Here is a 537362-nt window from a genome sequence, read left to right as displayed (position 1 = left end):
CATTTTGGATAAAGAGAAATAAGAGACACATACTAGGATAGAAAAGAAGAGTGAGAGAGCATAAATGTTAACTTAGCAACTGGTCCAAATGTTAACATTGGGTAAATCTGAGTTAAGAGGACACAGGGGCTCTTTGCATTATTTATTTTTGCTATTTTTTTGTATATTAAACATTATTTTCAAATAACCTTTTAAAATATGCTTTAGGTCAGGCGTGGTGGCTCACGTCTGTAATCCCGGCACTTTGGGAGGCCGAGGCAGGCGGATCACTTGAGGCCAGAAGTTTGAGACCAGCCTGGCCAACATGGTGAAAACCCATCTCTACTAAAAGTACAAAATTAACCAAGCATGGTGGCAGGTGCCTGAAATCCCAGCTATTAAGGAGGCTGAGGCAAGAGAATCACTTGCACCTGGGAGGCAGAGGTTGCAGTGAGCTGAGATTGCACCGTTGAACTTCAGCCTGGGAGACAGAGTGAGATTCGGTCTAAAAAAAAAAATAAAAAAAAAAAGAGCAAAAAAGCTTTCTTAGACACATAGGATTATGAGGAAATACGCTCTTCTCTGTGATCCTAAAAGAGAAAATAGATCCAGAGCCACATTTTAATTCATTTATACTATTCAAGAATTTTAAAAATAAGGATTTTGGATCCCTCCTGACCTTATATTCAATCAATTTCCTACTTGATTCTCTATGTTGTTAATTAATTCAGATACCTTATCTGAATTTTGCTGTGTTTTAATTACACCTCAAGTCTTTCTAAGAGAAAATAAAACCAGGATTCTCTTTTTCTCTCATTCATTCAATAATTCTGTATATGTGACGATTGTGTGCCTCTAATGATGTTATATTAAGAATTTACTTTCTGTTCAATTATATCTTTAAAAAGCTGAAATTCCTTTTTTAGATTTTTTACAAATGGTAAAGGATGTCACTTGTCTAACATAGGATGTGTCATAGACTCTATTATTTTATTTTATTTTATTTTATTTTGAGACAGAGTTTTTTTTTTATTTTTTATTATGCCTTAAGTTTTAGGGTACATGTGCACAACGTGCAGGTTAGTTACATATGTATACATGTGCCATGTTGGTGGGCTGCACCCAGCAACTTGTCATTTAACATTAGGTATATCTCCAAATGCTATCCCTCCCACCTCCCTCACCCCCCACAACAAGGAGAACACATGGACACAGGAAGGGGAACATCACACACTGGGGCCTGTTGAGACAGAGTTTCACTCTTGTAACCCAGGCTGGAGTGCAGTGGCACGATCTCAGCTCACTGACACCTCCGCCTAATGGGCTCAAGTGATTCTCCTGCCTCAGCCTCCCAAGTAGCTGGGATTACAGGCGCCTGCCACCACACCGGGCTATTTTCATGTATTTTTAGTAGAGACGAGTTTTCACCATGTTGTCCAGGCTGGTCTCGAACTCATGGCCTCATGTGATCTGTCCACCTTGGCCTCCCAAAGTGCTGGGATTGCAAGTGTTAGCCACCGCGCCCGGCCCATAGACTCTATTATTTTTGTATATTTTCTATTGTACAATTTTGTCATTACAATTGTCTGATTTTATAAAATTGAAATTTAAGTTTTATGAGAATTTGCGAAAATATGGGATTATAAGAACAAACAGAATTTCAATTAAACAGAATATTGTGAAAACCAGTGTCTTAATTTTTCATCAAATAAATGACATTAGTATTGCTAATATATTGAATTTTACTTTATGCATTCAAAATTATAAATTATGTTTATTTTTATTTTGAAAGATGATCTCTAGATCAGTTTTATAAAAATTTGAATTACACTGATCTGAATTTTTTGTATGCTCTTGAGATAATTCTTTAGTAGAAGTGATCACTAAATTGGCCTTGAAATAATTAATGGAGTTTAATTTTCCTTAGCACTTTATTCTAGTTATGAAAGTCTGATTAAGTGTTTAAGAATAAAATAAATCAAGTGGATAGTTGAGTCTTTTATAATTCCTATGAATTGTCCACCTGGGGACCGTCAGCTCTATAATAAATAGTTTCTCCCAATTTTTAAAACATAAAATTATTACCATCCAGGAAATGCCAATGCAATAAAAATAAAATTTAAATTATTTTAACGTTTTAAATGTCCTTTCAATTAAAACTCTAGAATTAATAGTTGGCAAAATCATAGGCATTGAAAATTGCAGTATATAACAGTAGCAATTAAAGTAGTATTTAATGCACTAGTGACTGAGGTTTTACACAAAAGCCTTGTGAAGGTATATTGCTTTTATACACACACACACACACACACACAAAATAAACTTGTGAAAATATTTTCATCTTTGTTATGGACTGAATGATTGTGTTTTCTTCAAATTCATATGTTGAACCCCTAACCCCCAGTGTGATGGTGTTTGGAGATGGGGGCTTTAGGAGGTGGTTAGAGTTAGATGAGGTCATGGGGGTGGGACCCGCATAATGGGACTGGTGGTTTACTAAGTGGAAGAGATCTCTCTTTCTCTTTCTCTCTCTCTCCCCTGCCCCCTCTACCCCAAGACCTTCCCTTGCTCAGGGCACCTAGTGAGAAAAGGAAATGTGAGGACATAGCAAGAAGTTGGACATCTGCAAGCCAGGAAGAGCCTTTACCAGGCGCTGAATCCGGTGGCACATTGACTAGACTTCCAGCCTCCAAAATTGTGAGAAATAAATCTCTGCTGTTTAAGTCACCCAGTCTATGGTATTTTGTGATGGCAGCCCTAGCTAAGACAATCTTACAAAAAAAGTCGTGAAAATATTTTGCCTTAAGTTAAAATAGCAATTTAATGTAATATTTTGATCCTCTTTATTAAATGTGATCCATAAACAATTTCTTAAAAAGATATTTTAGTGAGAATGTAGCTATATATGTAATACATATATTACATATATACAGCTAAGTATATATACTGCAATAAATGCTAACCAAGGAAATTGATTCACATGGTGATTAATTCTAAGAGGAATATGAGAGGTGATAGTTAACTAGAGAATGGTTCTAAGAAGAGGACGATTTTTTGTTTTGTATTGTTTTGTTTTGTTTTGTTTGTTTTTTGTGACAAGTTCTCACTGTGTCACCTAGGCTGGAGTGAACAAGGCTTACTGCAGCCTCGACCTCAAGTTCAAGAGATTCTCCAACCTCAGCCTCCTGAATAACTGGAGCCACAGGCACGGATCACCATGCCTGGCTAAATTTGTTTTTTTTTAAATTTTTGATAGACACTGGATTTCATCATTAAATTGCACCATGGTTTCACCATGTTGCAGTGCTGATCTCCATTTGCTGGTATCAAGGAATCCTCCTCCCTCAGCCTCCCAAAATGTTGGGATTACAGGCATGAGCCACTGAGCCCAGCCAACAGTTATCTTGAAGGTTGCTCAGGAAAGGACTCTATTAATCAACAGTCATATTTAAACACAAACTTCACTGATGAAAAGTAGGAAGCCATATGACCACCTGGGGAAAAGGTTTTACAGTACACGGGAGAACACCAAGTGCAAAAGCCCTGAAGAGTTTCTACTACCTATATTTCCAGAGATTTTCAAGTATTTTAATACTGTATTGGCGTTTACTGTTTTATTGAGAAATGCAAATAACACTTCTTAAGCAATGCTAGGCTTAAATTCAATTACCTCACCTAGACCTCACATCTGTGTGAGGTAATGACATTTTTATTCTCATTAAAGATGAGTCTTTAGCTACTGTGCCAGTATCACAGAGATAGCAAGCACTAGACCAGCAACAGGATCCCAGCTGTGCCCTGCCCCAAGGCTCACCTCACGGCCTCCTCTCTCTGTTGCACACTGCCCTCCACACATTACCTACTGAGAAATTTTATAGACAACTTTTACATTTTAGGTAAATAAACGTGTTCATTTCATTCTTTGAATTTTAGTAAGTGCTTTGACATAATTTAAGATATTCTAGAGCATTGAGAAAATATAAAGGTCTTCCTAACAATCACAATCTTATCAGGCATATGCGTTACATGTTATGCATTAAGTTAAAATAGTTCAATAAATGGTTTTGATGAAGGTGGCTCTAAACATTACATTGGTATTTTAGACCTGAAATTATTTTCAAAATAACATGACTTTTGTGTTTTGATGAAAATATGATAAATGTCCAATTGAAGAATTCTTCTTCCTTCAGTTAAATACATTTAAAAAAAATTACATACATGATCTTTGATTCTCACAAAAATCCTTTGAGATCGACAGGGTAAACATTCAAGCCAAGTTTATGAACTGACAGTGGCCTTTCATGCTTCCTTTTAACCACCCAAGAATGTAAGAATGTAAATGCAGTTGCAGAAGAATGACTGTAAGAATCCTACACACTTGTAACATTCCAGATTTAGCTTTTGTATAAACCCTTATCTATTTCAGTTATAAAGAAAACTTCTTTCTTCTTTAAGGTTCAGAAGAGAAGTGGACTACAGGGTAGATCCTTTCCAACTTCTCAGATTTAAAAAAGAAGATAAGGTAGATAATTTGTTTTCATCCTCTTTATAAAGAAGCAGCATCTGAGCATCAAATACATGCAGTATTTTCCCTGGTGAAGCTTATCTCTATTTAACTTATTCAAGTTCTGCATTTTCTACTTGATACTCTGAGAGGCGTCTCTGTGAGTTTCTAAGCTTTCAGTATATTTTAAAGGAGCTCATGTTCCAATGAATATATTAATTCTATCTAGATATTTAATGTATAAAGTTGGCCTAAAGGTTCTTATCTGTTAAATGTTGGTTAGAAAAAAATATAACGCATTTGTGATAAATAAATCTATTTTAAACTACAAAGTACTTAATTTTCTAAGTGTGCATTGATTTTTATGACACATCCTTTTTTGTAATCAGTTTATTTCATCTTTAAAAATTTTGCCAGACATTTGAAGGTATGAAAAGAAAGTGTGTTTTATTGACTACAATTTAATCATGCTTATCCTATGAACATAAGATTTAGAAAACATTTTTATCAATACCAAGTAAGACACTTCACCAAGTAAAAAACCTCCCCAAGGCTTGATATATTAAAAAAAAAAGTTTCTTCTAATGAATGTACGGGTTAGCAGGGCTCAGTTAGGACAGGCCTGACCCGGGGGACATATGGGCTATGCAGACTTGTGTCTTCTACTGTATCTTCTAGATTAATGGGCAGCTGGGGCAGCTCTGCTTCACATGCCTGTCTTAATCCTTAGATCATCAGGCTGCACAGGCTGTGTTTTTTTCATGGAAAGCTGAAACACCTAAGAGTTGATGCCTCCTCTCACTTTGCCCTTATGCCATCGCCGAAGCAAGCCATATGACCAAGCCTTACGTCAGAGCGGCGGTGAAAACACATCCATTATGAGGCCATAGCAAAGACACAGATGTAAGGACAGGTGAGCAGTCAGGGCCAGTCATTCAATCTACAAGAAAAATGTTTGATTACGCATATATATATTCCTAACAAAAACATTAAAACAGAATAATAAAGTTTAATTCATCAGGAAATGTAAGTTCAACAGATATAATTAGACTCTATTAACCATTTGTGCTACAGAATATTTATGATTTGATATTTCTGAAATAGATAAAAATCTAATATAATGGTATTTTGTTTATTATTAGGTTGGTACAAAAGTAATTGCGGTTTTTCTGTTGGAATTTGCCATTTGATATTGGAATACGTTCTTAAATAAATGTGATTATGTTATACATCATTTTAATGTGCATTTCTTGCTTCATGGTTTTTTTGCTAATGACTTATTACTGTTACTTGCTGTTTACTTCATGTTTATTTTAGACTAAGGAAATAATGTTAGACAAAAAGCAAATTTGAGTGATTTTCTTATTCGAGTTTAAAATGGGTTGTAAAGCAGCAGAGACACCTCACAACATCAACATCACATTTGGCCCAAGAACTGCTAAGGAACCTACAGTGAAGAGGTGCATCAGGAAGTTTTGCAAAGGAGACAAGAGCCTTGAAGATGAGGAACGTAGTGGCTGGCAATTGGAAGTTGACAAGGACCAACTGACGCTGATCCTCTTACAACTACACGAAGTTGCCTAAGAAATAAATGTAGGCCATTCTACGGTCATTTGGCATTTGAAGCAAATTGGAAAGGTAAAAAAGCTTGATAAATGGATGCCTCGTGAGCTGAGTAAAAAAAAAAAAAAAAAAAAAAAAAAAAAGAAAAGAAAAATTGTCATTTTGTAGTGTTATCTTCTCTTATTCTATGCAAAAATGAACTATTGCTCGATCGAATTGTGACGCATGACAAAAAGTGGACTTTATATGACAACCAGCAATGACCAGGTTAATAGTTGGACTGAGAAGAAGCTGCAAAGCACCTCCCAAAGACAAACTTGCACTAAAAAAAAAGGTCATGGTCACTGTTTGGTGGTCTGTTGCCGATCTGGTCCACTACAGCTTTCTGAATCCTGGTGAAACCATCTGAGAAGTACACTCAGCAAATTGATGATTTGCACCACAAACTGCAAGGCCGGGTCAACGGAAAGGGCCTAAGTCTTCTCCACAACAACGCCTGACTGCACGTTGCACAACCAGTGCTTCAAAAGTTGAATGAATTGAGCTAAGAAGTTTCGCCTTATCTGCCATATTCACCTGACTGTTCGCCAACCAACTACCACTTTTTCAAACATCTCAACTTTTTGCATGGAAAACACTTCCACAACCAGCAAGATGCAGAAAATGCTTTCCAAAGGTTCGTTGAAACCCAAAGCATGAATTTTACGCTACAGGATTAAACAAATTTATTTCTCACTGGCAAAAAATATGTTGATTATAATGTTTCCTATTTTGATTAATAAAGATTTGCCTCAGCCTAGTGATAATGATGTAAAATTCAGGAACCAAATCTGCAATTACTTTTGCACCAACCTAAATATTTCTCGACAAATAAATACTAAATAAAAATTACATGCCATACACTCTTCCTGTTTTTAAGATTAACAGCTTTTTAAAACACAAACTATATACTAAGTACTGGGTAAACATTTTTTTCCGAAACTAAATTGATATACTTTTTCTGTGTCCCCACCCAAATCTCATCTTGAATCCCACATGTGGTGAGAGGGACCTGGTGAGAGGTAATTGAATCATGGACGCAAGTCTTTCCTGTGCTGTTATTGTGATAGTGAATAAGTCTCATGAGATCTGATGGTTCTGTAAAGAGGAGTTTCCTTGCACAAGCTCTCTCTTTTTTTTTTTTTTTTTGCCTGCCACCTTCCATGTAAGATGTGACTTAATCCTGCTTGCCTTCTGACATGATTATGAGGCTTCCCCAGCCATGTGGAAGTGTAAGTCCAATTAAACCTCTTTATTTTATAAATTACCAAGTCTTGGGTATGCCTTTATAAGCATCCTGAAAACAAAGGTCCAGGCTGAGGTAGTCTCGGATGGAAATGAGGAACTTGTTGGGAACTGGAGCAAAGATGGCTCTTACTATGTTTTAGCAAAGAGACTGGCAGCATTTTGCCCCTGCCCTAGAGAATTGTGGAACTTTGAACTTGGGACAGATGATTTAGGGTATCTGGAGGAAGAAATTTCTAAGCAACAAGGCATTCAAGAGGTGACTTGAGAGCTGTTAAAGGCATTCAGTTTTATAAGGGAAGAAGAGCATGAAAGTTCAGAATATTTGCAGCCTGACAATGTGGTAGAGGAAAAAAAAAAAAAAAAACATTTTCTGAGAAGAAATTGAAGCCAGCTGCAGAAATTTGCATAAGTAAGAAGGAGCCAAATGTTACTTCACATGACAATGGGGAAAATGGGCATGTCAGAAGTCTTCATGGCAGCCCCTCCCATCACAGGTCCAGAAGCCTAGGAGAAAATGGTTTTATTAACCAAGCCCAGGGTCCCTGTGCTGTGTGCATTCTAAGAACTTGGTGCTCTGTGTCCCAGCCACTCCAGCTGTGACTAAAAGTGACAATGGTACAGTTCAGGCTGTTGCTTCAGATGGTGGAAGTCCAAAGCCTTGGCAGCTTCCACGTGTTGTTGAGCCTGCAGGTGCACAGAAGTCAAGAATTGAGGTTTGGGACCATCTGCCTAGATTTCAGAAGACGTATGGAAATGCCTAGATGCCAAGGCAAAAGTTTGTTGCAGGGGTGGGGCCCTCATGGAGAATCTCTGCTAGGGCAGTGCAGAAGGGAAATGTGGAGCTGGAGCCCCCACACAGAGTCGCAACTGGGACACCACCTAGTGGCACTGTGAGAAGAGCGCCATTGCCCTCTAGACCCCAGAATTGTAGATGCACTGACAGCTTGCACCATGCACCTGGAAACGCTGCAGACACTAAAGGGCAGCGTGTGAAGGCAGTCAGGAGGGAGGCTGTACCCCGCAAAGCCACAGAAGCAGAGCTGCCTAAGACCATGGGAACCTACCTCTTGTATCAGAATGACATGGATGTGCGATGTGGAGTCGATGGGGATCATTTCGGAACTGTAAGATTCGACTGCCCTGCTGGATTTCGGACTTGCATGGGGCCTACATTCCCTTTGTTTTGGTCAATTTCTCCAGTTTGGAATGGCTCTATTTACCCAATGTCTGTACCCTCATTGTATTTCGGAAGTAACTAGCTTGGTTTTGGTTTTACAGGCTCATAGGCAAAAGAGACTTGCCTTTGTCTCAGATAAGACTTTGGACTGTGGACTTTTGAGTTAATGCTGAAATGAGTTAAGACTTTTGGGGGACTTCTGGGAAGGCATGATTGGTTTTAAAATGTTAAGGACATGGGATTTGGGAGGGGCCAGGGATGGAATGATATGGTTTCTCTGTGTCCCCACCCTAATATCATCTTGAATTCCCACATGTTGTAGGAGGGACCCAGTGGGAAGTAATTGAATCATGCGGGCAGGTTTTTCCCATGCTGTTATCATAATAGTGAATAAGTCTCATGAGATCTGATGGTTTTATAAGAAGTTTCCCTGAAAAAGCTCTCTTTTTTGGCCCTGGCACCTTCCACATAAGATGTGACTTGCTCCTCCTTGCCTTCTACCATGATTGTGAGGCCTCCCCAGCCACATGGAACTTTAAGTCTAATTAAGCCTCTTTCTTTGTAAATTGGCACGTCTTGGGTATGTCTTTATCAGCAGCATGAAAACAGACCAATATATAAATTAATCTTCACAAAAATATTATGTGTATGTTTGATTAATCCCATTTTAAGGAGGAGAAAACTGTGACAGACAGTTTAAGTCCAGGGTCAAAGATTTGATTTAAACTTATACACTCCACATTCATGGAGCATACATTCTTGTAAATATTAATTTGTGTGTAAATATGGTCTGATTTTTTAAGTACTTCTAAAATAATGCCAAATATAAACATTGATTTAACATAACAATGTGTTTAGAAAATTCAAAAATATGTATTTTCAAAAAGCAAGAACGACTACTCCTAAAAGTTCTAGAACAGTTTAATTTCCAAATCAAAAATCAGGCCAGGAGCAGTGACTCACACCTGTATTCCTAGTGCTTTGGGAGGCTGAGACAGGAGGACCACTTGAGGCCAAGAGTTCAAGATCAGCCTGAGCAACATAGTGATACTTCATCTCTACAAATAATTCCTAAACTTAGCCAAGTGTGGTGGCATGGGCTTGTAGTCCTATCTACTTTAGAAGCTAAGGCGGGAGGACCACTTGAGCCCAGGAGTTTGAGGCTGTGGTGAACTATAATGGGGACACTGCACTCCAGCCTACATGAGAGTGAGACTCTGTGAAAAAAAAAATAAGAAGAAGAATTAATTTGGTCTTCCCTTAGAAATTCATGTAATATATTTTTTATTGAGTTCAGCCTCTATTAAAATAAAACAGATATAGCATAGAAACTTTATAGTACATAGTTAATATGTGTAGGGTAACTTGACTCATTCTAATTGCATAAGTTCACAGCAATATTAATGCATATTACTGCCAATAATATATTGGTTTAATGTTGACAAAAGCACACTTTATATTCTATATCTAGACAAATTTGCTAATGAATTCAACAATGTAATTCTATAATTTATCATAAGGAAAGAAAAAAATAAACATAAGCCATAAAGTACTCTGTTGCATTTTGACACCCTTAGGGAACACAGCCATTCTAAAATCATATTCAGAATTTTTGCAGAAGTAAAGAAAAAGTAGGGAAATATTGCTTTCAAATGTTCTGTGTATGTATTCACACAGGAGCATTTTAATTCAAATCATAGCTGAACCAGTGGTGTGGGTAGGCTAATGGACATGTCTAAACTATCATCACATTAACTTGAACAATTTCCTGTGACAAGCATTTTTAACACTCAATAGTATATGGAGCTAATTTCAGTTCGACATTCTATTTTGAATTTAGAAGTTCCCATATTCTCAAATCTGTCACAAAATTCTTAACTCTCCTAGAGTATACTCCAAAGCTGCAAGAAAAGTTCTGCTTCAAATTTATCTCTGCTAACAAATCCTATTCTTATCCCTGACATGAGTGCTTTGGCAACTTCTTCAAATGGACCTGTACCTTCTATTTACAGAATGGCATGTCAATGCCTAGATTTTCTACAGAGACTCTAGTTTGAGGTGCTAGTAGAACATGCTGATTTTTCTAGGACCGCGAAATCTTTGGGAATCCAGAGCACCAGTGAGAATTAGAAAATAAAAATATTCAGACCAGGCGGTAATTCATTGCATCCCTATGGATCCATCCCAATGGCCTCTGAGGATTGAATCTTAGATTTTCTTAATGCATATGAGCAAATCCAATCCACTGCCCCATCATTACACCATTAATTCTCAAGATGTACACCCACAAGTGACATTCTCAATTGTGTTTATTGAGTTTAATCTGTAGAAGAGAAACAGAGGCTTACCAGAAAACAGTTTAAAATGCATATCTTGATTTGCCTTTCTATATAAAGGGAATTTTTTAATAGGAATGTAAATCTCAGCTAAAAACATTTTTCTTTACAATATTATGTCTTCATTACTGATACAGTAAGTACTGTTTTTCAAAATATGACGTATCTAGGTGAATTTCCAAATATCAATGCCATGCAAAAATACTAAAAAACTGATATCTCAAATTTTTTATTTTTATTTATTTTTTAATTGACAAATATTATATGTATTCATGGTGAACAACATGATGTTTTGGTACATGGATATTGTGAAATGGCTAAATTAAGTTGCTTGACATATAAATTACCTTACATACTTATCATTTTTTCATGGTGAGAACACTTCAAATCTACCCACTTAGCAATTTTTAAAGTGTACAATGTATTGTTATTAGCTGTGGTCATCATGATGCACAGTAGATACCTTGAACTTATTACTCCTGCCCAACTGAAATTGTGTGTTCATTGACCAACATCTCCCCAATGCCCCCACCTCACTCTTGAATCTTCTTGAATATCTTCCAGTCCTAAGAGTATATGCTTTGCTTTGAATGTGTACCAGACACTTTTAATTTTTCAAAGTCTATTTCTATTATATCACTTCTGGCTGCAGCATTTCAAGCAATTTAAGCTTTGGCAGAAAGAAAACAAATACAGTTACAGCCAACTTATTAAGCCACAGATTAAAAAATAAATAAAGCTAGTACGGTGATGACATAGAGGAGAAGATATAACTGAAGTTCCTTCTTCCTGGTAGCCATTTTCCCTAACTATGTGATGATTTCTCCATGGAGAGAAATTATCAGAGTTGATAAAACAACATAATATTTTTTACACACTGTCATTTCATGTAAATATGGGCTTACAACACTTTATCAGAAGAAATGTTGGGAAAATATGTTATTTTCATTTAAGCATTTTCAAATATCCGGCTTTCCTTTCTCTGAAACCAATGTAATATCAGCAAGGCTACATTCTCATTCAGAGAGAAAGTAAAGCCTGTCCCTGGGTGTCACGAGACAATATGTCTTTCTCTATCTCTTCAGTAACCCAGAAAGACATTTCATTCAGCCCATGACCTGATGCTGGTTTAATTTTCATCTACATGGGTGGAATTAACAGATAGTTTTGCTAGGGTCCTCAATCACAAATTTCACTTACTGTCCATAGAAATAACCAACTTTTAAGAAAAAATCAAATAAGTATTATTATCATTTAAATAGTGAAAAACTGAATTCCATAGAAATAAAGCGATATGTTTGAAGTCATAGATGTAGTCATAGGTGCATCAAGGACTATGATTCCTCATGCTAAGTCAGATGGCTTTCCATACTCCAAACTATATTTTCATTAAGAAATTAAAGCTACATAAATATTTCTGGAATCGTGACACTGAAAAAGCCTATGTAGAAATAAAATATAAAGTTCATAAGAATACATACTACAAAAGAAGATACATGCCAATAACCATTACTATTTATCTAGTGTATTTCTATAAGGTGAAGAGAAAGTCTGGATTAATACTCTTTTTCATGTAATTGTAAAACCAAACTTCTAAATTTTTGGTAGGTGACAAGAATCTACCAGAAAACTCCTTTTTAAAGGGATTAGGATTTAGGTATTGATTGAAATAAATAGTTATATTTCTGAAATATAGTCTTCATAATAGCAGTTGCATAGAACTAGTATACTACTTTAGTCTACAAAATAGTAGAAACAAAATAGAAAAACAATTAACAAACCAAAAAAGAGACCATTTTCAGTATCAGAGAGAGTCATGTGATTTTTAAAATGGGGGAAAAGTGGGATGATCAATAATTAAACACAGGACTCCCATATAATACACTAAATTCTACGGAATAGTGAGGTTTTTTTTCAGAAGAAAATCAATCTGAAAATACTTCTGTATTAAAATGTAAAATGAGCAAGAACTCTTTCCACTAACAGAATTCAACAAAGTAAACAATGCTTACAGGCAGAGTGAGGTAGGAGAGATTAGTAGCATTGCTAAGGAAGAAAAAAAAAAAAAAGCCAAGGGTAGTTTTCTCTACTGGCCAATTTCACCGTTAATTTTTATCTTCTAAATTGTTCAGGGATATTGCTCTATCATTTATCCCTTTCTTCCAGAATCTCTTGAACTTCCCCCTTTTCCCACTAGATATGATTTATTTTACTTAATAAATATTTTTGCACGTTTTTGCTAACTTATGAGAGGGTGACAGAGAGAAAGAGAGAAGAGGGAAAGGCAGGGAGAGAGAAATAATGAATAAAGTGGGGGAACACACATCACTCAATTTCATGTCCCATTTGTAATACTAATTATTAAATATCTCTTCTATTTCTCATTAAGGTAAAGTCTCCTGACGTAAGCATCTATTCTCTGTGAGTCTGTTATTACCTTCAATTCACCATTGAAATGTGATTTCTTCACTCATCCATCCACTGAAATTGTTGTGGCTAGTGTCACCAGTGGCTTAGATCCTAAATCCCTAGACAAATCCTCCGACTTCTTGACTTCTCTAAAGTTTCTTTCCCCTTTGCTGCATAGTGTTTATTTGTGATCTGATTTTACTCCATTCTATGTTACCTTTTGTGTTTCTATGTGTTATTCAAATTCTGCCAATGAAAGGTACTTAGATGATTTTAGAAAGCAGAAGTAAAATGAGTTTATTTCTGTGGCAGTGACAGCAGTAGAGACATGGGCTTTTGACAGACATGTGTGTCTTAATTCATTTTTTTGCAGCTGTACCAGAAAACTAGAGATTGTGTAATATAAAAACAGTAGAAGTTCACTTGATTCACAGTTTCAGAGGCTGGGACATCCAAGATTGAGGGGCCACATCTGGTGAGGACCCTCTTGCTGCATCATAATGTGGCAGAAGCCATTCCTTGATGAGAGAGCTCATGAGAGAGAGCAAGCCTCCAGCCTTTTTATAGTCGTCATTAATCCATTCATGAGAGAGGAGGCTTCATGATGTAAATACCTTTCATGAGGTGAGTTTGGAAGCATTTTTTCCTCTTCAGGATTGTGAAAGTTTTTGAGAAGGATTGGCATTAATTCTTCTTTAAACAATTGGTAGAATTCACCAATGAAGGCATCTGGTCCTGGGCTTTTTATTGTTGGGAGGTACTTGATTTAAGATTCAATCACTTTACTCATCATTGGTTAAAATGTGCTGATTCTTCATCAGTCAGTCTTGGTAGGTTGTACATTTCAAAGAATCTATTCATTTCTTCTAAGTTTTCCAATATGTTGACATTTAGTTGTTTATAATAGTTTCTTATGATCCCTTATATTTCTGTGGCATCTCTTACAGTGGCTCCTGTTTTATTTATTTATCATTTTATTTATTGAAGTTCTCTTTTTTGTCTCATGGTTAGCCTCACCAAAGACTTTTCAATTTCATCTTTAAAAAAACAAAAACACTTTGGTTTTATTACGATTATTATTATTATTATTATTCTACTTTAAGTTCTAGGGTACCTGTGCACAACATGCAGGTTTGTTACATATGTATACATGTGCCATGTTGGTGTGCTGCACCCATTAACTCGTCATTTATGTTAGGTATATCTCCTAATGCTATCCCTCCCCGCTCCCCCCACTCCAAGGCAGGTCCCAGTGTGTGATGTTCCCCACCCTGTGTCCAAGTGTTCTCGTTGTTCAATTCCCACCTATGAGTGAGAACACGCGGTGTTTGGTTTTCTGTCTTCACGATAGTTTGCTCAGAATGATGGTTTCCAGCTTCATCCATGTCCCTGTAAAGGACATGAAATCATCCTTTCTTATGGCTGCATAGTATTCCATGGTATATATGTGCCACATTTTCTGAATCCAGTCTATCATTGATGGACATTTGGGTTGGTTCCAGGTCTTTGCTATTGTGAATAGTGCCATAATAAACATACATGTGCATGTGTCTTTATACCAGCATGATTTATAAACCTTTGGGTATATACTCAGTAATGGGATGGCTGGGTCAAATGGTATTTCTGGTTCTAGATCCTTGAGGAATCGACACGCTGTCTTCCACAATGGTTGAACTAGTTTACAGTCCCACCAACAGTGTAATAGTGTTCCTGTTTCTCCACATCCTCTCCAGCACCTGTTGTTTCCTGACTTTTTAATGATCGCCATTCTAACTGGTGTAAGATGGCATCTCATTGTGGTTTTGATTTGCATTTTTGTGATGGCCAGTGATGATGTGCATTTTTTCATGTGTCTGTTTGCTGCCCAGTCTTCAAATAAAAGAAAATATAGGGAAAATCTCTTTGACATTAGTCCCTAAGTCCAGACAATAACTTCTTGGGATCTGCTAGCAAAAGCACAAGCAACAGAATCTAAAATAAATGTAAAACTACATCAAACTAAAAATCTTACACATAGCAAAAAAATTAGCAAAACTAAAAAGTAGCATGAAATTGCAGACCTAGCAAATTGCTTAATACATGTTTTGCATTTATGAATTATTTGATGAATAAATAAATGATTTCATACTTTCTCTAAGAAAAATATAATCATGGTTCATCTGCAAGTAATGAAAATCATGGACTGGTACTTCAAATTGCTTTCATGTTACATTATCAGAAAAGCCATAATTAGAATAGTTTGTATGAAGTTACTAAAATCATGTATTTTTTTTCCTTCAAATCAAGCAAGGCCCATATTTCTGATGACCAGAAAAAAATTTGGTTTTTTTTGAAACAGAGTCTCACTCTGTCACCCAGGCTGGAGTGCACTGGCACGATCTTGGCTCTCCAACATCCTCCTCCCAGGTTCAAGTAATCCTTTCACCGCAGCCTCCCAAGTAGCTGGGATTAGAGGCATGCACCACCAGATCTGCCTAATTGTTTTATATTTTTAGTAGAGATAAGGTTTCACCATGTTGGCCAGGCTTGTCTTAAACTTCTGACCTCAAGTAATCCACCCACCTCGGCCTCCCAAAGTGCTAGAATTAAAGGCGTGAGTCACAGTGCCTGGCTGACTAGATTAATTTCTGAAAAACGTAACAACACAAATTTATCATGGTCAACTTTCCATAGAGTGCCTTCAAGAATACTCTAAATGCCTTTGTTCGAAGTGCCACATAGATCCCCGTCCACATTAACTGTGTCTTCAATGATTTTCCAGTAGTTGTTCAGGCCAATCTATATGAGGTATCCAGGAACTTCATTGACAGAATTTGCACTTAAAGTATATAAATAATGTATATTTCAATCCTTGATTATGGAGGATATTTTAACCGTAGGTTAAATATCTTACGTAGGTTAAGTATCTGTTTTCTTCCAATGCAATATTTAAAAATGCTCTTTCATTCACCTATGATTAGTAATAGGGTTGTTATAGAAAAAAGTGTTTTAATGGAGCTTTTCTACAGTGACCATTTTTTGTGCCCTCTTCCTCCACCCCCATTCCCCTTGGATCACTTTCTCAGCTCAGGACCCCTCTGCAAGCTTCTGTGTGCTTTAAGCTAAGGGCTTGCACTTATACATTTCTTTACATGAATGCCTTTGAGCACTGGAGCTGCCTACGTATGAAAACCCAAAAATGCTTAGAAAATATTGTACCCATATTTATCTCTCCAAGAGTGATTATAGACAATTAATGACAGATTTGGGGTTATAAAACCCAGGTCCTTTTCCTCTAGGTAGGACACTCTGGGGTCTAATTTATGCTTCAGAGTTTCCTGAGTGATGAGTTTGCAACTGGAATTTCATCAGAAATTACAACCTTGTTTAATGACTTATCTTCTTAGTTACAGTAATATAATATTTACATGTAAAAATAAGTTCAGCTTTGTTTATGTAAACTAAAACTGTATTAGATGTATAATCTAAGGAATTTTCTAGAAGCTTATTTTAATTCAATCTTTTTGGTAATATTTTGTTTTAGTTTTCTCATGATTTAACAATAAAGAATATATTTGTGAGTATCTCCATGTCCTATTAGGTACTGGCTAATTCTTTTTTTTTTTTTTTTTTTTTTTTTTTTTTTTTGAGACTGAGTCTCCTCTCCCTCTGTCACCCAGGCTGGAGTGCAGTGGCGCCATCCTGACTCACTGCAAGCTCTGCCTCCCGGGATCACACCATTCTCCTCCCTCAGCCTCCCGAGTAGCTGGGACTACAGGCGCCCGCCACCACGCCTGGCTAATTTTTTGTATTTTTTTGTAGAGATGGGGTTTCACCGTGTTAGCCAGGATGGTCTCGATCTCCTGACCTTGTGATCCACCTGCCTCGGCCTCCCAAAGTGCTGGTATTACAGGTGTGAGCCACCGCGCCCGGCTGGCTAATTCTTTAGAGCATGCAGAAGCTAGGATTATTATATCTTCAGATTTTTATTCTTATCTTTTTTACATTACAGCTCTAATATATAAATAAACTGTTTGCTCTAAAGTCAGTAGCCAATATGGTTGTGTTGAAGCAATAAGGTTTAATTTAAAAATATACTTCTTGTTTTGAAGTAAGTGTTCATTTTCACCCTCATTATTTTGGAGAAATATCAAAATATCTTCTTGCTATTTGCTTTTCTCTCTCCTTTAACTAGATTGGGCAGATTTATTTCTTTTTTTTTTTGACATGAAATAACCACACTAGTCAGCATATTCAAATCCTTTTAAAGTCTCATCAATTTAGGTTCGATTGCTTTAAACATCTGACAACTGTGCATGTAGTTATATGGAAACTAACAGAAACTTGAAAATCAGTAGTCAGTAGTTAAATAAAAGTTTTGCTCTAAAAAAAAAGTAATGCTAACTTTTGATGATCGTTTTGAAAATCTGGCAAATACTCAAGAGCAACCAGTGGAAGCAAAAAAGCATACAGTAGCTTCTTAGATTTTTCCCCATCTCTAATGTTAAATACAACCAAAGTATTTTAATAGTAAGCTGTTTTTCATGTAAGATTTTGATCTCACATACTAATGGTGAAATTTACTGAAGTTCTACTGAAATTGATAAACAAGATGATAGATATTTTCAAAGGCAAAACAAAATGCATGCTCTAAATTTCATTGTTTTCTCTAACCTAAAGTACTATGGACAACTTACATAACTTTTATGTCTTTAATTTTTCACAAATTTCTGTGAGAATGATACTCACTTCATAGAGATTCTACAAGTATGTCTCAATGTCGGGGGGAGGTCTCCTGATGTTGTTTAGGCTGGTCTCAAACTCCTGTACTCAAGTGATCCTCTTGTTTCACTCACCAAAAGTGTTGAGATTCTAGGCATGAGCCACTACACCCAGTCTTTTTTGAAAAAATTCTACATATAAGTAAAATCATACAGTATTTGCCTTTCTGATTCTGGCTTATTTCACTTAGCACAGTGTACTACCAGTTCTTCTATGTTGTTGCAAACAACTGAATAGTATTCCATTACATATGTACCACAATATGTAAAATGGATAAAGAAATTATGTTGTATGCATGTGCATCTATATGTATGTATGTATGCATATGTGCATAAATACACACACCCACCCCCCCCCACACACACAAATATATCCATCAATGGAAACATTGGCTGTTTCCATATCTTGGCTATTGTAAATAATGCTGCAGTGAATATGGAAGTACAAATATCTCCTCAAGATAGTAATTTTATTTCTCTTGGATATATACCCAGAAGTGGGTATATAATGTTGTTAGTTTACATTCTCAGTTTAAAATAAGTAATGAAGGCTCAAACTAAACTATGGCGAAGAAAAAGATGAGATGTGAGAGATATTTGTGAAGTAGATTTAACAGATATCTATGACAAATGGATAAGATGGTGAAGGTCAGAGGAAAGTTGAGAATTTAAGAGAATTTAAGAAGCATGCATCTATATGCACTTGTGAAAATGTTTTCATAAATATCTCATGTGAGTTTCACAGTACTTCTCTAATACAAATCTTATTATTCCTGTTTTATAGGTGAGGATAATGAGGTCTACAAAGAGAAAGTAATTTGCTGAAGATTTTATGTTTACTAATCGTCAGAACCAGTATTTGAACTTCAATTCTTTTGTTTATCTGTACTTAGCTTGGTTCTAGTTTGAACTTTCTTTCTCAATGGCTATAATCCTTGATGTTTAAATACCACAGAAATAATAATTTCAAAGCACTTTTAAGCAATAAAAATATAATTTTAAGCATGGCGCAGTGGCTCACATGTGTAATGCCAGCACTTAGGGAGGCCGAGGCAGGTGGATCACCTGAGGTCAGGAGTTCGCAACCAGCCTAGCCAACATGGTGAAACCCCATCTCTACTAAAAAGACAAAAAAAATAGCTAAGTGAGGTGGCGGGCACCTGTAATCCCAGCTACTTGGGAGGCTGAGGCAGGAGAATCACTTGAACCCAGGAGGCAGCAGTTGCAGTGAGCTGAGATCGCACCATTGCACTCCAGGTTGGGGAACAAGAGCAAAACTCAGTCTCAAAAAAAAAAATTTATATATACACATACACATATATATGCACATATATATATACATATATATATACATATATATATACATATATATACATATATATACACATATATATACATATATATACACATATATATATACACATATATATATACACATATATATACACATATATATATACATATATATAATTTTAGACTCCAAAGATGACTAAATGCTCTGCTAATAACTGCCATTTACATAGTGGGTTACAATATTCAGAACACTAGCAATAGATCGGCTTGTGAATATGTAAGGCAGATCCCATGAAAGGAACACTGCTCCTTGACCTACATCCCAGCTCTTTAATACCCACCATCATCATCTCTATCTCACCCCCTCTTCATTGGATATTTGAATAACACAGGATTGTATTGGTCTGTTCTCATATTGCTATAAAGACATACCTGAGACTGGGTAATTTAAAGAGAAAAAAGGTGTAATTGGCTCATGGTTCTGCAGGCTGTATAGGAAGCATATGGGCTTCTGCTTCTGGGAGGCCTCAGGAACTTACAATGATGGCAGAAGCCAAAGGGGAAGCAGGGACTTCACAGGGCCAGATCAAGAGGAATAGAGTGGGGGGTGGGCTACATACTTTTCAGCAACCAGATTTTATGAGAACTAATTCACCACCAGGAGAATAGCACAAAGGGGAGTGGTGTTAAACTATTCATGAGAAACTGGCTCCATGATCCAATCACCTCCTACCGTGCCCCAGCTCCAACACTGGGAATTGCAATTTGAAGTGAGATTTGGGCAGGCACACAGATCCAAATCATATCAAACGTTTACCAGTTTTCATGGAATTACTAAACCTGAGAACTGTAAAGACTTAGAAGGTATCAAATCTAATTCCCTCATTTAAAAGTAATACAAATTTGACCGGCTGATGTAGGAAATTCATTCAAATTTATAAACTAAATTCAGACCCTTGAATGTGCTATTTCCTTTCTTATAGCTAGCTTCTCTCCTTCTCTTTCATGAACCATTCCTTGTTCTGCTTTTAATAATATTATCAATAAACTCTAGGTTCTCCTGTTAAGATTTGCCTCTTCAAAGGAGACAAGCCTATTTTAATAAAAAAAAGTTTTCATTTTTGAAACAAAAAGATTTTTCTTAAAAAACATAGCATTTTTCCCCATAAAATATGAGTCTTATGTAGCACTGTACTATACTAGATGAATTAAATTATACTAATATTATGAATCAACTATCATCCAAGCCCATGAAAATTTAAATTAGTCTGTGTGCCTACCTTGTTTGCTGGGATAATTGGCCTTATTTTGGTGTTTTCTGGTTTTCACTTTTGGTTTTTGAGAGTATTTCAGTTGAAATTGAGGTGGTTTTACCAAATGACAGATTTGGAAGTTTTCTCATTTTAAACCAGATTGTATTGCTAACAGTGTAGATAAACTAATAAGAGAGCTAACATGTATGGTATCTAACATAAGTATTTCATTTTCTCCTGAAGAAAATTTTGCTAGAGAATATATATCTCTTTAAACTGATTTCTTATTTAAATCCATGAGTCTTGATTTTTTGGCTTTACTGATATTTACATTAAAATGACTTCCCAGGCTTTAGTTTTGATGTGTATTATTTGCAATTAGATATTAATAATATTCACTTTTTTTGCATTTGTTTTTTTTTCAGAACTGTTGGTATCATCAAGGAAATATCATACCCCTTACATTTAGGTAGATTATAGGAAATTAATTATTTTGGAAGCAATTATTTGCACACCTGCCACTTATTCAGCAACAGCCCCATTAAAACAATCCCACAAGTTGATGAGAAAATACCAATGCCATCATATAAGTAAGAATCTAAAATACAATTTGAAATTTGAAAAAAAGGATTTCCTGGATAAAGTACCAAATTAAACTGACTCATCATAGACTGGATGCTTTTATGCAAGGATCAAAGTGGCAGGAACCAGCAGTTAGATGAGGAAAGAAATAGTATTCAGCAAAACCAAAACAATAATGATGTAGGAAACCAAAGGGCAATAGAGTAAAAAGATCTCAAGCAGCTCAAAAAGACTTGTTTCAATCTCATTTTAGACTTTAACAGGTCTCAGTATGTGTTTGAATTTCTTTCACAAATAGCCCTCTTTTGAGTGAAACTAAGTTTTGTAAGTAGTTGTCAAATGTGACATTTTCTGCCATTTTGCAAAAGTAGAAATTGCTCACTAGGGATGGAAGATTCCTTGGTAGGTTAAAGCTCAGAAATTGGTGTTTTGAGAATTAGGCCTTAGATGCATGTCTAGTGAGAATAAGTTTGAGGATGTTTGAGAACTTTTCTACTCATGAAATAGGAAGATAAAAAAGCGTCTAGACATCATTTCCCCTATCTTAGGTGCCACACATATTTAAGCAGCTTTTCTCATTTATTTCTAGGAAGTAGGCCATCTAAATTACACGGAGTCTCTATCATTCTGCTGCAGTGAACAGGCTATTCTAATCACTTTCGATTGCTTAGTTTTGCTGAAAAGAGATTATTTCTTTTCATTTACAACACACACATTTCTGGTTTGTGTGTGCTTTTGTTACTTAACACACCTTTAAAATATTGATCTTCATTTATGAACTAGAATTTCAGATTAACAAGACCGTAAAACATACTATCAAACTCTTCTGTCAATTACTGAGTAGGTGAAAATTGTGACTAAATTTGTATAACAATGCATTATACTATATAACTATAATTAAACTTTTATAGCTATGAATGAATCATTGCAACTATATTCATTTCACAGAAGAAATAAAAAAGTAAATAAAAACATTGAAGAGTTAACTATTACATACAATAGAATATTATACAGCTATTAAAGTAATATTTAAATGTAATTTTAAGCAAAATAATTATTAGAAAAATTCATATGTTCTATGATTTCAAGGCATTGAAGAAATAAAATGTATAGAGAGAATTTGTAAGAAACCATGTCAAAATTTAATATTATTCATGACCTGAGTGGTGAGATGAGTGACTTTTATGTCATTTTATACAATATAGAACATTTCAAATTACTATGTATGTATGATACCTTGAAAATCAATCAGAAGCCATAAAAGGTTTAAAAAATAGGACAAGTTAAAAATCTAAAATATATACATTAATGTCTTGCTTTTCTTACCGTTTTCTGATTCACACTGACAACTTTAAACCCTATTTATAAGCTGATGAATCTCAACTGGGATACAGTCTTTGAACTCCAGACCTATATATACAACCACCAATCTAGCATCTTAATTTAGATAGTTAATAGGCATCTGACATGCTACAAATGCAAAACTGAGCTTCTGACTTTTGCTAAATAAAGTTCATAAAGTCTTGCCCTTCTTTGCTAATGGTTGCTGTAGCCAAAATATTGGAATGACTTTTATTTTTACACTTTACTCATATTTCTTATGCAGTCCATCAGCAAATATTTATGGCTCTGCTTTCAAAATACAATTTGAATATTTAAACTCCACATCACTCTCACTGCTATCATGAGTTATTGTCTAGCCTCCCAATGCATTTGTCCTTGTCTAGTCTGAACATTGAAGCCAGCGTGATAACATAAAGTATAATTCAGATCATATCAGTTCCTCTCAGCACCCCGCAATGTCTAACCTGAGAGTGTAAACCCAACTTCTTACTATAACCCACAAGACCCTACATTCATCGAGCCATTTAGTTTTCCCTCTTATTTAATTTCCCACCATTCTCCATGTCACTCATTTGATCTGCAATGTACTGAAGGTTTGTGTCTCCACAAAATTCATATGTTGAAATCCAAGCCACAGTGTGATGGTATTAGGAGGTAGAAACTTTGGGAGGTGATTAGGTCATGAGAGTGGATCTCTCAAGAATGGGATTAGTGCCCCTATAAAAGGGGCCCCAGAGAGCTCTCTCATTCTCTTTGTGCCACATGAGGGTACAACAAGAAATCATCAGTCTGCAACTTGGAAATAGGTTTTCACCAGACTCCAACCAGCCTCCAGAACTGTGAGGAGTAAATTTCATTTTTTACAATGTTTATAAAGAACCTAACCTATAATATTTTGTTGTAGCAGCATGGGCTTACTAAAACATCATCCAAAACACATGGCCCTCTTGTTCCAGGAATAAGCTAGACGTCTTCCTTCAGAATTTTGTCACTAACCCATTCCTCTGCCTAGAATATTTTCCCCCAGTGCGATGGTCAATATTGTCCATCAACGTGGTGAGACTCAGTTCCCAGTTACCCAATCAAACAGTAATCTAAGGTTGCTGTGAATATATTTTCTAAATGTGATTAAAGCCCATAACATGCTGACTTCAAATAAGAGAGATTATCCTCAATAATCTAAGTGGTCTGATTTAACAAGTTGAAACACTTTAAGAACAGAATGGAGGCTTCCCAGAAAAATAAATTTGGTCTTTGGATAACAAGTTTAGCTCTCATATCCAAGAGTTCTGCAATGCCCTTCCTGATGGCCTGCTCTATTTATTCCAGGTTTTCTTAGCCAGCCCTCACAGTTCATAACCCAATATCTTGCAATAAGTATCTCAATATTTTTCACCTACTGGTTATTTTTCTCCAGTTGAATACTGATTAGTTCATCAGGTGTTATCCCTTCGAGTGTTCACTCAAACCTTTTAGTAAGGTCCTGGTCACTCTGTTATATTTAAGCTTCCTGTTCCCTGCTTTGTTATGATTTATTCTTATCACGTACAACTATCCAGAATAATACATTGACTTATCTTTCCTCTGGTGCCTTTTTCTTCCAATAAAATATGCATTCTATAAGGCAGATACTTGTGTATTTGATTTGTTTTATGGCATTTCTAACACCTGCAATGGGGCCAACATGTAGTAAGTTCCTTCATAAGTATTTTCTGAATGAATAAATACTGATAATAAAATGATGGCTGAAATTATGCTATTGTTTCATGTGGATTTGTTGAATTTGCATTGCATCATTAAGCACCATCACTTTTCTTGTGTCCTAAATGATGTGTGCTTAGTGATACTATCACCAAATATATATGTTTTGTCATATGGTGTGATGCAATATCATGTGCCATTAAAGTAGGTGACAGAGGTTGGGATATTAGCCAAATCTTCCTCAAGCTGTGAGACATTGGACAACTCAATGAACCTTCTAAAGACTGTCTTTCTGTTTTGAATAGCTAACAAAGTTGTTATGGTAAGTACAAAGGAATATATGGAAAATTTCATGAAGTATAAATTATTGAAATATACTAATAATTTGGGGATGTTTATAAATATTTCATTCAGTAATTAATTTCACAGTATTTGGCATAGCATGCTAGTTTGTAATTACGTAAACAGACTGTCTTTAAAATTACAATAATACACTGAATATTATATATATAAAATAAAAAACATATCCATAATTACTTAAAATAATAAAGGTTGATAACTGTAATTATTTTAATATAATCTCTGATATTATAAATAGTTTGCATTTTAATGCTGCTCATAAACATTTTCCATTAAATATCATTTTTGTTTGGGTAAAATATTTCTTATGAATCTCAGGTAAGGAGATGAGTTTTATTCAAAAGTGCTAAATTGAAATAGTGGGGAGAGTGGCAACTCATAGTGTCTTCATCATGGACATTCTCTTTTTCTTTATTGATATCCCTTGTAGCTTCTGATATCATTGTCAAATCATGTTTGTTCTACTATCTGACATTATTTTTTATCATTTTTTTAGTAAAAATTATCTCTCTTCTCTCTCTCCCCCCACTACACACACACACACACACACACACACACACACACCCCTTCTCAAGTCACAATTTTAAACATATTATCATACTACTTGCTCTGTGTCAGAAAAAAACTTTCAGCTTAGATTCAGCTTAATGGCATAACTTATAAATACATCTCACAATTCAATAATAGTTAAGGATTATTGTGCAAACACAAATAGTTGCTATGATTAATATAAGTCTAGCTTTAAAATAAAAATTAGAAGTGATTTTGATTTTCAAATTTCAGACAGTAATATTATGTAATATATTTATATAATTCATGATGCTTTCCAAATTTATTATCAAGAAAACAAATTTTACATAGAAACTACAAAAAACATAAAATAACAAACTACATGTTTCTTAATCTATCCCTACAATAACCAGACTGCTTTTTTTCCCCCCCTAGAGAAATGCTTCCTGAAACATTTCTATTGAAGTTCCATAACACAACCCAAGTTTTGTGGTGGAACATTCAGCTCTTTATGTTGTTAACTAGTCGAAATGAATGTATTAAGAGGAGAACAGTTTCTCTCTGTTTGGAGACCTGGAGCTAACTCTTTGTTAGCATATTCCCTTCCACTCAGTAAATCTACACCAGTGGTGGAGAGGTTAGAATCTGAATTGTCAGAGCTTATGTTTTGATTAGGTGGCATTTATAATTGAGTGATATTACTTGTTCTAAAAGAAAAATTATAATGCTATGTTGTATGGCCTCCTCAAGGCCATACCGTCCCTCTCAACGTTGGCAATCTATAAAATGCAGGGAAACATGAATAGTCTGGGGCAGCACTGAGGACAGAGTAAAAGGCCATCCTTAGTCTTTTTTAATTTTTTTTTTTTTGAGATGGAGTAGGAGTCTCGCTCTGTTGCCCAGGCTGGAGTGCAATGGCCCGTTCTCTGCTCACTGCAACCTCCGCCTCCTGGGTTCAAGCAATTCTCCTGCCTCAGCTTCCCAAGTAGCTGGGATTACAGGTGCCTGCCACAACCTGGCTAATTTTTCTATTTTTAGAACAGAGGGGGTTTCACCATGCTGGCCAGGCTGTTCTTGAACTCTTGACCTCAGGCGATCCACCCGCCTAGGCCTCCCAAAGTGCTAGGAATACAGGCGTGAGCCACCGTGCCTAGCCATCATTAGTCTTGAAACCTAAAGCTGACAAGAATATTTGAGCAGGCATAATGAATTTGCAAGTTATCTTCTTTTTGCTATTATTATCTAAATTGTGTGGCAGTAGTAGGTGTCAGCATTAAGACATGATCCATGCATTCACAGTCTCATAGAAGTAACAACATTCTCTAGCACCCAAACTTCAAACTTAACCCATTTACAGTAGTTTCAAAATACTAAGTGTATCTTTTAACCTTATTATATTGGCTGATTATTTTCCCAATTTTGAAGAGAGTCCTGTTTATACATATGTGTATGTTTATAAAATATGAATTTAACAATTTTAAGTTATAGTATAGTTTATACTATAAATATCTATACACATTGTAATAGAGTTTATATTTTTATTTTAAAACACCTCACCTCATATCTCTTTAAGCACATGCTCTGGCAAAAGAGGGCAAAGTCTCTTAGAGTTATCAGTCCCTTCAAAGGCCAGGCTATAAAGATAATGGTGACATAAAAATAAGAGGTGTCATGGAAAGTTTAGTGTGTTTAAATTTACTACCAGCAATTTTAAAGCAGAAATTTAACTCCTCTTCCTGAGTTATGAGCAGAGAGCTAAAAATATACCTGTTAGATCAAGAACAAACGTTGTTTAAAGCTGACTGTAAAGGCTTCTCCTGATCCTGTAGCCTGTTGGTTAAAAACTGGGAATTGCTGCTTCCAGGGGATATGAAAGCACATTATCCAGTGTACAATGGGAAATCCATTCTTATTTACACTCCAGGAAGAAAATGTATTCTTACAATCAAAAGATTTTAAATGACACTCCCATCACCGAGTAAGCTGGCTCTGGTGATAACATATATCCAGAGTTCTTGGGTAAGATGGGTGAGATCAAAAGATAGAGAATTGCAGCATCAAGTGGCACTTACATTAAGAAATATTGTAAGCAGAAAGTGTTCTCTGAGAAATCAAGTGATAAACACACTAAAGAGAAGAAAAAAATTCAAACACACACATTAGAGACTGAGTCTATTGGGCCTCAAGTTAAAGTAAAATGGCATCTCCTGTGCTTACATAGCTATCCTTAAGAGAACAAGCTCTCTAGCCACACAACTTGGGTTTGAATTCAGGCTCTGACACTTGATGGCTGTTTCAGCTCAGCTCCCAGAAAAAAATCAGAAAGTATGCTCCGAAGGGTTTAACTGAAAACATTATAAAGAAATGCTTATTTTCAGAGATGTAGGCAAGGTTGATGAAGAAAGATGGAAAGGCACCTGAGGATGAGCAACAGTGCAAAGCAGTTATCACCGCAGTTCCAAAGGAGAAAGTAGAGGGCCCCAAGTTAGCTGCTACCTGCACCCAGTGAAGGCTGAAAATGTAGACAAGGAACTACCCAAGAGGAGTTTTGACTGTAGAACACAGGCCGTGCCAGACCCACAACCAATCAAGGAAGAAGGGTAAATGCAAAGCCATACTTCTATCTCCTACATCCACATCTATTGCCAGTGCCTCACATCAGTCAAAGAAAACTGAAAGCCAGAAGCCAGGACATCCTGTATGATGAAGTTCCTGGAGATTTGCTTCTTGGAGTAGAAAGAACAATAACAGATCCATATGGATGGTTCCTTGTTGGCTGGTGGGTAGGGAACAGGGAAGATATAAAGCTCTCTGTTTTAAAGAACATGTGTATTTCCTTCATATGGAATCATAAACTTGAATTTAAACCTTCTCATTAAGAAGTCAATAATCTTCTTGTTTTCATTGTATCTTCTCCAGGACAAAGCAGTTGCAGATTACTACCATATTATAATTTCAGGTCTGAGTTTCTCCCCTCAATTTTTTTCTGATAATTTTATCAATTGTAAACTTATAAAATGACTCTTTCTCTGAGCTTGGTTTTCATCTTGATAGGCTTTAGCTTACATTTGTAAAATTATATTTTCTTTAAATCAACCTTTGTTTATAAAATCTTGCCTCTTAAACAGTTTCCAGAAAGGATTTCAGTATTGTTTGAGATTTACTTCAGGTGAGTTTTCTAGAGGAGGGAAGAGGCATTGTTTTGTGTTAATTCTGCAGATGGAAAATTGAGTCTAGAATAAGCCAGAATAATAAGAGGTGGAGAGTGAATGATTCTGAAGAAATCCAGGGTTATCTGATATGCTCTGAAAGACAAAGTCAGATTTTAGAATTGCCTCTTCGTCTTCTGAATCAGGATTAAGAGGAGTATATATCCTCATATTTTTCCTCAATCTTTCTAGGAAAATAGATGGTCTTTCCTGGGGTCCTCAATTAGTCTCTTTTAGTTTATGCCAGTTAGCGGGTCTTTTCCCTGTGGCCTCTATTCTCTTTAACAATAGCGGTTGATAGTGCCTGAGTCTTGCCTTCCCCATCCCTATGTTAGAGTCCCAAAGGAAGTCAAGGTCTGTCACAGCCTCATTCCCTGCACTCTTAGCAGGATTGTTTCCCTTGTACCTATGGGCTTGGTTTGCTTCTTCCCTATTCCTTCTCATAACAGAGATTTCTTTCTGTTCTAGGGAGGAGAATGTTCAAATATTCAAATGGAAATGAATGTCTTCCCCATGGGGGTCTTGGGTCTGAATGAGGTTTTGAAACTCCTCAGGTTCTCTTTCTGTTCTTTAGAATGAGGTTTCCAGTTATAAAGATCTGAAGTTGCAGAGGGAACATGTACAGTAACCATTCCTCTTTCCCCATTGGGAACCTACTGGTGGAGCATCATAGAGGAAGGCTGGTAAGATATTGTGCCCTAGGTATTGTCCATACTGATTTCCTCTGAGGAGTCTGAGAGTGATTGGCAAGGAGAGAGTGTGTTGATGGCAGAGGCTATTGGAGATAAGGGAGTTGTATGTAAAAGGTTATAGAATTTAAAAATTGGTGAAATCCTCTTATAATTTTGTTAAGAGCAAATCAATATCTGATGTAAACCTTGTTCTAACATAGAGGAACAAAATTTAGAAAGACTATTATAAATAATTTTCTTTCAAGTATGGCCAACCTGATTACGTACAAAATTTCTTTTTTTCTTTTTTTTTTTTTTTTGAAATAGGATCTCACTCTGTCACCCAGGCTGCAATGTAGTGGCATGATCTCGATTCACTGCAACTTCCACCTCCCAGGTTCAAGCAATTCTTCTGCCGCAGCCTCCTGAGCAGCTGGGTCTACAGGAGCATGCCACCACACCCAACTAATTTTTGTATTTTTTGGTAGCGATGGGGTTTCACAGTGCTGGCAAGGCTGGTCTCACACTCCTGGCCTCAAGAGATCCACCCACCTCAGACCCCCAAAGTGCTGGGATTATAGGCATAAGCCACCATGCCTGGCTCAAAATTTATCTTGAAACTTATCACAATTTACACAGACTATTTACAACATATTTGAACTTTTTAACTGGTCTTATACTACCTATTTTCTTAATACTAGTCATTTGGGTTCAGAACAACAGTTTATCATATGAGATCCTTTCTCATGCAAAATTAGTCTCTTTTCTTCATAACTTTTCTTGCCCAAAGTATATCTTTATATCCATAACTTTGTCTCTCTCTCTCTCTCTCCTACTTAGTGTTTATTCTACATTGTTTTATAAATAACTTTAAAATAACCTGCAAACTACATATAATTTTTTAATTAAAACATAACTTACTGAATTATATATTCACTAGAACTATTATTCTTAGTAACCTTAAATTTTAGTGAAAACCTCAGAAGTAAAAATTCTTGAACCATTTATTGCATATTAGCATTTTATAGATGAAATCCTTCTATAGTTTTTAGAAACATGGTTTTCCATACCACATTTGCTTTTTAGTTGGAAATCTAACTAGGATCTATTAATTAATTCAAAATAATTTTAAGATTTTAAATTACACAGAAAATTACCTACAAGAATTTTTCCCATTTATCTTTATACAATTCTTCTATTTTTAACAGTTTATCTACATGACTTCTGAAAACTGAAATATTACACAAAGCTAGTCATCATTTCAAGTTATTTTTCTATTTACTATTCCTTATAGCCTGTGAACCTCAAGTGTTAACCTAAGTAAGACCTTAAAGTTAAATAGTTAGGTATCTTTACCACTAACCCAGAAGACTAAGTTGTTTTTTATTGAACCAGCAATATTACTAGTCTTATTTGTCAAAAAAAAAAAAAAAGCCTAAAGATTATTTTGTTTTTGGCTTGGTTTAGAATCTTATAATCTTCATGCCAAATCCTCACACCTTAAAATATCCAGCAAAGGCAAATATAAAATAATCAGTAAGCCCAGAAAAAAGTATGCTAACAATTATGAAGACATTTTTAGTTTTATTTTACCAAAAACTGTAAAGCTATTTTATTTACCAAAGGTTACTAAATTCACATGAATTTGAAAAGCATTTGAGCTTAACTTATGAGTGTTCATTTACTTATACTCCAATTTGGTAGCATGCTAGACACAACATAGCATGATGCATATACATGCACATAAATACATCTAAACATGTATACACACACAAACTATAATCCAGTAACTTTGATCTTTGATTTTAGACATGATATAGCAATAAAACTCACCATTTTATAAAATATATGTAGATCTAAATTATTTTTCTGACAAAACTGGAACCTATTCGCATGGTTAAACTTTGTTTGCCCCAACAGGTAATCCAAGGAAGGCTTTTCACCAAAGTTTGGGTACAGCAGTCAGTATGGTAGTTCAATTTTTAAAAGTGTTTCTTTACTTTTTCTTCAGTTTCAAACAGGTTTCCAATGTTTACATTTCAGGTAAACCATAAATAATAATTCTAATCAGTCTTACCTCAGCACCAGCAGCTTAGTAACAACAGATTCAAACCAGGCAGAGAAGAAAAGAGAGGAAAATAGAGAGCTTTAGACAACTCTACTTAATTCTATAGTAGCAAATTAACCATTTGAACTGTGCATTGTCCTTACTGTGCATAAAACCAATACTGATTGTCACACCCAGATGTCCCAATGCCTTCCTGAAAGCCAGCCAGGAGTCCCTGGAACCCTGTCTCTGACAGTCTCCTCTACATGCCTTAACTTCATGATGGAGATTTCATCCAATCCCCCAAAACAAAAGCGGTTCCTTAATCCCCACAGCCTCTGGATTATCATCTTCTTGGAAGAGCAGCCAAGGCCATTTTGATCTTTGGCAGGGAGCAGAGGTAGAAGCAGGAGGGGTTATTTTTGAGAAGAGAGAAACTCAAGCTCCTCTGGTGCAAGAAAATTGGCACAGAGGAGTTTTTTACTGGCATAAGAAGGCAAACACTATGAGGAGTAAACAGGGAAGGACACATGCACACATTTATCAGTAGGGAGTCTCCTGATCCTGCAGTCCAGACTGTAAGTCATTTGGTTCCTTTCTCCCTCTTTCAAAGACTTCCAATGGATGCTCTACTCAGGACAGAACTGCTGGTCCCCTCTCTCACACTTTCAAGCACTCTTGTAGGTAGGTGTCCTTTACTGAGGAAGAGACTGTGATCCTTCCAAGCATCCTCATCACAATCGTCATTTTTGGCAAGCGTCCCCACCATCCGTAGCACAAGGGGTCCTTTCCAGCACAATCCTTTGCCTGCGTACTTATGCTCTGACAAGAACAAGAGATTACCTTTCACAAAGTTGATCGCTGACACTGAGAATAAAAAGGAATGTGCGTCCTTTGCTTGCTAATGCTGTCAAATGCCAGCTGCCAAGTCTCCACAGAGGTAAGGAGGCTTTCCACACAAGGAGGTGGACTATGTAGTGCAGAGTCCCATCTAGGGTGCCAGTTATGTTACTGACTGAGTCGTTTTTCTCCCCAAAGATGGGATTCTTTTCAGTCCAGTATCATGAAGCCAACACAGAAAACTGAAAATGAGGGGCAAGAACTGCGGCTTTATTCAATGACCAGAGGATGGAGCAGTAGAAGTGTGGTTCGCAAACCAACTTTTTGTTCTGTGAGAGGTGAGGCGGTTCAAATATAAGATTTTTACTTGTAGTGATATGGGAGTTTAAAAGAAATTATTTAGGCAGATAGTCAGGGTAAGGAAGTCCTCAGTAAGGTTTTCCTTTCAATGAAAAACAGCCCCCAAATCATTTTCTTTTCTAACAAAGAGCAGCCTATATCGAACTGCAGACATATAAAGGCAAGCTAGAAGCTTGCACGGGTGAATGATCGCAGCTGAGTCAATAGGAAAAGGCTACCTGGGGCAAGGCATGTTCAACATGGCGGCTCCATTTTCTCTTTTCCTTGCCAACCACGTGTACAGTAAGGAGCACAGGACATGGTTACCGTCCAAGTAGAAAACCCATTTGCATAATAATAAGATTAGGGTGGGATGACCAACTTCTTTGCATGCTATATAAACATCACACCTGGTCCAACCAATGTTTGGGTGCTATGTAAATTAGATGCTGCTTCCTCAAGCCAGTCTATGAAACCTGATGCATTCCCCCGGAACCCAGAAGTCCCACTTGGGCACCCCTCTCCCTCAAAAGAGAGAGAGCTATTCTCCTTTCTCTTTCTTTTGCCTATCAAACATCTGTTCCTAAACCCACTTCTTGTGTGTCCATGTACTCGGTTTCCTTGACATGAGACGACGAACCTTGGGTATTTACCCCAGACAAAGATGCAGCTTCAGCAGGACCTGGGAGGAGGGAGCAGTGTCTTTTGAGCAACAGGAGGAACTTGTAGAGCCTTTTTGAATGTGCATGGGAAAACCCAAATTTCAACATTCCAAGAAACTGTGTTGGTGGATGTGAGGCAGCTCTGTCTCCCTATGAGACCCCTCTAGGCCACCGTGTGCCATTTAGTGCCAACTCAGGCACTTGGTAAGGGCACTTAGGCTCTACCTGGCCCTGAGCCCAATGGCCCAAGTGACTCTGGCTTCTGGTTCGAGGAAATTTGCAAAACCCACTGGAAGCATGCAGAACCCAGGGCCTGCCCAAGCTGGGCAGTCCTGGCAACCTGGTCATGCCCTTATCCATCTCCATGAAGATGCAAGCTTGGAGAGGGAGATTTCTGGGGCTGGGGTGGGGTGGGGTCTGGCTCCAAGCCCATTTATGATTCCATAAAAGAGGAAGGAAGTTTAGAGCCCATCACCAACCTAGATGTGGTAGCTTCAGAAGAATTAGGAGTCAGCAGTAGAGTCTTCAGGAAGAGATTATCTGGGGAAGCCAAAGATGAAGGGGACTGAGAGTAGAAGTCCTCAAATAAAGAGGCTTCTGGAAAATGTCCCAGGTGCAGAGACTTGTATTTGGCCGGTGTGTGGGACCAGAGGTAAAAGTACAGCTCAGAAATTACATCTGCAAACACTTGATCTGTCTTGAAGCCCACTGGAGCCTGTCACCAGCTGGTTTTGCCCTCACAAAGGATTCCTTGGCCTCAGGTGGTCATTCCTGAGAACTCAAACTCTTATTCCCTCCTCAGGGCTATAGACATCCTGAGGGTGAGGGGGCTGTGTGCACCACTTACTGCCTGCCTTAGGTTCCCTCACCCTGGGGAAATAGGAATGGCTGCTGAGAATCCAAAGCATATAGCATCCAGGAGTTGGTTTTTGTCCTCCTCCAAAGGGTACTGTTCCACTTCTCTTTACCCTTCCATTTTATTTATTGTAAGAACAGAATTTCCACATTAGTCATTGCCTGTTAAAAAAAACATAGTTTTTTTTTTTTTTCTAATGAAAGGGTTGTGCATTAAAAACAAGGGAAATATTCATGTCCTTTCTGGGAATGGGCAGCAAACTTCTCAGAACCAGAGTACTGCCTTCCTTTTGCCCATTTATGGTTTCCTCCAGTCCTTATCATGGTGATTATCAATTGTGATGATATTAAAGGAAGTGTCATTTAGCATGAAATTTAGGACATAATGAAATCTGAGGTCAATTTGACGCCATTCGGTCAACCATCTTGGTTCTAACCAGTTTTTACCTGGTTCTCCTGAGGAGGAAGTTCTGTCTGCATGCCTTCCTGTTTTTTAAAGATAAGCAAAGTTAGAGCCCAGTAGAAATTCAACTATGTCACATAGGCATTAAACTGGGCTTGCATTTCCACATGGTCTTATTCCAGGACCAAAAAGGCTGGAGAATACTGAAAGATCAATGTTGTACCCAGTGCTTTGTTTCTTTATTTTATCCCAAGAATAATATTTAAAACACTCTTTGATGTACTCAAAACCATAATAGAAGACAATTTGTCTAGGGGACAAAGGATCAACAGAAGGATGATATATTTCTTCCTCAAGCTCAGTAAGCTGCCATTTTGGTAGATTAGTTGACCCATGCAATACATTAAATAATCAAAACACTAAAGTATTAAAACACACTATTGTCATATAAGAGATATTTGATGATTTCAGCAGACTAACCAAGCATTATGAGTTCCACTCTGCTTAAATTTTATTTGTTTGTATATGCATGTTTTTCAGTCTCTTTCGGAGCAACTAAAGTCTTAGTTTAATTACAGTAAAGAAAAGTTGAAAAATTTTACACTGCGTTTCCCAATACAAAAAAAAAATACGATGCTAGATAGATATATAAGCAGAGAGATAGATAATGATATGATTTGGATCTCTCACCCAAGTCTCATGTTGAAATGTAATCCCCAGTGTTGGAGGTGGGGCCTGATGGGAGGTGACTGGATCATGGATTTCTCATGAATGTTTAGCACTGTTCCTCTTGGTATTATTATGAAAATGAGTTCTCCTGAGATCTGGTCATTTCAATGTGTGTAACACCTCCCCATGTCCCTTCCTTGCTCCTGCTTTTGCCATGTGATGTGCCTGCCCACCTCCGCTTTGCTTTTTGCCATGACGGTAAGTTTCCTGAAGCCTACCCAGAAGCCAAGTAGACATTGATACGGTGTTTTCTGTAAAGCTTTCTGAACTGTGAACCAATTAAACATCTTTTTTTTAATAAAGTACCCAGTCTCAGGTATTCCTTTATAGCGATGTGAGAATAGCCTAATACAGATACATGTGTACATAAATACATACATACAACAGTATACATATAGGCATAGGAGTGTTGTAGATGCACGTGCGGACATACATATGGATGCATACATACATAGAAGTTGTGAGTAGTTTCTGGATTAACTTAAATAATGTCAGCCAATTTCAATTTTAACTCTTCCATTAATATAGTTCAATTGAAGAAAGCATTTTTTTAAGATACTTACAAATGGAAACAAAACCCATTCCCTTATTTCAAGGCAAAAGAGTCTCAAAATCTATGAAAACTTCATCAGCATGAGTGTAGCTAAGGAGAAATTAATCATGACTCCTTTTGTACTTATAATTTATTCTTTCCAGGTGTCCATTTTTCCGCCTATTATTACTGGAGATGTGCAGTGGGACTTTATGTTGGGTCTCAAAACATCAACTAAACAAGCAAAATTACATGGTGACCCCCATATATTGCATTGTCATCAGTATTCTTAAGAGTGTCTCCCTCAGCTCCTGTTCCTTATATACACAAACACATGCAAGCTTCATTCTCTCCAGCATTATTCCCCTAAGCCATTTCATCTGAAGCAGATGGAATTGCTTATTTTTCATTAGCTAAACTATTTTCTTACCTAGGAAGGAAGATTGGCAATACCAGAAAATACAGTATTTCTATAAAAGATCATTCTGTCCGGTACAAACTCGTAACTTTTTCATTGTAATTTTACACGATTACATATTTACTTTCTAAACAGTAAAAGCTGGCATGGTATATAGTTTCTTTTCAATGCAGGTCGAGAAGAGATGAAGCAATTTTCTGTAAAGGAAATTTCTAAAACACAGACTAATAAACTAGTTTTTACCTTTCTTAAGCTGAACCCAGGTTATATAATCACAAAAGAACTTTAGCATGTCATTTACAAAACAGAATTAATCAATGTGAATACTTTGGCAAAGAAGGGCTTGGGAGAGCAATCTGCTAAGCAAAGACCAGAATGTTCTACTCAAACTTAATGAAATGTCCATAAAATAAAATAAATTGCTGTGAATGATTTCAGGTCAAATATACAAATGTTCCAATAGATGCAAGAATATTTAGGAAGTCTTTCGAGTACAAAACCTTGAAATTTATATCTTGGTTTCATTTAAGTACTGACTTTACAGAAAAAAAAGAATGAATATAATAAATATAATAAAAGAGCTTACTGGTATTTTATATACAAAGCAAAACGTTTTCTATGCCCAAATCACTCAACTTAAATTAGATGTTTATTTGGTGTACTTATTTGGTAGATTGTTGCCGTTCCATCTGTTTTAAAATCTTTGTAATACCTACTAAAATAACTAAAAGTAGAGTATTAGATAGCTAAAGTGAAATTTATTGGCATAGTAACTAAATAATCCTAGGAATGAAGGAGGTAAGCAAAGCTTAGATGTGTGTATGAAGAATCTGTAAATTTTAATATTATCATAAAGCTAAATCAAATTTGCATTTTCCTTATAGATTCATATCCAGAATTAAACCTGATTATGCATTAGGCTCTTAAAAGAGTAACTGGTTCATGGCAAGCATTCAAAAAACGTGAGCTATTATTGATGTCATTTTTACTCCAGGTTTGAAATAAATTTATCCTTAAATTTTCTCACATTCAATCTATATTTGAAAGTAAACTACTTTTTGAAATAAATCATTTTGTGTATTTAAAATGATTACAATTTATTCACTTAAGCCAAAATACATATTTCATAGGTCATTCGTTTATTTATACATTCTTCCTCTTGCTATTTTATTATTTTATTCAAATTTTTATTTATTGCTTACTTTTGTTAAAAGCACTTTTTCTTAGGCTATGAAGTTACAAAGATAAATATGACTTTGTAGTTTTATATCAAATAATTTATAGTTAGAATGTGCAACTACAGAAAGAGCAACATAAAGATATTAGCAATGCTTTACTTGATCAAATTTTCCTCATGGTAATAAACAATATATTTTTTTGTAATAGGAAATACTTTATTTTCAAATTCCTTATTCTTTCTTGTCATGCAGCACAAATCCATAACAATGAAACAGAAACAAAGAAAAAAAGTATTTCTCATTAAATGCCATCATATGTTAGATGTTATATGTGATCATATTGTTTTCATTCATATAAATAATCACTAAGGGTTTGTTTCTTTTCTTTCAATGCCTTATGAAACCGATTTTAAAATAAAGGATTCTTTCCAATTAATTAACACTAACTTAGATCAGCTGGCCAAGAGAATGAATAAAATAGAAATAAGAACATAATTGGAAACCATTGTATATTGAATTATTATCTCCCAATTACTGTACAGTTCCTAATAATAGTTAGCTTTCAATTATCTAGTTATTGTCATCATTTACCCCCACATTATGTATTGGAGCACTCTCTTAATTATGAAAGACATGATGTCAGTAGTCTTTTTTAATAACTGATAATTTAACTTCATGCATTAATCATTCCATATACAATTATGCCACAGGATCAATATAATTTAATGAACTCTCTCCAGTCAGTGAAATAATTATAAATTATTCATGTCTGAAAATGAATTGTATTAAGTTAATCAAACTGATAATTTTCTAAAATAAATTATTACACAAAAATAATATACTCTTTAAAAAATGAGTGATCTCTACAATAACAGCTGACACTTGTATGTACATAGGGCATGGGAACAAGAAGAAAATTTTCAACTATATTGTTTTAAATGCTTTAGTTCAAATGTATCACAAATATATGTATTAGTATTAATATTATTTTTAATTAAATGTATTAATGAGTATTTCTATGTCAGTTTACTAGTTTTTAAAGTGAGCTTTTAGAAGGCAAAACTTTCATTTACATATTTGTATCCTATATGCGTACAGAAAAGCACCTGGAATATACTAAAGTTTGCTGAAATTATAGATTTCCGTTCAAAGTTAAATTAACTTAAATAATGCTGTTATTGTCTATCTTCAGATATTATATGTAAGTTTTCATAAGAACATTTCTGAAGATAATACCGAAGAGAGAGGCACAAATTTTTATAGTGGTTATGTCTTTTAATTGCTCCCACATAGCTGAATTTGATGTGTTTATTATTATTATTATTATTCATCTTTTTATACAAAGAGCTATCACAAACCACATGTAAAGTAATTTCTGAATGGAAAGTCTTCTCCTTTTTACTCTCTTTTGTTTTTCAACTATAATTACCTTAATAAAACACACATAAATATGAAAATGTTAGATGGCTAGAAGACAAATCTCAGTGTTAGAATTAAAAGTTGAGCATTTCAGAATCAAATTCGAAAGAAATCACAAATAGGATTAATACAAACAAATATTATGTGAAGTTTAATCATATTTTATTAAGGAAAACTTATGAATAAGATTTTTATTTAGAAGCAGAAATCAATCTAAGATAAGACATTCTAGTGCTGTATTCATATTTTTTTCTTTAATACAATAGGAAGGATGATTATATTCCCAGGTTTTTTGCATTTTGTAATTATTATTCAAAACTTGCAATTAAAGTATATGGTAAATATGTATGGATGAATTAAACAATTCACAACCTAATAGCCATAATAATAATAATGACATTAAAAAGACAATACTCTGGTTTCTTTTCCGATTGTGTTAAAAAGACAAAAATACATAACAGATGCTGGCAAGGATGAGGAGAAAAGAATACTATTATATACTGTTGATGAGAATGCTAATTAGTATAGCCATTCTAGAAAACACTATGGTATTTCTCAAAAAACTAAAAATACAACTACCTTATGACCCAGCAATCCCACTACTAGATATTTACCCAAAGGAAAAAACAATAAGTATATCAAAGGGATACCTGCACTCACATGTTTATTGCAGCACTGTTCACAATAGCAAAGACATAGAATCAGCCTAAGTATACGTCAACAGATGAATGAAGAAAATGTGTTACATATACACAATAGAATAATATTCAGCCATAAAATGAATGAAATTATGTTATTTGCAGCAACATGGATAGAACTGAATGTCATAATGTTAAGTGAAATAAACCAGGCACAGAATGACAAATACCGCATGTTCTCACTCATATGAAGGAGCTAAAAAAGTTGATCTCGTGAAGTTAAAGAAGGATAGATACTTAAGGCTGGGAAGTCTGTGTGAGTAGGAGTGAGGGATAAAGAGAGACTGTTAATTGTTACAAATGTACAGTTAGATAGAAGATATACGCTGTACTGTCTGAAAGCAGAGTAGGGTGACTATAGTTAACAACAATGTACTATACGTTTTAAAATTGCTAGAAGAGAGGACTTGAATTGTTTCTAACACATGGAAAATAATATTCGAGGTGATTATTTTCCCAAATACCCTGACTTGATCATTACACACTCTAGACATGTAACAAAATATCACACATACCCCTTGAATATGTGAATTGTACTCCCAGCACTTTGGGAGGCCGAGGCGGGCGGATCACGAGGTCAGGAGATCGAGACCATCCTGGCTAACAAGGTGAAACCCCGTCTCTACTAAAAATACAAAAAATTAGCCGGGCGTGGTAGCGGGCGCCTGTAGTCCCAGCTACTCGGGAGGCTGAGGCAGGAGAATGGAGTGAACCCGGGAGGCGGAGCTTCCAGTGAGCAGAGATCGCGCCACTGCACTCAAGCCTGGGCGACAAAGCGAGACTCCGTCTGAAAAAAAAAAAAAAAAATTTATTAAAGAAACTCAAAATTTTTTTTTAAATAATAAAGTGTTTTGAAGACATAAGATGATAATCTTTAGTTTTATACATTTTACCATCTCTCCTTTTTCTTTTTAAAAATTTATTAATATATTTTAATTGAAAAATTATAATTATATTTATTGGGTACAATGTATGATTTGATATATGTATACAATGTGGAATGATTAAAGCAAATTAATATATTCACTACCTCATCATTTTTTGTGGTAAGGCATAACTTTTAGTTATTTTTAAATATATAATACTTTCTTTTTAAATATAGTCACCATGTTGTGCAATAGATCTCAAAACTTATTACTTCTGTCTAACTGAAATTCTGTACCATTTGACCAAAAACTTCCCATCCCGCATTCCCCTAGACGATGGTAACCACTATTCTATTTGCTACTTCTTTATATTTAACTTTTTAAGATTCCACATACAGGTGAGATTATGTGACATTTATCTTTCGTGCCTGACTTATCTCACTTGCCATAATGTCCTCCAGGTTCATCCACATTGTGAAAAGTGATAGAATTTTCTTCATTTTTATGGCTGAATAGTATGCTATCGTGTATGATTCTGCTTTCAACTTCCTTCCCCAGTGTAAATTACTTCCCTTTCTCAACATTTCTATTGAGTATATTTTAATTTTGATTTTTGACTCTCACATTTTAAAAAGTTATAGTTCATTGTTTTCTTCATATTTTATTCATTTGTAGACTCAAGTTTATATTACATTTTTCATTTACATTAGTTTCCATATGACTCATATTAGTTTCTGAACTTTGATTACTCAGACACTTATTATATAATCTTTAAATATTCTTAGATACTTTTGTGAAACTGTAAATCTTTGATTAAATAATATACACTAATGGAATAATCTATGTCCTTATGAATTTAAAATCAGGTTGATTAACATTGAAAATAAAGTTTATTTTTATCACTGATTTATTTACTGGTTGACAAAATGCATAAATGAGTTAAGTATTAGAAATTATAAAATTCTTTGTTAATTCATCATTTATGTTATCATTCAGAGTTTTTTCTATATTATCAAAGAATATCCAAGCATGACATTTTGGTGTACACTAATAGATGATCAAGTTATTTCAGCATCACTGAAAGAACTTCACAATGGTCACTGTGGCATATAAAGCAGAATATGTTTCATTAACTACGCGTAATTAAGCTCCACCCTTATCTCAAAGGTAAGATTGGTCAATATGATTAAGCATAGTACTGAATATTAATACAATACCAGGCCCTGAGACTCATACTTTTGGCTGTCTCACCATAGGCCCTTTGCAACGCTGTCTTCTTGAGTGTCATCCAGGCAACTCTTTTCTTCCCCAAGATCTTGGCTTTCAACCTCCACTCTCTTTTCAGTAGGATCCCAAGGTTGAACAAATTACAATTACTATCATTTTATATTTCTAATAGAACAATTCTTTATCCTTCTATTTCTTACATACCAACTGTGATGGTTAATATTGAATGTCAATTTGATTGGATTGCAGGATGCAAAGTATTGTTTCTGGGTGTGTCTGTGAGGATGCTGCCAGACTGGGAAAGGCAGACCCACCCTCAATCTAGGTGGGCATCTAGTTAGCTGCCAGCACAGCTAGAATAAAAGCAGGAAGAAGAACATGGAAAAACTAGATTGGCTGAGTTTTCCAGCCTTCATCTTTCTCCTGTGCTGGATGCTTCCTACCCTGGAACAACGGACTCCAAGTTCTTCAACTTTTGGACTCTTGGACTTCTACCAGTGGTTTGCCAGGGCTCTCAGGCCTTCAGCCATAGACTGAAGGCTGTACCACCGACTTCTCTACTTTTGAGGTTTTGGGGCTGGAGCTGGTTTCCTTGCTCCTCAGCTTGCATACGGCCTATTGTGGGACTTCACAGCATGATCATGTGAATCAATACTCCTTAATAAACTCTCTTTCGTATATACCTCTATCCTATTAGTCCTGCCCTCTAGAAAGCCCTGACTAATACAGAAATTATTCCTGGACTTTTACTTTCTTATCTAACTGCCTAATGTACATTATTCTAGCAAAAGTGTAGTTATACTCCTATGATAAAAATCTGCCAATCAACGACAGTACAGATACAGATGCAATAGCAGGTTTTCTTTTCCTGTTTAGGAAAAGCATTTGTTTTCTCCTATATTGCTTTTCTCTTCTCCTAGTGAAATTTTTACAGGCTTAGCAAAGATTATGATGTACAAATTATTTTCTGAAATGAGTGTTAGAAAAATGGTTTCCAAAACAGTATCTAGTTGTAATATCTGGCTATGTCTGTCACACTGATGATCCCTTATAGACAGTGGTTTCTACAATGGAATCAACATTAATACACATGAATTATGCTCTCTCTGGAAAGCCAAGAGTAATGTGTATAGGTCTGTTTATGAGGGTAATGTCCTCACCCTTGCATTCTGGGTAATAGTCCCTCTCATAGTGTCTTATTTCACCTCTAAAGTGTTCAGTGTGAGAAATATGAGGTCCAATTGAGTTAAGAAAAATCTTCACAAACTCTTTGGTTACTAAGAAATGAGATTCCTTTTTTAATTCACAGTAACAACTTCAAAAATTAGTTTCAGGTAAGATTAAGTGATCATGTTTACATCTTTTACATAGGCTTTTAATTCAAATGTCTTAATCCAAATTCAAATCTCAGACGGGCTGCAAATGTATATGGTTCTTTTACTCTCTGGTGAATCTTTTTTGCCTATCATAGTTATTCTGTGACTTACAGGGTATGAGTATTAGACTTTCACCAATTCTTAACCTGATTCAGATGGAGTTTTAGAGCTTGGCCAAGCTAATATTCCACAGATTTTCCAGTTCTACCTGCTCATTTTAAGATGAGAGAGTGCTCACCCCAAATTACCCTAGTCACAGGAACAAGAATTTCATTATTCAACCACCAATCCTTTTCTCAATCCTCCCAGGCATATCTGGAACTAATTAAATCCAGCTTCTCATCATGCCCAGAAAACTGGCATTTTATCATCAGTTTTGTTTTACTAAATGTTAGGACTCTGCTCACAATTACCTTCCACCTGCAAATCAACAGTGTTCCCTTTTCAATTGGTAGATCTTTCAACTACTTTTGGAACACTGTTGCAAGCCATTGTTCAAAGCAACACACACACACACACACACAAACACATACATATATATATGTATATATATGTGTATATATATACTTAAGCACACACATGGACACACAGACATACACACACATGTGCATGCACACTTAACATAGACAATATATATATATATCCATTCAAACTTCCTTTACTTTTCTATAGTTAATTATAACTTTTGATGTTATATTTGCAACAATATTTTCCCTTTCAATACAAGGTCAAGAATTTTACAAAATTGTTTCACTCATCGAACTGGTTAATGTGTACAAAAAATAGAAAGAATGAGTAAGGCCTAGTATTTGCCAGCAAAACAGGATGACTGTAGTCAAAAATGATTTAATTGTACATTTTTAAATAACTATGAGTATAATTGGATTTTTTCATAACACAAAAGATAAATGCTTGAAGTGATGGATACCCCATTTATTCTGATGTGATTATCATGCATTGCATGTCTGTATCAAAATGTCTCATGTAACCCATTAATATATCCACCTACTATGTACCCACAAAAATTAAAAATCAATGTTACTGTGAAATCAATCACAGATACTAGTCCATTTGACAATTTGAGGACAATCTCACATTATGCCATTGTGTCAGATGTGATCAGATAAAGGTCATAATTTCAGATGTTTTCCATCAACCTCTTTACTTTTCAGTTTCAAAGACTTTTTAGGCTTATCTCAGTGGTGAATCCAAAATAACATAAAGATACATCTCTCAAAACCTGTACATCACACTTTGTATGACTCTTCCTAATATTTGATAGAACATGACTTCTCTCATGGGATCCATTACTTATTCATTTGCCTAATACAGAGTATGAATGTAATTTCAGAGGCTTTGCCACACATGGAAGAACAATGTAATTTTGATAAACCAGTGTTTCCTATTATCAGAACAGGCTTTAATTTTTTTTACAATTTCAGTTCCTATAAATGCCTTGCATAAGCATTAATCTTTACAATTCTTCTTAATTCCTTACATCCCAAAGAATACAGGGGTTTGATCTTTCTGAAAGTTTTAAAATTCACATTCCAACTTTATTTCTGATATAGTTGATCATGAACAGCTTGTTTTTCCCTGAAAGCTACAGTATTAATATAAGAGTTTGGCATCATAGTTTAAATTAACAGAAACCAACTCCAGCTTGATCAAAAAAAGGAATGCTTTATAATTATACAAGTGTTTAAGCATAATACAAGGGCAAGGACATAGAGAGACCACAGTGGATACTGTGATAACAATAGAAAATGAAACTGAAAACAATAATTCCTTGTTTTGCTGCAAACTGGTAACTCTGTTTCCAAGAATACATGTTGAAAAGTAGCCTCCAACATCTTGCAAATTTACATTTCTTCCACTCAAGAAACTAGCTATTCTGAGGCTAAATGTTCACATTCCAACATACAAATTCCAAGCAGAGGACACAGATTGGCACAGTTTACATGAGAACCTGGTCTCTGGACCTGTTATGCCTCCCTTGGATCTGTATTTTGCTATCTAGGCTTCCCAGAACTACTGCTGTAGCATTACATCTAGAAATAGGGGATGGTCACCCTAAGAAATGTGCAAGGAAAAACGTATCTGGGTAAACCATCCACTAGTTAGGCACTACACCTTATAACTAAGTAGTTTCAATAATTTTATCACTTACTGTTGAGTATTTTTCACAAATCAATTCTGATTGAGTTTAGCAGATCTTTTCTCTCTCACTCCACACATCTATAGCTTGGTTGCTGTAATCAGCATGAATTCTTGGTACAGTAAAAAGTCCAGCAGTTAGGTGGCTATTTCACCAGAATTCAGAAATTAAAAGAAAACAGCCACATCTGAGCAAGTAACCTAGGCGTTCTTTCCTTTAAAAATCAAACAATATATCCAAATTATTTTGCAATCCAGGTATTTTTTCCTGACATAGGTATAATTTTTGGTGGCTTTAAAAATATTTAATAAAAAATAATTCCATTAATAAAATATATTTTTTAAAACATCTACTCCAATAGTTTATTTTAGGAAGATTAAACTGTTAAGAATAGAATTGTAAAGCCAACTTGCTCTTGATAAAAACAGTAGATGTGTAGGTTTAGGTAAAATAATAGGATATGAAGCTGAGATTTCCAAGTTAAAATCCATCAAATACTTATTAGCTATGCGGATTTGAGAAACTGACACAATTTGTCTCAGTTATTGCAGATGAAAAATTGAGATTATAATTACATCTATTCTTTATGATTGCGGTGAACATATAAATGGTTAACAGATAAGAATCTGTGAATAGCAGTTGGGATATGAAAATTATTCCGTAAATATTAGTAATTCCACTAAGCTACTGTGATGAATGACAAATACATATAACTACCACTGATGATTTACTTGAGGTCTAGTTTTATATTTGTGTCTTTCTGCCATTTCAAAATAAACCTCAAAGCTGAACATGTTTTCTTCGGCTCCCTCCCCGCAGCAAGCTGTTTTCCTCAAGGGTGCCAACATTGTGTCTGCCAGTACATTTCAAGCATCCGAGTCCTGTTTGTCTCTTTCTTTTCCCTCTTTATCAAGTCATATGAATTCTCCGATGATCACAGTGATTTTAAATAGTACATGGCACATTTCAGGAGATCAGGAAATGTTTCTTGAACGCATTGAGGAAATATTTTTTAAAAATCTTTCCTCAGTGTATCTTAATGTCAGATTCCTTAAGTAAATCTTAAATCTTGAAACTGACCCCAGATTAATTGCTGACATAAAGAGCAAGTTGTTCCTATTTTGAACATTGTGTAACATACAAAGGCATTTCTATAGTAGTTATATTTTGGTAAGGGTTAATCAAAGCACTAAGGGAAAGAAGGTAAAAGTGGTAACTTCTCTCTCCATCGCTCAGCCCGAAAACTGCCCGATTTTTCACACAAACAACAGAGGGATAGTCAAAGTACAGTGTGTTGTGGTGATTACTTTATGGACTCTAATGAATAACAGATGGACTGAGCAGCGAGGGTTCTGTAATGAGGGTATTCAGGTGACAGGCAGTCACGCAATGCCATGAGCACTCACAGGAAATGAGTGCCATGAGGGAAGATTTGTCAGAATAGACAGAAAATTTTCTTTCTATATCACTTAATTATGTGATTATAAACCCTATTTCTAATAATATTTTGTAAAATACTGAAAAAGAGGGTTTATCACTTTTATCCAAGAGATGTAATTATGGATATTTATGGATAATTATGTATTTAGTAAATATATGTAAGTAAATTTAAAGGAAACATAATAAGACTGAAAATATGTATCAATTTATCATTCTATAGAGACATTACTAAAAACTTATTTAGTTATAATGATTTAACTACCAGAAAAACTAAAACATTGATCTACAAAAATTGTGATTCTAAGGCAATCAAAAAGCATTGTAGGGGTAAGAGATAAAGACAATTAAAACTTCTCAGAGAGTCTTTCTGCAGAAGATTACTAGAAAACTTTGTCTTTATTATGAGAAACTAAAGATCAAACATTGTGTGTTCTCTCTGTCTCTCTCAGCCAGTAGATGATAGACAGATAGTCGGATAGATGGATAGATAGATAGATAGATGATTCTTAGATAAGTGATAGAAAATATAAATGTAGATACAGATAGCAGGTAAAATTTATGTTTTAAAGGAATGGGGTCTGTTTTAAGCATTTTAATAGCACACAAATCCAGTCGGCAGGTCTATAAATGCCCTAAAGATGAAGGGATTTGCAACTGCTAGGCTACAAATGATCTCACTGAGGTTTATCAAGAAATTTAGATAAGAATTAGAAAGAAATTGCATTTCAATTTTTATATGAAAATATTAACAAGGAGAATATTTATGTTTATTGACAGTGTCTTACATGCAATTTTAGGGAAATAACTTTATAAATATACAAACTTAAACTCAAAGATTGTAGCTGATAGAAACTTAAAACACCAGAAAAAAAAACCACACAAAAATCTAAAGTGTTTTAGCTGATTCTAAGATATATGGTATTTAATACAGCAGCAGAAAAGTTATCTAAAATTTACCTATCCCATGTATTTTAAGGAAAAAAAATTGTGTCAAATGAGTCACTAGTGGATGAGAGATTTGACATGCATTGGCGGCAAAAATGAAATGTCTTTTCAAGATGCTTATCAAGTTATGATAGTGGCTTCTTAAAGAACTTGACACTTTCAATGCAATAGTCCCACTTTCTTTAAAAGTCAGGAGTGCACTCCATATGTAACTTTGTGGGACTCTTTTATATCTTTATTTCCAAAATAGGTCACTTTCTTTAAAAGAAATAAAAAACAAAAAAAATTATATTCTACTTTGTGTGCTTCATATTTTGAATCTCTTTACTACTTCAATAATGCAAGCTTTAAAATGAACCCACATATTTAAATTTCTTCTGAAATTCACTGTGCAGGAGTGAGTGTGCCCTACTAAGGCAATAAGCAATTTTGTTTCTTCGTCCTTTTATGTATTGTAGGCAATGTGGAGGAAATGTAACAATTGAGATGCATTTGTCATTCTTTAACACAGAAATCACCATGTTAGATTCTGAATCCAAAAAAAGGGTTGCCAACACTTTTACAAAGTTGAAAAGTTCAAGACATTTATACGAATGCTGGAAATAATTTAATTAAGCTGGTTCCACAATGAAGAGCAACAATGATAACTTCAATAATTTAATTTAGCTTATATCATCCCCCATTCAGCTTAATAAAGGTAAAGTGCATTCTCATAGCATTTATAATTTTGTAAACATGTAACTGAGACAAAAGCAAGTTTTTACATGGATGTGAGAAAAACAGTGAACTCACTAGAAACTTTAACAAGAGAGTGATTATTTATATAATGTGTATTTTGCCATTTCATGACAATATTATAATTCCCTTTTCTGAAACTAATATTAGGGAGTAAAAATCAATTTAATTTAATATAAATATAAAATTGCTACTTCTAACACATGTTGTAATGAGAGATGGTTGACAAGGAAATAAAAAGCTTTATTTCTATAGAAAGAACAGTTTAATAATGATTAATTTGCTTAGCAGGCAAAGATCTAATTTCAAACAGGTGAAAAGAGAAAGACAATTTGACAATAATAATATATCATAAAATAGATACAGAATCTCATTTTATGTTATTTTTGAGAAGTTTCTTTAATAACATTTATTTTTGCATGTATCAGAGTATATATGATGTGATTTTATAACAGTGGTATGTAAACAAACTATTAACTATTTCAACTCAACTTTAATTAAAATTTAATCTATAAAAGAGCTGGCTATAAGCTTCAGTAGTGAGAAATTATAACTATGTATTTGAGAATACAAGACCCTAAATTAAAATCAAACTCGTTTAGATTATAAAGAATATTAGCAAATATTTATATAGCATTCATAGTTATATGTGAATATAAACCGTCTCTGTCTCTTATTATCATAAAGGAGGATTTCTGTTTTTCTGTTTGCTAAATCTATCCCCATAATATTGAAAGATTGATTTTGATAATTCCAAAGTTGATTATCTCACAATTTTGAGATAATAAATGTTATTTTAATAGCAATGTTTCATCAAGATGGGTGTAGTATGAACATGCTGTAATTTAATTATATTTGCAAAGCATGGTTAAGTTTATCAATGACCTCACTATGAATAACTGACACATATTCAACAATACTCATAAGATAGGATATCTAGTATCTGCCAAATGCTCTTTTAAGCTCTGCTGATACTGTGGTTTAAAAATATGTAAGGATGGAGTTGATATTCTAGGGAGGCAAGGAATAGTTAAATAAATGTGTAACATATCAATGGGAAAAATGCTATAAAGAAAAATAAAGCAGAGGAAGAGAGAGAAAGTGAGAGGGAAACCATGCTCTTCTATGTAGGATAGTCAAAGAAGGGATCTCAGAAGAGGCAACACTTAAACAAAGACCTACTGAAGGCAGGGGAGGAAATTCCAGGTAGAGGTACCATCAAGTGCACAGCCTCTGCCAAAAGAACATGCTTGACATGTTCAGAGAACCACAAGGAGGACAGAGAACATGGACCAGCGAGAGCTGTCAGTCTATAGTGGTAGCAGTGGAATGGGCGATGAGAGTTGAATTATAGAAGACTATAACCTCACTGATAGAATTTAAGATAAAAAGACTAGACAGAATCACTCAATGCTGACGCTCAATTTCCCATGAGAGTTTGCAATTACGTTCACATATCAATTGACTTTAGCCATTTAATGAGAAACATTTTCAAAATTATACTATTTAAAGTTTTTTAAAAGTTGCAAATTGAAATGTTTCTAAAGCCAATCTCCACTTCCCAGTTCACTCCCAGAGCTCAGTATCGGTTCATTTAACCAGCAAAGGCTCTGTCATTAAATTTGGAAGTATATATACCAATACCATTTGGCGTTATTACTTACATGCCTAATAGACATTTTATGCTTTTCTCATTACAGGAGCACAGAAAACTCTAGGTTTACTCTACAAGTCTGCTTCTTCCTCAGGATTTTCTATCTCTGACATTGGTACAATTCTCCACCTAGTTGCTTAGGCCTCAAACCAGGAAACATCATTGACTCATAACTCTCTCATATACTCAGCATCTAATCCAACAGTATATAATTGTAATTATCTGTCTCAATTCTATTTCTCATCATATCCACTGCCAACCCTCTGCTAATTCTGGCCTATTATCAGGTTTTTCCTGGACTGCAAAAAATAGGTTCCTTTCTGATTTCCCTGCATCTACCTCTCCTCACCTGCCACCCATCAGGCTGTTCTTCAAGTTCATCTCACGCCAAAAATGGTCATGCTTCCCATTGTGTACTGAGATTTGATGGTTAAGCATGTGTTATGGCTGATTCGTGTTCACCAAAAATTCACATGTTGAAGTCCTAACACCCAGTATCTCAGAAGATGACCTTATTTCGAAATAGTGTCTTGTAGATGTAATTAGTTAAGATGAGGTTATATTAGAGTAGGGTGGGCTGGGTTCCTAGTCCAATATAACTAGTGTTCTTATGAAAAGGAGAAATTAGAACACATACAAAGAAACACACAAGGAAAATGTGAAGATGAAAGCAGAGATTGGGACGATGCTTCTGAAAGTCAAGAAATGCTAAATATGGCCAATAAGCTGGCCAAAGCCAGAAGATAAATGTGGAACGAATTGTGGAACGAATTCATCTTTACAGCCTTCAGAAGGAACCAAGGCTGAAGATTATCTTCTTGGACTTTTAGCCAAGACAACTGGAGGCAATACATTTACTCTACTTAAGCCACTCTGTTCAAGGTACTTTGTTATAGCAGCCCTAGCAAACTGCTACTAAAATTGATACACAATAATGATCTCCGTATTTACTTTAATTCCATCATGACTCTTTTTCCAGTGGCACTCCTTGGGCATATTATAAAGGGAGCAAAATAAAAAGTTGAAGAAAAGAATAAACATACCTAATAAAATATAAAACATTTCAATTCTTAATAAGCTTACTTTAGAAATTTTCAAGAGGAAACTCATAGATCATTTTCCCTCTGTCCTTTAAAGAAATGTATGTTTTGCCCTCAAAGGCATTACACAGTAGGAGCAGTCCTCTACCTCCATATTGAAGAAGTACATTTTTGAAGGGCAGGACAGAAAGTGGTTTCCTTTCAGAAAAGAAAAAAGATTTGAAATTGGTGTTTTTTCAGAGCTATAGAATGCTGTAAAATAAATATATGTTATATTTTGAATTCCCTACAGGCATATTTGCTATATTGTTCAAAGGTCATGAGAAACATTAAGACAATTATTCTTTGCAAAGACCAATGTCACGAAGCTTTATCCCTATGTTTTCTTTTCTGAGTTTTACAGTTTCATGTTTTAAGTGTAACTTTTTAATTCATTTTGAGGTTTCTTTTGTGCATGGTATAAGTAAGATAAGGATATCCAGTTTTCTCAACACAATTTTTTTGAAAGACTATTCTTTGTTCATTGTGTATTCTCAAACCCCTTTTTGAAGATAAGTTAACTACATATGCATGAATTCATTTTTGGACTTTCTATTCTGTATCGTTGGACTACATGGATAGGACACCAAAACCATAGACAACCAAAGTAAAAAAAAAAAAAACAAGCAAGTAAGATGACATAAAACTGAAAAGCTTCTGCACAGCAATGAAAACAATCAGCCTTTAATTGAAAAATGAGCCTTCAGAATGAGAGAAAATATTTGCAAACCATAAATCAGATAATGGGTTAATTTCCCATATATATAATGTATTAGTCCATTTTCTGTTGTTTAAAATAGAATTTTTGAAACTAGATAATTTAAAAAGAAATCTGTTTGTTACAGTTATGGAGCCTGCAAAGTCCATGGTCAAGTGGTTGCAGCTGGTTAAGAGTATTATCACTGGTGAGAACTCTCTGCAGAACACTGAGCAGGTGCAGAACATCGAGCAGGTGCAGAACATCACATAGCAATGGGGTGACCATGCTAACATGCTCAGGTCTCCCTTCCTCTTCTTATGGAGCCACCAGTCCCACTCATGATAACTTATTAATGTGTTAACCCATTAACCAATTAAGCTTAATCCATGAATAGATTATTCATGAAGACAGAGACCTTACGACTCAAATATATCTTAAAGTTTTCATCTCTCAATATCGCCAAATCAAGTATTGAATCTATGTGACTTCTGGAAGAGACAAGTGCTTAAATGAGTGCATATAAAACAACTCAAGAAAACCAGTGGCAAAAAACTAATAAATTAATTTAAATTGTGTTAAAACTTGAATGGACATTTCTCCAAAGAAGATATATAAATGGCCAACAGGTATAGGAAAAGGTGCTCATATTACTAAACAGCAGGAAGTGCAAATCAAAACTGCAATGAGCTATCACCTTACACCTATTAGAATGTCTATTATTTTTAAAAGACAATTGTTGGTTAAGGTGTGGAGATATTGGAACATTTGTGCACTATTGGTGGGACATTCCAATGGTGCAGCTGTAACTGGAAACAATATGGGAGTTCCTCAACAAATTAATATAAGAGCCATACATGATCCAGTCATCCCACTTTGGCGTACTTATCCAAATAATTGAATTCAGAGTCTTGAAGAGGTATTAGAATTCCCATGTTCATTGCAGCACTATTCACAATAGTCAAGTTGTGAAAACAATGTAAATATCCACCAACAGATAAATGGATAAAGAAACTGTGATATAAACATACTATGGAATATTATTCAGCCTTAAATACAAAAAGAAACCATGCGATATGTGACAATATGGTTGAACTTTGAGGACATTATGATAAGTGGAATGAGGCAGATTGGACATAAAATCTTAATTATGCAAGATGATAAATTCTGGAGATACACTGCAACATTGTCCCTACAGTTAAAATACTGTATTGTGCATTTTAAAAGAATTTAAGAGGGTGGATCTCATGTTAGATGTTCTTACCACAAAAATAAATACTTTTAAAATAAAAATTCTCTCATTTTGACTTGTTTTGTATACATTTAAAAATAAAATTTTATTTTGAAGCATAAAAGAAACATCACCACCATGGAAAGTATAGTATAGAATACAAAATACTGTAAAGTATAATAATAAACGTAATCTCACTACTCATAGATAATCATGGATAATAAAGGGGTAAACATAATAGTTAATTGTTTTATATCCATCTGGTAAATGTCCATAAGTTTTTAAACATATACCTGTGAGTTTACAGTACAAATTCTTCAACTTTTCTGGAATGTGGATAAAGTTTGTTTTAATATCAATGCATTAAGAATAACTGGGATATTGTCAACTATTATTTTCCATCTAACCTATTGAAATTGTGTAATTATTAGGGAAAAAAGCACATTTCAAGAATAAATAAAATCGATAAACTCTTATCTAGATTAACTGAAAAAAAAAGATAAGAAAAATAAGAAAGCAGAGACACTACAACATTCACCTCAGAAATAAAAAAAGTTTATACAGGAATACTATGAATAATTACATGTCAACAAATTGTATAACCTAGAGGAAATGAATAGATTTCTATAAAAATACAACCTGTCCTGATTAAATCAGGAGGAAATGGAAAGCCTGAACAGATCAGCAAATAAAGAGTGAAGAATAAAATATGTCTGAACCAGATTGACATAATTAAAATTGTCTCTATTTTCAGATGACATGATCCTAGAGAAAGATTCAAAATTTCCACCAAAAAAACCCTGTTAGAACCAATAAATGAATTTAATAAAGTGCAGGTTACAAAATCAACATATAACAGTCAGCAGTATCTTTATTCGCAAACAACAACATAGCTAAAAATGAGATCAAGGACTAAATCCCATTTATGATGCCAACAAAAGCAATAAAATACTTTAAAATAAATGTAGTAAAAGAGGTAAAATATTTGTACTAACACTACAACATGTTGATGGAAATAAACTGAAGAAGACACACCAATAATGAAAAAAAAATATTTTTTGCTCACGAATTAGAAGAATCAAAAGTGTTAAAAATTTCCATACTACTCATAGCTATATACAAGTTCAATGCAATACCTATTAAAATCTGAGTGGCATTCTTCACAGGAATAGAAAAAATTATCCTAAAATTTGCACAAAACCACAAAAGACTCCAAATAGCCAATGTAATTCTGGGAAATAAAAAGTTGAAGGCATCATACTTCCTAATTGAAAATTACGTTACAGGCCGGGAGCAGTGGCTCACACCTGTAATCCCAGCACTTTCACAAAAATTAACTAAAAATAGACAAAAAACTAAACTTAAGACCTTCAACCATAAAAGTTCTAGAAGAGATATAGGAGAAAACTCCTTGACATTGGCCTTAATGTTTGTTTATATATCACGTTGAAAGCTTAGGCTACAAAAGCAAACTATATCAAAGAAAGGGACTATATCAAACTAAAGTATCTCTGCACAGCACAGGAAACCATCAATAAAATGAAAAGGCAACCTATAAATTGGGAATGATATTTGTAAACCCTGTATCTGATAAGGGGTTAATAAGCCAAATTTATAAAGAACACATACAATTCAATAGTATACAAGGAAGTAACATAATTAAAAAATGGCCAAAAATCCTGAATAGACATTTTTAAAAAGAAGACAGAAACATGGCCAACATGTATATGAAAAGACAGAAACTCAACATCATTAAGTATCAAGGAAATGTACATTAAAACCATGGTAACAGAATGGTTTTGGTGGCTCATCCCTGGAATCCCAAAACTTTGGGAGGCCGAGGTGGGCAGATTGCTTGATCCCAGGAGTTCAAGACTAGACTGGGCAACAAAGAGAGACCCCATCTCTACAAAAATATTTTAAAATTAGCTAGGTGTGGTGGCATGCACCTGTGATCCGAGCTACTTGTGAGGCTGACATGGGAGGATCACTTATGCTTTGGAGGTCAAGGTTGCAGTGAGCTGTGATCATGACACTGAGTGGCACGGGTAACAAAACGAGAACCTCATCTCAATAAAGTATAATAATAATGACATATTGCCTCACACTTGTTAACATGGCTATTATCAAAGAGTCAAGAAATAAATGTTAGTAAAAATGTGGCGAAAAGGAAATTGTTGTACACAATTGGTTGGAATGTAGATTGATGTAAACATAGAAAACAGTATGTAATTTTCTAAAGAATCCAAAAATAAAGCTCTCATTTGATCCAGCAATCCCTCTTCTGAATATGTACCAAAGGAAATGAAATCACCTCCTCATAAAGATGACTGCATTTCTATGTTCACTGCAGCCTTATTCACATTAGTCAAGATATGGAAATTTAAAAAAACCCTAAATTTCCTTCAACGAATAAATGAATAAAGAAACCATAGTAGTCCATATATATATATATGGGAATATTATTCAGCCTTAAAAAAGAAGGTTCTGCCATTTACACAACAGAGATAAAACTGGAGGACATGATACTGAGTGAAATAAGCCAGACGCAGAAACATATTGCATGATCTCACGTATGTAGAATCTTGAACAGAAAATAATAAAATAAAATAAAATAAAACAAAACAAAAAAAATCAAATACACAGACATGGAGAAGAAAATAATGGTAACCAGGAACTGGGGGTGAGCTGGAATGGGGAGATGTAAGTCAGTTTATAAAGCAGCAGATACATAATATGAGTAAGTCTAAGGATCTAATGTAAATGAAACCTATAGTTAAAAAAAATCATTCTTTATTTGGGATTCCTGCTGAATGAGTAGATTTTAGCTGCTCAACCCAAACACAAAAAATTGGTAACTATGTGAGATGATGGATAAGTTAATTTGCTTCACTATAGTGGTCCTTTTACTATATATGTATTACATAACATCATATTGATCCCTTTAATATACACAATACGATTTATATAAAAAACACATTGAAAGACAAAAAAAATAGTAAATATCTAATCCCGAAGGTTAATATTTTAAGTCACTATTTTGACTTAAAACAGATATTTTCCCACTGTGGGTGTGATTAAATGCTTTTTCCATAGCATTAAGCAAAAAGGTGAAAATCACCTTTTTAAAAACAGAACTACAGCATTGTAAACAACCATTTCAGTTTGTATCATTGCAATATAAATGGAAAAAAGTTAACAGAATTCAGATAGAACAAAATTATTAACTTAGGAACATAGCACATTCTGGAATACAAAACAATTATGAGAACTCCCTTGTTTGAAATATGTGGGTTTATAAATTTTGACTTAACAATAACTATATATCAGTAGTTAATAAAGAGGTCGTAATTTAGAATCTTCCAACTCTCTGTAATATTACTTTTCCTCAGTTTTTTAAAAAGTTTATTCGTTTGAATTAAATGATTATTGATGACTTTTTCAAAATTTAATTTAGCAATGATTCTATTGTATATTGTTTCCACTACACACAAGCATAGTCAAATGTATTGACTATTCCTCAGAATTTAATATAATACAAAATGGTATTAAAGTCAAATTTAAAAACCCAATGAAACACTAAAGCAAATTCACACACAGATTATTTCCTTATATGTATATATTTAATATATTCAAACAGTAGTAAGTTTTCTTAGAGACAATACTCTTTTTAGTAAATGCTTACATTTTGATTTTCTATTTTGTCTTATTTATTTATTATAGACAGAAGAAAACTCTCCAAGTACACACACACACACACACACACACACACACACACACACACACCCCTTTATCTAGGAAAAAGGAGCACTTTGTATAATATTTTTTCATTTAATATTTCCTCAAGAATGAAAGAAAAAATGCTTGCAGCACTATCATTGAAAGTTTAATGGCTAGCGGGAATTACAAGTTAGTTTTTTCCCACAATTTATTTCAGAACGTATTTTTTGAATCTGTCGTCTTGATTTGTGACACTTATTGAATGACCAATTGATGATACATAGATATTAATAAAATCAAAATAGAAGACACAATTATCTTATGTGCTTTTTCAACTAATAAGCCCCAATTAAAATTACTACTACATTATTTGCATTATTTAAATAATATATTTTGAGATTTTTTAATACAAAGTTAAAGATTCATTATGTGGTGAAAATATACAGATTGAGGAAATAATAAAATTGTTTTTTGTTTAACAATTTGGCAATACTGGCTGTCATTTTTAAAATATCTGTAAAATTAAGATAAATTAAAATTATAGGAGCACCATTATTATTAGTAGTAGTTTTGTTAATATGATCTTAAATATTCCACATGATATTTCGTGTAATCTAATAAAATAAGTCACAAGAAAGCATTTTCTAAACTGAAAACCAACTTAGAAGTATGAGGTGCAGGATTCAACATAGATTGATTTGTAGAATCAAAATGATCCGTGATTATTAATTATTATGCCTTAGCAGAGGCTGATTGTATTAATATTCTTCCTTGGCATCAGCATATGTAGGATGTAAGGATATAGCTATCCCAATATTTAGGTGCTTCCATAATAGAGATGCTAGACAATTGGGTTTGGGGGGATATATTTTTTCTAGAAAATTCCCACTTTTGCCATGTTTGGAATATGCCTTATATTTATAGGTTTGGCTTAGTTTTAAAACTTTTTCACAAGCATTACCTTATTTTGTGCCCATGGAAATATTCCAAGGTAGTCGGGGGGAAAAACTATGATGTGGCAGCAAAAAGAGGGTTATAGCAAATTTCTCGCATGTACTTTCAAAGGTTGAGCTATCTGTAGAAGAAATCCACGTGGAAGATGGTTAAAGTCGCCAGAAAACTTGGAAAGTATCCAAGTTGGCAAAATTTCTCCCATTCATATTGAATATGAGGGGAAACATTTTTATGTAGTTGATTGTATGAATTTATGTCTGCAGAAAGACAATTTTAACAGAAGCTACTGGTAGGCTAGAAAAATGAAAACATGCCACATCCTAAAAATTTGATTTTTTTTTCATAATTGAAGTAAGAATAAAAGATACTGAATGAGTCCATCTGTATAATCTGATCACTAAAATACAGACTCTGTTGTATGACAGGGTAATTCAAAAGTATTTCCATAGTATTGATGAAATGTCTAATACTATCTGTAGATCTATATTTATTTGCTCTAAATACCAATTTATGAAACAAACTGCTGGCTAATTATTTTATTTCACAGGTATCTTTAAATTATCCAGTCCATCATTTTAAATAATAATTTTTTTTAAAGTGAGTTTTCCCTGAATACTTTCTCAGTTTGAAAAGTACTAACAAATTGAATTCAAGAATTTGAAATCTCAGAGATAGTCTCCATTGCATTTTCTTTTTTTTTTGAGAGATGAAGTCTTACTCTGTTGCCCATGCTGAACTGCAGTGGCATGTCAGAGCTCACTGCAGACTTCAACTCCTGGGCTCAAAGTGATCCTCCAGACTCACCCTCCAGAGTAGATGGGCCTACAGCCTACAGGCACGCTTGCATCGCCATGCCCAGCTTCCATTTAATTATTACAATTCATGTTTTGTCAAGCTGATGTCCCATCAATGGTGCCACCCTGCACTTCTTGGTAGACATATCTTTTAAAAACCGCAGAGGTAGTATCCACACTAGAGGCCTAATGTCTTTTCTTCTGCCTCATACTAGAGCTATATATTTTACTGTATCTATCTATTGTTTCACTGTGTTGGAGTTCTTTAACCTGTATTCATTGGACATAAACATGTATTGGAAGGTTGCTTGCTGCACCGGAAATATAAAAGAGGGTAATACTAGAGATTCAAAGTAATTTAAAAAAAAAACAAAAAAAACACATGCTTTCTCTGCATGTTTTGCCCCCAATCAAGAATTTCCTTTTTATAAATTGTGTTTCAAGTTTACCATAAAACTTTGTTATACTAACTCTTTTGATAATTCTCGCTTAGTCTCTGCTTCTAAATGCTTTACCATCTCTCCCCAGGTCGTTCAGATTGAGAGATTTAAATGATTTATACTTTTATAAAACCAAATGCGTAACAGAACTACAGCATTTTAATACTCACAATTCATGGTGTTCCCAAAGGTTAAAAGTGCCAATGTTACTTTGATTTGTTTTGACATCTTAACAGTAAAATAAATACTCAGTAAATACTTTCTGAGTAGGTATTTTGCATAGAATTAGGGTATAGTCTCTACTTTTTTTTTACTTTTATTTTAGGTTCGGGGTATATGTGAAGGTTTATTACCTAGGTAAACTCGTCATGAGGGTTTGTTGTATAGATTATTTCATCTCTTAGGAATTGAGCCCAGTACCCAATAATTACTTTTGAAGTTGTGGTTCCTTCATTATGGCATTTTAATAAAAAATCCAGATTATATCTATACATATTCAGAGAGATAACAGTCATTAAAAACAAACTGATCATCATTAAATAACATTCTACTGAAGATAATTTACAAGTGGACATAATTTAAAGGTGATTCTCCCAAAACAGTTGAATTCTTTCCCACTGAGTGATAATGAGCAATTAATTTGCCAAGTGATACATGGGCTGTGTATCTTTTAAAACTCACCATGAATTGATACTTAGGAATCATTATCCTTCTGATAATTATTGCAAGATTGTTAAGTTCATTTGAATTTAGGAATTGAAAACCCAGGGAGATTATTGCACTTCAGTATTATCCACAGACCTAGAAACTGTACTACAGTTGATACTTGAACAACACGGGTTTCAACTGCATGGGTCCACTTATTTATAGATTTTCTCAATAAATACATTAGAAAATTTTTTGGAGATTAAAATGAAAACTCGCAGACAAACCACATAGCCTGGAAATATTTAAAAAGATAAAAACCAGAAAAAAAAATTGGTATGTCATGAATGCATAAAATATATGTAGATGCTAGTCTATTTTATCCTTTGCTACTATAATATATACACAAATCTATTATTAAAAGTTAAAATTTATCAAAACATAGGCACAGAAACACAGACCGTACATGGTGCCATTCACAGTGGAGAGAAATGTAAACACATGTAAAAATGCAGTATTAAATCATAAATCATAACTGCATAAAATTAACTGTAGCATATATTATGCTACTGTAATAATTTCATAGCCCCTCCTGTTGCTATTGAGGTAAGTTCAAGTGTTTGGAGTAGCTACTTAAAATGCCATGTCATACTAATCCTCTAGGCATGAGCAGTTCCAGTAAATTGTGTATTGCAGTAAAAAAGGGTCTCTCCCAATTCTCGAGTCTTCTTCCGCCTGTTTAGTGCAACATTGTAAATCTCTAATAAACCCTGGGAACCCATATGAAATGCCACCAGTGATGCTAGAAGTGCTCCAAAGAAGTAGAGAAAAGTAATGACATTATAAGAAAAAGTTGAATTGCTTGATCTGTACCATAACTTGAAGTCTGCTGCTGTGATTGCCCACTGTTTCAAACAGATGATTCATCTTGTAAACACAGGATGTAAACTTACAATATCATTATCAAATATAGTATAGTACTGTAAATGTATTTTCTCTTATGATTTTCTTAATAACTCACCAGTTTTAGAGGAATGTTCTGTTTATTTCTAAATAACAAATCACTCCAAAACTTAGTGCCTTATTTCATTATAAGAACACAATATATTATACATATAACATACCAAACGTGTGTTAATCTACTTGTTTATGTTATTGGAAGGCTTCAGTCAACAGTAGTCTATTGGTAGTTAAGTTTTCAGGGACTCAAAATTTATTTCTGGACTTTTAACTGCACGGGGGATTGGTGGCCCTAACCATCACATTGTTCAAGGGTCAGTTTTACAATGTTATCTACAAAGTTATCTTAGCAGTAAAATTTTCGGAGACTCACTTTATTTTCTTTTAGGAAAAATCTTATATTTCTCTTTCATAGAAAATTGTTTATAGATACTTAAACTGAGTTTGCTTATAATAATTAGACCTTCATAAATATTGCTTGAAATAGACTTCTTTGGACAAAGTTTTTCCATTCACACTTTATTAATACTTTTCAAAATTAAAAATTAATGTAATCACTTCATATTTTAAATACTATATTAAGAAAGTCATTGACAAGTGAAGGAAGAGATTATTATTAATTCAAATGAAGACAAGTTACACAAATAAGATATTGAAACGCCAAGGAGACTGAGCATAGAGCACTTTTTCACAACAGGACCAACAGGTTTCCATATCTTAGCTACTTTCACTATGGCATCGATGATGCAGGATATTTTCTTGACCCCCTGGCAAGATTTACAACAGGGATGCCCTGTTTACTCAGCCTGCTGCACTAAACCCTTTGCGGGAGGGAGCACGTGAGCAAACCAGTGCAGGCTGGCTGCCTCAGCACTGGCAGGAGCAAACTCACTTTACTCAGGTCCACTGAGCTCCACCCCTCCCAGGATAAAGCAATGATAGAGTGCAGAAACCGGAAACTCCATTCAGGACCCGCGGCAGCATCCATCCGGGGGTGCCTGTGCCCCCAAGGCCCCAGACGACATATTACAATGCTGTCTTAGTTCCACCATCAGAGGACGGCAGTGTGTTAATCAGGTCAGTGGGCCCTTTGCCTCATCTCATGGGGTGGCAGCCCTCCACCAGCGAGGGCAAAGGGCCAATGTGACAACTTTCTTGGGTACCCACACTTTGTGGTTCCTGAATTCTTGTCTGGTGCCCAAGAAGAATGAGGTCACGCAGACAAATTGAAGGATGATGTATGTGGAGAATTATATTGAGCCATGAAATTGGCTGTCAGTGGAGAGGGGAGCTAGAAAGGGGATAGGAAGGGCAGGTGGCTCTCCTCCAAAGTCACGTTGCCTCTCTCTAATGTCCAGCCATCATCTCTGAAGTCAAGTCATCTCTCCTTGATGTCCAGCCACTTCTCTCTACCAGATAAGTTTGGGGTCTTTACAGGCACAAGATGGGGGGATGGGGCTTGCTGTAGGTAGTTTTGGGAAAGGCAACATTTGATTGATATAAAGACATTATGCAGAAAGAACTAATCGAGAGAAAGCAAACAGTAACAAAAGTTCTTACATTGGGCTGCAGATTTCAGGCTGCTTTTGGCTTGAAGGTGGGGATTCCACGAGGAACCTGCTCTTGTCTGCCTAGAATTTCTCTGCCTCCTGCCTCTATCATTAATAGTGGGACAGTTGCCATGTTTTTCCTCTCTTTATTCTCTTTGTGACACAACTAACTCATAGTTATAATTTCACAGAAAAATGACGTAAGCAGTGTTTCAAAGCACAGAATAATACCTGGAGTCTGTATTAAATTCACCTCTCACTAAAGACCTGCTTATTTCCCAAAATATAACCTTAGTCATTTGGAATATGCCATTCTACTCATTACAGCAACACACATATATGAGCAATATAAATGTGTTCATCTATATGTAACTATTGTTTATAGTTGTCATACAAATCAATTTACCCCATAATAGAAGATAAGTTTGCTTTTTCTAGTTTGTGTATATTGTGCTTATTTTTGTTCTTTTTAATAATCTTAGAATGGAAGTTTTACTACAAGTCTTGCATGAAGTATTCAATAAAATTTGCTGCATAAATTTATACTATTGAATTAGATTTTTATATACTTGATAAGATATTTCAGAGATCTTCAAATTCCAGCATCTACAAATGTACATAATATTTTATAGACTGCTTTGGGATTCCATGATTACAAGCCATAATTTATATTAGTCTTTCAACAATTATTTATTAAGTGCCATACCATTATCCTGATTCTAATCCTATGGGCATTAGAAACTCAGGTGCAACACAGACACAATCTGTTTCATCATAACACTCATATTCTGGCAGGTAAAATAGTAAAGAAGTAAACAAATAGAAAAACTCCGAATGAAAAAGTGCTACAAAAGAAATAAGCATATTTACATGATAATGAGTAATAAGGGGTAAAACAATTACTTTAGGATATTTGATTAAGGAAAGCCTCCCCAGGAAGTTGATATTTGAGTTCAGACATGTAAAATGAGAGAAGCCAGTCAGCAAAAGAATTAGGGAAAGAGAAAAAATTAAAGCGAACAAAAGGTGAAAGGACTTTAAGAGATATGTTATTTTGAGAGTTAAAAAAGAAGTTATTGGAGGCATGAATTATAACAGAAGGTACTAGAGAGTTGGTTAAGGGTCCACTCTTGCAGAGCTTTGCAAACAATGTTACAGAACTTGATTTTATGCTAAATTCAGTGGAAAACTCAAAATCAGTGACGTAGAGATTATTTGATTTACATATTTTTAAAATCATTCTGTTTCTGTGTGCAGTGTGAATGGTAGGAGGGCCAGAATAGAGGGAAGAAGGGTAGCTATAGTCCTGGGCATTTAGAAACTTCCAAGTAGCTTTTTTATTATTTAACTCTGTAAATGATGGTGCACTGAACAGCCATGTACATATGTATTTGTGCAAATAATGTGATGTTTCTTCAGGATAGATTTATATAAGTCTTAGGTCACAGGGCCTCTGTTTTTTGAAGTTAAAATATCGATCACTTCTCCTTTTGTTATTATTAATATTTGCATAAAAATCCTTTCTATTTTTGTATTGTATTTTTGCACATTTATTTGAATGTTTGGTTTCAGAAAAATTGAAACAAAACTAAGTATATCTTCAATAGAATAAAGTTTTCTATAGGCAGAACAGTAAACAAAATCATTTTCAGAGAATAAATTGTAAATTTAAAACATATTATAATCACTTGACCTTCTTTTTGATACATTTAAATACAATATCTGGCTTAGCTCATCTGTTATGTCATAGGCAAATAAATCTAAAGATATGAATTAAATATTGCCATGAACATATTCATAAGGAGGACATTCAGGCAATAGGGTCTCTTTGAAGTAAGTAATCAGATGATTCTTTTGATATATATGGAGTACAATCAAAAAAAGAAGAGTTGTCTTTAATCTTTCCTGCTGTATAAATAGCAATATAAAATTAGCACACTGGAAACTTAGACATCACTAACATAACCCTCAACTATAAACACTTGACAGAGTGTTAGAATTTTATTCTAATTACTTTTTCAATGAGCAACATTATTAGAAAAGTATTTCCATTAATATTTCATCTTGAAGATCAAAACAGAAATTGTATTCACATAACACTTTCCCATAAGTGTTTTTTATTTACATGACATCCATTATATTCTCTCCAAATAAGCAGATTTACTGCCATCAGCATGCTAGTGCTGCAAATAAATTTCAATAGAGTATATAGGAACAGGAAATAAGATCCCTGGAACTTGGCCATAGTTTGATTTGGTCTCTTGTTAGAAGTAACATTAATTTGAAAGAATAGATTGATTGCTGACTTGGGAGAAATATTGTACAGAGAAAAGTATGTGGGCAGTAATGTAGCATCAAATTTTGCTGAGTGTTCACTAAAACTAAAACTGTGTATACAAACATGTAGAATTTATTGCTTAATAATAGCAATTTTGCTCCATTCTTATACTGCTTTCAAATTATCTAAAGTCATTTGTATATGTTGTAAATGAAAAGCTTTTGAATTATTCTCTGTGTTTTACCGAGTAAATTAAACATACATGTAAGTTAAATTCCACAAGTTATCTCACTATTTTATAGGTAGTATATACAGTATTTTATAGGTAGTATGTAGTAGCCACTATACTGTATATATTTCAGAAAATAAAATATTCTCAGAAAAGAATCTGACACCTTAGGAGGCTTTGTATAAATTTAATTAATTGATTTATTTTTAATTTTAGAGAGGGTCTCTCTGTCACCCAGGCTGGAGTGCAGTGGTGCGATCTCAGCTCACTGCAACCTCCGCCTCCCAGGTTCAAGCGATTCAGTTGCTTGCCTCAGCCACCGGAGTAGTTGAAATTACAGGTGTGTGCCACACCACGCCCAGCTAATTCTTTTTTATTTTTAGTAGAGACAGGGTTCCACCATGTTGGCCAGGCTGATCTCAAATTCCTGTGATCTGCCCCCTTGGCCTCTCAAAGTGCTGGGATTAAAGGCATGAGCCAATGTGCCTGGCCTATTCTAATTTTTTAAATTGGAACGTTTGAAAGTTTCATTTAATAACAAACAACTAATTACTACAAATATACTCTTTAATCTACTACTTTGATTAAAATATATTATTGAAGGCAAAACAATGGTCTACCAAATGTGTTCATGTCCTGATATCTGAAACTTGTGAAATAGTTAAATTCTATGGCAAGAGGAATTAAGGTAACAGATGGAATTACATTGCTAATTAGGTGACTTTAAAACAGGGAGATTACCCTGGATTATCTGGTCATTCCAATCTAACCACAGGGGTCCTTACATGTGGAAGATGGAGCAGAAGCATGATGTCAGAGTGATGCCTATGTTATCAGAAAGACTCCACCAGCCTTTGGAAAGACTCTACTTGCCATTGTTGGTTTTGGAGAAGGAGGATGGCTAGGAACTAAAGAATGCTACCAACTGGAAAAGGCAAGAGAGTGGATTCCAGAAAATAATGCAACCCTGCCAACACCTTGATTTTAGTCCAGTGAGGCCCATTTATGATTTCTGACCCCTCCAGAAACATAAAATTTAAAAAATTCCATTATTTTAAGCCTCAAGTGGGGGTTATTTTTTACAGCAGCAATAAGAAACTCATACATACATGGAAATACGTGGTGAATAATTTTAAGGGGATGACTTTGATATTTCTTTGATATTGGTAAGATATACAAACAAAATTAATAAAGCAGTACCTCATTAGATATATCCTAAAAGGGAAGTACACATTCTGTGGGTGAGAAGCAATGAATAGTCTTAATATGTCATGAATCCAACCATAAATTAACACCAATTTTTATACAGCCTGTCTTAGTCCATTTTTGTCATAAAGGAATACTTAAGGTTGGATAACTTATGAAGAAAATAATTTTATTTGGTTTATGGTTCACCAGACTGTTCAGGAAGCATGGCATGGGCATCTGCTTAGCTTCTGGTGAGGGGCTCAAGCTGCTTTCACTCATGGCAAATACCTAAGGGGGCCAGCATGCAGAGATCACATGGCTAGTGAGGAAGTAAGAGAGAGAGGGAAGGAGGTAGGTGCCAGGCCATTTTTAACACCTAGCTGTCTCCTGAGAACTGTAATAATAGAGGGAGAACTCACTCATTGCCACAAGGACAGCACCAAGCCATTCATGAGGAGTCTGTCTCCATGACCTAAACACCTCTCAATAGGCTCTAAGTCCAAAAGTGGGGATCAAATTTCAACTTGCGATTTGCAGGACAAATATCCAAACTACAGCACAGACATACTAAAAATGGTAAGTAATGTTAATACCATAGCATCTTACTAATAAATTCTTCTCCAAATCCAGAGAACTAACTTCTTAGATCACATGTGTATTAATTTAAAAATCATAATTTTGGAACAAAAGCATGTTAGCCCTTTAAAAATTAAGACTCACAAAACCTACATTTATTCAACATATTTTATAGGGAAAATGCAGTCAGTTTTTAGTATGTTTGGTAAGTAGGTTTTCCCATAAATTGATACTTTTCCTTTTCTGAGAAGATTCTTTTTGTTTCAAACTTAATCCCGTTTTTGAGTTGCATATCTGACCTTTTGTATCATACATAGGAAGTGATCTTAAAGAAGTCTATATATTTATATTATAATGAGATAAGAGTGAAAATGTATCTTTTATTATTTTAATTTAGCAGTTTAGATTTTGGAAAAATTTTACAAAAAAAAGTTTTAGCACAAAATCTTTTTATTCACAGAAGTAGACTCGATTTATCACTAACTCAATTATGTCTGCATTAATAAAAAGTTGGACTCTTTTATTGGACAGTTTTTTTCAAACATATGCAAGAAATATAAACAGATTGGACTGATGACCTACAAAATTTTAGAACTGGTCCAAATATAGATTAATCATACAAAATTCTAAGATTAATAACAAAGATTTAACACGGAAGGTGTTTCACAAGTTCCTTTAAATCCTAAGCAAAGCAGTTAGTTACTGGTCTGCATTCTACACAAGGTTACCCTATGGTCATCCAAAGGACAAAATATAAATGGGATTGGAATATATTCAATTTTGGCAGGAATGCCATCTGGAGCATAAAGCAACAAATGAAATGCAGTTAAATAAACAAATTAAAAAGATTGAGCCCATGGAATAAAAATTTTTTAAATTGTGGAAAATTGGGTGGATACCAATATGATTATATCTAAATTTATTCTAAATGCACATGATATTAGTAGTCTGGGACTAATAAATACTACTATTAATTTATTCATTTAATGTTAAAATGGACAAAAATGTACAGTCTTTATGAACTTAATTTCACTTACGTACAAAATAATACTTTTTAAAATATCTTCAGCATTTCTAATTCAACAAGTTATGGAGGAATAAAGTAAGAATATGACAGGAGAAAATTAAAAAATCATGCTTGATATTCTCTTTAACAGATCTTTCTTTTGGCAATTATCCTGTACTCTAATTGTTTTGGGCAGTGTGTAACATTTATGAAGAAAGAAATAAAGGCACTTTCTACTGATGAAAGCATACAATTGTCTGACAACCATTTATAAGAAGATCATAAGTTTTAGAAATAAAGAGAAAAATTGTTTGATAGGTTTGAAATAAATAATACAAATACAGATGCACTCTGTGGCCGGTTTAAAGATTTACACCTTCATGGAGAAAAAAAGTGTACTACAGCATGCTAAAATCTTGGAGAGTCTCCATGTCTAGCAATAACTCTGCTTTTGTTAAGCATGGGGAAATTCACCAGCATTTCACTTGTCTACATTACTGAAACCAAAAAAAAGAAGCAAAGAAGTCATACCTGTGTAGTTTGGAGGAACATAACAACAATAAAAACCACACCATTCTGAAACCAGGAAAGCAAATCAAATACAATGATCATTTTTCTGTTTACCATCATGGGTCTTCTTACTCTGTTTTTGTTTTAGTTCTCATGGAAAGGGTATTTTATACACTCAAGAACTTCCCTAGAATCTCTTTGATAACAAATAAAATGAACTAAAATAAAAGCTCTAAAAATATATGACTGATTTGGATGTGCTCAGAGAAATCACATCAGGCATTTTCAGACAGATGTGAATAGCTATACCATGTATTCCTCAACGTCATCATTATTTATTTAATCTATTTATATAAAGCTATCTGTTTTTTCTTTTGTTATTATACTTTAAGCTCTGGTGTACATGTGCAGAACCTGCAGTTTTGTTACATAGGTATACACGTAACATGGTGGTTTGCTGCACCCATCAACCCCTCACCTACCTCAGGTATTTCTCCTAATGTTATCCCTCCCTTAGACCCCCACCCCCAGAAAGGCCCCAGTGTGTGATGATCCCCTCCCTATGTCCATGTGTTCTCATTGTTCAACTCTCACTTACGAGTGAGAACATGTGGTGTTCGGTTTTCTGTTCTTGTGATAGTTTGCTGAGAATGATGGTTTCCAGCTTCATCCATGTCCCTGCAAAAGACACAAACTCATCTTTTTATGGCTGCATAGTATTCCATGGAGTATATGTGCCACATTTTCTTTATCCAGTCTATTATTGATGGACATTTGGGTCGGTTCCAAGTCTTTGCTATTGGGAATAGTGCCGCAATAAACATACGTGTGTCTGGGTCTTTATAGTAGTATGATTTATAAACCTTTGGGTATATACTCAGTAATGGGATTGCTGGATCAAATGGTATTTCTAGTTCTAGATCCTTGAGCAATCACCACACTGCCTTCCACAATGGTTGAACTAATTGACACTCCCACCAACAGTGTAAAAGCTTTCCTATTTCTCCACATCCTGTCCAGCATCTTTTGTGTCCTGACTTTTTAATGATCACCATTCTAACAGGCGTGAGATGGTATCTCATTGTGGTTCTGATTTGCATTTCTCTAATGACCAGTGATGATGGGCATTTTTTATATGTCTGTTGGTTGCATAAATATCTTCCTTTGAGAAGTGTCTGTTCATATCCTTTGCCCACTTTTTGATGTGGTGGTTTGTTTTTTTCTTGTAAATTTGTTAAAGCGCTTTGTAAATTCTGGATATTAGCCCTTTGTCAGATGGATAGATTGCAAAAATTTTCCCCCATTCTGTAGGTTGCCTGTTCACTGTGATGATAGTTTATTTTGCTGTGCAGAAGCTCTTTAGTTTAATTAGATCCCTTTTGTCAATTTTGGCTTTTGTTGCCATTGCTTTTGGTGTTTTAGACATGAAGTCTTTGCCCATGCCTACATCTGGAATGATATTGCCCAGGTTTTCTTCTAGGATTTTTATGGTCCTAGGTCTCACATTGAAGTCTTTGATCCATCTTGAGTTGATTTTTGTATAAGATGTAAGGAAGGGGTCCAGTTTCAGTTTTCTGCACATGGCTAGCCAGTTTTCCCAACACCGTTTATTAAATAGGGAATCTTTTCCTCATTGCTTGTGTCAGGTTTGTCAAAGATCAGATGGTTGTAGATGTGTGGCATTATTTCTGAGACCTCTGTTCTGCTCCATTGGTTTATATGTCTGTTTTGGTACCAGTACCATGCTGTTTTGGTTACTGTAGCCTTATAGTGTAGTTTGAAGTCAGGTAGCATGATGCCTCCAGCTTTGTTCTTCTTGCCCAGGATTGTCTTGGCTTTGTGGGCTCTTTTTTGGTTCCATAAGAAGGTTAAAGTAGTTTTTTCCAACTCTGTGAAGAAAGTCATTGGTAGCTTGATGGAGATAGCATTGAATCTATAAATTACTTTGGGAAGTATGGCCATTTTTCTCCCTCTCTTAACCCTCTCTTATTCGTCACATTCAGATATTCATTCAGTAAATCCTTAATCAGTGATGACTGAGTGTCAGATCAGCTCCCAAAAACTGGGGCTACAACAGTAAATAGAATGGCCAAATATCATTGCTTACATAAAAAAGGAGTTTACATTTTAGTGAGGATAAACAAGAAAAAAATATGAAAATATGTAGTAAGTTAGATTGTGTTAGAGGTGTAAGAAGCAAGTCAAGGAGAATAGGGAGTATTGGGGTGGGCAGAAAAGCTTCAGTTTTACCCATTGTAATCAGTGAAGGCCTCAGTTAGAAGGTACAATTTGATTATCACTACAAAACTTAACGACTTAAAGCAACAATTATTGTATTAAGTTCAATTTCTGTAAGTAAGGAATTAGGGAAGGGCTCGGCTGGGCAGTTTTGACTTCAAGTCTCTTACACAGTTGCAATCAGATGGTGGCTAGGTAGGAGCATGTCATCTCACTTCACGTCATCACAGGCTTTTCTATGTGATTTCTGCATCTGCTATTTGGAGATATTTAGAGCATGGCTGTCTCACCATGGCCCACATGGAGGGTCAAGCCTCTAGGGCAAGTATTCCAAGAGAGAAGTAGATGCCACAAAGTCTTTTATTACCTTATCTTGGAAATCATATAGAGTCTCTTTTCCCATGGACACAAACTTATCTAGGTTTAAGAGGAGTGAAGGTAGACCCATATTCTTAATGTGAGGAATCTGAAAGTCCCACTCTGAGAAAAGCATGTGTGATGTTATATGCTGTTGTTGCCATTGTGCAATATATAGTTTGCCACATCTTAGTGACATGGCCTTTCCTCTTTTAAAATACCTGGACTTGAAAAGGAATTTAAAATTTGCATCTTTATTTTCTTATACAAAAGATTATGATAATAACATTTCAACTCCATAGGGTTTTCTTGAGAACTGGCATGTATAAGCAGTTAATAGGTAATAACTATTTTTGGATATTTTACTATGTAACAGAAATTATAAATTCAACATAATTAATGTTTATATATTATATATTAAGTCATATTTATTCTCTACTTATTTGGGTCATGTATTATATATTTAATTATTTGATGGAACATACACTCAGATTAACAGTTATATAGAAATCTTACACACATATTATTTGATCATTTGTGCAACAAATATTTATTGAGCATCTAATTTGTGTCTTATACAATTGTTTCATATCTGAAAAAGTAGTAGTAGTAAAGAATGAAACAGTTCCTGTCATAATATATGATGGAATTTGCATAGTAATAAAGTAGGAATATGTAATTTACTGGGATAAATATCTACTCAAAATTGAACCAAATTTTATTCAAATTTAGAATAGCTTATCTTTCTCTTTCAAATTTCAGAAATTTTGGAATAAATGCTTTATTAAAATATCCCACAATCTATTAAACCAATATACCCCAAAAAGCCACCTCAAATTTATGTCCAGGAGAAACTACATTGGTGAATATTATTGTGTTTCATGTCTGTCTGAAGTCAGACAATCTGTTCTTCCCTTATATATATTTTTTTGTCTCTTTCAACATAACAGAGGTTTAGCTCTACGTATGCTAGAGTTTCCTTTCCTAGCTAGACTCATTTTCCCAGCCTTCTTCACAGATCGATGCAAATGTATTACTAGTTCTAGTCAATGAAATTTGAGAGGAAATAGGCCTTGAAGCAATTTGACATGTGCTCTTGTGTTTTTCCTCTTTCTACTTGCTGAGAGATGAGATGGCAAAAATCGCAGATGCTTTTATGAACCCTCAAACAGGCGCCGTATGTTAAAGAAGAGACACTGATCCGCCATGGAATACCTAAATCTAATAGTAACATCAGAAATAAACCTATATTTTTGCCACTATATTTAGGGAGTCTCTGTTAGAGCAGTAAAGCCATTCAATTAATACCAGATGAACACAAGGGAGAAAGTTTACTTTGTTGCTCCCAAATCCCCAAGGTCTAAGTCTTCAAATTGGAATAACTACAAGAGAATGAGCATTGTGAACAATAAAATATATAATGATAGTGTTAGGTTCTAACTCACAAATAAAATAAGTATTCATGAGTATACATATATAATAAGTATATATCAAAGCCTATCTGATATAAATAAATAAGGAAGGAAAACAGAAGAAATTGGGAAAAGAAGCCAGCCTTCCTTTAGGTAGAATTTTAATTTAAAAATGTAGAAGGAATGATGGAAATAGAAAATCACTATTAACTAACACCACAGCAATAATTATTGCAAGCAAGAACAATCAATGATTGCTAAAATTAGCAGGTAAAACATGATGAGAAAAATGATATTTGCATAGTTTCAAAGTATCTTCTCACAAGATACTAATTTGTATTAAGGGAAAAATAGTAATTACAGTGAAGAAACCTGGCAGGCACCACCTTAATCAAGTGATAAACTCATCAACATCGGTAATAAAGTATACTGACATCATGCACATCCAGATATAATGCACTAAGAAGGGAATAACCTAATTTTATTGACATTCTTGCCCAAACTGCACAACCTCAGTCTAATCATGTGAAATCAGACAAAACCCAAATTGAGAGACAGTTTGCCAAAAGAACTGATTAGTACCCTTCAAAATAGTCTGTCATCAAAGACACACAAAGACTGACAAGCTGTCACAGAGTGAAAAAGACTGAAGATATGTGATAACTAAATGGAAACCCGAGCCAAAAAAAAAGTTTGTTGAGTAGTTAATAGCATTATATTAATGTTACTTTCATAATTTCTGTAACTATACTATGATACGTAATGTGATAAAAATAGGAGATGAGTAAATGGTTATGAGAATGCTACTATTTATTAAATTGTGGGATGTGGGGTAAACCTAAAATTATTTCAAACTAAAAAGTGAAAAAGTAAAAGAAAGACTGTAACTGTGCATGTCAAGTATTCATTAAAACAGCCTCACCATTTCCTCGGATTGACTAAACTTCAGTAAGAATTCTTCTTAGCTTTAGGATCCTAGCCTCTCTATTCTTAGTGCATTTAATTTAGAAAACTTTTCATTGTAAATTCTTGCTCTTCTTCTTTGAGATGTAAATCTCCCAGCCTCCTGCCAGTTTTACAACAGTTTAACAACTTGAGAATGTCTTTCTCAAGGACCTGGTAGCCATGTCTTTGAAATATAATTATAAAAGGAAATAGTGCCTCTGTTTCTCAGTCTCTGTGGGAGGATAGAAGCCTAACTTCCAAAAGGGACAATTAACAAACACAGATGGCCTAATCACATTGACTAATTTTTCCCTAAAGTACTTCAGCACTCTTCATCTAGCTCACATCAGTGCTTTAAAACTCAGCTGGCTTTCTGTTCCATAACTGGGAGCTAAATGATGAGAACACACGGACACATGGAGGGGAATAACACACACTGGGGACTTTCTAAGGGTGGAGGGTGAGAGGAGGGAAAAGATCAGACAAAATAAATAATTAGATACTAGACTTAATAACCGAGTGATGAAATAATCTGTACAACAAAATCATATGAGACAAGTTTACCTGTGTAACAAACCTGCACTTGTACCCCTGAACTTAAAATTAAATAAATAAATAATACGTAACATAAACAAACAAACAAAAACTGTGCTGCCTTTTATTTCAGGGGATTTGTACTGTCCCCCATTGCAATAGTCTTGAATAAAGCCTTCCTTTCCTATTATTGTCAGTGCAATTATCCTTTGATTGTATTGAAAATTACCAATGTCTCATTTTACATAACAATTGTTTCGTAAAAATTTAAGATTTAAAGAAACAAAGTTAATTAACCTGATAAGTAAATCATACGTTGTTTTAAAATTAAAATAGGTGATGAGGCTTTTACTCTATCTAATTTGTTTTTTAGGATTATTGCTGTGGAAGAATAGGCTCCTGGGACTTCTGTATGTTTCAACATTCACAACCCATATATATTTGGATTTTGGAGTCAACCGTTTCAGATAGTCCCCTACACATTGTTGTCAGGAGGAGGAGAAAGAGTATAGACAAATTGAAATCTTGCTCAATCATCGTTATTAACTGAGGAATGTTATTTAATGTTTGTAAACCCAGTTTTATTGATACCTAAGCAGAAAGCATAATGCTTATGTTGTAAAATCATTTGAGAATTAAATTATTTAAGTAAAGTAAAAACTCCACAAGGCCAATTATGTATTAAACATTTCATTTAATGACACTACTCTTCTTTTCTTATTAAAACTATTAGAGGAAAATCAAGAAACTTAGTAAATGCCTTTCAGTAATTGCTACTGCTACTGAAATGGGTTTTTAGAAATGTTTTTATCAGCTAACTTTAGATTACATCTTAATTAATTAGACTTTTTATTAAAATAATAGGAAATACAATAAATTATCATGCAGCTAATGGAATAAATATGGTAAATGGTACTTATTTGTCAACATAAAACAAAATTGTACATTTAATGATTAACCTTTTAGAAAAAATAAAACAGTAGTGAAACAAACAATAGCTTTTCAAGATGCAAAATACTTGTTTCATGATTAGCTATTCTTAAATGAGTGCTTCTTTAATAACTTCCACCACTATGCACTATTTCAATATGAAGCTCTTTCAAAGGTGACTACAGCAGTAGTAACTTATAAACAAATTCGTGACTTGACTTTTTTGTGAGGTAACTGATGTTTCAAGGAATAACATGACTTAAAAGGAGAAAGTACATTATATAGAGCATATTGGTTCCCTTACATGTTTATGGTTGTTGGAAATAAGAAAGATGACATTAAGTGAAATTAATGTGAGCAATAATAGGAATCTACTTGTGTATAGAATTAAATTTTTTTATTTCTAAGTTATCATCATAGAAGTTTTCCTTCAATTATATTTACATAATCATTTTCTTATAGAATTTGTGTCTAATAGAATAATGGTTGCATACAAAAAAGCCATGAGAAAAGTAAATCACCTAATTTCTAAGGCTATATTTCTAAAATGAATTTTCTTTATATAATAAAGCACATAAAATCTAAAAAGTTTATCAGTCGAAGGAATATTTTGTGTGTGTGTGTGTGTGCACGCGTGTGTACTAGTAACACTCATGAGTGTGTGGTCAGATTATTTCCATTCTTGAATATTGGTAAACTTCATTACAAATCTTGCTCAAGTCTGAACGAAGTTCAAATTTTAATATTCTTAGTACAGCAGGGGCAGATAGGAATCTCAAAAATCTTTTCAGGATAACTGGAATGAAAGTAGAATACAAAGAACATAAGTTCTTTGTAAAAGAACGGAGTTCAGATTGAATCAGGGAAGAATGGTTTCTACAGCTTTCTGGTCCATTCCCCATGACATCCCAGGGGAAAAAAAGCATGTAGATAGCCCTGTAATGGTCCTTCACTTTCTAATTTTCAGCTTAGCTCTTGGTAATGAATACCAGCTCTATTCCAGAGTGTCTTTCTTTACCCCTTGATCTCTCCGTTGTTTAAATGATGAGAAAATATAATTTTATCCCATCAATTTACAATTGTAACCCACTTCTTCTCATTTTCACATGAAAGCCCTCATCTTCTTCCAGATAAATGACCCCAGAAATTATAAAGATCCATCTATATAGTTGAATGGCATAGAATTATACTAAAACAGCATTAAAATTATGCAATACTATAACAAAATTGGTATGCCTAGAGCAATGTTGGGGGAGGCAGGGATTCCTTCCCATTGTTTCTACCATTTCACTAATATAAAAACATTCTGTGCTCCTATGTTTATTATTGGTAATATATTGTATAGATTTAATGAAATATCATATTTGAGTATTATCTATGAAAATGAAATAAGATTATTTGCTAGCCACTTATTAAAGAGTTAGTATTTGCCCTGTAAAATGATAAACATTTTAATGCAATGTCAACTTACAGATCTATCAGTGGTGTCCAATAAAACTCTCTGTGATGATGGCGTGTTCTATATCTGCACTGTCCAATATGGAGCTGTTAACCACATGTGAATATTAAGCACCAGAAATTTGGATAGTGCAATTGAGAACCTTAATCTTTTATTTAAATTTAATAAAATTTAAATAGCCACTTAGGGTTAGGTGCTATAGTCTTATACACTATAGGCAAGATTATCTTATGGGGTTCAATTATAATTCTCATTCTGAAACTCTTTCACAGTTTTACATCTGTTTTTCTACCTTTAAAAAACATTCTGTTTGCTAACTGCAGAACAAAATAACTTGTCCGTAGAGGTTCAGCTAAGCAGATAATTATAAGTGAACAGTCAGACCAATTGTTTATTTTACCAATATGAGGATAGAAAATAAATTATACATTTTTATATCCGGGGCTATTTATTTAAAGAAAGGCTAAGTGACCTACTTTTGATTTGCATATTGGGATGGGTGAACTTCCACATAATTGTTTTACTAGAACTTTTTACATGATAGTTCATAACATAACTATGGAATCTGAATTTGTCAGTACTTTGAATTTATCCAGTTTTATCTTATTGAGAAGTAACTTGAAGTCTGGATGAATAGTTATAATTACTACAATCAATAGCTCAAAGGACTTACAAATAACAAGTCATAAATACTCTATTACTTTATGTGCTACTAGAAAAACTAATTTTAAAAACCCAAAGTAACAAAATCATTCTGAATAGGATGATGTGCTCTACATAGTCAATATTCTGCTTAAGATCAATTGCTGATAGAATATTAAAAATGTAGAAATTGACTTTAAATTCACATTAAAGTGAAATTTCTGCTTAGCCAGCACTGTTCTTAAAGTCATCAAGTGAGTGCTAAGCAGAAAAGTGGAATTATTTCAGTCTTTTTCCATCAGAAACATGACAATTTTATTTTCTCCTCAGCATAAAGTAAAATGATGCATTTTACCACAACTTTCTCTTAATTCTTCACATTTACACAATACAAAGCAAAAGTAAAAGGTAAAAGTTCTCTCCTGGTCCAACCTACTTCTCTAGTTAATTCAATAGTTACCATTACCCTTTTCTATTTTCTTCGTTTAATTAAATTATGTACTGTATAAATCTCAATCTACAAAATATAAAGTGTGCTATTTTTCCACAACTGAGTAACATTCTAATTCTGCCAGGCTGGTGAATCCTTACTTTTAATTGGTTCCATATTCCGGGCTGAGTCTCTTTACCCACTGTCAAAGATCTGGCAAGATACATTCTCTACTCCTAATTCCCACTGGGCCCATTAGGCCACCTATTTCTCTGCCTTCAGTTTGATGACCCCACTGGATGCATGGGTGCCACACAGTTGCCCCTTGCCACGCTGGACCATGGGAATGCTGTGCAACATCCTAGCACTCTATTGTCCAGTACAGGAGCCATTCACTGCATATGGCTGTGGAGCACTTGAAATATACCTAATTAGAGTTGAACTTTGTCATAAGTATAAAATACACAGCAAGTTTTAAACCTCTATTCTCAGCTTTCAAAATCTTCTTGGTATTCTGCTGTTTATTCCTGGGATTTTCAGTTTGGGGATTAGGTAGGGGCAGACAGCTTCTTCTCACAGAGACACTGTTTATGAATTGATAGTTTTGGGAGAGGAACATGAAAAGTTTTTACAGTTCCCTTGATGAAGTTTCTTAGATATTTTATCTGGGTCAGATTTCTTTCTATTGCCAAAATAGACTAGGATTTTGAAAATCATAAGCACATACATACAGGTAGCTTTTTTCTCTATATTCTGCCATATGCTCTTTCCCCTAATGAGAGAATGATCATATTGAATGCATGGGAAAAGGTGTAATGGGAGTCAGAAATAACATACCAAGGAAATAAAACAGTTAACTTTTTCAAAGCACTAAGCACATTAACATCAACAAAAAATGATTTATAATGAGGGGAAAATATGGGATGTTTATATGACATTATCTTGTTAAATTAACAAAAGGGAAAACTATAAAAAACAAAGACTATATATATATTTTTTCCAAATAATATTTAATATTTCATATGCACTGGTACTCATTCAGCACCTTTTTATGTAATCATATACTATCGACACCTTTCTAAAAACATCACCTATAGATCCATGTTTGTTCTTTTTAACTGCTATATTTATTCCATGTTATATAAGCAACATACTGAATGGTAGCAATATTTTACAAGCAAATACACATTGTTTCCATATTTATTGCAATTAGTGTAACAAATTTATTGTACCAATGATATGACACATATGTTTGAGTAGACAACGATTATTGTAATAGTCTCTTCTGAACAATATGAATTTGGATATAATGGGATTGGGAAATTGATTTCAATCATTTTTTTATCTTGAACTGGGATACATTCCCAAAATTCCTCTGGTCCAAATATCTTGTGTGGCATAGATTGGTAAGAAGTGTATTAACTACTTAGGAGATTGTTGCAATTACTGCCACCTTTTGGAAGTAGCCAACCACAGGTCCCAGAAATGTTCTCATCAATACTTAATCCAGAATTCACAACTTCTACCAGATGGCATAAAACATATCACAGGTTGAATTTAGAGAGATTTGGATTGGGCATCTGGATCACCAAAACTAACCTGATAGCTATGAATGTTAACTATGTTAATTAACTTTCTTGATATCACTTATTGTGTTCAGATGGAGTTTCACTTTGTGTCTGTAAGACATATTTGTAGAAATGAGATTTTAGGGTAAATGTGTGAACACAAATTAAATTTTGATAGATTCTGGCAAACTTCTCTAAATATATGTATAAATAATATATTTGCTCACTAAACTTAATTCCTCCTCCTATTCTGCACGTAACTATATTTCTCAGTTTCCTTTGCATTGATCAGGCCATGTCACTGGTTTCTTACTAAAGGAAATGCAGACAACAGGGATATGCATCACTTCCACAGAGGATCCCCCATTATCTTTACAGCTGGAAAGGACTCCAAGGTCATGAGTAAAGCGGAGCTACAAGAAGGAAGGATCCTGGACTGGAAAAACCCATGGATAAGGCCACATGCTGATTGGATTTTATGTAAATAAATACTATTCTATTTTATTAAACTGCTGAGATTTTTGGAGTTGTTACAGAAGTTAGCCTTTTGAAACAATGTAATGAATTTTCCACAACATTTTATTGGACTTCCTTCCATCAGGTGATGATAATGAGCTAGAAACTTAGCTAGGAAAGCACTTACCTCATCATCTTAGCTTTCCCAGTGGGAATAGTACCGCTGAGTTCCCCAACAAGACTTAAAACAAGGGATTCAGACAATGCATCCAGAGAGAGAGAAATGGAGAGAGAGCAAGAGAGACTTAGCTTTTTAAATGTCCTCAACCTGTCAATTTTCTGCACATATTTGAAAGTATTAGATATTACCAATTAAAAAACAGTTTTGATATGCTGATGAGAATTTTGTTTAATGTTTCAATTAGATCTTTTTTTTCTAATAAGATTAAGCATTTTTCATATGTTGTTACTCAATTTTTCCAGTGGATTACTTTTGATAGTCTGTAAAATTTTTTAATGTTTATTCACTTTCATTCATTTATTCAACTAAGATGTAGGAAGCACCCAATTTTTTCCGAGTAATTTGCTAGAGACCGAAGATGTAGGGATCGGCAGCTACAGATATATTCCTTATTCACATGGAGTTTGCTGTCAAATGAAGAAACAGGAGAAACGACTTAATAATTGCATTTCTACAGTAAAGATTTCCTGGCCTGGCGCAGTGGTTCACGTCTGTAATCCTAGCACTTCGGGAGGCTGAGGCAGGTGGATCACATGAAGTCAGGAGTTTGAGATCAGCCTGGCCCGTCTCTACTAAAAATACAGAAATTAACTGGATGTGGTGGCACATGCCTGCAATTCCAGCACGCATGAGGCTGAAGCTCAAGGATCGCTTGAACCCAGTAGAAGAGGCTGGAGTCCACTAAGATTCTGATATGATATTCTCACTTATTTGCCTATTCATTCATCTTGTTACTATCCTGACTAGAATAAGATATCTGTAAAAGCAGGAGCCTTGTCTGTTTTGGTCACCACTATATCTCCAACATAAATAATAATGCTTAGTATAGAGATTAGTACACACTAGTAAATATTTTTTTGAATGAGAGGAGTCTCACTCTGTTGCCCAGGCTGCAGTGAAGTAGCACTGTGATCAGTGATCTTTCATTTTTTTTAATAAATTGAAGGTCGTGGCAACCCTGCATCTAGCATAAGGCTTCACTTTTTCAACAGTATGTGCTCTTTGTGTCTTTGTCATATTTTGGCAATTCTCACAATATTTCAAGCTTTTTCATTATTATGATGATAAGGTAATTATTTTCTGTTAAGACAGAATTTCACACTGTCACCCAGGCTGGAGTGCAGTGGCCTTGTGTTCAGTGATCTTTGATGTTACTCTTGTAATTATTTGAAGCACCACCAACAAGAAGGCAAACTTAATAAATGTGTGTATTCTGACTACTCCAAGGACCAGCCCTTCCCTCATCTCTCTCCATCTCCTCAGGAATACCTAAACCCTGAGACACAGCAATACTAAAATTAGGTCAATTAATAACCTTAAGATGGTCTGTAAGTGCTCATGTGAAAGGAAGAGTCACATATCTCTCACTTTAAATCAAAAGCTGGAAATAAGCTAAGTGAGGAAGGCATGTTGAAAGCCAAAATAAGCCAAAAGTGAGGCCTCTTATGCCAAACAGTTAGCCAAGTTGTGAATGCAAAGGAAAAGAAAAGTGTGCTACTACAGTGGACACACAAATGATGAGAAAAAAACAATAAAATACTTAAGAATATACCTAACCAAGGAGGAGAAAGATCTCTACGAGGAAAACTACAAAACACTGCTGAAAGAAATCATAGATGACACAAACAAATGGAAACACATCCCGTGTTCACGAATAGGTAGAATCAATATTGTGAAAAGGACCACACTGCCAAAAGCCACGTACAAATTCAACGCAGTTCCCATCAAAATATCACCATCATTCTTCACAGAACTACAAAAAGGAATCCTAAAATTCATATGGAATGAAAAAAGAGCCCACATAGCTAAAGCAAGACTAAGTAAGAAAAACAAATCTGGAGGCATCACATTACCTGATTTCAAACTATACTATAAGACCATAGTCACCAAAACAGCATGGTACTGGCATAAAAATTGGCACATAGACCAATGGAACAGAATACAGAACCCAGAAATAAACCCAAACTCTTACAGCCAATGATCTTTGACAAAGCAAACACAAACTTAAAGTGGGGAAAGGACACCCTATTAAACAAATGGTGCTAGGATAATTGGCAAGTCACATGTAGGAGAATGAAACTGGATCTTCATCTCTCACCTTACATAAAAATCAACTCAAAATGAATCAATTCAAAATAAATTGCAGACCTGAAACTATAAAAATTCTAGAAGATAACATTGGAAAAACCCTTCTAAACGTTGTCTTAGGCAAGGATTTCATGACCAAGAACCCCAAAGCAAATGCAATAAAAACAAAGACAGGCCGGGTGTGTTGGTCCACTCCTGTAATCCCAGCACTTTGGAAGGCTGAGGTGGGTGGATCACCTGAGGTCAGGAGTTCAAGATAAGCCTGGTCAACATGGGGAAACCTTGTCTCTACTAAAAATACAAAAATTAGCTGGGTATGGTGGTGCACTGCTGTAATCCAGCTACTGGGGAAGGCTGAGACAAGAGAATCACGTGTACCTGGGAGGCAGAGGTTGCAGTGAGCTGAGAATACGCCACTGCACTCCAGCTGCGTGACAGAACAAGACTCCGTCTCAAAAAAAAGATAAATAGCTGAGACTTAATTAAACTAAATAGCATGGCAGAAGGAACAGTCATCAGAGTAAACAGACAACTCACAGAGTGGGAGAAAATCTTCACAATCTATACAACTGACATAGGACTAATATGCAGAATCTACAATGAACTCAAACAAATTAGCAAGAAAAAAGCAAAAAATACCATTGAAAAGTGGGCTAAAGATATGAATAGACAATTCTCAAAAGAAGATATATAAATAGCCAAAAAACGTGTGTAAAAATGCTCAACACCACTAATGATCCGGGAAATGCAAATCAAAGCCACAATGCAGTACCACCTTACTCCTGCAAGAATAGTCATAAAAAAAAAAATAGATGTTAATGTGAATCTCATGAACAGGGAACACTTCTACACTGCTGGTGGAAATGTAAACTAGTATAACTGCTATGGAAAACAATGTGGAGATTCCTTAAAGAACTAAGAGTAGAACTACCATTTGATCCGGCAATACCACTACTGGGTATCTACCCAGAGGAAAAGAAGTCCTTATACGGGAAAGATACCTGCACATGCATCTTTATAGCAGCACAGTTTGCAACTGCAAAAATGTGGAATCAACACCAGTGCCATCAATCAACAAGTGGATAAAGAAACTGTGATGTATATAACTGTGATATCTATATGTATCTATATATCTGTCTATCTATATATAGATAGATATAAATCACAGTTATATACCACAGTTATATACCAAAGAAACTGTGGTGTGTGTATGTGTGTGTGTGTGTGTGTGTGTGTGTGTGTGTATATATATATATATATATATATATATATATATATATATATATATATATATATATATATATAATCATAGAATACTACTCATCCATAAAAAGGAATGAATTTATGGCATTTACAGCGACCTGGATGAGACTGGAGACTATTATCCTAAGTGAAGTAACTCAGGAATGGAAAAAGAAACATTGTATGTTCTCACTCATGTGGAAGCTAAGCTATGAGGATGCAAAGGCATAAGAAAGACAGATAACTTTGGGGACTCAGAGAGAAAGGGTGGGAAGGGAGTGAGGGATAAAAGACCACAAATTGGATGCAGTGTAAACTGCTGGGGCAATGGGTGCACCAAAATCTCACAAATCACCACTGAAGAAATTACTCATCTCACCAAATACTGTCTGTTCCCCAATAACCTATGGAAATTAAAAAAAATAAAATAAACTTAATTGAACAGTTTGTATCAGGTTGCCCCAAATTTATCTTAATTTGTACCTTTCAAGTGGTTTGTATTAATTATACTAATATTGCACATTAAATAAAAATGTAAGTATTTACCCTATCTATAGTATATAAAACCTTATTATAACACAAAATGTATGTATAAACAGATCATTCTTGAAAACAAGCTGGCAATATTTACCTCTCAAAAATATTTAGATCCCCACCATACTTTCCTCTCACATAACACAGTCACATATTATAGATGTGTACATTTATTTTATGTACACAATCTCACTGAAAACAAATGTAACTTTCAAATAAAGAATAGAAATATTTACAGATTTCATTACCTAGCCTCTTTCTATGTAATGTATCATATTAGTTCTATTTGGAACAAAGCCTGCTTGAAAAGCTGAACTATACCATTTTACTGCAACAGACTTATTAGGCCTGTGGATGGGAATGATAAAGTGTGTGATAAAAAGGATTTAGTAAGTTTCTGGGCAAAAGGATGACTGGCTATACAACGCACTGATATCACCTACCAGCTCTCTCATGCACTACTATCCAAATGTACTGGGAGAAACATATCACTGGCCATACTGACAGGTGCTATAAAGCTAAGCTGCCCTTTACTAGTGAATAAAAATAAGCCAAAGTGAAGAATAGAAGTGAATTTTTTAAAGTAAAGTATTTTTCATGAGAACATTTGAAATTCATATTTGTTTTAACAAGTCAAATTACAAAGAATGTAATCTATATTCAATTTGTAGGCTGAAAGACTTCAGGAGGACAAATATTTAAAATAAATTTGTTGTGTTTACTGGGGGTACTATTATATTTTTTTTTAAGAAACATCCAAAATAAACTTACATAGCACAAACTTTCTTGTGAGATAGCTTAGTATGAGCCACTGAGCAGTTACTTTCCCTGTATTAAAGCCTGTGCCTATGGGATACGAAACATCTAAGTTTAAAATATTTCCTGTCTAATTATTCCAAATAGGGGTTTGGCAATACATAATTAAAATTTTTAGCTTCTCAAATTAACCTTATATGAGGCTTATAATTATACAATTATATAGTCATTGTGTTGAGGGGATGCACATGTTAAATGTTAAATTTGTTAGATTTTTTTTTAAGTGAAAATAAGTTTATTAAGTAAGTATACCTTACTTAGCCAAAAGAGTGGCTAGTTTATAGACAGAGCAGTGGCATAGGCTGGTGGCCTGAATATACCTATTATTATTTCTTTATTATATGCCAAACAAAGGGTAGATTATTAATGCATTTCCCAGGAAAGGGGCAGGGATTTCCTGGAACTGAGGGTTCCTCCCCTTTTAGACCATATAGGGTAACTTCTGGATGTTGCCATGACATTTGTAAACTGTCATGGAACTGGTGGGAGTGTCTTTTATCATGTTAATACATGTATAATGAGCAGAGAGGACAACCAGAGTTCACTTATTGAATAGGAGAATGGAGTGGTGAAATAATGAGAAAGAAATTATAGTTAATGTTAGAGATCCCAGGTTTCATTTATTTCACAGTGCCAGATGAGGGTTTGAAATACTCTTCACCACTGGAAGTATGAAACTGTCTCTAAGCAGTTTATTTAAAATGGAGGCAAGATTGATTTTTATTTAAGTCAATATTTTCCAGAAATTGATGGATATTGGTCATTATAACAGTCATTCAAAAGTTCTGCTACAATCAAACAAATGAATGTAGAAAACCAATATTAACCTAAACAAAGAAGTAATTTAAATAAATATAGGCAAAGAGAAGTGCAATTTGTGAGAGATGCAAGGATCCTTAGATAACTAGCCAGAGAGATAATGGTAGGAGTTATGTAAGTTCCAAGGCCGGATATTCACACTATCGATCAGAACTCGGTCCAGATTTCATTTGAAAGGGAAGGACACTCAGACCATTGTAGTGATAAGTCTTGCTACTTCAAGATTTTGAACTCCTAAAATGTCTGGAAAAATTTTTAAAAAACATTGTTATCTTATTTTAGGGAAATGTGGTGTTTGTGTGTGTGTGTGTGTGTTGCTCAATTTCTAAATACAAAGCATGACGCTATATCTATGAATAAAATTAAAAATTTGATTAATGTTGAGGTCAATTTGCTAGTGGATTGTTCTGAAAAATCAGGGTGTTAAACTTATAAAACTAGGACGTGCAAATGACACTGACTAAAAGTTGTGAAATAAAAAAGCTCCTTAGTTTTTAACTGTAATTTTAGAATCATAACTTTTAACATGAAACTTTATTAAGAATTTTTTTTATGTCTAAAATTCAGGGGAGTACAAATAAACTCTTAGTTTTAAAAATATCTTCTTAATTGAAAACTCATTTAATTGTCACAAGACAAAAGTGCTTTTAAAATCATTATATATTTACCCATGCTCATTTTTTAAAAATCTCAGTAAAAATGTTCTAATAATATGCGAAACTTAAAGAGAGTGAGCTGTAAAGCCTTTCCATGGGAAACACAAAGTTTCAGTCTTTATCCTAGAATCAGTAGTTTTGATCTGTTTTTTGAGTCTCAGAGTCTAGAGGCTTAGCCAAGAGTCAGTTGGATCAAAGCCTGTCTCCCTGAACTATGTCAAAAAGAGAATGGTTAATTGTGTTTACTATGAATGGGGAAGAAAGACACCAATAGTATATCTCAAACTAATGAATATGAAATCTCTACGTTAACATAGTGAGAAAAGACATCTTTCTATACATTATTTTAATGAAAGCACTTTAATACATGAAAACAAAGGATAAGTATGATTGGAGTTCTGTGAGTTTATTAGAATTAAAGTAGAAAATGGTTGTATGTACGCATACATTAAGAATGCTGTTCAAGCTAAGAAGTATCTTTTTATAAAAACTCAGAATATTTTTCTAATAAAATGTTCAATTAAATCATTGAAAGGTTCACCTGCAGTTACGAATAAAATGTTTAATGTAAAATAATGAAATATATCTTTCATGATACATATATAAATACATAGTACATAATTATTTTATATTTATATTTTGCTTAATAGCTAATATTTTATTTAAAATTTTTGTATTTACAATAAATGCCATTTCCTTCTAGTTTAATCAGCAATAAATACCACATAATGCATAATGCTTACATTTAAGTAGTTTTTATTCACAACCCTAGTGGTTTTCCAGAGAATATCATTCCATGGAAATAAGTGAAGCAATTGGTTTCTGTTTATTAATCCACTTCAGATGTCAGAAAAACATAACAGCAAACACAATACATTTGCACTTTAATCAATGATTAATGCTGATATTTCTGTTATATTCAGTTGACTTGTCTTTCTAACAAATATATGCAAATATATAATAACGATTTGCATGAAAGTCTAAATTAAATCACTAGGGACTTAAATTAAAATAGCAAATTATGTTTATTCATTTATTCAATCAAAATTTATTGACCTCATACTGTGTCAGATCCTAGAATAAAATGTCTGTCAAGATAGCTAATGTTTTAACACTTTGAAAATTTTATTGTGCCAGTTTTTAAATAGTCTCATAACTGTCTTAGGTCAATCTATAGAGATTATAATATTTTCAGACTGGATTCTGAATAAACCATTACAGGCTTTGTTTACTTTGTTTTGATCAAATGTCACATTTGGGAAATATTCAGTACTGTTCTCTTACTTTTTTTTCTCCATCAGATTTTTGTTTTAGAAAATATTTTTATTTTTATTCATATGATTATTTTTCTCTTTAAATTACTTTAGCATGGCAAAATTTACATTCCTTTTAATTCACTCATTTTAATTGTTCATTTCAATGAGACTTAATAAATATATTCAATTAGATGACCATCTCCACATCCCAGTTTAGATTATTCTCTTCACTCCAAGGATCAGTCATGATCCCTAACCCCAGACCACTACTAATCTAATTATATTTTTATAATTTTTTCTTCTCATGAAATTTTGTAGATTTGGAATCATGCAACAAGTAGTTATGTGTCTGGCCCTTTTTTGAGGTTTATTCACATTGTTGCATGTATATAGTGTTTTCCTTTGTATTTCACAGTAGTATTTTATTTTATTTCAGTAATGATTCATGGTTTTATTTATGCAGAAATTGAATTTCCATTGCTAAAAGTTTTTGTTCATCTTGATATTATTGTGAAAGAAATCATTTCTTAGCTTCACTTTTCAAAACTGTAAATAGTCTATAAAATTATAGTTGATTTTTATATAATAATCATGTATCTCATGTCCTTGTTAAACATTATTATAGGAAGGTGATAGATAACCCCTCCTAAATCCTTAGGAATCTCAGATATGATCATACCATCATTGAATAAAGACAGTTTTATGTCATCCTTTCCCACCTGTATGCCTTTAATTTCTCTTCTGGGTCTCACTGCATTGTCTCGGACTGCCTATAAAATATAATTGCCCCATGACCAATACAGGAGTTAGTGCCACCAACTCCCTCCTAAGCAGGCAAAAATCCATGTATAACTTTTGACTCACCAAAAACTGAACTGCTACTAGCCTGTGATGACCTGAAACCCTACGAAAAACATGAACAGTTAATGCTTAAATAGATTAAAATCTGCATGTATTTTAGGCGTTCATGACATGCCTAACTTTTCCTAATTTTTTTCAACATCTCTAGACTATGTGGCTCATCTGTAAGTTTTTTCAAACTGTAAAAAAACTCCCCAAAATTTTCCAATGTATTTGTGGGAAAAAATTATCCTATATGTGGACCTACACAGTTCAAACCCATGTGTTCAGGAATCAACTGTATTGATCAGCAGTGCAAAGAGTGAACGTCTGTGCTCTTTTTCCAGTCTTAGGTGCAAATTATTCAGACCTATATCATTAAGTATGAAGGAAGCTGTATGTTTTTCATAGATGCTGTATATTAGGTTAATGATTGCCCATGATATTCTTAGTTTGTTGACCCATTTAAAAATGAATGGATGCTGAATTTTATCCAATGGTTCTTCTACATTTATTGGGATGATCTTATGGTATTTTTCTTTTATTCTTTTAATCTTGTGGGTTTTAATAACTAATTTTAAATCTTCAAACAACCTTACATTTCTGAAATAAAACACATTTGCTCATGATACATGACTATTTTATATTTTTCTAAATAGTTAATATTTAATTTAATTTTTTTATTTTTACAAGAAATGCTATTTCATAGTTTCCTTTCTATGTTTTTATCTCATTTGGTATCAGGGAAACATGGGACTTATAAAGTGAGTAGAGAAACATTTCCACCTTCTCCATTTTCTGTAAGAGTCTGTGTGGACATGTATAATTTATTTCTTAGAATTTTGATAGAATTCACATGTTGAAACCATTTGGGCTTGAACTTGTTTAGGGGAAGATTTTTCTTTACTAAATCCGTTTCTTCCATTAATGTAAGTTTAATAAGACTTTCATTTACCTAAAAAGTTCACAAGGATTATTTGTGTGTTGCTAGAAATTTGTGTACTTCATTGACATAATGTTATTAATAATAATACCATCTAATCTTTTTAATTGTTCCAAAATCTGTAGTGAGGAAACCTCTCTCATTTCTGATTTTTGTAACTTCTGTGTGTGTGTGTGTGTGTGTGTGTGTGTGTGTGTGTTTCTTTTCTCTGTCACTAATAGGTCTGATAGGTTATCCATTTTTTATCTTTTGAAATAATTAATTTTGGTTTCATTAATTTTTTTGTTATTTGATCTCATTTATTTTTATTCTGATATTCTATCCCCACACACTTTTTTCTGTTTGTGTTTGATTTGACATATGCCTCGTTTTCTAGATATTTAAGGTAGAAGAAACTTAGATTAGTAGTTTTAAAGTAGATTGATTGCTACTTTTCATTTTCAATCAAATCAAAATATTTTCTGATTTTCTTTGTGACTTGTGTTATTTTATTTCTATATACTTGGAGATTTCCTAGATTTTATTCTGCTGGTAGTTTCTGATTAAAATCCAATGAAATTACATAATATACTTTGCACAATTTTAATAATTTTAAATGCAATAAGATTTTTTGACTTAGTATTTGGCTTATCCTAGACAATGTGCCATATGCACTTGATAAAAATGTGTATTCAGCTGCAGCTGGTTAGAGTTTTGTACCTTTCAGTTCAATTTAATTGATAATGTTAAGTAAGTATTCCATATACCTACTGATTTTCTGTCAAGATGGTCTATCAATTACTAAGAAAGCACTATTGAAATCCTCAATTATATTTAAATTTTAATTTCTCTTTCCAATTCTGCAGAGTGTGTGTGTGTGTGTGTGTGTGTGTGTGTGTGTACTTAATGTATTTGGGAGTTCTTTTAAGAGCAAATACATGTATAAATGTTGTGTCTTCCTGTTGTATTCAACCTTTTTAAAATAAAATGTCCCTCTTGGACTCTAGTAATATTCTTTTTCTTAGAATCTTTTATGTCTAATGATAACATAGCTACTCCATCTCTTTTATAGTTGTTGCCTGCTATGTCATTTATTTTAAATCTAATTGTGTCTTTGAATATAAAAATATTTTATATAGCGAGCATATAGCTACATCAATTTTTTCTTCATTTTTTTCATCCAGTCTGGAAACTGATGGCCTTTGATTAGTATTTAGTCTGCACATTTAATGCAACTATATGTTTGGATTTGGGTTTGTCATTATGCTATTTGATTTTTTAAATGTTTATATTTCTTATCTTTTTCATATTTCTATTCCTTCTTTACAAACCTTTTCTTTGTTAAATAAATATTTTTAGCTTATCATTTTAAGTTCTCTGTTTTTATGAGTTATTTTTTGTTGCACTAAAATTACAATAAGCATCTTTAATACAATTTTTTATAAAACATAGCAACTACACACTAGTATTATTCTATTCCCCTTCTTTTTGCTCTTATATACATGTATAATGCACCTAAATTCTTCATAAACCCAGGAATTTAGTGATATAATTATTGATTGGGTCAATATTATGATTCTTTTTACTAAATTAATAGAAGACTGAAAAAATTGTACACATACACATGTAGTCCACATATAATATATTTGCCAAAATATTACTATTTCTGGCATTGATTGTCCCTGTAGATCAGTTACTACATCTGATCCGTTTTCTTTTATTATTAGTCCTTCCTTTAGTATTTCTTGTGGGGGGAAAGTCTGCTGGAAACATATTTGCTGAGTATTTTATTCGTCTGAGAAGAATTTTATTTCACCTTTTTACTTGAAGAATCCTAGGATATTTCTGCTGGATAAAGAATTATTGGTTGAATTGATTATCTTTAAACCTTTTAAATATGTAATTCCACTGTCCTGCTTTTTTTCTTTTTCTAAGAAGCCAGCTGTTTTTAATCACGTTGTTCCGTACACTATGAGTTACAATCTTTGGCTTATTTCTCTTTGGCTTTCAGCTGCTTTACTATCATGTCTTTGTGCGATTCATTTTGTGTTTGTTGAACTTCTTTGATTAGTGGGTTATTTTACATAAAATTTAATAAGTATTGGATCACTATTTTCTCAAATTTTCTATCATTTTTCATATCTCCTCTCCTTTCGGGACTTCCATTAAGTGTATGTTGGAATGATTGATTGTGTTCCATAGGTCATTGAGTCCCTTTTAACTTTGATTTAAGCTCTCTTTTCTATATTTTGGATTAGATAATTTCTATTAATATATTTTCAAATTCACAGATTTTTTTCTTTATCATTTCAAGTCTGTTGTTGAGTATAATTAGTGAATGTTTTTCATTTTAGTTGCTATATTTTTAATCTACAGGATTCCATTTGGTTCTTTATTATAGTTTGTATTTTTCAATTGAATTTCCCTGTTTGTTCATTGTTCACATAGTTTCTTTACTTCGTAGATATATTCATAATAACTTCTATGAAGTCAGTTTTTGCTAAATGGAACACCCAGAACTCCTCATGGTCAGTTTATTGTGACCATTTTCCCCCTAAGTATGGATCACACTTTCTTATGGCACTTCATGTCTACTAATTTTGTATTAAAATATAACATTTTTAATAATATAGTATGGAAACTCTGAATTAAAAAAATGTTTTTCTGAAGGTTGCTGTTTTATTTAATCAAGTTGCCAGTACTTAAACAGTAGCATCTGTCCCTCTCATTGTGTTTAGACACTTATTGAACTGTATAGCATTTTTTCAACCTATTGTAAATTTTTAAAAAGTCTGTCTTCCTAAAGGATGCTTCTGTATCTGAATAGCTTATTGGTCAGGCAATGACTGGAATAGATATTGTGCTCAAAAACCTTAAGCACATAAAGGCTTCGCCCTCTGCCAATCAATTAGTTTTTGGATTGAGGAACACGTTCAAAGTTGTGACCAGCTTTCAAGATTTCCTTGTCTTTCACTTTTCTCCAGGTTATCTAATGTCTCAACTGCCTAAAAAAAGTTTCTTACTCAGCCAGGAATGTATGGAGAAATTTGCTTATGCCTTCGATAGCTCTCTCTTTTCTAAACTCTCCTATTTAATGTTATGGTTATAGTTGAATCAATTCAGCTAGCAAAGCTACAGTTATGCAGCATCCTTTCTTAATGACTCTACCACTTGCCGCTGACAAAAATTTGGGCTTCCCTTTGTCAGTCCAAATCAAGTGTGTTTCCCTCTAAAAAGAAAGCTGCTAAAGCTTTTCATTACCATCCTCCTGCTGGAAGAGAAAAATTCTTACCAATGAGATAGAGAGACAGGGAAGGGAACAATCACAGATTCACATCTATAGGTTTTCTTTTTCCATTCTGATACCACAATCCATACAAGTAGTTATTTATAAATATATTTTAAATAACTCTTCAATGTATGGTCTGCTATTGAATTTTTACATAATATCCCATTACTAATCAAAAGCTGTGTTAGCTCTTATCTCTTTGAATATGAGCACAGTTATACTCTATAGCCATAATAAAGTCATTTTGATGAAATAACAATAATCTGTCCAAAGTTGCCTCTTATTGAAAGTAAAAAAAATGTTGGGGAATAAACAAAATATAAAGATAGATATTATATATTATGCAGAGTAATCTGCATTTTTCTAATGAAAAGTAAACATGGTACATCTATAGGGAAAAAAATGTTAGTGATTAAAGTTACTCACAGTGTGTTACATTAGGTGATGTATAAAGAGAAACTCCAAGGAAAGGAAAGGATATTCAAAGACTAGAATCAGACTGACTGTGAGCTCCTCAAGTTCCCATTAAATAGCCAAAAAATGTCACCAAATCAGAGTTTTTATTTTTTAAGTTGGCATATTTGGGGGAATTATGACAAAGGAGGCAGTTGCATTTAATTGGAATAAAATGCTGAGCAGGGGCAGTGAGGAGGGTGCAGCTTTACTGTAGAGAAGGAAGAACAGCTCATTTAAATAGTCTTAATTAAATGAAAAACAAAACTGTGATTTCTGACAGGTAAGAATTCAATCAATCTGTGATAACCAGCAGGGCCAAAAGAAACAGGAACATATATTCAAGGTAGAGAAATGCCCACAAGAAGTCTAACCATGGAGAGCAGCGTTACCCTATATCACCAGCATACCCCTGAGAGAAACCAATGCATGACGAATTCAGTCATTCTGTCTTCGGATATATTCATATGTTTTCTCTATTTAAATCACATTCTAGATTTCTATATATAGATGAAGAATTAACTATGAGGGTTTGAAATGTATTCTTTATTCCTATGAAAAAACGACTTTTTAGGAATTTCCTAAAATATCTTTCAGAAAATAAACTTTTCAGTTTATGCTATCATACATATAATAGCTTCATGTGTCAACAATTCAAATCAATGACAAATATTTATTAACTCATTAGAAAAATAGAAAGAAAATGGACCCATCTTTTAAATTTCATATTAAACAATGAAATTTTATGTCCTATGCATAAGTGGTTAAAAAATATTATTTTAACTGGTCAAATATCTAAAAAGATTGCCAATTGTTAGGCTACTCCTAAGATAAAAATGAAAGATAACATAAAATTTATTTTGTCTTACTAAATAAATAAATAAATATAAGTAAACATCACTGAGAAAATTAGATATCCTTATAGAAAGAAATTATAATAGATACCTTCTTGACAAAAATTATATTTTGATTTAATCTATATGAAAATTCCGTAACTAATTATGATTGTCGGATTTATTTTTTGTTTTGTTTTGAGACAGGGTCTTGTTCTGTCACCCAGGCTGGAGGGCAGTGATGCAATCACAGCTCACTGCAGCCTCAATATTTCAGACACAAGCAATCCTCCTACGTCAGCCTCCTGAGTAGCTGGAACTAGAGGTGCACACCACCAGACATGGTTAATTTTTTAATTTCTTGTAGACATGGCATTTCACCACATTGCCCAGGCGGGTCTCAAACTCCTGGACCCAAGTGATTCACCCACCTCGGCCTTCCAAAGTGGTGGGCCCTTAGAGTTATTTATCCCTAGCCCTTAGAGTTATTTATGCATATATATGAATTTGCCGTAATGAAAAGGAAAAGTGAAAAAAGTCAGAAGTTTTGCATAATGGTGATTACATTTTAGGAAAGGGATTTGAATGTATTAATGCATACATGTTATGCTAATTCTTACACTGATAAATACTTGCATGCTATTATTTTTTAGCTACAATTGTATTCCACATATTCTTTTGTAGGAGTATATTCAACATAAAATAAAGAAATAGAAAAAATTAAAAACAGACAATTAAAGACAGTTAATGGATTCAATTTTTGTCAGTGTGAATTGAAAATATCCTTGGAGAATGCAATTGTTCTGTACCAGCATTTGGCTATTTCAGTCTAAAAAACTCTGGCACTAAATTTCCCTTTCTCATTTAGCATCATTCACTTCCCAAACAGGTCTTGGCTCTCATTCTACCTTGGGGCTGGCATTATGACTGTGTTGACTATATCTTGAGACTCCATCTATGTATGTCTGGCTCTCTTTTTGTCCAGAGTGGCTGGCACAGCCTTTTCTGTACTCCTTGATTTCTTATTTTTTCTGACCTGAATCTTTTAAAGTGATCCTCTTTTAGGGTTAGACCCTTCAAATTCAGGAACTCTTTTTTTTTTTTTTTTTTCCTAACAGTTCGTGGTCAGGGTTGCCTCTGACTTTGAATGATGACTCTTGGGATTGTGGAAACATTTTTCACAATTGCACCCTACCTGACACTAGAAATGTATAACTCATTATTTTCTTAGTGTCTTTTATTTTAGTGCGTTGTTGACTTTATTCCAAAAATTATACAAACTACTATTAGGCCTTGCCTATAATTGTTTCTGTCTTACTTAATTGCCTTTGTCTTGTTGCTTATTTTCTATGGTAGTGCTAAATCATTGGTATGTTTAAATGCTAAAGTAACTTACCAAGAAATTACCTGTAAATAAGCCATTGCTTAGAGACCAGCTTAGACATGTCTTTGAATTCTTAACTATGCAATCATAATTGTATTGGCCCTACAATTATTCCAAAAAGCAAAATGTGCCCTCAATTCTTTTGACACAATTTTGCATTAATTCTTATTGAATAGAACTCTTTTCACATCAAGATCTCTTAGTTATATTTTTCAAAATGGGGTATAAGTCTCTTGAGGACAGAAGTAACACCTCACCTATTTTTTATAACAATTCTTTACAGCTACCTATTACCTCAGTATCTAGCATTGGGCTAGATTGTCTTCCTCCGTTTAAAAAAAAAACAATGTTAGGTCAGGTATGGTGGTTCAGGCCTGTAATCCCAGCACATTGGGAGGCTGGCACAGGATTGCTTGAGCCCAGGAATTTGTGACCAGCCTGGGTAATAGAATGAGATCCCATGTCTACAACATTGTTTTAAACAACTCAGGTATAGTGGTAAGCTGCTGTAGTCCCATCTAATCAGGAAGCTGATGTGAGGGGATAGCTTGACTCCAGGAGGTCAAGGCTGAAGTAAACAGTGACTGCACCACTGTACTCCAGCATGTGTGACAGAACGGGACCTTGTCTCAAAAAAGAAAGAAAAAAAGGCAAAAGACAACGTTAATTATGTCTTCACTAAATATCTAGAGCAAGAGCAAGATCATGTAGGTACATAGATCACACAGGTACATAGATTCCTCCTGTTTATCAGACTGAAACTTCATGGGCTTTTCATGTTTTTCTCTCAAGAAAAAAATTAAACTTTGAAACCAACTTGGTGAACTTTGGAGACCAAAAATTATGGTATCCAAAGGTCTATTAAAAAAAATAGTGCTATTTGGTTACACCTAATTTATATCAAGAAAATCCTACCAATTAACTCTAGATTTCTAAGAGTTCAATTATTTTAGTAAATTGTAGTCTCACCGATGTCTGAAGTGAATAAATATCTACCCATATTTGCCATCTAATATCATTATTCCTGCTTATTCTTGCAAAGGCATTACCATGTTATTCAAGATCTCCTCAGACAAATAGCATTTAGGTAGTGATGCTTTATTGCTGCTGTTCACTATTTGGTGGTCTCTACATGAAAAGAGTGAAAAGAAGCACAAACTAAAATTAATAGCTTTAATTATAATTAGATATAAACATAACTGCAATAATAATTTTATTTCCAACTTCTAACAGGCTCTTAAGTACATCCATCTAAATTTTATTAATCAATCCCTAACAAATTTACATAGTATAGCTTAGAATGTATTTAGACAGGTAAGTGTGGTTTATACGTCAATTAATTAATTAAAGGTGTTTACCTGTATTAGTTCTCTCTGAAGAACTGCTCTACGTGGAACGAGTGGTCTATATTTTGCAACACTTTTGGTTTTCTATAACTCGGAACTTTGTGAAAATGACAGTAGAATCTTCTAAAAACTACTAACCCCACAATCTGGAATTTTTTAAAAATGTATATTGTCAGCAATGACATTCGATACAACATGGAATACCATTACTATCAGCTATGTGAAAAGCTATAAATGATTTCTGCTGACATTGTCCATGCCCCACCAAAATACCCTCCAATCACGCTTAACTTTCAGAGCATTTATTCCTCTGCTTTGGTGTGCTTTTGTTTCTACAACCTGAGCATCTTCAGGGCCTGTCCCTGGGCTTCAAAGTACCAAGGAGTTTTGGTTTCTCCTGAGTATCCTTTAACCAATGAATCCCTTATATTTCACAGTTTTCCAGCAGGAAAAAGGGGCTTTGTTTGGAATCCAGCACTTGCCCAACTTCTTTCTTGTTCAGTTTTCCCTATATCCTTACCCATTTTTCTTAGGATCACTTATGTGTAAGCCATAGGAACAGTCATGGGCTCATCTGAGTTTGCTTTTTAGGAAATGGGTGATGACATTTAATCACTGTGTTTCCACCCCAATCTCATTTTGAATTCTAATTCCCAATATTGAAGGAGGGGCCTGGTGCGAGGTGTTTGGATTTTGGAGGTGGTTTCTAATGGTTTAGCACCATTCCCCTAGTGTTGTCTCCTGATAGAGTTCTCAAGAAATCTGGTTGTTGGAAAGTGTACGGCACCTCCCCCTTCACTCTCTCTTCCTCCTGCTTCAGCCATGTAAGACGTGCCGGCTTCTCCTTCACCTTCTGTAATGATTCTAAGTTTCCTAAGGCTTCCCCAGCCATGCTTGCTATACAGCTTGTGGAACTGTGAGTCAATCAAACCTCTTTATTTAAAAATTACCCAGTCTCAGGAAGTTCTTTATAACAGCGCAAGAACGAATGAACTATTATGATTGCTTCTAATGCATATGCACTGTGATGGTGTATAAACTCAATTAAACCTCACCTAGAATCTCAGGATCACCCACAGTCAGGGAATTAAAGAGCTAGCATAAAACTTTCATATAAATGTAACCTTCCACTGTAAATCTGACTTACCTCTGTTCAGTATGCTGAGTATCCGTTCCCTTTTTAGATATCTTCATTATTTCATCATTCATCAGGGATACTTGAACAAAGACAAATATTGAGTATAGAATCTACAAGTGTTTGTATTATTCAAAGCTTGTTTTTCCAACTATGTTGGACCAAGTGCTTGAAGACTGCTTTCTCAGTAGCTGGATGACAATCATACCATGATTCTCTAACTCTGTCCAGAAGACTCCATGTCTCTACACTTTTGCCTAAACACTGCTTTACCACGCTTAGTTTGTTTTCTGTTTAACAGTGGTGTGGAGGTTGTGAGTCTCTTTTTTGAGGAAATATTTTCCTGGATTTAGTCATGGCAGAAAACAGATCCTCCCCACTCTTTGGGACCATATCACTTCTCTTATAATGGCCATAAACATCTTCCTGGCAGCCTCTGCTCATGAATATTTTTTTCTGAACACATAATATTCAATATTTGACGTTACAATAACACTGTACTTTCAGACTATCACAGCATTATCATACCCATTATTTTATCATCATTACCAAATTAATTTTATTCACATGTAACCCTAATTTCCTTTTAGAAAAAAGTCTGTATAGTCGATCTAGGAGAATGGTCATAGTCATTGGTTTGCCTTACAAATTTGAATACTATTTCATTCACTTCCATTTCATACACTTAAGATAATTATGTGAAGTTCTACTTGCTTAAACTTGCTTGTTGACTATGAAATGTGGTTGAAGTTCTGAATCAAATTCTGTTTCCATAAGATCATTTTCAATCCAGCTCCCCTTTAGCTCTTTTCTCTTCCCTCTTATTCTGTCACTTCACATTTCATTACTCAATTAATTTCATAGCATATGACAAAGAATATAAACAAGTATTAATAACATAAATGTTTAGAAAGATGTATATCATCATGTTCAAGATAATCAGAAATCAAAATATGTCCTCATTTTCATTGTGTTTAGTCAAGTCATTAACAAGCTGTGAGGTGTTTGAGGTTTTACCACCGGTATATAGGATTGTCTCAAATATATAATTTAAGAGAAAAAGGGCTCTGGAGATAAGATGCTGAATGAAAAAAAATCCAGAATAAAAAATTTATGAGACAAAGTTCAATAATTAGACATATGTATTTAAAGATTCTTTAGTTCTTTCTGCTGGAAGAGAAGTATAAATCCTGATGAGTTTTCAGTGATTTATTTACATGTACACTTACGTTTATTACACCAAGAAGTTCAAAACCTACTTGAAGTGGCTTACAAGTTTTTTAAGGTAGAACCACCAAAATTAACATAACAAGAGTCTGTTTGATAATAATGGATATAGATGTATCAGAAACATAAAACAAGTTAGTTAGTTAGCTTATGTTCCCAATATTATAGTGATGTGATCTTTTTAAATTAGAAACCTATTGAGAACACTGATAGCTTTAAATAAAATTTTTAAGCACATAAAGATAATTTTTTCACATGGTCCAAATCACTTCTGAGGATTATTTTATGTGGCAGATATTTTTACATATATATTTGAACAGTTGTCCAGAGTAGATAATAGATTATTGGAGAAAAATGAATCAAGTTTCAAAATTTTATTATGTCCCATGTCCCATTCCTCTACCTACCATACACTGTCCAATACACACACACACACACACACACACACACGTGCATGTACACACATACATCATGGTTGAAATATACTTCTTAATTTTCATGTCTAGCTTTTAATAGCTTTAAAAAGAGAATATACTTTGCAAAATTATAATTTAAAAATCAAAGGATAGCCTGCAAAGCTTTCAGAAAGTAAATATGAGAGAAATATCTGGCTCCTGTACTTAGCTAAGTTGCCAAATAGACTAGAGTATAAAAATCATTTTGAAATAACTTTTGAGCTACTGGCTGCATAACATATTGTCAATAAGAAGTATGGAAGTTCCATTTTTGGCCTTTGTTTTCTATTTATTTACATTCCTTATAAGTATATATAAAATAAAATTTTTAATAAATGTCAATGTAAAAATGAAAATCACTTATTCTTCAAATTCTTATCCTATTATAATAAAATCATTTAAAAATCATGAGTAAAATTAAAATTGAAAGCCACCAAACAGGCTTCAGTCACACAGCTTATAAAGCAGTAAGATTTGACATATATGGAGCTCCCACAATGGTGTAAATGTTGAAATACAGGTAATAGCTTGTGGAGAGGTTTTCCTTATTTTTGTTTTTCTTGCTCATTTAATAAGATCATTGATTAAAATGTCTTATATTTGGTAGTATAAATAACTCTAAAAAATGGAACTAAAATAGCACTTCATCAACTTTTCCCTGATTATTTACTCAGTTAAAAACACTAAGATAGAACATATGGTGAAGAAAACCCTTGTTCTTAAGAGTTAAAAGACAAGTAGGGAGATCCATATATCAATGAATATACTTGTGAAAAATAACTAACTTTCTCACATGCCAAAGTTTTAATGTTGCCCTTTATGAGAGAAATTGAAAAATGTCAATGGTGTTCCTAATGGAAGAAACTGAAAAACATAAAACTTTTGTCAGATGGAGGAAGCAGCTGGGGTAAGTAGAACTGCAGACAGAAAGATAGTGTGGGCAACATCAAACAGGGGAAAATTCACAGTTAACACACACTATAAATCCAACTCATCTAGAATCTAGGACATAGGGCTTTCATAGGATCCAAATCCTAAGGAAATGTGTATACAATATAGAAGCAATGCAAGGTTCCTTAGAAGAGCAGTGGCACCACTAGACTCGTATTTTGATATAACCACCTCTCTTCCCTACTGTTTACAGAATAGATATGAAGGTAGGGAGTAAGTAGTAGATAGAGCACAAAAGGCAAGTATCAATAAATTTTAAAAATTCTAGGAAGAAATAATGACTTGAATTAGATAATAGCTGAAGTCATGGAAAGAAATCTATACGTTATGGACATGTTTGCAAATATAATGAAAATTTTTTTCATGGATTGGGAAAGGTGGGAAATTATGCAGATATTAATGGTGCATGACACAAATATGATGGTAGCAAATATTTTAAAGTGTTGTTAAATAAATCAATTCCTTGCAGAGAATGTTAAGAAAGCCAAAAATATTGGAGGTTACTTTTATTTTAAAGATGATATATTTGAGATAGCACCTGCATATCATTAGTATATATCTAATGGAAGGTTACAATTATGGGAAAGAAGCTTAAAAAGTGAAAAGGCAGGGAAAAATAATGGGTGTCCATGACAATTCTACATGCCTCTGAATACATAGTCTCATTTATTTTTCAGGCAGCTTTGTAAGATAAGCATCACTATTTTATTGTTAGTATTGAGAAGCTTGAAATCCAAAGTAATTGATTTCTTTTTCCCTAAAGCATCAGAGACAGTAGCTGATAGAATCAAGTCTTCAAACAATCTCCAGTTAACAAAAAAGAGTATTTTCCCCGCCAGTATATTGACAGTGTGAAATAAGTCAATTTTTGAGTCATCTACCGAAGAAACAAAAATTAGGCCAGGCGTGGGGGCTCAAGCCTATAATCCCAGCACTTTGGGAGGCCGAGGCCTGCAGATCACGAGGTCAGGAGATCGAGACCATCCTGGCTAACACGGTGAAACCCCGTCTCCACTAAAAATACAAAAAAATTAGCCGGTTGTGGTGGCGGGCGACTGTAGGAGGCTGAGGCAGAAGAATGGGGTGAACCCAGGAGGCAGAGCTCGCAGTGAGCTGAGATCACGCTGCTGCACTCCAACCTGGGTGACAGAGACTCCGTCTCAAAAAAAAAAAAAGAAAAAAAAATTAAACTCATGGTAGTGAATGAAGTCACTTGTGAGTTGGTGAAAGAGCAATATAAGGAAATAGATGTTTATAAACTGTCATGACAGCTGGACAAATGGTTTCTAGGATGAACCATTAGAAATATACAAAAATGACTCAAAAGGAAAACTGCTGCATCTGAGGATGACACTAGATGTATGAGTTCAAAATCACAACTGCATTGCATGGCAAGGGGAATCAAGAAGCTTCTGCCATCAGATCACTACTAGAATTGCCTCTTGAAATGTGAGAAGTATTTCTTGAATTGATGCTACAGGTAGCCATTATATTTATAAAATATTACTTGCTGATAAATGTAAGAAGGAACAAAAAGAAATAAGAAAACAGAAAAAAAAAGTGTGTATAAAGGGGTGAAGAGAAATGTAAACCATGATGTAAAATAATAGCCTATCTAACCTTATTTACGTCTTCCAAATGTTGCAATCATGCATCCAAGTGACAGAACCTAATTGTTATCCAAACTGGTAGCTCTAAAGTAATTTGGACAACTTCTTTTAATAGGAGGAAGATGACACAGATGTTTAGTAAGCTAATCAATGACATCCTCCATCAAGAAAATAGGATGAGTACAGTCATGCTTGATTTAAAGCATAGTAGGAAAAAGAGATACCAGTGTCAATGACAGATAAAATATAGGCAGAAATCAAGAATGGGAATACCTATAATGCTGTTAAGGAAAGCTTCTTTCCCTCTTAAAAGTTACTAATTTAAGAACAAGAGATATATCTACATAGAATATGGTCACAATTTGTGGGGAAAATAAAAGATAAATACAACTGAAAAATATAGTTTTGTAAACACTTAGGTTACTACTGATTTAAGAAATGATTTCATTAGACTATTAAGGGCAGACTGTAGATTTTAGAAGAAGATTTAATGTTTTTAAGTAAGAAAAAAATAACATAATTCCAAACTAAAGAATTATGAAGGTATGGCATGTTTTTGTTTGAGAAACACCAGAGAATATTTCTAGCCAAAAGGAAAGTAGCTATTAGAGACCTCCAAAATGTTAATGAGTAGAACAATTGCTAAAGTAAGAGCCAAGAAATGGAGACAAATTTTAAATTAAAAAAAAGTTACAAAAGAAAAAAGAATTATTTGTGTTTGAATCATGATGAAGGTCAGAAAAACAAAATGAGTAATGAAATGATAAAATTTTTTAAATGTAAAAAAGACCATTTGAAAGACTTGATGTCTGATGGTGTTACTCTCAGAAGGGGAAGGTAGGTACTTTTGATAAAAATTGTGGGATTGCAGGTTTGAAGATTATATAAAGGGTAGAAGAAGCCAATGAAAGATACGTTAGAACAAAATACAAGATGCATTAAAAAAATTACCAATAGCCATTGAGTTGAGGCTTGATACAGTAGATGTAGAATGAGATATAATTTTATTTATTTCTCTCATAACATTGAGAATTGCAGATTGCGAAGAAAAATATTTGGGGAAACATAATTGACTCTTTGCATGGAAACACGTGTGAAGATGTGTACTGTATTTGAAAAAAAACTCAAGGACCAAATTAAAAATGATCATGCAAAACTGTAGGAATGAGTGAATGAAAAGCTTAGAAATAAGTAGATTTTTGCCAAAGAGTAAGCCAAGAGTTTGAGATCCTGGATGATAGCTGAGTCAAAGATATAATCATTCTAGTACATGGCTGAAATTACGTTTCAGGCAAATTGACTATAGAAACATAATAACAACAATACTAGATTTATCACAATACATGTAACATTTATGAGGTGTAGATAGAAGAAAATTATAAAATTGATGTTAAAAATCTCTGGAAATTCATATAAAGTCATAGAGCTCAGTGGATATAAAAACTCACTTAGGGTAAAGCACGTGGGTGAACAACATCTTTCAGAGTAGTACATTTTAGAATCTAATTATAACATAGATATAACATTCTTAAATAAACAGATCGTGATTACTAGAAATTCTGTTTATCTTCATTGTTATACTGTCACTTTTCATTCAACATTATTAAGAAATCATTGTAGGAAAGAGAGTTTTGTGAACTACTACTAAAAATAGTGATAAGTCAGCCAATTAAATTCTAGAAATATGTTTCTACAATTTTTCTTTGAAATACTAAGATTGATTAGACATTTTAATATACACCTATTAAATTAGCTCTATCCTAACTTTCAAAATGAACACAAATCTTTCCACTGAAATTTCTCCAGTGTCTGGAAATAAATTTAATTTTTTATTGTTAATGTAATCATCTGTAGTTACTCTTCAAGTGGTTATAACATTATTTTAGACTGGTAATTCATAAAACTCTTAAGCGTATTAGAAAAGGAATTAAGATATTGTTCTATCTAGGTCACGTTCTTCAAATAAGGCTGTATCTAAATAACTATTTAGATGTTTCTAAATAGTCTAATATCTATCTAGTCTAATGTCTATGTAAAACAAAAACTTTTCCACTGCATTCAATCTATTCTATAAATAACAGAGATATATATTTGTGTATAAAATATATATGTATATTTATGTGTGCATAACATATATACACATATTTTATGTGTGTATAAAATATATACACATATTTTATATGTGTGTAGGATATGTATACATGTATACATTTGTGTATATGTGTATATGTCTTAAATATATGTTTATATATTTTATACACACACATGCATACACACACACACACACACACACACACATATACTTTAGCCTCTCCAGCAGCCATTTTGGATTATAGATATTTCTATGGCCCAAAATATGTATTTTAGAGAAAAAGATGGATAACTCTCTGATTTATTTTAGGAATCCACTTTTATCAGAACAAAGAGTATGTGTCTATTCGTATTTTTTAAACTGCCTCTGTTTCCCAGAACCCTGCTGCTACAATTAGAGGCTGAATACTTATGTAGAGTGGGAGAACCAGACTCTTTTTCACTACCAGTTCATAGCTAGACTAATCAGCTGTATGCCTGGAGTTTCTGGTTCATCTTCCCACTGAAGACTTGGATGCAGAATCACACTGTAGGTTATAGGGTTTATGATCTAACATGGTTGCTGGAGAGGCTGGATGAGACAATCTGAGAGGATGGTAAAATTGGGAGCTTATGGAAAAAACCTTGGAGAAGGAGAGGAAGGGCAAGTAGGAGCCAGGCAGATAAATATGCCTTAATCCATTTACTTTGTGCTGCAATGAGAAAGAGTTTCTCCTTGAAGATTTTTAGGAGAAGTCCCAAGTGTCCAGTAAGAGCTGTTGGAATAGCTTGCTCTATTTGTTTCAGACTTGTGTAAAATCAGTTGCTAACATGGCAATGCATTATTTCCATTGCAGCATAACTTTCTTGCCCCTATTGGTTTCCTTCTATTCTTATTACCTCATTTTTGCACCTTATAATAAGATACCCTTTCTTTGATTCTTTTCTTAGGTTCTTTTTTTTTTTTTTTTTTTTATGGAGGATTCAGGATAAGTCACCAGGGCTTAAAATAAGAGAAGAAGAAAAATGATAAGTTTAATGGATTTAAACACATAATCCCAAATTTTTCTTTTAATTTAAGCTATGGACAATTAAATACTCAAAAACAGCCAAAAAATGTATAGAGACTTGCAACATCACATACCAAAATCTAAGCCACTGTAATCAAATCATTATATTTTTGTATAGATATAAGAAAGATTACTCATAATCTAGGAATATATATTAATATATTTTAATTAATGATGAAGGTGGAATTTTAAGTGAAATTTAAAAAGTTTTAGTTGATACATGTGATTAGTGGGTGCCAATCAAGAAGAAAGTAAAGGCAAATTCCTATCTCACACTATAATTTTTGAAAAAATCCATAATTACTTACAGTATTAATAATTAAAATTTATAAGGACACCTAGGAGACTACATGTACAATATGAGGATAAGGAAGATCTTCCTATCTTACAAGCAATAAATAAAAAATAGATATTTATGCTATATTAAAAATCAAAATTTTTATGACAAGATTTGGAAATAATCCAACATAGATCATAAATAGCTAATATTCATAAAGCAGAGTTTAAAATAAAAATAAACATTTTGAAACATTTAAAAAACATTTTGAAACTTGAAAAGGAATATCAACATTTACAGAAAATATAAAATTTATTAACGGTTCAGTCTTGTGTTGCTTAATGACAGAGATATATTCTGAGAAATGCGTGGGTAGGCAATTTCTTTGTTGTGCGAACCTCATAGAGCGTCCTTACACAGACTTAGATGGTATAGCCTATCACACACCTAGGCTGTATACACCTGTTGCTCCTAGGCTACAGACCTTTACAAGCTGTTTTTTTTGTTTTGTTTTGTTTTGTTTGAGACAGAGTCTCGCTCTGTCACCCAGGCTGGAGTACAGTGGCGCGATCTCAGCTCATTGCAAGCTCCGCCTCCCGCGTTCATGCCATTCTCCTGCCTCAGGGACTCCCAAGTAGCTGGGACTACAGGCTCCCACCACCACTCCCGGCTAATTTTTTGCATTTTTAGTAGAGACGGGTTTCACCATATTAGGCAGGATTGTCTCGATTTCCTGACCTCATGATCTGCCCACCTCGGCCGCCCAAAGTGCTGGGATTACAGGCGTGAGCCACCGCACCCGGCCTACATCCTGTTATTGTACTGAATACTGCAGGCAATTGTAACACAAGGGTATTTGTGTATCTAAACATATATAAACATAGAAAAAGGAAGGCATAAACATTTAAAAACGGTACACCTGTATAGGGCACTTGGCAGAAATAAAGCTTGAAGGACTAGAAGTTGCCCTGGATGAATCAGTGAGTGAGTGGTGAGAGAATGTGAAGGCCTAGGACATTACTGTATATGACTGTAGACTGCATAAACACTGTACAGCTGGGTTATACTAAATTTATTTTTTATTTTTTTCTTCAAGAATAAATTAATCTTAGTGTACTATAAGTTTTTTTACTTTTATAAAGTTTATAACTTTTAAATTTTAAATTTTTGACTCTTTTGTAATATTTAGCTTAAAAATACAAACACATTGTACAGTTGTGTAAAACATTTCTTGCTGTGTATTCTAATTATAAAGCCTTTTTCTATTTTTAAAATTTGTTATTTATTTATTTACTTTCTAAACTTTTTTGTTAAAGACAAAGATGTGTATACACACATTATCCTAGGCCTCCACACAGTCAGCATCATCAATATCACTGAGTTTCACCTCTATATTTGTCCCACTGGAAGATCTTCAAGAGCAATAACACCCATGGAGTTGTCATCTTCTATGACAACAACAGAAGGAATCTTATATTATTTCTTTATAGAATACCTTTTGAAGGACCTGCCTGAGGCTGTTTTACAGTTAACTTTTTTTATATAAATAGAAGGAGTACACTCTAAAATAACACTAGCCTAGTAAATACATAAACCAGTAACATAGTTGTTTATTGTCATTACTAAGCATTGTGTGCTGTATATAATTGTATGTAATATACTTTTATAAGACTGACAATGCAAAAGATTTGTTTACACTAGCATCACAATGAACACATAATATGTTGCACTACACTGTTAGGATGGCTATGATGTCATCGGGTGATAGGAACTTTTCAGCTTCATTATAATCTTATGGGACTACCACAGTACGTGTGGTGCTTCATTACACCAAACGTTGTTATGTGGTACATGACTGTATATATGTGACAAGAAACTCGAATGTATTAGTAGCTAATAAAATGCAGTTTCCAAAATATCAGTACTCAGTATTTGCTTAGTATTAAGATTATGGTAAAAAAATACAAAGAGTAAATGGATCAACAAATATTATATATCAGTTTTTGTTAAGTGCTAAAATGAGGAAGAATTCAGAGTAAAGGCCATAGAATAATGAAGAGAGAAAAGTGATTTTTGGTTTTATATAAGGTGGTTCAGAAAGAGTCTCTTCAAGAAGGAAGTTTTAGTAGAGGTCTGAATAAAGACGGGTGAGTCAGGTAGATACCTGAGGGTGAGTCCCTCAGGCAGAACACTGCAAATGTAATAATGGAAGGCCCTGAAGTGCCAGCAAGCTTGATGAGTCCCAGGAGGGAGACCAGCACCTGAGACTGAAAAAGAGGTGAGAACAAGGATGGAGAAGAAACCAACTGATGTGGGCCTTGTAGACCATGGAAATGGGCCTTAAATTTAAGCTCTTGCAGGATTTTGAGCAAAAGAGAGTCAAAGTATAGCTTAGATTTTTTTTATTAAATGTAAAAAAGTAAATGAGAAAACAAGGTGTCAACTGTTACTATGTCCATATAAAAATGTACAAGAAAACAAGCTGAATCTCTCCAAACATGTGTGTTTGTATGAGCAAGGGAAAACGTATGGAAGGACACATACCAATATGCTAGTACTTGCTAAAATACATCTATGAGAGCTGTGTGGTCAGGATGGAATATTTCATCTATAGTTTACCTAGTATCAATTGTTACTGTGAAACTGCATTTTTTTATTTTAAAATCATTACTAAGGATAATTCTGAAGAAAGTGTAAATGTTTTATGCCATAATTATAATTGAAGGAGAAATACAATAAAGGACAAAATATTAAAAAGATAATTAATTCAGAATTGTGGCTGTAATTTGAAAGAATGACTTTTACAACTAAAAGCTAAAAAATTACATTTGTATTTTAAGTATTTATATAATGTTGATTACAGCTTATCAACTTTTAGAAATTATATTTTTGACCTCTAAAAATTAATATAAATCATGTTTAAAAATCTGAAATTGCAATTAGTCTAAAATTCTTGAGTTACTGAGATCAGTGGCAGAAAACTAACATTTTGTGTTTCTGTGACTTGCCAATTTTACATAATTTTTTTCTACCATAAGTAAAAAAGAATGATATTCATCTGTCTCATGGGATTGATACAAAGATTAATTAGATAATGTTTATAAAATGTTTTGAAGATTAAAAGTGCTAAGTATTATTATGCTTATTACTTCACCAGTGACTCATTTGTATTCCAAAAGGATATAATCTATTACTTGGCTAGCATTCAACATTTCAAATCATCAAGCCACTGAAAATAGCTTCAACTGTTTAGCAGACTGGGCCTAAAATAGTTTTCTAAAACAGTTTCTCACTAAATAATAAGATTTTTTTACTATATTTCACTCCATCTAATATTTCCCTAGAAGATTACTCAATCAGCTCTCAAGTACTCTAAATTATTTCTCCAGTGATTAATTCATTTTTTCTAATAAGTATTGCTTTGGAATAATGCCTATGGAAGCATAATTAAAACATTTGAAAGGATTTTCAAGGAAATCTGTGAATCTTAAAGTTAGCATATAATAAAATAATGAATTTGTTGATTACATTACTATACATATTTCAGGTAAGATCTTCAAACTTAATTCAGACAGACACTCTGTCTCCAATCCAAATGATAATCATATCTCAAAATAACCTCCCTCACTCATTTTTTTTTATTATTCAAATATATATCTTAATTCTATCTCAGGCATTCTTTCCTAGGTGGGGGGTTTTGACAATATTTTACAGCCTATATTAATGCTAAGAAACTGCACATTTGGAAATAATATTACAAAAATTATAAAAATAACAACATAGATAATGTTCAGTTGTCTTCCATGTTACAAAATGAAAAATAGGTGTAAAATTGATAATCCATTAATATCAGGTTAAAGGAAAAATTGAATAAATGTCAAAAATAAATCCAGATTCAAGATACTTTGATATTGTTTTCATCCAAAAATTACAAAGATTTATCATAACTGTGCTAGTTAAGGTGCACATTTTTCCTATTCCCCATTATCTAGCTTCCATTTTACATAGATGTGTGTGTGTGCTTTATTCTAATATTTTGTTCATTTCCAAGTTTTACAATTCAAAATATTATTCAAGCAGAGACATACTGATGATCTTTCCAATATTACCACCTTTTGGGTAACTCGTAACAATTTTGTCATGCCTTTAATTTAAAAAGACATTAAAGTTGTGTATACATTGTAACATGCATATCTGTTAAAGGAATATTTGTTCACCAACAAATATCATTTCTTCTCTCATCATGTTTCACTATCAGATTTGTTCAGCGATGTTTATAGAACTAATATTAATACATTTGGGATGCAATATACTTTGCTTTGACATTATGCAGTAAATAAATATATAGCCTGTTTTTTATGAAGGCAGTATCTGTTAATAGAATCTAGGTCTACAATGGCAAATAAAGTAGAATGCAAGATTTCACATGTTTTTTATGTTACTTGAAAGTTTTATGGATATTGATTGTTGAATTTCTGTAATGAAAAGCAAAGATGACTAGCATATAAGATTAGAAGATATTTGGATACCACTATTAAGATGTGCATTACAAAGTCTTACAAACAAAAAGGACATATTATTTAGGAGATAGTTGTAATAGGCTTTTATAGATTTTGATAAGCACTTATATGAGCAGTTATATTTTAATTTTATCTTTTAAATAAAATTAAAAAGTTAGAAAGCCTAAAGAAGATGGGGTCAGAGTGTTTAGAAAGTGGAGTTAGGGTATTAAAAAATCTACTAAAATTCACTTGAAATATAGTGAGTATAAAAGACAGAATGTAGCAAACATCAACATTTAAGGAACCACAATAGTAGAAACACCAATAAAGGACATTCAGCATTGAGAGTCACTAAGATCTTAGGTATAAAATTAGATGCCTCAAAAAGCAAGAAAGGAATTTGAGGAAATTGATACTAATTAACAGTGTCTAATGGTACAGAAAAGTTCAGTCACATGATACATTCAATAGAATGTTTGTGTACCCCAAAAATTTCTATGTGAAATCCTAAATCCTAATATAATGGTGTCTTACTCTGTTTTGTGTTGCTATAAAGAAATACTGATGCTGGGTTATTTATAAAGAAAAAAGTTTTATTTGGTTCATGATTCTGAAGGCTAGAAAGTTCACAATTGGGCACTTACATCTGGTAAGGGTTTCTGGTTGTTTCTACTCATCAGAGAAGCAAAGGGGAGCCAGTGTGTACAGAGATCACATGGCAAGAGAAGAGGGAAGGTGAGGGGTCCAGGCTTTTTTTTTTAACAACCAGCTCTTGGGAGAAGTAAGATACTGAGAAGTCACTCACCTGAAAAGGAGGGTACTCACTTACTCATGAGGGATCCACCCATGTTACCCAAACACCTCCCACCAGGCCCCATCTGCCTACACTGCCAGACCGGGGATAAAATTTCAACAAGAGGTTTGTTGGGGAAAACATATACACCATAGCAGATGGTATTAGGAGATGTGACCTTGGGGAGAAAATTAGGTCATAAGAGTAGAGCCCTCATGAAAAGGAATAATGTCCCCAAAAATTGGACCCCAGAAAGCTGCAATTTTGCTTGTGTTCTTTAAGCCACAGTGGCATTAGGGCAACAGGACTGGGAGCCATAAAGGAAGCCAGCTATTCCTGCAAAACAAATCACATCAAAACTCAATGACTGAAGACCACAGCATTTATTATAGATCAGAAGCCTCCAGGTTGATTGGGTATTTATTGTGCTGTTGTCTCACTTTTTCATGTGTGGACAGCTGCAGTGTGGATAGATTACTCCACTTATTTTGGCTGGTCTTTCTCTCATATTTTGAAATCAGTTGCAACCTGCTTAGTTTAGCATACTCTTAGCTAAGATGAGTGGACTATGATCCATATGATCTCTTAGCCTCCAGCAGGCTCAGCTGGGCTTGTTCGTCTGATAGTTACTGGGACCTGAAAGGAAAAGTATAAACATAGAAAACCTCTTGAAGTTCAGACTCAGACCCAACACATCTTTACTTCTGCCACATCCTATTAACTGCAGCAAATTGCAAAGCCAGCCCAGATTCAAGGGATATAGAAATAACTTTCACCTCTTGATGGGAAGGAGTAGCTGCGAAGACACAAAGAATGAGATAAAGAATCAAGGGCACAGTTAGAATAAATCTCCTATAGTGGTTTTAGTGGAGGAATAAGTGTCCACCAACAACTCTGGGTCAAAGTAGAATGCAAAGGAGTAGTCCAATCTAACAGTGTCTAACGGAAAAAGATGTAAACTTATCACAGACAAAGCTGATCGACTTGTAGCAATGATGGCATTTGGGACAAGGTATGCATATGAAAAAAATACAGTGTGAACTATTCAGTTAGATTTGAAAACAGCAAGGCTGCATCCTAGAATACTGCAGTGAAGACAGGAAAATGCCCAAGGGTCAGGTGAAATGGATTATATCTCAAGTGCTGTTAAGGTAACATCCAGAAAGATCAATAATGTCTCTTCTAAGTTTTTTTTCCCACAAATGTGGCTTGTATTTTTGTGTTTTCATAAGCCACTAAAAGCTTAGTATATAATTCAGAAAGGGCTAAAAGCATCAAAATGAAAATATGTATTCTTGAATATGATTAGAATTTTAATCTGATGTGACTGAGAAATGACTGAAAGTAACATAAATTAACTAAAACTGACCACGTTTTTGTGTCACTGTGCATGAGACATAATCAAATGTACAATATATAAGATAAATTTAATTATAGAAAAAAAGTTGTGTTTTTAAGGCATCTGAATTTATAAGTCCAAAATACCCAATAAAAGTTATTTCGCAATTCTACCCAATTTTGATACGAAGGAAACTTCCATAAAAGTCATAAGTAATTTGAGGGAAGGGCAAATTAGAACTATATTCATATGGTAAAAGCAGCTCTATTTCAGAACTTAATTAATGAAAAGATCCCTAGAGTTTCAACCTTGGTCACAATACAACCTTAATTCATGCACAGTTTTATTTCCCTTTAGTCGCAGGTAATCCTAGTAACAAAAAGAACTAGATTAAAAAACGATCAGATAGATCAAAGGATGTGATGTAGCAATACCAAAATACCACCATACTTATTAATCCAAACTACTGTAAGAACCCAAGCGTTTATATTATTTATAATTGGCGGGGCACCGTGGCTCACGCCTGTAATCCCAGCACTTTGGGAGGCCAACGTGGGTGGATCATGAGGTCAGGAGATTGAGACCGTCCTGGCTAACACGGTGAAACCCCATCTCTACTAAAAATACAAAAACAGGAAAAAAAAATTAGCCGGGCATGGTGGTGGGCGCCTGTAGTCCCAACTACTCGGGAGTCTGATAATGGCATGGACCCATGAGGCGGAGCTTGCAGTGAGCCGAGATCGCACCACTGCACTCCCGCCTGGGCAACAGAGCAAGACTCCGTCTCAAAAAAAAAAAAAAAGAAATAGATTTTTTATAATTATATATAAGAAATGTATAACTGTGTATCATCATCGATTCATGATTCACCTGCAATAACATAAATAGAATAGCCACGGTCCAGATCAAGCCCTATGGAAGTTTATAATTGTTCAAGAAAAGCTTCTTTTAGTTCTTGCCTTTATTCTGTGTCTATACAGCGCTCCCTGAGCACAAAACTTAAGGTTTTATATTTTACTTCAGCCAGTCATTTTAAGTGACGCTTATCCCATTTCATTAGTTTCCTTATATCTCTTTTTATATCTCTTTTTTTATTTCTCTTTTTATATCTCTTTTTCCTGTGTATTCTATATAGTTCACAATTGTCATTATTTTCCCCTCTCTGTTCTTTACAATATAATTTAAGGGTTGCATTTTACTCTAATGAAGATCTACTTATATTAATCTAAACTCACTTGTACTTAAAGTTTCCTATTATCTCCCTAGTTGTGTGCTATTATCAATATGTATTACTGTAAAATGTAAGTCCCTACCAGGCACAGGCACAGAGGTGCTACTACGACATTTGCAATAATCTGATTACTCTCCAACTTCTTCAGTATCAAAATAATCCTAAGATTTATGAGAAAAGGAAATAATAAAATTAGGTTATTTCTACTTAATTTTTCTACTTATTCCTTGTTTTAGGAATAAAAAGCTAAACACTTTGAAATAGCATGTGAGCTAGTTTATGTATCTCACAATTTATGCACTTTTTTGTTTTTTTTTTTTGTTTGTTTGTTTCTTTGTTTTTTCTTTAAACACTGCTTCAGCCCCTTATTATTTGCAGAGATTTCAAAACATGTGACCAAAATTGCCAGGCCAATTGTTTTTGAATGTTCCTGAGCCAGGCATTTATTCAGATTATCAAACAATGAGAAGATTTTTAAAAAGCTACTAAATTTAGGCAGACCAGATTACAATTTTAGACATTCATTCATGTTTGAACGTCTAATCTAAATCAGTTCCCTGCACTTGTTCATCTTGTTCAAACATTCACTACATTTCAGAGAGTGGACGAAACATGGGTTGCTTTTGTTTGCTTTTCTTTCTTTCTTTCTTTCTTTTTTTTTTTTTGAACAACACCAAGGATTAGTACGGTACTTTATTTAAATGACTTGAAGAAAATGCAGAGAAGCAAAGAGATTCTCTTGTGCTTGAAGAGGGTAGATTTCCAGAAACCCTCATCAGCTAACACATTCACACAACCTCATCAGTTCACTACCCTGGAGGTGTTTGTTCCTCTAAGTAGTGACATGAATCTATAACACCTCAGAAGCATAAATGCCAAAGTCTGGGAGCCAATAACTCTCTGTGCTCTGGCAGAGCAAACAAAACCAATGGCAAAAAGGGGTATTTGGGATGGAATCTGCAAATTCTAAGAACTCTTCCTCTTGTCACTTGTCAAAAGCATGCAATTGGATGTTTCCGCAATCAGCTCAATTATTGCTGCTGCAACTCTGAGGGTGAAACAAGTTTCTCTAGTGCAGTAGCGATTAATGACACTATAGTTCTATTATAGATATTAGTAATGAGAATTCATTTAAAATGTAATTGTTGAAATTGAGCTACAAATATTGTAATAACAAAAAGTGTTCATGTATTTTGTTTATAAATATATATAAGTGATATTGGATTCTGACTTTGTTTTTCTCTCCTCTTCTTGGTGGGATCATCATCACAGTGGCAGAGGGAGTCAGTCATTAATAGCAATTACATGGGAAAAGAAGGAAGCATTGGAATTTGGGAATCTGCATACTATATAATCAGTTCTATTTAAAAAAAAACAAGCATTTAGCAATTGAAAAAGGATTGAATTTGGATTTACGATTTGAACACTTGGAGTGGGAGTCAACTGCTAAGTTTAAATCGGAATGACTTGCTCTTTGTGGAGAATTCTCTGTCCTCTCAAAGACAAATTTTGTCTTTCAGACTTTCCCTCTTTCAGTCTTTCAACCTTTCAGACCAAGTGGGTGCACAGTGCATCCTCTTGACTTCCCAGCTTTTATACCAGATTTCTGGAATCCTGATTCACGAAGTTCTGATCTGCTCTCTTTATACTAAATCTCCTCTCAACACATCTCTTGCCTTCTTTCCACCCCCATAAATGTCATCTCTGCTGATTCTTGGTCCCATTGTAGATTTGAAAAAGAATTGGCCAAACTCTTTCAAAGTAATATATATGTATATTTTGAGATGGAGTCTAAACTATGTTGCCCAGAATCTCGAACTCCTGGACTCAGGCAATCCCCCCTGCCTCAGCCTCCAGAGTAGATGGGATTACAGCCCTGTGCCACCATGCCCAGCTCACTCACCTTGATATTTTTGTCTGCACTTTCCCTCCACAGCACACAGCCTTATATCCAATCAGCAAGTGCTCATTTTATTTGCATTTTGCTTTACATAAACTCTAAAGTAGTATATATTTATCCTACATATGATATGGCTGTAACTACTAATAATGCCCTTCTCTGTATGATATTGTTTGATATGAGAGGTCTTGAATATTTTACCAAAAAAAAGAAAAATTGAGTCCTAGTGTTTTCTTGTAGTTTTCAAAGGTGCTTAGAGGTGAGAAGAATTTCTTTTAAGAATATTAAAGATATATTTGCCTAATATACTATATGTTCTTCTATAAGAATCAGTACATAGAATGATTGGAAAAAAATACATTACTTTGAAAGAGTTTGGCCAGTTCTTTATGTTATGATTCTGTTGTCACATAGGTGGCTTGAAAAAAATATTCAAGAGTTGTCTTGAACCAGGCCTGGAAATGTGAATGAATACAGAAAAGAAGGAGCCAGCATTATAGTCAATAGCATGTCACAATATTAGTCAGCAGGGAAATCAGTACTGGGGGAAAATAATTTTAATTTTTTTTTCTAGAACTTGGTCATTCTAGTACACATTTTCTATCACACACATTTCAATATTTATTCTTAATATAAACAAAATATCTGATTATCTCACAAGAACACATTATGAACACATATGATATATATATATATATCACACACACATGCATACATACACATACGCACATATATTTGAAACAGGGTCTTGCTCTGTCACTCAGGCTGGAGTGCAGTGCTGCAATCGTGGCTCACTACAGCCTTGACATCCTGGGCTCAAGCGATCCTCCCACCTCAGCCTCCCAAATAGCTGGGACTAGAGACACATGCCACCATGCCCAGCCAATTTTTTTTTTTTTAATTTTTGTAGGGACATTGTCCAGCCACATTGCCCATTCTGGCCTTGAACTCCTAGGCTCCAGTGATACTCCTGTCTTGGCCTTCCATAATGCTAGGATTAGAGGTGTGAGCCACCACACCTGACTACACATCTTTTATAAGAATGGTAGTGCTATTTCTCAGCAATTATCCAAAATATGCATAATTTAACCTGATCATTGGTGCATTTTTATTATTTTACTTGTACCCAACTATGTCTACTGTCAATTTCAAAAAAAAAATGAAATACTATGCTTTCTTTATGCTAATATCGTATTTCCATTCACATGATTTGATGATAGGAGCTATGTTTCCGTTTAAGAGATTATTACAGTTACCATGAGAAGCAGCCATTTATTCATAAAAGGATCGCCAGTTTTGGTCCATGCCTATTAGGTAAGCTACAATTTCTAATAATCATCAATAATATGACTTGTCAAATTGATACATAATTTTATTTAAATATATACTAGCTTTTACATGAGTTACATCAATTATCATCTTTCTCACTCTATTTAATTGCCACAGTATATTCTAAACCTGGTAAAAAGAAATGTTTCTTATTTTATTTGAGGCCAGTTTTTCCACATGCAATTTCAAACCATAATCCATCTTAATGCTAGAGGACTTTCCTTTGTGGCTTCAACATCTTGTTAGGCACTGGATTCGTCTCCTTGCTGTGTGAAGATGTCTGCTTCCCCAGCTATGACGGTTTATCTCACTGGCTCTACAACTGGACTGCTTCTACTTGAATCAGTTTTTCCATCTATCATCTGTGTCACTTTGACTAGGTTAATTAGGAATCCCTGTGCCTCAATTCCCTCTTTTGTGAAATTGGGAAAACTGTACCTATCACCACAGGATTTTGTGTGAATTAAATGAATTAATCTAAGAATAGCATTTGGAAAATGGCTATCCAATGATAAACATTCAATGAGGGAATGTTATATTATTACTAATTTTTAAAATCCATATTTCTGTCTTCTTTCATTTATGCATCATTCTCTTTCTCTCCTTCCCTTTAAAAATAAGTTTTTAAAAAATATTAGTTTATACTTACATCTCTACTTGTTTACCTTATATTCACACCTTCTTAATTTTTAGTTTGTATAAATTTTCAAGCTAAAAGAAGAGTGGCAAGAATATTACTAGGAACATTCATAAATCCTTCACTCACATTTGCCAGTTGCTAACATTTTGCTATATTTGCTTAGCACTCATTCTCACTCTAACACACACACACACACACACACACCACTCCAGAATATTTTTGACCAACTTTTATGTCATCACACACTTTCTATTTTAGTTGGGTTGGACAAGACAAAATTGACTTTTCTATTCCTGGCTGTCTTTTCTATTCCTGAAAGAGATTGGAAGCAATGATTCTTCAGTAGTAATGAGCATAGTTTGTCCTATATGAAATGATAAGTTCAAGACTCTCCCATGCCTTACAGCATTCTGTATTTTTATCTTTCTTCTTCCACATAGAACACACATAAATGAAGTAAATTTTATGAGTACGCTGTATAATGAACAGTAGGTATTGCTATACATTAAAATCATAAATTTATACTGATATTTCTGATTGTAAGCTAACACTACAGAATATTTTCTGGCCTTTCCTTACTCTATATGTTTTACTTACTTCTTCTATAGGGAGAGCTGTGGCTCCAATATCAATGTGTTTATATTCATTTGCTCAATCCTACAGTACTGCCCAAATGGTTACAGAATTTCTACAAAGTAAGTACTGTGAAAAACAAATTGGTAAATATAATTGAATTATGGGTATTTTTCTCTTTTGAATGAAGGTATAGAGTTGAATTCAAAAAGATTAGAAATTCACTTTTCTTGCACTTTTTATTTTGGAATAATTTTAGATGCACATAAATATACAAAAATAATATAGAGTTCTGTATATCTTTTACATAGCTTCTCTGACAGGTAACAGCTTACATAACTATAGCACAATATCATAACTGGAAAATTCTCATCAATGCAACTATTAACTAGACAACAAACCTTCTTCAGATTTCATCTCATTTTACATGTAGTCATTTTTTACATTCACTTTTACCCCAACAGCAGTCTGACTTCTATTGTTACATGTAATTAATCTCCTCCAGAGAAAGTCATCTCTAACTTGTCTGGATAGAGATGGATGCAATGGTTGCATACTTTCCAACCCATACTTAATTGATATTTATGTGACAATAGACACTGTTGACAACTTCCTCCTTTTAACGTATTTTCTTAGCTTCTGAGACAATGCTCCTTTTCAATATCTCTTCTCAGTCCTTTTTGAAGCTTTCCTTTCTGTATCTACTATTTGAATGTCAAGATTTCTTCAGTTTATATCTTTGTTGTTGTTTGTCTTTCTACACAGCTGACACAGAATAGCAATTTAATATATAATTACTGAATAAATAAGTTGAAATATTTGCTGTTGTGGAATACTATTTTGGTATAGTTGCAGTATAATGTAACTATCATTATATTACTAAGTTTCTAAATAGATTTTTAAAATACAAGTAATTAATACACTTAATATTAAATTCAGTCATCAAAATTAGAGGTAAAAGGACAAATATAAGCTGAAAAAGATTTTTCACTACAATACTTCCTTTAATTCTCAGCTTTGCTAGTGAAAACTTGATTATAAATCAGTCTGATTTGGTTTGAATTCTTTCAATATGGCTGTATTGTTAAGATCCCTGCTATTCTGATTAAATAAATCTACTTGTTTCCAAGCATTATCTATCTAAATTCTGTCTCATTTAATTTATAGTACAATAAAAAGGAGACTAGAAAGCAGAAAAAAAGTCAAAGTGAAGAGCTAGGAATAGAAGAAGAGACGGAAAGAAAGAACAGAAGCCATATATGTGATTAGTTCCAAGGTGGAATAATTTTATAATCTGAAAACTAACACTCTGCTTTTGAAATATATAGTAAACTATATAATATGCAAGTACATAGAGTAGATGCTAAACATATTATTATCTACTTCGTCTATCAATATGCTTCATCTAACAGTATACTACCTTATAAATAATAGCATAACATTTATAAAATTTAGAATATAGAAAGTATCTATTCATAATATGAAATATATTGTGCATGCTAATATACTAGCATATTAGAATTAGGCCCTCTAGACTGTGCCATGAGGAATGGTGCATTCTGGCCCAGATACTACACTTTTCCCACAGTCTTTGCAACCCCCAGACCAGGATATTCCCTTGGGTGCCTACACCACCAGGGCCCTGGGTTTCAAGCACAAAACTGGGCAGCCTATTGGGCAGACACTGAGCTAGCTGCAGGAGTTTTTTTCATACCCCAGTGGTGCCTGGAATGCCAGCGAGACAGAACCGTTCACTTCCCTAGAAAGGGGGCAGAAGCTGGGGAGCCAAGTGGTCCAGCTCAGCGGATCCCACCCCCACAGAACCTAGCAAGCTACGATCCACTGGCTTGAAATTCTCACTGTCAGCAGAGCAGTCTGAGGTCCACCCGGGACACTCAAGCTTGGTGCGGAGGGGCATCCTCCTATTGCTGAGGCTTGAGTAGGCCGTTTTACTCTCGCGGTGTAAACAAAGCCACTGGGAAGTTCAAAATGGGCAGAGCCCACTGCAGCTCAGCAAGGCCACTGTGGCCAGACTGCCTCTCTAGATTCCTCCTTTCTGGGCAGGACATCTCTGAAAAAAAGGCAGCAGACCCAGTCAGGGGCTTAGAGATAAAACCCCCATCTACCTGGGACAGAACACCTGGGGGAAGGGGTGGCTGTGGGGGCAGCTTCAGCAGACTTAAACATCCCTGCCTGACAGCTCTGAAGAGAGCAGCAGATCTCCCAGCACAGCGTTCGAGCTCTGCTAAGGGTCAGACTTCCTCCTCAAGTGGGTCTCTGACCCCCGTGTATCCTGACTGGGAGACACCTCTCAGTAGGGGCTGACAGACACCTCATAAAGGAGAGCTCTGACTGGCATCTGGCAGGTTCCCTCTGGGACAAAGCTTCCAGAGAAAGGAACAGGCAGCAATCTTTGCTGTTCTGCAGTCTCAGCTGGTGAGGCAAATGTCTGGAGTGGACCTCCAGCCAACTCCAGCAGACTTGCAGCAGAGGGGCCTGACTATCAGAAGGGAAACTAACAGAAAGGAATAGCATCAACATCAACAAAAAGGACATCTAATCAGAGACCCTATCTGAAGGTCAACAATATCAAAGACCAAAGGTAGATAAATCCACAAAGATGGGGAGAAACCACCACAAAAAGGCTGACAATTCCAAAAACCGGAATGCCTCTTCTCCAAAGAATCACAAATCCTCACCAGCAAAGGAACAAAACTGGACAGAGAATGAGTTTGACGAATTGACAGAAGTAGGCTTCAGCAAAATAAACTATTATCAGAGTGAACGGGCAACCTATAGAATGGGAGAAAATTTTTGTAATCTATCCACCTGACAAAGGGCTAATATACAGAATCTACAAGGAACTTAAACAGATTTACAAGAAAAAAAAAACAACCCTATCAAAAAGTGGGCAAGGGATATGAACAGACACTTCTCAAAAGAAGACATTTATGCGGCCAACAAACACATGAACAAAAGTTCATCATCAATGGTCATTAGAGAAATGCAAATCAGAACCACAGTGAGATACTATCTCATGCCAGTTAGAATGGTGATCATTAAAAAGTCAGGAAACAACAGATGCTGGACAGGACATGGACAAATAGAAAAGTTTTTACACTGTTGGTGGGAGTGTCAATTAGTTCAACCATTGAGAAAGACAACGTGGCAATTCCTCAATGATCTGGAACCAGAAATACCATTTGACCCAGCAATCCCATTACTGTTATATACCCAAAGGATTATAAATCATTCTACTATAAAGACAAATGCACATGTATGTTTATTGCAGCACTGTTCACAATAGAAAAGACCAACTCAAACGCCCATGAATGATGACTGGATAAAGAAAATGTGGCAAATATACACCGTGGAATACTATACAGCCATAAAAAAGGATGAGTACATGTCTTTTGCAGGGAAATGGATGGAGCTAGGAACCATCATTCTCAGCAAACTAACACAGGAACAGAAAACCAAACACTGCATGTTCTCACTCATGAGTGGGAGTTGAACAACGAGAACATATGGACACAGGGAGGGGAATATCACACACCAGGGCTTGTTGGGGTGTTGGGGTGCAAGAGGAGGGATAACATTAGGAAAAATACCTAATGGAGGTGATGGGTTGATGGGTGCAGCAAACCACCATAGCACGTGTATACCTGTGCAACAAACCTGCACGTTCTGCACATGTATTCCAGAACTTAAAGTATAATTTAAAAAAAGAAAAAGAATTAGGCCTTCTGGTGCTTACACAATATTATATATTTTTAACAAAATAGTTATTTCTTTCTAAAGTGTATAATTTTATACACAAATATAAAATAAAATCATTTTATGTCTTCATTCATGGGAAACAAAATCCTATGTGACAAAATAGATGTATTTATTTATTTTACATAAAGAAAAAATAAAACATGAATTAGAAGACAAATATAAAGTTCCACACAAATGTGAAGGTTACTATTAATTATAAGGATAAAAAGGGAACTATGAAAATAAACAAATGATACAATATAAGCAAACATTAATTTTGAATATTACATATGAAAACATATTAGAAAAGAGTCATTAGATTAAATGACTCAAATAAGAAGTACATTAGCTCAAAACTTTCAAATACAGTGGCTCCATATATAAAACCTCCTAAGCCCCCACAATTTTTATAAAACCTTACTGTGGAAAGATATATTATGTTTTATGACATGTTTGCATGTAAATATGAATTAGATTATACATGTTGGGTAAATAGATTGATATCAGTAAGGACATGCTTGTTTATATGCAATTTTCCCCATCAGGTAAATGTTTTGAAGAGATGCTTAAAAATGCGGAAACTCCCATGCAAGCATTTTCTTTTGGGCTAAGAAGTGAATAGTTGACAGAATTTTAACTGCTAAACTTTCCAGTCTCTTAAGCTATCTCTGGAATGTTTAAGTGTAGTAGGGAAGCTGTAAGGGCATATTCTCCTTTATTTAGAAAAATAATTGGAAATGTCTCCTCCTGGATCACATTTATTAGGTTTGGTGAAACTGTTCTGCATTTTGGGAAAAAAAAATAATGTCTTCTGGAATCTTCATTTTGGGGTAGGCACAAGTCGCATGACTTAAAGCTACAACAGATTGTCATTCCAGGTGCAAATTCTCAAAGAGTTTTAATTGTACTAATATTTTTATTGGGATTGCTACTGCTTTTATCAGGTCTCTGATTGCAATGTCCCTAGGATTTGTGCGGCTGGCACAAAATCAATCTCTATCACAGCCAGATTCTTTTAGTGTATGATTTTGCAGAATAAGAGGGTTTTCAGGAACACATATTTAGCAGAATCTCCTGTACCATCTTATGATTATAATGTCTTAAAGTAGTAATAGGTAAAGATAAAGTGCTAAAGAATATCTTCAATGTCAAAACATAAGCATTTCAAGAAATATGTTAAGTAAAATAAAAAAGCTTGCTACTTGGGAGGCTGAGGCAGGAGAATCGCTTGAACCCGGCGGAGGGGGGTGTTGGGGGCGGAGGTTGCAGTGAGCCGAGATGGCGCCACTGCTCCAGCCTGGGCGGCTAAGATTCCGTCTCAAAAAAAAAAAAAAAAAAATGCGTGCTGCTAACTTAATACCCAGTAAACAATACCAAAAATTACAATAGCAGAAATAGTCATGGACTTGTAGCAATTAGAGAAAATAGAAAAATTACTTTATTTGAGCAGCAATGTTCTAGCAATCTAAGTAAATAATAAACTCTTCAGTAGAAGTAACCATAAGTTTTCTTTCTTATCTCTGAATATTTTTATCTCATTTCTTCATTAAATTCTCAAGTAGGTTTGTGTTGCCAGGTCAAATTTTAGTTTATTTTTATGAAAGAAAATATTACCGTTTTTGGAAGTTTATACAACAATAAGAATCACATTTGTACTCATTCTATAACTCATTTATAGTCTTCTTACTGATTTTCCTTAGGAAAAAAGTTACCAAAATGAAAAAAGAAAATAAAATATATTAATTAAAACATTATTTATAGTTATATTCAAAATGAAATAATAACAAATGTTTGACAAGTTACCATATATCAAATCAAAATATTTGCTTGTTATAATAATGATTATTACTGATATATCAAAATAGTAAAATACTGTATGAAATAATATAAATAAGGAAAAGCAGTATATCAAATGATAACAATACCTTGGTGATAAATAGTGTTGCTATACATTTAGAAAAAGTGCAAAGGTAACATGCAAAAATGAAAGTATGTTTTATATGATAGAATTAGTTTGATTTATTTCATATTTTATCTTTTTATATCACATTTTGAATAACTTCAAAATAAAATGCTAAAGTAATTTTAAGTTGCAAAGTTGATATTTTGTTAACTTTCACAAGTCTATTCTTTAAACAAATTTAAAATACAAAATAAAAAATGTTGTACTGAACCATATTTAACATTATGTTAGCTACTGCAGAAGTAACTGAATATAGATCTAGAGAGATGAGAGATAATACTCTATAATATTTTTTAAACTCTGTATAGTCTATGTACTGTGTAGATACTGATAATTTATATCTACTGCATGTATTACCATTATATATACCATTCTTGTATGTTTTGTCTTTTTCTGTATACTCATGTATATTTATTTTGTAAGGCATCAAGACTAAAGGCTAATTTTGAATAATCTACCAAGGTACGATTTGAAATAATGTTTTAAATGAAGATTTTAAAAATATTTATAGCTAAGCACTATAATTACTTTGTTATGTTTGATATTTTGGAAATTCCATTTTTGACTACTTTATTATCTGTTATCTCTTCTTATTAATATAACGTTGATAATTTGTGGTCATTCCTCCTTATTCATTGTAAGATTATACAAATTTTCATTTTTGTTGAACAAAGGCATTCTCCTTAATCAAATTTCAGTTAGGCTCCTTCAAGCCATTTTTCAACTCGGCCCCGTCTTGAGCTTGGTCCTCAAGAATAGGAATCTTGCTAAGTAAATTTCGTGAGAATTTCCCACCTTGGATATCTGATCAAATTTCATTGCTCACCATCCCCTAGGTGCTATCTGATCACCCTGGCCTGCCTTCAGCAAGAATCCTGTCAAGTTGGTTTAGTCAGAATCCCACCTCAACCCCTGATGTTTCTTCTTAGTAATTTTCCCTCCATTGACCACATTATTGTTCTTTGGCTATACATCCTCACTTTTTTGTAAGTTGATATGCTCAATGTTGAGCCCAACCTATCTCCACTACTGAAAAACCCCTTTGCCATAGTCCCTTGAATAAAGTCTTCCTTTTCGTCTTTAACAAGCATCAGAATAGTTTTTTGTTTAATATTATATTCTACCAGTGAATTAAATTATATCTCTAAAATTGTTCTTCTATTTTTTAATAATGCTCCTTTTGTATTGGCTCAAAGTCTAATTTGTTAGATATTAACATAGTTATGCTACCTTTTTTCTGCTTTATAGACTGCATATATTTTTATTAATATTTTATTTTCACCTTTTGAAGCTATATATTTCAGCTATGTGTCTTGTGAACAGCTTATGTTTGAAATTGTCTTCTTTTGATTATTTGTGTATTATCTACTTTTTAAAATTAGAAAATTATGGTAGTTACCAACTTTTTCACTCTTTCCTTGGTGGTTATCTTAGATATTACAATATATATCATTGATTTACCAAATATTGGCATTTGACTTCTCCCTGGCCTGTGCAAATACTTTAGAATGTGCAAATTATTTATTTCCCTCATGGTTTATATAGCATTATTTTATTTTTTGTGTACTTTCAGAATATGCATAATATTTATTGTTTTGCACACTATTTATTTAAGTTCATCTACGTATTTTATTTCCCATTTCTCTTCATTTCATTTCGGTTTTCAAGCTTCTATCTGTTGTTTTTTTTATTTTTATTTTTTTGCCTATAGAAGACACTTTAGAGTGTTACTGATATTCAAACATTCACTTCAGTTTTGTTTGGGGTTTATTTTCAATTAAGTACAAATTCTACGTTGGTATATGTTATCAGTGACCATCTATTCAGGGATTTTATCAGATTGTCTCTTTCCCTTTCTCTCCCATTTCTGTGTGTGTGCGTGTGTGTGTGTGTCTTTCTCTTTCTTTCTCTCTCCCTTTTCTTCTCCTTCTTTTCTTTCTCCTTTACCTTCTCCCTACCTGTTTCCCTCTCTCTCTTTTTGTGGCAGACTCTGGAATCCATTTTTTGTCCCTCAAGGGCTTACGGCAATGGTCCCCAACCTTTTTGGCACCAGGAACCAGTTTTGTGGAGGATATTTTTTTCCACAGACAGAGCTTGAGGGGATGGCTTCAGGATGATTCAAGTGCATTACATTTATTGTGCACTTTATTTCTATTATTTTTACATTGTTATATATAATGAAATATTTATACAACTCACCACAATGTAGAATGAGTAGGAGCCCTGAGCTTGTTTTCTTGCAACTAGGTGGTTGCATCTTGGGGTGATGGGAGACAGTGTCAGATCATCAGGCATTAGATTCTGTCTCCTAAGCGGCATGGAATCTATATCCCTCACATGTACAGTTTTTGCTCCTTTGAGAATCTAATATTGCCTCTGATCTGACAGGAGGCAGAGCTCAGGAGGTAATGTAAGCCATGGGGGGTAAAGCTGTAAACACAGATGAAGCTTCCCTTGCTCACTGGCCCACTGTTCCCCTCCTACTGTACGGCCTGATTCCTAACAGGCCATGGACTGGTACCTGTTCAAGGCTCAAGTGTTGGGGAACCCAGGCTTAAAGGATATAAAATGTCTGTGTAGTTTCTCAGCTTCATACCCTTTTATTTCAGAATTGACAGATGACCTTATTGGAAAAAAAAATCTCAAATTTTAGGTTCACCTCTTGTTTGTTGTTGTTGTTGTTGTTTTTGGTGGATGTTGCCCCTGTAATTTGTACTGTTTTGTTAAGTCTTAGATGTTTTCAAGGAGATAATTATTACTGCTTATAAAGCTTTTCTAGTTATTTTTAGTGGGAGCACTGGTCTGAATTACCATTTCTGTCTCTGCTGAAAGTAATCCTCCAGTACTTGCAATATTACATTGGTAAGATTCAACCATCTTGTTGAATGTACGTGGGGTCCAGTAATTGCACTGTTCTTAATTTTTCACGGTTTATTCCTGGCAAAAGATGTTTTAAAACATTTTTATTACAAAGATTGTTTTTCTAAATATTTTTGTGAATATTTATTGGTACACATGAGCAAGAATTTTTCTTGTATGCAAGACTTACCCTACGGGAGCCTGTGTGATTTTTTCCTCCAAAAGGGTTTATTTCAGCTACTTCTAGAAGCCAGAGAATGCTTCCAAACAGGAGACACTGAATGCCTCAGAGGAGAGTTCCATGCTCAGATTCGCCACATTAGTGTTTAAAACTTTAAAATCTTGAGGCAATGGTCTATGTCTCAGGGAAAATCAGCCCCTTTGGGTTCCTGCTCTTCCGCACTGCCTGGATGCCTGTTTCCATTATGGTCCTTGCTGCTGCTCCATCTTCCTATGGCTTAGGTCTCTTCTCCCAGTTCTTTAGACTCTAATTTCCAAGTACTTCGGCATCCTCTCTAGCTTTTTCTGACTCTTCAAATTACTAAAGTTTTGCTCCTTGACCATGAAAGCATAACTTCAAAGAATTATCACAATAAATTACACATAGTCCTTATAAGGATTCATTATATATCTCAATTATTATTTTATTTATTGTGAACCCCTCACTACTGAGCACAGAAGAGTTAAATGCTTGGGACAAGGTCACACAGCTGATATCTGGAAGAATCATTTTTCAAACCTGATTCTCTGACGCCTATACTCTGTTATTTTCTTTTTATACATGCTATTTTTCCAAAATAATTCTCACATATTAAGTTCCTCAAATATAATTTAAAAAATAAAGTTGAACTAGACAGGTCAGTAAATGCCTTGGGATAGCTGATCAAATTAATCAGTGAAATTAGCAAACAGAAAAGAGGAAATTTCAATGTCACTCTGTTTAATTCCTCAAAGCCTTTTCAACCCCTGTAAAAGTAAATATCTCAGGGCCTTTAATTATTTAATGGATTGGTTGCAAAGTTGTATGCCTCACAAATTTGAATCACTTAAACAGAAATAAAGTGCCTAGGCAAATTCTGAGAAACTGGATTAATAAAATGAACTATTGATGTTGGCTTAGATAAGATATTACAGTTGAAAGGCAAACTTGCAAACAGAAGAGTGCATTTGTATATATAGTACATTTTATTAAAGAAAAAAACGTACAATATCTTTCAACTAACTTTTTTGTACAGCATCTTTTGAGTCTGTCTGGACACTTTTTTTTACATCTATCTTGAGTATATAATAATGCATTGTCTTGTCATATATTGGATAAATGTACTAATTCTTTTTAAATTTGCTCATGTCTGGCCTTTACTTACTTTGTAATATTTGCCAATTGAGAGAAAATCTAATGTTTTCTTTTCTCTTTTAAAATATAAAATGTATCCCATAATAGATGCTGCTATCTGCTACAGGAACAAAAATCTAGAATTCTGAACATGGAACATTTATGAAGAAACATGTTATAACTAAATGATAACATTCTTTCTCTATATAATGCTCGCTGTGAACCTATTACTATTAAGTCCCACACAGACTGTGAGTTTCGGAGGAACAGCAGAGAGTAATAGCCCCCATGGTGCTTCAACCAACCCTGGCCATTAATTGTATACTCTAAGTGGCTCATTAGAAATCTTAGGAAGTGTCTTTGCTATACAGGCAAAAAAGGATGATTGGAAAGATAAGATGCAAGATGAGAAAGCACTGCTACCCAGTGAAGTCAAGTGACAAGAACATTGTGATTGACTGTGTTACAAGGCCACTGTTAAATTGAGCAGAATCAAGACTGACAGAAAACTCTGGGGTTGGCAATCAGTAAGCCACATTTTGTTACATGCACAAGGATCAGAATATATTTTATGAAACATATAGGAAAGCTAAGAGGCATTGTGGAAAGAAAATAAAAGATATTTAATAGTATTTTGGAGTTAAGCTTACTTCAGTTTTAAAAAACAGGTAAAATATATTTTTAATGAAAAGAACATTTTTGTGTTTGCAACCAAAAGTTTAAAGGTTAATATATTCAGATACCATATAAGGTATAGAAATAAGTTTGAATCTTTAACACAGTTTTCCAGTAATCAAATTACCAACAAATTTTAAAAATAGAATTAGTAATTAAAAAATTTAAAGGATATAAGAATTTGGAATGCAAGCAATAATAAATTACAAATATATATTTAAAAATAATATGACTCTAAATAGCTTTATGGAAAAGTTTCCAGATGTGGGGGACCTTATGGTTTACAGTAACAAAAAGTTATTTTAGTGTTTTATCTCTATAGAAACATTTTTGTTCTAACAAGAAATCCATAGGTGTTTGGAACAAGTAAATTTAAAACATCATTTTACATGAATGTGAAATACAGAAAAAAATTTCTATTTTTTAGACATTTTAGGCATTACATGCCTAAAATGTAATGTCCTAAATCCATATTATAAATTCTATATTTGTCAGTCAGATAAATTTTGAATATTCCTTATAACTGAAACTGTTCTTAAGAATTTCTAAGATTTAAAGTCTCTTTTTATTCACCATGGATTAATAACTCCAAATCATTCATTTATTCCTTCATTAATTTCTAACCAATAGCATCTTCTTGCTCTACTGCTTATACAACATTGAATAAGTCCTGTTCCATGCTCTCAAGGATCTCAGACGCTAGTGAATGATAATGAGACATAAACAGTCAAGTGGACAACAATAGAGAGAGAAAGAGATTAAATATAAAAACAAATACAGGTCATGGGGTGGCCTAGTCTGGGAAGAATTTATAGAATTTTTAAGAAATGTAGAAGTAAATAAAATGATCGTGACTGAGGCCATTTCAGCAAACAGAATACCATGATGTAATATAGGAAGAGCAATGAGAAACAGCATATGGCATTTAGGATAACATGAGGAAATTTCTCTTATTGGAATGCAAAGGACTAAACAGTAAGTAGAGAGATGGCTATACCCTAACACTAACAAAACTGCATGCTGATATCCACCATTAATATGGATGCAAAAATGTCAACAGAGATCTAGCAAACTGAATCCAGCAATGCTTAAAAATGCTAATGCACAATCTATCAATGTTTATTCCTGGAATACAAAGTTAGTTTAATATTTGAAAATCAATCAGTGTAAATCACCATGTAAATAGAATACAGGAAAAAAATGTAAACATGAATGGATGCAGAAAATCACTTGAACAAATTCAGCATCCAATTATGATATAATCTAGTACTCTAGCGATGTATTATGTATTTATGAAAAATCTAGAGCTAATAACTAACACTGTTTTCCTTTAATATTGACAAGTCAAGGATGTCTACTCTTACTGTTTCGATGCAACATAGTGCTGGAGGTCCTAACTAATGCAATAAGAAGAGAAAAATAAGTAAAAGTTATATGGACAGGAAATCAAGGAGTAAAACTCTTTATTCAGAGATTACATGATTGTAAGTTTAGAAAATCCTGATAATTCTAAAATAAATGTTAGAACTGATAATGAGCTTAGTAAGATCACAGGATACAAGATCAAAATACAAAAATCATTTGTAACCATATATAAATCAATGAAACATTGAATTTTTTCTAAAATGTCATTTATGTTAGCATCAAAAATATGAAATATTTGGGGATAAATGTAACAATAGATTAAAATCAAGGTACACCTTTGTATATATGTATATATCAAATATTATATAGCATATATGTATATGTTCATATACACACTCATATGTGAAAGAAAATGCAGTGTAGATATTTACTACAACAGCAGCCCAAGAGAAAAAACACCATGAATCAAACTGATATGTCTTCATGTGGTACTGTGGCACTGTCTGTCTCATAAACTAGGATGGTGGAGAGAGAAACTAGGATGGTGGAGAGAGAGAATAAGAGAAAATATTACTACATCAGCTCTATTAATATCAATAAATAATACCGAAGGTAACCAAGGAATACTACAACAATTAGAGTTAATTCAAACTTTATTGTTTTAACTGTATCAGTGAAAAGTTACTGTTAACTTGTCCAGATCTCATCTCCTACAAGTTGAAGTCACAGAAAAAAAGTTGGGAGGCAGTCCCATAGAAAGCAGTCATAGCTAGGGTTAGGCAATCAGTTCTGATCAAGAGTTGCCAGAACAGCAATATTATTATGCCTTACTGTTCCTTTTCTTCTCTGCACTTATCGATATTTGAAAAGTATTTAATCTTTATTCATAACAAGTGATTTTTATTAAAAAATATGAAGAAAGTTGATAGTACTAATCGATTATATGTGTCTTACTGTGGGTGCACCAGTGTTTAATATTAGAGTATTAACATATAATGTCCAGCTAACTCAATTACAGATTTACGTTGATGTGAAAACTTAATTCATTTTCTTATACAATAAATACTGAGTGATCACCATATGAATTGTGGCTACATGAGAATGGTACCTAATCTGTGATATGACAGCTGAGTAGAAATTGAGTCAGTATAGCTGAAAAGAGATCTTATTTCAGGCAGACAAATCACAAGTGCAAAAGACATGAAGCATGTGTAAGCATGGCAGATAGAAGAGAATGAAAGTAGTATTGTAAGTGAAGAGAGCACAGTTTTATACAACCTGAAGCTGGAGAATTTGGTTGGGGCCAGGCCATGGAGTTTAAAAACCAAAGAGAGGAATTGTGAATTGATCCTAAGAACAGTGGAAATAATTCTAATCACAAAGAATCATGATTGGGTGTATGACACAATTACATAAGTTTTGAAACTATATCTCTGACTAATTGTAAAGAATTCAGATTAGATGTAGTCAGGAGGTGCTTTCAGTAGTCCAAATGAGAAACAACAATGGATTGAGCAAGGAATGTGGTGCAATCAGAACGATGTAATCAGAATTAAGGTATTTAAGATACTGAATGTACTTACTGATAACCAAATATGCGACAAGAGTAAGTCAGAGATTCGCAACTCACTTACACAATTGGATGGCTATTGGTACGATTCACTGACATTGGGAATATTGCAAAAAAGGTTAGGTTTTGAAGAGAAAGATGGCTAGTTCAGTTTTGAATTTCTTGTTTTGATGTGCTTTGTGACATTCTTCTAATAGGAGATATAGTATGTTCAGTTGTCTGCATCAATCAGAAGCTCAGAAGAGAAGTCTGAGCTGGTGGTATACATTTTCCAGTTATTTAAATAGAATTTTCCATAAACAGGAAAGAGAAACAACTGTGAATCATTCAAGCAGAAGAGTGAATTTATTGGAAGGATTATTATTAGCTAAAGAATTATTTAATGTAGTCACAGAAGTAGGGCTAGAAAACAATCAAGAGCAAAGAAAGCAAGGTGACCAAATCAAAGTAAAAATCAAACTGCAAAGTTCATGCGGTAAGCAAATTTGTATCTCTTAACCTCGAAGCCCTCTGTGCCACAGGATATTTGATATGGCTGAAGCCATTGCAGCTGCTGCTGCTACCAGAACTGCAAACAAGATGCTGCTGTTGCTCCTACTGTGAACACCAAAGTGAATCCTTTGCTTTTTGTGATTAGTTTTTTGTTCCTAGTTGGAGATTTCAATTGCTAGGCATATGCATTTGATCATCCAACCTAGAACATGTTTGTGCTGGAAAAGTGCATCCTTGTAGCTTCTTTGAGTCCCAACCAGTCTTATTCAGTGTAGAATTTCTCACCTACAAGAATGGGGTTCAGACAGTGAGCAACCAATATTGTAACAAATGTCCATTCCAGTCATTATACTAACTATATAATAGATTTTTTAAAATGTTTTAGGGAAATAGTATAGAGTAAAAAAATAAAAATACTTCTATTTAAAATTTTAACTAATTATTTAGATATGGCAGAAAATGTCTCAGGAAGTCTTAAATGTGACTCTCCTTAATTTTTGCCCCTATATATTCTTGTGGTGTTTGTCGACTGATTTAATATCCTGGGCTTCCCTTTTATGATTGCCTTTATACTTGAGTATAGTAAGGAAATGTACATTACCCACATTTTATTTCATGAACACTCTCTTTGGAGGATACTCTGCATGTAAGTAGATAAGTCGGAAAGCAAGTAGTAAATGACTGCTGGTCTAGACTTATGATTAAACAGAAAAAAGACTGCATCCCCTCCAAATTCATGTGTTGAAGTTCTAACCACACCCCAGTGTGACTGTATTGGAGATAAGGCCTTTAAGTAGGTGATTAGGTTTAAATAAGGTCATCAAATCTAACCTTGATCCAATAGAATTGATTCCCTTGTATGAAATGAGAAAGAGACATGAGAGCTTTCTCTCTACCATGTGAGGACACACTGAGAAGGTGGCTGTCTGAAAGCCTGGAAGAGAGCTGCACCAGAAATTGACCATGCTGGCCTTGATCTTAGACTTCCCAGGCCCCAGAACTATGAGAATAAATTTCTATTCTTTTGACTACCCAATTTATGGTAGTTTGTTATGGCAGCCTGCGAAGATTAACACAGGAATACATTCTCTGGCTTTTACCGATTTTGTATTCCTTATGGTTTCAGAAAGATGAGAGAAGACAATGGTGTATGTCAAATAAGATCATTAGGTATACTATAGATGATATTATACAGTATTATGATAATGTTTGAAAAATTTTCCATGAATGCATAAAATAAAAATGTTCTGTATTAAAGAAAACATTTTAACATTTACCTATGATATAAAAATAAATGCAGTTTTCCAAATTCTAATGCAACAATGAATTGTACTCACTATTATATATGAAACAACTAATTATATATTAGGTAGAATTTTCTACCCATAATGTTTAAGAAAAACTCATTTATATAAATATTATGGAAATAATAAAATCATTTAAGTGTATTAAATTTTGCTAGTATTCATGTGTGGTATGTGCAGCATTATAAATACATTAAGCATTCACATTCCTTTTTATTATACTTTTATTAATTTGAAAATATATATTTTACCTTTGAAAAGTTATACATTGTTCTTATAGTTATTCAACAAAAATTGTGACTTTTAAAAATCTACTGTTAATGTCTCGTGCTCAACAATAAATACTATATTATTTTACAAGCAAATGAGATATTTTCAATGGGCCTCTCAAAATAACTTAAAATCTTATCAGAGGAATTTAGCAACAATTGCTAAAAGAAATTCCATTTTACTGGAAATATTTGGTTATATTATCTGTGATCAAAATTTCGACTCATCTTTCCCTATATCATCTCTCAGTTTTTAATTGATTATGTTACTTTTCCCTCTATGTCATATAAAAAATATAATGAAATCTGGAAGAAAATTATTATTGATTTTATTTTACTTAACTATGAAATTTTGGGGCTGCTTATGCCTATAAAAAATTTCTTTAAAATTCCTTGTGTCTTGTCTCAAAGGAATATCATGATATATGAGAGGATGGCAAAAAAAAAAAATTGAGGAGACTAAAGCATGTATATAAAAATAAGCATAGTATTTTAAATATTATTAATATATAACTTTATAATACTTGAGAATATTAATTCCTTTATTTTAAAATATTTAAATTTATTTTCTTTTATGATCTAGATTGAAGGGATTTTTCTATAAGTAGTAATTTTAAATGCTTAGTTATATTTAATATACAATAGTGTGGGTAATGGCATAAACAGTTACATTAGTTCATTTATAATTCTTCCTTAGAGTTCAATTAGAATGTATGCAATTTAATGATTACACTGGACAATGTTCATGGGTTTTTCTTAACTGAGTATTTGGCTTGGGAGTTGAAGGGTGGCTGAAAAGATAACATTTGTTTGAGAAAGAAAAAAACAAGATGATTACTATTCAAACCTCTTTCAAACACATTTGCATGATAGTTTTAATCAATCAATAATACTGTATAGTACTGTAAGGAATTTATAATAATCTGTCAACTAAAACAATCTAATTTCAGACAATCGCTATTTTGCTTTATTCTCCCCCTATTGACCGTGAAGGTCATAACATTGTAACTGTAGAACCTATATACAAATTGGTAGATATTTGCAATGCATATGGTTTCTCTGTATCTTCTCTATACACTTTTAGAAGAACTTCAGCCTCAACTTACTTTCCCCTTGCCTTCCCTTGTAATACTGAACAGGCATGGGACCCAGGCCTAACTATTTATACCCAACTTGATATTTAATTTTTAAAATAATAAATTAGACAAGCAGATTTTTAGTAGAGTCCATGATCTCACAAGAGTGGAGATAAAGGCGTATGGCCCTTGGGGATAGAAATTGTCTTGAGTCAGATATTCAGCAACTCATTGTGGCATATTAATCACATAATGGAAAGAAGTAAAGAAAAGATGAAAGATGCTTGTACTAAAATAAAAGCACATTCTTGCAGGTGGACAGATTCAAACCGGTCACTGTTTTTTTTTTTTTCTTTCTTGTAAAAGTTTTACATACATTCATTTATAGTCTAATGCAATCAGAAAATATTGAAAATTTTAATTCAAGGGTTTTTTTCTCCGAGGATGAAAACAGTGCCAATCAAAGTGCTGAATGTCTTTCTTCAGTTTCAACTGGCTATATGGTATGAAACCAAGGTGCTCTTTGTTTGCAAAAACTAAGCATTAAAGTAAATAAATGTTTAAGACTTTACTTTGAGAGTCAGATCTCAGTGGATTCACAGCAGAATCATTTTACTCTAATAGACAACTTTTACTCTAGAGAATTTTTTCTCTAATGTTTAGAGCATTAGACATAAGGGCCATTTTGTTTATTAGAGAACGCTAATAAAAGTCCTTCTAGGCCAGGGCAAGTAATTACTACGGGAAGAAGAAGGAAGCAAGATGGAGGATGAGAGTGAATAAAGGTAATTAGAAGTCTAAGGAGAAAGGTTTCAGTTCCATTTTTCTCTGGGAATTTTGGAAATGAACGACTCTTAATGGGTGCTGTTCACAGTATAGTACAAATTCTATTGTGTCATTTTAGAAAGAGAAGGGGACTGAAATAGCCCTACCATGTCTCTCACGGACTATGTATATTATGAAAAATATTGAAGTCTGTCAGAGAAAGATCATGCTAAACAGCTGCTTTTGGATTCAATGAGGTCTGAGAGTAGGACCAGACAGGTATAAACATGGAAATTTCTCCCAACATGATAACCTAAAGAAGGAGGCAAGTTTTACAAGAGGCCAGTGTGGCTAGAGGAGAGTGACTAAGGTAGATAAAATAATAATAGAAAAGGGAGAAAAAAAGATTAAATGTTTTAGGGCCTTGGCAGTCATGGCAAGGATTTTGGTTGTAGATATATGGAAACCTATTGCACATTTTGAGCAGAGAAGTTACGTGATTGATTTTCAGTTTAACCAGTTACACTATTTTCTGTTAAGCACAGAAAGAGTGGAATTGGGAAGGCAGAACAAGGTAAATAAGAATTTATTGGAATAAACCAAGTGAGAGATTACAGTGACTTAATGTGACTTGATTAATGTGTTACCAATGAAATGATTGAGCAGTCGTCGGGTGATAGATGTACTTTGCTGTCTTTCTCAAGAGGATTCATTGAATAATTGAGTGTGAGCTCTAAAAGAAAGACAGAAGTCAAAGGTTCTTTCAGATTTTTTACATAACCATCTGTAAGGATGGATTATTGCTAACTGATTTGGGGAAGAATAGAGATGGAACAGGTTTGAAGAGTGGGGGTACAGCAGCTGAATTTTAGACATACTAAAATTAGGATGGCTATTATGCTTCCAAGTGAAGTTGTTGATTAGTAAGTGGTATGGACTCTAGAAGGTCTGGGGAAAAGCACCAGCCTGAAGATGTAAATTTGGAAGTAATCTGTAGATTATATTGGAAATCATGAAAATAAATGAGACCCTGAAGAAGTTGAGTGTAGATATAAATATAAAGGATAAGTATTGGACCTTAGAGAATTTCAGCTTTAAAAATTCAAGATGATGAAAATAAATGAGAAAAGATGACTAAGAAGCAGCCAACCAGAGATGTAAAAGGAAAACCAAATAATTGTTTTGTTCTGGAAACAGATTAAGAAACTATGGAACGGTGTATTGTGTCAAATACTGTTAATTTGTCAAAGAAGATGCAGATCAAGAATGAATCATTGGTATATTTCAGCCATCTCCTGTGCTCCACCTACACATCCTGCTCTCTCCCACCACCCCTACCAACAAAACCCAACCACTGATCAACCACTGATTTTTTTATTGTCTCTATAGTGTTGCCTCTTCCAGAATGTCATATGACCACTTTCAAACAGGCTTCTTTCAATAAGCAATGTATATTTAAGTTTCCTCTATGTGTTTTTGTGACTTGGTAGTACACTCCTTTACTCATTGACTAACATTGTATTGTATGAATGTAGGATAGTTTGTTTATCCATTTGCCTTTTGAAGGATACCTTGGTTGCTGCCCATTTTGGGCAAATATGAAAAAAACTGCAGATATTTCTGTATACATATGTTTTAACTCATTTGGATAAATAAATAGCAAAGAATGTGGTGGATGAATTGGATAATAAAACTATGATCAGCTTTGTAAGAACCCGCCAAACTCTTTTTCAAAATGAATGTATCATTTGTCATTTCCACCAGCAAAATTAAGAGTTCCCCTTGCTCCACATCCTGTAACAATGTACTATTGTCTGTTTACTTGATTTTAGTAATTTCAATAGGTATATAGTGGTATCTCATAGTTCTTTTAATGTGCAATTCTTAATTACATACAATGTTGAACATATTTTCATATGCTTATATCATGTCAGCATATCTTCTTTGATAAAATTTTTTGTTCAGATCTTTTGCCCATTTTTAAACTGGGGTTTTTTGTTGTTTTTATTAAGTGTGTTCTTTCTATATTTTCATATCAATTCTTTATCAGATATGTGTTTTACACATATTTTCTCACAGTCTGTGGCTTGTTTTTTCATTCTCTTAACAATGTCTTTTTCAGAGCAGAAGATTTTAATTTTAATGCAGGGTAACTTAACAGTTTCTTTTTTCTTTTATGAACTGTGATTTTGGTATTGTATTTAAAAATTCATGATCAAACTCAAGGTCATGTAGATTTTCTTCTATCTTATATCCTAGAAGTTTTAGAGTTTTGTATTTTACATTTAGGTCTGTGACTCACTTGGAGTTAATTTATCATATAGATGTAAGATTTGTGTCTAAATTTATTTATTTTTGCATGTGGACATCAAGTTGAATGTTAAGTTTGGGCACGGGGATATTTTATGGGAACACTGAAGGTCATAGATATTTATTCACTTAACAAGTATTTATTAGGCACAAACTATGTACAGAGTTCATTCTAGATGTTGGCAAGGACTGGAATTCTCCCTATTACCTAGTAAGGTACCACCTATCAAACTTTCTGTTTTGATTCCTTCACATAAACAAATCTGAGGACCCCAACCTGCACCAAGTGTACAATCCAATGCTATGGTAATGTACATAACTAAGAATATACATAATACATAACTAAACTAAATAATGTTTTGGTCTGAGAATATCAATGTAGCAGATTGCTATCCATGTTTTCTTTTTCCTGGACACAAAGTTTGACTTCATTTTACAGCTTTTTATTTATTTATTTATTTATTTATTTATTTATTTGTTTGTTTGTTTATTTATTTTGTAGTTAGATGTGGCCATGAAAAGGTGTTCTCAGTGGAGTGTGAAGGGAAGTGATGTGGACCACTTCTGGAGCTGGCCCGCAAAATCTCCTAAAAGATCATCCACGCTCTCTCCCTCATTTACCAAATGCATAGAGAACATCAAAAGACTTCCTACAATGTTGGGTTAGTCAATGAAAAGCTACTGGGGTCCTAAATCACTGTGAATCAGACCACCTCACTCATCCTGCTGACGCAAATGAACCTTGCGTGAATACAAAATTAAATTTTATTTCTTTCTTATTTCTTATTTTTTTCTTTCTTTTTTTTTTCTTTTTTTTTAGACAGGGTCTCATTCTGTTACCTAGGCTGGAGTGCAGTGCCTCATTAAAGCCTTGACCTCCCCAGCCTAAGTGATCCTCCCACCTCAGCCTCAACCGGAGGTTGGGACCACAGGTGTGCACCACCAAACTTGGCTAATTTTTTTTTTTTTTTTTGAGAGATAAAGTCTCCCTATGTTGCCCAGGCTGGTCTCAAACTCCTGGGTTCAAGGAATCTTCCCTCCTCTGCCTCTCAAAGCACTGAGATTACAGGCATGAGCCACGACATCCAGCTAAGTTTTCTTTTCAGCAACTGAAGTTTGGAGTTGTTCATTACAACACTTAACTTATATGGACCAGATCATTCATCCGGCCTCAACTGCTGCCTCTTAAACTCTAAGGAAACCCCTCCTGCCAACAAATGCAAGAAATAGATAACAATCTTATATGCTTACAGAAGCTAATAAGTAAACAAAAGGCGTGAAGCATGCTGGATGTATGGCTGAGGAGATCATATGCCTAGGCTAAAGACAGCAGCAATCATTTAAGGATAGTTTCATTATTTTTTTTGTTTTGTTTTCATTATTATGACAGTGTTAACAGTTGGCAGATACTTGGGGTATGTGCCTTTGGTTGTCTTATTCAGCACTTTTTTCTAGGAAGTGCTTGGCTCATAGATCACAATCAATATTTTTTTTTCTTTCTTATAAAAGGATGATTGATTATGTAAATTAAATATAGGAGGCAGTTTTAAAAACCTTTATATTTGTCAGTATACTCCTCTTATCCTCTAACTAGGACATAAATAATGTAACTTACTTATATTTACATCCTTGTAACATTTAAAATCTTGCTTCTTATATGTAATACTATCAATAAATGATTGTTGAATAAATGCTCAATAAATATTTGTTGAATTGACTTTTAGACTTGGTCTCTTTCCATAAATAAGAAATGAATTCACTTTATATAGTCTTTTAAAATTACTTTTGTCTATAAATTCATATTTTCTCCTCAGAGGCAAAACCGTAAAATCAATGTGAAGGATTGTTTTTCATCCTCCTACAAAGTATGTATTTCTTTTGAATAGGAAATACAAGCATTAGAGAGATTTAGAGATCCCGAGAGGATTGGCAATCAAGTAGCTTAGTTCTTCTTTATTTTCATTAAAGGGGTGAAAGGCCTTTGGAGTTCATGAGACACTAAAATTAATGATGCATTCTAATTAAGTAAATGTTCAGTTCCTTTTCTTAATTACAATACTGTACAAAAACGTAAGAAGAAAAGGTCAATTTGCTTCATATCAATCTCTTCAATAAAAATAAAAGTCCTCCCACTCCCTGCCAGTCATTCTTTGGGTGGTCTCATTTTAAATCTCAAAAATTTTAAAATATTTTGCTAATTATTAGCAGCTTCTGTATTTAATTTTATTGTGTTTAGTGTCTTTTCTTCATACCAAGGTTAGTACATTTCACATAATCTTCAAATTTAATGAACATTATGCACTTTCTCACAGCTATGTCAATATTTGTTGTACCTAAGTCAGCATGTATTTTGTGCTAATATGTGTGAGGCTATACGCTAAATGTTATATTCTAAATAAATAAAATTATGTAATACTATATATCTTTAATTCACTAGTTAATTTCTAGAAAGTAGTGCTATGTCTATTTTTCCCTACTCTGATTTCCTATCCATCCCTCATGTAAAATGAATAGGAAGAATCAACTTTGTTGTTATTTTTTTCGGGACAGAGTCTCACTCTGTTGCCCAGGCTGGAATGCAGCAGTGTAATTATGGTTCACTGTAGTCTCAACTTCCTGGGCTCAATCAACTCTACCGCCTCAGTCTCCTAAGTATCTGAGATTACAGTGCACACCAGCATGCCTGGCTAATTTTTGTATTTTTTGTAAAGACCATGTTTTGCCATGTTGCCCAGGCTGGTCTAGAACTTCTGGGCTCAAGGGACCCTCCCTGCCTAGACCCTCCAAAGAGTTGGAATTCCAGGTGTCAACAACTGTGCCCAGCCTCAACTCAGTTCTTGACTCATGAAAGATGGTGATTTGCTCAGTACCTGGAGGAATGGAATGGCGAGGAAGCAAGAGTTTGCTGTTAAATCATCTAGTTCCTAGAGAAGAAAGAACATACTACTTATGTTCTACTCTGTTCATGAGTATTAGTTTCCCATTGCTGCTGTTACAAATTACCACAAGTATAATGACTTACAGTAACATAAATTGTATTAGTTTGCAGTTCTGGAGGTCAGAAGCCTAAAATGGGCCAGCAATGTTTCATTTCTTCTGGAAGCTCTAGGGAAGAATATTCCCTTTTCCAGATTCTAGAGGGCATCCTGCCTGCATTTCTTGGCTACTCTCCTCACTTCTCCCAATCACTCCACCAATGCTTCTGTCCTCACATCTCTGACTCTTTCATTCTACCTCCCTCTTGCAAGCATGCTTGTGATTACATTGGGCATTTACAGCTGATCTAAGATAACTTCTACATCTCCAGATACTTAATGTTTTAACATTTGCAAAGTCCCTTTTGCCACAAAAGGGAAGTTATCACAGGTTCTGGGAATTAGGATGTGGACATTTTGGGGGTCATTATTGTTTCTACCACACCCATACTAGTTAATCATTAAAATCCAGTTACAAGGAAAGATTGTAAGGAAGTTATATCTTACCATTTCCTTGAATATTCTCATATTTATTATTTTTGTAAGTTGTTTCAAAAATTGTACGTATATATATATGCCTATCAATATGCATAAATTCATATATCTACTATGCCAATGAATATATTTTAGTCACTACACTAATAAATAAATGTTGGTGGTACAAATAATTTAAAGAATAATTATTTTTGTTAATGTCAAAAAATGTTAATTCTGAGAACTTTGAGTAGCAAAATGTTAAATAATTATAAACTAACAGTTTTATAATTCAGCTTATGATACTACAAACATTTCACTCTTCCTTAAATGTATTTTACTTGCAAGAAGTTGACACATGAAGAATGTACACTTATATATATAACTTGTTAGTAAAATTATATGACGTTTTCATCATATTTCTTCAACAAACTAGGAAATACAATACAGTGAATAAAAAGAATTCAACAATGTCTTTTAGTAATTTTTAAGAGCTGATTGTTTGCATCTTCTCAAAATTTGTATGTTGATGCCCTAGTCTTCAGTGTGATGGTATTTTGAGGTAAGGAATTAGGGAGATAATAAGGTTTACAGTGGAACATAAAGGTGGGTCCCACATAATAGCATTGGTGCCCTTAAAAAGAAGAAGTTATCTTTCTCGACCACCTCCCCCTCCTCTACTTTCACACACCTATGAAGTCATGTGACCACACAGTGACAAGGAAGCTATCTGCAAACCAGAAAGCAGGCCCTCTGTAGAAATCAAATCAGCTGGCACTTTGATCTTGGAATTCCCAGCCTATGTTGTTTAAGCCACCCTGTCTATGGTATTTCCTTGTAACAGCCTGAATGAGCAGACTAAGATAGAAATTAGTAACAGTGCTTCAATTTCCTCATATCTCACTTCTCTCATATTAAGATAAAATACTAAGTTACTTCACAACATGGTGAAAGGATTAAATTAATATGGTGAATAGTAAGGTATTTATAAGACTATAAAGTCTTGTGCAAAGGTCATGATTTCTAATATACTTTGGTTTATTAGGCCAAATGTATGTCAAATATTCCAAAAGTTTTTTGAATAATGCTGTAATTTAATAACAATATTTTTAAATGCTGGATACAAATTAAATGCAATAAACCTTTGCAAGAATGTTAAAGAGGGAAAAATTGATGAAGTTCTTAGTTTCATCCATTAAATTAATATTCATTGAGCTCCTTCTCTATGTAAGGAGATGTGCTAGGTGGTAGTGATACAAAGTCACTGAGTTGAGAATAAAAACATAATCATGGTTCCTTCTTCATGGAACTGAGAGTTGACAGTATGTGCTTTGAAATAGGTTAAGCTCTGCCCCCCAGTTATACGCATGTGAAAACTATTTTTTTTTTCTTCTTGAGAAGGAGTCTTGCTCTATTGCCCAGGCTGGAGTGCAGTGGTGTGATCACGGCTCACTGCAGCCTCTGCCTCCTGGGTTCAAGCAATTCTCCTGCCTCAGCCTCCCAAGTAATTGGGATTACAGGTGCCTGCCACCATGCCCAGCTAATGTTTGTATTTTTAGTAGAAAGGGGGTTTTGCCATGTTGGCCAGGCTGGTCTCCAGCTCCTGACCTCAGGCAATTCGCTTGCCTTGGCCTCCCAAAGTACTGGGATTACAGGCAAGAGCCACCGCGCATGGCCTGAAAACTAATTATTAATCACACAAAAACACACACAGCAATACAAATGCTACTGAAATATGGTTCTAGAAATGCTTCTATAAAGCACTAATTTTTCAGATTAGTGCAAAAATTTAAATTTTAAAAGCATACACTGCAGACATTTTAAAATGTTTGATTTGATTCTATGTTCATCTTGTTTAATCCAGTAATGATAACCCTTTTGAAGTGATGATTAGTGCCAAATAGATCTTAATGTTGATATTCTACTTTAGAATTGCCATTTTCAAAACAAAAATGGCTTGTATGTAACACACAAATATTGATGTATATGAAAACACTGGTATGGCTCAAACTACTCCAGAACACTGAACCTTCCAAAATAGTTGAAGTCTTGTAGCTTTTATTCAAATTAGAAACTATTTTTATACTAATGGAACATGTGGTGAGATTTTTTTGTTTGTATGTTTTACATAATGTTTCCATTAAAAGATGTTGTCTTAGTCTCTGCGTTTCTTTCATATTGTGTGTGTGTGTTTCTGTGTGTATAGTTTCAGATATGTATTAGAGTCTAATTAAACTTCTTATTTTGAGAGGACAGCTTTCCTCTTGGAACAATCCTATTTCTACATTTTTAGGGAATTTAAAAAGTAGAGCAGACAGGTGACATGACGGAGTATGACACTGCAGGTGGTTGAAATTATCGACAGTTTATATACCATGAGGGAAAATAGTCTAGGGAACAGCAACTCAATGAGTGTACAAAAAGAATACTGACTATATATATATATACACGTATATATATGTGTATATATATGTATATATACACGTATATATATGTATATATATACGTATATATATGTGTATATATATGTATATATATACGTATATATATGTGTATATATAGTATATATATATACACATATATATGTGTATATATATGCATATATATATACACATATATATGTGTATATATGTGTGTGTGTGTATATATATATATATATATACACATATATATATATATATTTTTTTTTTTTTGAGACAGAGTCTCACTCTGTTGCCAGGCTGGAGTGCAGTGGCAAGGTCTTGGTTCACTGCAACCTCCGACTCCCTGGCTCAAGCGATTCTCCTCAACCTCCTGAGTAGCTAGGACTACAGGCACGTGCCACCACACCCAGAAAAATTTTGTATTTTTAGTAGAGACAGGTTTTCACCATGTTGGCCAGGATGATCTCCATCTCCTGACCTCGTGATTTGCCCGCCCGCCTCGGCCTCCCAAAGTGCTGGGATTACAGGTGCGAGCCACCGCACTATGTCTAAGAATACTGAAGATATTTTCTGCAAAGGTAAATTACATGAAATCTCCAATCATGGGAAGGCGGCGGAGTGGAGGATAAAATAAAGCAGGGGAATAAAAGTTTTCTACAATAAAGAGTATTAGTTATCAACAAAATGGACTCTAAAAAGACTGGCTACTATTTATTCATCTTTGTACTACTTTCTCTTCCTTTCACTTATTTCCTAGGCCCCCTCTCAAACAATGCCTGTCTTAGTAATAGAATGTAACTAATATAGAATGAACACTAGCTAAGAAGTTAATAAACCTGCATTTAAAGTTCCTTAGGTTATTAGTTAGTGTATGATTACACTAATCATTTAACCTCTCTGGTTCTTAACTTCTTCATCATCATGAGTGATAAGATTAAATGTTCCTTAATGTCCATTCAAGTTCCAACACACTTTTTATGAGACTTGAACACATTAGCCCCAGTTTATTTAGCAGCATTATTGATCTTACAAAATAAAATGTGAAGATTCCTGCATACACAGGTATTTTTAAAACTTTAGACTCTTTCAAAGAGAAAACTCTAAAAGCAAACATAGCAGAGATGAAAATGAATAAATATAAACATTTTATTGAAATTAATTATATGTGCATAAATGTGTGGGTCATGTTTGACTTTCTTTGCTATGCAAATAATAGTCTCAATTTATTTATCTTTATATAATCCGTTTTTGTTACAAGTTAGATTTAATGTTAAAATCACCTGAATCATATCAACATTTTGCTTCCCAGGCAAATTGCTTTCCAATTTCTGTAATAAAATGTAACTTGAATATTGCTTTTAGATTAGAAATTTTAGTGGGTTAATAGGTAAGAAAAAGAAAAAAAAAAAAAAGAAATATATTAGTTGGTTCTCATACATAGCTCTTATAAGAAGGCAGCACCAGGATGGCTAACAAAAGCATTACCAATAATATAAAATATACTAAAGTATTAGCTGCAAATATGCACCGTGATTATCTAAGAAAGACATTTTCAACATAAAATTAAAATGCATAACTTTTGGAGCAATCTAAGTATAAACCAGATTTGTTCTGAAGGTAAAAGGCAGCTAGGAGATATAAAGCCTATGGCTTCATGAAGGAGTTGATCAAATGTAACCATATGAATTAGTATAGTGCTCAAATACTTAAATTGTTAAATAAACTTTAAATGCTGTAAACACTTTTAAAGTTCATGAACTATGGGTCACAAAATTAATATTCTTGTTATCCTTTTTTTTTCAAATTTTTAAGAACAGCAATCACACATTTATTTCACATATAAAATAAAAATCTGAATGTTACATTTTTCCAATTTAAGTCCGGGTGGGTCCTCAATAAACAAATGCATTTCTCTGAATAGCAAATTATGTAAGTAGCTTTAGGCAGCATACCAAAGTCTTATGTGAAAAGTATGCTCTCTAACTCTCACAATTGTTAAGGTTTATTTGCAATGAAAGTAATTCAGAATTTTCATCCTCTTTATGTGAACCTCAGATCCTCTTAGCAGCATTTGCCAGCCTCTCTAAAACACAGAGACATACACAGACATCATCCTCTTGTTAAAATGAGACATCAGAAGAAACACTTCTGCTCTAGGACATCATTAGAGCTGGACAACAGCCTGAGGAGAGAAAGAAAAAAGTGTTATACCAACATGCCCTTAGTGAATTTTTTTTCTCTTGCAAATGTTGATGGCTATAAAGACTATATAGATAGTTGAGAACAAACATATTTTGTCTTGCAATATGCCACTTGACTACCTCTCTTCTGAAATTTTATACTACTGATTTCTAGAATACTGATTTTCTAAAATGAAGTTTATCTTACCAATAACATTTTAGTATTATACATTTCAGATGATTTTTCAGTCATCCTGTTTTCATCAGGAATGCATTTTGTGCCAATTAGCTTATTCTTTGTCATTAAATTTAGAGGATAATAAATTGCAGTAGGATAATAACAATAGACAAGAAAGTTTAATTTAAATGTTTTACCAGTAAAATATATTTTATAATTAAAAATGCAATGATTTTTCTGAGAGCAAATCTCCCTTAATTTTGTGCATCAAAAATGGTCAGCTTACTCTTGAAAACCAAGTTCACACAATTTGCAAAACATGTTATTCTCTACACTTAATGACATATGATGTAAGCACAATCAAGAGCCGTTTGGCTTCTTCCCTACTGCTACACCAATCCACTCTTCACATTGTGAGCGTGCACAGGCTGGGGGTGCTAGAGACTCATGGAAAACCAGAGGGCTTTATGAATTTGTAGTACCACCACAATATGCCATTGTGGATACTACTAATTTGTATCTGGTGCAATAATTGGAACCGAGATGCACATTTAATAAGTGGTTTCTATAGCTTTAATATACCTGCGAAATGTGAAAAATAACCATTCTTAATTTTGGAACTGAAATTGTATTTCAGAACATGGCCAAGACATACTAAAAGCATAGACATGAGCCCACTACCTAAAACTCTTTTCTTTATTTTCAGAAAGGAAAGACAGTTAGTAGGAAATAAGGGAAATACTTAAATACCACTTTTGGAAACAAACAGGGATTTAACTGCTTTATCTGTCTTTGAGTTTTTAATGCAGGATATAAAGGACCTTAAAGCGTTCATATTGTCTCCTTAAAACCCTCTACTTCAATTTCACCCTTACAAGCTACTACTCTCCTAGGGAAGAGGAAAAAAAAATTTCCACTGACCCAGCTCGTGATTTACATACAGAGAGCAAATAAATGAATGGAGTGGGGGATGGGGCAGTGAGAAGCAATCTGTTTCTTTTTCAACCGCAGAAAATAAGATTACTTACCAAGAACATTTTTATCCAGGGCAAATGTTTATTCCCTCTATCATTCAGCGCCTCAGTCTCTGCAAGAAATCAATTTCCACTCTACCTTTCCCTCCTATTTCTAAAAAAGAGAGTGAGGCGGATAATTCTTAAGCTTCGGGGTCCGGAGGAAGATAGAGCTAGAGCGGAGGGCAAAAGACTCCCACAGCGCTCTTTATACAGATCCCAGCTCTGAGAGCGAACCCATGGGGAGGGGGCGGGGGATCATCTCTAAGGAGAGTACTCCGAGTAGGGAGGGGGATTCATTCTGCAGCCAAAATATAAATCATCTACAAACAGATTACTAGCCTCTCAGTCACACAGGCAGTTCCCTTGGGAAACCGGTTTCAAAGAGGAAGAAGTTCCTGGAGAGAGAGAGAGAGAGAGAGAGAGGGAGGGAGAGAGAGAGAGAGAGAGAGACTGGGGTTTGGACTTGCAGAGGGAATGGGGCCAAGGAGAGGAATAGGGAGAAGGAATAAAGCTAATCTTACCGATCGATCAGGCGATCGTTTGTTCAGTATTGGGACACGAAAATGGCAAGATAATGCATTCGGCAGCAAAGCCATTTCTGGCACACTCTCTCTCAGTTACTGCAGGAATCAGAGGGGAAGCGGGCGCCTCGAAACCTACCACTTGCTCCCCAGGGACCGTCCTCAGAACCTCCAAAGCTCTAGCTTCTAATGCAAGGCGTTCGGAGCTGAGGGTTCAGGTGGAAGTCAATTGTCTTGAGTCACAGGCAGCAGGAACGCCAAAGAAGTGGGACCTGGGAGGGCTGCTGCCGCCGCTGCTGCATCTAACCACGGTTCCCCGTCCCCTTGCCTAAGCCTCACCGGCACAGCGCCCCCGAAAGCGCCTAGCGACTCGGCCTCCTCCGCATCTTCAGCCCTTCGATCACCGCCCGCACCCCCCACCCCCCACCGCCTCGTGCAAATCGCTGATGATTTGGTCATCGTAATGTGACCGGTCGTAGTGGTTTATTTGGGGAGTGGGGGAATTGGTTGTGTTGGGCTTCCTTACTACGCCTCCCTCAGTTGCTGCAAGTGAAAATGTTCAAGGGAAATACTAGTGAAATGCACTGATGGAATACTATTAATCCTAATGATAATGGTCCCAACGCAGGTAACTCTTAAAGAACTGAGAGTGGGAAGATCAGAGCAGGATTTCCGAAGTGGTGCCCTCTTGAATTCTCATTGGATCCTCCCCAGCAGCCTAAATCATTCTTGCTGCTATATCTATCAGGATGACTACAGCCTTGCTCACTAGTTCTCTCTTTATCTCGTTGTCTTCAACACATCCTTTTACTTCTCTTTGCAGATTTATCTGTATTCCACCTCCTGTTCTCTGGGGTTACACAGCTTCTGCCTTTCCCCACTGTATGGGGATGTGCAGCCTGTAAATTTTCACTTTGCTTAAGGATCACCACGAATCACCCCCCACCATTCCCCACCCCCCCATATAAAGCATTTTCACATTCTGCTTTCTTGCCTTGGGGGTTCGTGGCTCTCTGTGTAACTGGTTTTTACTTGGTTACATGCCACCAGGAACTGCTGATTATTTTAAAGTCCTACTACCCTGCAGCTCACTACTTTACCTTGATTTGGAAGATCATGGAATATCTATTTGAATCCTGGATGTATTTTTCTCACAGTCTTCTTGCTTCCTGAAATTTCCTCTGGTAAGTTATTCTCTTTATCTGTTACTAGAAACTTAACTATTGCTATTTTTAATAAGCTCTGTTTTGTTGAAGTATTTCATTTTTCACATTTTTGTTACTTTCAGAACTGAAAGATCCATATGGCCATATTTATTAATTAGTATGTTAGTGGCAACTGCACTGCTAAGACATAACCCATGTAATGTATTACCCCAATATCCCATGTATTACCCCAATATCTTTTACCTTCTTTATTTTTAAAATATTTGTCCTCATTTATATTATGGGTTACACGGACATTAATCGCCCCCACCCCCATTAACCCTTCTTGGCACACATTCCTGTGCCATTTGAAATGTCACATTTTATAGGTTTATCTAAGAGAGAGCTTAAAAGAGACCTTCTGACAATTGCAAGGTCTGGAAAGTTCGCTAGTCGGATATTCAGAAGGTTGTTCAGGTCAGCATTTGTTCATGATAAGCAATTACATGACTGAAGGAAGACTTTGTTGCAAAGTGTATTTTTATGAATTTAGCAAGACCTTAAGCACTAAAATGCCACTGAATGGTAGGAAGAGGACTGTGAGTTTTGAGGGCACCATTTTTTTTTCTTAAAATATTTCAAATCACACATAAGCACGTTATTTTAGGCATTGTATTTTAATTCAGGCATAGTATTTGTCAGTACATTTCTGATTTTGTGAATTAGCTGGTGAACAGTTAATTGGACACAGAGTACTCATTTCAGAGAGGAGCAATCAGAAGAAACCCCTGATTATCTTGGTTCTGATAAATTGAAATTCAAGAATAGACTTTACATGAAAAATTTAATTGCCTCACTCTTCATACTTGTCTGCCCCCAACCCTTGTGTTTAATAGGCATGTTAATATGGTCAGTGCCTTTTGCTTTTATGAACATTTCTATGGACTTAACTGACAAGATTATCACCTCCTCTTCCGTATAGTTGTGTTGAGAAACATTTTAATCTTTACTTTTACTTCACAATTGACACATAATGAGGAAAGCACGATATTCATTAAATGCCAAACCTGCATGTATCGGTAATTTTTAACACCCACTGAGGGTTTTCTCTGAACATCCGCCCCCCGCCCTCAAATTAAGGACAAGTTCCTGGTCTCTACAACATTTCCTTTTCTTGGGATACATGGAGGTAAGAACCTATTGTTCACGCTTTTCTTTTCCTTTTTTTTTTTTTTAATTTCTGGGAAATAACTATTCTTGTCGTCATTGATGGCTGACGCGACAACCCAAGCAATGTTTTTTTAAATTCAAAAGCCCTTTTAGCTCCCAGACATAAAAGTACTCCAGCTGCAGCGTCGCCCCATCCCCCCGTCTCGGGATTCAAGGGCTTTTCCCCCTTGACTCCCACCGAGAGGGAACGGGGGTTGAGACTGTGGTCCGCACCACTTGGCGCCCCTCACCCGTCACTAGGTCACTAGTTTCTACCTGGTCTCTTTCCCAGTCCGGTCGTCCTGCCTGACAAGCCAGTGCCATCAGAGTCCGTGACTTCATTTGAAGAAAGGAGGGCTTCATATAATTCAATTCAAACATTCTCTTTGGAGGACTGCTGTTGTTGCGCAAGGGTGGAGGGAGGAAAAAAAAAAGAAAAAGAAAAAAAAAACTTTCAGTACAGTCAGATCCAGTAAGGAACAGACAGTCAGTATTTAGGTAAGTGCGTTTTGCTGTATTATACCTGAAGCTCAAGCGTGTGAAAGGGAAATTTACATCTGAGGGGCTCCCGCTGCCAAGAACGTTTTAACTGGAGGGTTATCAACAGGCGACTCTGCGTGGAGATTTCTCCGCAGCTCACGGCAACGCCTATGCCACCTGAGCTCAGGGAACGGAGGAGAGCAAGGTGCCTGGTTGACCAGCTGGCCCCAGGCTTGGTGTTGATGTGGGAATAACCCATGCGTGTAGGAAAGGTGTCCCCTACTCTGACCTGCTAGCTCAGGCTCTGCACTCAGCCCCTGCAGCGAACGTGTGCTTGGTGTGGGCATTTGCAGCCCCATAGAGTGGGGTGCGCCAGGGGGTTTCCATCCTTCCAGAATGCTCCATTTCCAACCTTCCTAAGCCAAACTTGAGCAAACCTCTTCTGTATGAGAGAATAGACTTAAGATCTCTGGAGTCTCTTAGTACCTTTTTGCGTTAATATTTATTTATTTTAATGAGCTATATTTAACGTTAGTAAACGACGATTCCTCAGAATGCCTGCTTTATAAAACCCTAATCACTGTCCTTGTCTGACTGCGAAGTAGGGTTTAGAACTGTTGAATGACTTCTTAGGCTCTGTGTTAAAGTATTATTGCTGACGGTCACTCCTTCCTTTCCTTCACCAACTCCCAAGAATCTGGAGGGCGGTGGGGAGAGCGGAAGAGAGTTAGATTTCAACTTGAAGCTAGAGCTTGGAATATAAGGTTGAAGTTAAAAGCAAAGAGTGAGGGTTTGGAATCTGTCTAGCTTATATTATACCCACTTTAAAGTTGGCCTTTTATTTTTATTTTCCTCTTTCTGGAGGTGGGGGTGGGAAGTAGGAAGATCTGGGACTGGGAGCGCTCTCTTCCAGAGTCCACCGGAGAGGGGGTGGTGCTTCTTGGCCGCTGGTTACTGCTGGTTCCACAGCCAAACAGTGACAGAGAGTTTAAGTCTCTGATGGCTGTTCTCCTAGTCCCCAAGAGTTGAACCGGAGAGGCTTTTACTTTGCACCAGGTCGAGAACGTGATCAGCCCTTTAGAGAAGGAACCTCCTTGTAACAGGAATTCTGCTGGGAAACGCCGTGTAGGCACTACCTCCGAAGATAAGATGCATGTTTGGAGCTGTGTAAAATGCCCACTGGCTGTTTGAAAGAAGGAAAAGGTGACTAGGGTTGCAAATTAACCTTAGTATCACTTAAAAATATTCTATCTAGTCAAATGTACGTAAGCAAAGAAGAGAGCACCAGGATATAAAACTGCCACAGCAGCTTGGAAGACAGATGATTCAGATTTTGGGGACTTTCTTTTGCGTGTTACATAGATTTGTTTGTCATCATGCAGTTAAGCAGGTAAGGAATGAATGTATTTTCTTGACAATCATATAACTTGTGTTTTACTATCGTGATGTTTTTTCTGTGTTGCAAGCAATGGAATATATGCATTTTCAGTTGGTCCTGCTATGATGCATAACTTCTTAATATTCACATTCACGAAACAGGGTAAAACAGTTTAGATGTTTAACATGCATTAATTTAACTGCTTAGTGTGCATTTATTTAAATGTGTAGCCATGTTACAAAAATCAGAAACTGGACCAAGGTTAGAGGAAGAAATGGGAAGGGTAGAGAGTTAGAAGAAGAAATGTATAATCTTAATAAAACATGGAAGATGGCAGTTGCAGAAATGCATTAAAAACATTGCTTCTTCTTAAGGTCCCAGACCTTAATATATAAAGGACAGGTGAAGAACTATTAAGGGTTTCTTGAACTATCAAATTAATTCTGACTACTCGAGAGAACTGTTTTGTAGGTATTTCCATTATTTTCTCCACCTTAAGAAAAAATACATGAGGTGGGGGTGGGTTGGGTTGTAAAATAGAAGGAAAAAAGAAGAAAGCTTGCCCAAGGGCAGTGTAGCGTACAACCCCAGTATGAAAATCTTTGGGTTTAGAAAACCAGTTGGAAAACTGAAAAAAAAAAAAAAATAGAAAATTATGGGTTTTCTTCCCCAAATAAATTTATTTTACATTTTCAGTTTTGTAGATTGAGCAGCCAATAGATTTCTTCCACTATCAGATTTTTCTCAATTAAAATGACAAACACATTCTGAATACTCAAATAAGCTTTGTTATTATTATTGATATTGTTTTGTTATTTTTTGCTAACATGTTGAAGGAGCCTGGACTTTCCACACAGTGAAGCAAAAAAAAAAAAAAAAGAGAAAAATTACTAAAACACCATCATAAAACTCTTCTATTTGTTAATAACACTTTCTCTTCTCTAAGAAATTGTATTATTTAAATTATCTCTGGAAATAGTTTTAGTACTTATATTTATTGATGTAGATCCCTGATCAATAATTTTTCTGCTAGTATGGCTTACTGATAAAACCTGGAAGAAATAAGAAAGATAATTGTAACTTTGGGTTGTAAAATTGCAAAGTTGTAGTGCTTTTCTTAGTTGGATGCAAAAGGTAGTTTTTCCTCCACTAGGGAAAGTAATTTGTCAATGAATTCTAATTCCCTAATACTTTTGCATTTAATCCTTAGCAATTTTATTGTAGTAGATATGCTCATTGTGTATATATGTTTGTGTGTGTGTATACATATATATTTGTATACATGCACACATTTTTGGTGGTGGGAGAAGGTATTTATTTTAAATCTATGTTGTTTTAATAATGTTTTCCAAATGAAATAGACATGATACCATATAACGATCAATTTCATTTTCTTTTAATCAGATAATATTACGTGATTTCATCCTCTCATAGGATATCTTATCTTAAGAAATTCATCATCATCATAGAAATGTACATTTTCATAAACTACAATACATCTTGATTTTCTCCATGCAAAGTTATTGTACATTATAATTAAGTAAATAAAACCTAAGTAGGAAGAAACCATTGGGACTCAAAGTGTGTGTGTGTGTGTGTGTGTGTGTAATTTCTACCATTATCTTGACTCCTAGATTTGAGGATTCTTTAAATAAAAGTGTATTTATTTGCAGTGTAGTGTATTTGTGGGTTTCTCTCCACAAGTACAAAGAATGCAACTGTTGGGATTTCCAAACTTTTATGTTTCATTATCAACCTATGATTCAGTTTCTTATGTTTCCTGTATTTATTTTTAGTTTTTCCACATTATCTTTAAAAGAGGCAGTTATTTACTAGAATAAGAGTCTGAAACATTTTGTAATTTAGCAAATTGCATATTAATATTAAAAGAGTTCAGACGCAAATTGGAATATGACACCAACTTGTGTTATCTTTGTTTTGCACACATATTGTTTTTAGAAAAAAAATATTTTTTCTTGAAAAATATCCCAAAGATTTTTGGATATTATGATTGTGTGCTTATGATTAGTGATGTTCTCTTCTAAGGCTTTTAATGTTTTTTTCTTTCACATCGTAATAAAGGGTTATTGGGAAAAGTAGAGTGCTTGTACACGTAGACTTCCTTCCTGAATTTCAGTTCTAGTTCTACCTGGCATTAATGTACTCCTGGTAAGATTTCTTGACCACTCTTCATTTATTTTTCTCATCTCTCACATGGAGGAAACAATGCCTACCTCAGAGAGTTGTACATAAAATGACATAAGAGATATGGATGCTTTAAAAGGACAAATATGTTATGAAAACAAAATATATTTTTCAAGGGATACCATGTAAGTTTGAATTTTTAATTAGACATTTTTGATAAACTTGTATCTCCACACAATAAACAATGTTGACTCAACTTTTTTTTAATGCTAGTATCAAATCTTCTTGGTCAGTGGTGTTATGGTGTCAAATGAATTTAATAAATATTTGATATTGATTAAGTATAACAGTTTCAATATGTGTAATTTAAAAAGCTTGAAATAATACACTTCCTGAGGCATATTAGTTGTTATTTATAGTATATTTACCTTTGCTTTTATTCAGTTTGGGGTACAGTCACCTTTACAAAATAGTTGCTTTTGATTGGTTTCTCATTGTTATTTAATAGAAAGGACATCTGATTTCTTAGCAGATTTATATTGTCAACCTGATGATCTCTACTCTTAATTGGGAACAAGATTAAAATATTTTCATGTAATCATTTAAAAATGGAGAAACTTTAGACAGTCAAACTTCTAATTTCCAATGCTTTTTACAAACTCATATAAAGTTTACTAGAATTAATTAGGATGACATCCGGCATTTTTGGTGTTTTAATTTAGCAACTACTTGGATAAACTTATTTAGACACTTCGAAGTATAACTCTGTCCACTTTCTTCATGCACTACTATGTGTTCTGTATAACTTTATTATTTTAGTGTTAATAATTCATAATTTTTAAAGGAAAGCAAAATAACAAATAATCTATGTGAATATTATTGATTGCTAATGGATAATCTTAGTTGCTAAAAGGAGGAGGATAGTTTAATAATATTTATTCTATTTTAGGAAATATTCTATCCTGTTTTTTGAAAATGAGCCTCTGAGTATAAAATTTAATAATGAACACTAATGACCTTTCTACTGAAGATATACTTGGAAGTCCTGGCCAAGTTCTTAATTTTTTATTTTTTAATAGCATCAAATAGCCACCATAACGATTTTATACTGGTTATGAAATATCCTCACAAAGAACTTTGAAGGTTTCTGCCCCTATCTTTTCAAAGCATAAATATAAGCTAGCAAGAATATTTGTATCCAATTACTCACCTGCAGACCTATCCAATTACAAAGTCTTCATAATTACTTTATAAGCTTACTTTATAAGCCTTTAATCCACTCCTCTACACTTAATGTTTAAAATAAAGTATTCATTCATACAGTTCTGGAGCATTTCCCAATTTCATACTCAAAATAACTAATCAAGAGTAATTAATTGATGCTCTAATAATTGCAATAACTCAATTATGATTTACTAATCAATATCTTTTCCCAAAAATTGAAAGATATAGCATAAATATTTATAATGAGTCGATTGGATTACTTGATGTTTTATCATGAAATACATGTTTGTGTTCAAATTTTGAAATGTTTATATTCAACCATGATTGTATCAATTGAGATGGTGAAAAATGACATGCAATCTACTAAACTGAGAAATCTTATAGATTCTCATTCTTCTATTTCATTGTTATTTTCAATAATCACTATTCATAATTTGTCAATGTTTTATTGTTCAAGTTTAGAGTTAAAAAGTACCCTCAGTGCAACCTATTTTTACTATTTTTTTATAAGTATTTGTTTTAATGCCTAAACCCTAATTAACTCAGATGAGATGTGGTTGCCTTTAAAAGCACCCAAAGCAAAACAAATTCCTTTTAATAGCTAATAAAGTAGCTACCATATTATAGTTCCAGCAAATTAAATCTATAAAGTACACATTTATTGATTAAATTAATAAATACATGAACATTACATTAGAATTTATTATAGTTCTCTGCCATGTAAGAATTATTCTCTCATAATGGTGTGTTTCATTTATATTCCATTATAGATTTATTGTGAAAGAATACTTATAGATAGACTTATTTTTCCTGATTTCTGTGAGTATTAGCCAAGCTCATCAGGATTAAGCTTTTTTTTATTAACTTTTCTGGACTGTTGCATTTGTTAATTTTAAAAGCTATCTCTAAAATATTGCACTATTAAAAAACAATCTAGAGTTGGGAAGACCAGAATTCAGTAACCATGCATTTTAGATTTTTCAGTGTCAAATAGTGGCCAGTATATAACTACAATGTTATTTTACAGATTCATTAAATTCTCACTGTCACTAATAACAAATATTTTCTTTGAAATGTTTCAGATGCTGTTCAAAAATGTAAGCCAGTCTAAAAAATGTGATTAAATTAAATCAAAAACTAAATTTAGCCATTAAAGCATGAGTTTATTCAAATATCATATTAAAAAGCACATATCTGCATGAAGGTTGAGTATGATTGGGTTCTATATAATACCTTATGCATATATTTTTAAGACAAATTTTTTGTAACTGCTTTTAAATATTCAATTTAATGTTGCTCACCAAAGCCCCTTCTGTTATAGCTAAACTAAATATAGAACAAAAATTAATAAAATCAGGAAGTTCCTGGGATAGATAATAAGTAAAGTGGTTTTCATGACTTTAGTATGGTAATATTTCTGATGGTTTGAAACGTCAGCCCTGTAAATGTATATACACAGAAGAAATACTGTTTTTTTCAGACATGAACACTTCTTAAATAATTATAAATACACTCTAAATTGGTAGAAGAAAAATTATGAAAAATTGAATAAATTATGCAGCAAAGTTGCACAAAATACTATTTTAAGATAATTAATGCTTGCTTTCTTAACATTTTTGCATATAACGCCAAGCATGTTAATACATAGATCAAGTCTAGCTTATTGAAAATATTAAAATTAAATGACTATACTTGAGTTTACAGTAATAGAATTTCTTATTATTCATCCAGACCAGTTCACTAATATATAAAGACACAGTAATAGTACATTTTATAAATGTGGTAAGTAATATTGTCAAGATTATACCAAACAATAATGAGGAAGAAGACTATATGTTTCAAAATGGAGTAATTTAGAAGAAAATGAATTATCAATGATTAGTACCAACAACTAGAAAGTGTAATTTTTTCCTAAATATCAATTTTACTCCAAAGAGAGTTTTTTAAACAACTTGTTAATTTTATTAAAAGAAATTTATGGGTAAACAATTATGAAGAAATCTGTGCTTATCAGATGTATAAGATACTCATTTCTACTTATTCAAAGTTTCAGCAGGTAATTTGGAGTAACTCAAAGACAGCATTATTATTTTTCCTAACGTGAACTAGAGAAGTGAATCTAGCTTTCTCTGTGAATTGAAACTTAAACTTCATACCTAAGAAAAAAGGGTCTCCTGAAAAAAAAAATTTAAAGGACATTCAAAGTATATTTTAGAAATAATTTTTACACCTTTTTAAAATTAAATTAATTGTTTTATGCAACTAACTCACTTTTGAGTGGAGACACTTTATGGATTCATAAGCCTCCTCTACTCCCACCCCCCAAAAGATATACAATTTTGCAATCCATAATTCCTTGTTTGAGAACTTTTATATCAAAGTCAGATTATTGTCTTATTAAGTGTGTAGCTATCTTTATATTTTGGTCAAAAATGTAACGCTAATATGTTTGAATAGTAACTTACCTATAGGGAAAATAATTCAGAGGATTCTTGTTTCCTTTTAGAGTGAACTCTGGCAGGTTTTTGTATGTATCTTTCATCCAGCCATGAAATGAAGAAATTTTAACAAATATCTTGTTCAATCAATTTGAAAGACGAAACAACAAATTACAATTGTAAGATAGGCCAGAATAAAAATGAAAGATCACTTTTGTCATTATATGACAGGCTTTTTAAACCTATCATTCATAGCTGTTAATTAAGGAAATCAATTCTGATTTCAAGTAAGAATCAGCAGCTCCAATAATAAGTGTTTGATTAACTGTTAAAATATTTCTTTTTAATAATCTTTAGTAAGGTAAATAAGTTTATTATCATGATTCTTTAATTACAGAAGTGATATAATTTTGAAATGCTTTCCTATATTTTAGATATATATTTGCATCAGTCAAAGCTGAAGACAATTTGCTCAAGATCTGAAACCAGACAATTATTAACTATTAATTAAAATGTATTTATTACTAAATATTGGTCTCAGATAAGTCCAGTAACAGTGATTGCTGTAATTATTGTTCAGAAGGTAATTCTTGACAAGTTCAAACAAGATGATTTTAAAAATTACCACTTAGTTTGTGCATGACATGCTAAGAATAGCTAATATTTAATAGTCTCTCTATGTCAGATATCGTAATGTCTCATTTTAATTTTCTTTCTTTTCAAAATTTGAGTGATTCTTTTTTATGTAAAGACTGTTATCAAAAATCTCTAAAAATGTTTTTCAAAAATGTTTTTAAATTTTAAAAATGGTTTACTTTTCTTTTGAAATAGTACCTCATAACCTTTTGAGTTTGAAGACAGTTTGGGCTATTTTAGAAGTTAAATTAATGTATTGACAAGTGGTCCTTGGAAATGTCAAGTGTTCTCAAAATTGTATATTGGGGAATGATAAAAGTAGATGCTTATTGTAAGAAAGAAAGCTTAGTTAGACACCATGTAACTTTTGGAGACATTATAAGGCTAACCTCTGGGTTAAAATTTGGGCTATCCAAGCCTCTCTGTCAACTGGGTAAGTTGTGCTAAGGTTTTCTAAAGAGGCATTCTTTAATTAGAAACACCCAGAGTTCTGACATGCTTTACTAGATGGCAGTTAAGGAGGCAATTGGAAAACAGCATATAAAGATTTAAGTACTTGGTGTTAGTTTTGTTTGCTTGTTGTCGATCACTTCTGTTTTTGACCCTTTTTTTAAAAAATGTACATTAGATGTATGATGAATTATGTGCACTGGTGTAAACCCTGGGAATATAGCAATGAAAATATGTAATCATTGCTCATAAGATGCTTACAGTTTTTTGCTATTTGTAGTACACTTTTTAAAATTAATCTACTAAATCAAATTTAATGCTTGGTCACTCATTTTATTTGCACACATGTCCAATTTTGATACTGTAAATATAACTCTCTTAGAGAGAAGAGGGTTGTCTAATTCTTCATTATAGAGAAAAGTCAATGAATAATGCATTTTCTATGTAGGGTATTAAAGAATAACTATTAAAGAGAAATGGAGAAACCAGGACATTTCTGAAAATAGTCATAACAATTCTCAGAGTGATGATTTAGTGGCATTTTGTGTGTTGTTGTGTTCGTTGTGTTTTTTTATCTCCAAAATATGTTGGCTTCTTTTTAATGGAAACATTTCCAATAATTTTTTTAAATTATAATAATTAATGAAAAATCAGATTAACATTACGAGTGTTTTATTTACAAATTTATTTTTTATTCAATTTATTATTAATAAACTCCATTTATTTAGGACCTTCTACATGCCAAGTTCTCTTGTTGGTGCCACAGAGATATTAGTGTATAAAACAGAGACAAATCTGCCTCATGTTGCCTAAACTACAGTGGAATTGTTACCATGTGAATTGAATGACTTCTGTAACCAGTAAGAAGACAAGTTAAGGGGTTTACTAATAATATTTGTAACACACATTCCTCGGTTAAAAATGTTGAAACATTTTCATTTCCTTAGAAATTGGTAAAAAAGAAACTGAAGATTATTATTTTGAAATTCTGAAAGTTTCTTCCTGTGGACTAGATAAGTACTACCTCTTTTTATCTTAGTAAAAAGTTTTACTGAACCATCTTTGAAAGCTCCTTAAATGTAATATTTATTTGTCAGTGATTTCAGAGTACATGCTCTTATTTATGCTTCTCTAGAAAATAACTTCTAAGTAAACAGCTCATTTCACCTTGTATGCCTGGTTAACTCCAGGGTAAGCCTGGGAGCAATTACAGATTGAGAGATTTCCATTTGGTTACCAAACTCCAAGATTTCTTTGTCCCAGTATTGAGAATTGTTCTTAGATTATATTAGTAAGCCATTATTTAGAGCAGTATGAATATCTTTGCTGAACCATTTTTATACTTTTAGTTTTTATTTGAGATCATTGTTAAAGAAAAAAAAAAAAACTTTGTAAAACTGAAATTGAGCACACTATCCAAAAGTGCAGGGGCAATATTGTCCACATTTTCTTTAAATTGACACTTACATGACAAAATTCTTTTAATAACAAAAAGCATTTATTATCCTTGCAAGTGGAACACTTTCTATTCTTAGATTCTGCCAGGAAAGGCAAAATCATGTTGCCAGTCATAGCAACAATTAAATCTTGATATCTGCACCTAACATTTCTACTTCATTTCTACATATCGTTTTAATCTTTTTTTTAAAACTGTCTTCTGTTTTACTGTTTTGGTAGTAAAACATATTAATTGTCATACATTTTCTGAAGCTGTTAATAAAAAAATTATTCATAATACTTGTTAAAGACTTGTGGGATAGACCTTATTCAAGGTGGGCTACTTTAATGGGGTTTGGTAAGTGGAAGACAGCTGTTTCACTCAACTCTGAACTCAACAAGAAAAAGTAGAATTTCTAGCCAAGGAGCAGGATGGGGATCAGTGGATGGAAAATTACTAAGAGAAAACATTAGGGGTAAGAGGGGATTCTGGCTAAACTGATCTAACAGGATTCTTGCTAAAGACAGGCCAGGGTGGTCAGATATCACCTTCAGGATAGTGAAGAATGAGGAACCCAAACGGATATCTAGGCGGATCATATATTAAGGGTGAAGATTCAAATAAAACTGACTTAGCAGGATTCTTGCTAAAATTGGACAACATAGAGACAAATGCAGAAGCTCAGAAGTCAGGGGCTGAGAACTGAGTTAACAGGAGCCTGACTAGAGTTAGGTCCAGAAAAGAGTCTTTGTCAAAGCGTTCCCTATACTTTATATTAAAATTAGATTTTCCAATCTAATATACTTTCTAAACATCTTTCATTTGGACTTCATTCTTTAGTGCCTGACAATTTCTTTATGAATTAAAATGAAGTACAATCTGAATCTTACAATGATATTTTCTTATATGATCATCTACGTTGAAACACCATGATATTTTATATTTATCAGAAAACCTAGGTGATTCTTGTATTTGGGGCTCTTAAGAATAATTTCCCCTATGTGCTGGGCCGACTTAAGGAATGGAACTTACCTTCTCTTCATTCTTCTAATCAGTTCTACCATTAGGTATTAGCATTTAACTTCCTCTTTGTTGGTAGGACAAGACTGTATTGACAGGATGAAGTAGGAGATTAGTTTCCTTAGCAGTACACATTTCTCAGAGGAATACTAACCCTCATTAAGTTGGAAAACAAAGCTGTAATTCAGGGCACTATATTGCCTGATCAGCTAAAATAAACAAGAAGAATAATTTTCTGGAACACAGGTTTAGCAGAGTTATATGACTAGAAGAATGCATTTCTGAGGTCGGTATTAACTTGTATAATATGATTGAAGACAAGGAAGCTCAGTTATTTTGAGAAAGAAATAAAAAAGAATAGAAAAATAAAAAAGTGCAATAATAATGCATTGCTAGCACATTAATATAATGGAAATCTCCTGCTAGTGCAAGCATATATAATAAAGCAGCCCAAAAATATTTATTCTTTATAAAGTTAAAAAATAAACAGGAGTTCATTTCAGTACCTGTTCCAAAAAGTTACTATGCCTAAGACAGTGCATTACGTAGTAGGGGCTCCAGGGATTACGAAAACATAATAACTGCCAGCAAATCTCTCGTAATCTGGTCATATGAACAAAGGTGTTAAAAAGAATAACAACAGCATATTGTAAAATTTTACAAGATTCATGAATGAAAATCTATCCAGTCTCTACTTACTTTAATAATTTATGACCTACTTTGTTCAAAAAATTTAAGGTAGTTATTAATACACCAAGACATTTGTCTTTGAAATTCAAAAGGGATTTCTATTTCAAATAAACATCCATTTCTGCCATTTTTGTAGCCCCTCATTAGATAAATTCAGTTTGCTTTGATGCTTGGAATTAAATACCATTTTTCTTTAAGGATTATCACTAACTTTTAGTTTACTTTTTTTTTTAAAAAAAAACACTTTTTGAAAGACGTAATTTTTGTTATAATTCCTAGAAATATTCAGTGATAATTTGTCTTTTTAAATTTCAGAATTATTTTATTCCCATTTTTACATATTATTGTTTATTTCAACAGAAGATAAAGATAAAGCAATTATTTATCCATACTCTTGTTGGAGTATAGAAATAGAATAGCAAAATCCTACCTATTTATAGGACGAATGGCCTACATTGTGCAAAACAAGATTTCATATCTTGAAGAATTATCTGACATCTTTAGAAAATACAGTAGCAAATTTTAGTTTGCTGGCTATCTAAAAATTCATTACCTTTAAATAAAAAATGTAAAGATTAAGAAAGAACAATTTGAAGTTGTCTGAAATCTAAAATTATAGATTGTAATCAGTATTTCACTAAAGTGTGAAGTTATACATCATTACCAAAAAGCAATGATACAAATTATTGAATAATGAGGCTCTCATTCTTTTACTAATCTGACTACAGAATATATAGAATTTATGAACATCCAAAAATGAAAATCTGTGTTTTTACACATGTAAAAAGATAATGTATTACCTTATTTATTTATGTTTGAATATGTTCATGGAATATAATACCTGAGTATTGACTGATGTCCTAAAAGAGCAATGTCTTTAAAACTTTTTTTTTGTACCCAGGATATTTCTTGGCAAATGATGTTATAATTTTTCCTTTTTTTTTAGTTGTAGTTCTGAATTTTCACGCTATTATCACTTAAAATAATACTTGTTAGAAATGACCCTCATATCCTTATATCCTTGTCATTATCTATTGTATGGGAACATGAAAAAACAGATTTTAATTAAAATTGTATGATTGCATTTTAGCAAAATATTAAGTGTCATCTCATTTCTCTGAAATTTTATTATGTCTCCCATTGTTAGACACCAACTATGTAAGTGTTGAATTGTCTTATTTTTAGTAGTACTATAAAGCAATTTATAATAAGATTGAATAATCAAAGCCTACTGGATTAATCTTACAATTTTTCTGAGGAACAGATAAGTAAATTAATCCAGTTTAGCCATGATTATACTTTTCAACCCAATAAATATCATATGTAATATGAAAAATGTTTTCTAATTTTTGACTTTTCAGTACATGTTTTAAAATAAATCACATTTAGTAGATTTAAACTATCACTTTAATTCAAAATATTAAACTATACAAAGCAAACACTCAATGAAAACCCATAATATGTAGTTACTCAGAACACTTGCTTGCTTTTAATAGCTTGAGATAATAGTATTCTTTCATTTGAATTTTTATTTTATGCAAAGGTGACCTCAAAAATTCTAAGAAATAACTTTCAATTTGCAATTGGTTATTTTTAGGTTACAGTAGAGTACAACAGGAAAACTATAGTATTCAGTTTGACTTCAAGAGTACAAATGAGATCTTAATATATACTACACTGTGCTGCTGAGAACTGAAATAAGAAAATTTCGTGAAATGCTTGGTATATCAAAAAGATTAAAAAGGTGTTAATTTTGTTGTGAAGAAAATAAAAATAGCATTTCATTTTATCATCATTTTCTTTACTTTTCTCACAGGTAGTCAGGGAGATCTCAATCAAAATAATCCTAGTATATGATTTTCCAAATGGAGAGGAACAGGCTATTCAATTCCTGTTTCTTTATTATTATTCTTTAAATTCTCATTGTGCTCCTCAATTAGAGGGGGATTTTGGTTTGGCTGTTTGTTGATTAGGATCTAGGTTTGACTTTCATATATAGTTTCTGTCTTTAGAAATTGAATTATAGAACATAAGTGAAAAAGTCCTTAGTTTTCCAGTTGTGCATAATATGATAATCTCTTATTGTTATGTCCAAAGCTAATAATTAATAATAATACTTTCTATTTTTGTCCTTAACATTTTTTAACATTAAGAATATCTTGCTTTGGGCCAGGTATGGTGTCTCATGCCTGTAATCCCAGCACTTTGGGAGACTGAGATGAGTGGATTACCTGAAATCAGGAGTTTGAGACCAGCCTGACCAACATGGTGAAATCCCATCTCTACTAAAAATACAAAATTAGCTGGGAATGATGGTGCATGCCTATAATTCCAGTTACTTGGGAGGCTGAGGCAGGAGAATCGCCTGAACTGGGAGGAGGAGGTTGCAGCGACTGAGATCGAGCCACTGCGCTCCAGCCTGGCGAAACTCCGTCTCAAAATAAAATAAAATCAAAATTAAAATTAAAGAATATTTTGCTTTGATACTCTTTGAGCTTGTCAATATATGTTTACAATCTGGTCTTAAAAATCATTACCTCATAACTCAATTTGCTCCCTTTCTTCAACTGCCAAAGCTATTTTCATCCTGACACTCAGCTCAGATGCAGATTCGGATACAGATTCTCTGTAGATTCTATTTCCATGAAGAATAAATTTTCTTTTTATTATATGGTCTTGCCAGCCATATCACACCACCAGTTGCAGTTGCACCCTAATTTAGTACTTATTTCATCAACATTTATTCATTCACTCTAACAATACTTATTTATGCAGGTTTATTTCAGAAACTTTGGTGACTATTTTCTTGTCATTAAGATAGGAGCAATTATTTTTCTCCCAAAATTAATCTAATTGAAGGAAAGGAGATGTGCAGGGAAATAGGGCAAACATGCAAGCAAATATCATGTAAATGTACCATCATAGGGAAAGTAATGGGAGCATAAAAAAATGACCAACCAACTTTGTAGGGTCATGAAAATCCTTGTGAATGAAATGATAATCTAGTCTGAGGTTTTAAGGTCAATGTTAGGCAGATGAAGAGATCCTAGTCCAAACAGTCATTCAGGCAGAGGAACCGCAATAAACTAAGATCTTGGAGAGAAAATGGGGTGAAGATGAGGTCTATGGTCATGGCTGAAAAACAAAGTTGGTGTTTGGTTAATAACTCTCCTGGCACATATACATAAGAAAGATATGGATAGAGAGTTAAGCAAGGAAAGATAATTTCATAAGTTATTTTAAAGAGATCAGATATCCTGAAACAAAAGTCATTACATAATTGGGGGTAAAGGATTTGCATGTTCAGATTTAACTTTTTAGTAAGATCACTCTGACTGTAGTAAAAAGAACAGATTGGATAGAGCCACATGGCTAGTGGGAAAACTAGTCATGAAGCTATTGCAGTAATACATTTTAGAGGCAAAGTTGGTATTGTTGAGCGTATACTATGAGCTGATCAAGTAAAATGGGGGTGGAGAAAAAGTGGTAAATCTTATATTTAGGGGGAAGAATGTACAGAACTTGAGGACAGATTGTATATGTGAGTGAGAAGGTAGGTCAAAGTCATGTTTAGGCTTAAAAATTTGAGTAGATGGAAGTATCATTTAGTGAGATAAGAAAACCAGAAAAAAGTTTGGAGAACGTTTAGTTTTCCTTGACAGAGGTATCATGTTCTAACAGAAATGGCCACAGGCAGTATGCCCTGCCTTCCACATGGCCTTCCTAAACCGGTAAGTTCCTGAGGCTAGAAGCACTATCTTTATTAAGACTTAAGGCCCACCTCTGTCTCAAAACTTATCATGATATTTTGCACATTGCAATTGATCAATAAGATTTATTTTTTTATTCTGGTTTTCTACATTATTACTTCTACCAAATTGGAATTGAAACAATTAATAAACTATAGTGGAAAAAGTATTGAAAATTTATGTTAAAATATTTTTACCTCATCTACCATTTATTTACTTACACAATTATGTATTTAGTATTCATTTATTTCATAGCTAGTATTTATTTAAATGAATAATCAAAAAATAATTATTATAGTTATATATGATTATATAATAATGCTGTAGATTTTAAACAGATTCTGGGGTACTACATATAAATATTTTATTTTATAATAAATAATTCTAACATTTATAATTTAATAGATTTAATAGAATAATATGTATCGTATTATTTGAAAGAATGTGACTTTTTAAATAGTTATTTTGAATATTGGATATTTTATTTTGAAGATTCATAGTTTTACATTTATAAGCTTCAGTATTAGTAAGCATTAATGTTAAGAAACTATTTTATAGAGCAAAGTAGTATTTGCTCAAGAGAAGAAATTTAGAGAATGGTTGCAGACATTGGGCAAATCAGCCAATTTTCTTTATACCTTTGTCCAATACTTAAAAATTTATGAGAGGGAGAGAGACAGGGAAAGAGAAAAAGAGACAGAGAGTGATAATATGGTAGAAAAAAAAGAAAACAAAACTGGTGACTCTAACTGACAGATATGTAAGAGTTTACCGTATCAGTCTTTCAGTTTTCCATGGGTTCTACATTATTCAAAATGAAAGTAAATATGTTTGATACAATGGTTTTCTGAAATGACTTTGCATATTCAAGTTCTTCAGCAGGTTTTAGTTCCTGAGAGAATATTTTGGATATGTAAGCAGCAAAAATCAGTCCAAATGCAAATACAAAAAAAGAAATGATACAGTTTGCAATGTTAATTGTTTAACAAATAGTAATAATTATCACTGGACATCTAATTCAGTTGTGGATAATAAGATACTGAGGTTTAAAAGATGCACCACTATGACATGACCCACCACTTTAAAGGATATTAAGTTTAATTCAGTGATTCCGAATATTTTGTTTATATCTTTGTAGTTTCAGTTCTACTGGAAATTCACTTTTACTGTTATAGTAAATATTTCTTTCATAAATTTCAATATTTATGAATTTCAAATATATATGATATATCAGTATTTTAGATAAAAGTAAGGTACCACCACCTTGGAATAAGACTACTGACAGCTAGTAAGAAAGAATAATCATATTTAGACTATATATTATACACATATTATTTATGCATTTATTATGTATTATATGCATTAGTATACATTAGTATATATGTAACATATTTTTGATGTATTTTATTTCTGCACAGATTGTCAAGGCCATTGAGGATTTGCAAATAAACTTGTATCATGATGTGGTCTTCACAGTTATTTTTTTTTTTTTTTGTGAGAAAGAATTTAAGAGTAGGACCTATACTAAATATCTGCTTTTCAAATAGATATTTCAATATTTATGACTTATTTTTTATGAAAAAAACCATAAATACTTAATTAAACACCATGTTTTAAACATAAAGTCATGTTTTTAATTTTGTATTGTTTTTAATGTTTTGTTTTTTTGTGTTCTTCATTCTCTTTTATTTCTCTCTTTTATATAAAATCACTCTCCCATGGTCCAGAAAATATGGTGCATTGATGTTCTCATCTCTTTAGTTGGCCAGTTAGCCTCTTGGTTATGAATATTAAATTCTGGACTATTTTGCATTTCCCCACACTATAGAAAAAGTGATAAATTCATTATTAGTTTAATAATTTCTATCCTCTTTCATTGGAACTTGTGATTTCTCTTTCTTGGCAGTATATCTAAGTTTAGCTGTTCACCTCACTTGTCACCTCAAAATATCCTAACACTACATCGTAACAAACAAACTCTATTTACTAAACCATCTCTGACACATGGATTAATATGGTTATAACCCAAACCAAATAAAGCAACCAATTAAGGTAATTCAGTAATAATTTATAAATTAGTACTCATGAAAATATGAATTAAATGTACAATGATCTACTTTTGTGACAAACCAGGTAATGAAGCTCTTCTGATGGTGAATATTGAGTTTAATTACCACTTGTCCTAAAGATGGCTAGAAGCTTACATGCTTGCCTTAGGCATTCTATTATGACTTTTCTCCCTGTCATGTAACTTGTGAAAAAAGTTCTTAAACACTATTTCAGTATAACTTTATTGGGATATCTCAATTTGTTCATTACAAAATATCTTTATAAAGTTCTTACAAATACAATGATTTTAGGATATCACCAAAATTAACTTAATTTGGGGTAAGATTGACATTCCTATGTGTTAACAAACTTTCAGAAAAAAATTATTTCTGTACAGAAGTGGGGAACATGTTCCCAAAGTCAGAAGTAGAAAAAACAGAAATAATTAAACCCCCGAATTATGTGATAATTACCTCATAATTACCTGGTAATATTGTTAGGTAGTTCTCTGCACAAAATTAAAGAAAACCTTTCTATCTTCCCATATGTTAAAATGCATAACAATGTGAAATGATGGATATGTTAAATTGTTCCACTACTGTAACCATATTACATCATGCTATACGCCTTAAATATACACAATATAGTTTTTTTTTTTTTTAATGAGGGGATATGAAGACTATGAAACAAGCTCAACACATTTGATAAAGAAAGTGATAAGAAAGTGGTTCTGGGTAATTCACCTATTGAAAAATTACAGAATTGTAGAACAGGACCTCAAATGCCATCTAGGTCAACTGTATCCTACTTTTAAAACACTTTGTGTATTACAAAAATCACATGTGTGAGTACAAAACATTTGTTTAATTTTAAGGTGTATAATGGCATGGCTTCATACCAGTATAAAATATAACTTAAAACTTTACCACATGTCCTTACCATATGGTAGGCACTATTCTAGGGATTTTACAAATATTAACTCACTCTATTTTTATAATAGACTGATGAGGTGACCTCTATAATAGTTTAGGAATCTGACGCACAAAAGAAGTTAAGTAACTTGCCTAAAGTCAAACATCTATAGCGTTAGTAGAAGGGCTGGGTGTTTTTGTTTTGTTTTTGTTTTTGTGTTTTTTTGAGACAGAGCCTCCCTCTGTTACCCAGGCTGGAGTGCAGTGGAGTCATCTAAGCTCACCGCAACCCCTGTCTCCCAGGTTCGAGAAATTCTCGTGCTTCAGCATCTAGAATAGCCAGGATTACAGATGTGTGCCACCCTGCCTGGCTAATTTTTGTATATTTTTAGTAGAGAAAGGGTTTCACCATGTTGTCCAGGCTGGTCTTGAACTCCCAACCTCAGGTGATCCGCCCTCCTCGGCCTCCCAAAGTGCTGGGATTATAGGCGTGAGCTACCGTGCCTGGCCAGGGCTAGAATTTTAACATCAGCGGTTTGGCTCTAGAGTCCATTTTTTTAACCACTATGAATATTGTCTCTTGACGTTATATATCCTAATTTGCTATATTGGTTGTTGGGTTTGGAGAAAATCTGATTTCATTTTCAAAGAACTGTTTTCCAAGTTATTTATTAGGATGAAATAAGTACTGTTTGAATTTTTTCAATAATATTCTTGTTCACATCTACATTTGTTAATAAGAGAACTTCATTTAGATGGTGTGACTGAAGTTTTATTCAATTAAGAAACACATCCTTTCAGATGATATATGTAATATGGACTTGAGTAGTGGTTTGAATAATTTATTCTGTCTTTATGAAATGAAAAATTACTCATTTAAATTAAGAAATTATATATTCTAAAAATAATGATTAAATTTTGCCCGTTTAAATGTATATGATAAGCAAAATAAAAATAGTGTGTTTAACAAAGACGAGTAATATTTTTTAGTCACAGGATTATTATACTATACCACTACACATAAGAATAATTGTGTTTATAAATGAAAGTAAGCTATATTTTAAAATAAATTGTATAGTTCTCATAAGAAAAAATATATAAAATATTTTTTCAGCAAATTTGAAAGTTAGGAGTTGAATCATTTGACAATGGTACATTTATATAGATAATAGAAAAAAGCCTAGAATCTCCAAGCTCCTATTCCAAAATTCTTCTATTATAATATTCCTTCTTATAGAAAATCATTTTTAAAATGTCTTCACTTGTAAGGCTTCCCATGTTGTTTACAAAAGACGGTACGCTTTAATCCCCTCAGTGAGCAACTCATATGATTGAGGCAACTCATACAGTATGTGAGGAATGTCCTTTTATGGATATCGTGATATTAAGAGTTCACTCATTGTATCACTGCTTTGAGCTACTTCAGAGCCCCAAAATTATTTCTCTATATCTCTCAGATAGAAATAGTTTAGGATTAAATACAAATAATGGGGTTATAGCTAGGAAAGTACATTAAAACCACCAGTGTTCTTATTCAAATACCAGAGAAATATGGTAGCTACTATTACTGATATATCTTAATACTGTAAATCTTAATCTTTTTTTCTAAAGATGTTTTGCTGAGTAAGAACTCATGCAAGTAAACCTTTCTCATTAGTCAGAATCTTTGCACTCTGTAGTGCTATGTGCTATGAATAATACAGTTTGAAAAGCTGATGAGGATAGAAAGAAAAATTGAATTCAAATATTTTTAGAATTTTCTGGTGTAGCATATAGACATTGCATCAGCAGCTTTGCATAAAGTGTCTTACACTGTACCATACTGGGATTATACGTCTTATTACTTTTTTTTGAATGATTATACTACAATGTATGCAGTTTCAAAGTCTATGAATAGTCTGCATTAGCTTAATTTATGTGCATATAATTTTGGAGGTATGACTTTCTTATGAATAAGACAGATGCACATTTAAATCTTTAAAGACCCTAGAAATAATGTAATTATGATTTTGTTTAAATAATCAGATATGCAGTTTTTTCCTAACAGAATAATGAAAAAAAATCTGGGAAAAGACATTACTCCTCACATCCACTCTCACACACACACATCTGTTCATGTATCAGTCTGTCTTTCTATCATCTCTCTGTCTCACTCTGTGTCTGTCTCTATATCTATATATATCTATAATAGGTATACACACATATACACACATATACATACATATATTTATGTATTCTTAAATCCACAGTTTTACTCCGTGTTTATGTAGATTATGGAAATAACTACATGAATATCTTTGCTTCATTTAAAGCATTTATTTAAGATAAATATACAATAAAATTAAATCTAGTATTAAAATTTGTAACACAATTTATGAAATATATGAAATACTTGAACTTATTAATTATTTATTTGCATCAGTCCAACTTTATAAAACATTCAACTTCTGATTTTTGCTCAATAGGCTTTAATGATCCACTGAATAAAATTGTTATGACAAAGTCTGTTATGACTCAATGTCTTATTTTCCATTAATATAAAAAAGGAACAAAGTATAAAAGATATACAGCTCTAAAAAAATAATTTTGGTTTGTATTTTATTATCTGCTGATAATACTAATTTAAAACAATGATATTAGATTAAAATTTAAAATTAGCCACCTCAACACCTTAACTGAGAGAAAGGAATCTTCTAGGAGTTAACTAATTGCCTGTGTATTTTGTCTAGGTGTTGAGGGAAAGCTGAGAGAATGAAGGCTCTAAATCCCCAGTGGAAGCATGATATGGCGAAGCAGAGCTGGTGCTGAATTGTTCTCTCTGATGGCTCTATGGGAGTGGATAGCACTGAGTCTTCATTGCTGGGTTTTAGCGGTTGCTGCTGTTTCGGATCAGCATGCCACAAGCCCCTTCGACTGGCTCCTCTCTGATAAGGGACCCTTCCATCGCTCACAGGAATACACAGATTTTGTGGACAGAAGCCGGCAGGGATTTAGCACAAGATACAAGATATACAGGTATGAAGCAAAGGGAAAGCAATTACAGAAATATCATCCTTGAAGGTTGTGTATACATAAGTTTCTCTAAGGGAAAGTTTCAGACGGGAAAAAGGTATTATCAGAAGGGTTGTTATTTACCATGCACCATAGTAATGTTTTCTTGCTATTCAAAGTATTTCTTATAGATGTAATATATTATGATAAAAACAGATAATGGTGACCACTTGTCTATCACTCCCAAATTTAAGCATGCTACACTGCCTTAAAGTAAATGGCAATGTATTTGGAAGCCGAGTTTCTTATTTTAAATAGCCAAAATTTTAAAGTGAAATTTAAAAAATTGCTTTTCCTTTCTACCTTATACAATGCTATGTTACCTTTTTCAGCCTAAATGGAAATGGTATCTTCTACTAGTCACTGAGAAGTTGAGTCACCTCATCCTTTTTTACCTGAAAGGTAATTGTACGTTCAGAAGCTAAAGGAAACAGCAATGGAATAAAAACAAGTAGCAGATAAATAGGACATGATAGCAAAGATCAAAGAAATGGATGGGATAAAGATATATGATCTTTAACATCTATCAATGTTCTATGTTTAAAATCTAAATAAGTTACACAAAAAGAGTAATATATTAAATTCAACAAAGGTTGCCTGTTCACCTGATGTCCCGTGAATACATTAAGTAGAAGAGTGTACAAGTGGTTGCCTGATGGATTAGATTATATTGATCTATGCCATGAAGAACATTTTATGTGAAGCTATCACTTCAATTTGTTTATTGGTGATAGACTTTTACAATTCCTAGTTAATGGTTTAACATTTATAAAGAAGCACATTTGTTGTGTATTTTTGTGTGGCTGTATCTATGTAGATACTCCTATATAAATATTTTATTTTATGTTTTATGTGCACCAGAGGGCACTGTGCTTCATGTTTGTCTGTAGTCATTTATACAGCATTATGAGAAATTTATAAATCCTATCAGCAATGTATATTTACAGAAGACACTGAATGTCCTGAGCAAGTTCCATGAAGCACCACACAATTATTGCTTTGCCTTCTCAAAAATAAGAAATCCCTTATTCCATGCAGTCATAACACTGTCATAAGCCTAATGAAAAGATTTACTCTATTTTTTAAATAAATGAAATGACGAGGCTGGGCGTGGTGGCTCATGCCTGTAATCCTAGCACTTTGGGAGGCAGAGACGGGCGGATCACGAGGTCAAGAGATGCAGACCATCTTCCAACATGGTGAAACCCCGTCTCTACTAAAAATACAAAAATTAGCCGGGCGTGGTGGCTAGCGCCTGTAGTCCCAGCTACTGGGGAGGCTGAGGCAGGAGAAAGGCTTGAACTCGGGAGGTGGAGCTTGCAGTGAGCCGAGATCGCGCCACTACACTCCAGCCTGGGCGACAGAGCGAGCCTCCGTCTCAAAAAAAAAAAAAAAAAAAAAAAAAAAAAAAAAAATACTAAAGTTTTTCTTTCTGAAAAGTAGCAGAAATTGTCAACATTTTATGATTCTGGGTTCATTTATTTTTATGTGTGTTTATTGATTTAGCCAGTTTTTCCTCACAGATTGAGTGAAGCTACCTGATTTTAGGATTCTAAGAATGTGTTAGATTTTAGCACTCTGCAAGAGGATTTTTAACACTCTATCACACAAACTGATGCCAGAGCATGTCTCCGTGATTTATCGGCATCTCTATCTGGAGGTCTAAGGTGCTGTCTTATGTGTGATTGTTGTGGTTTAGCTTATCAGTCAATCAGCTGTGAGTAGCAAACATGGCTTGACATGTTTTTGTTTATGTTTTTTTGGGACGGAGTCTCGTTCTGCCACCAAGGCTGGAGTGCAGTGGCACGGTCTTGACACACTGCAACCTCCGCCTCCTGGGTTTAAGCGATTCTCCTGCCTCAGGCTCCCAAGTAGCTTAGATTAATAGGCGCCCGCCACCGCGCCCAGCTAATTTTTGTATTGTTGGTAGAGACGGGATTTCATGTTGGTGAGGCTGGTTTTGAACTTCTGACTTCAAGTGATCCGCCTGCCGTGGCCTCCTAAAGTGCTGGGATTACAGGCGTGAGCCACCGTGCGCGGCCAGCTTGACATGTTTTTAGAGGTGCTGGGTTGAATGAAAGAGGCATTATTTGGATCACAGATGTTAAAGGTAATGAACAAAAGTGCTCTGAGGTTTGTTTGCAAGGCGCATATATTCTGTTTGGTTTTTATGCAACTCACTTCCTGAAGACCTTCATTAGCCCTGTGCTACTTATCCTTACTATGTCTTTACCTTTGTGGCTTGAATAAACATGTAAAGATATTAAATCCATTTATAAACAATGGAGCTAGGTTACAACTTCTTATAAAACCATTTAAACATTGCAAATGATGCCACGGTTATTGATAGTTGCTATAAAATGAACAGTATAATTTATTCATTAGGGTACCTTTAGTTTTAGTAAAGCAAGTTTTGTCTTTAATATTTGTCTTCAAAAATATTTTAGAAAGTTCACTTTTCATTAATGTTTGCCATAAAAATATAGAATTTGTGAGTACTTAAAACACATAGATGGAAAATTAATGTTTTCCATATTTAAATATTTGATTTGTCATTTTAAAGATTGTAATTTCCTAAAGTGATCAGCCCAGTTCTACTAGTGCTTATTATTACTATCATCAACACATTCTAGGGGAATATTGCATTGACATTGTTTCTGAAAGGCATTAGTTAGAAATGTAAAACATATCAAACCTGTTAATATAATTAGGTCAAATCTATTTTCACTTGTCTTTCTTCATTTCATCCTCTTCTCCAGCAACATATTTTTATTTTCACTCCAAATATAGAACGGCAAGGACACAACAATCAAAAATTGCTAAAATCATAGCTAGGGCTAAGATTTTTTAAAATTGTCATCATGTTTGAAAAAGTGTGTTTTTGTCAACTAATAGAACTTACATTTATGTTTTTAAACTTGTGTATATTTAAAGTTATTTACAGAATTTGTATTTGAAACTACATTAAGACTTAAAAGATTATTAATTTGTGGATTGATCACTGAGTTGGAAGATTTGTTGCCTCATTTAAAAAAAAAAAGGCATTTCTAAAAGTGTTTTTAGTTTCAGAAAGTGAGCTATTCCTGGAGAAATTTTGTCTACTCTGCCGCATAGAACAGGGGGACACTTGGCGCCTTAGTAAGCTGGAGCCTTGTGTTTGCAGTTGTATTCTAGAAACACTATCCTCAGGCTGTAAGCCTGTCAGGATATGTATAATCTTCTCTAGGCTGTGGAAATCTTTATTCTTTTAATACATTAGAGGATCTCTAGACAAGGGACTCATTTTTAGTGGCTCAAACTTAGATGCAGTTATCTTGAACTACTGATATGAGTTCTAAGGTCAGAGGCTGGCAACTTTCATTATCATAAAATAAACATTTCACATAGGTAAATCTTCAGATATGATGACTCAAAACAAAAATTTTTTTTTTCTTTCCCTAACTTCTACCATTCTTTGGTTAACCACATGTGTAAGTGAATTATTGGGAAAATGATGTTGATTTTCTTATAATTTTTCAAAATATTATACAGACATGTCATATTATCACAACTTGATGTGCTTCTTCAGAGCACTCAAATAATGCTCCAATTTGAGAATAGGAGACAATTGAGGTGAATGTTATGACTTACTGGTCTTTTCAGTCATGTTCCTTGAAAAAAAATTATATTTAAAAAATGACTAAGGAAAGACAAGATGGTCTAAAAAGAGTTAAACCACTATATGGTCACTTCATATGTGACAGGATTATAATGAAATCATGTGTGGGAAAGAGTGAACTTTTGAATAAGTGTTTCTTTATATGGGTATCCATATGAGAAAAGCAGAAATTTAATCCTTTCTTCATAACATATATATAAGCCTATTTTATATGGAATAATGATCTCAATAGGAAAGGCAAAAATACTAAATTTCTAGAAGAAAACAGAGGAAAAAAACTTCATAATATTGGGATACATAAGAATCCATTTAAGTACAAGTTATTAAGAATTAAAATACAAGTATTTTTCATCAGGAATAAGAATTGGACAAGTATTTACTGATAAAGAGTTGTTTTTAAGAATGTACAATTTTCTATAATAAAAACTATGAGGATTCTGGTTTAAAATGTCTTTAAAGTAGCAATCCAGATAGAAATCACTTCAAACTTCCTATTAAAATACTGTATAAATTATCAGGAGGGAAAATGAAAACTCATAACAACACAGAAAATTATGGTTAATATGTAACCTTCTGCCAGAATATGAGAGGCATTGAAGTAGTTATAAGCTTCTTAAAAGTTATAAGACTAGCAAAACATATTTTAATACTTCAGATGAGCAAGCCCAAATGCCTCAACAAAGGTGGCACTTACCCTAAATACAGAAGGGAGCTGTGTCATTACCATCAGCTAACTACTCAGAAGCCCAGAGTTGGATCCTAATAGCAACTTCGCAGCTCCCTCTCTACGACAGGATCCTACCTTGAGATGTAGCCACAGAAAAATGATCTCTCTCTCTCACCATGTTTGGAATTGGCACATGGCAAGAATGATGTGGTAGGAAGATATCAAATAAGGATGCCCCATGTAATATTTGAGACACAATTAAACCAAAAAATAAAGAAGCAGAAAATATTTTTCTCTATTTAAATTTTAATTTATTTGTTTGCCATGTATTTTTATTTGCTACATTTGGCAACTCTGGAAGGGAATATACGAGTACTAATATTAATGATTACATATCTATGACAAGGAACAAGGACTTTCAGAATTAAATTACCAACAGGGAGAGGAATAGACTTTAGTGTAATTAATGTTGTTTCCCCTGGACTTTCTTGTTCAGATTGTCAGAGAAATGAATGTCAGAGTAAATTCCGCCTCAGCTATACACTGATAATTAAGCCCAAACCACTACATATCAGTGCAGTCTCCTGCAAACCAAAGAAGGATTTGGAGGCACTGATCAACACATCCTGTTTCAGCAAAATCTACATATTGATAGAGCCCTCTCTATTCCACATAACAAATAAAATAATACAGTAATATATTATACATATTATGTACATATATATATATACATGCTATAATACAACAGTAGCTTTGGACTTGCATTACATGACAGTATGAGGTTAATAGTAGGGAGACCATGCTTTTACTGAAGGGAGAAGGTAACACATTTTTCAAAATAGCTAAACGAAAGAAATAAATATCTTAAAGATTCAGTAGGAGAGATTACCTCTTCATGATCCCTTTCCCTGATATACACATACACAAACAAGCACACATGAATGCCTGGTCTCTTCAATAGATTGTAGGAAATTGTGGTATCTCTAGAAACAGAAGACCATACGGCAAGAAAAAAATAGGGTGAAAATAAAAAGGAGTTTGGAGGGTGTGATAATAGTGCAAATAAAATAAAATGTAGCCACACAAATGTCATTCACACTAAAAATTATCACACAGAGTTTAGTGAAAAATAGTAAATATTGTTTTAAAATTTCAAGGAAATGTTAAAATATAATTCTTGGAAGAGACAGTATTTAACAATAAAGAGAACTATTAAGTTTAAGTGACCCAGGTTTATAAACTCCGATGATATAAATAAATACTTAGAGATCTGAATTTGAGTAAAACCTTAGAAAAATTAAGCAGAGAGTGGAAATTCAAATTTATTAATATTTCCATTTTCAACCAGAAAAATTAAGTTTAAAATATTATTGCCAACCTTAACAACTTGTGAATGTAAAAAGCTTCATGTGTATTTTGAAAATTTCCTGCTACATATAAAGACAAACATATAAAAAGTTTAAAAATAAATGAAAATGATAGAATTATCAAACTTGAAACAAGGTGACCAGAAAAAACAAAAATATAGCAAATGTAATAAGTGTAAATATTTCCAGCTCTAAAAATAATTATCATAATCAGACTTAAAAATTTCTTTGAATGTGCTACTTTTAGCAAAGTTAACTAAGACAAAATTAGACCCAACATAAAAAGTAAAAAGATAATCGATTTTCTTTAATGCCATATATCACTATACAATGAATAGTAAATTATACATAGATCTTCCAGGAGAAATTAAAAAAACATAACTGTCACAAGAAACTTTAATCTGCTATTTTGATTTTTATGGATGAAATAGATCACACACACACACACACACACACACACACAAACCCCAAGTGTAGGGGTGTTAAGAAAAAAGATTATTTAAATATAGAATTTAGTGCAATTGTACTGATATATGGAATTTTGTGCACTAAATATGTAACATACATCTTAAATACGGTCATGCAATGTATACTCAATTTGACTTTATTCTAACCCACAAAGAAAAATTTTAACATAATAAATTAAATATATCCTTATTTTAAAAATTCTCAAAAATCTTAAGAATGCAAATTTAAAACTAGATATTAAGAATACAAATTTAAAGAAATCAATTAAACTGTTTGCTCAGAAAACTGAGAATTCAGTTTTAATAGTACTACATATTGTTTTATTTTCTAAGGATATTCAATACAATAGGAAATTCTTTCATATTCCTTCAAATTTAAGTAAAACAAAACACATAAAAATTTAAAAACATAAAATAGTGCTCTAATTATTTTAGGATGGTCTTACTTTTTTAATATATACAAATGTATACTAAAAAGCCTACAAGTATTCCACCTAAACGTTTGAGGTATCTCTTGTGTAAAGGTTTATAGGTTTTCCCTCTCACTTTTTTGTGATGAGTATGTGTAAATTTTATGATCAGGCAAAATATTAGCTGTTATTAAAAACATTAGGATGAGCTATAATTTATTTGAAAAGTCACTTAAATTATGATATACCAGGGTTATTTAAGCAAAAGTTAAAAATAGAGTTAAAATAATGAAACATACTTTCTCCTTTGAGCCTTAACACTAATTTTTAAAATAATTATAATTAAACATCTTCGTATGTGAAAGACAGACTATAACATACGTCAGAAGTGTTTTGGAATCAAATCTATATGTAGTATATATATATAGAGAGAGAGAGAGAGAGAGCTATAGGGAGAAAGAGAGACTGCAAAACGTGTGTGTGTACGTACATTTATATATATATATTTTATATATATATAGTGCAAAAGTGGTGTTTGTACATATATATCAAACAATATTTAACTTCAATCTCTTTCCCTTTTCCACACTAGAAAAGGGAAAGAGATTGGAATTATTTCTTATTTAAGAAATTAAAAAGAAATTAATACATCTTATTTCTAGTGTATAATAAGCTATTCACAAATATATATATATATATAAGATGTTCAAAAATGTTGGTTAAAAAAATTATACTATATATATATATATACTATTTTACACTATATATATAGGGTAATAGTCTGGTCTATATCTATCTATCAATCCATACTAGAAAAGGAAAAGAGATTGAAATTAAATATTATATTTTCATTATGTAATTAGTGCTTTCATGTTATCTTACTTACTCCTATAAACAGCTGTAATAATTTCCATTTTACATATTCACAAATAAAAACAAGAACATGCTGAACTTTTGTTTGCCCCTCATGTCCCTGAATTTCTCTTTCATGTATATTGCACTAAAATCACCTTCTAACTTAAATTATGAATACATGGAAGACAGAACTTTTTCATCTTTCTGTTTTATTTAATTTTATACACTTTTTCTTTTTATTTCTATCTTTCTATCTGTCTTTAATTTCCTAGAGCAAGCCAGTTGTTCACCCATCAAAGGCACTGGCTTTGCATTTGGATATGCTGGATTTAAAGATCAAGTGCATCCCAATTAAAATATTTCCTCTTGACTATAAGCAAGGAGGCATGTATTCTTTTCTGTCTTTGACAAAAACCAACTGTATTCACTCAGTTTTGTAACTTAATTTCTCAGACCTCAGTCTCCTCATTTGTAAAATTAAGGCTGAACTAGATGTCTGTAGATCCTTTGAGCTATAAAGTTCAATTTTTTGGATATCAAAAGCAAAATGGAAACATCAGAACAAATAGGTTAAAAGCATTAAAACAAAAATGTACTGTGGTTAATTCTTATATCGGCATTTATCTGCAAAAATCACTTACAATTACTTCTTCATAAATAATATCTAAGAATCGCTTATACTTTTATTTGTGTATATTGGAACATAAATTGTGTAATTACTTATCTTTCCCCCACCAATCTAATTTTTTCCTATTTCTTGTATGTTATATTGAAGAAGCTATAGTAAGAAGGAAGCTTTTTACCCTAGTTGGTTGGTTTACTATAAATCACTACACTAACTGTTAACACACTTGGTGCAATGATAAATTAAGAGGAGTATTCTAGGTAGTGATTTTAAATAATCATCAAAACACATTAATAACCAAAATAATTTGAATATATGTGTTCAACAACAATATTGCTATATCTCTAATTTTGAGATTAAACCATATAATACGTTTTAATTTTTGTTATTTAATTATAATTCACAAATGAAATATACAGTTGCCATTGGGAAAATTTCAGCCAGAAATAATATAGAAATATAAATAGTTTAGAAACTATAATCCACTGTCAGAAGAGCCAGTTCTTAATGAGAATTGTGTATAATCGTTACTATAAATTAAAAATATGGCTTTTGTAATAATTAAAACAATTTATAAGTAATAATTTTTAGTTTAATAGTGTATTCATGTTTGTTACTATTATAATGACAAAATAAACAAGATTGCTAGTTAACACAATTATTTACAGAATAGTAAACAACAATTATGATGTTTTGGCATTTAAACAAATACTTTATTTGATTATTTTTCTCTATCTAATCCCATTTTGCCAAGCACTCTAATTCTTCATTTTCATTATCTCTGCGGTCTTCTTCCAAGTGAAATTGCCAGAATTATCAGGCTTGTTCTCTTTTGTTTTCACTCTGCTGGAGCTTTTGAATTGCTAATATGTATTTTTTTAATGGGCACCATCCCAAAAATGTGAAATTGAAAATTAGAGGAAAAAAACTGGGTTTTAGCACTTTGAAGGGTTCCCTGACATTTTTCTTGAGGGTGTGTGTGTGTGTGTGTGTGTGAGTATGTGTTATGCACGTGCGTGTGTGTATGCGTGTGTATACTTAAATCAAATTTAATGAGAAAAAAGTGATTTGCATTATGATGTTTCTCACTAAGTTACAAAAGATTCTAAAATTACATTCATTATGTCCTTTCTGCTTTTATATAAAAATAAAATAGCAATGCTGACAATATTTTTTAATCGAGTTTAAATAAATTAGTCCTAATATTAAGTTATAATATTATCTCTTTCATTTTAATAAGCACTTGTGAATGAAAGTAAAAGATTAGACCCTCATTTTCAAATTGTATTTTAAAGTTAAAGCTGAAATGTGTACTATTTATGGTTTATAATAGATTTTAATTTATCCAATATCCATAATTAGACCAATCTTTATAGAAGTAGCAAGTTTTTTGGTTTTTTGAAATTATGCTGCCTATTTTTTTAATTTCCCCAAAGTAAATTTTTTAACTTCCCCATAATTTTCAATAGGAATTATAATTCCATAATCTGCCTTAGGATATAATAATTTTCCAATAAAATTCAGCCTCTAAAAGAGTCTTACACCAATTAATTGGTAATATTTGTTCATGAACTTGCTTCTCTTACTGACGTGATATGTGATAATATAAAGATGTTAAAACATGTTGGTTGAAAAAAATTACACAAAGGACGTACGTATCTTATTAAATATTCCATTCATTTATTTCTCCAAATTTCCCAGTAAACAAAGGCAATATAAAAAGCCTACTATTTTTGGCCAGGCGCGGTGGCTCACGCCTGTAATCCCAGCACCTTGGGGGGGCCAAGGCAGACAGATCACCAGGTCAGGAATTCGAGACCAGTCTGGCAAATATGGTGAAACCCCGTCTCTGCTACAAATAGATAAATCAGCTGAGCATACTGGTGCGCGCCTGTAAATCCCAGGTACTCAGGAGGCTGAGGCGGGAGAATCGCTTGAACCTGGGAGACAGAGGTTTCAGCGAGCTGAGTTCGAGCCACTGAACTCCAGGCTGGCGACAGAGCAAGACTCTGTCTCAAAAAATAAATAAATAAAAAAATAAATAAAAATAAATAAATAAAAAGCATACTATTTTTATATAAACAAACCTAGGAAATATATTAGTAAGCCATTTTATTTTAAATGTAAAAGCTAATAACTGATTATTGGTATGAAGAAAAGTTCTCTGAAATTTGAGGAAAGAGACTTTATACCAGTGAATGGTTTGTAAACTTGGGAAACAGCCTTTGTACACAAAAGAAGAAAATTGGATTTAAATAAAACACACCCCATTAAAATTCATTCCAGAGAACAAAGGGATTTTTTTTTTTTTTTTTTTTTTTTTTTTTTTTGAGACGGAGTTTTGCTCTTGTTGCCCCGGCAGGAGTGCAATGGCACAATGTCGTCCGGTCACTGCAACCTCCTCCACCTCCTGGGTTCAAACTATTCTCCTGCCTCAGCCTCCCGAGTACCTGGGATTACAGGCATGGGCCACCACCCCCCAGCTAATTTTGTACTTTTAGTAGAGACAGGTTTTCTCAATTTTGGTCAGGCTGGTCTCGAACTCCCAACCTTAGGTAATCTGCCACCCTCAGCCTACCAAAGTGCTGGGATTATAGACGGGAGCCACCTTGCCTGGCTGACTGTTCATGTTTTATAGCAAAGTTCCTGTCCACGTTCCCAATCAGGTCTGTTTATAGAAAGAATGAAGCTTGCTTAATTCAGATTAGTCATTGCAGCTGAGTTCTGATTGTTTGATACAAGTTGGGCCTTGATTGGCCAGGGTAGGTAAGTTCTGATTGGTTGGTTTCCAAGCCCCAAACTAGAAGTCGCTGTCAGATGTTTCCAACTGCTGGTGGTGGGGGATAAACCTCTCAGTTTATCTTGGCAAGGATAACAGACATTGGTTTGGCAAGCCAAATGCGGAAAGGGAGGTCCTGTGATACTTTTACAACATCTTTCTGGGAATGCAGAGTCTGTGACCCACTGCTCCCTCATGCAGGTATGGCTGCCTGGTTCTGTTTCAACTTTGAATACCCCAGTTTGCCAGAGTGTCCATTTTGTTTGCCAGTAGCAGAGATACTTTAAACTAGGGAAAGAGAATGTTTTATACTCTTCAGTTCCTTTTAAAGATTCTCAGAGTTCTTTGAATATTTTCTTTTCTTTTCTTTTCTTTTTTTTTTTTTTGAGACGGAGTCTTGCTCTGTCGCCCAGGCTAGAGTGCCCAGGCACGATCTCGGCTCACTGCAAGCTCCGCCTCCCTGGTTCACGCCATTCTCCTGCCTCAGCCTCCCGAGTAACTGGGATTACAGGCGCCCGCCACAATGCCCGGCTAATTTTTTATATTTTTAGTAGAGACTGAATATTTTCTTTTAGTCAAGATACAGAAGGCTGGACAGGCGCAGTGGCTCACGCCCATAATCCCAGCACTTTGGGAGGCCGAGTGAGGTCAGGAGTTTGATATCATTCTGGCCTATATAGTGAAACCCCATCTCTACTAAAAATACAAAATGTAGACGGGTGCAGTGGCGCACGCCCATAGTCCCAGCTACTTGGGAGGCCGAGGCAGGAGAATCACTTGAACCCGGGAGGCAGAGTTTGCAGCGAGCCGAGATTGTGCCATTGCACTCCAGCCTTGGGCAACAAAAGCGAAACTCCGTCGCCAAAAAAAAAAAAAAAAAAAAAGATACAGAGACTTCCACAATATTTGAAAGTATTTCACTATTTTATTGTTAAGGCACCTATACCTCAAACCCAAAATTACACACACACACACACACACACACACACGCACAGGCATGAAGAAAATACACACAAAGTAACCACACACATTTGAAGAAAATACACACACACACGCACAGGCATGAAGAAAATACACACAAAGTAACCACACACATTTGAAGAAAATACACACACACACGTAATCACACACACACACGTAAGTACCTTACTTGTTTTATTTAAATCCAATTTTCTTAATTTGTCTCGAAAGTATGTTACGTATTTACGTGTGTGTGATTACTTTTTGAGTATTCTCCCTTCATTTACACATAGGTGGAATCTACCTATTCTTTTCTCTTTTGAAATAGTTGAAAAGAGTCAAAGAGAATGGCCTGGGCTTTGCATATCCTTATTGTGATGGACAGTTCCCTGGCTGCTCATTTAAACAGATATTAGTAGCTAACTAATTAAACTACCTCTCTTGTCAGCCAGAAATTAACAAAGGCTTAAAAAATTAGCAAAATCTCTGTTTTGCTGTGGCCTTATTTGCTGACGGTCTTATCTTAAAGACACACACAACTATTTCCCAAAACAGAATAGAAAATTAGATTTAAATAAACATACCTCATTAAAATTCATAAAGTATTTTCTCACGAAATGTAATCTTTCAAAACTTAACCATTATATGAAAGCAAATTTTTAAAATACAACAGTAAGTTTAACACTCATTGGAATACATCTCCATGTTTATCAATTTAAAAAGTAACAGACTATAATCCTTTTTTGCAGTGATCGTTTCAGGATTTAGGGTTTTGTTTTTTTTCCCAAATAAAACAAAAGATTCTAAAGATTGAAAATGACATTAAAATGTATCTACTCAAAGTAATGATCTTTAACTCATGCTTTCTAATTCCCATTTATAGCATAACTGTCAAGTGATCATCTAACCATTCTTTAAATGTTTCAAATTACTGGGAGCAAACCACATTCCAGGGTGTACCTTCTAATCCTATCCCAATTCTATCTCTTCAATGTTTAATCCAATGATAACACTCAGACTTCACATTACTATTCTCTTTTATTGAAGTACTATTAGGGAGAACTAGATTCTCCTACTCTTGAGAGCATTGCATGTGTCCATATCTCATTAAAAATAATAATAAAAACATATTTGACCTATTTGAGAAATCTGTCAATAATTTTCTTTTCTTGAAAATTATACTCAAACATACTGGTTTATTCCAAATATGCACATTTTAAAGGAATAGCTCCTATGTATTCATTTGCATCACTGACAAATATCTTAGCAGAATAATAATAAAAAATATATCCTCAATTAAATAATGAGAAACCTCCAATAATTAGACAAATTTCAACTTTTTGTACAGGTTCAAAGCCCTTTATGGAAATTGCTAAATTCCAAAGCTTTGAAACTGAACCATTTTCTTTTAGCACATTTTGCTTTGAAACCTGTCCTGACTTGGACAGATGTGAGATATAGTTTTTATTTTTGTGTTGAATGCAGATATTCACGTTTTATTGCAAGGATGCTGATGTACTTGATTATATGTTACTGCCTTACATTCCATTGAAAATATTACATAACATACACTGTGTGTTCCTCATTTCCCTCTAAAATATGGAAAACTGAACTCTGAAGCACATTTGACTTCAGGGGCTTCAGATACAGCACTGTGGATCTGTATTAATTTCTAGGTTTTTTTTTTCTAGCTTCTCTATTAGGAGATTATATTTGACCAAGTCAAATGTTGCCATAACATTCAAGTATTTTACAGAATACTGACTGATCTTGTTGCTCTATTAGTTTAGCAGTCCCATCTAAGGAGAAAATAAGTGAATTTCACTATTTGTTTTTTCTTTTAATCTAACTTTTAAAGCCTATAAAAATACAATCTAGGACCCTCCTTTTCTTTTTTGTATATTAGAATTGTATTCTAAAAGATTTCAGTTTTTTATTAGAATTGTTTTCTCATCAGTACTTTGCAAATGTTTACTTAGGTTGTGACTTTGTTGTCCTCATACTTCATTGATAAGTTTTTCAATCTTTTATTTTCCAATTGACTTTTAAGTTAAATCATTTATTTTTGTATTATGTCAGTTTAATCCAGCTCATTTGGACTGGAGAGGCGAAGACAACACATAGTTGGATAGAGTGATAAGTTGACGTTATAGAACTGAGGTTTCATGCTTTTATCGACCATTTACTCTTTGTACAAATGTATAAAATTTTATCAGCCTTCTGTCTTTGAGTCCTCATCTAGTAAATGAAGATGACAGGGAATTCTCTAAGTTTATTTCTCACTATGACATTCCATTATAATTAAGTTTTACTGGTCACCTTTCTGACATAATCTATTTGATAATGTTGATATGTAGGATAACATCACTGTATATAGAAATTAAAAGTTTCTAAATATGCCGTAGAACGGACTGCAGGTTTTATTTCTTTAAGGTCAATACTTAAATTGTTTTGAGTATAGTTTGGTGATTTACATAATTATATTGAATGAACACTGTGGCTTAACATAAAGATATCAAATTTTTCTAATTTCTAAAATTCGTGTGTAATTTTTTTCAAGATAAGTCCTATTTGCTTGTAAAAAGAGAAACGATTTAAATAATGCAAGAGACATGAATAAAACATATCAGATGGTAAAGAAATTTCCATTGTTGGATTTCCTTAGATTATATTTTTAGCAAATCATATGAATGGATTTTCTTTTATTTTACAAAAATTACAAATAGCTGTTTCCTATAATCGAACTTTATACAATCAATGAATACATTTTATACTACATTGTACCTTTCTAAAAATCTGATTTTTGATAACTACTGGAAGAAATACAGTCTGTTATGTTAGCATATCTTATATTAAAGTGGTTATTCAAAGTATTGTTCTGTGAAAACTAATGCACTATGACTAGTTCTTCCCTTTCAGTCAAATCAAAAGAATCAAAATGAGAATTAAAAAAACTTGCCCACGACATGTGAACTTATAGCTTGAGTCCTGTTTTTGCCATTGTATATGAATGCTTTATTATAGGAAATAAAATTTATTATTGACATTATAAGAGGTTAATATAATATTACTTAAAAACTCAAATTTTCTACTTCTATTTCTGGCATCTGTTAAGAATTAGGCTCACATTGCATTCTCTTCCTTGGCACTGTTCACGGTTTCAGCTTTACTGTTTAGGCTTTAGGTTATCTGTCTTCTACTTCTGGCCCCAGTCATGCCCCTTAATTAGATCACCACACAGCTCAACATCTTTCTACCATTAATTCATTCAAACACCCATACACATACACACACACACGTACTCTTACAGACCTTCTTACAAAAATTTGGAATTAGATGCTATTTCTTCTGCCTTGGAGTAAAATTTTGATCTGGTTTTTAAAGACATGACTTATTTGGTTAAATATAAAATAGTCTTATGCCACGCTTTTGTTATTTAACACTTCAAAATTAAAACTGGAGATTCAAACCAAAGTAAGGTACTGAGGTTATATAAAAAAACATTATATTAATTAATTAATATACCCAGTTTCAGTTGAAATACTCTTCATTTTCCCTTTATTCTACTATTCATATGAACATTATGCCTACTTATGAGCAACACTTTTTTCTCTCCTAGGAAGAGTGGAAGATAAGAGTGCAGGGTAAGTTACATTTATTTTTATGTCTGTTGACCTGCATTGTATCAGAGTCAAAAGGGAAGAAACGTACTCACCTACGCCTCTCGCCTTTTGGGTCATCTCCCACATAGACACACAACTCTGAAAATGACATCATTAGACACAATAGATAGAAAGAATAAACTTAAATCAGAAAAGAGCTCTTTAATTTCTACTCTGTCATAGGCAACTGGGGACAAAAATGAAAACAGAGAGGCCTGAAAATACTAGTGGAATATCTTTCTGGGGTCTGAGATTGAATCCTGTGAAAGAGAACAAGTAACTTCCACAATAGAGGTGATATTAACCTATCCTTTACTCTTCCTGTCACAATCTACATTGATAACTGGTAGTGTGTCACTATTATGGCATCTTGAGAGGGAACATTTACTCTTCCTTGGTTAGTGCCTTTCTCCTTATTGTCAAGGGTAACTCTCTGTTCACCTTTGCATTTTTGCTTGACACAGCACATATCTCAAACTAACATGCCATTCACTAATCACCATGGAATTAAATTTAGTGTATATCAAAATTTTCTAAAGGGGGAACCTTTGTGAAAATTATCCAGTGGCTTTAATATTAAGGTGCTTATGTATTTCATATAAAACATCCTCAAAGTCAGCATAAGCTACAAGTCAAGCTTCATGATGGCTTTTTATAGCTACAGTATAAGTTTCCCCAAAGTCAGAGTCAGGAAGTTAATTTTTTTGAAAATGCAATTTTGAAAATTTTGTTAATTGTGTGACCATTATATCATCCTGTTTTACATATATCGAGAGAAGTGATGAGAGATAGAGAGAAAAACTGTTGATAGTGTTATTTTATATCTAAATAAATATAAACCTAAAAATAATATTTGAGATTATCTTGTATAATATTTTAGTTATTTTTATAGTTTTTAATTATAGAAATATTTTAGGTATTTTTATAATTATTGTCAAAGCAGCTAAAGGTTACATTTAATATTGTACAATGATTAAAGAATGATTCTATAGTAACTTTTGGGATGGGAAAATATTTTATCCAATTTCAGTTGAAGTACTCTTCATTTCCTCTTTATTCATTATTCCCTATATGGGAAGATATTTTAGAGATTATTAACTTGGAATCTTTTCATTTTACAGTTTTGATTTTATTGTGAAATCTTGAGGAGTGAAGTTATAATTTTTCAAATTACCTATACATAAATATAACCCACTGATATTTGTTTTAGAATTACTTTTGTAATTATACTATATAAATTATAAGGAAAAATTTGTAACAAAATCCCGTAGAACGTTATCTTTTGAAATATTAACTCCTTAACTCCTCTACAATATATGTTATATTTTACAAGTCTCTTAACATAAAAGTAAATGGATTAATTGCATTTCCATGTATTTTTATTTAACAGTTTTTTTAACAGTATTTAACAGTTAAAATATATACCAAGAAGTCATTAAACATTTTCAAAGGTAAGCATAAAAATTACTTAAACAAATAATGAAATTGTTGAATATTTACTTTTCCAAATCACATCAAGACAATCTGTTGATAAGACAAAGCTGATTTTATTCTTACCACTGCACGTGAGTGTATTACCATAACAGAGACTTTAATAGTAGGGCAGAGAGGAGAAGGGAAAATTGAAACATTAATTGAAGTTTTATGTTTTTTAAGTGGATTTATTAATGTGGGCAATGTAAGACTTCATTAGGATTAGATAAGGACCCTGGATATGATAGTTTAGGATTACTGGACAGAGCAAAAGAAGGATTAAGTGAAGTTATTTGAAACTTACCTTCCTAGGCAAGAATTTCCTGGAATGATAAAGTTATGTCGTTTAAGATGTTAATGTAGACAGTAGGTTGTTTGCATGGAGGCTGTTTGTGTCTCACAACTCTGTGGTTTTGTTGGAAATGGAGAAAAGCCCAAAAAGTTAAATAAATTGTCCAAGGTCTTGTATCTGTTGGATAAGAGAACTAGAAACCGGGTATTTTCACAAGTAAAATTTCAAAATATTTCATATTTTGATTTTTTGCTGAAAAAATCCATTGAAGTCATTTACTTTTTAATGAAAACATGGTAATATAAAAACCACCATTTAAAGAAGTAGCCAGTTTAAACAATATTGATTATACAGATTGCTTTGAGCAATACTCAGGTGAATATTTGCCTTCATAAAATGGGCAGATATTGTAAAACTTCTGTAACTTATATTGTAATCGCTTATGTATCTGATAGTATTACCCAAGGCTATATGTTTGTTGAGAGTAAATATAGTATCTTGTTTATTATTATAGTTTCAGGATGTAGCACAAAGACATGTGCATAACATATGCTCAATAAATACAATAATGACACAATAAGAGCTTCCACCAGATGGCACCCAGTGTCTGTAGTTCAGATTAACTTATCTGCTTATTTTCAGCTATGGTCAATTGAGTCAATTGAGTCTCATGATTCTATTTGCTTGATATGATTTTCAACCAGGCATATTTCCTACATTTAATTATTTGTTAAATTGTATGAGATGAATTATTCAGATAATTTTATTTAAGAATAGACATTTTATTTAAGATCATTTTAAAAAAATGATCATAATGCACCGTTATATGACCCACATATTTGCTATTTATAATTCAAAAATTATAAGAGATGCAAATTTGGATCTCCTTTCACTCTTTTTTTGGATCTTATAATTTAGCTTGAATAAGTTTGTCCCATAGGTATGGGTGATTTTTATCTAAGAAGGTCATGGGATGATTGTCCTTTTCTAAGATTGTTGACCACATATATTTTAAGATCCTTGGCTCTGGCGTTGTCCACCTATGGTTTGGTTCATTACACTAATTGCTCCCTCTTTGACCTTTGGTTAATCTACATAAAATCAGAACAGAACAACAACAAAAAATATGCTTCTGATTCAATCGTCCTTTAATTCCCATTTGTCTATATCTAACTAGGCCAAATGATGTCCTCATATTTAAGCATATGTTAAAATATAATTTTAAAAATAGGATATAATTATGACTTTCCTAGAAACATGAAATAAGCAGGGCAAAAATTTTATTTAACTCATTGATGTGGAACCAGTATTATAACTGGATCGAAGGATAATTCAATCAGGAATACTGAAGTGAATTCACAAACAGATGGGTAACTAATTTACTCCATCATGGGGAAAAAATGATTCTCTCCCTACCTTACAAAATCTATTTTGTCTATGGACAAAATCATTTGCATTTTATCAGTTATCTAAAATTCACAGGGTTGTGAAAAGCTCAAAGGCTATGGGAAGTGCAGCCTCCATAAAATAATATAACCAGGGTAGATGTGCTTAGATTATGCCATGTTTCTCGTTTCTCTAACAATAAACTTGTCATGCTACAAGTATGGTACTGGAGGTAAGGTTTTGGTTGTACAATTGATTTTGAACTAAATCCTGGTAAGAAGGAAGACAAATTTTTATTTACCCATACAAATAAGTTTCTTGCTGTGAAAAGTAGAGACAGTAACAGATTTTGAATCCTGGGGTGCCAGTAAGAATTAGATGTCATTTAAAAATGTTACATTTTAGTTTACAAAAACATACATCATGACATTGTTGTGAGTTAGTTTATCTAGAAGATTAAACATTAATATAAAATAAACAATAATTCTAACCAACTAACCATAATAATATTTTCCTAATTTGTTCACTTATTCCTATATAATTATTTTTTGGTCTGCTCGATCTCACGTTATCAATCTCAAGAAGCTCTCTCTGCCTCAAAAAAAAAAATGAGTTCTGGAAATCCTGACACAGTTCAGTAATGTAATCTGAAAGTTGTCTAAGTGATGTCTATTCACAAACTTCTTAGCCAAATGTCTATTTTTTAAAGTGTCAAAAGTTTGAAGTATCTAGCTCAATCTTATTCCACACATTCTGGCTGGTAGTCTATATACCTTTTTCAGGCAAGCATCAGAATAAAACAATATTTGTAGAGGATAGAGATTTAAAATGGCTGTGTTAATGCATTATTGATAACTTTCAAATGTGAGAGGACTGATGCAGTTTCATAGTAGGAACAATTTCATTGATCAGGAAATTTGTTTTTGTTGCATGCAAATAATAAAACCATTCCAAAAAGAAGTTAAACAAACTATACTTTTTTTCTATTTTCTCCATCTAAAATAATCAAGGACATCATGAAGCAGCATGAAGTCTTCATAGAGCACAGAAAACTATACTGTTAAGTCACCAAATCTCTGCTATCTAGGCAGATTAAACAGAAGATTTAGAATTTTTACATTAGGGGCAAAGGCATTAGTTAGTATAGCATGGAAGGAAGCCCATCAAATTGAACAAACTTTGCAAATATTTAACACGTTCATAGTTTTTCAGGCTTGGGTATTATAAATCAAGGCAAATAAAATTAATTTTCCAAGTTTTTACCTTCATGGTGCTTGTTCATATTCCAGGAACTGACACTTTACTGTAGGACAAATCTTGGGGCTTCTGAAAGGTCAAAACTAATTTTATAATAATAGTAAGATGTTATTTATATTAATATGAAATGCATTCCTCTTTGTATGTTTAAGAGAAACAATAAATATATATATATTTAAATTTCTCAGCTTTAATGTCTATAGTGTAATGCCTATCATTATAACCTAAATAGACAGAAGCTCTTTGGGATCCTCAATAAGTCCTGAGAAAGTAAAAGAGTCTTATGGTAAAAAAGATCAACAAAAAAACTTGAAAAAGAACAACAAAGAAACCTAAAGAACCATTATTTTGGGCTGGGAACGGTGGGTCATGCCTGTAATCTTAGCACCTTGGGAAGCCAAGGTGGGCAGATCACCCGAGGTCAGGAATTCGAGACCAGCCTGGCCAAGATGGTGAAACCTTGTGCCTATTAAAAATACAAAAATTAGCCAGGCGTGGTGGTGGGCATCTGTAATCCCAGCTGTTCCGGAGGCTGGTGAGGCAGAATCCAGGAGGCGGAGGCTGCAGTGAGTCGAGATCTGGCCACTGCACTTCAGCCTGGGTGAGGGAACAAGACTTCATCTCAAAATAAATAAATAAATAAAAATAAATAAATAAATAACCATTTCTTTAGGTGAAACTAATGTTTGCTGGTAAAACAAAAAGACATGGTTATTTTACTCTGTCAATATTACTCCTAGTGTGGTCTTTACTACTCATATTAGTTATAATTTTTAACCAAAGTAACTAATTTCGCAGAAAACCGGGGTGGGGATAATAGAGAACTTTCTGTAGCTCATATTTTAGCAGACTAGAAATGCTCAAGAACACATATAATTCAACTTTTTACAGCACACACATCTTTTTCTCACCTTTATAAGTGGCAAAAATTTAACATGTTAATTAGCATGACCAAAACTTATAGCCTTTATATTGTAAACAAAAATTAAAAAGTATATGAAGGAGCAATTACAAGATTGATTTCTACTTTTCAGAAAATTGCAGGTCAGAAGACAATGGAACGAGGTAGATAGGTAGATAGCATAATAATTTCAGATTGTGACCATTGCTGCTAGGGGAATAAGGAGAACTGAAAGGGGAAAACAGAAGGGAAGTAATAGGAATAGAAATGGGTCTAAAAAGGGTTATAGTAAGAGATGGTATCTCTGAAAAGGTGATACTGAACTGAGGCCTGGAATATGAGGTTGGGCCATATAAATGCTGAAAGGGAAGAAAACACATTCCAGGCAAAGAAAATAGCAGAATCACTCATCAGAAAAAGGACTTGGAAGACAAGTAACATGATGTTAGAGGGTGTTAATCTTAGATGAGGTTAATAAGAACCCAGAAAGTAGATCGTAGAGGCTTTCAATGCCACAGTTAAGTTCAGGTATTATTCCAAATGCAGTGGGAGATCATTGAAAGTTTATAATCAGAGTATAATTGATTGATCTGTATACTTCTTAAAAGGTTCCTTGACAGTCTGAAGAGAATGGATTACAGAGCAAATAATAGCAGAAAGAAGAGAGCAGTTGCAATATTTGCAGTGGTCTATGAAAAGTAGGTGAAGATGTGGACAGGGGTCCATAAAACAAAACTAAAAACTTCCACCTTCTTTAATTCTAATTTGGAACAATATTCCGAACTACTCAGTTCGTTAATGATAACTAGGTTAATGAAACAATGTATTCTAAAATAGATTTTTTTGGTCTCTATTTCTTTTCAATAAATTTAACACTATAATTGATATATGTTTATGAAACATCTTATAAACTATGTATTTTTCATAAAAATTAAAAGCAAACATAGACTATGTTTATAATTGATGGATACAGACAACTAATCTTTTGCTACAGTCCCAAATAACATATATGACCATTAAGTGTGAATTTTAGGTAAATTTCAGCTTCTGGATGGTTAATCCTAAACTGTACCAGATCCATTATTTTGTTTGTTCTAATGGCAAATGCACAAATTTCCACAGATGGATTAAATTAGTATTCAGCTGAGAAACATGAAAACAGGATCATGCCTCTATTTAGTCCTGTAGACTCAGAAGCTTTAATTCAGTCCCACCTCTTAACGTGGCAGTAGAACGATAGGCAAAAGCAGAGAGTTCTTATCTTGTTCAAAAAGTATCAGCCCCGAAATGCCATGTTCTTTTATGCTGAAATTATAGACACTAAAACACACATGGTGCCTTAGAGGATGGAAATTTCAGATGGATAGATGGTTAAAGCTTAATAATTTAAAATCATGGATTTCACTTTTGTATTGTGTGATATGGCCTCTGAATATCACCATTCTTTAATGGCTCAAGGGTGAGTGGAAAATTTTGAACAAATAAGTTGCCAGCTGCATGTTATGGCCCTTAAACTAACTTATTTTAGAAATAGAAGAAATATACCTCTAAATGGCAACCAGAAATTGCATTGTTTTCAATTGGAGTAGAATTTCATGACTGCACTGTTGTGTTGAAGATGCAATTTCTGTTTTTTAGGTAAGAAAGCTATATTTACTGGGCCATAATTTGACTCATGTGAATGAAGGCAGTAGTAAAGTATGGATAGAAAGATTATGTTTTATAAAAATTATCAGGGATTTACATATTTGTTTTTTGCAGTTTTGTTTATTTCTAATGCACCATTTTTCCTATTTGTGTATATATATGAACATGTTTGTTAACGGTGTTCTCCTAGTACCTTTAGTATAGTCCTTTTAATAGCATTATTTGGTTCTTATTTTGGAGTGAAATAAATGTACATTAGAGGTCGTAAGTTTAGAAACAATTTTTTCTTATGAATTATTTCAGCATTAGAGATAAGCTTTTGAATAACATTTTCAAATAAAATGCATCATATTGCAGACTAATATTGATATCATTTGCATTATCTGGCAGAAAAACAAATACAGTGACACAGCAGAAAATTCTCTTTAAAAAAACTGTGGTTTACTTCTACGGTTTCTGAGCATGTGTGTGTTCATTTTCCCCAGGGATTTTTTTCATTTGAAGTGAAATCTTCACATTTTTCAGTTTAATAATTTATTAATATGATTATTTTAAAATAAAGAAGGCCAGGCTCACACCTGTAATCCCAGCACTTTGAGAGGCCGAGGCTGGCAGATCACTTGAGGTCAGGAGTTTGACACCAGCCTGGCCATCATAGTAAAACCCCATCTCTACTAAAAATACAAAAATTATCTGGGCATGGAAGTGCACACCTGTAATCCCAGCTACTAGGGAGGATGAGGCAGGAGAACAGCTTCACCCAGGGATGAAGTTTGCAGTGAGCTGAGATTGTGCCACTGCACTCCGGCCTGGGCAGCAGAGAGAGTCGCCGTCTAAAAATATAAGTAAATAAAAATAAATTTAAAAAACAATTAAAATAAACAAGAACACTTACAAAATAAAATTTCTGGATATTTTCTTTTAACCTTGCATACAAATATTTGAGGGTGACCTACACATAGAGAAAATCAAATGCATTTACAATCAATTAATTAAGCAATAGCCATACTAAATGTATTAGTCAAATTTTCATTACATTTCTGGAATTATTTTTATTAAAAATAATGTTATGAGAATTCAGAAATGCACTATGCTTTTGGTCATGGTCCTCAAGCTAACATTCTTTCTAGAGAGCTAATACGTAGTATGTCATAAATTACCTATTTCCTGAGACCTTCCAGTAATTACCACATTATCCTATATTTCTATGAGACATTATATTACTCAACAATAAGCTTGATGAGTAAAAAAAAAACACTTTATACAATTATCATTTGAACAGGATAAACAGATTTAAGTAGTTTACAGCACCATTAATTTGATTTCTTATAAATTATACATTGGGATTGAACTGTTTCAATTTATAGGTTGACTCCAACAGTGAGAAACACAGCAACTGGATTCCTTGCTTCATAAAGCTAAATTATGGTTTTTGTCAATACTTTCAACATTTCACACTGAGAAGAAAATGTAGTATGCCATCACTGCTTTTGAATCTGATGATCTTTGAATGTCTTTGAGAATTGGAAATTATCCCTTATAATAGTTGAAGTTGCACAGCTTAAGTAAGAGAAACTCACGTGTAATACCAAAATATATTTTAATTATACAATTTAGCTATGAGGCTTTGACTTCTTCCCTCTTCCTACATTATTTCTCTACCCAAAATTGGGACTCTGAACTTTACCATCTGGCTTAGGCACACTGAGCCCCTTGTATAAATCTTACCTCAGTGCAAAGAAATGTAGATAAAATTGCCCCACATTGTAGGATTGAATCTTTCCCTCCTATATTTTTCTAATTCACCTTGACTAATCCTTCATTTCTGGTGACCTGTGTTCTATCTAATTTCTAAGAATAAGTAATAAACTGTAAGCAGTATTAGCAATTAGCTCTATGTCATGGTTTTCTCTTTTAATCACATTGTGCACTTTATCTCCCTCTCCCTCTCAAATTTGACTGCTGGCAAAGTGCCTAATGAAGAGCAAAACTGACTGACTTGAGATGTTTGAAAATGTTTTTTCTCTGATTCACCTAACCTCTGGTAAAAGTCAAATTTGAAGTAAACATCTATATTTTGTGATTAATGCTGACGTCTTCATGGGGAAAAACAGATGAGAGTAGGTTAAAGTGAACAAGTTTTTCTTAGACGTGTCCTAACCTTCAAATGTCAAGAAAGTATCTATAGATATAAAATATTTCTAGAATCTCATGTAACAAGATTATGTTTTGTTATGTTCCTTAAGTATATGTTTGAGACTGTAAAAATATATACTAGTAACATAACCCTTTAAAAACCAGGTAGATGTAATTAAAATTTTGGCTGGGCGTTGACTCACATTTGTAATCCCAGCACTTTGGGAGGCCAAGGCGGGCAGGGCAGATGACTTGATGTCGGGAGTTCGAGACCAGTCTGGCCAAGATGGTGAAACTGTCTCGACTAAAAATACAAAAATCAGCCAAGCATGGTGGCAGCTTCCTGTAATCCCAGCTACTTGGGAGTCTGAGGCAGGAGAATCGTTTGAACCCAGGAGATGGAGGTTGCAGTGAGCTGAGATCTCCTCATTGCACTCCAGTCTGGGTGACAGAGCAAGACTCCTTCACAAAAAAAAAAAAAAAGGAAGAAAGAAAGATGTAATTAAAATTTAAAAATCTTTAGATAACTTGATACAATTAGAATAATATTTACAGTAAGTAATGAATATGTCTACTACAAACAAACAGTGCAAAATTATATTTGCTGAAAAGTAAGTTTTCATCTCATTTTGGAACTCAACTCACTGGTTCTCAGTTCTTTATTAGGGGAAACCATGACTTCATTATACAAAAGTCTACCATATTTTTTGTAGTGGTTGCATAGTTTCCAAATTATGTAAAAACCACAATTTATTAAAAACATTTTTCTAGTGCTATACATTTAAATTCTTTCCAGTCTATGCTGAAATGAGTATCTTTGCACATATGCCTTTGTCCACAGGCACTGACATATCTGTAGAACAAGTGTTTATAAAGACAAAAAATTATATGCATTCTCAATTTTAATATTGCTTCCAATGGCTTTATAAAGTGACAGCTTCTTTAAATTTGTGTATCTTTATTGTGAGCTGAGTTCACAAATCTTATATTTTCTTCATATATGTTGACTGAATGAGTAAATGTAAAGTAGCTAAAGCAGCATCTGATTTATAGCAAGTATTCAACATTTTCCTCCATTATTTTCAGCAATAGTTTAAAAAGGTTATTTTGAACATATTTTTGTGATCTTAAACCTAAGGCCTTTAAGCTTTGATTTTAACAAACATGTATTGAGAATCCAATTAAATGCTTTAAATTGTATTTCAAAAAATTTACTTGGAAAATATTATTGCAATAAGTTTAATATGCATTTGTTTTATTAGTATTATTTTAGTTGACCCATAATCATTGTACATATTTATGGAATACCATGTGATATTTTAATACATATATACAATGTATAAAGATCAAATCAAGGTAAGTAGGATATGTATCATCTCAAATGTTTATGATTGCTTTGTGTTGGAAACATTCAAAATAATATGCATTTTATTAAATTAAAGAATGAATAACTGGGAAATAGCTGATGGAAGTAATTGAAAGAATAATTTTTGGTGGGTGTTAAAGATAGAATCTTGATTGCACAATGTTTTAAATGAACACAAACAAGATAGAAATTTCAGACGACCTCTGTAGTGTCAACAGGTAGAGAATAAGACAAGGTAAATACTTTTTTTCATTAGAAAAAAATACGAGTTTTTTTGGGGGGGGATTATGAGGTATTGATAATAAAGAAAAAGAGATAGAACTAGAAGGCATCCTTTTCCTGAATAAAAACTAAAATAATTTTTATTCATAGTATATTTTAGTATCAATAGACAAATTAGTTTTCTATTGTTGCTGTTAACAAATTACTACAAACTTAATGGCTTAAAACAACGCAATTTAGAGATTGTGTTAATGAAAATTCTTGTTTTTGTTTTTTGTTTTTTTATTCAGGAAAAGCATACCTTCTAGTTCAATCTCTTCCTCTTTATTGCCAATATCTCATAACCAAAAAACTATTCTTATGTTTTTTCCTACTGAGGAAAAAAAAATATTTGCCTTGTCTTAATCTCTTTGCTTCTTGGCACTGCAGAGATTGTCTGAAAGGATCTGGAGGCCATTATCCTTGGCAAAGTCACATAGGAACAGAAAACCAAATATCACATATTCTCACTTATAACTGGGAGCTAAATGACAAGAACACATGGACACATAGAGAGGAAGAGCACACACTGTGGTCTTTTGGGGCATGGGGGATGGGAGGAAGGAGAAAATGAAAAAAAAAAAAAACCTAATGCATACTAGGCTTAATACCTGGCTGATAAAATAATTGGTACAACAAATCCCCATGACACAAGTTTACCTGTGTAAGAAACTGGCACCTGTACCTCTGAACTTAAAATAAAAGTTAAAATAAAAATCTGCAATTTATTATTTTACTGTTTTGAAGACCAGGCATCTAAATAGGTCAGAAGGCTGCACTCCTTCTTGAGGCTCTAAGGGATTTTTCTTTGCTACCCAAACCCTCATTTTTAAAAATGTTGTTAGCAAATATTTTACATACTCATTAATTAATAAACAATTATTACCTTTAACAGTGAGTCACAAGTGAATCATTTAAAAAGGAGATTTCCCTGTGCATTTCAAATAAAAACTTGTTTCAGAAATGTGATTTACATTCAACTATTTTATAAGTATCACACAGAGTGGTTATTGTTGAAAGGGTGTACAAAATTGATTTTACCTGTATGACTTATTTCTTTATTTTTACATGTAGTTCTTTAATAAGGCCTATATTTAGTACTCACTTTAATACTAAGTGAGTGCACACAGAGTATTTTAAAAGAGTTTAAAATTCACAAGAATTTATTTAAATAAGATGTTAGAGTCATGTTCTTTATTCTATTTACAATCAAAAGACACAAGCACCCTGGCCAAATAGTAGAGAACACAATTTTACATACGCTATTTATAAATATGTCTAGTTTTTCATACCCATAGAAATTAGATAAATATAAGTGTTTTCAAATCTCATCTGAGAATTTTATTCTATGTAATACACAAAGTCTTTGATGTCAAAGGTATAACACTTTAACACTAGAAAGAATAGTATACAAATACATACCTGAAGTGTAAAGATAAGAGAGTTAACCTTAAAAAATTTCAACATCTGTGGAGATTACTCTGATGTTACAGGCAGAACTGGCTATTTTATATTCATTGTATCTTTTAATTCTCATACTAATCTCTGAAATAACTATCATTTGGACTCCCCAAGAGATATAAAAGAAAGTTAAGTAACTTGCTTACAAAATAATGTTCCGTTAATCCAGAATTCAAAATTATAATACTCATAACACAACTGTCTAATTTTTAATTAATTAATTAAATAATTGGTATTCATAGGCATAATTGTAAACTAATGAAAACTATGAGGAAACAAAATTATTTGGAACATGGCTTTGTATAAATATTTAAATTGTAATAATTTGATAACCCTACCACCAGAGACAACCAAATTTGTTTTGTTGTATTTCCTTCTACAGACTGAGCATCCTAATTGAAAAATCTGAAATCCCAAATGCTCTACAATCTAAAAATGTTTGTTTGAGTGCCAACATGCCAATCAAAAGAAATGCTCATTGGAGCATTTTGGATTTGGAATTTTTGGATTAGGGACGCTCAATTAGCATAATGCAAACATTCCTAAAGCCAAAAAACACCAATATCTGAAATATCTCTGGTCCCAGGCATTTTGGGTAAGAAACCCTCAACCTGTCTTATTATCTTCTGGGCGTAGTACATGCAGTGTAGATTACAGTTGTCTCTTGTTATCTGTGGGTATTTGTTTCAGGACTCCACAAATACCAAGATCCAGAGATGCTCAAGTCTCATATAAAATGGCATAGTATTTGCATGTAGTCTACATAAAGGTGAGACTGGGAAAATTTTACTTCTTCACTTAGAAACAATCCTCGAAATTATACTCTGCCTTTGGATATATATTTTTTCATTACACGTTTCCAAAATAAAGGATATATATGAACTTTTACAATCCTCAGATTTTATTATAATATTGAAGATATGAATGTTTCATTTTTCAAGCAGCATGTTATTCATATCAAAATATAATTGCAGAACTTTTTTTGCAATACTGACATTGTATATGCCAATGCATTTAAATTTTTGCTGATTAAAAATAAAATGCTGGGCTTTTTGTTAGTTATTGGCTTTTCATGAGAGTCAGATTTATTGGCTTCCTGTTGAAAGGAATACCGTTAGAGAGGAAGATTTTATTGCAATGATTTTGTTTAAGCCATTTACCTTTCAGAAAGGCACAAATCAACATTGTTTGGGTCTAATGGTTATTGATTTGGAAATAATTCTAACAAGTATACTTATTTAAGGTCAAACAAAGGTTTTGCCAACTTAGCTGTTGTGCAACATTGTACGTGGCTAAGCCTCTTTTCATTTTACTTTAATTTGGCTTACAGATCATGTTTCTAGTAAAAGGGGTGAACTGGAAGTCTTTTCCATAATATGCAATATTTCCTTGTTAAATATGTTGATACAGACCCATAGTAGAAGGAATTGCCATTCTTTCCAAGTTAAAAATTCACACTTCTTTGAAACAAGTGAATTGGCACTTTCTTAGTTCTAGCATACTGTGAGCTTTCTCCATTGTTGAAATAAATTGGCCACTAGAGATTGATTGAGAATATGAAAACGCTGTTCATTTATTAGGAGGTATGCTATGCTTATGTTGAGACAAAATCTATGTGCTTGCCAGCATCAGTCTACTGAGTTTTTAAGTAATTGGTATTGCTTTGAAATTGTTAAATCATTTCAATGTACAAGTATAGATCTCTTTTCAACTCATATGTCTTTTAAATCTAACTTTATCAATTATTTTATATCTATGTAAACTGTTATATAACACTTTTAGTTCATAGGTTTCATATCCTTCTTCTGTTCTCCAAAATATCACCTTCAAACTATCACCTATATTGTCTGTCATTATTTTAAACTTTGTTATTTTCTTTTGCATTCTGAGATTTTCAATATTTTCCTTTATCTCTTGCTATTTGAAGTGTCAGTTCTCTTTGTGTTTGCATTCAATCTGATTTTTATTTTATTGCTGCAGTTCTGGTTTCCTTTAAATTTTTCCTCTTATTCATCTTCCCTTTAATTGGATCCTGTTTTCTTTCTCTGACTCTCCTCACCTCCCAGGGTGTGCTGTTTCAAACAGGCCATGTCATCATACTTACTTCTTTGCATACTATTGATACAATATAGGCATTTCCTTCTGTTAGAAAGGAAAATGCTTTCTAAAGTTGACTTTCTAAAGGTAATATTTCAGAGACTTCTAGATTTAGTTTGCCATGATCTGTGGTATTTTTTAGAGCTTCTCTATAATTGTTTTTATATGATCTAATCTTTAAACGCTAAAATTCTCAGTTATTACAAAAATATATTTCTACTACTCTTACTGTTCACTGTTTCTTTCTTATATGTACAGCAGGAAGGTAGTCTACCAGTTAGAGTTTCTAGAACAAATTTCTATAAGACATTTCTTACTGGGGCAAAGTTGGGATGTTATACTAAGCCACTACCAGCTGCTTGACAATCTGAATTAAAGGAATGTATAAACCTTTAAAGTCCCTATGACAGTATCTTACTAACAATGTTCGTTCTCCACTTTTCCTCACTGTATTTCCCTTTGTACAAAGACTCTACCTCCAATTTTAAAATGCTCCTCTGTCAACATCAGGTTGTTTTCTGAGACTTGACATCTCTTAATGGGCCTAGAGGGGCAACAAAGGGGCAATACTTATGATTATGAATGATTGGAAAGCTGTAACCATTTGTATATTTTATGCCGCCCTCAATAATTTGACTATATAACAACACATTCCAGAAAATACTGAAGTAATATCCACAGTAGAATTAGAATGAAGGTTAGAACTCACAACATAGGAAGTTTTCTTTTGTAGAAAGAGGCAGGAGAATTAAGTTCTTAATCTATATTCAAAAATATAGATATTTTTGACTATATATATTTTTGACTATATATATTTTGGACTATATTTAAAAATAAAATACATATATACCAACAAAAAAAGTCCCATGTGTGGAACTCCCATCAACTAGGAAGTGAAATGTAATGTAATATTTAAGAATGTGAAGTCAATAAAAGAACAGGTTATGAGCAAGTCTGAAACTAGGTTAACATAAACTTGCTTCGCATTGCTTAAAATTGGATTACAGTGATACAAAATTATAAAATCCCTATAAGAGAAAAATAATGTAATGTAAAACAAAAACTGTCATAATGATAAAAATAAAATCCTTACATCTAGCACCAGTGCCAGGAGTTGTGTGTATATGTATGATAGTTTAGGGTAGGGGGTGGAGGAGTTGGGAGAAATACGTAAAGTCAACAGTTTGAGAAATTCACTTGTGAATAGAAAAATTTGAATAAATAGTTCATTCTTTCATAACACTTTATTCTTTATAATGTCTTGATTATGCTATATTGAATGTATAAAGTATAAGTCAAAAATTAAAGTAATTCGCAACATTTTTCTTGTCAAATTGCCAAATAAGTAAAGGTAAAATAATGTTTGGCATTGTATGCTGCCAGTGCCATAGTATTATGGAAGGAAAATTCTACGCTATCCTGTGAACATATTTAAATATTTATAATGTTTATTTAATACTTTCTCACTGACTTTATGTTATGTAAATAAACAGAAAACTCAAGTCAAAATTGTGGACTGGGGGCTGCCTTAGACTCTGTTCCATTCCTAAATACTAAAATGTGTGGTGATTTTTTTAAATAAATTGAACTCTATAACAGTGAAAAAGAAATTTTCAGCTGTCATAAAGTAAGAGGTAAAACCCCATAGAAGAATGTAGGAGTCATAGGAGTCATAGGGCCCTTAATGACTATTTGGTGCTTTAATGCCTTCCTGGGGAGCAGAATACATGTCTCGAATGCCTCCCCACAAATAACTGGAATACACGTAAACATAAAGTATTGCTCATCTTAGAAAGTAGCATGAAGGGTCTGGGGTCTAGCAAAAATCCCTCCCTTATTTTCTACTGAGAAGGATCAATGGAAGCTTACTGCCTGCCTAGGCTGCAAGTGGACATCTGTTACTTCAAAAATCAGATGAGAAAAACTAGTTTTTCAAGGATTCTTAAAAATATACACAATGATAATTTGAAATATAGTAATAATATCTAGCATTTTAACTTCTGTAGAAGTTACCAGCTTTGTAAGTCATATATGTCAAAAGAAGATTGTAATATGGAAAAACTATTTTAATTCAGCCATAAATTACAAACATAAAACAAATGCTTAAATCTAAAAATATTCAAATACTCTAGTTTTCGAATGAGGTTTAGACTTTAAATTCCCTTCTTGCCCTAGTCTCACGCTTCAAAAAGCGAACTTCAGCTCTCTTTTTCTGGAAAGTGGCCTTTTGTGATAAACCAGTATGTGCTACTTACAGATGAAAAATCATCCCTTATAAATTCTAGAAATCCTGCAGCTACTCTGGTGATTGGTATGTTTCTAGTTACCTAGCACATCAGGGAACATTTCTGATGAATTTTCAGCATATGTCCTAAATGTGTCATCTTTCATGTTGACTTCCCTAGAGCAGGTGTCAGTTTTCATCAAGAGTTGCTTTGATGGTTTCTGAAAGTTTAAATAATCCAATAATACAGGATTGAATTTTCTGATGTCTTTTCTGAGGTTCATAGAGAATCTGAGCAATATGATCTTCTCAGTTCTAGATTTGTTAATATATTCAAAATATGTCAACCATCTCTATGCTGAAAATGACTAATCGACCACATTCTAAGGCAAGCAAGAGTATGTATTCATTAATATCATTGGTCACATTTAATGGACGCAGGCACACTTTTAAATGCTTCGTGTCATGCATTGTCTTATTATACCTTGAATTAACCACGAGTTAAGTACCACTATGATTTGCACTATATAGATTAGAAGGCTGAGATGTAAAAAAAATGTTAAAGAATTATCCTCAGGTCAATTATTAAGAGGCAGAACTGGCACATAAATTCAGTCATCTGATGAAATACCAGTGTCACTCTGGGAAACTTGGACAGGAAAGCTATACTTCTTAGAAATGGGTGCTAGATGGAGACTTATTAAGTAGCCAGCAAAAAGATAAGGAGTAAAGTGGTCTCTAAAATAGCAAAGAAGAAGAAAAGAATGCAAGGAATGTCCACAAAATAAATATAAATAAGTAATAAAAGTAGTAACTGGAAGTCTGATGATTTAACATTATGTTAAACATTTCATAATCATGACCACTTTGATTTTCTCAAAAACTATAGCTAGTAAACTTTTTCAGATGAAGAAATGAACTCGTGAAGTTAAAAAATTTGATTTGTCTAATGGCACAGAACTAGTGAGTGGTGGTGCCTGGATTCAAATCTATCTATCACATAGCAACTACATGTCTATATTTATTATATGGTCACATAAGTGACATGTGATATTTATTATATGGTCACATTAATGACTCATTCCAAGAAATGATGCCGATATTCATAACATAGGGAATCAATTACTTTCATAAAACATCTCATTACCTTGTTTTATTATGGTCATAGTTATATATAGTTATAAATTTCTATAGAGATTAAATAAAATAACATGTAGATCCATTTTTAGTATGACTTTTAAAACATTGCATCTTCAACAGTTTATCAGTGGCCTAAGTAGTCTGCCAAAACCCAGAGTTACCCAAAAATCCTAGTTGCCCTTTATGCTACCTCAACTGGCAATAATAATAATAATAATAATAATAATAATAATAATGAGAATCTTGTTCAAATGTCCTTCACTATTATCTGTGAATAGGCTACTTGTTATTGTAACATTTCAATGGCAGCTAGTACACAAAACATTTGTCTTAAGAAATTGGACAATTGTTGTGAATACATATGGAGAATTTAGTGATTAGCAATTTATTGGATTATAACAGGAATCATTTTTTTTCTAGTTACAATTAGTATTGGGTTAAATATTTGTGCCGTTGTGAGTAGAATAGTTAGTACCAAGGTGATATATGTGTCATTCTTTTCATACTAAGTGAGAATCATGCAATTCTTATATTTGCTAAAGTCATAGGGTCAAGAAACTGATACCTCTGGACTCAAGAGTTTTCACCCAACAAGCTTGTTCTGACCTCTTTCTGGTAACTGAAATAGAAACCTTTAGATTATGGAAGAGCCGAAATCTCCCTGGAAACATTGTCTTTTTCTAACATTCTCCTTTATGCATGGCAGTCTATAAAATTTAAGCTGTTTTTGTCATTCCCTTAAATGAGATAGCTGATGATACCTGGATAAGTGACAGAATTTGTGATGCTTCAATTTTCAAGTATAAGATTTTGCTGAGGATGATAGTTTGAAGACTACATGATAGTTTGAAGACTACAATTTTCTACAATTGGAGCATGAAAGTTGCCATTTCTCCAAACGGAAAGTTTTCAAAACTTAACACTTTACTAAAGTTATATGGACAATTCAGACATTAATTAGAAATGATGTAGTCCTGAAATAGTGGACATTTTTTGTGAAATGTGAAATCTTCTTTTAGAGGGTAATGAATGGATCACTTTGGTTAACTTAGGGTTACAAAGTGATTGTTTGACATTTGATTTTGGCCTACTCTGATGATGGTGGAAAGTCTATCAAACTGCATTTACTTCCTGAACCAAATCTTTTCTTCTCCCCTGTGAATAATCAGTTATTGCATTCTTCCAAGCTCTGACAATCTACAACTTTTTGCACACATGCTATATATTCTTGTTAAAGGTGTACATTCAGGGATGGTAACACAGACTGTTTAGTGAGTGTGATATATTGGGACAATTGAAAACTTAATTGTGGCCAAAGATTGACAGAATATATCAACTCAGTGGAATAGAAAATTCTTAGAGCAGCTGTTTGTGTCCATCCTTGCTTCAAGACACTAATACACGCTCCTTCTTGAATAGCTTTAGTTTTTAAGACATGACCACCTGCAAAACCATCTGTTTGCTTATTTAATCTTATTTAAGTTTCATATATAGATTTGTTATAAATATGAATCTACTTTGGTCCCCAAATTTGGCTTGCTTGCAAACATATTATACCAACACAGCTGATATTTGTATAACCTCTCAAGAAAAACAAATGCCAACCCCATTTGAAACCAGTCTTTGGTTTCATTGTCATATTGACCTGGGAGTATTTTTTTTTTCTAATCAGGGATTCTTTTTTTCTTCTAGTTAACATGGTTTGATACACCAGTATTTTGCTTTAACATTCTGTGTATTTGTGACTATTGTTTCATTACTAGTTTCTTAGAAAGTTAATGTGTGTTGTGTGTTTCTTAGAAAGCTAACGTGTGTGTGTGTGTGTGTGTGTGTGTGTATAAATGTATATGTGAATATAACGTTTTAAAACTAGGAACTGAACAGAGAAAATGTATGAGAAACTGGATGAAGGAGGTAAGGTTTTCTGTCTTTGTTCACTTGGTGTCAGCTATCACAAGTTGGTATAAGCTACTTCCTCAGTTTAGTTTTATTTCAAATATCTATTCATTATACAATATACAATAAAAATACGATATTTTTAGAACCAAGTTTAGGTATATTAGGTGCTTATTACTCAGCTTCAAACTCAATTATAAATTACTAAAATGATTTTTATTTGATAAATGTGACCAATAATTTAAACTTAAAATTCATATACATTTTATGTTTTATAGCCATAGAACCAAAATAATAAAAAGAGACATGCTGTATTTACTGATTTCTTAACTCTTAATTCAATCATAAATTGGTGTCTTGCAATGACAGAAATTTTTTTGAAAATTAGCTTCAGTTTTTAGATTAATTTTTCTAAATGTAATGCTTTTGAAACATTCATTTTTTATTTCCCCTTTTGATATGAAAAGAATGCATGCAATCAGAATTTTCTAATATTGGAAGTTTAACTAAAGAGAGAATATTAATTTTAAGATTTGCTTGCTTTGTTAGACAAGTTAAATGACCTCCAGCTTATAAATGGTATCTTACATAGAAAATATAGAATAATTCAGATTTTGTATGAAAATCATTTAGTATCAGAAACACAAATACTTTAGGAAGCATGATATGGATAGTAAAAATCATATAATTTAGTATTCTTAGTAAATATAAAAGCTCAGAGGAATATTTTTAATAAAAATCCATCGTACATTAGTTTGGGCTTGAAAACAATACAATGAGTGTGCCGAGGTGCTTTTTCTTTTTTAAATTATAGCTGGGTTATGAAGCCAGAGTATGAGGAGGATCACAATATTCCCTTCATACCTTACGTAACTCCTCATACACTGATTCCAGACAATAATATACACAGGATTCTGTAACCAAAACTCAAGCTCAGTTTTTTGCTATGTTGTTTTTCTGTTTTGCAGATTTTCACATAAAAAATATATATCTAATTTCAGGACAAATTATACCTAAAAGGATTTATTTCACATTTTAAAATTGGCCAGTTTTATTTATTTTGGGTGGTTTTTATCATGATCAGAGTAGAATATCTACGATGTGTTCAGATACGTGTAATGAGAAGGAAAATTTAAACATTTACCAAGAATGAAGAGCAAATTGCAAAATTGTAAGATATGGAAAGGAGAGTTTTAAACAATAGAATAGAAAATATTTGGAATACGGGGTCACAAACGTAATGTGACATTGACTAACATTTTAATTCATAAAAAGAATAAGAAGGCTGGGCAGTGGCTCATACCTGTAGTCCCAGCAGTTTGGGAGGCTGAGGCGGACAAAATGCTTGAGCTCAGGAGTCCGAGACCAGCCTGGGCAAGTGATGAAACCCTGTCTCTACAAAAAATACGAAAATTAGCCAGGCATGGTGGGGGGCTAAATATTCTAGTGAGAAAAGAGGGAGAAACTACAGCCCTGAGACTTTTAGCTAGGATGTTAAAGGCATTGGTAGGTCAAGACTAATCAGGCAAGTCACTGTGCTGAAATCTCTCAGGAATTAGGTATACTTAACCTCAGAACTAGATGCCCAGCAGAGGGATTGATTGTAAATCTGTTTTATTCCAAATCTGCACTTAATAACTAATTATCTAAATTCATAGAGGAAACTTCTGTCTTTATATCATGTGTTATCTGGCTGCCTTTAAATTGATCAGAATCGAGTTGAATAATAGCTATCAATCATCTTGCTTTCCAAAAGGAAACAACTATTTTTGTAAGTTATTAAAAATGGCACACAGCTTCCAATATTTCTTTCTTCCCTCTCATCATCTTCATATCAGCAAATATATAATTTGTTTTAGTTTAGGAGAAGAAAGTACCTTATATCATATTAAAATAGTCTTTGCATTTATAACAAGTTTTTTAAAAGTCTATATTTTTATATTGTTTGCTATTCAAGCCCATCTATTTTAACTTTAGAGATGGGCCAATTATTTAGCATTAAAAACATATGCTACAGTAAGTGCCAAGTATGTTTGTATCAAGTATGTTGGTATCAAATATCAAAATAACAAAGACATATTTAATTTTTTGACAAATAACTTCCTGGGAAGTATTAAAACAACAGCAAAAATATTGTATCAGTAATGCATAGCTTAAATATGTAAATATATGTTATTGAATAAAGGCTGTACAATAAATATTAATAGATAATAGGTATATTGTATTGATCGATACAAGAAGAATTCTGCCAAATATTTACTGTAAAATTAGAGCAATACAAATGCACAAAATATGTATTTCTGTATTTGATCTTTCTTCAAGGAGAATGAAGTCCAATGATATAATTTTATTTCTCTGCCTTCTTTTATGGCAAAATGATTTTTTTTTTGTTAAGAGCCAGATAGGTTTTATATTTTTTTTCTCAAAAATCACCTCTTAAACGAGTTTTATTTACCTTAGTTTGTGATTTCATTTTAGTAGATTTTTACTGTATTTCAGAAAATTGTTTTTGTTCTCCATTTGAATCTAGGGCATTCTACACAATTCTGAGGTGTAAGTTCCTTAGCAACAGGAAACATGGGGAGCATCTTAAAACTAATTTTAGTTTCTGAAGTAAGCATATCAAATAAACCATGTATTTAATCCTTTACATATAACTCCTCTGGTTTAGGTACAGTGATGAATCCAGAGAAACAGATAATCCCAAATTGCTTGGATCTGGAGGAAAACTTCCGGTGTCTCTACTTACTGAGGTATTTCCTGTTAACAGGCACAGGTTATCACTGCAGCTAAAGACTCCGGTTCTGGAGTAATACTGTCAATAGCTGCAAAACCTGGGATTAAAATAATTTATGGTCTCTAAGCCTTTGTTTACTTATTTGCAAGTAGTAGATTATGATAGTATTATTTAGATAATATGGGATAATATGTGTAAGGCACTTCACGGTGACTAGGGTATATTTATGCTGAATAAATGCTTACATCATTATTACTTATCTCATTTATGTTAGAGACATAAATTCTTAGAAGTATAGGTTGTTATGAAAGTCTGTGGACACCTACTACACTATAAAAGCCTTTCATGCTATGCTAATGAGTCTATGTTCTATTTCTGTTTTTGAAGTGTAGTTTAACCGCTGAAGTTCATGGTTATTTCTTGAGCACACACAATGTGCTAGCAACTCCTCTAGGGGCAGCAGTTATGCCTAGTGTAAATCACATTTTTTCTCTCATGGGGCTCTTGGGCAAGTGGTGGCAAGGGGGTCATATAAGCACTATTACCATCTAGTGGATGTTTATTAGTCAGTCAACAGATTGAAAACTTGGCAACTTAAAAATATAGAAAAAGCAATTTGTGCATAATCCAAGCAGAGCTAAGAATTCTGTCTTATATAATGATTAATATTTACCTAATATGGGTGTGGAGGAGAAATAAGCAAAAATAATTTAATGACATGAACCTTTGAAGGTGTTTATAGTTATTGAGACAACCTAATGGATTTGTGTATTAAGGTAATCATCACTTAATTAAGATTTCATGTGGTGTGCCATATGTCAACTTAAAAGGCATTCAAGGGGGACCAAAATGTATTTTAACTTAGGAACATATTGAATGTGGCTGAGACACAGTAGAAGAAAACCTGTAAAATAAACATAGACAATGTGTATATCATGGAACATTGTTAAAAATATATATGCAAATATATGTATGTATATTAATTTAAGAAACGAGTTCTTACTCTGTCACCCAGCTTGGCGGACAGTGGTGGTGTTATAGTTCACTCACTGCATTCTCAAACTCTTTAGCTCAAGTGATCCTCCCACCTCAGCCTCCTGAGTAGCTGGTATTGCAAGTGCATGCCACCATACCTGGCTGATTATTAAAAAATGTTTTTCTATAAGGGGTCTTGCTATATTGCTCAGTCTGGTCTCAAACTCCTGGCCTCACATAATCCTCCCACCTCAGCATCCCTATTTGAGTTTACAGACAGGAGCCACTGTGCCCAGCTGAAGATTTTTTAAAATCTGAATTATATTATATCTAGATTTTCATTTATACAGTGCTCATATACATATGTTTAGTAATCCTTTAAAAAGTAACAATTATATTTAGATAAAAGTTGTTCCCTGATGTGTTTGTTTAATATTTATTTGGGCTTTTTTGGTTTTATTTTGCTATTCATGCTTAATTAGAATTGAAGCCATTAAATATTTATCATTAATCCATATAATTTATATGTTGAAGGCTTGCAAATTAGTGGAATTCAGTTACACAATATTTATCCTTGTTTTATCATGCTTCTTCAACATATAGTCACTTATGTAGAGATCATGTTATGAATTCATATCCTGATTGGTAGTAATTCAGGTAGGCGTGTGCTTCACCAAGATTTACTTAACAAACTTTATTTACTTAACAAACTTGCAGATGCTATGTTAGAGGAGAACTGCTCAGCCAGTTGATGCAAAAGAAAGATGCTGTGTCCTATATAGATGTTGGGAGGCAGGGTTCTCTTTATCACAAATTCAACATGAATTTTGATTAAAAGTTTTACATGTAGGTCCAATTCTCTGCAATTTATGTATATAAATCAAATTGAATACATTTTTAACTAAGCACTTAAAATAGTTAATTAATCTATTTATAGTCTATAGTGGGTAAAGAATAGAAACAGACCGAGTCTGTCTTTAGTCTCAAGACAGAGAAATCTTACCAAATATTTATGATTACTAGAGGTATAAGATTGGCAACAAATGTCATGACAGCAGCTCCTCTTCTATCTTGATTTGAATGCTTCTCAGAGCTATCTTTAGTTGTTAGTTCCATGAGTATGGGAGAGACTGTCATTTTTCAAACCAGTATTAATCTCCCTCTGCCTTAGTAACATTGCTGTCACTCGTAAGACTGTATTTGTTGCCTTGCTGCAGATTGGGTTGCCCAGTGAGATGTAAATGGATATTGGTGGATGCAACTCTTTAAAAGAGCAAAGACTCAACTGGGAGTATATTCCCATTTGCCTCTTTCTATTTTCCTAGAATATTGGCCCAACAGATACCTTATGCTAATCTAATGCCCTTGTTAGTGAAACCATGAAACAAGAATGGCAGAATACAAAGACAGAAAACAGTTGTTTCCTTGGTGACCTCTAGAGTGGCTATACCAGCCCTTTATGTCCTGTTTTCAAATTAATTTTACACAAAAATAAACCTATAACATATGGAAGTCACTAAGCTTGGATCTCTTACATTAGCAGGCAAATGTAATTTCTAACTGATAAACAACAAAAAAAAAACACAGTGATTTATTCAACCTCAAATATTATTAATTATGAAAATTTAAAAAAAACTGCACCAGAGTACACATGGCACTTCACTGGGCTCAATACCCTCAGAAAACTCTGACTATGCCACTTTAGTCTAGATGATTAGACATAGGAATATTTTGCTGTCTATAGTAAAAAATATTATTTTTTGTTTAAAATGAAAATAGCATGATTTTTACCAGAAAAATAAAACATGGTCATCGTAAAGATTAAAATAAATCAGGCCAGGTAGGGTGGCTCATGCCTGAGCCCAGGACTTCAAGACTGCTGTAACCTATGATCACACCACTGCACTCCAGCCTGGGCAGCAAAGCAACACCTGGTCTCTAAAAATAAAATAAAATATTTTTTAAATTTAAATTATCCATAATCTTAATATTTATGTGTAATTCCTGTTAACATTTTTTTTCAGTGGTTTTATAAGTATTTTTGAACATAAATTATTTATAAATTGACTTTTAAAATTAACAATATAACATAGGCATTTTTCTTTGTCAATGAATATAGATGGTATGTTAGTTTCTCTCAGCTGCTGTAACATAGTACGAAAATCTTGGTGGCTTAAAATAATAGAAATATATTCTGTCACAGTACCGAAGGCCACATGTCTAAAGTCTGTTACACTAGATTGAAATCAAGGGTTGACAGAACTGTGCTCCCTGTGAAGACTCTAGGAGACAATCCATTCCTTGCTTAGTCCAGTTACTGGTGGCTGCTAGCATTACATGGATGGTGGCCACATCCCTCCAATCTCTGTCTCCTTGATAACATTGCCTTCTCTTCTGTCTGGCTGTCTAAGTATATGGTGATTTGATTTATAGCCCACCTTGATAATTCAGAATAATATCTTCATTTAAAGATATTTTACTTAATTATATCTGCAAAGACACTTTTTCCTTTTAAAGAAATATTTACAAGTTAAAAGGATTAGGGCCTGATATCATTGAGCAGCCTTTATAGGTGACATCATCATTTTAAGTAGTTGTATGATATTTTGCACATGCATATAGAATGCCTAATTATATCAGTCCCCTAGGATAGTTCTTTAAGAAACTTTTAATTTTTAGTTAATATACACAAAACACACGCACAGGTGCACATACACACACACACGCACATGCACGTGCACACACAGACACACACATGCACACCTTCCTTTCTGTTAAGTTCCCAGAAATAGATTTGGTTTATAAAAGGATTTGAATATTTACAATGCCAAAACACAGTGTCCAAAAGTTCTTTTAAAAAGTTATTACTGCACATTCAGCGGTGTGCTGACATAAAGAGATTTTTAAAAATTTTATTAATGTGATGAAGCAAAATATTTCATTTAATTTTTATCAGTAAAATTGAATATGCTTGCCTGCCTTCCTTCCTATTTTCTTTCTCTCTCTCCCTTTCTTCTTTCTTTTTGTAAATTACTTTTATTTTTTAAATTACTACTACCATGCACTTTTAACCCACATTATGCATTTTTTACCAAAATTTTTTTAACATTTTTACCAAAAATGTATAGTGTGGTTTAAAAAATGCATACTAGTAGTAATTAAAGTACTACATACTCACGCCTGTAATCCCAGCACTTTGGGAGGCCGAGGCGGGCGGATCACGAGGTCAGGAGATCGAGACCATCCCGGCTAAAACGGTGAAACCCCGTCTCTACTAAAAATACAAAAAATTAGCCGGGCGTAGTGGCGGGCACCTGTAGTCCCAGCTACTTGGGAGGCTGAGGCAGGAGAATGGCGTGAACCCGGGAGGCGGAGCTTGCAGTGAGCCGAGATCCCACCACTGCACTCCAGCCTGGGCGACAGAGCGAGACTCCGTCTCAAAAAAAAAAAAAACAAAAAAAAACAAAACAAAACAAAAAAAGTACTACATAGTAAAAAAAAGTGTATATATATATATATATATAATATATATATATCTTTTCTTTGTTGTTTGACATTTTTATCCATGCTATTATTTACAGTATATGATTTTTAAATTTCCTTCATCACAAGATTGTAGAAATAATAATCTATATTTTACATGACAATTAAAATCTCACATATTTAGATGTTTTATTACCAAGTAATACCATTAACTTCATCCAGTCCCACAGCCCTTCCCCAATACTTATTAACCTTTCCTATTACTCTTTTTCTGTTAGGTACTTTTTTTTTTATTGAGTTCTGCTATTTTAGGTATTGCAAAGTTAGGAAGCTTGTCAGTGCTATTTCTTCCAATATTCAATCCCAGATTTCATGGCTTAAGTAGGCTATGGGAGAAGCATGTCAAACATAGGTTACAGTAAGTAGTGGCCTGAGGCTGTGTGGTAGGAAAGGAGGATGCTGGGGTCTGACAGCTCTATTAACAGAATTTCAGTCGTCGATTTTTTTCCTAGCTCCACTCCTCATATCTGTTCCTTCTGTGAACAAATTGACTTGCTGTTCCTACATCCATCTTTTCAAGCTCTTAGGATTTAGCTTTCTTTCACTTCTCTAAACTGGTTTTCAATATATCTGCATTCCAGATTTCAAAATGTGTTTTTATATTTATCAGGTATCCTGTTATTTCACTCTACCTTTTTTATTCCACCTTGTAAAACACATAACTTTTTAAAATTCTTACAGTCATTTTAGTGAAATGTTAGGAGGGAGAAAAATAGACCTTAGTTATATAGACCATATTTCCTCAAAGCCTTCATCTTTAGTTATCATTTCAATTAGTCTTTTATTATTTCAAATTTAAAAAAATTCAATTTACTAGATATAAAATTACACAAACTGTTACAAACATTTCTAAGTGTTGCCTACTGTTCACACAAAGTTTACAGAGTAAGACAATTAGGAGAATCACTGTTTGCATTGTGGCCTATTATTTTCTTTCTTTTCCCTTGTAGACTCTAGTGTATTGCTTTTTCCTTGTCTTGTTTAAGAAATGTTTCATGATCCTAAGGTTATAAATATATTCTGCCCTATTATCTTCTAAAAGCTTTACTTTTATTTTCACATTCAAGTATTAAGTATACCTGATTTCTATGGGGTGAGGTAGGTATTCAGTTTCCTTCTTTTTTCTTCCTAATAAATATCCCGTTGTCCTCTATCAATTGATAAGACCATCCTTTTCCTGTTGCTTCCGGGTACCACCTCTGTCATATAGAAAGGGTTCATTAATGTATGGTATGTTTCTGGACTCTATTTCCTGTGTTTCTGATTTGTGTATCTATCCTTAAACCAATAAAATGCCTACTTAATTACTAAAAGGAGTCTGGGTATGTGGTAAGGAATATCTTCCTACCTTGCTTCTTTATCAGGAGTCGTCTTGGTTTTTTTTGACCCTTTGCCTTTCTAGGAAATATTAAAATGAGCTTTCAAGTTTCTTTTAAAAAACTGTTGGGATTTTAATTGGAATTGCATTAAATCCATAAACTGACATCTTTGCGATATTGAGTTTTTCAGTCTAAGTATTTTAGTTGGACTTTTGCCTCAATTACTTTACTGAAATAACTCTTGTTAGAGTCATCAGCATATTTTCTCTTACTGTATTCAATGTCCTCTCCCTACTTTACCTTTAGCTGCATTGCACTTTGTTAATAAATACCCTTTCTGGAAACATTGCTTCACTTGTTTTTTAAAACAACATATTTTATTAGTTTTTCTTCTAAAACGATTTAGTCTTCTTTTCTTATTCTATGTGTTGTTCCTGATCTTTAAGCCTTTAGATGTTCTATTTTTTTACATTCCTATATTCTCTATAGGTTTAAATACTACCTTTCTGTTTCTATAATTTTAATATTACCTCGTTGTGTCTATACACTGATGACATCCAAATTTATAACCTGACCTCAGACTGTCTTCTAATATCCAAATATTTTTTATCTCTTTCTTTACATTTGTAATGAAACCTTTATTTTATATATTTACAGTATAACACTTAATTTCCTCTACCAAAGAAAAAATAAAAAACAAAAACACCTTTCCCCCCAGTCTCCATATCTTAATGACAGGCAATAATATTCATCTAGTTGATCAGGCCAAAAATATCAGAGGCATACCCTCCCATAACTCTCACATCTAATTGACTAGCAAAGGAGTATGGGCTTAATATTTGTACTACACGCATGGTTTAACTTCTTTTTCCCTCCATTTCCCCCACTAGTAACCTAGTCCTGGTCAATATCATTTCTTACATCTTTAATCTGTTCTCTCTGAACAGCTACAGAAATCTGAAGGAAACTATTAAAGAGCAAAGGATAAATAAAGAAAGAAGTAAAATAGGAAAGAAGGAAGGGAAATAAAAGAAGAGGGAAGGAGAAAGAGGAAAAAGAAATAAAAAAAGAGAGAGAAACCAATTCTTGCCATTTTCTTGCTTAAAACAGTCTAATGGTTTCCCTTACCTTGCTCATCATGCCTTAGGTGATTTTGTCCTCTCTCTGCCTCCTTTGTCTTATTTTTCTCTGCCTCTCTCATTCATTACTCTTTACCCATAAAGAGTCAAATATTTTTATCAGGATATGGCCCAATTATTCTTCCTTATGCTTTATAGAAGCATTTCCCTCTTTATTTCTTCAGTTCTTCTTATGGTCTGCTCCTTCCCATCATTCTGGAAAGCAACAGGTGCCCAATAAATATGTATTGCACAAATGACATTCTTTGTAATCCTCAGTTTCTATTCTCCCAAAGTGAGATATTCACATCATTTTTTAAAAAGAAAATGCTTAAAGGGAAATTGCTTGAAACCTCCTCCATCAAGAATGATCAGCTTGTAAAACAGAATGCCAGTATCACTTTTAAAAGAGTGTACTCTGTTTTTTAAATTTGTTAGATGTGTAAAATAACCTTTACAAGGTCCAGAAAAAAGAAGGGAAAATATTAGACTGTGATTTTGAAGGAGATCCAGTTCTAGAAATTCAAAGACAATGAGATTCTTTTTTTGTGTGTTTTTCTAAACTATGCTGTGTCCATAGTAATATTTTTTAACCTACAGGCATTTATATTTATCTTTAAAGGCAGTATACTAAATAAAATAATGCTGTTTCCTTCTATTAGATAGTTTTTTGATTATTTATTTATTTACTATTATTATTTTTAGAGACAGGGTCTTACTGTGTTGCCCAGGATAGTCTCGAACTCCAGGACTCAAGCAATACTCCAGTGTTGGCCTCCCAAAGTGCTGGGATTACAGGCGAGAGCCACCACACCTGGCTGGATAGAAGGTTTTTAAACCTCAGCACTACAACATTGATAATATGGGCCAGATAATTCTTCAGTGTGGATGGCTGTCCTATGCATTATCACATGCATTGCTGGTCTCTACCTGCCAGATGCTACTAGCAACAACTCCCCCCACTTCCAGGTTGTTACAACAAAAAATTTCTTTAGACAAGGCCAAATGTCCCTTGGAGATGAGATCCTCATAACATCCTTTACCACTGATTTAGTGTGAGTGATTTCTTCAGGCCTCCCCCAGTATTGATATTGTACCATTCCAACTAAGATGGTTAACATCTGGAGGTTGACAGCTTAATACTTGGTGGTTGATAGCCTATTCAATGCCCATGTGACAAACAAAATTCTCCATAAACACCACTTATTCTCTGGAAGGCAAAATTGTTCTCAGTTGAAAACTAATTGTATAATGTATGTGATAGAAAAAAGAGTTTAATACATTTAAAAATATAGAAAAGTAAAAAAGTATACAAACCATCCTCACTGACCCATGTGTTTTAAATTAATCAGCTGAATTGTCCTTATTCTAATGTTTACTATGTTAAGATCTTCAAAAGGAGCTTTTTAGAGCTGAAAGGGACCTTACAAAGAGTATAGTTCAATTCTCCTATTTTATAGGCCAAGAATTGAAAACAACAACAATAAAATGTTTTGTATATTATTCATAATTACATGGAAAATCGTTTTGAAAAAAAATAATTTAAATCCAATGTGATTGAAACAAGACCATTTTATTTATAAAATGACAAATGTAGGCCGGATGCGGTGGCTCACGCCTGTAATCCCAGCACTTTGAGAGGCCGAGGTGGGCGGATCTCAAGGTCAGGAGATCGAGACCATCCTGGCTAACACGGTGAAACCCCGTCTCTACTAAAAATACAAAAAAAAAAAAAATAAATAAATAAATAATTAGCCAGGCGTGGTGGCGGGCGCCTGTAGTCCCAGCTACTCCGGAGGTTGAGGCAGGAGAATGGCGTGAACCCGGGAGGCGGAGCTTGCAGTGAGCCGAGATCGTGCCACTGCACTCCAGCCTGGGCAACAGAGCGAGACTCCATCTCAAAAAAAAAAAAAAAAAAAAGACAAATGTAGAAAAGAAAGTACATCAAATGTAGAAAAGAAAGTACATCGTCATGGAATATAAAAGACATTCCAATGAGGAGGATATGGTATGTCAAGGGGTAAAATAATTGTGTGATCCACCTTTCAAATTAGTTTGGAAATTCTTCTCAGCCAACGTAATAAATTTGTATATAATACAGGGCTTTAGGTGTTCATGTGATATTGACTTTTTGTTTATTATGGATATATTCCAAGATAAATTTGTTACAGGTTTCAACTTTTATTTTAAGTTATTAGGTACAATATTTGCTTTAAATGAAAACCAAAGGCATAAAATTTAAAACATTACATACATTATTAAGAGGTTAAGTTAATGTTAATATATTTCTTTTCCTGATGTTAAATGTTATATAAATTAGGGTTTACATGTTTGAATAAATAAATTTAATGGTACATTGTTTTTTCTTGAATGTTGATTCTTTCTTTCATAATTTACTAAATAAAAGGATAACAACAGTGCCTTAAAGCGTATACTCTCTGGAGAGAGGTTGGAGTGTCAGTATCATTGACTGACTGTATAAGGATTTAGTGTTTTTGATGCCATGTATACTGAGGTGGAGTTGATGATCTATTATGTAAGGTGGTAAACTGGAATGGCATTCATGTCCAATTGGGAGGACACTCATCTCCTGTAGGTGTACCCTGCTCCCCCCAGACTTATATGGCAGAAATAATCCAGGATGCATATTTTTCATCAATAAATTGCTTTGCTGATTCTATGAAATTTATTCTATAATGATCAAAGAGATTCTGATCAAGGAATCTGGCTAATATATGACACAAATCACATTATACTACTATTTCTACTAAGCCTGTGTTTTCATACCATGTCAAGAGTCAGATCTGTAAGAGTCTCCTGATAGACCAGATTTCAATTTCAACTGCTATAAAATTGAGTGCTTTTTAGTTTGGTTTTTCCCTTACTTATTTTTCAATAACTTAATACACTTTTAGATGAACTGGCATACATTCTGTCCTGCTGTGACATACATCCACTTAATATGTTACACAGAAATATCGTAAGATCAGTTGTAATATGGCATCTAGCTTGACCAAAAAAGAGCTTCAATTATATTCAAGTGAAACTTTACATTTTATACTGATCTCACTTTACTTTTAATCTTTTAAATGAAGTGAATTAGTTATAAAAGGTAACTAAATTCATTATTAAATAATCTTATAATTATTTATTTGAAATTCAGAAAACATCTGTTAGGTCAATTATTTGGGCTTTATTAGAGTTTACATGTAACACTTATTTTTTCCTGCTTAACAGAAATTAGACAAGAGCATCTTTAGCTGTTTTGGAAGAAACTCCTTGTCCACAATGATAAAACTGCGTTCTCAGCATACAAATGCTTGCCTATTTTAAATTAACTGGTATATGTCACAGCAGGACAGAATGTATCTCAGTTCATCTAAAAGCTGTATCAAGTTCTTAAGAAATAAGTAGATGAAAAGTCAAACTAAAATGTACTCTATTTTATATCACTTGAGATTGAAATCTGATCTGTCAGGAGATTCATCTAGATAGTTCTGACACTTGCAGCAGTACGAAAATATAGGCTCTAGAAATAGTAGTATAATGTGATTTGTGTTAAGCTTATGAAATATGGTCCATAGAATATTAAAATATGATGGTAGATAAATGATTATTGTGAAGCTTCTTAAATTATTCTTTGCTGATTTCTCAGTGAGATGACTGAAAGTAGCCAGTGGAGTATTGTGTCTAAGAATTAGTAGCACAAAGAATCAGTGGTAGAGCTGAGATAGCCTGTATATCCATTATCCTGTAACAATCACTACATTTACACTGCTGTAACTGTACATAATGTAACATGAGCAATTTTACTGTACTTAATGGATCATACTTTACCAAACCGGCTCCAATCTAATCTGGCTAGACTGAAGAAATGCATGACTCTTTCTAATGCAGATAATAATTTGGAAGTCATATTTTAAGTATACAAATGAAGAAATGGCAAAGTCAGGCTGCTTCAACATCATAAATCACCAGGAATTTGTTGAATATTACTAAGCATTCTGTACCATTCTGCTCAGTTAACATGATGAAAATAACACATTGATGTGGCTGACTAATCTTCAGTCTTATTACCTGAATATATTTGGATTAATTTTGTTACTTGTCTGTTCTTACACAGTTGCTGTAGCATGTCTGGCGTGGTAAAGGGTGATTGCTAATGAAATCCCTAAATCCACATCCAGAATCCCGAAAGATTACATTGGATAATAGAACAATATTATTGTGTGTTTTTGCTTTATTTCAGAATAGTGTATCTAGCAATTGCTTTCCTTTAGTTTGAATTCGTTTCTCTGCCTGTGTCTTGCGTCCTAATGTGATACTGCACTAATTTATATGGTAAGCCTCCAAGCTCCATTCTCTGTGATCTTGCAGCATCAACAGAGCTCAAAACTACTCATCATTATTCATGCTACAAAATGATATGTCACGCTTCTGATTCTGGTTTTTTTTTTTTTTTTTTTTTTTTTTTTTTTTTTTTTTTTTTGAGACGGAGTCTCGCTCTGTCGCCCAGGCTGGAGTGCAGTGGCATTATCTCAGCTCACCGCAAGCTCCGCCTCCCGGGTTCACGCCATTCTCCTGCCTCAGCCTCCCGAGTAGCTGGGACTACAGGCGCCCGCCACCACGCCTGGCTAATTTTTTGCATTTTTAGTAGAGACAGGGTTTCACCGTCTTAGCCAGGATGGTCTCGATCTGCTGACCTCGTGATCCGCCCGCCTCGGCCTCCCAAAGTGCTGGGATTACAGGCGTGAGCCACTGTGCCCGGCCACGTTTCTGATTCTTTAAAAATATTTTTTATTACTACAAAATAAGAAAATGTGGAATAATTAATCCTAAGATTCAGAAAATGTGGATGAAGGACATGGATGTACTTTCTAACCACTTCCATAAATTAAAGAACAGTCGCTTTCTTTTTGGTTCATTTTTTAATATATTTGGTTCTATGTATTAGAAATATACTATTTTATGTGAAGGACTTTTAACAGCCTTTACAGAGAATTATATTATGATAACCGTTCACTTTTGATTTTGAAATTAAAGCCAGTTGACAAACTGGGAACAGTTAATAAAACTCAATCTCATAGAGTAAAATCACTGCTGTTCAGAGAGAGAAAGCAGAAAATCCAGAAAGAAAGTTGACTTTAATAATACATAAATGACACTATAAAACTATGTGTATTATTCGGCAAGATACTTAATCTTTCTGAGCCTTAACTTGATCACCTGTGAAATTTGTTAATAATTTATATTCTCTGGCAAACTCACAGGGTTTTGAAGGGCCAAATGACATAATGCGTATGAAAGAGCCTAGAAAACTTTAAAGTGCTTTGCAAATGTAAGGTAATGATATCAACTGCTTTTACTTAAGATCATGTTTTCTTACATTGGTTAATGTTATTCTGTCTTCGTTGCTGTGAAAATATTAAAACACTTTTAGGAGTTCATCTTTAAGCAAAGTAAACAATAAATAACACGTCGTGAGCATAACATCAAGTCGTGAGCATATGTAACTTTATTAAGAAACAATAATTACATAATTTTGGCCAGGTTCTTTTTGTCCATCAATACAAAATTATTATATAAAGTATATATTTTTATTGCATATCAGCCCTGCATCCCAGAATTTCTTTAATGAATTCATTTTTCTTCCTTCAATATAAACTATTCAAATATGTCAGATTTTGCTAAGGTGTACTGATAGTATGAGTTATTATTTGCTACATACTGAAATGTTTTCATTAGAATTACTATTTGTAAATAACAAAACTATAGAGGATGCAAAATAACCAGTGATTTGACTTAAAGAGCATGATTTTCACATAATTTAGGGTTCAAATAGTATTTATAACTTTCCTCCTGCTCAGGTTTGGTCATCTGTAACATTACCTGAGCTCTCTTAGAACTTTTTCTGAAGATTGAATGAGATAAGGTGGGTACATTATCTGGCATATTGTAAATTCCAAATAAATTCACATACAGTTCATACAGTCTCTTAAGAAACTCTCCTTAAAATACACATTGCTATCTGAGCCAAGGATTTATTTCCATAATTTTCACTTTGACTTGAAAACATTTGTCCAATTGTTTGAAGGAATGAAAAGTTATTCGAAATCAGTGTGTGTGTAGTGATGAGAAGGGTTAAAGGGAATTATAGTCAAATATCCAGAGAATTTGAAGAGAACTCTGAAACTAGAAGAAGCTCAAAATATTCAATACTTTACAATTTATCTACAAAGTCGCTCTTTCATTTTCTCAGTTTTCTCTAGAAAGTTTATTTCCTATTCACATTCTAATACACTGATGTGTTGACTCATTCCTCATGCGATCATTAAACCATTCATCTACTCAGGGACAAGCTCTACATTCCCTGTTCTGTGCTACGTAGTGAAGATAGAATAAAACCATTTGGCTTCCATATCTTTATTTTATCTAAGATAATGCTATTTTGGCACCTCTTTTTCAATACATAATGTTGCCAGGCATTTTGATGCATTCATTTTGTATTCACCCTGTTAGAAAATGGGAACTAAATCTGAGGCTATGCAAACTGCTTCAGTGTGGACATGAGAATTCAAGTGATTCACCCAGTAGAATGGAATGGGTTAATGTAATGCAAATTTAATAAATGTTTTCTATTTAAGCCAGAATTTCTTAATTTGACACATATCAAGTTATATTATAGGTTGTTCACTTCATTTCTTTATGCTTATATGTCTCTAGGCAAATACAATATTAAATAAGTTTCCATTTTCTTTTTGGTGTATTCGTTGGTTCAGAAGATTATGTTTTCAGGACAAAAGAATGTTTTGATAATAGAGAAAAGTATCCAATCATTTAAGACAATTAAATATAAGCACACTTTTGGAGAACTTTGTGAATGTAGTGCCTTTTTTAAACCAGAAGTTTTGCCGGACAAGATAGGTAGCTCATTCCTGTAATCCCAGCACGTTGGGAGGCCGAGGTGGGCAGGTAGCTTGAACTCAGCAGTTGGAGACCAGCCTGGGCAACATAGCAAAACACCGTGTCTACCAAAAATTCAAAAATTACCTGGGCATGCTGGCTTGTGCCTCCTAGCTCCTCAGGAGGCTGAAGTGGGAGAATTGCTTGAGCCTGGGAGGTTGAGGCTGCAGGGAGCCATGATGGCACCATGGCACTCCAGCCTGGGGGACAGAATGAGACCTGTCTCAAATAAATAGATAAATGAATAAATAAATGAAGAACAAATAAATAAAGTACATGTGTCAAAATTTTTATTTTGGCCAGTTTTATGGAATGTTCAAACTAAAACATTGAACTCTATATATTTTTTATTGAATATAAAGCTTAATATTCATTCCCTAAGTTCAGCACCAGTGTATGAACCTAGGACTTTTTCATCTGTTCTGTGAATCGACACGGTGGTTTTAATGGCAAAGCAGACTACATTGAAGATACCTTGTAAGAGATTTTAACAGACAGCCTGATAGAATGATTTCTGTAAGTAAATTGGATTTCTAAAACCGATAGTTACTATTAAGTATAAAGATGATGTAACTAATTTTAATTTACAATAAGGAGTTATTACACACCATTAATATTTTAATGTTCATATATGAATATATTAATTGCATATATTTCTATAATTTTGAAGATGTCCTATACTTTCACAGAGAAAACTAGAATCAACTGTGTAATGTTTTAAATATAAAAATATATTACTTCAATTTCTGTAAATTCCATTTTGAGGAAAAAATAGCAGGCAAATTAAACTTTATTGTTATACACGCCTACATCTACGACATCAGTGATCTTTTATCAATGTTTTCTGTGGATTTATTTTCAAGAGTAAAAGATTATTCTTCTAGTGATAAGTATGATTATGTATTTTTACTGTTAACTGTCTGGTTTAGATTATGCATATTACACTAATAAACAAATTTTCCTAGTGTAATGAAATATATATATAGTTGTTCATATCAAGTATCAAGTATATATATAGTTGTTCATATCAAATATATATATATATAGTTGCTAATTGAAGAATAGGAAATGTTTTTGAATGGAAGGCATGGTTGGGTAATGTAACTTCAAATTCTGATTTCAAAAAGTACATTATAATTAATATAAGTGAGTAAAAATTTATTTAAAAATAACATTATTGGACAACTACATGTGTATGTATAACTGGTTCACTTGGTTTGATAAAAATAATTGTTTTCTTTTATTAATTTGGGTTCATTTACAGTAATTAACAGAAATCTTCACTTAAATAGGCTCACATCAATGCTTCTCACACTTTGATGGACTTGAGAAAGTCCTGGAGATCTTGTTCATCCCACATGTGTCACAGGCATTACTCAGATTTCCGATTCCATAGGTCTGCAATGTGGCAAGAATTTGCATTTTTATTAAGCTCCTGGTGATGCTCTCCTTACTAGCTCATGTATCACACTTTAGAAGCTCTGGCTTAAACAAAAAAACATATTAAACAGTCTGAAGTTTGGGCATGCTTCAAAACACAATGAAACCCTAGCTTTTTGATTGTTTGCTTTTCTTTTCCTTTTTTTTTTTTTTTTTTTTTGTTTTGAGATGGGGACTGGTGCCTGGTGCCTGGTTCTGTTGCCCAGGCTGGAGAGCAGTGGCTTCATCTTGGCTCACTGCAACCTCCACCTCCTGGGTTCAAGTGATTCTCCTGCCTCATCCTCCCAAGTAGCTGGGATTACAGGCGCCCAACACGATGCCCAGCTAATTTTCATGTTTTTGGTAAATACGGGGTTTCACAATGTTGGCCAGCCTGGTCTCGAACTACTGACCTCAAGTGATTTGCCTGCCTCGGCACCCACAAAGTGCTGGGATTACAGGGGTGAGCCACTTCTCTGTGCTACACCAGGCATATATGGTATTTGTCCTCAGCTAGGCTTTCTTCAAGGCCACAATATGCCTGCAAGCAGGCAAAAAGTTTGGTTGTTTATATTCAGCAAAAGAGAGAAAAATCCTCTTCCTATAGCTGACATATGAGGTGTTTTCTTAGGTCTGATTAGACCAAAATAGGTATTACACTTAAATCTCAACAAATAATAGTTGTTAGGGAATTGCACTATATGTTTATCTAAAACCAGTGTTTCTGAATCAATGTCACCACAAGGGAATTAAGATTACCTTCACTGGTTTATACTAGTCAGTATTTACTTATGAAACTGGTAAGATCAGCATTTTCTAAATGTTTTAGGGTTCCCTGGATAGAGTAGACAAATGAACAAAATTAGTGTTTTGTTATGGAGATATGAGAAGAATGGTGCTTATAGGTGACAAATCCACTTTCAAATATTGGATGAGATTGCATACAAACTAATCTATAAAATCATGGAAGAAAACAGATGTAACCAATCACATGTAAGTGATTAAAACCTCACGCTGAAACCTCACGCTGACTAAAAGCATTGGATAGTTTTTTGAAACAACCGGAATTTTCCTAGAATTAAACTTTCTCTTTGTATCATAACTATTTTGTGTAATACACATCACCCAGTAACTTTTTTTCTTTACTACATTAATCAGTAGAGTTGATTTTGCCTAACTCGACAATTTTTGAAAACCTAAAATACTTTGACATTGTCTTATACTATTTCAATATTGTTTTGTGACTTATTTATTCCGAATTCAACTCATAAGTTATAGCTTACAATTCTGTCTGTTAATCTTAATCCCTTCCTGATCCCAAATTATGGGAATATCCAATGTATGACAGACCTCCAGTTTGAGGTTTGTTATAAATTCAGATACGCAAAACGTTCATTTCAGCTTTCATTTCTATGTCATATCAGGTGTTTTCAGTCACATCTTCACATGGTTTTGAGATATCTTCATTTAGTTGTATCTTCCATATCAACCTTTCTTATGTAGAATGTCAGTGTGATGGGTGGTCAACAAATGCTAATTGACTTAAATAATGACTTTTTGAAAAAGTATGAAAATAGAGAGTGTGATGGTTTAAGGAGCAATGGGTTGAAAGTGATCAAACTACTATTCTTAGTTATATAAATTTAAGATCTCCACTTAAATAGATTGGAGCTTCAGTATATTCATCTCTAAGACCAGGAGTAGCTAAATTTAGATGCCCTAGACATGCTTTACAGTTCTAAAAGTGAATGATCCTAATTATGGCTTATGTGTCTTATCTCAGAAATTGTAATAGACTAAATTTCAGATTAGGTAAACAGACCATAACAAGGAGGCCATTTACAGTAAGAGAGACTTTTAAAATCTTATATTTAGGTAAAAGATAGTCTGTATGCTAGTTTCAGTACATGGTGGTCGACACAAGGAAACATTATGTAATATATTTCTCTTGCAGCTTCACTTGTATCTGCATTTACCAAGAGACTGGCTATGAACAGGAGAGTACTACATACACATTTTAACTTTTTAGCTATTAAAAACCCCTGAGAAATTCTAAATGAGAGCTATTTATGTACATTATAAAAATATACTTCAGTTTCATGCTCGCGAAGTGTCACTTTCATTTTTAGTTTGAAGCCATTGTAATTTGATGAAAGGGCACAAAGGATCACAAATTAGCTCCCCTGGGTAGATTTTCTATTTTTAGTCAGCTACTTTAGTAACTAAGGAAACCTATTAGAAGTTTTTGAAAACGTTTTATTTCTTTTCAAAGTATACTACTGTTGTTTTGTTTATTATTTGTTTGGGGGAGGTGGATATTTGTTTTTCATTTGAGGGTGTGTTTTTAATTAAAAACATTAAGTGACATTTCTATTCACCTATACCTAGCATGTATTAAGAGTGTTATAGAATTTAGTTTATATTGTTTTATGTTCATTTATGAAGTGTTCTGTCTGTTAAGCACAAAAATACATCAATGAGGTAAATTAATAGTAATTTCTGCGCACAAAGTAATCATAATCTCTGGAGCAAACACATAAAAATAGATATTAGCCATGAAACCTGACCAATGATGGACATATGACCACTCTTTAATAAAGTCATAATGGAAGACGGGTATCTCAGGGGAGGTACTGGGAAGAGATGGATCAAAAAAGCTTCTTAAAATTGTTTTAAAGGTGAAGAAAATTTTTAACTAAGTAAAAAGGGTGGAAGATTTGGCAGCAGAGGCACATCAAGGAAGAGGGAACAACATTCCATTTATTTGATTATCCCAATTTCCTCACTTGCTATTACAATATTAATAATACCTACCTCTTAGGAATTACAAAATTAAAATAAAATGTAAACATAAAACACTATGCTTAGCATATCATAGATGCCCAGTAAATTTGAGCTATGTTATAGTTTTATACTATGTTTCAGGAGATTTTTAGAGAAAATTTTCTTTAAAATAAAACTATTTTGCTTATTTAGCCTATTTGCTAGCAATCATAAGGATAATATGATAGAAATTATACTATCTAGATTCACTTGATACAGACCTATAGAATGCGTATACTCATTTGTTCAGCGTTATACTTAGTACATGAGACACAAATTCATCTGTAAGAAGTAAATCCCCTATAAAATTAGGTTACCTTTTTTGTTATTCAGAATTTTACATCATCCCTCCTATGAATTCAAATATTCAGTGTAAGCTATATTTAGATATATAGTCGGCTTCCTGTTAATCAGATATGGATTATCAGAGAAGGTTTTAAAACTTAGAGTTTATCCCCTTTTAAATATACTTATGATCTTTCACACTCTTCATCCCCAAAGCAAATTGTACAACTCCTTTTTACTCAAGAAACATGAACTAATGTTCATGTTAAGTGGAGCATTAATGATAGGATCATTTAGCTACCCTCTAAAATCATATAATGAATCACAAAGTAAAATTAAATCACTTTTGGGTTGTGGTTGTGTGCTTTTATATGTTATTTTTAAAGCTGCAGCTTGTGGCTTAAAAGAACACATACTTCCTTTAACATATGCTCCAGGTACATATATGGTCCAAAAATAAAGTCTTCACTGAACACGATATTAATTCTATGGTATCATTTTAACAAAATTTGACAGTTTCACATATATATTTTCTGGGAAAAAGATTAGGGAATTTTTTCACAGAGTAAAATAATTACTCAGAAAAATGTCAACTATTTTTTATTATTATTCAAACATTAAAATTCTTTATGATTTTTGATGAGATAATTTTCTTAATAAATTGTAAGGAGATTTTTAATAATTAAAATTATTTAATTTAATTATTCACATGCATAATCAAATATGCCCTTAATTCACCTCCTGTATTCAAACTCCAAAAGGATATTCAGTTGTGTTTCTTGGTCAACAAGACAGGTGATATCTAAATTTCACATTTTAAACTTTCTGATTCAGGGAATGCAAAATTTAGAATATAATTATATTAAGGAGTTTCAAGGCATTCTCAGTGTAGAGAGAATTAGAACATAATATGAAAGAAATCTAAGGTACACAACTGATTGTTTTCAGACCAAGGAGTAAAGGATAATTAAGGGTGGGTAGATAAAATAAGTCAAGTGCCTGAGTCCAAATATATAGGGAGGTCTGGGAGAAAGAGAGCTAGAAATGCAGAGACAGGTATGGGAAATGCAGAACAGGAGCCATAGCGACACACTTCACTGGTTACTTAGGGAGCCTGCAAGCCTGTCAAAGAATATTCATCTATGAACAATTCCGATGTGACATGGAGGCTTGGTGATAGTAGAACATGAAACTGGTATTTTTCTTGATTCTTCATGGCTTGCAAATGGTATGCAAAAGGCCAGAAGTCCCCACTTGCTAAGTAGGTAAGAGAGGCTGCAAAGGGGTAAGAAGGTGACTGGCAGAAGTTCAGAATCAAATGAAGAAACCAAAATCTATCTAAATTTTGAGTCCAGAGGTAGTCACAGGACCAATTAATTCTTAGTCCACAGTGGCAAACACAACATCCATTGCATTTTGACTCATCACCTAACTTCCACCTCCTAGTGGTTATGGAAGTCATACATCCCCTTTGTCTTGAAGAGACATTTTAAAAATGGAGAAATGTGAAGCTTTATGCATACTGAGTTGGGAGATGTATGTAAAGGGAAATGTTTTAGGTACTGAAAAGGACTATGTTTACCTGACTGTACATCAATTTGGTTGTCCTTTTCTTCCCCATTTGCACCCTCTCCCCATATCCAGCTTAGCAGATGGGAAGATTTAAGAAGACATGATCAGTTAGTAATAATATAGAAATCTGTTAGTTACATATATATATATATATATATATATATCATTAAATTAGGAATGCATAGTGCGTTTGTTTGTGTATACATATGCATCTCTGTTTGATGCTCTGTTTTATGTTTTCAAAATTTATTTTCCAATATACTTGAAAGCAGAATGCAAAAGAGAATGCCACTTGTTTAGAAAATAATTGATGGCCACTTTAGAACTGGTTGGATGGGTTTCTGTAGTTGATGGCTGGTAAGTTGGTCGTTTTAATGTAATCAATAGATTCCTAGTTTTTGAAGACTTACAAAGAAGGAAATATTCAAACCTACTCTGGCTGGTCAAGATTTAATGAAAAGATGAGGAATTGAGCCAAGATCTACACCCCTGGCTACAGTTACTGAGGATGATAGTGTTTTGCTTTCTTTGTATACATATGTACTGTAAACTGTATAACTTTCTTATTACAACATTAGAGTTTAATTTAAACGGAACTAAAAGCTGGTAATTCTTACTTGGTGGAAGACATAACTTCCTTTAGAAGTGAAGTTGCCTGTGGATTTCAATTCCAGCATTACTCATTTACTAGCCGTGTGACATTAAATAACTTATTTAACTTTATTATCTCCTGGGTTTCCCATCTACACAATGGCAATAATATTCTCTGCCTTCAAATTTTGTTAGGAGGATGACATAATTAATATTCAGAACCCTGTGTCACACCTGGTGCATTATCAGCACAACAAAAATCCTTTCCTTTTCCCTCCTTCCTTCCTTCCTTGCTTCCTTCCTTCCTTCCTTCTTTCCTTCTGCTCTTTTCTTTCATTATTTTTCTTATATTGTAATGAAAGAGAATCTGTGAAGGTGTTAGAAGGGACATACTGTGGCTTTGAAAAGTACTAAGAAGGAAAACAAATGGTGTTCCTTTCTTTATTACCAAAAACTTAAAGAGCATCGATGGACTCTTCAAGGGTTCAAGAGAGGAAGTTCCTACAACTGAATAAAACTTAGTTAAGAATCGTTGATAACAAAATTATTTGGAGAGTGCAGGAAGCATCTTTCTTTAGAGGCAAAGACTGAAGTTGAATGAAGGTAGGTTTTTTGTAATCAAATACACAGTTATCAATAGCTCTAGAGAGATAATTAAATTAAAAGATTTATGTTTCTTAATTTAGTCATATATATAACCCAATCATATATTATAAAATCATATACTTCTCAATATTTCTTGTGTTAATTTGACAGATATTTGTTATTTACTGGGTTCAAAGACCACTGAAGATGAAGCAATGGTTTGTTTCATTGAAATACATTAGAAAATCTGGAGAAGTCATTTAACAATTTTAATAAATAATTGAATTGCATACAAAGTGCAGTTAAATAGAAAGTTTTTTCCTGTTAAAATTCTAGATTTTTCTTCTTTTAGCTGTACTTATGGAGGTTTTGCTATTTTCAACACATAATGCATGAAAATACATGTTTTTCATTACATTAAGCAATTGAATTTAGACAAAACTATGCATAAAGTCAGATCTTCTCTTCCTCTCTTCCTTGTTATTACCTAGTAAAATAATGTATTAAGAAGAGCAATTCAAAATATGCTTCTGATTAAGTTTTACTTGTGGCAGCCTGAGTAAACAATAACCACAGGCAAAAATGATATGAGAAATAAATAGCTGCCTGAATGTAAGCCATTGATACACAAGATATATTCTTACCACAAATATCACAATCTACTTTAATTTTATAAACTTTTGTGTATTAAAAGTGCAATGTACAAGACTTCCTTAGTGGATTTACTAAATCTTTACTTGAAAAATGACATTCTCTTCACACTATAAAAATACCTCCGAAATGGTGCAATTCCACATGCATTCAACAGTCTTTCCCTTTCCAGAGGGCAAATGGTCTTTTTTTCCGGTAGGCACTGTGTACTCCCCAGAGTTAATTCTAAAATTCAGGTTATATCCATAGAGTATATTTTGTAAGAATATGAATTTTTGTATAAAATAAATATTTCAATAATTATAATTTATATAGAAATGGTAAGCATTAACAGTGAACACAGTATATTTAGAAAAAACGTATAGATAGCAGAATGCAGTTTGTGTTTACCTTTAAATTTTGTATCTTTATCTTTTTTGCTATGCTTTAATTTTAATATCTCTCTTTCTAGTAATAGATATGTGATATTTTAAGGGTCTTATCTGAGAGAAGATTAGGATCCATGAAACTACTATTTGAAGTAGGTTGACTGAAGAAACAGCATAGTCATAGTTTGAAATAATACAAATTTAGAGGTTTTCCTTTTTTGGCATATGTGCATTCATATTCTCTAAAGAACAGATAATTAGTAATTTGAAAAACAGTGCAAGAAACCCATTACAAGCTGAAATCAGAATTACTGGAAATAATGACATTTTAATTGTGCTATCTTTAATAATTCCATTTTTATTAAAAAAGGGAATTATATTTTGTTCTAAGGACTCATTAAATACTCCATAGTAAGGGAGACTAAATAATCATAAGTGAAAAGAGAGAGAAGTATTTTAAAGTATTATAAATTGTTACAGTAGTGAACAGCTTGACACTTTTAAAAATAATGTAAAGCTTTCCTGGTTTAACTTGGACTTTGAATCAAGCTCCATACTAATTAAGATGAACAATTTACCTACAATACTTCCCATACCTAACTGATAAGAAATTAAAAATTCAATATAGTTGACATTATATATTTTCTATGGATTAAAGTTGAGTATAAAATAATGAAATACTTGGAAGTTTGTAATTTCTCAAGTTAAATAGTTTTCAGGCAAAGGGAAATTTTAAAATAAAATACTTAAACCATGTTTCCTCTATATATTTCTTACTTTCTTGGCTTAGCTTTAGGGCAGGCATGTGGATACATTAAAACACTTTTTAAAACTGAAATTCTGCGGTGAGTGCACAAAACTAGCCATAACATCCATTTTAGCATAATCAAATGCAAATTTTAGCAACCATTTTGAGAGTAATACATGCACTCCAGGTTTTTCAGCATGCTATTAGATTTAGTAGTCTGAGATGAGAGCTATATGTAAGAAAATAAATCAAAAATATATTTTGAGTTTCTCTTTTTAAATACATGATTTTACTAGCCAATTAAAAATGAGTATGGAATGTTGAAATTTTATGTCTAAAGTTTTCTAATGTTTATCAGTTCATTAAAAATAAATGCATATAAAAAATCTGCTGATTTCCATTCACCGTTGTTATATGTATCACAGAAATAGATTCTGAATATACTTTATATTACAGGTTCTGTTCATGTGTATGATGAAAAGCTTATTGATTTATGTTTCTCCTTCCCCATGGAGTTCTCTTTTCCCCTTTAGACCTGGTCCCACGTTAGCATCTCTTTTAGAATTGCACCGAAGGCAGAAGGCCATTATCAATCAATCAATAAGTTGGGTTAGCATAGTAATACCCGATTCCTCTCACGATCTTAAGAAAATTTTTAAATCATCCCAGCTCCACTTATTGATCCCTTGTCTGACACTATGTACATGAATATGTATTTAAATACATGCATGCATATGCATACATGTAAATGTGTGCTTAATATATGTTATGCATATGTAATGTTTGCCAGAGTCCTTCAGTTATCATTCAAGCAAATATTAGAAATACAACAAAATTGAAATAATGTACTAGATACATGCCCTTAATATTATAATATATAATGGTTCTAGATATTCATGGGTATATTTTGGTCCTTGGCAAAATACTCTTCACAGCTTTTTATTCAGACATGTTTTATCCCCAATAATTTGATTCAAGTCTGGCCATAACTACAAAGTATAGTAACTGTGAACATATCAAGCAACTTAAATTAAGATTTAAACAAGTATTTCATTTTACTAATAGCATTTTAAAAGACTATGTAAAAAAGAGAATGCTAATTACTGTTTTAAGCCTCAAATTATTTATTAATTGAATTGAGAATAAAGATTTTTTTCCCCTTACAGTGTACTCAGGTGTTTATAGAATGCCAGTGGAACTACAAGGGCCCTACTGTACATGGAGGTTTTAAATTTTTCATCCTTACCTTTACTGACAAAATATAAAAAATGTGAAAGTGAAAAAGAAATGTGAACTATTACAAGTTGGGAGTATCTTTCTTTTTTAAAAAATAACTTTTATATTGGAAAGGATCAAAAGTGACCTTTTTAGAAAATCCCTTTAAACATGTTCCACCCTATCGAAACTGCAGTACAATGTATCATATAAGAGATGCAGACTGTTTGAGATTTCCAGTTGCACTATGTCTGAGCTGAGTAACCAAGTCAAGTTACCTCACTTTTCTTACTCTCAGGGTTTTTTCTTTCATCAGTAAAGTAGAAGTAGTAATATTATCTACATCACAGAAATGTTATGAGAATTAAATGAAAGAAGCTCGTAATATACAACTCAATTCCCAGTCTGTATAAGAGAACTAAAAATTTTAGATGATATTATCTATATTATTGACATTATTAAGGCAACAACCGTCCAGTTTGACATTATTTATAAGGTATTTTATTACTTTAGTTGAATGTTTATATTATGATATGGAGCATTGAGATCACAACATAATTTTAAAGCCTATTTTTAAAGGGAGTATTAATCATCAGACACACAGATATTTTTTGAAGCTATTCTCCAGAAGAGTCTTTCAATTAAATCATTTTTTTTTTTTGGCCAAGCTAAACCCTTGTTCCGTTTTTAACATCATACTGTCTGCTGTACTAACCAGGGTATGATGATGGTAAAGCATCAAAAATTAGGGTTATGCACACATTAACATTCTCAGTAAAATATCGTGGAACCAAAAATGATGGCTTTTGCAAACTAATTAGTAGTATCTGTCTCCCTTCGGGTATTGAATGCACAGTGATAAAGTTACCTATCTTTAATGCTGGAAGAATTGAGGAAGACAGGCATGTTTTGGTCTCTAGCACTGACACTAATAATCTGGTAAGCCTCGTTTTGTAACATCGGTCGATTCAGTATAATTTACAGTGTAGGCATCACTCATACATTTCCTACATTTAGATCACCACAGGAAGCCCTTGTTCCTGGAGAAAAAGTGACTGAAAAGAACATGTCTATATCTAACACTCCCTAAGGAACCTATACAAATTTTTTAAATGTCAGTTTGATTTTTACGAGTATCTCTTTAAAAAGAGCTATTGTAAAATCTTGTTCTATAGGAAATATAATTTTTGTTTGTTTTATAATAGTTAATTTAAGACTGGACATCTATCATGATGACAAGTTGCTATTGATAGTACTGTCGACATAAATGATCTTTCCAATTAAAATGCTAATGATACTAAGTATAGACTAGCAATTATATAACAGCAAATGGAATTCAACATATATTTTATCAGTTACTGACTATGAGGCACTGTAATGTTTTATAAATGAGTAACCCATATTCTCTTCATTCTAAAAGCTTATTCTCCATAATACTGTCCCTTGTCTGATTTCCACACATTCAGAAGTAGGAAATAAGCAGAGGGAGGTCATAGAGTTCCTGATGACCAAGAGGGTAACAAGGGAGCCCCAAAGTGTCCATGCTCCAGATAAAATAATCTCCCCCAGATCCCACAGATCCATTACCAGGAATAAGGAGGGATCAGGAAACTCCTTCTGCTCCAAATCAGACCAATTCTCCCCATAACTGGCATGAAGGAGGGGGTCCCTGAATCCTGCAAATCTCATGCCTCCTGCTCAGCAATTATAGATTTGCCACAGCCATACTCTTTGAGAACTTCAGAATTACTCTAAAGGATTACATTTATTTTCTCTTATTATCATATTAACTAATACAAAAAGCCGGGGACTCCCAAGTCACTCATATGCTAAACATTAATCTCCCAGTCTGACCCTAACTGCCAAGTCTTTTTGCACTGAGACTGTAGGACTCCAGGTCACTTAGCATAATTTCTCTATACTCATTCTTTTATCTATGTATTGCATTTAGCTTCTTGCACTGAAATATGCTCTGCTTCCATGACACTGCGTCTCCTGTGGCCTTCACCATTGTGATTGTTTTCTCTTTCCAAAACTTAATACTAATACAACAGGGCCAGAAGGTGAGCCCTTTTTCTCTTCCTCCTGTGTGAAACTCCCTCAGATTTAAATATCATTATTATTAGAGTTCACACCCTCTACCATGCATCCCACCTGTTCCTTGAGGGTTTTAGCTGCCCTTCACTGCCAATTTCTGCAACGTTTTGTTTCTGTCATAATCCTTGGACATTTATGTATTCATAGGGAAGATTCTTCTAATACCCCGACCTCTCATTGTGTTGACTTCTCCAATAACCCAGAGGGGAAGGTTGCCCTCTTTTCTATCTAAGCATTCACACCATGGTCATGTCTTAGACATTGTCATTACCAATATCTATAATTGCTTCATAATTTTTAATTTCAGCCATCCCACCTTTAATCTGGAAATTTAATCTTTCCAGATTCGAGAATCTAGCACCCTCTCTTTCCTCCAACCTCTGATGCCTCCCATCCCACCCTCTTTCCTTTTTTATATGATGAATGTAGCATTATTTTAGAGTAGGAAATGAAGCAATTACAAGATATTTCCCCCAAGATTTACCTGCTGTAATTGTTCACTGGTTCTCACCCCCTCTCACCTTCTGAGAGTTACTGCTCTAGTAGTTGTCCTCTGTCTCTATCAAAGAGGTTTGTTTTTCCATCTTTACAGGAAAAGTCTCATCAGTTTACAAAAATGTGTTTATTGTTCCCATAAATTAACCACTGTAACAAGAGAAGATTCTTTTGAGCCATTACTGCCAATTTCTCTGGACTTTTGGACAGTAAACCTTATCAAAATCCATTTTTGTCCATTTTATTTCACTTCTTCCACTTTTCTCTTGTGTCTACCCTAATCAGAATTTCGGCTCAACCTACCCAAACCATTTATCCTGTTCTTACAAGGATTAGCAAGAATTTTCATGTTGCTAAAACCCATGGTCAGTTGGTTTGTTTCCGTTCCAATAGTAATATCCATTTGCATTTATTGAGGACTTATTAATGTTTCAAAGTAAAATAAATTATTAAATGTGCCAAATGATGTGCCTTAAGCTTATCATTTGATTTTCCAATATCACCCAGCAGACAGAAAATATCTTTCCCAGTGCATGAAATATAGCTACTCACTTCAATGTTACGGGCCAAATTAGGTCCAATGTGTTTCCCTTTATAGTGGTTCTTTGGACATATTATTTACCACAAGTTAATGAGACTAAATTTTAGTTCCTAAACCAATTATTTGTAAGGGAATACAATGATTTTGTTTTATCACAATCTATTATTGGAAGTAGGAAAGTATTCTTTTGTTTTATTACATTTTTCTTCATTTTTTCTTGAGATTCACATGCCACATGGTATATAATTGGATATTTGATCCAAATTAGGATTCTACTAAGAGGAAGAAATGGGGGAATGGAGGGAATAGATTGGATGGTAGGGAAAGAGATCACAGGATGTTAGATCATGTACAAACATCAAATTTTGGTGACTTATAAATTTTATAACTGGTAAACAATATAATGCAATATTTATTCTAGTACTAACATTTTTATTATATGTGTTTAATATTTTTTCTTTATTTTTTGCTAAATAAAATTTGTCCTGGTAAATAATGCTTTTCTCTGTCTAGAATGTTCCTCTAATCTTAGTTACCTTATAGGTACTTCATACTTTACCTTTATTCAGCATTAATTCAAGTAATTGCTAAATATCTACTCTTGTGCCTAGTACTCTATTAAGCTCAGTAAATAAGTGAGAACCTGACTAGTGCCTCATTTCAGGGACATCTTTCCTATCTACTTGGATATAATATCAAGCATTCTGTATTTACATCTTCATAAGTGTTGCATGATTTTGATTATTCACTTATTTATAATCACATCTTTGATGAATTTTCCCACTAGACTCTAAAGATAGCCATTCTGACAATTAACCACTCAGTCATGAATACCTGGTTATATTAATTTCTTAGAGATGTTGTAATAAATTATCACAAACTGGGTGGCATAAAACAACATAAATTTATTGTCTCATGTTTCTGGAGTCTGGAAGTCCAAAATCAAGTAGTCTGTGGGGCCACATTCTCTCTGAAGGACATGGAGGAGGATACTTCTCTACCTCTTCACAGCTTTAGAAGGTTGCCAAAAATCTTTGTCAAATTCCCTGGCTTATGGATCTATTACTCCAATCTTTTCCTCTGTCATAACATGGCATTCACTCTCTGTGTCTCTGTGTCCAAATTTTCCTATTTTTATAATTATACTTGTTATTGGATTACTGCCCACACTAATTCAGTGTGACCTTTGTTCTAAATACTCTATTTTCATATTAGGTCACAGTCATAGGTACTGGGCTTGACAGAATTCAACCCAGTACCTTGTAGTGTCTGGAACACAGTAGGAGCTCAAAAATATTATTGATTAACAGATTGACTGATTGCTTTTTCTCTACAGATGCTGCAGGCATAGAGTAACTTTTCACTTTGCCTGAAATATTATAATTTCATAAATGGAACATAATTTCCATTCAGTTTTAAGGGTAACTCACTCAGAGAAGGAATTCCTTCATCATTTATGCTAAGTTATGTTTACTCAGCCTCTACTCGCACATATATGATGAAGGAGAATTTACCTGGGGAATGGCTTATATTTATTTGTTGCTCTTAATATTATAATTATTAATTAATGTACATATACATGTAGAAGAAGAATACATAAATGTAGAAGAAGGCTTTTTATAAAATATTGCTCTGACCACAATAGTTTAATTTTGGATTTATTAATTTTAAAATTTATTAGAATTCAAAGGAGAAATACCCAGAAATTGGTTAGATATTCAAGAATAAAATTCAGTGAAGAAATCTAGAGTGAAGATATAAATTTGTGAGTCATAATCATAAAGATGACATTTAAAGCCACGAAGCTGGAGGAGGTCATCAAGAAAGTTAGTGTTATCAAAGTAAAAAGAGAGGTTAAGACTGAGCATTGCTACACTTCAAAGCTTAGAAAACAAATGAGCAAGCAAACAAATGAGACATAGGAAAAGCAACCGGAAAAATAGAATAATCAGGACAACATGTTGTCCTGGAACCCATGCTCACCTGAACATCCATACTACCTTCAAGATTTCTCATACAGCTCCAACTACAGACCTGTCCTCACCTTTCACCTTCTCATAATGGTCTCTAGTTTTCATTGCCTTCCTGAAATTTTAGTATGCAAAATTAAACAGTGACCCAAATTCATTTTGACAGAGCAGAGTACAATGCGGCTATCAGTTCCCATGATAAACACACTATAACTCTATTAATGCTGCCTAGGATTAAATTAGCTTCTGCTAGCTTGTCATATTAGTTTCTTTGGTTAACTGAAATTCTTGAGATCTTTTGCACATGAACTGTTTTCAAGCCAAGTTTCCTCCATCCTCTAACTTTTGTTATTAATTTCTAGCAATTATATCCAAAAATTTTCATTTATCCTTATTAAATGTCATAATTTGGCTTCAGCTGATTTAGCCTTTAAAATTTATTGTGAATTTTGATTCAGCAATAAGATATAATAGTGATGGTTCTGACTAGATGTCTGCCAAATGCAAACCAGAAAAGCATGCATTAATTGCCCTTTCCAATTCATCAATAACAATGATCAGAAGAGATGAAGATTAGAAACCTCTACCCAGAATAACACTGATTAACACTAAGAGGTGACATTTTTTGGTGGTGTGGTGGTGCAAACGTTGGCAAATAATTTTAAAAATCAAAAAGATAAGTCCTGATTTTTTCTCACTTTAAAATAATGTTTATGATAGTAAAATTAGAGAACAAAAGAAAATATAATAAACAAATTTTTACCCTATGGCATAGCTAAGAAATAGCTAGCAATATGAGTTGTAAGCCCTTTATTTGTATAGTCATTTAATTCTTAATGTAATTCCATGAACTATATATTATTCACATTTTTATTTTACAGAAGAGTAAGTGCAAGCTTAGGGAAGTTAGTGAAGAGACTCCAATTACCCATCCAAGCTCAAAAGATGAAGTTGATGGATCACCTCAGGCATCTGACTCCAGAGCTGGTGTACTTATTCAGTAGGCAATATTGATTCCTTACAAAATTAGTTTGTCTATGGAATTCAGTGCAAAGTTAAATCTATAAGTAATCTCACTAACAGAGATTTAAAGAGAATTACTATAAATATTTTCAATGATATATTTAACATTTTAAATATACTTATTTGTTTAGACATTTAAAATAATAAAACTTAATTATTAATATATACATTTTTTTAAAATCTGGTATTTATTTCCTTTATTCCCTTATACTTAAAAACAGATGAAAAACAGTCCCATGTCACAAGTACAGACCTGCAGCATTGATTTTAGTTGCCCCATATCTTTGACTTAAAGGATGAGTCATTATTTTTTTTTGTAGTTTATTTTTATTATTTTTTTTTTAAGTTTTTTTTTCTTTTATTATTATACTTTAAGTTTTAGGGTACATGTGCACATTGTGCAGGTTAGTTACATATGTATACATGTGCCATGCTGGTGCGCTGCAACCACTAACTCGTCATCTAGCATTATGTATATCTCCCAATGCTATCCCTCCCCCCTCCCCCACCCCACAACAGTCCCCAGAGTGTGATGTTCCCCTTCCTGTGTCCATGTGATCTCATTGTTCAATTCCCACCTATAAGTGAGAATATGCGGTGTTTGGTTTTTTGTTCTTGCGATAGTTTACTGAGAATGATGATTTCCAATTTCATCCATGTCCCTACAAAGGACATGAACTCATCATTTTTTATGGCTGCATAGTATTCCATGGTGTATATGTGCCACATTTTCTTAATCCAGTCTATCATTGTTGGACATTTGGGTTGGTTCCAAGTCTTTGCTATTGTGAATAATGCCACAATAAACATATGTGTGCATGTGTCTTTATACCAGCATGATTTATAGTTCTTTGGGTATATACCTAGTAATGGGATGGCTGGGTCAAATGGTATTTCTAGTTCTAGATCCCTGAGGAATCGCCACACTGACTTCCACAATGGTTGAACTAGTTTACAGTCCCACCAACAGTGTAAAAGTATTCCTATTTCTTCACATCCTCTCCAGCACCTGTTGTTTCCTGACTTTTTAATGATTGCCATTCTAACTGGTGTGAGATGGTATCTCATTGTGGTTTTGATTTGCATTTCTCTGATGGCCAGTGATGATGAGCATTTTTTCATGTGTTTTTTGGCTGCATAAATGTCTTCTTTTGAGAAGTGTCTGTTCATGTCCTTTGCCCACTTTTTGATGGGGTTGTTTGTTTATTTCTTGTAAATTTGTTTGAGTTCATTGTAGATTCTGGATATTAGCCCTTTGTCAGATGAGTAGGTTGCGAAAATTTTCTCCCATTTTGTAGGCTGTCTGTTCACTCTGATGGTAGTTTCTTTTGCTGTGCAGAAGCTCTTTAGTTTAATTAGATCCTATTTGTCAATTTTGTCTTTTGTTGCCATTGCTTTTGGTGTTTTAGACATGAAGTCCTTGCCCATGCCTATGTTCTGAATGGTAATGCCTAGGTTTTCTTCTAGGGTTTTTATGGTTTTAGGTCTAACGTTTAAGTTAGACCTAAAAAATCAATCCATCTTGAATTGATTTTTGTATAAGGTGTAAGGAAGGGATCCAGTTTCAGCTTTCTACATATGGCTAGCCAGTTTTCCCAGCACCATTTATTAAATAGGGAATCCTTTCCCCATTCCTTGTTTTTGTCAGGTTTGTCAAAGATCAGATAGTTGTAGATATGTGGCATTATTTCTGAGGGCTCTGTTCATTATTTTTATCAATATTCTATCATCTAATTTTGTTTCTTATATGATAAATCTGAGAAAATAATCTATTACAATATAATAGTAATTATAATATAGTGGTTTGGAATTGCCTTGTTTAAATTTTGTTCAGGGTGCTTCATGAAGCAGTGATATAATTTTGAGTGAATTAATTTGATTCTCTAAATTTCAGATTGCTTACTTATAAAGGATGTGATAACAGTATTAGCTTCACAGAGTTGAGGTACAAATAAAGTAAGACTGTATCAGAAAAAGACTTGGAGTAGTGCTTGGCAACAGTAAGAACTATTATTTTTATTTTTATAAATTATCTCAATATTTCTATAGACTAAGCTCCTGAACGTAAAATTTTGGGAATTTATTAATATTTATAGTTTTCTACATTTTGATATATATGTGATATTTATCTCCAGCAATATTTTACAGATTCTATTAAAACTCTGCAAAAGCAAAACATACCTAAATCCATTGATATAGATCAGTTTTCATTACTTAAAATAATGAATTAATTACAGTTTGATTTTCCTAGAAGCAAAATGTATGTCTTAGATTTCTTTCTGTGAAAATGAAATTATCTTCACCCTATTTTGTATAAAACATAAAATAATAGATTTTCTTTAGATCCACTTTTGATGACTACATATTCATGACACTATACTAACAAAATTCTCAAAAATAAAACCTGAAGAAAAAGGAAGGCAATGATAAGGCAATGAAAAAAAAAACATTTGTGGCCAATATTATCTCATTATTAAAATAATGTTAAATTATATGATATATATGAAACCATATGACAAAAGAGAAGATTCCTTAGATTGGAATCTTGGCCACATTATTAATGTGTGTTTTATGATGTTACTTAACTTCTCTGTGTCTCAATGTTTTCATCTGTAAAACTGGGATAACTATAATAACTACTTCATGAGGTTATTGTAGTGTTTGAATGGGTTAATTCATGTAAAGTGCTTAGAATAAGAAGCAACACTTAATAAGCACTTAATAATCAATAACATTTATTATTTTATAAGCCTGTCTGTGAAAACACTTCCTTGTGATTATCAATGATATTTAATATCTGTATAATGTTTATAAATTCAGAAGTGTTTTTTCACAAACATTATTACATCATATAATCCTCTGAAATTAGTGTTATTCTGACTATCTATGCTAAGAAAAATAGAGCTGGGAAATACTGAGTAACTTTACCAGGTAAAATGGATTGCAAAGTGGCAAATAGGACTCCTTTCTAGGGTTTCTTATTTGAAATTTATTTCACTACTCATGTTTCATTTCGCATATTAGCACAAAATGATATACTCTCTAACACTATGGCATACATACACTAACAGAAATGAATCTCATATGAGTAACTTATAGTTTATATGTTCTGGAAATTTTTAGGGAACAAGGGTAAAATATCCAGAATTTAGATAGTAGTTCTTGCTAGGTAGGAAATAGCTACACTGATTGCATTCTCTTACGAGGGAAATGTATTGTTACAATGTCATTGTGATGAGTTCTCACTTCTGTATGTGCTCATAATTACCAAATGCCATAATATTGCAACCTAAAGGTGGCAAATAATGACTTCCATGAATAATAAATCAGGCTTTATTGCTATCTTAATACTGTAACAAGAAAATTAAGTTCTTCTGAATCTAATGGCTCAATAAAAAATTTAAAAACAAGAGGCATTACTTTGTTAACGATCTCATACAAAGCACCCAGTTAGATACTTTCCTGATCAAAATGAGTTGAATAGGGAGGAAAAAAAATATATCAGGAATGGAAGAGTGCCAATATACTAATTTCAAGGGCCTCCTTTCATATACCAGTTCCACCTGCACCACTGTGAAGACACAAATCAATACTGTATCTATTCTGAGCTGTCAATTTGCCAAACCAAAGTGGTGAAAGCACTTGAGGAAATTTTGAATGGGGCTGGATCTACATGGTCACAGTGAATTGAAGGAACTGTGGCATTTGCTCTTCCCGGATTGGTTTGGTGTGGTTCATTTACAGGGCTTGAACTTCTAGGCTCGTAACTAGGCACATTCACTTGGATCTTATAAACTGCAAAGACCTACTGGAACTGGGCTTTGGCAAATTCAGTGGCTGCTAATTTTGTGAAAGAAAGTATACAATGATAATTTTTTTAAATATTTGAAAGCAGTTGAAGTTCATTAGAAGGGCATTTGAATTGTCAGATAAAGGACAGCTTTGAATGGCATATTCTGGAAGGAGAAAACATTTAATAAATATGTACCTTGCCTCGGCATTTGCCCAAGGTAGATTGTCTTTTCCTCGGGAAGATTAAGGAATGAGTGTCCGTTTTCCTCACCTTTAAATAAATCAAATCTTTGCTCATTGTGATCTTTTGCAAAAATTTATACTTCGGATTTTTTTTAAACTTCTTGCACTACTAAGTTGAAGTATGAATTTGCTAAGACTCATTAAATGAGTCCACATTTCTAATTTTCTTAGCAGCTATTGAATATGCAGTTGGAACCAGAAACAGTGTTTTCATTTGTGATGGTGTATTAGGAGAGGAATGTAAATCCCAGTTGTGTGACAAAGAAGGATGTGACAGGATTTCTAAGTGTGAAGTAATTAGGAAAAGTTGAGAGAATTAAAAAACAAAAATCTTAAGTCTCTTTGGAAGTAGATACATGCATCTAGATTTTTTTTTTCTGATTTTGTATTTCATGTCATGGAAGAGCACAAATAGAAATGGAAGTTTCACTGTGATACAAATTTTCAGACTTCCAGAAGTAGAAAAATATATTTTAAAGCAAAAGTGTTACTAATAGTATAGCCACACGTTTGCTCCAAGGAATAAATGGTCGTATGCAATATGTGTATCTGTTTCGTACATGCACATATTGTTTTTGGCCACTGATTATTTGTGCCTTTGTAGCTATAATTTTATGTGTCTTAAGCTTTATCCAGAGGATTTAGGCTTAATTCTGACAAATACATTACCATATAAAATATGAAGAAGTTAATTTCCACAAGTAATCTGTATGAAAAAGAAAAGAATATTAAAATAGTCTTGGAAATAAGTACTGATCCATATGCCTAGGACCTACAAGTCATCCGTGTGTGTTAAATGAAATTGGCCTATAACATGAATGAGAATTAGCTGATGGATTTAATGAAAAATGTGCTAATCACTGCCATTCATTTACATTATTATTATTTGATATTTAATGAATCTTTGGCAGAAGTTTATGAATATTTTTATGATTTGGGCTAAAAAGAAAAAATGGCTAAGGGGAAAACTTAAGGTCATTGAGATGACCAATTAAAATATTAAAGCTATAGTAAAGTTAGACATATTAATTTCTGAAAATGGAAACAAGACACAAATACATGCATACATTTTCTTCATTTTATGTCCCTTTACAATAGTGAATGAGAATTATACCTCATTATAAAAATATGAATACTACTCCTGAAGCTCAGGGCTGGCTTGGTACATAATTGTTAGTGAGGCCAAATAATTTGTGCTCACTGAAAGTCTGTGCTGCCACAAATGCTAAGAATTTTGCACAGATCGTCGGTGTTTTTTTGTTTTGTTTCGTTTTGTTTTGTTTTGTTTTGGTGGAGGGAAAGGTCAAGGAAGCAAAATATTGACATAGTGAGAAACTAGGACAACACACGTAAATTTTAAAAAACAATTTAAGAAAACAGACAAGAATATAAAGCTGCTTTTATAATGGGTGCATGAATAGTCAGGCAACATGATATCATGGGGTATAGGGAGAGATGAGGCTCCTGCAGGAGTTTAGACTTCAGCACTTCAGCTCTAGCCCTTAATCTATCACTTATCAGTGTAACCTTGAAGAAGTCATCTAGTATTTTTGAGGCTCATATTTCTCAATGGTAAAAAATATGCATAACTGGACTTCCTAGTTTTAGAGATTTGTAAATATCATAATGAGGAGGGATAAAATGTGTTATTTATGAAAGATGAGTGGTGTGATAGAAATGAGCCTAGGCATTAATCCCCACTAATTTATTTGCTAATTTTGTAAGCTCGAACAAATTGTGTTTTTTTTTAGAAGTTCTGCTATCTGTAAAATGAAGAAATAATAACACCTAATATTAAGTGTTGTCATTATTATTGATATGGTGAATCTAAAAACCCTGAAGTATACTCTGCCTGTAGATTTACTCATATATTAATACAATTTTTCTTAATTCAGTTTGACTTTGGGATACTTTTACTGATCATAATGGATCTAATGTCCTTCATTTCAATGTTTCCTTGCCTTAAATCTCAGTCCTAGGATGTCTTTTCTGAAACCTAAATGTCTATCTCCAGAATCTCATTGAGTCCCATAGTGTTAAATGCAACTATTTTCTGAGGTAGATGTAGAAAATTTGTTTCTCCTATACAGATCTCCCTTCAGACGTCCATTCCAATATCCATCTACTTTGTTGACATCTTCCTTTAGATATTAAATGACTACCTTAAAATTAATACATTGAAAATGGAGCTTTTGACATTCTTCCAAAAATTCTACCACTTTCTCTATTCCCTCACCATGACTCAGTGACTTCCGCACTTTTAAAGCCTGCAGATCATTCCTGGTATCCCCACTTTCCCTCATTAACCACATTGAATCCATTAAAAAACCCTTTTAAGTCTCCAGTCCATACATTTTGCTCCGTCCTCATATCCCAAACTTAGTTTAAGATATCATCATATTTGACCTGGACTATTGTTACAGGCATCCAACAAGGCTGAGTAAATTCAACTCAGAGCAGCAAAGGTGATTTCTTAGGAATGTAAGTTAGATCACATCTGTATCTTAAATAAAAATATTCTTTTTTTTTTTCTTTTTTCTTTTTTCTTTTTTTTTTTTTTTGAGGTGGAGTCTCTCCCTGTTGCCCAGGCGGGAGTGCAATGGCACGATCTCAGCTCACTGCAACCTCCGCCACTGGGTTCAAGCAATTCTCCTGCCTCAGCCTCCTGAGTAGCTGGAATTACAGGTGCACACCACCACACCCAGGTAATTTTTTGTATCTTTAGTAGAGATGGGGTTTCACCATGTTGGCCAGGCTGGTCTCGGACTCCTGACCTCATGATCCGCCTGCCTCGGTCTCCCAAAGTGCTGGGATTACAGGCATGAACCACCGCGCCCAGCCCTAAATCTCTTATTAACCTACAGATTTCTTTATTAATTGTCTCTTTCCATCTCTGCAAATTTTGCTTACACCATTCTTCTCTCCCCTGCTATCCCCTAGCTACCTTGATCTTCAGGCCCTGTTCCCAGGCTTTTTCATTTGTTTATTTAATCCAGAATATGTTTTCCTGGCTTTTCTCATGATAGTCTCATTCCCACCTTTTAGGTCAGCCCTCAAATGTCAGCATTTCTTGACTGTTGTATCCAAAATAGAATCTCCTACTTTTTAAGTTATTTTTTTTCTTCCTCCATAGCAATAATCTCAAGCTGTAATTACTTTGTGATCATATATTTTCATTGGTTATTGTTTGTACCTTTTCTTCCTCAGTAGAATGTAAATCCTGCCAGGGGAATATCTCAATGTGCCTTTTATACAGCAATATTCATTACAGTTGCCAAGAATACTGGTACTTCCTCAATAAACACATATTTAATTCATAAATGTCTGAATAAAAATGTAGTTTTTTTGTTTTGTTTTTTAAATCATGTAATAAAAATCTGGTGGTAGATAATCCAATTTTGGTACAGTGGCTCTGTACATTTCCATCTTTTGTATATTGTTTTCAGCAGGTCAGCTTTTGTACTTAAAGTTATTTTTATCGAGAACTGTGAAAGGTTTGAGATTTTGCTCTGTTTGTAATTTAAGTAATTAACCTGTCACAGGTTCATAAATGCTGAAGGAAGACGTGAGATTTCTGGGTCAGGTATAAAATACTTTGTGATTCATGGCATAGCAGGCAGCATGAACTTCATGTTTGCATTGGTTCCCCTTGCCAAGCAAGTCCTACTGGGGTCATGTGAACAGCTCAGATAGATGCCGCACACACTCAATTAGTGTCACAACTGAGGAACCCCAAGCCAGGAAATACCAGATCTTATAATGGGACTGCTAGCAAACTTGACTCACTGTTGCATTGGAGGGGACCATTATTCTGGTTCTAGCCAGACCACTTAATTTGCAAAAAAATTTACTGGATAGAACTGCTCTAGAGCATGCCTGGATATTTGTCTCTGCCTTTCTTTATCTTCATGTCTAAAAAGAGAAAATGATTTTAAAAGCAAAAACAAACACAAACATTAACCTTTAAAAAGATAAATTATTTTACTAATGTAGCAACACACATATGTTATTCTGGTCTGAAAACGAATCTGCTCTCATCCCAAAGGAATACACTATTTCTAGGTTTCAAGACTATTTGCCATGCAAGCATCCTTCAAAAGACAACCCAGGGCAAAAGTCTTTATAGGAGGAATAGATAACCCCATGGAGAATTGCCTACAATGGTCTGATGTTGCAAAGGGGCTACTGTAGCTCCAAAATGAAGTCTTCACACAACTCTGTTCAGACAAAAAGAACAGAGCAATGTAAAAGAAACATTTTTTCCTACAGCATTTTTGTTTTTTTTCTGTTAGTGATGGAAGTCTTTCAGAGAGGTGCCAGGAGACTTTCTGTTGAGACTCTGGCCAGAATTGGATCACATGTTTACGTCTAGACAAACAATACTGTCAAATACTGTCTAGAAGGAGGTAATTTCCATGTTTGGTTTAACTTTGAAGTAGGTTTTGAGGTCAAGAAGTGTGAGACCACCAACTTTGTTTCCTTCTTTTAAGATTGCTTCAGTATTCCGTCCCCTGAGATTCCATATTAATTTTAGGATGAGTTTTCATATGTTTGCAAAAATGCTGTGGGTATTTGATATGGATATATTGAATCAATATATTGTTTAGAGTAGTAGTGTTATCTTAACAAGACTACATCTTCCAATCAATGAATATGGAATGTCTTTTCAATTATTTAGAAATTTAAAAAATTTAATTTCTTTCGGCAATATTTTGTACTTTTCAGTGTAGCTTCCTTGGCTAAATTTATTTCTAAGTAATTTATTTCTGATGCTGTTGTAGGTAGAATAGTTTTCTTAATTTCATTTTCAGATTTTTCATTGCTACTGTATAAAGACACAATTGTTGTGAGGGTTGATTTTGAGTCCTTCACTTGGTTGAATTTATTAGCTCTAACACTTTGTGTGTGTGTATGTGTGTACTTGTGTGTGTGTGTGTTCTTTCAGGTTTTATATATATTATATATGTATATATATAAATAGCAACAGATTACATATATATATATATATATTATTTCCTCTGCAAGTAGAGATAGTTTCACTTCTTCTTTTCAGTTTGGATGTAATTTCTTTTTTAAACCTAAGTGGTCTGGCTAGAACTTCCAATATTATGGTGGATAGAAGTGGTGAATGCAGACATCCTTGTCTTATTTCTGATATGAGGGAGAAGGCTTTCAGTCATTCACCATTAAGTATTGTGTTTGTTGATTTGATTTTTAAAGGTTAGTTTTATTGCCGTCTGGAAAACGGTCTAAAGGGATTAAAAGCAGGTGTTCCAGTTAGAAAACACTTACAGTGTTTGTTGCTCAGTGGTTTGAGAAATGGAAAAAATAAGCAGACAGATTAGAGATATATGTGGATGTAGGATGACAGTATTTCTAGCATGTACAGGGGTGGTTAGGCATGTGCTTTAGAGGTGCACTTTATAATATAGCAACCATTAGCTATAGGTGGATATTGAAAATTAAAAATAATCAAAATAAAATTATATTAAAAATTTAGAACTTAATTAAAATTTTCTTATTTGTTCTAGTCACTTTTCATGCATTCAGTACCAACATATGGTTAATGACCATCAAATTGGAGGATAGAGATATAAAACAATTTCATAATTGCAAAAAAATTTACTGGATAGCACTGCTCTAGACCATGCGTGGATATTTGTCTCTGCCTTTCTTTATCTTCATGGCTAAAAATAGAAAATGAGTTTAAAAACAAACACAAACATTAACCTTTAAAAAGATAAATTATTTTACTAATGTAGCAACACACATATATCAATTAACATCGGCAGAACTTAGAAGGATTTGATTATGTCAAAGGTTCAACGAAATAGATTCACTATCAATTAATATTCATAACAGTATTTTTTGGAAGAAAGTAATGTTTGATGTTTAAGAAATTATAATATGATATCAAACTTTGTATTTGTTTTCTAGTTCAAAACAAATTAACAATTACTTGTAATTCTCTGTTTCTTCATAAATACAATGGGGATATGGTAATTTTGAGTACCTGCCTGGATTTTTATGAGAATAAAACAAAGCTTACAGCAGCGTCTTCCACATTTAAAATGCATACTAAGTCACAACACAAACAGATATCTGTTAAAACCAGTTATAAATAAGTAGGCAGACAGATGATAGCCTGATTTCATTTAACAGCACTGATTTATTTATGCCTGCATCAAAATCTGAGTTAAGTTTACAGCTTTAATATTGAATTTTTTAAATGTGCATTCCTTTGACTGCATTGAACGTTCTAGATATGATGCAATTTCTAGAAAGCATTTAGTCAAAACAGTGAATGACTGAAACAGCCTCAGAACACCCAAAGGTAATCAGCTATTTAACCTGTTTAGGTCTTGTTTCTCAGACAGCTGCTACTATATTAAAAAAAAAAGCTATGTTCATAAATTATGCCTACTAAACCCTGAAGAGGCAGAATTAGTTCTGTAGTTACACTGTTCTGTGGTCTTGGCAACTGTGAGTGCCTTAAAATTTAAAGATGTCCACAGTCATTAGAAGGATTCTGTTTGGTTAAATTTTAAATATACTTTTGCTGTCAGAAAAGCCTATAATATATATGCCTGATGATTTTTTAATTTTTATTATGATGGAGATTACATTTTCATTTAAATCTAAAAATGTCCTGAAAGGGAATTAAAATTATCCTTATAGAAAATGGAAAAACAAAATCACTAACATATTTATTTTTATGTCCTCAAAATAGTGAAAACCAGTAATGTTTCCAGATGTCAAATATATCAGAGGGCCTTTTTGAAATTATTCTGTCATTATTACGAGAATAAAAGATGAAAGTATTTTAAAATTGAATTTCCATACATGTGTATGAACAACTGTAATTAGGTTAGCAGCCAAGATTGTTTCTTCAGAATCCAGTTATATGAGGTGATGAACTTGTGACTCAATTTATATAACTGCCTGTTCATATGTGTTGCCTATTTTCTGTTGGGTTGGTCTCTTTCCTATTAAAATATAGAGATTTTTATAAATTAGATATGCTAGGCTTTTTATCTGTAGTACGAACTGCTTTTATTCAGTTTGTTATGCCTTTTGCTTTTGAATACATTAATTGGGGATAAACATATATTTTTATTTCTATAAAGTAAAAATCAATATTTTCTTTTATGATTTTTACATTTTGAAGCATAGTTAGAGTGCTCTTTTCCAGTACATGGTCATAAGTGACATGGCCTTGTCTTTTACACTATTATTGAATATACACACATACACACATATATTTATATGTATACATATACACATTTACATATACAAATATATACAAACATGTATGATTTGTATGTGTGTGTATATATATGTTAAACCATTTGCGTTTCTTAGTGTGAGATGAGTTATTGACCCAACTCCTTTATTTCCTAAATTACTACCTTGTTGTATTTTCCCAAATTACTACAAAAAATACCTTTTATTTAAAATTCCATTATACCTGATTTATTTGAAATGCTACCTTTATGATATAGCAAATTTCTCTACATATTTGGGTCTATTTCTGAAAAATTAGTTTACTCTATTTGTCTGTTTATCCAGATGCTATTAACCCATTTTTTAAATTATTGAGTACTTAAATTATTGTTTGTTCTAATGGACTTAATGTCCCTTGTTGACCTTGTTTCCAAAATTTTCCTGGATATTCATACCTGTGTATTTTTCCATATATCCTGTTCATGACAGCTTTAAGAGGCTGTTTCTAACTTTTTCTATTATTTTCATTTGTCTCATTCTGCTTTTGTGATTGTTAAAAATGTTTTAAATTTTTCCTCAAATGAATGTTTTTCATTTTTCATTATTTTCATGCTTTTTGTTCTTATTATTGTTATTTATATTATAAATAAGTTGTCTCTCACATTATGTCTTCTATGGGTCTTTGTGTCTATACATGAAGGTTATTGATTTCTGTGTTTTAATTTCACACCCCACTACCTTACTGAATTCTTTGATTGTTTGTATAAGTTTTTCAGTTTACTCTAGTGAAATTGCCAAGTTTAAATCATATTATTCACAAATATTGATATTTTTGATGCCTCCTTTTTAGTGTTTACACTTCTAATTTCTCTTTTGACGAATTAAATTGGTAAAAACATCTAGTACTGTGTTGGATAATAATGGTGATTATAATACTTCCATGTTCTTGACTTAGCAATAAAGCTTCCAGTATTAGCCCATGTCATCTATATGATTTTTGGGTTGAAACATAGATAGATAGACAGATAGTCAGAGAGACAGACAGACAGATAGATTTCTTTTCACAAAATGTGTGTGTGTTATGTACAATTGATTCTTATTATGTTATGTCCTATAAACTTCACAAATAGAGATTTAGCAAATACTGAACCATTGTTCCTAGTATAATTTGTGCATATGTATGTGTACATACACATCTCACATAGATTATAATCTTGAACCCTAAAACAATTCTTCCAGGTAAATTATATTTGCTTTATTTTTTAAAAGAGAAAATGAGGTTCAGAAGTGTTAAGTGACTTGCTTAAGACCATGCCCCTAAGTGTACCCACTTTAGGATTCAAACCCTGTGCAATTGGCTCCAGAGCAGTAATAGCTTCTTGGGCTACGCTACACTACACTGCCTCCTACTGTCTCTGCTCATACAAATATAGACAGTAGGAGGCAGTGTAGCATAGTCCAAGAGGCTGTTAGGTTGGTGCAAAAGTAATCACAGTTTTTGCCATTACTTTTAATTGTTTTACTTTTGCACGAACCACAATTACTTCTGCAGCAAACTAATACTACTGCTCCTCCACCTGTCTCACCCCCTGTATAAGAGCTGAAGCAAAAAGACAGAGAAATGCCTTGTTAGGCCTCAACTGGGAATGTTGACATCAAAAACTCAAAGTGTTTTTGCTCTGCTGTGGATGTTCTTTGAATGACTGACAAAAGGCTGCCATTATTAGTTTTGGAGTTAGAAATATATTCTATCCATTCTATCCAGCAAGCAAAATCACAAATGTAGAATTTGCAAATAATGAAGATCATTGGTATAAATATGTGTGTGTGTATATATATACACATATACACACACATATATACATATATATGTACACACACACACACACACACACACACATATATATATATAATTAAGGAATTATCTACTTTATTTTATTTTTTTTAGACAAAGTATCACTCTGTTGCCCAGGCTGGAGTGAAATGGCGCTATCTCGGCTCACTGCAACCTTCGCCTCCTGGGTTCAAGAGATTCTCCTGCCTAAGCCTCCCGAGTAGCTGGGATTACAGGCATGCACCACCACGCCTGGCTAATTTTTGTATTTTTAGTAGAAACGGGGTTTCGCCATGTTAGCCAGGCTGATCTGGAACTCCTGACCTCAGGCGATCAACCCACCATGGCCTCCCAAATATCTATTTTAATTTTATTCAGTGTTTTTTAGACCAATAATTATTGTTGAATTTTAACATATTATATTCAGTGGCCAGGGAGGATATCATTCTAATTTTCTTCTCAGCTATTTAATGTCTTGGGGATATTTAATGTCTTAGATATGTAATGTTTACAAACATTCTGCTATCTTAGAATATACCCCTGTTAGTCAATATTCTTTAAATGAGGTCCTGGAATTTATTCTCTAATATTTTATTTAGATTTTTTGTTGATATTACTACAGAGCTTTGTCTGTGAACTATTTGTTTAACATTTGTTACTTTTGTCCATTTATTTAAACTTGTGTGATAAAAAAGAATTTAGATGAAAATATATACTCTCAAATTGTTTTACTATTATCTGTTCTTTACAACTGTCTGTTTTAGTGTAATTCCTGAACTGAACTGAAATTGCCTTAGAAACGATTAGAAGAGAGGGGAATTATGACAAGGTAATATGGTAGTCACATGGTTCAGGCACAATCTTTTCTGCACACCTAGGGTATAAGCCACTAAATAACAATTGCTGAAGGGAAAGTACATTAACACAGACCTGCAGTCACCTCTTGTTACAGAGGCACTTTCTTATTTATTTCCAGCTTATGCATGTCTTGATCTTGTGACAGTCAGAACCTTTCTGGAACTATATGGGGTTGTAACCTGAGCATCACAAAGCTGCTGTTTCTGTCTATAATCACCCAGCTGATGTGTACTATCTCAGCAGTCAGTAAACACCCTCAGTAAGCAAAGAAGGACTTTCTGACAGGATGGTTCATTGCAGGATACAGTGAAATATCTGTGTTAGTGGAGCATCTGTATCAGTGAGGTATCCACCCATGGAAATGGTCACTCGCTTTGAGCTTGGTTCAACAGGTTGCAGAGGCAATGCAGGCAGAATGCAAGGCAACAGAATGAAGGACGTCTGAGGTCCCTTCCAGCCTTGCAGGTTCAATGAATTCTTAATGTCTGTGAGGTCTGGATTACTGTTGTGTCCTCTCTTAGCCTGTCAGGCCTGCAGTCTTTCACCTCTTCCCACTGTGCCCTGGAGAAGTGGTTTCTGAAGCTAAAGACTACTCTAAAATGCTCGTATTCACTGTGAAAAACCAGTAGCTATTTTTCAAGCAGCTAAGTTTTCATCCTGTGCCATTTTAACATTGATGAGGTTATGAGGAAGCCCCTGAAGCTTATGTCACCGTGAATGTCGGACATGGGGTAATAGTACTGGTTGTACAGACCTCATATTCCAAGGTGGAGATGTGATAGGGGTCGGAGACTCTCTGAATGTCTTCAGGAGCTGTGCCCCCTATGCCAGATGCCCCTGGATTAAAATAATTGATATCGTTAAATTTAACAATATCCATACTACTCAACATGATTTATAGATTCAATGCAATCCTTATCAAAATTCTTAGAACATTTCTCAAGGGACTAGAAAAACTTAATCCTAAAATTAATATGGAACCATAAAAGACACTAGTCAAAACTATTGAGCAAAAAGAATACCCCTGTAGCCGTCACACTACCTGACTTCAAAATATACTGCAAAGCTATAGTAATCAAAGCATCATGATAATGGCATAAAAACAGAAGCAGTGGCCAATGGAAAGGCAATGAAAATCCAGAAAGAAACCTACAAATATACAGTCAATTGATTTTTCACAAAGGTGCCAAGAACATATAATGGGGAAAGGACAGTGTCTTCACTAATGATATTGGTAAAACTAGATATCCACATGCAGCAGAATAAAATTAGAACCTTTTATCACACCATCTATGGGAATCAACTCAAAATGGATTAAAAACTTGTACATAACAATTGAAATTTTAAAACTACTAGAAGAAAACTTAGAGGAAAGCCTCCGCAACATTGATCTGGGCAATTACTTTTTGGAAATTATGCCAAAACACAGGCAACAAATACAAAAATACATAAAGGGGATTGCATCAAACTAAATGTTTTTGCACAGCAAAGGAAAGAAGAAACAGAGTGAGTAGTCTACCTACAAATTTGGATAAAATATTTGCAAACCAAAGATGTGATAAGAGGCTAGTATTGAAAATATATAAGGAATTCAATTCAATAGCAATTGAACAAATAGTTCAATAATAATATGGGCAAATAACTTGAATAGACATTTCTCAAAGGAAGACAACCAGATGACCAACAGGTATTTGATAAAATGATCATGAGACATTATTAATCATCAAATTAAAATTATTAAATTAAAATTATTTAATTAAAATACAAATTAAAACTACAATGATATGTTACCTCACACCTCTTAGACAGTCTATTGTCAAAAAGATGAAAAATATCTAGCGATAGTGAGAATGTAGAGAAAAGTGAACACTCTAGGCTTGGCTCTTACTCTCAGGATCAGAGTAGCTGCAAAGGTCAGTGGCAGGTTCTAGTTCTGTGGCAGGAGGCACAGGCTTCGCCATGAAGGCCCTGCCTTACCTTAGCCAAGCCAGCCTCTCCCACTGCCGCCAAATATCCTCTAACCTACTTTTCGCATAAGTCTGGTTATTTTTAAATACAATTTTGATTTGTGGTGCCTTTATAAAGATTCAAATGTAGAGACTTCTGTATTGGATAGTAATTTCTTCTGAATCCACTGTTATATATTTTTTTGATGATAGATTCCTCCCCTCCCAAATTTTTCTGCTTACTCTACTTAATGGTTTGTTGAGAATTATATCATCTCCAGGACACAGTTTTGATGAATTAATTCTTTCTTTTCTGGAAAATTATCCATTTATCTAGGTTTTCAAATTTATTTCTATAGACTTGTTAAATTGGTTTCTTAAATATTTTACAAATATCTTCTGTTTCTATAATAATTTCCTTCTTAGACTTTCTCTATTTTTCTTGATTAGGTTAACAATGTTTTATCTAATTGACTTATTTATTCTTAAAGAACCAGCTTACAAAATTGTGCTTGTGTATGTGTGTATGCATTCATGGATTAATTTGACAATTGTGAAAATGTTACGGGGATGAAAACTATTTAGAATCATTCTTGCAGTATCTTCCTTTCTTTGTTTGTACTTCTTCAATTTCTTCACTGAGATGGTCAAAGTGTGTGGTTCATTCTGGCAGGCTGAGGAGTATGATACTAGAAATAAATGAAGCCAAGGAGTCTTCAGTGACCAACTCCATAATGAGTTTAAAATATTTAATAAATCAGATTATTTGCAAAAGTGCAAATGTATATTTATTCAGGTTCCTTTTTATTAATAATTAGTGGCTATTAATTATTAGTTTAAACATTATTTTAAAAACATAATATATTTAACATTATGAAGCATTACATTGAAATTTAGATCTGACCATTATGTCACATATTCGGGTCAGTAAGTTCATAGTCGTTATAAAACTTGTCCTGGACTTAAATTTTCCTAGCAAGCTAGTCACAGAAAGTACATAAATACTCTATCTATTAAAAAAACACAAGAACATACTTTTTTTTAAGTCTATGCAAATTAGTGTGGCTGATTTTATAGTATTTTAGAAAACACATTGTCTTTTTGTCAAAATGTTTTGTCATTATATACTCAGAGATTGTACATTTAATATTAATGTGAATACCTTTTCAATATTCTAAAATTTTTCACATATTGATTTATGAAAGATTTTTCTAAAATTTTGAAGACTACCTTTTTTAATTCAAATAATTATTTGAATTGTACAACCTGATTACCTCCTTTAATTTAAAGCTTAATTATATTAATTCTGGTTTTAAAATGAAATTTGGAATGTTAAGTAGATTTATTTGAAAATGTTTCAACTATTATCTCATAGTTGACAAAGCTACTTTAATCATGAGAATAATATATTATCACTAATTCTATCACAACTCTAGAGATTACCTATTCGCACTGAAATATGATGTTGGAGTCCCGATTATAATAACAACAAAAGATATTTAATCTCAGTATATTAAACACTTATCTCAGATATATATACCTTCTTTATTAATATTACAGATATTAAATAAGAATACTTACCTGGATGATATGGTTTAGCTGTGTCCTCACCCAAATCTCATTTTGAATTGTAGTTCCTGTAATCCCCAAGTATTGTGGAAGTATTCCCAGACCAAACTGAGGGCTGGGCTGCTATTTCTCACAGTCTAATAACAAGATTCAGATGAACTAGGGAGGAAAAGAGTTTTTATTTTCTGTAACCAGTTACAGGGAGAAGGCCTGAAAATTAATGCCAGACCAAGTCAAAATTACGAAGTTTTCCAGAGCTTATAAACCTTCTAATCTATATGTCTATGCATTAAGTGTACATTCATCTAAAGACGTAAGTGATTAACTTCCTTTAATCTATAACTAAGGTCTGATTCCTGAAGACCTTCCTCTGGAGCCCGAGGAAATTTACTTAATCTAAATGGGTCCACGTGCTGGGGTGATTACCCTTATCTTGTCTCCTGATAAATCACAGAGGTTTCAGGAGTTCCTTCAGACCCTCAATAAACTTGTTTGTGGAAGCCTGGGGAGTCTCTTCAGACCCAAAATAAAACTTGTTTAATCTTAAATGGGCCCTGTTAAGAATTCTTTCATTATTTTGTCATGCTTTAAGGCCCAGGAAAGTCCTAGGCAAAACTCTTGATGGGCTTTTGTTACATCCTAGCCTTTGTATAAGGGCACGGGCTTTTAATATTTAACTTAACCACTCAGTCACTACTGAAACAGTTGTTATGGAGGCCTGCAATAGTGAGACATGGCCTGCCGCAGGAGAGACCCAGCGGGAGGTAATTTAATCATGTGGGTGGTGACCCTCATGATATTCCTGTGATAGTGAGTCGTTTCTCATGAGATTTGATGATTTTATAAGGAGTCTTTCCCCCTTTGCTTGGCACTTCTCCTTGCTGCCACCATGTGAAGAAGGACATGTTTACTTCCCCTTCCACCATTATTGTAAGTTTCCTGAGGCCTCCCCAGTTATGCGGAACTTTGCATTAATTAAACCCCTTTCCTTTATTAGTCACCCAGTCTCAGGTATGTCTTTATTAGCAGTGTAAGAATGGACAAATACAGTACATCGGTGCTGGGTAGTGGGGTGCTGCTCTGAAGATACCCCAAAATGTAGAAGTAACTTTGGAACTGGATGACAGGCAGAGGTTGAAACAGTTTGGAGGGCTCAGAAGAAGATAGGAAAATGTGGGAATACTTGGAATGTCCCAGAGACATGGAGGCTCAGAAGACAGGAAGATGTGGGAAAGTTTGGAACTTCCTAGAGATTGTTGAATGGCTTTGACCAAAATGCTGCTAGTGATATGGATGATGAAGTCCAGGCTGATGTGATATTAGATGTTGATGAGGAACTTGGGAACTTGAGTAAAGGTCACTCTTGCTATGCAAAGAGACTGGTGGCATTTTGCCCCTGCCTTAGATATCTGTGGAACTTTGAACTAGAGAGAAATGATTTAGGGTATTTGGTGGAAGAAATTTCTAAGTGGCAAAGCATTCAATAGGAGGCATAGCATAAAAGTTTGGAACATTTGTAGCCTGATGATGTGATAGAAAAGAAAAACCCATTTTCTGGAACAAAATTCAAGCCAGCTGCAGAAATTTGCGTAAGTAACACGGAGCTGAATGTTAAACACTAAGACAATGGGGAAAATGTCCCCAGGGCATGTCAGAGACCTTTGCAGCAGCACCTCCTATCACAGGCCTGGAGGCCTAGGAGGGAAAAATGGTTTTGTGGGCGAGGCCCAGGGTCCCCTCTGATTTGTGCAGCCTCGGGACATGGTGTCCTGCATCCCAGCTGCTTTAGCTCCAGCCATGGCTACAAGGGGTCAAGGTACAGGTAGGGCCATTGCTTCAGACAGCTTTCACATTATACTGGGCCTGTGGGTCCACAGAAGTAAATAATTGATGTTGAGGAACCTCTGCCTAGATTTCAGAGAATGTGTGGAAATGCCTGCATGTCTAGGCAGAAGTGTTCTACATGGGTGGAATGCTCACGGAGAACCTCTGCCAGGGCAATGAAAAAGAGAAATGTGAGGTTGGAGCCCCCGCACAGAGTCCACACTGGGGCACTACCCAGTGGAGCTGTGAGAAGAGGGCCATTATCCTCCAGATGCCAGAATGGTAGCTCCACTGACAGCTTGCACCGTGTACCTGTGTACCTAGAAAGGCCACATACACTCAATGCCAGCCCATGAAACTAGCTGGGAGGAGGGCTATACTCTGCAAAGCCACAGGGATGGAGCTGCCCAAGGCTGTTGGAGCCTAACTCTTGCATCAGTGTGCCCTGGATGTGAGACACAGAGTCAAAGGAAATCATTTTGGAAATTTAATGTTTAATGACTGCACTATTATATTTTGGACTTGCATGGGGACTGTAGCCCCTTTGTTTTGGCCAATTGCTTGCATTTCGAATGGGTGTATTTACCCAATGACTGTACCCCCCATTGTATCTAGGAAGTAACTAATTTGCTTTTGATTTTATAGTCTCATAGGTGGAAAGAACTTGCCTTGTCTCAGATGAGACTTTGGCATAGGACTTTCGAGTTAATGGTGGAAGAAGTTAAGACTTTGGGGGGCTGTTGAAAGATGACTGTGTTTTGAAATGTGAGAATATGAGATTTGGGAGAGGCCAAAGGTGGAATGATATAATTTGGCTGTGTCCTCACCCAAATCTCATCTTGAATTGTAGTTCCCATAATCCCCACATGTCATGGGAGGGACCCAGTGGGAAGTAATTCAATCATGGGGGCAGTTACCCTCATGCTGTTTTTGTGCTAGTGAGTGAGTTCTCAGGAAATCTGATTATTTTCTAAGGGGCTTTTCCCCCTTTGCTCAGCACTTCTCTTTGCTGCCACCTTGTGAAGAAAGACATGCTTGCTTCATCTTCTGCCATGACAGTTTCCTGAGGCCTCCTCAGCCCTGCAGAACTGTGATTCAATTAAACTTCTTTCGTTTATAAATTACTCAGTCTCAGGCAGCTCTTTATAGAAGCATGAGAACAGACTAATACACTGAGACAAAGTAACAACAGAGAAAAATTTCCAATTATTCGATCTGATCCTTTCTCATCTTACCTTTCTAAGTTTCTAAGGAGAAGCTATTTTTGTGTCTAGGTGTTGCAAGATACAGTGGCCATGATTCTTTATGCCTCAGGGGAAGGTTTGTGTTATTTCTTTGGAAAGCCATTATTTCTCTTTTTCCAGTTACCTTCCTTCTATTTCTTACAGGTCCACCTGTATTTCTTAAAGATATTTTTTCTTATCTCTCAAATTTTGACAGGATATATACATTATATATGTGTGTGTGTATATATATATATATATATATATATATATACACTTGCTCTCTCATTGTACTCTTCGCAGCATTTATATTTTAATATACATTTTAGTTTTATAATGTTATAATATTCATTTAATATTATAGCACTATTATAATATAATATTATATTGTGTATTATATTGTATTATATTAATTATAATATATTTTTACTATATCATTATATTACAATTATAAAATATATTAATATATTTTAATATAATTGTTATAATATTAAATTAATATCATAACAAAACTAAAATATAATTATATTGTAATTAAATGTACATCACATTATAATTATAATATAATTATCATATTAATCATATAACATTATAATTAATATTATAATATTTGTTTAATACCTATCTCCCATGAAGAAATGTAAGCTTGATGACAGCTGGGATTCTGTCTAGTTTGTTCAGAATTGCAGGTTTAGCACCCAGCAGATTAAAGGCATAGAATGTAGTAAAATCAATGCTTATATGAATGTGCATACAACGGAATGGATGGATGACTGGATGACTGAACACAATGCCTCTTTTACACAATTTCCAAAACTTCATTCACAGTGGTCATCTCTGCTGGGGAGGAGTCTCAGTTTCTGTTGTGCTGTGGTCCCACTTCATGTTCAGGAGTCAGGCAGGATTCTGATTTGTTTGAGAACTTTTTATAAATTATATTTACTAAAGATGATAATGCAATCAGAAATGATTTTGTAGTTAGTATCTTTTAATGTCTTAATATTTCACAAGGCATATTTGATTTTAGGGATAAAAACAACCTGCCCTCCCATGTCATCTTTGATTTTAGGGAGGTCAAACTCTTGCCAGTTAACTGATTCCAGGCCAAATTTGATTCTTATCAGTCCATAGAGTCTTGAGTTAATTCCTTTTTGGAAATTCTATACAGAGGCGAATTAATTCTCTACATAGTCTCTTTGTCACTCAGTAACTTGTTCCATTCTCTCCTTCAAATTATATCTTTAGACTTAGCTAGTTTGGTAGTCCAATTCCAGTTTTTAAGCTTTATTATAAATGTTATTAGCAAAGACAGTTTTGCAAGCATTATTAAAATTTATTTTATGGTTCAACTATATTTTATTGAAATTTGTTTAAGATTACTCAAGATGTCTTAGAATTATCCAACCTTTACTGGAAGAGCAATTTGTTAGATTACTATGATTTATTATAATTTTACATAAAATATATATTTAATATAGCTTGTTATAATTTACCATTATAACTGTTCCAAAGTGTAACCATTACACTTTGATCCATATTTTCATAGGGCAAGACTGTTTGATGTTCTTCTGCTCCTTAGCTTTTGATTGCCAAGTTCCTGTCTCTTTCCTGGGCTCCACGTTGTTTATTGCATAGTCTGATACTGATATCAGATATAGAGACTGAAAATACCAACTTCTTACCAGAAATATTTATTTATATTATCTGAAGTAAAATTTTCAGAACATTTAGATAAGACCACACATTCAAGTATCATTTCAATCTTGATACAAGGGTAGATTCCTGATACAGACCAGTTCCAACTTATGCTTACTAGAGATATCTCTGGAAAAAAACATTATAAAATACTTATACAAAACTCAAAAAATACCCCACAAATCTTACATTATTAAACTATTGACTGACAGCAGGGTGGGAAGGGGATTACTTTCCCAGAATCAGTCTGAATATTATTAAAAGTTTAAAAATTTCTTTTGAAATATCTTGAAAATTTTATCAGAGATACTACTTTTTTTTTTCTAAGAAGGAGATTGTGAATTGCATTTCACATAAAAGTGTACTCTAATATTTGGGATATCATTTTTCTTCATATTTTGTTCTATAGATACTCCAAACACTGCATTTCCAAAATTTAATTTGTTTTCTCTCACCCATCAATTCAAATCTGTACCTCCTCCTGCATTCCCATTGAAAGTTGCAGCCCATCATTCGGGACATCCAAAGTAGAAATCTGGGAGTCATTCAGACGTTTATTTTCTGTCATCTTCCACATGCAAATAATCTCCACACCAGTGAATTTATCTCCTAATTTTATTTAATGCATTCATTTTTACTCCATTCCTACTACGATTACTCTAGCCCAGACTCTCCATTGCTATCTCCCAGATGATCCCAGTAGCCTCTTACATGATCAATAGCAACATTGTCGTATTTGTCCTCTAAAATGCAGTCAGGGCAATCTTGAGCACGTGAAATCTTGAAATCTCACCTGTTATGCCCCTCCTTATAGTCACTCTAGGATTCCCATCCCTCACATAAAAATTCCAAGTTTCTTATAAAAAATCAGACGATTCATGAAAATTCAATCTTTCTCGTTCATATCTTGCCTCTCTTGGTTATATATTTTATGATCTCTAATAATGTATTCAGTTTCTATTGTCGTCTACCAATGAACATCAAGTTATTTGCCTAAAACAACAAACACTATTTCTGCGTGTCAGGAGTTTGGGCAGGGGTGAACTGTGTCCTCTGCTCAGAGTAACACAAGGCTAGCATCAAGGTGTTGACTAGATTCCTCTCTGAATCTCAGGGTCCTCTTTCAAGCTTACATTGTAGACAGTACTTAATTTCTTGCAGTTGCGGTTTCCATTTTGTTGTTGGCTGTTGGCCAGGGTCTGCTCTTAGCTCCTCCAGGGCCACTCGTAGTTCCCTGCCATGTGACTATCCCAATAGGCCCTCTCAAACATCAGTCATTCTTCCTTTAGGCAGGGCCCAGATTTTTCCCAAGGGATTCCCTGGTTAGGTTGGGTTCACTCAGATATTATCATTATATTTAACTCAAAGTCAAGTGATTAATAACCTATTTATAGAAATAATATCCTATCATGATCACAGTTCTTTCTGGAATCAAGATTTTATTTTAAAATTAAAAAAATAGAGGTTGTATTAGTCCATTGTCATGCTGCTGATAAAGACATACCCATCACTGGGTAATTTATAAATAAAAAGAGATTTAATGGACTCACAGTTCCACGTGGCTGGGTAGTCCTCACAATCATAGTGGAAGCCTAAAGGCATGTCTTACATGGCAGCAGACAAGACAGAATGAGAGGAAAGCAAAAGGGGTTTTCCCTTATACAATCATCAGATTTTGTGAGACTTAACCCACTACTGTGAGAACACTATGGGGGAATCAACCTCCATGACTTAATTATCTCCCACCGGGTTCCTCCCACAACATGTTGGAATTATGGGAGGTACAATTCAAGATGAGATTTGAGTGGGGACCCAGCCAAACCACATTAGAGGCCATCTTAGAATTTTGCCTATCACAGATATCAGCCAGTTTGGGTTTGCTGTGAATAGTGATGCTTTTGCTTACATTATTTCTTCTGACAAGAAATTCCTAACATTTTGCTCCTGGTGAATTCTTACCATTTAAGATATAGCTTAGGCATAATATCCTACAAAACACATGTTTTCTTTTTATTCCCAAAATCGGCTAAGCTTTTCTCTGCTCTGCTGTTAGAGTATGCTATGTCTGTAGGTCCCCTAGCATGAGTCATATTAACTTAAGACCGTGCTTATTAGTTTATATTTTAAAGGTAGTGTATTAGTTAGCTCACATTGCCATAACAAAATGTGACAGACTAGGTGGCTTAAACAATAGACTTTTGTTTCTTTGAAGTTCTTCAGAAATCTGGAAGTCTGAGATTAGGGTACCAGCATGGTCAGTTTCTGGTGATGCTTCTGTTTCTGGCTTACAGGCTGCTGCCATCTCACTGTATGCCCTCATAACCTATGTGTGGGCAGAAAAGAAAGAGAGTGACCAAGTTATCTGGTATCTTTTTTAATAAGAGTTCTAATTTCATCATGAAGACCATAAGCTCATGATCTCATCTAACCCTAATTACTTCTATAAAGGCCTTATCTCCAAATACAGACACATTGAAGGTTACACCTTCAACATACGAATTTTGGGAGAACTCAAACATTTACCACCACCTGTCAAAAATAGAAGAAATGCATAAATTCTACAGTGCCTACTTTGTGGATGATGAAGTTTGCATGTAGCCGCCTTGTACATAATATGCCTAATGGAAGTCTTCAGAATATTATTGACTGTATTCAGAATATTATTATTATAAAAACTGGGTCTTGGCCAGGCATGGTGGCTCACGCCTGTAATTCCAGCACTTTGGGAGGCCAAGGTGGGCGGATCACGAGGTCAAGAGATTGAGACCATCCTGGCAAACATGGTGAAAACCCTGTCTCCACCAAAAATACAAAAATTAGCTGGGCGTGGTGATGTGTGTCTGTAGTCCCAGCTACTCAGGAGGCTAAGGCAGGAGAATCAGTTGAACCCTGGAGGCGGGGGTTGCAGTGAACTGAAATAGTGCCACTGCACTCCAGCCTGGTGACAGAGCAAGACTTCATCAAAAACAAAAAAACAAAAAACAAAAACAAAAACAAAAACTGGTCTTATATTTTCCTAAATTACATATTCATTCTCTATTTCTTATATGATCTACACCATGGGGTTCCTGGCTCCTGATATCTCTAATCTCTTCGGAAATTATGTTAGAGTTATTTCATCAAAAACCTACTTGATTAATATCTCCTGACTTTAAAGTCTTCAATGGTTCCTCTGAGCCTTAATGCCCTCATAAACTGACCCCAGTCTCTTTCTTACAGCCCTCCTTGCCTCTTATTCCTGCTTGTCCCTGTCAAACCACCATGGTATCTATGCTTGAGTCAAATGTATCTGCTCACTATTCTCTGAGCAAGTTCAACCACCTCCCCACCCCGACTTTTAAAGGTTTCACATATTTTCTCATCCTTGAAATATTTGTTATCTCTTCCCACATACTGAACAAATACATTTCAAGTGTTTGGTGACACTTTCCCTGACTACTCTTCCAGAGTTAGATATGTCTTTATTGATGCCCCTTTAATATTGTGTAGATGTATAACTTTTGCCACATTAAATTATAATGATTTGTTTTCTTCCTTGTATCTTTCTCTAGATTGCAAGTTCCCTGAGAAAACTGCAGATTATTTTTCTTTATAACTGCTGTGCTCAACACACCGCCTAGTTGTTTTTGAGAACAGGAAAAACACAGCTGGGAATAGATTGAAATACAAGTCACATGTTTTCCACCAAGGCAACGATAAAGCCTGGTTAAAAAAAAAATCAATGCCATTGACTTCCCCAGTTAAAATTGTCATATGGTATTACATTCTTGTTACATGGGCAAAATATGATTATTTGAGAAATTCATAATTTCAAAAGGCAATTTGAATTATTCAGAAAAAAGTTAATGAAAGAATTCATATGTAACGCACTCTCACATTTTAAAGTTCACACTTAGATATGATTTATAGAACTTACTCATGATACACCTCAGTCTTGTTTTGTTTTCATTTTGTCTAAAACAATTTTCCTAGGCAAATCTGCCTCCACAGCAAGCTAGAGACATATATCACAATTTGTTGAGATAGTCCTGCTTCCTACATGCTTTTCTAGTATAAATTATTAACAATATCCCCTTTCAATATCAAAAGTATTCTGGTTTGGACAATAATTATGCAGTTTCTCTAATTAGAGAGAACATTAGTGGTTTAAATAAAGTGTCACACAGACCTTTGAAGGACAACACTTTAGAAAGGCTGAATAACCACCATCGATTACTTTGTATCTGTTGAAGATGTTTACTGGCTTTGAAAAGAATCTGAATAGTAGAGTGAGGGAAATTTACAGTTTAGATGCCACTTACATAGTGGAAATGATGAACAATTTGACACCTGTGTCACTGCCTTTTTCAAATTTAATCCTTTATAGCCTGAAGTGAGTCTTTTTTCTCGCTAATGAAAGCTTTTTAGTGTTCTAATAATAAACCTAAATAAGCTTGTATGTCACCCGCACACATATATTAGGAGGTGAAAAGAGTTTAGCCCAGTATTCTGTTAGAGGGATACAGTCCACCACTGACTATGAAACTAACTATCCTCAGTTTGATAATTAGACAAAATAATTCAAAGAACTCACTGACAGCTACTATACCCATATATATGCTTAATTAAAGGAAAAGGTTATAAATTAAAATTAGACAAAGGAGGATGAAGTACATAGGGTGAAATCTGAGAAAGTACCTGTTACTTTCCCAGCTTCAATGTATGACAGTATGCAAGAGGTATGGCCAAGCTCCCACAGGTTTGAGGTTCAGAGATTGATTGATTGATTAATTGATTGGTTGATTTCTTCTTAGGGACAGGTCTTGCCATGTTGCCCAGGCTGGACCCAATCTCCTGTGCTCAAGAGATCATCCCACCTTAGCATCTGAAGTAGTTGAGACTACAGGTGCATGCCATCGTACCCTGCGAGGCTCAAAGTTTTCACTGGGGCCTCATTATATAGGCATAATTGATAAATGTCTACATGGTTGATTTAATCTCTAGGTTTACTAGTACCCCATGATTCAATGTCTGTACCTTAAATCACACCATTGGTCTTTCTGATATGGTCAGTCCCCATGGTAAATCAGTGTTAATATCTGTCTAGTCCAAACCACCAAGGGAAATAAATACCTCCCAGGAGCGATGAGAAAAGGCTAGACCTCTTCCTGGCCCAAGTTAAATTCTTTTTTGTTTGTTTGTTTTAATAGCTTTTGTTTTTATCATTTTTTATTTTTTTATTTGTTATTATACTTTAAGTTTTAGGGTACCTGTGCGCAATGTGCAAGTTTGTTACATATGTATACATGTGTCATATTCGTTTGCTGCACCCATTAACTTGTCATTTACATTAGGTATACTTCATAATGCTATCCCTCCCCTCTCCCCCCACCCCACAACAGGAGCTGGTGTGTGATGTTCCCCTTCCTGTGTCCAAGTGTTCTCGTTGTTCAATTCCCACCTATGAATGAGAACATGCAATGTTTGGTTTTTTGTCCCTGTGATAGTTTGCTGAGAATGATGGTTTCCAGCTGCATCCATGTCCCTGCAAAGGACATGAACTCATCATTTTTTATGGCTGCATAGTATTCCATGGTGTATATGTGCCACATTTTCTTAATCCAGTCTATCATTGTTGGACATTTGGGTTGGTCCGAAGTCTTTGCTATTGTGAATAGTGCCACAATAAGCATACGTGTCATGTGTCTTTATAGCAGCATGATTTATAATTCTTTGGGTATATACCTAGTAATGGGATGGCTGGGTCAAATGGTATTTCTAGTTCTAGATCCTTGAGGAATCGCCACACTGACTTCCACAATGGTTGAACTAGTTTACAGTCCCACCAACAGTGTAAAAGTGTTCCTATTTCTCCACATCCTCTCCAGCACCTGTTGTTCCCTGACTTTTTAATGATCGCGATTCTAACTGGTGTGAGATGTTATCTCATTGTGGTTTTGATTTGCATTTTGCTGATGGCCAGTGTTGATGAGCATTTTTTCATGTGTCTGTTGGCTGCATAAATGTCTTCTTTTGAGAATTGTCTGTTCATATCCTTTGCCCACTTGTTGATGGGATTGTTTGCTTTTTTTCTTGTAAATTTGTTTGAGTTCATTGTAGATTCTGGATATTAGCCCTTTGTCAGATGAGTAGATTGCAAAAATTTTCTCCCATTCAGTAGGTTGCCTGTTCACTCTGATGGTAGTTTCTTTTGCTGTGCAGAAGTTCTTTAGTTTAATTAGATCCTATTTGTCAATTTTGTCTTTTGTTGCCATTGCTTTTGGTGTTTTAGACATGAAGTCCTTGCCCATGCCTGTGTCCTGAATGGTATTGCCTAAGTTTTCTTCTAGGGTTTTTATGGTTTTAGGTCTAACAGTTAAGTCTTTAATCCATCCTGAATTAATTTTTGTATAAGGTGTAAGGAAGGGATCCAGTTTCAGCTTTCTCCATATGGCTAGCCAGTTTTCCCAGAACCATTTATTAAATAGGGAATCGTTTCCCCATTTCTTGTTTTTGTCAGGTTTGTCAAAGATCAGATGGTTGTAGATGTGTGGTATTATTTCTGAGGGCTCTGTTCTATTCCATTGGTCTACATCTCTGTTTTGGTACCAGATAGGAAGAATCAATATCGTGAAAATGGCTATACTGCCCAAGGTAATTTATAGATTCAATGCCATCCCCATCAAGCTACCAATGACTTTCTTCACAGAATTGGAAAAAACTACTTTAAAGTTCATATGGAACCATAAAGGATCCCGCATCGCCAAGACAATCCTAAGCCAAAAGAACAAAGCTGGAGGCATCATGCTACCTGACTTCAAACTATACTACAAGGCTACAGGCCCAAGTTAAATTCTTTACTACACAAAAAGCTCTTGTATTTGGATATTATTAAAAGATACCACACTGACTACAGATTCGGCAGTATACCAAAGCCATAAATTCAGCACCCAAACTGTGAAAATTTTAAACTAATAATAATCAAAATTTTCTATCACATGTAGACAGTTAAGTAAATGAAATTAGTAGTGAAGCAATACTATAATCGAAGTTCCTCTGGAAATTGTTTTTAAAATTCAATTTCTTTACAAGCAAAACCTTTGTAGGCACAAACATCAGTCAAATTAAAATCTAGGTTTGGCAGTTCACTCAAGGCGGTCAATTTCAAAATGTCTTTTTAAAAAAGATGCATAGGCCTGTTTTCCTTTTATTATTGCAACTAACTGATCTGAAAAAACTTATAGTTACATTATCACTTCTAACCTGACTGATATAAAATAGAAGTTTGGTCATGAAAGTAAATTATAATCCTTGGGGTTTAAAAAGGAGGAAGAAAAAGAAATGGGGGAACATCAGTATGCCAAGTGGTAATCATCATCCCCCAAATCATTTCCATGTGTCTGTGAAAGCATTTGTCACTCTGTCCCTCTGTAGAGTACCTGTTAACCTAGTTGTCTCCTCAGTCGCCCTTCTCCTTCCAACTTCTTGAGTGAATCTTGCCTAATGAAATTACTGAAGTCAACCACATATTTATTAAATGAACAGTTAAATGAATGAGAGATTACTTTTCATTCAAATGGGAGACCTGGATTACTTGGTGTGGTAGACAGGGTAATTGTTCCCCACAGATGTCTATGTCTTAATCTTCTAAATTTGGGAATATGTTACCTTACATGGCAAGAGGGACTTTGAAGATGTAATTAGATTAAGAACCTTATGATTGGGAGATTTTTTTCTGGATTATTTGGTTAGGCTCATTCTCATCAAAATATGAAAAAGAGAGGCAGGAGGTCTGAACCAGAGAACAAGATGTGACCATAGAAACAGAGATAAGAGAGGGAAAGTTAGTGCAGTTGATGATGCTATCCTCCTGACATTGGAGAAATGTCTTATTTTAAGCCACAAGTTTCTAGTAATTTGTTATAGCTTCAATAGGAAATTAATACGTTTGGGATGTACTGCTGTTCATCTACCTTTCTAATACCTTCTCACAGAGCCTGAATGGAAAAACTGTTGTTTACAGTCATTTCTGTTAAACACTGATCTTCTTATCGGGTCATAGGAAAAAAATGACACTATTCAATTTTCTATTATTTAATTATAGCCAGACTACAAAAGAGGATAGTTATTTACCATCCATTCATTTAAATAATAGCTATACACTTCATCTCAAGTTCCAGGCATTCTGCTCAAATTTAGAGTTAACCCAAACAATCATAATGTGTACTCCTCATAGAGCACATATGATTTTCAATTAAAATTTAAAATGGTTCAGAATATTAGTAGAATACATTTTTGTTTGTGAAAATCAAAGTTTAAATGGAGACCATTCTTACTGGCCAACATTTTGAGTGACTGACACCTATTGAACAGATACTGAACAAGTAAACATGTAGGCGAATATATAGCTTTATATCTTGATGGGACATAGGCATATGCATAGACAGATGCTAGCTACCTAGCTATCTCGCTAGGTATAAATTATATGACTAGGGATTTGGCTTAGAAATGCAATCCTATACTCCTTTAAAGAAAGGACATTCTATCTGAAACCTGAAACTTGAAGAATGAGTCAAGTCAGTTCTATAAAGATTGAAAGGCATGGCATGTTATGCAGGAGGAGCAGCAAATAAATAGTTCCCTGTTCTGGGAAAAACTTGGTACATAGGAATTGCAGAAAGAATAACCATGTGTCTTAATGTTCCCATATATGAATTATTTCCAGGAAATTTCTTGAGAAACTTAAATGTTTTTCTTAATTTTAGTTCTAGGAACAATCAGGAAATTAAAAAATTAAGAAAAATTTTCATAACTTAATAGAAAATACTGACATGCAAGTGGAAGAATTAAGATCTATATTTCGGGGAAACAGGTTTATAGCAGTAAAAAAGAAATGCCACAATCAAATATCATGCTTAGTTTTAGCTGTTGTCACTTATAATGTTTGTTTTTGGTTTTTGGCCACATCTACTGCTAATGGTGGAATATTCTTGTAAATATAATCTATATAAAGAAGTTAATTTACATACTTTATACAAATCTTATGAGTGGTGTTCCATGACATGTCAAGTTTGGAAGTAAAATAAATCCTTAATCTGGCAATTTTGTAAGTGATTCTGTGCATTCTTATTTACATTACTAGGAGATCCAAAGGTTGTATTATTTGAATGCTACCCTGTAATGTTCCCTGATGTTTTCCAGTGTTGGAATATTTAGCATAGTTTATAGTTCTTTAGAAATGCTACAAAACTTAATACTATCTGTTTATTAAGTATATATTGTTTCTATAATAATGGCTGGAAAGTATAAAATATTAGATACTCATATATGATTTAAGGGATTCCTGAGTTTTCCTGAGAATTCTGATTTCTTATTCATAAAATCTGAAGAATTTAGAAAGACTAGGATAGAGGTAGCTGAATTAGGTAACGCAGAAATAAGCAGATATCCAAATATATGGAGCCTCAAATATATTAATTTTATTAAAAGTTGTTATTATCTAAAATGAAATGGGAAAAATTGTCAAATTTTAAATAGAGGTATACAGGATCAATATATTTTTTAAATGATCACTGGTTTCTGTACAAAAATGGATGAAAGGGTGCAACAGTTTAAATAGGAAAAAAAAAAAAAAACACTTAGAAGACCTTTTAAGAGACGGTGGCAGTGGAAACAGTGAGAAATGGCCAGATCTGCAGTGTATTTAGAGGTAGAACAAAAAATATTTAGTGAGGTATCACGACTGTACAAAGGGTGGCAATTAATCTCAGCAAAGAAAATATTGTGCACTTAGGAACAGAGGAGACAATGAGCTGTGGTAAATTAATTTTAAAATTCTTAACCAAATAGTTCACTGTAGTATTTAATTTCTGTAGTACAAAGAACATATATTTATTTACATTCATTTAGTATGCATTTATGAAACACCTTTTAAGTGACGAGCCCTCTGCTAGTTGCTAAAAATTCCAGCATAGATGATACCATTCTTTCCTGAAACAAGATGTATCAACCCCTGCACCATGACATTTTGGGCTGTATAATTCTTTGTAGTGGGGCTGTCCGTGCATCGTAGTTTGTTTAGAAGAGTCCCTGGTTTCTATTATGTAATGCCACTAGCACCCCATTTTCAGCTTTGATAATTAAACATTAAACATTGCTAAACTGCCCTAAATCAAACCACTAAGAGAAAGCATTAGAATAAACAAATCAATAAAATACTATAACTTGATAATAGTAACTTAGGAAGCCTGCCATGAAAGTATAGCTTAGTCAAATTGGTAGCAAGCATCACAGAGAACTCAAACATCTGGTGAGGGAAGGGGACATGGTGACAGAGAAATGAGACTGGATCAGTAAGCCAAGACAGAGTGTTTAAGTGGCTTGTTAAGTTCAGAAATTTGGACTTTGTTGTGACAGCAGTAAGGTGTCATTGAGGGATTCCAAGAAAGAAAGTATACGATCAGATTTGTGTTCTAGAAAGCAAAACTAAGAGTGAAAGCATCAGCTGATAAAACAGAGAAGGCAAGGTGATTATTTAGAGGATGTTAAAGGGAGAGACTTGACCCCATTAAACTAAAGGTAGTGTATGTGGAGATGGTGTAATATGGGCAAATATAAGACAGTCATGTCTGGTGGAATACACAAGATTTGGTGACGTAGGCATGATGGAGGAGTGACAATAAGTTGAGGTTTCTGGGAAGGATTACTAATGATTGGTGGTGTGTCATCCACTTCCTTTTTAAAGAGAGAGAAATGATATGCTCCAAAATATACATACATACACATGTATAAGTACAAGCATTGAACAAGGATAATCAAGAAACTTTGATAGCCAAAATTTTGTTTGAATTATTTTTATAATCGTGTTTCAGTTGTAGCTTTAAAAACAGAGTTTAATTTTAACTAAGTCCTCAAGATTATTCTCTATACTAGTGATAGTCAAATTTTAATTAAACCAAATTGTATCATTTAATGTGAAGTGATGCTGCTGACATACTTCTAGCATCTTCTCACTTTCAAAAACCATACTTTTACTTAGTCACTAATCAAAGTGGCATTAGTGAGGAATTCTTGGCTTACAATGTCATTATTCCCACATTCTGCATCATGCTGAGGAATACTAAAAGATGGTAACCTTTTGGCTCTTCATTTTGTGAATTTTGTATTATTAATTATAGACAATTTTGATTCTCAGATTACTATAGTTTTTCCTACCCTGACAAGCCAAGGAACTTATTATAAAAAGGCCAGAAATATGTAAAACATGAAATAGATTTAAAACACAACATGTTCTCTGGTGAGAGCCTGCATATATCATTTTTGTTAAAATGCTTAATAAATGAAGATTTTGTTTTCCTTTTTTTTTTTTAAGCCAGCTTGCTGATGGATGACAAAGATAAGGCATCTTTCCTAAATAGCAAACACCCATGTGTCTGGTAGAAGCTCTGTATGTTACAGAAAATAGTATACAGACACAATTCTAACTTTCATAGCTATGAATTCCATGTGTGCATGCATGTGTGAGAGAGACATGCACATACACACACAGAGAGAGAGAGAGAGAGAGAATATCTGTTGCAGTATAATCACTCTGAAAGAAAAATTATGGTAGTATTTTCTCTTATGAATTTAATGAATGGGTAGGTTTTGTTGTGAGGTATAGCGGGATGTCATGGAAAGATTTCAGAATAAGATAGAATAAAATAATAATATGTTAAGTGGGACAGAGTACACATTAGGTTATAACGTCTTGAGATGTTTCATATAAATATGTTTTAGCATTGAAAAATACATTCTGCATCCTTTTAATTCTTTATTATAAGTAGGAAAATATGATATGTTTACTTCAATTAAGAGCTTCAATCTCTCTATTTTTAATCATTGAATTTTAAATATTCTCATGATAGATAATACCTAGATTCCTATTTTCTTAGCAGGATAGAAATTTTATGAGAAAACCTTACTTTGTGTGATACTGTCTTTCTCATTGCAGAATATTTAGCACCTATGAACCAAACATTAAACTCTTCTAGTATTTACCCTTCGCATTTGAAACTCAAAAGTAGTCTCACATATTTCTAAGCTTCCCCCAGTGGAACAGGATCACCCAAACAGATTAAGGTTTACTGATTCCTGTGAATTGTGTTTAACTATATTTTTGGTCTAAAACAAATTTTCAGTAGTCAAAATGATAGATGAACCATATTTTAAATTCCCTGATCATCTAAACTTTTATGGTTTCCACAGAACATATATATTTTTTCTACACAAATTTTTTTTCCTTTTTTAAATTACTAGTCTGATACATTGTCCTGAATTTTGGAGCAAAATGCAATTATTTTTATTATTGGGTATATTATGTTGGTTGGATACAGAAAAAAATAAAGATTTACGTCTGGCATTTAAAAATAAAGAATTTTTTCTGTATAAAATTTAAAATGTTTGAAATTGTTTACCTCTAACTTATTCAAAGCATATTCAAATAACTCTTCCTAGAGAACTTTCAACCATATTAACATAATAAAGATAATTTAGTTGCATTTTTTACAAAAAATTACTTATACTGATTTGTTCATCTTAGAAATGGTGAAAATTGGATAAGCACAGAAGTATACATTTTAAAGCATATTATTGTTAATTTATATCTGTATCATAAGAAATTACTGACCCATTTAAAAACTCTTCAACCAAACTGCATGAATCTATGATAGCCTACATAGAAATTAATAGAAACCTTAGTTCTGTGATTGTTTCTTGTATAGATGCTAAACAGGGTGAAAAGCCTGGAATGACCATTGTATTTTCAGCAGGTCAAAAAGCGTATTTTTCTTATAAATTCAAATTTTCTCTGCCCTGTAGTGGGATATGTTAGTAGTGTTCAATATATGAATATTTGCAAATGGCAAATTTATGTCATACGGGTACCTCTCTTCCAGATTTTGCTTTGTCAGAATTTCATTCCTATGAATTTATAAATATTCATAAATTGTTAATACTATCCATTAGTGGAACTAACTATTGAAAAAATTACAAGTATTTTTATATTGTAAGCAAAATGAGAGTCCAAATAAGTTTTGCATATGTTAGCAATCTTTCTAGTATAAATTACTCTTCCTGCTGTATCCAATTGCAAGGATTGAGAATCTGAAATTTGATGAGTAATGGCAATGCAAAACACACACACACACATACACAATGTGTAAGATCTCTAAAATGAGAAAAGGTTTTTATTCTCTTAAGTGACATTCTTTGTCTACTTCGTAGATGTAGGAAAAACTAAAATACCAAAAAAGGTGAACTTGAGGGCTGGGCGCAGTGGCTCAAACCTGTAATCCCAGCACTTTGGGAGGCTGATGTGGGTGGATCACCCAAGGTCGGGAGTTTGAGACCAGCCTGACAACATGGAAAAACCCCAAAATTAGCCTGGCATGATGGCACATGCCTGTAATCCCAGCTACTTGGGAGGCTGAGGCAGGAGAACCGCTTCAACATGGGAGACGGAGGTTGCTGTGAGCCAAGTTTGCACCATTGCATTCTAGCCTAGGCAACGAGAGCAAAACACAGTCTAAAAAAAAAAAAAAAAAACAAGGTGAACTTGATTGATTCTGGCTGCAGAAGCCCATTTAAACTATAGTGGGGAACATAATGAATGCTGGCAGGTGGCCATCAGGATCCTGCCTGCTATGTCATTTGGGTTATACAGACCCAAATTCTGCCATATTTTCTAAACTATTAAGAAAAGGTAGGCATTTAGATTTAGATTAGGCATAGCCATGTTTAAAAAATAAACTCAATTTCACAGTGGTTTGAAAAACTAGCTCATTTTTCTTTCTCTCAGTAAAGCTAGAGAATCCAGGGATGCACATGGTTATTAGTGACCTAGTTCCTTTTGTCTTTTGAGTTTAGCATTTTAGTATTTGGTGTCCATTTTTAAGGTCTTCTTATTTTCTATTGTGTAACTGGAGCTCTGGCTGGAATAATATTATTCCAAGCATCAAAATGAAGAATGTTGAGAGAAGAAAATGAGCATTGCCAGTAGTTTGTACTTTTTAGGAACTTTTCTGGGAATCTAAGTCATCAGCATTTACCTCCTCTGGTGACTGTTAGCTGAGAAATATGCTGTTTTTCTGGACCTGTTACCTCCAGAACATAGCTGTGGATCTACATTTAAGGAGATTTGTAGAGCGATGAATGAAATTCATGTTATTTCATCTGTTTGTCTGCTTTAGCCTTGTGTTTCAATGATCCTATAAGCTCTAATGCTTAATGAACACAATCCTTTTGACCAAGGGCGTGGTTTTGTTTGTACCTCCTTGCCATTTTATCTGGAAGCCTCCTGGTTTTCTAGTCAAATGCTAATGTTAATTCTGGCCTCTGACTTTTCCTTGTATTCTCCTTTTATTCCTAAAAGACTATTTGACTGCACCCTAACACTACTCTATATCACAGCAGAACAAGTGCTGTACTAAAAAAGCATTTTCTCGTCCACACACAAGGAGATACTAATTCTGGCTTTCATAATTATCATACTAAATTTTAAAATGATAATTTCAAATTAGGCATATCTAATGGTAAGCACTTTCTTCCTCTATTATCCCTTTATGAAGGCTGGAATATATACATTTTTCTTTATTTGCTTTCCAAAACATGAAATCCTTACTTTTCATATTTTAGAATGTCCATAAAATGTTGTATGAAGAAATGGTGTCACATGCTTCTGTAGGTTATGTGAAGAATGCAAAGTGTTAATTCAAAACTGGCTGTAGAAGCCTATTTAGAACTGTGCTGTTATAAATTCTAATAACAATGATCCTACTACATTCTAAGAAAAAGACATTAGCTTCTATATGCCTACAATCTCCAATAGCCTTTGATCTTTCCTAAATGACTAATAGAAAGCACATTGTCAACCCAGGCAGAAACAGATTTATATCCTTAATTTTAACTTTTTTAGAACTCTATCATATGGGTTTGGATTCATTCACCTCAAGATACTTCAAAAAATTAACATTTTAAATTAATACCTCCTGTTTCTCCTTCTTCACTTCCCTACTGACTCACTCTCCACTCTTAACCTTGCCTACTATCTCTGTAAACTATTGGAAAATAATAAATTTAAAGTTGGTGAAATTTAGTGGCTCATGAAAATAAAAATAGAGAAATCCAATTTTGGTGTGTTCTTTAAAAATTGAGGAATTTGAATCAGCCCCAAACTAAGCTCTAGACTAAGGCAGCTGTCATTTTCTGGTGTCAGTTGTCCCTCACATGCCAGATATACCCGAGCTTAGTAGAACTGCTTATGCTGTTTAATTTATGATCCCATGCACTGGCCGATCAACATACCATCTCATCAAAGTATTATGCTTCCATAAGCTCAGCTACTACGTTTTATGAACTCAATGTATAAGTTCCTCATAATTTCTTTAATGTGCCTCAACAAATTATAAGAGTAAACAAAAATAAAGATAATCTGGTATTTATTGAAGAACAAGTTGCGTTGTGTTATAAAATAGGTGCCTGTTTTCATCTACTGTGGGCAGTGAATTTTACACTGGATTAAATCAAGGTTGATCCTAAGTAGCTGTGTTAAATAAGGTTAATGTGAACTCTGAAGAAGTGTGTCTGCTATACCTGAATAAATACAAATTGCCTACTCTGGGTATGTGAAGGCAAAAACTAAACATGCACCTACAATTTAATAGTACACCTGTGCAGTGCAAGTCAAAATAGTAGACTCTTTGGAAGATGTAAAAGTGCTTAATATATTTCCAGGGTCATTTAGATCATGAAAATATGGAGCCATAGTGAGACATTGTTAACAGAGCAATGATTTGTGCATAAATTAGAATTCTTTATACAACCATTCAGATATATCAGGATAATTTTAGACATATAAGCACAGACAGAAACAAACTGAATTTAAGAAGTTGTGAGGCTTTTATTTATTTCGTGTAAAGGATCTGACCACAGACCTGAATTATTTGGAGGTGACTGGCTTTCTCTTCAGATTTGTTAGTTACTAGTAGAACATTTTGACACTAATCAAATAGCACTTATTGGTTGAATTCACACAGAGAGAGCACTCCACTCAATTTGCAGAGTTCAAAGCAAATGGCCCAAACATTTATAAAGTCTTCAGGCCAAAAAGGACTAAGGCAATAATATCTCAGATAAAAATCTTTTATTTTATTTTACTTTCTAAATTTTAGGTCCATGGGGAGTCATTTCTTTCCTCTCTGAATGTACTCTTTCTGAACAGCTACTTCTGTTTTATCTGTTGAACAAAAGCTTCTCTTCCCTATTAGAATTTTATCAAAGGCTCTATAAAGGAAAAGTGAAGTGAGTAATACTTTGCATATGCTTCCTAGGTTTAAGTCTGTAGTTTGTTCTACTCCATTTTCTATATTAAAATATTGCTGTTTCAACTTATGCTCCTACTTATGATTGCATTTATATTTTATATAGACAGTCTTCAATGCATAACCTTATTCTTTACTTTGTGATCTAGCTCCTTGGCCACCTACTGTAAAAGATAAAGGGAACATTTTTACATGTTTATGTTAGTTCTTTCATTGATAATTGAAAAGTTCTAAGTAACAGAAAAGAAATAAAGCAAGCTCTATTCCAAGCATCTGGTCATCTTATGGGTCACGAACACAAGACTTCAATGATCCTTATGTTTACTGGAGAAAAAAATAAGAATAAAAATTTATAGCATTAGTGAGTACAATGAGAAATTCACTATATTTTCTGCCAATTTCTGTAAATTGTGAATTTTTGGGAAAATTGGTATTTCTGCATTTATTTTTAAGCAAGTATTTACTGAATGCATATAGACCATGAGGTGAGTTAGGCAGAAAAGATACAAAATCCTGGAGAAACAGATTAGTCCATTAAAGTCTCAATCCTCCTCGGATATAAAATTCCAATTTTGCATAATGTTTGTGAATATTAAGAATTATAGTGTCAGCTGGGCGCGGTGGCTCATGCCTGTAATCCCAGCACTTTGGGAGGCCAAGGTGGGCGGATCATGAGGTCAGGAGATTGAGACCATCCTGGCCAACATGGTGAAACTCCGTCTCTACTAAAATACAAAAAAATTGGCAGGGCGTGGTGGCACGCACCTGAAGTCCCAGCTACTGGGGAGGCTGAGGCAGAGGAATCCCTTGAACCTGGGAGGCAGAGGTTGTAGTGAACCGAAATTGCACCACTACACTCCAGCCTGGCAACAGAGCAAGACTCCGTCTAAAGAAAAAGATAATAATAATAATTATAGTGTCTATAAGCCTTTGATAAATAACATGCACTCAAATGATAGCTATTATTAGGGTAACTGCTACTGACTTTGACTTTGTGTGTGTGTGAGGGGTGTTACTGTGTTTTCCTGCCTTCCATAAGCTATTTTCTTATTACTGGTTGACTGTAAAAATGATTTAATGAATCATATTTATTGAGAGGCTTCTGAGTACTAGTTACTAAGAGAACAACCATAAAAATATAGGACACTTTTTATCCTTAAGGTATTCACTATTTCTTGTGGAAGATATCCAAATGAACAGAAAATAATAAAACTGTGACAAATGCTGTGATATAAGAATATGCAAAATATTTTGGTTAACTAAGAAGATGTAAGTATACTATTCTGGGGCATTTCAGAGATCGCTGTTAGGGAGGATAAAGTCTAAACTGGGTACTCAAGAATGAGGGGCAGTTTGTTGGCAAAAGAAGGGTGAAAAATATAAATGCATATTCTAAGGAAAGGTAGCACTTTGTATTAAAAAATGATCTAGATTAAGTGAGATTAGCTAGATTTCTCAGATTCATTGCAACCACAATTAGGTAGATATTGGCAAGAAATGCACATCCTTTGGCAAGGAATAAGCACAGGAACACTCAAGACCTAAGAGTTTTTTTAAAAACGAAAAAGTGTTTGAGATTCAGAGAAAATAGTACAGAAATACCAAAGATAAAAAGGATACATTATTATTTAAAGAGAAAAAAGTGTAAGAATGTCTTGCATACAACTAACTATATATTAACAAAGCACTTGCCTTCAGTTTAGCAGCCTATTGCCATAGCTTTGAGTGTTCCCATTATTTTCCTATATTAGTTATATTTCACATATAAATAAATCTTCACTTTTTTGATTATATATTTTGGCAATATCCTCTTACCTCTTAGGTAATAAGGCTTTTGCAGTTTTTTGGTATATTTTAAGTGTCTTTAAAATTTGTTTTATGTTTAATCATTTTACTACAGTTGATGGTTATTCTCAGAATATCTGTACTTGCCTTTGCAAACATATTAAAATGACAGACCTGCTAGAAATGCTACATTTTCTTAACCCTTTTATTGTTCTCATGTCTGATGCTCTAAAATGTCACTATTTTCCATTTTATCTAATCTTTCACTTATGCAGGTTGTGACTATTATAATTTATTTAAATATAGACATTTTAAAATTAAACTATTTAAGCTATCTTTATTTTGATCATTTACAGAGAGGATGCATCTTTCTATATTTGGAATCAATTTTAGGACTGAAAGATAATTGGCAATGATTTCCAATGAATGTTCTAAAGAAAGAACATATTTTGTTTAATAGATTGTCTTTCCACTGTTTACTATTTTAAGAAGACAATTAATAAGGAGTTCCACCTATTTTAACAAGTGTTCTTTTTTTTTTTTTTTTTCTGAAGGTAAATGGCTATTTGGTTGTTGATTTCGGTAATTTAATTCTTTCCATGACAGGTTTTTCAAGTTAGGCTAGCTAGTTTTAGCAATAATCTTCTAAATAATTTGACATGCACATTTTGCATAATTTTGTCATGTTTTCCTAATTCTAATATTAACATTTTCTATTTTAATTCATATAACAATATGATGAAATAGATATATATGACTAATATTACTAATAATATTGTATTTCCAAGCAAAAATTGATTAAAAGAATATAAAGAAGGAAGAGAGGAAGCAGAAAGAAATGCTCAGAGAATCTGATTCCAATGTTCTTCCTGATTCCAGGTCTTGGTTTTATTTCGATTCTGAGCTCTAAACTATTGCTTCAATTTCATGGGCAAATTGGAATTTAATTTTTTTTAATTTTAAGTAATCTGGATTTAGATCTTTCAAATCGCCTTTCCAGAGAAAATCTGTGTCTCTTTTCTGGAACGATTATGAACATGCACAACTGGTTATGAATGGTATAGAGACAGTAGACTTATTGAGGTCATTTTCAGACCAATGAGTCTCAATGTTTACAACTTTTACAGTAGATCTGATATTAAAGGTGTGCATACATGAACAAGGACCCTGACTAAACTACTTGGCAGGTTAATGGATTTAATAAAATGTTCTGAAATTTATACCATGACTTTAAAATTTATTAATCATTTGTGACAGTTTTTTTGACAATGTACGTAATGCATATTCAATACAATTATATTAAAGCCAATTATATAGTTCTCACAGTGCTCACTACTTCTGCTTTAAGCGAGTGTTCATCATTCTGTAGTAATAATCTCCTCTGAATGTCTATTCCCTAAGGTCGTTGATGGCATATAGGTTAAAATAATGCTAAATTGTTTAAATATTTGAACTTTATACTCTGACTAGCAATAATTTAATACTGTGTCTACCACTATCATTATTTAGCTAGATTATTTATTATGTTAAACTTTTCAACTACCTCCTAGCTAAGAGATTCAAACATGACTGATTATCAGTGAACACTTGATATTATGCACATTCTTTCCTTTGTGGTCTGATTCTTGTCAGATTTTTCAAGATGAATGGAAGAAGAAACCATGATTATCAGAAAAAGTGTTCTCTAAGAAAGTCATGATGATGACATTAATATTTAGTAATGATTCAGAGCTATACTGAGTAGAAAATTGTGAACTGAAAATAGTAATAGACAATCAAATCTTTGCTACTTATGTTTGCACTGAAAAGTTTTGAGAGGGTACTGTTGTTGATGGCCAATTCAGCAATCATAGTTGAAGTACAGCTCTGTAGCGTCAAACTGCCTAGGCAATAATCAAGTTTAGTACTTTCTAACTATTTGACCTTAGAGAATTTACTCAGCCTCTCTCTATCACTTTACTGAGCTCGAAATTGAAAGTATTGAAGTAACAGACTCAAAGGGGAATGAAATTAATGTATGTTAAACAATTGGCACAGTTCCTAGCATATAAAGGTCTCAAAAAATTTAGTTACTATCTAATGATATTTCAACAAACAGCCTTATTTTTTATATTAGTAATAGAAGAAGATTTTTTTCTACTGAAATTGAAGGACAATATATTTTATCTTGGTGAATAAACATAGTTCGTTTTATCACATATATGTTGTATAGCTCTCCACTGATATTTACTTTTTGTATATTTTTTCATGAGCACTAGGTCTACTCATGATATTGTGTATAATGCTGCTGTCTGCTTTGTCCTTATATTATGAGTACATTATGACAGTAAAATGCTTCAGAAGACAATTTTTTGGCACCATGGACTTAGGAACAAGTCTATAGGAATAAGCTTATGACTATAGATATTTATAAGAAGAAATCTACTTGCTGTTTGATATCTGAGTATGATACAGCCCATTTCATTTTTGAGTAAAAATAATTTTATTATGATTCTTCTGTCCTTATTAGTGTAATTGAAGTACATACAGAGTCGGTTTATTGATTGGTAGAAGACGTACTCTCCCTGGTCTATGTTACCAATTTTCTTTAATCTAACACCTCTAACAAATTAGAGATTAAATATAATAATACTAGTAATGGTTTTTATTATTGTAATGATAATAATAAAAGTAAAAATGATTGTTGAGCATGTACTATATACAAGGCATTCAAATATGCACTTAATTTATATGTCATCCTTCCTTTATAATACCTGTGCAGAATGCTTATTATTTTCCAATTTTACAGTTAAGTAAGCTGAGTTTTGGAAAGGATAACTGACTTTCCCAAGTAGCTCACCATAGTACATAGCAGAATCAAGATTCAAAATCAGGCTAATTTGGTTTTGTTTTCACTTTACTGTGCAAAGTTTCTGCATTTATTCATCTGTAGTCTTAACTTCTCTCTCAAACTCTAGCCTTAAACAGCCACCTTCTTCCAAGTATATCTGCCACAGAATTTTAAATATTTACCTCTTCAAACCTAACTCATTTTATTTTTCTGTCAACTTTTTAATTCACTCTTCCTCCGTTCCCAAAATCTAACCCTGGGTGGTTCTTCCTCATTATACATGCAGCAGTTTCCCTCAGTTTAATAAATCAATAATTGATACATCGCCTGTTCATCTTAACTTCAACCTGTACTTTGATTGATGGTAGATATTTTTCCTAGATACATTTAATGGCTATGCCGCAGTTCTGTTTAAAGAGCCACCATAGTTCTTCGAATCCTACTGAATGAAGTCTACCTCCTTAAACTTGTATTCAAAGCTTTTCATCACTTGATCTTAACACCGTTTTCTGTCTTTGGCCCATAAGAAAATTCTGTATTTATTCTAGGCCACAGCTAAATACAAACATTTATCATTTGAGATATACTTCATATGTTTAAACATCTATATTTATTCATTTTTTTCCTAAAAATGTACATGTAGTTTATATAACTGAGATCAGAAGTATTGTTACTTACAATAATCACATTTATTTCCCTTAGCTCAGCCCTTAGATTGACATCATAAAGGGAGGTGTCTGCAAGAGAATAATCCCAAAATTATGATTCTGGAAGTTTATATAGGCTACATGCTGCCCAGTTGCCAACAGTAGCCCTCATGAGAGAGGAAGAAAAATCTTACATCCCTAATATAAACATCTTACTTGGAAATATATATATATATATATGGGCAAGTGCCTACCTGAAATGAAATATTTGACTCCAGAGAGACATGTTTCAATACTCTTCGTAAAATAGCAAAAGACTCCAGGTTAAACACCAGTAGGATGTAAAAAGCAAATGGGCCTGTGGAAAAACATTCAGAATCTTTATAACCCATCATTTTTTTTTTTTTTTTTGCACAGAAAGCCCTAACCATGAATATGTAAGCAGAATAGTGGCCCCCCAAATGTCAACATTTTAATGCTTGAAAATGTGAATATGCTAGGTTACTTAGTAAACTTGGAGATGGAATTAAGGTTGCTAATTAAAAAATACTATATGATAGCCTCCTTAATGGGGAGACTATTCTGGATTATCCAGGTGACCCAGACATAATCACAGTAATTCTTATAAGTAGAAATGGGAGGCAGAAGACAGAGAACCAGATAAATGCAAGACTGAGAAAAAGACCCATCGCAACCCTGCTGACTTTGAAGTTATAGAAATGGGGTCACATGGCAAGGAATGTGGGGTACTCTAGAAACTGCAAAAAAAAAAACACAGAAATAGGGCCTCCACTATAGTGTCCAGGAAGAACTCAGTCCTGCTGACACTTTTTGATTGTAGCATAGTGACATCCATCAGACTTCTGACTTGCAAAACTTTAACATAATTGTATAATGTTTAAGCCACTAAATTTGTGATAATTTGTTAGGTAGAAACAGGAAACAAATACACTGCAGAAACATGAAAGTGTTAGTATTGCTTCCTGATAATGTCACACACATATATATGTCTGTGTCTGTGTATGTTTTTACATCTGTGTATTTGTCTTTGTGCATGTAATTTTTTTTCAACTATGGAACTTTGATATTTCTGCCTCTTTTTCCCATCTTATAGTCATCTCCAAATAATGTCATCTTGTAAAGCCAGTCAAAAGATAACTCTTTGAAATCTAGAGTAATGGTTTCCTTCTGTAAATATATGTGTGGTCTTTACTCATAGATCACGTTTTTTGTTGTTTTGTTCATTGGAAGTATTATGCTATATGTGCTTACAAAATGGGTGGCATTACTTTTACATTAAAAATAAAATTGCGTTTTGAAGTGCCTTTGTACCAGGGAACACACACTGAAAGAAAAGTACATTTTAAAGCTCTTGTGCAAATAAAACATGATAAATATAGAAGAAATATTAAACATCATATATTATCATGTATAATAAAAGTAGTTAGAGATTTTATACTAACAGAACATGAAAAACATTAAAAGTGATTATTTGTCCTACTACATTTTAATTTGTTTGCTGACATTACTGTAGGTGTGTTCACCATAGATTAGCATTGAAAAAGACAGAGGTGTTTGTTCAACTAACCAATGTGAAGAACAAAAATTACTAACTAGTGGCTGATTGCTTTTCTGTGAAGTGTGATGGTAATGGATCTTCTAAATTCCAGATGACTGGACCACGGATTTCATCTTAAACTACTGGAGCATAGCAGTTATCTCAAGCAGATAATTAGTGCTAGTTTTTCTCTTTGTCCCTAACATGATGAATATAAGTTCTACTCAACAGAGTATAAACTGCACAAGAGCAGAAAATTTTGTCTTTCCTGTTAAATGATACATCTTTAAGCCTTAAAAAGTATTTCTTGGAAAAAAAAAGAATGAGTATCAGACAAATTCATTGCTTATATCTGCTCACATAGAGTATTCTCTACATTAGAATCCAGGTACTCTTGATCCTCTTTTAGAGAATAAGGATTGAGCTGAGGACCAAGTACTTAGCATTGAGAAGTGTGGCTGACATTACATTACACAGATTTTTTTTTTTGACAGGGCCTATGAGATTTTGTTTTCTCATTCATAAGAAAGGTTCTATTCTAGTATGCATGTGGGGAAATAAATTAAGAACTTGTGTGGTGTTACTCATTATAGCCACTGAAGTTCCAGTAAATAGTCTTCTATTTTTCAAATGTGGGTGTCAGGAACACAGACTTGCTTGGTCAATCTGAAATATTAGAAAGATTGGGATAAATTGTTCATAATTCCAGAGATATTAAACTATCTCCTCTTGAGTCCAGGGACCCATAATAAACCCATGGAGAGATAAATCAATCAATAAGAAGGAAGAGTATATACTGAGCTAGACCCAAAAGGAGTGTCATAAAAGATTTTGTACTGCAGCAGAGTCTTCAAAGATTTGATTATGAGATGGAAAATATGAGCTTTCAGATGAGCAGCTCAAATAAAGACTTTTAAGCCTCACCCAGTTTGGCAAATGTCTTTTGGGGAGTGTCCTCCATTTTTCTATTCCTTGATTACTTTTCAAGTCAGTAAAACCACTACCTGTTTGCTGCCAGCAGATAACATAACCCAGAGGTCATTTGAGATTCCTATGATACATTGAATTGAAAGCTTTTCTTATCTAAGGATTTTATTTATCTTTGATTTCCCCACATTGTATAGGCTCAATATATAAAATATGAGTCAGTTTTAAGTGTGGCTATAGAAATAGCTATTTTTTCTTTCCTCTTTTTGATACTCAGTCATAGGTAGTAAGTGTAATCAATCAAATTTCACTAGTGCTGTCATAAGGCACCTGTCTAATAAATTGGACAAATGGACATAGAAGCCTAGTTGAAAATATATGCCTTTTGACAGAAGAATAAATCAACATCTTTTGCAATCTTAAATTACAATTCACAAATAAAATCAGGACAATGTCTATAAAGTATTGATCTACTGTGTGTCTCTGCTAAGTAAAAACTCACTTTTGAAGATAAGATATGAAGAACTCAAAACACACCCATACGATAACAGAAATAAATGCCTAAATGAATTATATTGTTAGAAAAAGGGTTTGGCTTGTTTTAATATTTTTTAAATAGTACGGGAGGCGGTTGGCAGGTGGGCAATACTAGAGGAGCCACATGAATAACATTGTATGAGCCACTCTGAATGAAATCATTGCCCAAGGAATATGTCCATAATTACTTCTGTTTGGACAGAAAAAGATCTCCTCTTCAGGGATTTTAATTTACTGGTTTAACGTAATTTATCTGCCTGACCTTCAATTACATTTAAGCATTAATTTCTGAGAAACCTACTTATTTTCTTCTAGGTCATTAACTCAGTGAACTGAGATGTGATTCTAGTGCAGCTTGTACAGATACTGTAGAAAGATGTGTAAGAGTTCTCAATGTTATCAGGGTTTCTACCAGCCACAAAGGGAAAAATCTGACTTTGTTTTTTTCTAGTCTAGGATTACAATCCTTTTTCAAAGATATTCTTGATTTTAATGAAGCTTTAGAGCTATCTGCAGTGCAGCTACTGCTTTGCAGAGTATCCTGTGAAGCTTTAAGAGCAACAGTGATAAAGTAGATTAACTATTTTTGTGAGGCTTTTGAAAGGCCACTGTCCTAGAGAGGGTAAGGCAAATTAACCTGTGCTGAGCATTCTTTCAATATTATGTGTGTGCTGCCTAGTTTCTGCACTGAAAGCTGAAGAAAAAAGATTGTTTTATTTATTTATTTATTTATTTATTTATTTATTTATTTATTTATTTTGCATTTGCAATCAGCTATACTCTGCCTGTGGGGGAAAAGCAAACTTTCTCATATATACTTGCTTACACCATCACACCTTGTAACTATGCATAAGAAACATTCCCTTTTACTGACAACAAGAATATATTGATAACTATGTTTTTAGTCCTTTGTGAAATGAAGGTCCTATATGATAGTTTTTCTTAATTAAAACTCCTTACCTTTTCTAAGTCTAAAATTACATTATCTTACATTAAAATGTGATCAACTGTCATTATTTCTACAGAGGTCTTGGATAGTATAAGATAGTACAGGTAAGCAAGACACAGCCCACTAGGAAAAAAAAATACTATTACAGCAATTTTATTATAAATTGATAGACAAAAACAGGCATGTGTCTAAAATTTGTTCAGTGTATTTCCGTTTAACATCACTTATGTTTTGATATGCATCATTTGTTTTCTTTCCATATTCTGGTCTACAAACATTTCTTAATAAAATATATGCACATATCATAACTAGTAGCAGTGCCGGTACAAATAAACTATTTTCTCCTCTGGACAATAGGAGTTGAAATGATAAGTAGCCCTTAGATTACCATGTACTTAAAGTTTACCTTTTCAACAATAGAGTCAACTTAGAATATTCAGAAAAAAATAACAAATTTACATTTCTTTCAATATCCAAGACATAAGGTCCTTTATTAAGTAATTCTTAACTCTGTTATAGTGTAAACAAAATGACAAATTACCTCTAGAGCTAGGCTTAGATAGTCTGCTCTATTTAGTTTCCTACTAGCTTTAGATACTACAGCAAAAGAAAAGATGTCATTCGCATTGCATTCTGAGATTTGATTTCTTGAAAGCTTCTTCAATTGCTTAAGTTACTAAAATGTCAAGTTTAGATTTGCAACGTTTTTCCTAGACATCAGATCAAGTTTGTTATCCTTGAATCATTGCAATAGGGAGGGATGTATTATGTAGACTAAATGGAATAACTACACTTCAAGTTTTTAAAGTATAGTTGAAGAAATTAAGTCAACACCAAGCAAAATATCTTTCATATGTGACAGGACCCATTTCACGTATAAAAGTATGACAAGAGGTAGACACTATCATAGTTTAAAAAACACAGAACAACAACAACAACAACAACAATAAAACCCAAGCATGGCCTTAGATAGTATCCAAGTCCATGTCTGTATTAGTCAGGGTTCTCTAGAAGAACAGGACTAATAGGATAGGTGTATATATGAAAGGGAGCTTATTAAGGAGAATTGACTGACGTGATCACAAGGTGAAATCCCATCATAGGCCATCTGCAGTCTGAGTCCCAAAACCTCAAAAGTAGGGAAGCTGACAGCTCAGTTTTCAGTCTGTGGCTGAAGGCCTGAGAGCCCCTGGCAAATGACTGGTGTAGGTTTAAGAGTCCAAAAGCTGAAGAATTTGGAGTCTGATGTTCGAGGGCAGGAAGCATTCAGCACGGGAGAAAGATGGAGGCCAGAAGACTCAGCCAGTCTAGCCCTTCCATGTTCCTCTGCCTGCTTTTATCCTAGCCATGCTGGCAGCTGATTAGATGGTGCCCACCCAAATTGAGGGTGGGTCTGCCTCTCCCAGTCCAGTGACTCAAATATTAATCCCCTTTGGCGACACCCTCACAGACATAACTAGGAACAATATTTTGGATCCTTTAATCCAATCAAGTTGAGTAACAATAGTAACCATCACAGAGTCCAAATCCAAAGTCAACAGAAGGCAACAAAAGCTAACAAAGCATAGGGAACTGGAAAACACTACTCAGTTTCCATCCGTTTTTTTTCTGGGAGTAGGAGTGGGGTACATAGAGAAAATTGGGTTTCCTTTGATTATCTAGGTATCTACCATGGCGGTATGCAGACTTGAGTGTTAAACATAACTTCAACATCAAACATATGGTTCATGTTGACTGATTTCTCACTTGGATCTTTCTCTCTTTCCAAGATGCCTCAGGTTAGTTTAGTATTATATAATATTGTATGTAGCTATAGTTTTGTGATGATATTCATTACATTCTAAAGTTATTTAGTTATTTCACCAAATATTCATTAGTATTCTTGGTGGGTATCTTTCTAGGTAAAGTCAGAAGAAGGAAGGGAGGAAGGAAGGAAGGAAGGAGGGAAGGAAGGAAGGAGGGAAGGAAGGAAGGAAGGAGGGAGGGAGGGAAGGAGGGAAGGGAGGGAGTGAAGGAGGGAAGGGAGGGAGGGAGGGAAGGAGATAGTATGTGAATTATTATTCAATTTAGTGGAATATTACTTAGTATTCACTTTAAGAAATGAGCCATAGATTCTGTAGAAAGAGCACGTTTTGCAGTGCTGGATGCATGCTATTTTGTCTACACCAGTTTTAATTTACACCCATACTTTCAGGAATTCATTCTCCCTGTGTAAATAACATACATAGTGATATTTGTCCTGGGTTAAAAATCTCATTAGAGGTGTGTGGTGTTTGATAAGATTTACGTTTTCTTGAGTGGAAGAATAGGCATTTTCATACCAATATAGTAGCTTGATTTTGGGATTTTTTCATTGTGATATTTTAATTCTTTTGATGTTAACATAGATCTATATGGCTTTCTTCTAGAATCCATGCAGTGTTTGACTCATATATAGTTTATTATAAACAAACAAACAAAAAACTATGTAACTATTCTAATTTCATTTGTCAAAGAAGGTAGATATGGAAACTTTGCACAACATCAAAATGATCTTAGTAAAACATAGATTAATCTTCCAAGTATCTCAAGGCACCAACTGCAATTATATTGTTAAATAGAACTGTTAGGCATTTGTATATTACTGGAGCTTTAATACTTTCAATTAGAAGAATGAGGGAGAGTAGTGATGGAACCAGTGACTGTTCCAAGGAGTTGTAATACTGACTTATTGTAACCATTTCATTTCGTTATGGGAAACAGAGGAATTAAGGCACTTGCCTTAATATATATCACATGGTAGTATTCCAAAAGACGGAAATGCCAGACATCCCACTTGTAGAAATTCACTGATAGGCTTACCACACTACCTTATAATCTTTTTACTGTTGGGGATCACAAATAAGTTCTGTTATCAGATGTCACATTTGAGAGGAAGAAAAGGTTTTATAATAGGTTACACTATTCCTTGAGTTTGTCTACCACAATATTAAACAGTAAAATCTTTAACTGGCAATGTACATGTTAGAGATGAAACTAGACAAGTTTACAGGAGCTAGCTTCATTCAGACTTTAAAATCTCCATTGTAATGATGATTTCTTTCAGGTAATGTTATGATCTACTTCTATTGAGATTATTTATCTGAGAATATCTTGAGGTTTTTTGAAAAATATTCGAATTTATATATAAAGTGTTAATGAGTCATATATTCTTTAAAATGTCTGAACATCCATTTGGGGTTAAGATTTTATACAAACTTCAGAAAATAAATATATTTATACCACCTGATACTAAATATTCATCAAACTTAACAATGTTTTCTTTAACAATATGAGGTTCAAACTTTTCAATTATGTAAACATTTATTTTAAACATCTACATGTAAGTAAAAAATTATCATTTTTTAGTATAGTATTTATAAAATAAAGACATCATCCTATTATTTATGACTTCAAGAATTAGAAGTCCTCTTCTTCTAGAGTCACTCCATCTTTTAAGGCAAGTAGTAAAAGTTTAACTTTAGCCTCTATCGGGTAAGTGACTGAAGAAATATCCTAAAATGTGCCTAGGAAGTGTTTAGTGGTCCTAGTTGTTTAATCTTCAGTTCATGCTGTTGATTTCTGCTTCTATTTTCACTTCAGCCTATTTTGTCATAATTTGGCAAGATTGATGAAGATCTTTTTGTTCCACTTTACCCAAGTCTTTAAAAGAATTCTCCCTGCTTTCCCAGTACTAACTATGGCTAACTAAATTTTCCTGGAGATTTGTAGAAATGAAGGGAAAAAGCAATAGGGAGTAATTACAATATAAAATAGGCAATATCTTTAAACTAGATATCAAACATCAAAATCCATCAAGCTCATTTACCACACCCAATATAAGAAGTCTCTTTCTAGATTATATTTGTGTCCTGTCTTTCATGCTTTTTTCTTCTTATAGAGACTACCACCACTTCTTTTTTTGCATGTTCCTAATCTTAAGAAATTTTCTATCTGAGCCTGCCCACAGGAAATCAAATATCAGTTCATATTGCAAGAACCACTACAGCATTTTCACCTTATTATTTCAATACCCTGCAATCTATAGAACTTTATTTTATACTTCCCAGTTTAAGTTTGTTTCAGAGACCTAATTACATGCCATTTAAACACCCAGACAAATCATCTTCTAAGCAAAATATAATTTACCTTAGAAACTAATTGTGCTCTTAGGTAGAATGCAAAAAGGGTCATAGTCAATTTTCAGCCCATTTTTCTTTTTATAAGATATATAGTGAATATAATCTCACCTTATTCAAGGATAAGAGTCATGCACCTCAAATAAGGGGAAATACACCCATCTCCCTCCAGCGATAATATATAAAATACAACAAAACCTGAAAATTATAAGAATGGAAAAAAATTGCATCTTTTTCAGTTTCTCGTGTTGATTTTTCCATTTTAAAAAAATTCACACATATTTAGCCAAGACTTGCAAAATTCCACATTATGATGGGAAACCAAAGGAAATAATTATTCACATATTTTTCAGCATAGACTCAAATGGACAAGAGTGTTCCTTGAACGTAGCGTGGGCAGGGGCCTTCAAAAACAAGAAAACTTGAAAAAAGATTGAAATCAGAAGACAAAATCAAGCTGCTTTATTTGCCACTCCACCCATTTGTATAATTAACTTATTATCTGAACTTAACCTGAAATTTTCATGATTTTTAACTTTTTTATTATTTAAACAAATTTTATTTAACTAAAGATCTGATTCTCTTTATGTGTATAAATGTGAGGTGAAAATGTGGGAAGGAAGTGCATGCTCATATAGCGTTGTGCAAATTTTGATGCAATGCATCTCAACTAAGTAGTTATTGGAAGTATTATGGAACTGAGAAAACTTATTGGAGTCATTAAGAGCCCTATGAATATTTGAAGGGCTGTCAAGTAGAGTGAGCAAGTAAATTAATTATGTGTTACTCAAAAGACAGAATCAGGATCAATGAGTTAAAGTTAAAAAGCAGCAGCCTAGGACTCAAAAAGATCACAAGATATAGATTGGGCTCTGTTACAAGAAATTGAACTCCTTTTCCCAGGAAATGTTTAAGTAGATGTTGGTAATCAATTAGTATGGATGTTGTTAAGGTAATTTCTACACTGGGAAATAATTTGCAAGATGCAACTTAAATTCACTTTCAGTCCTACAAGCTATTCATAGAGTGATAAAAATAGTGTAAAATTTAAAATTTTGTCTTTACAAGGTGATGCCATAATTTGATATATTTCATCATTAATATATAATTTGATCATTAATATATTTGAACACATAATTTGATCATTAATAATGCATATTTAGTTTGATGTTATTAAGATGTGCATATGCTTCATTTACTCTATTAACTTTATTTTGATTTTGATTTTTTTCACTCTCTTGATATCTTAAAAAATTACGATTTGACCACTCACTGCAGTATATGTTCCACTAAATTTAGTGTTATTAACAAATGTGATCACCATACCTATACTCTTCATGTGTTTGCTTCAGAAGAAGGGCTTCAGAAAACTCTCTACGATTGAATCGTAGGTTCACCACTCAGTAGCTGGCTGTATACCTGGAGATCATTTTTAATTTTTTTGTACATTGATTTTCTCATCTATAAATTTTTATGCAGTGGGGGAGAAATCTACCCTAGCAATTGTAAAAATTAAATAAGATCATTTTTTCAAATCAATTAGTGTTGGGTCAGGTATATTATAAGCATCCAAAAATGTTGGTAGTACTTGTTACTATTATCAACAAATATATTTAAAATTTGCTGGAGGTGAAAAGCAAGTTTTTCATCTTTGTACTGAATTTTTTTTTCACAATTCTAAGTGCAAAACAGATGTGAAATAAAGCTTAAAAAATAGGTATATGGGTTCATAGATGCATGAAAAAGAAAAGTGAAATAAATCACTGGAGGGCCACTCAACATGGAAACACACCCGGATTGATAATAGCCTGAAGTATCTTTCTAAATCAGGAAACAAATATTTATTGTCTTTCTCTTATGTTTTTATTCAGAGAAAGATCATCTGATTTGTTCTTAACAACTGCCCTTGGAGAAATCGTAGTACTCTAAATCACAGTGCAAACATGCCTTGCCTTGGACATATGTAGAAATGTGCCTTTATTTCCAGTCAGTCAGGTATTGCCAAAAAGGAAATAAGGAACATATGAATAAAAGAAAGCAGAGAGAAGGAGCCTGTTGTTTTGAGAAAGACTGTCTTTCTGCTGGCATTGTAACGGTAGACACGCCTGAGTTCTGAGACCCATGTATTTCAGCTTGGCCACCATTCCTACTGAGGAGAAGACCCTGGAAAAGGTGAACAGGTATTTGAAATCCATACATGTAGAATACTTGGGGAAGTTGTCAGAATGGACAGGTGCAGTGGTAAATATGAGAAAAGAATAGTTAGCGTTTGGCTGCCATACAGTATACCAGTTCAGCCAAATATGAGTTCTTCGGCAACAGCCCTCAAGTTTTCTTGAGGATGTGCTGCTTCATTGGGGCAATTTGCCCTTTGGCACCCATTTACCATACATATTCCTACTTTCTATCAGTCAAAGAAATGAAAGATAAGTAAGAGTTGGCAGTATATATGCAAATTGTTTACAGGAAATTCACACACGTGTTCATATACTTCTTCTTGACATGTATCATTGTATCAGTATTTAATTTGTGAACAAAATAGGCATATATAATTATTGGAAAAAATAGCTTAAAATAGGGTTGATGTAAGTTTGTCTTATTGTAAATGGCCAGATTAACAAAAAATTAGATTCAAATAGTCTGATAACTTTTAAAATGTATTAATAATTATAAAAAGCACGAAAAGATAATAATAACAACCATATTAAGAAAATACTAGTGATGCATTGATAACAAAATGAATTTCCTTGAGATTATGGGAATTTCTGCCATCAACATGTCTATAAAATGGAAAGAGCCTAGTGACATTGCTAAGCATAATTTATTAATTGTGTTAGGCTCACTGCTGCAAGTAATAGATGCCACAATTAATGATTCAAATATAAGTATGAGTTAATTCTTACCTATGCATTGGAACTGTGTAGGTGATCTACTGTTTCCATTAAGTGGTATTTATGTTTGCTCTGATGTATAATCCCATTTCTGCTAGCTGGAAAAGCCTATGGAGAAGTTCAGATGCTGGGTTTTCACAAACCATGTCTGAAAGGAACACATCACTCCTGCTTACACTTGATGGCAAAAATCAGTCACATGGCCACCTCGTACTACAAATAATTATGTGCTTTCTGAGGATGAACAGAACAACAGCAAACAACTTTTTAAAAGCATTTAACAGACTCTACCATACACTGCATGAGAATCAGACCTGTTAAAAGCATGATGAAGAGTTCTTGGTAAACTATTGTTCTAATGGACTAAATATGGTGTGTGAAATCAAGACGACAGTAAGTTTTCATAGCTAAGTTCAAGCTTTCAAGTGGTTATTATGCATAGGTTAAAAAAAAGTCTTTGGGTACATACATTGTTCAACCAGGAAAAGCTTGCATTATTTTTTCTGATGTTATATACTTACATATCTTTTAAATATTTTATTTTATTTTTTCAAAACTTAATAGGCTATAGAATGATGAGAACGCCATAATGCCAGCTTGCAAGAGCTGGAGGAGAGGAGAATGTGAGATGACTCTCTAATGGATATAGAGTTTTTAAATTTTATTTTGCTTTATTTTAGTTTCAGGGAGTACATATGCATGTTTGTTACCTGAGTCTGTTGCATGATGCTGAAGTTCGGATGCTAGTGATCAATATATGGATTTTCAATCCTCCCCCACTCCTTCCCCGCTCCCCTAAGTAGTCTCCAGGTTCTGTTGTTGCCATCTTTATGTCCGTGAATACCCAGTGATCTCCCACTTATTAATGAGAACATGCCATATTTGGTTTTCTGTTCCTGCATTACTTAGGACAATAGACTCCAGCTACATCCACATTGCTGCAAAGGACATAATTTTGTTTTATTTTTATGGTGGTATAGTATTCCATGGTTTGCATATACCACATAATCTTTATCCAATCAACCATATGGGCACTTATGTTGATTCCATGTCTTTGCTATTGAGAATAGTGGGACAATGAACATGTGAGTGCATGTGTCTTTTTGGTGGAATGATTTGTTTTCTTTTGGATATATACCCAGTAATGGGATTGCTGGGTCTAATGGTGTTTCTATTTTAAGTTCTTTGAGAACTATCCAAACTGCTTTCCACAGTGGCTAAACTAATGTACATTCCTACCAACAGTGTGTAAGTATTCCTCTTTCTTCACAGCCTTGCCAGCAGCTGTTATTTTTTGCTGTTTAATAAAACTCATTATGTCTGGTATGAAGTGGTATCTCATTGCGGTTTTGATTTGCATTGCTTTGATGATTAGTGATGTGGAACATTTTTTCATATATTTGTTGGCCACTTGTATGTCTTCTTTTAAGAGGTGTCTGTTCATGTATTTTGCCCATTTTTAATGGGGTTACTTGTATTTTACTTGTTGGTTTAAGTTCCTTATAGATTCTAGCTATTAGGCCTTTGTCGCATGCATAGTTCTTGAATATTTTCTCTCATTCTGTAGTTTTTTTATTTATTCTGTTGATCGTTTATTTTACTGTGCAGAAGCTATTTTGTTTTAATAGGTCCTACTTGCCAGTTTTTATTTTTGTTTCAATTGCTTTTGTGAACATAGTCATAAATTCTGTAACATGGAAAATGACCAGAATGATATTTCCTAAGTTTTCTTCAAGGATTCTTATAGTTTTAGATCTTATATTTTAATTTTTAATCCACGTTGAGGCTTTTTTTTTATGATGAATGGTATGGGTCCAGTTTCATTCTTCTGCAGATGGCTAGCCAGGTGTCCCAGCACCATATATTAGAGTGTCCTTTATCTTTTGCTTAGTTTTAATGAGTTCATTGAAGATCAGATGGCTCTAGGTATGTGGATTTATTTCTGGATTTCTAACCTGTTCCATTAGTCTGTTTTTGTGTCAGTACTATGCTGTTTTGGTTACTGTGGCCTCGTAGTATAGTTTTAAGTTTGGCAACGTGATGCCGCTGACTTTGTTCTTTGTGCTCAGGGTTGCTTTGGCTATTCAGGCTCATTTTTTAATCTCATATGACTTTTGGAATAGATTTCATAATTCTGTGAAAAAAATAATATTGGTAGCTCGATAATATGTTCATTTTAACAATATCAGTTATTCCAATCTATGAGCATGTAATGTTTTTTCATTTGTTTCTGTCATCTATGATTTCTTTTAGCAGTATTTTGTAGCTGTGTAGAGGTCTTTCACCTCTTTTGTTAGACATATTTCTAGGTATTTTTTTTTTGTGTGTGTGCAGATATTGTAAATGGTATTGTATTATTGATGTAGCTCTCAGCTTGAATGTTATTGTTGCATAGAAGTGTCCCTGATTTTTGTATGTTGATTTTATATCCTAAAGCTTTACTGAAGTTATTTATCCATTCCAGGAAAATTTTGCAAGAGTCTCTAGGATTTTCTAGGTATAGAATTAAATCATCACATTGTCTGCAAAAAGAGGTAGTTTGACTTCTTTTCCTATTTGGATTCTTTTTTATTATTTTCCCTTTCCTGACTACTCTGGCTACCACTTCCAGTATCATGCTGAATAGGAATTGTGAGAGTGAATATCCTTTATTTGTTCAAATTTTCAAGGGGAAATGTTTCCAGTTTTTGCCTGGTCAGCATTATATTTACCGTGGGTTTGTCACGTATGGCTCTTATTATTTCGAGGTATGTGCCTTCAACAGTGAATTTCTTGAGGATTTTTATCATGAAGCAACGTTGGATTATTTTATAAGCTTTTTCTGCAGGCATTGAGATGATCATGTTGTTTTTATTTTTAATTCTGTTTATGTGGTGAATCACATTTACTGATTTCTCTATGTTGAACCAACCTTGCATCTCAAAATAAAGCCTGCTTGATTGTTGTGAATTTCATGTGTCGTTGGATTCAATTTGCTAATATTTTGTTGAGGATTTTTGTGTCTATGTTCATCAGGAATATTGGCCTGTATTTTTTTTTTTTTTTTCTTCATTGTCTCTGCCAGGTTTTTATATCAGGGTAATGCTGGCTTCATAGATTTAGTTAGAGATGAATCACCCATCTTTGATATTTTGGAATAGTTTCATTTGAATTAGTACCAGTTTTCTTTGTATATCTGGTATGATTCAGCTGTGACTCTAACTGGCCCTGTGGCATTTTTCAGTTGGTAATGATTCAATTTCTGAACTAGATATTATTCTGTTCAGTTTTTCCATTCTTTTCTGATTTAATCCTGGGAGATTATGTGTCCTCTAGATTTTCTAGATTCTGAGTGTAGAGGTATTCATAATAGTCTCAGAGGATCTTTTGTATTTCTGTGGGATCAATTGCAATGTCATATTTGTCATATCTGATTGTGCTTATTTGAATCTTCTGTGTATTTTTCTTTGCTAATCTAGCTTGTGGTCTGTTTATGTTGCTTATCCTTTCAAATAACCAACTTTTGTTTTGTTGATTCTTTGAATGGATTTTTGGGTCTCAATTTTATTCAGTTCCACTCCGATTTTAGTTATTTCTTTTCTTTTGCTAGCTTTGGGGTCACTTTGTTTCTTTTTCTAGTTCCCCTAGCTGTGTTGTTAATTCATCAGTTTGAGATCTCTCTAACTTTTTGATGTAGGCATTTAGTGCTAAAAACTTTCTGCTTTAATTTCATTGTTTACCCAAAAATCATTCAGGGGCAAGTTGTTTAATTTCCATGTAATTGTGTGGTTTCGAGATATCTTCTTGGTATTGATTTCTGTTTTTACTCCAAGAGTATGGTTTGTATGATTTTGATTTTTTTTGAATTTATGGAGACTTGCCTTATGGCTGAGAATGTAATCAATCTTTGAGTATGCTAAATGTGCAGCTAAGAAGAATGTGTATTCTGTGGTTGACGGGTGGATTATTCTGTACATGTCTATTAGATCCAGTTGCTAAAGTGGTCAGTTTAAATTCAGCAAACATTGTTTTGTTTGTTTTCTGCCTATATGATCTGTCTAATGCTGTCAGTGGAGTATTGAAGTCCCCCACTATTACTGTGTAGCTGTGTAAGTCTTTGTAAGTAAAAAAGTAGTTTTATAAATTTCTGTGCTCCAATATTAGATGTGTATATGTTTAGATAGCAAATTCTAATTGTTAAATTGAATTCTTTATATTTTTTCCTTTTTTACTGTTGTTGGTTTACAGCCTGTTTTATCAGATATAGGAATAGCAATCTCTGCTCGCTTTTTTTTTTTTTTCTTTTTGTTTGTGTCCTTGATCTCTCTCCAACTTTTTCCTTTGAGCCTATGGTTGTTATTATGTGTGAGATGGGTCTCTTGAATACAGCAGACAGATTGGTCTTCTTTTCTTTTCTTTCTTTCTTTTTTTTTTTTCCTTTTTTTTTTTTTTTTTTTTTTTTGTTCTTTTTTTTGAGATGGAGCCTCGCTCTGTTGCCCAGGCCAGAGTACAATGGCGTGATCTTGACTCCCTGCAACCTCCGCCTCCTGGGTTCAAGTGAGTCTCCTACCTCAGCCTTCCAAGTAGCCGGGATTACAGGTGCCCAACAAAACGCCTGTCTAATTTTTGTATTTTAATAGAGATGGGGCTTCTCCATATTGGCCAAGCTGGTCTCAAACTCCTGACCTCAAGTGATCCACCCGCCTTGGCCTCCCAAAGCGCTGAGATTACAGGCATGAGACACCGTGCCAGGCTTGTGTATTTTTTTTTTTTTTTCTAACTTGACACTGTCTGTTTTACATCAGGCATTTAGACCTTTTACATTCAAGGTTGATACTGATATGTGAGGTTTTGAACCTATTGTGAAGTTCTTAGCTGGTTGTTTCGTAGTTTCTAATGTGTGGTTTCTTTTTAGGGTCTGTGGGCTATGTACTTAAGCGTGTTTTTGCAGTAGTGGCTATCATTCTTTTGTTTACATGTTTGGTACTCCTTGAAGTATCTCTTGTAAGATGGGTTTAATAGTAACAGATTATTTTAGTGCTTGTTTGTCTGGAAAATATTTTATTTGTTATTTGCTTATGAAGCTTAGTTTGACAGGATATGAAATTCTTGATTGGATTTTCTTTTCCTTGTAAATCTTTCAAATAAGCCCCCAAATCTCTCCTGACTTCTAATGTTTCTGCTGAGAAGTCCGTTGTTAGCCTAACAGCGTTCCCTTTATATGTGATCTGGCCTTACTTTCTAGCTGCTTTTAAGATTTTTTTCTGTATTGGTGACCTTGGACAATCTGGTGATGTCATGGTGATGATTATTTTGTATAGTATTTTGTAGGTGGTCTCCTGATTTCCTCTATCTGACTGTCTACCTCTCTAGCAAGATTAGGGAAGTTTTCCTGTGTTATTCCCTCAAATATATTTTTCATATTCAAAGTGGCATATTCAAATATGCTTTTTCTCCTTCTCTCTCAGGAATGCCAATAATTCATTGCTTTGGTCACTTTACATAACTCCATATTTCTCAAATACTTTGTTCATTTTTAAAAATTCTGTTTTCTTTATTTTTGTCTGACTGGATTATTTCAAAAGACCTGACTTCCAAGTGCAGAAATGCTTCTGTTATGGTCTGGTCTATTGATAAAGCTTTGAATTGTATTTTGAAATTTCCTAAGTGAGTTTTTCAATCCCAGAAGCTCCAATTGATTTTTTTTAAAGATGTTTAGACCTTCCTTAATTTCCTGGATTACTTTAGAAGTTTCTTTGTGTCAATTTTCAACCTTGTCTTGGATCTCATTGAGCTTCCTTGCAATTTATTGTTTGAATACATTATTTTTAATGAGTTATTTGACCTTCAGGGAACTCACACAGGTGAATTTTATAAAACAGTTATTATTGGTTTTTAACATATTAATGTAATAGGATCCACTTGAGCAGTATAAATTAGATATCACAACATGTGAAAATGACAAATCATTTTATAATTGTTATGTACATGCAGAAATGATAAAAATATTTTTGGATAAGGGCAGTGCAAATGACAAAGATTGTGTCAGATCAGCATATGAAGTGTTATTGTTGGTCTGCCAGTTATACAGACATATTATACAACTGTCTTCTGAATAGTTACATACCTAAATATTTTAATATTGTCAAGTAACTCAAGACAACCTTATCGAGTGGTCCAGGCTTTCTGTCAACCCTTGATGAGTGCTCCTTTTCCACACATCAGCTATCACTTACAAGTACATTTTCATAAAAATTGATATGAACTCTTCAGTATGTAATTTCAATATCTACTTCCGATGACTTCTCCTACATTTAAAATAAGGCTAAGTTTCTTCTTAATCCTTTCTGGTAAGTTTGCTGACTTTTATCATTTTTCAATGTATGCTAAATATGGTTTTAACTTTCTGTCAGTCAATTTATCACTAGTATAGGCAGCGATATTCCAGATCTAAAATGTAAAGTAGCTAAGTTCTTGCTTACTTTTCTGAGCTTAATCCTCTCTTGAATCTACAAATTATTTATTTAAATATCATTTTAAGGTAATTATAATCAAATCAAAAATTTTACTGTCTGGAGCAATTAATCTATTTTTTATTACAGAAAATACACAATTTATTTTATTCCCTTCAGCATTTTATATGAGCAAGCTTTTTTTCTGGGTATCAGTCTTTCAACCTTCAATGCTGGCTGTTTGTAACTGTCTTGTATTTGTCCTACTATGCTGCCGATTATTTAGTTTTTAATATTTATTTGAAAATTCAAGCACTTTGAAGAAATATAAATTTATTAAGGTTATAATCTTTTGGTTTAGTCATCTATGAAAACATTTTTATTAGATTTTTGTTTATCGAGCTCCACAAGTTTTTGACTCTTACTCCCTCTGAGAATCATAATGATTACAAGGTATCACACTTATTTTAAGGTAATCAATATTGCTTTTCTGCTTCCATACATCTACCCTCAATTAATTACGGGTAATTTATTTCACTAAACTTATGACAAAAATATCCTCATGACAATCATTGCTTTGTGATTATAAAGTATTTCTATTTATCTCATTATATAAACATGGATATCTATTATTTAAAATATTACAAATAATATTTTAGACAAATTTGATTCTTAGTAGCAGTAATCATTATTAATAAAACCATTTAAATAATTTTCCCCAAAATAAGTCAGGAAGAACACTTACCAAACTTAAGCAAATATTTCCAGAGCAATATTGGTCATCATATTGTATAAACAGAATGAAGGACCATATCAGTATGTTTACCTATTTATATTCATTTATCAGTGATTTATTAACGCTACATTTTCTCCCAAGGTAACTTATTATTGATTATTGATAAAATTTGGGAATTTTTGTAGGGGGAAATGTCTGTGTTCAGTGGCTTGTGGTGAATTCACTGGTTCTGAACCCAGCTTTATGTATTGGAGACAGGCATGTGTGATCTCAATCTCCAAAATTATGATGGAACATAATTTTGGAAACTGCCATATTAATTTTCAACTTATTTTTAAGTCCTCTTTCTCATTGAGCTTTCGTGTTCCGAGACAACACACACGTTGTATAGCTATAGGTCTTAGAAAATGATCTTTCTTTTTTGCTACTTACCAAAACAAGTTAGAAGCTTGCATTACAATTAAGACCATGGTTTGACTGGATCTAGAAATTTCTTCAAAATGTCTAGTGTTCTTCCTACTTTTTGCAATCTGAAACAGGTTTAAAACAGTTTTAATTGTTCTTACCCTGTAAATGGACAAAAAGCAGTCATTGATATTTTTCTATTTTTTATCTAGTGTTCCTCTCTGTAATGCCAGAAGCATACCTTTCCAATATTTTATTTGTTTTCTTTTCAACAACAATTTATTTAGTTTTAGAGAGATTCAGGTTTTATAACTGTAGATTTAAAAAATAAAAGACTAAGACTTTATCACTCATCACTCCTATGCTTTCAAGCTATGAAGCTGAAAAGGGATTTTTCTCTTACAATATCTTTGGTGTAACTGAAAGCTTTTCATTTGCAGTAATTGTGCACCTATCTCATGATCATGTCATGCTTGTCATGTTTGTCTTGCTTTCCCATGTAATCTCAGAGTATAAGTTATCATATTCAACCACAGAGAACTGTGAAATAAGCAGCCTTAATGCAAAATAAGAAAAAAATTCTTATTTTTTTTTTTTTGTATTTTCTTAAGCATGTTTCTGAGGTAGACATTAAATTATTATTTTATTCGTTCCGATGGATAACTCTCATTAGATGAAAAAATTAAACAGGTACAATGCACTTCATTCCTCAAGAGAAGAATTACAATCGTTAAAGGGTTTTCATATCTTCTTTTGTAAATGTTATGATTCTTAATGATCATCTCCTTTGTTCTCATTTGACCACTAAATATGACAACTATATTTGAAAATCAAGTCATCATTTTGGTATGCAACATTTTTTGAGACTGAGAAAAAGCAGACCCAGTAACCTCTCTATTGTCTATCCAGTTATGCTAACAAGAAAAATTATAATAATAAAAATTTGACAACTTAACATATAAATTTGTGGTGGAAATCACTTTTCTCCTTATTTGTTCCTTATTAAATTTGCACTACCTAGACCAGGTATGTGAAAGATGTCACTATCATATGATAGCCTATTATTTATGCATATACTTCAATTGGTAGAGAACCCAGACACCCATAACTAATTTATATTTTAAATAAGAAGCTTTTGGTGTAGCCTACACTTTGAATTAATACAACCCCAGTTAAGACCTTGAATCCTCAAAGTACAATATGGTCAAGTTACATAATCCTTCTGCGCTTTGAATGTGTAAAAATGTGAGTTGCATCACCCGCTCTTTAAAAGAGCTGATCAAATTAAACGAGATAATTAATGTGAAGGAAATCATTACTGCTTGAAACTTAATGAGTACTCAGAACATTGATAATGATGATGATGGTGATTTGGTTAAAAATCATACAGTGTAGAACTAAAAGGAATGTAACTTTATATTTATTAGAAAATTTAATATTTATATGCATATCTATTTGGTTGGATGGTAGACATGTAAATTCCCTAATTCAAGATTCCTCCATCCTTTCTGAGAAGTATGTTGGGAAGATTGACATGTTGGCTTTGGCAAGGGTTTGTCAAACCATTTCTGGTCCTCGGATTCATTTTTTATTCAAGTTCACGGCCTTTGCAATGTCTTCATCACTACCCTGTCTTAGGTGATGAATATTCTAGGATATTCCCGTTTCTCAGCCGCACTTTTTCTTCAGGTCTGTCTGTGTACTCAATCATGTGTATACGCAATCCATGGTGTTCTGTCACAAGTGAGAAATATTCTACATCTCTGTGGAGCACATTTAGGCCTACCGGTCTTAACACAGGGTGCAGACTATTATTTTGTTCTCAGGCAAAACTGAGAGCAAAGCAATCCTCAGGCCTTGTAATATTTTTGGACTGTATTTAAAGACAAAGAACTGGTTTTCTTCTCAGATGCACAAACCTATCAGGACTTTATCTTCTTCTCATTTCCCAGCCCCTTCCTGAACTTGTCTCTAGAGATAAGGTGCAAAACAAATTTTTAGGATCAACTACTGTATTTACTGGAAATACCATATTCTTCAGCTTTTTGATCCATTATATGTAATCTCTTGGTTTATTATATGAACTACCTTTCATTTAAAATACTATTATTTCCCATATATGTATGAGAAATAATCATATATATATGCACACATATATATGCACACATATATAAAAATAGATTTATGAAAAAATCTTATATATATTTCAATAGTTTTAAAAATCATTTCATTAATTTTAGAGAAAACTCACTTAATAATTGTAGGCTTATACTTTTTCTTGCATGTAACATGAACAACAACATCATTTTTAAAACAAAGACTACTTCTTGTTATGTTGAGCAACCATTTTTCCAAATGGTGTGAGGTTTGCATACCACAAGGTAAAAACCAACTATATTTAAATATTACCTGTTCTATCAACTTCAGATGAAAATATGCAGTATAATAATTTTCAAAAACAAATACATTGAGGCGATTCTTTGCCATCATGATGTTTCCAAAGCAAAGATAATAAAACGTCAATTAATGAATAATGATGATGAGTAAATAATACCCAAATTTGTTTAATCAGTCAAAATATAAAGCCAGTGAAACTGAAAAGCTTTTGTTGTTTCCTAATCAAGAGACCTTTTGGCTAATTTTATTACTTAATAAAACATTTATTACATTGACTTGGTTCTACAAACTTTAAAAAATTTTTGAAATATATAGAAGTCTCATTTTTATTTCTATAAATCAGAATCTTATAATTTTCACTTCATGTTCAAAATATTTCTCCCTTTGCTTCCTCTTTTATGCATGGTTTATAAATAGTTATCGAAGAGAATTAGAAACATACATGAATGGTACTTTAGGAGGTATATGATTTTTAACTTAATTCAAATTACAGTTATGTGTTCAGTTCAGGATAATAAATAGAGTGGTAATGAATTCTTTCCATTTCTGATGCATGCTATTGGGTATTGGATTTATGGTAGAGATTAGCTTTGATTAATTCTTCCCTGTCTGCTGACTCAACTCTATTCTTCAGTGTTCTGACCACTAGATGGTAGGGTCGTGTTGCCTAACTAACTAGTCTGGCCCTGCCCCTATACAGCATAAAAAATGTAAGATCATTCATTATTTTTCTTAACATCTGTCTCTTATTTTAAAGGATTATTTATTATAAAACTCCATTTTAATCTGGAAATGTGCGTATATACAGACATATACATACGTGTGTGTGTGTGTATATATATATAACATATATACATATATACAAACACACACACAGCAGGACATCAGATAATATTGTTTCATGAAAATGTTGATGATTAACAAAATCAATTTTTGGCCAGGGCCACTGTCTGTGTGGAGTTTGTACGTTCTCATATCATGAGCATGTATGTACATGCTCATATCTGCATGGGTTTTATCTAGGTAATTCAGTTTCCTCCCACACCCCAAAGATATGCACATTAGGTTCACTGGCCTGCCTAAATGGTCCCAGTATGAGTGAGTGAGTGTGTGTGTGTGTGTTGGGGGGTGGGAGTGACTATGACCTGTGATGGAATGGTGTCCTGTCCAGGGCTGGTTCTTATCTTGTGCCCTGAGCTGTTGTGATGGTCTCTGGCCACCCACCACCCTAAATAGGAATAAGTGAGTTAGAAAATGAATGAATGAATGAATAAATACAAATTGTTATAAAACAAATATTCATGAAGTATACGATAATTATACAAATGCACAACAATAAGCAATGTGGTATAAAAGTGCCCAGTGGGATCTCCTATTAGTAATTGTTTGCTTTTGAACTGTGTAGTGGTAGGAGGGTCTCCTAACAATGTTCATTGTGTAAACTTCACTTGATTTAACTCACCACAATTACAACTACCATCACTCACTGGTTCACTAAAAATCGAGTAAATAATTATCTTATTTATTATTAATCTTTCTTACCTGTATGCATAGATGATATTTATTTCAGTGTTTAATATTAGGAGTGTTTTGGGTATTTATTTGGAAGTTTGGTGGTGTTTTTATGACCAGAAATATACTGTAGGAAGTTAACCCTGTGTATATCAATCACCCTGTGTTAAAATTTGTTTCATTATTATACATTGTATTGCTTAAAGTCAAAGTTACCAAGAACCTATCCACCAAGTTAAGTGAGCACATACATTTACACACACACACACACGTATATCACAAAGATCAAAATTTAAACAAAAAACTTATAGAATATTCTTTATTCCATTTTCTATTTTTAAAATTTAAAAATGACATCTTTATAAGTGATAGATTTAGTGCTAGGCGTCAAATGTGCAAAGATAAATACAATATAGCACTTACTAGGAAGCTGATAGGATTTGGATCTTTGTCCCCATCCAAATCCCATGTTAAATGTAATCCCCAATGCTGGAGGTGGGGTCTGCTGGGAGGTGATTGGATCAAGGGGGTAGTTTCTCATGGTTTGACACACATCATCCCCCTTGGTGCTGTTGTTGTGATAGTGAGTTCTAATTAGATCTGGTTGTTTAAAAGCTGTGGCACCTCTTCCCTCAATCTCTTGCTCTTGCTCGGGCCATGTAAGACATGCTGGCTCTCCCTTTGCCTTCCACCATGATTTGAAGCTTTTTGATGCCTCCCAAGAAGCAGAAGCCATCATGCTTTCTGTACAGCCTGTGGAACAGTGAGCCAATTAAACCTATTTTTTATATAAATTACCCAGCCTCAAATGTTTCTTTATATCAGTGCAAGAATGAACTAATACAGAAGCCTATTCTCTAATAATGGAAACAGGGAAGTAATTTAAAACAAAAACACAACAACAACTTTGGGATAAGAGCTATAACACAGGAATACACAGTGTGAAAAAGTGCCAAAACCCAAAATGAGGCCAGTGAAGGAAGAAGATATGCCAGAGGAGAAGGACATAACCATGTAAAGAGGAGAAAGGGGAATAAGGGAGCGTAAGGTATTCCAAGCTTCAGAAGAGAATGTGAAGATAAATATCCTGGGTTTAGATCCTAAAGGATGGATTTAGATGAAGGTGCGATATTTGAGTCAGGCACATGTAAGGAATATCCTAAAGTTCTGCTAGTGAGTAGGAGCATGAAATATTAAGGTGAATAAGCACAACCAGGTCTGAGCTTTATTATTACATACTAAGCAGAAAAGTGTTTCACTTGTTCCTGTTATTAGCTTTCACTCATTCATGAAGATAAGGTAATTAAAGCTGTTCAATTCATAAAATAAGTGAAAGATAGAATGAAATATATAGATCTACATCCGAACAAAATATATAGATCTACATCTGCGCTTTGTTATTACATACTAAGCAGAAAAGTGTTTCACTTATTCGCATTATTAATTTTCACTCATTTAAGAAGATAAAGTAATTAAAGCTGTTTATTTTACAAAATAAGTGAAAGACAGAATGAATTATATAGATCTACATCTGATATAATCATTTTAGGGATGAGGAACCAGTCAGGAGTATGTCCCAGCTTCATAATTCAGGGATCAAGTGGAAAAAAAAAATCTCTGTGAAATTTAATTCTGAGCTACTATTTGTCTTTACTTTTTAAACAAGAGGAAAAAAAATAGGGACCCATTATAATAATCAAAACCTTTCCCTAATCCTGCATTTATCACCAGACTTCAGAAGAAGCTTTAGCCTATAAGTGCATTACCCTGAGAAGCAGTTTGGGAGATTGAGTTATATGGGCTGCCAACATGCAAGCACCTATTTTTCAAGAACTAGATGGGATAAAGAATACTTGAGATATATTGCTTTCCATAGTCTAACTCCTGTAATCAAGTGAAAGGGAAATTGGTACAAATCAAACTATTGCATCTAAGTTCTTTATAGAAATAAAAGAATCAAATCAAGAATCATTACATGCCCCCAATGCTGAAAATATTAGATAAAGTTTAATAAAACTAGAATGGAAATGGGATCTCAGGAGGAAATAAATAAATGAGACTATTCTTAGGAAGAGATGCAAATACAGGTATTATAATTCTACATTGATTATAAACCTGAAATGTAAGGTAGTTTGGGCTACTATTAAGATTAAACTTAAAACAGTGAATTTGAGCATACCTTTCCTTGTTCAATTATTTACCAATATAAAGAAAGAGGAAAGGTGTATCTGATTTGCTTCTTTCCTTGGAATAGTATTTTTATTTATTCATTCAAATATATATTGAACTTTTAAATGCTAGTTTTTGTGCTCAGGAACTGATTATGCTTACACACGAATTTTGCCTTTAGTCAAAGAGGAAAATCAACATGTAACAGATAAATTTATTTTTTACACAAGTAACCTAGAGATCAATCAATTGCAGCTAGAGTGCATAACATGGATGAACAATTCTACTCATTCAAACTAGTAGAGATTTTACCAAGAAGGAGATAAAGTAAAAATCTTACAGCATAAGTGTGAGTTCAACAGGCTAAAATAATTAACAGGGAGTTCTAGCAGGGGAAACAATACGGGTAAAGGCATAGATGTATGAAAAAATATATGCTTATTTGGAATATGATAATTGTTCATTGTGATTTTTTTTTCAATGTGACTTTCTTAAGAACTGGGAAACTATTATAATAAATTAGAAAAAGCATAACTGAAAATCCAAGAGAAAGGGAATGATGAATATGAGACAGGGAATTGGGTCTCAAGCATAATGTGCAACATAAAATGACATCAACACTTTCCCTTTGGCAAGAGGGAAGAAGGGACATATGGGATGTATTGCAGACAACTTGAGAGATGGAGATCAAAAATTTGAAGAACTTTCTCCATAATGGCCTCAGTTTATACCATGAAATTGAAGACAAGGCCATTCATGGAGGTTTGATGTGAGTGACAGAAACTGAATAGCTGCCCTTGGTAATGGCTGAGTTTGGGGTAGGTGTTAGCAGCAATTACGTGCCCCATTTCTTCTCAAGAAGACCCCTTACATCAGCTGCTGCTGAGAGTAATTGTTGTTTTTTAAGGCAAGGTATTTTAGAGACTTTTTTTTTTTTTTTTTTTTTGAGATGGACTCTCGCTCAGCCACCCACTCTGGAGCGCAGTGGCCCAATCTCGGCTCATTGAAACCACCCTCTCCTGGGTTCAAGTGATTCTCCCATCTCAGCCTCCCGAGTAGCTGGGATTATAGGCACCCACCATCATGCCCGGCTAATTTTTCTATTTTAGTAGAGATGGGGTTTCACCATGTTGGCCAGGCTGGTCTTGAACTCCTGACCTCAGGTGATCCGCCCACCTCAGCCTTAAAAAATGCTAGGGTTACAGGCATGAGCCACCACACCCGGCCACATTTTTAGCATAATAAATGATAATCCAACCTTTATAAAATCTAGAAGTCCTTCATACTCTTTTTCTTGGTTGTCTTGAATTCATGAATGCTTAAATTGGTGAATTCAAAACTAGTTTAATGTAAACTCAACAATTCTTTCAGGACTTAGATTCAGCATGAATATTATTGATGTGTTTTTGTTTAGAATTGAAATGGATTTGAGATTTTAGAGGTCCCACAGGTCTCTGCAACCCTTATGCATTATAGCACTGAGGCTGTCAGAATGTGTGAAAATTATAAATCTCATTTAGTAAAATATTGAGAGTTTTAGAGAGATTTAGTAAAATACTGTGATAGTTTATATTAACCATATTAATATTATCTGTGTATAATCATAACTTATTCCCACTGCTACTTTGAAATACACCTTTCCAGGGTCAGCAGCAACTTATTCTTGTTCAAACCCAATAATTTTGTCTCAGAATAGCAATTGAGAGAAGAGCATCTGTAGCCACACTTCTTTGGCTCAATTCTGACTCTGCCACACATTAACTAGTGTAACCTTGGACAAGTAACATAATTTCTTAGTGCCTCAGATTTCTCACCTCTAAAATGAAGTCAATAATTGAATCTACCTCATTGGATTGTAAGAATGTCTGAGTTAGGGTTACATTAGCTACTGTAACAAACAAACCACGAAGTTTCAGTAACAAAATAAAGTCAACCTTTTTTTGTCATTCTGAACTTTCCAATGCTGATTTTCCTGGTCTTCAGAGTTGGAGGTGATAGGACTGACCTCTCAGTCATTCTGGGCCCCACGTTGCTGACAGCTCTGTCATCCTCAGCTGCACCGGTGTCCAGTTGTTTGGGGTGGGGGGATTGATCATGGGGGATCAACCATAACGAGTTTTGATGTATCATGCTTGGAAATGTTTCTCATGTTTTCCCATATATCATCTGTTTGCTAAAACTGTCACAAATCTACTTCTAACAACATGAGAGGCTGGGAAGTATTGTTTGCCTGTGTGTTTAGAAAAAAGAGGAAATGAGGTAGGTGATGAGTTTGCAATTTCTGTAAAATTCTACTATTTGGGACATGAAAATATAAATGTAATTTTCTTTTAAAATATGGAATATACTTACATCCACTGCATGAGAGACAAACCAAAGTTCCCTCCAATCATTGTACCCAAGATCTTTGGATCTAGCAGAGTTATGTCCATCAATTCTGGATTGGTTCCTCACATCTATCAATGAATGAACTTAAAGCAACAACATTTTCCAGCCCAGACAGATGATAGCCACAATAACTGCATTTCTCGTGTAGAAGAGGGAAGAATAGAAGACACAAAGCAATTCTTGATAAAAATATTATGCATGCTGAAGACTTCCGAATTTATGGGTAGGGCATGTCTCTTGATTAGGCTTTGGCTGTGCTCTCTGTGAGGAAATTAGTTGTCTGGTGTTATCTGCAGTCCTTGACCCCTGCCTTTTGAAAGTTTGTTCTTATCCATTGCTCTCTGTGACCATATCTGCAATGGCCATTCCACTAGGTCGAATTTCCTCCTTGGGAACACCACAGCTTCCAGAGGCCACTTGCTTATTTTAATTTGGACTCTGGGGGCTGTTTTAAGCTCAAACATCACTGTTTCTCAAAGTATTTCCATGGCATCTAATCTTAAATTCAGTCCTCCCTGTTTCCTGTATATCTGTGCTTCCTTTATTACATTTTCTTGCACATAATCTTATGTGACTCTGTTTTTAATTTTATCAAAGTCTTCAATAACTTTCTTCATAGGCAACTCATTGTTAATATGCCCTTCAGTCTTGTTTACCCTCTCCCTTCAATCTGAGTTTATAAAACTTCACCATAATGCTAGTGTCACCTGTCTTAAACACATACCTTATGTCACTTATCTGATTTTAACTTCTATTTTAGCCCCCTGATAAAGTCCATCAACCTGACCATGAATAACAAGCCCCTATAGGAAGTACTTCTTGTTTTTGTTTTACCTTCAGCATACTCTCAGCTCTGGGTCTTGCACATATGTTTCCTTGTACTGGTGACAAGAGTCTCCATATTATATAATTCTTATGCGTGCATTCAAGGTCTCCGTTTAGGGATTTGATTTGTTTTGATTGCTGTACTAACAAATTACCACAAGCTTAGTGGCTTAACACAACACAGATTTATTATCTTATAGTTTTGGGGGCCAGAAGTCCAACAGGAGGCTCACTGGGCTAAAATCAATATGTCAGTGCTGAATTCCTTCTGGAGGCTTTAGAAGAGAAATAGTTTCCTAACTTTTCAGCTTCTAGAGGCCACTGACATCTCTTGGCTAATGCCCCCATTAGTCCAGCTTTCAGACAGCATGGTTAAGCTGATTCCTTCTTATTTTGCAATGTCTCTGCTTCTCTCTTTTGTTCCTTTCCTCTACTTCAAATGACTGTTTGGATTATATTGAGCCCACCTAGTTAATCCAGGATAACCTCAGTATTCTAAAGTCAGGTAATTAGCAACTATAATTCCCCTTTGTCCCGTAACCCAAGACATTCATGGATTCTAAGGAGTAGGATGTAGGCATTTTGGGGAAGGCAATTATTCTGCTTACCCAATATTTACTTCTCCAGGAAACCTTCTTTTACTCCCCAGGCTACGTTATTATTTTTCCAATATGTTTCCAAAGCTGTTCCTACTTTTCTATTATTCTCCATTAAAAAATTACAATTTTTGGTACAGATTGATCCCTTGATAGACATCAAGGTCTATGAAGTATTTTTTTAATCTCAAAATATCTATCATAGTACTCTACATATACAAGTCACTCATTATATTTTGAAAATAAATTAGATAATTTTGCGAAAAAATACAAAGCCCTTAAGTGTGCTGGGTGACTCCTCACATCTCTTTCAGCCATATTTTATTTTGTTGAATTGCATTTGATGTATGAAAGATTAGTCAAGACATTAAAATACCTATTTGTAGTTTTTCTAATTTTGAAAATATAAGTTGAAATATATTTTACCTACTTAGTTCACCAATTATCCACATAAGAGGAGGACAAAGCTGAAGCAATGAAAGCACCAAGGTCAGGTCAATATGGGTTAGAATTCTGTCTGTCTTAATAGCTATATGTCTGTATAATTCATTTATTTCTTTAAACCTTAGTTTTCTCATTTGAAATATAAGAAGAATCCAAGTAGCTATCTCAAGGGTTGTTTTGAGGATAAAACAAGATAATGCAGACAGTACTTATCAGAGTGCCCAGAACTTATTGAGATCTCAGTAAGTGTTGATTATTGTTGATGATGTTGTAAGAATAAAAATTTGCAAAATGTAAAACTGAACAGATACTTACACATTACATGTGATTATTGTTAAAATCACATAGGTTGCAGAATTTTGCTTTAATAGTACTCTATACTTAGGGAGGCTTCCCTACTAAATACAAATTTAAATTCCTGCTAATGCTTTTACCATTTTTACCACTTGCAGGATACTGCCTGCCCCACCACCCTTCACGCTGACTTCTGCTTTCCTTTCTTCTTCCTGTATCATCTATGCTATCTATTTCTTTAACTTACATGTTTCCTATTAACATGATATACATGCATCAAAAAAAAGGCATTACCAAATTTTGTTGGTCTGATTTACTCAGCACCTTATCAGCTTCTCTTAAAAAGGCATAAAAATCTGCAGGTACCAATCCCCTGAATTTATGTAGTTAGCCAATTTTATCTATCATATTTAATTGTAGTGTTCTGAAATAGGTCCATTCAATTATAATTTTACTTATTTTTTTTCAAATTGCTCTAAATTACTTGTAATTTGTAGTCGTCATCTTAAGAATGTATTGGTTAAAAGTAATTTGTAAATTAAAACTTATTGTGCAGTGTAGTTTGTAGTTGATGACATTAATGGTAGCTATTATAAGGATACATTGAAGAATTTGAAATGCATGTTTAAAATCAAATTGAATAGAATGACAATCTTGCTCAAGAAATAAGCCACATATTCCCAGAACAGGTTATTATAACCACAAATTGGCAAAGATTTCCAATTAAATGTTTGAGACTATGAAAGAAATAACCCATCACATATGACATGACATTTCCTGAAAAATATCACCCATATCCTTAGCTATCTCCTATTATCGGATGATGCAAAATGAGATTTAATTTAAGATTTGGTCTTACTATTTTGGAACTTTAATTTAAGAAATTTTATCTTGATCTTCTTTTCAAAACCTTTGAACCACTCATATTTGAAAGCTTTCAGTAACTTTGGGAAAAAAATCATAAGAAAGCCTGCGAATATTGATAACACATCTTAAGGTCTATTTCATTTCCTATTTTGAGGCAGAAAGACAACTTGTAATATAACTGGATCCACAACTGAGGTACTCTGAACTCTTGGGAAAGCCTGCTCTATTCATTTCAATATGTCAGGGTAGAATAGATATATTTTAGGAGATCACTGGGAAGGATAAAGTATTTTTTCTTTCAAATATCACTGAGATCATAAATATATTGTTAGAAATGCTGTATTTTGACTTTTCTTGATGCTTTAGTGTCATTCAAAATTTATTTTGGCTTTTTCAGATACATGCATATTCTCTGTAACAATATTTCTAAATGACAGCTCATTTTCAACTATGTAAGAATTTTAGGAGTTTTTTATATTGAACTTTGCAATAACATAAATTCGCAATTTACGAAAGATCATCATTTGCTATTGAGTTTTGGCACCACTTCAAATGTTGCCAGTTACTTCAATATAAATATACTTTAATTTTTAAATGTTTTTATCTACAAGGTGACCTTAGAAATACATATATATATATATATATATATATATATATATATATATATTTGACTTTTCAAATATCATGTATTTTTTATATTTTCTAGACAGTGTTGAGTTTAAATATTTTGTCTAATTAAGATAACATGTTTTGAATTTATATTAATAATATGATCAACATGCCTCTAGGTATGTGAGTATTTACTCTCCTGGCACTATTCTTATAAGTTGTGTTGTTTTTAAACTTTATAAACTCTTTTTCATCTGTGCAAATAGACTTTACGATTGTTTTATTTCTCCACTCTCTCTTTAGACGCAGCTTTTCTTTCTTCTTCTCTATCTTTAGTGTCACCAGTTATTTTACTCTTATACAATTTAGAAGATCTAATCAACTTCTTTTCATATAGGAAAAGTTTTTTATAACACTGTGATGATATAAACTTTCCCACAGAAAAAATTAACCTCCATATTAACTGAAGATAACATTAAAATAAGTATTTTTGGTTGGCATTTGGTTTATATCACTTCCCAGATTCTATGATCAAATTTTTATTAATATTACTTTTTGAATCCTCAAACCCATATCATTATTTCTATTTAATTTCTACTTTTTTTTGGCTACTAACGTCAAATTCTTAATCATTATACTCTGCTGCCAACCACTGTTTTTCAAAATTGATTATATATCTCCTTACATTCTGCCTTTCACACTAGGACTAATCTTTGTTTCATAAACATTCTCCTCACTTTCATTTATCCATGTCTGTGCTCAGGTCTTTTCTGTAGCCTTGGATGCTTTCCTCATATTTCTCATATATAAAAATCATTGTCAGTTTTCAAGGCAAAGTTTAAATGCTGTGTCTTCTATGAAGCCTTTCTTGATAATTGAAATTAAAATAAATGTTCTACTTTTTCAAACTGCAGTCATTTATGATAAAAGCACATGGGACCTTGTGCTTGCTGTTTCAGTTCATTGGCACTCTTGCTAGAATTCTGACTCCAACCCAGAGTCAGAAAGAAAGTACAACATAATTTAAAATACTTGGGTTTTTAAGTAATAGTTATCAGGGTTTCAAACCTGGCTCTAGCATTCAATAATGATTTATCTAGGGAATATGAAACCCTACATGCTGGTTATGGAATTAAGTAACATGCACTAGCAGGTATTCACTCACTTGAATTATATTGTTTTTGTTTAAAATTAAATAGCTGCTTTGTTATGCATCATGGGCTAATCTATTAATTTAATTTATTCTTACCTCATGGATTTGGATAATTATAGAATGAAGAAATATGTAATAAGTGACTCTGATTTTGAAAGATGAGCAATTAAAAGCCTTGGAGAAAAGGTGGAGGCTTAGGTATTTCAAAGGGAACTGTTCTATGAATATATAATTAATGAGTTAGAGAAACTGGAGAAAGGGAGGGAGATTGAGTAAACAGTAACAAAGGGAGAAAGTTATGATAATTACATATGAGAAGATGATAATAATGCATTAAGTTGGCCATAACTGATGATCTTGGCTTTTAGAGGAGCTCATTTATTTAAAAAATGGCATGCAGTATGCTGGATATTTTACATAATCTATCATATTTTTTCCAGAAAGAAATTTTGGTCAATTCAGAATGCTGTTGTAATCATTTCTAAGCATATATAAAAACATATTAGCCTTAGAAATACCAGAAAATATGTAGTTTAACTTTGTTGTATTTGACTAGCACTTGAATTAATCTTGATCACAAATTAGTATTTTCAGAAAGCCTGTATGCCTTATGGTGGAATATTTTCAGTAAACATGAATATGAGCTGTTAAAAGCTTTTCTCGGTACACTGAAAGTCAAGAAAGTGCAGAACATTTTTCATGCAATTAACTGCAAATGTTTTGCATTCAATACATAATCCTCTTCCTTATCTGTTTCCTGTGGGTTCTTTCCTTGGTGTTATTTGAAAGGGGAAACATCAGTTTAGTTTGTTAGAACTGCACTTAAAAAAAAAAAAAACAACAACCACAAAAGAGGTGAGTCCATATATACTAAAACACAAAACTTACAAATAAGGGAAAATATACAGACACTAGAGATTGGCCATTGTAGCCTACTCCATGTATTCCAGCTGCAGACTCTGAAGGGATCTCTATGAAATCTGGTAATTGAAGTTTCCAAAACCATTACAGTAGAAGATTAAAATAAAATAAATTAGATTAATTTTAGGGATTTCATTCTGAATCTTTGAGATTTAAATGTTATTTTTATAACTAGAATTAACCAAGTAATATTTTCAGATTAGCAAATTATAAATTAGAGTGGTGTACACTCCTGGAAAGAATTATTTCCTAAGTAAAATGGGATTATTCTTCCTTATATAAATAATCAGGGAAAATAAAATTGGATTTCTCACAAATGATTCTTTGGCATTATGAATCAACTTTAAGCAAAATTGTCATACCCAGTGTGAATTTTCTTAGGGTTCAATATAGAGTATAACACAATGAGACTTGTAAAATAAAAATCTTCGATCATGAGGTTAATACCAGTCATTTGAAAATTATTTTTGTTGGAACTATAGAAAGTTAATCACACTTCTCTAAAACTATTCAATATATGCCGAAATCATGTTTTTAAATTTAAAAAATTACAGTAAAATAGACGTATCATAAAATTTATCATCTTAACCATTTTTAAGTGTATATGTCAATTGTATTAAATATATCCATATTGTACAACTATCAATACTATACATTTTCAGAAATCTGTTCACCTTCAAATGTGAAAATCTATTTATTAAAAAATGACTTTCCATTTCTCCTTCTCCTGTCTCCCGACAACTACCATTCTACTCTGTCTCTCAAATTTTGGGGTACTCTAAACAACTCATATAGGTGGAATCATACAATATTTTTAGCAGTTTTTTTTTTATTGTGGACTTATTACACTTAGCATAATGTCCTCAAGATTCACACATGCCGTAGTATGAGTTCAAACATACTTTCGAGGCTGAATAATATTTTATTTTGTATCGATACCACACTTTGCTTATTCATTAATCTGTTGATGTACACTTGGGTTGCTTAGACCTTTGAGATATTGTAAATTATGCTGCTATGAACATGGGTATACAAATATTTATTTGACACCCTGCTTTCAATTATTTTACATATATATCTAGAAGTGGAATTGCTGGATCATATGGTAATTCTGTTTTTAATTTTATGTCCCCAAACTGCCATACTGTTTTCCACAGTGTCTGCACCATTTTAGTTGTAACTTTAGAAATATTAACACATATAAACATATATACATTTTAACATATGGCAATGCTATAAAGTCTAACCTTTGTTAATATCTTTCTTCAGAAAATTCAAGGACTTCAGAATCTTTTAACTACATTTCCTCTCCTCCTTAATTATATGTCTATTGTTTAGTTGTTTTAATTGTATTAACAACAATCCTTTTTTTATTATTATTATACTTTAAGTTTTAGGGTACATGTGCACAATGTGCAGGTTTGTTACATATGTATACATGTGCTATGCTGGTGTGCTGCACCCATTAACTCGTCATTTAGCATTAGGTATATCACCTAATGCTATCCCTCCCCCCTTCCCCCACCCTACAACAGTCCCCAGTGTGTGATGTTCCCCTTCCTGTGTCCATGTGTTCTCATTGTTCAATTCCCACCTCCTTTGTGGAGACAAGGATGAAGCTGGAAACCATCATTCTCAGCAAACTGTCGCAAGAACAACAATACTTACACAATCATTACTCTTTTACACTTTCAGTTTTGCCATTCATGAGAGATTTTCTTTTATCTAGTGCTAAAATTCAAGATATACAAGTGTTCTTATGTCTTCTCAAAAGCAAAATTATGTTTAGGTTGCCGTTAAATATAATTGAAAACTATATACAAGTGTTCTTATGTCTTCTCAAAAGCAAAATTATGTCTACGTTGCCCTTAAATAGAATTGAAAACTATCGAAGCCACAGTTTTAGGTGTAGGTGAGGGTGTGGAAGGAGTTAGAGGTTCCCTATTACCTTGACTCCTTTGATATATGTTTATACCATATCAAACAGAAAGGTCATACAAACTGAAGTTTAAGTTCATCTGGGTTAGGCAAATGTCATCAGAGCAAATCTTGCTTCAGTGTTTGGTTCACATTCCTATGACTTAGCTTTCTCAGATTTTTGCTTCTAAAGTTTCCTAATTTTCTTGCCAGTTCAACGTATTTTGAAATGTTTATTTTAGTCACACATTTAATTATTTTTATGGTAGGACAATCCACCATCTTGCAGGAAATGGAAGCTTGTTCATTATTTTTGTCTTTTGTTAGTGTTGTAAAGTACAGATGGAAGGAAAATGAAAAAAAGAAAGTTACTTCTTAATATGGAAGCTCTTTTTTTCGAGGGAGGTGGTGAACAGTGCTTCACATTACTGATGAGCAAAATCTACACTTTGAAAAAAATTAAAAAGCAGTAAGACTGAATGATAGACTAGAATAACTTAACTAGTTTGAGTGAAAATATGGCCTTGCTTTCTATTAACATATATTAAGTGCATCTATGCACAAAGCTATTTGTGTACACAAATGGAAATAAGAGCATGAAATACTAATAGCCCAGACTTTTCTTAGATTTGCCTTAGATTTGTAGAGACAACTTAAAGATGCTTTAATTAGCCAGGTGTGGTGGTGCAAGCCTGTAATTCCAGCTATTTGAGAGGCTGAGTCATGAGAATAATTTGAACCTGGGAGGCAGAGGTTACAGTGAGCCAAGATAGCTCTACTGCACTCCAGCCTGGGTGGCAGAGCGAGACTCTGTCTCAAAAAAAAAAAAAAAAAAAAAAAAAAAACAATGTTTTAAATGAGGAGCTCAGTTCGTCATAGGGCATTAAAAAAAACTTAAAATATTTAATAAATATTGTATGTTTTAATTTTTAATTTCATTCCTAATTATTACTCTTTAACTTTAGCAATGTCACTGAACCAATCCCAACTAGGATTTTGTTTCCAAATCTGTAAAGTGACAAAACGCACTATACAAGACAGAGTATTTTGCACTCAGTAGACACTCAAGAGTTTAAACAATATGTGCTCCTCAGAACTACACGAGTTTCATGGAAATGATTTATTTTTGGAGAAACTAGTAGTGTCAATTGTAATTTTTACTGCTAATCAAAGCTATAAAATTTGAACAATTGTAAATATTGAGGTACTATATTGTTTTACAATAGTATCTTTTATTTAAATATTCTAAACTATTCAATGAATTTTATGCATAAGAATTACTCCATCTACCTTTGAGATGTTACATTTATATAACCCACTTTTCCCTGGTCTCTTTAACCTCATTCTTGTGTCTAACTGTAAATGTGCCTGCTGTACAATAAATCTTGATTATCTGTGCTAAAATAGTTGCGCTCTAGGACATGGAATTAAAAAAAAAACTGATCCATCCAGCTAGACTACAGAGAATGTTGATATGTTTCAAACTTAATCCTTATAACAACTAGGTCTAGGTCATGGCCATTTTATCTAAAGTTATACCCCCACCTCCACACCTAGTTTAGTCTTTAATTCAACAAATAATTCTATTACCTTGAAGAGGTAATATACAGTTTTCATTAGTTAATATTTCAAATAAATATTAAAAATATATAGTTTTATTTTCTCTAAAACTCCTTTCATTTCTGTCTTTATGGCCCTTGGACACCCTACTCTTACAATCAAAATGTTTCAGTGCCCTCCAAAATCGCTTATTTAAATTCAGATACTCCTTTTCAACCACAGTGCCAGCTCACAAACTTCTTTCATTTCCTTTAGAGTATGTTGCTCTTCTGCTCAGAAATTAAAATAACATTTTTGGTTCACAATTTTTTTTTTTGGACAGCACTAATTTATGAAATGTTTCATATTGGGCAGATATCTTTATCTCATTAAGTCTTTGTTTTATCATCTCTACAAGAGTGATGATTGTATTTATAGATGCATTACAAATTATTATGAGTCTTCAAAGAATGAGAACATTGATATAAAGTTATGGCTGAATATAGTTATCATTGTTTTTACAGGGTGTCAGTTGAATATTGCCAACAAAACAGAAAAGAAACAATATTTTATTGTTATAAGTATGTGCATGTGATAGGACATATAGTATAAAATATTTTTCTTCGTTAATTTATGATTAACACATAATTGTACATATTTATGGGATACAATATTATGTTTGATATATGTACACATTATGTAATGATCAAATCAGGATAATTAGCATATCCATTATCTTAAACATTTATCATTTTTTTCTAATGAGGTTTTAAAACCTCTCTTCTAGCTTTTTTGAAATCTACAGATATTTCAAAATATGTTTATATTTACAAATATCTGTATATTTCAAAATATCTCTATGTTAACATCATTGTTAACTAGTCATCCTACTATGCAATAGAACATCAGAACTTATTGCTCCTATGAAGCTGGGGTGTTGTAGCAATTGACCAGTTTACCCCCATCTCCCCCTCTTCTCCTTGCTTTCTAATAATCACTATTCTTCTTTCATGAGAATAACTTCTTTGATTCCATATATTAGTGAGATAATGCAGTATATGCGTTTCTGTGCCTGGCATAGCTCACTTAATGTAATATACTCCAGGTTCATTCATATTGTTGCAAATGACAGGAGTTTTTTTATGCCTGAATAGTATTCTACTGTGTATAAATGCCATACTGTCTTTATTCATTCATCAATTAATGGACATTTGGATTGATTCCATATCTTGGATATTGTCAATAGTGCTGCCATAAACTAAAGAATGCAAATCTCTCTCCCACACACTGATTTCATTTCATTCAGATAGTTACCCAGGAGTGGAATTGCTGGATGATATTGTAGTTTGATTTTTAATTTTTTGAGGAACCTCCAAATTTTTTCTACAATTGCTATACTAATGCCAGCAGTATATAAGGGTTCCCTTTTCACCACATCTTTACTTACACTTTTTATTTTTTTATTTTTTATAACAGCCATTCTAACTGGAGTGAGGTGATATCTCATTATTGTTTTGATTTGTGTTTCTCTGATGATTAATAATGTTGAGAATTTTTCCAGATGCCTATTGGCCATTTGTATGTCTTCTTTTGAGAAATGTCTCTTCAAATTTTTTGCCCAGTTTTTAACTGGATTATTTGATTTTTTGCTGTTGAGCTGTTTGAGCTCCTTGTATATTTCGGTTATTAATCCTTTGCCAGGTGGATGGTTTGCAGATATTTTCTCCCATTCTGTGGGTTGTCTCTTCACTTTGTCGGAAGTTTCCTTTGCTGTGCAGAAGCTTTTTACTTTCATGTAATCTTATCTATCTATATTTGCCTTTATTGTCTGTGCTTTTGAGGTTTTATCCAAAACATCCTAACCTAGACCAGTAACATGGAGCTTTTTTCCTATGCTTTTTCTCCTAGTTTCAAGTCTTAAATTTAAATCTTTGATCCATTTTGTGTTGTTTTTGCATATGGTGGGAGATAAATATCTAATTTCATATATCTGCATGATAATATCGTTTTCCCAGTGCCATTTTTTGAAGAAACTGTCCTTTCAGTGTGTTCTTAGCACCTTTGTTAAAAATCAGTTGGCTATAACTACATGGATTTATTTCTGAGCTCTCTCTTCTGTTTCATTGGTCTATGTGTCTGTTCTTATACCAGTATCAGTTTGGGTTAATATATCTTCGTAGTATGCTTTGAAGTCATATAGTGTGATGATTTGTGAAGGATAATTTTTAATATGTAAGTCTTCATAAAATAATATGGTGAATCACATACTAGCTACCTAGGGATATGTTTATATGTTTATTGAAAAGTGTAAATGCATGATATTCTTCTATTATAGATGTTATATAATTGAAAGCCAAAAATCTAAAAAAGAAACATTTTAATGATTTAAGCCTAGGTTCTTGGTTTTATAGCATGGAAAATAAAGAATACAAATGACAAAGTAATTTCTTCAAGTTCATAAAACGAGTTAGTGGCAGACTTGCATAAGTGTAGAATTCTTACTTTCTTCAGGTTTCCATTTTTTTAAAATTAAACATTTATTTTATTTGATGTATAGTGTTTTTTCTTCATTAGATGACTAACTTTTATATGAATGGCAATTTGAAGTACTACCTAATGGAAAAAATAAATTATTTATGATTTTATGTTGATTGTTAAATTTTTTATTAAACCATCAGTTGTATTTTTAAATACCTAGGGGGAAAATAAAAATATTTACTTTATCTAACCCTGTAATTAGAAGAACTGAATCATCTTCCATTTTCCAATTTGCCAGATTTTCACATATATCACATTAATAATTGAATATTGAGACTGAGCCAAATTCAAAGTAGTTAATTTTAGTTGAGTGAATTCAGTGCCATCTGGACTTCTGGCTTTACTGACTTTTAACTGACCTAGTTCTTTCAGAAGTGTCCTCATACTTAATTTATAAAATATTTACTCAAGCCTAAACCAGAATAAGTAAGGCTATTTGACAGAATACTTAATTGCAATTTTATTAAAAATGGAACAAATGAAATAAATGACTGATGCTTAAAAGCTTATTTATTTTCATTGTCAGATAATTATGTCATATAGCAGCCTGATTTCTCAATATTTAATTTATAGCTTTTACTCTCTCCTTTTTCAATCTTTATTGAATATTACTTCTGTATTGCCTATTTGGAGTCTTCTGATTACAATATATTTATTTTACAAAAAGAATGATTACCCTCATCTTCATAGTCACCCCATCCCTATCTGAATTATTTCTTTTCTATAAAACATTGGATTTAAATTATCACTATAAGAGTCATTATATCATTTAATTTATGTTTACATTGATATCAAAGCATTACTGTTTCTACAAAATTTAATTTTAATTACTCTTTGGAGATCATCTTGAGATTATCTTTCCTTTAAATTTTTAAAAAGTTGATTTCCATCTGCTCTATATTCAGAAACTTGGAAAATTAAAATATGTTATCTAATTATAAGAATTATCGTTATGTTTTTATAAGTGTAAAATAAGGCCTTAGCATCCCCCATTCATTTTGAAGGTGATATACCAACTTGTTATAAATGCTAAATTTTAAACTAATATTTTTATCTTTTTGCCGAAGTGAAACACAACTATAAATGTCTATACTTTAAAGATTATTATTATTATCATCATTAATTATGTTTTATAACAAGGACATATAATAGTATTCACTAGACAGAAGCTAAATAAATATTTTCTATATTCTGTGAAAATATTCGCATTCTATTTAAATATATACAGCACTTACCTGAAAGTTATTCTTAATGTAGAGGAACTCTGTAATTCTGTAACTCCTGCCTATTTTCACATTTATGCTCTCAGCAACCCAAAACTAACCTGCAGAAGACATGGGACTTTTAAAATATGAGCAGAAACAAGTAAGCCATGGTGCATGTACTGCATAAAATATTTATGAGGGGATTTTTAAGGAAAGGTTGAATAATTAAGTTGGACAAAGTTAGATCAAATATGAATAATCATGTGTAACTGAGAGGTGTCCAATATTCTGCAGTGAGAGTTCATACAAATCCAAAATTAACATACCGAACAGTTACTACTGGTGCTGCTAGTTTGGATTTTTATTATCATTTTAAATATTTATTGTATTTACTATTAACTAAAAATTATTTTAGTTGTAACTGGGTTTTGATATATTTGTCATAGACATTATCTTTTTAAATCACAGTGTGATACATTTAGAGTTATAGAGGTGTGTTTGACAACTTCTACAACATTCCATCACTTAAAATATATATATATACATTTATATATATATAAAATATATATATAAATTTATGTATATATATACACTTCTTGTCCAAACTCATAAATGTGCAACACCAAGGTGGACTGTAACATACACTGTGGTCTTTGGGGAATAATAATGTGTCATTTGCTTTCAATAATTGTAACAAATGTGCTACCTGGTGGGAGATATTGATAATTTAGGAGGCTGTGCATCTGTGGAGTTTGGGAGTATGTGGATTAACTCTATATTTTTCTCCCAGTTTTGCTTTTAACATAAAAGTACTCAGAAAATAAAGTATGTTAAAAAATGCTTCTATCTATATACAAGTAGTACCAAAACACTTTCAGCAAAGAAATATAGGGAACTATAGACATATAAATTGTATCTATAAATATTTGCTGAAAAAATGTTTTTCTATAACTATATATCTGTTTAAATATTATTTATGATTAAATGATAAATTTTGTCAAATAATGCTTGGTTTTACTGTCCACTTTTTCTCTCAACAAATAACACTTTTGTATAGTTATGTAATCTTTCTCTGTAGTCTTAGAAAACTCTACCTTTAAATGAACACAGAGATAGTTATGTAATTACACAGAAATAGTTTTCTCACCTTGCTTTGTTTTCTCAACAACTTCTTTAATATATCTGTATATTCCAAAACTCTAGAAAACTTTTCAATATTGTATATACTTTAAAAATTTTTATTTCATACATTTTCAGGACATTACATAAAATTGTTTGGAAGGAAGGAAAGAGATAAATGAAGGAATTATGGAATAACAGGAATTAAGAAAGAATGGAAAAAGGAAAAATATGATAAATATAAAACTTTTTCTTTTCACTACAGTTTTCCAAAGTATTTTGACAGGTGAAGTGAAAATATAACACTATTTTCACTGTTCAAAAGGAATTTAGAGGAAATATTAAACACAATTATATTATAAATGGCAGAGATAAAATGAAGTAAAGGGAGGTAATGTTTCTATGGGAACTGGTAAAATATTGACCCCAGTGGACTGTGATAAGATATATATATATATGTATGTGTGTATATATATATATATATATATATATATATATGTATGTGTATATATATACATATATATATGTATATATATGTATATATATATGTATGTGTGTATATATATATGTATGTAAAGCCATCAATAAAATATATACACAGATATAATCAACATTACTATAGATACATAAAAATGGAATTTTAAAAACTATTCAAGTAACTCTTTAAATTTTTTTCAAAGTTTTCAACTTCTTTGCCTTTGCTTTGAATGTCCTCCCGTAGCTCAGAGTAATTTGATCATCTGAAGCCTTCTTCTCTCAGCTCGTCAAAGTCATTCTCCATCCAGCTTTGTTTCGTTGCTGGTGAGGAACTGCGTTCCTTTGGAGGAGGAGAGGTGCTCTGCTTTTTAGAGTTTCCAGTTTTTCTGCTCTGTTTTTTCCCCATCTTTGTGGTTTTATCTACTTTTGGTCTTTGATGATGGTGAAGTACAGATGGGTTTTTGGTGTGGATGTCCTTTCTGCTGGTTAGTTTTCCTTCTAACAGACAGGACCCTCAGCTGCAGGTCTGTTGGACTACCTGGCCGTGTGAGGTGTCAGTCTGCCCCTGCTGGGGGGTGCCTCCCAGTTAGGCTGCTCGGGGGTCAGAGGTCAGGTACCCACTTGAGGAGGCAGTCTGCCCGTTCTCAGATCTCCAGCTGCGTGCTGGGAGAACCACTGCTCTCTTCAAATCTGTCAGACAGGGACATTTAAGTCTGCAGAGGTTACTGCTGTCTTTTTGTTTGTCTGTGCCCTGCCCCCAGAGGTGGAGCCTTAGAAGAATGTATAACTAGAATAACCAATACAGAGAAGTGCTTAAAGGAGCTGATGGAGCTGAAAACCAAGTCTTGAGAACTACGTGAAGAATGCAGAAGCCTCAGGAGCCGATGCGATCAACTGGAAGAAAGGGTATCAGCGATGGAAGATGAAATGAATGAAAGGAAGTGAGAAGGGTAGTTTAGAGAAAAAAGAATAAAAAGAAACAAGCAAAGCCTCCAAGAAATATGGGACTATGTGAAAAGACCAAATCTATGTCTGATTGGTGTACCTGAAAGTGATGGGGAGAATGGAACCAAGTTGGAAAACACTCTGCAGGATATTATCCAGGAGAACTTCCACAATCTAGCAAGGCAGGCCAACATTCAGATTCAGGAAATACAGAGAACGCCACAAAGATACTCCTCGAGAAGGGCAACAACAAGACACATAATTGTCAGATTCACCAAAGTTGAAATGAAGGAAAAAAAGTTAAGGGCAGCCAGAGAGAAGGGTCAGGTTAACCTCAAAGGGAAGCCCATCAGACTAAAAGCAGATGTCTCGGCAGAAACTCTACAAGCCAGAAGAGAGTGGGGCCAATATTCAACATTCTTAAAGAAAAGAATTTTCAACCCAGAATTTCATATCCAGCCAAACTAAGCTTCATAAGTGAAGGAGAAATAAAATACTTTACAGACAAGCAAATGCTGAGAGAATTTGTCACCACCAGGCCTGCCCTAAAAGAGCTCCTGAAGGAAGCGCTAAACATGGAAAGGAACAACAATATGCGGTGGCATATTCTCACTCATAGGTGGGAATTGAACAATGAGAACACATGGACACAGGAAGGGGAACATCACACTCTGGGGACTGTTGTGGGGTGGGGGGAGGGGGGTGGGATAGCATTGGGAGATATACCTAATGCTAGATGACGAGTTAGTGGGTGCAGCGCACCAGCATGGCACATGGATACATATGTAACTAACCTGCACATTGTGCACATGTACCCTAAAACTTAAAGTATAATAATAATAAATAAATAAATATATATATGTTTTAGGAAAAAAAACTATTCAAGTAACTCAAGAGGATAGGAAAAAAGAGAAAGAGAATGGAAAACAGAAACAAAAGAAAGCATTGTACTTAAGTTTTATAATGTTAATCATTACTTTAAATAGAGATGGTATACATACACTAATTAAAATACAGACATTGGTGGAATAGATCAAGAAAACTTAGCTCCTATGTAAGCTGTCTATGAAAAAAACACACTTCAAATATAACAATATAGGTTAGGTAGAAGTAAAGACTGGAAAATGACATAATAGGTAAACATTAATTTCAGAAAAAGAAGTAGTGACTATATTAGTATAAGGTAAAGCAGAATTCAGAGCAAAGAAATCTAACAGAGACAGTCACTTACTATAATGATAAAGGATTAATACAACATGAACACATATTAGCCTTAAATGTGCATGCACCAAACAACTGGGCTGCAGGATATTGTAAGCAAAATTTAATAGAATTGAAGGAAGAACTAAAATAATTCACAACTATTGATGGATATTTCAACACCTCTGTCGTCAGTTGCTAGAACAACTTGATGAAAAGTCAGCAAGGATATAGAGGAACACAACAATGTCAACAAACATGATCTAGTCAATATATATATATAGAACTCTTTAACCAAATGCACAGACATTTTCAGGGCCCCCGGGTCACATGAAATAGAGCATATTAAGAGTCATGAGACAAATCTCAACTAATAATGATCACACAGAGTATATTCTATGACCATAATTCAAGCATACAAGAAAGCAATACTAGAATGACAAGGAAATTTCCAAACACTTGGAAACCAAACCACACACTTCGAAACTTACTATAGGTTAAAGACAAAGTCCCAAGACCAATTTTTTAAAAAACCCAGAAATGAGTAAAAATGAAAACACAAATATCAAAAATTGTGGAACATGATTTAAGCAGTGCTGAGAGAGAAATGTATAGCACAAAAAACTTTCATGTAGAAAAGAAAAAAAAAATCAAACCAATAATATGCTCCCTCCTCAAAGATCTTTAAAAAGCAAAATTAACCCACACAAATGAAGAAAACATAAAGATAATAGCAAAAATCAATGAAGTTGAAAAAAGAGAAACAATAGATTAAATCAATGAACAAAAACCTAGTTCTTTGAAAATAATAACAATAAAAATAAAATTGGCAATATTCTAGCAAGAAAAAAAGACAGTAGACAAATTACCAAAGTCAGAACTCTTAACAGTGGTTAGCACTACACAACTCGTGGATATAAAGAATTAATTAAGAGGATACTTAGGAATACCGTGAAAACTCTATACACTTATATTTGACAACTCATATTAAGCTGACCAATTTCTTAAAAAGCACAAACGACCACAGATTATATCATTGACTAGCCCTATAATTATTGAAAACCTTGTGGTTGCAATTTTAAAAACTCCAAATAAATCTTCAGGCCCAGATGATTTCACTGGAAAATTCTAACAAATATTTGAATAAGAATTAACAATAATTTTACAGACTATTTCCCAGAAAATAACACTTCCAGTTCATTTTTTTTTCAATCTACTGTTACCCTGATAACAAACCAGAAGAAAAAGCATGCACACACACACAGGTACACACACGCACACACACACACACACACACACACGAGAAAACAGAATTCAGCTACATATAAAAGGAATTTACGCCATGACCAGGTGGAGTTTATTCTAGCATTGTAAGTTTGGTTCAACATTTTAAAATTAGAATAATCCATAATATGAACGGTGTAAAGAAGAAAAAATAAAATGATCATACCTGTTCTTCCAGAAAAAAGGCATTTGGTGAAATTCAACATTTATTTATGAGAAAAAAATCTGAGAAAAATAGGAATCAAGGAAAAATTCCTCAACTTCATAAATTGCATCTATGAAATTCCACAGCTGACATTACACTTAATGGTGAAAAATAGTGTTTTCCCATTAAGGTTGTAAACAAGGAGCTTTTCTCTCCACAGTTTTCTTTTAGGAGTTTTATGATTTCAGTTCTTACATTTAAGTCTTTAATCTTTTTTGAGTTTTTTTTTTGTGTATTGTATGAGACAAAGGTCCAATTTTAATCCTTCACTTATGAATATCCAGTTTTCTCAACACTGTTTATTTCCTGATTGTGTGTTCTTCACACCATTGTCAAAAATTAGATAACCATATATGAATAGGTTTATTCTGGCCTCTCTATTATGTGTCTTGTTATACAAGTACCATATTATTTTTATTACTGTAACTTTGTAATGTAGTTTGAAATCAGGAGGTATAAAGTCTCTAGGTTTGCTGGGGTTTTTTTAATATTGTTTCATCTATTTTAAGTCTTTTGTGATTTTACATAAATTTTAGGATTCTCTTTTCTACTTTTGTGAAAAATGCCATTGAAATTTTTACAGGAATTACATTAAATCTGTGGATCATTTTGGATAGCATGAACATTTTAACAATAATAATTCTTCTAATCCATAAACATTGGATAATTTTTCATTTTTTTATGTGTTCTTCAATTTCTTTCATCAGTGCCTTATGATTTCCAGTGTACAAATTTTTTACTTATTTGGTTAAATTTACTCCTAAGCCTTTTATTCTTTTTTATGCTATCGCAAATGGGGTTGTTTTCTTAATTCCTTTTGTGGATAGTTCTTTGTTAGTGTATAGGAATGGTACTGATTTTTGTATGTTGAGTTTGTATCCTACAACTTCACTGACTTTATTTTTTGGTTTAGTGGAGTCTTTAGGGTTTTCTTTGTGTAAGATTACGTCATCTGCAATAGAGACAGTTTAGCTTCCTTTCCAGTTTGGATGTATTTTATTTATTTTTCTTGCCTAAATTCTCTGGCTAGAATTTCCAGTACTATGCTGAATAGAAATGGTGAGTGTGGGCAGCCTTGTGTTGTTCCTGATCTTAAAAAGGAAAAGCTTTTCATTTTTCACCATTGAGTATGTTAGCTGTAGGATTGTCATATATAATCCTTATTATCTTGAGGTACATTTTTTCTATACCTAATATGTTGAGAGTTTTTATCATAAAAGAATGTTGAATTTTGTGAAACCCTTTATCTGCGTCTATTGAGATAATTATATTGATTTTGTCCTTCATTCTGTTAATGAGATGGGTCATATTTATTATCCATGTATATCAAATCATCCTTACATCCCATGTTTTTTTTTAATTTTTAATGTTTGTGGGTACATCCTAGGAATATTAAAGACTTAAATATAACATGAAACTGTAAAACTTCAAGAATAAAATATAGGGGAAAAGATCCTTAAAACTGGTTTTGGCAAAAATTTTTTAAATATAACACCAAAAGCCCAGCCCCCCCCCAAAAAAAAAACCACAAAAGCAAACAAACAAACAAACAAAAATATAGACAAATGAGGAGCCAGATCATGATGGCCAATTAGAAGTTCCCAGTGATTGTTACCTTGCAGGTACATTACATTGAATAACTATACAGATTAAAAATCACATTCAAAAGAACAAAATTAATCACAGTGCCTGATTTTGGTATAATAACCAAAAGAGGGGAATTGAAGACTTTAGAAAGGACAGTACCACATTGTCTAAACCACCCCTTCTTGATACCAGGGAGAGCAGTGTGGAGAGAGAAACTGGCTGCTTGGGGAGGGAAAGGGAAGTGAGTGTGGGAATTTGCATTGGAACTTAGTGCTGGCCCTGCCACAGTGGAATACAACACAGGGCAGGGCCCTCATAGTCCTTGATTCTAGACTGGCGCCCACAGAAGAGGCATTTAGACGTCTCTGCACCAGAGAGGAATCTGCCACCCAAGTAACAGAAACCTGAGTCCCAGCCTGCTTCACCACTACCTGACTACAGTGGCCTCGGGCCCTCAGTAAATTTCAGTGGCAAGCAGGCTGTAGTGACCATGGCTTTGGGCAAGTCCCAGTACTGCACTGGTCTGGGAGGCTGATGGCTTGGGGAGCAACCTAGCATCATGTAAGTTGTGGCAGCCATTAGAGTGCCCAGATCACTCCTCCCCCAACCCCAGGCAGTGCAGTGTGGAGAGAGAATCCCTGTGTTGGGAAAAGAAGAGGGAAGAGTACAGGGGCTTTGCCTAAGACCCAAGTACGAACCCCACCACTTAAAACAACAAAGGACAGAACCAAGTGAGCTGCTTGGCACTTCTAGATCCATCCTGGGCCAGAAGGGAATCCACCATCCTGGCAGAACAAACCGGAGTTCTGGCCCTCTTCTCTACTGGCTGCCTAACGTAGCCTCAGGCCTTGAATAAGTGTCAGTGTCAGTCAGGCAGCAGTGACTACAGGCCTTGACCAAGCCCCTACACTGTGCTGGTCAAAGAGGCTTTGGGTGCAATTCAGTACCTTACAAGCTGCAGAGGCTACTGGTGGCCTGCGTCACCCCTTCTTCAACTACAGAAAGTACAGAGTAGAGAGAGAATCCTTCTGCTTGAGGGAAAGTGGGAGGAGAGCAAAGGACTTTGCCTAGAAACCCAGGGAACTGTCCCATGTCTTTTCCATGTTCAGGTTGGAGGGTTGGTGAGCTAGCAGTTTGCAAGACTTACAACAAACCTAGGGTCAGGGCACCCTTTAGTGCTAAAATGCCAAGAGCAACCACTGGCTTACGGAGCTCAACAGGCAGTCCCCTTTAAACTACTGGAAGACTCTCTGAAGAAGGACAGGTACAAACAAGGCAAGACTGAAATAAATACCTAATTTTTCAATGCCTAGTTATTGATGCATGCCTCCAAGTATCCAAAATATTCAAGGAAATATAACCTAACAAAATTGATTAAATAAAGTGCCAGTCACCAGACCTGGAGAGGTGAGGTTTGCCCTCTCAGCCAGGAACTGAAAATAGCTGTTTTGAGGGCCAGGTGAAGTGGCTCATCCCTATAATCCAAGCTCTTTGAGAGGCCAAGGCAGGAGGATCACTTGAGCCTAAGAGTTAATGACCAGCATGGGCAACAAAGTGAGACCCTATCTCTACAAAAAATTAGTCAGGCATGGTAACACATGCCTGGAGTCTCAGCTACTCAGGAGGCTGAGCTGGGAGGATCACTTGAGACCTGGGAAATCGAGTCTGCAGTGAGCCATGATTGTGCAACTGCAGACTAGTCTAGGCAACAGAGTGAGACCCTGACTCAAAAAAAAAAAAAAGGTATTTTGAGGTACTTCTGATAGCTATAAGATGTTTTTGTAAAGTTAATGACAACCACAATGCCAAAAACTATAATAAATACCCTAAAAGTAAAACTTAAGGAATTAAAAATACCACCAGAGGAAATAACTTAACAGGAAAGGAAAACAGTAAGAAGTGAAGAGAGGAAGAGAGGAGCTACAGAACATCTAGTAACAAAATGGCAGTATCAAGTCCTTACCTACCAATAACAACACTGAATATAAATAGACTAAATGTTCCAATTAAAATTTTGTGGCTGAATGAATTAAAAAAGAACAAAAAGCTAAATCTGACTGTATGGTGCCTACAAACAATCCACTTTACCTATAAAGACATACATAGATTGAAATTGAAGAGGTGGAAATATATATTCTATGAAAATGAAAACCAAAAAAGAGCAGGAGTAGCTATGCTTACATTATATAAAATAGACATTAAATCAAAAACTGTAAAAAGCGTGAGCGAAGTTCACTGTATAATGATAAAAGCATCAATTCAGTAACAGGATATAATGATAGTAAATGTTTGTGTACTAATACCACAACACCCAAATATGTAAAGCAAATTTAATAGATCTCAAGGGAAAGATACACTTCAATGCAATGATAATAGGGGACTTCAAAACCCCATTTTCAGCAATGTTTAGATTATTCAGGCAGAAAACCAACAAGGAAACATCAAAGTTAAACTATGCTCCAGACCAAATGGATCAAGCTGACATTTCCAGAACATTTCACTCAAACTGCTGCAGAATAAACAATCTTCTCATCAACACATGGAATATCTTCAGGATAGATGATATGTAAAGACACAAAACAATTTCAAGAGATTCAAAAAAATTGAAATCATATCAAGTATCTTTTCTGACCATAATGGACTAAAACTAGAAATCAGTAACAAGAGGAATGATGGAAACTGTACAAATACATGGGAATAAAACAACATGCTACTGAATGACTTATGTATTGATAAAAAAATTAAAAAAGAAAAATTTAAAATGTCTTAAAATGCATAAAAAGGAAATCAAAACATAACAATACATATGAAATATAGATAAAGCAGGAATAAGAAGAATATCACAATAAATGCCTAAGACAACAAAAAGACTTCACATAAAAACTTAATGATGCACCTCAAGAAATGTAGAGAAGTAAATGCAAACCAATCCCAAAATTAGTAAAAGAAAAGAAATAGTAAAGATTAGAGCAGAAATAAATGAAAGTGAGATTAAAATATTACAAAAGATCAACAAATCAAAAATAATATTTTTAAAAAGATGAACAAACATTTATCTAGTATAAGAAGGAAGAAGACACATATAAGCAAAATCACAGATAAAAAGAAGACATTACAATAAATAACACAAAAATACAAAAGATTGTTAGAGACTACTATGAATTCCTATATGCTAACAAATTGGAAAACCTAGAAAAAATGGATACATTCTTGGAAAAATACAACTTACCTATACTGAATCACGAATTACATGAAAACCTGAATAAACCAATAGTGAGTACAAAGATTAAAGAAGTACCAAAATTTCTCCCATCAAAAATAGACTTTACTCTTCTGTTTATTTATTTATTTAGAGACAGGATCTTGCTCTGTCACCCAGGCTGAGGTGCAGTGGTGCAATCACAGATCAAGGTAGACTAGACTTCCTGGGCTCAAGTGATTCTCCCTTCCCTTCTCAGCCTCTTGAGTAGATAGGACTACAGGCAAATGCCACCAGAGTAAGCTATTTTTTATTTTTTTGTAGAGAGCAAGCTATGTTGCCCATGCTTCTCTCGAACTCCTGGGCCCAAGCAATCTTCCAGCCTCAGCCTTCCAAAGTTTCAGGATTACAGGCATGAGCGACTGTGCCCAGTTGTCATTTTTTTTATTTTATATTTTTTCTTGTCATGTAGAGTGACTCTTCATAATAAGTTTTACAGTTCATCAGTATTTTAGGTTTGCTGATCACTTCCTTTTCAAGAATACAATATATGGCCATTAACTATAATTGCCATGCTCTACAATGGACCTCTTGAACTTCTTCCTTCTGTCATTTTGTATCATTTGGCCAGCATTTTCCAAACCCTCCCATGGCTCCATATCCCCATCCTCTGGTAGCTACCAGTCTACTCTCTGCTTTTATGGGATCAACTTTTTCAGATTTCACATATGAGAAAGGTCAAGTGGAATTTTTCTTTCTATACCTGGCTTATTTCACTTAACATAATGTCCTCTCCTCCAGGTTCATCCATATTGCCACAAATGACAGTATTTCATTCTTTATTATGGCTGATAAGTACTCCATTGTGTACATATAACACCTTTTAAAATCCATTCTTTCACCAATGGTCACAGGTTGGGTCTATGTCTTGGCTACTGTGAATTATGCTGCAATAAACATGGAAGTGCAGATATCTCTTCAACATATAAATACGTATATATACCCAGTGGTGGGATTGCCAAATCATATGGTAGTTCTATTTTTATTTTTTGAAAAATCTCCAAACTGTTCTCCACAATGGCTGTTTCAATTTACGTTCTCACCAACTGTGTGCAAGGGTTACCTTTTCTCCATATCCTTGCCAAAGTTTGTTAACTTTTGTCTTTTTAATTGTAACTATTCTAGCAGGAGTGAAGTGATATCTCATTGTGGTTTCAATTTGCATTTCCCTGATGATTAGTGATGTTGAATATTTTTTATTAAAATGGTGGCCACTTTTAGATCTTCTTTTGAGAAATATCTATTCAGGTCCTTCTTTCATTTTCAAATCAGGGTATTTTTATTTGTTTTACTTTTTATTATTGATTTATTTTAGCACCTTATATATTTTGGATATGAACCCCTTATTTTCTCCCATTCTGTATATTATTTCCTTTGTTGTTTGGAAGCTTTTAACTTTGTTGTAATCCAATGCATCTATATATGCATTTGTTGTCTGTGCTTGTGTTCTCTGCACCCTGAGCTCAGAGTTTGGACTATACTATATCACCTATTAAAGTAACTGATTATAAACCTCTTTAATCATTCACTTCCTACAATTCATCTTTTAAGAAATGTGAAATACTCTCAAAGGCCCTTTAAGTCCTTCTACCATGTAGAGGTTTACATTCTCTGTTTCCTGGGTAGCTAGTCAGGACAATAAAAGATTAATCTATACTTGGCTTTTTGCTTCTGTTTGATATATATTAGTATTTCTCACATTCCTCCCCATTTAATGGATAAACTTCTCTCAACCTTGTCTGTTTCTTCTCTTTCCTCTCTCTCTCTATACTCCATATCTTTTTCTGTCTCTCCCATGCATCCTCCATGCTTCCCACAAATACACACACACACACGTGCACACACACACACAAACACTCACAGATATACATTACCAGTAACAGCCACCTTTCAATCAAAGTTGCTATCAATCTGTAAATGAGTTAATGTCATTAAGTTTGAGGTCTCACCCCCTAGATTCAAATTCTTGCTAGATATACAGCCTCGGAGAATTTATTTCTAACAATCTTCTCTCATTTATCACAAGGAGATAAAAAGAGCACACACCTCAGTGCCATAGTTTAAAATTCATAGGTTGATCGCTTAGAAACAAGTCTAATTAAATTATCATTTCAATTTCAATGATGAAGTAAAAGTTATCTGGCAGAAAATGTTTAATGAACACTAGTATGAAAGTTGTTTTTGCCTACCAAACGTATAAACTTATTGACTGCTAATCAGTGAAAAATTACATTTTAAAGTTTATAGGAGAAAACTAGTCAAATATATTTATTTCGCCCATAAAAGATGAAAACTGAATTTGTCTATATCAATGTGCTTCCCCTGCCTTATGGCTGGCATAGATTAGAGAAATTAAAAATCTTTTTATAGCTGAAATATCTGGATTGCTGTTCTCAAAGTGTATTAACCGTAAGATGCTTGGAGTACCACAACTATACATTTTACTGCCCTAGCAGGAAATGATAGCATATTTCTAAACTTCCAAACATATATTTTAGATATCAGTGGGAGTAGGTTTTTACATACGGTTAGTGTTTCTCAGTTTAGAGCAAATAGTTAACTTTTAATTTGCCCTAGTCACATGAACACTCAAAGAGGATAATTGAGAAATATATTCCTCTACTGAGTTTGATTTTCTGTGAACTTTAGTCAGGGTGTATACTAACTAGTAGGAAACCTCATTCTTTTTCATACTTAGGTAGCTATTTCATTTTAGCTCACATGAGAATATTTACTCATTTCATGATTCCGAGTGTATTTAATGAGTGACTACTATGGGTCATTCATTTGAGTCTTAAAAATACAATGGTTATAAGAAAAAATAATTCACATCTACATGAAACATGAATCAAAGAGTGACACAAGTAAGTTCACAGAAGGAAAAGAAAATTGTGCCACGAGTGCATATAACAAGAGGACCTGAATTAATTGGAGACAGGTATGGTAGAGCAGAAAAGATGGCAGTTCCCACATATTGTTAGTGTCTTTGAAGTTCATATGAAGCAGGTAATATTTAAGAAGTTTATATTATATAAATCCCCAAAAGAAGATGGTAAGACCAAGTGCTTGCTAGATAACAAGTTTCAATTTGTAATCCATACAAGACAGTGGTATCCACAGAAAGATGAAATTACCTGTTAATATTTTATAAAGTGTTTGTGTGTAAAATTGTATTCTAACAATCAAGCCTGATTCATACTGAAAGGTTATAATTTGGGGAATAAAAAATTTATACCTTGTAAACTTAAGTTTATACTTTTTCTGAAAATTTATTTTGTCACAAAGTACCATATTCAGTCTCCCTATCTGATGTATATATGAAAGACATAAAATTAAGAGCATGTTGAAATAAATTATTTGTATATTAAAGCCTATGACCTGCAGCAACACATTTTCATTTGCCTCAACTATGTGGGAAAAATCATCTAACATTTTAAAAGGAATTCCCTTTAAGACATTTTAAGACATATTTCAGGAAAAATGTAAATTCTACTGAATTGAGTTATTATTCAAAACTCATCTTTATTATGAAAAATTTTCTTTAAAAGATGGGCAATTTATATTTATTGTCACTAGAAATGCAGTTATTCTTTAAAAAATCCTTCATTTTGCCTTCTTACTTCATGTAACTTGAAATGAAGCAATATGTGAAGTTGTAATTTATTGTAATCTCAGATATATAATTGGTTAGTTACCTTCACATAATCCATGGTTTAAAAAAAAATCCAATGTTTAATTTAAGGTAGATGTTGTATCATCATAAAGAAATCTCAGTGGAAATGTTGCCTAAATAATTGAAGAAATTGTCAGCAAACATTATTTTTTCATTAACAGATATCTATTTCACATTTACCTATCTTTATGAGCATTAAACTTATTAGTCTATACCTGGAACAACACTGGTGTGGTGCATATTCTTTAAGTGATTTTATTTATAAATTCTTTTGTAAATTTTTACTTATTAATTCCACAAAATCGCATTACCTTAATCAATAATATTTATACATTTTTAAAAATTAACATCCTGGCACAAAAAACCCACTTCACAAATTTACATGTACCAAAAATTACTAAGAAGTAATCCATGTTATCTGTACTACTGTAGTTAAGTTTTACAAATTTTACTTCAAAATGTCTCCTGTATCAGTTTTATTACACCCATGATCATAGATGAGGTGTGTTTATATCACCGAGGTTATGAACTTGCAAAAATTCTGAAAGCTTTACATTTTGTGAATTAAATTGGTGAGTATAGGATTTGAAACTTCAGTTGTTTCACTCCAAATTCCATTTCCTTTTAAAAATTAAAATTCCCTATCTAAAATAATAAAATATATTCACAAATGCAAATATTTATATCTATTAATGAAGATAATGAATTACTTCTGTAAGTATAAATGCTAAAATAAAAACATTCCATGTATCTCTTTTTATCAGAAACAGACTAAATATTTTATTTTATTTTATTTTAGCTCAGATATGTCTATGCCTCTTGACTTGTCTACACTTATCAATAGTTACCTAATCTGTATTATTATATGAATGTAATTAAGGAGTAATTTTGATAAGTTGATATAATATTTGTGATAGAAATTAAACTATACTTTCAAACTTTAGAAAGCAAAATTTAAGCAAAATTCTTACATATTTTCCTTTATTCAAATGAGAAGATCATTAACAGCATGTTTGTATGTTTTTACAGAAAGCTTTTGCTAACAAGTGTTCAAAATGTGATTTAATTTAAACAAGCTTAATCAATTTCTGTATTATCATATATACCTGCATTTGTGTTGTATTTCTCTTAGTTTGCATAAAACCCTATTAAGCTATGAAAGTGATTTAAAACTATGTAACATAAAATTAAATTATTTTCAGTAATTTCAAAGCCCTAAAATATAACATATTTTAAAAATCTGAAGTGTGCATAACTAGCCATAAACCAGACCATCCTTTAAAAATTTCTCAATAGCCCCACCTTCATCTTTTTTGTTTCAATGATAGTCATGAGGTTACAGCTACAATTAATTCTTGTTGTTCTACTGAGATGGCAATTGTTTTTGTTGCAGTCATGCCAATTGTCTTCTGTAGTCTACTTTGAGTTTGGCAGCTTTTTCAAAATACAACAGTCATTAATCAGTGCTTATCAGAAATCCTACATATAAACACTTTACATAAGTTGTATTTGTGATTGGACTTTTATCCCCAGTATTTTATTGGAATAGATTCATTCTGCTAAATTTCCAGCATCATCCAAAAATTTTTCCCAAGCTTAAAAAAAAAATTAAACTCTACTACTATTAAATTTATTTTAAAAAGTTTGATGTATCAAGGGGCTAAAGGGAGAGTGGACTTTTTTATCTTGCCAATTGCTGAGCATTTAGCTGTTTTATAAACACTAGCTTCAGTGGTACAGGCATCCAGGCCATTTAAAACATTTTCCTTTTACCAGCCAAATGGAAAACAGTGTCATTTGTGAGATGTTGAAGCTATATGGTAAGAATGTTTTTGTTTTTGTTTTTTGAGATGGAGTCTCGCTCTGCGGCCCAGGCTGGGGTACAGTGGCACAATTTTGGCTCACTGCAACCTCTGCCTCCCAGGTCAAGTGATCCTCCTGCCTCAGCCTCCTGAGTAGCTGGGATTACAGGCACACACCACCACAGTCGGCTATTTTTTTTTTCTTTTTTTTTTTAGTAGAGACAGGGTTTCACCATGTTGGCCAGGCTGGTCTCGAACTCCTGACCTGAAGTGATCCGTCCGCCTCAGCCTCCCAAAGTGCTTGGATTACAGGCATGAGCCACTGTGCCCAGCCAGTAAAAATGCTTTTAAAGTCAATTTTATATATCACAGTTTCTCAATAAAATTATGGGGAGCCAATATTGACATTAGTGCCATTTCTTAAGATCCATATGATTTTACAGATGTAATTAGAATGTTATCGTTATTAAAGTTTGGCAAGTTAATTTGTGATTTTTGTTTTGAATTTGTTCCAGTAGACATGAATGCTTAGGTAATATATTTATTTTAAGATTCTATTGTGTCTGAAAATTTTAATGGTTATTGATAAAATTACTAGCCAACAAATATAGTAATGTGAAAAGTAATGTAATAATAGCATTTAGGACTTTAGACAACTTCATTTAATGGAAATTAACAGTTAAAGGTAAATCTTTTCAGCTACTGCATCATCTGCTTTTGTCAATATATTTTGGGTTTCTTTTTCATTGGTATTTAATCCAAAATTTCTAATATGAAGAGTGGCAAATTCTGTGTTTTGGGAAAGCCAAACATATGTGTGTACTTTTAAAGAAATCATGACAGTTAATATCTTTTAAATATACTGAGTACATTTGTGTATTTGTATATATTTAAATGCTAATAAGAAAGGTTAATGGCAATGTGGCAATTATGTGACCAGCATTTAACTGAAATTTGATGATGTCATTCTTATTTTCTAGCCTTTTTATGAGCTGAGTAGGGATAAAATTATAATAAACATTGTAGAAAAATTAACGTTGTATGGACATACATAGTAGATGATTGCACATCAGAGTTTTTAGCAGACAAACATAAAACTCTAATAAACAAATAGAGGCTCCTTAGAGTATGATCCCCAAAAATATTTTCAAAGTAATGTTCTGGTTAAACTGGTTACAGCCCATATGTGTGTTCTATATCACAGTGGTGTCTTGAAAAGGACTGAGTTACATTAAACTAACGATTGTGCCTATTTAATTGAAAGACTTGCAAACGTTATGATGGGAAGATAGTTACGTTCTGTGAAGGCTCCAAGTAGAATACAACACTTAGTTAGATACAACAATGTTCTTATTTAATATAAACATAAAGCATCTGGATGAAATCCTGAGATGCCTTAGGTAAAATGTTCTCATTATGGTAATTACATCCAACAGCATGTTTTTAATTCAGCGCTCCATTGCTTTGTTTTTCCAACATTTAATGAATGCATGATCTAGTTGTAACTGAGGTGAATCTTGTCTTCAGGAAACAAGGAAAAAAAAAACAAACCCTCACCCCTTAGATTCCAATTTATATACAGACATTAGCTCCTTATTACCTTCCTAAGATTTCCCAGAGTCAAAAAACTTTACATCAATAATGATATACTAGATTATACTACTAGAAAATAAGCAAATCAAATAATCCCATAATCTTTGCTGGAGGGCAGTGGCATGATCTCGGTTCACTGCCACCTCCGCCTCCTGGGTTCAAGTGATTCTCCCACCTCAGCCTCCCATAATCTTGATGACTTTACATGACAAAATTTACTTTCAGTTCATTCACTTGTTCATCCTGTTAAGCGTTAGGGATATATGTGGACCATAGCAATTCTGATTATAGTTGCTAATCAATGTCCGGGCTTATGGACCAGGTTATACATACATGCTCACAATTCATCTGTCAAAGTAAGCCACATGGCCACGGTGACTTAAAATGTCATCAGTAATGTCTTATCTTGTATTCGGGAAAAAGGGACACTGGGAATTTCGATTCATATCTAATGTTTACTACTCACAGTGTGGTTCTCCAGAGATGACTGTCTTTACTTAAAGCGCTCTTATCACCACTTCTTAGGATTATTTTGTTGTTTTATCTCAGTTTCCAGAAAAACTTTATAAAGATTATAACAGTGATCATATTTCACGACAGTACAAACCAAATGTGGAGAGGAAATAAGAGCTCTCTTAGATTTCAATTTGAAATTTATGTTGTCTACACAAACTAACCTTGTTGGATATACAAAATGGTGTAGTATTTTGCTTTATTCTTTTGGATATACACAATGGTGTAGTATTTTGCTTTATTCTTTATATGAAAATATGGGGAGAAAACTGGAAGATTAAGTTTCTTGAAATTAAGAAAATATTTTTCTTTAGTTATTAACAATAACTATAATTATTTAGTTATTTAATTAGTTTTAGTTTGGTGATATCCCCAAAGAGTTTCTTTCTTTTTGTTTTTTGCATGACAGAGATAATAGATTAATAGATGGGGTGTCAAAGTGTTTTATCATTTGAAATATTAGAAGGTGAAGTGAGACTACAAATTTAACATATTGAGTGAGTAAAAAGTACCTGATAGCTGAAGGAAGCTCTCTGGAAAGTTGTCCAGGAAGCCTTCTTAGGCTATTCAGAGAAAACATATCCAAAGTGAGTTGGATTAGATCCATTCATATCAAAGAACAATGATAAATGGGTAGAGGAGTTGGGCTAACTAAGCTACTATACAATTGTATTTTTACACAGAAAAATACTCTAAAGCCTTTGAATGGCAATTTATTCATTCATATTTTATCTTTGTATAATTTTTGAGCCCTCGAGGTCATAGATTTTCTTATGTTCATCTGTATTGCCAGCAACATGGACAATAATATTAGTTGATAATAAAGAGTAAACAATATTTTCTTTGAATAGCTGATTCTACAGTATTATAGAGCCTTATAAATTGATTTCATAAGATACATAATTTGTTTTAGTTGTTTTGTAATATGTCTATTGTTCTTATTTAAGAGGAACAAAATGAAGGAAGTCATAAATACATCAGGTCAGAATAGATCATGGATTTATATTTGCATATTTACTAATTGTTAAAAAACATAGAATTGCACTTTTCTAGCATGTGTTTACTCTCAGTCATGTATCGAAAATCTTTCAGCATTTTAGAAAGCATTTATACAGGATATAAAATATTACCATTGAATCAATCATCTTGGATTTTTTAGTCTAATTATTTCACTTAGATTGTATCTTAATCTATAAATACATTTGAGTTAACAAATTTAGCACTGTAAACCACTGAAAAATACATGTCACAGCTTTAAGGTCAAGTTATGTTACTCTATTGATTAAATTACAAGCATTTTTCAGGAGTTAAAAAATTAAATGTTTGAGCATAAGCCTATAAATTTTGGAATTAATGAGCAACTATTATTTTGATCATGGTATAAAAATAACTTCTTAGAAGTTTTGTATTACTATATATCCTGAGATATATCATCAAATTTAGGACTTAAATATTTGATTTCAAATGATCTTTTGTCAATGTTTAAATTTTTATTTATATATCCTATATTTAATATTATATATTTTATATATTATACATATACATACATTATGTACCTACAATTCAGATTTAAGTAAATTTATTGTAGAAGTGACTAACATAAAAATTTATTGATATCAACTTAGGTTTGGAAAGATAAAGACATTCTTACTCTATTTTGAGGGAACATTATAATAAATTCAGCCTATAAAAGCCCTATATTTACTGAAAAGATGACACTTTGAAGAGATCTGAAAGACAATATAGCAAATTATGTAGATCGGTTGTTTTATTCAAAGTATGGTCACCAGAAGAGCAGCACTAGCATGTCTGTTTAAAATGCAGATTCTAACTCCTATCTAATACCTAATGAATCAGAATCTCTGTTGTGAAGTTTCCAGGTGATTCTGATAGGTGCTGAAGTTTGAGAACCCTTCGAGGAAAAACACTAATTAAAACTTTAGATGAGCTGATTCTTACAGGAGATAGCAAGAATTTCTCAAAGATGAAAGAATTTCTAATTTATGTTCAGGCCAAAGTCTTCCCTAGATTCAAAAGTGATTCTGATCATATAATTAGTGACAAAAATGGGCTGTTTGTCAAATATGTGCCACAAGTACTAAATATCCATAGTTAGAAACTGTCAGTGTCATGTCCCTTTGTCCTGGAAGTATGTACACTGTTCCTCATTATTCTGCTTCAGTCCTTTTCCTGCCTCCTTGCACCAAGCAATTTATTATTATTTTTTCACATATTGCCTAATTGTTGTCTCGGCAGAGTTACCCTCCTTGGCCATGTAATGTAAAATATGGCCACACTTCATATAGTCATATTTCTCATCAAAGTGGTCTGTATGTGTATCTCTCAGTACATATCAGAATTTAAAACTTTAAAAAATTTAATTTTCTGTCTTTATTTTATTTATTCCTAAACATTTCTCCAAAAGGAGAAGGCTACTTGCAGATGGACAGTGTGGGTCTCATCAGTAGATGAATCTCTTATCATGCACTGATCCTGGCACATAGCAAGCATTTTTTGGAGAAAAATAGAAATAAAGATTGCACATGTGTATAAAGTGTTTAATTAACATTTTATTTGATTATTTTATAAATATGAATTAACACACTTTGAAGTATTAAGCCTAATGAAGAGTGTTCTTCCCTGTGGGTGATATTTGAGAATTTTATTGGACCACTTCTCAGAAAAATTATCAGATGCAGTTTGCTATAATTCTTTTCTAATTTATTATCAGATTGATTTTATCTCAATGTAAATGTATACATTCTTTAAAAAATGTATAAATCTTTTATAGACATATCTTTCATTTTTCTAACTTGGCCAAATTCATCCATAAAATCACTTTGCATCTTGAGAAATTGCAATAGCTGAATTTGGGTTTCCAAATATGTTGTAAACCATGATTATTAAAAAAAAAAAGAAGAAAACTGATTTCTTTTTTGTTGTTTTTAAAGTTCTGCGTCTCCTTAATATTCCTGAGGTTTTTTATGTTCCCACTCTAAAGTGAATAGAGAAAGGGAATCATTAGGGTGATGAATATAAATCATTCTTTTTTTCCAATATACCTTAGAAAATGAAAAAAATTGCCCTTAAGTTGTTTTGTTACTGTTTAGTAACTCTATATTCATATTCTAGGCATAATAAAGTCGTTTTTATGAAAATATATTTTCTTGGGGAAAAAAATCTCAGTGGAAGCTGTACACTTTAGGTGGCTTATTTTTCCTTTACATGACTTGGTTTTAGAGTATTCACTCCAGTTAAATAAATTATAAATATTGCTTCTCCTACTCATAGCACACAACCTAGTATTACAAGCAAGAGACATTGTAATGTACTGACCCCAGCTACCAAGTGAACTCAAATGAAAACATTCAGATAGATTATGCATTTATGAATAAAAATAAATTTGCTTTTCAGGGAGTTTGGCCGCTGGAAAGTAAATAACCTTGCAGTTGAGAGAAGAAATTTCCTTGGCTCTCCTCTGCCTCTTGCCCCTGAATTCTTCCGCAACATAAGACTTTTGGGACGTCGACCTACCCTTCAGCAAATCACAGAAAACCTTATCAAGAAATATGGGACACATTTCTTGCTATCTGCTACTCTGGGAGGTACGGCTCTTTGAACCTATTTGTGCCTGTGTGTGCTTGTGCCTAAAACCGTATAAATCGCAGAAAAGTGTTAATTAATCAAGATAGCTACAGTATGAATAGTTATAGAACTCATTCATTCATTTACCCAACACATTTTGAGTGATTATTAAATGTCCCACACAGTGTTCACAGTTGTGAAGCAGATGAATATTACTAAGTTTCTGCATGAAAGCTATTTACAATCTAATAACATACAAATATTTGACATAATTGTTGCACTCTGTAAGGTGATATGGAAACTTTTATTTAAAATACATGAATAATAAGAAGTCACAGGTGGGGTCATCAATTCTAGTTATAGAGAGAAGGAAAGATTTCTTTGAGTACATATTAAATAACTACAATTACATTGTTAGCACCATTTTAGTGTTTCTGATTGTAGTTGATACAGATTGTAGCTGGTACGGAAAAAGTGATAAACAAATAATTATGATGCATAATAAGAAAGTAGAAATGAATAAATGTCACTTTCTTTGTATATGTAAATGTATACATTTGTAAAAATTAAGGAAGCTATTGTGTGATATTGTTAAATACTATTTAGCCTTAAAAATATGGCTTTTTCATAGTGATGTGTGATTCAGCATTTTGAATATACTTAAATGACCTTTTAGGAGATAATGTGTAATAAGCAACATATGACATTTTCCTAAAATTAAAAAATATCCCAGAATTACATATATTTAATTTTGTGTTTGACTTCAAATCATGTCCCACAATTGCATTTAGAAATAGATGTTACTTTTTCTTATAATGAAGAACACTGTATAAAATTGAATAGGAAAGCCAGGAAAAGAGTGAATCCCTGCTTTCTTGTCAGTTTCTTAATGGGTTTACCAAAGATAGCCGGACTGATTCGCAGCAATGGTATGGTGTCACAAAAGGCAGCTTGTTCATTTTCTAGCCTTAGAGGATGTCTTGTCTTTCCTTAACCTGCCAGCCCAGTCTTTCAGCAAGTCATGTCAATTTTTTACACCAGAATATACCCCATATCAAACTCTTTCCTCACCTGCTCTCCAGCATCTCTAGACCAAGACATCATCATTTTTTTTTTCCTACAATACTCAAATGGTCCCTTCTCCACACAGCTCTTTTAAAATCTTGGATCAGTTCATATTCACTGTTTTAACTGAAACCTAGAACTGGCCACTTAAAATAAAATCTAAGTGTCTCCCTGTGGTTTATAAAGCCTTACATCAATGATCTGTGAATGCTAGCTTTAAACTCAGGCCTCTTCTCATTTCTTCCTCATGCTCTATTTTTCAGTCACAGTCACAATGATGTTCACATTTTTCTACCCAAATGTTATTTTTTCAGGGAGGCCTTTTCCTGACTACTCTTTCATCAATAGTGCCCAGTGAACCCCATTGTTCTCTACTATTTCATGATCACATTTGCATTTATCACAGTATTTATTATCATGTGAAATTATTTTAATTATTTGGCTATTGGTTTATTATCTGTAGTTCTTGCATATTTTCTTAAAAACAAGGGCCTTAGCTATATTGGTCACCACTTCATCCCCATGGCTATAATTGCCCTTCATTTACAGTAGGTTCTCATTAACTGTTTGTTAAATGAATAAACAAGTAAAACTACACTTTCTTAGGAGATTGAGGTCATCCAAATAACTAGATATATGTAAACATTTATAATATAAACAGAGGATAATTGAGTTATAATTCAGGAATAATTCTGAATGCAAGCAAATCCAGAGAGCCAACTGGGTCAAATTCACAAATAAAGATTCAGAATTGATGAGAATCAGTACCCAAGTAAGAGTAGATAAGGAAGGCATGAACAGGTTGAAAAAGGAGTGGATGCCTGAGCACATTGTGGAAAATAACTCCGGCATGGAATCTCAAGACATTAAAGGTGAAAAATATAGGCGGCTAAGGCAGATGGAAAAGTCTGGCTGTAAATACACACTATTTCTCCATTACCTTGTTCCACAAATGAATAGTGATAAAATAAGAAGAGAAAGAGATCAGCCATATCCTTGTTGAATCCTGATTCTCCCTCCCCGTCTTTTAGGCAACTGTGAGACTTTAAAATCTATTAAGTAATTCCTCTGCATTTTAATTATTTAACAGAAAAGGGGAGAATAACACCTATGTGATGGGACATAGAAAGGTTAGTATAAATGTTGAAAACTGTGCTTAGCACAGTGTGTGGTATAATTTAAGTATGTGATGCATTGAAGTTGTTTTCATTATGTTAGTGTAGATAGCCAAAAATATAAAATATTTTAATAATTGTGAAGATTGATTCTGTGAAAGCTGTGTCTATTTGGCTTAGTAATGTCAATTATTATTAATGCAATAAAATCTGAAAGGTAAAATTTGAGTTATTTCTATAACTCCTCCTCTGAAAAAGTTCAGTGATTTTGAAACACATACTTCATTATTATTATATAAGTGATTCAAAGCACCTGTAAGTATTTCAGAAGATAAAATATATTTTTCCAGATAAGAAAAGAAGGAAAAGACAGAGGAAAGACAGAAGAGATCAAAAACACCAATGGTTCCATAGACATTCTTGTTCCTTAGTTCCAAAATTATGGTGACTTTTAAATTTAATTGTTTTACTATGTTGATATGGTGGATGCCACATTTTGGCCTTAAGATTCGTTTTTGTTTTGCATGTTTTTTTTTTGTATACACCATGTTTCAAAATTTGTAAGATTATTCACTTGAGGTTGATTCTTCCAGTGATGGCAGTATGCTCTCTCTAAATGATTTTACTTCAGTTTTTTGAAAGTTTTGTTCAAGTATTGCCTTAAAGGGGGAAAGAGATGGAATTAACAACCTTACTCAGTTTCTAATCTCTGAATATTCCTTGGATTGAGTTTTCATAGTTTTTTGTGCTGGAATTATTTTTCTTCTCAAAATATTACTTTATTTTCCTGCGGGAATTTTTGTTCATTAAAGTTAATAATTCAGTTAAGATGCATGAAATTATTTAAATAGCTTAAGGATATAAGATATCTGCGATTAAAATGTATACCAGAAATGATTTTGGCAATTTTAAAATTATTGCTATTGTACTTACACTAAAATCTTTTTAGTGGCTGTGAGTTTATCATTTAACCTTCACTGTTTTACCTGATTGAACATGAAATTGTATTTCTCCATTTAAAAAAAATGGAGGTTTGTGGCATTTAAATTGAACTAATCCCTCCACTTCTTTCTCTTAATTAATGAAGACCAAGGAAAAACTTATAACACTAGGGTGTAATGTATATAAGCAAACCTTTTTAACAAAAAGCCAGTTGTATTATGACTAGGTGCTTCCTAAGTACCTAAATCTTCAAAAAAATTTCAATGCTTTTCAAAACAAGTTGACTATAAAATACTCACTATCAGTTTTACAGTCATAAAAAGAAATACATGAAAAATGGCTTTTTCCCCTAAGAGTTATTTAGTATATCATATTATTGATGTAGACATAAAACTTTGGGTACCATACTTGAAGCCTTTAATGGGATATTTTATGACAGATAAAGCCAGTGATTGAATTATCATTCTATCTATAGAGAAAAATAAATTATAAAAAACATTCTTCAATATATATTATTTTCCCCATTTATTTCATTTTATAGCTACCAGACTGTTTATCGATATAGTAATTCAGTTTGCTTCTATTTTGGATAATGATATCTAAATTCCATCACTGTTTGAATATCTAAAATAAGCTACTCAATTGAAAGAATCAATCTTGAAAAAGACTGCACTTCTGGGAAATATTGATTTCTAGCTATGGAATATATTTAATGACCATTTTTGTAATACCTTTATTATAATTCAATATATGACAAATACTAAAATTAAAGTGTATCTGTGTACTGAATACAAAATACAAAATATAAGTGAATATGACAAAAAATAATGACTTTAAAATTGGTGGGCTTTAATTAGGGGGAGAAAGAGAGTTTACTATAATGCAACAAAACTGTGTTCTGGATCAATTTTAAAAGACAAAACACTAAGGAACATAGAGACCAAAATATTCATTAAAAATGTATTAAATGTTATAACAAAATATTTATAGAAATTTTAAATGTGCCCTTATCCGCATCTCCTGAATTATATAGCGTTATCCAACCAGTCATAGTAGCCAGGAAACCTGTGAGTTCCTCCGCTAGTACTCTTGTCTCTCTCAGCTCTAAGGCAGTGAGGAGCAGAACAAAGCCTGTGATCTCCTGACAAGCACATCCACAAAAGGAGGAAGAGTAAGAGGTGGAGTTTTCATGGGCAGCCTCTTTCCTACACTATGCCTTTCTGTTAACTCACTGCAGCTCTGTGGGCCATCAGACACATGTTAACAGTGAGGATTGTTTACAAAAAACAATTTCTCATGTAGAGGAATGCAGGGAAAAAGTTTTCTTTTCTGAATATAAATATATATATATATATATATATATATATATAAAACCAAAATTTATTTCAGGATCAAATAGACAATATAATAAGATTTGTTAATTTAGAAAAACTTTGAAGAATAGTTTTTATTCTAGGCATCATAAAAGCAAGTTCAGTTTGACCACTGTTATTGAATGTACAATTTAAAAAGCTATAATTAAATTATTAGCAGAAATAGTTACAATATACTTTTTTCATTTGCAAGTCCTTTTAATTTTTTTTCTGAAAGTATTTCTTAAGATAATATACATTTTGATTACTCTATGGCTAAACTTAAGCATTTTTTAGATATTTAATTTTGTTTCAATACAAAAAAAATTCTCTTCATTGTTGGAATAAAAAATTCATGATCAATGTGCAAAAATAGTATTAACTTCATACAATAGTGATTTAAAACAATGTATGCTACCTCAATTCTCATGTAGTATATATATATGTGTGTGTGTGTGTATGTGTGTGTGTGTATGTAAAACTATGCCTCCAATGTAGTTCACTTATCTAAAAAGTTTTACAAAATATTGTGTGTGTGTGTGTGTGTGTGTCTTTTAAAGAAAGTGTAAGTCAGAAGTTAGTAAGATACAATATGGATAAAATATCAATTATAATTTTTTGGGTTATTTGCATTCCCATAAGAATAAGAACTCTGAATATGCTCATTTAATTTCAGAAATAGTCAATTCTCACTTTTCACTATGTGAATTATGTTCTGTATAAAGTATTCAGACAGTTTTTAATTATTTGTCATATGCCACCTTCTTTCAAAGTTGGTTAACTGCTGTGGTTCTCATTTTCACTTGGTCTGTTAGGAAGAACAAATTTATTTCATTTTAGTTTATAACATAATAAAGTTAATCCACCAAATACACACACATAAATAATTTATTTCTTAAAGAAATATGAATAATTACTTGAGATGCATAGAATTACTTTCTCTCAGAATATATATTGTTTTAAAAGAAAGAAAAATAAATATTTTTGAAGATTCCTATCCTAGGAAATAATCAAAATAAATGTCATTGAAGGGAGAAAAGGACTGCTGTACTGATATTTATTAAAATTAATCTTAAGATCACTGATATTTCTTAAGATTATATCAGTTTCTCTGTCTCATTCTCTTTCTGTCTCTCTCTCTCTATATATATATATATCATGTTTCACTGGTAAATAAAATAAAATATCTGAAGTTAAAGCAATATTGTTAATCTTTTTTTAATTGTTTACAAGGCAGTTATCTACTAAAGCAATTTTAAAAATCACTTATGTAAATAATAAGAATAAACAAGAGCAAAATGTAATTAAAATTTCTGTGTCAGTTGATCTTAGTAAAGGTGTTCGTGGCAACCAAGGTAAAAGATAAATGTTAAGTTCTAGAACATTGGACATTTTATTATATTTTTTCTGGTTCTTTTATATAGCACATTGATAAGGTAGATAAATTACTTGTCTACTTTTTTGACAAATATATACTGAGTTACTTATGACGGTGCAAAACACCCAAGATCTTCCTTAAATGAACATTCAGGTCAATGATAAAGACAGACATTTAACTTGGTAATAAATGTTATTATGGTTTAGAACCTCATTACTTGTGTGTGGTCCATGAACGAAAAGCATCAGCATCAGTTTGGTGCTTGTTAGAAATGCAGAATCTCAAATTCCACCACAGATTAATGAATCAGAATCTACATTTTAACAGGATCTCCAGGTGATTTATATGCACATTAAGTTAAGACAACACTGTTTAAAGTATCTGTATAAATTTAAGGTATAATCAACTGTTCTGAGAAATAATCTTAAAAAAATCATAGCAAGAGTTTGTAACTATACATACCAAAAATGTTTTAGAAAATCTTGTTATATCATTGCAAATAGCTCCAAAATTAGAAGTAACTTAATTGTATTTCACTCAGGGTAGATTCATTGCCACCTAACCTCAGAGCGATTTATTTCCAGTTCCTTTATTTTCATGTTATTGTACTACTATCGAGAGTATCATGGTACCTTCAAATTTGCTTAGAAAATTTGTAGTCTATTCTTGAGGGTAACTCTTAATAATCATAAGGTCAGTTGCTCTCCTTTGGGATACTTTGCAAAACATATTATGTTTCTTTGTCAAAGTAATATAAGGTTAGCTCTTTCCTCCCCATAATATCTTGCAGATGCCAATTGGTGTTAAGCCAACATGTCTATTTCTTAACTATCCTAATATGTTTGGTTCTGCTTCTTGGCAAAAGCCTATTTCTCTAAGATTGTTTTTTTTCTTCTTATGTATATCTATTTCTAAAACACTTTTTTCCCCCACAATACCATACTAGTAGATTAGTAGATAGATCTCACCAGGCTGTGTACCTTTAACATGTGGAGCTTAAGAAGGATGATTATCAGCCCTGAGAGCAACATGTAACTGCAAACTCAATATAATTTCAAAAGGGCAGCAATAACAAAAAATATTGTAAGGCTTTAGCACAAGTAATAATATGGCTTATCATTGCCAAAAAATGGACCATCTTTTTGAGGCAAAAGGCTACATCAAAAGTAAAACCTACAAACAATTACATTTAAACAATGTTTTCAATGTATATTTCTGTGAGAAGGATTTTCACTCAAATAGCATTTTTTAATAACTACAAATCACTCCAAGGCAAAACAGTCATTCAGAGTAAGATATTCAAATGTAAGGAAGTTGAATGACCGGGAAGACATCTGCCATAAATGCACATAATTTTTTTTCTGGGCGGAATGTAAACATTATAGGACAATGGACTAACTCAAGGGCAGTGGCAATCGCGAAATAAAATAAAATACATCCAACTCATAAGAGTCAGCCTCATGGTAGTAAAAAAAAAAGACACAAATTTTAGTTGATCATAACAATAATTGTTGCTTCTGACCAATATTATATGTTGGTTTCTGTGGGTACCCTGTGATTCTGATCTATGTGTCTTGGGAATGAAGAAGGACTCTTTTGCAACATGCCATCCTCCTGGTAGGGGTAAAAAGCAAGAGAACAGGTGTAATTTTGTGATGACTGTCCAAACTTGCATTATATCAACATCTGGCTCACTTGCATTTCACTGATCACAGCATTCTCCTTCCTTCTAATATCAGAATAAATATAATGCATCATGAACTGCTCATAGTTGTTCTCTACAATGGATCATGAAACTATGTATGCATGTTTGCATTTATGATGGTGTTGTAAGTAGTTGCAAAGAACAAAATAATCTACCACATTATCATTGTTGATTTACCTGTAGGATTCTTCGTATCATTGTTTTATCTATTATTTTTAGTCTGTTTCTACCCTCAATAACTATATATATGAGAATGCCAATTGAGAAAATCCAAGTGAGAAGTAAACAGTATGAAGGTTCTTTAATTTCTATTTCTCATTGACTCAACATAGATGATTTAAAGATCAGAATGGAAAAATACATAATTTTAAGGGCCATATCTTATAAAAAATGTCAAATTCTATGAGCCAGCCATGGTATAACATTAAAATGGTGATTTTTTGTTTGTTTGTTTTATTGTCCCCTGTTTCCCATTTTCTATGAAAGCATCCTTCAATATGTGCTTTTAATGACCATAAACCACCACAAAATTTTAGTTGCACAAGACACAGCTGCATGATTTCTATGTGGAATAATCACATCTTTTTATATCCACAGTCATTAATCCTTTTGCTGCCTAACAGACTCAGAATGTTGAATCATTTTCAAAATCACATTTAGTTTCTACAAAATGTGTGGATGTCCTTTGGAACCCATGTCATGCTTATGAGCTACAGCTGGTTTAAAAAAATGAACAAAAATGACTTTTGAACGCAATCATTTAGTTGATTGAATAACACTATTTCAGTTTTCGAATCTGAACATTGTGTGTCATTTACATAGGTTCTGATGAATTGTTATAATTTAATACTTGTGGAAAAGTTACAGTAAAAATTGAGAATACATTTTCTCAGGTCGTAAAATTCTCAAACAACTGTGAAGAAGATAATTACAAAAGTATGATAGTTATGCACAATTGAAAAAAAAAAACAGATCTCTTACAGGAAAGAAAGGCCTATTCTCCATGTAAATTGAGTGCCCTTCTCAAAATTTCTTAAATATTCAACAATCCATGATTTATAAAAGTTGAAGGTTAGCACAAGGCAACAAGTTTACATCAAATAGTCATGTGCTCTGTTGTAAGTAAGGGTTTTAAACAGGATATTCATTAAAAGAACTATTATGGTGATTTAAACTGCAGATTTAAGTTGCCTTACATGCATATCTACAAGGAAAGCTTTTGTATACATGGATTAAAATTATACTGTAGAGAAGAACCATGAGCAATTTATTAATGGATTATCTTTATCAGGCTATTAGAAATGATAACCCACTACTATTATTAGTAATCCTATATATTTTGATTATAAAAACCATTAGAAACAATTATGACTATGTCCTGATTCCTGTGGTAAAATTAAAAAACTATGAAATCCTAGCTTATGAAAATTTAAACTTCCTCATCAACTGTTAGGTCTTAATAAAAAGGAAAAGAGAGAAAGATAACATTTATTGCACTCATATAATCCACCAGGTACTGTAGAGGGATTATATTATTTAATCTTCCCAGATAATTGAAAGAAGAATATTTTCTTTGTTTTAGAGATGGGAATGCTAAGTACATATGCAACTTTACCAAAGCCCCACAGTCAACAAGTAGAGAGATGATGTGCTATTACTAGGATTTGCCCTTACATACCTGACTCTAAACCTCATGTTTCATTTGCCTTCATTATGTCATATTGCCTTTAGAATTATTTAATTGAAGCCAAGCCAATTAAAACACAAGCAATATAGAATTAGTAATAAAAGTGTATTATGGTATACACCAATATATTATCATCTGATTTTTCTTGTCTGAAATACATATTCTTCACGACAGAAGTAAGAAGTCATATTAATCTGTAACTTACAAGCAAATGTGGACACTGAAAAAGACTTTTAAATCTCCTGTAGATAGGAAATGAAATCCCTCTTATTTGTGATGATGATGTTAGACCATCATTTTACTATGTTCATCTTTAATTGCCTCAACATGTATTAGGTTTGTATTATCATCCATGTCCTTACAATAAGGACTATGCTAAAATGGTGATCCCTACTTCTTGTTATGTGTCACTTTCCAGTTGTATCATAGGACAACCTAACATGTGCGAAGTATTCCTAAATCAAATTGGTTTTAATTCACTGTTTAATAATGAGCATGTGCTCCAGCTATTTTGGGGGGTGAAGTATGGCTCAATTGGAATCCTATTAAGAAGAAATTAATGATGCACCATACTTACCTGAAAAGCAAAGACATATGTAGAAATGCGGTATTTATCTGAAAAGCATTTATCTGAAAATCAACATAGATAGCAATATGATATTTAAAGAACTGTGGTGGGAGATCTTTACTCTCTGTATATCATTGCAGACTATAGGACAGGGTTAAAGAATTTGTAAAAGTAGAAAGGCCAACTTCTCATCACAAATAAGATAAACTAGCTAAATTTACTAGAAACTTCTAGGTATGGAATGAGTTGATTTATGCAGCTCTGAATAATAGTGGTGAATAAAAGAGAATAATAATATATTAACAACTTTCGAATTATTACTAGATTCCAGTGATATTACAAACCCTTTACAGCTATCTATTTCAGCTTACAACTGCTCTTTGAGAAAATAATTACTATGCTAATGTTCCATAAAAGGAAACTGAGTCCTAAGATGTGTTGTTCAAGATCATTCAGTTACTAAATTGAAACCAGCATTAGAACCCAAATCTGTTTGACAGTAAAACTTGGTACACTTACATCTAAACTAAAACTGATTATACATTTCTGTCTTCCAGGACCTCATAAACCAGTGAAAGAATGCCTTCTATTGGTCTAATTATCTCTTCTGTTCAACAACATATAGATTTTCAATTAATGTTGCAACACCTTCAGTAATAGGAAAATTCACTACCATACAAAGGGAGACTTACTGAAAATGACTCTTTTCACATATTTAAAATGGCTTTCTTGCATCTCCAGGAGGCAAAACTAATGTCCAATTGGTTAATTGGATCAAATGTTTTGAATTTAATATATTACTCAATTGAAGAAAATATTTGATATAATTATTATGTTTTTAAAAACGTGGAAGTCTCCTTCCAAATACAAGAATGTGTATAAAACATTGAATGCATGAGGGTTGATCTTGGATGCTTCTTCAACATTTTAATGCATTTTCCAAGTGTAATCATCTGGGAATAGCCGAATCCTTTAGAGCTTTATTTTAGCTATAGTATTGGTTATGAACTTACCAATTACTTCAGGATATTTTTATTATAAAACAATATATTTTAAACCTGGGCCAGATGTAGAACAGGAGTTATGAATACTCGTCCCATTATGATTTTGTCTTCAATGACTTTTCAAAGATACCCAAAATAGAGATATTTGTACAATGAATACCCATATACTCATATGTAACAACATACTGCATAAAACCGTACTACTATGAGTATGCTGCTCATGCACCAGGTATAAAGTTTATTGATTCTTTGTACCTTTATTCGTCTTCAGAATATATTCCAAAAATTGATTTACATTCAAAATAATGTGTTCTTAAGTCACTTATTTTTACAAACATGATATACAATTAGTATCACTGGATTCTGTTTTTATTTTTTAGGGATGGCTTTTAAAATTTGATATAATTTTATTTTTATAAATAAATAATAAATAATTTTAAAAATGTTTCTAGTGCCTAAACAACATGATAAAATATGTTCAGAGGAAACTTTCTTCCAAAAGTGTTTCTTTAAATATCATATTTCTATCTATGTTGATTTTCCTGTTCCTGTAGGTAAATATTCATAAATACTTTTGGTTAATCCTTCCAGTGTTTGATGCTTTTTTCCAAATAAAAAGAAACAAATACATATATCTTTATACTTGTATCTACCCTTTTCTTATAAAAAACTTTTCAGAAACAATTTTTATCCACTTTATGAGATCTCCGTAGAAATAATCTTTGCTGCCTTCTTCTGGCTGCACAGTGTTCTACCGTATGGTTGTAACCTAGTTTATTCCTACCGATGGGCATTTATGTTGTTGCCAAATGTCAATAATAAAGCCACAGTGAGACATGTTTTGCATGTTTTAGTCAGTCATCCTTTGAAATACATTCTAAAAAGTAGGATTGTGGAGTAGATTATTGATATATATTGCCAATGTTCCCTGTATGTAAGTTGTATCATTTTGCAATCCCACCAACAATACATCAGAAGGCCTGTTTATTTCTACTTTTCCAATAGATTTGCCCAAGTTGTCAAAGTATGGATTTTAGCAAATTCTGTCATTGCAAAGTAATATAGCAATTACTTTTAATTTGTATTTCTCATGCTATGACTTAGATTGAATATATTTTCAAATCTATGTGGGCTAGTTTTATCTGTTTTTGTCTGAACACTCTTTTCCTATTTATTCCTGTTTTTCTGTCTGATTCTTGTTTTCCTTTTCCTTGATTTCTAGGAGTTCTTGGAATGTTAGAGGAATTAACCATTTGTCCGTTATATAAGTTGTAAATATTCCGTATCAATGCAATTTGTTTTATTTGTGATTTTGTGCTGAAAAAATCTGGTTTTACTTGTTCTAATTCATGAATGTTTTATGTCCTTACTGTTGGATTTTTAGTTATGAATTATTTCCTTCCTTTGTATTTTCATGAACTTTCCTCTAGTACTCAAATGGTTTCATTTCATTAAATAATCATGTCTCTAATCTGTTTGGAGTTTATCCTTTGATAGAATCATCTCCCTTGTTTTCCAAATTGCTATTTAGGTGTCACTTAGTAAAAAGTCTATCTTTTCCCAAGGAATTACTATCCCACTCTTATTACATGCGAAGTTTCCACATGTACTTGTTATTTTATGGATATTTTTCCTGTTCTACTTTGTCTGCCTATTCATGTGTCAGCCTGCACTGTTTAATTATACAGATTTTACAATTTGCATTCAGATATGGTAAGATGTTCTCATTCTTGCCTATTCTTTTTAAGTCTTTCTTACTTTTTTCACTTACAATTCATTGCTGACATGACTAATTTTCCTACTTCCAGGAAACAAAATATTAATATAAACTGATATATTTTGATGTTGAATATTTATGCTCAAGAAAAAATCGATCATGTCATTTAATAAGGTCTATTATGGCAACTTTCAGAAGTGATTTACAAATCTTTTCATGTATGTTTCACATTTTTTGTGCTGTTTAAATGGTGTGATCTAATCCATTATTATTTATGCTTAGATAATATTCGTGTGTTTCAGTCTATTGAGATAGTAATATTTTTATTATTTGCTTGTACCTTACTAAGTTTTGTTACTGTATATGTGCAGTAGTTTGTCTATTAAATTTTGAATTTTCACCTGCATAATCATATTATCTGCGAAATAAACATAGTTTAAGTGTTTTTTCTGACACTGTGATTCTAATCTGCATTCTCTTCTAGGTTTACATTTTAATATATTTATTAGCATGTTGAATAATAGAAGCAACTGTGGGTATGTTTGTCTGGTTCTGATTTTAATAGAGATGCCTCCTGTGTTTCCCCATTAAGAAAGTTGCTGGCTTTTATGCTTAGGATCCTATATTTCACTTCTTTAAAGAAGTATTTACAAGGTGGAGTGGCTCATGGCAGCAATCCCAGCACTTTGGGAGGCTGAGGTGGGAGGATCACTTGAGGCCAGAAGTTTGAGATCAGCCTGGGCAACACAGTGAGACTCCATCTCTATGGGAAAAAACATTGTTATTCATTGATTCCTAATTTATTAATTCTTAGTTAATCATAAATAGTTATAATTATTCATAAATGTATTTTAAGTAATAGAGGATAGCAGCGTTTTTGTTTCTGGATGTGTTAATATGCTGAATTATATTAATGATTTCCTACTATTGAGCCAGTTTTGCAGTATTGGAATTATCCTATTGGTCATGAGATAAGCATTTTTAATAGTTACTGTTGGATATTGTTCATTATTGTTTTAGTCATAATTTTGCTTCAATATTTATTAATTGTAAAATATATTGTATATGATGATTTTTAGATATCTGTGCTAATCTTACACTCAGTTTATAAAAATAGATTTAGAAGTTTTACATTTTCAGTATTATCAATTTTTTTATATTTAAACTTCAGGCAAAAATCCACTGTGAACTATTTGGGTATGTTAATTTTTTGGGGGGTTGTGGGGAAGGTGTTCTGTAACACCTAATCTTATTTGCAATATGGTTTAGAAAATAATTCTTCCCTGTTTTTAAGTAAATGCTCTATTCTCTGTTTTATTATATATTTATTCTGTCAATTCGTTATGTAATTTTCTTTTTCCATGAAGAAAAAAAGTAGGTTAACTAATCGGTGTTTTTTCTCCTGAAAGAAGCTACTTTTGGTTGTGTTTATCGTTTCCACTCTTTTAAAAAACAACGAACACCTGCTTTTACCTTTGTATTTATTTTTATTGGATATAAGCTTTTTTATCATTTTTTTGATTTTAGAATCATGTAGTTAACTCATGTATGTTATAGATATTTCTCTCAGCAGTGCTTTAGCTGTGTTCCTTAAATTCTGATGTATAACATTTTCCTTTAAAATTTGTAATTTTGCCTTAAGTTAGCCTATCATTCAAATATTATACAATAGGGAATTTTCACATGTAATAGTAATATCTTTTTAAATTTTCTGTTAACTTTTAGGTTTTTTATTGCCATCAGTGAGTCATACTATATTCTTACAAATTTATGGAATTTACTAAAGGTTTCTTTGTAACAAAATACATGGTCACCGTTTGTAAATGTTCTGTGTATTATTGAAAGTAAGTTTTATTTGCACTATTCTTAACATAAGGTTTACAATTTATTGATAAGATCTACCTTATTTTGAGGTTGTATATATTTCTATCATTACTTTTATCCCCTTTGTACCTAGAAAGAAATATGTGTTGAAGTCTCATAATATCAGTGTATGTCTATTGCTCCTGTATCTTGTGCTTTATGAAAAGTGTTGCTGTTAAAGCAACGTTGCAAGTTTCTGTTACTAGCACTACATTGCTATTTTTTCTCATTTAATAATTTTTCACCTAAATTCTCTAATATCAAGATTCTTAGCTTTATTTTTAATCTACATTTACCAAGATGTCTCTGTCATTTTATTTTTAATTTTCCTTATTTAGACATGTCTCTTGCATAATTCACAGAACTACACTGTGAGTACTTACTTAGACCACCATACCACTGGTGTTCTTTCTACATCTATCTACAGGGTATTTGTATGTTTTGGCACTCTCACGACTTATCACGTGGATGAGTTTTTCTGATTCATTGGTCATTCTGAGATGCACTTCCTGAAATTTCCTCACCTGTTGATCTTTTTCTTGGAGAGAATGATTGTAGGGGATTTTTTGTTTGTTTATTTTATAGCATTTATGTATGTATTCTTTTTCTCTTTTAGCTGCCTCTACTCCAAAGCTGTTTTTCATTTACACTACCTAATATTGTTGATGATTTGACCCACCTATTTATTCTTGAGATATATGTTTTTTCTTAAACTATTCTCCTTCCTCTAACTGATTTCTAATATGCATGTTGGGGTCCAAATACCAACAAGAAATGTGAGTTTTAGAAATAATATTTGTTGAAATCTATTTCTGAGAGAAGCTGAACTGATCTCTGGTAGACATGTAAGAGCTCTTACTTAAGATTGGATTGTCACCTGGGCTATGTCATTTTAAAATTGATATTATTGTAAGAAAGAGAGGAAATGCAAACTATTCTATTAGACAAACTTATTTGCCTTTTCATAAAAGTGACTTATTAGTTTATAAATGGGCACAATACTACCCAAACAAAAGGGTTGCTGAAAGAATGAAAACAGCAAGTTTGACAATTATGTGCTAGATGAGTATCCGATAATATGTTTGTCGGAGGATCACAAGTTCTTAATGTCTAACTTCAATGACATGGATTTTTGTCTTTTGGACATTGAAAAGTTCAGCTTAATTGTAATACACTTTACGTTTTACGTTTGAGAACCAATTGCTACTACCTAAATCCTACATAGATTTCAGTGTTTTTCACACAGTGTATTAACACACAATGTTTCAATATATCCTATGCAGGGAAATTCTGAATTTATTACATATATATACATACCTGTATATGCATACACATGCTTTATCTGAATTTTAAAGGTGCAGATGAAAACTAGTGCTTTGTCATATTTCCATTTGGATATTCTATTCTATGGTAAAAATTTCTGAGTAAATGCAATTTCTTTCTTTTTATTTATTTATTTATTTATTTTTGAGACGGAGTCTCGCTCTGTCGCCCAGGCTGGAGTGCAGTGGCGGGAACCTCCGCTCACTGCAAGCTCCGCCTCCCGGGTTCACGCCATTCTTCTGCCACAGCCTCCGGAGTAGCTGGAACTACTGGCGCCCGCCACCACGCCCGGCTAATTTATATATATATATATATATATATTTAGTAGAGACGGGGTTTCACCGTGTTAGCCAGGATAGTCTCGATCTCCTGCCCTCATGATCCGCCCACCTCGGCCTTCCATAGTGCTGGGATTACAGGCGTGAGCCACCGTGCCCGGCCCTGAGTAAAATACAGTTTCATTTTATGCCCCTCACTTGTTTGTTTTCCATAAATTAATTTTATTTTGGACCATATGAGTGTTATGCTAAACTTTGTTAGAAAGTCAATAAAATCTGGAGAAACTGTTCTGCAAAAGCTAAATATCTGACATTCAGTAACTACGTGTTTAAAGTGACCAATATCCCAGGCACTTTTTGAGGTACTTGAGAAATATCTGTGACCAAAAATAAAACCCCTTGCCCTTTTGGCATATATCACTCCTTTGTTTTACTATATTCATAAGCTAGACCTTTCCACCTGCAGATAAGTTAAAAAAAAAGATTTTAAGTGGAAAATTGAATAATTTGAAATATTATTAATGCAGGAGAGGAGTCACTCACAATTTTTGTGGACAAGCGGAAGTTGAGCAAACGAGCTGAAGGAAGTGATTCCACCACCAATAGCTCTTCGGTCACTCTGGAGACGCTACATCAGCTAGCCGCTTCTTATTTCATTGACAGGGACAGCACCCTTCGGAGACTTCACCACATTCAAATTGCATCCACTGCCATAAAGGTAAGAATGAGTTTACGCTAAAATTATCACCTTCCATTGTTTGTTTCCTCTATATCCAAAAGGCATTTTTATGTATTTGCTTATTCCATGAATTTAAACAATTATTTTATAAAAATATATTTACAATTTTCTTGCTTTCAGTTATGTAATATATTTAAGATGAAATTGTATGTATTTCAATATAATATTTACTTGATAAGTAGGTCAAGATTTTTCATGGTTAAATGTAATTAAAGTATATTTGAATTGTATGAATTTATCTTGGGGTACACAGACTCCCTCACAAAATAAACATGAATACAAATTTGTTTTAATAACATCAATTTCTTTTATAATTCTCCTTAATTTATTTTACCCACTTAAAAATACTATTCTGAGAAGAGAGGCTTTATCAGGCTTAAAGTCGTCCATGGCACAAAATATTTTTAAGAAGTCCTGCTTCATAGAAAATGACCCCTCAATGTTTTTAAGATATGTTAAGATGTACAGGTGCATGGTTATATGGGTTTCTAGGAGGCAAAATATAACATAATCTAGAATTGGTGGATTAATATTATGTGTTCACTAAAGTCATTTGACTTTGAATACACTAAGGTTGACTTTATCAAAACTGAGAAAAGAGGAGAATAATTTAGTTCTGATTTTCAAAAGAAAAAAAAGAAAATGAGAGAAAGAGATTGAGAGACAGAGAGGAGAAATTGTTGTCTCCTAAACAATAAGTTTTAGACATATTCTCTGGCAAATTAGGTCAATGTAATTTCATTTGTCAAATGGCCATTGTAAAATTAACAGTCAGAAGAGTATGATCCTAGCCTAAGTTAACCATAACAAAATAATATAGAGAGAGCATTTTGGAGTGTTTCAAATCTAACCTTTCATAGTCAATACAAAAAGGAATGATTAAATGTAACGTTGTATTACTTTATGAAACTAAAATTAATGTGTGTTCATTGTTGTGTCAGTTGAAAAGTTACTTAGGCCTGGCACGGTGGCTCAGGCCTGTTATCCCAGCACTTTGGGAGGCCGAGGCGGGGGGATCACTTGAGGTCGGGAGATCGAGACCATGCTGGCTAACACAGTGAAACCCTCTCTACTAAAAATACAAAAAATTAGCTGGGTGTGGTGCCGGGAACCTGTAGTCCCAGCTACTGGGAGGCTGAGGCAGGAGAATGGCATGAACCTGGGAGGCAGAACTTGCAGTGAGCGGAGATCACACCACTGCACTCCAGTCTGGGCGACAGAGCGAGACTCTGTTTCAAAAAAAAAAAAAAAAAAAAGTTACTACTTCAACTTTCAACTTAAATCCATAAATGGGTTAGAATGCTCGGAAGATTGCTCCAAGTATATCTTTTTGTTCGGGATGTACTGGAGAAAATTAAAGGTGATGTGGAAATACCTTTAGCTTAAGGGTTACTTAAACAATATGACAAAATCCTAATGTTGCTAGTAGATGATGTTGGGAAACAGACTTCAGTAGATACAAATCATGCAATATAGTTAGTTGGCTTCTGACTCTAGGACTAATGTTATATTGAGTAACAAGTATATAAATAATATTTATGCCGTACAGATAAAAATGTAGCCAGCATGAATGCAGATGTTTCAGTTAATTTAAAAATTTTGTAAGATGTTGTTAGAGAAACTTAGCTTGTGGTTGCTGAGGAAAACTAAACTTTTCCAGAAATCAATTTCAAGGATTTAAACAGAAACTTTGGTCAAACTGTATTTTCTAATAGAAGAAATCATTGTTGTAAATGATTTTATTATATAGCTATTGATTTTTGTTGTTGCTGTTCAGCACCAAGTGTGTCTGTGAAATTATACAACAGTTTTTGTACTCTAAGTAAGAAATATACAGGCACATTTCACATCAAAACATAATGGGTATTTGCATATACTTCTCTTCTCCCACAGGAGAAGTATGTGGCACAAAAAAAGAAATATATATATATACACACACACACACATATGTATATATATATGTTTTAATGAGGCATACTGTTATATACAGGCATTGTATTTAGACTCTGTTAATACAAATGGGAATAATGATGATTCATTAAGTCTATAATCTAGCTGTGTGGTCAAAACGAGTCCCAAAGAAGTGACACTTATAGGAAGTGTGTCATCTAAGCAGTTCTGAGAGGGAAGAAAGAGTAATCTGGAATTTGGGAGTCAACAGTCTCACCTTGACAGGGCCACGGGGAATGCCCATTGTCCGTTAACCATGGAAAGGAGTTCCAGTGCTCATAATAAAAATGATTTAAAGTGTGTGTAGAGTAGCTGGAGATGGGTGGAAAGGGGGCTTCATACTAGGTGGAGGAAACAGCAAACAGTGGGAATGATACAGGGTCTATATCATTGTGAACAGAAGTACCCATCTTGTGCTGTAACTAAGGAAAAAAGGAAATAAGATAAGCACCAGCTGGTAACAACATAGCCAAGAATACAGGCATGGAAATTCATAGGGAGTGCAAGCGTGAGGTGGTGAGGTAGCGGGGAATAGGAAAGAGTGGAGAGCAATTACACCTTTCAGGGTTTAATTTAGACCTCAGGGGAATTTCCTTCTCAGGCAGCTGTAATTTTAAGTAGCTGATGATTTTCCAGGCCAAGGTTAGCTGCACTCAGGGTTATTATGAAGGTTCCAGGGAAGGGCATTGTGCTTGTGTGCTGTGTTCAAGCAAGAGTGGAGCCAGAAACCCATGATCATGTGCACTGCAGGAAGTCGACAGCTCTGAGTTACATGAACACTGATGTGTCTGTGCAATTTTGTATGGAGAGTATCTTTTATTTTTATTACTTATCAAATGTGTCCCTGCACAGGTAAAAGGTGTCCCCCTTCATTTATAAGTATGACTAAGATTGCAAGTGCTTAGAAGTAAATATGAGGAACTGAGTAGATGTGTGAGGGGACTTCAGTAGGCTGGATCCAAGGGTATTCAACTACTGAAATATTTTCTAGTTGAATAAACAATTCGATGTAAAGTGCTCTTGTAGTCTCTGAAACCAAGATCTTAATTCCTTTACTAAATACCTAAAGGTTCAATGCATTGCTTGTATGCTTTAAATTGTCAAACTAAGGATAACAAGATTCACAATTTCTTTGATTTGGTAATGTAAGTTGTGTTTTAAGTGACATATAGTAGGTATTTAATTTCTAGAGCAAATATTGAATGAAGTTGTTCTGTGATTTACAGAATTTAGGAGACAGATAATTGGTAAAAAATAAAGTAAACAGAACTGTTATCAGGTAACAGCAAAAATATAATTAGATCTACAAAATCATGCCAGCTTTTATCACGCTAATTCTTACAAATCACAGGAGTTAAGCAATTTAACTATGAGCCAGTTTCTAGAAAGTGGAATAAAGCAATATGTTTGTTTTGTCTTTTATAATTATGAATATAAATGTAGACTATACTTTGTTAATCTGTAAATAAAAAACACTGACACAAACATCCATAGCTTAATTAATTGCTATACTCTTGCAATTAATAGTGTTTATATCAAATTTTATTTCACAATATTATTTGTAGTCCAATAAAATGTGAAGTGTAATGTCTAGAGTTGGTCATTATTTTCTACCGAGACTCAATTCAATTGACTTAAGTTATTCAAAAAATTATACTAACATATTTTTATTTTTAAATAGTCTAATAAACGTTAATGCTATATAATTGACGGTGATGAGAAAAACACAATACATTGTATATTTTGAAAAGATATTTAATCTATCACCTGACATATTATGTCACACATATTTTCAAAGAGAATTTTCTTGTTATTTTAATTTTTAGAAATAATGCACTGAGTAAAATTAAGTTTTTATAATAGGACTCTACTAAAAAGTTTTAAAAGTAATTATTTTCAAAAATAATTACTGATATGTTACTGTGTTTCTTGTATTCTTGAAATGTAGAAAAGAAAAGACAATCAGATAGCTTTCAGAATTATAGTGTTTGGAAAGTTTTGAGCAGCAAACCTAGGAATAAGTAGAAACAGTATATTACAATTAACTTGAAGGTCAGTATTTCAGCTTAAAAAAATCCATCTTGAAATGAGTTTTTACTGCTGCATAGTTAACTTAAGAGTGTTGCAGGTGATGTTGAAAAGGCACTAGAGCTAACTCTAAATTTACATTTCTGAAATTATAAAATACATTACATTAAAATTTTAAAGCTATTTATGAAATTAAACATGACAATACTTTTCCAAGAAGCAGTTTTGATAAGTAAATTATTTGTTATTTGGGGGCAAAATCAGTAAAATGATAATATATTTATTTTTAATTTTACCTCTCTCTCTCTATATATATATATGTTTTTAAAACTTACTTTAAGAATACCCAAGAAAATATGCATATGGACCATTCATAATTGTTGCACATTTTATATTTTACATTTATAGGAAAGATTCATATTTGGTACTCTTTTTGATTGTATATATTTAGGGTGTACAACATAGTGTTTTAATGTATTTAAACATAGTGAAATGGTTACTACAGCCAAGCAAATTACCATACCAATCATCTTTTCATCTTACATACTTTTTTTCTTTGTGGTGAGAGCAGCTAGAATCTATTCTCTTTGCAAATTTCCACTAGGTGATACAATATTTTTAACTATAATCTTCATGTCATACATTGGATCTCTACATTTATTCATCTTATATAACTGCAACTTTGTGCTCATTGACCTAATATCTTGTCATGACCTCATGACCTCCCTCTACCACCTCTCCCATCCTAGTAACCACTCTGTTTTTGCTTTCCTTTTCTTTTTCTTTTTTTTTTTTGTGGTTCTTAAGTTGCTTCTTTTTTTTTTTTCCAATTTCTTTTGAGATGGAGTCTCACTCTGTTGCCCAGGCTGGAGTGCAGTGGCTCAATGTTGGCTAACTGCAACCTCTGACTCCCAGGCTCAAGCAGTTCTCCTATCTCAGCCTCCCAAGTAGCTGGGACTAAGATGCCTGCCACCACGCCTGGCTAATTTTTGTATTTTAAGTAGAGACCGGGTTTCACATATTGGTCAAGCTGGTCTTGAACTCCTGACCTCAGGTGTTTCACCCGCCTCAGCCTCCTAAAGTGCTGGGATTGCAGGTGTGAGCCACCATGCCTGGCCTTCTTTGAGACTTTCTATTAGATAATGTTATCTGCAAACAGAGACAATTGTACTTCTTGTCCAGTCTGTATTGCACTTTATTTTATTTATTTATTTATTTATTTATTTATTTATTTATTTATTTATTTATTTTTTGCCTAATTCTCCTGGTGGTGAGAATGGAAATTCTTTCTTTGTCCTGCTCTTAGGAAGAAAGTGTTCCTTCTCTCATTATTATCTAGGATGTTATCTGTGGGTTTTTCATACATGCTCTTTAATACATGGAGGAAGTTCTTTTTAATTCATAGCTTGGTGAGTGTTTTTTACATGAAAATGTGTTGATTTTGTCAAATGCATTTTATGTCTATTAAGCATGTAATTTTTATTTTTTAATTCTATTTACATGATTTATTACATTAGTTGATTTTAGGATGTTGCATAAACTTTGCATTCTTTGGGCTAAATCTCATCTGGTCAATGTGTATATTTCTTTTATATGTGGCTAGATCTAGTTTGCCAGTAGTTTGCTGAGGATTGGTATGCCTATATTCAAAGTGGATATTGGACTATATTTTCCTGAGATACATCTGTCTGGTTTTGGTAGGCGGTAATACTGGCCTCATAAAAGGAATCGGGAAATATTCCTTCCACTTCTATTTTGTGAAAGAGTTTATGAAGAATTGGTATTAATTCTTCCTTGAGTTTTTGGTTGAATTTAGTGGTGAAACCATCTAGATGTGAACTTTTCTTTGTAGGTAGATTTTGGTTATTAGTTCAATCTCTTCACTAGGTTTATTCATACTGTGTATTTCTTCTTGAGTTCAGTTTCAAGAACTTAAGGGGCTTAAGAGATCCTCCAACTTTGGCCACCCCAAGTGCTAAGATTACAGGCTTGAACCACTATGCCTAGCCCTTGTTCAGCTTTATCTTGTGGCTACATGGCTCCTCCAAACATTTATCACTGTCCTCACCAACTCTATCCAGGCTTGGCCCTTCTAAACCTGAGCAATGACCTTCATATTCTATGTGATAAAAGAAATCAAGGTCATCACTTAAGAAAGTCTCTGTCTTCCTAGAAATGTTTCCATTTCATTGAAATTATACAATTTGTTGGCATGCAATTGTTCATAGTATTTCTTTAATATTCTTTGTGTTTCTGTAAGGCCAGTAGTAATATCCCTAATTTATTCCTGATTTTTAGTTATTTCTAGTTTCCTTACTTTTAGTTACATGAGTTTTCTCTTTTTATCTTGATCAATCAAGGTAAACTTTTTTTTCAACTTCGTTGATCTTTTCCAAGAATGAGCTTTTAGTTTTATTGAATTTTCTGTATTTTGTTGTTTTTTTTTATTTTTCCAATGAGTTAATATTTGAAAAGCTCTTAAAACAATAACTAGTGCAGTATTTGGGTGGGAGTGTCCCGTTTTTCCAGGTATGGTCTTAGCAAATGACACACCAGATTATATCCCGTGCCTGGCTCAGTGAGGTCCCATGCCCACGGAGCCTTGCTCACTGCTAGGGCAGCAGACTGAGATTGACCTGCAAGGCAGTAGCCTGGCAGGGGGAGGGGCGTCCGTCATTGCTGAGGCTTGAGTAGTTGAACAAAGCAGCTGGGGAAGCTTGAACTGGGCAGAGCCCCCCACAGTTCAGCATGGCCTACTGCCTCTGTAGACTCCACCTCTGGGGGCAGGGCATAGCTGAACAAAAGGCAGCAGAAACTTCTGCAGACTTAAACGTCTCTGTCTGACAGCTCTGAAAATAGCAGTGGTTCCCCCAGCATGGTGTTTGAGCTCAGAGAATGGACAGATTGCCTCCTCAAGTGGGTCCCTGACCCCCCATGTAGCCTAACTGAGAGACACCTCCCAGTAGAGGCCAACTGACACCTCATACAGGTGGGTGCCCCTCTGGGACGAAGCTTCCAGAGGAAGGAACAGGCAGCAATATTTGCTGCTCTGCAGCCTCCACTGGTGATACCCAGGCAAACAGGGTCTGGAGTGGACCTCCGAGCAAACCCCAACAGACCTGCAGCTGAGGGATCTGACTGTTAGAAGGAAAACTAACAAACAGAAAGGAATATCATCAATATCACCAAAAAGGAAATCCACACCAAAACCCCATCTGTAGGTTACCAACATCAAAGACCAAAGGTAGATAAAACTAGAAAGATGGGGAGAAACCAGAGCAGAAAAGCTGTAAATTATGAAAACCAGAGCACCTCTTCTTCTCCAAAAGATCACAGCTCCTCACCAGCAACAGAACAAAGCTAGATGGAGAATAACTCTGAAGTAGGCTTCAGAAGGTCAGTAATAACAAACATCTCCCAGCTAAAGGACGATGTTCGAACCCATCGCAAGGAAGCTAAAAAATTTGAAAAAAGATTAGACAAATGTCTAACTAGAATAAACAGTGTAGAGAAGACCTTAAATGACCCGATGGAGCTGAAAACCATGGCACGAGAACTACATGACACATGCACAAGCTTCACTAGCCAATTTGATCAAGTGGAAGAAAGGGTATCAATGATTGAAGATCAAATTAATGAAATAAAGCAAGAAGAGAAGTTTAGAGAAAAAAGAGTAAAAAGAAACGGACAAAGCCTCCAAGAAATATGGGAATATGTGAAAAGACTAAATCTACGTTTGATTGGTGTACGTGAAACTGACAGGAGAATGGAACCAAGTTGGAAAACACTCTTCAGGATATCATCCAGGAGAACTTCCCCAACCTAGCAAGTCAGGCCAACATTCAAATTCAGGTAATACAGAGAACACCACAAAGATACTCCTCTAGAAGAGCAACCACAAGACACATAATTGTCAGATTCACCAAGGTTGAAATGAAGGGAAAAATAATAAGGGCAGCCAGAGAGAAAGGTCGGGTTACCCACAAAGGGTAGCACGTCAGACTAAAAGAAGTTCTACCTGCAGAAACTCTACAAGCCAGAAAACAGTGGGGGCCAGTAGTCAACATTCTTAAAGAAAAGAGTTTTCAACCCAAAATTTCATATCCAGCTCAAACTAAGCTTCATAATTTAAGGAGAAATAAAATCATTTACAGACAAGCAAATGGTGAGAGATTTTGTCACCACCAGGCCTGCCTTACAAGAGTTCCTGAAGGAAGCACTAAACATGGAATGGAACAACCGGTACCAGCCACTGCAAAACATGCCAAATTGTAAAGACCATCGATGCTAGGAAGAAACTGCATCAACTAACGGGCAAAATAACCAGCTAACATCATAATGAAAAGATCAAATTCACACATAACAATATTAACCTTAAATATAAATGGGCTAAATGCCCCAATTAAAAACACAGAGTGGCAAATTGGATACAGAGTCAAGACCTATCAGTGTGCTGTATTCAGGAGACCCATCTCATGTGCAGAGACACATAGGCTCAAAATAAAGGGATGGAGGAAGATCTACCAAGCAAATGGAAAGCAAAAAAAAGCAGGGGTTGCAATCCTAGTCTCTGATAAAACAGACCTAATCGACATCTAGAGAACTCTCCACCACAAATCAACAGAATATACATTCTTCTCAGCACCACATCGCACTTATTCCAAAGTTGACCACAGAGTTGGAAGTAAAGAACTCCTCAGCAAATGGAAAAGAACAGAAATCACAACAAACTGTCTCTCAGACCACAGTGCAATCAAATTAGAACTCAGGATTAAGAAACTCACTCAAAACCACACAACTACATGGAAACTGAACAACTGGCTCCTGAATGACTACTGGGTAAATGACAAAATGAAGGCAGAAATAAAGATGTTATTTGAAACCAATGAGAACAAAGGCACAACATACCAGAATCTCTCGGACATATTTAAAGCAGTGTGTAGAGGGAAATTTATAGCACTAAATACTCACAAGAGAAAGCAGGAAAGATCTAAAATCCACAATTAAAAGAACTAGAGAAGCAAGAGCAAGCACATTCAAAAGCTAGCAGAAGACAAGAAATAACTAAGATCAGAGCAGAACTGAAGGAGAGAGAGACCCAAAAAACCCTTCAAAAAATCAATCAATCCAGGAGCTGGTTTTTTTAAAAGACTGACAAAATTGATAGATCGCTAGCAAGACTAATAAAGAAGAAAAGAGAAGAATAAAATAAATGCAATAAAAAATGACAAAAGGGATATCACCACTAATCCCACAGGAAGACAAACTACCATCTGAGAATACTATAAACACCTCTACACAAATAAACTAGAAAATCTAGAAGAAATAGACAAATTCCTGGACACCTACACCCTCCCAAGACTAAACCAGGAGAAGTTGAATCTCTGAATAGACCAATAACAGGCTCTGAAATTGAGACAATAATTAATTGCATATCAACCAAAAACAGTCGAGGACCAGATGGATTCCCAGCCAAATTATACCAGGGGTACAAAGAAGAGCTGGTACCATTCCTTCTGAAACCATTCCAATCAATAGAAAAAGAGGGAATCCTCCCTAACTCATTTTATGAGGCCAGCATCATCCTGATACCAAAGCCTGACAGAGACACAACAAAAAAAAAAAAAAAGAGAGAATTTTAGACCAATATCCCTGATGAACATCAATGTGAAAATCCTCAACGAAATACTGGCAAACCGAATCCAGCAGCACATCAAAAAGCTTATCCACTATAATCAAGTCAGCTTCACCCTGGGATGCAAGGCTGGTTCGACATATGCAAATCAATAACCATAATCCATCACATAAACAGAACCAATGAAAAAAAAAACCACATGATTATCTCAATTGATGCAGAAAAGGCATTTGACAAAATTCAACAACGCTTCATGCTAAAAACTCTCAATAAACTGGGTATTGATGGAATGTATCTCAAAATAATAAGAGTTATTTATGGCAAACTCAGACAATATCATACTGAATGGGCAAAAACTGGAAGCATTCCCTTTGAAAACAGGCACAAGACAGAGATGCCCTCTCTCACTGCTCCTATTCAACTTAGTGTTGGAATTTCTGGCCAGGGCAATCAGGCAAGAGAAAGAAATAAATGGTATCAAATTAGGAAAAGAGGAAGTGAAATTGTCCCTGTTGCTGAAGACATGATTGTATATTTAGAAAACCCCATCGTCTCAGCCCAAAATTTCCTTAAGCTGATAAGCAACTTCAGCAAAGTCTCAGGATACAAAATCAATGTGCAAAAATCACAAGCATTCCTATACACCAATAAGAGACAAACAGAGAGCCAAATCATGAGTGAACTCCTATTCACAATTGCTAAAAAGAGAATAAAATACCTAGGAATCCAACTTACAAGGGATGTGAAGGACCTCTTCAAGGAGAACTACAAACCACTGCTCAACGAAATAAAAGAGGACACAAACCAATGGAAGAACATTCCATGCTCATGGATAGGAAGAATCAATATCGTGAAAATGGCCATACTGCCCAAGGTAATTTATAGATTCAGTGGCATCCCCATCAATCTACAAATGACTTTCTTCACAGAGTTGAAAAAAAAAAAAACTATTTTAAAGTTCATATGGAATTAAAAGAGAGCCTGCATTGCCAAGACAATCCTAAGCAAAAAGAACAAAGCTGGAGGCATCACACTACCTGACTTCAAACTATACTACAAGTCTACAGTAACCAAAACAGCATGGTACTGGTACTAAATTAGATATATATACCAATGGAACAGAACAGAGGCCTCAGAAATAGCACCACACATCTAAAACCATCTGATCCTTGACAAACCTGACAAAAACAAGAAATGGGGAAAGGATTCCATATTTAATAAATGGTGCTGGGAAAACTGGCTAGCCATATGTAGAAAGATGAAACTGGATCCCTTCCTTACACCTTATACAAAAATTAATTCAAGATGAATCGAAGACTTAAATGTTAGACCTAAAACCATAGAAACCCTAGAAGAAAACCTAGGCAATACCATTCAGGACATAGGCATGGGCAAGGACTTCATGACTAAAACACCAAAAGCAATGGCAACAAAAGCCAAAATACACAAATTAAACTAAAGAACTTCGGCAAGGCCAAAGAAACTACTATCAGACTAAACAGACAACCTACAGAATGGGAGAAAATTTTTGCAATCTACCCATCTGACAAAGGGCTAATATCCAGAATCCACAAAGAATTTAAACAAATTTGCAAGAAAAAAAGCAAACAACCCCATCAAAAACTCGGCCAAGGATATGAACAGACACTTCTCAAAAGAAGACATTTATGCAGCCAACAGACACATGAAAAAATGCTCATCACCACTGGTCATCAGAGAAACACAAATGAAAACCACATTGAGATACCATTTCATACCAGTTATAATGGCAATCATTAAAAAGTCAGGAAACAACAGATGCTGGAGAGGATGTGTAGAAATAGGAATGCTTTTACACTGTTGATGGGAGTGTAAACTAGTTCAACCATTGTGAAAGACAGTGTGGTGATTGCTCAAGGATCCAGAACTAGAAATACCATTTGAGCCAGTGATCCCATTACTGGGTATATACCCAAAGAATTTTAAATCATGCTAATATAAGACACATCCACACGTGTTTATTGAGGCCCTATTCACAATAGCAAAGACTTGGAACCAACCCAAATGTCCATCAATGATAGACTGGATTAAGAAAATGTGGCACATATACACCATGGAATACTATGCAGCCATAAAAAATGATGAGTTCATGTCCTTTGCAGGGAAATGAATCCAGCTGGAAACCATCATTCTGAGCAAACTGTCACAAGGACAGAAAACCAAACACCATATGTTCTCATAGGTGGTAGTTGAACAATGAGAACACTTGGACAAAGGGCAGGGAACATCACACCCTGGGGTCTGTCATGGGGTGTGGGACAGGGGGAGGGATAGCATTAAGAGAAATACCTAATGTAAATGACGAGTTAATGGCTGCAGCAAACCAAGATGGCACATGTATACCTAAGTAACAAACCTGCATGTTGTGCACATGTACCCTAGAAGTTAAAGTATAATAATAATAATAATAATAATAAACTAGCATCTGAAAGTGCTATGCAACATAATGTTATCGAGCACTTATTTTATTACAGAAGTAGTTTATTCTCTCATCTCTCCAATCAGAGCTCAGTATAAGATAGGAGCTCAATAAATGCTAATTGAAATTAAATGAACCTAACTCAGCATGAGCAGAATTGATGATGTTGTGGCAATCGGAAACTGCAGCAATCCCAGTGTTCCAGATTGCTAAAATTAGTTAAGTGGTAACAACTTTAGCATGTATGCTGAAACAGCTTTGAAAAGTTTCACAGGAATCCTCAATAGGCCTTAATCTTTCTATATCCTCATATTTCTTCTGCTTCAGTGTAGTGGAGTAATAGCTCTTTCAATAAGCAGAAAGAAAACTCAGTACTCTCTTTTGGAAATACCTTATTTTTAACAACACACAGTTGCTATCTATTTTTATAATAATTCTGTATATTCTACATCATGGTCTCCAGTGCATCAAGATCACAGCACAGCTAAACTAGGAAATCCCATCAGTGTAACTAATTGGTAAAGCTCTTTGGCAGAATCTCTCTCATTTTGAAATGCTCACAGAACTGAGCATGGAACACAGCAGCATTGTACATGCTGACACTCAACAAATATTTGTTGAATGCATTTTGGTGAATTTGTGAAATATCAGCTGCCAGTAATAAAGGTTCTTAGAAGGAAAAAAATATCTTTACAAACTATATACAAAGTGACTTTTGATTAAATCTGTGTTATAGTGTATCTGACAAATCTTTAGTAGAGAGACTTGTGTTCTCTCATCTATTGAATGAATAAGAACTCAATGTTTTCAAAATCATCTTTTTATTAATCATCATTGTCTGAATAAAAAGAAAAACTGGATTAGTTTGCCTACATTTGATAAGATCTCTGGTAAATAAGGAAACTATTTGTTGGTTTTGAAATGTATGAGCATGGTTTATGAGCCATCTCTTTATGTTTTTTTTTTTGGTTGTTGTTGTTAAAGAGTATTGTTAAATATCATATTAAGTGAAATGCAAAAAACATCTTTGCATTCTACTCCTCCCATATTGTTCTGAATTTGATTTATCTACCTGTCAGTAGATGTTACACAGTCATTATTAGATATACATGCTTTTCCTCAATTTCTTTTATTGCATTCCTAGGCAGAGAGTTAAGTGTTTGACAGAAGTATCTCCTTATTTCTCATTTCTCTACACAATTTGTACATACCCCTTGGTTCAGCATGGCATGTGATATCAGAAATAGGCCAAAGAGAAGAGAAATGAAGAGCTCTAATTCTAGAGCTACATGGCCCTAGGTTGGTGTCCCAATATCACTACGTATTGATTGTGTCGTTTTGCTCAATTAACTGTCATCTCTATGTATCAGTTTAATAATCTGTAAAAGAAAGATAATAATAGCACTTACATCATAAGGTTGTCAGGAAAATAGGGAGAGTTAATATTTTTAAGGTGCTTAGAACAGTACCTGGCACATATTAAGTGCTTTATAAATGTTATTTTTAAAAATTATGCTCATAGTTATAAGTACAAGTTCAAGCAAATACATAGGACTCAGGAATAAGCTCTAACACAGAAAAATAACTTGGTAAGGGAGTAGAAATTTCAAAATCCTCTTACCCTTTCCAAAAGAAACCAATTGCTAAAAAGGGAACCAAATTAAGGGTGTTTTACTTTTTAAAATTTTATTATTATTATTGTTGTTGTTATTATTATTTATAGAGATGGGGTCTCAGTGTGTTTTCCAGCCTGGTCTCAAACTCCTGGCCTCAAGAGATCCTCCCATCTTCACCACCCAAATTGTTGGTATTACTTGTGTAAGCCACCATGCCAAGTTAAGGGTATACTCCTTATTAAAACCACGCTACAATACAAGAATCCTGTATTAAAACTTATGAAAATGTACTGAACCTGAGATACAGGCTAAGTTATCTGGTGAATTTATGTATTTCCACCCATAATCACTGGATGGTGGTTGGAAAAGAGGTTTGTAGAACATTCTAAGGTTCTGCTTCCCATATGTCAAGGGGAACATTGCGTATCAGGCAAATGCAGCCTTCATACTGTTCCAAGCTAAATTCTTACGATACTATCTTAAACCATACTACAGAGCTGCTCAGTACTTGGAGAGTCTCTTATTTCCTATTACATATAATGCTGACAGATAATGATCTCTATAAATGAATGATGCAATACCCCTGACCCCATCCTATTCAACCATTTCATCACTGATTTGACTAATGACATAAAGGACAGGCTTATCAAGTTGGTGGTAACTGGAAAGGAAGTGAGTAGAGACCCAAAAGTACTACAGCAAGCTGGAGTAAAAATGAGTTTAAAAATATGACATGCCATTTACAAATATCAAGTTAAAAAAGACATCATATTTTCCCCCTTAACATTCTAAACATTTAATATATTATTTCTCCGTCTTAAATTTGAACACTTTTTGCTCAGGGAATTAAATAAAACTTAGCTAGGTTTAAGAAATAATTAGTGATGTGATATATAATTCCAAATTTATTTTATGTCACTTCATAATGGATATTTTACCCATTATGCTGCTTAAGAGGAGCTCAAGTTTTAAGTGATCAAAACTCACTAGAGGATGTGCTTGGCATAGAATTTCTATTTCAGCTTCTGCTTTTCCCTCTAGGTGGATTGTAAAAGGTTGAGGTTAAATTACTTTTACATTTTAAAGTGCATTAACTTCATAACATTTCTGCCCTGAAATGCTACACTAATTTGATATTTGTCCTATATCCATTTTCTATCTAATTTAGACAGAAATCTGAGTTGACCTTAATTGTATTTTCTTTCCTTTTAAACTACAATCTTCTATTAGCAATTCTTGGACTCATAAATGGAAATTTTGTCATCTTAAAAATGATTTTTTCCTTTTAAATTTAGAGGTTTTGGTAAGAAATTTAATAATACTGTTGACTATATAATATATATCATTAGTCTTTTGTGACATGCATCAGTAGAAAAGTTTGGGGCCTGCTTTAACTAGGTGCATGAAAAATGTACTCTCACCTTCACGTAACTCAAAAATGGCTTAAACAATTCAGTTCAAATTCTCAAACGCGTTCACATTTGGTGTAGGTTAAAGTTTGAAAACCAAATGGAATCCTTTCCATTGAAAATGATGATGTAAACCTGGAAATTATAAAATTATCATATTTTTGACATAATATATTACTATTTTTGCTTAAGTTAACACATTTTACTTTTCTTGATGCTTATAACAGAAATCAGTTGCTATTTTTTACATTTGAAAAATCTATTAATTTTTTTGTTTTAATAAGATTAGTGAAAACATTTAATTGCTCTTACCTAAATTAATAATATTAGAAATTAAAGCAAAATGTATACATAGTAAGTGATCCTGTAATTGCTAGAAATAATAAAAATATTTAGTACTCCATATAAGGGTAAATGTGTCTGGAGGTCTACAATTTACCAAATTTATTTGCATATTTGGTGAAGGTTTATTCAGTGTCTGTGCTGTGCTTAGGGCTGCTGGGGAATAGGCTTACATAAGTGAACGTGACATGATTTTTATTTGAGAACTAATAGGCTACTGCTGTTCTATTTAAGCTACAGCTGTGTGGCATGGTTTTCTCTAGTAGTCTTCCAGTACTCTCAGGGTTGCTACCAATGAAGTATTCTAATATTCTTGCAGTTGAACTGGAGTCCAAATGAGCAAATAAAGAAAAAAAAATAGCAACACATACTCTGAGGCATCCCACAAAAAGCAATATCTTTTAGAAAAATCACTATAAGCCTCTAAAGAAATATAGCTGATAGGGAAAATTCTTGAAAATTTGAGAACTATAGTCTCAAATAATTTGCTTTTGAGAATAATATATTATTTAATGGAGAATTGTTACAAATAAAAATGAACAGAAAGTCTGTCTCATAACCATAAGATGAAAGTAAAGAAAAATATAAGAAAATTTAGGATGTCATATGCAATACAATATATAGGTGTTTGTGAGTGTATGAGTGTGTGTGTGTGTTTGAATGTATATAAATATAGTCATAGAGTTCAAATCTCCATATAAACTCACAGACTCTGAATATATGTACTATGTTTTAAATAATAACAAATGTGACATAATGCAAAAAAATTGATATCCTAGTTTAGAACTATGCAATCAGAAAAAAAATAAACATACAAAAGTCTTTTCCTGAAACATTTTTGAAAGGAGGGGAGAATAGAAATACAAAAATTCTGAAAGTACCCTGGGTAGGTGGAGAGTAGAGATAGGAGAATGAAAGAATGAAAAATTAAGACGATAGTATCTTAATGGGCAGGTGGCACATTATGGAATAGAGTTTTTTGGTGAAATATAATTTTCATATTATATCAGAGTAAGAGTTTTCAATTATTAGCATTGGCAAAGGGGAGAAAATTATTAATGAAAGGCAGATGTGCAATTAGATTAAATTATAATAAAAAATAAATAGCAACTTGACTAAATCAATACAATGAATTTAAAAAAAACAAAGGAAAATAAAAGCAAAAGTACTTTTTTGCCATTAAAAGTAATGGCAAAAACCGCAATTACGTTTGCACGAATCTAATAGCAAGAGGTGACACAGATTTCCCACTAAAATAACTAAAATTATGGATTAAAAATAAAAGAATTCTTCTGTGTATTCATAAGTTGATAGGAAGGATATTCTGAAACCAGAATAAAAAAGAAACCATGCAAAGAGGGGACACTGAGATCTCCATAGCATTTGCTGAATCAGATGGATTGAGCTACTTTTGTTTTATTCTCATGTGGCTCAAGGTACAAATGACAAAGTTCAAACTTTGTCGAAGATAGAGTGTCTAGGGGGAACCCATAAATGTAAGACCCCAACGGTCTGTGACCTTGAAATATATTGGAAATGTGTATTGGAAATGTAAGTAGGTAATTTATTTTTTAAAAATCCGTAGAATCATGTCGCGCCAACATGGAATAGCTTGGAGGAGATCATGTTAAGCAGGTTGTCAGGCACAGAAAGGTAAATACTACATGCTTTCACTCACATGTGGGACGAAAAGAAAAAAGGAATTCCTGAAAGTAGAGAGGTAGAGAGTAGAATTGTGGGTATTAGAGGGTGAGAAGTATGGGAAATATAGGGGAGAGTGGAAGATGGGGATAGATTTGTTAAGGGATACGAAGTTACAGCTAGATAGGATAGATGAGTTCTGGCATTCTGCAGCACTATAGGGTGAATATGCTTAACTATAATTTATTGTATATTTTCAAAAATCCAATAAGTACCAATATCTGTGAAATGCAATTCTTCTGTGCAGTTATTCATCCATCAGCATAGACAAAATGCACCATTTCTGATAGCTAGGAATACTGGCACATTGTTACCATAATGTTGACTAATGAAAAAATTACACTTTGGAGTCTGCTTCCTTTTTCTAAAACAAAAATGCATATTTGTAAAGATAAGTTCCTTCCACAGGTATTGCAGGTAAATTATTTTAACGTTTATATCTGGGGAGAATACTCCTGAGGCTCAGGAGCTTCATACTTCTAGTTACACAGCTAGTAAGTGACAAACCTGAAAATATAAACCAGTTTTAAATCTATGGTGTGTTTTTTTTTGGTAACCGAATTGCTTCATGCTCTGTGCTAGAAAATTTAGCATAACAATAGGATTATGTATAATACGGTTATTTGTAACTTGAAATATATAATTTTAAAAAATTTTCAAGTTATTCTTCATAGCTTAAACTATATTTAATATGTCAGAACACAAAAAGGCAAGTGGAGAAGGTGCCTGAGTAATATAAAGAGACTTCATAATTTTCATTCTTTTAGATGTGTGAGATTCCTGTAATTTTTCATTTAGAAACTACTCAGGAACAAATCTACCTAGGTTGCTTATCTGGTTTCTTCACTGATAATAGATTTGTAACAAGTTTTAGAGAGTGATGAAAAGGGCTGCTGGTAGAAGGCACAACAGTTACATCAATAAGTAAAATTAAATTAATGTAGGAAAAGGAGGCAAGCCACATAAAACAGCTAAAATAACAGCTCCTACATTTCATCAGGTTTCATTTAGTTCATGGCAGAAAGCCAAATTCTCAACATATTATCAAAAGTTTTTCCCTCAATAATATTAAGTAAATTAAATTTGAATGAATAGTAATTTTAGTTTGTAGTCTGTTCCATAGAAAAATGTAAAACACATAAATTGAAATATTTACCCAGTGAAGAATCATTTTTCTCCTGTCTGATTTTTTTTTTCTAACTTGGTGCATTTTAGTGTTAAGTGAGCTAACAATCACCTGGTTGTATGGTTAAAGACAACTTCTAGAGACCCAAAATTCATAGACCTGGGGTTTTATAACCGAATGACCCCAGAGCAAATTGTTAGTGGATTGGCTGCAATCTAAGAAACCCTTGATGCCAATTAAAGCTTCATGAAGTCCCAGAGGTACCATGAAGGTACAAAGTTCCTCTGGGATTCTGGTCTCTAGAGGAAATAGTCAAGAAGGTAATGATGTAAGGAGATGAAGATATAGTGGAAAAGTTATAGAAAGAAGAGGAACACAAAAATTGCAGTTGTATTTCACATTGGATTTTAAATTATTTTTAAAATGTTTTTCCAACAAATACATACTTTAAAAATCCCATTACTGGGTATATACCCAAGGATAAAACATGCTGCTATAAAGACACATGCACACGTATGTTTATTGCGGCACTATTCACAATAGCAAAGACTTGGAACCAACCTAAATGTCGAACAATGATAAACTGGATTAAGAAAATGTGGCACATACACACCATGAAATACTATGCAGCCATAAAAAATGATGAGTTCATGTCCTTTGTAGGGACATGGATGAAGCTGGAAACCATCATTCTCAGCAAACTATCGCAAGGACAAAAAAACCAAACACCGCATGTTCTCACTCATAGGTGGGAACTGAGCATTGAGAACACATGGACACAGGAAGGGGAACATCACACACTGGGGCCTGTTGTGGGGTGGGGGGAGGGGGGAGGGATAGCATTAGGAGATATACCTAATGTAAATGACGAGTTGATGGGTGCAGCACACCAACATGGCACATGTATACGTATGTAACAAACTTGCACGTTGTGCACATGTACCCTAAAACTTAAAGTTTAATAAAAAAAGAAAAAAAAATCACTAAACTTCTTGTCCTTTCCATTTTTGTTATTTTTTAAGATAAATAATTAACATAGCTGATGATGTTTCAGTTAAAGAAAACTGGGGGAGTGGGCAGCACTGCATAATATGATTATAATATTGCAGAGAGTTTGGGCCAGTTTATTGTTTTTTTCCCCTGGCACTTAGAATTTTAATAATTATTTGTAATTCATGCACACTATATGTTTCTTCTTTCTCCTATATAATTAATTTGTTCTTTTAATGTCATATTACTGCTGACTTTTACTGATAATAAGTTCCTAAAGAATTTGGATTTGTATTAACTTTTTTGTGAGCAAAGCCAATTTATTTTTCTGAAAAAAAAAAAAGAAAAGAAATGACAGAACAGTTTCTATAATGGCCAGTTGAAACAAGAAATCCACTTCTGTCTTTCTAATTATGCTTGAGTCTGTTGAGTTTTAGTGTGCTGCGCTTTATCAGTTCTCTCGGGTGCTTGTTTAATTGGGTGACAAATGTAAGAATATGACGGCCTCAGTATAAAACTTTAGCTAGTCTGTGCACAGGTATTAGTTGTCCTATTATTTAGGACAGAAGCTTTTGATATGCTTAAGGAATTCAGAAATATTTGATAATGCTGAAACTTCAAACGGCTATAATAAAAAGTTTTAAGTTTTAAGCAATAAGATATGTTTAAATAAATATTTCAGAAGAGTAATATTAAATATGGAATTTCAGAGGAGAAATTGAAAATTTTTGATAGAAGTATTTACTCGAAATAAAATAGTGGGCACTTTGAGATATGTTCTAATATACTATACTGGCTCCTACATTGAGTAGGAGAAAATTAAAAGTAATAATAATGAAATAGTTGTATTAAATGTTAAACAACTAAAATGTGTGTATCTAACGAGGTTCCCTGCTTTAGTACCCTAGTATAGCAGAGAATCTTATGGAAAGACTGTTCGTCGGGATTTTGACAGTGACAGATTGCTTTGTGTGCACTGCTAGCTGTGATTAGCTGTCAATGCCCTGGATTCTGCTGCCATCGTCTTCCAGGATGGTGATAGGTGCTTTTACTTCATTCAGCACTTGACATTTGCACCTGAACATTTTTAGTTACTCTGTCAAAGAAAGCAAAACAGATAATTCAATTTCTAAGTTTTTGTATCATTTGGAGCATCAGCTTGCAGTTTGCTTGACTGAGATGCTAGGTGAGTATCAATCGAGCAGATTGGGTAGATGTAGAAATGTTTTGATAAATAAAATTATAGAGTAGGAAGTAGGAATTAATAAAGGGAGTAGTTCTGTTTAGTGTGACATTTTGCTTCCCAGTCTTGGCAACAGATATTTTTTTTGCAACTTTAGTGGGATTTGCACAATTATAAGTTAGTCTATGCAAACAGTCCCCATCCATTTTGGCACCAGGAACTGGTTTCATGGAAGAAAATTGTTTCCACGAACTTAGTGGAGGGAATGGTTTCAGGATGATTCAAGTTCGTTACATTAAGGTGCACTTTATTTCTATTAATATTACATTGTAATATGTAATGAAATAATTATACAATTCACTGTAATGTGGAGTTAGTGGGATCCCTGAGCTTGTTTTCCTGCCACTAGACAGTCCCATCTGGGGGTGATGAGAGACAGTGACAATTAAAGGCAATGAGATTGAAATGCATAGAAAAACAATAAAGATTAAAAAGTAAAATCAGTCTTTAATGTTTTACTTCTTCAGATAGCTTTCATTTGTAAAATGAATATAATCAACACTGCTTTAGATTACACTTTTTGAATGTAAAGAAACAGAAAATTACCCTGGCTCCTGAGTTCCTTGAAATATCATTTCTCTGGCCCAGGAAAAGTGGCATTCAGGCCAGACAGTGGCTGTAAGAACTGAGGTCGCTGCCTAGTAACTCTCACCAGAGTGCAAGGGAAATGCCACAGCCCTGAACCAGGTTGCAAACTGTACCTATTGTTTGTAACTCCCTGTGGCAATAAAGCTTTACTTTTATTATTATTAATATTGAAAACCTCAGAAAACTCATTAGCCCAGCTAGAGTAACAACATATCCCTTTAGATTTCCTGTAATGAAGTTCAAGTTTACCATTCTTGTAACACCATCAGTTATAGCTGCCACAAATGTAGTTTTTATAAAAATGTCAGTTTTCTAAATGTATATTCATGCAATTAGGAAAGTAATGAAAGCTTTTTTATGGCTACATGTATTTTTTATAGTTGCTGTGATTTTAAGCTCTGTGTTATCTAAAAAAAAAGTCAAAATAACATCTGTGGGAGTGAGTTTACAGACTTGGCATCTCCAAGACCAATCAAGTGCCACACATTTAATTTCCATGGCAACCATGGTTTAAGCACAAAGGGGTCCTGATGTTATTTGGCAACTTTGTCCTAACTAAATTGTGTCCAGTTTTGCTTATTCCATATCACACTAAATCAATAATTTAAGAACCTTAGAAAACTTCTGTTGTCTAGTCACTGTGTAGTTTTATATTTTAATGTGTACTCAAAGAATTAGCATAGTCTCTCTCACTAGGTTTACATGGGGATAGTTGAGGGTGGTGTGCTTGTGTATTATTTTGATAGAGGATAATTTATAGGCTATGAAGAAGTAGACCAATCATTGTAGTCGTGCCTGGCCTCATGGTAACAAACACAAGTGAAAACTGCACTGAAGCAATTACTCTTCAAGAAGACATACTCAATTTTGTTCCTAAATAGAGTGCTTTGTTTTTTGTATTATTCTCACGTAACCTTCAGTTTACTTCAAATAAATATATTTTGCTCTACATTTTTTTCCTATGGTTAAATTTTATAATTCACAGTTATTCTGCATATACTTTATGGATATACATGATATTGTTTGCAATCATACTTTCGATCCTTATGTTTCGAGTATCACTATTTCTCCTGTAAAAGGCAAATAAAAAAACCAAACACTACCTTTTAAAAATGCAGTTCTATAAACTTCTAATATTTTTAAAAAATTGGTTTATTAAAATTATGAGGAATAAAATTAGAGAATATAGTTGTCAGCTTCAAGTAATTTGCATAGATGCATAATTCAACAGTGGTATAAGTTCCCTTGCACTGAATGTGTTTATCCGTGTTTGTGCTTTTTATGTGAAGATGTGAGTCATCCTGGATGAATAATATATCATACACTATTTTAAACTGTATCTATATGTTTGGAGAAGGCCCAAGAAAATATTGACAATGTTAAATATATTTTAAGTCACTATATTAATTATGTATAACACACTAAGTATAATGCTTACTTTTGTGTTGAGATGCAAGAAAATTTTGCATTGATATATTTTTTATTTGAGGACATGTAGCATTTTTATGTGAATTTTCACTTTTCCCACAAAATACACTGTAAATACTAAAACAATTTTGAAAATTAAGAAACATTTTGCTACTGAAATGTTTATTCTGAGACGAACATTTTGTTTTTAATGCATCTTATAATTAATAATATGTTTGAAAATTCATTTTTTACTAAAAATAAGCTCAGAAATATTTCAACTGGGTAAAAAAGTGGAACTACATTGAATTGCAGTCTGATATTAAGTACTTAATAGAATGTTGAAATAAGACTTAATGACTATCAGAGGAAAAATATTAAATGGTAAAATTACCTTTAAACTCAATATTAACATTTGAAAAAATATTATAAGGCACTATCTTCAGTTGAGAAATGAAGGGAAAATATATATTTTCTTATTTTTTAACATCAAAATTTTATAAAGCATTTTGTTAGTTTAATAGATTTAGCAATATGTAATTTTAAAAGATCTTATATGTGTGGTAACAGAAAAGATTGTACTGTTTTAGGAAATAATAGAAACTAATCAACACTTGTATTTTACTCTTCACAATCCTAGTGGGAAGTAATATAAGAATATGCAGGATGTTATATTTCAAAGCATTAATAAATTCATACTTAGAATAAAAGTTAATTCATTTGGCCTTCAATCAAAGTCATATTAACCAGTACATTCATAGCAATATTTTTTGTTCATGAATGACCCAATATACTACACCATTGTAATTGACTTCTACATCAATCTAGACCAATTAAATTGTGTTTTATTGTAACTTTATTGCCAGAGAGAGAGAGAGAGAGAGAATTAATTACATTGATTAAGCCAAGCAAAGTTTCCAAAACTTGTTAACTATAAAGCTTGGAAAGCCAGTGTGTTGTTTAGAATGGGTATTTGATTTATGAGTTAGGAGGTCTAAGTCCCAGTTCTAGCTCTCATTTCATACAAATGATCCTGAAGTAGCTTGATAACTACTTCATCCAGATACAGCATCTCTTTTATATAATGAGATGGTGAAACTAGATGATTTCAAACTTCTGATAGCTTAAAAAATTTAGATATATTGTCTCTTCTACATTTTCTTCAAGAGGTTCCCAAAAAATTCAATAAATTTTCTTTTGTAATAAATATTTCTAACTAAAATTAAAATATTTATCCACCAATTTAATCCAAACATTTTTAATTTCTACCATGTGCCCAGTACTGTGTATAATTATGCATAGAGAGTTTATAGTTAATTAAAGGAGATAATAGAAATAAATTATTGCCCTGCAATTTTATGATGGGCATAATAAAACATAATGGAAACTTTGAGGTAAAATAAAATAAATTAAAGATATTTTTATATTTCTGAGAATACCTTGAGGGTGGTTTTTTTTTTTTTTTTTTTTTTTTTTTTGAGACAGAGTTTCACTCTTATTGCCCAGGATGGAGTGCAATAGAGCGATCCCAGCTCACTGCAATCTCCGCCTCCCAGGTTCAAGCAATTCTCCTGCCTCAGCCTCCAGAGTAGCTGGGATTACAGGCACCCACCACCACACCCGGCTAATTTTTTGTATTTTTAGTAGAGACAGAGTTTCACCTTGTTGATCAGGCTGGTCTCAAACTCCTGACTGCAGATGATACACCCCTCCTCGGCCTCCCAAAGTGCTGGGATTACATGCTTGAGCAATCACACCCACCCCCACTTGAGAGTTTTAATACCCTAATTCTTCATATATCTATCTACTCCTCAGATAATTTTTAACTCTGGGGAAACAGTGCTTTTGCTTTTGTTTAAACAACTGTTTGAAACAAACTGTTTTAAAAGAAATTTTGCTTTAAAATTTTTTTGCAAGTAGACCTATGGGGTCTTTTTCTGATACCCCTATATTCACTAGGATTTGTGTTTTGAATATAAACTATATAAATTTAACAAACTTTTATCTCATTAAATATAATGATTTATTTGAAAATACTCTAAAAAGCATTTCTATAGGCAAAGGAAACCTGCATAGTAATTATAATAATAAGAATTGCATATTTAAAATAACTTGCTTATTTATTCATCCTTTTTATTGCTATTTAGATGTGAACTTACAAGAAAAAACTATTTTTTTCATTCTAGGTAAATATATGGTTTGGAATAGTGCATACTTAAAAATGAAATATGGATATTAACCTGTTAGTTCCTAGTCAAGTTAGTTCCTAGTCTATTATCTATCTAATAAATAGAAGATAATTTATCATCTATATATCTTCAATTATAGAACAGTAGTAATTGTAGCCTTGAAATAAAAAAAAAATGACGTATTCTAAGATGATTTAAAATAGATTGTATTGGATTTTAAAATAAACTCATATTAGTAATTGAAAAAAGTAGTTTGTTTTTCATAATCTTTCAGTGTCAGATTTCAGCATTTTCTTTTTGCGAAACTATATTAGAATATTTATGCATTTGAAAGGATATATGTATGAAAATCCAAATTTGCATTTTATTACATATGCATGGATGATTGATAAAAACAGGTAAGTAGATAGATGTCTAGATATCCATACATATGTAAATATAGATATAGATGATGTGGTACCTTCCTTGATATAATTCACAAGGAAAATTAATATTAACCAATTATTGTTAGCAAATATTAGTAACATATAACATTTATACAGCGAAGTACATAAAGTGTTCAAATTTGAAAACATTTCAGCAACCATGTCCTAGATTAAAAAATAGGATATTTCTAGAACATAAGTATTTATCCTAATGCCCTCTTACCTCATTTCTATATCGAAAGGGTAACCACCATCCTGTATTCTAACACTAGAAGTTTATTTTACCTAATTTTGAGCTTTATATTAATGGAAGTTCAAGATTAGGCAAAATAAACTTCTAGTGTTAGAATATTGAAACATTTATATATTGTTCCTTCAACATTGTATTTGTGAGATTTGTTCATGTTCAGTATTCTGTGGACAGAATACATAAAAATTTATTCTTACTGTAGTACAGTATTCATATCTTCTATGTACTTCCACATTGTATTACTGATTGCCACTTGATATGGTTTGGCTCTGTGTCTTCACCCAAATCTCATCTCAAAATGTAATCCCCACATGATGAGGGAGGGATCTGGTAGGAGGTGATTGGATCATGGGTGTGGTTTCCCCCAAACTGTTCTCGTGATAGTAAGTTCTCAGGAGAGTTGATGGTTTTAAAATGTGGCACTTCCTCGCTCTCTTTCACCTGCCACCATGTAAGACATGTCTTGCTTCCCTTCACCTTCTGCCTTCGGCCATGATTTTAAATGTCTGAGGTCTCCCCAGCCATGTGGAACTGCAAGTCGATTAAACCTATTTCCTTTATAAATTACCTAGTCTCTGGTAGCATCTTTATACCAGTATGAAAATGGACTAACACACTAATGTAATATCCTTCTGTTTGGGGTTACTAAGAATAGTTGATACCAACCTCATTGCAAGTGCCTTTTGTACACACATGTTCACATTTTTGTTGGCTGTGTATCTAGCTCATATAATGTGCCTGTGTCTACTTATGTAGATACTTTCAAAGAATTTTCTAAAGTGATTGTACGAGTTAAACTCCCAGCAGCAGCATATGAGAATTCCAGTTTCTCCACTGTATTGTCACCACTTGGCATCGTCTGGCTTTGTATGCTTATAAGACTTTCTGGTGAATGGATAGTAGTTTCTCACTATGTTTTAATTTCCAGCTCTTTGATAATAAAGTTGAAAACTATTTCAAAATTACTGGATGTTTATATATCTTTTTTGTCAAGTGAGTTTTCAGTGTTGCTCTTGCCATATTATTGTTAGTTTGTAGAATTTATTTATATATTCTAGATATGAGCCATTTGCTGTATATATGAATTGCAACTATGTTAATCAATATTTTTAAAAAACAGAGTATGTAGTGAATAAATTTTTAATACTAATTATGTAAGATTAAATCTTTATTTCTATTTTAATAATAAGTATCAATTCTTATATTAAATGTTAAGATATCAGAAATTGAATACGAGCCAAATATAGTTATTGTTCTCTAGTATAGTTTCTACCTTCTCAACCCAAAGTTTTTTGAATGATTAAAAAATAGAAACACTTATTTCTGGAAAAGGAGACAATTGAAGTGGACAGTATAATAGAGTATATCTAAGGTAAACAGGGGCAAAATGTATAAAATTAAATAACTGGTATAGCAGTTTGTCAAGATGCAGGTATCAGTAACAAATTTCACTACTCCCCCACCTCAACTCCTGATATTTCAGATGTGGTTTTCTTGTTACAATATAGGATGGGCAAAATCCCCTCTTAAATATTAACATTCATTTTGTAGTTGTCCAGATGAGATGTAGGTCTCTAGAAGAGAAAATTGATTTCAGATGGAAAGTCTTAGATTATGCCTGTTTGGGCATAACTCTATTGTAAAAGAGCTAATTGTACTTATCAGTATTCCAGTGTTTTATGTTCATAATTGATGGCTGATAAAATTACTCAGAAGTTACTTTGATATAACCTAATGTAACTAGGAAACAAATAAAATAATTAATGAGAAATACAGTGTGAAAAGGTAAAGGCCATGATATTTGTGTGCTGCGAATAAAGAATAGTCTTGAAGTGCAATTACTCCTAGTCTCAACCATTTTCATGTCTGGCAAAAGGATAGGGGAAACATATAAAAGTAGAAAAAATGGCAATTGCTCCTCTGGCAAAGTATTTTATTTCATTGCTTAAATTTCCATCATGGGAATTTGTTACTTTTATTATTAAAAATGATAGGTTGGAACAAACAAGTAAACTGCTATTCTGTGTTTTGGCACAGTTAGCATCTCTGTAGTAAATTTATTTTTATTTTCTTTACATTTTTATTTATTTTATTATTATTTTAAAGAATTAAATAAGTATGAGCACATTTACTAATGCTGACATTAGTAAGGAATATGGAGGCCTTAAATGGAATACAATTGAAAGATAGATTTATTTCATATAATGTGTGAGAGTTTGTAAAATTTTATATTAAACCAGACAGTGATCAGTGAATTCAGTTGTGAAGAATAGAGAACAAAATAAAATTATAAATATGATATGCTAAATTTATATCATTGTATATTGCGAATGATGAGAAAGTAAAGCAATATATAAGGACAGAGATATTCAAATATTCTCAAAACGTATGTCTATTATTTAATTTTCTTACATGAATTGACAACAACAGAGTAGGTGAATATAAGAGACTCTTTGTAATGGGGTAATATTATTTACCTTCTTTTAAGGATGAAGTGTTAGAGGAGTTTACCTTCCCTTTTCCAAGATCACTATGTCAATGAGTATGAGCTTAATGCCAATTTTACTTAGAAAACTTTCTAAAAAAGGCAGGCGTGTGTGTGTTTATATTCATGTGATATGTGTTGGTTGGCAATAGTGAAACCACATGATAGAATAATATGAAAATTTAAATTATCTTAAACCCTAAGTATTCTCTTTGATGCTTTTATTATTCCCTTTGCCCTTAGGCTGTCACTAATTTATATTTAAATATTAATTATACATACACATATCATATCAACACTATACATTATTTCTCTAAACAAAGTAAGGTCTATTCAGTATCAGTAGTGGGGAATAGTAGGTGGAGAATAATTAAAAGTTGTTGGGGTGTTAAGGAAAAAGTAATTCTTTGCCCATGATAAACCACACTGTCAACTCTGGCTATTTACACATAGTCAATCTTGGTTACCATCAAGGAGTTATCATTTAGAAAATATAATAGAGTTGTCATGACACAAATTAAACACACACTCAATGCATTTGAGTTAATGTGTCTGTATCCATCATTGATTGTCGCCTCTAAGTTGATGACTTCCAAATTAGTAGTCCTGTCATTGACATAACTTCTAAGACATAAACCTGTGTTGCCACTCCTACTAAATATTTTCATCAAAGAGAGTCAACATGTTCAAAACTGAGCTCCTTTAAATATCCTCCACAGTGAGCTTCTTAACTTCATATTTTGAATGTTATCACTAATACTGGAAACCTCAGTGGCCTTTCTCTCTATCAATAAACACTTGCAGTGTTTCATAATGTTGTCATTTCATAACCTTGTTATGTCTTGTTTTTTACAATTGAACTTCTTCAGATAAAGTTTATTGTACCTATTTACTTTAGGCTTTCATCATCTCCATGATGGCCTTAATGTCTTTCCTGCTCCATACTACGAAGTTTCTCCTTATGTTTCCTCCTCCTCTTTCTCTTAATCAATACCCCTCAGCTGATGCAAGAACTTAATATGTTCTGTGGATATGTGAGTGAACAAAATAGACAAAAACTCCCGCATTTTTAGAATGTGGAGCTCTCATTCTAGTGAGAGGTGTCAACAGTAATCATAACAAATGAGTAAATTGTACAGCATTTTATAAGCTGATATCTACTGTGAAAAAGGTAGAACAATGTAAGAAAGAAAAAAATGTTGGAAGAGTTTGGGGTATTCACTTTAAGTAGGTTAGTCCAAGTAGTCCCAAGAGAATGAAATTTGAGCAAAAATTTGAAGGAAGTGAAGGATTCGCTAGAAAATAGTTTGAGGAAGAACGTTCCAGGTACTAGAACAACAAGTCAAATACCCCAAGGCATCAGAATGTCAAGTATGTTTGAGATACAGCAAGACAGAATAAATAAGAGAAGAGACGGATTTAGGGAGGTAACACGGAGCTGGGTAATATGGTGTCTTCCTTGTCCTATAACAGGCTCTAAGTCACACCCTAAGTAAGAATGGGAAACCATTAAATGATTGTAAACATTGGAATGAAGTTATCTAAATTGTGTTTTGCAAAGACCAGTCTGGTTATTAATAAAGAATATCTTATTGAAGATTCTGACAATACTGCTCTGCTTTAAATAGTTTTAAATCTTCAGGATTAAATCTTCAGGATACATTTTCAGCCTCATAAAATTCATTAAATTTAGTCTCCTCATCTCCTAATACTATCCATCCCAAGACATCCATGAAAAAATCAGTCCACATATGAGATTACATATTTAAGTACTAAACCTGTGTGCTGCAGACCAAAATTGGATGGAAATGGTAAAATAACACAGGTAGAAATCATCAAGGAATACTTTGTGTAAATGTTTGAACATGAGCTTAATTTTGAGGATAGATAAAACTGATTAGTCAAAGTTGAGAAAGGAGAAGTTTCTAATCCAAGTGAGGTGGGAGTGGAGGATGTTGTATAAGCAAAGGCACAGAATGAATGTCAAACTGAACAGGGAGATACTGGCATATTGGAAAGAACTGGACCAGATGGAAGGCAAACAGAGAGTTTAGAATTTCATGCCAACATAAAAATGGGAAAAATATAGATTTTTAAGTAAAAGAAAATAATAAAATCAGTTTTGAGAGAGTAGCCTGGCAGATGGCTCTGATTTATTGAGTAAAAACAAACACAAACAATTCTCATATAAGTCAGAACTCGCTGTCTTCCATAAGGAGTGGGCCTTTTTTATATCTTGGGTGAAATCAGTGACTTTATGAGTTATGCTTTTGAACAAAGATGGCATGCATTATTTTCCTGGGATATTTATGCCCAACCAAAGGAAAGAAAATGAATTAAAGACAAAGGGACTTACTGCTTTCCGCTATGTTTAGGTGGGTGTATTGCTGGTGTGTATGAGATCCTGGACCTTTCAGTGATATTTACTGTCAAACGTATAATATTAGTGTGTGACAACTACAGTGAACCAAAAGGACATTGTAAAGTCTGATTTAGATAATAAAGTTGATGTTTTGTTTGCCAGGTAACAGAAACACGGACTGGTCCTCTTGGCTGCAGTAACTATGACAACCTAGATTCTGTCAGTTCTGTTCTGGTTCAGAGTCCTGAGAATAAGATTCAGTTGCAAGGTATGTTGGTAAAATTTCATTAATTCTCTACAAGCCTGAATAGCAATTATCCAGTCGTGATTTCTTTTCCATTTTTTAAAGTAAACTGCATATACATACAGGCTATTAAAAACTCTCATTAAAGGCTAATTTCATAATTTAACTGATACAAGAAAATATGAAATTCTAGACCATATGAATAAAATATCAAAAATTTTCTTTTCTTCTCAAATTAACTAAGCTATAGCAATTGAAAATCTGTCCTAATAATATTTTTCTTACGTATAGTAATCATTGTGTCATTATGTAGCAGTTTCTTCATATGCTTGCCTGAGCTTTGACTTTTTACTTAAAGATTCTTGTGAAAGTTGTAACCATATTTATGCATGGTATAAAATGAACTGTTGACATTTTATATATAACCTAATGTGGCAGTCAAGACTGTATTTTTCTCCTGGTAAATAGAAATGTACTTAAGGATATATTAACAAAATATTTATATTCATATGATTTCCATTTTAAAGATAGATTTTATAAAAATAATTTGCTATTTTCTATTACTACATAGTTTAGATATTCAATAAAGAGTATTTTATTCACAAGAACTTTTAAAAATACAATAATTATGCATACATGCTCATTCTTATAGGCAGGAACAGGTTATGAATACACACGTTTAAACACTACTAGTTGAACAAGTTCAGAGAAGTCTTTGTGATGACACTTTCTGTCAAAATTAAGTTGACTGATCAAAGAGGTAATTTTGAGTTGTTATTCTCTAGTATGCCTTTTTGAATTGCATAACTTAGAGCTGAATATTTACATTATTCAGTTTTACATAAAAATGCTTAAAAGTTTCAGAAATGCTACCATTTTTTCCCTTAACTTTGCAATCTTGAAAAATGTATCAGTGTCCCCACGTGGTGGCTTATGCCTGCAATCCTAACCCTTTGGGAGGCTGAGGCAGGAAGATCAGTTGAAGCCAGGAGTTCAAGACCAGCCTGGGCAACATAGTGAGACCTAAAAAACAATATTATCTGGGCGCTGGTGTTGCAGGCCTGCAGTCCCAGCTACTCAGGAGGCTGAGGCAGGAGGATTGCTGCACCTAAGAGTTCAAGGTTGCAGTGAGCTATGACCACACCACCGCACTCCACTGTCACTCCAGCCTGGACATCGCTGTCCACACCGCACATCACTGTCCATGCGACACTGCACATCATGTTACTCCAGCCTGGGTGACAGTGAGACCCTGTCTCTAAAAAATTAAAAAAAAATTAATTAATTAAAAGAAAAATGTAATAACATTGAATTGTTTAAATTTATCCTAAATAGTGAATGAATGCCTTTTATTTTGAGTTGTATTAAAAGTACAAAGTTCTTAAATACTTTAACAATTTAAATGTTATCCAATTTATCAATATCAATTATAGATTTACATTTATTAAAACATTTTCTCTAATTGAAATAAAAATGTTGTCCACCAATGTTTCTTGCAATTCTCTACTGCTTACTCCTTTTTAATGTATGGATTAACCTTCCCTCAGAATATGAATTGCAATAAAAATGACAGCACGTTTATACCAATTTGTATGACTACTTCAATCAGTTTATTATAAAAATTATTTACTAACAAGATTTATTGATTTGTGTCTGAATTACTATGTTCAGTTTTCAAAATATTAAATTATTTTTAAAATCCTTCAGTCCCCTATCTCTCTGGAAAAATAATTAACACAAGGAATAAATGAAGCAACATTTCTCTTTTGTATAATTATTTCTATTCTCTTCAACTAATGTGCGTAACTCAGAAACCTCCATCTCTTTCACTTTTTTTCTGTTTTCCATGTCTGTATTTTTAATTGTCTATTACAACTTTATTTATACACCTATCGGTACAAAGTCCTTTCTGAAAATACTATTAGGAAGTCAATTTCAAGACCCTCAATATTTCATGCACTCTTTCTTAAATTTAATTGGTATTTACAATCCAAGTATAATGTTGGCTAACTTTTAAACCTCTCCTTTTGTACTACCCCTCATCTACCTTATAAACTAATGGGAACAATTTGTTAATTCTGGATCAATGTTACCATGGTGCATTCCTTTGAAGGGTATAGATATTTCTGGGTCACTGTATGTGGCAATTGAAAACACTGGAATCACTGAAGAATATTTTACTAAGGTAACAACAGAGATCTTCATGTCTTTTGGGGTTAGCTAGTTAGATATTTGGTCTGATAAATGGATGGATATAGGTATAGATGATAGATAAATAGATATAGATAGTTGCTTGTGTGTTGTGTTTTCTTTCTAAGTACATGTTGAAGTTTTAGAATCAGAGCGTTTGGCCCATTTTGGAATCTTCTGAATTTAGATATATTATTGAGAGAATCCTGAAATTATCACAGTTTTTTAATAAAGAACTTCTGAAACTCTCCTCTTTCATTAGAAAAAGAAAAATTGTTCCTGAAGTGGAATTGTATCTAAGCAAAGCAAATAAAGCACCAGTAATTGTTGAAGTCAACTGGATTAGACAACTAATTCAGAACAGAACTCTAAGATTTAACCATTGGTATATGAATCAGTATTTTAAAAAATAAGATATATAAAAGATGGACTTTGAGATCTCGTTTTGCTGATAAGATTACAGAGCAGGCATTTTTCAAAAATTAAAAGAGCCATAGCTACAACTTCAATTTATTGATGAAAATATATTTAAGGTAGATAATAAAAAGTAGTTATAAGAAAATATTGGCAAATGCATATTGAAATAATACTTCAATTTTTTTCAATGCCTTCTGAGTATAACACATCAAACAAGGTGCCTCTGAGTGAAAGTATAACCAGAATAATGAAAAGTCATTTATTAAGTTTTGGTAGTAATTTTTTGGTAAAATTGGCAGACCTTGAGAAAATGAATAATTTAAAGGACTGAATTACAAGCACTTTTCCATATTAGCTAGTTCCCAATATTTTATTTAAATGAATTTGACACAGGACTAGGCTATTTTAAGGTGGATGATTAAATGTAATTTTTAATGATGGTTCATGAGTGTTTTGGCTTATAATAAAAATTGAATGATGCTGCTTCAAAAAACTGTTTTTGTTCCTGTTTATTAATTTATTGAATCACATGTTCTCAGTGCTTACATACTTAAAAATGAAGACAGATAATAATTTATGCTGAAGGAAGGGTCACTCTAGACAAAAAAAGTCCTATTAAGTCCTTCAAGCCATGTGTTTTCAAAAAGCTGATTATATTTGCTTTAAAAAAATATTTCTTCATACTTATAATAAGTGTACTTCTATTGAACTGCATATTACATATGATAGTTATAATTTGTCAGAAATATTTTTAAAATTTTTAGTATCAAGAAATCATATATACCATACATTATACTATATGATAATTAATATTATTTAAATTTTCAGTAAATATATGTATACATATTTACATTTCAAGCTATTTACTTTTATAGAAGATAAGTATGACTGTGATTAAGAAAACACATTGATTAATCAAATATATTATATTTGAATAAAAATATTTAGGGATAGTCGAATGAAATAATGACTTGGAGGAAAGAGATATGTGTGTGCCTGTGTGTGTGTGAGTGTTTGAAGAATTTTATTTCAGGAACAATTCTTTTTCCACTTGAGAAGATGTATGAAAAAGAAGGTCATTACTAAAAACTCATAATTCACACAAACATATATCTATACACTCACTATACATACATATATACTTTTTTTATATTTGTATATCTTGTTCAAATTTTATTTTTAAAAGATGTATTAGTTACCAAATCAACAGGAATTATATTTCATTTGTACATATATAGAAGCAGAGTAATATTTTTATTGTAAAATATGCATATTAATAATACCACAGTTTACCAGCTTTGGGCCTCTTTTATGTATAACGAAAATTTTAAACAGGAGCTTACTCATGTCCAAAGTAGTGCTTATGTTTTCAAAACTATTTAAGGTAGTTCATGAGCAAAATAGCATTGAAGAACATTGACCAGCTGGTCATTTTTACTTAGCTATTTGTCTTGCCATAACATATGGTGATATGCTGCAAATTAATTTACAATTTTTTACGTTCCTCATCAATTTTCTAATATTATTTTATATTTGTTTAACAAATATCATTTATTTCCTTTCTTTCCTCTCATTCTGTGTTATATTTAAATGTGGTTTAGGCCTTTCCATCATAACACAAATCTTTTATGCTATTTTCTGTATTTCATATCTTTTTGCCCTTTTATTCCTTTTAAACGTATTCTTCTGCAATATTTCAGTTCCCTAATTATCTCTTAAATGTCTATGCTGCTGTTAAAGCTATCCATTGGTTCTTAATTTCAAATTATGCATTTTTATTTGTAAAATAGCCACTTGATTTTTCTTTATAATTTCTAGTTCCTTGCCATATTGTCTGTTTTGTTATTAAATTTTTGATCATGTGATTGAAATTAATTTATCATTCTTGTTTGACACCCTCTATACCATCCCTTGTCTTTTTATATGTTCATCATATTTTATTGAATTCTGTTTTGAGTGAAAATTTATAAAAATATTTTAAAATTATTGATGGTGCATTTTCCTTCAGAGAAGATTTAGTTTCAATGCTATTTTAATTAATTTTGAAATATGCCAGTTGGAACTATACTTCAGATCTGGTGAAAGCTAGTGGTTTCTTTGTGTGTGTGTGTGTGTGTGTGTGTGTGTGTGTGTGTGTGTGTGTTTTGTTTTGTTTTTCTTTACTCTGGGTATGTAGCTCATCTAGTAACTAAATCCTGAGGAAGTTACTATCTCTGTCATGGTTGGTATAAATGTCAATTTGTACTTTGTTCTGGGCAGAACTCTAATGGAAAAGATATGCCCAACATATTAGTCTGTTCTTATGCTGCTAATAAAGACATACTTGAGACTGGGTAATTTCTAAAGAGAATAGGTTTAATTTACTCCAGTTCCACATGGCCGAGGATGCCTCACAATCATGACAGAGGCAAGGAGGAGCAAAGTCACATCTTATATGGGGGCAGACAAGAGAGAGTTTGTGCAGGGGAGGTCCCATTTATAAAACCATCACATCTTCTGAGACTTATTCACTATCATGAGAAAACCTTCCTCCATGATTCTATTACCTCCCACTGGGTCCCTCCCACGACATGTGGGGATTATTACAGTTCAAAGTGAGATTTTGTGGGGGACACAGAGCCAAACCATATAACCCAATATTGGGCTCACTCTGCCTGTAGGATTACCTTATTTCCAGGTTAACCCCAGAAATTCTCACTTCATTTTTGTCCTTGTTATCTCTTCAGATTATTTTTAATACTTTACCTAGATTTCCTAGTTGGTTCCATGAGAAGGTGGGTTGAAAACAAACTAGTCCTTTCACACCGGAAACATTCATATTTTACTCTGTGGTTCTCAGCTTGTAGCAGTTGCCCTCACATCCTGGCTTTTACAGGAAGCACATAGGCTCAAAACTAAGCTTTGTTAAGCATTGTTCCAGCACTAGGTAGACCTGGTCTAAATATAGTGCTGTCAGTATTCCTGCTTTCCTGTTTCTGTACATAGCAGAAAAAAAAAGAAAATTCCGTGGCCAGCCCTGAACCACTCCGAGTTGTTTGTCAGAGCAGGCCAAGCTATCTCTCTAGGAACCAACTAGTTCTTATCGGTGGTCTGGTTATAAAATTCAAGTGTTTTGAGCGCTGCGTCCCTAAACCTCTTTTCTCAAAACTCTTTAATTTTATAATGGTTTTACAGAATGTGAGTTTCCTTCTTTTAGCAGTGTATGTATGTATCATCATAGCAGGAGTATTTGTGTTTCTAAAGCGGAACTCACCATTTCTTGCCACCAATCATTCCTCCCCAAATTACTTCTCCTGCCTTCTCTATTTCTCCAAAAGCACTACCGTCTTACAGATTCAACGTTGTAATGCAATGATGTGCTTTATGACTATGAAAATGGTACGCGAGTTCTTTGGTTTTTTTGTGTGTGAAATTAAGATTAAAATGGATAAGTAGTTTACAAGTATCTAGTCCACACTCAATTACTGTTACCTTAGGTCTTTTAATAAATATATACTGATTCCTGAGTTCCTTGAGCAAAGACTCTGAATTATTCAAATTGTTTTTAGCACTTTAAGTTTTCAGAAAAAAAAAAATCACTAGGTGTATCTGAAATGTGCAGTAATTTGGTAAACCATAGGACTAGACGATTAAGAAAATTTCTGAATGTATCATTTTATGCCTCTAAGTATTTTAACACTTTTTACTTGCCTTAGATCAAATACAGTACTATCTAGCAGATTCTCACTATTCCTCTATTACCTTAATTTCTTTCCCTAGTGTGGATTTTTTCAGTCTTCTTAAAGATCTTAAATCTAATCTTAAAAATTAGTCAACTCTAATATATTTCTTTACCTTCTACTTCCAAATGGGTACCACTCTTAGTATCCCACATGGTAAAATTAATTTAAATCTAAATGAATTAATTCTATATTCCCTGACATAGGAATCCCAACAACATGACTCCTCATTTATGTGTGTAAGCACCTCTTTCATTGTATTCTTATAGCCCATTTGCAATGAAACAATATTACTACTTTCATTTCCAAAATATATTAATATATAACCCAGCTTTTTATCTGTGTGTGATGCTGTTAATGTATCACTCTTCAGCACAGTCACTCAATATTGAAAACTATACATCTGTCAAATAATGTTCAATGCCTAACTTTTTAATAAAAAGTTTTTTTACTTTTGTGAACTTAATATAATTGTTTAGCCAATTAATTATATTTATTGAATCACATGTATCTTATATAGTTGCATCTTTTATTTTTCTTAAATATACTGCAGATATCTCTGTGACAAATAAATTTCTCAGTCACCCTCATATTTGTATCTTACCTAGCAATTTTATTCAAAATGAGACTGTTCAATAAATATTTATTCCAGGTGAAATGAAAATTAATATGAAATCGAATATATAAGTTCTAAGAGTACTTTTTCCAACAATTTGCAAAGGAAATTTTGCAATTTGTCAACATATTTGTAAATTAATTTTTTTCTAAATGTTAATCAATGATTTTTATTAAATCAACCTCTAAGATAATAGTCAAGGGTCAACATTGATTTTTTTGTTAAACAGAAAACATGTGAAATTATAAAAATTCAGTTTTCTGGTAAGTAACACTTTGCTATTACCAGATTTTTCCTTAGCTTTGTATTCATTTTTACCTACTTATTTGTTTAAATATTTAGTATTTAAGTATTCTTAAGTAGCCAGACATACTGAAAAACTACATTTTTGAAATATCGTAATAAATGCTACACCCTGAGAAAAGCCCAAATCTTAATTTTACAATATTTTGGACAGTTTTTTAAGAGATAGCAACTTTACTAAACATGTTTCTAGAAAACTAATGAGTTATATCACTAGGACTGTTGACACATGGCAAAAAATAAACTGTGAAATAACTAAATCAGTCCATCTGATTCCTGTAGTTATTTTTGGTACTCACTCTTGAAAAATAGAATTATATAACTTATATGTTGTTAATGGCATGAGATAAGCCTTACCATCAACATTCAATATGTATTTTATCAATGGCACAACCCATTATATGATATTTACATTGATGTGGGCTGATAGTCTGCAAACAAAATGAAAATATTGAAAACCATTTGAAATCAACTGGTAGAAAATAAATGCATATGTGTATTTTCAAAGGTTTAGAAAGATAGGCTCCATCTATATTATGTAAAAATAACCAAATATTGTGATAAATTACATCAAATAGTCTGAGTTTTCAATCATCTCCATGATTAATCATCTCTATTTCTGAAGTTTCATATTCATGGAGTCAGAATATGTTGAAAGAGTTATAAATATTTGCAGCATATAGACTTAGATATTTTTCTGATAGTTTAAAAATACATAATTCAAAATTTAATACACTAAATTATTTACTGTTTTGATTGAATATTATAAATAAGTATTTTAATTTTTTCTTTAACAAAGTAAATTTGTTAATTTCTTTGTTTGTTCTTCAAGGGCTTCAAGTACTTCTCCCAGACTATCTTCAGGAACGTTTTGTACAAGCAGCTTTGAGCTACATTGCTTGCAATTCAGAGGGAGAGTTTATCTGCAAGGAAAATGACTGCTGGTGTCACTGTGGTCCCAAATTTCCAGAATGCAACTGCCCCTCCATGGACATTCAAGCCATGGAAGAGAATCTTCTTCGAATAACTGAAACCTGGAAAGCTTACAACAGTGACTTTGAGGAATCAGGTAAGACATGTATTTTAATATAACACTTTTAAATATTGACAAAAAATATATTGAAATGGCTAATTTGTCCTTTTTCAAGAAACTATTACATAGTTGGAAAGATTTTCATTTTTTTATTCTTTCAAATGGACATTTTCATTGCTTTTACTACTGGTTATTAACTAGTGCTTTGTGTATTGCTATGTACTATTGGCATTAGAGTTTAGCCTGATCCTAAGTTGATGTATTAGTCACTTAATAAATAAAGTTCTTGCTTTTCTCAGTACAAGAAATTTTAAGTTATCATCTGATACCTCTGAGGTTTTTCTCTACTTTTCTAGTGTCTGCTTTTCTCTTGTGCAGCAAAATGAAGACAGCATTTGTTCTATACCTTTTTCAACATGATTCTCATTAGTGCTTATTTTCACTTCACTTATTTCTACAATGAAGTTATCTAAATTTTAATTTTATAGTGTTTTGTGAGTTTTGTTATGATTGTTTTATTTTTACTTGGTTAAAACATACATATAAAATTTACTATCTTTGCGATTTTTAAGCACACTTAATAAATACATTTTTATTCTTTTATTTTCCCTGCATTTTCTCCCAGCCCCCACTACCCTTCCTGGCCTCTGGAAACCACCGTTCTACTCTCTATCTTCATGAGTTCTACTTTTTTTAGCTTCCACATATGAGTGGGAACATGTGGGTTAGAATATTTGTCTTTCTGTGATTGACTTATTTCACTTAATATAAAGGCCTCTTGTTCCATCCATGTTGTTGCAGATGACAAGATTTCATTCTATTTTATGGCTGAATAATATTCCATTGTGTATATATAACACATTCTCTTAATCTATTCATCCACTGATGGGCAGTTAAATTGAATCCGTATTTGGTTATTGGGAATAGTGCTGCAATAAATAAGGGAGTGCAGCTATATATTCAATATACTGATTTCCTTTATTTTGTATATATATTCAGTAGTGAGATTAATAATATGGTACTTCTACTTTAGGTGTTTGAGCAAACTCCATAGAGTTCTCCTTAGTGGCTCTACTAATCTATATTTCCACCAACAGTGTAGAAGGGTTCCCCTTTCTCTGCATCCTCACCAGCACCTGTTATTGCCTGTCTTTTGATACAACCCATTTTAAATTGTAGTTTTGACTTGCATTTCTCTGATAATTAGTGATGTTGAGCATTATTTCATATATCTGTTTGCCATCTTTATGTCTTCTTATGAGAAATATGTATTCAGATATTCTGCCCAGTCTTTAATTGGGTTATTAGTTTTGGTTTTTAGTATTTTGTTTTGGTTATTTAGTTGTTTGAGCTCCTTATGTATTCTGGTTATTAATCCCTGGACAGATGAATGGTTTGTAAATATTTTCTCCCATTCTGTGGGTTATCTCTTCACTTTGCTGATTGTTTACTGTACAGAGGCTTTTTAGCTTGATATAATTCCATTTGTCTATTTTTTGCTTTAGTTGTCTGTAATGTTGAGGTTTTACAAACAAAAAAATCTTTGCCCAGACCAATGTCCTGTAGTGTTTCCTAAATAATTTCGTTTTTAGTTTTATATTTTTAAGTTTTAGATTTAAGTCTATAATTTATTTTTATTTGATTTTTGTGTATGGTGAGAGATAGGGGTCTAGATTTTTTCTGCATAAAATTATCCATTTTTTCCAGCAATATTTATTTAAAAGATTTTCTTTTCCCCAACGTATGTGTAGTCTTTGTCAAAGTTGAGTTGGCTGTAAATGTGTGGATATATATATGGTTCTCTATTCTATTCCATTGGTCTATGTGTCTGCTTTTATCCCAGTACTATGCTGTTTTGATTGTGATAGCTTTGTAGTAAATTTGAAGTCAGGTGGTGTGATGATTCTAGCTTTGTTCTTTTTTGCTCATGATTACTTTAGTTATTTGGGTATCTTTTGATGTCCTGCACATATTTTATAATTTTTTTTTTCTATTTCTGTGAAGAATGCCACTGTTTTGATGGGGATTGTGCTGAATCCGTAAATTGCTTTAGTAGTATTGTCATTTTAACAACATTAAATATTCCAATCCATACATATGAAATATCTTTACATTATTTGTGTGTTTTCTTGTACTTTTTGCATAAGAATTTCATAGTTTTTCTTATATAGATCTTTCCATTATTTGGTTTGATTGCTTTGAGGTATTTTATACAGTTGTAGCCATAGTAAATGAGGTTGCTTTCTTGTTTTTTCAGATTATTTGTTGATTTCTGTAGTTTATTTTGTATCCCGCAACTTTACTGAATGTTTTTATCAATTTTAACATTGTTTTTATTGAGGTTTTTTCTAGGTATGAAATTGTGTTGTCTACAAACAACGCTAATTTGACTTCTTCTTTCCAGTTTTTATGCTTTTTATTTAGTTCTTTTCCCTACTTGTTCTGGAGAGGACTTTCCATGTCATGTTGAATAAAAGTGGTGAAAGTAAGCATTCTTATCTTGTTCCAGTCTTTAAAGAAAAGGCCTTTCTCATAAGAAAAAATTATTTTTCTCATTCAGCACAGTGTTAACTGTGGGTTTGTCATACATGGCCTTTATAATTTTGAAGTGTATTCTCTCTATACCCATTTTGATGAGAGTTTTTATCATGAACTGTTGTTCAATTTTATCAAGTGCTTTTTTGGCATCTATTGAAATAATGATATGTTTATTTTCTTGATTCTGCTAATGTGATGCATCACGTTTGTTGATTTGCATGTGTTGAACCATCTTTGTATCCCTAGGATGAATTTCACTTGATCATGTTAATGTGTTGTTGAATTTGGTTTGCTAGTGTTTTGTTGATTATCTTTGCATCTCTGCTCATCAGTGATATTGATCTGTAGTGTTCTTATTGGTTTCTTGTCATGTTTTTGTCTGGTTTTAGTATCAGGGTAATGCTGACCTCATATAATGAGTTTGGAGTATTACCTTCCTTCCAAATTTTTGGAGAATTTGGGTAGAACTGATATTGGTTCTTCTTTAAATTTTGGTAGAGTTAGCAGTGAAGCCAATGATCCTGAGCTTCATTTTGATGGAAGACTTTGAATTATCTCTTTGATAGCCATATTGATTTTTGGCTTGTTAATTTTTTTTTTATTTCTTCATTGTTCAATCTTGGTAAGTTGTGTGTGTCCAGGAATTTATTCATTTCTTCCAAGTTTTCCAATTTGTTGGCATGCAGTTGTTCACAATAGTCTCTAACGATTCTTTGTGCTTCTGGGTTCTCAGTTGTTATGTCTCCTTTTTCATTTCTGATTTTATTTAATTAGGTCTTTTTTTTCTTAGACAAAGAATTTGTCAGTTTTGATTATCTTTTCAAAAACCCAACTTTTTCTATCATTGATCTTATGTATTTTTCTAGTATAAATTTCATTTATTTCCCTTTTTCATTTCTTATTTTATTTATTTGCCTCTTCTTCCTTTATTCTTAATCTGGCTAAGGGTTTGTTAATATCTTTTCAAACATGCAGCTTTTCCTTTTGTTGATCTTATGTATTTTTTTGTCTCAACTTTATTCATATCTGCTGTGATTTTTATTATTTCTTCTATTAATTTGGGGTTTGGTTTATTCTTGCTTTTCTCGTTCGTTGAGGTTCATTGTTAGGTTATTTGAAGTCTTTATACTCTTTTAATTTAGGCATTTATTACTATAAACATCCCGCTTGATATAGATGTTATTGTATCTCAAGTTTTGGTTTGTTGTATTTTTGTTTTCATTTGTTTTTTTTAATTGCCTTCTTATTTTTTTAATTGACTCATTAGCTGTCCAGTAGGATGTTTTATTTCTATGTGTTTGTGTATTTTCCAAGGTTCCTCTTGTTTTCAATTTGTGGTTTTTATTCCATTGTGGTCAGAAAAGTTACTTGATAAGATTTTTATTTTTTAATTTATTCAGACTTTTTTGTTGCTTAAGATATGACCTATTCTGAAGAATGTTCCATGCACTGAAGGAAAGAATGTATATTCTGCAGCAGTTGGGTGAAATGTTTTGTTAATGTCATCTAGGGCCCATTAGATCTAGTGCGTAGTTTAACTGTGCTCTTTCTTTCTTGATTTTCTGTCTGGATGATATGTTCATTACTGATACGAGGGTGTTAAATTCCCCTGCTGTTATTTTATTATAGTCTTATATATATTTTTAGCTCTACTAATGTGTGCTTTATATACTTATAGGAAACTCTGTTGTTGGGCATAAAACTATTGATAATTGTTATATTATCTTGCTGTATTGACCCCTTTATCATTTTATATTGACCTCCTATGTCTTTTTAAATCTTAGATTTTTAATCTATTTTGTCTGATATAGGTATAGCTACTCCTGCTCCTTTGTTTTCCAGTTGCATCGAGTATCTTTTTCCACCCCTTCACGCTCAGTCTATGTGTATCTTTCTACATTAAGTGGATTTTTTGAAGGCAACATATAGTTGGGTCTTACTTCTTTATTCATTCAGCCACTATACACGTTATAATTGGGGAAGTGAGATCATTTACATTCAGTGTTATTATTGATAAATAAGTGCACACTACTGCCATTTTGTGGCTTGTTTTCTGGTTCGTTTTAGTCTCTTCTTCTCTTCTTACTGTCTTTCTTTGTGATTAAGTGATTTTCATTGGTAGTGTGTTTTAATTTGTTGCTTTTCATTTTCCATGAATTTATCTCAAGTTATGAGGCTTACAAAAATCATCTTATAGATATAGTAAGTTATGCTAAAGAGAAGACAACTTACCTTGGATAACAAACTAAGAACAGAAACAACAAAGACAAAAAGCACACAAAAAATTTTACACTTTAACTCCACTCACCCACATGTTTACTTTTAGTTGCCCCAGTTTACTTTTTTTGTTGTTTGTTTGTTTGAGATGGAGTCTCACTCTGTCGCCTAGGCTGGAGTGTAGTGGTGCGATCTCAGCTCACTGCAACCTCTGCCTCCCGGGTTCAAGCGATTCTCTTGCTTCAGCCACCCAAGTAGTTGGGATTACAGGCATCTGCCACCATGCCCGACTAATTTTTGTGTTTGTAGTAGAGACAGGGTTTCACCATGTTGGCCAGGCTGGTCTCGAACTCCTCTGTTTACAGATTTTTATACTATCTCTTAGAAAGTTGCTATAGCTATTACTGTTTTTGACAGATTTTACTTTTGGGCTTCATATGAGGTTACAAGAGAATTGCACACCAAAATTAAAGTGACAGAGTATTCTGAGTTTGTCCTTGTACTTAATTTTACCAGTGGGATTTATGCCTTGAAAACTTTTTTTTGGCATATTTGTATGTTTTTACTTTCAGACTGAAGAGCTTCCTTTATCATTTCTTGTAAGATGAGTCTGGTGGTGGTAAATTCTCTCCATTTTTGTTTATTTGGGAAATAGTTTATCTCTCCTTCATGTTTTAAGGATGATTTTGCCTAATACAATATTTTTGAGTTGCAATTTTTTTTATCTTTGAACACATTGAAAATGCCATTGAGAAGTTTGTCGCCAGACAAATTGAAGCTCCTTTTATGTCTTTTATGTTATTTGCTTCTTTTTTAAAAAAAATTATACTTTAAGTTCTGCGTTACATGTGCAGAACGTGCAGTTTTGTTACATAGGTATACACGGGCCATGGTGGTTTGCTACACCCATCAACCCGTCACCAACATTAGGTATTTCTCCTAATGTTAACCCTCCCCTAGCCCCCAACCCCTGACAGGCCCTGATGTGTGATGTTCCTCTCCCTGTGTCCGTGTGATCTCATTGTTCAACTCCCACATATGATTGAGAACATGCAGTGTTTGGTTTTCTGATCTTACGATAGTTAGCTGAGAATGATGGTTTCCAGCTTCACCCATGTCCCTGTAAAGGACATGAACTCATCCTTTTTGCTTCTTTTCTCTTGCTGCTTTTAGGATTCTCTCTTTTTCATTGATCTTAGGGAGTTTGGTTATTATATGCCTTGGAGGTAGTCTTATCGGGATTGAATCTGACTAGTATTCCCAGATCGTTCTATACCTGAATATTTCTCAAGCTTTGCACAGTTTTTCATTATTTATTTGACTAAAATTTCCACTCCTTGATCTTGCTCAGCTCACTTTTGAATACCAATAATTCTTCAATTTGGTCTTTTGAGGTAATTTTCTGTATCTTATAGGTGGTCTTTGTTCCTTTTCATGTTTTTCATTTGTTTGCTTGTTTGTTTCCCTCTGACTGTGTATTTCCCTTTTTTTAAAATTTATTATTATTATTATTATTTTAATTTTTTTTTTGGAGTCTCACTCTGTCACCCAGGCTGGAGTGCAGTGGTGAGATCTTGGCTCACTGAAACCTCCACCTCCCAGGTTCAAGCGATTCTCCTGCCTCAGCTTCCTGAGTAGCTGGGACTACAGACATCCGCCACCACATCCAGCTAATTTTTGTATTTTTAGTAGAGACAGGGTTTCACCATGTTGGCCAGGATGGTCTCGATCTCTTGACCTCGTGATCCACCCACCTCGGCCTCCCAAAGTGCTGGGATTACAGGCGTGAGCCACCATTCCTGGCCCTGACTATGTATTTTCAAATAGCCAGTCTTTTAGCTCACTGATTCTTTTCTCTGCTTGGTCCATTCTACTGTTGAGACCTCTAATGAATTGTTCAGTTCAGGAAATGTATTTCTCTATTCCATGATTTCTGTTTGATTTTTTATTATTTTAATATCTTTGTTAAATTTCTCTAATAAATTTCAGAATTGCTTTTCTGTGTTATCTTAGAGATCACTGAGTTTCCTGAAAACTGCTGTTTTGAATTCTTGGTCAGAGAGCTCACAAATCAGCATCTTGTTTGGGTCAGTCACTCAATTTTTGTTCTGTCTTTTTGAGGAGGTCATGGTTTCCTGTTTGCTGTTGTTTCTTATGGGTAAATGTCTGTGAATTGCATTGAAGGATTAATTATTAATTCCAGTTTTATCTGTCCAATTTTTTTCATTTATAGTTAAATATGCTTGCTCCGTGATTCTTTACTGCTAGGTCTGCTTTATTCTTGGCTCTTAGTTGTGCCTGAATCCCCTATTTGCATTGCCGTTGTAAATAATGAGAGCACTGGCAGTCCTGAATGGAGTTGGTCCCAAAGGAATTATCCTAGTACTGTGTGAAGGTGACAAAACATGTTCCAGACAAGAGAAAACACAATGATGGCTTCAACAAAATATTTTGCTTTTGTTGTTGTTGTTGGAAATAACACAAATTACACAATGAAAGGGTAAATAGATTTAGGAAGAGTTAGTAAATGTAGGCTCCCTTAAGATTTATTTGATCAAAATAGAGCATTAAAAACAACCAAAATAATGGAAGCAGACATTGGTGAATAGAGGGGACAAGGAGGGTGGGGGGAGGTATGAGGATGTGATCATCAAATGTTGCAAAGTTTCAGTTAGACCGGAAAAATAGGTTTTGAGATCTATAGCATAGCATGTTGACTTGTTAATAAAATGTATGTTTCAAAATTGCCAACAGAATATATTTCTAATATATTTCAAATATTCTCACCATAAAAAAATAAGTATTTGAGGTGGTAGATATGTTAATTAGTTTGAATTACTCATTCTTCATTATATACATATATAATAACATCCAGTGTTACCTCATAAATGTATACAATTATAATTCTTCAAATTACAATAAAATACACATCAATTAAAAATGATTTTAAAATCATGGTATATTTACACAATGGAATTGTATAAAGCTTGAAGGAATGGACTATCCAAAATATGAATAAATCTCTGAAATATCACATTGAACAAAAGAAGCCAAACTTAAAAATACATATATGATTCCATTTATATTAAGTATAAAACAAGCAAAGCTTACCTGTACTATTATGAATCAGGGCAATGATGCCTTTGCCTAAGCAAGGGCTGATGTGATGGATGAGAGTCTGGGAGGCTCTTTTGGTACCAAAAATGTATTATTTCTTTATCTAGGAGCCCGGCTATATGGTGTATATAGTTTTTGAAAATTCTGAGTTATACACTTACAATATTTATATTTTTCTGTATTCGTGTAATTTAATAAAATAAAAAATTAGCACTTTGGCAACTAAATACTCTGAAGGACATACTGACAGAATAATTGAATAGATTAATATTTTCAAAGCTCACTACATGTTATGTGTTTAAATTAGTAGCAAATTGGTAAATATTTGATCTGGAACATTCATTGACCAGAGATTTTGAAGTACTGATTAGAAGCCAGTCCTAACAAAAGTCAGACTTCTTAATCTTATCTCACATTTGGACTGTTCATCTTAGGTTTATAACCAAAGGCTCTTGCCATAGTGGATGCCGTTATGTCGATATTGGGAAAACAGTGATCTACAGAATAAATCTATTTTCTGATATAGTATCCCTGAAACTATTTCTAATATTGAAAATTACAACATTGAATTATTTGCTGTAATCAGTGGTCAAATGTATTTAGCTGATTCATATTTCACTTGAGAAGTTGCCCTACTTTGCTGTAAACTTAAGAATTCATCACAGAAAAATATTTATATTATTTTTAATTTCAGGGTATAGATAGCTAAATAATGAACCCAAACATTTTATTCATAAATTATATCTTCAGTAAAACCACATTCACTTTTCTTGGAACTAAACAATTGGTAAAATACTGTATTTATATTGGACTCTTTTTAAAACTAGTAAGATATATGAAAGAGCACATGTAATAGTTTTGAGAAAAGCTTTTGGTTAAGAGAAACATTTTTTTTTTGCCTCATAACAGATAAACAAAATATAAGAAGTAATGAGGCAGCTATTACATTGGGAAAATAATTCTAAAATATTATCACCACTCACAGGCTCTTGTAAGTTGATGGTCTTTATTCTAAGTACCATGATTGTAAGGAAATGCACCAGCTTATTTCATTTCCCTGATGGTTGGGAAAGCTTTGGAATTATGTGCAAGTGCACTCTTTACATGTTTCTGCTGGGAATTCTTCACTTTTAGGTGCAAGACATACTAATTTGTCTATTCTTATCTACAGGCTTGAAATTCAAATCCTGTTATACTCTACATAGACAATAAAAATTGGAATGGAGTTTTAGGTTACTTTCAAAGGCTGATTCAATGTAATGTGAAAAATTAAACAAATGCAAGTAAATAACTTATCTAAAAGTTATTTTTATTAAAACAGAAAAAAAATCAGTTTATGTTTGCTATTTTATTAAAAGAGAATATTCATTTGAATTTAGGAAATCTTCCTTAAATGTAAGTAGCAACATGAAGTGTGTCAGAGTGCATTCCACAATAATAGAGAATGCTAATAACTGGTACCATACAAAAAGAAGGAAGTAATTTGCATATTTCATTAGGTCAAGATAACCTGTTTGTAAATGACTTTCTGTTGTGTATGTTTCCTATTTTCACTGAATATAAAATTCAGTCAGTAGATAGGATTAGCACAGAATGCTAAGCCATTTTATATTTGATTATATTTGATTCATTTTGTTCTGTAATGGGCAAGTCCTGGAAAACCCACCTGTTACAGCCTGCAAATAAAAGTGTCAGCGAATTTTAAAATAGAAATATTTCTCTTTTCATGTCTTGCAACCTGAGAAAATTTCTCACTCTAATAACAATATTTATAGAAATCAATTTATCTCTAACTTTACATTTTTAGAAAATAAATTTATGTTGTTTAATAAGAAATATTGGTAGCATATACATAACATTAATTACAATAAAAATAGTATAGAATAAAGATATATAAAAATATAGAGGGAGAAAAAATGAAACACACAAAACCTCACAATAGTAGTAACCACATAAAAACCAATTTATGTGTTACAATTAATTAGACAAAGATCACAATTTTGTTGGACATTACTTAGACAATGTCTACCCAGATGTGGATCAAGGATTCAAACTTAATGAGAAAGCTAGAAATACAGTTTTGCATGCATATTTTAATGATTAAAACCAAAAGACTTGTGCAAATAATTACCAAAATTGCCAGAAAAAATGAATAACTACTACATAGTTAAAAATAAATTATCTTTTCCAAATAACTTTCTGAGTTATCCCCAGTTGTTTTTTTTTTTGGATAAATAAAAAACTTCATTACTTATAATTATGAAATACAGCAATCTTCATGCAATTAATAATCCTAAGGAAAAATAAAGAGATTGGTCTATATAAAGAACGGATATTTTACAAATGTTTTGGCATGACATTTTACTCTTTGGAAAAAATGTGTTACCACTTGGCATATAGAATATCTAAGGTGTATTGTATGCTGTCAACATATGTCTTTATCAGCATCGTGTCCTATTAAATGTAGAGACATTTATTTGATGATCTAAGAATGACAGTTGGCGGCCATCTTGTATTGGCAATCATCTAGGTGTAACTGTTAGAGAACACTATCCATTTTGACACTACATCTGAAAATAGATAATCTTTCTAATGCTACAAAGCCAAATAATTTGAATACTGCAGTATTGCAAAGATTGGGTTAGCTAGATTTACAAACTGTTTTGCAAGAAAAAATAAATTTTTTTAAATTTTATGTAAACTATTAATTTTCTTTATCAAAAATAGTTTTTCTCTCAGATGATATTTGACCATCAGTTTATGGAAAGAGGACATTTTCTAGGGAAAATAAGTATATCCAAATAAAATATTTGAATTTTAACTAACATGCTACTTTACATGTTATAATCTTTAATAAAATCTGCTGTCGGTTGCTCAATGTTCATTCTCCTTCTTTGACAGTAAAGTATCCCATATTTTTGGGGAGTAAAACCTACATTTAAGTTTTAGTAATGCACAAAGTATGGGATTGAGCTTATATTGATATCCAGAATTACTCTCTGATTAATGTAAGACAAGCACAATAATCTGTTTCCATGTCTATGAAGATCGGTTCAAGATATATAAAAAATCAGGTCAATGAGGCCTAGAAATATATTTCCTAGGGGTATTTGGGGGAGACGCAAGATTTCATTTCTTTTTTTTTTTTTTTCATAATAGCTACATGGATTGCTATTATCTTTTCTTCTTAAATGGAAAAGAAGAACATACTTATAAAAGCATTAATGAGCTTTCTTGCATTTATGAGAGTTGTAAGGCATTCAAGATAGAAAAATGTTTCTTTGGTTATGTCAGTGAGTTGTTGAATCACTCCTGCTTCAAGTTTACCTTGCCTCTAGAGTTTCAATTACATTAGACAATAAATGTCCTTCACTGTTAAGTCAATCTGAGATGGTCTGTCATTAAGGACAGGCTAGGTAATCCTGCAGTAGTAAAGAATTCCCCAAATCCTTGAGTTACAGCGTGAGTTATACCATTGACTTCTTCCTAATTTGTTCCTTGTAAGTTTGCTGTGAGTTTTGCTATGTCTTCTTCCAACACTCAGGCTGACAGCAACCCCTAAAGGCAAAAGTGATCACGATGGCAGAAGGAGAAAACACCACAAACAATGCATACACTAAGTCTTAAAGTTTCAGCCAGAAAAATGACATATGCCACACCTGCCAGGATTCCATTGGCCAAAACAAACAACTCATAGTTAATTCAAGGAGGGCTTTTTTCCCTGAAAGAAAACCTGAAAATATGTGAGAAGTTCCAATGACTCTACAGTGCACTGTTCTAAATCACAAGATATTCAGTTTACTTCTCTTCCCAGATGCAGGACGCATTCACCTCATCCCCAAGATAAACAGAACAAAACTCCCATGAATAACTGAGTCCAGCACAATGAGTGAGGCTTGACGGCCTCCTCATCAAATCCAGATATAGTTTCTTTTGATATCAAGTCATGAACCAAAAGCAAGTTATTTATCCCAGACATATTATATACCAAGTGAGAATTTCTCAGCTTAACTATAATAAGCACTTCCAGTCAGAAGAAAGAAAACAGGACACACAAAACAAACTCAAGTTGGAGCAGTTCTGAAATTTTGAAGGCCTGAACCTGAAGGTGGGGAATGCTCTTTGAAGATTCCTCAGTTTTTATTTCTGAGAGTGGCTCTCTTGTCTTCTGTTTTTCGGGGACTCAAGCTCCAACCTATGAGTGATTCTTTCCATCCCATTATCCTCCTTAGCCACATGGGAGATGAGAATTGGAGAATATGCCTGGGGGATAGTTTTCTCAGGTTGCTTTCTGCCCAAACACTGGGACTCACACGTCATTTTAAATTTTAAACTTCATTATTTTTAGCAGTATAACTCATGTAAAAATTAACTGATCTTTTGACTGAGTTTAGTCAGTTTATGCCAATAGCCACACCCACAGTCTTTCCTAAATATGTTCCCCCATTTGCTGTTTTTCCACCTATTCCTCCCTCCTTTCTCTCTCATTTCAATTGTGCAATTTTATTAGAGTTTTACTTGGGCTTTGGAGTTCAATGGAGAGTCTTTTCTGGGTACCACAACTTTTATTGGACATTATCCCTAATGTCCAACAAATTAATTTATTCATGATCATGGCAAGGGGCATGAAAGCCAACCACGTACCATCCTTGCTATGAGACTGAATTTTAATTGGCCATTGTAACTCAGTTCGTAATTTTATTACTGGCAGTTGAGAAGCAGTTGCCTCTTTTAACTCTACCTGATTCATAGTCTCTCAATTCTCTTTTATTCATGCTGTCAAATTCAGCAATTATTTTCTAAGTTTGAGGTCGTATGTCAGACAAGTAATATAGGTAATTCCACAGAAGCACACCTTGAAATATTATCTTTGGATGAGGACACTGAAGTTCACTTTGTTCATATCACTTGTCTGTTGTGTATTGGTTGTGAAATCTTCTCTATGTGTTCTCACTACAGGATGGGGGCTCACGGTGCAGCCATCATCTGGAGCTATGTGTCACTATGACAGAGTGCAATACCTTGCCATACTTTGGCATAAACAGTTACCAGCAAAAGAACTAGCATTCTTTTTTCTGACATCTGAGTGTGTTGGGTATACAGTATTATTTCCTAGTTACTGCTGGTAACAGTTTCCCAGCTGTTTCCTCATGGCCTAATATGGATTGTTATCATTCCCATTTCAGCCTCTTCTAAAGGGTACTTGACACCTTCATGATCCACTGAATCCATGCCACAACTGTAGGGTTTTGCTTTTCTTAACACTATCCCCTCCCTCCTTTCCTGGGTCCAATTTCTATATAAGTTAAAATCAATTTGCAATAATAAACAACCATAAAATCTTAAAATAATATAATCAAATGTCATTTCTAGCTCACATTACGTGCCCACCACAGGTTAGCTGGAGTCTCTTCTCAGCATTGACTTCACTCCTGGACTCAGGCTGATGGAAACATCACTATCTTGAATGATTTGGTAATGGAGGCAATGGGAAAGCATACAGATAATCGTCACTGGCTCTTATGTAATGTGTGTCTAGCTAATTCGCATTACTTATGATCACATTTTATGGCCAAATCTAATTTGAAAGGAAACAGAGAAATGCCACTTCACATTGCCTGGAGGAGAAGATGATTCAGAATATTTGCAAACAGTTAGAATGTCAGCCACAGTTGACTTTTCAGATACAAGAAACTGAAAACATCATAATCTGTATCATCTATCCATATAATCTCAGATGAGGATATATAAATTTTTCTCTTGCTATCTCATGTTTTCCAGTCTTCTATACTTGCGGGAAAATGAGATGTATCTGTAGTTTAAGTGACCTTTGAGGCATTCAATCCAGGGTATGTATCATTTTTTCCAAACTAAATAGCTGAAAATAAGATAAACCAAGCTTTACTAGAAGGAAGCATTGTGATCATTAGAAAGTCATTTAATCTCTTAAAATTTTGGCTACTTCATTTGTCATTCAGTAACTTTATTTAGACTTGATGAACTGGATATAAAAGTCTAATTCTAAATTAACAGTCATATAATTGCCTTCTCATGGGTAAAGGTTTTTGACAATCATGCTTGTATTTATAACATAGCTCTTTTAAAGGAATTGGTAGTTGGAATATAAAAGTAAAGGAAATAAAACAAACTTTTTGTAACAACAGTCTCAATCTTGATTTACATGATATCGTTATGGTTTTAATTTATTGTGATGATATGCTCATTGCACTATACTGTAATTTGTAGCTATCTCCAGTACCAGGGAGGGTATTTAGCTCCAAGATTGTTATGCAAAACCAGTTTGATTTCTGCTGCTATTTGTTTTGATTGGTCACCGTTTCCATTATGACTTATCAATGCCTGACTGTACCAGTGTTTAAAATATTATGAATATCATCCTTGCCATTACCAAATTTTGCTCTGAACTTCAATTAATTTTTAACATCATCTGACATAGATGGCTATGGAGTGCCAAACAGGTGTTTTATATAATGATTTCTGATTTAGATCTCAAATGAATTTTTGCCAAATGCCTTCTCCCTGTTCCAGTTGGCCTGATGTTTTTTCTCTGTTTAGATCAGTGCCATCATTCCAACTATCAGAAAAGAGTTTGACATTTTTTGATGGCAGAGAACAACATATTTATTTGCATTGTTACATAAAAGCTATTGCAATGTGCTATATATAGAAGATACATTACCTATCATATTATATCCTGATTGAGTGATGAATGAGATAACAAAATATATCTGTGTCCAGACATTGTCTATACATTCGATTTGATTTACTTCATTAAGTGTCTCTAAGAATGTCATTGTAACTGTAATCCTATTCACCTTTTCAATAGGCACAGTCTAAAGATCAATTTTAAAAAACAAAAATACTACCTGTATTATCCAGGGTTCTCTAGAGGGGCAGAACTTGTAGGATATATGAATATATTAAAGGAAGGTTTTTTGTTTGTTTGCTTGCTTGTTTTTGAGATGGAGTCTTGCTCTGTCACCCAGGATGGAGTGCAGTGGCACGATCTCAGATCACTGCAACCTCCACCTCTTAAAGGCAGTTTTTTGAGGAGAATTGACTCACATGAGCACAAGGTAAAGTCCCACAATAGGCCGTCTGCAAGTCGAGGAGCTAGAAAAGCAGTGGTGGGTCAGTCCGAGTCCAAAAACCTCAAAAGTAGGGAAGCTGACAGTGTAGCCTTCAGTGTGGCCAAAGGCCCGAGAGCCCCTGGCAAATCACTGGTATAAATCCAAGAGTCCAAAAGCTGAAGAACTTGGAGTCTAATATTCGAGGGCAGAAAGCACCCGGCACAGGAGAAAGATGGAGGCTGGAAGACTCAACAAGCGTAGTCCTTCCGCATTCTTCTGCCTGCTTTATTCTAGCCATGCAGGGCAGCTAATTAGATGGTGCCCACCCAGATTGAGGGTGGGTCTGCCTCTCCCAGTCCGCTGACTCAAATGATAATCCCCTTTGGCAACACTCTCACAGACATACCCAGGAACAATACTTTGCCAATCAAGTTGACAATCAGTATTAACCATCACACTAACTCATTGTTATTTTAAATTTTTATACAGGTATTTTGAGAGCTTTTGTTTTGTATTATTCTTTGTCATTCAGGTATGAAGAAGAGCATGAATGACTGCCCTGCCATAGTCTTCATAATAAGATGATAGAATATATATTTATACCGGAACACACAAATGCTTTTTCTATTGGTTTCAATTTATTTATTGTAAAGGATTGTTTTCATTATAAATGTGCCTGTTTGTCTAATATAGTTTGTATTTATTTGAACTCATAATTCACTCAAAGATTCAGTTTAATCTGAAAAACATTAAAGTCTTTGATTCAGCATCATAAAATCAAAACAAAAAGTGACTTTGATAACTTTTTTGTTTGCTTTTTTCATACACATGCTATAGTGAAGAGATATCAATAAATAATACAATATATTCAGAGAATTTTTACTTGATACTCTATTGTCAGTTTTACAAAAATATATGTGATGACTTCACTAAATTGTGTATACTTTATATTACTATTTGGATAATTTTGATAAAAATACTTATTCACATCAAACACAAACTCTTAGAAGCCATGACAAGGGTTATCAATACTGAGTACATTCATACCTTTTACAGTAACCTCATAATGGTCACATAGACTTTGTTAAAATCCTCTAATGTTGTATACCCAGTAGTTTGTGTATTACTTCTTCCATGTGTATATAAATTTAACTTTTAAGCAATACTACCTTATAATGACAAACTAACAAGTAGTTAAAGTACCAAGTACACATTCATTTTCAAAGAAATGTACTATTTTTCAAACTTCATTTTTCTACTAAAGCATACAAGTGGACTATTCTTATAGGTGCAGAATTAATGTGTAATTTATATAAACTGCTTTGCCAATTATTGCACTGAAAAATAAAGACAGCAATCTATAGAATTTGGACCTAAAGTTTTGGATGCATGACTGAACTTTTGGATTTTAGACCATTAGAAATTAATTCAAAGTCAAGATATATTATGTGAAATATTTTCTATTTGATTATCAGATCTCTCAAAGCAGATATTTAAAGATTTAAAGTACTGAGCAAATATTTTATGAACGTCAAATGAAATTGATACATAATACAAAGTTGTCACTCATGCTCTTCAGCAAATATTACTGGTTCTCATTCTTACAGACACATAAGAAAGTCGACCTTCCAGCACATTTGAAGTTAGGTATGGCCATGTGACTTGTTTTGATAAAGGAAGCTTGAGAAAAAACTGTATGTATCACTGTCTAGAGGAAGGCTTTATGAACCTGGCAGGCATGATATGCTTGGTGTACTTCCTCAGCCAAAGCAACTGATGATGTTCTAGATGTTGAAAACTCACTGTTTGTGTTACTGAGATAGGACAAAGGAAAGCAGAGCCACTCAGCCAACCTTAGGTAGATAAATAATGTGAGTTGAAACCTAGAACTTTTTAGTTGTGGTTGAAATCAGAAAACACTTTGGTTGTGTTTGTTACTTTGGCAAAACTAGTCTATACTGAATTATGTATAAGAAGATTAAGCTTTCTCTTTCACTGTGAGTAAAACAGATTGGTGATTATAATTTATTTATTCAGTAAAACAGTAACATTATGAAAATTTAAGTTTGATTTTCTACAAAAAAATCATAGTAAATATTTACTGTATTTTCCAATTGCATAATATAAGGAGTTTAATGAAACTGTAATGAACCACTTATAATGGATCAAGTTTAAAGGACATTTTAGGCATTACCCCATTTATACTTTAAAGTAATCCTTCAAAGTGTTAATGTTATGATTGTATTTTTTTTTACTTTAAAGATAAGAAAGCTAGGGCTAACACATGTTAAGTGACTTGTACAATAGATATATTAAGTAATAAAGCCAGGATTTGAGCTCATACAAAAGTAGGTGGTTCTGATTGGGCATGGTGGCTCATGCCTGTAATTCCAGCACATTGAGAGGCCAAGGCGGTCAGATCAATTGAGTCCAGGAGTTAGAGTCCAGCCTGGGCCACATGGTGAAATCCCGTCTCTACTAAAAATACAAAAATTAGCTGGGCATGGTGGTGTGTGCCTGTAGTAACAGCTTCTAGGGAAGCTGAGGATCAAGAAACGCTTGAACCGGGAGACAGAGGTTGTTGCAGTGAGCTGCGATTTTGCCACAGCACTTCAACCTGGGTGACAGAGCAAGAGACTGTCTCAAAAAATAAATAAATAAATAAACAAACAAATAAATAAATAAAGTACATGGTTCTCACACCATGTGGACCTCTTTAATAAAGTGCTATTATTACATAAGGAAAACCCTTACCTGCTTTTTATATCTCTTAATATCTCTGCATGCATTAAGTAGTGGCATGTTCTGATCCAGAGGTTATCATTAATGCCTCATGATAAAAATAAATATATGTAGGCAGTGCACAAAAACACATGATATAAGAGTATGTATTACAGGGCCGGGCACAGTGGCTCACACCTGTAATGCCAGCACTTTGGGCAGCCGTGTTGGGTGGATAGCTTGAGTCCAGGAGTTCAAGACCAGGGAAACATAGTGAGTCCCCTAGCCTTTACAAAAATAAAAAAAATAAAAAAAAAAATTAACCAGGTGTAGTAGTGCTTACCTGTAGTCCTAGCTACTTGGAAGGCTAAGGTGTGAATATCCCTTGAGCCCAGGAGGCGGAGGTTGCAGTGAGCTGCACTCCAGCTTGGGTGACACAGCGAGACCCTGTCTCAAACAAGCAAACAACCCAATATGTATTACACAATATGTATTACACATTTTACCTAGAGCGAGTTCAACTCTATACAAGATGCCTTCAGTCACGGTTAATATTTGCTATCAACTTCTTATCAAGGCTGTGAGTTACTTTTAAGGATCATAATCTAGGCTGTAATACTAATTTTAACAATAACATGTCTGTATCTCTTCTAAAAATCAATTTGTTCATTATCATTATGTAATTCAATATTTTATATGCATTTGTAAATGGAAACTTTGTGAAGTGTAGCCACATGACTCATAGCAATTATTAAATCTGTTTGTAAAATATATATTTCTTTTTGTTTGAACAATGTCCTTTCGACCTTCTCCATTCTCTTCTAGTGACACCTATATAGCATGCACATAGCAACTGACATGAGGCTAAATGGCCTGTCACTGAGAGTCTCATTTAATTTTTGTTATGTTGCTAGTATGATCTTAACAGCCAGCTTTAAAGAAAAAATAACCCTGCTGTTGGCAAAAATCAGTACTTCATTTAAGGAATTGACAAAGTGCTAGTGTAAAGATCTCGGAGTTAATTGGCAGCAAAACAAACGTGTGGTGTTATGTCAGGTTGTCAGGTAGTTGTGTTGTGTGAACTCTGAACAAGCATCAGGCTAGAAAGGTTGACCAAATTTGTCGCACTGGCTATGCAAGTTAACACAGAGAATAACAAGATAAATTTCCCCAAACACTATTGAAGCATGAAGTCTTGCCTCAATTGTTAAAACTGACAGACAGACAATTTAGCGGTAAGCTTGTCAAATGTTGTACCTGATGAAGAATCCTCTCCTTTATACAATTTAGTATTGATTATTTAATTTCTGTTTCCAGTGACTAGGAGCTCAGTGTATCACAAAGTTGAAGAGTGTAAGAAATAACATCTCTAATATTAACATCACTCTTACTTATTTTGAATTTTTTTTTATTTTCCACTTTTCTGAAAAAAAAAAACAAAAAAACAAAACAAAACAAAAAAAAAACCCAAACATGATATTGTCTTGTGCTGAAATATTTATTCTTTCTCTCTGGAGGCCTACTGCCTCTACTAGGTCAGCCTTCAGGTATTTGCCTACAACTATCATATCTTCTTTGCTTTTTTATTTCTGTAAATTTAATATTCTCATTTTCTTAGATTGTAAATAAATATCTTAGAAATGAAAAGATGACTCTTTATTTCACAAAATTTCTAAACCCTTAACCATTTTTCATCTTCTAGGAATAATCTCAATTTGTCATTGGAATTCAGAACTGAACAAAAAGCCGTATTAACAGATATGGTTTTATTCATTAATTTTACATCCTTTATTCTGAGCACAATGCAAACTAAGATTCCTCTAACTTTCTGGCAAGAATCTCACACTGTTCATTAATATCGAGTTGTGAGGAACAATTCTTAAGTATTTTTTCATGAAGACTGCTCTTAGTAAGAGTCCCTCTTTTTTTATCATACACATACACGTTTTTTTTCTAACTTAATGCTGCACTTTACTTCTTAAAAATGTCTTGAAATTTATATTTATATTTCTACCATTGTCACACACCTTGAGCTTTTTGCAGATCCTCAATGTATTATAGATTAAGTTTTTCCTTACTGCTCATTGACATTTATTTATTTATTTATTTATTTAGCAGAATAGGACAAATAGAAACCTGTCATAAACTACTCAAGCATTTCCTTGGAATCTCAAGAGTTCCATGTTTATTTTAACAATTTATATTCACCTCTCTTCCTCTTCCTTCATATACCTAAACTAATATGCCATGAAGTCTGTGTTGTTACATTTAAGTCATGTAGTAAAGCAGTGAACCCCAAGTTAACCTTAATTTGGCAACGGTGTACTGGCAAGTGTCTTTTAAACAATGGATAGTTTGGCTCTAGACCATAGGTAAGATTTCCACCTAAGCAGCAATATAGTAGGATTTCTTTTTTAAGCCTGGTAACATTCCCCAGTCTCTTGTTCTGCACGAGGTGATTATCTAATTGTAATTTGTCATAACATAAAGTTTTCCTTTGGGAAAAAAAAATAAACTCTCATAACATTCCTGTCTTATTTGTTCTTAAAGCATGTGTGACTCATAATAGAGGCCCATGGTACCTCTATTATGGGGTTTATCTTTGTTACGGGTTTGGAAACAGAGGGTAAGGAAGCAAAATGTTTGAGAGTTAAAGGGAGATAATGAAGAAAAGGACTATCTTTGTATTATTTTCTTGGCCTTTTGTATCATTTTCTTGTACCTTCTTCTGAGTGTAGGCCTGGCCCTAAACATATTTGGAAGTATAGTAAACATGAATCTGAAATTTTCTTACACATTTTCTTAGAGTCATAAGTAACCAACACTCCAGTTCTGGCCCAATCATTTCTTTTCTCTAATGATGAGTGTAGTCTGCTTCTGACCTGCTTAATGGACAGAATTTACTCAATTAATGCACCTTTTGCCCAACTCCCATATTAGAGCAGGTTAGATAACTAATGACCTCAGGAGATCATGAGTTTTAAAACATGGAAAGCTTATTCATCCTCTATAGTACATGGATGTTGCAGATCAACTGTTGTCTGCCTCCTACCCATCTGAGATCAAGGCTGACAGAACAAACTCTCATTTGAACATGGCAATATTTCCATGTGTGGCGGGTAGAAAAGAGAACCATATCAACCGCTTACTGGCTTGCGAAGATTCTGCTCAGAAGTTGCATACATCTAATGACCTCAGGAGATCATGAGTTTTAAAACACGGAAAGTTTATTCATCCTCTATAGTACATGGATGTTGCAGATCAACTGGTGTCTGCCTCCTACCCATCTGAGACCAAGACTGACAGAACAAACTCTCACTTGAACATGGGAATATTTCCATGTGTGGCAGGTGGAAAAGAGAACCATATCAACTGCATACTGGCTTGTGAAGATTCTGCTCAGAAGTTACATACATCGTCCGGGCTGATTTTTTTTTTTTTTTGCCAAAGGAAATGATATGTTGAATCCAAAATTCAATAGAGAGGAAATTTATTCTTCTTCTATTTGGAAGCATAACAAAGAAGGAACCAATAATGGATAAATATTCATTAAATCTATCACATTTCCTAGGAAAATTTTGATTCACTAAGTTCAGCTGATCTCAGTATTTAAGAAAACAACTATATTGAACCATTTTATATTTAACTTGTAATGATAGTTCTCAAACATCGTTACAATTATTATTTGAGACTCTGAAATCCTCTCATAGTATCACAATATTTAATGTTAGAAAATATATTAGAGATTCTATAGTCTGACCTATCCATCTGATATTTGAATTCCTCCTGTATAATACTTGAAGCATTGATGGATGAGCTACTCTGGTGATCAGATTATTCATGTTTTCTGAAGGCAGGACATTCAATTTTTAGGTAGTATTACTTTTTTTTTCTTAATTGCTACCAATATATATCTCCTAGGTTTCCATCCACTCATGTCGGCTTTAACCTCTGAAGCTACACATAATGAATCCTAGTTTTTCCATCTAGTTTTTAATATATTTGAATGAGTCAATTTATTTCTATAGTCTTATTTCTACCAAAATAAATATTTTTTATTATTAATCCTTTCTTTCCATTTTATAATTTAATATTTCTGCGTTTTTCTATCAACTCTATGTTCCATTTTCTTCTTAAGGTTTCCTCTTAAAGTTACTTCTTAAAGTTTACAGACACTCCAGGTATAACCAACTATCTACAGAAAGATGAAAATCAGCTCAGGTCTTATTTATTTTACAAAGTTTTTCTGGAGTGGGTAAGTCTTGATAAGGTCTCTTTCATCAAGGCAAAATTTAACCAGCTCTTATTCAAGAAAAATTGGTCATCATTACTTTGCCTTTTATTTGAAATCAATACAAAATCTGAAATATCTATATGCCCAAATGTTTTAATAGCTTAATTTTTAGAAGAATTGGTATCATATAATGAAATTTACAACTGTAAATATCCTCAAGGCCAATATTTGTAACAAATTCCAATCTACAATATATATGGTCTTTCTGATTGGGTGTTCTTTCATTTGTGATAGATGTTTATCATTATTTCAGTTTGAAATACATTTCAAAAGATGCAATAATAACACAATAGATAAAATGCCAACGTGCCCTTTGTTTTCATTTATATATATATATATATATATATATATATATATATATATATATATATATATATATATATATATATTTTCTTTAGTGATATCTTGCTTTCTGCTAAAATGCACACTTATATTTTGAAGTTCTCAGAAGGTATTTACTATTAGGGAAATCTCCTAGGGGAAACTACATCTGTTCAACAATCTTTAAAACAATGTTTGAACTTTCCAGCATTTTAAAATTTTGAAACAACTTTGATGATAACATTCTAGAAGGTATGTGAAAAACCTTCCCAGGAGCATAGAGGGCTATAGAGACATCCAGTCAATTGGAGTTGTAAGATATATGTATATATATATATACACACACACACACACACATATATATATACACACACACATACATATATATATATATATACACACACACATACATATATATATTTGATAAGTACTTTTGCAATGTGCCTCTTTTAAAAATATTTTGTTCTCTTTTCATCCCAACTGCATCTCATGGTCCTTTAGAGGCATATGTTTTAAAAACCCAATCCATTTGTGAATAAATATAGATTGTTCTCAATGAATTATAAAGCCTTTAAAGTACTATGTTGTCATATAATATGGAAGTTATAACTACACTTCATATTAACAATAAAATCTATGTGTCTTACTTACTCTTTGTGAAAGAGAGTAATACATAACTTTAACTAATAGAATTTTACAGAAATCATCTTGGTACAGAATTGAAGAAAATTGAATGCAAGTCAAAATGGTAATACATTTTCCATGGATTAAGCCCATTTGTAAAAATGACAGCTTCCTAGGCCATGTTTATTATTACAATAACCTAAATGGAGCTCAAGTATAGGGGATCTGTTCATGCATTCTGTATTTGGTACTCTGTGCTGGGCAAATGACCCTCATGGTTAACTAATCTTCTGTATTAGGCCATTTTCATGCTGCTGATAAAGACTTACCTGAAATGGGCTATTTACAAAAGAGAGGTTTAATTGGACTTACAGTTCTACATGGCTGGGGAGGCCTCACAATCATGGCGGAAGGCAAGGAGGAGCAAGTAACATCTTATATGGATGATGACAGGCAAAACTAGACTTTTTTCAGACAAACTCCCATTTTTTAAAACCATCAGATCTCATGAGACCCATTCACTATCACAATAGCATGGGAAAGACCTGTCCCAATGATTCAATCATCCCCCATGAGGTCCCTCCCACAGCATGTAGGAATTATGGGAGCTACAATATGAGATTTGGGTGGGGACATAGAGCCAACCCATATCATTCCACCTCTTGCCCCTCCCAAATCGTGTATCTTCACATTTTAAAACCAATCATGCCTTCCCAACAGTCCTGTAAAGTACCAACTCATTTCAGTATTAACTCAAAAGTCCACAATACGAAGTCTCATTCAAGACAAGGCAAGACCCTTCTGCCTATGATCCTGTGAAATCAAAAGCAAGTTAGTTATTTCCTAGATACAATGGGGGTACAGATATTGCATAAATACAGCCATTCCAAATGGGAGAAACTGGCCAAAACAAAGTAGCTACAGGCCTCATGCAAGTCTGAAATCCAGTGGGGAAGTCAAATCTTAAAGCTCCAGAATGATCTCCTTTGACTTCATGTCTCACATCCAGATCATGCTGATACAAGAGGAAGGTTTGCATGGTCTTGGGCAGCTCTTCACTGTGGCTTTGAAGAGTACAGTCTCCCTCCCACCTGTCTTCATGGGCTGGCATTGAGTATCTGCTACTTTTCCAGGCATATGGTGCAAGCTGTCAGTGGATGTACCATTCTAGGGTCTGGAGGGTGGTGGCCCTCTTCTCACAGCTCCACTAGGTGATGCCTCAGTAGGGACTTTGTGGTGATCCTCTGACGCCACATTTCCCTTCTGCACTGCCCTAGCATAGGCTCTCCATGAGGGCCTCACCCCTGCAACAAACTTCTGCCTGGACATCCAGGCATTTCCATGTGTATTCTGAAATCTAGGCAGAGGTTCCCAAACCCCAATTCTTGACTTCCGTGCATTCACAGGCCGAAAACCATGGGAAAGCTGGCAAGGCTTGATTAAGGCTTGCACCTTTTGAAGCCACGTTCCGAATTCTATGTTGGTCTATTTCAACCATGGCTGGAGCAGCTGGGATGCAGGACACCAAGTCCCTAGGCTACACACAGCATGTGACCTTGGGCCCAGCCCATGGAACCACAGTTTTCTCCTAGGTTTCTGGGACTGCAATAGGAGAGGCTGCCATAAAGTCCTGTGTCATGCCCTGGAGACATTTTCCCTATTTTCTTGGTGATTAACATTTGGTTCCATGTTACTTATGCAAATTATGCAGCCAGCTTGAATTTCTTCAACTAAAATGGGATTTTCTTTTCTATCGTATTGTCAGGCAGCAAATTTTCCAAATTTTTATGCTCTCCTTTCCTGATAAAATTGAATGCCTTTAACAGTACTCAAATCACCTCTTAAATGCTGTGCTGCTTAGGAATTTCTTCTGCCAGATACTTTAAATCATCTCTCTCGAGCTCAAAGTTTCAAAATCTCTAGGGCAGGGGCAAAATGCCAGTAGTCTTTTTGCTAAAACATAACAAAACCTGCCTTTGCTCCAATTGTCAACAAGTTCCTCATCTTCATCTGAGACCACCTCAGCTTATTGTTCATATCACTATCAGCATTTTTGTCAAAGCCATTCAACAAGTTTCTAGGAAGTTCCAAACTTTCCCACATTTTTTCTGTCTTTTTCTGAGCCCTCCAAACTGTTCCAACCTATGCCTGTTACCCAGTTCCAAAGTTGCTTCCCCATTTTTGGGTATCTTTTCAGCAACACCCCACTCTACTGGTACCAATTTACTGTTTTACTCCGTTTTCATGCTGCTGATAAAGACATACTCAAGATTGGGAAATTTACAAAAGAAAGAGGCTTTTAATTGGACTTATAAGTCCACCTGGGTTGGGAGGCCTCACAATCATGGCAGAACAAGTCACATCTTATGTGGATGGCGGCAGGCAAAAAAAGAGCTTGTGCTGAGATACTCCTGTTTTTTATAACCATGATATCTCATGAAACCATCCACTATCCTGGGAACAGCATGGGAAAGATCTGCCCCATGATTCAATCATCTCCTACCGGGCCCCTCCCACAACATGTAGGAATTATGGGAGCCACAAGATGAGATTTGGGTGGGGACATAGAGTCAAATCCTATCATCTTCCATCATCACATGACTAATTGAACAAAATGTGTATTTAGGATTTGGGAGTTATATCTGTGGCTAAGCTGATATGTTTAATTTCCTAAGTCTCATATATAAAAATAAAGGTTATATGAAATTCTATGTTCCTAGTGAGGTTCTTTGACACCAGTCATCCATTTGTGTAGTCTGCTTTCTGTGAATAGAGAATAATATATGGTCTCTAAGATCTATTGGTTCATGTTCTATATGTTCTATTCCCATTCAAATTCTAAATTCATCTGAAGTCTAAAATTATCTCAAGATGGAGCTAATAATAGTTTTCATAGCCAGGCATAAGACAATAGACTTTGGCATAATTCACAAATTTAGCTATTTATTGAGGAAGAGGTGCTAGTAGCCATAAGAGTTATAAAATGATCAAGATCGTGTCCTTGAAGAACTCAAAATCTGTCTTTCCAAACAAATTCCAATATAAATAAGGCACAGGTAGACTCTGAGTGGTACTGTTACAAAGAAGGGAAACAAAGCTTGGTGTATCGATGAGAAACAATAAGGAAAAGCTTCTGAAAAGGTCAACACTTGAACTACATCTAGGAGAATAATTAGGCAATAGTGAGGCCAGCTCCTGTCATTACCAGGACTGCAGTATCATAAACTAAGAGGGAAAAATGGTAGAAAATGAGTCTGGCAATTCAGGTAGTTGTCACATAGACAAGGTGAATATTTTATATTTTGTTATTTTTGTTTTTTGCCATTTTAAGTTTTATACTTAATGAAGTATAATTTTCCCTAGAAAAAAGAAAAATGGTTAGGTTTTTTTTTTGTTTGTTTTTGTTTTTGTTTTTTTTTTTTTCCTATGCCTTGACAAGAATAGCAGATTGCAATTGTTAGGAATGTGTCACTTTAATTATTGTAACTTTTCTTTGTTTTGACTTCTATCTTGGCTAATTTTCTCCTAACTTGTGACAAAGATGGCTTTTGGCATCATCAGAATTGTATCCAATAACCTTAGACTACACAAGAAAATGTTTTGGTTTTGGTTTTGTTTTGTTTCCAAATATTACAGAAAAATAAATAGTTTGGAGCCTTATTGCTCTGGTTTGGGTATCTGCATAATACTAAACTAACCATTAGAGCCAAAGGGTTGAGGTTGGAGGTAAAATGTTCTGGTCTATCAAACGTTGGACATTTGTTTCTCCTCTTCCTTAGATTCAGATTTTGTGGTGGATGAAGTAATATTTCAGAATTATTATCAAATTCATTGTACCTCCAGGAAAAATGGAATGAGAGAATAAAATGGTTATACAACCAGGGCAAAGAGATATGTGTTTGATAATTCATATGGTTTAGCTCTGTCCTTACGCAAATCTTATCTTAAATTTTAGCTCCTATAATCCCCACAAGTCATGGGAGGGACCCAGTGGGAGGTAATTGAATGATGGAAATGGGTGTTTCCTGTGCTGTTCTCATGATCATGAATAAGTCTCATGAGATCTGATTGTTTCACAAAGGGGAGTTCCCCTACACAAGCTCTCTTGCCTGCCATCATGTAAGATGTGTCTTTGCTTCTTTGACTTCTGCCATGATTGTGAGGCCTCCCCAGGCATGTGGAACTGTGAATCCATCAAGCCCCTTTCCTTTATACATTATCCTGTCTCTAGTATGTCTTTATTAGCAGTGTGGTAACAGAGTAACACAGTAAATTGGTGCTAAGAGTAGGGTGCTGCTGTTAAGATATCAAAAAATGTGGAAGTGACTTTGGAACTGGTTAACAGGGAGAAGTTGGAAGAGTTTGGAGGGATCAAAAGACAGGAAGGTATAGGAAAGTTTGGAACTTCTTAGAGACTTGTTGATTTTGTTTTTACCAAAATGTTGATAGTGATATGAACAATAATATCGAGACTGAGGTGGTCTCAGATGGAGATGAGGCTCTTGTTGGGAACTTGAGCAAAGGTGACTCTTGATAAATCCTTGCAAAGAGACTGGCAGCATTTTGCTCCTGCCCTAGAGATTTGTGAAACTTTGAACTTGACAGAGATGATTTAGGGCATCTGGTGCAAGAAACACATCTGGTGTGTTTTTAAACAGCACAGTATTCAAGAGGTGATTTGGGTGCTGTTAAAATCATTCCGTTTTATGTATATATTCACAAATATATGGTTGGAATTGGAACTTATATTTAAAAGGGAAAGCAGAGCATAAAAGTTCAGAAAATTTGCAGCCTGATGATGCAGTAGAAAAGAAAATACCCATCTTCTGAGGAGAAATTCAAGATGGCTGCAGAAATTTGTGTAAGTTACAAAGAGCCAAATGTTAATTGCCAAGACAATGAGGAAAATGTCTCCAGGGCATGTCAGAGGTTTTTCACAGCAGTCTCTCCTATCACAGGCCTATAGGCCTAGGAGAAAAAAATGATTTTCTGGGCTGGGTCCAGGGCCTTGCCACTTTGTGCAGTCTTGAGACTTGGTTCCTTATGTCACAGACATAGCAAAAGGGGCCAACATACAGCTCAGACTGTTTGCACCCTTCAGAGGGTTGGTAGCTTCAAGCCTTGGCAGCTTACAGGTGGTGTTGGGCCTGTGGGTTCACAGAGTCAAGAACTGAGGTTTGGGAACCTCTGTCTAGATTTCAGAGGATGTATGGAAATGCCTGGATGTCCAGGTTAGAGGTATGCTGCAGGGATGGAGCCATTATGGGGACCCTCTGTTAAGGCAGTGTGGAAGGGAAATGTGGGGTGGGAGCTCCCACACAGAGTCCCTACTGGAAAACTGCCTAGTGAATCTGTGAGAAAAGGGATACAGTCCTCCAGACCCCAGAATGGTAGACCCACCAACAGCTTGCCCTCTGCACATGGAAAAGCCACAGACACTTAATGCCAGCTGTGAAATCAGCCAGAAGGAGGGCTGTACCCTGCAAAGCCACAGAGGTGGAGCTGCCCAAGGCTATGGGAGCCCACCTCTTGCATAAGTGTGACCTGGATGTGAGACATGGAGCCAAAAGAGATCATTTTGGAGCTGTATGTTTTGACTGCCCTCCTGAAGTCTAGATTGCATGGGGCCTGTTGCCCCTTCGTTTTGGCCAATTTCCCCGATTTGGAATGGCTGTATTTACCCAATGCCTGTACCCCCATTGTATCTAAGAAGTAACTAACTTGCTTTTGATTTTACAGCCTCATAGATGGAAGGGAATTGCCTTGCTTCAGGTGAGACTTTGGACTATGGACTTTTGAGTTCATGCTGAAATTAGTTATGACTTTGAGGAACTCTTGGGAAGGCATGATTGGCTTTGAAATGTAAGGACATGAAATTTGGTAGGGGCCAGGTGCTGAAATGGTATGGTTTGGCTCTGTCTCTTTCCAAATCTCATCTTGAATTGTAGCTCCTATAATCCCCACATGTCATGGGAGGGACCCAATGGGAGGTAATTGAATCTCATCAGATCTGATGGTTTTATAAAGGGGAGTTCTCCTACACAAGCTCTCTTGCCTGCCACCATTTAAAATGCACCTTTGCTTCTCCTTTGTTTTCCGCCATGATTGTGAGGCCTCCCCAGCCTCACAATGTGGAACTGTGAGTCCATTAAATCTCCATTCTTTATAAATTGCCAGGTCGCTCCTATGACTTTATTAGTGGCATGAGAACAGACTAAAACAATAATATATAATTTATTATGTATTTTATTATATTATAAATAATTTATTATTTATAATAACGATGAGCTTATTTCAAGTCTACCCTTATTTGGTTGGTTTGAAGGAGAAATATCAATGTTAAATGTACCCATGAAAGTTTCTCAGTGACTATCTGGACTCCACTCATAGATGACCCTTATTAAATGAGACAAACATGGATCTCAGAAAAACAGTGGCTCAAATTAAATTATTGTTTCTAAAACACAAAGGGTAATTTTTCATGAAAATTTTCTTAAGAGTTACATATATTCAGAACAGAAACAAACAAAAAAAAACCTATCAGTTAATGTGGCCAACCACTGTGGAAACAGGCAGCAATAATGACCAAAGTACCTGAGTTCCTGATTATGTTTACCCATTGCTTTATTTTAATGTCTCATTATTAACGCCTAGATATGTGCTTCTCTCTTGGATTTCTGGCTGAGGAAACTGTTATTATAACTGTTTACTTTGGAATGCAAACACATGTTTAAATGTTTTTTGGAGGAAAAATGTATACTACAGATCTAAGGCCATATCAAAGCACATTTGAAATGTCCAGGAAGATAGTAAATGTCACATTAGCAGAACCATTATCTGGTGTTGAACAAGCAATTTGACTATTTGATTTATAGCACCCAAGAAGTCTAAATCTATCTGCCACAGCTGACTAATGATTGTACTCCAAATGCAGAAGGCAGGGTGCTATTGGTAGGTGAGTGGAATTGTAGCAGTCCTAAAGGAACTAAATCTAATGTACAAAGAAGCATAACTGAGACCTGGAAGCCAGGGTTGGGATAATATATTAGTGATTGATGGCAATGTCTGCTTTATAGTGATAGAAACTGTAACACTTATAAATCTTGGTTTTGAAAATGTTACATGAGAATCACCACAGAAAATAGGACAGCTTCTATACAATCTAGCTCAAAAAGCTCATGCTTACAACATTTGAACAACTGCCAACAGTTATCTTACATGTAATATTTTGGACTGAGAAGGTGTGCCAAATATGAGGTTTTTGATAATGTGTAGCTGAACATGAGTTTAAGAATAATTGAATAATTGAGTGGAAAGAAAGTGGAGATAACAAGCTTTTTTTTCAAGAACTCCAATTATGGATATAGTTATAAATTTAGAATGGTGACTTGAAGAAAATACAGAGTTCAGTAAAAATTATTTAATTAGCAAGTTGCTAATCATATTTTCCCACTGAGAGGAAGAAAAAAATGAAGAAGAGAATGTTAATTAGTTAAGATAAAGCCAATTTAGATCACATTAGAAAAGCTTACAGCTCTGGACGAAATTAGGCATAGGTATGTATGTACCTTTCTATGAGAGACAAGAAAAGGAATTCTTCATACGTATAATACATAGGAAAATTTGAAGGAAAAGTGAATAAATGTGTCAATGTTAAATCTTTTTTAGGTAGAGTAAAAAAATAAGATTATTTAGCAAGGGATATATAAAAAGTTTGCTATAAAATTAAGGTACCTATTAAGATTACAAAACTGCAGGGCTAGGATTACATTTTCTTCACCAAGGGAGTGCCTTCAGATTTTTAATCTGTAAAATAAAGTCAAATAAGACAAACTATGTACAAAAGTACTAGCAAACTCTTTTTAATTATAAAAATCGGTCTTATTTTATAGATGTAATCTTTTAAATTATAAAAATTGGTCTTATTTTATAGATGTAATCTTTTTAATTATAAAAATTGGTCTTACTTTATAGATGTAACCAAAACTATACATAAGTCAACATCAATTTAGCCTTAACCACATTTACACTGATGGCATAGATATATTTACTTGTGATTGCATATATAAAATACATCTAATGCTCTTATGTGATGCATTCGATATCATAGGCCGTATTGATTTTAGAGGACTAACCCTTAAATGCTTATAATTTTTTTTTAAACTTCATGTTGAAAGAAAGCATGAAAAGGAAATAATTCTTTTTTCTAAAGTTCCAAGTAACCTTGTAAACATAGTTTAACATATTGTTTTTCCCAAAACAAGTGACTGGAGAGCTCTTTTGAATTATTTATGCTAACCATCTGTTCCTTGCTTATCATATCTTCCAGAACAGACAAATCTCATGGCCTTCAGACGTTAGCTACTACTACTTCTAGATGAGCAGCTGCTTTCTTATTAAAAATCCATACTGAAGCTGCTCATTCTAAATTGGTAAATTTCATTAGTATCTCCAGGGCTTCAGTTGAATTAATCTACATAAACAGCATTCTTCTTAAAAACAGGTGCTCAAGTGGCTTATCCCAATTCTATCATTTTAACAATAGTAAATAGGAAAAAAAATCAGGTTTCTTGCTAAAACAAAATAGTACGATTGGTTTTATTCACTACTGCTTTTCGTTTTGAAAACAAAGTGTAGTTTTCAACATATGGTACTCTTATGATACTGCCCTAATCAAACAGTGATCTCAATATAGAAAGTTTCAAATGGAATTAATATTTTCACAGTAGTTTTTCTATTATAATATTAAGATGATGCACTCAAATAAAAATGTTTTCTGATCAGTCTATGTGTCCTAGGGCTGTTATAAAAATTGTCACAAAGTTGGTTGCTTGAAAAAAAATATTTTTTCACAATTCTGGGGGCCAGAGGTCCAAAATCAAGGTGTCAGCAGGAGCACTGTCACTTTGTTCTACAGGAGAATACTTTCTTGCTTCTTCCAGCTTTTGGTGGCTTTCTGCATTCTGTGATTATGCTTACAGCAATCCCTGCCTTTGGGGTCATGTTGCGTCTTCCTTTTCTCTGCATGTACTTCTCCATGGACTCCCTGTTATAAGATTACTTTTCATAGCCTTCAGGGAACATCTGGATAATTCAGGTTAATCACTCCATGTTGTCAAGGAAAAAAATTGCTTTGAACAACTTAGACAAGGAAAGCTTTATTTAAGACTATTGCAATAGGGAGGAGAGATTTACCTCAAGTCATTTAAACAAAAGGTGGGGTGAGTTAGTGGAAAATACCGGAGGATAATTTAGGGGAAAGTTGGTTAGTGTTATTAGGCCATCTGTGTTTGCTTCTTGTTACCCACAGAAGATTGGCTCTTACCCTGGGAGATAGGAGCCCTATATTTTTTACGATTACATTTTAAAGAGATGGCTCCCTGGCCCTTGAGAAAAACGTTTCTGATTATAAAACTGTCCAGAGTCTGGGAGTAGATTTGCATCTCAAAGGAACAGGGAAAGAGTTTACAGTTGAAAGTTTTCTAAAGTAAAGGCTCTAATTAAAGGGAGGTCAGGAGTTTATAATCATTCATAAATCTGTCTAAAGTTTAGTCAAGCTGAGGGGAAGAGTAAGGCTTCTAAGTCAATGTTGAGATCCTTAACTTAATCACATCTGTAAAGATGTGTTTGCTAATTAAGTTAACATTTGCAAGTTCCAGGGATTAGTACATGTATTTTTTGGGGAGGGGCATTTTTCAGCCTACCACAATCACCAAAATAGTAAATAAAACTGATAACTCTCTTTATACTCATGGCTCTTAAAAGCTCTTAGCAGTTGAATACTTGAGAGAGTAAAAAAATTACGTATACTTTCACAACAGACCAAATCAGTTTCTTTATCTTTCACAAAACTGAATTGCAGAAATTCCTGCTTGGGCTTCACACATTACCTCTCATCTCTTCTAAAACATCATCTTGTTCTTTGTCAATTTACTACTTTGTATGACTATTTTTTTTTAATATCACAAACACCTCCTCATTTCTTCCTCCATATTGATAGTTTCTTCTAAGGAAGCCCATTAAGTCATTCAGTGCCACTCATAAACCATTCCACTCAGGATTTTCAGAAAGAGTAAGGAATTCACAAATCTAAAATAATTTAAAAATAAATCAAATTAACAATAAGAACATTTGGATTGCCTTGGAGTCATTCATCTTTACTTTCTGTACAAATATTGCACAACTGACTTCTGCATAAGGCAGACATGTTTTGAGGGGCATAAAGTTTACTATATCACTCACCAAATGAAAATAAAAATATAAAAGTTTAAGCAAAACATAAAACAACAAATTAAACAATACATTATTACCCCGAATATTTCCAATCTCGGCTTTTGGCTGTTGTAATTCAGTTACATCAGTTCTTCCTCATGTGAATCAAAGCCCAACCAGTTTTATTGAGCCTGGTTTGCAGAAACAAATCTCTATCTCTTTATTTATTACTATGTATTTATCCTGTTGTCACAGTTTAATATTTTTTTCTTGCATCTAGAAAATACACTGCTAATTTCATTTCACCCTTTTCTTCACCTTGGATCAGTGTTTTTGAGGGTCATAGAGAACTTCTTGCATAGGTAATAGTTATCTTTACTGAAAGTTTTCATTTTGGGAGACTTTATTATGCTTATGCCAATTGCAAATCTAAAGAGCAGGCTTCCTTGAAAAAAAAAACTAAACTAATATCAAACAGGACATGTTGGCACATGCTGGTTCATGGAACATATAACAAATGAAGAATTATTTAATTTTTTCGATTACATTTTATTTAAAGAACACCAGTTTAATGTTTCTTGTTTTACTAATAGCATTTTTAATGTTCCTTAGTGATTCAGTACACTAATCAACACTGTATAGGTTTGTTTTAAAGAGTACAAGATTGATTTGATCTAAAATTATCATTTGAAATCAAACATGAAGCTTAGGACTTTAAAGATTATTTTTACTTCAAATTCACTTTAAAATATTTTTTAACATGCTTAAGCCTTTTTTAAAAGCAAAGAGATAAACTGCTTATTTGCTATCTACTTTGTTTATAAATATGCCCTGTGAAGTATTGGACAGCAGATCAGATTGTAAAAGCATTCAGAGCCCGTATTTTTGGAACTCAACTTCAGAGCATGTTTGCAATAGCAGTTGTTTGTAGCTAAATTAGTGAAATAATAAGTCAATTTCAGCAAGGACAGATTTTTTTTTAAATCTTGAAATGTATAAACATTAAGTATATCATTTGATTTAACTAACATATTAATTATATGTTATACTTCTATTTTTAAACCTGTTTTATTCCCTTAATGCAGTAACAAGAATGTAAAAATTGATTTTAAATTGGGGAGCAATGTTGAAAACTATATTTTTTCCGAAACATAAATGCTTATAAGAATATGTAAGATTTCAATGCAAATTATGCCTTAGGACACTGGTTCTCAAACTTTACTTCATTTGCAACTCATTGAGATTATTAAAAACACAGGCACACATACGTTTATTGCAGCACTATTTACAATAGCAAGGACATGGAACCAACCCAAATGCCCATCAGTGACAGACTGGATAAAAAAAAATGTGGCACATATACACCATGGAATACTATGCAGTCATAAAAAGGAATGAGATCATGTCCTTTGCAGTGACATGGATGAAGCTGGAGGCCATCATCCTCAGCAAACTAACATAAGAACAGAAAATCAAACACCACTTGTTCGCACTCATAAGTGGGAGTTGAAAATTGAGACCTCATAGACACAGAGAGTGGAACAACACACACTGGGGCCTGTTGAGGGGTGGAGGTGAGGGGAGGGAGCTTAGAGGATGGGTCAATAGGTGCAGCAAACTACCATGGCACACGTATACCTGTGTAACAAACCTGCACGTTATACACATGTATCCATTTTTTTCCTTTAGAAGCAATAAAAAAAATGCCTGTATTATAGCTCTAAATTTAATTTGTATAGGATGAAACCTGGAAATGGGGTTTTTAAAGTCTCCAGGTAATGTTAATATGTACCTAAGTCTGAGAAGAGAATCATTGTTATAGAAAACTATTTTTCTTGTTGAAACTGAATGATTGATGATTGTTAAGTTTTATCTGTCAAGTGAGGGAGGTTGCCTCTTAGAAACTAGTGTGTCTGCTTTATAAATGCAGTTAAATGCTTTAGCTCTGATTTCCAATGCAATTGACCATAAAACTATCCTCATTATCGCTTTGCTTACAGATCACTAGTTCATAATGCCTATAATATCTGCTATTTGCATTTAAAAATCATTTTTCACTGAAGTTGATATGTAAAAGATTGTGACATACCATCCTATTCTATTTGGTGAAGTGAATAAATTTGTGGAAAGAAAAAATATATTTTAGTGGAATTTGATGATGACCAAGTAATTTTATAAATATATAGGTATGTAATATTAAACACAAAGTTAACTGTTGAGGGTGTTTTTAATCTTAGAGACCCCAATACAGTAAGTATTTTATTTCAAAAAAAAACACTTTGATTTTCCCTATGTCTTATAATTTACTTTATTTTCCTGATTAACATGATATTCTGAATTCTGATAGGCAAGAATCAGTATGCTCTACAGTAGAAATATGTAGTTATTGGTGAGGAGAGTATTTTTTTGTATTATCAAGACTTCACAGAGGGAGCAGAGCAAGGTGGCAGAGTAGGACTGTCAAGTGATTGTACCCTGCAGAAACATCAGTTTGAACAACTACTCATGCACAAATGTACCTTTAAGAAGACTAAGAAAACCAAATGAGAGATCATAGTACCTGGTTGTAGGAAAGTATTAAGAAAATATGCATTTAAGATGGGAAAAAGAACACTTTCACATTACCCACATCACCCTTCCTCCAAAACCAAGCAGTCCTGTGTGAAACGGGAGGCTGTCTGCTTGGGGAAAAGAGAAGGGAAATGAGCATAGGACTTTGCATTGAACCCAAATGCTGGCCTGCCAAAGTAAAGCCCAGCATTTGCAAAAACCTGATAGCCCCCTATTCCAAGCCAGTAACTGTAAACTAAGTTTCTGCGCCCTCCCTGGTGCCAGGAAAGACCAAATAATCCCAGGATGAAGGCTTGCTTGGTGAATTCAGTCTCCAGCCTTCATCATCACCAACTAATATCATTCGCCCAAGGTCCCAGGCAGCCTTCAGCACAGACAGAACTCAATGTCCCTAAGCTTCTGGCTCTCCTCAGTGCCACAACTGTTGTAATGTATCCCAGACTTTTGGCAGTGCCACACTGACTGCGATGCATTTGGCTTCTTATGTGCCCCAGTACTGAAATAAATGCAGGGCTTTTCTAGAAAAAGCTAGTCTATAAAGTCTAAGTACCTGTATCTTACAATAACACAAACATTGACAAACAACCGCAAGGATCAAGAATATCCAGGGAAACATGACATCATGAAATGGACAAAATAATATGGCCTAAAGAAATGGTAATTATAAATTGTCTGATAAAGAATTCAAAATAACTCTTTTAAGCAAGATCAGTGAATTTTAAGAGAATCTAGATAAAAAAAATCAATGGGAAAAATTAAAAAAAGTGAGTAGAATGAGAAATTTAATAGATTTAAATTAAAAACAAAGTTAAACATAAATGTTGAAACTGAAAAAATACAATTAACACAATGAAAATGTGAAAAAAAGTATCAACAGCAGAATTGAACAGGCAGAAAAAATTGTAAATTTAATCACACTTTATTTGAAAATATATAGTAAGAGGAGAAAAAGAAAAAATAATAGAAGGGATGAAGAAAGCTTACATAATTTTTGAAACAGCATCAAAAGAGAAAATGTTCAAATCATTTATACATTAGACCTACTAAGACTGAATAATGAACAAATAGAAAATCTGAACAGACAAATAAGTAAGGAAATTGAATCAAAAATAAAAAGTCTCCTGTCCAAGAAAAGCCCTAAACCTGATGGTTTCACTGTTAAGTACTGTCAAACTTTTAAAGAACAATTAATACAAATTCTTCTCAAACAGGTCCCAAAAATTAAAGAATAGAGAATAATTCCAATCACACTTAACAAGGCCAGCATCATCCTTATAGCAAATCCAGGTAAAGACACTAAGGAAAACAAAATTATAGGCCAGTATTTCTGATGAAAACAGATGCAAACATTCTCAACAAGATACCAGCTCACGCCTGTAATCCCAGCACTTTGGGAGGTCGAGGCAGGCAGATCATGAGGTCAGGAGTTCGAGACCAGTCTGGCCAATAAGGTGAGACCCCCATCTCCACTAAAAATACAAAAATTGGCCTGGCATTGTGGGAAGCTCCTGTAATTGGAGCTACTCAGGAGGCTGAGACAGGAGAATCGCTTGAACCCAGGAGGCAGAGGTTGCAGTGAGCCGAGATCGTGCCATTGCACTCCAGCCTGGGCAACAAGAGCAAGACTCCACCATGTGAAAAAAAAAAAAGATACCAGCAAGCCAAACATGACAGCACATTAATAAGATCATCATTCACCATGATTAAGTGGGATTTATCCCAGGGATATGAGATAATCCAAACAATACAAAGCAATAAATGTGATACAATACATTAGCTGAACAGAAAAGAAAAAAAAATGATGTTTTCAATAGATGCAGAAGGTGCATTTGACAAATTTCACATCTTCTCTCAGCTCTCAACTAATAAGGTATAGAAGAAGTTACCTTAGTGAAATAAAGGCTATATATGACAATCCCACAGCTAGCCTTGTATTCCATGGGGAAAAATTGAAAGATTTTACTCTAAAACCAAGAAAAAGACAAAAAGACTCTTGCAACTTCCATTCAGCGTATTACTGGAGATCTTAGCAAGAGCAATTAAACAAGAGAAATAAATAAAAGGTATCCAAATTATAAAGGAATATGTGAAATTGTCCCTATTTGCAGACAACATGATCTATGTACAGAAAATCCTAAGGACTCTACCAAATAAATGTTAGGAATAATAAACAAAAGATTAAGTTGCAGGATACAAAATCAACCTTCAGAAATCAGTAGCATTTCTATTCAATAACAGTTAATTCTCTAAAAAAGAAATTTTAAAAATCACATTTACAATAGGTACAAAAATGTTTAAGAATAAATTTATCCAACAATGTGTAATATCTCTACAATGAAACTATAAAACACTGATAAAAGAAATTGAGAAAGACAGAAATAAATAAAAAAATACCCTGTGTTCATGAGTTGGAATACTTAATATTGTTAAAATGTCCATACTACCCAAAACAATCTATAGATTAAATCCAATTCTTATCAAAATATCAATAAGATTTTTCAAAAAAAATAGAAAAAAAAACTGAAATTTGAACGATACTGCAAAAGCCTCTGAATAGCCAAAGCAATCCTGAGCAAATAGAACAAACCTGGAGACATCACACTATCTGACCTCAAAATACACTATAAAGCTGTAGAAAAAAAAGAAAAACACAAAAAACATGGCACTGGCATGGAAATAGACCAATTGAATAGAAAAGAAAGTCCTGAAATAAATCCATGCATTTACAGTGAACTACTTTTTGGCAAAGATGCCAGGAACATACAATGGAGAAAAGACAGTCTTCAATAAATAGTGTTGGGAAAACTGAACATCTGTACAGAAAAGAATAAAATTAGAAAATTTTGTCACGCCATATACATAAATCAAGTAAAAATAGATTAAATAATTAAATATAAGACCCAAATTATGAAACTAATAGGAGAAAACACAGAAAATACCTCCATGATGTTGGTCTGGTCAATGGGTTTTTGCCTATGGCTTCAAAAGCACAGGCAACAAAAGCAAAAGTATACTAATAGGATTACATAAAAATAAAAAAATATTCTGCACTTAAAGGAAACAAATCATAGAATGAAGTGAAAACCAGTAGAATGGGAGAGAAACATTTGCCAACTATACATCTGATAAGGAGGCAATATGGAAAATATAACAGTAACTCAAACAACTTAATAGCAATAAAACAAATTAGCCAATTTAAAATTGGGAAAAAGGGACCTAAATGAACATTTCTCAAAAAAAGACTTATGAATGGCCAATAGGCATATGAATTAAATGGTCAACATCACTGATCATCAGGGAAATCCAAATACATATATAATAGTACTTCACCCAGGGGTTTGAAAAGCCCTTGCCCTAAGAATGTTGGAATCTAAGTTCTAACACAAACTCTGCGTTTTCACTGGCTGTTATTCTAGATCACACAGTTTAATACTGGTTAATTATTTGTAAAAGGAAGATACAGATCTATTTCAGAGTGTCCAAACCTAACCAGACTCATCTAGGAAGTCCTTTAAAAATATAGAATCCTGGTTCCCTAGGCACAATAAATCTTGAAACTGGGAGAATATGATTTTTCTTAAAAAGAGTTATTTTTTTTTTCTATTTACCATACCACTTTACCAAGCACCACTTCTGAATTTGGAGAAGTTATATTCCTAACATAATGTGAGTTTCTGCCCATGAATTTTTAAATGAGTAAACTGAGTTTAATTAACCATTTTATTTATTGAGACGTGAGGTGCTAAAGATTAAAATGTGAAATAAATAGGGTTTGTGTTTTGGAAAGGCACTCAGGCTAAGTCTGGTAAAGGAAACAGAATGAATGAATACTGTGAAAGTACCAAGAAGAACCTTTATGTTTATTGACCTTTTGGCTCACAAACTCAGACTTCACCATGCACTGTTGTGAAAAGATGTGGCCTTTATTTTCGTATTTTAAATCCACAATATATTTTATTTCCTGGATCTAGGCAAAAAAAGGTGTTTTATAAATATACCTGAACTAATTTTACTTTTTTGTTTGTTGGTTTGTATGTTTGTTTTGAGATGGAGTTTCACTCTCGTTGCCCTGGCTGGAGTGCAGTGGTGCCATCTCGGCTCATTGCAACCTCTGCCTTCTGGGTTCAAGCCTCAGCCTTCCAAGTAGCTGGGATTACAGACACCTGCCACGATGTCTGGCTAATTTTTTTGTATTTTTAGTAGAGATGGGGTTTCAGCATGTTGGCCAGGCTGATGTTAAACTCCTGACCTCAGGTAATCCACCCGTCTCGGCCTCCAAAAGTGCTGAGATTACAGGCTTCAGCCACCGTGACCAGCCTTTACTTTAATTTAAAAAATATATATATAAATGACCAAGTTGACAAACAATAATTGTATATATTTATGGGATACACAGGGATATTTTCATAAATATAATGTATGGTGTCAGATCAGAGTAATTAGCGTATTCATTATCTCAAACAAACCTCTTTCCTTTTTGTTGGGAACATTCAGTAATATATAGTTTCAAATAGCTAGAAGGATGATATTGAATATTCCCAACACAAAGAAATAACTGTACTTTTAAATATCCTTTTAAAGTCTATTCCTTTTGCTTGTAGACTAGATAATTATTTTATCGTTGTACATCCCTGATAGGGTAACTCTATTGCCTGCAGATGTTTTATTCAGCTATTATACATTTTTAGATCAAATATTTGTATTTGAGTACTATAATCTAGTAGATGGCATTATATACATTCAAGATAGAAATACATGCAGGAGACATGGATGTCTACATTATTTCTACTAATTTTGCACCTTTGTAATCTATGCAATTATAACTTCTTAGAGTCAAGTGGGTAGATTTCTGTGCCAGCTTAGCCAATTTTCTATTTATGTATAATTTACAAATATGATAATATCTAAGAGATTCAATTTATTCTTAAAATGTGGGTTTGTGACTTCTTGTTCTTTGTTTTTTGGTCTGTTTTCTTTTTTGATAATAGCTATCCTGAGAGATGTGAAATGTTATCTCATTGTGGTTTTGATTTGCATTTCCCTGATGACCAGGGACTTGAGCATTTTTTATAAACCTGTTGGTCATTTGTATTTCTTCTTTGGAGAAATATCTATTCGAGTCCATTTTTCAATTAGATTATTGGTTTTTGACTATTGAGTTGTATGAGTTCCTTATTGATTTTGGAAATAAACCCATTATCAGATATAAAATATTTGCAAATATTTTCTCCCATTCTATGGCTTGCATTTTCAGTCTGTTGATTATTTCCTTTGCTGTGCAAAAGCTGTTTAATTTGATGCAGTCCTACATGTTCATTATGTTGTTGTTGTTACCCAAGCTTTTGGTGTCATAACTACGAAATAATTGGCAAGGCAAATGTCATGAAGTTCTTCCTCTGTCTTCTTTTAAGAGTTTTAAAGCTTCAGGACTTAAGTCTTTAATCCACTTTGAGTTTATGTTTATGTATGGAATATGGTAGGGATTTCATTTTTTTTCTTTTTAAAAAATAATTTCTACTTTTACTTTAGATTAAGAGAGTGCATGTGCAGGTTTGTTGCATGGGTGTATTGCTTGATGCTGAGGTTAGGGTATGATTGATCCCATCACCCAGGTAGTGAATATAGTATATGATAGGTAGTTTTCCAAATCTTGTCTCCCTCCCTCCTTCCCACTTCTAGTAGTACTCACTATCTATTTTTGCTACGTTTATGTACATGAGTGCCCAAAGTTTAGCTCACACTATACGTCTATACGTGAGAAGACAAAGTATTTTTTTTCTGTTTTTGCGTTAATTTGCTTAGGGTATTGGCCTCCAGCTGCATCCACATTGCTGTAAAGGAAATGATTTTGCTATTTTTATGGCTGTATAGTAGACCATCATTTATTTGGACCACATTTTATTTATCTAATCCATCATTAATGGGCGCTTAGGTTGATTGCATGTCTGAGCTATTGTGAAAGGTGTTGTGATGAACATATGAGTGCATGTGTCTTTTTGGTATAATGAGCTATTTCCTTTTGGGTATATAAACAATAATGGGATTGCTGGGTGGAATGGTAGCTCTGTTTTAAGTTCTTTGAGAAATCTTCAGATGGCTTTCCACAGTGGCTGAACTAATTTATATTCCCACCAACAGTGTACAAGCATTCTCTTTTCTCCATATCCTTGTCAGCCTCCTTAAACTAAAGAATTTTAGCTAAAAACTATTACAATCTATGTAAAAATCAACATGAGACTTTAAGAAGTGCAGAGACATTCACATTCTGGAGAAGGACTATAGGACATGAGAAGAAATACAGCTATCAATTCTTTGGAGCTTTGTTGTTGCTTTTTTAAAATATTTTTTGCCTCATATATCATGCACTATATATATGGTACATGCTCCAGAAACTTGAAAATACCAATGGGAACAGACAAAAGAAAAGTCTGCTCTCTCTAGGCACAGAATCAGGAAAGTGGCAACCTAGCAAGATAGACAACAATTGTCCTGCTCCTGCCAAACACCACATAAAATGCTGCAGCCCTAACCTACTCCTGTCATTAAAGGTCAAGTAGGGAGTCTGGGTTTCTGCCTTTATCAGGCTATCCTGAAGTGCTCCAAACCACCCTATTGTGGTGGTATGATAGAAAGCCAAGTGGGGAGCCTGGACTTTCATCCCCACCGAGTGGTAATGATTACAGCCATCTACACTGTGACAAAGAACTTCTACTGGAAAGTCAGAAAGTCAGGACTTTTCTCACAAGCTCAAACCCCAGCAGTATCAGTGGAGATATCTGCAGAGCATTAATGAGGCATCCATCCCCCATTATCAGGATGGTATCAGCAAAAACCTCATGGGAAAACTGACCTAACACCCATCCTTCCCAGCTGTAATGAGAAGCTCTGTTCCCCAGGTGTTTCAATGGAAGACAAATTTGGAACTTAAAACTTCAATGCTAACCTGCCTTTAATCTGTCATTATCTTTATTCCCCCTTTGAGCAGAGTCAGACATGAGTTACAAAAACACATTTAAATAAGACCTAGTAGTTCCCAAATAATACCTAAAATTTGGGAATTTTAAATTCCCAAATTTAATTTTTTTAAACTTAAAATTTAAATTCCCAAATTTCAATTTAAAATTAAATTGAAATTACTTACATGAAATACCAAAACATCTCAACTGAGAAAAGAGCATCAAAAGATGCCAATGAGAAGGTAATACAGTTGCTAGAATTATCTGACAGAGATTGAAAAAGAGCCATCAAAAACATGCTTCCTTGAAAATTATGAACATGCTTGAAAATAAAGAAAAAATGCAAAGTCTCAATGTGACAAGTTAGACTGATTGCTAAGTCACAGGTAACAGTTCTCACAGTGTACTTCTACGCTCATTTATGACACCAACTGCAACTTAAGGAGTTTTCCAAAACCCCCCTCAATTTTGATAATTTACTTGAAGGACCCACAGACATCACTGAAGGTTATTTCACTTACAGTTATAAGTAATTACAAGAAATTGATACATTTTAAAGTCAGCCAAAGGAAGAAGTGTATCCCTCACAAAGGCGTAATTGATTATTTTACTGTCCATATGATTGATCTTAGTCTCCAGGTCAATGGATACTGTGTGAACCAAAGCTCCCACGCTACATCACATTGTTTGTCTTTCTGGTAAGGGTTTTCCTCATGCTAAATATTATCTGATGTGCCTAGCCTCTTGCATAAATAACTCTGTAGACTATTTTGAATAACTCAAATCTTCCAACAAAGGAAAAACACTACTATCATGCAAGCCAGAGATTACCTCGCTGAGCTGAACACAAAGGCCATACCTGCTGTGGACAAGGTTAATTTTTTTAAAATCAAGCAGTCAACAAAGAAATACATGTTATAAAATAAATGCCAAATTGAGATGGTAAAAGTAAAAATTGTAACTAAAACAGAACAAAGGATAAGCTCAACAGAAGAATTAATAAGACAAGGAAAGAAATATTTAACTGGAAGGTGGAACAATAGAAATTATTCAATCTGAACAGCAGTGAGAAAATATTCTGAAAGAAAATAAATAGAGCCTGGGGAACCTGCAGTACTCTAACAAAAGATCCAACTTTCTTGTCATCAGAAGCCTGCAAGAAGAGGAAAATGAAGAGGCTAAAAATTAGTCAAAGACACAATAGCAGAGAATTTTCAAAATTTGGCAAATAAATACATAAACCTAAAGTTTATGAAGTTGAAAGAATCCTAAATAGGATAAACACAAAGAAATCCACACCAAGACACACAACAGTATAATATTTGAAAATACAAAGAAAATAAATCTTGTAAACAAGGGAGAACCAACATTTACCTATAGGTAGAAAATAATTTTAATAATTTTGATCAAATACTATGAGGATGAGAAGGAAGTGACATTTTTCAAGTGCTAATAGAAAATGCTAACTATGATTCAATATCAAGCAAAAATCTTCTGAAATTGAATGGATTTTAGTAGGTTTCCAATGAAGGAAAACTAAGATAATTTTGTCACTAAAGACCTCCCTAAATTAATGGCTAGCAAAGTTCCCTAAACAGAAAGAAATAACAGAAGGTTAAAAAAACAAAAATGGGTAAATAAAATCAACTTTCATTTTCATCTTGTGTTTTCTAAATTACGTTTGGTGGCCAAAGAAAACATTATAATATGGTCTAGAATGATCCTCAATACATGTAGAGGGAATATTTAAGGTAATTACATTATAAATGAATGAGAGTAAAGGAACTTAAAGGGGAGGTAAGTTTTCTACAATTTATTCAAACTGGTAAAATACCTACACTAGTCCACCATGATAAGTTTTGTACGCATAGTGTAAAACCTCAAACAGCCATTTAAAACAAATACATACAAAGGGATACATTCTAAAATACTACAGGTAAATCAAGTAAAATTTTAAGAAAATTTTATGCATAGAAAAGCAGGACAAAAAGAAAACGGAAAGCAAAAACAAGGAATGACAAGAGAAAAAAATAAAATGGCAGACTCAAGCCTTAACATATCTAAAATTACATGAAATGGAAATGGTTTATTTTATTTACGGTAGTCAAAAACTAGAAACAACCAAAATGTTCCTCATTATGTAAATTATTACACAAAGTGTATTGCACATACCATAAATTTATATTCATCAATAACAAGAATGAACATTTTGAATGTATACTGGTACAGACAATAACTTTGATGTATCGTGAGGGCATTATGATAAGTAAAGAAAAAAGCCAATTAGAGAAAACCATGTATTGTCTGATTTCATGTGTATTACACTTTCAAAATTAAAAAGTTATGAAGATAAAAACGATTGGGTAGTGTTTGCCAGGGGTTAGGTACAGTTGGAAGTGGAGGGATTGTTGTAACTGCAAAGAGGTGGAACTGAGCATATCTTTGTAGTGATAGAATAGTACTGATCTTGACTGGTATATAACTATACACATAAATTATGCCTATTAATTTCCTGTTTCTGATATTGTGCTTTACTGATGTAAAATACAATCATTAGTAGAACCTGGATGAAAGGTACAGAGGATTATGTCTGTACTTTTTTTGTAACTTCCTAGGAATTGTTGTTATTTTAAAATAAAATGTTAAATAAAGACAGCTTAGCACCAAATAATGACGTGTTATATAAAGTTTTTTTAATATTTAAATACTATGGCTAACACACTGACTTCTAAAGTCTTTGAAAAATCCATTGGAGTTAGAATTTGTTGGTACTATAATTTTGAGTAGCTAATAATGAGTGACTTGTTAAGCAATTTATTTATCAATTCATTTAAACATCACAAACCTTCTTAGGTGGCTACTTTATTACTTGTGAGAGTACATAGCTTCCCTCAATTTCTTCATATTCCTGTAAAACGTCTTACTTATTATCCTAAAAATATATCATAAGTATTATATCTACAGCATTTTTTCCCTATATTGGGAATGAACTTTTCTGATCTAAAAGGATACTAAAACTTCTTTTCACCACACTAAGTCCACATAGTTGTAGCTCACACTCAGTTTCATGCTTAAACCCCAAAGTGCCAGAAAGACAGTAACAGCTATATCTATAGAAGTGCACATTTGAAGGAGGAATAAAGATTCTGAATTTGGATACACCTCTAGGTTGTGAAACTGTAATGTAAAATGTGAGACACATGGGGTTATCTGGTTCCTAGAGAGAGTTCATTAATATACCAAACAGGTGAAATTAGGATTTAGGCCCATTAGATCCTTTGAAGTAGGCAGCAGGCACGTGCTCTTTCCCTTTTGTGTGCAGAACAATTATTTTCTCCTGTCCCCAGGTCAAAGGCATGTTGGGTTATTTGCAGAAGAAAAAACAAACGGCATCAACCCTTCTTATGACACCACAGCAGTAAAGATTAGGGAAAAGGAGGGCTGACACATTATTTACCAGGAATACCACGTGAACTCATTCCAGTAAAATGAGTAGTACAAACCCAACATTATTCCACTTTACAGAAAAGGAAACTATGTCACAGATAGGACAAAGAACTATCTTTAAGGTCAGATGGTTGCTGAGTGATAGTGCAGAGACTAAAGCCTAAATGGCTCAGCTTGAGAGTCTGTTCATTGAGCCACTACCCCATAATGGAGAAAGGGGAAAAAATAAATTTAACAGATCACAAGCTGATAGTAGATAAATTGTCCTAACTATTTCCCACAGCAGATGCATTTTACTGGAAAGACTATTCACTTTATATGCAAAGCAAATTTTATCTTGTTTTCATTGAGAGACTCCTTGGAGAATTTTAATTAGACTGCTGAAAATTCAGTATTCATTTTAATAATTTAAAATAATAAAATAGAGCATTAATAATTACTGCTTTTTGTTAGGGACAGACACTGGGTTGACAAAACAGTGTAGAAAAAATGGAAAGTCAAGACCTCGGTTGACAAAACTATAAAAAGAGACTTGGGAATATCACATTTAAGATTACAAACAGTCTTTTGGGGTTCTCAATATAATTATGTTTTCTTCATTATTTTTCAAGAGTGTTAATTGCCTACTAGTAATTAACTTCCCATGTGACTGTCAAGAAATGTAATCAATAGTAAAAGCAGAGGGACCAAGCTGTCATTGCTTCTGTGACCAATATCTTTTTCTCACCCCTGGCAAGGTGTTTCTATTTTAATAAAATGAACAGGTGCAGATGTGGGAGATTTCTCCAGAAAGCCACTAGCTAAATCAGTTCATCTCATAGTTCTAAAATTAAAATGTAGCCAATCAGAACTTTGAAATATAATTGCCTCATTTTCCAACTTAAATATATTAAGGGCCTCCTGCTAGTGCTGCACCTGGCAAATCTACTTATTAAAGTTATGAAGGAAAGAGTTTGCTGAGACGTTTTAAATATTATGCTGACATTGTAATAAAAGAAAGGAGAAAGGTAGGCGTTATCTAATTCTACTGATGTCTGCTCAGTTTAGAATATATTGTTATTTCTACCAAGCTGATAATCAAATTTCATTCATGGAAATATTTCAAATAATTCTGTATAAAATAAAACCTACTGAATTTAAATGCATTACCTCCCTTATAGTTCTTCAATTTCTCTTGACTTTTTTCATTACTGAGATATTGTTTTATCATTTAACTCACCCAATTTTTTAAATATTTCTTTTTTAGCAAGTCTGTTTCCTTTCATCTCTATAGTGGTTGCCTGTATATTTATAGGTACTTATGTAAGTGATGAGTAGAGGCTGTAAGAAAAATGGAATTCAATTTCTATCACTCTGCTGGCAAAACAGTCATGTATGCTCTGAGATGTGATTAATCTTCATCAGCAAACAATAAATACATAGAACCAGTATTCAGGTTTTTAGCATCAACATTTTTACCTAATTTCTTAGATAGCTTTCTCTACTCTTCTAGATCCTATACAGTAATAAAACATTGAAGTTTTGACTGGCAAAAAGGTGCATTTATTTGTGTGTGGCATTACAACCAGCTTATACAAAAACAATTGCACTGGTTAAGTATATTTAAACTGCAAATGTTTATAACACTAACAATAATAACAACATAAACTAATATTCAGAAAGAAAAATCAACATATATTGAAAGGGAGATGAGTTAAAAATATAAATATAATAAATCCAGAGAAACATATTGTGTACCAAAGCAGTCATCTATGATATCCTATCTTTCTACACGATTTAGAAATTATAGGTCCATAGTACTACGTACAAAACCCTTGGGAAAAATGTGTTACATAATTTATAATATTTCATCTTTTAGAATGAAAATATGATACAAATACAGTCTCTTGGTATCCAGGGGTTCCAGGACCCTGAAAGGTACCAAAATACATGGATGCTTAAGTCTCTTATATAAAATGGCATAATATTTGCATATATCTGACACAAATCCTCTTATAAGCTTTAAATCATCTCTAGATTATTTATAATACTTAATACAACCTAATGCTATGTAAATAATTGTTATACTCTATTGTATAGGAATAATGACAAGAAAAAAGTTTGTACATGTACAGTACAGATGCAACCATTTTTTAAATTTTCTATTTTCCACCTGTAGCTGGTTAAATCCACAGTTGTGGAACACAGTTAAGAAGGGCCAACTGCAGTGCGTGTGAAATAACATTCCAATTTGTTTGAGATTGCATCATAATGCATTAGGAAAGATTTATTCCCAAGAGAACTTAGGTAAAATTAGCCTTGATTGTCAAATTAATTATAAATTTTGGTTCTGTTTTTAGAGCTTATGGGGTATTGGTATTGTAAATATCGGATTGTAGAGTTTGCTAACAATACATGCTCTTTCTTTTTTTCAATAATTTGGTAAACTATTTTACCTTATTTGTTTAAATAATGCATTTAGATTTGTTATCACTACGTAACCTTTTCTTTCCTGACTATTACAGAAATTGTGCTAGAAGTAGGTGCTCCCGGGCCGGGCGTGGTGCCTCACGCCTGTAATCCTAGCACTTTGGGAGGCCGAGGCGGGTGGATCACAAGGTCAGGAGATCGAGACCATCCTGGCTAACACGGTGAAACCCCGTCTCTACTAAAAATACAAAAAAAAAAAAAAAAAAAAAATTATCCAGGCATGGTAATGGGCGCCTGTAGTCCCAGCTACTCAGGAGACTGAGGCAGGAGAATGGCGTAAATCTGGGAGGCAGAGTTTGCAGTGAGTGGAGACCGCGCCACTGCACTCCAGCCTGGGTGACAGAGTGAGACTCTGTCTCAAAAAAAAAAAAAAAAAAAAAAAAAAAAAAGAAGTGGGTGCTTCCATGACAAACCAACAAACAAAACCATGAAGATTTTGGCCTAGTAGTCAATTGGAGATGTAGCAAAAAAATATGTCAGCTCATGTTATCCTGTGGTAATACAGTCATCTGCAATTACTTGCAAGGGAGGCCATTTGCCCCATGCAATTTTAGCTCCATAGAAAGAGGTTAAGAAGCAAAGCCTTTGTGTTTTGGGTTGATGACTAATGGCTGTGTTTGGCCATGTGTTAAAAGAAGCAGATGAGCTCTCTTTGGTACATGAAACAAAGTCAGAGATTTCATTTCTCCAGAGTTAAAAGAGCTAACTGCTTCTTGACCCCAAGCAGCAAAAGTAAGAATGAGAAAGCCTAAGGGACACATGTTCTGCAAAGGATCACAATAAGGGTGTGGTCTTCATTTAAAACCTTGACAGCTTTAACGTAGCCCGTCCCTTCAGGTTTAAGAGAAGCAGAGATGAAAAAAAGGTAAAGAAATGTAGCAGATCCAGGAACTATATCTGCAAAATAACTGGAAGTGGGGTTATTAGTAAAGGGCCATGATTAAAAAGAACCTCCCAGAAAGTAAAACTACTTCCAAGTGTTTTTGACTGTTAAATTAATTACAAATTTTGGTTAAATCCACTTCCAAGGTACTTTTCATGTACCTGTCACATAGGGTTTCAGGATGGCTACTAATAGTGACTTCGTATCTCCCATTTGTGTCCTTTACAAAGGGTTATGTTTGTTGTGGTTATTCTATTCCTCCAACATTAATATTGGTATTGGAGGCAAATAACTCATCTTTTAAACTTTGTATTCTAATCAACTTGCAGACCAATGGGAGCCATAACTGAAATTGATTAACATACTAGCCCACATCTCTCAACAAACTTGGCCTTTGCAGTTGATACAGTTATGGTACAGTTGGGTCATCTTTCCTAGGGAAGTGTGGAGTATGTTCTTTATGTGCAACAATGAGAGGAAAGGAATATTTGATATCATCATGGTGAAACAGAATGCCTACAAAGTATTATACTCTTTTATTGTTTTCTAGCTTTCTTGTTGTTATATGGTGCAACGTGTTAAGTTCTGAAAAATAAAGGGTGAATACAAGTAAAGGGCATCATTTACAGGCTGAGGCAGTAAAACAAAACAAAACAAAAACACATGTTACTGTCTCTTCCCAAGCTGTGAAAACCAGGAGGGCCTTATGTTCCAGGGCATGAAGTTAGAATATAGAGCCTCCATGATTCAAGATCCTGCAGAGCTCAACACTGATCCACTAAGGCATGTGATGTGAGAAAGAAATAAATTGTTTTAATCACCTAAGGGGTGTTTTGTTACTGCAGCAAAATGTAGCATCTCCTGAAAGTCACAAGAAATGTGACAGATGTTGATATACGATAGATAGATAGGTGATACATAGATAGATAGGAGACAGATTTCTGTTTGTTATGCTTTTCATGTCCTATAAGGAGTAAAACCTATATAGTAATTAATTCTTTTTTAATATACAGTAACATAAAGTTTTAGTTTTTAATATATTAAGAATCATTTCCAAACCTATTGACTGTTTATGCTTGTACAGAGAAGCAGCAGCATTTCTGGCTAAGGTCTAACGTTTGTATGGGCTCCAATATAAATAAACACAACATTCCTGGAAATTGAGAGTCTAGTTTTTAGGATGAGTTAAGTAATATATTGTGAACTACTAAAACTCATTGGAATGTAAAAATAACTGTATTTTCATTTTCGTTCTTTTTATTGTGCCCCAGTCTATGAAAGAATATGACTTTTTTAAAGTAATATATTTTTGGTAAATCGCTATTATAATGTTTGCACAATAGTGAAGTATTATTTTACTGAACATTTATTTGGAAGCTAAAAATATTGGTTCTACTCTAGATCAATCCCTCTGATAACAATTTCACTCGCTTTGCAATTTGCTATTTCAATTTAATATTGCCAGTGGTGTTAGACCTGCTATTACATTTATTGCCTAGATTACTACTAAAAATATTGTTGTGAGAAAGGAGTAATATTGCCATGATTTTATTATTGGAACACTTTTCTTATACACAATGCCAGGAGTCTGCAAAGCATCGGGCTCTCAGGCCATGCAGTATCATTTATATCTTTTATGACTGGCTCTCAGGGTTCTTCACAAAGGATAGTAATGGTGATTTTCAGAGCTATGGTCAGAGAAGCTCACCTCTACAGCAGATAGGATAAATATGATTCCTCAATTTTAATATGTGGTGGCATATTTCAGGGGAAAAATCACATGATAACTGTCAAAGTTTTGTTTCTCTGCCTCATGAAATTCCAAGACAATCTGTAGAAAAAAGCAAGATTATTGGGAGGATCTACAGCTGTTAAATATGAACTAACATATGATTTTCTCTTTATTATGTTAGGTGGTTTGAAAAATGAAACATTACATATTAAACTCTTAGGAATATCACAAATTCCTTTTTCTTTGATTAGGTAGCATACTATAAATACTATGAAATTGGTGCTGCATTTTATTATATTATTTCAATGCTATTATATATAAAACTACACAGGTATTTTTAAAATTAGCTACATATTATTACATTCTAAACAAAATATGTAAACTTCGAGTTTTGCCGTTTATACATATAGACAGGCTAATGTATACAATATCTCATATATATATCATATTTATGTGTTTATAATCCAATGTACATGTGTGTATGTGTGTACATGTATATGTGTGTATATATACGTATGGATCTATATACTCAGAAGAACTACATTTTTCAGTTTTATATTTTTTCTATCCATCCTTTCAATATTACTTTCCACAGAGAATAACTACATAGTGGAAAATAAGACACATTAATGACGAGGCAGAGTAGGTACCAACTTAGATGTTGGAGAAAATGTTATCACTTTGAAGCTAAGTTCCCTTGACAATAAAAGGGAGTCAATAGAGCAGAGCTACTCTTATTTACTTCATAGGACTGATGAGGATTTTAACTGAAGTAACATGTAAATTATAAAGTGACTTACAAGCATGAAAAGTGATTATTTTGTTATTCTTTGCAGCCGTACTTCTCAAAGTGTATCAGGAGAAATCTGCTGGTCCCTGAGATACTTTGAGGAAGTCCACAAGATCAAGCCTCTTATTATAATAAAATAGATATGTTGTTTCCTCCAATTTTTACTTTTATTCTCTAACAAGTGTACAGAGGACAGGTCTAGAATCTACATGGTGTGTAATACTGTGGAAAATTGAATACAGAAGCAGATATGAGAAGCCAGATGTTTTCTTTTATTCCAGACACTGAAGAGGTTTGCAAAATTTGAAACAATGCTAATCTCACAAAAAATTGGGGGGAAAATAGTTATATTCATAAAAATGTGTTATTTATGTGTATTTCATTCATAAAATATGTTACTTATATGAAATGGTTTACATTAATAAATACGTATTTAATATCATACATGCTTACAAAATATCTTCACAAACAAAAGCTCTTTGGAGTCTTCAATAATTTCTAAGAATGTAAAGGGTTCTTGAGATAAGCAATTTAGGAATTATTGCTTTAAAGACTTCCATTCTTGCTCTTTATTTCTCATTTTCAATGACAACTATCTGCATATAACAGCAATGAAGTGGTAGTGCCAGTGCTGCTTCAAGGGCGTGAGGAGATGAAGACCAATGTATCTCCCTTTCTCTTGACTTTTTCCTCATGGTTACAGTGTGGCTGCTCCAGCTTTGGGTCTGCATTTTACTCCAAAGGACACAGGAAAGCTCAATAAGGAATAAGGACAAGATCTAAATCATAAACTGAAAACATTAGCCATGAATATATCCCTTCCCCCACGTACAGATTCTTGCTTTTGTCTCATTGGCCAGATGGTTGCTATGTATACACCAGATGCTGCAAGTAGTTTTATATCTGGATCCATTGCTATCCACAACAGAATCAGTGTTCCGGTTGTAATGAGTGAAGAATGTGTGTAATAGAAAACTAGCCGCAGCTGCATTACTTGATTTGTTCATCTGTTTTTAAACAGGAAAATAAAATAACCAAAAGTATGATAGAAACAAGGGATTTTAAATGGGAATTAGTGCTCACATGAAGATGTAGAGAAGATGAAGGAAAGGAAGAAGGTAGAAAGAGAACTGAAGAAACATTCTTAATCCACTTAATCTCAAAGCCCTGTCATGAATAGAAAGCTTAGTTTGCAGACAGGTCCGAGAGGTTGCATGCATCTGGCCATTGTGAAGTTGAAACCTTGGGGAGGTATTTGGAAGCTGCTATTTCTGGGAATGCTGCCATTTCTATGGAAGCTGCTGTATCTGTTCGTGGGAGCCACCATATCACTGCATTTTGGGAAAGGCTATGTTCGATTGTCGTATGTTCAGTTATCATAAACTTCTGAGGATGATGGCTTCCACTTCCTGTCAGCCTTCCACGTCCCACATGACTTTCTGTCACTGATAAAGTCTAAACTGGAATTTCCCAAGGAGGAGGGTTTGGGGAGAAATGTACCAGCTTCAGACTAATGACAATGGTGCCAAGTTCATAATAAACAAGTTAGCACAGCTACCAATTATCTGTAAATTATTAATGCCACAATCTGAGATGTTTTAATTTGGGAATCAATAAACTAAACATGACCAATTAGCAGCATCACATGTAGTTTTTATTCAATAAAGTCCATTTTCTGACAAATTTAAGTAACATTATGAAAAATGTATGGGAGAGTATAACACATAGCACATTTGGTTAATTCAATCCGGAGGAAAAATGTCTTCAACAACTAAGAAATATGGTAAATAATTTATAAACATAACATGATAAAAATAAAGAGTATAATAGCTCTTATGTACATAAAAGCCAATATTTAAATATTTGAGGGAAAATTTAACTCATATATAAGGAGTTAGGCATTTATTTGTCACCCAAATCACTGATATTAACTTATTAAAAATTTAATCACATTGTTTTTATTTTTCATCTAGTAGGCAGTTCCACTATATGTAAAACTACTGCAAGAAAGAAAGACCTTTTTAAATTTATTTTTGATATAAGATCTTGCTCTGTCACCAAGTTGGAGTGCAGTGGTGCAATCATAGCTCACTGTAAACTCGAACTCCTAGGGATAGGCGATTCTCTCACCTCAGCCTCCTGAGTAGTTGGGACTACAGCCACAACTGGCTAATTAAAAAAAAAAAAAATTATAGAGTTGGGGTCTTACTATGCTTCGCCGGCTGGTCTCAAACTTCTGGTGTCAAGCAATTCTCCTGCCTTGGCCTCCCAAAGTGTTGGGATTACTGGCGTAAGCCACTGTGTGTGGCAAGAAGACAACATTTTTAAAAATCAGATTACAGCTGAATGTCATAGAGCAAAATAACTGACAGGTTTCCCATTCTTCCTAGTTATGTGTAGAGATACTCAATGTGGCTAGTGTATAATATATTTTATGCTTGTTCTTAACTTTCCTAATAGTTAAATAATATGTGAATTAGTGTTATTTTAATAATTATTATACATTTTCATTTAATATATGTAACACTTCAGTAGCAACATAATATGAAAGACAAATTATGGATGAAATTTCTTAATTTAAGTACTAATTCAACTTTTCTGTAGATCTTTATTCATAAGGAAATCACTAAACTTATTTGGCCTCCATTTACATTGACTGGTGAAAAGGAATAAAAACTAATGCAAAAATTAACAATTGGCCTACAAGAGGAGAGTAGTGGCAAGCAAGTGTTTCCTGTTTAAAAGAAAGGGTATTTTTCCTTGAAGGTATTATTACTTGCTCTTTAAAGGGTGTGAAGTGTTTTCCACCAATTCTCTCTCCATTAGATGTTGATCAACATACTGTTGGCTAGTTAGTACAAGTAAACAAGCAACCAAACAATCAAAAACAGCAATATGCTTGTGCATGTATGCTGATTTCTTTATGTCCAATAAAGAAACAGGGAACTATGGGTGGCATCTCGTCAACCACACTGACCGCTTAGGCCAGGGTAAAAATCCCTCCTCTGAGATTATCTCTCACCACCTTCACTTTAGCTCTGGATTCCTCATCTGCCAGTGGGTACATGGCTTCAATTGAGTTTCAGTCTCATAGGCAAATATTGCTTGTGTGTTCAGCAACTTTTCTCCAGGCATTACATAGCAGGCATCACACTTGGAAAAATTTACTCAACATATCTAAGTCATGGTTATTGTTTCAGTGCAGCAGACATTACAGCAATAACTAAGATAGAGAGTTAAGAGTGTTAAGGGCCTATAAAAATGCTTAAGACTTAAAAGGTACTGAATGTAAATTTTACTAATGTAGCCATGAATATGTACTACTAATTTTGCTTATAACTAATGATCACAGGTTATTGCAGGATATTTTGACTAGTAAGTCATCAAGCTGCAATTTACACACATTATAATTTTTCCACCTAAATTTCATTTGCCATTTTCTCATCCATAAGTTAAGAAATGTATCTACATTTTTATCTTGCAGTTTTGCTTTCAACCTGACTTCTCTTTATTCATATTAGTATTAAGTCTTAGAATTGTAAAACATATGTTATTTCAACTGTTTTTTACCCACTTGAGTCATTCGTGGTCATAAGATATAAAAAAATGGCTTCACGTTTTATATGACTAAGCTCTAACTGCTTTTCCACATGAACTAGTCTGTAGATGTTTATATTTAGGTTCAATCATTTCCTTCTGGAACTTGTTAATTGGTTACGACATTTAAGAAATATATACTTAATTCATAGTATATGTAATATGCTGTCTTAGGGCTTTGGAAAGGGAAAATACAAAGAAAAATAAAACATTGTTCTCACCCTCAGAGAAATATAAAATTCTTTCCTTTTATATTTCCTCAGGTCTATTATTTTCCTATTTTTTTTCTCTCATAGGTTGGTCTGTCAATAATCCTATAATTCAAATTCATTTCACACCACATCTCAACAAAACCAGACTGTCCTACCTCATGGTTATTATGAGATTGAATATGATAATATTTATGAAAAGTCTACCAAACAAAAGCACTCTTTAAGTGTAGGGAATAATAATTTTATTTTCCTGTCAACTCTACAAAAATTTATATTTATTAAGGCAGGAGCCTTACTTTTTTCAGACTTCGTTTGTTCTGGGCTTTAATTAATAACTGTGTCACTTTGAACAGCTTGCTGAAACTTGCTTAGGGAAATTTTCTCATCAGCAAAATGTAGATTATAATGGGACCCACCTCCTAGGACTGCTGTAAGGATTAAACGGGCTAATCCATGTAAAGTGCTGAGCACAGCACATATGGAAACACTAAATAAATTATAAAAGAAAAATAATAACTAACAGTTATTTATGACTAATTATATAAAAGACATTTTATTGTTTTCATAGTAATTATATAATTTCATCAACACAGAATTCCTGATAAAGTTGTCATTATTATAACAGTAATAATTATTATTACTGTGGTTTTAACACTCAAGTAGCACAGTGATTGGTACACAGTAGACATTCAACAAATATTTGTTAAAATCTTGTTGAACTACAAATTATAATTGCCCTTGAGGCCTCAGTTAGCTGTATCAGTCAGCATTCTTGTAAGAACAGCATCTGATTGCAGCAGAAAGGAATTTATTTAAAGACATCGGATTGGATAGTTCACAGAATCAACAAAAGGATTGGAGATGCTGGCTCAGATGCTATGCCAGAAACAAGCCTCAAATCACAATAGCAGAAGTAATCTCTTGAGGGCATCAAGGAGCAAAAGCATTGCAGCTGGCACATCTGCCACACCAATACAGATCACTGAAGTCATCATTATCAGTAATGTCACCAGAGAAAGCATTTTATGCAACTTCCAAGATTTGTACATCTTTCTTATTAAGGGGATATGAAGAAGCAGTTACTTGTTCTTCATTTTGAAGAGGATATCCAAATGTGCACAGAATCACCAGACTCTCAATATAAATAACGTTTATTTTCAGTCCTCATGCATACTTAAGGTATAGGCCAGAAGCTAGAATACCTGCTAGTCGTGTTTTTTTACATATTTCACATTTCATATTTTTCAGAGTATGTCATTAACAAAATATGTCCTGTGGCACAGTGAGATGATCTACGTCCTTGTAAAATAAATTGTAGCACAGATGCTGAGAAATTACTTAAACCCAGAATACAATGAGAATCTTTAACTCTTGTAACTGACATATGAAAGAAAAATTGTGCCTGATATTCTCTGTTTACAGTTATAGAGAAAACAATTTATGCCAGAGAGGAAGCATTATCCCCAGTGCCAAGAATCATGCCAATGGTAAAGCTACCACATCAGGAATAGCAGTTTTAATTAGAATGACTCTATGTTGAAGCTTTAGCCAACATTTTGAGTTAATTGGAGATGGAATATGAATACTCTCTTCACAATTTTCAAGTACTGCATGCATCCCAAATTCCTGGAATTGTGTCAAACATGAAAAACAAGCAATGTAACTCTAGATTTATACTTTAAGCAGAAACAGGAAGCTTCACTTTGTATTTTTGTCTTAATTGATCTTACTCCATAATAGCTTATGAAGTCAATGTTCTTCCATTACAATTTTTTACTCAAGTAATTGGAAACTAAACATCTTATGGGTTACAGTCTTTATTGGCCTAATGTGAAGAGCATATAGGAGAAATTGAATTTATTACCGGATTTTTATAAGACCACACTCTGATTTCCAGAATATTGTAGCATACCAGGGCCCCAGAAATTATCACTCACCATTCGAGTTGAATATTTGCCATACTTACTAACCTGTGATACAAGAGATGTGGTCTTTGAAATGATTCAGGAATGATTCAGGGCTGAGAATTTGATAAGACAACTTTCTTCTCATGATGACTCAAACCAGGCCTTTGTTGCCAGACCTATGTCTTGCTTTTTATATATATATATATATACAAATTAAATAGGACCTCAAGGCACTGGTCATGTATTTGTCAATGCGCATGATCTGATTAGTAAACTCTAAAATTTCTACAGGTTAAACATTTCTAAGTAGCACATTGAACTATCTGTGTATTACAATACCTATGTTCACTGTGACTCTGATGGCTAATAGTTGCTACTGGGCCTCAGTACAGAGGGTAATTATATATTCATTGAAGTCAGAGCTGAACTGATTTCACACCGATTTTCACTCTGATGTCCCTATCCTATAGACAAATGCCAATACAGCACTCGGAGATACTAGCATTCCTTTTACCCATGCATTTAATGCTTTTTCCTCCAATAAAAAATGAGCAAATTCTTGGTAGTCTGTTGGAAAATTATCCTTCCCTTTGAATATTTTTAATAAGCTCCCCTGGGGCATAATGGGCATAAGAATTGGCTTCACAGGGGTGGGAAAGCAAAAGTTTATGCTTTAGATTATTTTAAATCAATTCCAGTCATCCTACATATCTACCCTTCAGTTCCGAGGTTCCCATGCCTCTCCAATCACGGTTCTTTGTAACTTTAACATAACAGATCTGAAAGGAATTTAAATTCAATCCTGGGGTCAAAGCTTGTTTTGAAGCCCTACAGCTGCAAGAGGTGAAAGATTTATTTAGCACAGGCTTTGAAAGTCTCACATTCATTCTGTACTTTGAATGGGTAGGAATTGGGGCACTTTAAGCAAACCATCTCTATTAGTAGTAAACTCACCCACAGTCTTTGAATTTTTCATGCTCTTCATTCAATTATATGCAGGCATATAGGTCCAAATGCCATTTCTGCAACACACACTTCATTCTAGGTGGGCAGAGGTGGAATTTCTAATGTCAAAATTCTACCCTTAATGCTGTGTAGGTTTATAAAGCTTTTTGTCCCAGCCAGTAGGAAACAAACCACATATGCTCTCAATTTTCTTTGGAAGCTTTTACCAAACCACTTCTGGTATCTGTACCTGTATAAGCCCAGATTCTTTGATGTAAATAAGACAAACAGGCTCTAGCTCACTTAATCGGATAAATTCAGGGATTTTGGATGACACAACCAAAATCCAAAATCGGATAAAGGGATTCTGGATGGCACATCAAATCGCCAAGAAAAGTAGGGAAACCTACTCATGTGCTACACAGGAAACAGTAAAAAAAAATTTCATAGGCCCGGCGCGATGTCTCACGCATGTAATCCCAACACTTTGGGAGGCTGAGGCGGGCAGATCACCCGAGGTCAGGAGTTCAAGTCCAGCCTGGCCAACATGGTGAATCCCCGTCTCTACTAAAAATATAAAAAACTAGCCGGAAGTAGTGGTATGCGCCTGTAATCCCAGCTACTTGGGAGGCTGAGGGACGAGAGTCGCTTGAACCCTGGGGGTGGAGGTTGTAGTGAGCAGAAATCATCCCACTGGACTCCAGCCTGAGTGATAGAGTGAGACCCCATCTTAAAAAAAAGAAATGCATAAGACGTATTTAGTGAGGTCAACACTGCTAACTGCAATGAACAACACCATATGGAACTAACCAACTAACCATTACCATTACTGCTGCAAACATTATCTCCTGAGAAAATTTCTCTAGGCACTCTCTTTGTCTTTGCATTAACAACTTAAGATCAAAATCTGGGTGGTACACCTGTTTCTTCTAGTTTAAATGATACACCCAATCCCTCCGTAGTTGCAAGGACACTGGGAGAGTGAGGACCTGGGTTTTCCAGCTTCTAAGAGATAAGGCTGTATTTGAGTAATTTCTCAAACAGATGAATGGGGTCATAAACAGGGCAACCCAGTGAGGGACAGATTAATTGGCTTGATGTATTGAAATGCTTTAATATAAAACATGATGCATCTTTCAGAGAAAAATAAAATAGTGAGAAACAGCATACCTTATTTCTGGCAGCTACTAAGGAATTAGAATCTGTTTCTGATTTATACCCTTATGTACCCATCACTTTGTAGCCTCATAAAATTGTCCAGTTCACAAGCTATTGAACAGGCTTGCCATTTACTTTATGCAGCATTATAGTATTTTGTCAGTTTCCGTATAAACTCTATACCCATGGCTTATAGAATGGTTTGAATAGACTTACATTGATGTGTGGCTACTCAAAGTCATATCAGTGATTTACTGTAGATATTGGGAAATTTCAAAACCAATACAAATCATTGAAATAGTCCCTTAGAACCGTTAGGAGAAAAAAAGTTAGCAAAAGTAAAAAATCTACCAGTTCTACTAAGGGTTATAGCGAGGGTCAAAATTTGTGTATTAGTAGTGCTCCCTGGAGGAGCAGGTGCCATTTCAGCCCTTGGTAACTTTCTGCTATTCAGGACACTGTCTGGAATTTCTCTGTCTCAACTTTTCTTGCCGTGAGTCTTTCTTCTCACTCACATTCCCACTTCTTTCATATCTTGCCAATTTTGTATCTTACTGACTTAAAGCTAGTATTTCTGTAGTGTCGAGGTTTTTGATTAACTTATTTGCTAGAATTTTTTTTTTTTTTGCCACTGAAAATCAGAAGACAAAGGAACTCATATTCCAGGAAAATGTGGTTCTCAAGAAACAAGAAATAGCTTTATTAGAGGGTGTTCTGGTTGAGCAATAACATTGAAAACATAGTTTCATATTTATTTGTCAGCTTTGGAATTAGTACTTAGTATTGCGTCTAAACCAACTGTAGACTAAACAACAGCAAAACACACACACACACACACACACACACACACACACAAAAAAAAAAAAAAAAAACAGCCAATGAAACAGAGCATACTTGCTATGTGTTCATGTATGGAAAGCCCCAAAGTTTTGCATTTAGTGTGAGAAAGTAATACTTTTTTTTTTTAGTTTATTGCTTACAAAAAAATTGTGTTACTAGAATTTGTTATGAGCACTTATTATTTTCCAAGAAATCCTATGTTCACAAACATAAGTAGAAGAAATGGATTTAAAGTCATTGGATTGGTAATATAAAATCAGAAATGATCATTTTTTGTGTGTAAAAACAAATGTTTGCATGGATTCTTTATATATATATCAGACATATGTTTTTTTCTATTTCTCTTTTTATTTTATGTGCCCTGTGATCATCCTTTATGTATTTCGTTAGATATTATGTATTTTTCTATCATTGTACTGAAACTGTTGCTATGCTTTCATAATAAATTTATTATCCATATTGCATTGTCATTTCTACTGAAATACTTGAATTATACCAATATATACATTGATTTAAAAAAACACATACATAAAATGTGAGCCAGTAGAGTTTTACCTCATGTTAACAAGTAATTAAATAATGTCATTTTATTTAAATGTCTGAAGCCAGGCACTGTAGGTCATACCTGAAACTCCAGCGTTTTGGGTCGATGAGATGGGAGGATTGCTTGAGCCTGTACAATATGGTAAGACCCCATGTCTACAAAAAAAAAAAGAGATAAAAGATAAAATATTAGCTAGGCATGTAATCCTACCTGCTGGAGTGGACGAGGCCGGAGAATTGCGTGAGCCCAAGAGCTCAAGGTTACAATGAGCTATGATCATGCCACCCTACTTCAGCCTGGGCAATAGAGTGAAACCTTGTCTCTAAAAAATAATAAATAAAAAATCAATGTCTGAAACAGAAGATATGTACTTGGTGTATTGATAATTCTGTAGTATTGTGCTTATATTTTATATGTATTCACAATATTAATATAAATTGTAATATAATTAGCACAATAATATGAATTAATAACAATCATAAAAGCAAGCACAAGTTTCCTCTTTCAATACTCCCTATCCATAGTCCTGCTTACCAATGACAGCAGCTTCTGTTTTGAGTTATTTTAGTTGATTTATAACTCAAGAAATTACTTACAAATAATGAAAAACTGATTAATGTTTTACATAATTCAGGAAGTAAATTATATACCCTCAAAACTCTAGAAAACTTAGAATGCTTTAGAATATCTTTGAAAATATATTCTAAAGCAGTTCTGAATAGAGGTTCTGAACATTTGAAAGTACACAATTAACTGCATTGGTCAAAGTTTTTTTACGTTTATTAGTAAGGGCAAAAATTCCAATCGGGGGTATGTATCTGAGTCTGATTCTTTAACATCCCCAAAATTTTCAGTTCCCCACTCTCATCAGTTTAATTCAATTGCAAAGCATGGAAATAAATGCCAAAGACATAAATACATAAGATAATTTAATATAGTGGTGTTAATAAAACTTTTTGCTAACAGAGTTATGAAACCAAGTCTTACCTGTGTTTTGCATATAAAATTGCTCCAATAAAATCTGCATGAAGGATTACTGGGATAAATAATTGAATTAATATTTATAGCTATTAGTTTCAAAATTAGCTAATTGGTTATCAAGTGTTAACTAGATTTTCTATTGACGGAAAAAGGATAAAGGCACAACAAACCTTGTTTAACTATTTTCAAAATTACTCAATTTTTAATGGAGAAGTAGTAGTAGTCCAGAGAGTTAACATCATGCCTCATTATTCATCTATAATTTATTAGAAAGTTGTCACCCAGTCTAATTCTATTTATTTCCACAGAATTCATTAATATAATACATTTCACTACGTATTATTATTTGCTTCATGTGAAAAGTTTTAAGAAGACTGTGACTGACTATAAATTCCTGCCAGCTTAGATGATGTTTATTCCCATTATTATTGTTTTTGCAGTTGGTTACTTTGTTTCTCCATTGTCCTCAAAATTATGCCATGAAAAGTACTCACTTGATACATACTTAACACAGAGATATTTGTAGAATAAAATCTCTCTAATTACCAATATTTTAGATTAACTTTTTCTGGGTAATTTTTACATGGTATTGATTTGTTTTCTTTTACAGGCTTATTTATGTATCCCCAAAAGTAGGGCTGTTGTGTATTTTCCACTTTAAAAGCAAATAATACTTTATTTTTTACATAGCTTTGGTAATTCCTATAAGATAAAATGTTATCTGGCATCCCTAACAATTGTGTTTTATTTCTGTAGTTATGTAAATTGTTGATTTATATTATAATACTAATGCATCATTCAAATTTTATTTCTGTATTCTATAAATATAAATTTTACTAATTGCCAACAATAAAAGAAAAGATATCCACAGGAATATTTCCGGGGGTCTTCTAAGTAGAGTGAATTTCAGATACTGAAGATGTTAGTTTTAACATCTGAAAATATTGCACATCATTAGTCATTTTTTTAAATAAAAAGACAGGTTTATTCATATTTGTTGTCATAGATTGAAACATCTGTATGTACTGTGCACAACAGGTGTTCAGTAAATGTTTTGGGTGACAGTGGTGACTCTTAATGATTTCATAATGAAGTAATTATTCAAGTGTCATATTAAAACCCTATTTCTTAGAAATTACATACTGGCAATTTTCAGCTGCCATACATTGTTATACTCACTTTAGTTCAGTTAAAATGTATTTAAAGATACTCCTTATCTTCAATAAAATTTATGAATTTAAATCCCTTCCCAATACTATTATAACAAACAATGAACATAATTAAACTATGTATGCCTACAATACAATAAAGGATTTTCAAAACTATTCAAGTAAAGATGACAATGAAATGAGTAATTAGTTTTGAAGATAGTGGCATCTGCTATGTAAATAATCCAAGAAATGCTTTCCAATTTCCATGCATTAACTCTTTATTCAAAAGAGGGAATTTAACAAAAGACACAAATGGGACCAAATAAAATATAGGATATGATCAAATTGGAATTATAGGCGAGGCAGAGTGGCTCTACTCCTGTAATCCCAGCACTTTGGGAGGCAGAGATGGGGTTTCACCTTGTTGGTCAGCTAAAAAATTACAAAAAAGTAGCTGGGCCTGGTGGCACGCACTGTAATCACAGCTACTCGGGAGGCTGAGGCAGGAGAATTGCTTGGATGTGGAGGTTGCAGTGAACCGAGATGGCACCTTTGCACTCTAGCCTGGATAACGAGCAAAACCCCATCTCAAAAAAAAAAAAAATGCATCTATTATTTAAACTCTGCTTACTTAAAAAATGGTTTGAAGCATATTGGACAGATACGCCCTATAAAATGTTTTCTCTTTTCTTTTTTCTGTAAAAAGTACTGTTACCTTGCTTAGTTTTCCTTCTTTTTTCAGATAAAAGTCTATTCCTTCAATGCCGTAAAGATGCCAGAACTCTGTACTTATTTGATCTAGGAAAAATAAACCCAATGTTCATGAATATAATTCACTGTGAATTGTTAAAAAGTTGCATTTCCCAGCATTGATATTTCGTTAAAGGGAAGTCATACAATATATTTTTCCTTTTGTGTCTGGTTTATTTCACTGAGTGTAATATCTTAAAGGTCTGTCTATGCTGTAGCATGTGTCAGAACTTTATTCATTGTTATGGCTGAATAATATTCTATTGTATGTATATAATACATTTTGTATATGCTCATATTTGTTGATTAACCGTCTAGTTGTTTCCACCTTTAGAAAATTATTTCAACTATCTTTTGTGTTCAGATATTTATTAGCTCTTCTTTATTATTATTTATTTTAGTGTAGCATCAACTTTTATTCCTAATGTTGGTTAAACGAGACAGTTGAAAAGACAGCACAATTATTGACTCAAAAACAAAAGCCAATATTTCAGCTTTAAATTCTTTTCAGTATTTTTTTAGCATGTACTCATGTTTTAAATGGTTAGTCATAACAAATTAGAATATAGTCAGTTACAAAGAGGGTTAAAAATAAGATCGGTTATAATTAGGGTGCATAGTTTAATATTATAATTTTATATTTAAAATCTAAAATTTTATATTTAAAAAGGTTTTTGTTTTTCTTTAAAAACTGATACAATTATTTGGTTTTATATATTTTCTATTCTGATTTAATAAAAATTTCTGAAAAGGTTTTTAAATATACAAAGGATTATTAATACCATTGCCAAAAATGAAAGTCAGATTAATGATTATGTATTGAAGAAAGTTTACTGAAAGACGTTTAAAAGAAGCACACAGAAAAATTAAGTTAAACTTAAACTTTCTGCTTCAACTATTTGCTTTAGCACAAATTATTTTAGTTTTCTTCTTTCATGAAAGTTCTATTTTAAAGGGAACAGCAAAGAAGATAATTCTAAAGCATCTAAAAACCCCATCTTCTATTAATTTGCTACTCACAAATGAGGCACTGTATTTATTTGTTCTTAATTTGACATATATGTGTATATGTATTTGTTCTTAATATTGACATACGTGTTTGTGAAAAACAAAAAATAATTGTTTCATAATTAAAGTGTTGAATTTTGACATTTTTCAGATGAATTCAAGTTATTTATGAAAAGGCTACCTATGAATTATTTCCTCAACACATCTACTATAATGCATTTGTGGACAATGGATTCTAATTTTCAGCGCCGTTATGAACAACTGGAGAACAGCATGAAACAACTTTTCCTAAAGGCGCAGAAAATTGTACACAAGCTTTTTAGCCTTAGCAAGAGGTGTCATAAACAACCCCTCATCAGCCTGCCAAGACAAAGGTAAGACATTTGTGGTAATGTAAGCAATTAAGTTTATTGCCGAAAAAGTGAGTTCTATTTATTTTTCTGAATGCAGGTGTGTTAATATACAAATCATGATCTAATTTATACTATTAGAGATAATTTGAAAACAATATATTGTCTCAAATAATAAATTATAGTTATTTCTCAAAGTAATAGTACAATGAGAAAAATATATACTAGCACTTATTTCTTTTTTTCTTTTCTTATCAAAATGAAGAAATCATTCTAATTTATTATGTGTTGTAGCCAACTAATAATTGCATTACAGTGAGCAGAAAAGCACAAAGCCCTATGGTTACATTGTGAGCCTAGGAAACAAACAGGATGAGAAATTAAAATTCCTCAATACATAATTTTCAAATAAAATAATTCAAGATGTATTTTCTATAACCAGTGTATAGAAAACCACAAACCTAATTCTACAAAAACTTCTGAAAATTACTATGAAAGCTTCTAAAATTTAATAGGAATGATGACAACAATTAAATTATTTGTGTCTGAACTGACTTGGGGAAGCAGTGTTTGAATTTCCTGCTTTAGGATGTACTGACAAGTAAGTGTAATAAAAAGTTGTATTTATCTATTTGAGGTCAGTTCGAAAACAAAAAGCTACGGGAAAATATAGGACACTATCACAAGAAATATATATTTGTATCAGTATATCTTACATAAAATGTTTGAATTTTGACTTGGTGCTTAAATCATTAAGATGAGAACTCTGTGATTATAGATTTCTTTTGCTGGAAAAAAAACCCTGAAGGTTAGTACATAATTTTAAACATCCATTTAAAAAGAAAACATTGGATTGTTTTTGTTTGTTTGGTTGGTTTTACAATTTATTGGTGTCTAGTATAAAAAAAAAACTATGCAACCATCATAATCTAAGGTGAGGTCATTTTCATTGCCTCAAAAAGGAATGGATTACCAATTAGCAGTCACTCCTCATAAACCTTCACCCAGTCCAAGGCTGTTTCTCTCTATAAATTTGTCTAATCTACTATTTGTCTCTATAGATTTGCCTATTTTGGACATTTTCTGTAAATGGGATCGTACAATATATGGCCTTTTGTGACTAGCTTCTTTCACTTAGCAAACTGCTTTCAGGTTCTTCTATGTTGTAGCATCAGTAGTATGGGTATACCACATATTGTTTATTCGTTCATCACTTGATGAAGATTTGGCTTGTTGTACTTCTAAGCTATTATGAATAATGCTTCTATAAACATTCATGTACACTTTTTTATGTGGACATATGTTTCAATTTTCTTGGGTATATACCAAAGTGGAGAAATGCTGAGTCATGAGACAACTGTATTTAACATTTTGAGAAGCTACCAAACTGTTTTTCACAGTGGCTGCACCATTTTATATTTTCACCAGTCACAAATGACAACTCCAATCTCTCCACATTATCTTCAACACTTGTGATTTTGTATCAATTTGGTTATAGCCATCGAAGTGAATATGAAATAATATCTTTTGGTTTTGATTTAAATTTCCCTAATGACTAACAATATTGAACATCTTTTCATGTGCTTTGAACATCTTTTCATGTTCATTGTATATCTTTTATGGAAAAATGTCTATTCAAATCCTTCACAGATTTCAATATTTTTTTGAAAGTGGGCATTGAGTTGTAAGAGGACTTCATATGTTCTGATTGCAAGTTCCCTATCAGTTGTATGATATACAGATAATTAATTCTATTCTTTAAGGTGTCTTTTCAGTTTCCTAGGCAGTCCTTTCTCTTTTCTTTCTCTCTCTCTCTCTCTCTCCCCCTCCCTGTGGTCAGTTTAGCTAAAAGTTTTTCAACCTCATTTTCATTTTTCACTAACTTTTAGTTTTCTTGATAGTCCTTATTATTTTTTTCATTTTTAGTTTATTTTTCATACCAATTCTATTATTTTTTCCTCTTTGCTGTGTGTTTAATGTCATTTTCTTTTTCTGGTTTCTTGGAATAAAAACTTAAGTTATTAATTTGAGAATTTTCACCTTTTGGGAATAAAACATTCTTTTTAATTTTTCAACTTTTATTTTAGATTCAGGTGGTAAATGTACACATTTGTTTTATAGGTATATTGCATGATGCTGAGGTTTGAGGTATGATTGATCCCGTCACCCAGGTAGTGAGCATAGTACCCAGTGGTTTTCAATAATTGGCCCCCTCACTTTCTCTCCACTCTAATAGTCTCTAGTGTCTACTTTAGCATGTTTATGTCCATAAGTACCAAATGTTTAGTTCTTGTATTAGTCCATTTTTATGCTGCAGATAAAGACATATTTGAGACTGGGAAGAAAAAGAGGTTTAATGGACTTACAGTTCCACATGGCTGGTGGAGGCCTCACAATCATGGCAGAAGACAAGGAGGAGCAAGTCACATCTTACATGAATGGCAGCAGGCAAAGAGAGAACTTGTGCAGGGAAACTCCCATTTTTAAAACTATCAAATCTCATGAGACTTATTCACTATCACAAGAACAGCATGGGAAAGACCTGCCCCATGATTCAATTACCTCCCACGGGGTCCCTTCCACAACATGTGGTAATTCAAGATGAGATTTGGGTGGGAACACAGCCAAACTATATCAGTTCCCACTTATAAATAAGTACACACATTAATTGGCTTTCTATTCTTGCATTAACTCACTTAGGATAATGGCCTCAAGCTGCATTCATGTTACTGCAAAGGACGTGATTTTATTTTTTATGGCTATGTGGTATTCCATGGCATGTATGTACCATATTTTTTTATCCAGTCCACCATTGTTGGAAACCTAGGTTGATTCCTTGTTATTGCTTTCATCTTTTTAAATACAGTCATTCACATCAATAAAGCTTCCTCTAAGCACTGCTATAAATCATTATTTTATGCATCTCATAAGTTTTCTTATTTCCTCCACAAATAAGATATTTAATATGTCTTTTTGTGTACTCCCAGGGAACATTCCATGCCTGGAAAATGTGGCTGGGTGAAGATCTTGTTATTTGATTATAATGAGCCTTATGCTTTATATATGTAGGTTAAAAGCAATTTGAAAACCATGTAATACATTATTTTACCCAAAATAGAAAGTGCAAGAAGATGAGGTGAATTAGGAAGCAAATTGATGAGTCTGGTTATAAAGACATTGACTTTAGGGTTCTTTTTAACTAGTACATCTAGAGCTGGATATGTATGTCTGAAGCTCAGGGAAGATTTGGACAATCTCAGGGAATCCAATCTCAAGGAACGGCAATCATTGGTTCACAGGAATCCATGAAATCTGAATCCAGCTGACATTTGAACAACACGAGTTTGAACTGCGTGGGTCCAGTTATATGCAGATTTCTCCCAATCAAAAAGATTTTCACACAACCTTTTCCATCACCAAGTTCCTCATCCTCAACCTGGTGGATGAAAAATATAGTATTTATGGGATGCGAAACCCATGCATAAGGAGGGCTGATTTTTGTATCCTCAGATTCTGCAAGGCTTACTGTGGGTCTTGAGTATGTGTTAATTTTTTTTTTTAATATTGGGGGAATGGAGGAATTCCTGGAACCAATCCTCTTGGGATACTGAGGGAAGACTGTATTATCAGAAAGTGCAGATATATGTGAGGTGAGTGAAAAAACAGAAACTGCAATTGAGCAGATACTAGAGTAAAATATATCATGGAAGCCACATTAATTTCTAGTAAAAATAAATGAATTATAAGTTGACATACAAAAATGCTATACAAGTTCAAGTTTTGTAATGAAAATGTGGGAAGCTGAAATCCCAGTTCAAACTGGGAGCGTCCAACACAAATAAGTAGAATAAAATAGAAGTGTAATATTTGCATTAGAATTCAACATAGTAGAGATAAATCTTTGTTTTCCAAAACTTCTAAATTAAATAAGTCAAATATTGCCACAGAATTTTCTTGACTTCCTTTTTTTTAATTTAGCGTAATTCCTAAGTTGACTATTAGTCACCACACACACAAAAACAATGCAGACTTCTTGCTAGATAAATTTGTTTATTGAAGTTTGATATTTTCCATCCCCGTTTTTCTTTTACTGCCAATGTAACATTTTGTTTCTATCTCTCTTTTTTTCCATTTTAAAAGAATAATATGAAATGACATCAGGAAAACAAAAAAAAAATATGTACTGGATTCTAGGAGGGTAGAATATGGTAGAATGTAAACTGAACATTGGGTATTTGTAAGTTACATTTTCAGAAATTTTTGAAGAAGACTTAGATAAGCCATACCAGTAATTCGCTTTCATTACAAATTATATTTTTTTCTTGCCTTTATGGAATTGTTCTCAGTCATTCCCTTGAACTTTTCTCTCAATTTATGATCTGCTAAGATCTTGAAAAATAAGCAAAAACAAACAAGACCTTCAAAGTACATCTCCACCAATAAGATATTTTCACATTTCCTATATAATGACAGATAGATTAAAGTTACTCTGTATAGTGTATAGTTCTTCCTTTTCAATAAAGCTTGACATTCAGATTAATCTCACCATTTTTGCTCTGAGGAATTCATGCGACATAAAAATCATTTTTCTTACTTGAGTAAACTCTAAAGCCTGCGACAATTTGGTTTCCTTGAGGTAGTCAACTTTTGCTCCTATTCTAAAACTTTGCAGCTATGTAACAATGGCTTACTAATTTCATCACAAGATAGTGATTACAGCAATTGTATTGTCTGCTTCCACACTGCTATAAAGAACTACCTGAGACTTGGTAATTTCTAAAGAAAAGAGGCTTAATTGACTCACAGTTCTTCCTGGCTGGGGGGACTGCAGGAAACTTAGAATCATGGAATAAGGCAAAGGGGAAGCAAGACACATCTTGCATGGCACCCAGAGGAGAGAGAGAGAAAGGAAGCTAGGGGGGAAGTGCTATACTTTTAAAACATCAGATCTTGTGAGAACTTACTCACTCAGGAGAACAGCACAGGGGAAACTGCCCCTACAATTACCTCACACTAGGTCCCTCCCTAATGTGGGGATTATAATTCGAGGTGAGATTTGAGTAGGGGAACAGAGCCAAATTATGTCAGCAATTATTGAAAACTATCATAGTATAATTCCTAAAACGTAACTGAGCTATACTATGTTGTGCTGCCATTCACAGAGCAGCAAGGATCCATAGAAATACTACATTTAATGAAGTGTTGGTAAAAGTTTAGCAAACAACTCTTTAGGAAAAAGGAAAGCTTTGATGAACAATATTTAACAATTTTTGTTCACTACCACAGTCAATATCAATCTACCAATGTGATGTCACTGAACACAGAGTTGTGAATAGAAGTACACACTCAGATCTTCTGAGTCAGGACACACAGGCTGCAGCAAGCAATTAAAACAATTGAATATATTATTATTATGAAGTTATTCATATTTTATTAACAAAATAAAGTGAGATGTAATGGAATATTTTAATGCCACAGAGAAAAATGAGTTGAAGTCTACCTATTCATTATATAAGAGCTATGTCATGCACTCCTATATATGCTCTTTCAACTTATATATGAAAATCTTCCAAATGCTGACATATTTCAGTAGGCAATAACAAAAGAACTTATTATTAATATCATCATTGGACTCATGAGAAAAGCCTTTACATTTTAGAAAGCTGTCAGTCTTCTAGTGGCAGATACAAGTTCTGTATTGTTCACTTGAATGCTTTATTGTTATCATTGCCGTTAAATAAATCAGTTGTTTGTCCTGAAGCAACAGCCTCATTTTTTTAAGTTTTGATAACAGATCCACCAAGTGTCCAAGTCTGAATAACCATCATTTTTCTGTCAAACTATGTCAAGTAAAAATGGTTTTCCATGAAAAACGTGGCTACCTCAGCCTGCAACTAAAATAATGGCAAAAGTTATTTTCCTCAAATCAACTATTATAGTGCTATCTGCAGCATAAGTCCTTTATTCATGTGTCTTGTTTTGACATGCAGATTTATACTGAAGATTAAGATGCAGTAAACTTTCTTTTAAATGCTTCAAAATGAACATTCTTGAAAACATTTCTTTCTGTTTTACAAGTATGTATCAGTAAGGAATATATCCCCACTAGGAGAGCAGTTTGGTGGCACTAATTGGTTTGTAGTAAGCCTTCAGCAGTAGTTTACTCTCCATTGCTTTAGAACTGTCAGTGGAAGTGTCAAAACAATGCAAAAGAAAAATGTCTTATTTATTTCTATGAAAATAGTTTTGACTTTGTGCATCTTCTGATAGGATCTTGCCCTCTTTTCCCACCTACACCCAGGGCTATGTGGATCACTCTTTAGGATAGAGAATGCCTGAAATCAATTTCTTCTCCTCCTAAGTAGCTAATAGACAGAAGACAAACACTTCTTCCTTTGCATCTTCTCTTCCTTTACTAGTACAACCCTGAGTTTCATCTGAGCGCATGCTGCATCACACCTGTATACCTTCCTTGCACCTAAGGTGGATACATGTATATAAATGGGAGGAATGCATGAAACTCCTAAATTGGTTCTTAAGGGAAGAAGAATATGTGTCATCTTTTTTATCTCTTTCCCCTAGCTAAGATGAAAATGTGATGACTAGAACTAAAAATCATAACTGAAAAAACTTGTGAAGAACTGTAGAACCCAGCATCTTTGAGGCCACCATATAAGTCATGGATTGTTTATGTTGTACTGTTATTTGAGAGGAATAAAATTCCATTTTGTATAAGTTACTGTTATTTGAGTTATATTACTAGAGCCAAACTTGCATCCCAACAAATAAAAGTACCTTACAGAATGGCCTCCAAATTATTTCTTTACTTATTCATTTTGTTGAGACAGAGTCTTACACTGTTGCTCAGGCTGTTGTGATCATAGCTCACTGTGGCCTTGACATCCTGAGCTCAAGGGATCCTCCAACCTCAGTCTCCTGAGTAGCTGGGACTACAGGCATGAGCCACCATGGCTGACCCAAATTCTTTAATATTATAGAATCTATGATTTAGTTAAAAATTGCATTTATATATTAATGTGAGGGACTTTTGCTGAAAGCAATTTTATATGAAACTGTATGGAAATTAGGATATTAGTTTTTTCTTACACTTACATGTTATAAAATGATCTTTTATTATTTTATTTTTCTAGTTTCAGGCACTCCAGGATGACTCACAAGCACATACTCAGTAATAATGAAGCAGTAAATTTACAAACCCTTACATTTATGTATTAAATGTTGTTATTGAGAAATGGAAATATGAAGTACCCAGTGCATGAAAGGTGCTTAGATAAGTACTTTCCATTTCAAAAACAGAAAACCCCTTTTCTTGTGTGTAGGTATTTTCTAATACACTCATAAATTTTCTGCAAAATGTCTTTCATGTGTTTCATACTCAAAATAAAATTGGCCATAAAGATAATGGTCTAAATGCAAACAAACTGTTACTTAAGAAAGAATGTCTTAGTTGTCTGAATTCCGATTCAAGGGAGCCAAGATTAGCTTTTTGAGGACAACAGAAGAAGAAGGAAAAAAAATCGTGCATGTACCCCACTGTTCTTGATTGGGATAACTTCTAAATAAGTTTCAAAGTAGGGAAAATTGTCCTATCACTTATGCTACCTATTTTCATCTAATTCTTGATATAGCTTACATTTCAGCCACCATGGCTCTAAAATGGCCTTGGTTTTATTTTTGCCATAATATTTCTACTCTAACCTACTCATAAATCTTTTAATTATCTTTCACTTTATTATATCTTAGACAGTTGTGAGTTGAAATTAGTTTTTTAAACTCATTTATATGTATTATGTGTATGTATAAAAATTATTGGTACTCTTTATTATACTATTTGTCAGCCATGCCAGTCACTAATTTGGGCATTTTAGGCAGAGTACGACTATAATGATAAAATAAAATTAAAGTCTGTAGAAATATAGTGTTGTGCTTGCTTTTCTTCATCTTTTTCTCACGGATGAAAGATTAGGACATAGACTTCGGTACCTCAACATTTTGTCCAGTGAACTCTGTCTGCAGCCCACAGTGTACACAGGAAAGATGTCCAGACTCAACCCAATAGAGGCACTTTTTTTAGATAGCTGATTTTGACAATAATAACAGAGTCAAAAGGCTTTGCTTTTTTGGGGGGCGGGGGGGGGGTTGGGGGAGATTCTGTGGCGATATATATATATATATATATTTGTGCATGTATGTAATAGTTCAAAATGATCATCTCATTATATTTATAGAGAATCAGCATGTTGTTTTTTGGACCATATCAATTTCAATTTTTACAACAATGAGAAAGTGTAAACTCTGAGTCTGTCTGAGAAGGTAATGAATAATTATTTGCTTGAGATTGGTATCTAGCATGAAAGCTACTAGAAAGCAACTAAAGTGTTGAGATAATGACTGCCATGGTTGGTTAACAAAAAATATATTTAAAAAGGACCAAAAATATTCTATATCTATATATGAATTAATTTAAAAAGAATTAATTTTACTGACAACAATCTAAAATAATAAATTTATCTAAGATAATGTATTTTATCTCAAATAAATACATTCCTTTTTTAAAAGGGAGTGGTGGTTAAACAAAGTTGGAGATTCTTGAATACTACAGCCCTTTTTGGAAAGCTACAACACATGCATGCCAAATACTCCATAAAATTTTACAATTAGGAAATAAACATGATTAGACTAATTTAAACAAGGGATTTTCAGAATTAAATTTCTACTTCCTTAAATGCCTGTTAAATTGTCCAAGTATGTGCTTGGAGATCAGTGTCACGTCATCTTTTCTCCAGTTTTTTGATTTTAGGCTTGTCTTTTGTTGTAATGTAGTAACTTCAATCACAGTAAAATATTTGGCAATTACCTTGTGCTGAAAATTATTTTGGAAGACTCTTCTTTGCTCACCTCTTTAGTTGTCTTCTTTGTGCTGGGTATCAATCACTGGCAAACAATTACTTCATTACCTTCTCAAATGGACTCAGAGATTACACCACTATGTCCTTGTAAAATTCTAATTTGATAGGGCCAGCAAATAAAATGCTGATTCATTTACTAGGACATATTTTTGTCAGATTTCTTTCTTATAACCTTTATTTCTGAGATTTTCATCTCAATTTTTATTTTGGCTTATATAGAGAGAGTTACTTTAAGTGAGACTCTTCTTTTGATATTGATACATGAACTTACATATGAGAGAAAAATTTTATGGAGTACAAATTGATAAACTGATTATTTGCTGATATCACATTAACTGTCAATGGTTTGTAGATGAGCCACATAGTGTAAATCCATATAGATCCCAAGGTACTAATGTTTCTCCAGATCTTACAATGTTTTTGACCGTGAAATCTTTAGAATGGTTGTACTTTTGCTTTTTAAATATAATTAAGTTAGGGCTGAATCTCTAATAGGTCTCATCTATATTTGAATCACTTCTAAACAATTTTACTTGTTTTTGAATAAGTGGATGCCTTTTAAACTGCCAAATAAATAGGAATCTGAACATCATTTTTTCTTTTTTCTTTTTTTTTGAGACTGAGTCTTGCTCTGTCACCCAGGATGGAGTGCAGTGGCACTATCTCGGCTCACTGCAAACTCCACCTCCCAGGTTCAAGCGATTCTATGGCCTTACCCTGCCAAGTGGCTGATATTACACGCACACACCACACTCGACTATTTTTTTATATTTTTGGTAGAGACAGGGTTTCTATTCTGAGGATGTGGTGGTCTTGTTATCTCACAGTAGAATCCCATCTCGTATATCAGAATTATTTATCTTTATCTATGACCTTTCCTTTTAAACACTTCCCATTAAAATGTTGTGGCCAGGGATAGACACCATGATATTGGTGTCATCTGACTGAGATTAGACTAGTATTTTAAAATCTCTTATTCTTTAAAAATATAATCGTGCATGCATAAAAGAGGAATAACTCAAAGTGTTTTCTCAAAGTATGAGAATCTTTTTTGTCAGCTTCATACAAATAATATTGGAAGCATCAATGCATAAAAATGAAATTGGCTATTTCAAAATTGTCATTAGGTAAATATGTAGATGCTTGTCCTAAACTTCTCATTCTGAATGATAGTACTAATAAATAATAAGATGTCGTACTAAACACCAGAAATCAGGTAAATCTTACAAATGATATCATTTCTGAATCAAACTTGCTCAATGCAGTGGGGAAAACCTAATTTGAGTTGCTTTAATGATACATTTAATCTAATGACTAATTTGGTAACACCACTTAGATGCAGTACGCAATCTCTAATCTCAATACTATGTGTTAGAATCCTCATGCAGAGGACAAAATAGTCCCTATAAATAATCTTCCTCACCGCCTTTTAGCATCATTATTTTCTAACATGTATATGTATCTATGTATGTACACACACACACACACACACACATAGATATGCACATATATACCAACTCATTAAAATGGCATATGCACATATATACCAACTCATTAAAATGGCATATGACTGAAATCTGGAGTTCTTTTCCTTGAGCATTAAATTAAGACACTGTTTTCTAAAAGTGAAAATGGTTTTATAAATCAAGAGGGTGAAAACTACATATTATGAGATGCATACCAGCACAAATCCCTAACACTGAAAAAAAATGTGAAGCACTTCATTTTAGGCAGCCCACACAAGTTATAAAGTGAGTGAATACATTTCAAAAATCAATGCCAATTGAAATAAAAATCTCCTATCTCACAATCTAAATGCACTTCAGACAACAACAAATAGAACATCACAAAAGAACATTGATGTGACAAAAGAACACTCAAGAAAATGAAGGTCAGTTTGCTGTGGTGGTTGTATTAAGCTCAGCAGGAAGAATTCATGTAGGCTCCTCAAAGGAAATACAAAAGATCAAATCTCAGGTAGCACTTTGTATTGAACTGAAACAAAATTAGCTCATATAAGCAGGAAAGTTAGCCATAAACAAATATAAAACAATGTACATTAGTAATAATATAAGGAAATTCTACCAGGTCTCTCTCTCTCACATACACACACACACACACACACACACACACACAACTACTCAACAATATCCTAAGTGCACACTAACACGCACGCACTGAGACGTGTATACAAAAACGTACATGCTCCCTCAACAATATATTTAATACATAAGGAGAGCAATACCTGATTATGATCTAAATACATGATTTTTCTTTTATAACCTCATCTAAATTCCTGTTGAACTGAACAAAACTGTGTCACTACCTGAAATTATTAAATCATTCATCAATATGCAATAATATGGAGAGATATTTTGAAAGATAAACCGCAGAAAGTAAACAGGAATGAAGCTGAAGCTGACCAAATCACAATTCATCACATGTAAGTGAAATACCTATCTAAATAGCAGAAGAGACATGCAGTGGAATCCACCAATATCTCTTGATGAAGAGCCACCCACATAACGAGCTAAAAGAGATTATCCTGGAACTGACTCACTAGTGACAACTGTCATGTTTAACTAGTTATTAGCTAACATGTATTAAGTACAAACGTGTGTCAAACACTGTTCTAAATGCTTTACCATTTTTCATTTTTAACTTAATACAATGTTATAAGGTGGGTAGTAGTTTTACTTTAAATTCACAATTGAGGATTCTGAAGTTTTGATAATCTAAACAAATTAAGCAAGATTACTCAACTACTGGTGGCAGAGCTAGAGTCCAAACTCAGGCAATCTGGCTATAGAGGTCGTCGAGTTTTTCATTACTCTACCATGTTATTTCTCAGGTTTATCATGTTTGTTAAAGAAGGTGTCCTAGTTCTTCCCAATCTGTCATCATTGAAAAGTTTGAGAAAGTATTAAATTCATGCAAAAAACATTAAGTAATAGAATGGAAAAATAGGAAAACAAGAAAAAGTTTAGAAGATAAAAATATGATTACTAAATTTAAAACTAAAATACAGTAGACTGTTAAAAGAAGAGCATTAGTTTATTACAGTAAAACAAGCTAATGCAGTACTATAAATAAAGAATGAGGAGATAGAATTTATTTATTTATTTATTTATTTATTTATTTATTTATTTATTTATTTATTTATTTTGTGACAGAGTCTCAACTCTGTCGCCCTGGCTGTATACAGCGGCGCGATCTCAGCTCACTGCAAGCTCCACTTCCCAGGTTCACACCATTCTCCTGCCTCAGCCTCTCTAGTAGCTGGGACTACAGGCGCCCGCCACCACGCCCGGCTAGTTTTTTTTTGTATTTTTAGTAGAGATGGGGTTTCTCCGTGTTAGTCAGGATGGTTTCGATCTCCTGACCTCTTGATCCGCCGCCTCGGCCTCCCAAAGTGTTGGGATGACGCGTGAGCCACTGCACCCGGCAAGAATTTATTTTAAAAGTGAGGTTCATGAAGAGCATGGGTGAGAGTAAAAATATACAGCATGCATAATAGAATTTCCATAGAGAGAAGACTGATATTTCATTGAGAAGAGGCAATGAGAAAGAGAGAGAGAGCTTTTCTTGAAATTGGATGAAAAAAGACTCAGCACCAAGCAAAATATATAAAATAGAATTGTATTATGTAATGGTTCTAAGTTAATATCAATCATTTTTAGCTACTCCATTTCAGTTTTTCTTAGTTCATCAATTAGTTTAAATATTTGACGTATTTTAAAGCCTACTTATTGTGTGTATGGGCACAAAGGAAGAGAAAAAGTGTGCACAATAGCGTGCTCATCTTACATGTCTGGCTCCAAGTCAACAATTACAGCATTTGTCTATCATACATCCAGGCCTGTTTATTTCTAGATGGAAGTAACCTAAGGCAGACATGGCCACCGGCTCTTTCTGGACCACAGATTGGCTTCTCAGATTCCTATCTTTCTTCTCTCAGGGAGAACCAGAGGAACAAAGCAGTTTGTCAGGATGTCAAGTAGTACATGGTTATAAAAGCAAATATAGCAGTCCAATCTAACCATGAGAGGGAAACTGACTTCCAGCTTGTCTTTCCAAGACTGTGACAGCAAAAGAATTTTGTTTTGTTTTGTTTTCCTCACTGGAAAGGTAACCAAGTAAGAATGAAAACAATTTCTTTAATCTAAAACACTAATTGCAAGGTATGGTAGATTAACGCATGGTGTTTTGAGAGGAAAAAATATGACTGAAGAATTTTCTGCTTAGTGAATTGATATTTTATTTGAGAGGAAAACAAAAGGACTTTCATATATATAAAGTGTCTTTAGATATTATAAACTCTAGTTCTGAAAATGTTACTTATTAAACAAATTAATAGAATAATCAACTCAAGAAGGTATATAAACTTTATCCTGAAATAAATTATTCTTATTGGATAGTATAATTATGCCAAAGAAAAGATCGTCTTCTATTACTTATTGTTTATCCTTGTTTAGTAAGTTTGCCAGTAAATAAAACTTGAATCTACATAATTTGAAAATTAGAAAATACGCAATATTGATATTTACAATAAAATATGCTTGTTAGTTGTGGATGGCATGCATATTTACATGGAAAGCCCCATAGAATATAATTTTAAAAAACTGAAAAAATGTACTTAAAGAAATTTGCTAGCTACAGAATAAATAAAAATGAATAGCCTACCAATACGCAAACAAAACTCCTTAAGAAAATATAACAGAAAAGAATACATCCACAAGGATATCAAAATATGTAATATAAGAAAATAAATGTAATAAAAATCTTGTGGCAATTTAAGGGAAATTTTGAATACATGGAGAGCTTGCTCGTTTTCTGAATGGAAAAATAATTCTGTATGTATATATTTTATCCATTAATATTTTCCACTAAATTAATATTGCAATATAATACTAATTATCAATTTAATACAATATTAATTGAAATTTATGTGGGAAAACAAGTAAGCAAATATAGTAAATAATATTTTAAAAGAGGGATAATGATAGTAGACTAGGATTGCCAAATATTCAAATATTTTCTAAAGAAATAAAATAGTGTTCCAGAAGTGCTCTGGCTACACTGCTGAGTAGCCACTGAAAATTGCTTAATCTCTTTTGACTTCAGTTTCCTACCTATAATGAATACTTTCCTTACCAAATTATTATGAAAATGAATCTCTTTTATATGTGTAAAGTCTCAGCATTTATTAAAACTCAAACAATCTATTTGATAATGATGATGATAGTAATGGTGGTGATGATGATATAGTAATTAAAATAGTGAATATTTATATAACTATACAGTAATTGAAATAGTATGGAAAATGCTACAAAGTCTACAAATACACTCACGTGTATGTAGCAATTTGATTTATGAGTGTAACATTCAAGTGGGCTACAAAGGTATACAAGGAGAAGGTATACCAAGACACTCCTTTTAAGGTTATATTAATTCCCTGATGTTAAAAGTTTAACAAAGTCCAGATTAGGTCATTTATTTTATCATAATCTAATAAGGTTAAATATTTTAAGTGAACTTTTATGCTCTTTTAAAAAATTATTCCAATAGTTTTGGGGTACAGGTGGTTTCTGGTTACATGGATAAGTTCTTTATTGATGATTTCTGAGGGTTTAGAGCACTCATCACCTGAGCAGTGTACACTGTACCCAATGTGTGGTCTTTGATCCCTCACTCCCCTTTTAACTTTCCCTCCAAGTCCCCAAAGTCCATTATATCATTTTTATGCCTTTAAGTCCTTATAGCTTAACTCCCACTTATAAATGAGAACATATGATATTTGGTTTTTCCATTCCTGAGCAACTTCACTTAGAATAATGGCCTCGAGCTCCAACCAAGTTGCTGCAAAAGACATTATTCTATTCCTTTTTATGGTTGAGTAGTATTCCATGGTATGTGTGTATATATGTATGTATGTGAATGTATACATAATAACATTTTCTTTATTCACCCTTTGGTTGATGGGCAGTTAGGTTGGTTTCATATCTTTGCAGTTGCAAATTGTGATGCTATAAAAATGTGTATGCATGTGTCTTTTTCATATGATGACTTCTTTTCCTTTGGGTAGATACCCAGTAGTGGGATTGCTGGATTGAATGGTAGGTCTACTTTTTGTTCTTTAAGGAATCTCCATACTGGTTTCCACAGTGGTTGTACTAATTTACATTTAAGTGAAATTGTTGACATGCAATTTTTAAAAATGAAATTCTTCCCTGATTGGAAATTAAGAAACCCATTCCTACTTAATCCTTTGTTCAAAGAAAATTCAAAGGGAAATTTCAGACTCTAAAGAAAGCAGTTCAAAAGAGAACACTGCATAGTGCTATGAGAACACAGTGAATTCTAGACTCAAAATAAAGATCATAGTTACAAATGCCTTAATTGATAAAGAAGAAGGAATAAAAAATTAAATGGGATTTAGATGAATTCAGTAAAGTTGCATGACACAAAATCAACATACAAAAAGTTAAAGTTACTGAGAACTTGTAACCATTTTTTATTTCATTGGACAAATAAACATTTAATGTCATGTATGACACAGGACATACATCAGCCTGTGCAATTTTATAGAGAGAGAGATTATATATAATGTATATAAATAGCCTGGAAATTATGAGTTAATAATTTAGTGGGGTGAAAAAATAAAGTAAATGGGCAAATTATATATTATTTTTGAAGATTATCAGTATTATGGAAAAAATAAGCCAGAAAAGAAAAAAAGGACATGCCAGGGGTTAGGTATCTATGTGGTTGTCATTGTGTTTACAATTTTAAACAAGACTGTCTGCAAAGATATGAAGAAGGTGAGAATGCAGTATGCCATATGTATATCTGGAGAAGTGAATTACAGGCCGACTGAACAGCAGCATGTTCAAATTCCTGAGGTGCAGTGGGGCTTGGAGTGCTCCAGGAATCATGAGGAGCCCCTGTGGCTTCCCATGGAGAGTATAGTAATAGAAAACATAGTCAAAGAGTTATTGGGGATGACTGACAGATCATTGGGAAAAGTGATAAAATACCCATTTTGGAAAGTATGAAGATGAGATATGTTCATCGGTAAGATTTTTCTGACTTTAGAAGGTTAGAAATATTATTTAGGTTTTTTCCAGGCAACAAGAAACTATGGAAGCCAATCTTTTATAAAAATGATGTAACTTTAACAAAAATTATACAAAAATGGAAAAAAAGATGAATATACTTAGTTTTCTAATTTAATTATTAAAATATAAAGTATCTTAATGGAAATAAATGACCACCTAGAGGAAAGGCTACAGCACAATGGGTTGAAATTTCTGTAGGGTACTAACATCCCAGATGAGACTACACAGTTGATGATGCCATTGTCCATTAACAAGATTCCAGGGCTATCATGAATTCCCCTGCCCTAAACTTGGAGTCAGATACTTTCCCTGAACTTCCACTTTGTTTTAGGGCAGGTTAGAATTAGAGAATGAAATATGGATGCTATGGATGCCATTGTATTATTTTATATGAGCACTGGGGGAAGATACTAGCTATGAGCCAGTTTAGTGAAAGAGAGGAAATAAAAAGGGGGAGGGGGTTGCATTTCAAAAAGACATTAATTGATACTGAAATTTCCTGTAATTTTCTTGGCACATTTTGTGTCTCCTATGCCTGTACATTGTTTGGTGTTTCTGCAGCCTCTCTTAAAGAATCTTGTACAACAAATAGGGAGGATTTTCCCCTTAATACTCTCCTATGCATTTTCATGGACATCAATATCCAAACAAGCCAACCAGACATCATGCTCCTTGCATAAATTTGTGAGGAAATTAGATTAATGTTTTATTGATCATATTATTTGATAAAATTATAAATGGTCATGGCTATGCAATTCTCATAACTTTCAGATTACCAATCTGTCTAGGGATTCATAATTCTAAATTTTGTAGTTCAGTTAGCATTTGATAAAGGGATGTTACCTGGCCACCACCTTGAATTTGGCTAAAATGACTTAAAATAGTCATGGCATACCTCAGTACTGACATTCAGCTAGAGCCAGAACATAGCAGTGTAAGAGTTGATACCATTCTTATATGTTGGGTGTTCATTCTGATGGGCTGGTGTTCATGCAGTGCTAGTCATTAAATGTTTTTGGATTCAGCCCTTACTCATCTATAAAAATATACATTGCCTAGATAGAGGAATAACTCAGTTTTGGGGGTGTTGCTTGTTGAAGCATCCCTCTCAGAACATTCTATTATTATTTCCATATCCACAAAGGACTATTGGTCCTGCAGGTATGAGAATGGTCCCTCAATGTCCCTTAGGAAAAGGCTGTTTTCTATTTTTAACTGAAAGGCTTGACCTTTGAGTAGTTCCATTGGTGAGCTAGTTTCTCTTTGCATTCAGAAGCTGGGGAGAATTACATTTTCTGCATCTGTTTCCATGTTGTCTTCATGATTTTATTATTTGTCTTGGCCTAACCAAACTGAAGTGAGTGGACACATCTTCCGAAAGCCAGCAGTCTCCATGTGGTAGAGGTAATCTAACTTCAGTCTGAGTTTTGCTGTTCTCCATAAGCCAAAAATCTTTAGAAAGATAATCGGACAAGTATATAGGCTACTTGCATTTTATTTTCCTCCACTCCAAGCTGATGTATAGTTCTATGTTTTGTATATTTTAAAACATTTTAATTTTTTGATTGAAAACTTCTTGCAAATCATCTTTACTTTAAAGAAGGAAATTGGGTAGCTAGGCTCTCTTCTCCTATTTTCTTTCCTCAGATACCACAGAAAACTCAAGCCAAAATTCTAATATCTGGAAAAGGAAAAATAAAAACTACTTACGGCCTTTCAGGAAATTTTTTCAATAAAAGTTTTCCAGGCATAGTTTTAGTCTCTCCTTTTATCTCAGATCTCTTTAGTCCAGAAAGGCCAACTTTTTTTTTTTCCCTAAATAAAACATATTGCTGAAGCAAAAAGTGAGCTTTTTGATAATTAGATTAACTTGTCTCAGGCATACTTCAATTCCATATTTTTAATTTTTTTATTTGAAAGTTGTATTTTTTCAAGTATAAAAATATTTCTGATAGGTTATACTCTGAACACTATTAAAATGAAGACAAGTATGGTGTCAAACACTTATAGAAAAGAAAAAAAGAAAATTAAATTGTAAAAAATGAAGACAAAACCCCACTCAAATTAGTATCCAAGATAAACTATACCTTTGTACCTGGCATTTTCTGTAAAAACAGAGATCAATACACACGTATTAAAATAGAATTACTTAAAAAAATAGCATGAATCTTATCATTTCCAATGCCAGCGCAAAAGCAAAAACCTTTCTTTAACTCTGTTTTCAGCTCTAGCCATATCCAAATCCTTAGCAGTTTTCCACTTTCTGACTAGAATGAGATTTCCTTTCCACATAACTAATTATGATTAGTTATCATTTCAGGTGCTTCTTGACCTTTCATATATCAGGTTATGTAAAATGTTTCTTCAATTATGTTGTTCATTTTTATTGAGATGTTTGTATTCCCATTATTAGTTGAAAATAATTATTTACATATTCTGAGGCAAGCACTTTTTTTCTGACTTGTAAATGTGGCCAACCAGAATGTGGATTGCCATTAATAAAGTCTAATTCATCAATTATTTTCTTCTATAGGTAGAAAGGTTGAGTCCAAAGAAATTTTTGCCAATCACAACTTGAACAGATTTTCTCCCATATTTTCTTCTGGAAAAAAGAGTCTTTTTATTTTATATATGTTTTTTCTTTTCATGTTTACTTTTTACTTTTTAAACTTTTATTCATATTTTTCATAATCGATATCTTTTTTGATCCTCACATTAACTACTTGGGATGTACAAATCAGTCTTTATTATTTTATTTTACATATAGGAAAAATAATGAGGATTAAGGCTAGGCGTGGTGGCTCACACCTGTGATCCCAACACTTTTGGAGGCCGTGGCAGGCTGATCACAAGGTCAGGAGTTTGAGACCAGCCTGACCAACATGGTGAAATCCTGTCTCTCCTAAAAATACAAAAATTAGCCCAGCATGATGGCACACGCCTGTAACCCAGCTACTTAGGAGGCTGAGGCAGGAGAATTGCTTGAACCAGGAGGTGGAGGTTGCAGTGAGCGGAGATCGTGCCACTTCACACTAGCCTGGGTGACAGAGCAAGACTCTGTCTCAAAAAAAAAAAAAAAAAAAAAAAAGGAAAGAAAGAAAGAGAGAGAGAAAGAAAGAAAAAGAGAAAGAAAGAGGATTAAAATATTAAGTGATATTCTAAAGGTTATACAGTTATAAAATTGTGGTGTTAATTCTGGAATTGAGCCCCAGTCTAGTGCAGTGTCTTCTTGACTACACTGCAGACAAACAAACATCTCAATCAAGAATATGGATTTAAATTCCAGGCATAAAATTATCTTTACTACTGGGAAAATAACGAAGAGTTATAGCAATTTAGTATTGATGAAAAACAGGAGCTTCTTTTTACTAGCAGAACATCTATAAAATATATTATATTAATATCTTAATGGCAAAATTTCCACAAGAGATACAAATCAATTGACATTTGATATTTTCATTAGTAAAATAAATTAGGTACAGTCTGCAAGAGTATAACATTCAAATTAGAAAACCTATGAAAAACAGGCCTCATTTAAAGAAACATGGCATTAAAATGCTAAAGCCAAGGGATTCTTTCAAGAATATTTATAGGAGAGTCAGTGTATAATTCTGCACCTGTTGCTAAGAGGAGGTACAACTGGTCAAGTTCCTATTTGAATTAGCATCAAAGATTTTAAAAAATAGCCTCTCTGTTTGTAAGTTTTCCCGCTCTTGTGAATAGAGATTTGTCTTTTGCAAGGGAGGAGTGGCAGACTATCATTCTCTTCAGGCAGCACCTGTGAAATTTGGCAAACTTGAGTGTCTTAAGCTGCTGGCATGAATAGCTTTACACTATGTGGGTAAAGAGGCCACCAGTACTTTCTAATGAATGAATCCATGGAATGCTAATTTTGGTATCCTTGAATTATGTGACTAGTTCAATGTTTATGTGCTGTTTTGAAATACAGTTCATCTCACTAAATTTGAAAACAAATTCTACAGCTTTAATTTTAACATTTTATTAAAGTTTGTTTGATGTTGAGCAATGTCAAAATTAATTTATTTTTTATCCTAAAATTTATGGTTTTAGGAAATAAAATTAAACTGTATTAATATAAAAGTTTACTTTTATGCTTGCCATAAGATTAATAATTAATAGTAGGTTTATATGTGTAAATATAGTTCTGTGTGGCACATTTTCATACAGTGTGGTTAAGTAAACAGATATATCAGGTAAATTATGTTTTCATGGCAAATGAAGTCATTTAATAAACATATAATAATAATAGTATCACATATAATTGTAGATTTTGCATCTTCTTATCTTTCTATGAATCTTTATATTTAGACTAATAATACAAGTATATTTAAAAGGATAACCAAGATGGTTTTGAATGTTAGTGAAAAGTGTTTGTATAGATTCGCTTCAACATGAACAATATTTGCAAGAAATAAAGTTTAAGTGGAGAAATGCTTCTGGTAATGTTTCACAAAATAAAAAATACTCAAATTAAGTGCAGCTTAGCTGTTTTTTCCTAAAATATTTTTAACCTATTTCCACTATTTGCTATAGATGTTTTCAAAACCCAGTTGAAATATTATCTCCTTTCTTGAAAATTTTTCTTAACCCCTTTCTCTACAACAAAGTTAGAAATTGTCTTTTGGAATTCAATATTTCTCAATTTTGTCATATTACATTTTTATCGTATTTATTCGCTTACGTTTGTATTTTCCAATAGAAAGCAAGCCCTCAGAGACAAGGATTGTGGTTTACTCATGGGGTAGCCCCTTGACTTAACATAATGAGTATCCAAAACATGTTTACCATAGATATAATATTGGGCCTACAAACATGAGAAAGGTAACACTAAATGTTGCCTGGAGAAAACCTTAACTATGTAGATTTATGTCGTATGCTATATTGTCTCAAATCTGGCTTGACTGAACTCTGTATATCATTCAGCAATAAAGTCACATTTTTGCTCCTTTCCTACAGTGACTTGAAAATGTTTATTTACTATTTCCTTCAAGCCTCCCTGCCCACCTTTCCTTCTAATGTTCTTTATTAGCAGCAGACCTAGTATTTTTTCACACATAAAAATTAATAAAATAATTCATATTCAATATGATTTTGCAAGTCAGACACTCAAATGTCAGATGACAAAGATCATTTTTTTTCTTTTCTTTCTTTCTTTTTTTTTTTTTTTTTTTGAGACAGAGTCTCACTCTATCACCCAGGCTGGAGTGCAGTGGTGAGATCTTGTCTCACTGCAACCTTTGCTTCCCAGGTTCAAGTGATTCTCCCGCTTAAGCCTCCCAGGTAGCTGGGATTACAGGTACCTGCCACCATGCCTGGCTAATTTTTGTATTTTTAGTAGAGACAGAGGGGGTTTCACCATGTTGCCCAGGCTGGTCTCAAACCCCTAGGCTCAAGCGATCTGCCCGCCTAGGCCTTCCAAAGGCTGGGATTACAGGTGTGAGCCACGGCTCCGGGCCGATCATTTTTTTTTTTTCTATGATGCGGTCTTCTGACAGTGACCCATCTATTTTACCTAATGCAGAAATGGAATCTAAGCACTTTTAGGTATATTCTTTCTAAATCCAAAGTTCAACTCTGGTCTGTCATTTCATTGCATTCAGTTATAAAATTCCCTCTCAAGGCTTTTTCTCTCCTTTCTTGGGTTGATTCTAAACCCAGCATGGATTTTCTAAGCCCCACTATTGTGGAACTCCAGTTTTGTTTGCCTGTCCCTGCTGCCGCCATTGAGATGTATATGATCTGGACTCAGGCTCTGAAGGAGACAAAGCTACACAGGCTACTCAGCATCTTCCTCATTTTTGTACTAAGTCATTGAGGTCCTTTGTCCTTTCTTGGTCTGGACACAAAGAAGGACATGGCCATTCTACCAACCTTTCTGAGACCCACCTGTCTCTGTTGCTGGTATCTCTGCAAAGCTACACCCAGCCTCAGTTCTGCAACTCTGCAGGTGGACTGCTGGCTCCCTTTTGCCCTGATCCCCAAGTTTCACAGCGTTCAATTATTTCTCCCTCAAACCCCTGCCCACCACATATGCCACCTATACCAAGGCTCAACACAGAGGGCAAAGCACAAAAACTAACATCTGAGCTCTTTGGGTTTTCCTACGACTCTCTTGTCTGCAATGAGCTACCAAGTCATTTTCTGACTCATACCTGCTTTCTGATATTTCTTGTTTCATATCTGGAAGGTGATTTTAAACTGAGAACTGAATAATACAAGGATTTGTTTTTTTAACTTATGCAATAACTTCACCTCAAATCATGTGTAACTCATGTTTAGCAGTCTTCATTGAAATAAAGATTCTCATAACACTAATAAATAAATTTGTTGGGTTGCTGGGGATCTACCATTCAAAAACTAGGAAGTCTTGGCCAGGTGTGGTGGCTCACACCTGTAATCTCAGCACTTTGGGAGGCCAAGGTGGGCAGATCACCTGAGGTCGGGAGTTCAAGACCAGACTGACCAACATGGAGAAACCCCGTCTTTACTAAAAATACAAAATTAGCCAGGCGTGCTGGTACATGCCTGTAATCCCAGCTACTCAGGAGGCTGAGGCAGGAGAATCGCTTGAACCTGGGAGGCAGAGGTTGCGGTGAGCCGAGCTCATGCCATTGTACTCCAGCCTGGGCAAAAAGAGCAAAACTCCATCTAAAATACAAACAAAAAAAAAAAACTAGGAAGTCTTTTCATAATTTCTGTAAAGTCAGGTTGCATCATTTGTAGAATGGAAGATAAGACAGTTGTCATGGTTACAAGAATCAGCATATGTAAAGTATCTAAAATAATTTATATTTAATCAATATAATCAATATGTACTTTTTTCTTTATTCTCTTTTAGTTTCCTCTTTCTTACTTATCTAATATCATCCACTCTTTAAAACATTGAAGAATGGCTTTCACTCCAATATTACTATCTTCTTCCATCAGTCTTAAAATAATGACCATCTAATTGCCAGATCAAATGGCGTATCACTTCTTGTCAACCTGGAAATACTTAAAAACTGTACGGGTTTTGCTCTTTTTAAAAATTCTCTCTTTTCAGTTTCTATGATCTCACATCCTCCTGATGTGCTACTTCTGTAATCACACCATTATCATTCCAGACAATTCTTGTATTGTACTTCCTTCCCCTCCACCTCTTGTCTATAATGCGAAGCATTTTTTCAGGTTTTTTTTTTTTTTTTAAACTTTGGTTCCAAGTCTAGAATTCTCACCCGAGAGAATATTTGTATATCTAGTTGGGATATAGCTCCCTGCCTCCAGTCTCAGATCATTTCAATTTTTCCTTCACATGGCAATCAGAGTATTTCTTTTCCAAAAATAAAAACCGGATAAACTGGCATCCTTATTTGCTCTCTTTCATCTATAATTCTTCATAGCTCACAAAGAAAAAATTGTATTGCCTTGGGCCTTCAAAATTTTACTCCTGCCTTTTTTCCCCAAACCTCCTTCAGTGGAGTCTAGAGATTAAAAACAGAATGTTTTATTCGAAAAGAGTCATGTTCAAATCATGGTTCTTTCATTATTTATTGTCTCTTAATGAGCAAGACACATAGCTACACTATACCTTAGTTTATCTGTAAATTGGGGAACAGTGATACCTACTCATCCAGATATTGTGAGAACTTATAATAGATTAATTTGATTAATTACCATACCCCAGCTTTTAAATAAGCATTTTATATAAATATATATTTAATTTATTTGGGGTCAATTTAAATAAATGACTGGTTGAATTTCAAGTGTTTAATAAATATCTGTTATGTAGTAAGTGCTCAATAATTGGCAACCATGATTATCCCATATGCACTTCTCATAGCTCTTCTAGGTTTACATTTGCTTCCTATTAGTATTTTGGAAAAGTCTCTTCATATTTATTTATGAGTAAAAATTAAGGTAAGAATAATGGCTTCCCTCAAATTACAAGACTTATGCAGACTATATGAAAAATTTGAATTAGATGATGGAAAAAATAAAAATGTTTGCGTATGTTAAAATTGTAAGCTCATGGTAATTTAATTTTCAATGAAGAAAATAATAGCTGAAGCATTGTTTTAAGTTAAAAATTTGGACAAACAAGATTATTCAAAGAGGGAAGGCAGGGAAGAAGGTGAGCAGTATACTGGAATAATGTAAGCATTAGAGAAAAACTGCAATTAGTGCATAGCTAATGGGAATAGAAAAGAAGGAATCCATGTGATGAACTGAGTTCAGTTGTGGTGGCTAGGTACATAGCCTAAGAGGTAGTGATTTTGTTAAACAAAGATCCCCAGCAACCCAAATCAACCCAATCAATGTGTTAAACAATGGTTGTTAGATCTTTAAGTGCATTGCTAATTAAGTCAACATTTTTAAAACTCTAAGGATGTATTAATTATCTTTTTAAAACAAAATATAAAGAAAATTTTCAAAAAATGATAGCAATATATTATATTCTGGAGATTTTGAATATGAATACTCTCTTAATATGATTGTACTGTATTGGAATTTCTCTCATGAAATATTTTTTTATCTTTAACAAAATAGGAAACCAGGGCATGTGCCTCTTGTTATGGGGTGAATAGAAGACGTTTGCTACACAAATACACTCACACACCTTAGTCATAATTGTCTTATTATTTCTAGACTTAATTTTAAGTACATTTCATGGTAAGATAATTTTGTTCCACAAGAAGTTAGCTACTATAGTAATGTGTGCATTATTTTACATATTTGTGTCTTGGTATAGAGATAAGAGAGTTAGAGAAATATTCACAAATTTTAATAAAATAGGAAAAATGATATATGCTGTGCTGCATTCTGCCTTTTTACGTATGTTGTAGGCAACCTGCAATATTCAGATAATATGAAGAATATAAACTAATGCAGAAATAATTATTTATTAATTTATAATTTGTAATCTACCCCTTTACAAAATCATGATTCAAGATGACTACATGATGCTCAAGTTTAGCCTGGGGCTATTACCAGAAATCAGGGAGTCACATGCAAGTATCATTGGTAATTTTATTAAAAACAAACATATTTGTCATTGGCATGATTATTGTTATCTCCATGGAACATGAAATGTACACAATTATGATTTCTGGCTACTTCTACAATATTACTTTAATTTCCAAAAGTGGTTTCTGTTGCCCATTTGTATGCATACACACCAAAATTAAGTATAACCACTATATTAAAAATTATAACAAATTTCTAAATGCTTTGGAAAAGAAATGTCATCTCCACAATACTAAAGCTCATGAACTCCCAATTCTACTAACAAATGGAAGAAAATCCCCAAGCATAACTGAAACAGGGAATATTCCCAGAAACATTTCCATAAAAGAGCTTTTAACAATGTGTATACCATTAAAATCTTATTATTTAAAAATTCTATCATGGCAGCATTACTAGTTCTTGATTTTTATTGAGTATTTTTAACAGCATCTTGAAAGGATTAATTCCCATATGCATTTGTTATCACAAATGCAGTAATGCTTTGTGAAGATTCAACCAGGAGAATTCATCTAGGTTTCTTGGGAAGATTATCTTCAAGAAAGGTCAGAGTCTTATCAAGCCAGGCATTGGCAGACACTTCTGATGCTAATTGATGTATATACATTTACTATTCTAGATGCTAAAATCATCCTTAAATAACATGTGTACTTCAGCAGGTAACTAAATTTGTCACTAAACCTGTAGTAAAGAGGCACTGAGATACACCTCTCATCTGACTTTTCCCAGCCTCCTCTGGAGGTTTCTTGCCTTGTCCTAAAAGCTCATGTTCCAGCTCTGTAGGATCAGTGACACCAAATGTTGACACTTTATTATTACTCATATATTTAATGTTTGCGCATTATGCAAATTTAATATCCCTCCCAAAAGCATGGGTTAAAATGTAGGCTATCATTTTATAAATCAGATCATGCAATTTTATTTTTACCCATTTGCTCTGGAATAAAACTGAAGTCCCTCATCTAACCCACTTGGTTTGTATGACTCCTGCCTGTCTCTGGAGACTCTTTAGAATCTTTCAAATGCTACTGTTTCCATCACTGCTCAGAATAATTATATGTCTTCCTAAAAGTATAACTATAGCTGTAGCATCATAACTAGTCTTTGTCATTTCACTCCCGCCCTTCTTTTGAATTCATTCTCCACACAGCAGTTATGATGTTTATTTTGTAAAACCTATTTTTTTCTACCCTGATTTCCTTTTCACTAATGCTAAAATCTAAACCTGTTTCTTACGACTAACATAATCCTGCTTTGTCACTCTCAATGAACTCATGATGTTACAGCAACATTGATCTTTGTTATCCCTGTCTTGCCAAGCCGAGGCATCTGCACTCTACCTGGAACACATATCCTTTTGTACATCTTTGCACAGAGAACTAATTCTAATCATTTGGCTTTCAGTTGAAATATCACCTCCACGAAGAGGCTTTCCCAAGACTCCCTAACCACCGTAGACCTCATGTATTATTATGTATCATGTCACACCCTTAATCATTTCACAGCACTTAACGCTTTCTTAAAATTTTCCTGTTTATTTATTATTTCACTTATATATTGAGAATGAAAGCCCCAGTGGGACTATTTCTCTTTTTCGCTGTTGTATTTTAAATCCCCCAACACAAGAAATGTAGTAAGTGGTTTTGGGGTTTTTTGTTTGTTTTGCTTTTATATTTTGTTTTATGTGTCTGGTTTGACTTTTTCTTTTAACTTACATACAGAGATTTAAGTTACATTTCATAGTTACCATTTTCTTTCTAGGCCAGGACCCTGCCTCATTTTATGAATATATGTAGTTTGCCCTTTTAAATCCCTTATCCTGACTTCCATTCCCTTCCCCAAAAGACATACCCACCGTATTGGGCTTGATATATGTCCTTAAATATGGATGTACTATTGTAACATGTAATGATGTACAAGTATGCATATTCAATTTGTATTAAGTGTATTATGCATCATGTTTTTGCATTTTTACATTAAGTATGTTTTTAAGATGCATCCATTCTTATCTGCCTATATTGTTTGATGTTTAATTGCTGTAGAATATATATATTTTTAGCCTGCATCCATTATGCTTTTCATCCATCATACTTTTTTTAATCCATTCCCTCATGATGTGATTCCAAATTATCTATAACACCTCCCACTCTATACTATGCCACAGTAAATATGCTGCTGCATGTCCTGCCTCTGATTTGTGGGGATTCTTCTGTAATACATGCTCAGAAGTAAAATTCTTAAGTTATAATGCATATATTTATTTTCAGTAAGACAGTAGATGTTTGGTAAATATTTGTTAAATTAATCATTTAAAACCACATAATAAACTATTTTACATTATAATTGTATCCTATGGATGAGTATGAATTTCCCATAGATGCAGTGTTACAAGTTCTTAGAGAATACAAGTATAGTCTTACTATAATCTATAAAATGCTAGTTATCTATGGCTGCAAAACAAATTTCCCTAAAACTTAGAACATTTATTATCTCATAGTTTCTGGGGGTCAGGATTTGGGGAGTAGCTTAGTTAAGTATTCTCACTCAGGATCTCTCATGAAGTTGCAGTCCAGCTACCTGCCAGACTGCAGTCATATGTAGGCCTCACTGGGCCTGGGAGAGATTTACTTCCAAGATGGCTCACTAGCATGACTATTGGCAGGAGTTGTCAGATCCTTGACAGGTGGACTTGTCAAAGTGCTTTTTGAGTGTCCTTATGACGTGTTAGCTGGCTTCCTTCAAAGTTAGTGATCCAAAAGTTAGAGTGAGAAGGAAAACACAAAACCTTTTATGACTTATTCTCAGAAGTTACAGTCATTTTCATCAGTTGCTATCTGTGAGATGCAAATCTTTTCCACACTCAAGGAAAGGGTAATTAAGCCCCACTTCTTGATGGAAGGAATTTCAAAGAACTTGTGAACATATTTTAAATTCACCACAAAATCCAGAGGATAAAATGGAGTACAATATTGTGTAAGTTCTGAATAAATGCACATTCATTTATTATGTTATGTGTCTGATTCTGTAAACATTAAATGTCAACCTTGTGCTAAACATTTTCCTAAATAATATGAAGAATAGGATGAATATTTAACGTTTATGCTCTGAAGAAATTTACAATTGGATAAGAAAAAATATGATACAAACAGCTTAAAATGCAATTTGATAAAGATACATTGAAATGAGTTTTACTACAACCCAATATAATACAAATATCTAAGATAACACAGTCCTACATGATGTAATACAATACACTACGAAAATTGTAATGGCATAACATGAGGGCACTGTTAACATAAGTGAAATCAACCCAATTCTGTTTGGGAATAAAAGTTTCACAATGAAGTTATAATGTTAGGTAAGATTTAAAGAATGATTGATTAGGTAGTTTCTAGGTAAATTACCCATCTATAGGAGGCTATAGGCAGAAGAGTATGATATGCAAATCTACAGAATCATGAACATTGCAGATATGTTCAGGAATCTATAATTAAAGGTCATTGGCAAATTTGATACATAGGTCCTGAGTATTCCATACATTTTATACTAAAGAATATTATAAATTGATGCTTAGATTACAGACAATTGGCAAACTTTCATTTCAGTCAAGTCCTTTGCTTCTACACACTAGCCAGGATAGACAGTTTAAAACTTCGCTGCACATTTTGCATATGTTTTCTTATCCATCCTAACAGCCCTATGTTGTAGGTACTATTATATCCATATATTTCCAAAGTCACCATTGCAAATGACCAATACAGAATATTAAATCTGATAATGTCTGGTATCTGTTATAGTTTAGAGTTTCTAGCTCATAAATTCAAAGAAAAAGATGGAGTAAATGAAAATGCATTTGTAGATAGGAGCAAGATCATGGAGAGCTGGGTAAGTCCACAATGTGAATTAACTGTGGGCTGAATTGTTGGAGCAGGAGAATGATACTACCAGATTTACTTGTTAAATATTTCACAATGGTGATAGTATAAAATGTAGCTAAGAAAGGTTGAAATTAGAGGCAGGGGACATTAGACTACAGATGACAAAGTTTTTCACAGAAGACGGGCATAAATAAAAGATACATTGAGGAAATACAATAGACAGACCTTGTAGACTACAAGGATGTGTGAGAATGTGGGAGTCAGAAGCCTTTAGAAAAACATGAGTTTCTAACCTGGAATCTACATTGACAGAGATATTATGTACCATGTTAGGATAGCTGCAGTAGTGGAATAGAAATGGTTATCGTTATTATTACTATGTTGGGTTCTTGAAAATTATACATTACTGGTTAATCTCAACATTTTAACTCATGAATATCCACCCAGTGTCGATTACTGTCAAAACATCCTATATCCACTTAACTTTGAGTGAAGGCTTTGTACACAGCTTTTGGTAGCACGTTTTTGGAGTTAGCTTCCCTGTCCCCCCACCCCCCACCCCCCGCCACACACACATAACCTTTTACTGTCAAACAAGCAACCTAAACTCTCTTGGTCCTAGTTTCTTCATCTATAAAATGAGGATAATAATATCTATCTGAATCAGTTAGGGCAAGCTGATAGAACAAATAGACTCACAATGAGTAATGAATGAACACAATATGGATTTGCTTTTCCACGTTAAAAGAACCCAAGGTGATAGGGCATAGGGAGCAGGATTATACTGGTGTGAGAACTTGTACTTTAGCTGCAGATAATCGTTCAGGAATCCCGATGTATGGTGGCTTTTCATTTTTGATGAGTGGCTTCCAAGTTTACTTGGTACATTAGCATCTGGTCAGTAAAAGGGGCAGGGGCAGGAGTATGTGGGAAAGCACCGCCTGTTTTATAAGGGCCCAAATTAGTAGTTATCTCTGCCATTCATACTGACTGTGTGGTCAAGAACTTGTCACGTGGCTATACCTGGATGCAAAGCTGACTGAGAAACACAATCCCTGGCTGTACAGTCACTTCTTAGTGATAACTTCAAAATGTCATATGAATACTTACCGTTCTTTAGAAAATTAGGTAAGATAATGCATATGGCACTTTTAGAACAGGATCTAGAATATGAAAAGTGCTCAGCAAACATTAGGATAAGGGGAAGTGTGGTGGACAGGAGGCAGAAGGACTCTCTTCCTTGTTCTGCCCAGGACCTTCATAGTTAGCAAATTTTTCCACTCTTCAGATGATTAAAATAATGCTTAAGGTTAATGAAATCAGCGAAAAAGTTTTAAAGATATGAAATCTAGTTTATTCACTAATTATAAGAGTAAGTAAAAACATTTTTTGATAAAAGACTTAAATTGAGTAAAACAAAGCAGCAAACAAAAAACAGCATGAAGAGTTTGGCCCAAACGTAGACTCCTGATTTTTCAAAGAGCAGCATGAAGACAGGCCACAAGAAACAGAGGAGTTTTTGTTTATTTGTCAATTAATAAAAAGGAGGCATATAGTCAAACAGCTCAAAGATTTGGGTCAATTCTCTTATTTGCTCTTAAAACTTGCAAACTAGAGAGATAAGAAACACATCAAAAGTCAGACAAATTTTTTTGTAGAAGCCAAATTGATATCTGGACACGATGCTAGAATTTTTTCCTGAATATATAAGGTTCTACTAAATTATTTTGTCTCAACTGGCAAATTATTTATTTGTAAGCACAACTACGTAGAGATATGTATTCAGAAAGTCAGACTCCAGAATAGATATTTGAATCTTATAGGAATGTTAAATGTTGTCTAAAGAATGGATTCGTGTTCACCATGTTCTTGTAAAATGAGAATTGGCTGTCTTATCGATATATTTATCATGATTATTATTCTCTTATTCTGTCTTGATTTTAGAAGTACAGCATGCAAATAGCATTCTGTGTTAATCATTACAGTATATAGAATTGATATACACATTTCTCTAGAAATTGTCCTAAACTTTTGGGAGAAAATGCTAACGGAATAATAAAGACTGCTAACAAGGCAACTAAAAACAATCCTTTGTTTGCTAACATCATCTACAGTTTAAAAGTCCTCATCACATCAGTAACATTCTCATTCTTCACACTAAGCATGCTGCTCTAAACACAGATTGGCTTATTGTCCTTAGTGTTCAGAAACTGCACCTGTTCTTTTCTAATGGTATTTAAAAGAACAATGCTGTAATTATCTACTGCATGAATTACAAGTATCCCCAGAACTGGTAAATAATATAACACTACAAACTGAAATTATAATTCAATGCTTATTTGCATGTAGATGACCAAAAATGTCTCTCCATGCACTCTTAATCTAGTAGACAATAAAATTACTACCATGTCACTTTTAAAAGATAACTCTGTTTCTTTAAAATTACTGTCTGAGCTGAATACATTTTACAATTGGTTTACATAGAGGAAACTATTGGTAAGAGGAAAACGACTAAAAAAATAGGATTTGTTTATTAGCTTTCTCACTCTGATGTCCCTAATCTTGATCCTTTCTTAGATGACAATAACTGAGTGGTTTTGTGTAAATGGGATTATCAGATGATATCAAATATGATTTATTTATGCTTTGGAAAAGGAGATATGTATAAATAAAAACACAGTGAAAATTTTATTCTGACTGCTGTGTATATACATGGTAGACTTTGCAAATCAAATCAGAACTTTCAAGTATTTATTCTTATGAGATAATAATTGGACATATCTGTAAGATTTTAAAATTATTTTGTATGTTCTACTGTAGAACCGGTATTGGTATAAAGATCTTTTTTGATCTAGTGTAAGTCAAGCTTTGATAAATAAATTGAGTCAGGAAGAATTTTCAAAGCATTAGCTATATTTAAGATATGTTACATCCAATATCCCTTTTCATCACATATGTCAGACATTAGTTTGCATGATTTAATCTTTCTCTTGATTCTCTGCTACTTCGTGCATAGGTAAAGGCAATTCATCTTTTATGTGATAAACTGGTAAATCACAGCAAATATCAAATAGGAATTAATCCTGGAAGCATAATTTATTAACAAATAATGTGTATTGAGTGTGGAATTATATCTCATTCTACCATTTTTGTCAGATATTGGACAGACTTCTAAGAAATTAAATTCTAGATCAAGTTGATATTTAAGTTCTGTGAAACCAGTGGAGAATGATAACCTTTATTCATCAACCAACTCATGTCCATTTGATGTAGACATACATCATCAATTGTAAATCAATATATCACTGAGAAGCTAGCAAAAATAGTTTGTGGATGATAAAATTGAATTGTCAGTTAAATAACACATTGTAATTGTGTGATAAATATTTATATAACAAATTGATGAAGTTATGTAATTACAAAAAATGTAATTAAAAGTCATTTTAAAGTCTGGGAAAGTAGTCCTGGGACTTACTATATGATAAATCTTGCACATATATCATAGAATCTAAACCTTACCACAACCACATAAAGTGGTTATTTCTCCATTTATCTAGAGGAAGAATAACGAAGTTCAAAGAAGTAACTTATGAAATTCACATAATTATGAATAAGTATGAGATAGAAATGTTGACTGACTACTGGGGATCTTTGTATCCTCCTACCTGATTTTTCCAACTCCATTGTATTTAGATGGAGACATGATACTAATTACAGCCAATGAATTGAAAGCAGCATTGATATTACTTCTGGACCAAGAAATTTGACTCAATGAATCACTCTTTGTCTTTTCTTTCCCTATCCTATTGATCCTGGAATCCTCAAGTTGAAATAGTGAACTAGATTACACTGCTATAACATACAAATCCTAGGTTTTCAGCGATGTAACATGAAAAAAGTTCATCATTCACTCACTCTCCCAGTCCAAAAAAAATTAGAAAGGACTCAGTTTCTTGTAGTCACTCAGATAGCCAGGCTGATGGGTGGTCCATTTTGCCATATATACCCATAATTGCTAGGGCAGGAAATACAAACTGAAATGTGCAATCTTTACTAAGTCTTTCTTCCAGAAGTGACAACATTACTTTTATTTTGATTTCATTGTGAAGGGAATTTACTTGGCCACAGTGACGGTTAGTTTGATGTGTGAGCTTAGCTATGATATAGTACTTGTTTATTCAAATAGATAATTGTGGGTGTAACAAAAACTCATGTAACTTTTAGAAAGTCTGTATATTCAGAACTGTAAAAAGAAGAAAAGACAGGATGAAACCTAATTATATGTTGGTAGAACTGACATTTGATTAAATACCTTGAAAAACAACTGATCTTTTACAAAATGTTTTAAATAGGCCAATATGTTGTATTTTATATAAATGAATAACTATAAATACTTTAAAACACTTTAATATTTCAAATTATATTATTGACCACATTTATTTCTATTAGGTGTTTCTCACTTAGGCAGATTAATAAAGGATGTATTAACGTGCAGTTTCAAAGATAAAATTTGGAATAGCTGTTCAAATGTATAATCATCTCTTTAGTTCAGAAATAAAAATAAATTCAGATAAAAATATAAAATATATCAATTTAAATAACAGTTTATTAGAAAAGACTCATAATGCTGCATTACTAATTTATCTACAGTTATAATTTTATTCCATATTGTGTACAATGGTGAGACACAGTAACTATGATTCGTTCACTTAAGAAATAAATAAATACTGTTTGTGATCAAATTAAATATTTCATTTTTGTAAGAGTCACATTACCCTTTTAATGGTTGCATGAGTAATCATTGTTAAATATTTGCTTTCTTCACTGCTCTATCAGTCCAATGAAGGTAGAAACTATATCCATGTTTGAATTTGAAGAATCCCAGCACTCTTTCTCCTATGTAATGTACATTCAAAAAAACTGCAAGGAGAAAACAATCGACAATCAACAAATAAATGCATCAGATAATTCCTGATATTAAAATCTATGAAGGAAATAAGCAGGTTAACATGATAATGATTGACTGGGGAGGAGGGTGCCATTTTACATAGATAAATCTCCCTGAAGAGGCAAAATTTGAACAAAGACAATGAAAGATGTGGCCAGCTGGCCAATGTAGATCTGAGGAAAAGAAATAAATATCAAATGCAAAGACACTGAGCATCGTCAGTGAACTGGGAATTAACAGTGCTAATACTGAGGTGTCTTGCTTCAATTAACAATAAAAATAAGTAAATACACAATTATAATAACAGGGTGTAAGTCCTATGATACAGGTATTTTAACAGGATATACCTCTGGAATATCCAGAACAGCACAGAGGAAAGACAGTCAAAGCATACCATGGTGGAGGTCAAGTGGGAATGTGGAATGGATCTCTCTAGTATTGCAGATAGTTCTGCAAATTCAAGGTGAACATATGGGAAGTGCAGAGATACAATGTAATACCATTATTTATGTAGAAAAGCCAATGTTCTATGAAATAAACTGTTAAATTTACTTTTAATGATTTATTTTTTAAATTGTTCTTAGGTTGGAAGAATTTTTATCAGCATTTTGTCAAGCCAACTTGCATTTTTTATTCCAATTGTTTAAATATTTTGCACATAAAATTATCAATGAATGGAAACATCTAAATTCCTAGTCAAATCAATTCCAGTTAAATTAGGGTACATGTTAAGTTACTCTGAAGTAAAAGACTCAAATGGTAGCTTTCACAGGATACGAGTATTTTTCACACTTATGTTAGGAAGGCCTTTTATAGCTGGTATTCACAGTGTTAGAGGGCTAGTTTCCTTTTAGCTGTGGTTCTGTGTGACTACTGCAGCTATCACTACAGTAACTCCATTCCAGCAGCAGCGAAGGAGAAATGAAAAAGAGAGCCTGCTTCTTCCCTATGGAGGCATGCCTTAGAAGTTGAATATATCATATCAGTCACAATCCAGAGAGCAGAACTTACTCTTAAGTCACTATAGGTACCAAATGTTAGAAAATTTGGCCTTTGACTGACTGGCTATCTCTGTACTCAGCTAAAAAGTTTATTGCTATGCAAAGGAAGGAAGATGACTATTAACACACAAGTTATAGTCTCTGCTATATCCTCCCATTGTGATTTTAATTTTAAAGTGTTAGATTCATTTCTGGAAGTGTAGAAATTTCTTTAAGATAATCAAATGAACCATGCAGAAAATCAATTACATATTCTGAATAGCTATCTCAATCTCACTGCTTATTTCTTCATTATTATCAAAAAAGTTTGCATGTTAATAATTGTTGAAATAAAATGTACAACATATTCTTCAAGGAGAAAAAAATATGTTTTAAAGCATTGTAAAAGAGAAGAAAGATATATGGGCATATCTACACATTTTATTCAAAAAATAGTATGTATATATATAATATATGTGTATATATGTAATATGTATATATATAAACCTGTAAATATGCATATGTATTTTTATGCTACATATATAGGCATATATAGACATGTTCACTATTACCTCTTTAGAAAGTACTTGATGACAGAGCTCTTTACTCTGTTTTATTTTTTAATGCTTTAGAACAGCGTGACCTTTATTTGGTTGAAACTACCCTAGTTAGGCATTTGAATACTTACATTTGAGGCCTTGTTCTGCTACTAATTATCTGTGTGACCTTGGAAAATTATCCTTGTCAATCTGGTTTCAATTTCCTCATCTACCAAATGAAGGTGTTGGACAAGGTGATCTCCAAGGTCCTATCCTGCTTTAATTTCCATGATTCTCTGACTCATGGTACATTGCAAATGCTGATCTAATTAATTTTCTTAGTCACCTTCATGACACTCTGTGGAATATATTTTCTCATGAAGTCCAGAGGTTGATTTGTATCTGTAAAGATTTTAGGTAAATATAAACACTAATTTTTACTTCCATAAGTGGTGCAGAGTTGTTTATGAAAATGTATACTACTTGTATAGGACAACCACTCTTCTCCCTTCCCTGTTCTTTTTACATCAATTTTGCACATCTCTGCCCCTTCTGATAAGCTTTGATATGATTCAAAATATTTTACACCCACGGTGTTACATATGATGTTTTGTGTTCAAAACTATTTATTAAATACATAATATAAATAAATGAGTTTCCTAAAATAGTTATAAACTGTTTAACCTGAAATGATTTTTTAAAATACCATCAGGTATCACTGTTGTTATTTTTATTAATAAGTATTTGTTAAGCAGCTTCTACGCATTGTACATTGTGCTGGACTCTTAAGAATAAAAACATAAGTTATTGCCATCAGCTCTCAAAAGCTCAGGATCATTTAGGGATATAAGTTGTCTTAGTCTGTTTTGTGCTGCTATTAACAGAGTTCCACTGACCAGGTAATTTATAAATGAGAGAAATTTATTTCTCACCGGAAGCCATAAAGTCCAATATCAAGGTGCCACCATCTGGTGAGGGCCGCCTTGTTATGTCATTCCATAGCAGAACAGAAGAGGGTGAGAGAGCACTCACAGAAAGCAAGAGAGCAATAGGAGGACAAACTTATTTTCAAAGCAAACCCACTTTCTCAAGGATCAGACGACTCCTGTGATGACTGTATTAATCTGTTTACAAGGGCAGAGCCCTGTGGTCTAATCATCTCATCTCCCAACACTGTTGCACTGAAGATTAAGTTTCCAACTCATGTATGTTAGGAAACAAATTCAAATCATAGCATAAGGGCATATGCCATATATAAGTATAGAGATATTTCAAATGACTTCAGAATCACTAAGGAGTAGAAACTGAAGACAATTCAGATAATATACAGTTTGTCTATAAAATAAGGGAAGAACTCGGGCAAAGTTTGATGCAACTATCTAAATAGGGGAAATCATTTAAATGAAATTGTGAAAGTGAGCATATTTAGCTAACAATTAAAAGAGAGCGCTTACCAATGGACAGCAAAATACAGATTTCAGCATTCACAAAATCTAATTGTATGGGCTTTGAATAATTCACTGGAACTTTTGCAATGAAAAGTCTACATAGTTTTTCCTTTTGGCTGAATGATATGGTTATTCATTTAGGAAACAATTTAGAAAACAATCAATATTCTAATTAATAGCTTTAGCAGTATTATGAGTAGTATTAAGTAGTACTAATTGGTACTTGGTATAACTGGTATTAAGTACTATCTAAATATAAGTCATAGCAAGTATAACTTAATATAAGTTGTACTAAGTACTTACAGACATTGAAAATAATGAGACAATAAAATTTAGAACCTGAATGGATAGAAAGGAAGTCTCAAAAACTGTTCAGAATTCTGAGATTTTACCATACCGACGAGCTAACATTTTAGTGTATTGCTTTTCATAGATGTCAGCAGAAGACACAGACTCCTGAGTCAGAGACTGAAGTCGTTATTAGTAATGACAAAGCAAGCAGTATAAGCATCTGCATATTTGCCCCAGTTCCCTTTGCCTCCAGTTCACACAGGGTTATGTAAGTGGTCCAGGTGGATTCTTTACATGTGATGGGTTTTCATCACTGCTGAGAAACAGAGAGCCAAGAGTCCAATACTTTTTGAGCAAGCAACAAGTATTATCATAAGCAGTAAGTAAGCCAGTTCCCCTCCTCGAGGGGGGCGAACAATTATACAGGTGTCACCATCAGGCTATGTGACCAGCTACAGAGACTTCTCAGTTTGAGAAGACAGGTAAATCTTGAAGTCTGGCACACTCAAGAATAATGTGTTAGAAAGTTCAAGTCTGGTTGCAACTGTCTGTCCCAACAGAAGGATAATTCAAAAGTGATCCCAGTTTCCCTAGACTGTCTGCTATTGAGGGACATGACCTCAGATTCATGCATCTTTATAATCTCAGTAGCCGGCACAGACAAAACACTATCTATATCTATACCTATTTCTGTATTAGTTGCCTAAGTTTGCAGTAACAAATTACTGCAAACTGGATGGTTTAAAACAACAGATATTTATTCTTTCAAAGTTCTGAAAAATATAATTCTGAAATCAAGGTTTTTTTGTATTATACTTTAAGTTTTAGGGTACATGTGCACAACGTGCAGGTTTGTTACATATGTATACATGTGCCATGTTGGTGTACTGCACCCATTAACTGGTCATTTAACATTAGGTATATCTCCTAACGCTATCCCTCCCCCTCCCCCACCCCCACCCCACTTTACCCTCTGAAGGTTCTAGGGAGAAAGCCTTTCATGCCGGTGATTCCTGGTGTTCCTTGGCTTGTAGCTGCATTACTTCAATCTGCCTCTGATGTCAAATGGCTTTCTTCCCTCTATGTTTCTGTAATCTCCTATTCTTATAAGGGCTTGAATTTAGAGCCCAGCCTATTCTGATATGAACTTATCTAAGTTTAACCAATTATATCTGCAAAGACCCTATTTCCAAATAAGATGATGTCTGAGATTCTGAATGAACATGGATTTGGGGAGGACACTATTCAACCCAGTATAATATTTATATTCATATCTATCCAGTGAGTGTGTGAATGCATCAATACATGAATGTACAAATGAACAAATGTATGAATTCAAGGCTATGTAAGTGAGTTAAACAATGGATCCGATGGCAGAAAATGATACTAAAAAGAGAGAAGGATTCAATATTATACATACCAAATTAAAGTTGATGGTATATCTTACAAGTGGAGTTCTCACAGGCAGTTGGAATCATGTCAGTTGAAACATGTCACTTCACTGCTACTACCCTTGTAATATAATATTCTTCACAGTAATATTGCTCTATTATCCTCCTCCACTTATTCATATTACATTACATTCATTCTACAAGCCTCAGTTCATTTACCATCTCATTTGGTTATTTCAGTCCACACGATTTTTATTTTTTAAAATTCCTCTTGCATTTATTTACATACTCCTAATTTGCTTTTTTTCTATTTTACTTCATGTATTGATTCATTCCATATATTTGAGGTTCTAATGTAATAGGCAGTTAGAATTCATAAAGAATAGCTCTGCTTTCTTTTCTATTCCTCCCTTTTCCACTTTCCCCACACAATAGTATCTAAAATGATGCTGACAGATAATTAGAACTCAATAAGAACTTACTGCCTAAACTTTTATATTAATGCTTATGCAAGGTTTCCATATGGAAACTAATTTATATTTTTGTCTGTATTTTACACATTTCAAAATAGGAGAACCAAGGTAATAATATTTTTAGTGTTTATTTGTAGAAATATTATTTACTTCTGCAGTAAATACAAACATATCAATAGCACATTGTTAGCAAATTGATTTCATAAACATTTGATATCTGTTTTGATTTTTATCACTATGTAGTCTTTGTTTTAAGTTACCTTAATGTGTGCTGTTTTTCTTAATTGTACAATTATTGTTGGTTTGTGCTTTTAGTTCTATCATACTGTAATTTGTTTTTGTAAAATCAGTTTTGTTTTAATATCTAATATTAATATTTTATTTTTCATTCTCTTCATATCCCCAAATAATAAAACACATTTTGTTATACCGTACCAGTACAGTACAGTACAGTACAGTAGTGGCAGTCTGCTCTTAACCAAGTAAACTATAGCTCCGGCCGGTTTTGTGTTAGATTTAGTGGGAGGTTGCCTTTTAAAACTTTTCTGTTTTTCAGCTTTGCCAATATGCCTTATTTATTCATGATTTCATAGATAATTTTATTTTTTGGCATTTTCACTTTGGTTGACAACATGTTGTGCTATACCAAAAGATATCTTTCTTGTTTATATTTTCCCAAGTTTGATTTCAATTCTACATGATATGTCATAATTTAACTCACTGCCTTTTTTTGTTCTTAGTCTATAGACATAGATATGCCTATCTGTTGGCATTGTGAATGCTTAATTCAAATCGTATGTTTAAAAGATTCTCTCTTTAGTTTACAAACAAGCAGTTTTAGAAAAATTTTGCACTTAACAAAAAATAGGTTTGGGCCGGGTGCCGTGGCTCACACTTGTAATACCAGCACTTTGGGAGGCCGAGGCGGTGGATCACGAGGTCAGGAGTTCAAGACCAGCCTGGCCAAGATGTTGAAATTCCGTCTTTACTAAAAATACAAAAAAAAAAAAAAATTAGCCGGGCGTGGTGGCTGGTGCCTGTAATCCCAGCTACTCAGGAGGCTAAGGCAGAGAATTGCTTGAACCCGGGAGGCGGAGGTGGCAGTGAGCCAAGATTGCACCACTGCACTCTAGCCTGGGCAACAGAGTGAGACACAATCTCAAAAAAATAAATTAATTAAAATTAAATAAATAAATTAAAAAGTAGGTTTGTAAAATTGTATTTAAATGCTTGACATTATAAGAAAACAGTAGTTATATGACAATATTAATGTGTCATAATCAATGAACCTGCTGTTTTCTTGTTTTATATGTTGTATTTTCTAATACACATATTTAATACAACAAATTATTTTCTAGTCCATTTTCATGGAATAGTAAAATTTTATTATGAAGTACTTTACTGTGAATTGGCTGCAATGAGATAAGGTTGTAACAGAGAAAAATTAGTGCTGAAGGGGAATAAGAAAAACCTGGGATTTTCAGAATTCTACATTCTTTGAATTCAGAATCACTAGCTGCTAATGACTAGCCTTTGGATTTTTTCAAATATGTCTTTCAGAATGCCCATAGAAAGTAGTTAACCTCTTCTTCTGCAAAAGAGAAAATAAATTAAAAAGTAAAAACAATGCTCGTCTAGCAGTTTGAAGGAAACAGAGAAGTACCATATCTACTTGCTAGATGTGATGGACTCAACTACTTACTTTACTGAAAAAGAGTTAAGCTAACAAACAGCTGCTCTTCGAGGATCTGTAGATGCTGAGTATGGCTCTGGCCACACCCCTGTGAGGAGTAGCCTGCAGTCCCCAGTGGGAGTACACCAGCAGCACAACAGTTCTCCATGTTAGATGATGCTTATTTCAGAATCTGGGACTCCCAGCTTAAGGATTTTACAACACAAAAAGATACATGGAAGGCATTAATCAACCAAAATACAATTACATCTCATCATTGTTGCCTTTCCTGTTCCTCATGATTTTTCTGAATAAAATGCCTTAACAGTTCACTAAAAATTTGTCTGAAATATAAACACCTGCACTCAGTATAAGTGAAACTTATTGACAATAGGTGATTAAAAAAGTAAAAAGAGGGCTGGGCACGGTAGCTCACATAAGGCACTCCAATTCATTCATCCCAGCACTTTGGGAGGCTGAAGAGGGAGGATCACAAGGTCAGACTTTCAAGACCCCCCGACCAAAATGGTGAAACCCCATCTCTACTAAAAATAGAAAAATTAGCCGGGCATGGTGGCATGTGCCTGTAATCCCAGCTTTCAGGAGGCTGAGGCAGGAGAATAATTTGAACCCAGGAGGCAGAGTTTGCAGTGAGCCGAGATCGTGCCACTGCACTCCAGCCTGGAGACAGCGTGAGACTCCATCTCAAAATAATAATAATAATAATAAAATAAAAATAAAATGAAAAATAAAACAGATGGAAAAAATCTTTCATGTAATGTAATGTTTTAAAGATTTGGAAACTATTAAGAAGTCATGATATGAAAAAGAAATGGATGTTTTTATATTAATTCTGATAATAAAAGTACAGAATTGAATGCAATCTTTTTATTTAGGTGCTAATCAGATAATCGGAAAAATATAAATAGCAATTATCCTTTGCTTCCCTTATTATCTAGACAGACTTTAAAAGTTTATATTTTAACTGTTATTATTAATGTAGGAACATAACTTTTCCCACAATTGAGCAAACCAGGAAGAACATAAAATGGCCTGATGAGAGAAATGGAATGGATGACTATGGCTAAAATTAAAAATTCTCAGCTCCATAAATGTTCCTCGAATGAATTACTAAACGAATGAATAATTTAGGTTTTCTCTATTTCCCTATTGAAAAACAAAAAGTCTTTTTCCCTCAGTACCGCTTACCACTTTCATGTATATATGGATCTTTTACAATTGATTGATGTTTTAATTGCCTGAAGGAAATACCATTACCTTTATTATGCCTTTAAGAAGAAGCTGGTTTTGTGGAAAGGCAGTCTTAAGTAGCACAGAAGAGTACCATATTGCCCTTCAAATCCCAGCTCAGCCATTTCAATGTTCATGTTAAAGTTACTTTGCTCCAGGCTGTGATTCACTTTTCTGTGAAATGAAGACATTAGTACTTATCTCCTAGGTTCATGGTGAGTTCCACGTGAGTTAATAAAGGCGAGACGTGAGTTAATAAAGGCGAGATGTTTAGAAAAGTATCTGGAACATAGTAGGCACTTGATAATTATTAGCCATTCTGGTAAAAGTAAGTCCTTATGAAACATTTATTTATTAAAAATTAAAGTATAAGCACCAGTCAATAAGTCAATATCATTATCTATACAGTAAAGATTTTAAGAGTAAAAATTAAAGGGAACATCTTTAATTTATAGTTATGCTGGGACTATAAACAAAGACTTTCTATTATAATAGGCACTACTGCTACCATATTTTCTTACCTCTATTTAAAATGCAGACTATTTTTTGATAAATATTTTTAGAGAATCACAGAGCTTTATTTGAAATCAGAGTTGTTTATATTGTGTGTGTGTGTGTGTATGATTTGGGAACAGAATATTAATTTAAGACTAAAACATAGTGGATTCAGCATCATTTATGAGATTTATTTGTACCCTTTGCCCAAAAACATAATGCATTTGGTTCTAACCAAACCTTTGGTGACAACTTCTGCTGTGCATGTTATTAATTAAGGAGGTAAGAACAAGTTAAATGATACCACATGGAATACATCATCGAATCCAAAATGTGAGCTATTTTATAAAACTGATCTGCTTTCTACAAAAAGTCAATGGCATGAGGAGAAAAAAGAAACGACTGAAAAAGACTTAAGTGATGTAACTACATGATGAAATGAGCAGAATCTTGTTGAATCCTAATTTTTAAGAATTAAAAAATTATTTTTAGATTATCAGGGTAATTTGAATATGCCCAGGTGTTAGTTCTTGTCAATAAATTACAGCTGGTTTTGTTATGTGATAATGACATTTGTGATTCTGTAAGTTAATATCCTTTTAATTTTTAAAATTTGAGGATATACACTGAATTGCACACCAAATATTTAAAGGTGAAATTACTTGAGATCTGGGAGATGCTTTAAAACATTCTAAAACACCTGCTTCCCCAACCTAACAAAAAAATGGGAATTGGTAGATAAAACATATAAAACAATATTTGAGTAATGTTTGAGGCTAGCTAAAAAATACCTGGGTCCTCAAGTAGAATCTCTACTGTTTGTGTATGTTTGAAATTTTCATAATAAATAGTGATTTAAAATAATAGTTAAAAATAATGAAGATTGAATATAGGCTCCTTAATATTAGCCATTGTGTCTTTTCAGGTTTTCAACAATTATTTATAGAGTAGGAAGTTAATAAATACTTATAAATCTTATGTATTGTTATGTGCACATTTCTGTTTATACTGACACAAGCTTCTTATAGAAAGTTAACTTAATGTTGAAAGATTGATACTACAACCATAAAGCCTTTAACAAGATGCTTCTTCTTAATTGATTGTAAATAACAATGAGACATTCTCTCTAACAAGAAACAATTGCATTACAAAAGGATTTACACTTTTAGTTCTATATTCTGCAAAGGCATTATGCTGAGAAGGTCAACTATGTTTTGTATGAAGGAGGAGATTAAATAGCAAAAGTAGCAGCAATTACTCCCTTTTCACCAACTGTAACTTGATTTAAACAAGTCATAAGCTTTTTAAGTTGAGAATAACTGTAAGGAAATGATGTCCTTATATCCAAAGCCCTGTATTTGACAGTGATGTAAAAAAATTGAATTTGTTTTGTATACAGAAATTCTAAGTCACATAAGGCACTCAAATTCATTAAGCAAAAGAGAACATGATAGAATCAAAAATATTTCACAGGCAAATAGTTAAATACTTCTGTGGCTTTAATTCTTTCTTCAATTTATCTTCAGGTAACTATTCCATAAATAAAAATTTATATTTCCCTCACTTGATTTTGGATCAGAAAATCTATTAGGAAAAGTAATGCAAATGTGTTCTTTTGAAATTGTGTTTAGTCCCTTTAGATTGTTATGTTTACACCAACCACTGATATTGGAAGAACATTTGAGGACATGTTACCCCAGGGTGGAGAGCCAGTTACATAGTAGTTATGCTACTTTGAATTTAATTTTACAAACAAATAACAGAAAGGACAGCAGGTGTTTTTGTCTAACACCATTGGTTATGATTAGAGATATTACGAAACTATGAAAATTAATGTTGACATACCACTTTGAAAGCTAATTTTCTTGTGTGTGACATGCCATAGCATATCTAAAGTATGTGTATTCCCACTTGCCGGAATAACACATTATTTGTTAGAGCCGTTAGTTCTAAAAGCAGATGTTGTCTACTTCAATCAATTTTCAGCTCTTAATGGTAGATTTTAACCACATTTGTGAAAGGCAGATACTTTCAATTAGTATTTTTCAGGAATTACATGACATTTATTTTGAGGAGAAATTTAAGGCTGCCAGAATCTATTGTAGCATAGGATTATCTGGATAAAAAATATCAAGTATAGACAGTATTGTACGCAGCTTTAGGAAACAACTTCATTTTTCCTCTGATTTTACACTACACAGGAGATGATGAATGTGTCTATCGTAAGTGATATGGAATAAAAATAGGAATAGAGTGAATGAATTAGCAAAGTTAATATGCACAATATAACTCTCCCAACGACTGGCAACTTTTTGAGGTAATCCATTTGCTTTCTTTCTCAAAGAAACATATACACTTTGAATTTCATTTTCCTATGAATGTAAAAAGAAAGCCAAATAGAAAGATAGGTAGAACCTGTTCAGAAAATCAATTTCATCCACCATAGTCTATATGTAATCACATGGTAGAGCTGCAATAAGAAATTATGTCACCTTCGGTTTCCCACAGTTATTGCTGACTGCTCTTCTCTTATCTGTCCTAAGCAAATACAGTTTTAGAACTTCTCCATATCTCTGTATCCAAAAACCACTGAGGTTGGTGAGGCAGAGAGTCGGGATGTTCCTGTTTTTATTGTTGTAATTGTTTAAGCTTAGTTTGTATTGCTAATGGCATGTATAGGCATGGACATTTCTTTTTCACATTTTTTAAAGATACCGTAGAAAACCTGGGACGTAGAAATATTTGTCAATTTATAGATGAGAAACATCTTCAAGGACTGAAATTTTGATTTGCTCTTCTCATTTGCTGTATTCTAAAAATTTCCCCTAAAACAAATTTCTATTCTAAATATCACAGTGGTTGAGAAAATTGAATGGAGTGGATTTTTGGAAACTGAAGTGTAGTGTTGGGAGCAAAAAGGAGAAGAATTAGGTCATAATTTTCAACTACAGATGTTTCTACTTTGCTGAGAATTGTTTTTAGTATATCTAAGAAAATCTTCTCTAAATTGAATATAGGCAAATTAAACAGAGTGCTTATTTGTACCTACTAACTATGCCTATCATTTTACAAATTTTCTAAGTAAATTTATTCATCCATTCTTTACCATAATTTATTGAGTACATGGGGACTATGACCATGAATAAGTGAGATAAAACTTCCTGCCATCATTAGATGTAAAATTCTCACTAAGAAACACATTTAAAAGCAGAAAAATGAAAAATAAATGCAACAAGAAAATAAAGTAGGGAAGGATGATCGAGAGGGCTACAGTGGCCAGATATTTTATATAGGATAGCTATGAGAATCCTCACTAAGAAAATATTATTAATAGTTTAAAGATCTGAAAGTGATTAAGGAATAAATTGTACAGATATATGAGCAATGGGGTTCCAGAAATACAAAACAGCAAATGTAAATGCTCAGATAGAGAAGCAAATGTGTATTATTCAAAATAGTGAAGAGACCAGTGAAGCTGTAGTGGAGTGAGAAAGTGGGAAAGAAATCCAGGTGAGCTTAGAGAGTAGTGGGAGGCCTAATTATACAGGGTCTTACGGGCCACTGTAAGGATTCCCATTTGTGTACTAAATGAGATGATTGAAGGACTGTGATTTGAGCCGTGATATGATCCTACTTTGGTGTAATATAATTACAATGTATTTAGAAGAGACCAGTAGAAATGCAAACACACATGCACACACACACACACACACACACACACACACACACAGTGGCAAACTTATTTCTAAAATATTTGAAGAGAACAGAAGATAGTTGTTTTCCTTTGGATAATACTACTATAAAGTCTGACTAACAGACTTTATAGTTACTATAATCTAATTTATAGGTACTGATTTTTTGGGGGTTGTATTAGGCCATTCTTGCATTATTATAAATACCTGAGACTGGGTAAAATATAAAGAAAAGAGGTTTAATTGGCTCATGGTTCTGCAGGCTTTACAGGAAGCATAGTACTGGCAACTGCTCTACTTCTAGGGAGGCCTCAGGAAGCTCACAATCGTGGCAGAAGGCAGAACAGAAGCAGGCATGCCACATGGCGAAAGCAGGAGCAAGAGAGGAATGTGTGGGGAGGAGATGCCATACACTTCTACAGGGCCAGATTCCATGACAACTCACTCCATTCATGAGAACTCTGCCCCCATGATCTGATCACCTTCCCCCAGGCCCCAACCCTAACACTGAGGATAACATTTCAACATGAGATTTGGGTGGGTGCAAATATCCAAACTATATCACTGGTATAATCTAAGTATTTTTATTGAAGACACATAGGATTCCTGAGTCTTCAGGTAGAATGTAGACTGTTGAAGCTGGAAAGAAATTTAAAGATATTCTGGTAAAACCTAGTTTGCGTTATTAGTGAAAAAAACGTATTCCAAAAGAAGTTAATATGTCCTCAAATCACACAGCTTTGGAGTCCCCAAACCATGGATTGGACAGGTCTCATTTCATATCTCAAATCCAGCCATTGTTCTGTCATGTTTGCAATATACTAGAAATATGCTCCCTGGTTTTAGTTTTGCCACTAATTGACGGAGGACTTGAGTAATTTGCTATTGTTATTTCAGCTTTCTCATTTATAAACAAGAGTATAGTTCTATTTAATTCTGACTTATTTTGACTCAACTCTATTTTTCAGTAATTCCAGATGTTTAGAAATGGGTAAATGTGTAGAAACTTACTTAATGTCTCCTTAAAGGAGACACATGCTGTTTGTTTAACTAATTAGCATAATTCCGTGAAAGATTGGGATTATGTTCTTCTTTGTCCATGTATTTTAAATGGACTGACTTTTCGGCAATGGTACTGACAAGTTGTTTCAGAACTTTATGTTCCACAATCTCCGCCCTCTCTAAATAAAGATAATAAACTGAAGTGACATTGCATAATTCTCCAAAGATGGTTAGGAAGAAGAAGGAGGAGCAGCAGGAGAAGGTAAGGGAGAGGGAGGATGAGGAGGAGTGGGAGAATGATAATTAATCAATTGACTTAATTATTAATTAAGGATGAGGAGGAGTGGAAGAAGAATAATTAGTACATAGGGACTATTACCATGATTATAATAATAATCAATTGATTATTGCTTTTTTATTATCTTAAAATATTTAATTGGTAATATTTGTACATATTCAAAGTGTACAATATAATTCGATATGCATATACACTGTGTAGTATCAACAGTTATCACAATCTAGTTAATTAAAACATCCTTCACCATCCATACTATACATTCACCCCCCACAGTTTATTTTATAGCTGAAAGTTTGTACCATTCAGTAATGCTTTCATGAAGAAAAAGAACTACATCATTTTCTTTTAATATGGAGCCCTGTGCTTTGAATACTTAATTGAAAGTAGCTTTGATTTAATCCTGGGTTCTTTCCTGGGGAATGTAATGTTTCAGTACAATTCTCACCAAAACAACTTTAGGCATTGATATATGTGTCAATTTTCTTCCAATTTAGAGGACTAGGGAAATGCTGAGCTTCAGATCATTTACTGGAGTGATTTATGTGGGAGTAAACTAAAATGAGGAATAAAATATTCCTTACAAGAATCCAAATACAGTTAAGAAGACACTAAAGGGAGACTTTTGATTCTTTAGAAAAGGAAAAAGTACACATTAGATTAAAAATTCAGTATGTACTTATTAATTTTCAAATTGTTTTTCATAATCCAAGACTGTAAATGTATTTTTCTAAGCTTTTCAGTGCAAAAACAAAATAGCATTGTGAAAGATAGAGGCTATACTACTTGCCTCCTGTGGTGCCATGGTCAAGGAATTCATAATATACTAATGCATAGAAATATTCAGTGATTTCAGTCTCATTTCAGTTAATATTTTATTATTATTTGACATTAGAATATATCCTCATAAATCAAGCAAATAGCATATACTCTCAACATTAATTTGACATTGTTGCAGGAACACTGTGATATGGATTGCTGAGGCTGAAAACACATACTTAATTTTTAAAAGCCTTTTCTTTACATGCCTCCAGGTTTTATCTTCAACAAGCACTAAAAAGCTTTCATGTATAACCAGTCATGCTTCAAACCTCCACATTCTCTCCCATGTTGTTACTACTTTTTTTGATTGTTGTACTAAGTTATATGTTTTTACTCTGTTTGGTGAAAGAAAATCACCTGTCCGTTTGGTCAATAGGCTCAACTTCCTCTTTCAGATTTTCACCCTTTTATCTATTTATTCCACAAAAGTTCCAACTATATGGCCTGCTTGGCTTTCATTTTAGAGTTGCTAAAAACAAGTTAGTTTCTGAGGTATTTTCCTCTAAACACTTTTTTGAGACTCAGTATGCAAATCCATTCAAGTTGTTTCAGCCCTGGAACACTCCTCCAGTCCTCCAATCTCCATTCACAGAAGGTTCTTAATTTTTCTTTCTAATATAGGAAGAAATTGCTTCCAATGGTCCCTGAACTTGATTTCAGGGCCAATTATGATTCACCCTCCTTTCCCCTCAAGTTTCCTTATGATTGTGACTTTGAAATGGCAAGATGGCTCCTGCAGCTTGAGACCTCATGTCCATTTTCAGGGTGAGTAGCAGAAAGTAGTAGAGTAAGCCATGTCTGTTGACTAAAGGAGTAAGAAGCAATCCAAGACTCTCCCACATTAGACTTCTGTTTGTTTCAGAACTGCGTAACATAGCTACCTCTAACTCTAAGGGAAACTGGAAAAATTGTTTTATTTTGGCACATTGTGTTGAACAAAATCAAGGTCCTGTTAGGAAGAATAATAGACCTGTGAATATTGGATAGGCACCAATGTCAAATAAAGCACCCACTCTTAAATTACATAATTACATATCACGTTGCTGTTTCTCACTTACCTCCTCAGATTCCCTTTGCCCCTCACACAACCAGATACCGTAACACTTCAATATATATAAAGATGACCTACTAATTAAAAAAAGAAAAGAAATATTTTGAGTAAACTGTTTAAATAAGGAGGTGATTACCATCGGGTCCAAAGTAATTCCCTTCCTCTGTTCCAATTAAAGTTCTAAAGTTTTTTTTTTTTTTTTTTTTTTTTTTAATGGAGTCTTGCTCTGTCGCCCAGGCTCCCGGCTGGAGTGCAGTGGCCCAATCTCGGCTGACTGCAAGCTCCGCCTCCCGGGTTCACTCCATTCTCCTGCCTCAGCCTCCTGAGTAGCTGGGATTACAGGCGCCCAACACCACGCCCGGCTAATTTCTTTTTGTATTTTTAGTAGAGACGGGGTTTCACCGTGTTAGCCAGGATGATCTCAATCTCCTGACCACGTGATCCAATTAAAGTTTTAATAAAATAGTGTATTCTGGTTCATGATAGTTTTTTGACAGGTTTATCTTGTGCTAGAAGAATCATAGATTGTGATTCAAAGTGTTTACATAATAATAATTTAATTTCCAAAATCAAAGGCTACTTGGTTTTAACCCTGTGTCCATTCAGTTTTTGTAATTTTTTTTCATGGAATATAGATGTAACCTAAAAATCTATTCCTAATGGCCACAAACATCAGCTGAGGTGAGTTGCCCGTTTCTTAGTTTTTAGGCTGGTTGAATAGAAGGCCTGAGATATCCTGATTCAGGTCACTTCAGAATTCCATTTATACTACAGGACTCCAACAGTCATCTGGCTTTAACATACTCTATGAAATATGTGTTTTAGTAGAGGGTACTTGGCTAAACTATAGAGAAACTATAAAATATCATGATGATATCAAGATGCCAGTATGAGTTACATGCCCATCTTACTTTGTGTTGCTTCATCCAGAGAAAGTAGAGCAGCTCACATTTTTTTCCAAAGTTTATCTGGGCTGCCTAAAATGTTTCAGACAACTCTCATCTTAGAAAGGTGTGAGATTATAATTACCTAGAAAAATATCTTTTCTCAATTTTTTTTCACAATATTTTATGTGCCTTTCTTGGGTGGGCTAGTAACATGATAGATAATAGAGTGGTTGAGAGCATGAGTTCTACCTCATTTTCCTAGACAGACTGTCCTGTAACTTATGAGGTATCTGGTGTACCTTACTCTCCCTACTTATAACTGGAGACTATTAAAGCATTCACCACACGTATTGGTTGCAAAGGCTAAGTAAGCATTAATATACAAAAAATGTGTCATAGCCCATCGTGTACATAGTGAGTTCTCTTTATTGTATTAGTCAGGGTTCTCCAGAGAGACAGAGCCAATAGAATAGATATATACAGATATACATACACACATATGAAAGGGGACTTACTAGAAGAATGGACTCACATGATTAAAGAGGCTGAAAAGTCCCACAGTTGATCACCTGCAAGCTGGAGAACCAGAGAATCCAGTCATGAGGATCAGTCCAAATCTGAAAGCCTCTGAACCAGAGAAGCCAATAGTGTAACTCTCAGTCTGAGGCTGAAGGCCTGAGAACCTGAGGGACTACTGGTGCAAGTCTTGGAGTCCAAAGGCTGGAGAAACTGAAATTCAGATGCCCAAGGGCAGGGAAAAAAAGAGCTTGCCAACTCCAGAAGAGAGTATGAATGAGTTTGCTTTTCCTCTGACATTTTGTTCCATCCAGATCCTCATTGGACTAGAAGGTGTCTGCCCACATTGGGTGAGAGCACATCTTCTTTATTCAGTCCACTGATTCAAATGGTAATCTCTTCTGGAAACACCCTCACAGGCATACCCAGAAATGATGCTTGTCCAGCTATCTGCGTATCCCCTAATCCAGTGAAGTTGACACCAAAACTTAGCCATCACATTGTATACTTATGATTATTACTTTATGGTGTATATGAGGAATGTGTCAATAGGTTGATGGCTCTGAATACTGGAGAGATTGTGACTCAGAACTCTAGTAAGTACATACTGGGGATCTGGTAAACTATGTCCAGAATGACTTTTGTTAATCCTTGGCTTGATAATTATGTATGATTTTGTAAGGTCAAACTATTTTTGTTTGAACAGGTATTTAATCTACATATCATATGTAAATATATGAAAAAATGTAACTTTTCATATCATGGTTTTAGCAATTATTTACATATGATGTGGCTTCTTTTTATCCTCCAAAGAATCATTTTAATATCAAAAGACAATACATGATAAAAGCAATACATGAATACAGAAATAAAGATAACATAACTTTGTAAACAAAAAGAAAACAATAATATCTGATATTCAAATGATTTCAAAGTGGATTTACTGTTCAAAAATTACATTAAGGCTGAACTAGAAACACTAAGGAAAAAACTTACGGATCTTCTCCCTGCTAACTGAACAGATGAAGCTCTTCAAGTAACACAAATTTCTATCTTCCTGCCAGCTGATAAAAGGCTCTCATTTGTATTGCTGTGGTTTACCCCACAAGTAAGAGAGAACAGTGTATTTTGAACACCTATTTGATTTGCGTGATTGCTGATATCATCCAAAGAGACTCATTTTTTTTCCAATCAGATGATATTTTGGTTAGTGAGAAGTCTTGTCACTGAGGTGAGGGAGATGGTCTACATTTTGTAACTTTGTCTGGAAAACCAAGGATTAAATATTTGTTTTCTATGTAGATGTGAGATAGTAATTTAAGTTAATTCATCATTGTTTGTAGTCTCATCTGGAAAATAATGTGGCCATAGATGGTTAGGCATACTAGATTGCTTCTGTCTTTAGAACAGTCATTTTATACATTCTGATTTTATTTTCTGTAAACATAATGTCATATTAAATTGTTAGAAAAATTAAGAGATAATACCTATGTACTCTTCTCCCTGAAAAGCAAAGTCATGTGAAACAGGACCACATTTTACTGTTTCTATTAGTATTTTAAATGAGCCGACTTTTAAAGTTATGAATTGTCATTCCTTAAACCATTGTACAAATTTTATACCAGCGTGTGCGCACACACACACACACACACGATTTGCTTATGCTCATAAAAGGTAACATTTGTAAGGGCCGTATAACCTATTATTTCCTGGTGATTTTGTGGCATCTCTATTAATGCGGTTATGATTCTGAGTTCAGAATTTTATTCCAACCACTAGAAAATGTTAATATAAAGCTCTTGCATTGCGAGTGTGACTTGGGTGACATTTTTGATCGATGAAGTTCACCTATCAAGGATTCCTAGAAGGTGATATTATCTTGGTGTTTTTTGTTTTGTTTTGTTTTTTAATGGCCCAGTTTCTGACAACTATTCAGCTCCAGTATCTCCATCTACATTAGCATTTTAAAGATGACCAGTTTTGAAATTACATTTTAGTCAATCAAACTCCTAAACAATAATATAGAGTCTAGAAGGCCATATTGTTATTTGATGACATAGCAGTCACATGACTTACAATACCAGAAATCAGATTATTATTTTCCAGATCATAAATTCATTAAAAAAAATTCAGTGCCATAATTATTTGATTTTCCCCAGTAAAAGAGTTTTTAAGAGTGTTCACTGTTACATTTTCTCGCCAACATAAGTCGAGGTCAATTTTGATCTAGCAATTTTGTTTGGAGGGGTTGGGAGAAAAAGCACTTTCTTGGACTCTAGGGATTCTAGTGTAACAATATACATTTTCTTCTTTCTTAGGAGATCATACTCCAATTAGGAAAGCTAACATATAGACAAACACAGATACTATCAGGAATGGTATATTTTAGTTGAAATCACAAGATAAGAATCTATTATACAACACTATATTGTTATAGTGGGCTTAATTACAAATAAGTGATATAGATAATAATTAACACACTTGTCCAAAAAAGTAAGTCATTGTAAGTTAGATTGTTAAGGAAGATCATTTAGGGTAAGAAAAATTGAATTTAAATCTTAAACTGGCTAAGCAGAGGAAAAAGGACATTCGATTCTGTAAAAGAAAATTCCACGTAGTTGAAATTGTACATGACATATTTAGGAGGGTAACAAGGACAGATTTTTAAGTGTGGAAAATATGTTATTGAGTAATGACAGCTAGATGTTGTCAGAATGTAAAGGCTTCGAAGAAAATATCTTATTGAGTAATGACAACTAGATGTTGTCAGAATGTAAAGGCTTCAAAATAATTTATATTTTTATATGAAAGGTATTAGGATGTCATCCAATCAGAAATTGATCAATTTAAGTAGATTAGCTTGGCAATACAAATCTAATAAAACTATTTTACAAAAACTACATTCAAGATTTTCAGAAACCAAATTCTTGCTTTAATTGTGACACAAAGGAATGAGCTGATATTCAGCATTGAGAACAACAACGATGATTGTAAAAAGAGAGTAAGTAGTGAGTCCAGAAACATTTGGTTTAAAGGGATGCTAAATTGTACCACTTTTGGAAGCACACTAAAATTTCATTAAATTATTTAAATTATACAATTTCATTTGTTTTCAGGTTTTCAATGTTCAACAAGAAAAATATATTGATTTGTCTTTAAACTAATGGGAAATTGGTCATGAAACATATTTTAAAGAAAAACAGATATTATGAAAATAAGTCCAGGTTTTAAAATGTCTACCACTCACTGGGTAGTAAGAAAAAAGTATTAAATCATTGTGCACAGGTACCCTAAAACTTAAAGTATAATAAAAAATAATAATAAATAAATATATGTTTTTAAAAATCCTTTACAACCAAGAACATTTCTAGTTTAAGTCTGCACTTGCTTTTCTAGCTTCCTCTCTATGTTGTTAATTAATGTATTTATTCATAACAAATTTATATTTAGTTTCAAATATTAGGGTCACAGACGAACAGATCTATGAAGGATGAAATGAAATGACCTTTTAAAAATAATATTATACTTTTAAAATCCTTAAAATTTATTGTTTAGATTTTCAAATTTGAATTCATAATGCAGAGATTTTAAGAGCAATAAAGGTTTTGAAGGTTGCAATGCAAAGATTTAAACATAAACACTGTAAACTGACTTAGGTACTTTATGATAATAAAATTATGAAATAAACATATGTTATATATATAAAATCATTTTCATTATATATATGTGTATGTATATAATTGTTTTATCTCACAGAATACAAATTATGTAGCTGGTTTGATAACAGTGACCTGGTGTAATGAATATTATGGGGGGGTGAATACCAAGATGTTATAAAAGAACATAGGAGAGGCCTGATGGCTCCTATTTGCAGAATAGTTGCATGTATCCATATTCCTCAATCACACTAATCACTTAACAGCATGAACTTGCCTATAATAATACTTTTTAAACCTTTTTATTTTAATATATATGATTTAGTGAAAAATATATTTCAATTGACAGTAATCTTTGATAGAAAATCGCATGTGTACGCTAATTTTTAAAATATAGTTATTTTTGGTAATTTTTTTACTTCCAGAAAAGTAATTGTGTTTATCTTTGTGTGACTCATGTTTCTCACTTTAAAAGTTGATGTGTTTCTTTTTATATTTTATATTATAAGTGGAAGAGAGATTTATCTATTGATTTTTTTGAACTATATTATGCTGCATAGATGTGGACAGAAAATTTCTATAGCTCTTTGAGAAGTAAGCACATTTTTCTGTGTACACCACTTAACCAGATTAAATAATAAATTATTTGAATTACATCAGTTCATGACGATAAGAAGCTGTGATTCTGGAGAAATAGAGACCAGGGGTAAACCTTTAGCTCTGACACTCACTAGCTGCTAGATCTTGGACAGGTTCTAGTTATTTAAACTTCTTAAAACTTGTGTGTTTATTTATGTTAGGATAACAAGCATACTTATATCAGGGAGTAGTGAGAGTTGTGAAAATGAAATAATCCTTGTAATATAACTGTGCACATGAGAAAAGCTCAATGAATGTTAACATCAGCTAATATTATCTTTAAAATATAACTTACACATTCAACTGCTTCACACACTTATTCATTGCCTTCTTGCAAGCCAAAATTATTAGTAGATAATTGAATTTAGGTTAATAAATTAAAGTGTGTGTGTGTGTATGTGTGTGTGTGTACTTTCTTGAGAGACTCAAAGTTGAGGGATCTTTGAAAGTGACATTTCCCTTTCTCAGAGTGCAAAAGTATTTCCAAGAGTGAAACTGTTGTGTGTCAGGAGTGTCAACATCAGCCCTAGGCAACGCTGCCAAAACTGAGATGGCCAGAGCAAGAGTCTGGAGAGACAGTGACAGAATTTTATTTGGTTTTATCTGTCTGTGACTGAGCTAATAATCAGCTTATGCTTGCTTAAATGGCTGTGGATGCCTAATTCCAAATTTATATTTAAAGTATTCATGTCTGAGAATAACAAATCTATGAAGGCTGAAATAAAATAGCCTAACCATAAAAAAGTGCTAATCTTTAACTTCAAAAAGATTCTGAAATTATATAGTTTAGGTTTTAAAGTTTGTATCCACATTGCACAGATTTGGAGAGCAATAAAGGATTAGAAGGTTGGAATAAGGGACCTTTGAAATAAGATTATTACTGCTCAGAGCAGATTTAACCATGAGACGAGGTAATTGTTTTTCTATCAACATATGTTCTAATACTTCAGTGAAAAGCGTTACACATCTAGAATGTCTGTCCTGAATTTGAGCAATATTGTTTTCCATATTTTTGAGGGTTTCAAAAGGATCACAAAGAAGTCATACAAGTATATTTCAATATAGTCTTGATCATGTTATTAAAATGGCATCTATTTTTAAAAAGGTGAAACACAGGTATATAGTGTAATACTATGCGTGAGTGCATGAATTGTTGAAGAGAAAACGAAATGTTCCATCTTCTGAGAAAAAAAAAGTGGCTATAATAAAGAAAATGCCTACAATATTTCTTTAAAAGATGATAGTAGGAATAACATTCATAATAGGAATAAGAGTTTACATTTATTTCCTGTTTATTCTGTGCACAGGCATTCTTTTAAATGCTTTACCTGCAACTGTGCTTTAATTCTTAGCACAACCCTATATTTAATTCCTATTTTCCAGGTGAAGTAAATGAACAGGATTCAAAGTGGACAGTCTGGCTCCTAAGAAAATGGTCTCAAGCTAATATAGTGTATTGTCACTCAAGAACCTAAATGTTACATCACAAATAAAAGTTATTGTATCTTTGATGTTGTCCTGCTATGGCAATAAATGACTGTTTTCCCTGAGGTTGTTAAGTGCTTCCATCTGCCCCCTCCCTCACTCCATTATTCTGTGAAACAAAACTTTCAACACATATTTAAAAAATAATATTTAGATTTTTTCCTCTGAGTTTGTCTTCATTCTAATGCTTAATAGATATGTAACTAAGTCATTAAAATTGATAAGGTTCAATTGTATTCAAATTTTAAAATGGGATTAGCATTTACAAACTACTGAAAGGAGATGAAATTAAAAAAAAAAAAAGTGACTGGCCCCAGAATGAGAGATGTTCACCAAACAGTTAATATTACTGGACCAGAACAGAAGTGATGTATTATGACAGGCTTTAGTGTGTGGCTTATTCTTCTTATGTGTAAAATTTCTACTACAGTTTATAAATTTTATTGTACATAGTTGCCACGGAGCCCCAAAATGCATATAAATTAAAAGCCATCTGCTGTTGTCCTCTTCTCTACAGAACTTTCAACTTTTCCTTACCTTCTTGTAGACATATTCCTCCATATTGATGGTTAGCTGGTATTTAAGGAATCCCTAATAACAGTTTTGGGTTGTTGATTTACATACATAATGGACCTTGCAACCTCTGTGTATACGTAATAGTTCTCTGGGACTGCATATTTTAACATGAGATTCCTGAATCCTACTCCTAGAAATTCTTATGTCTGGGATGGGGCCCAGGAACTTGGTTCACCAATCATACCTAACATCTTTAATGAGAGAAATAATCATATCTTAAGTTGATTTTCTTTAAAACAAAAAAAATGTATAGTCAAACATTTAATTCATGTTGTTTCATTATGAGCATTTACCCAGTGTAAGACTCTGTCGTAGGTGGGTTTTACCTGTTATATCCTTTCATCCTGGCAACAGATCAGCAAGTGAAATCACAGTTTAACACATTGGGACTCAGAAAACTATCGATAGTCCACAGTCATGCAGAATCATAATTTGAACAAATATTTGCTTGAATTCCAAAGCTTCTGCTGAAGGTTAAAGAAGCTAAGTAACTCGTCACAGGGCACAGGGTAAAGTATGGCTGTAAAGTCAGATATTCACACTCCTACTCTAGTCCTCTTTTGACACATGTATAATGTGTATCCTGTGGAGAAGAGCAAATCTTAAATAAATGGAAAATATTATAGGTTGAACAAAGATGACTAGAAGAAACAGCTGTCTAAACATTTCAAACTAGTATGTCACATGATTTCTCAGTGGTATAAACATTAATGGCCTTTTAGCTAATGATTAATTTTTCCAGTTAAATTTTAAGTGAACTCCGGAAGATATTTTTCTGCTCATAATTCTTTCACCTAAAAGATTTTTGAGGAATTATTTTCAAAACTTAAACTCTTCCTTATAGATAAAGATTCTCTATATCCTTGAATTGGTCGAAATCATGGTATTTATCATGTCAATTGCTTTTTTAAAGTTTGCATTCTAGTTTCCTTCTTCTGTTCCTCCATAATCTGTAGTTCCTTCACTATAATGTATTTATCCCCTCCCTTTCCTTAGTTTCTCTCTGTCTTCTTTCTCCCTTCCTTTTTTCCTTCTTTTATTTAGAATGTTTACTGAAGTATTATTAAGCAGATGTCAGGGATATTGCCACCTGTTTGATAAAAAACAACAGAAGACCTACTTGCCACCCATGTGGTCACAATTCTTAGCCCAAGTAGACCGTAAATAGTGTGTCTAACCAATGTGTATACATGAATAAAATGTGGCTTCTTTTATTTGTGTTAATACTTAAGCATAAAAAGAAACAAAGTGGAAATACACTTGATACAAACTAATTTTGAATTGTTAGGACATTTGTCTCCAAAATTCTTTTACAGTTTTAAGATAAAGTAAGGGGAACTAAATTTTACCTTGTTGGGTGGGGGAACCACCTATGTGAAAAATTCATTATACAATTCTGCAATTTGCTTAGTCTTTATTTTTGACTGCTGCTTTCACTAAGATTACACAAGGAGTAAAGAAAAGACAGGTAACTAAATTTCTTCTTTCTTGAAAAATCTATTTCCTCCTTGTAGAATGTAGCAAAATAGTCAAAAGGTAGGTGCTAGAGGAAAAAGGACGCAAAGGAGCAAGTAAGAAAATCTACATACTATCTCCTTAGTCCCAGGGTACCAGAGCTTTGGCAGTATGCTGAATTATCAGTATTCATACATGAGAGCTGAAACCCAAGAAGCTGAAATCCAACAGCCGAAACGCTTTCCTTCCATAATGTATTTGCCAGACATGCAAAGGATTGGAAAAGACAGAAAGCTGAAAAAAGTTCTTGCTTTTCTAAAGTGTCCAAATGATTCTTTCTACAGTGCCCTACTTTTGTGAGCTCTATCTTTGCCTTAGGTCTATTAATTTCATTTTTTGTTTTCTTCTTATGATTTGGAAACATGATTAGAGCTTACAGTGGGAGATGAGTTGGCTCAAGGAATTAATTCTTTGGTTTCAGGGAAGAAAATATAATTTTCATCTGGATAGGATGTATATTTTATGTAGTTTATATTAGATATACATAAATGAGAACTGAATAAAGAAGCAAAAACAGGAGAGGACAGAGAAAGAGAAAGGTAGCAATGAAAAAGGAAGAAAGAAAAAGGAAGGCATAAAGGAGGAAAGAATGTGATTGAGAAAAAGAATGAAATGGCATAAACATGTCAGTAACTGTAAATGATGAATCTGTAGTATTAACATCTGCATTGTAAGACTGAATACAGAAATGATTAATCAAGCTATTTTATAAACCAGCAATAGGAAGCTTTTTGCACATATATTCTGTGGTGAGAAAACAAGGAACCACAGCAAGAGTAGCAGAGACACTCATATATTGATGTAATGTTTATGAAGTGCCAAATAGCCTCACATTTTTGTTATTTCACAACACACTGGGCATACTTTTGGGAGAATTTTTGAGAGAATTTATCTTAAAAGTATCTGGAGAAATTCAGAAATAAATTATCTTAGTCCACTTCATGCTGCTGTAAGAGAATATCACAGACTCGGTAATTATAATGAACAGAAATGTATTGGTTCAGGTTTCTGGAGTCTGGAAAGTCAAGATCAAAAGACTGGCATCTGGTGAGGGCCTTTTTGCTGCATCATCTCATGGTGGAAGAGCAAAGAGAGGGCAAGACAGAGAGCAAAAAGGAGCCAAACTTGCCCAATTATAAGAAACTAACTCCCAAGATAAGGGCATTAATCTGTTCATGAGGGCATTTCTCCAAGGACACATCATATTCCATTAGATACCACCTCACAATATCACTGCATTAACAATCAAGTTCCCAGCACATGAACTTTGGGGGACATATTCAAACCATGAATCTAATAGGTTTAAAATTTCAATCAGTGATTTTCAGTATAAGAAATAATTAAAAGGAAAATGTTTTATGGTTGGCTTAGATTTGATTTATTTTTTTCTTTTATTCTGAGTATATACGACACAGTTGCATTTACAGAAGCTGGACAAGAAAGGCTTTTGCGTGTTTTTAATTGTGCAAATGTCAAATAAAGTGTTGTATTACTTTACTACCTGCTACTTCAGAGCTAGGATTTTCCAAGTGTATTAAATATTCAGTTTAGGGTTTAAAATTCACTTAAAAATACCCTTCTTAAGAAAATGTTCCTTTGGCTAATCCATGCATTTTATTCAATATTCAATAAATATTAAAGGCTTGTTATCTCCTGGCATTCTACTGGGCACAGGTTATGTAGCTATGAAAGAAAACATACAAGATTTTGGCAAATGGGTATTATATGTAATGAGAAAAACAATATAAATAAGTAAATACACAGTAATACAAAATCTTAAGCAGAAAAATGCACTATGAAAAACAGTAAGTAGATATTTAAAGGATTGAGTACAGCATATATATTTTGCAGGAAATCCAAAATGTATTAAATGTGAACACCAAAAAAGCATAAGAATACCAAAAATGGAATTGTTGTGTATCTACTGTGAAACAGACACTTTGCAATATTCTAAGTACATGCATAGAGTTTGACCTTAATTTATTTCTCACAAAATCTCAACATGGACGATATTACTATTCCCATTTTTCATATGAGAGAACTGTGTGTTATAGAGGCTGTGCAACTTTTCCCATGATCATACATGCAGTATGAGAAAGCAACAAACTGAAAACAAGGAATTGTGTTATTACAAGGCCATTGCTCTTCCCTCATTATTTTACTGGTTTTAAGACACCAAAATAGTTTAAATAATGCGAGAAAATCAGAAAAGTGAGATTTGAAAAAGGAATCATGATTAACCTGATGAGAAAAAAAATGTTAATGACTCAAATCAAACACATTAAACTAACACACTTACCCCTTATTGAAGGAGCTTGTTGATTTTAATGAGATATTTTCAACTATTTTCTTGAGCAGCCTGTAAGAATAAACATGTTTTAATATTTCTTTGAGTGGGTACTTGTTCTTTCAATGTTGATGACAACCCTAGCATCTAAATACACTGATTGACAATTTAGAGCTGTTTTTCTTTCATTTTTCTTTTACTTTCTATTCATCCTTCCTGCAACACTAGTGGTTTATAAAGCTAAGAGTAAATGAATGAACAATCACCATGTATATGCTCTAATTCTCCTACAGATATTTTATGATAAAATCACTTACCTTTCTTCTTCTTATTTCAAAACAATAATGACCCATTTTTATTTACAATGGTCTTCCATGTGCACTAATGAGATAGCATGCAATGTCTTTAGAAGATATCACATATTTAGAAATGTATTGCAGTTCAGACCAAGTATAGCTCTAATCTTGTTTTGTGCAGTGATAAATGGAATATACATACACACGTCTGTGTGTGTGTGTGTGTGTGTGTGTGTGTGTATTATATAGTCTAATTATGAGCTCTATGAATCTTTTATTTCATTTAAATTACTGGCTGGAGATGACCTGAAGAAATGATAGCAAAGATTTCTGAGCTACGGTTTACTGCAGTACACAGAATATCTTTGTATTTATGTAGATTCGTTCTGTTTTGTATTTCTAGAACCTCAACCTACTGGCTTACTCGCATCCAGTCTTTTCTCTACTGCAATGAGAACGGCCTCCTAGGCAGCTTTTCAGAAGAGACGCACTCGTGCACGTGTCCGAATGACCAGGTGGTCTGCACCGCGTTCCTGCCCTGCACAGTGGGAGACGCCTCTGCCTGCCTGACATGCGCACCAGACAACCGCACCCGCTGCGGCACCTGCAACACCGGCTACATGCTCAGCCAGGGGCTCTGCAAGCCTGAAGTCGCCGAGTCCACCGATCACTATATTGGCTTTGAAACTGACCTGCAAGATCTCGAGATGAAATATCTGCTGCAGAAAACGGACAGACGAATAGAAGTCCATGCCATTTTTATCAGCAATGACATGCGCCTCAATAGCTGGTTTGATCCCTCCTGGCGTAAGCGGATGCTCCTCACCTTGAAGAGCAATAAGTACAAGTCAAGTCTGGTCCATATGATTTTGGGTCTCTCTTTACAGATTTGCTTAACTAAAAACAGCACCTTGGAGCCAGTGTTGGCTGTTTATGTCAATCCCTTCGGAGGCAGCCACTCTGAGAGCTGGTTTATGCCTGTGAATGAAAACAGCTTTCCAGACTGGGAGCGGACTAAGTTGGACCTACCCCTGCAGTGTTATAACTGGACATTAACTCTGGGGAACAAATGGAAGACATTTTTTGAGACAGTACACATCTACCTGAGAAGTCGCATCAAGTCCAATGGTCCCAATGGTAATGAGAGCATTTACTATGAACCTCTGGAGTTTATTGACCCTTCCCGGAACCTGGGCTATATGAAAATCAATAACATTCAAGTGTTTGGCTACAGCATGCACTTTGACCCTGAAGCAATTCGGGACCTGATTTTGCAGCTGGACTACCCCTATACTCAGGGATCCCAGGATTCAGCACTTTTGCAACTACTAGAGATCAGAGACCGTGTAAATAAACTCTCCCCACCTGGTCAGCGTCGTCTAGATCTTTTCTCTTGCTTGCTTCGTCATAGACTCAAGCTGTCTACTAGTGAGGTGGTGAGGATCCAATCTGCTCTGCAGGCGTTTAATGCCAAATTGCCAAACACAATGGATTATGACACGACCAAATTATGTAGTTAACCATAAATGTCAAGCACAACCCAAAATCTTGAAGGAGTTTTTACAGTGCTTTTGTGGAACAGTTTATGTTTGGAAGAGTAAATTTAAATTGTCTTTTCAATATCTGTCTTATATCAGTCAATAACATTGGATGGCAATTTACACACATGAACTTGCTGACAATGAATATATTATACAGCAGTTTTGGTTTATGAATGACATAAATACTGACACCAGTCTAGAAGACATTCTACTTTTTACAATAAATTTCATTTGTAATTTTATATGTTCCGTGGCAATGCTTTTGTGCATTACATCCTCTAGAGGGAACATAAAAAGATACCAATAAAATTTTGTAGCTGAACAGTTATTAAAAAGAAATGCTGTGGGATTCCTTTTTTCCATGAAATGAGTTCTATTTTGATACAGTTTGTTAGAACCTGGGGAAAATTCACCAAGAATTTTTAATGGAAATATTTGAAGGTCTCTTTCAATTATTTTTATGGAAAACCCAAGTAGGTAGGATACTTACTATTCAGTTGTTTTTTATGGTTAACAGAACAACGACAGTAGTATGTTTATTACCTGTACTTGGGAAACCAATACTAGAGACACAATTGTAATTAAAGTACTCAGATAAACTAATTCTCAAACATCAGAATATTTCAGCAAACATACAGAAAAATCAGTGTGATAATAAAGCATAGCATGGAGAAAGCAAACCTTTAATTTCCTTAGCAACTTGCTTGCTTTCTCCTTCCCTTTCTACATTCTAGGAACCAATAATCAGCACACTCGGCACAATTATTTTAATTTCAAATCCTGAAAACCTAGTTATTCCAGCACTTTACCAGTGTCAATAAAACAACATTTCTAGAGTTCACAAGTTGTAAGGTAATGGTATAAAATAAATGTTCAAATACCTAGTTCAAGTGTAAATAGATTTGTTTCTCTCAGAGAAGCACATATTACTAAAAATATTTTGAGGAGAAAATTATTTCAATATGAAAACAATTTTAGTTCAAAATTTTCATTTGAAAGTTGTTTCCATTTACTCGTGAAATAATATTAGATATATTATTAGTTGTTTTTTTCTATAAACTTGAATTTCATTTGTGTTTAGCTATGTGACCATATCTGTAAAATGTGTTTTTTGCTATTTATCACTCAGCTCTATTCTAGATAACTTATAAATACTTTCTTATTACTTAACCAAATCCATTGTCCAGACCAGGCCAGCTTTCCTGTTGGTCATGAAGGCATTTCTCAGGGCACAGAGAAAGAACCCCATGGCATGGAAGAAAAAAAGAACAGATAGAACAAAACATTATAATAACAGCCATTCTTGATTCTTGGGTTATTTTTAACTCCTAAGCATTTAAGAGCAAAAGACAGTTCAGACAGAAAATAACCAATACACCATAAGCAAATAATTATTCTTCCAACCTAATATATGTGTAGCTGAATGTCTTACTTCAGTTAGCTGATTTTTTTTAAAAAAAAACTACTTTCTGTTATAGTAGGTCATTCAACAGAAAATTTATATTAGTATTAAACACCATCATTCTGGTATCATAGAAAATATTCTTTTTGTTTAATTCTGACAATAGCACTAGGTTTTAAATTATCATTCTCATTTTCTTGGTGAAAATAACAAAGGCTCATAGTGGCTTGTCAAGCTCCCCAAGATCACAAACTAAGTTGAAAGATCAAGATTCCAACATAGACTTCTCTGGAACAAATTTGTCCTCTTTTTATTGCACCACTGAGCACTAAATGAACCATAGTATTTCTGCATTTAATTTCATTTCATGCAATGGCTTATGGTTGAAACACGAGTAACTTAAGAAATTGAGGTCTAAATCAGTTAACATTATATGATACACACACTCACAGTACATCTAAAACATTATATAAAACAGGCATTGATCATACACAATTAGTAATCCACAAGGTGACCAAGCTTATCAAACACAGACAGTATGTTTGAAAAGACACATACTGTAAAAGTCAGAGTTGCCTCCAGGACCTTTTCCAGAAGAGTCTTGAAGGTCCAGCTGTCCAGACCCTTTGACACCCAGAAACCATCTGAGGAACATGCAAATTACCAATGGACTCTGAAGGACATTAATTTCATTGTACTTAAAAGAAATTGTCAGGAGTGCTATTTCTTTTATTGCACAGCTAACTTATTTCTGGCCGCCATGTGAGAGAGAAGACCCATGACCACAGGTAAGAAAGTTCATAACTGGAGTCTTATCCTGGGACTCCTCATGCCTGGCAAGTGTTGTCACAAAGGTCCTATTGAATAAGATAAAATTATCTTAGCTCCAAGTCTTTTAGTGCTCTGTCAGTGAGTGTTTAATAGCTCTGAGTCAAGGTTTCTCCTGAAAGGAGAGAAGTAATATCAATACCTTTTTCTGAATATTGTGTCTAAAATAACATGAATACAATCTATATAAACATAACAAGCAAATTCTACAGGGATATATAGACTTAGAGGATACATGACTAAAACATAAACATGTTTTATGTTTCCATATCTCACATATGACCACCTATTAAGAAATGTCCATAAGAAATCGACTATATTAATAATCTAAGTTAATACAACATGAGTTACCAATGTATGAGAAAAATGCAGCTCAAAAATATTTAATTTTTCCTGAATTGGCCTATATACAACCATTTTTGCTCACTGCTGTTTTAGGAATTCGGTTATTTTTAATACAAAGTTTTGTTTTTTTAATTTTTAATATAAACTTTATTGTCAAAACTTTATTTAGAACAAAACATTTATTTGAAATCATGTTTCAAAAATAGGACACTTTACTTCATTTAGATTCTTGATATCCCCAAATTAATGACTCTAAATTTATCTTGAAGTTAATAAATTCAATAGTACTTGAAATTCTGAAAATCAAAAATTTATTGTGAATACATTTCCTCTAGGAACAACTCTTACTGCATCAACTATTTTGATGACCATCACAGTGTGACTTGACTTTCAATCTCTGGAATCTCAAGTTGCATTTTAGCAAGGTGAATCTGTTTCCAAATGTTCACTCTCAGCTCAAAGAAATAAAAATGAAAATGCAGAAATAGCTGATGGTCCCAGGTGCATTTCAATAATAAAAGATGGTTCATTTTCTCTTCGTGCTCTCTCTCTCTTTTTCTCTCTCTCTCTCTCACTCTCACTCCCTCTCTCTCCCCCACCCCGCCCTGTCTTTGTGGTTAATCTCAAAATGGGAAGAAATAGCTTGGAATGAACCAGGACCATGGACTGTTCTGTAATCCTACACAGACCTTCTTTTGTTCTCTTCATTATGCACATTGAAAAGCTCTTCATTTTGAAAAGATATAAAATATATTCATTTGAATAAAATAACCCATTTGAAAAAACATAAGAGCAAAATAAGACTATATAGATTTGCTAAAGTGGAAGTTATAGAATATAGGAATTCAACTGGAAGGAAAGTGAAAAGTTTTGGAAACCAAATAGAAAAGACACCCTTTACATAATAAACTTGGTATAAAATTTTAAGAGACTACATATACGTTTTCCAAATCAATGTGACAAATGAAAAGGACACACTAAATAGAGCAAACCATGCTATGATAACAGTATCACACTGAGTTTGTGCCTGGATGATTTTAGTAGAATAATAATCATTTAGCAAACTTACGTTTTCCCTCTAGCCTTAAGTATAATATTTATCATTTGACTCACATATGCTAAACTTTTAGTACCCTTCGGAAGTATAGTCCAATCAGTTGAATTTTTAAAACTTGAGAATTTATACTTTGTCATTCCTATTGACTATACCATCTATTTATACTGTTGCTATTGACATTCTTTCTTTCCTCCACCTATGAGATCAGATTTGTAATTCTATATCTAGTCTTTCCTAGTCTAATAATTTCAAGAATTATAATTCAGTCACTTTAATAATTCCAGTATTTGGTAAGTGCATTTTAGCAGGAAATTTTTACAAACATCTCCATTTCTTTTACATGAAGGCAACATTAGCTACTTTAATGAACTATGAATAACTGATAATTAGAAATCCATGTCAAATTATTTAATATTTAGGACATGGCATCCAAGTGTAGTAAATTAGTACATATAAATGAAATTCAAAGTGAAGCAAAAATCTTACTCTTGAAATTCTGCTGTGTGCTAGCAATCAGATTAACCAATGAGTGACTGAAGTACTATTTTATGCTACCATGACAGAATATGGCTATCACATAATAGATATAGTGCATAATATGTGAATAGTTGAATAGATATGCAATACTTAGCATGAGTAAAGCACTATTCTGAGAGCATTGTAAATATGAACATTTCCAGATAAGAGTAATCTTATCACAGGTTTCTGACTTGTCACTCCCTCCATCGAAAATTATTATGGACACAAAACACTCCTGAAAAGGACTTCAAAAGTGCAAGAATGAATAAGTATGGGGAAAAAAATGAGGTCCATGTAAAATATCTGTAGCAATAATAGAAAGCTACTTAATACTTAATAACACTCAAACATCAATAATACTTAAAAACGTATTTACTACAGAAAACGGAAATCAATTTCAGTATTTCACACCAAAGTATTTAAAATGTATCTCTTATATTTTTGGTTTTGAAATATAGTTTTGTTTGTATTTTATGGTAACAGGCAGTTTTAAATATATATATATATTCATTTTAAATCATTAAAATAATAAAAAACAAGAAAAAATAACAGTGAATATTCACTTACGCACTTTATATACTAGATATTTTAGAGATCTAGGAAAATAAGCAGAAACCTATCATTAAAAATAAGTATAGTAAGTGTTTAAAATTCTTCTAAATAAACATCTAACAATAAATTTCTAATGGAAAGAAGGACAGCTCTCAATTTTTGTAGAATAAAACAAAATATTAGATTCTTATTTTTAATACAGTTGAACATTTCTTCCATCATAAGTTGGAAAAGTCTAAAGCAGAAGAATAAATCATAAAGTAGATGAAGATATAAGTTAGGTAAATATAAGAAATACACTTACTGAAATTATGTAAGAGTATAAAACTAAACTGACAGTTTTGGAAATATGCATTATGCTGTTAGAAGAATACACCAATACTGCAACAGATATCACTTCTAAAGTAATTTTTAAGTTTACTTTCCATTAAAGAAGATCTTAATAGAATTTTTTATAATTATAAATATATCATAATTATTTTAAAGTGTGTTTGGGAAAACAAATGGTTGTGAACAAATAAACCAATTGGAAAATAAGATCAATTAGTAGAAATTTCCATCAACAGATATTAAAATTTATATAAAATAATGTAAAAATTCAGAAATATAGTAAGGAGGTATAAAATAGCATTAGATAATACAATTGTCATTTTAAATGGTTAAAGAGAATATAGTTTCTCTAGCTTGGGTTTGATTTTCTGTTTGGAAATGAGGATTCAAAAACAAGATTTACATCTTAAAGCAAAAGCCAGGAATAAATTAAATTCTAGTGGCTTATAGTGTTAACACTATCAACAAATAATAATATGAGTGCTAGCTGGGGAGAGCTCTAGTGTTAAAAGATTATTCTCTCAGAAAGAGCTGCTGAACAGTAATATAATGCAAGCCATACATGTAATCTCAAATTTTCATGTAGCCACTTTTTGTTAAAAGCAAAAGCAAAAGAAAAGCCAGAATAAATGTTTTAATATATTTTAATTAAACCTATATATTTAAGATATAATTTCAGATGTAATCAATAGGAAATATTATTACTGGGGCCATTATAGATATTTTTGTCCCAAGTCTTGGAAATCTAGTATGTATTTATCCCCATCTCAATTTTGCCTTTTTCTTTCTTTTCTTTTTTTTTTTTTTTTTTGAGAAGCGGTCTTGCTCTGTAGCCTGTAGCCCAGGCTAGAGTTCAGTGGCTTGATCTCGGCTCACTTTAACCTCCGCCTCCTGGATTCAAGAAATTCTCCTGCCTCAGCCTCCCGGACTCCCGAGTAGCTAGTGTTACAGGCACACACCACTGTGCCCAGCTACATTTTTTAAGTGTTCAATAGTCACATGCGGCCTGTCCATACTTGCTGCAAGTGCAGCTTCAGTGTGTGACTTTCTCACTCTTCTTGTTTCACCTGAGCAGTCCCACCAATGAGGAAACTTTTTCTAGATGGGAGACTCTCCTGTCGTCTCGATTCAACTTCATTATCTGCATTTTATACGTTTTTGTTTATATATTTTCAATATCTTTGTTATCTACTTAGATACAGTAAAGCCCCTCCTGATGTCCTACACAGTGATTCAAACCTATAAACTTCTTGGTTAGCAAGACTGGAATTTTTCTCTTCTTCTGTCATTATCTTACCCACATATCCTCCATTATCTCAAGGTTCAATTTCTGCTTCATTTTTGAGTTCTGATGTTTTCTTTTGCTTTCTTCCTTGTTAGCTTTGCTTAAAAGGGTAGTTGTTTATCTAATCTGTCAGTTTTATGTGTTTATTAGGGAGCTTTTATATATTTTTTAAATTACTGAGATTGCTGTACTGACGAAAATCTAAAATATGTATTTTTCCTCTAATTCCCCTTGAAACCTTTCCAATCCATGCTTCACCCAGTCACAAGAGTGAACATTGACAATACAAATCTTTTAAAATATAAATCTGTTACATACTTTTCAATAGGATAGGTATCTAACTTGTTAGTTGGCATGTAATTCTTTTCATAATGCCGTCCTTGGCTACTTCTCTATCCTTCTCTTCAATTGTATTTATTTAACCTCAAACTAAATCTAACTATACAAAAGGTTTTTAGTACAAAGATGGAACACTCTTTCATGTCTCTAGACTTTTTTCTTACATAGCATCCTGTCTTCTGCCTGCAACACTCTTCTATCCCACACCCTTGTCTTCCATTTATAATGATGAAGATGAGGATGATAAATAATAACGATAATGCTCATTTGTGAGTCTGATAAAAAAAAATCACAGTACATTTGAATTTATTATTCATCTTTTGGATAACAAAATGAACCACTGCCTTTACACTCCAATTGCAACAATGTCAAAATGTTAATAAAGTCATTCTGATAGTCTGTTGTGCTTAATTTCTTACCTAAGTAACTCTATTAGACTTTAAGTTCATAGAAGGCAGAACCACACATAATCATATTCTTTCTTTAAGCCTTTACTATGTACAGTTATTGAAAAGCCTGAAGTCAGTGGTCCCTGTACCCACTACACTTTATAAGTCCAACATATATTGGTTCCTTGAATATATGACATAAAAATGGGATTCTGAATTTAAAGATTCTATAAAAATAGTTCCTCTGGGTAAATGTCTTAGCCTTGTGCATAATTTATATTACAGCAAGGTTAAAATCAATACAGCTAAGAGCCAATGCTATAAAATCTGTTATATTCTTCTTTTTTTTCTAAACTAAAACAGCATCATTGGATCATTTCAATAGCACTTGTCCATATTCTTCCATCATTATATCAACAACATATGGCTGATTCCACTGCCAGGTCGCAGCGTCATTCACCTAACATACTTCATTTTAATGGGAAAGGAAGACGATTCAAAAACATATCACAAATATACATTTAGTTAAGTTTTCCTTAGGGAGCTGTCCATACTATCCTACACAAAAAGAGGATGGAAAATGAGCAACTCACTCAATAAATTCATTTTATTGATTTCCATAAAACATAATAACTTTAATATTGCAAACAAAATATTTTAAGTGAAACCACAATTACCCAAATAGTTGCCTTATTATTAAGTAGTATGTTATAATTCACTTGAAAGTGGTTGATATTTGCTATTTTCTGCAGTAGACAATCCTCCTTTACTTTGAGGCTAGTAAGATAAAGTAGTATCAAGAATTGATAAAACATGGTAGCAAATTTTACTGTTTAAAATAAAATTTATTCTTGTTAAATCACTTTCTGTATTTTCAGATTCTCTAAATTTTAATTAATTAATTAATTAATTTGTTTTGAGACAGAGTCTCCCTCTGTCACCCAGGCTGGAGTGCAGTGGCGCAATCTCGGCTCACTGCAACCTCTGCCTTCTGGGTTCAAGCAATTCTCCCTGTCTCAGCCTCCCACGTAGCTGGGATTACAGGCACCCGCCACCACGCCCGGCTAATTTTTGTATTTTTAGTAGAGATGGGGTTTCGCCATGTTGGGCAGGCTGGTCTCGAACCCCTGACCTTAGGGAATCCACCTGCCCTGGCCTCCCAAAGTGCTGGGATTACAGGCGTGAGCCACTGTGCTTGCCCAGATTCTCTAATATTTATATGATGACTTACATAGATTAAATAAATATAAAAGCGTATCTTTCTTAAAAATTTTTAAACACTAGGACTAATAAAAATATTATACTCAAATAATTTAAATGCAGAAGATTGTACTTACAAATTATGTGAAATAGATTACTATATTTAGAAAGTGTTTTATTTATTACTTATGGGGAAGTGGTGGAAATGTGTAAAATGTCTTATCTCAGTTATGTTTCTGAAACTCTATGATCTATACACTGGTTTATGATATTGTCTTGTTTCCCTTGGACAGAAAATTCTAGTAAGTTATAAAACAATTTATAAAATACATATAAATTATATAATGTCTATTATGTAATTCTTAATTTTTATTTTCTTCGTGGCCCCCAATTTTGCAGAATATTCCAGTCTATAATCCTCTATGCTAAATTCACAAATAGTTTAATAGATTTAACAGCTCAACAGATTTTCTTTTTTAACTTGAAAAATCTAGGAAATATTTACTAATCATTCTGTTACAACATACCTGTACTAACATGATGCCATATAGTACTATTTAAAGTTGGAGGTAAGATAGTTAAAAAAATGTATTATAAACTCAAGAACATTCACTGAAATATATATTTTAAAGCAATATATGCTAAAATAGATATGCTACAAAAAAAGATAGGATGGTAAAAATTCTCAATTAAAAGCAGAAAAGGAAGAAACAGGAAAAGTAGAGACTAAGTACAATAAATATACAACAATTAGAAATATAGTAGATATTAATCTATGTATTTCAACAATCAATTTAAATGTAAATGGTCTAAATACTACCCTTAGGTCAGATTGACATAATCAACAAAAAAGATTCCACTATATATTTTCTAAAAGAAGTCCACGTATATAAAAATTCAACTTAAAAGGGATAGAAAAATATATACTGTGCTAATATCAATCAAAAGAAGACTGAAGTAGCTATATTCATTGCTGAAGAAACAGGCTTCAGAACAAGAAAAATGTTCAGAGATGAAGATAAACATTACATAATGAAAAAAGGAACCATTCTCCAAGAAGACATAGCAAACTTTAACAAACTAACAATAGAGCATCAAAACATATAAGGCAAAAGTTTATGTAATTGAAAAGGAAACTATCTACTATTATAGTTTGAGGTTTCAACACCTCTCTTGCAGTAATAGATCAAGCAGGCAGAAGATCACTACAGACACAGTTTAACCTTGCATCACTACCAATCAACTTGATCCTATTGAAATTTATAGAATATTCCATTTAACATCAGTAAAATACACGTTTTTGTCATAATTAGACTGCAGTTCTATATTTTTGGGAGAAGACCACATAGCCCCATTTCATTATGTCATATAAAGGGTACTTACTATCAACATAAATTATCGAGATGTTTACCTTGATCACCTGACTGATGTAGTCTTTGTCTGGGGTGTACACTAAAAGCTCACTCATTTTTCTTCCTTTCCATACTGTACCATTTTGAACAAAGTTACTGTGCATACCCCACACTCAGTGAGTGGAGAGTTATGCTCTATCACTGGCTCACCTTGTATTATTTCCTGTCCCAGTCCTAGAACCAGGCATTTTTCTAAGAATCTTTTCTTACTATTTTTGGGAAATGGTATTGCAGAAACCAAAATCTAGACAGTGGGTGTGCTCATTGCTACAGGATTGTCATTGCATCTAGGCTCTCTCAGCTAACAGAGCAAGGACACAAAGTTAATATAAAAAAGCCAATACTCTCCTGTGTAGTAGCAGTGAAAGAAGGATATTAAATAAAAGCTAAGGAAATCTGAATAAAGTATAGGTTTTAGTTAATAATGACGTACCAATATTGATTAATTGTAACAAAGATAACTATTTTAATGTATTACATTTAAGAATTTAATAACATGGAAACGAAGTGGAGTACATAGGAACTCTGTCTTTTTGAATTTTTCTGTAAATCTAAGTAAATCTGTTCTAAATAAAAGCAGTTTAAGAAATGATAATTCCATAGGACATTCAGTGTATTGCTAGAAATTCCATAAGTAAAAATCATTTTAAAAATAATTTTTAAATTGTAAATAATGTATTTGGGAAAGTATTGTTACAATACTTATTTATTCCCTCAAAGTAATCTCTTTTTTCCTAGGTACAGAGCTTCTCAGCTAGATTACATTTTCTTATCTCATTTCTAAGTAGTTGACTATATGTCTAAATTCTCATCAACAAAATGTTAGTAGAAAACATTTCAACAATTTCCATTTCACTTACTTAAAAGAAACTTGGCCTGGATTCACTCTTACTTTTCTTCCCGTCTGTGAATGGCTATGAAAGGAACAACCTTGAAAATCATGTTTCAAGGATGGTAGAGCCCCTAACTAATCCTGACATGACTAATTTGAGAAGATTCCAAATATATATCCTGCACATTACATAAGACAGAAATAAATTTATTTCCTGAGTCATTACAATTAGTCTCCTTTTATTTTTGTTCAGCCTTCACTCTAACTAATATAATAATGCCTTCTTATGCATTACTTTTCCGCTAATGTATCCTCCAACTCAACATCTAAGTACTCTAATGCATTTTCATAATAATGAGCATAAAATTTACAATTTACAAATTACCCAAGTGCTGTATTTATTCAGTAATTTAACAGGGACTAAATAGATTTTTATAAGGATATTTTTCAGAAATGCAAAACTTGTACACTTTTTATACCTTCAAACTCTTTTATGTAATTCTTTTATGCAGCTTTTTCTAAATTCCTTATTTCTAAATTCCTTATTCCCTATACTAAGTAATCAAGATGACCATCAGTTACTTTATGCAGTAGTAATAACAAACAGCAGTGATTATTGTGA

The 537362-nt window shown here is 33.4% G+C and overlaps 1 protein-coding gene and 3 long non-coding RNA genes across 20 annotated transcripts, besides 8 other annotated features; 1 reads left to right on the top strand and 3 right to left on the bottom strand.

Annotated features, from left to right (window-relative positions):
• Nucleotides 26181-26381: a silencer, noted in NCBI's record as "peak575 fragment used in MPRA reporter construct". NCBI's record gives its function as "represses an SCP1 promoter by STARR-seq MPRAs in K562 erythroleukemia cells {active_cell/tissue: K562}" and the evidence as "EXISTENCE:reporter gene assay evidence [ECO:0000049][PMID:32103011]".
• BRINP3-DT (BRINP3 divergent transcript) lies at nucleotides 142853-145987 on the bottom strand. 2 transcript variants are annotated; one of them, NR_110716.1, is made up of 3 exons: nucleotides 145755-145987; nucleotides 145107-145165; nucleotides 142853-143902 (listed from the first exon to the last, which is right to left on the bottom strand). It is a non-coding gene; the product is annotated as a BRINP3 divergent transcript (long non-coding RNA). The 2 variants fall into 2 exon arrangements; NR_110717.1 differs by lacking the exons at nucleotides 145107-145165; nucleotides 145755-145987 and adding an exon at nucleotides 145616-145696.
• A 395-nt stretch (nucleotides 145988-146382) lies between these two features.
• Nucleotides 146383-526589, top strand: BRINP3 (BMP/retinoic acid inducible neural specific 3). 14 transcript variants are annotated; one of them, XM_017001125.2, is made up of 10 exons: nucleotides 146383-146799; nucleotides 148262-148467; nucleotides 149705-149839; nucleotides 169307-169592; nucleotides 342497-342687; nucleotides 359192-359382; nucleotides 389770-389875; nucleotides 397929-398165; nucleotides 463357-463579; nucleotides 525113-526589. In XM_017001125.2, exons 4-10 carry the CDS (start codon nucleotides 169357-169359, stop codon nucleotides 526227-526229), a joined length of 2301 nt encoding a protein of 766 aa, XP_016856614.1. In that variant the 5' UTR covers nucleotides 146383-146799; nucleotides 148262-148467; nucleotides 149705-149839; nucleotides 169307-169356; the 3' UTR covers nucleotides 526230-526589. The 14 variants fall into 14 exon arrangements, with proteins under 14 accessions (XP_016856614.1, XP_016856616.1, XP_016856615.1 ...); XM_017001127.2 differs by lacking the exons at nucleotides 148262-148467; nucleotides 149705-149839 and adding an exon at nucleotides 185036-185060; XM_017001126.2 differs by lacking the exon at nucleotides 149705-149839.
• Nucleotides 151121-151321: a silencer, noted in NCBI's record as "peak571 fragment used in MPRA reporter construct". NCBI's record gives its function as "represses an SCP1 promoter by STARR-seq MPRAs in K562 erythroleukemia cells {active_cell/tissue: K562}" and the evidence as "EXISTENCE:reporter gene assay evidence [ECO:0000049][PMID:32103011]".
• Nucleotides 156441-156641: a silencer, noted in NCBI's record as "peak569 fragment used in MPRA reporter construct". NCBI's record gives its function as "represses an SCP1 promoter by STARR-seq MPRAs in K562 erythroleukemia cells {active_cell/tissue: K562}" and the evidence as "EXISTENCE:reporter gene assay evidence [ECO:0000049][PMID:32103011]".
• Nucleotides 180381-180581: a silencer, noted in NCBI's record as "peak568 fragment used in MPRA reporter construct". NCBI's record gives its function as "represses an SCP1 promoter by STARR-seq MPRAs in K562 erythroleukemia cells {active_cell/tissue: K562}" and the evidence as "EXISTENCE:reporter gene assay evidence [ECO:0000049][PMID:32103011]".
• On the bottom strand, nucleotides 262098-281806 carry LOC105371658 (uncharacterized). 2 transcript variants are annotated; one of them, XR_001738344.2, is made up of 3 exons: nucleotides 281715-281806; nucleotides 281492-281550; nucleotides 262098-262184 (listed from the first exon to the last, which is right to left on the bottom strand). It is a non-coding gene; the product is annotated as an uncharacterized LOC105371658 (long non-coding RNA). The 2 variants fall into 2 exon arrangements; XR_001738345.2 differs by lacking the exon at nucleotides 262098-262184 and adding an exon at nucleotides 276446-276522.
• Nucleotides 293741-293941: a silencer, noted in NCBI's record as "peak566 fragment used in MPRA reporter construct". NCBI's record gives its function as "represses an SCP1 promoter by STARR-seq MPRAs in K562 erythroleukemia cells {active_cell/tissue: K562}" and the evidence as "EXISTENCE:reporter gene assay evidence [ECO:0000049][PMID:32103011]".
• On the bottom strand, nucleotides 359206-395283 carry LOC105371659 (uncharacterized). 2 transcript variants are annotated; one of them, XR_922376.3, is made up of 3 exons: nucleotides 395204-395283; nucleotides 374512-374634; nucleotides 359206-359371 (listed from the first exon to the last, which is right to left on the bottom strand). It is a non-coding gene; the product is annotated as an uncharacterized LOC105371659 (long non-coding RNA). The 2 variants fall into 2 exon arrangements; XR_007067044.1 differs by lacking the exon at nucleotides 359206-359371 and adding an exon at nucleotides 372770-372853.
• Nucleotides 361401-361601: a silencer, noted in NCBI's record as "peak564 fragment used in MPRA reporter construct". NCBI's record gives its function as "represses an SCP1 promoter by STARR-seq MPRAs in K562 erythroleukemia cells {active_cell/tissue: K562}" and the evidence as "EXISTENCE:reporter gene assay evidence [ECO:0000049][PMID:32103011]".
• Nucleotides 361721-361921: a silencer, noted in NCBI's record as "peak563 fragment used in MPRA reporter construct". NCBI's record gives its function as "represses an SCP1 promoter by STARR-seq MPRAs in K562 erythroleukemia cells {active_cell/tissue: K562}" and the evidence as "EXISTENCE:reporter gene assay evidence [ECO:0000049][PMID:32103011]".
• Nucleotides 395461-395661: a silencer, noted in NCBI's record as "peak561 fragment used in MPRA reporter construct". NCBI's record gives its function as "represses an SCP1 promoter by STARR-seq MPRAs in K562 erythroleukemia cells {active_cell/tissue: K562}" and the evidence as "EXISTENCE:reporter gene assay evidence [ECO:0000049][PMID:32103011]".
• Nucleotides 526590-537362: the final 10773 nt, after the last annotated feature.

Source organism: Homo sapiens, chromosome 1 (genome assembly GCF_000001405.40).
Source record: "Homo sapiens chromosome 1, GRCh38.p14 Primary Assembly".
Classification (NCBI taxonomy): Eukaryota; Metazoa; Chordata; class Mammalia; order Primates; family Hominidae; genus Homo; species Homo sapiens.
Note: the sequence above shows the minus strand (reverse complement) of the source record. Positions and strands in the feature narration are given on the sequence as shown.

Coding starts and splice junctions, on each gene's coding strand:
- BRINP3 (NM_199051.3), top strand. CDS start 169,357: ATGATATGGCGAAGCAGAGCTGGTGCTGAATTGTTCTCTCTGATGGCT. Junction 169,593..342,496: donor ACAAGATACAAGATATACAG/GTATGAAGCAAA, acceptor TTTGCTTTTCAG/GGAGTTTGGCCGCTGGAAAG. Junction 389,876..397,928: donor GAATAAGATTCAGTTGCAAG/GTATGTTGGTAA, acceptor TTGTTCTTCAAG/GGCTTCAAGTACTTCTCCCA.